This window comes from Pholcus phalangioides, unplaced genomic scaffold, assembly GCF_987345545.1.
Source record: "Pholcus phalangioides strain wild (caught in Gottingen) unplaced genomic scaffold, Ppha-v1.0 ptg000001l_1, whole genome shotgun sequence".
In the NCBI taxonomy this organism is placed as follows: domain Eukaryota; kingdom Metazoa; phylum Arthropoda; class Arachnida; order Araneae; family Pholcidae; genus Pholcus; species Pholcus phalangioides.
Window position 1 is genome coordinate 5089553 of NW_028301594.1, and position 576716 is coordinate 5666268.

At 37.1% G+C, this 576716-nt stretch overlaps 11 protein-coding genes and 1 pseudogene across 21 annotated transcripts in view; 6 read left to right on the forward strand and 6 right to left on the reverse strand.

Moving 5' to 3' along the window:
* Positions 1-14519: 14519 nt before the first annotated feature.
* Positions 14520-30841, reverse strand: LOC149089734 (uncharacterized). Its single transcript, XM_089234644.1, has 2 exons — positions 30542-30841; positions 14520-19262 (listed from the first exon to the last, which is right to left on the reverse strand). Exon 2 carries the CDS (start codon positions 19232-19234, stop codon positions 14639-14641), a length of 4596 nt encoding a protein of 1531 aa, XP_089090770.1. The 5' UTR covers positions 19235-19262; positions 30542-30841; the 3' UTR covers positions 14520-14638.
* Positions 30842-39237: 8396 nt separating this feature from the next.
* On the forward strand, positions 39238-187887 carry spir (spire type actin nucleation factor). 2 transcript variants are annotated; one of them, XM_089241630.1, is made up of 15 exons: positions 39238-39688; positions 154722-154759; positions 163894-164211; positions 165809-165934; positions 166137-166208; positions 167400-167561; positions 172115-172201; positions 174536-174647; positions 177460-177563; positions 177682-177790; positions 178015-178148; positions 180646-180780; positions 182916-183017; positions 183182-183309; positions 184552-187887. In XM_089241630.1, exons 1-15 carry the CDS (start codon positions 39430-39432, stop codon positions 185063-185065), a joined length of 2400 nt encoding a protein of 799 aa, XP_089097756.1. In that variant the 5' UTR covers positions 39238-39429; the 3' UTR covers positions 185066-187887. The 2 variants fall into 2 exon arrangements, with proteins under 2 accessions (XP_089097756.1, XP_089097678.1); XM_089241552.1 differs by lacking the exon at positions 172115-172201 and having other exon boundaries at positions 39322-39688; positions 184552-185191.
* A 4780-nt stretch (positions 187888-192667) lies between these two features.
* Positions 192668-301739, reverse strand: LOC149089736 (uncharacterized). Of its 3 annotated transcripts, none has more exons than XM_089241815.1 (5): positions 301412-301739; positions 208589-208852; positions 207300-207482; positions 205457-205653; positions 192668-204982 (listed from the first exon to the last, which is right to left on the reverse strand). In XM_089241815.1, the coding sequence occupies exons 2-5, from the start codon at positions 208737-208739 to the stop codon at positions 200468-200470; spliced, it is 5046 nt and encodes a 1681-aa protein (XP_089097941.1). In that variant the 5' UTR covers positions 208740-208852; positions 301412-301739; the 3' UTR covers positions 192668-200467. The 3 variants fall into 3 exon arrangements, with proteins under 3 accessions (XP_089097941.1, XP_089097867.1, XP_089098016.1); XM_089241741.1 differs by lacking the exon at positions 301412-301739 and adding an exon at positions 241959-242233; XM_089241890.1 differs by lacking the exon at positions 301412-301739 and adding an exon at positions 213594-213678.
* Positions 301740-346568: 44829 nt separating this feature from the next.
* On the forward strand, positions 346569-370179 carry Ctps (CTP synthase). 2 transcript variants are annotated; one of them, XM_089242009.1, is made up of 15 exons: positions 346569-346704; positions 346933-347078; positions 349572-349758; positions 352190-352359; positions 352484-352585; positions 353832-353948; positions 354076-354159; positions 354814-354894; positions 356095-356379; positions 359325-359413; positions 361578-361672; positions 362753-362859; positions 366232-366328; positions 367778-367930; positions 368100-370179. In XM_089242009.1, exons 2-15 carry the CDS (start codon positions 347001-347003, stop codon positions 368318-368320), a joined length of 1866 nt encoding a protein of 621 aa, XP_089098135.1. In that variant the 5' UTR covers positions 346569-346704; positions 346933-347000; the 3' UTR covers positions 368321-370179. The 2 variants fall into 2 exon arrangements, with proteins under 2 accessions (XP_089098135.1, XP_089098200.1); XM_089242074.1 differs by having other exon boundaries at positions 346586-346828; positions 368100-369060.
* An 88-nt stretch (positions 370180-370267) lies between these two features.
* Adat1 (Adenosine deaminase, tRNA-specific 1) lies at positions 370268-385468 on the reverse strand. Of its 2 annotated transcripts, XM_089242120.1 has the most exons (10): positions 385331-385466; positions 384324-384389; positions 380377-380431; positions 379140-379267; positions 376536-376791; positions 376184-376408; positions 375371-375549; positions 373544-373643; positions 373186-373266; positions 370268-370473 (listed from the first exon to the last, which is right to left on the reverse strand). In XM_089242120.1, exons 1-10 carry the CDS (start codon positions 385458-385460, stop codon positions 370329-370331), a joined length of 1365 nt encoding a protein of 454 aa, XP_089098246.1. In that variant the 5' UTR covers positions 385461-385466; the 3' UTR covers positions 370268-370328. The 2 variants fall into 2 exon arrangements, with proteins under 2 accessions (XP_089098246.1, XP_089098273.1); XM_089242147.1 differs by lacking the exon at positions 375371-375549 and having other exon boundaries at positions 376296-376408; positions 385331-385468.
* Positions 385469-390350: 4882 nt separating this feature from the next.
* Positions 390351-396992, forward strand: LOC149089739 (arrestin homolog). Its single transcript, XM_089235356.1, has 10 exons — positions 390351-390496; positions 390837-390897; positions 391075-391325; positions 394110-394237; positions 394376-394596; positions 394859-394931; positions 395030-395173; positions 396103-396192; positions 396312-396386; positions 396772-396992. The coding sequence occupies exons 1-10, from the start codon at positions 390449-390451 to the stop codon at positions 396839-396841; spliced, it is 1161 nt and encodes a 386-aa protein (XP_089091482.1). The 5' UTR covers positions 390351-390448; the 3' UTR covers positions 396842-396992.
* A 3579-nt stretch (positions 396993-400571) lies between these two features.
* On the forward strand, positions 400572-417749 carry LOC149089740 (kelch domain-containing protein 4). 2 transcript variants are annotated; one of them, XM_089242222.1, is made up of 9 exons: positions 400572-400854; positions 405150-405241; positions 406198-406276; positions 406559-406657; positions 410640-410869; positions 411377-411600; positions 412854-413218; positions 414251-414659; positions 417614-417749. In XM_089242222.1, exons 1-9 carry the CDS (start codon positions 400747-400749, stop codon positions 417622-417624), a joined length of 1617 nt encoding a protein of 538 aa, XP_089098348.1. In that variant the 5' UTR covers positions 400572-400746; the 3' UTR covers positions 417625-417749. The 2 variants fall into 2 exon arrangements, with proteins under 2 accessions (XP_089098348.1, XP_089098401.1); XM_089242275.1 differs by having other exon boundaries at positions 400588-400854; positions 417617-417749.
* A 13337-nt stretch (positions 417750-431086) lies between these two features.
* On the reverse strand, positions 431087-518673 carry jp (junctophilin). The gene is made up of 6 exons (XM_089242336.1): positions 517449-518673; positions 455085-455365; positions 454434-454945; positions 452720-452838; positions 449561-450939; positions 431087-431240 (listed from the first exon to the last, which is right to left on the reverse strand). The coding sequence occupies exons 1-6, from the start codon at positions 517840-517842 to the stop codon at positions 431154-431156; spliced, it is 2772 nt and encodes a 923-aa protein (XP_089098462.1). The 5' UTR covers positions 517843-518673; the 3' UTR covers positions 431087-431153.
* On the forward strand, positions 468539-469629 carry LOC149089742 (elongation factor 2 pseudogene; annotated as a pseudogene).
* A 1783-nt stretch (positions 518674-520456) lies between the features above and the next one.
* LOC149089743 (uncharacterized) lies at positions 520457-538174 on the reverse strand. Of its 3 annotated transcripts, none has more exons than XM_089242556.1 (6): positions 538104-538174; positions 535265-535452; positions 531404-531545; positions 526145-526278; positions 524417-524594; positions 520457-523872 (listed from the first exon to the last, which is right to left on the reverse strand). In XM_089242556.1, exons 1-6 carry the CDS (start codon positions 538110-538112, stop codon positions 523240-523242), a joined length of 1284 nt encoding a protein of 427 aa, XP_089098682.1. In that variant the 5' UTR covers positions 538113-538174; the 3' UTR covers positions 520457-523239. The 3 variants fall into 3 exon arrangements, with proteins under 3 accessions (XP_089098682.1, XP_089098601.1, XP_089098536.1); XM_089242475.1 differs by having other exon boundaries at positions 537972-538122; XM_089242410.1 differs by lacking the exon at positions 538104-538174 and adding an exon at positions 537554-537955.
* Positions 538175-538383: 209 nt separating this feature from the next.
* Positions 538384-565128, forward strand: csul (protein arginine N-methyltransferase 5). Of its 2 annotated transcripts, XM_089242671.1 has the most exons (18): positions 538390-538584; positions 543741-543859; positions 545689-545774; positions 546806-546934; positions 550003-550136; positions 550671-550884; positions 553232-553315; positions 553788-553859; positions 554861-554938; positions 555065-555123; positions 556815-556937; positions 557376-557551; positions 557770-557879; positions 558941-559034; positions 560971-561087; positions 562434-562505; positions 562956-563020; positions 564876-565128. In XM_089242671.1, exons 1-18 carry the CDS (start codon positions 538487-538489, stop codon positions 565026-565028), a joined length of 1983 nt encoding a protein of 660 aa, XP_089098797.1. In that variant the 5' UTR covers positions 538390-538486; the 3' UTR covers positions 565029-565128. The 2 variants fall into 2 exon arrangements, with proteins under 2 accessions (XP_089098882.1, XP_089098797.1); XM_089242756.1 differs by lacking the exon at positions 562434-562505 and having other exon boundaries at positions 538384-538584.
* Positions 565129-565243: 115 nt separating this feature from the next.
* Positions 565244-576716, reverse strand: part of LOC149089745 (uncharacterized) — a 43453-nt gene continuing 31980 nt past the window's right edge. For both annotated transcript variants that reach the window (XM_089242867.1, XM_089242942.1), the window contains exons 2-5: positions 572003-572148; positions 571659-571880; positions 566725-566832; positions 565244-566419 (exon numbers count right to left, since the gene is read on the reverse strand). In XM_089242867.1, the coding sequence (XP_089098993.1) occupies positions 566342-566419; positions 566725-566832; positions 571659-571880; positions 572003-572110 (516 nt within the window). In that variant the 5' untranslated portion in view covers positions 572111-572148 and the 3' untranslated portion in view covers positions 565244-566341. The remainder of the gene's footprint in view (positions 566420-566724; positions 566833-571658; positions 571881-572002; positions 572149-576716) is intronic.

The window sequence follows — 576716 nt, forward strand, 5'->3', positions numbered from 1 at the left end:
TTTCAAAACATCCTAAACTATTGATGCAATTGGATAATACAAGACAATACGGAGACATTAATTCTCATTTTCGCGCTTGAGAAGATATAAATAAAAAGTTGAAATCAATGTTATTACATGGATATCCACCTCTAAAGTAGGCCTGGCTCATTATTTTATATTTAATTTTCTGAGCTTCGTATCTCTAAGGGTCGTATTCACCGCCTTTGTTTAAACCCGTAGTTACAATTTTTGGATAAGAGATCAACATAGATTGGTTAAAACCCTGAATTTAACCAATCCGTGTCGATCTCTTATCAAAAAATTGTGATTATAGCTTAAACCATGTCGGTGAATACCACCCTAAGCGAACTCAATATTTCAAAAATTCAATCAATTTGTTATTGATGTGGCGGACAACCCCCACTAAATTTCCGCATTTCTGTATTAAAATGGGGATCATCCAGTGTTTGTCCCTCAGAGTGATGCTGATGATGATTATGACGTCTATTCGAAAAGCCTCACAGGTGATATTGATAAAACTAGACATGGCTCAAGCAGTTTTAATTTCGTCTTTTTGATACTGTTTTTTTCAGTGACACAATTTTAATTATTTTCATGTAATGCACAGAAGCTGCTGCAAAAATTCACAATAGAAAACTTCGAGTATGCAGGAACGGATTATTTCAATTTATACTGATTCTTATGGAAAAAATTGTTTCGGTTCGAAGGGACTTATAAATGAATTAACCACTTTACGATCAACGACGCAATATTACGTTGAGACTCTGTCGTCACAATATTTGGATAAGAAATATAGATTGGTTAAAAACCCGAATTTAGCTAATTCGTGTCGATCTCTTGTCAAAAAATTGTGACTATGGTTTAAACCATGTCGGTGAATACCGCCCTTAGAGATAAGAGCGAGTAGTTAAGACCGATAATTAAGTAGACCATTAAGTAGTTTCCTCCTCTCTCTCTATCTTCTCTCATCTGGTTTTTTTCTCTTACTTTTTCTAACATGCCATTACGTCAGAACAATGTTATCAAAACTTTTATCGTATTTATCGCCGATTCGTCAAACAGAGATCATCCGAATTTCTCGCCAATCGCTTGTGAGCGAAGCAGTTAAGGGAAATGAAATTTAAGGGGAAATTAAAAATTAATTAAAATTTTAAGGGAAACGAATGAAGTTCGTAAACAGGAAGTTGATTGTACAGGAAAATTGCCAATTACCGCCAAAAACAATCTAAAATCAAGCATAGTTTCCAGTTATTGCTAAACTTTCGAAAAATTGTCAGTAGCCGAAAATTAAGCCTACTGCTAATTGTAGATCAGACATCTTCAACCTGTTGCTCGCGAGCGCCGTGAAGCATTGAGTACTTATCACCTGTATTTAAGACATCCCCTTATCTTTAGTGACCATACGACATGTTTCTACCTGTATTACTTTACTACGGAGGGGGATTGGTTTACGATCAAAGCCTGGTGGCCCTGCTGCGATATGTAGGGTGCATGATCGTTTTCTTAGAAGTTTCATACATATTATAGATATATTTTTGCACATTTGACACTTTTTTTTCGCGAAATGCATTCGAAACTGATTGCTTGAATTCTTTTTCATACAAAGTTTTTAGTGTAAAGCTGCAAGTACAAATATCCAGCAAATATCGTTAGGATGAACAACGTTCACAGAGTATTTACTACGCAAAAAGAGTACGAATGTACAGCATATGCAACAAACAGCTTTCACAACGGCAAATCTGAAACCAGACTAAATTCACTATCATCTGTGAAGATTACAAAAAGACAGTTCAATTTTTGTTGATACACCTTACAAAAGAAAATATGGGAACTGCTGTCAGACAGCCTCAAATCTTGCTGTGGTTTATCGAGGCCGGTTAGGAGGTGGGGGGGGAAGTGTTGACTCACTCCACCCTTCAAGAAAGTTATTCTCAAATACGTAATTCTGAGGGATCGACGTCCCTTCGTTAAGATGGTGGATTTTAACCTGGGTACAGCGTAAGGTGAAAAACCGCGGGTTCGAAGGGAAAAATGCCCTTTGCATTTATCGGTGACCGTGGTTGTCGAAGTAGCGGTCTGGTTAGCCATCGCTCGATCCTTGATATGCATGTTGTTAATTACCCCACCTTCATCACACTGGATCAGCTGAAATTGGTTTTCTGTGGTTCCCAATTTCGAGCCGATCTCCCGTTAAGAAAGTCTCGCCACAGAAGTACAAAAAGAGTACAAAAGTAAGAGCTAGTCCTACAATGGTGAAATCTTCAATCATTGCACTTCATAGTTTGAAAAATTGATGTCAGCACACTACACATAACAAGCATTACACAGAAACAAGTTTACGGTGGGTTCACAACACGGACACGTACATTGCAGCATGTACCAATTCGTAGAAGCTCCGCAGAGGAATGCGGATAAGGTGCGTGCTTGGTTTAGTACAAATACAAATACAACGCCACAACAGGCAAAATGCCCAACGAGGTGGCTGAGAAAAATATGCCCAGAGCAAATATGGATGTCATATATTTCAAAAATATAGCAACCCAATTAAAAATGCAATTAACAAAAATTATAAACAATATATACACATGATAAAATATTATACAATGCCCATAAAGAATACTTATGGTTGTCTTATTCTAAGAATGGATAGCTTCTCGATTTACCCCAACATGTTTATCGTATTTCTTTTTAAACGTGTCAATTGTGTTACAATTTACTACCTCCGGGGGTAAGCTATTCCATTTATTAACAACCCTATTAGAGAAAAATTCCCTGCGACACCATAACCTTGCATTGTCCCTCACCAATCGATACTGGTGTCCCCTTAGTAAAAGCAGTCGATTGGCAGTGTACTAAAAGTTCATGGTCCATCCTATCTATCCCATTGAAAATTTTGGACACTTCGATCATATCTCCTCGACACCTGCGTTCATCCAATGTAAACATATTCAAAAAATGAAGTCTCTCTTCATAACTCAAGCCCCGTGTGCCAATAAGGACACGCGCAGCTCTTCTCTGCACCCTTTCAACCAAGTCTATGTCCCTCTGTAGGTATGGTCTCCAAAACCTTACAGCATACTCCAGTCCAGGACGAACTAAGCCTCGAAAAAGCGGAAGAGTGACTTTAGGAGAACGCGAAGACACTTTTTTGAAAATGAGACCAAGCATTCTATTCGATTTTTTGACCACCGCTGAACAATGTTCAGAAAACCTAAGCCGCTCGTCAATGAGAATTCCCAAATCGGTGACCCTAGTTGAATAGTGTCACTATCCCGGATGCAACTCGTAAGAAAACCGTGGGCTGTTCGAACCAAAATGAGCGACCATGCACTTATCTACGCTAAACGTCATGCTCCATTCATTTGCCCATGCTGCAATCCTGTTTAAGTTGGTCTGGATCAACTCCCTATCGTTTTGATTCCCGATTACCCCTTCACATCATCTGCGAATTTGCTAGCAATCCGCTATAATCCGATTATTAGCAATTTGGTAATAATCTGCTTTCACACCTTCATATCGACTTCTTATACTGACTGAATTTCCAACAGAAATGGATAAAAGTTCATTAATTGAACTTTAATCATTAATTAATTCTTAATTAACGATTGCAGCACTCCAAGACTGTCATTACATGTATTAATCTTATGACTAGAGACCACCACAGAAAAACACACACACAAAATTATGCAATTACTTTTTAACTGTATACGAAAGCATATACTGTATTTAATTAACATAACATTTATTATGAATGTTTTTTTAAAGAAAATTGTGGCTTTCCAATTAAAATAGCTCCTCATAATACTACAGGGTGTTTCAAAAAGAATCACCCGATTTGAAATTCGTGCATTACGAAAAATATTGAGCATATCCACTTAAGATTAATTTATATTACATGGGTAATCAAAGTTTTTTTTTTTACAAACCAAATTAAAGGTGCTCAATATGTCCACCTTGGGATGCACGGCATATGTATATACAGTAGACAAATTCGACCCAAAGTTTTGCGACATGTTTGCATCCACGGCTGCAGTTATGCGTATTTTCAGTTCGTCTAATGTAGCTGGAAGGGGAAGCACATAAACGTGTACTTTTATAAATCCCTGCAAGAAACCGCACACTGTGAGGTCCGGCGATCTTGGAGGCTAGTGTGACAACTGAATCGTCAGGTCCCGTACGGCCGATCCATCGTTTAGGAATGAGATTGTTCAAAAATTCTCGAACGTCTAAACTTCAGTGTGGTGATGCCCAGTCCTGCTAGAAAATGAAGTCATCCGAATCGGTTTCTAACTGTAGGAAAAGCCAATCTTGACAAACACTGAAGTGGCGACCGAAGGAAGAGCGTTAGCGATACCTGTCGGCAACTGCGTAAAACTCGAAATTTCTCTCTTTCATGTACATTATTCGATCAAAATAGATTAAAAGCTGAATAGTTATTTTTTTTAAATCGGATGATTCTTTTTGAAACACCCTGTACATTGTGTTCATAATCCACATAAATGAAAAGAATGTATAAAAAAAATCTAGCCAATACTAATAAAAATAAAAATTTTGAAACATTTGGAGTCAAGAACAAAAGACGTTCATAAATAAAAACACAGGACGAGAAGCGCCAACCAGTAATTTCCTTTATATAGATGAATCGGCAATACATCTGGTATCTCTTCCTAACCACACAGGAAGGGGAAAGGAAAAGTATAATAAAGTTTTCCAGTCTATTTTCAACCTTACCCTTTGCTTTTACATGTATACAGGGTGGCTCATCAAGACCACTCAAACTCGACACAGCCAGATTCCTTGCTTGGAATACATAAAAAATGATCAAAGAACTGTAACTGTACGACTCAGTTTAAATATGAAAGAAAAGTATGACGTCATATCCGGTGCAAAAAGGAGGGGGGGGGGAGCTTTATTGGAAACATGAACATCGGTATTTGCATATGTTTACATGGGTTGTAAAAAATATCCACCGTGCATATCGGGGTATGCATGCGCGCGCCGTGGAATGACGTCAAGTCGTCCAATAAAAAAATTTCTTGCACCGGATACAGGACCGGATAGGAATTATTCCCAAAACCTTCCCCCCCGTACATGCACATACACATTTACACATACATTACTCTCGTCTTTCTCTTCATCAGGGGGACGCGATGGGTCCCCAGCCTTTATGGGAAATTAATGGCCCGCAAAAGGGCCAGACATCTCCGAAAATTTTTTATTCTGGTTCTGGATATGACGTCATCCTTTTCTTTCGTATTTTTCTCGAAAACTATGGGTCGTACAGGTACAGTTCTCTGGCGATCTTGATGGGACACCCTGTCTAGTAAAAACGATACATTATATGAATGAGGGGAAAAATCATTAACAAGAGAAAGGGCCGCATCGGGGAGGGGGGGGGGGACATTTTCTGTTGAAGTTGTAAAATAAAGTATCAACAATTACTGAAATGGTTCTGTTTGCAAATGAACGAAATTCTCACAATTTATGTTTCATGTACGTACATAATTACTGCACAGATACAGAATAAAAATTACAAAAGAAATATGTATTATCCGAAGTTTACATACTGAATTTACATGTTTTGGAGAAACTGATTAATTGACGTTTAGTGGGTTTTGCTGCGTATTCCAACTCCTTCTCAAACATAGGCCGCACACTGCCTGCAGGACAACTGTTAGCCACCCCTGGTATATATAATTTTCTTAATATCCCTAGATAATTTATTACAATTCTTTGCAAACTTTAACATTGACATCAGCAGATTCACTGCGCAACTTCATAAATACAATTTCGTGACCCACGCAAAAAAGATCCACCAAGCATTTGAAGTTGCGTTTAAGTATGCAGCTTCTCAAGCTTTTTCTTGTAGAATCGGGACAGAAATAGGTAAGTTCTTGCTTGCTGAATCAAACGAATCATACACAACTGAGTCTATGGCATGTCCTTCTGTCTTCAGAAATTTATTTTTCCTGGCTTGATTTGTTTCCTCAGCCATTCTTTTTGCTTCCCTCGTGCTTCAAAATAGAACATACCCGAGTCCTCACGAACACTGAATTCATTTGCAAGAGCACTAACTCCCATTTCACCTTTTTTCACTGTGTTCGATGACATCAATTTTTTTCCTGGAATCTCTTTAGTGATAGAGAGTGATGATTTACTAGGGCTGGTCATTTGAAACAGCTTGAAATTATGTAAAATATATGACGTCAGAGCTGACAAACATTAACAAAAACTTCAAGATAAAATTTCAATGAAAAATAGCAGAAAAGCAAATCAAATTATCATAAAAAGAGTTAAATTGGATATAAATTTTGTCAATTAACACATTTCTGTTTAGATAAAATGTATTTCAAACAAGTCATTGTCATCCAGGACAACAGTTACAACTGTTAATGAAAACCCTAGTTACATTTTTATTCTGAAGAAGTTGTTCTTAACCCTTTTTTTAACCTGCGGTCTCCTTAGGAAATACAATTTCCTTATGACCCCTACCTCCCCACATCCAGGTGCAAGACTTTCTTAGTAAATTGATTTCTGAGTAAATTTACAGCGAAAAATCTTATAAATAAGGCGAATATCCTCCCTCCCCAACCCAGGCAGATACCAACAGCCTCCTTGTGGGAGAGGGGTCTCTGGGTAGTTATAATTGGATTATGAAATAACACTTTACGCCTGCTATATTTTGTAAAAAAAAAATGCTTCATATCCACCTCCCTTAATCACCACCTTGATAAAGGATAAGATAAGGGGGAAGTGTGCATGTGTGTGCATTTTGAAGGCCCAACAAATGTAAATCACAGAATTAAAAGACTACTACAATGAAAAGTCTTGAAACCCTATTCTGAATTACAGCACAAATACAGTGAAACATTGCTACAATGTTTCACTGTATTTGGGCAACAACGATAAATACCAGTGCAATGATATTTTTTCAAATCTTGATTGCAATTGCTTAACGTCTAATGTTAAACTCCTTTTGATACAGCAATATCCTTGATAAATCCCTATATAAAATTTTTCCCCGTCGATTTTCTGGAGTGTTTAATAGCATCTGTAGTTTGTACCATCTACTCTCCGAAGATGTTTATGAAATTTCTGCGAAACTACTTCGGTCATAACTACTACTTGCATGAAAGTGCTGTAGCTAAACCACTTTACAGTGTGGAACTGAATCTAATCAACTAATCAATTACAGGTTTTGTTGCACTTTCAATGCATTTTGTGGTGGTACTAACGCCAGAACAAATGCCAACAACAGCATAAAAATGGAGGCAACTGATGAATAATATGCTCTATCTCTTAATACAACCACCATTCTACAATGATACTTTTCCTTTACCCGCAGAGTATCTTTATATCGTTGCGCTGCACTTGCTTGGAAACAAAATCACCCAGCATAGCTAGATCCTGTGAGGCAGTGTCACGGCAGTAAATTGCATCATGGTCAATATACCTAGACTATTATCAGTATTCAGACAGGAGCACTTCAAAAGCAGGTGTAACACTAGAGGATTTTACATCCTCATCTATGGCAGTCTGTCCAGTAGTATATATCTCTTCCCCCCCCCCCCCGTCGACATTCAATTGGTATCTTCTGCTTCCTTTCCTCAGGTTTTAATCCCCTCAAGGTTCTTATGCACCTTTATTATATGATTACAGTCGTCTCTTGGTATCAGCGGGAATTATGTTCCATGCATTCCCTGTGAATATGGAAAATCTTGAATGACACAAACCATGAACTTTTGATTTTTAAGCATCTCGTTTATATGCTTTATGTGGCACAAGTAGAAATGGAGTGTCCAGTGGTTCTCTGCAATGTTTTTTTTAAAATTAACATTGCGATGCCTGTTAACTACTTTCTTCATCTCAGTAAATTTGTTAGAATATGGTGACGAGGCTTGATAGACCAATTTTTCTACGTGCCATAGACAAGTCTGTCATGGAAAAATTCATTGCACATTTAAACTAATGAAGCCCTTGCACTATGTTGCTCGAAATGAATTTGTTTTCCACTTCTTAATCTTTACCATCAGGCAATATTGCTTCAGTCTGAGAAGCAGTCAGTTTGATTAAATTCCTCCTTACGAAGCTTTTTAACAGCTGGCCGAGGCGAAGATTTATTAAGGAAAGAGAAAATTCAACTCCCCTGCGGGGATTTAAACCCACATCCTGTCCCTTTCCGGATGAACACCCTAGATCACAGAGGCAACAAATATCTCGATCTTTCCTTGGAGCTTGTGCGCGCTGAACGGGACTGTACATGGACAGTTGGACCTCAGTCAGTCTAAAGCTCACAACTGCTGACAATGGCACCAGATGGTGACTTATCCGAGATTGATGTAACTCTCCGCTATCCATACGAAGGTTTTTAACAGCGGGCTAATGCGAAGATATATTTAGGAAAGAGAAAATTCAACTGCCCCTGTGGGAATTGAACCCACATCCTTTCAATTTCCAGGTGAACGCCCTAGATCATCAAACTACAGAGGCAACAAATATCTTGATTTTTCCTTGGAGCTCGTGTGCACTGAACGGGACCATACATGGACGGTTGGACCTAGTGGAAAGCTCACAATTGCCTCCTGAGTTAGGTCAGACCACCCATGTACGATCCTGCTCAGTGCACACAAGCTCCAAGGAAAGATCAAGATATCTGTTGCCTCTGTAATCTAGTGTATTCAAAAAGAAAGTGAAAGGACGTGGGTTCATTCCCCGCAAGGGCAGTTGAATTTCCTCTTTCCTAAATATATCTTCGCATCAGCCAGCTGTGAAAAACCTTTGTATGGATAGCGACATTATCCTCGGATAAATTCCTCCTCTGACAATTTCTGAAATTGTTGTTCATTAATTCTTTGATTTCTTCCTATGCCCACATCATAGAACCCATTGCCATCCACCTGTTCCGCTAACATCTCTCTCCTCGGTTGGTTCTGTAGAAATGGGTGTACACATTGTGGCAGAAAATTCTTCCAATACGAAAAGACTATTCCCATCTTAATAGCTCTAATTTCTCTAGCAACGATACTAATACAGCATTCAAAATCATTGGTGGTCTGCTGGAATGAGACTACTGATTAAATAATCGGATCACTGGCAAAAAAATTGTGGTAGTCCGCATGACCAGTAGCGGAAACTTTCGTCCCCGACCTCCTTCCGCAATGTAAGAATTTCCTACGGAAGAATCACAGATACGTCGAACGACAGACTGCAGTTCTAATTGTTTTTTATGGCTTTTTGCGCCCTTTGGTGGTATATCGCACACACATTCTTCTAAGCAATACAAGTAATATATTACTTGCAACATATAAATAATTGCAATACATTTAGGAGAAAATGAATTATTCAGAGCAGATTTCATTTAGCAGACCACTCAATGTCTGCGAACCAGTAGGTTATTGTATTTACTGGTCCGTGGGACCACACAGCGACTCATATTTTTCAATTCTAATGCTGCTAATGGCATACGGGGAATTCATTCATGACCTTACATTTCTTGAATTTACATCCTCTTCGGCTACCTACACACTCATTAAGTAATGTGCAGAGTGAGTCAAAGGTTTGCACGACCCTTGATCAAGCAGCAGAATGCTAGGTTTTGAGTTGGCAGGCATGCAGAGAACTTTAATGCCATGGTGTTTGGGGGGCATTATCCAGTATCCAAAGAACTTTGAACAGCATGTCTTCACTGTCAAGGTGCTTTCTGACTTCTTGAACAAAGCACGGTTTAAACCAATCCAGGAAAAGTGTTTTCGTAGTCCAAGCTCTTCCCTTGTTCATAAAAAATACTGGGAAATGTGACTTCTTCCCCTTCAATGCTTACGGATTTGCAAATTTCATAATGACAGTTACGGTATGCAAAAGCTATGCAATACATAAATTACATACCCTTTTTTAATCACACCCACAGAAAAACAGCACTTTCCACATGAGAGGCATGTGGATCCAGGGCAATGAAGCAACAGATGAGCTACAGCATCGAATTTTTATTTCTTTTTTCTCTGCAGATTCATTGACACTTAATAATGGGCAACCACAGCACAAGACTACCATAGCGAATATTTAAAACTTTTCTTGCAAGTTTTCACTTTCAGAAATATTTAAATAACAATCTTTTAGAAAAATTTCCAGAAGCAATAGAAAAACCTTTAAGAGGGGATAGTTCATTTATCACATAATTTATATATTTTTCCTGATACAAAAATTAGCACTACAAAATTGTTTTCCAGAAAACTAGGGGAAAAATATTGCAAATATGAAAACCATGAATACCAAGGGCCAACTGTATATGAATTTCCCAGCGATAGAATATAGTTGTTTTTTTTAAATATCAAGTATAACTTAATAAAAGTATTTGACTGTATATGAAATAAGTTTTCTGAAGTGATTCTCTTCACCTGGCAGAACCCCCCCCCCTCGTTCTCACGTCAAAAAACAAAATCAATATGTGCAAATTTAAACTCAAATTCACAATAAATGCAGAAGGTTCACATGCATATAGGCCTACACCCCAAAAAAGTTTTGTACCAAACTATGTGGTACACAAAGTATTACAAAATTCTTTTTGACGCGTGTATAGCCAAGAATTTACCAGAGCCAAAAAATGGAGAAATGCTTTTTTATTTCAGCTACATTGAAACAAAGCCATGCATATATGAATGTAGGTATGATGACTTACAAAGATCATGAACAAATACATCATGAAGGCTCATTACCAAAGTCTCATTACACTAAATATCAAAAAAAAAAAAAAAAAAAAAAAAAATATTGAAAAAAATTAACTAATGCCACTTAGTTTTTCATACATGTGAAATATACTCATGTGCAGACATATGATGAAAATTTTGTAGCCAAAATCAATACTAAAATATGACTGAAGAGCAATGTCAATTATAGACAAGATAATCCTGTTTAATTATTTTGCTCATCCATGACAATAATTTAATCAAGGTTATTGTTATAGATGATAATGTTACAAAGTTATCATCTACAACAATAAATTAGTTCTTTTGTGTTTCACTGAAGAATATATAGCAATGTCATACATCTATACAAAATACACATAATGCAGAAAAAAGAGGAAAAAATAAAATAATGGAACAATGAACAACAAACACAATGAAAAGACTGAAGCATGTGAAACTATAGCCTATTATTAACAGTCAAACCCGCTAGTAACCAAGCTGAAGTGAAATAATGATTTTTTTAGTTCAAATTTGATTAGACTTGTGACAATGGGAACGTTTCCAAAGAGCCCCAGCACTGTGAGTTAGAGGCCTACTGTACTATACGGAAAAAATATCCCACATTGGCTTGAAACGAGATAAGCAAAATATAGAGAAACTTGGTTTCCCAAACTTTTTGTTCCATCACTCACTTATAACCATTTTATTGCCCACTTTGGGAAACACTGGAGTAACCAGTAAAAACACACACTACATAATTTTTAGGGAAAAAAGAAAATTTTAGATAGAAATATAAACCAAAATCAACAAGAAAGTACTTGTCCTTAAGATAAAAAAAATTTAAGTATATATTACAGACATTCCATGTCTTTCCATGACATAAAAGTTGATGAGCAATGTTTTTTCTCCTCCTTCAAAAGTACCATAAAGTGCCAACAAAAATATAAAGAACTATAGGCCCAGTTTTGCATAAGTGGAGATAAGACTTGCAGTCCTGGTGATGTCATTACATATATGCACATATGTATTAGATCAGTCCACTGCATCACAGATACTGGAGGGAGTGGGGGAATCATATGATCCCCCCCCCCGTGTTTGCAAACTCAGAATGACGAAATCACTAGCAGCACTTCTTCTAGAGCAGGTTTTCCCCATTCGTTTCTACTTAAAACAGCAACACACGCACATTCTTATCTTTATAGCTTGCAAATTATGCACTGAGAGAGAAAGAGAGTATCTCTTTGTAATCTTGCAAATACTTCTTAAGTGATAATTTTTAAATTACTTTAGACATTGATGAAAATCATCACAACTATTCAAATGTCATATAACACCACAAGAAATTGTATATATACACTGCCCTCTGGAAACATGGACTCTGCCACGAAGCTTGACTGGACGAGATCTCAGCAACAGGATAAGTCTGGCGGCAGAGTACTGGCAATGAATCACCCTGGAAACATCTTTTCAAAACCCTGCATATAGGTTATGGTCAAACCTGCATTGAAAACGCTTCAATGGTTCCAAAACTAGTGAAACATCATTACTTTGTGATCGACACAGAAAATAACATATCATTCGAAAATTTAACGGGCATTAAAAGTATTTTAATGCATCCAACTTGGATACAAATGGGTCTGACTGTAGTCATATATTACTGTACAGAATACACTGAACACACTTTACAAAATTAAACTAGTATTTCTTACATGAATACATGTGTGCATAACATGAAAAGTGAACCAACATGAGTAAAACACATCCTCACACTTTGAAAAAAATAAAATTTCCCTAATGTTGGAGTGAGTAGGAGCCTTGTGTGTTTGTTATTTATAAAGCTTAGGTGATTATCTGCAATTCATTTAAGGGGAAAACTAAATACATAAAATAGTGCTGTTGTTTTTTCATTGATGAGGATTATGTGGATTAGCACCATCAGACTCCTCCAGATTTCGAAATTTAATTTCTTAAATTATCATTATGGCTCTTAACAAAATTATATCCAAAGTCGAGGTGGCTACATACGTAACTGCAAGCTTCACAAGCATGGATGTTCAATATTTTTGCAGAAGCATGCTTGAGCATCTATCGGAAAATTTGCAACTAAAACTGAAGGTTCATACCATGCAGGTACCTTGTACCAATCTTCATTCTCCAGTGAGATGTACTCCATGCTTGTATTTTTTGTGTTTTGGTGATGCCTAGTAATCTAAAATACTGACTGAGTTTTATCAGAAGACTCCTAAAGAGATATTGAAGTCTGTCTTGCCTTCAGCGGGTGAAATTGAAAGAGTATCTTCACAAGGTGAAGGATACATCTTACCATACATTATTAGAAAAATACCAGTAAATTGATATGTTGCTGCCAAATCCCGAAATCGGCCAGTTCACCAATTGGCCAATTTCGGTGTGAATTGACCCAGACAATGTCCGAATTCCAGGTTTTGGCCAGCCAGTTCACAAAGTGGTTGGAGATCCCTGACCAAAGTCAGAAAAGAAAGGCATGATTTGGGGTCATGACCATTTTGGCACATTTTTTGATGACAATTATGTCCACTTTAGTTATGGTAACCCATCATATCAGTCACGATGCGATATTCTGATGAAAAAATACTTTTCTGTTCTTTCCAAACACGTATTTAGTTTGTATGTCTTCCAGAACTTTCACAAATTTGGGTTTTTTTGTTATATTTTGGGGTAAATCAAGAAGACAGTCATAAGACTGGGCATTTTGCCTGTTGTGGTCATGTATTTGTATTTGACGCATTTATCTTCTATCCAAAATAACTCTTCAACAAATAGAGATAGGACAGGGTTGCTATAATATTTTATGCTCCACTTGCACTTGTCTATCACCCCTCTTTTGTTTGGCAGATTAGATGAAGTTCACCCTGTAGTGCTATGTGGGTTTTCATTGAAGTGTTAAAAACATTGATTTATAGATTCTTTTATCATTTCTTTTAATTTAGTTTTACCCTGTGAAGTGAAAAAATTCCATAAGAAACGTAGGCTTGAGTGGCCAGAGTCATAGTAACCACACAATCTTTCTTCTGACATGGTCTCCAGTAGTGTAATTTACGGAAATTTTGCCTCAGACATTTGACCTGCCCTGACCATGTGAGTGACAAAGCAAGTGACTGTATGAGTGAACAAGTGAATATGTGGCTGCGGAAGTGAACAAGTGAGTGGGTGGTAGCCATATGAGTGAGTGACCGTATGAGAGACCAAGAGAGTGTGGCCATTCATACGATCACCAACTTAATCACAAAAATGGTCACTAAATCACTCAAACGGTCAGCCACTCAGTCATTTGTATGATTACTCACTTGATCATTCATATGATTATTCACACACTCACTTGATCATTCATATGGTTGTTCACTTACTCTTGGTCACTCATCACTCATTGTAAGCAAAATTTCTTGGGGGTGGGGGAATGTCGGATGAAACCTCAGGGCCAAAATGTCAGAGGTCAAATTCTGGTATCCCCACCAATGGAATGGTCCAGAGGTTAGAATATAACCAAAAGTTCTATTTACACCTGTGGAAAATGTTCTCCTAAGCTATTCCCACTGGAATGTTTCAGCTGTTGTTTTTTTTAAGCCTCATGTACAGCATGGCATGAATCAGAGTATAGAATATTGTTCACAATACAAAAGATGCTGATTTTATGCTTTAACTTTAGAAGCATTTTTCATGAAAGATTCACATTTCCAAAACGGCTATTATTTTCAAACCTATAGAATACATTGCACAGTTATGAAGACAAGTCGAGTAATTTTATAGGCATGGGGAAAAAAATTTGAGGGGAAATTGAAAAAAAAAACTCTCCCTCATGGTAAAAATGAAATTGTGAAACCTGGAATCTCCATTAATTTGACTCGCTACAACATCCATAAAGGATGATCAGTTCATATAAATCTTGACAGCAAGATTGCTTCATCGGGTGCGACTCAAGCAAAAAACATATTAATAGGCACACCACACAGGGGAACCCCATTGAGCTTCATCATTGCATCCGCAGCCTCATAAGATGTCCTAAATGCAATGCGGACATCACCAGTTGGTTCACCATTGTCACTGAATCGACGGATTATATCTTTACTGGACAACCTGTGGCCCCTGAAAAATGACAGCAAATCTCCCAAGCCTACGTGTGGAGGAACATTGTCAGCCTGTATGGTGCAGCCTTTATTAGCGAACTGTCCGGAACAAGGATCTATCACGCTTGGGGCTTGTGGTGGCAGACCATCTCCAGAACGAGGATACACATACCTATCAGAAGCCATTTCATTCCTTCGCAATGGACTCTTTTGGTTAGGATATTTTCGGAAGGCGTCTCTTTCCGATGAAATGGCGGAGCCATAATGAGACAAATCACGTCTTGGAGACCTGTTCCGAGCTGGTTCTCTCCTTGGAGATCTGTTACGAGCTAGCTCTCTCCTTGGAGATCTGTCACGAGCTAGATCACGTCTTGGAAACCTGTCCCGAACTGGATCATGTCTTGGAGATCTGTCACGGACTAGATCACGCCTTGGAGATCTGTCCCGAACTGGATCACGCCTTGGAGATCTGTCACGAACTGGATCACGCCTTGGAGGTCTGTCACGAACTGGATCCCGTTTTGGAGATTTGTCCCGAGCTGAATTATTTCGTTTCGGAGATTTCCCACGAGCTGGTTCTGGCTTCTGAGACTGTACTTTCTCCCGAGCTGGTTCTGGCTTCTGAGACTGTACTTTCTCTCGAGCTGGTTCTGGCTTCTGAGACTGCACTTTCTGCCCAGCCAATTCTGGCTTCTGAGACTGCACTTTCTGAACAGCCAGTTCTGGCTCCTGAGACTGCACTTTCTCCCGCACTGGTTCTGGCTTCTGAGACTGCACTTTCTCCCGCACTGGTTCTGGCTTCTGAGACTGCGCTTTCTCCCGCACTGGTTCTGGCTTCTGAGACTGCACTTTCTCCCGCATTGGTTCTGGCTTCTGAGACTGCACTTTCTCCCGCACTGGTTCTGGCTTCTGAGACTGCACTTTCTTCCGCACTGGTTCTAGCTTCTGAGACTGCACCCTCTGCCCAGCCAGTTCTTTTTTAGAATCTTGAATTCCCCTCTCAAGTGGTACTTGTTTGTTCGGATATTTCTCCTTTGGTATAGACTTATCTGGGAAAGGTTTATCAGACTTCTCTAATACTGAGGACAACTTGCTTTGGTCTTGATCTACAGTATTTTTCTCTTCCGACTTCTTTTTGATCTCTTTTGGAACTTTATTAGCATCCTTGTCCGGGGTCAATTTTCTGAGCGTACGTTTTTCCTCCTTTTCATCGAAAGCATCATTCAAGTTCCCACCACTTGAAAATGGCTGCTTACCTTTCATCTCAAACTTCACAGGAATCCTGTTTTTCTCTTGGGAAGCCGAATCATTCTTGTGGACTTGATTAGGGCGGCGGTTATGGTTAGAATCATTTTCATTGGATGTTCGCTTTTCATTGAACCAGGAATCTTTCATTCTTCTAGGTGATGAATCCCTGTTGGAAAAAGGATCTCGATCAAAATAATGTTCATTTTGTTTGTATGATCTTTCTTCCAGGTCATTGGGATGAGGAAACCTTTCTTCACGGACAGAACTATTGAAAGAACGGTCGAACAGAATCTCTTCTTCATACCTCCGATCATAACTGCGAACAGGTTGCTTGTTAATCCAAGGATCTATATTATCAGATAACTCTCTTCCAGACCAGCTGTCAAAACCTTGAAAAGTGGATAATTGTTGAAAACGATTAGGATTACGGGCAAGTTCTAGGTCAGTTCTACGATCGTAACCTTCAACAAGATCAAGGCCTGGAATGTTATTTCCAAACACTGGTGGGCTGTTCCTATATGACTGTGAAGCGAATGGATTAGGTCCATCATTTAACAAATTTCTAGAATTTTCCATCCAATTCGAACTTCCAAGAGCAGAATTAGAATATCCCTGGGAAGGTCGTTCACGTGCATTAAACGAGTTCATCCAGACACTAGGTTGACTATCGTTATGAGACATTACTTGCTCCTCAGGTTCTTCTGGTGGTTCCCACAAATATGGAACTTTTTCGGATTCTTCAATTTCTACAACTTTAGTTTCAGTCTTGTGCATGCCAGATATGTGATGTGCTTGTTGGGAATCCAAAACTTTCACCATTTCTTCAAAAAGTACTTGCTTCACACCAACATGCTGACCAGCCATAATTTGCTGGTTTTGCTTCAGAGCATTATCAAAGTCGAAAAGATCTTGAAATTCTGCATAAGCTTTCCCAATAGGGCGCGTTTTTTCACCAAGGATAATATGCACAGCATGCGGTCGAGCTCCAGCCTTTAAGAAGAACTCGTATATGTTTGCAGAAAATACATTTGTTGGCAACCCAGTAAGCAGAGCACACAAAGACCTTTTCTCGGGGCACCTTTCAAAAGTATCAATTCCCATAATAGTTGTGGATATTGGACCTTGTTTAAGTATATCTCTCAAGGGCTTGCAAGTTTTGTGTTCGGAGTCTGAACGGGCTTTTTGCATCTCTGAGTATTTATCTTCATACATTCTTATATATCGACGACCAATTCTACAACCACTTTTGTCAAAAGCTTTTCTGTACTCATCAACTGTCTTGAACTGTACAAAGCCAGATCCAGTAGCTTGGCCGTCTTTGTCATACAACACGAGAACATCCTTTATTTGCAGACCACTGAAGAATGTTATTATATGGTCCTCTGTGGTTTCATAGGGAAGACCCTTTAATCTATAACAAAGATTTGGATTGCCATCTTTTAGATTTGATCGTAACGGAGGTCTCGAATATTCATATGAACCAAAAAATTTATTACTTGACTCCTCTGGAGCTTTCTTAATGGTCACTTTTGCAGTATCGATAGTATACGTTGTGCGCTTCATAACTTTTTTAAAGTCATCTTCATTGTTTAAACGAACATAAACAGTGCCAGTGTTTTGACCTTTGTCATCTTTATCCCATTTGATATTGTACATAGGTATATAGACATCTTTCAACATATTTTGTATATCTATGAAGATCTTTCCTTCGGGCACACCTTCAATTTGAATGCAATGAACTGACGGTTGTTCTTGTTTACTATTTTGACTGGAAGATGTCCACTTATTCTGCTCTTTATTCGCCTGATTTTCAGAAAAAGAATTTTGTGTTGATGAAGTATTTCGTTGCGGAGAAACCAAACTCTTCTGTGATACTGTGAATTCTCTGCTAGGGAACGGAGCACTCTGTGGAGAATTATCTGAAGAGTAAACCGGATATTGGGGTGGGAACAGAGGCTGAGAGATTGGGGCAGGCGGTGGCTGAAAATTAGGAACTGATGGCGGCGGCTGGAAGTTTGGTGGTGGTGGCAGCTGATTCCAGCCAGTGAACGGCGGCGGTGGATAAGTTGGAAATGGTGGGGGTTGCACATTGAACAGAGGAGGTGGCTGCATATTTCTGAATGGTGGAGGTTGACTGTTGTTGAATAATGGTATCGTGGTATTGTTTAATGGCGGCGGTCGAGTACAATCAAACGGTACGAATTCAGAACTTGACACTGCAGGAGAATTCTTGTACGAAATTTCTGTTTCAGGAATATTAGAAACAGTCTTTTTCAATTGTACAGATTTTTGATCGAGCTGTTCTTGTGCACCAGAAAATAATTCAGCTTTATTTGATCTAAGAAAATCTTCATTTCGTGCAGATGGTGAATCATGTCTTTCCTTACGGAACTTCCCAGAAGCATGAACATCTAGCTTCATGAAATCTAGGGAATCAGACTTCCTGTCTTCATCTAGTTGTGATGGACTACGTCTTCGGTAATTATCAGGCGACATAAAGTCACCTTTATACCTGTCATATGATTTTTCTGAATCAACAAACTTTACTTCCCGTTGCTCAAATTTATTTTTGTAATTGACATCATAATCTTTGTTGGATATTTTTTCATCGTTGGAAATTTGATCAAACCAGGATTCAGACCTCATCGATTGAAAACGATCTGGCTCTCTTTCCCTACCAGGAGAACCTCTTCTTCGTCTGCCATTCATCTCATAATCATCTCGACCATAGTCTGCATCTCTGAACATTGGAGGGCTTCTACTACGATCAAAACGTCGTTGTGGAGATTGTCTGCTTTTATCAGAATGTCTATATGGCCGCTCAGGTGATCTATATCTTGAGCTCATTTCTCCTTCTGTCCCTTTCCTATCTCCCAAGGGAAATCTCTCAGGATCTTTTCTGGAATAACTTTCCTTCTCTTCCTCTTCAATGGATCCCCGTACCTGATCAACCATGCGTTCCAACTCGACACGGCTACTAGAATACAACCTCACACACTTGCCATTAATCCTTTCGCCATCTCTAAGCAGAGCCTTGTAAGCATCCTCTTTTCCTCTGAAAGCAATGAAGGCATCACCCTCATCACCCCCAATGATGTGAACACCACCATCTGGAATATCTAGATCATCAAAGAAACGTCGAATGTCCTTAGAGCTTGCCGACCACGGAAGGTTTTTCAGTCGAATTATTACAGACATAATTCCAAAATTTTTGTACAAGTTTTACCTAATGAGATCAGGAAGAAAAGAAAAAAGACAGAGAGAAATATAACTTTCTTCACATTATAGACAGCCACACATTCTGCTGAAATAAAGATCAATGATTAGAAATTTCAATACTACAATAAGTATTTAATGAATTACAATGTGGAAAACCATTTTTCAGACATAAGATAAGGATTTTGATTGGTGTTTTCAAGAAATCAAATACCGAAAAAATAATTGATAATAATAATCTCATTCCAAGATATAACTATTTCAGTGCTGTGCAAAAATATCATCCATCTATGACATCATAGAAAAGCAAAGCCAGCACCGACTTCACCTATGAGAGGACGGTATATAGTGATGTGTTTTCTCTCTTACATTCTAAAAGACACAGCAGTAGCAAGACACATCATAGAGGTAATTTTTATAGCAGTCATTCCTTTTCATCTCCAAGATCTGCAGTTGACCATGAAACAAACTTGCATTTTAAAACTGAACCATGAATTTTTTAATTAGCCTACAAATTGAATATATTTAGTTTGTAGGTTTTAAGGTACAATCAAGAAGAAAATAAGAATATTCAGGCTAGTCAAAAGTTTTCCAATATATTTCAACACTTCAGTTATATTTATCAAATGAGCCTACAACAGAAGGTGCCTTGCATTCAAATTAGAGGTCATCAAATTGCATGATCGGAAGCTATGAAATTCTTCAAAGTAATACCAGTTCTTGTTTTTTGAAGGGAAGAATTCCTTTACCGTAACAGCAATGTCTTTTTGCTTGTTGGAGTTTTAAGAGCAGAAAGTGAGCCACGGGCATGAACAAGTAATAATCTGAGGGAAACGAGGGCTGTAAGTGGAATGTGACATCAGTTTGATTTCCCTCCACAGTTCCTGGAGTTTGAGACCATCCAAAAATATGATCTTGCAAACTTTTGCTCCAGTAGCTTTTGCCCAGGTTATGAAGATGGTAAACCACACTAGACTGCAATATATCAAGCTTTTTTGATAATCTTCCAGTGATCAGATTTGCTTGCATGGCCATACTTCAAAGACCTTGCAATCCCCAGTTTTAGTTATCCTAACCTTGGCTGATTTTTGAGATTCTGGCAATCTGAGCAAATTTTTTCTTGAACCATCCATTTGCTGTGCTGTAATTAACTGCACCTTCATCTTGCAAGACAAATATTTTGGGTTGCTTCCAATCAAACTCTCAAGGCGGACATTCTTGATTTTGGTAGTAATACACTTCATTTTTGCCCCTCTCAAATTTCACATGGAACAAGCAATGCACAATCTATTACAGTGGCATCAACTAAAATGCATTCCCTTCAGTCACGTGACTTACACTGCGAACGAAACCATGCTCAAAGGAAATATTACTGAACTTTTGACTGCAGTAAGTAGTATTTCTGAACTATTTAACTTGACCAACAGAAGTTATCGATAAGGCAACCCATGAAATATCTCTTGCTTAATTTTCACAAATTATGAAATTAACTCAATTCTCACATAGTAAACAAGTAAGCAAATTCAGCTCTTGGCATCTCAATCAGAATTCAATCCAAATCCCTTAACTCATCTTCCTCACATATGTTTTGGTCAAAAGATGGCAAAAGTTAGCCTTTATCTGTGTGATTCATAATAAGTAGGTCCTATATAATTTAAATCAGTGACAACCAATTTTGGTTGCATATAAACAAAATTTATTCTTTTGATAATGATATCCAGAAGCTCAAAATCCACTTCTCATGTGGCATTTTGTCATGCAAAAATACCTCTACATTTTTTAACACTGGTAAAGTTTTTCTATATAGTTGATGGGAACAAACTTGAGTCTTCTGGCAAAATCAGTACACTATAACCATATATTTACACAGTATCTCTGAGAGCGATAGGCTAATAATGCAAAAGCTGGCTGCTCTAAATAAGGGCCTGGCAAATCTCAGGCGCCAGGTCATCACCAAGACTAGAAAATTTGGTATTGGGACTAAAATTTTCGAAATGTGGTTTCTTAATTGAAGTGCAAGGATGAAAAATTTTCTGTCTTTTAATATGGGAAAGCAAACAAAAAAAATTCAAGAGCTTTTCTTGAACAAAGAACCATGCCTGGCTCCTAAAAAAATTGGCTAGCACTTAAATATAATATAATATATATATATATTTATTTATCAACCCCTGCTCTATTTTTTTTTGGAAAAATCTGATGCAGTTTAAACTGAGTGACAGTAAAGAAACAATGACTCGACCCACGATTATTAAACCACTTCATCATCGCTCTAACCTTCTGGGCCAGCCATACAGGGATTATAATTTCTCATTATTGAAACTTGCTATCACACAAAAACACTAAAACAGAATTAGTTACTTTTTCAAACACTTCCAGCTATTATATCTCCACCTTATTTTGCTGACTTTTGTTGATCAAAACTCTTTTTTGCAACGTCGATCGATGGAATCACTTATAGGCCTGAAGTGACAAGATGAGATATCCAAAGAATATCTGCAGTTATCCAAAAACAAATTTTCAAAATTGAAATACAATGGTACCTTGATTTATAAGCTTTTGTCAGTTTTGACATGTTAATGCTTCTCAGCTTTTACACATTCAAATAAGCTTTTCTCTCTTATATTTTCTGATCACCAGACTAACATTTGCTAGCAAGTGGTCATACTCAGTCATCACACTGAAGTACTAATGTAGTTTTCCCCCCATTTTAAAACCAGGTTCTGCTGCAAAAAAAAATTGTAATAAAGTACTAAAATCAATGAATATAGTGAACCCAGTTTATAACAAATGAAATTTTTGGACCTGTCTCGTAGGATGTTTTCTTATTAGATTGGAAGAATAAAGAAAACAATTTTCAGTCTCGAAGTTTGTTATATCAAGGCTTGGTGCTCAAACTTCAGAAGTGAATTTCCAACTAGAATGTTATACAAGATAATTAATCCAAAAACATGCACAATAAAAATATCTGATATACATTTACGTGAATATAATTTCCATAAAACATTCTCATTACATAATTACAGCAACAAATCATACAACATATTTACCAAACTTTACTTTCCTTTTCAACAGACTGTAATTATTAGGGGAAAAAAAAGGAAATTCCAAAATAGTACAATGTGTTGGCTGTACCATCATACTTACCTCTGAATAGTTATGCTTTCTCAACAAATTCATTTCTCAAATTCTGCTATATGCCCTCGCTGAGTGCATACAGGACATTTTAAAATTCATGATATGAATGTTGGGAGTTGATGAGAGAAACACTAAACAAACACAAATCTTACAATAGATGCTCAAAACTCAAGCAGTGAAGTGCTAAAAGGCAGTACTCGCTGTCATGAAATGATTATTACAACAACTGCCAAAAGCGCAGCCACCAACTGTGATGTAGGCTTCACACTACTAGTGCAGTGACTTCAGTACATCAGAATCAAAACCATGCATGTTCTTTATGGAGACAAAAAAGAGGCAACTACAGAAATCCAGGCATCAAGGTCTGCATCAGATGAGGCTGTTGTTGACGACACTCCTTGCCTATCCCAACATCTTGCATGCCACTGATGGAGTTCTTTCACAGAGTTGCAGGTACAATTGTTGGGAGGTCTCACATTGGGCACGTCTTGTAGGAAAGTGATCTTGGTAGGCCTACAATCTTTGAGCTTTCACTTGCATTTCTGTCAGCAGCACCATACATGCAATGCATATTCGCCTTCTCCTGATTCACTCACTTTGTCCGCAACCCAAAGCACAAATGACAATGGCTGCTGCAAAGTGCTTTTATTGTTTGATAAGAAGAGTTTTTGCGACAGAGCGGCAGGTCATGTTCTGGTTAGGAAGAAGAGGTGGTGGGAAGAGTTATCTAACACTTCACTGCTCGAGTAAGGAGCATGCACCATAGGGTAATTTGTGTTAGTCTAGTTGTATTCTATCAACCCCATACATTTGTACATGAATTTTATAACACCCTGTATGAGAAACCCTTTTATCACTCACGAACTCATTGCAGAGCAGTTTTTTTTATTACTTTATTTAGACCGGTATGTAATTATACAGTCTACCGAACAATCCTTTCTTATAAACCATTTCACAAATCCTTTAGCATTACTTTGCATTAATGAAACAGCTCGTCCTATTTCCATCCAGCCAAGATTAAAATTCCACAATATTTTGTTCCCGTTTAGAGACTTTCACCGATCTTTGAAACTGGTGGTAATTCTTCAGAAATTTCTAACAAATCAGTCATATATTATTTATATAAATACGATAATAAATTTAGGTAGCATCATTACTAGATCAGTGGAAAGTAAGAATGAATGATTTTCTCCTCTACAATTGCAGGAAACTGAGAGGGTTTTTTGTGAGGTATAGCCAAATATGAAATTAACAAGCCAGACACAAAAGGTACATATGCTGTGCATCGTAACCGGATCCACACCATTAAAATCCCACCCAGTACATATTTAAATAATTTGAAAATGAAGAAATTTGTATGTATGCAGGGCCGGAAAAACTGGCTCACTGGGTAGACACGGTAGCTCTTGAATAGGCATGCCGAACAGGAGAAATATGGCATAGCCAGAGCTTCACAAGCTTGTAGAGGTATACTCTGATGGAAATTTGCACCACACATTTCATAGAGCAGTCCTCCAATTGTGATTGGCTGGAGTTAGTTTTCTGCAATTTTCCAACTTTGAAGTGTGGATGTGAGCTGATCTTCCATTTAAAAAAGTCCTCCCCGCAGATTACAGACCTTCAACATGAAACTTACATAACATGAAGATTCAAGCATTAGCAAGAACACAGAACAAGCACAACTCTGACACCATAAATATGTTGAGATATTAGGGCAGTGCATGCACACAATACATCCCTGCATGCACCAATTTGTTAGAGATATCCATGATAAGAGTCCTTGATCAAAGTGCATGATAAGGTTAAGCCTTCTGAAGAGGGCTGTTTAAAACAAAACTGTTAGCAACAAAACTGTTTACGATGTTTAGATACCAGTTGAACAGGTCTTTATTAGATGTGATAACAAGTTTGGCTTTGAACTGTATGAACCCTCCTTTTATGGGTACACGTAGTGGATATTGGCCTATCGGTCTCAAAAGTGAGTCAAAGGTCAACCATGAGTAGAAGTTGTTAATGATAACTACGCCATGTTCCACGTATCCGTCCCACCAGTCACCTTGTGATAGGCGTCAGGATAGTTGATTGCAGCTTGTGCAGTTTTGCCAGTACCAGGGGGTCCCCAGAAAACTAGATAGGCTGTCTGGTAGTCTCTGGGGGTTTCATATATACTTATAATTATAGCATTTGTCCATAGATTCCACAAGCCTTGTTCTTGCTCGCCATAGCAATCTTTTTCTCCATTTATACAAGATATATGTTTGATTCCCATTCTCAATACTAGCTAATTTATCCCTTTGATCATATTTTACACTAATAAAACAAAAAAAAAAATGTTTTTGCAAGTGAACACACAACAATTTCCTCTTATTAGAGCATAACCATCACATACTTTTGTTTCATTAGCAATACCATTCTCTTTGGTATGGAAGAATCCATTTTGCAGGTGGTATGTTTTTTGGATATTATCCATAAATTTATACCATCTCAATAGTAATTTAAATGTAAATTAATCATGGCATGTTACACTTTCTGAGAGGTTTTGTAAGACTTTAAAATACTCTTACTTACTTTAAAATAATCTAGAGCTAGACAAATCCCAGATCATCACGACTACAATTTTAAATGTGTGATTATAAAATCAGTCATACTCAGAGGACAACACAAAATTCTTTGAAATGATAGTGTTTGCTAACTTAGAAAACAGTCAATAAGCCCTGGAGAAAACGATAAAGTACATTGTCTCCCCCCCCCCCCCCCCGGAAATAAATGTTTGAATCCTAACAAATTTGGCTGATTAATTAATTTTTTCTCGATTTGTCAAACACTGATCAAATCATTAAAGCATGCGTCACCGACCATTGTTGGGGCAGGGAGGAGGCATTGAGAGCTGTTGATATTGATGTGTGTCTATTCAATGTTATGAAGTTGTTCTTTTTAATATTCTTGAGAGCCTTGATCAAATGAAGACAAAGGAAAAGAAGTCACAGATGGCAATAGTTTGAGAATCACTGTATTAAATGCTTGTCCAGATCCAGGCTCGACAAAAGCACAGGTCATAGACACCAGAGACTAAGCACCACCTGCAATTTTTATGCGTAGTTACATTACTAAATTGGATTCGGAAAGGTGTGCAAAATTTTTAGAAACTACATTAGCATGTAACATGTGAACAGAGGTAACCAAATCCTGCATACTGGACACCAATCACACAGTCAGACCCTAACAAACTCAGAATTCCTTGATTAGACAAAATTTTGTAATTTATGTGTACATGTTTGCATCAATCTCAACCTTGATTTCATGTATAAAAATATTGGTTTTATCTGATTTGTTGAATTGGGGTTTGACTGTTTGGTGTTTGTTTGCTTGAAGGAAAATGCTCGGCTGGGAAAGTTAGCTCATTCAAAAAATAGCATGTTGCCCAGAACAACTATAGTATAATCCCTTTTTTTTTTCTATATGATTTCTTATGACTGTTTGCAGGTTTGCTATTTTATTCCTACTGGTGATTGGTTTGAAACTTGCTATCCCAATAGCTACAGATGGTGTCAATAGCATTTTGAAGAGTTATGGTCATCCCCTTCTCACCTATGGTGAACCTAGGTTAGGTTTCAGAGTTGCTTGGCCAAGGCCTATACAAGAGAACACAAGGGTGAAAACTGATAGAAGTGTTTTTCTACAATACAATACAATCAACAATGCAGGGCTGGAACTAGAGTAGGACAACTGCCCTGGGCCGTAGTTTCTGGTAAGAACAAGGAGCACTGATATAAAAATATAAAATTTTAAAGTTGTGGGGGAGGGGGGACAAAATCATGTTTGCCCCAGGTGGAAAAATCCTAGTTACGGCCCAGAATAGAGATGTAAAATTCTCGAGAATAATATTTTGGAGAATATTCTCTGCTAGGACTACTATTATACATAACTTGAGAATATTCTCGCAAGTTCTTGATGAGAATATTGACCTGTTATTTATAATATAGTTACATATAATATCCTTCAGAATATTCCCTGGAAGGACTACTTTCATAAATTACTGGGGAATATTCTTATAGAAAATAAGAATTATTCTGAAGTCATTAATAATAGTCCTTCCAGAGAATAGTCTCGAATATTCTTCAGTTACCGAGAACTTTCCAGAGAATATCAAGAATATATGTAATAATATGTATTATAATAAATAATCTTGATAAATAACTTGAAAATAATAATTATTTTTGATAAGAATATTCTCTAGTAATTTATAATAGTAGTCCTTTGAGAGAACATTCTCTGTCCCTGTCTCCCTCCCAGTCAAAAAGATGGGTATATTGAAGTTTGTAGACACCACAATATTAAAGTTTGAAAGCAAGAAAATTAAACCAAAAGGGCTGATTTTTGCACAATTTTTAAAGAAATGTGAGTGATACAGAATTTAAGTGTATGTGCATTGAAGAAAACAACAGTTCTGTATCTTAGAATGAAGGTGATTATATAAGGATAGCTTCCTTTATCAATCAATTTTGGTTTAATTTCTTTTGTTGCAAACTTATTTCTGAAAATTTATCTAATTTTAAAATAATTTTTCAAGGTTTTAATCTAAAAGATTTCTAAAAATCTTTATAACCAAACTTTTAAAACCTGTCATCATGACCTGGAACCTCAAACTAAAAGTTTGAGGCTCAGACCTCAAATTAAAAGTTGTCATTGGGGGTGATTATACCAAAAATTGTTTTGTTGTAAACGTTTCAGGCAATGAAAACTGATTTATATTTTACAATATAAACAAAATTGGTAAAAAAAATTTAGTTTTTTAAAAGAAAAATTAATATTCTCCAATTTTTACATCCAGGAGAATATTCTCAGAATATTCTAGTTCTACGAGAATATTCTCACCTCACATCTCTAGTCCAGAACAATGGTTGAACTTCCAGTAATAGTGATAATGGTTTCGTTGTTTAAAAAAATCACAATCTTTTTCATATTTTCAACTTAAACGATTCTACATTTAGTCTAACACGATGATCTTCTAATAATTTGCTGAATACACATTTTCCCGGGAATATCCTTGGTCATTCTAGAATCATAACGGTTGAAGCCAATACAAAAAAATGTAACAAACATTTGAAAAAATAAGGCTTGATCCATAAGAAATATAATTTACTTGATCTTAACACTGTTCTCCAAGACATTCGTTCAACAAGGTAATAACTAGAACAGCCAACCTTCTGACTTTTAACAAGTCACCTGGCCAGTTAATTTCTTGGTGTGGTACCAGTGGTTCCCCTTTTCGTATGATTTTTTTTTTTTTTTGGAAGCTTGAAGTTAATAAATTATACTTTTTGATTGAATTTTTAATGAATACATTAAAACTGAGTGTATCATGTTCTTTGAAATAGCAATAATTGAAGTAATTAGTAATTAGCATTCAAAATAGAAACATTGAATTCTCAATTGCAAACAATGGGTTGTTCAAGTTCAAAATGTGTGTGAATGCAGGAAATATATTTAAATATGATTGTTCAACTTCATCTACGGGTGAGCAAATAATGTAGAAGGATGCATTAGGAGGTGGCAGCAGCTGTTTGATGAATTATTCCATCATATCCACATGATATAGATTGAAAATTAGGAACACATGCAGTATAATATAGATATATCGCGAAAGTAGTATAATCCAGATCGTCAAGGGTGCCATAAGTCACCAAGGCAGGCATAATGGTGCCGGGTTGTTGTAATTTTGAGACCTTTCCATTCCACGTGGTGCTGGTAGCACGGGCTATTCAAATGGCATCTGCCTTTGTGTAATATTTGAAATAGTTTTATTTTGTTTTCTGTTGCCTTAAAGTGTCATCTAGTCACCAGTATCATTTTTCCCATCAGTTTGTATTTTTTCGATATATAATTATTCTTTTTTTTTTTTGTAACTTCTGAACTTTTTCTGTCACGCCTTTCATTTTCAGTGTCGTAAAGAAATGTCATTATTTTAGTTTATTACTTAAAAGAGTCTGGATACCCAGAGACTTATGTCCTGATCGGTTTATTATTTCAAAGAGTCCGGGGTTTTTTTTATACTGAGAATATTTATTCATAATAATATTGTTAGTTTCCACTTTAGTTATGTTACCTATACTGTTTTTTCCACTTCCTATACTGTTTTAATTCAAAACATAAAACAAAAGTATAAAGTGAAGGGATCAGACCACACAATCCTCACAGGTTAGACATTAGCATTAAGAAAAGAGGGAACTTCTGACCTCCTCTAGCTGTATATCAACTCAACATTGATAATATTACTACCTATCCCATTGGAAATAAAAACGGTCACAACAAACAAGACTTGACTGATGAGAACGGTTTTACATCTTCTATAGCCATGGGCATTCTCGGTTATAATGTCAAGTACAAGCTGGCTACAAACATGCGGAACTGCACATTGAGAAGTTGGCTGCCCATCTTTCATCATTTTTGTCTGTTTGTTTTCAAGTAGCATCCTTGGTAACCATGTATCACAACCTTTATTTTCTCATCAAAACATAACGGGTAGACATTTTTGTAGGGTCCGTTTCTGTGAAAATTTTCCTTATTTTTGTGAAAATGGTCATTAACTTTGTGAAAAAGAAGTAATTTTGTGGGAAGCAAAATAATCTAGTCAATTCATCACAAAAGAAATGCCAAAACATTATGGCTTTATTAATTCATATTCTGTGAAGGGTCAGTATTTCCAGATCGAGATAGGTCCAGGAAACTGACCCAAATTTCACCTGGACAGACTCCAGGCATAACGATGCCAGAAAGGGATTACATTAGTTGTTTGTTTGCTATGTTCTCAGCCTTCGATTCCTTGAACACGAACAGATACTTTCAGGCACTACTACCTATTTTTTGGGCGCCACAGCGATCTGGGATTTATAAAGCCCTAATGTAAAACGAAACATTTAGCACTCTACAAAGCACAAATATTTGAGGAAAAAAAAATATTTTGCAGCATGTGCAGTAGAAACCTCATTATAGCAACAAAAATTTTTGATAAATCTTTCATTTCTAGGCCTTGCGCTCATTAAACCATGGTTCAATACAATGTCCAACTCACTATAGTGCCAGAATTCCGCAAAATTAATGGTAGCATTTAATCATCGCTTGGCTAAGATTCTGTAAGCAAGGGTTGTGCTAAATTTGACAATTTCAAATTCCGCCAGTCCTAGATTTTTTTGCTCGCCCAACATCTGCAACATCGTGAAAATCAAGATGGGTGCAAAAAAGGAAATTTGGCACTCATTTTTTTTGGCAAGCTAGAACATCGTGAGGAGGAACATCATCATGCCTCCCAGCAATTATGACCATTCCCCCCCCCCAGACTTCCAAGCAGGGCCACAACTAGATGCTTGGTCACCCAGGACAAGCACACATTTTGACACCCCATTGTAATGTTGAAAAGGTTTCAGAATGAAATTTGCACCCCTCTGGTCCAGCGCCCGGGCACGAGACCCGCCTGCTCCCCCTAGTTGCGGCACTACTTCCAAGTCTATCTCCGCCTATGATAACAAACAGAGCTTCGGCTCAATAAATTTCAATAATGATAAACACAATATAAGACGGTGAAAATAAGAAATAAAATGACACAAAAAAATAGATAAGGGTTGCACGTTAGCTTCAAAAAACATTACTATCACCAATGAAAAATTTTGAGCGCTACAGTGCAAAGGTAATAATATTCAGTTGGCGACAAAATAATCGCCAAATTTGGCGCAACCTCGCTTATGGAATCTTAGCCCAGGGCTCCACTGTTATAGATTTTAGACAAAAAGCTCACCCCTATATAACACATCACAAAATAAAATTCATCAATTCCTGGAAAGAGGAAAAAAAACCCGTACAGCTTCTACAGTTCACATTTCCAATAAGGAACTCTAAATAGACTTCTACGTGTTTAAATATTCAATTACTGATGGAGAAAGCCATTTTCATCTCACACAAACTAATTAATACTATTTCATTAAAATATGAATACACTCGGCAATGACTCCAACGAGATTCAAAATTGAACTTTGTTTATTTCAACCTCTGAGTTACACAAATAAAATATGTTTTTTTATATATTAACTGGATTAATAACACGCGCGTCTCTCACTATAAATGATTTCACGATGCCTATATTTCACCTTAAAATCTTACCAGTTACGAATGGATGACGACGAATGACCACCACTCACTCACTCAACACCGAAGGATTTCGCCAACATATCGACGCTGTAGAAAAAAAATGTCCTATTATATTGAAGCACTGAATCAAAAGAAATATAATATCTCTCTCGACGTGTATTTACTTAATCTTATTAGAGGGATGTTGAGTCTTTTTATCTCTTTTATCTTCAAACAGAAATCGTGTTAGGCCTACGCACACATTGAGTTTAGGCTTTGCTAACGCGCGGCGACCTTGCGCGAAAGAAATCAATACGGTACGCTGCTATATAGCCCCATCTTTAGTCTGTTGATAGAAACACAATCAAGTACTCCTTCGTCTTTTTATGTGTAGTTTTCTTTCTTAATAGTAGATGGCAGCGTAAGACCAAAGGGCTGAAATCTATTTTTTTTTTTTTGGGAGCATGAACCGAATAGGATCATTTCGCGTCAGCAGCAGAAACGTGTAACTTCATCACGCTACGCGTTTGTGTTTTCTTAACGTGGCGCAACAGCTGTTCTGTTGTCTGCATGCTCCGATCTGAAGGTGAAGCCAGGTTTTCCTAGGAGCAGGTTGCTACAGCGCGTGCAGCGTGGAAACGCTGACTGGTCAAAAGAACCTGAATTTCAGGCTTTTAACCAATCAGCATTTTCACGCTGCACACGGTGCAGAAGTTCTACTAAGGAAAACCCGGCTTCAAGATAAAGAAAACACAACAAAAATATGAAGATCGGCGAAACGCGCGGCGCACGACGTATTTGACTCCTTTAAGAAGCACGTATGGCCCCCACATCCTGAAGCAGGGCCCATAGGCTGGGATATTTTACGGGCCCCCCCGACCAGACTTTCACGGGGCCTCCTTCATGACGAATTTATAGCGTGAAAAACAGCGTGAACAAAGAAATGATTAAAATCCTCCCGGGCCCCAGGGCTGGAGCCTTGTCAGCCCACCCCTTGTGGGGGCCATGGAAGCACGCATATTAGGCGGGGGACTTGAAAGTCTGAAGGGGCCACGATGATGATGTCAATTCATATAGACACATACATTAGATCAGTCGACTCCGACTTTGACTCTGGGGGAGGGGGGGGAGGCGTATCTCCGCCCATGAGAATAAGCAGTTTGTCAATCCAACACCTTCTATAACACCTTCTTCAACACCTTCTTCTTCAGTGTTCTAGAGCAGAAGGTGCTCTAGAACACTGTTTCTCAACCTTCGGGCCGCGGCCAGTTACCGGGCCCGACTTATTCATACCGGGTCGCGAATGATCGACCGTTTCATTTTTCCTCATTCATTTTCCGTTAGTCTCGTGTTTGAGTGAGCCTTCCAGCAAAAATGAATGAAACCGGGCCGCGGGCTTGCTAAGGTTGAGAATCACTGCTCTAGAAGGCCTCAACACACTTATAACGGAAGGCGCTTGCGTGAGGCGTATATAATTGCGCTCTGTGGTCATATTGTGACACACTGTTTTCCTCTTGGGGCGTGCAAGGCGGCCGTTTTTTCTCAAGAGCGGGTTTTGCTAGTCGCGTGCAACGTGAATCGCCCAGGGTGACAAGCCGTTCCCTCACCAATAAAAAAAGTGGTACGACAGTTTTCCTATGGAGATTGAGTGCAACATGGCCCCCACATCTTGGTGCAGGGTCCTAGGCTAGGATCTTTGGCAGTCCCCCCGAACCAGATTTTTCACAGGCCCTTCTATAGTGAATTTATAGCATGAAAAAAAAAAATAATAATGTTAATTATTCCGGGCTTCAGAGCTGGAGCCCTGTCAGCCCTGCCTATGTGGGGCCATGGAGTGCAACATGCCAGCGCTTCTCGTTAGGCATGATTGGCAGACTGCTTCTGGCGGAGTCAAATGCGCAGCGTGTTTCACCGACCTTCTCTTCACTGTTATTAAGTTCTTAAAAATTCAAATGGTGTTTTTTGAAGGTTTGTAACTCTTTTTCTTTGAAAGCGAATTGTTTCCCCCCTTTATGGTAATTCTTGCGTACTCAGTGGTGGCGTCGAAGGTGCAGTGGGGAGCACTCTCTAGTCTAAAACCCTTCCGACGTCCCTGCGCGCACTCTTCTGGTTGACGTCATTTACGTATGTACATAGGTCTACGCAGAATTTTCTCAAGGGGGGGTTCAATTTTTTTTTTTTTCTCAAGGGAGGGGTTACGTTTTTTTCTGCAAAATACACTATAATCTTGGCTTGGCGGGGAGGGGTTAAAACCTCAACCCCCCCCCCCCTTCTTTGCGTATACGCCAATGAGTTCGTAGTATGTGTAACTTGTGAGAAGCGCTCATAAGGGACAAATGATTGCCCCCTCCCCCAAACTTATGAGAAAACATTCAGATAAATTACTATACTAATTGATAAACACTAGGGGGGGGGGGATGAAATTAGAACTGTTATATCCTGGTGTGGTTTGGTGTGGTACATCACTTGACCACCACGGCGGCTGCAAGAGTAATAGCATTCGATTCTCTATGGAGACTAGATGACATTTTTTTCCCAGTTCAATTCTGCATAATATACAGAAAAAATTTCTAATTCAGGGGGTTCTCAAACTGTTCACCGCGGCACCCTGGTGTGCCATCAAGAGATTTGCGAAGAAATTCTTCGTTGAACTTCTCTGGGAAGCCGCAGATAAACGTTGATTAGGGGAAGGGAGGAGCGGGCACCGCTGGTGGAAAAAGTTTGAGAACCCCCTGGTTTAATTCCTTAATGTATTGAGTTGAGGGAGAAGCCGTCTCGCTCCCTCCATCTACAAATTAGTCACTAAAACTAGCATGATTTTAATTTTGTCGCGTTGATTCAAGAAAATCAAACGCGCATTTTTTCCCCCGAAGTAAATTAATCTTTAATTATCTTCTAATATTCCAATTTTCTATAACAATTAATCAATGGATAATTAATGCAATTAATTATGGGAACCTAATTTTTTTCTAACAAATAGGCAACTAATTTATTCTCCAAGGGGTGCGGGAAGGCGATTTAAATCGCACTGAGTGTTCGGGGTGAAAAAGTAAGTCAAGAACCACACTGTGATAGATTCATCGGATTTCGTTGCAAACTGGAAAACAAAAAATTGAATGTTAATCAAAGAGCTTATTTTTGCAAAACAAACACAAAATACATTTCAAAGACAAAGCAAAAACCACTTACAAAAGTACAAGACACGAACGCATAATAATCACATATTGGGCTCCAAGGGATACAACGTCCTACCAGGCGGCCCTATGAATTAAATTCTAATATTTTGCTGTCATTTCCCAAGATTAGAATTAATCGATTATTATAGGATTAGATTATTTAGAATTAGATTATTTCCTGTCCGAATGCTATGTTAATACATGTTTATGTATAATAAGATATGAATATTTCAAAAAGTTATGCACTGTAAAATTTGAATTATCAGATCTGAAATTGTTGAACTACGATATATTTCTTGTATAAATAATGAGTTTCTATGTAATAAATATACCTTTTTTCGTTTCACAATGCTATTCATATATACACATATATAAATGTATAAATACGTATATATGCTCATAGAGATACATATATCCTTTTTTTGTACCATGACATCGTGAAAAATGTGGGAAAATTGGGGAAGTGGATAGACGAGAATAGTGTATTGTCGGATAATCAGCATGGGTTCAGGAAGGGGGAAGTCATGTGTAAATAATCTCCTTTGCTTCTATGATCACGTGACTAAGGCTTTGGGTGGGTAAGGGCAAAAATGTTGTTTGCCTTGATTTCCAGAAGGCATTCGATCGGGTCCAACATGGTAAACTCTTGAAGTGTTTACACGAGATTGGGATTGGGGGGGGGGGGGCAACTTGCTGAATTAGATAGAATCGTGGTTGAGAGATAGGTCACAACGAGTTATGGTGAACGGGGAATTCTCTGATTGGACAGGCGTCAGTAGTGGAGTTCCTCAAGGAAGTGTGCTTGGGCCCCATGCTTTTTCAGTTTTTATCGATAAACTTGATCAGGGTATCGATGAGATTGTTAGCAAGTTCGCAGATGACGTGAAGCTAATAGGGGGGGGGGGTAGTCGGGAATCAAAGCGATAGAGGGAGTTGCTCCAGATTCACTTGAACAGGATTGGAACAGGATTGGAACATGGACAAATGAATGGAGCATGAAGCTTAGCGTTGACAAGTGGTGCATGGTCGCTCATTTTGGTTCGAACAACCCATGTTTCACTCACGAGTTGAATGGTGTCACTATACCGGATGCAACTAGGGTCACCGATTTGGGAATTCTCATTGACGAGCGGCTTAGGTTTTCTGAACATTGTTCAACGGTGGTCAAAAAATCGAATAGAATGCTTGGTCTCATTTTCAAAAAGGTCTCTTCGCGTTCTCCTGAAGTCATTCTTTCGCTTTTCCGAGGCTTAGTTCGTCCTGGACTGTAGAATGCTGTAAGGTTTTGGAGACCATACCTACGGAGGGACATAGACTTGGTTGAAGGGGGTGCAGGGAAGAGCTACGCGTGTCCTCGTTGGCACACGCGGCTTGAGTTATGAAGAGAGACTTCATTTTTGAACATGTTTGCATTGGATGAACGCAGGTGTCGAGAAGATATGATCGAAGTGCTTAAAAGTTTCAACGGTATGAATAGGATGGACCACGATTTATTGCTTTTTACAAGGGGACACCAGTATCGTTTGGTAAGGGACAATTCCAGGTTATGGTGTCGCAGGGAATTTTTCTCTAATAGGGTTGTTAATAAATGGCATAGCTTACCCCCGGAAGTAGTAAATTGTAACACAATTGACTCGTTTAAAAAGAAATACGATAAACATGTTGGGGTAAATCGAGAAACTATCCATACTTAGAACAAGGCAACCATAAATACATTTTATGGGCATTGTATAATATGTTATCATGTATACATATATATATATATATATTATTTATAGTTTTTCTAATTGCATTTTTAATTGGGTAGCTGTATTTTAGAAATATATTTATACGGTTGTCAATGTTGCCATTCTTCGGTGACAATATTTCTTTTTTTTTCGAAATTCATTTTCCATCGGTTCATGGATCTGTGGGATCGGCTCTGTCGGATTATGCAACAGAGTTTATTCCAACGGGAATATTTTTGGTAAAAACATTGACGAGTTCCCTCGACGTAATTCAAAAAGTGTCCGTTAGTGGAGGTGTCCGCTATCGGGAGTGTCCATTATGAGAGGTTTCACTGTAGAATGATCGTGTTTCTTACGTTATTCGCGAGAGAGAAGTAAGGGTACCTTCCTTGGCTAGGTAAAACTAGACGCCTTAGGTAGTACACTCTGGAATCAGTCAGGTGGCTGGAAATTTCCAAGTTATAGTACGAAAATAGTGATCTAGAGCAGAGGTCTTCAACTTCTTTCCAGTCGTGAGCACTGCCTGTATCCATCATTAAAAGAAGAGCACCCCGGGATTGAATCAGGATGATTTCAATCCCGTAACACAATTTGTATAAGGTAATTTAATTGGAACGTTGATGAAATGCTCGTGAGCATGAAATGGGACATGAGCATTGAGCACTCTGGGTGCTTCAGGGAGCACCGTGGTGCTCGCGAGCAACGGGTTGAAGATGTCTGACCTAGAGTATGTATAAACATGTGAACGACCGAAAGATAGTGACACAGAGACATAGTTAACGGTATGGGGGAGTGGGTGGCTAATCTAGAGGAATGAATATTCAGGAAAATTATACTAGAATTGGTGAATAATGAATGAGGCAGCAAAATTTGTCTAGCCCACAGGCCATAAAACGACAAATCCGCATCCAGAGAGGCGTGGGGGAGGGCAAAACACTCATCGGAGAGTCTAAATTTATGTGGTCCTTGTCATTTGCTTAAATTTTGTCGAAAAATAGGAAAAAATCCTGCTGAGCTGAATAAAATTTTTGATTTCGGTGGCACCAAAGATCATTTTTATTTTTCAGATAGTGGGCACATTCTTAGTTCGTCCGGGCTGTAAGGTTCTGGAGACCATACCTACAGAGGGACATAGACTTGGTTGAAGGAATGCAGAGAAGAGCTACGCGTGTCCTTATTGGCACACGGGGCTTGAGTTATGAAGAGAGACTTCATTTTTTTGAATATGTTTACATTGGATGAACCCAGGTGTCGAGGAGATATGATCGAAGTGTTCAAAATTTTCAATGGGATGGATAGGATGAACCATGAACTTTTAGTACACCGCCAATCGACTGCTTTTACAAAGGGACACCAGTATCGATTGGTGAGGGATAATGCAAGGCCATGGTGTCGCAGGGAATTTTTCTCTAATAGGGTTGTTAATAAATGGAATAGCTTACCCCCGGAGGTAGTAAATTGTAACACAATTGACACGTTTAAAAAGAAAGACGATAAACATGTTGGGGTAAATCGAGAAGCTATCCATTCTTAGAATAAGACAACCATAAGTATTCTTTATGGACATTGTATAATATTTTATCACGTGCATATATTGTTTATAGTTTTTGTGATTGTGTTTTTAATTGGGTTGCGGTATTTTTGAAATATATGACATCCATATTTGCTATGGGCATATTTTTCTCAGCCACCTCGTTGGGCATTTTGCCTGTTGTGGCGTTGTATTTGTATTCTCTTTAATTTCACCTGCACATATCGGTTGTTTCTCTGCGCACAGAATTTCGATATCTGTACGGAATGAAAAAAATATCACACTACTTCCCATACAATATAGGGAATTTTTTTTCTACGCAGCAGAAACTCTGTGTACACGGAAGTACTCTCATTCTTAGTAATTCTCAGACTCTAAACGTACTTTTGTACGTCTAAGTTTAAAAAATAATATATTATGTAAACTTATTAAGCATGAAAAAATGGTACCTTTCTTAATTACTTTTGTCCATAACCAACAAATGGGTAAAAAGAAAATTTTATCAGCCAAAATAGCCCTTTTAGAAAATAACTATACAGTAAAGAATGCATTATATTGAGAAAAATCATAAACTGGAGAACACCTCCTACCACCTATCAAATAAAAACGCAACTGCTAATTATCCTTCAGTTAAAATTAGTGAAGAATAAATAATGTGCTGCTCAAAAAACGATGTGGTGTGATATTATTAATAAATTATAACCAAAAAGCATATAAAATCGGAATTTCCTAGCGTCCATGAAGACCTTGGTGCACGACAGGTTTACATTGACACCCGAGAATATCGAACCAGTATTTCCATGATCATAAAAAAAGAACCATTTGACAATAAATTTTGACAATAGTGTCTGCTACTCAGCTAAAAAATTGCGAGTGTGCCCCTAGGTGCTTAGAGATTGGGGGAGGGGCTCTCAGGGCTAGAAAACCGATTATCTACCCGGGGTCGCATTATCTATCCTGGATACTCTTTCAGCAAACAGGAATGCATTATACCTCCCTCATGTAATTTTGAACAATTTTAATGGAAGAATTTAGCTTCCCCCCTTTTGGTCCAGCGTCCGGAGCACTAGATTCAATTGCATTATTTTGCCTTCTTGGGGATCTGTGAAAACCCTAGGCCAGAGGGTATTATGCTTAAATTTTAGAGATCTTGGAATGGCCCCTAAAACCTTACCTACAGCCACCGTAGTGCATTTATAATGCAAAAAAGAAAAAGTGATAATCGTCTCGGACTGGAGCCTGTCAGACCCACCGTCGGGGGGGGGGGGGGGTCATGGGTCTTGGACGGAATTTTAAGCTATCAGCTTTGTTAACGTTAGAATGTTACCTAAACGTTAAGAATGTTAAGGTCAAAAAGTAATCAAACTATAGTAACACCCCTCTTAATGGACACCCTGCCCAGATGATCACCCCTCTTTTACGGCCAAATAATAATTTCCCCGTGCATAACAAAAGTATGTTTTTCACACCTCTGATTAACGGTCACCCCTCTTTTACGAACGATTTTTTTTTTTTTTCCACCGGTGTCCGCAACAGAGAGGTTTTACAGTATTTTTATCCTGTTTTGCGGCCACTGAAATTTTACGGCCGGGTGCAGCCGCACCTTTCGCACCTGCCTAGACCCCCCTCCCCCGACCACACCATTCTTTATGAGTCATTTGCTTTAAACTGTAGTTATGTTGACTGGTAATATAAAACAATGGAGTGAAAAAGGACAAGTCCTTCAGTCTTTTGAAAAAAAAAAAGCAGAATAAGAGAGAGATGGAGAAAATGTGGAATTTTTCTTGGAAAATGTGACACACGTAGACTGTATACACATCCAAAAGCCATAGTTGTCGTTGGAACGAGTTGGTGTTAAAATAGGTTTTTACATTATCATCGCTATATGGACGATTTGTTGACTGAAAATGTGTGGTGCTACAACGGGGGGGGGGGGGGGTGCTATAACGGGGTTCGACTGTATTTAAATATTTTTCTACCATTCCTATGCTATATGCTGCTACTTAATGGGCTATTTTGTACTTTTGTAAAGCAAACGTATTAAGTTTTTTACTTCTACTGTAAATTTAGTAAAAGTGGAAATGTTCCCACTGTGAAAATATAGCTCCTCAATTCATTTCTATTTTATTGAATAAAATAACTTCGATATCGATCTTTACTGCCGCCAAACCTTGATAAAGATCGCCAAATTAGTCGCCATCCGCGCATGCTTTTTTCCCGGCATCCATTCGGAGAAGCTGCAAAGGCCTTGATGATCATCATCATCATCATCCAGAGAGAAAGAGAGAGACGCACACACACAGAACACAACACAAGGCGCGCGCGCGCAAAGCAAAGCGCGTCCGGAGATCATTGAATCGAAGGGGGGAAAAAAAGTCAAAACACAACAGAGTGAGTCGTAGTAGTAGTTGGGCGTTCGAGATTCAAAGTGCGAGCGATCATCACCATCGGTGCGCCGTCTACGAACCTTGCCGCAAAGCGGCAAACATGGCGGCTGACTGTAAGGAGTCACCGCAGTGTACGCTAGATAGAAATAATTGCCTCAAACTATCGTGCATACTCAAGGCTTTTAATGCTCCCATAAGCGAGGAGCAAGCATGGGCTGTGTGCTTCCAAAGTGCTAAAAGCATGGTCAACGAGTGGAATAGTGATTCGACCTCTTGTTATTGCTTATCTGATACTTCTCACGTTTTCATACACAAGGATGGGACTATACACCGGGCCACTGTCAGGCACCCTGTCATCGGTAAGTACCTAATCGAATAACATCATTTGCATATCGCTAATTCAAACGTCGATTTTAGTATTATCCTCTCCTAATTATTGATTTTTCCGGATTGAATCTATCGATGTTTGTTTGTTTACATACAAATCTCCATATACTGGTTGGCAGCCTTTTACATTTGCATTATAGAAAATTATATCATGCTCAACTCATAATTGTATATGAATAATCAAAAATTATAGTTCACTGAGCCAATATTTATTTAAATGATGAAATTTAATTCCCATGGTAAAGTTTGTTTTGGGGGGCAAATATTAACATCAAAATCGATGATGAATGAGCAAAAAATTGTTGTTTATTGCATTTATATTTAAGAAAAATGAATATAATTTGGGGCCTACGAGTTTGGAATTCACCCAGGGCCCATATAATTTAAGAGCCTCAATTTTGAGCCCCATATACATTCTCTTATTAACCAATAATTTTTTTTAGGCCTCTCCAAGGGGTTCTAGTTTTTCCCTCTATGTACCCTCAAGTGCAGCATCAATTACAGTGGAATCTCTGAATAAGCGACACCCACAAGATAAGACTTGTCGCTTATTCAGAGATAAATAAGTTTCTACTGAAAAAGAACACGCATCAGGATATATGTCTCTTAAATAAAGGGGATCCTTATTCAAAGCATCCCTTAAACAAAGGTGTGACTGAAGACATGATATTAAGAGTTAAATCATAAGGTCTTATAATAAGTGTGTGATGATAATACAACTTGATGATTGCAGTATTCAAATTTTAAATGAAAGATATTTGATATCTCTGATTATACAATTAGAAAAATTCTCTTGTATGCTTATTCATCAAATAATATACACTTATATATATAATCTTCCCCTCATGCTAGAAGCACAAATGTGAGTGTCTCCAGTGGTTTAGATGGTAACATACTGCCCAGAATGCAAGAGAAGCACAAATGTGCAAATTTCCACTTTTGTTTTTATCAGCTGGTTATATACCTTATTTTGGTATCTAAGATTTGTCTGAAACATGAATGTGTAGCCCTATTGAAACACATGTTATAAAAAATTTAGGGAAAATAACTTCCATAAAATGCCATGGGTAGAGTATTCATTGAAATATTATTTCCCACGTTTTTTTTCCCTAAGGACATTGTATATTCATGCTTCTAGCATGGGGGGGGGGGGGACCATATATAATCACTATTTGAATGTAAACAAATTTGTTTTCAATTTGGTTTTTTGAATTTTAATCTTTTATAAACAAATGCATAGTTCTAAGTTTTAACCCTTTAATTGGCGAGCATTGTAAAATCCAAAGGCGAAAACTTTTGAGTGTTTATATCAAGCAAATGAGGAATAAATGTTATTGCAGGACAAAAAAAAAATTATTGGCAATATTTAAAGAAATATAGGATGTTACACTTCATTGAACATACTGTATGTATATGGTTTATACAGATTTGAATAGTATAAAAATGTCATTTATTGTTTCCCAACTTACTCTTCTATCATTGTTGAAGAATGCACAGCAATACGTCTTCTCCACGCGTTACATTTCCCTCCAAAATGCACGGGTTAAAAATTGCTCTTCCCTGGCTTGTCAAGAAATAGGGGGAGATGTATAACTTTGTTCCATTCTGTTAATAACAGTAGAAACTTCATTAACATCTCACAAGTAAAAAACGAATGTTGAGTTGCTTAGAAGCATCAATGCGAGCTCAAAATATGCAATGCCTTTATTTGAAAAATGTAAGAAACTCGTGTTACTTTTGAAAGCAACCCTGCTAAATAACAACAACAACACTGGCAAATTGCAAAAAAATCTAGGCGCCAAAAAAAAATTCACCTGAAAGAAAAGGTCCAAAATAATGCTTCTTTTGAACTTTTCATGTTGGCAGATATGCTGCTATAAATTTCAAACATTTTGTGCTGCTCTCAGCCTGAAATTCAGTAACTACACAAAGAGAATTTTAGGTGCCAATACCAATTTTTCAGTCGCCATGGCAACCTGGCGCCTGGGATTTGTCCCGCTCTGGTTGAGATAACTATTAGTACACATATTGCAGCATTTAACATATTATGATTTTTGTTCCATTACTTTGTAAAATGTTAAATTTTGTGATGATATGTGAAAACATGGTAAATATACAGTCGAATCCTGTTATAACAAACCCCAAGAGACCGCAGAAATCACTTCGTTTAAACGAAATTTCGTTATAAAGGAATTCCAGGTTTTTGTATTGTCCCTAGGCAAACTTATCTGGGGGATTAGAAAAGTGTTCGTTAAAACGAGATTTTCTCTATAGCGGTATTCGTTAAAACGAGATTCGACTGTATGAAGTACTGTGTAAATATATGTACATGAAGGATAACATACTTGAATATTTGACATGCAGAAACTTAATTTATCCTGTCTGTTAACATTGTCATGAAACTTAATGAATATCTAAGCCAACCATCGGGAGGGGGCAGGGGTAAGTTTATCATGAGATTAAGACATTGATGACCCCCTTCCCCCCATCAGGGCTGGAAAAATCTCCTAACATTCTCGACTGGGCATGTAACTTAAATTAAAGTGCATCTAATACATGCCCCAATTAGTGGGGCACAGTTTTCATATGCCATCATCAGGCAAATGGTTGATAAAAAAAATTATATGCCTTGTCAAAATTTCAACATCCCTGATTGTCGTGTAAAGATTTTCCAGCCTTGCTCTCCACCACCTGGGGAAGGGATAAGTTTAATTCAATAATGTGTGAAAATTTTTTTACATTATAAATTCACCTGAAAATTAATATAAAGTGGGGGGGGGGGGAATCAATCATATTCTGTGTGTAAGAAGTGTATCATCTGAAATTTATGTGCATTAACAGTGACGTGACAAAATAGACAATAAATATAATGTATGCATGAATTTATTCTCAAATATTCATTACAGGGCTCGACAAATCGCAAAAAAATCTTGCTACACAGTGCACATTTTACGTAAGGTACATTAAAAGGTTTCTAACCTTTTTGTGTTCCGCGGAACCCATATACCAATAAGATGAAGGTCACAGACCCCCTTTACCAAGTAATGTTCAGCTCATAATAAATTAATATTAAGAATAATAAATTAATTATCTTATCCTACCTCACGTACCCCCCCTGAAACCTCTCCGGATCCCGGGGAGGGGAGGGGTTCGTTTACCCATGGTTAAGGGTCGCTGCTCTAGAGAAGCATTCAGCCTCAGGTATCAGAGGGGAGAGAGCAATATATGGCCCAGCTTCAGACCACTTGACATGGGCTCCCGTCTGGAAATCAATAGAAATCGCTCTTGACCTGGCCTTTGGAGACCATATACGTTTCTCCTTCCTGGTGAAACAAACTGGCTAAAAGGAAGCCATAGATTCCTCATAATAAAAACTGACGATGCTTATTATCATAAAAGAAAATTTTCTTAATGCATTTCCCATGAAATTAAAACTACTCAGACTTTTCTTTTTTTTTGAAAGTTCGAGAACAATCTTCATTTAATGTCGGGGAATGAGCTACAGAAATTTCGTTTCGCCACGATAAACGTATCTGTGGATAGAGATAGAGGAAACAAAAGTGTTTCAAAAGAAGGCTCCATTTCGCTGCTAGATTAGCGATTATCACCGTGATATGGACTACCGAAGAATCGGAATACGTTATTATCTTTCTTTCGTCGGAAAAAGTAGTTTTGCTGCAACAACAGTGTGAAAACTCGGCGGAAAATGCTTCAAGCAACGCACTGTTATTACTGCTGATAGCGTGAAAGAAGAAAGAATGGAATTATTCGAGGGCATCAGATTTTTATGACGTTGATTCTCCAAAGACCTACCGACAACGACGACGTGGGAAATAATAGAGAAGATGCCAGTGTTAAAAACAACCCGGGAGGGACAGAGCCTGGGTCGTGTCTGGTCTGACAGCGTTAGAAACAAGTGGTTTTCGTGAAATTTTTCCTCTTAAGATACGCGCAGAACAAATAAGTAGCCTAAAATAGGAATTTTTTCCCGTACAGATAAATTCCACTTTGCCTTCGTGTGCCTACAGATTTTCCCCCTAGTGTTTATAAAATGATGAGTACAGTAATTAATTTTTCTGTAATATATTTAACTATCTAATTTTTATGAGCGCGTTCGTTTCAATGCTCAAGAATCAGAATAGTTCAACAATGTTATCTTGACCTGTAAATATTCAATATATTGGTTTTCATATAAAACACATGGAAAAATTATTCTATCTATTATTTGCAATCGAAGTCTTCAGTCCCACTTAAGTATGGAGTACCGTACTGCTTTTTTGGGGAGATCACATGCCAAAAATTTATCTTGAATATAAATGAACTATAAAATAATAACAAAAATAATAATGATAAAAATATGTAATGAAATATAAATGAAATAATGTAGTTATGCAGTAATACGTATACTGATGTATGCCTTATGTAAAATTTTCAACGAATAGAAACATAATGCGAATATTATGCAGCAACGTTGAATAAGTTGCTTAAAAAAAATCGTTGCTTGTTTTTTTATGGACTATACTGTCGTGATAATCATTATTAATCCACGTATGCACCCTTTCTTCACTTGCTGCCAGGTCAGCAGGTCCGATTTTTTTACATGGCTTCTCCATAGCAAATTTATAGTGTAAAAAAGGGGTGGAAGACTATTCATTCCAAGGCCCCCCCCTCACTCTCCGGGATAAAGCTCGCTAGTCTCTCATATTGGGAAGGGTGCTACACTACTTTTAATGAGAAAAAAAAAGGAAAACTTCGGATGAAGGAAGCACACAATTTTGGAAAATTTCCGCTGGTGGAGAACACGAGTACATTCATGGAAACAGCAAGAATTTCTTTCAACCATGAGCCTGATAAATGAGTGAAATAAATAATAAGATGCTTGAAGAAGATTCAGTGAAAAACTTGAAAAAGAAAAAAATGAATTCTGGAATTATACTCATATCTCGGTTTAACGTACGGCTTAACAAATCTAAGGCGCCAGGCATAGAGGCGTACGCAGAATTTTCACGGGGGGGGGGGGGGTTTAAAATTTTTTCCTTGTCGAGGGTATAACATTTTTTTCTGCGAAAATAACACTAATCTCGACTTGCGTACGCCAATGGCGCCAAGTCACCATAACAACCAAAAAAATTGACATTAGCTCCTGAAATTTTGCATGTCTGATGACTAAATGGGAGTCGCGGAAGTTTCGAAATTTGCATAACCTTCTTCCACCAACATGGTAAATGCTCACCAAGTTTCGGAAAAACATTAAAAATATATTTTGGTCGTTCTTCTAAAAAAAAAACGTTCGGTTTCTAGGAGAATTTGCCTGGCTTCTAATTTTCTTTTCGATTCGTCAATCCCTAATATAACGTAGCCCCGAAAATCGAATAAATGACTTAATAGTAACTTGTTGACCGTAACAAGTAAGGTAAAAAAAAACTCGCTATTTAATTTGACAGGGTCATTCAAAAACTGACATTATGAATGACGCGACGTTTAAATTGGTTGACATCGAGGTTTTACTGTATATATAAAATTTTATGCAAATTACAGTATGTGCCAAGTAAGGGTTCGCGGGATGTGTTTCAAATTAAAGTAGAAATTGTGATAAAAATACAGTGAGTGAGTGATTATTGAACCGCACGGGTGTGGGGGGGGGGGTACCTGGTTCCCTCTGTATTTGACCGAAGGGTCCCCAGATAAGTGCTAATTGAAAAACACCAACACCCTTATGTACAGTAAGACGTCAGTATAACGTCAACCACTTTCAACGTCATCATGTTTATAACGTCAGTTTTTGACGTCCCTGCTAGCATAAATAGCAGATCGGTCTTAATGTTATTAAGTCACCCTGCTTATACGTGAAGTCATTTTTATTCAGTCTTCATGGCTGACGTTATATCGAGATCTGACTAATTAAGATTCATATATTTTTAAGGGATACACGAAATGTGATGTCCAACATGCGAGAGCGGAAATGCTTTTAGAGAGGAGAACGTAAATAACTTCTAAACTAAAGCACTTAAAAGCTTACGACGCCGATACACATAGTTGTGCAGTCAGCCCTCAGCATAGCGTCACCCCTGGGGACCAAATGAAAATATCTTCATAAATGGGGTGACTTAGTAACGGTAGTAATTCCAGTACACCAATTATGCTGGCAGCGACCTATAAAAAGTGACGCTATAGAACTTGACGTTATTATCAGCCACCTCGTTGGGCATTTTGCCTGTTGTGGCGTTCTATTTGTATTTGTTAAAAGTGAAGTGATGCCGTTATAACAAGGTCTAACTGTTGTTACAAAATTAGAAGTACATTAAAACCCCCTATTAATCCCCCCCCCCCCCAGATGCGGTCATTCCTGTTTTTACGGCCAAATAATTTCTCCTTATATAATAAAAGTATACATTTCAAACACCTCATTAACGGTCACCGTTGTACGGACGAAATTTTTTGTCCCGCCGGTGCCCGCAAAAGAGAGGTTTCACTGTAATTCATTGTTGTGAAGAGATTAATGAACCTATTCGTTAACCGGAAATACCTCCAAATAGTTTATTTCATGTTATTTTTATCTTAAGCTTTTCGAGAGAAATAAATTGCAGTTGAAGGCGGAAAAAAATCATATAACGTAGGTACTACGTGTATTTATGGCTGTTTATGTTAGAAAATGTACGAAATTTCGCATTGGTGGGATAGATCGGATTTCCCGATTTTAACTAATCTCAGTGCCTCTTCACACGCCCCCCCCCCCGATTCTCTCCATTATTATATACAAATCGTAAATCCTAGATCTCGGACTTGCTTACCTTTGGACCAGAATCTTTGCCGTCATTAACGGATTCACAACATCATTATGTGAGTAATAAAACTGTAACTACCCGTTTAATACTTTTCGTGCTCTTTTCTCTCTTCGATCTTTAGGGTTTTATACGCATCGTGACGTTTATTGGAAGTTTGTGTGTAGTCTGTGCGCGCCTATGTGTGTGTGCATATTCATTCGTTTTCTTTAGGCAGCTGAGATTGAGTTTTTTTGTTTTTTTTTAAATGTTCGATTTTACGCTGCGAACGAACTTTTAGGCATTTGCCGCTCAATCTACTTTCACGACTTCCTTTTCTTTCTTTCTTATTTTGGGCAAGAAGACTTGTCTTCTTTCTGATGGTATCAGACTTCCGAAACCGATTTTTCCTTGAGTTGCGAGTTTGGTCTCACGGTTTAAGTCACGATACGTTTGGTCAGGTGTGTAAATTTTACGGGGGCGAGATATGAATTGCCTGTGTGTGTGTATTGTAATAACCTTTAACACAACACAACTTCTTTTTTATTTCCACATCGATAGGTTTTAGAGGATATATAAATGTGTACGCGATGGCTATGGTACATACATGCGTACATCCTTTTTCCACGGTTCGTAGGAAAAGCTCATGGTCATGGCCATAGATTACGATGTGTATGAAAACAAAAACTTTCACCTGTCTTGTTTCCTGTTTTTGAATCATATTTTGAAATATTTTTGTCTTTTTTTTATGAATTTTTCCCGTAATAAATTAGTTTGAATGGAGTCACTTATGGTAATATAGTCGCCGCTCGTTGTTACGACCCACATCGTTGTGTCGACAACGGTCGTTATATCGAAAAGAAAACATAGGATACTCGTTATATTGAAACAAACCGGTCGTAATGAAATGGTCACTATAACGCGGGTCATTATAACGAGAGTCGGCTTAATATGTTCTTTTTTACTTTGATTTTTTACTTTAACTACTATTATTACATTGATCTTTTTACTCTTTTTCTTTTAATATCATTCTTTCTTTTGTTCTTTTTTCAAAATACAGTCGATTCCACTTAAACGAATATCAACGATTTAAGCACATTATACATTTAAAGCTAGTTCGAGATTAATCCATAAATTGCTAATCCCAGGTTAAAATTTTAGTTGAGTGAATCGATTCGCGATTAAAATTTGCATTAGAAGTTTGTAAATTAAATTGATGTGTTTAACGAAACCTATAAGATGTTCTAAAATCATGTTCTTACACAACATTTTAGATTAGTGATCACATTTAAAAATATTTGAATCAATTATTTTTTTTAATCAAATTTTTCAACATGGTGAAATACATGTCGAAAATTGGGGATTGTTCCAATTTGAAATTTGGTTTGGTGGGAATTTTAAAAGACGATCAAAATTTATTGCCTTAACTGTGACAGCAGTTTTTCGAATTCGGGAAACTTAATTCGCCCTTCCCCTTTCAGTACCATGTGGAAGTGAAAAACCCACTCTCAGATATTTCCTACAATGTATAGGGGAAACAAGCAACGGTATAAAAATGAAAAAAAATAATCGACTAACGCGTCAATTGGTATTTTCTAGTTACCAATACTGCTATTGTTATGAATGGTTTAGCATTCGAAAATATCCGATTAAAACTCGATTAATCGGTCCAATAATCGCACTAAGAAAATTTTGATTAACCAGTTAAAAATTTTAATCGATTCCTAGTTCTAATTATATTCGATTAAGTTGGGTATTTGATCATGCGGGGGAACACGTTAATCACCACGTCGCGCCGTTAATGTACACGTGTATCGAAAACTAATGAAGGATTAATACATGTGTAAACTGAAAATTATGTCTGAAATTAAAATCTCCTTTAAGGTCGTCCAGAAATGAAGTAAATTTCATTTCCGTTTTTTGAAGACCTAGGTTGTGAATGAGCTAGTTTTTGAAAAATGTGCTTTGTCATCTAAGATTGAATAATGAATAAAGCGAGATAGTCTTGTACATTTTTTCAAACCTAGATATTTCGCTTCAATTAATAGGAATCCGATTTTTTTTCCCCACCCGTCATGTTCATGGCTAAAATTAAAGTTATTCTTGTTTATTTTTAAAACATATTTTTTTTTCTCCAGCATCAGTCCTGTTTGTTACAGCTCTGTATAAGCTATATAAACCAGGGCAGCTTTGTCGCAATTGAAAATGCCTCTCGAATGCCTGCTTCGGGATTTTTCCGAATACATCACAAATTGCAGTATCTACCGAACCTGATGGGCGCGGTAGCCCAGGTCGATAAGATACTCGCCTAAAATACTAAAGGATTTTTAGAGGTTTTGTGAGTTCGATACCCGGTTCCGTCCTTGTCAGAAACTTTCCTGATACAGGTGTACAATAGAGGTTGCGACATGACCGCAGAAAAAGATTGTTACAGTAGTAAGTCCCACATCCAGGGATTAACTCACCAATCTCTCGGTAAGTATATAAAAAAAGGCTGCCGTTCGGAATCTGCAATAAATTGGAGGTCCCGGTCTAATTACCCCTCGTGTGCAAAAAATGACCGTGGTGCGACAAAAATGATCAAATGAACAGAATCCGATTCTTAGAGCAATGTCTCAAAACATCTAACTTAATTGTTTCTTTGCTGTCATCTCTGTACATCCTTCCTCCTGAAGATTTTGACCGTTTTCAAAATCTTTCCCGGTTTCTTTGAATTTTTGCTTGATAATTGCACCATTGAAGAATGCCATTTTGTGAGAATACCATTTCAGTACAGTCGACGTCATCGACATGCCTTTATTAATCGATATTATCGAGTATGTCTGTTATAAAGTAATGCATAAACTACACTCATGTCCATAAATTGAGGATAATGCCAGCTCCGGCAAATAAAGGTTCAGAAACAAAACAAACGTTACTTATTCATAAAGCCCCATGGGCGGAGATACGGGGGGGGGGCAGAGTCAAACGTGGAGTTGACTGATCTAATGTATATATGTATAGATATCATCGTGCCCCTCCAGCAATAATGAACTTGCCCCCCCCCCAGAGTCAAACGTGGAGTTGACTGATCTAATGTATATATGTATAGATGTCATCATCATCGTGCCCCCCAGCAATAATGACCGCCTTGCCCCCCCCAGACTTCCAAGTCAATCTCCGCCTATGTAAAGCCCATTTATTAAACAAAAGATAAAGAACAAAAACGATGGTGTATGTATGATACCATTCATAAAAACTACGATTTTTGCTCCCTGGAGCAATTGTAAAAAATATCTCCTTTACAAAAACTTACTATTACATGGTTGGTATGATGGTTAATACATTGTATGTCTCCCATGCGATGAAACATACAGTCCGTACAACGCCTAGGCATGCTGAGTATCAAATTATCGATCTGATCTTGGGGAAGATCACTCCACTCAGCAAGCAATGCTCTCCGAAATTCCGGTACACATGTAGGAGCTGGTTGACGGGCTGCAACTCGTCGGCCAAGCATGTCCCACTCATGCTCTATCGGATTCAAGTCAGGTGAGAATGCTGGCCATTCCATACGGGTTATATCCTCAGATTCAAGGCATTCGTTTACGATGTTTGCTCGGTGAGGACGGGCGTTGTCATCCATAACCACAAATTCTGCGCCCATGGCATCCCTAAACAAACGTACATGTTGTTCCAGAATGATGTCCTGGTAAATTTGGGCTTTCATGGTTCCGGTTTGAACATGCAGATCTGTTCTGGAATCCATTGTAATTCCACCCTAAACGAGCAATGCTGCACCATCGTAACGCTGTCGTTCAATGATGTTGTCTTGGTGGTAACGGGTACCTGGCGTTCTCCATATGAAAGTCCGACGTGAATCAGACTGCAAGCTAAACCTGGACTCGTCGGAAAACATCACACAAGCCCACTGTGACGATGTCCACATTGCATGATCTCTCCTCTAGGCTAATCGCTGCCGACAGTGAGTTGCCGTGAGCGGAACACATCTGACAGGCCTGCGAGCATATAGACCAATATCTCCCAAACGTCTGCACGCGGTTTGCCTTGAAACTGCGGTACCCGTGGCTGCAGATAGCTGACGAGACAGGTCGGATGCTGTGCTCCGTCTGCTTCTTTTGGCAGTTACTGCCAAATACCGGTCTTCATTCGGCGTTGTAACTCGGGGGCGACACTTTGGGCAATTCCAAGTTCCTCGGATATTTCCATCTGAGTACGCCCACATTCCAGGCGGCCGATAATTCTACCACGTAAAAAATCATCCACATGCGTCCTCTGTGTCATAACTATTCGCTTATGGCACTGAGCGCCTTACAGAACTCTTGTGAACAATTTTATTTCTTTGCCACCATTCCTTATATAACCCCCTCTTACACTCTCGCCATTGTGACGTACTATCGGCATCATCTGGTGGCTTCCTGAAACTTGCATATCATTCTTGCAAATGTGTGTGATAATTCTACAGGTGAAATTTTTACTTTAGATTTCGATTTCCGTGTGATTCTGAATTATGGACATGAGTGTATTATATTGCATAGTTGCTAACTTCCTTGTAATAAAAATAATTGTTCTAGGATTTAGTTTTTTTAGCCATGTGGTGGATTGGGGGTTAGTTGTCTCTCATGGGGCAACTTACCCCTTGGGGAATTACGGTGTGTTAGAGTTTGCCTTCACTTGGTTGATATCTTTCAACGTGTAGGTATAATGAAAGAATAATACTGTATTATACAGGGTGTTCTGTTAATGACCCGAAAAACTCAGAGGGTTGTTAATAGGCATCAAGAGGAACAAAAATTGCAATGGAACATGCAATCGCAAACCACGTTGAGAGGGTGAAAATCACGAAAAACGCAGGCAGGTTCTGAGTCCATAAGAGACGAAAGGTGGATGTCAGTTGATTGCTGAATGCGTTCGTGGGTAGGATCATGCGCTGCGGACGACGTAAATTAATAAGCACGTGTAGCAGTTAGTTGTCTGTTTCAATGAGTATCGTGATGGCTGGTTACACGAACGAGGAATACGCTGATATGCATCTTATTTACGGTCGAGTACTTAGGCAATGGGCGCTTAGCACAGCGGATGTACCAACAGCAATATCCTATGAGACGTTGTCCATCCCTGTTGCATACCCAAGGAGGCGGATTAGATGCGCGGGACCCGTTGCTTGGCCTCCACGTTCACCGGATCTCAATCTATGTGACTTTTTCCTATGGGGGTCACCTTAAATCACTCGTTTATGCGACGCCTGTGGACATATCGGATTGTCGTCATTGCGGCAGACATCAAAAGCTTACCTGGTATCTTCGAGCACGTCCGGGAATCGTTTTTACGTCTTTGTGGACTGCGCAATGACGACAGCAGCCGCCACTTCCAACAACTCTTGTAATAATTAATCAAATAAATCCTTTTGTAGTTATTACTGTATACTTTTTGTCGTTCCAGCGTGACGTCGAAACCTGCATGCGTTTTTCGCGATTTTCACTCTCTCAACGTGGTTTGCGACACCATGTTCCATTGCAATTTTTGTTCCTCTTGATGTCTACTAACAACCCTCTGAGTTTGTCGGTCCATTAACAGAACACCCTGTTTAGTGAATTCATGGATGATACTTGACTGAGAAATTTCGTATATTTCTGCAGTTTCAGTTTGAGCTTTCCATTTTTTATTGCATTCTAATCTTAAATTTGTCTCTCAGATTTGAATCTTTTCTTTTCATGTCCATCTTCTGGACACATATATAGGCTGTCATTACTAAGACATCAATGCCTTTGTCACATTAACCGGTGAAAATTTTTTCGAATTATTCCAATAAGCGAGGAACAGTAACATTGCTTCTATGAGGGAAATTTCGTTTCCTTTTCCGGCATTTCACTATAAAAGTTTTAGAAAAGCTCCTTTATAAAACTTGAAAAATGTAGCCAATAAACCTATCGGTTGCATTTGTTCGATGTTCGAATGTAACCGATAGGTTTATTGGCAGCATTTTTCAAGTTTTATCAAAAAGCTTTTACAAAACCTTTTACGGTGTAATACCGGCCTTTTTCGTCGTATAAGCGGGGTGGGTATTCGTCCGTTACCAAATTAATTGAGACCGACTGCATGTCCAAATGTCCCCATGCTTTAGTTTTTCTATAGGTTATGTCTTTAGTTTTTTTTATTAAGTACCGTATGTAATATTGACTGATATCTCACTGCCTTATCATTGTATTGCTCATTTTGTTTGTTCCAGGATATTTTCACATACATGTCCTTGCCTTTTGTAAACTTTACCTTTTGACGTGTCCTGCCGCTTGTGCTTCTCGGTTTAATAGTTCATATAATCATTCGATACTAGCGTATCTCTGATCCCCCCCAAACAGGAAGATAATAATTTCTTACATAAAAGTGTTCCGGAACGCTTGAAGAGAAATGACACCTGTGGAGGAAGCAGGTGTCTCGTGTTCCTGTGGTTTTTTTTTTTGGTTGAACCGTCATGCACATAAGAGAACCATCTGCACCATTGACGTGACTACCACACACGCTAACGCACCCTTCTTATGCCACTCATGAACAATAAATGACATGCATGTTGTTTCATAAAATGTTTTTGGTGGAGTATGCGTAAGGCAAAAATTTCAATAGAAAAAGACTAGATTCATTGCAGCTGCGAACATTTATTATTTGAATATCTATAAGGATAATGTTGAAAATACGATGTTTATTTTCAAAGTAAGGATCGTGTGGCAATATATATTTTTAAAACGTGCTTGTTAGCCTATATTTTCCTGTGCGCAGTATCGATCGATATCACTTGGACAAATACAGGCGCAGTTTCCAATCACCTTGGCGGTGTGTGCGTTTCGTGTAGTGAGGAATGTGTAAGAACTCTTTGGGTTGGGAAATGTGGACATTTCGTTTATTTTTTTGAGAATACAATATGGACGCTAGGATCTTCCAAATACGGACAAATTATACCAATTTGGTACGTTCTAAATTGGCATAATTCTGGCATGAAGATATACCAGATTGTCGTTATAGAATAAACAAGATAGAGTTAACAAAAATGCCAATAATGGGATCAGATAGTAGTATTTCCAGGCTGCTCCAGTTGCGTTCGAATCCTTTCCCACTTAATCCGGAATTAAACGGGCGTAAATCTATCGGCTCTCATTGATATCCTATGTTTCTTTTCTTTAAAATGCATTGGTTCGTGAAGAATATATTACTTCTTTAAGAGAGTAAATACTAGTATCCGGTTATTATTAAGGTATACACATGTGTCTGTATTTAACAATGAATTTCCTCAACAATAGTTTCCGTTGAGGTTTTATTTTTGCTCTTCTAAATGAGGTCTTCTGGATGAGGTCCTCCCAAATCTTTCCGGACACTTCGGCCCAATTTTTTTTTCTTTTTTAGTCGGGGACTCAAGATGTAGTCGGGACTTGCCCCAAATTCTGTTTCATCCTTTGTGTCAGTAAATCAATCATCGGCCATTTTAATTCTTTTTTGTACCACTTATTGTTGGGTGTCCACTGCGATTTTTGAGCTTCTGGGAAACATGTTAACTGTGTGTCTCAATGAATGTGATTAGTTAGAAAGTCAGCTTCGATCGAAATAACTTTTCTTTCTTCATTTCTCTATGCTGTACAGCAGGGATGGACAAATCCTAGGTGCCGGGTCGCCATGGTGACTAAAAAATTGGTATTGGCGCCTAAAATTTTATTTGTTTAGTTCCTTAATTGCAAGCTGAGAACAGCACATAATATTCGGAACTGTCAAAAGAAGCAGTATTTTGTACCTTTTTCCTCCGGGTAAAAAGTTTTTGCCACCCAAAGATTTTGTTCTGGCGCCTAGATTTCTTTGCGATTTGTCCGGCGCTGCTGTGCAGTTAAAAATTCGTGTTTTACACCTTATCCAGCGCTCTATTATTTTCTGTGAATATCCAAGTGAATTTGCCGACATGCTGAAAAACGTCCAGTGACGTGGCTGGTAAAGGCTGCAAACGGAAACATGTGATGAAACATGCGTTGCTTTATAAACATGTGACTACAAATATTGTGCAGAGAACATAGAATCGAAAAATCTACCGTTTACCATCTTCGAAATAAATAAATAACGGACCTACAAAAAATGTTAGAAGTATTAGGGCTTTTTTTAACTAGAAACGGTATGTAAATTAAACATTATGATTTTAATTAAAGTTATCTACTACTGTACGCATATATATTACTTTATTAATTTTTTTTCAAAGGAAATTAAGAATCAAAATGCTTAAAGACGAATATTATTGTTTTAGTTATGAAAAATTAGGAAATAAACATAAGTGGATCCATAATTCGGAAGGTTCCCTAATCCGGAATCACCGAGTTCCCTAGGAGTCCGGATTTGAGAGGTCCTACTGTATGATGATAAGAAAAAAAATCATTGTTGATAGGAACCCGTAGTTAAGAGACGGGAATCGATTCGGATGGAAGAAGTCGATTTCCCGTGTCTAGAATATATTTCGAGTCAAATTTGTTATCGTGATGTTTTGTGGAGTAGGAAAAAGAACGTCGTCGTTTGACTATAAAGAAATGATAGTAAGGATGAAGATATATAATACATAATATTAATATAGTTTGTTTTTTTCAGTCCATTTTCCATCTTGTTTTCCCCTTCGGTGATGCGTGGTTTTTTTTTTTGAGGTTGTTTTTTCTGTCTTCCGGCAAAATCTTATATGTCTAACAGGATAATGTTTGTTGATTCGTCCACTCGAGGACACGATAACTGAATTGATAGCGAAAAAACAAGTTTTTTTTAGAAAGAGGTATATTATAGGTTATAATAAAAAACCTGGATAGTTTTGTTTTGCTTAGAGGAGAAAATTCTATAGTCCTTCCTAAATTGTACATCCCTCCTCTTAGTTCCGCCTGATTCGTATCAGTTATTCCGCTGGTGGGTCCACCCGAACGCGCGCGCGTGTGTTTATTTTGCCACGTGCGCCTCCATATCCAGTAATTTTGACATGTATGATTGTGTCGTTCCGGTTACTTAGAACTATCGTGTTGTATATTTATGATGTCATATTTTTACTATATTTCTAGTGAAGCCCAGGTTTATTTTTCTGGGTGAATTCATTCGAAACGACATGATCCATGTTTGATTTTGTTTTTCCTCCACGGGGTAGTCTTTTAACCTAACATTGTCCTAAATTTTAGCGTCCGACACCAAAAAAAAAAAAAAAATTTTTTTTTCTCCCCACACCTTTAAGTATAAGCCACGGTTATACTTCCACGGAGACTCGTTTCAATATAAGGCGCAAAATAGCACACATAATACATCTATCTATCTCATATATTGCGTTACATAACTCTCACACACTAGGCCAAATGCAATAATTTAGTCGAGTCGAGTGTGCAACTGGATGGATATATAAATAAACCTTCATGTGTCATTCGTAGCGGTGAAGGCTATAAAATAATAATTCGAGATGAAAACAGCTTTCCTGGTGAAGGTCGAGTTCTCTTTTGTATATTTTTTTTCCTCCTATCTGGTCAACAAATAAACTACAGAGAAGTCATAAAAATTTTTTTGACTGTAGATGCTGAAGCATCGATTCAAATAACAATTAATATTTTTCTGATCCTCCCGCGATTCGTAAACGAGCCATTGACCTTTGATGACTCTAATAGAAAAAAAAAAAAGATAACTAATGCTCACAACCGACTTTCTTTGCGGCATTAGACAGGAATTTTTGCCGATCTATATTTAGGCTTGTATCGAAATTCGTTACCATTTTCTCAGGTAGTTCTTTTTAATGTAGCATCATTTATGCAAATTATCTACCGCTCCCTTCCCCCCCCCTCCCCTTTTCCTATCCCCGTTTGTCTTCAGAGAACGTGTAATTATATGAGATCCGCGCCCTCGTTTTACTCCGTACTTGCCGACCATTGTATTTTATTTATTTTCTTCAACAATCTTCTCTCATTTGGGGTTATCGTTCCATTTTACACGATTATATATGTTTGAAAAAAAATTGTCTAATTAAAGCCCGACATTAATTGGTTTTTAATTATTCGTATTTTTATTAAATTGGTCATTGTCTTATACTAATGATGCCAATTGATTATTTCTTCCTCATAAAATTTTTGTTTTGCGGTACTTATTGTGTTTAGTTGTGGGGGAAAACTATGTTAAACGGTATATTTTTTTCACAGTAAAGTTACGACGTTATTGCACTGAATAAGCGGCGTCTGATAAGTTTATTTATGGTAATTTTTTAGAAGAAAAAGAAAAATTGTGTTTGCTTAGTTATGATTATCTTCGTGATTATTCGTTAATTTATATGAGTGTTTCCCTCATTAAAACGTTATGCAACGAGATTTTAATTCCGTGTTTAAACCATAATGACTCGATTTCATTTGAAATTCTAATATTGATGGGCAGACGCTTCGTATAATCAACTTAATGTTCAGTTATCCCTATTTTATGGTCCTTGTTTCTTTTATCTAAAAGGGTTATAATTTAGGAGATTTAATCTATATCAGTGTTTTTTTTTTTGGAAACACTTCCGCATGGGGTATTATTAATATAAGAGTTTGAAATTACGTATTAGTATCGATCTTATCACGCATGTATTTGGGAATCTCTAGGTGGGCCGTTAGGTAAGGAAAAAAATGTCGGTTTCTTTTTCTTTTCGTCTTCATCTATATTTGGTGTGTTTTCTTATCCTCCTCTGCACGGTTCGTAATTAATCTTTAGAGGAAAAGTCAATTTCACGGCCTGCCTGGATTATGATAATTTTCGCCTCATCATCGAGATCAATAAGTAAAAGAAAAAAATTCGTTACATGAAACGTTTCTATTCAAACTTCTTCCGTGGTTTCGGTCTTGCTTTTATTTATTTTCTCAATCTCAACAAGAAGTCATGGCCAAGTAATTGACTCGGTCATGACTGAGGTATCAGTGGTGGAAGGGAAAGGCTATGCGAGATGGTTATTAAACGTGTTTTTTTTCCCCCTTTTCTTTTGAAGGTGTGTATGTGTGTGTATCCTGAATAATCACGCAGGTGATACGTTTTATCCACGCTCAGCTCTTACTTGGTTCGATGTTATTAATTGTATCGATATCTGTATCGGAGTTCGATGTTACTATTTTGTATCTAATCTACTTGTTTTATTTTTGGTATCGTGTACGCGTTTCTCTGATCCTGATTGATCATTAGAGTTATTGAGATCTGAACTCGAAATTGGCCACGCATATACACTTACGTAGACGCTATCTGTTGGCGGAATCGGTTTTTTTTTCTTTTTCTGGCAATCGAACAAACTCAGAACATTCATAGTGTGCGTCATCGACGTAAACTCAATATTATGTGGTTGTTTTCATCCGCGATTTCCTAACTTTCAGGAGTAAATTCGAGCCGGTTCCCCTTCTCAAAAAGGCTTTCCGCAGAGAGCAGGCACACCTTCAACACCATGTACGGTTAAGTAGTAGTAGTTGCTTTCATTCAGAGAGACAGCTAATCTGCCATGATGCTTCCTAGGAAGTTTGTTGTTTTCTAATACAGTGTTTCTTAATCTTTTTTTTAGCTCATGGCTCACTTTGGACCTTATTTCCTTTCCCCTCCTCATTCAAGAGCAAGACCCTTTCTATTTATTGGATTGATTCCTTGAATAAATTTACGCTCATCAAAAATTTTATGAATTCGATATAAATCTCCAGACCTTTGGCTAGTGTCCAATGAGTTTTAATGTTCTGCTGGTTTTATGCAAGGCCGTTTTAATATCATTGTGCTCGAGCGAAAAAATCATGTTCTTTCGAGAATACTTAGCTCGAAAGGTTGTTATGAAATAACTTCGCTGATATACGAGCCCCTGGCTGCCACAAAAATCAACAAATACGAATAAAATTCGAAATATATGTGTTTCCAAGTATGCGCTCGAGAATGAAGAGGAAAAACAAAACCCTAGCGCTGGCGATTACTGTCATAGCAACAAGTTAGCACCATAAACGCCGGTGCAGCCGCAGACCAAAAAAAAGATGCCACCACGAAGTGGTTCGTGGGTAAAGCCATTGGTGGAAGAAGTTTTGACGGCAGCAATGTGATCTGCATCAGGGCTCGACAAATGCTCAGGGTATTTGAAAATTTTGACGGCGCTCATATTTTTTTTATCACATGCCCGACGCCAGCATATAAAAAATAAAAATTTTTAATTCGTTTTTTATTATTTTTTATTTTTCATTGGGGGCCGTTCAAGTATTACGTCATCATCGATGGGGGGGGGGGGGGGTTTCCGATTTGCAGACTTTTGATGACAAGGGGGACGGGGGGGTTTGTATAATGCTTACGTCATCAACCATCCTTTATGCAAATATGAGTTAGGATTCAGAGGGCAGAGCTGATGACGAAATTTTGCTGACAAGGGGAGGAGGGGGTCAAAAATGGCTAAAAATTTGCTTACGTAATACTTAAACGGCCCCTTGCCGATGATGCAAGTGTTTTTGTTATTGCATCTGGGCTCAAAATAGAATCTCATACTGCAACTAGGCTATTTTGGAAAACTGAAAACCTCACTTCTAGCAATACGATATACAGTCGAATCCCGTTATAACGAACGCCAAGAGACCGGAGGAATCACTTCGTTAAAACGAAATTTCGTTATAAAGGAATTCCAGGTTACCTGACATTGTTCCTGTGTAAACTTATTTGTGGGATTAGAAAAGAGTTCGTTAAAACGAGATTTTCGCTATAACGGTATTCGTTAAAACGGAATTCGACTGTATTCTAATAATATTCACTGAAAAGAAAAAGAAAAAGGCTTCATAGTGTGCATAAATATGTACAAATATATTTTTACAAAAAAACTATATATTATAGGAATCTATTATACAGTATATAAAGTGTTCGAAAGGGATAAAAATTCTGCGAATGATTCTAAAATTGTAGAAAATATTATGTATTTCTCTTCTACACAGAAATATCACAAAAAATATGTGACTTCTACTGCCACCTATCAAATAGAAGGTTAACTATCCATTATATTTTTTCAAGTAAATTCATTTCTCGTTTCAAAACGGTATGCGGCATGAAAACGAATAAATGTGTTTTTATATCATATATTATTTATTTTTATGCTACATACCGGTGTAAATTTTATCCGCCAAAATATCGATTAATATGTTTTTATGTTTGATGGTAAATCAATTTTCTAATTACCAAAAAATACATGTGACCGGTATTTTGGTGCATAACAATTTACACTGGTATGAATGAAAAAAAAAATGTAGTTTTATACCACATGTTTTTGTTCATTGTTGTTCTGCAAATTGCTTCAAAACCAACTAACATTTTATTCCAAGAATTATAACAGATAGTTTTATTCTTATTCAAATAGGTGACAGTAGGGAACCTAACTAAATACAGTTTTTTTGCAGCGAACTATAAATATGAAACGTGACAAGTAACTCCAGTGATAATATTTTTCGAAATGTAAAATATGGATTCGGGCATATATTATTTTAAATTACATGTCGGGCATTAAAATTTACGGTGATTTGTCCAACCCTGATCTGCATTGGTTGTTTCCATGTTTCTTTGTCAGCGTCTAGCGCCATCGTTTATGATGGTACAGGTACCGTCCCAACTCATGGAGATATTATTTAGTATAATACCTCCATGTTCCAACTCCAATTATAGTTTTTTTTATTGCGCCCCCGATTACCTTATGCAATGCATAGTATTGAGTATTGCCATTTGATTTTTCGAAATTCGAAATTTTATTGCCTTAACCGACCGAGCTGGGCTTTTTGCCTCTCTACTAGGGCTGGACAAATCAAATCGCAAAAAAGTCTAGGTCAGAGAAAAAAATTTTTAGGCACCAAAGTGTAATTTTTACCCAAAGAAAAAGATCCAAAATAATGCTCCTTTTGACTTTTTCCGGGCATAGTGATCCTCTTTCATGTTGGCAGATATGCTCTGCTATAAATTCCAAACATTTTGCGCTCCTCTCAGCCTGCAATTTAGTAACTACGCAAAGAAAATTTTAAGCACCGATGCCAATTTTTTAGTCGCTAAAGTGACCTGCCACTTGGGATTTGACCAGCCGTTCTCTCAACCCATTCTTAAGCACATACTTTCAAACAGCCATGCCTCGCATTTCATTTGCATTCATTGATTTTTGCGGCCGCTATGGGCATACGTATGTTGTACATAGGCAAAGTTATTTTATGACCATCCTGTGATTGCATATTTTTGAAAATCATAGCATCATTGTTTCTTCATGTAGGCTCCTCCGTGGACATGAGGCACCCCGAGCCATGCCCAGATGGGCTCATGTGTTTAGACCCGGATCTATGGGCAGTTCTGCTATATTCTACACTTTTCCCACAATATTTCACTGACGAGCTTTATTCCTTCGCATCTGAATTTTATGCAAAGCTCCTTGGACCTCTTTTCATGCCTTTTATTTCACTTGATTTTGATCCTAAGGGCTCCCCCCCCACTCCGAGTATCTCAGGCTGTAAGAAGGCCATATATATAGCACTAGGTTAAGAACCACTGTCCCAAAAAATTTGAAGGCCAGATATCTCCAAGGTTTCTTTATCAACTTTTTTGGGTCTATCGGCTGGTCATTTGAAAGATTAACGCTAATGTTGTTTCTGTTTGACTTTTTCTCACTTCAAATAAATAAACAATCTATTCCATAGCGTTACTCCACAACACATCTATTTTCTTTTCTTTCGGACTTTGAATCTGTCGTAATGTTTGTTTATGTATGCGAGGACCGACGACCTTTTCCCTCACGAAAAACGTGCGTGATTTCCTTATAACGTCCTCGTAATGGTAGCCTTCCGCCAAGTCACGTGATCTTGCCATTTGCATATGATTCATGGGGATTTTCGGAAAACTTTCCGTGATGAGAATTTTTTTACAACTTCGTCGGATATTTGTGTCTTTATCAATACCCTTCATTTGATGATCACGCAACGCGTTGGATATTACAATTTGGAGCTTAAATTAAGTTATTTTAATGTAGTTTTGAGGTTCATGTTCTTTCGAAAAATCTCAGCGAATACTACAGACGGCCCAGAAAGGAGTAAAGTGTTTCTGATTAATGTAATAAAGATTGCAATAAAGTGCTGTATTTCGGTGTTTTTCACCATTTTCACAGCTGTGAAAGTCTCTTACAAATTGCGCGGATTAGTGGAAATAATTTGCCGACCGACAAAAAATAAATTAATGAGAGGAATAATTTAAGTTCCAGCAAAAAATCAATAGATTAGAGAAATGGGAAAAATAATTCGCAGACTTTAATTGTTTTCTTCCTTTCTTTCATTCAAATCAAGCACAACTCCGGTCTATTGCCATGGGAAAATTTACTACCGAGTGACTCGTACCGGAAATGTGAGTGTGTGGGCCTAACAGTATGAGTGCGCATATAATGTTTAAGATTTTTAGTGCATATTTCTCAGGAGTGAAGTGATTGAATATTTGTACCGTTGAAGGCTTTGGCTCTCTGGCGAGACTTTTTAACTGGGAGATCGGCTCGCATTCTCACCCCAAAGTTGGGAGCCACAGAAACCTAATTTCATCTTACTACCACTGTGGCACCGGTGGGGTTCGAACCCGGTTCTTCACGATACGAGTCCGTCACTATGGCGACTTAATTATTCTCCTGAGTGGCTAAGAAAGAGAAACCAATGTAAAGATGGTATAATGAATAATAAATAAATGCATGTAAATAAGAGATAATTTGGGGACCGAGAAAAAAATATAAAGGCGAGAAATAATTTGATCGTAATTATTTCGGGAAAAAATAAAGAAATGAGAGAAATAATTTGCGGACAGGGAAAAAAAATCGGAGAAGTAATTCGCAGACCACCTGGTGGGCTAAGAAATAAATAAAAACGAATATAGAGACGGTACAAAATTTAAAATAAATAAAAAAAAGTATGTAGCGGCTATATGAATTTGTTGGAATGCTTCGCGGACCGGCAGCAGTCCGTGGATCAGTGATCGAAAAACATTGCTGCGGTATATCATGGTTGGTATATACTCTCCCAAAATCTACTTGTATTTTCCTCTTCGCATTCATTGGTTTGGTTTCCCGTTGTCAAGCAAGCGTATTACTGAAAGGACTCTACATGTTAACGTATTACAATGTAGGTAGTGTTGGGGGGGGGGGAGGGAGAGGAAGGGGCGAAAAAATGGAGACATTCTGGCGATTTTCGACGTGAGAGGGGAATCTCTTAGAAATCCTTCAAAAGAGATTTGGATCGCGTCCAAAATTTTATTGATTTCAATATTCAATAGCTTCCGTGGTGTAATTCTGTGTGTGCGTGTGTGTGTGTGTTTTTTTAAACTCATTTAATCCCCCTTTTTCTTATGGTTAATCTCACAAAATAAAAATTGAACTAAATTGATTTTTCGATTGCTCTGAGAAAAATCGAAAATACTTCTGCATGGTAAGCACGAACCCACCTACCCAAAAGGATTGGTATTCACGAAATTTACTCATATTTTATGAAGACGCGCACAGACGATCGTTCACATCCGTATTTATCTACGGTACGCTGCTTATTATTTTTGCCTTTGATGATAGTGTTATTGTTGGGGTAATTCAAAAGTTTTGCTATGGTGTTTGCGTACGAGTATGATTTGCATTGTGTTCATGCCGTAAAAAAAAAACTTGAAACACGCCACTTACATAAACACAACAGCTCAGGCATCTGCCACTTTCACTTCTAATAACGAAAAACAGATGGCGACACTTTTTGAACATGAATTACGAACGACTCTGACATTATGCAAAAGTTAGAGTCACGCATATATGCTTCCGTTCGTCCGGGATTGAAATATGCTGTAAGGTTTTGGGTGACTATTCCTATAGAGAACATATAGACTTGGTTCATGGGGAGTGATGGAGGTGCAAAGAGGAGCTACGCTTGCCATGTCGGGGATATGACCGAAGTGTTTAAAAATTTCAACGGGATGGATAGGATGAACCATTAGTAAGTTACTAATATACCGCCAACCGACTTCGATGCTTCGATCGATTTTGGAGGCACAAATATGAACTAGCAACACCAATAAATTCCAGAATGTTTACTTGGGGGAATCAGGCCGTAGTCTTTTTGCAAACAGTGCCACCGATCGTAGCACAATAACCAGATGGTTAAAAAAATTTCGCTCCGGTTTCAAGAACCTCGACGATCAGACAAATTAAGGCAGAGGCGTACGCAGGAATGACTTTTGAAAGAGGCACACCGGGTTTTTGGAAACCGCACGAGTGATTAATTTCTGAGAATTTTCAGTTATTAACAGTAGTAGTAGTTACAAAGCTCTAAAAAACTATTTTAAATTAACAGAAATTGATTATAAAATAGCATATTTTAATAAGCCATAAGTGGATGTAGGCTCTTTGAACGGGCGGGAGGGGGGGGGGCGATTTTTCTCCCTATGCTCCGAAAATCAGAAAGCAAATTAAACACGAAAGCAAGTCCCTGGAAATATGCAAATCAGATCCCCTACAAAATGCGGTGTATGCGATTACCAGCTCATTTTTAAATTTTTCTGTTACTGACGCTCACATAAGATTTTCATTGTGATGTTGAAATTGATGGATAACGCACTATTGGTGCAGTTGTTTTACTTCAGCCACGAATCACCGACTGAAGCTTTACGAACGTTTCGGACACAGAAGAGATTGAAGAGAAAGCTGTACCTGAAAAGTTCAGGTCCAGTCAACTCCCCCCCCACCCGCCAAACTTTCGTGCAGTGCCACCTATCGACAAACATCTGAACTTTTTTTTTTTGTACCAAAATAAAATCTGCCTTCGTGGCAATAACTTTTTCGCAAACCGCATTCAAATTCTTTCAATTTTTATGAATTTTTAAACTCCTTACAATTTTATGGGACACCCTGTAGTTATTTCTCGGAATCAGATTCAATGAAGCACTGAATCTATTTAGAAATTTAATTTCATTGTCTTGAAAACCCTCCTCTGAGGTGGTTACGACAGTATTGTCAACATAATTTTTAATGAATCGAAATATTTTTTGGTATTCGACCTTAGTTTTGAAATACACTGGAGTTGAGGTTTCTTTCTTTTTTTTAATATGTGTGGGTTTAGTACGGCTGTGTTTTTTCTATCTTTGTTTTTCGGTTGTTTTGAATTCCTTTAACTGTGGATCGGGCGAAAAAAAAGGAAATGCCATTCTCCTCCTAGAAGAATTGGCAAGCCTCCGCTTGTAATTATTAAATGAGTGCATAACTCGAGGAGTAATTAACGGAGTATTAATCGTCTATCGCGGAAGAAATGACGCCGATGGGTGTTTACTTCGTGCTTCTTTTTGTGACGTCGTTCCATTAACCTTGTGGAAACGAACAAGTTCCTTGATACGATCGTAAATTATTTACCGTTAAGGAAAAAAAAAAATTCAAGCTTGTGTCTCCTGCACTCCCACAGGACTCCTACGTTCCAAATTGATGGGTTTTGCTTTCCGGGCACTCATTCGGAATGTGTTCCTGAGCCGTATTATCTTTGGCCGAAGTTTCTTAGGGAAGGATAAATTGGTTTTTTTTTTTTCTCTTACTAGTTTCAGTCTGATTTCTTTTGCGGAAACATTCATTTCTCTTCTTATTTTCTGCGTAGTGGCGTATTAAATGATTCCTGTTTCCAGAAATTGGCCGTAGGATTGCCCGTTGCCCGTCTTCAACTCTGCCGACTGGCTTGTTGCTTACGTACGAGTACCACCCCGATCAATATGAGGGGAATAGCTAAGTCGCAGCATTTCTACAGCAATCGATTACAGGTGTGTATCGATCTATATAAAGTATACCGGGCAAAGTGGAACCACTAATTTTACTAATGAAAATTCAACCCAGCTGCGTCTATGTTGGAGGAAAAAAACTTCTTGTGTGAAAATACGGCAGCAAGTTTATTAAATTGTGCTTGTTTTAAAGGTCAATGTTTTAAACTTATTTCCTCCAGTGTCCCCCTTTTATACGAATTAATTTGTATTTGTTGACCATGGGTTTCACTTGCCCCCACTCATCGAGGCAAGTGAAACTTATGATTCACTGTCACGAATTCGGGAAACGAGGTATGTTCGGTCCTTCCTGTTCATACAAATACAAAGGCCACAACAAGCAAATTGCCCAACGTGGTGGCTGAAAAAAGATGCCCATAAAAATATATAACCAAAATAAAGCAACCCAATATAAGAGCATATACGTATCGCGAAAGCAAAAAAATCCAGTAATCAATACTATAAAGCAGCGGTTCTCAACTTTTTTTGATTCGCGGAGCCCTTTTTAGTAAAAAAATTCTATGGCGGAGCCCCATAGGCCCATTTTTAATTATTCATTAAAGTCATTTATTTTTACTATTTGAAAATATTTAAATTTTTTTTTCATTTTACTGCTTTTTTCCCCTCGAGCGGTCGCGGAGCCCCTGGGGAGTGCACAAGGAGCTCCAAGGGCTCCGCGGAGCACCGGTTGAGAACCACTGCTATGAAGGGTGATTTAGAAAAGATGGGAAAAACTTTAAGAGGTGATAGTACACACCAATACAAACAATTGTCATCAAAGAATGCATGGTCTAACATGAAACGCAAACGCGATTTGAAACGGCCGCTCTGCAAACGTTAAAAAGGCATTCTTGTTGAAATTTGTCGGGAGAAAAAGAACACCACACACACATGCATGCAAATGCAACCAGGTAAGAAGAAGAAACCGTACGCAAATCTGCGTCACAGTGCTTTTTCAGTATTACTAAAGTGCGCCATTATCCCGTACGTTACAACTGTTAGAACGGTTGCAGGCTGTAATAATTTAACAGAACAGGGCTGGCGTACACTCCTTTTTATTCACAGTGACGCAGATTTGCATACAGTTTCTTCTTCTTCCCCAGGTTACATTTGCGTGCATGGTGTTCGTTTTCTCTCGATAAATTTCAACAGGAATGCCGTTTTAACGTTTGTGGAGCTGCCGTTTCGAAAAGCGCTTGCGCGTTTGCTTTTCATGTTAGACCATGCATTTTTTGATCACAATTGTTTGTATTGGTGTGTACTATCACCTCTTAAAGTTTTTCCCATCTTTTCTGAATCACCCTGTATAATACACTGTTCATAAAAAAAGATTATGGTTGTCTTATTCTAAGTACAGATAGCTTCCTCATCTATTCCACTATGTCCATTGTATTTATTTTCAAACGCGTCAATTGAATTGTGATAGAATTAACGAGCCTCCCTTAGGTAAACTGTTCCATTTATTAACAACCCTTTAGGGGAAAACTCCCTGTGACATCACAACGTAGAATTTCCCCTTACCAATCAATACTGGTGTCGCCCTTTTCAAAGCAGTTGGTTGACGATGTATTAATAACTCATGAATTTCACAAATTTCACAAATAGCATTGGGTTCCACTTACACTGCATTTTTATTTACCCCGTGTACTTTATAGTATATGAACATAGATAAACTAAAGTGGAGCTTTCGTGCTGTGTGGACGAAAGAGTCTTCTTGGCTTTCATCGTTTTGGTTCCAATTTTTGAAAATAGGTTGTGTCTTTTTGCATGAATGTAATATTAGGTACCTTTTCGAGAAAGAATATCTTGAAATGGGGCAACGAAAACATATTTTTCTTTGCGGCGCAATTCGTTTTTACCTCCATAAAAATTGGGCTGCGTAAATGCTTAATAATTAGCGCATTTTTGAGTGCTACATATTCCACTTCATGCGTGTTCGAAGACGGTTAACGCTTAGCATTTAGATTGAGCATTCCTACGATCCATTAAGCGGAAGAATAGGAATTCGCTCGTTAGCATATCATTTTTAGCATCATCTATGTTTCCATTTGTTTTTTTCTTCTCTTTCTCTGACTTTAAACCCCCCACCGTGCATTCAAAACTATTTGGGACAATTTTTTTCCCTTGTGCAATCGGGTTTTCCAATCTCGGGACCGAGTCTCGCCCACTTATAGCGTGTGCTTTGAATGTTTAAAAAGACGCTGCGCTCACACATTTGTCTTCTTTCTTTTAGATATTTCTGTGATATTTTTTTTTCTTCTCTGACAAAAACGAAAAATTCTTTGTCATTTTCCAAAGATATATATAATCTGTCTTTGTCCAGGATATCCTGAGATCTATGTACTCGAACGCCCACGTTATCCACAAATTTCCGGCACAGCACGCACTCCTTGAAATTAGTTTCCATCATCCAATACTAAATAGACAGTATTCAGATTACAACAAATAATGTATAGTTCCCATGAATACATAATTATTCCTTCCATGATTCTTGACATATTAATAGATTTTCTTATCTTAAAGCCCCCAATTTTCGTCATCGTCGAAATCGTTCGGGATTTCTTCCTGTACGAAAAATCGGAAACACATAAGCTTGCATATACTGTATAAACTCTAAACATGCAAAAAGATTTGTTTCTTTCTCTAGCACTTATACAGCATAAAAAAGGTAGCCGCGGACGGGCTAGCCACCAACCGCTTGCGGAATACATTCCCATGCAAAGTGAGGTTGGACGCGAAATAGTGGTGATCCCCCCCCCCTTGCCCACCAAGGAAGTAAGTTTGTATTTGTAAACTTTTACTCACTAAATGAAGGTATGTATGTTTACATTGCTTGTAAGAACAGTTGTTATAAATAGTTAATAGCCTCCACAGAGATAATACAATGTAATATCAAAACTCGTGATAAGATATTATTTCAAAAAATAAGGCGTTTTTTTAATTTAATAAGAAATTTTAAGGAAATTCTACAAAAACAAGGAATTCTTTCATTGAAGCTTTTACCTCCTAATAATGCTCTAATTTTATACCTATAAAATTTAGAGTGCTAGAGCAACGCAAACAATATAGTCGTGTTTCAATAGGTCGCTATAGCCTGAATGCTTCCCTTGCTCTCTTCCATTGCTTCTCATTTCTAAAACATTTTTTGTTTTAGAAATGCGCCTTGAATTATCAACCCTTTATCTTTGTATCAGATTCGGAATCACCCTGTTTATGTTTCCAAGATTACTTTACTAGTTAGTACGGGATATCATTTTAAAAAATGCAGTCGAATGAATCCGAAAAATATCGAAATATTCCTTTGGGGTCATTCAAGTATTACGTCAGCATCGAGGGGGGGGGGAGTGTTTCGGATTTGCTGACTTTTGATGACAAGGGGGGAGGGAGGGTTTGAAGGTTGCTTACGTCGTCAACCACCCTTTTTTGAAGATATGAAATATTCTAAGCTGCTGATGAAATTTTGCTGACAAGAAGGGGGGTGTGTTTTGCTGACTATTGCTGACAAGGGAGGGGGTCAAAATGGCTGAAAATCTGCGTATTTAATAGTTGATTGGCCCCTTTTCAAACATTTTCTAAATTCTTTTGTACAAAATTTCAGGAATTTTTCAAAAAATACATAAAAACATAATAACGGAAGAAGTATTTTTGCATCACAACTAGACTTTCGGGAAGTTAAATAAAAAACTTTTATTTTGTATATTTTATGGCTTGTGAAAGCATTTTCGATATCTCGAAACTAAAAATAAAATGTGTCCCGTGGCTGTCCTCTTCCACTCGAGGAGTGATTGCCCCATTTAATACGATGAGCTACGATCAATCTGGTTATCATGGTTATTGGGTTAAGAATCGAATTAAAAACGCGATATGCCTTGTTGATCAAGGCCGAGAAGCTGTTTCGTTTCGCAATTGATCAGCATCGATTGATTCAATTGGGTGTTTTTATCCGATTTTTTTTTCTTCTCTTATCACTGATTTGTATCTCTCAGGTTTCGCGCTCGCGTTCCGCGATCGAGTTACTGAGTTACTTATAAAACAGGCACAACTACTTACCAACCTGAAGGTTTTTCGGTATCGGATTTCTCCATTTTTCCTGTTGTTTTTTTAACTTTGTATATTCCATAAATAAATGACGTTTTTTTAGGAATTGACGTTGACAGGATTTCTTTTTCTTAAACTAACTTAATTCGTATTCAATTACTTTATATTGTAAGCCATGTTTACGTTCATAAGGAAATCTCTCGACCAGTGGTTTTGAACGTTTTATCTCGCGCGGAACGAACCTGACACGAGATTGTGTTCCACAGAACCCTAACAAGTTTTTTCTCCAACATGTGTAATTTTATTATAACATCAATGACAAATCTTGCAGCTTTGAGCATTGGTTGCAAACCTGTGCTCTAAACAGCCAAAAAGGTAGAGTAGATAGAGCTGGGCAAATCTCCAAAAATTTGCATGGCCGGTTGGGCACGTAACTTGAAGTAATAGATAACCGAATCAATATTTTACATGCCCAAAAAATATTGTTAAATTTATTTAATTTAAAAAATTTTAAAAACATTCATTTATTTGCATAAAAAATATGAAAACTGATTTCTTTAATCGAAATTTTAAAAGGAATACGAAAATTCAATAGCACTTGTGGCTCACCAATTGCAAATCTAATATTATTTAAACCGTTAATTATAATTTTCCGCGCAGTTGGCGTCGGAAAAGAAATGACCAAGTTACGATTCACCTCGCGTATAAAATCATAGCCGATTTTCGGTACGTGACCGGATAGCAGGCACTGGCCTAGGATAGTGTGGGGTAGATCATGTGACTAAGAAATTTGGACAAAAATCCTGATAACAACCGGGGCATCTTGGAAAAAATTTTCAGAAAGCGTTATAGCGTCGAATCATGTGACGAAATTATTTATTGGCACCAAAAGCCCGTTTTGGCCTTGTATTGTTTTGCTCAATATTAAAAAATTTTTTTCATTACAGACCGCCGAAATTGAGCGAACATTTTTGTGAACCGACGTAAATGGAAGAAAATAGTTTGCGAACCGGTGGGAAAAAGAAATTGAAAAAAAATTTCCTAACCTTCTGATTTATTTATTTCATATTTTTATACTTTGCTATTATAAATACGGGAAAGCGCTTTAAGCTAGTATCCTTACTGTCACCTATTGAATGAAATCGAAACTATCTAATATGATTATTAAAATAAAATGGTTGGTGTTTTTAAACCAATGTAAAGAATAAAAATAACATGTGATATGAAACTAAAAAGAAATTAGTTTTATTCTACATACCGGTGTAAATTTTTCGAGCCAAAATACCGGCTACTATTTTTGTTGATATGTAGAAAAAGTAATCTAGCAATAAACATAAAAACCTATTAACCGGTATTTTAGTGCATATAATTTACACATGTATGCCAGACCAGACCAGAATTGAATTTTGAGCCGATTCCCAGCCCGTGAGTGCCAACTGCTGGCATAAAAACTGGCCAAGAAGGCCTGTGAAGAAGAAAATGTGTCCATGTTTGTACATAGAATGTGTTTGCATGAATGTGTAGTGTATCAAGAAGAACTGGTCAAATTAGTTTAAAGTCATGATCTGGCTATAAGCAGGCAAATGCCACCACAGTTCACACAATCTGCAGCTAGCAACATCTATTCGAAATGGAATGGGGGAAAAAACATCACATGGGAGTCGTGACGCAAAAACCCCTAGCAATAACATCTAAAATACAATACAGGTAACAAAGTTCTGTTTCAACTCAGTGCATCAGAAATTAATGGGGATTTACTATTGACAAATTTTATGTAAGCAAAACAATCCAAAGTTCAAAAAAGTCTTCTCGCTCTTTTTTTACACCTTTTTCATATGTACATCATAAGCAGGTAAAAGTTCAATATGCAAGTTCAATTGGGAAATATATGTGTATATACAAAATTAAATAAATTTATTTATTTAAATACAAACTGCAGGCAAAAGCCCAGTTACAGTTTGCATATATGAACACAAGAAAAACATATATATACAAAATTCAAAGTTTAAAAATATACATCATCAGTATTACTGCATCTCAGAAATCGGTACAATGGAGAATTTTTCAAGACATCAGAACGATATGGAGGAACATAAAAAAGATTACGACATCTAAGATTGATTCGTGGGCAATTAAAAGTAATAAGGTTTAGAATATCAGGTGCATCAATATCAGAGTGAATAATTTTTACAAAAAACCTAGTAAGGGCCCTGAGACGGCGAGTTTCAAGGGAATCATAACAGAACGATGAGCGAAGTATTTCGTTTGATAAGTAGTGATTATATGACTGATGTTTCTTAAAATATACATAGCGTAAAAACCTGTTTTGAACACGTTCAATTTTAACTATATTAAATAAGCAATGTGGATTCCAAATTATGCTACAGTATTCCAAAACAGATCGAACATAGGAATTGAAAAGTAACAAAATTTAAAGTAACAAGTTTAAGAAGGGTAGTAGAGAAGTGGTGTCTAATTATCGTCCAGTGAGTTTGACGAGCTTCCTCTAGAAAATTTTGGAAATTATCATCAAAAGGCAGTTTGTGAAGTGGATAGACGAGAATAATGTATTGTCGGATAATCAGCATGGGTTCAGGAAGGGGAAGTCATGGGTAACTAACCTCCTTTGCTTCTATGATTACGTGACTAAGGCTTTGGGTAAGAGCAAAAATATCGACGTTGTTTACCTTGATTTCCAGAAGGCATTCGATCGGGTCCAACATGGCAAACTCTTGAAGCGTTTACACGAGATTGGAATAGGGGGCAACTTGCTGAATTGGATAGAATCGTGGTTAAGAGATAGGTCGCAACGAGTTAAGGTGAACGGGGAATTCTCTGATTGGACAGACGTCACAAGTGGAGTTCCTCAGGGAAGTGTCCTTGGCCCCATACTTTTTTCACTTTTTATCGACAAACTCGATCAGGGTATCGATGGAATTACTAGCAAATTCGCAGATGATGTGAAGCTAATGGGGGTAATCGGGAATGAAAGCGATAGGGCAACTTAAACAAGATTGCAGCATGGGCAAATGAATGGAGCATGACGTTTAGCGTAGATAAGTGCATGGTCGCTCATTTTGGTTCGAACAACCCACGGTTCTCTTACGAGTTGAATGGTGTCACTATCCCGGATGCAACTAGAGTCACCGATTTGGGAATTCTCATTGACGAGCGACTTAAGTTTTCTGAACATTGTTCAGCGGTTGTCAAAAAAGCGAATAGAATGCTTGGTCTCATTTTCAAAAAGGTGTCTTCGCGTTCTCCTAAAGTCATTCTTCCGCTTTTTCGAGGCTTAGTTCGTCCTGGACTGGAGTATGCGGTAAGGTTTTGGAGACCATACCTACAGAGGGACATAGACTTGATTGAAGGGGTGCAGAGAAGAGCTACGCGTGTCCTTATTGGCACACAGGGCTTGAGTTATGAAGAGAGACTTCATTTTTTGAATATGTTTACATTGGATGAACGCAGGTGTCGAGGAGATATGATCGAAGTGTTCAAAATTTTCAATGGGATGGATAGGATGGACCATGAACTTTTAGTACACCGCCAATCAACTGCTTTTACAAGGGGACACCAGTATCGATTGGTGAGGGACAATGCAAGGTTATGGTGTCGCAGGGAATTTTTCTCTAATAGGGTTGTTAATAAATGGAATAGCTTACCCCCGGAGGTAGTAAATTGTAACACAATTGACACGTTTAAAAAGAAATACGATAAACATGTTGGGGTAAATCGAGAAGCTATCCATTCTTAGAATAAGACAACCATAAGTATTCTTTATGGGCATTGTATAATATTTTATCATGTGTATATATTGTTTATAATTTGTGTTAATTGCATTTTTAATGGGGTTGCTGTATTTTTGAAACATATGACATCCATATTTTTACGGGCATCTTTTTATCAGCCACCTCGTTGGGCATTTTGCCTGTTGTGGCGTTGTATTTGTATTTGTATAAAATAGTTTCAACATTGTGAAAAAGCTTACTATTACGAATTATAAAACCAAGACTTTAGACACTATATAATTAATATGTTGGTTAAACGAAAAAGAACTGTGAAATATATCACCTAAATCCTTCACACAATCAACCCTTAGAAGTAATTGACCATCAATAATGTAATCGTATATAAGTGGAGCATGCCTCCTACTATAGGTAATACATTTACACTTATCAATGTTTAAATACAACTTATTATTTACACACCATAAATTCAGTTTGTTAATAGATTCTTGTAATTTAGCAGCGTCATCAGCATTATTAATAACATGAAAGATTTTTACATCATCAGCAAACATTAAGCATTTAGTATCGATACAATCAGGTAAATCATTTATAAATAAAATAAAAAGTAAGGGACCCAAAATCGACCCCTGGGGAACACCAGAAAAATATGCATAAAAAGAGGATTTACAACCATTGAAGGAATGAGAAGATACTGAGTATGTAAGTAACGTGAGAATATACAATTGAATGAGAGAATTTATGTATTAAAATACATAATAATAAAATACATAAAAATAGTATAAAATACATAATACACATCAGAAATTAATGGGGATTTACTATTGATAAATTTTATGTAAGCAAAACAATCCAAAGTTCAAAAAAGTCTTCTCGCTCTTTTTTTTTTATACCTTTTCATATGCAATGATGGTCAGGTATTGGCGTTCTCGAGGTTCGTTCTACTAACACTTGTCGAAACATATTCCTATAAACTTTCTGAAGTTTTGGTGATGCTATTTTTTAATCTAGCAGACAAGATCAAAAACCGCAATCTAAGAAAACCTCGTTCAAAGTGTTTGGTCTTGTAGACATTTACGTTATAATTCATTTTTTTTCCTTTCGATTTTAGAAGAAAAAACTGGCGAAAAAATTTACGAAATTTTTTGCATTTGATTTGCGTTAAAATGGAGTATTTTTCGAAGTAATTAAAAAAAAAATCAACTTTTTGGGGGGGGGGGGTCATCACACCCCCCTTAAACTAAATGTGGCTCTTTAAGTGTGATGTCCCGATTCATCCTCTCGCTGAAATAGTGCCGTTTCAGGTGACAAATACCCGTTCAGTTTCATCCACTCCATCTCCCTCCTTTTAGTATGTTGACATCTTAAAAATGGGGTACAAAGTGGACTTCAGTATTTTTGAGTCAAGAGCACCAGTGCATGCTCATCATTAGGAGAGGAGCACCTATGATAAGGGTGCTCAACATTTAAGAGAGTGTGGGTCCGTCCCTTCATTGGTTTGAAAAAGTGTCTCGGGTGATTTTCGTTATTTGTAAACCGAGAAACTCAAGTGATCTAGAAACTTGCCGCGGGTCAGTAAAGTCATGTGGAAATGTAGCATAGGCCGCTTGAGGATGTGGAGCTGTGGCGTGAGATTCTTGAGGGATGAGGAACTGTGTCGCTGGACGCTTAAGTGCTCTGGAAAAATACTACAGGGAACTTTTAAATGATCTGTAAATGTACCGCAAGTCACTCGAGTGAGCTATGAATGTCCCATGTTAATTCGCCAAGTTAATTTTTTACAAAATTAGGTTCGAGGTCGTGGGCTACATCAGATGACTCCGGGGGCCACATTCGGCCCGTGGGCCGTGGGTTGACCATGTATTACCTATGTATACATATACTTAAACTATGATCAACGTAAGTGATAGATGTTTAAAACGGGGTTATATCGATCTCGTGAGTATAGAATCGGGCACATTGAGAGCACTTTCAGTGCTTTAAAGAGCACCACGATGCTCTTGAATTGTCATCGGCCCGCAATTCAGACGAGACTCAGCCGCAGGAATATCTAAATTTGAAGTTCCGTTGATTTGAAGGAGGTAGAACAGAAAGAAAAAGGGCTGAAAAAAGAGAAGGGAGATCAGAACAAGATAAATACTTTTTACCAAACATTAGGATGAAACGTGAAACGGCACTATTTTGACTTGAGGATGGCTCGGGAAAGAGTGAAACGGTACTATTTTGACTTGAGGATGGATTGGGAAAGAGTGAAACGGCTCTAATTTGACTTGAGGATGGATCGGGAAAGAGTGACACGGTACCTAGCCCTCTTTAAGTGATTTTTATTTTCTGCTTATACAAAACAAACTAAAATAGTTTATAGAATAGGTGGCAATTAGAAATCGACCTCAATAAAATTGTAGAATTTCCGCAATTCAACTTTATTTTGAACGATGAGAGAGTTATTTGGAGCAAAAGCTGTTCGTATCGCGTTACGTTAGCGGACATTGCACTGATCTTTCGGAGTGAAAGTTATTGGCCGGGAGAAGAGGAAGCCACACAGCGTGTATTTGTACTTGTCGCACCTTCGGTTTTGAACCAGCACAGCCAAAGGGGGTTTGTAAGTCAGGTTATGGAAAACATTGATCGGGTGTGCGTCTTTTTTTTTCTTTTTTAATTTCTATTTTCGGTCCCGAAGAAACGTTCTGAAAGGGGTTCATGCATCAATTCAAGAAGCAGAAGCTTTTTTTTTACTTGAAAGGAGGGTTAGGAATTAATCGCAGGGTCATTCGGGTACGAGCCGAAAGAAGTTTCGATTCCTTTGCCTCCTTGTATTTATTTTTTCTTCTCTGCTTATCAGCTGGTCCTCCTGATACATTTTTATCAGATGGTGACCCGCAGACGTTCAATCTTACGGCCGGCCCGCCTTTTATTAGTGGCCGCGGTGCCGAGCTCCTAAAGGTTCGATTGATGATTGTAGGGCGTGCGTGAGTTTTATTTCTGTTTGTGTGTGTGTGTGTGTGTGTGTATATACGAGAGGGCTGGATACCAATTGATGATCTAATGTAGATGTTTGAGCTCCGTGATTTGCATAAATTGGGACGTGCTAAATTGCCGTGTGTGTGTGTGGATATGCGAGCATCGAAAAAGGAATGAATGAATGGAAACGTGGTAGGGGTAATAAACTCATTCTTTTTAATAACAGGGCAGGTAGAGTACCGGATGGGTCTTTGGTTTTCAGATCTAGACTTCCATTTGGGCTCCGTCCGGTTCTGTTACACATCCATGATGTATGAAGTCGAGTCTCATTCAGGCTTTTCCAGAAAACAGTCAAAAGAGCTGCATGAATGAACGATTTTCTCTTGTTTGTTTCTTTTCTATTTCAGTTCCTGATGATTTGATCAGGAACTGAAATAGAAAAAGACACAAACAAGAGCACTCGCACTCTCTACCTTGAGTGACTACCTTACTAATCTTCAACCAATCATTTCCACACAAAATAGAATACGATTTATTACCAATAATTATTATTCGCCTAAATTTACCCTTTGCAACCGATATTGCCTCTTTGACATCTTTATTTTCACAAATAACTTAGTCATTCACCAAAATCTGTTTCTTTTCAATCTTAATACCACTCGTTCGTCTTCAAGAATAAATAGTACTTACCACTATTTATTCACTTGCGATTTATTATTAAAAATCATAAAATCATAGATAAAAAACACTTTACATATATTCTTCTAAAATTTTATAATTCATTTAATTTCAGTTTCGATACAAATGTCTCTCTTCTTACCTATAAGAGATTAATTAAATCGTATCTCTCATCTGAGACTGACATAGAAAAACACTTTTTGAACTATATTTTATTTTATTGTAAATTTGTTTTTTGTAATTTTACCCATTGAATTCATTTTTGTGTAGGCTACATGTGTATAATATTTTTCTCCTCCTAAGAGCCTTCGTGTCTTCAGCACTTTATGTACTGTCAACCGGACAACCTTGCCACATTTTTTTTTCTTCTTTCAACTGCTTTATTAACTAATAATGTATGAAAATACTTCAAAACTATCATAAAATATTAATCTTGGTCTCTAGTTTCACAATCTGTGGAAAAATGACAACTTAAGTGAACATTTGTACATTTAAAAAAATAAAAAATCGTTAGCAAATTTATTCTGGAAATGGGTCGGCTTTCCCGTCTGTGTTGAAACCAGTGGAAATCACCCAAAAACACCTGAAAAAAATATTTTTTAAACTATGAAACACCTGACACATTAGTATTAACACTTATAATATTGTGAAGAAAGGTAGAAAGGTACGCAAAAATGTTTAAAACATTGAAATTGAAATTTTCAAAATTAACAAACTTCAAAATTCCAAAGAAAGTTACATTTTCGTCAGAAAAAGCAAATGTGTCACGGTTTTCATTGTAAGAAAGGTCAATTATGTACATTATGTCCTATACATTGAGCAGGTACGTTTGGGGAGTAAAAAATTTTCCCTTTGTGGGTCTGTCGTATATATGACAACTCGAACTTTCCGTCCGTATAGAATTGACTGAGTTTATTAACATTTTGTCTCTCACATTTTTTTCGCATAAAACTTTACCACAACAAACATTCCAAGCTGTAGTTGTTTAAAAAAAACCGTTATACCAATCTCCTGGACCAGATTAACATTCACCATTTCATCATGTTCGTCTATGGTTGAATCATATCCATCTTCACAGAGAAGCTAGAACAGCAGGAGTGACTAATTCCTGTCAAAACTCTTCAGTAGGTTCTGCATCTTGCTCGAATTCTAATTCAGGTTTGCCCCATAAAGAAAACACACAGATTCATCACTAGTGTGATCATCATCCATCTGATTGAGTAATTGAATTTTCTGGATGTTATGGTGAAACTGATATTTGGAAAGAAAAGCGACATGCAAGGCGACCCGGGTTCGATTCCCGGAAGAGACAAATCACTTTTCTTTCCAGATACCAGTTTCTTCATAACATCCAGAAAATTCAATTTCTCAGTTTGTTTCGGGCCGAAAAAATACCATCTTAATCCATCTGATTGTTCTTGCTTTTACGATTATCCCTTAATCTTATACGTTTTAGAGGTACTCGGAAGGGATTGGTCCTCCTCGATCAAGTGAGAATTGAAAGCGGTTTCTCCGGGTGCAACATCAATTCGCCGTCTTATTCTCTTCTGTAGAATCTGGCTGCAGCGTAGTACCATCATAATTTTGATACCCGCTGCCTCCCAGCTTGGTACTAACGCGTCTTTGCATCTGAACGACCTCTGAAACAAACATAAAAAATGCACTATTTTTAAAAAATGGGCAAGAATTTGAGAACAATGTTCAGCATGAACACACGTTCCGACATGTACCGATTCGTTTGAAATTTCTCAGGAGGTTGTTAATGTGAACTGCATGAAGGGTTATGTAGTAACACGGGTGCGGTAGCCCAGCTCGATAAGACATTCGTCTATAGTACCAAAAGATGTTTAGAGGAGTCGTAAGTTCGATACCCCATTCGCCCTTGTCAGAAACTTTCCTGACGTGGAGGTACAACAGAAACGTTGAAAACATGACCACAGAAACAAATTCATTGATGTAAGACTCTGCGATGACCACGGAAAAATGTTCCTTGCTGCAGAGAGTCTTACACCAAGGAATTGGCGCACCAAACTCTCGGCGAGTAAAAAAAAGCCAAATGCCGCATGCTGCCTTTCTGAATCGGCAATAATTCGTAAGTAAACGGCCTTTGTGCGAGAAAAATTGTCAAATAATAGTATTGCTGTACTTAAGAAGAAATTGTCGCTTCTTTAACCCTTTAAATGATATTTAAAATTTCCCTGATCCTCATTATAACTGTCACTATGAAATCACTAAACTTTCTGGAAATTACCACCTATTTTTAAGAATTTTTTTTTTTCTCGATTGTGTAAGCTGATAAATGCCTCCCCAACACCCACACAGAGTAGTAATAATTATTATTATAAAGACAAGGAAGAGAGAAAAAAACTATAATTTTTTGTCATTTAATGCTGTTAGCCTAACATCATAGGGAAAACATCCTTTCTTTCCCCCTTCTGTTATCAGATTGAACAAAAGCTGACTCCGCCCACTGGCAGTTGATTCACAGCACGAGGGAAGAGAAAACACATCATCAGGAGAAAAAACTTATAACGAACGGTACCTAGGCTCGGTGATGCCAAAATGAGGGAGTTTTAAGAACCCGGGATATTTCGGGATTGCCGAAGTAAAGCGGATCAAGTTAGACGGGATATCTCGGGATTGACGCTGTAAAGTTTAAGCACGACCTCACCTTATGCCGTACTTTGAAGTCAATAGAGGACTGATTTAGAAAAGAAAATATATCCGAAATTATATTTTGGATGTTCCACCTTAGAATCAAGGTGTGGATAAGCATTTTGTATAGGTTTAGCAATAATTTGCTCCCGACTGAGAATACTCTTCAACAAAAATTTTGTGGCATGAAGTTGATAAAACCCGGCTGAGCTAAAATTTGTCGAAATCATGTCGGGAAGGGAAAAAGACACAGTATGTCCGGTTTGCAAGAATCACCCGCAAGGTACGATTTGGGTCTGCCATCTCCAAGAGAAAATCCGATTTGGAAAGAGAAAATTTTCCAGTCGGTGATTATAGCGACCAACATCATAACATGGTGGTTGTAGGTGATATAAAAGTGATTAGCACTCGAATGTGTCTCGCCAGAAAATCGCCCTTGAGGTTTAAGTTACGAAGGAAAGCGTGAAATTCCTTTTTTTATGCCATCTTAGGATTTCGTACTTGAGAAGGTTGTGAAAGAAACGTCATATTTTGCGCGAATGGAAGGAAAGAGTTGTCGCTTCCTGTAGCCCCAATTCCTAATTGTCCTTTCGGAGGGAATTGTAATAGTACGTAATCGCTTCTTCTTTCCGAATATGGAGGTCCCGGAATATTTGCATTCGACTGCCTACTATTTTTTGTTTTGTTCTCAAAGATTAATTCCCAAAGCCATGTTTACGATTCAAAACGTGTGCGTGCGTATACACCACACCTTCCTAATGATTCTATACACATTTCCTACCCCCCTTTATGTGTTTCCTATTATGCATAAATGCTCGAAGCGTCGTTGGGAAGAAGAAGAAAAAAAGTTAACGGCACGCGTTTTTGCTATCCTATCCTCGAATGGAAGGAAGCGCCGAGATAGGAAAACCTAGTAATAAGCGCGTTTGTATGCTAATGACTGAAAAGTATATTTGAATTGTTCGTTTCTTGCTTTTGTTTGGATACTTCGTGTTCTGATCTTATCACCCTCCTGATCTTGTCGGTTTGGCGCTCACTCGAGGGGGAAAAAAAAAACTTGGTTTTGATTTTCCTACTCATTACTTTAGACCTTCACCGGGAACATTTACAATTTGTTTATCCCTTCTCCCCTTATCCTTCATTTGAGGTTGGCCAATTTGTATAATGAGGCAGTAATAAATGGTAGACGAGGAGGAAAAAAATTACGAAATAACGTAATCAGACTTCCTTTTTTTTTGGTTGCTATGTAAAAAAGGGAAGAATAAGGCGTTTCATTACGGGCGTAGCCTCGACAGAATGTTGTAGGTATTTAATAAGATGTGGTGACAAAGAGTTACCCACGTAGGGAGTCGAGTGATTTATTCCATAGCTAGTCCGGTCAGAAAGTAGGATGTTGGATATGAAAAATTGATAAATACGTAATTATTCACAGGCGAACAGCGAAAACGAGTATTTTGTTCATAATTTTTTTTTTGAATCGATGAAATTCCTTTGAAATTAATACACGGCCACATGATCAATAGCTGAATAGCTTATTACGGCTTCCCACAGATTGAAACATTTGATAGTTTTAATGTTCTCGAAATGTGAATGTTTTTCTTTTTCAATAAATTAAACAGAAACAATATATTATATTGTCAAAGGTATTCGGACACTTTTAAATATGGAAATGGTCTGAGACTCTATTAAAGACTCCCTCGTTTTCCCTCCAACTACGCTATTTGTTGTCATATCTTGCCTATATCATGTGAATTTCGCTATATACTGTATATATATTTTAAGCGGTACAGCAGACATCATTAAATAAACCCCTTTCAAAATGTTATATCTTTTCTTTTTAATGAAGTAGGCTTCCTTACTATTTTCAGCAGGTGCAAACTAAAGGGCCATAGGAAACAGCGTTCCATTGAAAAATCAACTTTATGAAATATCTGAGCTTGTCATTGCTAAAATAAAAGGCTTTTAAGAGAACGAGATATCTCGTCAATGGGTTATAAAAGCTAAAGCGTTAAAGCCGTTTAAAAAAAAAAGGGTGGTGTTATAAAACAAAAATGTTCAAAATGTCATTGTTTTTAAATGACATCAAAACGTTTAAAAACGTCATCTAATACGCATATGCCAATTTCCTTCACCGATAATGAAATTTTAACCCCTTTACGATCACGGATGAAATATTCCGTCCAAACCCAGTGGAATACATTCAATCCAGTTCTCTGTGTTTTCTTTCGTGAAGCTTTATCGTAACCCTATAAACCGAAGTTTTCCCTCCCCTTTTTTATATTCTGCTGTTAGTGATTTCCCCCTCCCGACGTATAATGTATCTTTCTATTATTACACGTAAGAACGACAAAAACCATGTAGGGTTAGGATAAAAAGAGAAATCTACGGATTACACGAGATTAGGAGGGAGGGGTGCAACTTGGTGAACTGGATAGAATCGTGTTTAAGAGATAGGTCACAACGGGTTATGTTGAACGGGGAATTTTCTGATTGGACAGGTGTCACAAGTGGAGTTTCTCAAGGAAGTGTGTCCTGGGCCCTATACTTTTTCACTTTTTATCGATAAACTCGATCAGGGTATCGATGGGATTGCTAGCAAATTCGCAGATGACAGCTAATGGGAGTAATCGGGAATCAAAGCGATAAGGAGTTGCTCCAGACCAACCTAAACAGGATTTCAGCGTGGGCAATTAATGGAGCATATCTTTTAGCTTTGACAAAGTGCATGGTCGCTCATTTTGGTTCGAACAACCCACGTTTCATTCGATTTGAATGGTATTATTCTGGATGCTACTAGGGTCACCGATCTAGGTATTTTTTATTGATGAGGGGCTTAGGTTTTCTGAACATTGCTCAGCGGTGGTCAAAAAATCTATTGGAATGCTCGACTTCGTTTTCAAAAAGGTGTCTCTGCGTTCTCCTAAAGTGATCCTTCCTTTTTTCCGGGGTTTAGTTCATCCTGGATTGAAGTATGCCATCAGGTTTTGGAGACCATACTTACGTAAGGACATTGACTTGTTAAAGGGTGTGCAGAGAAGATCCAGGCATGCTCTTGATTGAACATGGGGCTTAAGCTATGAAGAGAGACTTGATTTTTTTGAAAATGTTTACATTGTAAGAGCATAGATGTGTCGGGTGGGGGGGTTGTCGAAGTGTTTAAAATTTCCAACGGGATAGACCAGCACCTCCTAGAGATAGAAGGCCTCTGCACTGTTTGCCATAAACTTCGAATCTTCCTGATTGGCTCGCAAATACCGCATAGTGATTGGATGTGGGGCATATAAATCACTAATTCTGAGCCCGATCATTTCTTTTCCTCACAACGATGACGCTGGCACGAGCAGGGAATTTTTTCCCCTGAATATTCTGAGGGAAAATGGACTACTTACTGACGTCACAAGCAGAGTGCGGAGGCCTTCTATCTCTAGGAGGTGCTGGATAGACAGAATGGACCATTATAGTTATTAATACATCGCAATTCAACTATTTCGACTAGGGGACACCAGTATCGATTGGTAAGGGATAATTTTAGGTTGTAGTATAGCAGGACGTTTTTCCTCCTATTCAGGGAATCGCAAATTCTGACACAATTGGCACGTTTAAAAAGAAATACGATAAATATATCGGAATAAATCCATACTTAGATGGGACAACTATAAATTTTTATTTCAGTATATTTATATTTTATCATAATTATATTGGTTTTTTAATCTCTTATTGGATTGTTGTATTTTTGATATAGTTTAGATACGTATTCGACATCCGTATTTCTTATGGGAATATTTTTTCCGCAACCTTGTTGGGCATATTGTCAGTTGTGGTCTTTGTGTTTGTATACTCCCTTATCTATCATAATAGAGCTTCTCTCAAATTGTCCGCAGCGACGCGGAGGCCCAGCAACGGTTTTTCGAAGAGATTCTTTGTTAAACTGCTCTGGGTGAGCCGCGGATAAGCGTTCGTTAATGTAAGAAATGCCGTGGGTGGAAAAAGTTTGAGAACCCCCTTTATTATCAACATTTTTTCCTTCTATATTTTTTTCCCTTCCTTTTCGTTTATACTTTTCTTTCTCCTTCCTTTTTCTAACGTGTGGTTCGGTTAGGACAAGGTTACCAGATTCATCCCGATTCGTCGAATAGAGATCATCCAGATTTGTAGCCAGAAGCTTGTACGTGAAGGGGGTTAAGGAATGAAACAGAATGTTTGTCCATTTTTTTAATAGAAAAAATAGTTTTCTATACTCCATTTATAGAAAATAGATGTATCCTACTGTATGACCGGTATTGGACTGACTCTTTTGGTAGTTACTCTCGTCACCACGTTTTAATAAATACCCTTAAGGAAGAGTGAGGAAGAATGCCCTTGAGAAAGAATAAAAAAATATATATATTGCCTCTAATAAGGTGATACCACGACTTATTTACGTCAGTAATTCTTTCCAAGTCAAACGACGTAAGTCAAAAAAGACGCAAGTCTAGATAAATTTTTCCATTGATATTGTCCCTCCCTCCTTAGATGGGAGTAAATGTGCAGATTTTCTTTGTTCTCTCTTATCTATACGATGTTTCGATGCTACTCGAGAAGTGGGGAAATATTTCCATTCTAAGAATGCAACTTCAAAATCTTTCAAGATTTGTTCAATGTGCGAAAGAAATCATTTTAGGACGAGACAACATAAATGCGGCGTGACGTACGAGGTGTTACGTTACCGTCATTAAAAGAATTGTTTTTTACAAATAAAAGTATTTACTCGTATTTCAATTCCAGCCTTTCGTGGAAAAAAAACCACTCTGCGGTTATTGAACAATTCTCCTCAGCATTATGCTTACAAAAAAACACAAGAATTCAGGCATTTGCCACTTTCACTTCTAATTTGTATGACAGATGGGAACACTTCTTGGACACAAAATACGCATAATTCTGACGTCATAAATACGCTAGGACCATGCATATACATGATATGCGTACACACATAACATGGTTTTCATTCACCAATTCGTCAGAAATTCCTCAGATGAATGATGCGACGTACGGTGTAGAAGTAATAGTGAATATACAGCCAAAGAGGGTATGCGCACTTACAGAAATAATAATTTATTTCATAAATTCTGTAATTCCGCATTTTCATCTAGAAATAAATTCTGGAATTTTCTGAACTACCATCATTTTTGGAATTCTGAGTTTTCATCAATTTCTGGAATTATTTCTTTCATTCATTCATTCTGAATTTGCATCGATTTTTGGAATATATTCTTGCATTTATTCTGAATTTTCAATTCCCCTCTGCCTTAGAATATATAAAATTCAGGGCTGGAGGCGAGGCTCCGAAAATATCAAGACACCTCTATGTCGGCTATTTTTTCCCGCACCGAACCCCGCGTCCAGTAAGGAAGAACCTACAAAACACATGATGGTTTTCTTTTCAAATATAAATACGAATTTTCTTTTCCGAGATGTGTATGTCTCAACACTTTCGGAAGTAACGGAATTTCCAAACAAAATCATTCTTTCAAACCGCATTCCAGACACAAATGTAATTTTTCATTTGAAGAGTTTCGTGAATACTCGTAGAAAATGCGTTCTCACAAAAACTGACTTTGAAATTAGATCACGTTTTCAATGGAATAGATTTGTGCGAACTCTTGTTTGCGTTGTGAAAGAATCGGTAGCTATACTTTCATTCTTGGATGTGTGCGCGAAAGATAACAACAAACGCAGTGATCGGGATCTCTCGATCTCTGCCATCTATCCTCATTTTCGAAGTGAAAGCATTTTCTTTTTCCCTTCTCCTTCCATTGTCCGAAAAATATTGAAAGTAACATTTTACCAATTATATTCCGTCCTTATTCTTAGATGCGATTTCTTTCGCGAAGTCGCTGAGATAGTTGGTACGGTATTCCGGCCCCGATATCTTCGATTCATTGTTTCGAGTTTTCCAACAAGTGGTTCCGGGCACGTCCTATATTCCCTTCCCTCTTTTGAAGATTTTTGAGAGCGATTAAAACTCACGTGCTCGATAATTTCTCTCGATTCATACATGCACAATACCGACAGCTTTCATTCGGCTTCATTAAGTGACTTGCCTTTGTGAGAAAGTGACCCAGCCAACGGACCTGGTATTTTGTCTATAATTCATTGCGATTCATTGAATTTTTTTTGTGTTTGTGTGGCCAAGAGTTTTTGTTCCTATCTAGTGCAGAGATTTGATTTACAGGCGTCATTATACAGTTTGAATACAAGCTATTCAGGTGAGGTATCCTGATTTATGTAAGAAAATTCTATCTTGTTAGTATCTGTTTTCTCAGAGGGAAGTTTTATGATGGGACTAAATTTATTAGCTACGAGCTGTTATCCGCGTGGATTTCGTAATCTGAAAATTCATCCTCATGGCACTTATATTAGGGGAATTATGAAAAATCCCTTGTAAAAGTGTCTACATTGCATGATAAAACTATTGACCAAATTTCATATCTTCAGTAGCTACGGCTTTGTTTCCCTCCTTTGTTCCCCCATGACTCCCTAAGTCCCGTTTACATCTTACAATTGCGTAGCATTGGGAGTTCTAGAACCCGCTTGACGACTTTTTCCCTCTTAGGGAAGGGTGAGAAAATATTTATTCCCTCTTCTATGAGTATTTTTGCTGTGCGTACCCCTTTTCCCGCAATCCTTTGTGAATTTTTCCCCTATTGCGGAGTGAAGGAAATCGTAAACGTGGTTTAAGGGTTGAATTTTAAAAAAAAATCCCTTTTCAAATTCTCTTCCTCTTTTTTGAAATTCCCTTTAAAAAGTCCTTTTTTTTCGAAAAATCTGTCCAAGTCTCTACATTATGAAATCAAAATACTGACCGAATTTCATATTTATAGCTTCAGCTGTTTCGGATCGGTGATGATGAATCAGTGACTCAGGACATGTCATTTTATATGCAGGTTATAGATTAGTATTTGGCGACATTCAACAATCCATGATTTTTGTTATCGTAATGATTTGTACTATTTTTTTTGTATGCATTTCCTGTTTTCTTTAATTAAACAGAAAACTATCGTTAAACGTTTTTTCGTTTAAAATTTTTGAATGTATTAAAGGGGATAACATACGCAGTGAAACTCAGTTCTAACGATATCGTGGCTGTAGTTTCAATTATTGGCGGTCCCTTCTGATTCCCGTAGAGAATAATGTTAAAGAGAATGAAATTAAATTATCAAATATTATTATTATTAAATTAAGTTTATGAAGCAATTTTCATACTTTATGATTCGAATTTCCTGTATCTTTCTTGCCAAAATACGGTCATTATTAAGAAGTCACGAACGAATAAGGCAAATGCACGAAAAATACACAAACTCCTATTGCATTCCAACATACAATGGGTGTCGTCTTCAGAGGGAAAAAAAAATATTTCACCACTTATCACGCTGATCGAGGATCCCACCTGGATTGGATACCGAGTCTCGGTTATTCAGCGAAAAAAAATTATGGTTATCCCAATCACAATGAAATTACTTTGTGTAAAGTATTTGATTGTATCTCTCTGATTATATTTGAAATATCTTGAAAACGTCAACCTTAATTGAAACGACATTTCGGTAATAACGAAAACATTGCGTGGAATTTTCGGTGTCGTAAGAAACCGAGTTCGACTGGATTTTGAGGTTTTCAATCGCATCTTAAACCCCACTATCAAAAAGAGGGTCCTCTCATCTTTAAAATGAGATAATTTTCCTTTGACTACTATCGCGTTATCTTGATCATCAAAAACGCCTGTGTTTGGGGGAATAACAATGAAATTTGCCAAATCTCCCTTTTTTTTTGGGGGGGGGTCGGTTTCAATTTTACTAACTCCCTGGTGAATATGCCCTTTTCTTTTCCAAACTGGCCTACCAGTTTGAATTTTTTTTCATCATATGTTCTGCTAGAAGTGGCTTTTCTATCATTCATAGTATCGGGGCTAGATCTCAAGAAAAGTAGAACTGGATTCGAACTTCCTCAGGCGGAAACCTCAGTCATTATGAAGCAGGAAAAAAAAAAAGCCGAATCTGTGGCGGAAAAAAAACACCACTATCGATGTTCTCAGCTGTCCTTGTCTACCCCTCGTCTGGGAAAGCCTCGGGAATAATTACCTTAATTGAGGATGGAAAGGATTTAGGAGAACGATTTTTTTTAGTTTGTTGATCGGTCAAGAAAGACATATGCCTATAATCAACTCGAGCTGATGATATGGAGGCGAATTAATGTTCATTAGCTGTCAATTAACCCTCATATTTGTATTACGTGGGATCATTTCATTTATTCTTAGTATTATATCATTATATTCAGAAAAAAGAAAATGATACAAACTTCCACTTTAAGGGCATTGCCATGGTGTAAATGATTAAATGGATGATGCTATTGTCAATTGAATTACGTTTTTAAAGTGCTTATATTTGTTTCCGTTTCAACGGCTAATTTCATGGGTCGTTTCGTTGAAGGTGATAAAGACTATTGTTTTGTGAGAGGTCGTGTAAAGATGGTCATTATTGCTATTTGAAGGTGTGCCGACATTATAATGAGTGAAAGCAGCGTTTCTCAATCTATGGTCTGCGCGATGGCACAGATAGTCCGCAGATAGACTTGATAATTTAATTCCGATTGAATGAAAAATGATTTAATTCGTAGTGCTGATACAAGTTGTTATTTCCTTATAGATTAGAATAAAAAAATAGACCCTTACACACACTCACAGCAATCATATATCATCGAGAAAAAGACAGAAAGTTGCGATCTTGAAAACGGAATATCGATAATATTGCAGCAAAAAAAAAAAAAAATTCAGTTTTAACGTTTTCTAATTATTGCTAAAACAACTGAAGGGTTGCTATAAATCCTAGTAAAAGAAAAATTATTTCATGAGAAAATATAGCTAATCAAGGTAACCATATTTCATTGAGAAAAAATATGAAAAATTGGGATCTTGAGAAAAAGCAAAATGAGGAACGTAACCAATTGTCACCCAAAACGTTGACAGAGTTGGCAAAACCTCCAAATCTTGCTGAAATCACCGAAAAAACTACCAATGAATGAGAAATGGAAGGACTACTAGAAATCACAGTGAATTGAAATGTAGTTAACGGGAAAAAAATGTAGAACCTCAAATATATGAGATGAATTTATTTATGATGAAAATGTGATTTATATAAGTTATGAGAGAAAAGTGTTTATTTGCGATTTTACAAATTCAAATAAACATCGTTGGGAAAACGGACATTTGTTTAAAAAAAAAGAAATAAATATATGTGAAAATATGTAGTCCGTCCCGCTTAACGGTTCATCAACGGTTCCAGCACAAAATATCCGCTTATGCGGGGAACAATTTAATTGTTATTTTACAACGTTAGTATAGTTTGTATATTGAAAACTGATGAAGGATCAATATTAATAAGGCTTCTCGAATAAATCGGACAAGAAAAATGAAATCAAATATATTTAATTACAATGTAATTTAATGTACCACCTCGATGGGCATTTTGCCTGTTGTGGCCTTGTATTTGTATTTAATGATTACAATACCTAAGATTTGTAATTTTCATTTGACAAGTTGGTGCCCTCTATTGGCTCAACAGAGAGCAAAAGTAAAATAATTAAATGTACGTATTGAAAACAACTTGAATACTTGGAGGCCAGTACCTACTCTCTCAAATGTATTCATCTTAACTTAGTAACATTTTTTCTATCAATTAGAAATATGCTTGTTTCAATGAAACTATGTGTGTATATCGAGAAAAATATATATAATCGAGAAAAAGACGGAAAATTGCGATCTTAAAAACGAGATATCGATAATATTGTAGCAAAAAAAATGCAGTTTTTAACAAGCTTTCTAATTATTATTGAGGTGATGTGTATTAGCAGTTGACGGGTGAAGATTAATATTCGCTTAAGCGGGGAGAAAGTCGTTGAAGTTATATTAAGCAGGGAGCTTCAACACTTACAGTGGCGATCCCGAGATATCTCGTCAAACTCGATCTGCTTTATTTCGGTCACTCCGAAATATCTCGGGCTCTTAAAATACTTTTATTTCCAGTTATATAATGCGGATTAGGAAAATTTTAGAAACCACTTAAAGGGTTAACATTGTCTCTATGGGAGATATTTTGGTGCCGGGGGTTTTTCCTGTTTAAGCGGGGATCCGTTATCCGATTAAGAGTGCTGGCTGTGCCAGAGTGTCCCGTAGAATACAAGTGGTCACACCAGAAATGCTGTAAGTTAGTGGTCCGTAGATTTTTTGAGATTGACATGTTACTGGTTCTTAAGTACAGAAAGCTTTTTTTGAATTTGAAGGACGACACACTCCGCTTTAAATCTCAATTAGATATGGAAGCGGTTCCAAAGGATGTGTGTATATGAAAGGTTGAGAGACGCTGAGTAATAGCATCACGTCGACTGTAATTCGAGCATCGAAATTTAATTAATAATCTTTTACGTATGCGAAATTATGACTGATTACGAGGGAACGGAACTTCCATATTTAGTTACCTTGCTCGTTACCAAGGCTCCTTATTTGATTGTTTCTACTTGCGTTGCGAGTTTAAGAAAGGGAAGAAAAAATAATAATGCGAGAAAAGAGTACATAAGAAGTGTGAGTAAATACTAGACGAAAGGAAAACTAGAATATCGGGGCAAGGTTGTTCGTTCATGTCATACAAGACAACCATAACGGGAAAACATTTTTTTTTGTTTTTGAATTGAATTTAGTTGTATTCACGTGTTGCTTCCTGTGTTTTGCTCTTTGTGGAAGCTTTTTTTATTTATGCATTCATTTGTATGTGAGGTCGTATTTTAGAAATCTTTTCTCTCGGTTACTTCAATTTCCGTTACGGTTGTACGGTTTTTTTCATCCTACAGCCAGAAAGATTTTTGTAAACATTTGAAGGGAAAAAAAGCGAAAACAGTTCACTGTGTTTGAAAGAAATATTTGTATATTTGAAAAGATAGATTTTTCACAATATATTTACAAAATACATTTGTATATTGTATAACCTATTCGGGCAATGTCTGTGTTATGTGTGAGAGTGAAAGCAAGTGCATGTAAATAGCCGTGCAGTGTCGTAATGCATAGTGTAATTAGGTTTTGGAATTCGGAAACTTGGAAGAATTGACAGGGGAAATTTTTTTTTTTGAATGGTTCAAACGAATGTTGATGAAAGCCGCCTGGTTTGACACACCAATGTTTTGTTTGACAAGTCTGGGCTTGTATTGTATCGCGGTGAAAAGCATGGTGCATGGTAATCATACAGGTTGTTTCACCGAAAGTACAAAATGAACCGAAATTCTTCGATTGATTTGGAAAATCAAGTAAAATTAAAAGATCAGCAAAGAGAAAAAACAATATTTGAACAAATCGCTAAAATTTGTTCGAAGATACGAGTTTGATTGAAATTTTTGATTTTGGCTACTTTTTACGTGGAATAAAACAATCATCGCGATCATCAACTAGAAAGACGCAAAACATTTTAATAGGAATTTAAATTTTCATATTTTTCCTCTAAAAATTATTTCCGATGAATAGCAAAATTTTTGTCGGTTTGAGGATACGTTTTTCTCTTTTTTACTCAGCATTAAATGTGGGTAAAACGGTTACCAGTATTTAATGCTGTTTTTTCTCCCAACTTTTCACCGTTTTCAAATTCGAATATCACAGTGAATATTGCACTTAGAAAGACGTAGAAATTTTGTGTCGGCATCAAGAGAGACAGGGCAACAACTTTCTAATTGTGTTTTTGAGCATAGGGTGTCCGTATAAAAAGTTATGTGTTTTTTATTTTAATAACTATACAACCCCTTGTGACATGAATGATGTATCTGAGTACTACACGTTATTTGGATACTTTTTCTAATTAGAAGTATGCCTCTAGAATCAACGGTTCGCCAGTAAAATATCATACACCATGTGAGCTATTCACCCTGTATATTACAGCGCACACATACAAATTACGATAAACAAATATTATTTCCCACGTGCGTGCGTGTGTTATAAGAATGAAAAGCCAATACTTACTTTTATTTACCTACATTATTTCCCTTTAGTACTTGCGTACGTCAATTTCCATGTTATACGGCTTTTTTTCTTTTTCTCTTGCACCGATGAAGTGAGAGATCACTGTACAGTCCTTATAACGACCATGCATTATTGCGACAATTCCATCATGACGATTCTTACGATAAGTCCCAATTTCCCCCCCCCCCCATTCATCACGTTATTTTTCATTCAATATAACTACTTAAAATCCAATATAACATTCATTTCAATACAACGTCCGAAATCAGCAGTGACCCGTGTCTTTTCCGCAAAAAAAAAAAATGTACGAAATCGACGATGTCTTGTATTTCTCTCGATCAACTTTTTGCCACTCTAATCATAATACAGTAAATAATTTTATATGCGATATTCGGATTACACACACACACCTCATTGTATTTTTTATAAAAAAAAAACGGTCTTGAAAAACATCAATCTTGGTTATAAGGGGCCGTTCAAGTATTACGTCATCATCGATGGAGAGGGAGGGGGTTTCCGATTTGCTGACTTTTGATGACAAGGGAAGGGGGGGAGTTGGATAATGCTCACGTAATCAACCACCCCTTATGAAAATATGAGTTAGGATCCAGAGGGGCAGAGCTGATGACGTAAAGTTTGGTGACAGGGGGGGGGGCAAAAATGGCTAAAAATTTGCTTACGTAATACTTGAACGGCCCCTAATGCACCTGTTCTCCGTTCGCCGAAATTGTTTGACCTTGACATTATAAAATTCGGTAGATATGCGCGTGTAATGCGTATTAATTTTTACAATTTCATAACTTTTCTGACACATGGGGTACTACAGAAACGGCAACATGTGACCACAGAAAAAGAATATTTCTACCACAGGGAGTCCTACACCTAGGGGTTATCGCACCAACCTCTCGATTAGTATCAAAAAATCTGCCGTTCGGAATCGGTGATGAATTGTAGGTCCCGTTCTAATTAGCCTTCTCGTGCAGAAAATGACAGTAGTGCAAAAAAAAAAAAAAGATCAATAATCATAATTTATAATTATTTTATAACCTGATGCATTTTCACTTCAAATGCTTACATAAAAACAAAATGAATAGATAGTACTATTAATTTATTCAGTTACCAACAATACAGAATTATACTGTTCAATAGAGTATAATTTTTTTATTCCATCCTAATATGAATTTTCTCAGAATGCCTTTTTTTTTAACTTTAGATATAACGACCTCTCGATATAATGTCCGTTTCCCGTGGAATGAAGGTAGGGTCGTTATAACAAACGTCGACTGTATTTTTCTTTAGGAAATGAACGGAAGGAAAGTTTGTTTAACATTTTCTTACTGAGAATTTGATAAGATGGGGAAAAAAGATAAGATTTATTGCCGTTAACCAAATTAATAACAAATATAGGCCCCGCTGGTGAAGCCGAACGTGTTGAATGTATGAGACTTGCCCATAAAAGGACGACGAGTATGAAAACAACAATGAATTGCCCCGAGGTTATCGTCCTTGACGATTTGCTTTCATTAGGGACGCAATTTTTAATGTTCTTGTTACTTACTTTATCGCTGAAGAAAACAAGGATGATGTCGACCTGTTTTTTTTTTTTACGCTAGTCGTTCTGTGGCGGTCCCGAACATTATCGAAAACTTATTATTAGCCCCCGTGTGCGTTCCCTCCCTCCTCCATCCCTATCGACAGTCAATAAAAATCATTGGGGTCAACTGTAATCAAGGCGGGATAACTGGACTGCCCGGAATACACCCACCGAATCTAGGTTTTTCTCCTTAAGATATCGTTTACTAATTAACAAGGACATGCCGGCTAATTTTTTTTTTTTTAGATCGTCACGATCTGAGACGTAACTTAATGGTGTTAGAAGAACAATAAACTTTGTGGCTCTGATCGATTTTTTTTTTTACCCTACTCTCTGCTGATAACGTTTTTACTTTCCTCTCGTCAGTTGATAAGATCGTCCGAAGGTGTTTACAAGCTAATTATATTCATTTGACGTAATACATAGGATCAATTTTCTTTTATTTTACGATAGATTGGAATACTCATGTTGATTATGGTTTATTACTGTAATGCCATTTTTTTGCATTATTGAAAAGGGAAAGAGATATAATTCAAGTACAACCGAACTTGGCTGTAATGACATCGAAGACTACAAGAAACTTTTAGTCGTTATAACCGAGATCGATGTTTTTCAATACTTTTTTTTTGATAAGAAATACAATCAGGTGTGTGTGCGTGTGCGCAATGCGAATATCGCATATAAAATTATTTATTATGATTAGTAGAGTGACAAAAATTTGATCGGAAAAAATACAAGACATCGTCGATTCTCGTCAAAAAATGTTGCAAATTTGTCAGAGAAATCGCAAATTATTGCTTATCTGTATCATCATGGAAATGAGAGTAAGTCCGTATATCTTTTTACGAATCGATTTTCGAATTTTCCTCTCCGCAAGTTCCAGTATTCGATTTTATCGCCGAAAGTCATGGCCACGTAAGCTTCCCATCGCGAAGGACTGATAGATACCCGCGATTGTGCAGTGGCGGTCAGCTGAAGGTGGTTTTCTTTTTAGTTTTCCAGCATCATGAAGCGAAAATGTCATCCGTTTTCGAATAAAAAAAGTTACGACAGCAAGCAACTGAAACAACCACGGTTTCTGTTGTCGATCGTCATTGCACCAATTCTCATTGATCATTTTTGTCGCGCCGCGGTCAATTTCTGCACACGAGGGCTAATTAGACCGGGACTTACAATTTATTGTCGATTCCGAACGGCAGGCTTGTTTTTTGTACTCATCAAGAGGTTGGTGTGCTCCCCAGGGCCGTCATTTCAACTTTTCCCGGGGGGGGGGGGGGCAAAGAACATGTACTCAATGTATTTATAATTTTATGTATATATATACCATTTTTAGTGTATTTTCAAAAGCCGGGGGGGGGCAATGGCCCCCCTGGCCGATGACGGGCCTGGTGCGCTCACCCCTCGATGGGGGACTCCCTGCTGTAGCAGTTTTTTTGCTGCGGCGGTCCAGTCGCCGTTTCTTATTGTACCTCTGTGTCACGAAAGTTTTTCTGACACCAATTCTCGACGAAATTTTTTACTATTTTCTGAGTGAAAGCTAAATAACGAGTATTACATTGCCAATTTTGCCAAATAACGAGTGTTATACTGCCAATGATGTAACTGAGTAACGAGAGAGAGATTGCCAATGATGTCACCGAATAATGAAAGTCGGGTTGCCAAAATGATTTCATTCTCATCAAAGGAATCATTCAAAAATATGAATCGGGAATGTGTCCCGCATGCGTATATATCAATGAGCAGGTAGAGCATCATGTAATACAATCAAACAATGTAATACATTTTTTTTGGGAAACCATCAAATAGAGGTAAACATTACCGCTTGTGATAAGCTTCAATTCAAGAAATTTCTTGACGGAAATAAAAATAAACCAAATCGACGAAAAAATGTGCCGTTATATCCGAGATCGTTGCTTTTTCATCGATGTTATAAGTAAATTGCACCAACATTGTTCTTTATGAAGGGACTACTGCAGGGCTGTCAGCAATTATTGACGTTGTGACCGAGGTGTCGTTACAACAGAGTTCAACCGCTTATTTGTATGTTTAGATTTCTCTCTTCAGAATTTGAACTATCTTTCTTTCGGGATGTGCTTTAGAAATTCAAAGCAAACGGATGCATCATCTTATAGTTGATGTTCCCATGACATGCTCAACTATTAGCTGCCTCTCCCTTGATCTCATTAATTCATTTATTTGGATATGAAAGAGGAAAGCAGATTCGTTTTTTTATGAGTTTTTGTTTATCTCTTTTTCTTAGTAATTTTCTACTTTTTTTCTCCCCCCACCGTTTTCACTAGTTCTAATTTTCGCATCGATGATCACAGATGTGTTCTCTCCCTCTCTCTCTTTTATCTCTTATGATTTCTCGTTATTTCGTCTGAAAACGCCATTGTTCTTCCACTGGAATCACCAAAGCAATGCCTCTCTCTCGTGCCTTTTATAAGAAATTCCTCATTCAATACGCCACTGATGAAGATATGTCTTGTTTTTTTTTTTGGCCATCATTTTCAATGAAGATTCATTGTGTCTTTCGTCCGGTTTTTATTCTTATTGTCTTTTAGAAACGCTAGCTTAGCAAAATAAGCCATCAGCTCTTTTTTTTGTTATTATTATTCTTTAGCTTATAGGTGGATATTTCTCTCCCTTTGTTGTCGTCTGAGTTTTTCGCTGGAATTTCGGAAATTATTATCAGAAGGGAATCGGGAAATAACTGCGTGAGAGAGAGAGAGACCAATCTTTCATACATTTGCGGGGTTTTTTCCCCCCTTCTGCTATCCTTAATCCGGGTTGTCATAATAGACATTCACAAAATGCATTCGTGTTGGATGATTATGATGATGAGTGGCATTAGAGGATACGTATGAAGTGTGTTTGTGTGTACCTGGCCCCGTCAGCGAGATAGTTAACGCGAATGCGGAAGCTCATTCAGCATTCATTGCATCATCGGATGAATAAAAACAGAGAAATTCTTCTCTCAATCGAACAGAAATTTCTGTTTTAATTCTAACAAATAAATAGATTATTACTTGAGTGCATAAATCTCAATTATTTTCAATACGTAACTGACCAAAGGAATCTAGTTCGAAATCTGGGAAAATATTGATCTTTTTTCCTTAGATATCAGTTTAGCGCCAAGGAATGCTGAACTTTCTTTTGGACAGTGCGAGCCACTTCATTGGTTTGAAAACGTGTCGCTGGCGACTTTATTAAGTGATCTGGAGCTTAAGTGCCGCGGATCATTAAATATGCCGCAGGTCATTCAAGAAAATATAAAAATGCGCCGCTGGTCACTTGAGCGATCTGGAACCGTGCCATGGGTCATTTGATTGCTCTGTAACTGTGCCGTGATTTATAAATATCCTGTCGTCACTATGATGATCTAGAACTGTTCCGCGGGCCACTTGAGCGATCTGGAACTGATCTGTAACTGCAAATGATGTGCCACCATTTGTAATTGTGCCATGGTGATCTCAAGTGATCTACAAATGCACTACGGTTCACTCAAGTGATCTGATAATGTGCCACGGGCCACTTAAGTGAGGTGGAACCGCACCACGGGTAACTTCAGCGGCAAATTTTGAGATCGTGGAAGTTACCCGCGGTGCAACTTCTCGTCACTTGAGAGGCTTGCGGCACATTTACAGATCTCTTTAGTGCCCCCTGGCTTACTACCAGATCATTTATTTCGTTTTTTGCAGGATTAATTTTGAGGTCGTGGGCCGCATCAGATGCCTCTGAGGGTCATGGGTTGAGCATGTACGATTTACATTAATCCTCTCTTTGAAAAGTCACTATAGACATTCACAAAATATATTCATGGTTGATGATTTTGAGTGGCATTAGAGGATATGTTTAGACTTTTAATATCAGAAGTGATGATGTCAAACAAACATAAATGTATTTTTTTAATTTTGTGGGGTTTGTTTTTTTTGCCACCAGGGGGGGGGGGTAGCAGCTCCACTCTTCTTTTTTTCTATTTAGAATGGTAAGTTTGGCTTTGAAATGTTCTCATCAAATCTAGTTTTTACTTTGATTGTGACCCAAAATTGACCTTATTTGTCCAAGGCGGCCCAGAAAACGCGAAAGGTTAAACATACGTGACTAGATACAGCTCATATGCTCAACCTGTGACCCACGACCACAACCTTAACATGGCTGTTTATTAATTAGATACTAATTCAGCTAGGGAATTAGAGCAATTAACTATAAATAGCTTTGAATTTCATGTTTTTCTACTTTCGTAATCACTACTTTACCGCAAACCGACTCCGGTCATACATCGCCATACGGTAATTTCCAACAAATGAATGATTCCGATGTTTTCTGGCCGGATTCGAACCCGTGGGCCTTGACGGTAACCCTCATAGTGGAAGACGAGCATCTTACCACTGCGCCACTAGGGTGCATATTTTTGCAACTGTAACTGCAGATCAAAAATATATCGATTTTCAAAATACTGACTGGTTGTAAGCATCGTACATCTGCTCTCTCCACTCCTTTTAGAACTGTTGCCGAGGAGGGAGAACTGCATGCTGCTACTACTACTTGGCCGTACAAGCAGCTCGTAAACATTCCTCTGAGAGATTTCTAACGAATTATTAAATGCGGGTATATGTTGAGTGTGTGTGTTTGTGTGGCCGTAACGTATTTCTGTTGTGAGAGTTATATTTATTGCGCGTTATACTAGTGCTGCCATCTGTCTTCCATATTTTGAAGTGGCGGGTGGGGCTATTATGCTATTTCCCAAAGTCATTAACGTATTTCTTTTTCTCCTCAAAACACATTATGGCCCGTCGAAGGCACCTCTTTCTCAAGTTCACGAATTTTTCTTTTTTTTTTGTAATAGGCGCCCGAACAGATTTGAAAGCGAACGGATAAACAAATATATCTTCGCCCCGGGCTGATATATCTTCGGGTATGATACATCAGCTTATATTATATCTTTGATATAAGGCAAATATATCTTCGCTCGAGGCAGCAATACTTGTCCATGTTCTGGAAGAATGATAGTATGCGTGCGACCTTAGGTTGCTCCGTTTGAGATTATTCCGAAGCCATCGTACCCACGAATTTGTAAGAGAGTAAGCTGTCTTTGACAGCGTCTATGACAGAAATGGCCAATGGTCAGTTCTCTACTGTGTTCGATTTGAGGTTTTACTGTGTATACTATACGGTCTCTTATGGGAAAAAACTGCGGACTTCTAATGGGAAACGGTCTCTTATGGGAAAAACTACAGACTTCTAATAGGAATCGGTCCAAAGACAAATGAAAATCCGGATTTTTGTTTATAATTTTTCCTATTATTATTGAATTGAAAAGTTTGAAACTGTGAATTTTTTACCGTGGATATTCCACCGGTTAACAAATCACTTGAGTGACCCACGATAAATTTCTAAATCACCAACGTGGCTCACGCTCTTCAAAAGAGTGAACACCCACTTTGATGAAAAAGGTTGAGCTCTCTCTCATATTTTCAGATTCGTTCGACATTCCAGACTTTTCCAACCAGCCAAGTTGTTTCATGCCTTACAGAGAGTTTTTTATTATTTCTGCACTTGGAATTTTAGATGATATTGTGTGTGAATTCGAAATTTCAGACACTTTTTTGGGAAAGAATCTAAAATGAATTTCTCTCCCGAGAAAAGGACTATATTCGGAAAGCAATAACCCGACTTTCATTTTCGAATTCCGAAAAGAAGCTGAAAGTAATGTAGAAGATTTAAAATTCTCATATCCTTCAATGAGAGGCAAAAGATTGAAGTGATGTATTTTGATGAAACGCCATTTGATGTCTCGGGTTATTTCCCGATTTTCATCTGAATGAGGATACTCTTTATTTCCATACCAAAACATTCAGAAATATTCTCTTCGTGGGAAAAAAAATTGCTGAATCTCTAATACCTTAGAGAAATGGATGTGAATTATAACTGTAGATCGGATTTATCCGTTCTATGCTTATGAGCATTACCGTACGTTTTGCGACTTCAGTAGAATCTAGTGGAGAGGGTGTGTCGCTTTCTTGGCTTTGGAGAGCATTCATTGGATTAATAGCATATTCTATATCAGTTATTATAGGTAGAGTCGGAGAAAACGCTACTCATATGGGAAATTGATTGCCTTAAATATATACAGTATATTTTCTCTTGTGAATGAATTAAACTTTTCAGAAAAAGATTAAACATTTATAAAAGGTCTTGCATTTTTTTTTTGTTAATTTTCATCAGAATGAGAACCTTTTCCAAGTTTTCGAAATCATTTTTCACATCAGCTTATCCAACTGGTTTTGTGAGTTTCTGATGCATTTTTCTTCTCTTTTTTTCTGTTCTATGTAATATAATGGTTTTTGAAAAGAAGGAATTTTGCACAAATACTCGTTTTGTTTTCTATCAGTGACTTTTTCACCGCTGTAGGCTACGCTACGAGCGCTCAATGTGCCAGAAACATCGGAGACATTTTTCTATAGGAAATAATGATTATACACAAAAAAGAAAGAATTGGTTTTAGTGGAATCTTCGCATGAGAAAAAGTAATTTTTATAAAGAGGGAGTTCAAATTTTCTCACGAGCAGTTTCTCAGTTTTATCGTGGAATAACTTTCAAAGGAAAAAAAAATCAAATAGATTTTTATTTCAAAGTTTGGAATTTTCAATTTCTTTCTTATCACGTAATTTACTTTATTTATGTAGTTTTCCGATATCTTATTTTTATTTTAAAAAAAAGTAAAGTCCAGTAAATTAACCCTTTATCTATCACATTGTGAAAAGTAAGATAAGACGAAGTAAAAATATAGATGTAATGATAATAATAAATAAATATCGTGTAAATTATTTTTACGACAATTTAGTTCTAATTAAAGATAAAAAATGCTTTTCAAACAATCTCCGGTTAAAAATTATTCTACCGGGTACTTTATACGTATTCGGTAGATAAACTGCTAAAAACAAGGCAACTTTGATGCGGGAAATAAAGAAGTAAAAAAAATTATTTTCTTGTACTAATCTGCGTACTTTTTACTTTTTGGGAATCAATATTGAGTTTGAAAATAATTTACAATTTAATTATATTCATTGCATTGATTGTAACATTTGATATTCCATGAATATTTACATTATGTAAAAATGATAGGTATCTTTAAAGATGTTACATCCGATATTTGCATACATTAACGTTTTTTGTACATGAATGAATTAAAGTTGAAAGCCTGCATAATAATATTCGTGGGAAACCGGGATATAGTTATGAATTATTATTATCCTAACACTGTGAAAAGTATATCGGAACCAGAGAGTAATATGGTTATATAGTATTTTTGCTGTAATATTTTATTCCGTATTGAATTTTCTTTTCCGATTTATAATGCTCTTCAATGAACAGCGGAAAGAATGGACAGTCGTGAATAATATTCTTATGCGACGTAAAATTATTGGAAATTTTGGATCCGGAAATTTCGCTCCCTGACAATTTAGCCTGCCCTGACGGAATGAGTGACAAGTGTCTGATTGGGTGAGTGGACGTGTGAGAGTGTCCAAGTGTGTGACTGTATGCGTAAGTGTGAGTCACTATATGGTTGAGAGAATGACCATAAGAATGAGCTAGTGATTATGAGTGACTATATAAGTGACCAAGGCAGTAACAGTGTGAGTGATCAAGTTAGTGTGGTCACTCATATGCGATCACTAAATGGAGCACTCACATGGTCACGCACCCACTCACTTGTCCACTCATGCATTCACTTGGACACTCATACGGTCAGGACAAGCGGAATGTCCGGTGCTTTATATACCGGAGATGAAATGTGCCAGGGGCGAAAAGTCTGAGGCGAAATTTCTCTACAAGGATGACGTCACTCTCCGCTACCATACGAAGGTTTTAACAACTGGCTGTTGCGAAGATATATTTCGGCAGAATATATATATCTCAGAAATTTCGATATCTCATCGAAATTTCTGTAAATGTGTAAATTTTGGGAGTCCTCAGAATTGGGGGAGGTGGCTCAAACATAACACAAACGCTCGTTATAACGACCTTACTATAGCGACCATTCCATTACAACGACCAATTGCGTAAGTCTCGAATGTTTTCATAGAACGACTATCATATACGTTTTGCTTTCGATATTACGACTCTCCCAATATAACGTCCGTTTTCGACGAGATGAAGGAGGATCGTTATATCGAGCGTCGACTGTATTTCCGTAAGTTACTGTGGAGATGATGTGGCGAATAATGTTGGGGAGGGCTGTGGGCCCACGGGCGTTACAAGTTTAGCCCTATGTATGCCATCAAATTTACTGGTACTGCACACATGTGTTGTACGAGTTGTAAACATTATTATGCCAAAAGTATAAATTACTCTATTCATTTTCTTTTCCATAAGTATTTGCATTATTATTTCTGGTTTTATTTAATTGCCGCGTTTCACCTTCTATCTTCATCAGTTTTAAAGTAAAACTATTCATCTTACTGTAAACCTTGTTAAAGATGAAGAGAAGATTTGTGCCTTTATAATTTCTCTTATGCATTCCAACCAAAATGAACCGGATTAGATTCTCCACGAAGTTCGGCTTCGCTATTGAATTTTATGATGAGTTCCTTTATTTCCTTTTGAGACTTTATTATCAAAAGAAAATGTTGGTTCTCAAAATCTATGCATATTATCATCTTATTTGCGGCGGATTTTCAAGGTCTTAATGTTTTCTTTTCACTTTCTCTTTTAACAAGAAAGAAACGTCATTTTCTACTACTTTAAAGAATGAGAATTTTTTCCTTGATCGGTTCACTCAACTCTTAAAAGCTCGCTTTTGAAAGCTTCGCTGGTCAAATTCTCAATTAATGAAATGCCACAATGGTTAAAAGATAAAAGTTCCGTCTCTTTAGGGAATAAGAAGTAGTAGAGAGAAAGAGAGATTCAATGGACTTTGTGATTTTTCAGCCGTTTTTTATGAGCTAGTCTTCCTAGAAGAAGAGTAAGAAAGGATTTTTATTGTGTTCCTTGAAGAAAGAACTCTTTATATTTCCCTTGTGTTGTTATTTCGGAGGAAATATTTTGAATGCCATTTTTTTTTTCTCTTGGGTTCACCTTTTACAAACTCCGCTCTGTCTTGCTTATAAGAAAAATTACGCGCATCCGAAACATTTCAAAATTGCAGAGGTTCGAGCCAAACGAAGAATGTGCTCATAAGGAAATAGTATTTATTCACAAATGACAAACCGATAAACAAAAATGCTGCGTTTCATTTAACGTATTCTATACATCATGAATTAGTTGTATAAGCTTCAGGCATCTTTTATTGCTTGCGTTTAAAAACTGTTTAGATTCCTTGCAAGTTCATCAATATACGGAGTAAAATAAGTTGGCTGTTGACCTTAGAGTTTAGATGTTCCTTAGTTTGAAAGGTGACCTTTATCTTTTATGGAAGTATATGTGCATTTTTGTTCTTGTATTTGATTGTAAATTGGTAATGACCTTACAGCGCACTTGTTTTAAATGGAACTTTTGATTAAAAAAATATATATATCAAAATTGTGTCTTAGATCATTTTGGAAATAAAATCAGGGAATTATTTAAGGATGTAAGAGAATTTATAAGAAAATTTGCAAGTAATTTTTTTTTTCTATGTTTGATGTCGAAATTATATAAATTTTTTCAATTCGACAATAAAAGACCTTGATCTTTTTACTGTTCGCTAAAAATTCTGCTGTGCCATTTGTCACCATCGAATATTCCAAATACTTGAAGTAATTGCTATGAGGATCATTATATATTTGTAATTAAAAGATATTTGGCAATGTCTTTTTCCTTGATACAAGTTTTCGTACTTTACAAACTTGGCGATCTTATAGATTGAATTGAATAACCTTTGTGTTGGGTTTAGATCATGTTTCCCATCATCCTGGAGCCATAGGCTTCTAAGCCTAATGTTTATGGTGTCTCCCTCCTCCCCATTCTATCAAATGAACAGAATTATGTATTTACAAAAATTTGTATTTGCTTAAATATTACGTTTTCAAGATTTTTCAGAAATGATAAAAGCACAGAAATGTTATCTCGTATTTTCAGTAATTGTTGAATTTATAATATTCATCCTAAATTTCTTTTCTATTTTAGGTAAGTGTTATCATGAGTTTTTTCTTCTGAAATTGTAGATTTGGCCATTGGTAATGTATTTTTTACATTAAAAAAACCTCTCATTATTTTGATATGAATTTTTTTTTTGTAAATTTCCTTATGGCAATTGTGCATGGGAAAATGAACATGTTCGTTTGGTACTTTAAGTACAAATACAACATCACAACAGGCAAAATGCCCAACGAGGTGGCTGAGAAAAAGATGCCCATAAAAATATGGATGTCATATATTTCAAAAATACGGCAATCCAATTAAAAATGCAATTAATAAAAATTATAACACGTGATAAAATATTATACAATGCCCATAAAAATATTATGGTTGTCTTATTCTAATTATGGATAGCTTTTCGATTTACCCCAACATGTTGTGTTACAATTTACTACCTCCGGGGGTTAGCTATTCCATTTATTTACAACCCAATTAGAGAAAAATTCCCTGCGACACCATAACCTTGCACTGTCCCTCACCATTCGATACTGGTGTCTCGTTTGTTCCCAGTTCAAACGAGATGAATATTTTAAAATTTCATGGAATTTTGAAAGAGTATAACTTTCCATACTTTAAAATTAGAGAAATATATAACGCAGTTAAAAAGTATAATCAGATTACATTTATAATGATATGCAGAGCTGGACAAACCCTCGGCACCAGGTTGCCATGGAGACTAAAAAAATTGTATTGGTGCCTAAAATTTTCTTTGTGTTAGTTACTGAATTCCAGGTTGAGAGTAAAACAAAATGTTTGGAATTTATAGCAGCATATCTGCCAACATGAAAGAGGGTTACTATGCCCTAAAAAGTCAAAAGAAGCATTATTTTGGACCTTTTTCTTCGGGTAACAATTTTAGTGTCACCTAAAAAGTTCAACGATGACCACTTACAGAGAAATAACGCGGAATTTATCGGTGATCCGTTCCACGGTAAAAATGCGATGATAAGTATCCTCATGGAGATAGAAACTCGCCGCAACGCGATTATGACCAAGGTTCGTTTCCGTTGAAGCCTAAATTGTTTAATTGAGACTTTTTCTTTTATGCCTCACGTTTTTGAAGGGGCCGCAAAAGAGGTAATCATGTTAGCATTGAAGCTTTTCAGTTTTCTCACGTAACTAAAAATAGGTACCAAGAAATTGTCGCTAAGGTCATCAAAACGTCCTTCGTCTATCTGGCCGCGTCATTTTTCTCTGTCCCCGGTGTCATCGTCGTTCGTCCTTGGCTCTTTCCCTCTCATCTTCACTCGAGATATTCTCCGAAAAACTTATTTCCCTCCAAACATCTCTCTCTTTCTCACTCAAACGCAATAGTTACACAACATCGTTAATGGAACGATCAAGTTAACAGGTTTAATTATAACTTTTGTTAAGGTTATCTTTCTTTTTCATCATTCCAATCATCAAAAGCGATCATGATTTTTTTTTTCTGCCCCATCCCTCTTCTTGATCCAAACTAACTTGATAGTTGTTACTGAATTTATTTTACGGCTACCTGCTGGGTAGTAGCCCCGCCGGCTTCCAATCACTAAAAGAAAAGAAAAAGCATTAATTCTTCTTCTTTTCAACCGGCTTCTAGTTGACCTAACCCTAAAAGCAGGAAATGGCTATTATCCCAATCATTTCGAGCCAAGATATTGTCAAGATTCTTGAAGCATTTGGGCTCTTCTTTTTCCTCTTCCCCACATCATACTGAAACACAAGAGAAAAGGTTCGCCGTGACTCTCTAGCTTTCTCACACAGCCGCGTACTATTGCCGTTACCTCGAGCGTCTTTCTCTAGCCCGGGTCAGAACCTACGGCCACACACACAATTCTTAACTACTCCACTATTCCGCTGAAAAGATTTGGCTAATAGTATTATTATTTAATGCATATTTTTTTATAGTAAATAACTGTCCAGTCCGTTATATATCGCATTTCAGGTTTTTTATTATTATTATTATTACATAGGAAGTTGATTTCTCGAGAATGTCATGGCCTTTTGCATTTTTCGAGTTCGTGTAATAATAACAATATTACAGTCATGGGTCAGTCCTGAAGAGAAATCTTTTCAAAAGTTTGTGGTTCTCTCTCTCTCTCTGTGGAGGAGTCGCTTATTTTTCTTGAGAATTGGCTTTGATTACGTTTATTTGGTAGGTGAGTAGTGTGTAGTATAATAACCATTAAGATAGGTTAACCAGGTTATGTTACGTAGTGAAATTGGTATTTTTTTTTTGCTTTCTACGAGTGGGTGTCTGTTCATTTTTCTTTCTATGTTCTTCTCTCGGTTGTTAACCTCAGTTTTACTTTAACTTAATGGTTTGGGTTTTCGTTTCGTCTCTTTTGAAGTTTTGTTGTGAGATTCCATGAACCGCTGTCTTTGTAATCCGCGCAGAGGCTGTCGAATTCACGAACATGACCGGATGTAACTGAGAAACTCCATTATTCTTAGACTCCAATGCAAACAGATGTAACCGTATCGGGAATAAAAAATTGCTTTGATAGCGTCGGAGATCCGCAAATGTTTTACCATCGGTTCATTACAGTATGGGGGCCTTTCTTTTGGCACAAGTGAACTTGTTCCGGTTTCTTTGTGCTGTGTGAATATGGTATTTTCTATACATGTATAATTTTGTAGTTCCTATCCTTGGGTTAAGGTTTCATTCCAATGTTTTTATTGGTAGATTTGAATGTATAAATTTTAAAAAAGGAAAACTCTTGAGCGAGATGAAAAACGAGTGTGGAATTAATTTCCGTTGTTATGAACGAATAGTTCAAGTGCGATATTCATAGCATCCCTTTTCATAAGAAAATTCATTGGATTCAAAGTGCAAACTTACGCGTAGCTTTTAAATATCCTTCGGTTAGTTCCATTGTCTCCCAGGGATGATATCACCCAATTTTGTTAACGTTGTGTATATATATAGAAGTGACTAAATAAATGCTCTTTTCCGCCTCTGTTTTAACGACAAAGTAGAGGCTTCTTAATGAGAATTAAATTCAAAACTTTCTACAACTAAAACGGCTTTTTTGAACAAATAAATGCAAAAAAAAAAAGAAAAATACTCAGGCAAACAATTTTCTTAAAGAAGTGAATACAAAAATTATAATCAATAAATGTCTTCGTGATCATTGATCATTTGATCATTTTTGTCGCACCACGGTCATTTTCTGCACACGAGGGCTAATTAGACCGGGACCTACAATTTATTGCCGATTCCGAACGGCAGGCTTGTTTTTCATACTCATCGAGAGGTTGGTGCGCTAACCCCTCGATGGGGGACTCCCTGCGGTAGTAATTTTTGCTGCGGTCAAATCACCGTTTTTTGTTGTACCCCTGTGTCAGGAAAGTTTTCTGACAAGGACGAACTGGGTATCGAACTCGCGACACCTCTAAACATCCTTTGGTACTTTAGGCGAGCATCTTATCGACCGGGCTACCGCGCCCAAATGTCTTCGTGCAGATGTGAATAGCTTTTTATTAATAAAAATTGTTATCAATAAAAAAGCTTCATGCAAAAGTGAAAAACAAAAATTATAAACAATAAGACAACTTCATTGAGAAGTGAACACAAAAAATTTATAATCAATAAAACTGCTTTGTGTAAAAGTTAATACACAAATTATGACCAATAAACGGCTTCATGCGGAAGTGAATAAAAAAAAAATTTAATAAATAAAACTGCTTCATAAAGAAGTTAAAACAAAAACTATAATCAATCAAACGGCTTCACACGGAAGTGAATACAAAAACTATAATCAATAAATTCAGACAAAAATAATAAATAAAGCAGCTTCATGCAGAAAAGAAAAAAAGATTTATGATCAATAAAACGGCTTCATAAAGAAAAACAAAAATAATTAATCAGTGTCAGTGAAACGGCTTCACGCAGAAGTGAATACAAAAATTGTAATTGATAAAACATCTTCGTGCAGAGAATGAGATTTATATTCAAGTTTTTGTGAATTACTTTCGGTGCGATGATAACAATACAACCTAACAAAGCGTCAAAAACGTGTTACGACGCTTATATATATTTCCATTCCAAACGGTCTTTCTTCCCATGAATCGCTAGGGTTAATACAGGTATTATAAGGGAAATATTGATAGTCACGGGACAGAAATCAGACACGCTGAGACCTCGAGTGTTTCAAATGGGTTTCCTTAGTGAGATTTCACAGAGAGAAATGGAGTACGGGCCCGTGACCCCCTGCCGAGAAGAAATGGCTGAATTCTTTCTCACGCGATTCCTGACATCATTTGTACTCCCTCCATCTCATACTGCGAGAAGATGAGCATAATAATTATTAATAGCCAAAAAGTGTAGTATAGCCACATAAAAAAAAAAAAACGGAACACTCAGTTTTTTTTTTCGCTTCTCCAATCTCCCGACTTCAGTCGAGTCACGATTTCTCAGGAGAAAAATAATATATATACCGGTGAGATATATATATTCCCCTCCAGGCCACGAAGCGAAGTAACAACCATTATTACTTTTTTTTGGTAGAAAAATGCCGGTTTTTTCATGAATTTCTTTTATTATTATTTCTTATTCCCTATAGTGTTTATCATCGCGCAATGGACAATATTATATATATATGAGTGTGTATATAAATTCCCTGTTTTGAATAGAATATTTCTCCAAAGGTCACGATCGGGTATGGAAATAATGGGTTATGGGAAAAAAAAAAGAAAATCCTTGAACTCGACCTAAATTTTTTCTCGTTATATGCTATTGTGATGAAGAAGCTCTAAAGCTATTTGGATGATAGAGAGACAAAACAATTTTTTTTTTTTGGTAAAGACCATACCCCTGTAAATTATAACGGAATTTCTTTTTTTGGCTGTTATTATTTTCATTTCGAGAGGACATTGGCAGAGATTGTATTTGTTGCTCGATGTTATTACAGAGCGATTCCATTCTCTTGAGAACCGTATTAAAGGCAGTTGTTTATTGATATGTGTGAGGCTTGTCCATGGAACATTACGCATCGAATTGCTTGCTGTATATGAGCTGTGACTACCATCTAGGAAGCCCCCATTTTTCGCCTGTTTTACTTTGTTACGGAGGAATTTTGATAATTTATGTTTTATTATTTGGATGTCCAATGTCCTACTGTGAAGCGAAGGGTCAAGGTCCTCTTTACGAACTTGAATGGCGAAGCTTATTTTCGAAAATGTAAATGATGGAGTGTTAAAATATATATACATACATTTATACACACATTGTGTACGTTCGCCCCCCCCCCCTTACTGTCGGTCAGTTTTTTTGCCCCAGCGTAATGAATGAAATAACCAACCTATATGGAAATGAAAACATAGGTGGGCTCGCACTCACTTGTGGGGGGGGGGGGGCCTCCGGAAGTACGTTACAGTGGTGAAAAGTAGTTCATGATGGCGCTGCTGTGCGGTCGTGTAGGCATCGAGATGGACTCGTATCGTGAGGATCCAGGTTCGAGCCCCATCAACGACACGGTGGTGGCCCGCTGAATTCGTTTTCTTCGGGTTTCAAACTTCGAGGTGCCAATGCGAGCCGGTCTGCAATTTAAAGTCTCTCTGCAGAGAGTAGGCAGACCATCAACACGATACTTAAATAACAAGGAAATTCACGCATCTGCTATTTACACTTGAAAATATGGAAGACAGGTGACGGCACCAACTAGTACACGACACATGCATAACTCTGAAAACATAAATACGTTTGGGCCACGAATGCACTGAGAACATCGTTCCAGCATATACTAATTCGGATTGCAAACATGTGCGCGTGTACGTTTAAGCAGTAGTAGTAGTAGTCCGCGCCGCTGTGCGGTCATAGTATGATTATGCACTGATTAACAGTGGTCGATGTTATGATCACAATTTTTATTCCAGATTCCTTATCGTATATGAGAAATATCGTTGTTCGTTATTTTCATATAAATTAATACATTTCCGGATACACCCATCCTCCGGGAACGCTTCGATTTCTCTCTGAGGTGGAAACGGGTTGTGTCCAGTCCTTCAAAGTTCAATGTGGTTCCTAACTTCGAGGCGCGAATGCGAGCCGATCTCTCTGTTGAAAAGTCTCAGCCACCGAAAGCAACAGACCTGCAACGGTACAAGTATTCGTTCATTATACTTCACTCATGGTTTGAAAAATGGGTGGTAGCACTAAAATTCAACACTAGATAAGTACCCAGACTGTTAGGTACACATACACAGGGTTTGGGGTTTCTAACCCCCCCCCCCTCCTCAAGCCGAGATTATAGTGTTATTTTGCAGGGAAAAACGTAAAAACCGCCCCCCCCCCCGAGAAGAAAAAAAAATTGAACCGCCCCCCTTGAGAATGTACTTCCGAGTAACGTTCAAACAATATTTGGTTCAATCTACGATGTAGACTTTTGTTATTAAATATACCTGGCACGTATTGAAATCACAACTCGGTGACTATAAGCTCGCTTATTTACGTAATAGTAAAATTTTTTGTTTCAATTTTTCAAAATTTCACCTTGATTGCAATATTATTTATTTGAGATACGTTAAAATAACGCCGCCAAGCTTGAAGGTTTCAAAGGTTATCATCACTTTATGGAATTTAATATCTTCAAGTGGCGAATAGATTGTCTGGCAGATGAAATAATAGGATGATGACCTTGCCCTCTTTTACATCTCGTTTGCAATGCAATCCATGTGAAAAAAGGGTGGCGGGAAGGAGGTTTTTTTATACATATTTTTTTTCTTTTTATGCTTCCTTTTTCTGCATATCTACGTTTCCTTGTGTTTCTTATCACATTGCGTAACGTACCGAGGTGACTTGAAGCATACCGTATCCAGTGTCGTCTTCTTTCGAGTCTGCCCGCGACACACTTACACTGATACTGTCCTTGGTAAATATGACAAATTTCGAAAACTTTCTTCCCGAAACAAAATATTTTTTCCTACTCTTCAAGTATCAATAATGTATGCAGCAGCCAGAAGTTTCTTTCGGGTTCGAGAGCGGCAACTGATACCAGTGAAACCTCATTACAACGATACTCGATACGACGATATTTTTCATATCGTATTTGGAATTGTCTATAGTCTAATGTTAAACACCTCTCGAAACAAACGATACCCCTTACTACTATAAATTCTCCTACAACGATATTTTTTGAGGAGATTCCAAAACTGCTACAACGATATTTTTTATATTTTGCTCAAAATTGCTTAAAGTCACCTTCAGTGTAACTTTTGATTCCTAACCAGTTTTCGTTCACGACCACCGGTAGACAGCACCTTCATTTCCAACCCATCTCATTAATGACAGTAAGTTGCAATATAGCGATATAGCCAGAGTTAGTGTTTGGTGAAGTAGTAGCATAACTTAGAGCAAGCATAACTACGACAACATAAATACGTTAAGGTTGGCACACGACACGTTCCTGCATGTACCAGTTCGTTAGAAACTCGCCAGAGGAATGTTTATGAGGTGCATGTAAGGTTAAGTAAGTGCGTGTATTATTTTATTAATGCAAAATGACACACAAACCAAGCCGGGGGGCGGTCCTTAACCGTTTTTTGTTTCGCAGACGGTTTGCGCAATCAGATGAAAGCCACGCGGACTCCATTAAAAGATAATATTCAACACATGATAATGTAAAAATAATAAGATAATTCTTTCTCCCTCTCTCTCATTCAGCTCACAAACTCCCTGAAACCTCTCGAAGGACCCCTGGTTAAGAGCCACTGAACTAAACGAATAAGATGAATAATCGCCCGTACACTCTGAAATAAAAGTAATTCGGGAACACATACAAACACATACATGGCCAGTGGGACATATTCCATGTTTGCCTGCTTTGTTATTTAATTTCATTTATAAGCTATGTTTACTTATATACATTAATGACGACATAAATATGATATTTCTTCATGTATATTTTTTACCACTTCAAACGTTGACACAAGAAATAGCTCATTTATTTTAAACATATCACAGATGACTATTCATCACATTCGTGTACACTGTGTATAATGCTATTTGTTACAACCAGATGATGTTCTAACAAGTTTGTACTTGGAGAATGTGCTCTATTCCCTCTTCGTTTTTCATGCCTAACTGCAAAATTTGCTGCTAATTTTATTTCATTTTTATTTATTTTTGTCGGGGGCTGTATCTTACTGGGCCCTAGGAATTTTGCTGTACCCTTATTTAAGTAGCTTACTTATAGCTTTTATAGCAGGGGTTCTCAAACCTTTTCTAAACACGACTCGTTATCGTGGCCTTGTTACCGTTTATCTGCAGCTCCCCAGATTAGTCTAGGCAAAAAAATCATTTGAAAGCACTGAACTGGCATACATCATGTACCAGCTCTTCGCGACGCCCCTGATAGAGGTTGGGAACGATGAGTCTAGGAGCCGCGACGCACACTTTGAGAACCACTGTTTTATGTTTTATAATTATACGGAATTTTCCTGTGCACCATGGTTTTCCGAATACAAGTCTGATGTTACAAAAAAAAGTAAATCATGATGAAAAAAAAAAAAATTCAAGAACATTGTCATCTTTATTCTTTTCAAGTAAAAGAAATAAAAAAAAAATCCCCGGCTATGGAGATTGTTGAACAATTTATACCAATCAACAATTCCTGACATTGTTTTGATCAGTGTTTCGCTTATTGTTGTTTATGTTGTTAACAGCATTGGTCGATATGATTTGTGATGTTCTTTTCATTTAGTCTTTCCCTATGGCTTTATGTGTATTTATTTTTTTTTTCGTGTTTGTATTCGAAAGGTCGCTAACACGTCCTCTTCATCCATGACCGGAATAACTAATCGGACTCGACCCCACAACCCACAATATAAAAAAAAATCATTCCTTGTTATTTTCATCCTTACTCTCTCTCACTCTACCCTCTCATCTTCCTTCCTTCCTTCCTATAGCACCTGTTTTATTATACTGTATGTAATTTTTTTTTCCTATTAGTTAAGTTTTTTCTCTCGCAAGTTTATATGGGACTACATTCAGTTTTTAGTTGTTTTTTTAGGCCGCATTCCCCGAGACGTTCGGGCGCCCTCTTGTGGTTGTAAAACACTTTTTCCGTGCTCCCAGTAGAAGAAAACCGACTGCTAACGTGGTTTTAAGTATGTAGTAGTAGTTAGTATGTGGGGCGCACTGATGAGGTGTCTCTCTCTTTCTCCGCCCTGGGGAGACCTAATTTTTCGAGGGTTCCCCTCTGCCCCTTTTCTTTCAAACGCGAGTGAGGATGGACACTGCACGCTGTCATTTTTCCCGTTCTCTGTCTCGTTGATGATCGTGAAATTGGGTGAAACTGAATTTTTTTATTTCTTGACCAATCTTCTCTCTTTCTCTGAGATTGTTTTATAAAATGCCTGCTTCGTCTCTTACTCCTTTCCTATAAAAGAAACGACCTGTAATTTTCTGAGAGTAGTTGTTGTTGTTTGGGGCGTTGCTTTTGAGGGTCATGACATCTTATTAGCTGTGAAAGACGTAAAAACTATTATATATTGAGGGTTTTCTCTCTCTCTTTCTTTCTCTAATGTCTCGAAGATGTCCTGATTTTTCTCTGGTCTCGAATATCCCCAAAAATAAACGTCTTTACTTTTTTTTTGTGTATTGAATAATGCGGACAGTTGTTCAAAAATAATAGTTATTCTCGAGATCTTTTTTTCATTTTCTCATGATGATCACTATAGCTTTTTTCCCCCTTTATAATGTTGAACAACAGTGAAAATGCAAAATTTGGAATGAATTTCATCATTTTAACTGGGATTATCTCACTTCAGCTGCAGTTCAAATCTCTTTCATTAGAAAAAAAAATTTTCGAGTCTCTCATAAACTTATTGCAATGCAGCTTTGATCTGAACTGCTTGCATCTACTTTCTGTTTTAGATAGATATGTTTTTTTTTCACTGCATAACATTTATCATTATGTCATTATACAGGGTGCATAGGTAAGAGCACGTACGGCATTGTACTGGCGAACCGTTGATCCTAGAGTCATACTTCCAATAAGAAAAAATATCGAAATAACATGTAGAACTCTGATACGTCATTCGTGTTGCAAAGGGATGTATAGTCATTGAAATATATGAAATTCTTTATATGGCCACCCTGGGCCCAAAAACTCAATTAGAAAGTTTTGTGTGCTGTCTCTCTCCTGATGCTAATGAAACGCATTAACGTTTCCAAGTTCTTTAATTCAAAAATCGGAGAAAAGTTGGGAAAAATTCGTGCTGCTAGTATATTTCATGTTCTGGAGCCCCCATCGATAAAGCCTACTGTACTAAATACTTCCGTATAAGCTGGAAATAACAGCATATATGTATACTTATTCTCGAAAATAATTGTACCAGATCTCATCATAAAGGTCTACTGTGAACACGAGGCTTTGGCTCATGAGGTAAAATTAGGAATTTTGAGGAGAATTATGTTAGGGTCTGGAAATAGTCTCACCATATTTCACTTAAAAGCTTTGCTTCTGTAAATGCGCTCCAGATCACTTGAGTGATCTATAAATGTTCCCCAGGTTACTTGTGATCCGAAACTGTCACGAGTCACTAAAATGTTCTGTAAATGTGCCGGGGGGGGGGGGGAAATAAATCTTTGAAAAAGAAGTATACATTGAAACACAACATTACCAATGATGTCGCTGGCATGCTATAGCGCGTCCTTTTCTGAAATGATTAAAGTGATTTTGGAATGCGCCGCATGGTTAATTTTTACAAAATAAGGTTAGGGGGTGGCGGGTCATGGGTTGAGCACGCATAGGTGCCAATACTTCCGATTTTTCAACCTTATTAAAATCTTTCGGTCAGAAATCTAATTATTTCGATTTTTCGTATCTTTATAGAAAAATCCCTAAAAGTCATCAAATTGAACTTTGTTTGAATGGAAAATCCCTAAAGAAAATACTCTTCCAGTCCTTGCAATTTCAGGCTGACTCCGTTTTCTGAAGAAAAATATAGGGAATCAGGATCTCAAGTAAGACGAATTGGTAATTGCCACCAAATATGATGGTTCAAGTAAGCAAATTGGGTAGTTACTGCTAAAAAAAATCAGGACGGAAAAATGCGTCTCGGAAAAACGGGACTTATATATGGTCACCCGTCGCAATTTCGAAAAATCCCCGGTTTTTCCCTTTTATTTGTTTGACACGTTTTCTTTGATGCGAAATGTGTCATCACGGGATAAACTACAGATTTTTCAAGTCTGTGAATTGGCACCTATGAGCATGTATACTCTAAAGCAGCGGTTCTCAACCTTTTTTGACCCCCCGAGCCCTTTCCGCTATGTAATTTCTATGGCGGAGCCCCGTACGCCTACTTTTTATTTATTCATCAAAGTTTCTGACTTATTTTTGTTATTCAAAAATATTAATAATTTTTTTTTTCAAATTTAATGGGGTTTTTATTTTCCTCGAGCGGCCGCGGAGCCCCTGGGAGTTCACACGGAGAAGAGCTCCGTGGAGCACCGGTTGAGAACCACAGCTCTAAAGGAACGAAATTGCATGTTGTGGGATTCGTGAATTAAATATCAGAAAAGGACGCGATATAGCATATCAGTGACATCACTGGTAATGTGGTGTTTCATTGCGTAATTTTTTTTCACAGATTTAGTTCCTCGATTTACTTTGGGATTAATACACACGAGTGTGAAATTAATTTCTCGTTTGTTACTATAATTAATCAAATGTCCCTTTGCCAACTGTCATAACATGCAAGAGCGAAATACTGTATACATATGTATACAGTAATATCTCGTTCATATAATATATATATATGCTTGTAATTATTTCAGTGAAGACTTTGGCTCCCAAGGTTGCCTAAGCACATGGCCTTGGCTCATCGCGATCCCGTTACGTTTTTTTTCTCTTTTATTCAGATATGTGAACAAAATTATAATAGATGATGCAAATTTCATCTTTTTCCCTTGGATGTCCTTGTAAGAATTGGATGATTCGCTGCTTCCTAAGGTTTCATTTGTCATCCACCGTGTGTGTCCCCCCCCCCCTCCATACACGCGCACAAGAAATTCATCCTACGTGGGATTTTGGTGAGGAAACCTTGGTTAAGCGGAAGAAATTTACTGTTACGAAGTTATTTATGATCCAAATCATACAAGATACGAATTATATCTTGAATCGAATTTTGTTTTGCGTTTCCTAAAAATATATCATTCGATATTTATTTACTCGGAAGTCTGTGTGGGATTATTTAGAGCTTCCATTTCTCTCGTAGGGATTTTTCCGTTTCATTCTTTCCTGGATTTCTCATCTTGTCGAAACAGTGTCTTTTCATTATTTTCTGATTCATCCTCTTCGAAATAATGTCGTTTCATCTTCTCTATTCCTCTTCTTGTCGAAACAGTACCGGGTTTCATCCTCTTCGCAGTAGTTTCATCTGTTCCTGAATTCCTGTTGTTGTCAAAATAGTGCCCTTTCGTCCTTTCCCGATTCATCCTCTTAGAAATAAGCTTTTCCATCTTTTTCTCGATTCTTCTCCAAACAGTGTCCTTTCATTCTTTCGAATCCTTTCCTCTTCGAAATAGTGCCGTTTCATCCTTTCCGATTTTTTCTCTTCGAAAAATAGCGCCTTTTCGTCTTTTCCTCGAGGAGTCTTGTCCAAACAGAGCCCCCCCCCCCACCCCATTCTTTCGAATCTCTCCTCTTCGTAATAGTGCCATTTCATTCTCAGTTGATAATAAGTGTCCCGTTTTAATCCTCTCTTTCTCCCTTCCTCCCTTTCTGTTCTATCCCTTTCGAGCTAAACAATGGGGGAAGACTTCAGAACTTCAAGTTTAAGTATTTATGCGGCAGATTGTAGCCGGCAGGCAACATAGTGCTCTGCAAAGTACTAAGAGTGCTTAGTGTGCCTGGTTTAATAATCGCGTTGTATCTTGATCGATACTCCTAACTAAGCATTCAAGCCGTCTTGATATAGTACAAGCACATGACAGGATTATCACATGGGTGCTAACTTCTTCTAATGGTCGGCAAATGCATGGACCGGTGCTCTCAACTTGAAAGACCCTGATTAAGATTAGTGTTTCTCCCAAAACTGACGATGGAATCTACGGATACAGCATGAGATCATATGGAGCCATTCAAGTATTACGTCAGCAGATTTTTAGCCATTTGTGACCCCCCCCCCCCCCCCCCCACTGTCAGCAAAATTTCGTCAGCAGCTTAGAGTATTTCATATCTTCAAAAAGGATGGTTTATGACATAAGCAACTTCCAAACTTTTCCCCTTGTCATCAAATAAAGTTAAGAATTCCGAAACCCCCAATGTTGACGTTATATTTGAATGCCCCCTATGGGTTGGTAGGCCCCCGAAGGATGGGATCAATTTTTTTTTCTGAAAAGGGAGACGATGGAACAGAAAAAGTTTGGGAGGCTGATTAAGATGGCAAGAAATGAGGAGGACAGCATAGTGAACAGTGAACTGAACATAACTGGTATTTTTCAACTGAGGATGAAAGGGCAATATTTGAAATTTAAATGATAGACATTGTGTTGTTATGATGGATCAATAAATGGTTTCGGATCCTCGGAGGCACCCAAGTCGCCCAGGAACAATTTGCTTACATCACCTAGTGTGGCAGAGCTTGGGTGTCTCTCGGTTCGAATCACTATTTGTCAGAAAAGATGAAACAACACCATTTTATAGAAAGAGTATGAAACGGAACTATTTTGTAGAGGACGAAACGGGGCATATACGAGTATGCGCAGTGAATTTTGAGCCATGTGCTGCTTCGAACTACATATTATGGTTATCTCTAATTCGTGTATTTGTGATATGGTATATTGGATAACTTGCTCGACCTTGGTTGTCACAAAAGGCGTATCCGACATTTTTTTTTTACCTCTCCTGCCGATTCCTGTCTGAAAATGACTAGCGACATCTCTCTCTTTTTTTTTTTTTTCAACGTTTTTTTTTTGGGCGACGACAAGAGGTTGGGTCTTCACGCCCACTGAAAAATGTTTTCCCGCCCGTGCGGAAAACGAGGACATCCTGTGGGCGAATGCTTTTTCGCCAGTGAAAGTCTTTCCTTTTATTTATTTATTTATTTTATTATTATTGTTTGTTCGATGGAGCGTATACATTAGGGCGAACATGGCTTTTTAAGGTGCTTCTTTGTGTTACCCGTGATACGCTTGGTTGGATGGTAACGCTTACGTTCCCGTCACTTTTACGGGCAAGAGTCTTTTTTGATGGAAAAATATGTAACGAGCGGTACGTCAATTTTTTTTTGCCATCGTCTATTTGGTTTTCATTGTATTGGGTGTTTGAAGGTTCACTTTCGTTCAACGTCGATGTCAATGTCATCAACTGTGAAAATTTGGAGAGGAGATAAAGAAGCGGGGTATATATCTCGCGCAACACGGGAAAGAAATCGTAAGATTTCCTACGTCATTATGAAATACAGTAAGACCTCTAAATAATGTCACCTCTGGGGAAGGGAACCAAATAAAAGTGACTTTACAAACGGGATGACTTAGTGAGCAAGTCTGATTCAACAAATATAATTATTATAAATTATTACGGAAATTACATAAATTAAAATCACATTCGAAATTCGTTTAACGCATAGTAAGAAAAGATTAGACCAGAAATGATCAAAATGTAGATTTTAATTATTAAAATATCAAAAAAAGGCAGACTATTTATTTTTTAGAACGATTGTGTAATTTAACGAAAAATAAAGAAATAGGGATTGTTGTTTTCATAGATCAATAAGTGGCTTTGGTTTGTCGAAGGTACCCGAGTCCTTCCGAAACAATATGCTTACATAAGACCGGTAAGCATGCATATTGACCCCGGGACAGTCCCGGTTTTTTTCTGTTTTTCTAGCTGTCCCTACTTTTTCTGCGAAAATGTCCCGGTTTTTTACGTATTTTCAATGAAGTTGAAAAGTTGAAGTTGAGTTTGCTGGTGCTGCCATTTTTTATCCATATTTTGAAGTGAAGGTGATAAAATGCTTGAATTTTCATGTTATGTAAGTCGGATGTAACACATTTTTTGGCTTCATTTTTCCATGTTTGCAGTGACTTATTTGTGCAACATGTAATGTATTATGATGATATCTTAATGTACTCTTTCACAGGAAGTTGTGTAAATTTGTATATATATAATAACAAAAAATTTAATGTCGAAATACATTTCTGCCAGATAAATAACACTGTTAACTCTAGAGCTGAAAAGCGCCACCTGTTAGCAGTAAATATAACCATCCCAAATTATGGTGTGATTACTTTTTCTGTTAATTTTGTATGACTTGGTAGATGACAGTGATAAGCTATTTACGTTATTGGTAAGAGCAGAAATCTGCACTGTTTTAAAGGCATCAAATCTCTATCCATTACAAGTCTCTGCAATGCATGTAGATTAATGACAATGGAAAATTTGTTATAACGTTACTTTTATTTACAATTTATTTTATAAATGCTGTTACTTCGAATGAAAACCATGGACATAAACTCTAATAATATCGATGAAATCAATCAAATTAAAAAAATGTGAGCATGTTCTTTGTATGGTGTATGTGCATAATACATAAATTTTCGAAATTTAAAAAAAAATTGACTTTTTTCGTAGGAAATTGAAAGAATGATGAGAATAAATTATATTACACAAAATGAAGATTGGTAGCGTTGCTGTGATCACCCACAGCATTTTGTAGCACTGGGCCGGGCACCCACAGGTCTAACGACACTTCCGACGCCCTTGGATTTGTGTATATTGTCGTCCTCGTAATTACTCTTCTATTTTCTGGTCGGCTTCGTTGATGCTCCTCTTATCTGATGCCATCGGTTCCTCACCACTACCACGTTTCTGTCCTTTCTCGTGGAGAGCCGAGTTGGCGTGCTTCCGACGTTGGTGATTACGTTTGTTTTTCCACCATCACGAACGTCGCTCGTAAAAACGTATCATTGGAGAAGATGGAAGGAAACGGGTATCGAGAGAGAGAGAGTGTAATTCGTTTATTATTATTTACGCATAAATATGTATTCCCCGTAGCCTCTGCCCGGAGACAGACTTCGTTTCGTGCGGCATCATCTCGGTGGCATCTTCAGGTCATCCCCTTTTTTGCATGTATATTGTAAGTTGTAAATTTCCATTGTAGTTGGTGTGTTGTGATGGCTCCTCTTATCGCAGCGTGCATGCTCAGATTCATGAGAAGGGATTTTTTTTTTTATAACGCGTAGTCGTCAAAGTTATCTCCTATCGTCGGGTCGACGACTTGTCCTTTTCCTATATATCCTCTATATACCTTTTTTTTTTCTTTTATTATACGCGACTGGCTGGACAGGACAACTTCGTGTAGGGCATAATTATTTGCTTTATTTTTTTCCTGAGCTTCCGGTCATTATGGTACTTTCCACTTTTCAACAAACGCGGTATGTCTACCTCAATCGAATTTAGATGTTTTGAGCATCTGTTTTCATAATATGGCAAATAGCAAATTACTTTGAAAAGAGTGTCTTTTGTTTCTTTTGGAAATTTTTTATTCTATCAGTTTTGTTGGTTGATAAATCGAGTGAATAGAAGGGAAAAAACTAAATAAAATGTTGAATTGAGTTGCTGAACTTTGACTTAAAAATTCAATTTGACAATAAACTTTTATGATGACTCAAGCCTGTAAATGAAAGAACTCAAAAATCATGCTATAGATAAGTGTTTCCCAAAGTGATGGAACGGTCCTGGGGAGGGGAGGCGATAGAAGCTACGAGTGTAACATGGGATGGTTATCATGGTTAACATGGATGGATGGATGCGAACCCTATGGGTTCGCTTGAATCGGGAGCGATGAGAGGAAAAAGAATTCGGAAGAAGGGGCCGATGGAACAAAACGTTTTCGGAACTATGCTATAGATGATGATTCTATGAAGTACGATCTTTGCAATGGAAAAAAGTATAAGATTGAATTACCGTAATTTCCGGTAGATAAATAAGAGAAATAACGGAATAAAAAGAAAAAAAAGTTTCCGTAGAAACGTTGCAGCTTCGTTTAGCCCTTACAGTGGCAATCCCGAGATATTTCATCAAACTTGATCTACTTTATTTCGGTCACCCCGAAATATCTCGGGATCTCAACACGCTTTTCTTTCCAATGTGGCAGTTATAATGTGGATCAGGAAATTTTCAAAAACTGCTTAAAGGGTTAGTCAGACGTAATTATCATTCAAAGAGGAGGAAGAATAATACATATATTGAAATAAACTTTTTTGTTTTGAACTCGCCTTGTGTTTTTTTTTTCTGGAATTTTATAACATTACCCTAGAGCCCCTTTCACATGTGTAAATATTGCGGTAGCATTGGGATTTCTAGCACCCGCTTGACGACTTTTTTCCTTCGTAAGGAAAGACATGGAGAGCAGGAATTGGTGGAAACTCTTAAAGCGGGTTTTAAACCCGCTTTTTCTATTTCCCATGTGAACGGGCCTTAAGTTATACATTTTTCTGGGGTGTGAATTTTAATTTTCAAACTGTATTAAAAAAATACATAAAAAAAATGCGCATAAGAATTGATTAGAATCCCAGTCAAAACGTCGCAATTATTTTTTTCGCACTTTTTAAGAGCATAATTTCAAGAATATCTTCAATTAATTCGTCATTACCACTTTTTTTTACATGATTTTTTTAATGCTTCAATTTTTTCAAGTTCATCCTTGAAGTTATAATAACTACATCGTCATGAAATAATTTTTTTTTCTTAAGATATCTTTCGTGAAAACTATACAATGATTCAAACATTACATGGAAAAATTCCAAACGTAATTATTGATTCTGAATAAGAATCTCAAGAAAGAAATTTTCATATTTTTATACTCTATAACAAATTTGAAACGTTTATTTAAAATGCAGAGTGGGCAAAAATGTCCGTAGAAACTTTAAAAATTTATAAAAATGGGGAAAATAACCGAAATAAAAAACGATTTGCAGGATTAGCATCGCTAGGCTACGGGAATTTTTTTGACAGAAAAAACCTCAAAAACAGCCGATAGGTGACGCTGACGCACACAGGTCAAAGAAAAGATATGCAAATAACGAACACAGAATGCCTCCAAATCGTTTATTCCAGCAGTATGTGTTCAACATGACCACCACCACATGGGGGAATAACACATTGCAGGTGAGTCAGAAATCCAGCAACGGCAGAGTTGCATACGTGAGTCCGGTTGTATTTGTGCACCTCTCGGCGGATCGCATCTTTCAGTTCTGACAGATTGGATGGACCGGATCGATACACTTTTCTTTGACTTGTGTACGTCAGCGCCACCTATTGGTTCTTTTCTTTTAGTTTTTTCCTGTCAGAAGAATTCCCGTGACCTAGCGATGCTAATCCTGCAAACCGTTTCTTATTTCGGTTATTTTTCCGGTTTTTATGCATTTTTAAAGTTTCTACGGACTTTTTGCCCACCCTAGGTAACCAAGGTAAAATTTGAAATACCGTTAGAAAAAAAATCAAGAGAGTGCCGTTTATTGTATGCAGAAATTTTTTTTAAGCTCTAGGACGGACCAAGTGCATCCCTAAGAGCTGCATAGTGTATGTATTTTTATTTTGTATTTCATGGTACGATGTTTGTGTTATGTTGAGTTCAAACAATTTTTTAAAACTTGAAATTTATAAGCCTGTGCAAATCAAACCAAAGGTTGTGAACGAATGGGAATAGCTTATCTCTAGGGGTGAAGTTTTTTCATAAGAATTGCTTCCATTTTTAGGTTGCTGAATTTTCAATGTATTGCACATCTATAATATTTACAGGAATTTTTTTTTCCTCTTTGAGCACTTTGCCTGTTGTGGCCTTTGTATTTGTGTATTCTAATTATTTAGCATAACGGTTAAAATAACTAATTATTTAGTCTTGTACGTTCGACCATAACGTCACATAATATAATTAAATGATTTGATGCAGGTCGAAATTTTTTTAGATTTATTCTAGACTACATTAGTTTTTTTATACTATTGAAATAGATTACAGCTTATTTCATTTTTACTAAATTAAGTTTGAGGTCGCGGGTCCCATCTGACTCCGAAGGCGGCATTTCCATATTTGACCCTCGTGCCATGGGCTGAGCATGTATGGTTTATGCCAATGGTTTCCATTCGATGTGCCAGCATTTATGCATTAGGCCTCAATTGTAAATAAAAAAAACAACTAATATTCACATGAATTTTACATTGTCATGAATCAACATGCTTTTTGTAGTCATGCTAATAGATAGAGATTTGATGCTTTTAAAACAGTGCAAATATTTTTGCTTTTACTAATCACGACAATAGTTTATCACTGCCACCTACCAAGTGATTCAAAAGTAATCATTCCATAATTTGAAGAGAGCATATTTCACGCAGTTCTTACAGAAATGCATAGAAAGATAAAAAAAATTTTTTTAATAATCCATAATTTCACTTTTCAGGATAATTATATTTGTTGCTAACAGGTGGCGCTTTTCAACTGTAGAGTCAACAGTGTTATTTTCCCGTCATTAATGTTATTATTTCGACATTATAAATTTTTCGTTATTATATATAAAACAGAAGAAATAACTCCTAATGGATTTCAGTGAGTCTATCGATCATAATCTTCCCCTTTTTTTTAATTCTCGTGCTCCTCGCCTTTTTCTGTGACTCAACAAAAAAATTTACGGTTTGGCATCACCAATCAATAAATTTACTTTACTAACAGTCGAACGGAATCTTGGCCCAGCAGAAGACATTATTAATATTCAACGGAGTGAATTATGAATATGTTTAAAATGCAATTAATAAACTATGAACTAAGTTATTTTGATGGTATAACATCAGCCTTTTTCAGACCCAAGTAAAACAAATGTGTGGGTTGCTTTTTCTCATTGTACAATTATTTCTTCTGATTTTAGACTTAAGCTGTGTGTTTTGAGTATGGTGATCAGGTATGGCTTCCATCAGAGGGCAGCACTTAAAGTTGAAGTTTCAGGAGTTTTTTTTTTAAGATTTCTTTCAAGAGAAAGTGCCTCCGGGAAAAGTATGATTTCTTACATAAAATTTAGCAATAAAACTCTTGAAAAAATCGAATGTGAAGATGAATATTCCCTGCATCATCTTGGACGGTAAAATTTGATCGAAGTGAATTATTTCTTCACAAAAAAAAATGAAAATTTGAATAAAATAAAAATTTATTAAATAAGACATGTTTTTAATACACTTTTTTTTAAGTATCAAAACTGCAAATTTTTGAAACCATTTCTGAAATTCCAAAAAATAAATGCTCAGGTCTGAAAGGGTTAAACTTAACGTTCCGTACCTTATCTGTGAATTTCGGCATTGATTTTTCTTCTATAGAGTATGGGCACTAAATGTCGAACTGACAAGTAGTAGTAGTATACGCATGAGTTCAGTCATGAGTGTCTAATGAGATTTTTCATCTCTTAATCTTTTTTAGATATTAGTTCTCTTTATTGGCTAAAGAACGCCATAAAAGAAGTTTTTTTAAGTTGATGAGTCGGAGAGAGAGATGTGCTTTTTTTTCTTTTTGAAGAAATTAAATCCAAAATTAGAATAAGCTTTTATCTTATCTAATGTGTGTGTGCATGCGCGCGAGGATATTGAATCGTTTTCAACTTAATTATTCGCTCGATGTCTTTTTAATGAGGTGAAATTTCAATCGAATGTATTCAATTTCTTTTCCCATCATTGTTCGTGTATTTTTTACATGCAGATAGATTAGCTTTAAGTGTTCGAGAAGAAGTCCTGGTGCGTGACAATCTCTTAAAAAAGATCGGGTGGTTCCTCCGGTTTGTGACTTCTGTTTTTTTCCTTTCTTTTATCTAAATGAGACGAAGGTGACTTGACCGATTTTTCGGCCTAATAATGCTGCTTTCGATAAGAAAACGAACTCGAATGGCTTGTCAAATTGCATTATCGATTATCGTTGTTCTTTAAATGTTTGCGGTTTTCTTATTGTCAGTTTTGAACGAGAGAATGATTTATTGACGGCTTTCTTTTCTCCGTCTTCCTTGAAGTGCACCAAGCGATTGTATTCGCGCATCCACTCGTCATGATCGTATTCTTTTTTCTTTTAAACATATTTGTTCTTTCTTTAACGCTGACAGTTGAAATTGACGTTCTTATAAGGTCATTGGCATATTGAGTATTTGTGTTGATGTTTGGCAATAGCCCTATGAAAAAAAAAAAACATGAATCGTGGATAACCATCAATACACTGATTATATCCTTAGTTTATTCTTGACCCGAAAAAGTTGACAGCATTTTAATCCTTGGATCACGTTGGTTGCATAGTGTTTATATATTGAAATAATATGGTGGTCAGTCTGTATCTTGCTTTAGGATCGGGTGAGACGTCTCTATTTGCTGGATCCATTGACGGATGAATGAGTAAGCTCTTGCTTATAAGATGGGTTAGCATTGGCTGGGGAACTCGTTAAGTTTCAGATATCATTTTTCCAGTTATTATTAATGCTTAAACACCAACTCATAAAAAGCAAATTCCAATTTATTGTTGTTTTATGTCTCAGACAAAAACCCCCTCATCTGAATTTAAGGATCGAATTTGTTGAGTTGGATTATATTTGTTATTTTTACATCACGGAATAATACGGGGTTTATATAATATTTTCAGAAAGGACGCCCGAAAATGCCATTTCGAAATGGCATAATTTGGAAGCAGTGATAAATTGAGGGATAGAATAAGTAGTAATATACGTTTGATGGGCCGGTCTAGGATTTTAAATACACTGGTTTACAAAATTGATTACAATTTTAACTCACAGATGGGGCGCCAGAGTAGTTTTATTTCACTACTTCTTTCTGGAGGGCAATTTGAAGGTCATTGTTTACGGCCTGGTTTCCAAAGCTTTTGTTTCATCTCCCCCTCATTTCTTTAAAATTGTTTTTCTCTCATCGCCCCCAACTCAAGTTCCTGTACCAAACTCATAGCTTCTAGCTCCTCCAGACCATTTTTTATCACCAACTTTGGGAAACACTAATTTACAGTAACAGTCCTCAAACGCTGAATCAAGCTTGAATAGCTCATATGGAAGGAATACGCATCCACTGCAATAGAAGCTAGGTGAGCCGGTCTTGCATTTGAAAAAAGTCTCTCCGCAGAGAGCAGGCAGACATACAACACGATACCTGCACAACATAAAAAGTTAAGCATTTACTACCTTTACTTCAAAATATGGAAGACATGGCAGCACCAGCAGAACACGCAACAAGCACAATTTTGACAACATGACGTCACGCGTACACTCAGAACACATCTTCCGGCATGTACCAATTCGTTCGAAATTCCATAGAGGAATGTGTACGAGGTGCATGTACGGTTGGGCAGTAGTAGTATCCATTACATTAGGAACATTGCACGTAAAGTGGATTTAAACTCCACTCTTTGTTGTGTTATTACTAGGCAAGGCGACAATTTCGAATTTGCCATGTGATTTGGCCCACGTTTATCAAGGACATCATTGCTCACTGTTTAAAGGACTTTGGTGCCTATATCTATACGTATCAGCTGAAAATGTGACCCATTAAACTTATATCTACTTGTTTCATTTTGATATCTATGGTTATTTCCAAGTTATGTAACTCCGAAGTTAGCGAGTCCTTTCTGAAATACCCTGCATGTAGGCTGATTGGGCTATTATATTTGTCCAAACAGTCAAGACTTTGGAAAAATCTTAACCTATTATTCCTATTTTCTGATAATTTTGGAAATTTAAAAAAAAGAAAGACTAAGAATCTCTCAGTAGACACTGTAAGTAACTTAGTTCTCATGGCATGTGAACTTTTTGTGAACAGTCTCAAAAAGTAGAAGTTTTCAAACACGGAGTATAGATCAATGGAGTCATAGTTTGCAAAGGTTGTGCCGTGGCGCCATAGTGAGACGTGAGGTGTTCGGTGAATCTAATGGACTTTTGGTGTGCCTTGGAAGTTCCTTGAGATTTTCAGGGGGGGGGGGGGCGCAAGTGGTATTTAATGCTCTGTTAAAAGTTTTTAAATTTTTTAGATCCATCGCCTCCCTTTTTAGAAATTTGTTTCTTATCTCCTCCTCAATTCAAGCCAACCCATAGGATACTATGTACCTGCAACTTCTACCCTGCTTTAGATGCAGTTTCACCTAATTGGTCCTTACGCCAAAAAAAAACCAAAACCCAATCCAAAATCCTCGGCTATCCCCCCCCCCCCCCGGTACTTTTACTGCCACTCTCTGATGTCCCAGTTTAATGTTCTTAACTACCCATTCTCAAAATTTGTCGGCCATCCGAACTTGTTGCCCTGGCAGGGCTGTAGTCTATTCAGCTCCCCTGTAAATACGATTCTGTCCAGGAGCAGGATTTTGTACTAATTGAATTGATTTTTTTTAGTTATATGTATAGTGAACAAAAATTTTATGAATAAGGCCGATCTCCGGAATCCCGGGCAGAGTTCAGTGAGCTTCCGCTCTTAGTGTGGGTTCTGTGCAGGGTTGTCTCTACATCCGGGAGCCCCCTCCCAAAAAAGAGGGGCGTGATGGGTTTTTTTGACCATGTATTTGCCATGTATATTCAAATATATACTCGGAGGGTTAAATGCTTTATTTCTTCACAGCTCCCTATGGCCCTTTTAACCACTTGTCCTGGGGTCCCCTTCTATTTCATTTTATCTCATGGCCACATATTAGAATATCCCAGGATCACACGCCATTCCCCAGGCTGAGTACCACTGTTCTAATTCCATTCCCAAGGATGCAGTGGGAACCTTAAAAAGTTTGGTAAATCCCTAACGTCTTGCTGTGATTTTCGGTGTTCACTTTTCCATGTTTGTCTCATTTTATGCTCGTTAATGTATTTTTTCCAGTAAACAAATGCAGTAGATAAGAGGACGCAATTATTCAGGCCTGTCGATGATGCTCTGCAGAGATTTTTTATTAACAATGGGACGCCTCTCTCTCAGTATCGTCGTCATTCTCGATCCTCCATCGCATGTTTATTATGGCCGGGCGGGGACAACAAGCAAAAGTTCGTGCGTGTGTGCGCGCACAATAACAACCGGGTGATAATAACAATAATAAAAGCCGCGGTAATAACAGTAATCCCTCTCTCGAGCCCGTGTTGTTCTTATCACTCTATGGAAAGCTTCCTCCCGCCATCTCAGTAATGATCATTATTCCGCTGATTGTGTCGATGATAATGATTCCGGACGATTCATAATCCACGGGCAGTGGATGGCTTTTGTTTTTTGAATTTTTGTTTTGTTTTCGGAACGGAAAGAAGCATTATTTTGTGCGTGTTGATGGATTTTTATTCTTTTTCTGGGTAGTGGAATGGGGATTAGGGGGAACTATTTTTGGGAGGAGACGAAATGATGGAAATGTCGAGACTCTCTGAGAGAGATCCTTTTTAAGTTTGATGATGGGATTGTGCATCAGTCAATTTTTCCCCCCGCTTGGACGGGCCCTCGTCAGTTCCGAGCCGTTGATTTTTGGATCTTGAGTCCTCGGTGACTGACCCCCTCCCCCATCGAACATTTTCATTGTATAGCCCTTTTTCTTCAAATTACAGTAGAACCCTCGTTTATACGACGTTTAGGTTCTGCCTCGATTCTTTTCTATGCATTTTTAATCCTAAAATATTTCATTTATCCTCCACGCAACTCATTTCACGGCATTTTCATTTCGATTCGAATTTCATACTTTGGGGGAAACTGACATTTTTATCACATAAATTCTAATTTTTCTTGTAGGTGGCATGAATATGCAGGAAGGTCTCCCATCAATTCGTAAATACTTTAAAAATCAATAAAAATTTAAGGAATTGGTATATTTGAATGCGGTTTGCTAAAAAAATTTGTCAATAGAGGGCGCTCCATGAAAATGAATTGGTTACTGTGGCCCTGAATCTTTTTTCCAACTTTTTCTGTGACCGAAATGTTTGTAAAAGCTATTCGTTTGCTGAGGCAAAACAACTTCACCACACACCAATGCTGTATCACTAGTCAACGTCACAATGAAAACCTTATGCAAGCGCCAGCACCAGGAAAATTACGAAATGAGCTGTTAATCGTACACCCTGAACTTCATAGCATTTTATAGGACTCTGGCGTATCTTTCCAGTAATTTGCTTCCGTCCTCTTTCAACAAAAATTTGAACCATTTTTTTCTGTAAAAAAAAAAAAAAGACCACTTTCGTGGTGCATAAAAACTTTATCGCAAAGTACATTCAAATACACCAATTCCTTCAATTTTTATGAATTTTTCAGCTATGCTATTTATGACTTTATGGGACACCATGCATGTAACCGAAATCATCTTTCATTGATATTGCCATAAAATACACTGAACATTGAAGGACCGGACACAACCCGCTTTACATCTCAGAGATCGAAGCATTCCCGAAGGATGAGCGTATCCGGAAATTTATTAATTTACGCAAAAATAAAAAAAATGGTATTCATGTATACATGACTAGCATGCAGCAACACAATATAAAAAGCATATATCTCGAAAATATCAATATATAATGCTCATAGCTTCTTGATTTATTGCATTATGTCTTTCGTAATTCTTTTTTAAACCTGTAAATTGCGTTAGCATTCACGACCCCCGGAGGTAACCTATTCCATTTATTAACAACCGTATTAGAGAAAAATTCTCTGTGCAACCACAACCAGGAATTGCCTCTCCTGGCAATTCAAACGAGGCAATTACTTACGACTTTTGTGGTGTCCTCGGGAAAGTCGTATTAACGGGGATTCACTTGATTTTCTTCTACCATATTATGTTTTTTTTTTGCTCTTCATGCACGGAAAGTAATTTTTGCATTGCGTTCCAGATCAAAAAATCATTTATTGTCTTTGAAAAGTTGTTTCCACGTTTTTCTCAAAGATGTTTTTTTTTCTTTCAGCACACACCATTATATTTATATACCTTTTTTTCCGCCCACTGTATGTATTTTTGCATTTACCCGAGAATCCATTCACTTGCTCATTTCTAGAATGTTCCGGATTCCAGTGTTGTTGGATTTATTTGATTTTGTCCAGCTAGAGAATGTATATATACAAAGGCACTTCATTCGAACTATGAAGCCAGCGTCTGAATCTGACAGGAAACTAATACCGCTTGAAATATCGACTTCGTATAGAAAAATCTCCGGAATGGTTCTTTTTATTGCAGCATGAATTTCTCAGAAAATTGAATTTTATCATTATTTCCTTCCAAGGTACAGAGAATTTGTTCGATCGAAATTTCTTCTTCTCCGTCTGTCGAACGTGAAACGAGATTATTATTATTATTATTATTTTTTTTTTGAGATCGAGGTTAGGCTGGTTTTGACCGTTGATCTCTCACTGGGTCATTAAATTTCAATGAAAGGATAGCAGCAGTTCATGCCAAATGTGTTCTTGTTAGTAAGGGATGGATGTCTTATCTGTGTTTTCCCTCAATGTTATTTTATTTTTTGTCAATAGTGCTCGTTTTTTTCTCTTTCGAGTCACTGCTCTGTGACCCATATGCTTGGTTTTCGTGTTTGGGAAATTGGAAGACGACTCTTTATATCAGAGAAAATCGATTTCCAATGCTAATTTGCATACAAAATAAGTCTGCTGGATATTTATGTGTGTTTTTTTATTTCGGATTGAGTCCAATGTTTCTTTTCCTTCTTTTTTTAAATACAAATTTTCTTTATGGAAAAGAATATTACAAGTTAGTATATTTGCTTTCTTGAAATAGCATTTTGAATAAATTCTATGGAGGGAGGAATTATAGGAGAGTGGGGGAGTTACCACCTGCTCATACTTATAGAAGTTGCTTATTTCGAAATTAGGACCGGTCTGCAAATCAATGCAACTTTATTCGTTTCTATAGAAAGAGCAATTAAAATGAATTTTGGAGAAACACATATTCACCATCTAAAGACAAATAAATGTCTATACAGACGATAAAAAGAACAAGAAAAATAAGAATTGCAAAAATAACAGACGGTAAAAAGAATTACAAGGAATAAATAGTAAAAAAAAAAATCCATCCTTAGCAAAGGACTGAAAACAGCTTAAGGACTGTATTACCGTTAACCCTTTATATGCCAAAACTCTATAACATTTACTTTGTCAAAAAAAATTACATAAAAATTATAACATGAAGGAAATATGAAAGGAAAACTATTTGGAAAATAGAGTTTTATTAAATTAAAATTATTTACCATTAAAATTAATTAATCATTATTTATTAAAATTTTCAAAATATTTTTATTGGGTTTGTAACGTTTATAGCAGTCAATTCAAAATTTAGGTACAGCAATCAAAACTAAAAATTCTACTACTTAGTTCGGAATGGAAACAAGCGCCCTAAAAAAAAAAGGAACAATGGTAAATAATGGGTTAAGAACCTGAAGGTTTTACGCTCTTGGAGTTTTCTCGGTCTTTTCTGCTTAATAAATACTTTTCTTCGGAAAATATATGATAAAGTCACAGTTAAAAAATCAACAGGGTAAGCTTAGTAAAAAGGGTTTTGCAATGTAAAATGCATTGCATGATTGCTTTGTGAAACGTTTATTTTAATGAAAATTTCTATTTTTGTCTATTTGTACAGTTTTTGAATGATGGGTTCACAATAGAATAGCTACGAAAAAGTCGAATGATATTGAGTTTTTTTCATAGATAATTTGATATATTTTACGAAATTCCAACGATATTTAAATTTTGAAATATAGAACATGAATATGAGATTCCGTATCACTTGAAAATTTTTCAATCATTTTACTCACGAGTAATCGTGTTCTATTTCTATGTCTTCCGTAACTGAAGACAGAAACGCTTGATTGTTTGAAGACGTTAAACACAATTAAGCATATAATTCTTTTGTGTATCTCAGAAATTATATGCAATTTAACAACATATAAATCTTTGTTTAAAATTTCTGCTATTTTTTCTTAAAAACTCAAACTTTATACACTATAATTTCAAGTCAGAAAGCAGCTGGAGGACCTCCCAAAGTAGTCTAGGATTAAATTTATTTATTTATGCTAGGGTCCTCTACAACAGTATTAGTGAAACCGGGGCCCCGTGTAAGTTGTTTGTGATTCACCATTTTATTTTTCCCATTTATTTCTCGATTTCATATTTCATGAATATTACAGTCGTATCTATGACCGGGCCTTCTTACAAAAATAAATTTGTTGGGCCACGGTTTTCCAAAAGTCGAGAACCGCTGTTCAACAACAGTGTTTCTCAACCCTTTTAAGCCCATGGCCCCCCCTTTGGACAATATTTTCTTCTCGTGGCCTTCCTGTGCTCATATCCTCATTTGAGATCGAGACCCTTTCTAGTTATCGAATTGAATTAAATCAAAACTAAATTTATAATGAATAAAAATTTTATAAATAAGATCCATCTACGGAACCCTGGGCCAAGCACAGGTCCAGAAGGTGGGTGATCATCTCTCACAAGATCCAAATTAAATGTGAAAAATTTGTCTGTCTAAAACATTGAACGATACAGCGAACCTATAATCGACTCTCCCTACACGTCAACCCTTGGGTCATCGCTTACCCTGGGTTACAGTTTAGTGAACTTCCTTCTTGTGAGCGTTTTATGCATGGCTGTCTCAACATCATGGGTCCTCGGACTAAGTGATGGTCCGGACCTCCTCTCAGGGCCGCAACTAGGGGGTTGAAGGTGGGTCTGGTGTCCCGGGCGCCGGACTAGAGGGAGCGCAAATTTCACTCTTTAACCTCTCCTTCAACATTTGAGGGGGCGGCAAAATGCGTGCTTGCCCCGGCTGACCAAACATCTAGTTGCGGCCCTGCCCCCCCCCCCCCATAATTAGCTGGAAGCAGCAACTTACATATTTGCATTCCAAAATTATGGTATCAGATCTCATGTCCCCTCCATTTATATGAGACCACTGCAGTGCCCAAATAGGCCCGTGGGTTAAGATGACCCTGGTTCTATAGAAGTGCTTCGCTGGATTCCGAAAGTAGTAACATTTTACAATACAGTACAATACAAATACAAGTCAATAATACAAGTCTCCCACCATTTGACTTGAAAGCTCAAATTCTTCACTGTTCTCCGTTGGACCCCCTTCACCACTTGTCGTAACTTCCTTTTCTATCTTATTTTCACCCGTGGCCCCCTAGAATATCCCAGGACCGCAAGATGCCCATGTGGCCCCAGGTTGAGAACCCACTGCTCTACAAGAAGTGAACCCCGATATGAATTTTTCTCCACTTGAGTCTACATTCATTAATTTATGTGTGTAGGCTTTTATGGAGTTCTGTATTCAGTCATTCATCCCTTCAATTATAATTCTTACATTCCGAATTATGACAATGTGCATCTCTTACTTTGCGACTGTCCTTGATGCAGGCACGGATCGAGGAGGTGGGCAGGGGTGGTCTTTCCTAGTAACAGGATAATACGGCAAAAATTAGCCTGCCCTAATATACATGATGATTCTACCAACCTGCACAATCAGTTTTCCTTACCTACACATTACACAGCCTGCCTTAATAAGCATATCGGATTCTTTTATGCATGACCCCTACATCCTGTAGCGGGGCCCCTAGGCTGGAATCTTTTGCGGGCCCCTTCTGTAGTTAATTTATAGCGGGAAAAAGCAAAAAAATGATTACCGTCTCGGGCCCCAGGACTAGAGCCCTGTCAGCCCCCCCCCCCCCCCGTATGTGGGGGACATGCTTTTACGTAACGATTCAACGCTTCTGGCATTTTCAAAAATTTTACGCATGGGAGTGAACTTTTCAGATAAGAAATACAAGATTTATTCCTTAAGACACAAATAAGACTTCACAACGAAAACAAACACGCAAGTATTTAAATCCAACGTTCAAACCTTTCCCTCCATAAAGACATATCGATTTCGGGACCCATATGCGAGATGCTTCCCAAAAAAAAAACAACGAGTGTCAAGATTTATTCTATTGTACACACACACACACGATCGATAATAGAATTGTTTTCCTTTGATAGGAAAAGACCTATCAAAAGAAAAGACCATCCATGGTATACTGAAATAGAATCGAATCAACTGCGTCTGTCTGTCTGTGTGCATGCATATATTTAGGTCTCGACATGGGTTCCCCCATTTCCTTCTCAATGGGAAATCTCTAGGGAAATCACTCAGCCGAAATCGACTCGGACAATATCCACGCAAGACAATGAGCTTTCGACAGAATGCATGAAGCTCAAAATAAAAATTGAAAACAATAAAATAAGAGATGCTCCTTGATCATCATCATCATCATCATCTCCCCCCCCCCCTCCTCCCCGGTTTTTGTATTCAAAGAGAACGTAACAACATAGAGAAAGAAATCAATTAGGCATGGACGAAGTGACATACTTCTTTTTGTTGTTATTATCGTTATTACTTGGCATAGGACCGACACACGGGTCATAGCCATTTATATCTATCTCATGATTAAGAAGAAAAGGAAAAGATATATGGGAGAAGAAGAAAAAAGGGCTCTTTATTTTATAGCTGCATAACTGTAATAAGTTTGAGGGATGGATGTGGGACAATCTAGGGAGAGAGAGAGGAAAGAAATGACACCGAGTTTGGTATTTGGAACACCACCGATTCCTATTGATTAGTTGAAGAGGAAGATACCGCGACTCTTCTTTATTATTATTATTATTTTCTTTCTTAATCTATATATACACACACTCATTTTTTCTTCCCCTCCTTTGGAACAAGAAGAAAAAATGATTTGTTGTACTTTTTCTGTAGCGATTTCCATGTCATCTTGTGTCTCTCTGAAAGATTACATAGTGCCTGGCGCCCGGCTGTCGTTTTCCTTGGGGACGCTCTAAGGCATATCTGGTGTTTTTGGTATTATTACTTACTGCTTCGGGAAAGGAAAAAGAAAAAAAAAAACATTATATATCATCTAACTCGAATTAGAACTTTACTAAATAGTCTCATCTTAATTTATGTACCCGCCTACTTTATTGGTTGGCCTCATATCGTATGTACTTGTGCCGATTCAGATTTTTTTTTTAAAAGCCTCTCACTGGTGGTACTAGCATGCTCTATCCATGGCCCGTGGGTCAAATGTGGCCCTCGGAGTCATTTTGAGTGGCCCGTGACCGCAAATATGACTTTAGTGCCACATTTCCGAATCATTTAAGTGGCAAATGGCGTATTTCCAGATCACTTAAGTGACCCGCGGCACATTTCCAGAGCACTATGTGACCCCACGAAACATTTTCAGATCTGTATATGGGATGCATAGACCCAAGGTGCATTTCTAGATCACTTAAGTGACCCACGGTGCATTTTCAGATCACTTAGGTGACCTGCAGTGCATTCACAGATGATTTAAGTGGCTCGTTTTCAAACCAATGAAGTGGCCCACACTCTCCAGAAGTTTGAGCACCCTTGCCCTAAGTCATATCCGGTGCTTTGACATATCTGCTTCGGGAAAGGAAAAAACACAATCATCTAACTCGAATCAGACCTTACTAAATATTCTCATCCGAATTTATGTACCTGCCTACCTTATTGCTGTTATTAGATTGGCCTTATATTGTACGAATTCAGATTTTTTTTATAAATTTTCCCCTGAAGGTGTATGTGCTCTGCAATTGTATGTCCGTGTCGATAGAAATTGGTGATGAGTTTGGGAGATAGCTCATGAACTCAAGATCTTCTGGAGAGAAATATTGAGAAAGTTTCAGGAGCCATAATTCATAATTATCCGTGAAATTCTCGATAAATATTTAACTGTACGTAGGGGCGATTCCTAAAATGGATTGAAATTTTAATGGGTGACAGAGCACACTCGAACAAACATTTTTTGTGCAACACTGTCCAAGCTGAGAGGACTGTTTAGGTTGTAGAGGTCTATTTAGGCGCTTTTGATTTAGTCTTATGGGGTAACAACACAAAAGAACTGTGAAGAATTCCTCGAACTTTATTTTTCAAAAAACTATATTCTCGTTTCATTTACCAAGACTTTTTCATCGTGTGCGCGTGTGTAGGGTCGGTCCCAACATACAAGAGTGAAGCACCTTTCTACTTATTTAGTTGATTTCTGAGTAAAAATTTATTTCATATAAAAATTTCATAAATAAGACGTATCTCCCTAGTCCAGGGCTAGATATCCGCCACCAACCCGGTTTTTGGAGTTCCAGTACTAACACGAAACCGTATATGCACGTGGTAAATATTTTACTGAGGAACTTCTAATGAACTGGTCTCTGTGATATTCCCAGGGTCCACGAGATGGGCACCTATCGAGAACAACTGTGACAGGACATTCATCCTATGAGCCTGTGGTGGTGATCATTTGCGAATGTGGGTTTGCACATGATGGACATATTAACGAATCCCAAGAAAGCAGACACTCAATTTTCAACCCCTTGACACCCAAGTCCAGTTCGGGCAACAGAAAAATTTTGTATTTGTGATTGATGATTATATATTTGTGACAAAAAGGTATTTTTTTCCATGAATTGTCGTTTATCTTTTTTTATTGATGTAATGCACTACAACAAAGAAAAAAAAAGATTTCCGTTTTTGGTGCATTTTTTTCTGTATCTTTCTGAAATAAATTACACTGTTAAGGAGGTAAAGCATGTCAAACTGAGTAATGCCCTCTACCGGCGTAAAAAAAGTGGGCATTTTGAAATCATAGAAGTATTTTTGAGAAATTAGTTTCTCTTGTGTTGCTCTATATACACCACCAGGGCCGTCTTGGTATCATAGGAACCAAGGCAAAGTGATTTTTTTATGCAGCCCGCCGCCTTAAGTAGGGATACCTATGCACGCTCATTCTGAAAAAATTGTGATCAGATCTCGTTATCATGAACCCCCCCCCCCCTCCGGGCCATGCCCAAATGATCCCAGACTGCATTGGACGACACTCAAATTCAACAGCCAAATGAAGGACGCAAAGGTCTAAACGCGTCACTTATGCCCATGCTATTGCTGCACAAAATACTATTAAAGCACAGAAGTAATTTTTTTAAAGACTAATGAGATCCCCCACAGCTGCTCTTTTTATTATAGCAAATAATATTCCATTACAAGAAGACATTTACGCTGAAATTACGAATCATTCTTCTCATTGAGCATGTTATTGGTCATGGTATTTTTAATGCGTAATATCGCTATGAGAAATTCACAATTCAATTTCTTCATTTAGAATTCATGATTTCCGGTATATGCTTTAAATATATCATTTACGGCACTTCATTTCAGCGTACAACAATGGGTCTTGAATTGAGGTAATGAAAAATACCACGGAAACCACAAAGAATGGAGGACCACCAGAACTTTATAACAAAAAATAAAAAAACAAAAATCCAGTCACATTGTGTTTCACGGCGCATTTCATATTAATGCATATACTGTTCCACATAGTGGTCCATTCCACTTTTACTCTAATTCCGCTCTTATCCGCCGAATCGCTTCGTAACAGTTATTATATTATTGATAACAATAGGTCGAACATCATTACATAGAGTATGGGAACCCATTCACTCGTTCGTATGACTAATAATTCCCATAATCGCGGAAGTCGGGGTATTTTTATTATTATCATTTTAAACTAAACCGTAGAAACGTTGGAAAAAAAAATTCCTAAAAAATCCTGGTCACACAAAGTAATTTCTATGTAATTCAGGGGGAAAATTGGAATTCTCGGCAACACCTCTGAATCATTTCGAATTCACGCCTTTTTTATGTTTGTTTTTTTTCTGTGTTGCCCGACCGGTTTTTTTAAACTATATAATAGATATTTTGTATCTAGATGGACCAGAGAGAGCATCAGCGGTCATGTGTAGCTGATATTTCTATGGATTGATGGAGGAAAGAGAATAATAACGATGATAATGATAATGACATTGTGGATTTTTCGGTTATTGACCACCGGTGAATATGATTCATAGCTGAATTTTAGATATGTGATGTAGAGATGAATTCTACTTGAGCGAATCGGATTTTGTTTGATGTTATCCAATACATATAAATATGGATTCAAGATCGATATGCCTTTCTATTTTTAGCAAATTCATTGATCATTTAAGTGATAAACCTTTCAGTTCTTACGAATGACTAAGATAAAAAATGTTATTTTTACATTTTCCGGAATTTCCTTGATTCAAAACCGTGTTAAGACAGTGGACTTAACGCATGGCCCGCCGAGGAAAAGGCTTGCGTAGTTACAGAATTTTGCTGAAAAGAAAAGACTTTGAAATTAAAAAGTTTTATTCCAGAATTGGTGAAAAAATTAATTTCAAAATTACTTTTAGAAAACATTTCCGAATTGATGAAATATTTCAGACTTTATGAAAGAAATATTTTCAGAATTAATGTGAAAAAAAAAAATATTTCGCAATCCATTGGATATTCATACTTAATATAAAAAAAATATTTCCATAATTATTGGAAGAAACATTTTGGGAATTAATGAAAAACATTTTGGGAATTAATGAAAAACATTTTGGGAATTAATGAAAAACATTTTCATTATAACTGATGAGAAGTATTTCCAGAATTTCTGAAAGAAATATTCTGAGAATGAATGACTCGAAGGACTTGAATTGATGAAAATTCATATTTAATTTTTAAAAAAATCTCGAATACCATTGGGCTCCCCCCCCCCCCCCCCACCTTTCTGTTTGATGTGCAACCTTGCGTCCTGTTTTGCCCAATCAATTTTTTACACTGATGTTATGCAATTTTATCATGTGCGCAAGGTGAAAAACGGTGCACGACAAGTCCTGGAGACATTTTGAAAATTAATAACAAATCAACCCCAGTTGACATGAAAAGGTGCGGGGTTGCACTAAAGTACTTATAATTGCCTAGAGTTATTTTTGATTAAATAAAAAAAATTAAATTTCACTCACAAGTGGCGCTGTAAAACAAAATACTCGACATAACGCATAAAATATAACACAAACAGTGCATAATTAATGTAAATGACAATTGTGTTACATAAAACTACCATATTTCAACATGAGCACTCTTTCACCCGTTGAAATGTAGTCCCGAGCTAAAAAGAGCATTCGTATTGAAATGTGGTAGTTTTGTGTAACGCAAATTCATCATAAACATTAATTATGCAAGGATTATGTCACTCTCCGCTATCCATACGAAGGTTTTCAACAGCTGGCTGATGCGAAGATGAATTTAGGAAAGGAAGAAAATTCAAATTTTCGCCCTTGCGGGGAAAACTAGCTGTTGAAAACATTAATTATGCACTGTTTGTGTTGCATTTCATGTGTTACGTCGAGATTTTCGTTTTACAGCTCCACCTATGAGTGGAGTCTTTTTTTCTTTTTTTTTAATTTATCAAAAATAACTCTAGGTCACGATAAATAGTAGTGCAAACCGCACCTTTTCGTGTCAATTGGTTGATTTGCTAGTAATTTTTAAAATGTATCCAGGACTTCCCGTCCACCCTGTACATTTTTTTTTCTCAATGTCTAAAAATTTTCAACAAAAAAACAAGGTATTTGAGGCATGAGTGTAACTCATTGCATTGACATAGCATATACTATACAATCAGAAATATCTGTAAAACAAAAGCAATGGTTAAGTAATATTTTTAATAGTATTTCTATTAGAGCATAGTAGAAAGCATAGTTTTTGAGACTTTCTGGCTATGTTAGAAGGTTTGAGATTCCCTTGATAAGAAAAAAAAAAAGAGATCATGAAACTGAGAAATTCATCCAAAACTTAATTTAGTTTGACGAAAGTTTACTCGGCGTCTATAAGATCCGAAAATAGCTTTTCCTTTTCGGAATAACGTGACCGCGGAAATAGTCTTTGGTGAAAATTTAATGGCCATATTTTTCTTGCAAGTGCGTAAGTATGTGCTATTTCAAGACCAAGTACGGGCAGTACAGATCGTATTGATTAGTTTCGCCCCCCCTCCCTCCGGTGACGTCAGAGGAAATGTGGGCGGCGTCCACTTTAATTTTTATTTTTGTTTTCTCTCTCCGTCTCGGTCCCGGAAGTTGTTCATTTTCGGCGCTTTCAACCAATTTTACGCTTTCACTCTTTCCGTTGGTAGTAATTTATTTTCGTACGAGTCTACTAACATTCCGGTTTTATAGCAAATTGATGCTCAATGAGGGAGTTCTTCAGCCCACACTGATTCGATATAAACTTGTAGAGAAGCCGTTTTTAGGGATGGAAGTTGGGAAATATTCCATGTGATTATCATGCAGTTTATTATTCGAAGGTTTAAATGAATTGAAGTTCACAGGAGTTGCTTGCTGAGTAAAAATATCACATAAGTTTGCTCTAAATAAGTATTTACCTACAGTGGATGGTATCGGACCTGTGGATTTGTGGAACTTCCGGGGGAGGGGGGGGGAGGCAATAGAACTTTTCCTACAAGGTGGGACAAATACGCTTCGAAAAATTAAAAACCTAAATTTCCGGTTTTTATAACAATCAGTAACAGCGCGAAATCGAAATTTAAATGTCTTAATTATTAATTTATTTCATTATTTCGTAACATAAATATGTCAAACCTGAAACACACCTTTAACTCTTAGCTGAGCTATCATTATCCGTGTACGCACTTGTCAAAGGTAAAGCATACAATTAGTAAATTAGAAACTACTGGATTTTTCTGTAAAAGAAAAACTCCCCCATTGAAATTGAATATCTTAAAAACGGAAAATGAAGAAAAAAATTCATTCCTTTTTCATGCTTGCAGACAGCTCTGTAAAATTATCAGGTTTGACGAAATAATGTGATTGCAGACTTTGGTGATAGGATGTCCTACAATTACTCAAATTTCTTTGCTTGTCAAACGCAGGTTGAGTTGATACACGCTCTGGCGTACTCAAAAGTGGGGGGGGGGGGGTTACTTGAGAGGGTTTCTAAACCCCTCTCCTCAAGCCGAGATTACGTTTTTTCCTGCAAAATTAAACTATAAACTCCACCCCCCCCCCCCAGAAGGAAAAAGTTTCGAAACCCCCCCCCCCCCGAGAAAAGTCTGCGTACGCACATATGAATAGTATTGTTGCAGCGCCATCTATCTATTAAATTTTAACAAGTTCAAAAAGGAGGGGGCATCGCCAATAAAATTGTGGGGGGGGGGGGGTCGCGCTTCAAGCCGTGCGGGAACTACTGCCCCATGTTATGAGTTCATAATAATCATTATCCGACTAGAATAAAGGATTTGACTGTATGTTACTTTCTTTACATAAATATTAGTATATTAAAGAAAACAACATTACAGCGGACCAACAAGTGTCTATTGCCAATCCAGCTACGGATTTGATAATATAATTCTGAACTTTTGATTTCTTACATACTCAGACCAGACTTACCCACCCACCTTCCTTTCATTAAAATCGACACATTATTTTGCTGAGGAATCATTACGCAGAATCCTTACAGAAAAAAACAATTTTGATCAATTCATCAGAACCACCCTAACAACTTCTGATATTATGTCATTCAATTATATCCTAAAAAAATTATATTGGTTATTGGATATAAATTCTAATTTGGCCCCACAAATCCTTGATAGTGATTTTTTTCGGATGAGGCATATACCTAAAATTCAACTCTTTGATAATTTGGCTGATTTTGGTCGTCTGACGTCAATTTTTATAACTATGAATGTTTTTTCCTCGCTGTAGAATTTTTTCTTTTGAAATCGGAGTTAAGCCCTTACTTAAAGGATTGTGTAAATTTTGAGTTAGAAATATGGTGGATATAAACTATGGAAACTTTCATCAGAGGGCAGCACTTACGGTTGAACTTTCAGGGGGGTTCTTAAATGACTTCCATGAGAAAGTGCCTCCGGAGGAAGTGTGATTTATTACATAAAATTTAGCAATAAAATTCTGGAAAAAAAACTATGTGAATATGGATATTACTCTTTATCATCTTCGTTGAGAAAATTTGAACGAAGTCAATTAGTTCTACATTAAAAATAATTTAAAATTTAAAAAATAAAGATTTGCTGACGTTTATGCTTTTTGTTTTTAATATCAAAAATGCAAAAAAAAATTGAAAATCCAAAAAAAAAAGAATGCTTGGGTCTGAAAGGGGGATATGATTGAGAAAATAGAATGTATTCTGACATATTTTGTGTATGGCTCTACTGACTATCGGTTGTCACGTGATATCACTCACACGAGAAGGTCAAAAGTTGATAAGTAGGTAGTTGATTATCTGGGTATAATATGACTTTATTAACACGGTAATAAGACGATTTACGTTCGATGGGTCAGGTGCTTGCTACAGTGATGCGTGTTCGAGAATATAGAACGGAAAAGATTTCTCAACTAAAACGAATAACGTTTCTTTTTTTCCTTTAGTTTTCTCTTTTTGATTCGGTATGCACAAGGGCAACGTCTGAAACATCGCAATTCCGATTTTTTCTTTTTAGGTAAGAAGACCTCATACGCACATGATCAACAGTCTGTCCATTGAATAGTTGGTCACGTTGCGGTCCTTTTTTTGAAAAAATTCGTGCATTTTGTCTCCCAATCCTTGTCGGAATTTTTTCCCCCTTCAACATTTCGCAAGGCCGTCTCTTCTTTTCCTTCTTTCATGTATCCTATTGTTATAAAAAAAAAAAATATCCATTTAGTAAATGGAGATCTTCCTGCAGTATATCAACGGTCGACTAAGCCTGGTATTGTACTATTTGAAATCATTCTTTCCTGTTGCTTATCATTTTCAACACCAAAACAACGGAAAGTCTTATACTCGTGAGAAAATTTCTCGTATTCTTTTATTTATTAGAAGAATTCCAATTTTTTTTTTCTTTTTCAGTAAAATTTAGTGACGTGCTAGCGCAAGGTGATTAAGCACTCGCTTCCTGTGCCAAAGCATATTCAGAAGTGTCAAAAGTCCTTGTTAGAATCTGTCCTTACTCGCAGCCGTTCGAAAACGACAGTAAACTACGGATACCGGTCTAATTTACCCCCTCGTCATGTTCAGAAAATATGCATATGCATGTTGCGACAGAAATGATCAAATTATAATTTTTTTTATAATAATATTATAATATTTATTCAAATTATAATTTTTATTATAATTCTTTCAAGGTGTACCAATTTTTTTTTTTATGCTCATTTAAAAAAAAAATTATAAGGTCATTAGTTCCCGTCTGTTATGCTTCAAGTGCTACTTGGAAATGTATAGAGCACGTGCGTTTCCCTTGGAAAGCGTAGCAAGTGCGTTATACTTTAAATTCGCAGGAGGTGTTCAAATACTAATACTTATGTATACATAGGTGTTCTTACTTAAATGCGTGAACCAGGGTGAGATATCACATTCCTATAAATGAGCAGGAAATGTGCTTACCTCTTAAAATGCGCAGGAAATGTGCTTACCTCTTAAAATGCGCAGGAAATGTGCTTACCTCTTAAAATGCGCAGGAGGCGTTCAAATATTAGATATGCGTAGTTGTGCGTTCTTTAAGAATAGGAAGCCTCCTTGGAAGGGTATAGGGTAGGAAGTACACCCTTGGGAATGCATAGAGCGTACCGCTCTTGAAATGCGTGGAGGCGTCAGTATCTTTAGATCGTGGGATTCCAGCTGGTGTTGCGAAAAAAAACCCCGCGACAGCTTTTTTTTTTTTTTTTTGGGTTCTGCATGATCAAACGCTACGAAACCCTATAAAAAAACGGAACCCGGAGAGCTTTCAAAGCAGGTCTCCGGGTTCCGTTTCTAGTAGTATGCAAATGTTATAGAGTATGCAAATGAGATCTCCATTCCGTGTCGGACTCATGCGTTAAGATGACCCTGAATGAACGCCAGTAAAGTTGTGTAAAAAGGATGTTTTTTTTTTTAATTTTTTTTTATCCACTAGTTGTATTCTTGAGAGTGAGGAGTCTGGAATCGCAAAATTAACGTTTCTTTACGGAACACCCAGGGCCATCTTAACGCATGTCCCACCTGGGCACGGCATATGGACCTCATTTGCGTAAGGGTGGGGGCCACGGTAAGATCTGACACAACGATTTATGACAATATGAAATTAAGAGGTAGTGCTAAGCCCTCTTTCATTTTGCCCTGGGCCTATGAGACGGTCAGTAAGGATGAAATAATTTAAATCATTTATTTTTTTTGATAAGTATTCAAAAATTTGAGTTCCACAGAACAGCCTCATTATCATCAAGGGTTCCTGAAGTTTTACGTTGAAAATACCTAAGGCCGGGATTACACTATAACAGTTTTATAAAATCCAACCAATGAAGCTCATAGGTTACATTTGTGCAATTGCAACCGATAATCTTAGTGGTTAAATTTTTCAAATTCTATAAAAGAATTTTCAGAAAACTTTTATAGTGTAATCCCGGCCTAACCTAGAGTAGTATGACACGCTTGTGAGTGACCAAAACAGTGTACAAGTATGTGAGTAACCAAAAGAATCCAATTTCCTTTCCGAATGGGGGAGGGGGGGAGCACAGCACAGAATTTCGATATCTGTGCGAAATGACAAACATGCAGCCTTATAAGTACAATATAGGGAATTTCTTCTCTGCTCAGCAGAGAACTCCGAGTATAGGGAAGCATACTCATTCTCAGACTCTAAACGTCCATAATTTGCAAACTTATTCACCATAAAAAATGGTACCTTTCTTTGTTACTTTTGTCCATAACCAACAAACGGGTAAAAAAAAGTCGCTTTTAGAAAGTAAAAATTCGTGTACAGAGAGGGAGTGCAGTTTTTTTCATAGGTGACAGCAGCAGCAGTTCCAGTTGAATGATGTTTCTACGTGTAATATTCTATAATTATATATATGCATAATTAATATTGTATTGTATATAATTGTATAATTATATATATGTATATATAATAAATTATATGGGTGCGGTAGCCCAGGTCGATAAGCTACTCTCCTAAAGTACCTAAGGATGTTTAGATGTGTCGCGAGTTCGATAGCCGGTTCGTCCTTGTCAGAAAACTTTCTGGACACGGGTACAACAGAAACGGCGACATGACCGCAGAAAAAATTACTACCGCTGGAAGCCCCCCATCGAGGGGTTAGCGCACCAAGCTCTCGATGAGTATAAAAAACAAGCCTGCCGTTCGGAATCGGCAATAAATTGTAGGTCCCGGTCTGATTAGCCTTCGTGTGCAAAAAATGACCGTGGTGCGACAGAAATGATCAAATGATATTTTACAATATTACATGTAGAAACATCATTCAACTGTAACTACTGCTGCTGTCACCTATGAAATAAAAAAAAAAATACAACTGTTGTGATTATTCAATTGATGACCGGTTTTTGATTAATCTGTGGCATAAAAAAGTCAATAAAATATGATAAATATTTTTTTGAGCAATAATATTGAACTGTGAAGTTTGCTTGAAAAATTTAGCAGTTATTATTTGTGTGTGGTAAATTATTGCGAGTAAAATACGTAGGATAATTCTCCTTGGGTTTTTGTAATTATAATCGAACTGAGTCTGGACTATGTTCTTAGTAATTAAAATTCCGGAAAGTAAGGATCTGAATTATATCCTGCGCATTTTACTAACGTTAGTTTACCGCATGCAAACAACAACTGTTAAAATTTCGATAAGCCAACTTCACAATTTAATTAATTTTATTGCTTAAAAAATATTTTGTCAGTATCGTGACTTTTTCTATGCGGCACATAAATCAAAAACCGGTCATCAATTTCAATCGAGAAATCATAACAGTTGTAATTTTATTTGATAGGTGACAGCAGTAGTTCTAGTTGAATGATGTTTGTACATGGAATTGTTCTTAAATACAAATACAACGCCACAACAGGCAAAATGCCCACCGAGATGGCTGAGAAAAAGATGCCCATAAAAATATGGATGTCATATATTTCAAAAATACAGCAAACTTAATTAAAAATGCAATTACAAACAAAATATATACATGATAAAGTATTATTCAATACCCATAAAGAATATTTATGGTTGTCTTGTTCTAAGTATGGATAGCTTCTCGATTTACCCCAACATGTTTATCGTATTTCTTTTTAAACGTTTCAATTGTGTTACAATTAACTACCTCCGGGGGTAAGCTACTCCATTTATTAACAACCCTATTAGAGAAAAATTCCCTGCGACACCATAACCTTGCATTGTTCCTCACCAATCGATGCTGGTGTCCCTTTGTAAAAGCAGTCGATTGGCAAGACATACATTCAATTAGAAAAAGTATCCAAATAACTTGTGGAACTCAGATACGTCATTTCATTCATGTTGCAAGAGGCTGTACGGTTATTAAAATTAAAAAAAATAAACTTTTTATACGGACACCCTGTGCCCAAAAACCAAATTAGAAAGTTGTTGCCCTGCTCCTTCTGTTGCCAACAAAAAAAAAATTCACGTTTCTGTGCGCAATATTCGCTTAGATATTGAACGATAATGTATATGCGAATTCGAACACACACGGAGGAAAGTTGGGTAAAAAACCAGCATTAAATGCGGGTAAAACGATTTACCCGCATGCTGCATCATACGAGATGCGCGTACTCCTAGAAATGTGTAGCTTGCATAATTCCCAGAAATACATAGAATTCGTGCTTTCCCCAATAAATGCTTAGGAGGCTTGTTTTCACATTTTTATGTCATGCTATAACTATGTTCTAGACCTTTTTTATTACTTTGCTCATTTTTTCCGTCATTGCTGATTATTTTCCGCTTATCAGTGTCACGAACCCTCCGAGAGTTCGTGCACCACAGGTGTATCTGACCAATAAAATAATATAGTATAAATGAATGAAAGAAATGATGATGTACGTAATATGACATCCTTGTGTTCTTTTCCATATCTGTATAAATTCTAAAAAAAAAACAAAGCAACGAAAAATCAGGCGACCTGTTCAATATCCATAAGCATGACGTAATAAATCATAAGCGTGCTTAAATTCTTTGAGTTTTCATTTCTTAATTAAATGGAGTGTGTTGAATCTCTACGGTCGTGCGATACAGTACATATACGTATTCGTGTTATTTAGAAGTCGGGTCGTTTTCCCGGTATCGACCGGACTTCACTCATCCTTGAACTTGACCGCTGGATCCGAGCCAAAATGCTCTCATTTTTTTCCCCCCTTCCTTTCTTCCGCTCTGTATTTTTATGATGAAAGATCTTTTTTCAAGTTTGTGGGGGGGGGGGGATGGTGTTGTTCGTAAGACGGAGGATTTAATCTGGATCGGCTCCAGGAAAACGTTTTCCGTTAAAACGAGCTAAGTGCAGGGTGCAAGTATAAAAAGTTATTTAGATCCTTCTGTGAGATGTCTGTGAATTACTGCGTGAAATGGTTTTTATTTCTAAGGAGGAAAATGTACGCTACGGTTATTTTTTTTTGCTTCGTAGTGTGATTTACGCTCACTTTACACGATTGAAAGAATTGTTTACTGCCATTTTTTTTTTTTTATTTACGACATTTTCTGTATTCGTCAACTCCTTCCACTGATGCCAATGCCCAAATCGTTGAAAATTTCTGATGGAGTTTTATTTTTTGTTGTTAAAAAGCAAATCTCTCTATTATTCCGTTTTTATATTTAATTGAATATAACTGACGTTTCTCTAATTGAAGTGTTTGAAATTCTCTTGCCGTTCTGTTTCACAATTGAAAAGTTCCTCAAATAATCTATTGCTGCCGCTCCTATTAGTTTCTTCATGTTATGTGTGGGCGTATCAAGTTAAGTTCATCTAATCAACATCAGCTCTACTATAACTGGTGTTGATCTAATGCAGTACATGGGTGAAAAAACTCCGGCCCCACGGGTCCTGAGCACACGGGCAAAATGATGTTCTTGGGCCCTATTCTTCCTTAGCTGGAAGTATCAGCTTATACATATTTGCGTATTTATTCTCGAAAATCATAGCACCAGATCTCATCATGTGCGGGGCATGCACAAATTCGCCCATGCGATAGGATGGCGGCCCTAGTTCTGTGGATAATTCTGCTAGACTCTGAAAGCATTCGCAAACAGTGTTTCTCAAAATGCGCGTTGCAGCGAGCTGTTGACATTGGTGATTGCTTGTTCAGTGTTTTGAAGCGGTTCTTTGTGTGTTTACACGATTTTCACATAGATTTGAATAGTTTAAAACTTTCATTTATTATTTGCCTACTTAGTTTTCTATCATTGTTGAAGAAAATACACAGCAATATGTTTCCCCCCCCCCCTCCACATGCTATTTCTTCTCCGAAATGCAAGGATTAAAAATCGTTCTTGTCAACAAATAAAAGATATGTGCCTTTGAGCCATTCTGATCGTAATTATAGAAACTTCATTAACTGCTTACGAGTAAAAATCGAATGATTAGGCTTATAAGCATCAATGCCGAAACGAGCTCAAAATATAGAATGCCTTTATTTGGAAAATTTAAGAAATCCACGTTACTTAATAGCAACTCGGCCACAAATAAAGGATCTATAACTTAATGCTTAAAGAAATATAATAAGAATTATTTTTTTTTAACTGTATTCATGTTTACATGGCATTTATTTTTTATCTTCTTTTTTTTACATACAATTCTTTCGTTGAAAAGAAGAAGCAGCAGCGAAAGTTAATTTTTTTTTCTGTTGTTTCGGATAACAACCTAATCTTAATTAGGTTAATGAAAGTGTATTCATTTTCTTAATGTCTACTCTTGATTCGGCTGGCTAACGTTATCAAGGGACGCCATAATGTTTGTCGTCCCAGGGGAAGGAGGGTGGTCAGGATTGTTTATTACTGCTTTGTGAATGCCATCACGAACTTCTTTTTCATTTCGTCTTGTAATTATCACGAAGCGATACGCAAAAAATAAATTTCCAAGAGAGAAGAAAATGTAATAAACTGCCCGGAACTAATTTTTAGTGTTATTGTTTGGTCCTGCCGAGCACGTCACATAGATGTGGCGATCCGTTGAATTGGTGACCACAAGCGCATCCCGTCGACCCCTTCCTCAAAGAGAAGAATGGATAGTAGTGATGCGCTGAGGCAGTAACTCAGTCTCTGTGGCTCTTTGTATAATTTCGTTTTTTGTTTTTTATGTATTAGCCAGTGGTCACTCTGTCGTGACCGTGTCTTAAAAAACCAATGTTAAAGGCCTTTCTTTTGTGTTTACCGGCCATCTATAACACGATGATTTCGCTCTCGTGTCTTTTTCCTTCTTGTTTTATACATGTCTTGTCGGTCGATCAGCCACCCTGATCGGATTCTATAAGTGTCCTGATCTACAGAGATCAGGGTCATGCTTCTTGAACACGTCCTTTATACCTACCTACCTTTTCCACGATTTCCTCACCGCGCCATGGTCAATCACTTGCATGTGTCTGAGGGGGTCCGATTGTTTGTCACATCATCTCATTGTTTTTTTTTTTTTCTGTCCTCGAAGTCGTCTTCTGATTTGGTTTTTCCGCTGAATGAGTTTGGTCCATGGTTAGGTCGATCGTCCTTTAAAATTGCTTACCAAATTATTTGGATATACTGCATAATGCGCATTGCGGTTGGTGATATGCATTTTATTTGAAAAACAGTAATTTTTATCTACTGTCGTGGATCTTTGCGAGACTTCTCGAACCGTATCGGACATGAATATTGACTGATCAGGCGTGGATTTAGAGAGGGGATGATGGCAGTAATGACCGCCGCCTACTCCATACAAAAAAATATCTATATTCTCCAACTCATTGTCTTGGATCCTCTCCTGTGTCCGGAGCCGAAGCCAGGAATTTCTTTCGGAGGGGGACAACTGATGTTTCGGTGGGGACTAAAGTGACAGAGCAACAGGCTTAACCACGTCATTCCATAAAAATCGGCCACATTCTAACATTTCAGAGGAGGAGGCAGATCCCTTAGTCTTCCCCCACTCACTTTCTCTACGACCTTGTCGGTGTCTGGTTCATAATTCCCCACCTGACAGTCTGAGTCAAAACACCAAAATTCTGTTCGAGTTTGAATCACCAGAGTGGGGTATCGAAAAAAAGCCGTTGGGAATCTAGGTTGTATCCCCCGTCCTTTGTGAAGATCCGGTCCTTAAATGCTTTTCTTGTTAATTATATTTGTGAAATTTTGATTGATAAACGAATCTGTACTAATGCGGACTTTTGCTGTACTTTACTTTATCTGTACTAATGGGTCTATCGCAATTTAGGCAGTTTGTTAATACGGACTAGGCGCTCTTTAAGAATTAGAAGATGGTACAGCCAGTCCCTCCTACAGATAGAAGGCCTCCGCACGCTGCTTGCGACGTCAGTAAGTAGTCCATTTTCCCTCAGAATATTCAGGGGAAAAAATTCCCTGCTCATGCCAGTATCATCGTTGTGCGGAAAAGGAATGATCGGGCTCAGAATTGGCGATTTCTATGCTCCGTATCCAATCACTATGCCGTATTGTATGCCCATACTGAGTTGGCCTCTGACCTCGATGCACGAAGGGAGGGTTCCAAGGAGGGAAAAAAAGGGGGTAAAAAACTCACTAAAATAGCGCAAAAGACGCCAACGGAAAATACCAGCCTGCTCCTTTTCCCTGCGACCTTTTTATCGAAATACGATAAATGAAATCGCCCATCGCGTGACGTTTCATGACGTAGCCAGAGGCCAACTCAGCGTTGGTATACAATAGTTATGAGTCAATCAGGAAGATCCTACGCCAAAATAAGAAGAAACGAAATAGGATGCGGTGTTTCGAAATGTGGCAAACTTGCTAGGTAGTCAGAATGGCGTTTATGGCAACCCGTGCGGAGGCCTTCTATCTCTAGGAGGTGCTGGTACAGCCCCCGGATTTGAAGCTGTCCGCCCTAAGGTATGCGGTGTACTGTGGCACGATCCGGGATTCACGTTGTAAGAAAATTCGTTGCAATGAGAATAAGCATGTGAATTGACGCAGGCGCTTTCAGCTAGGTTTGGGATTGACCAGAACCAATTTGCCATGGTGCTATCTTTGCTCTGAGCTGCAGGTCCTGTCAGCTTTAGTATGCGTTAAAATCACTGTGTGATATGGCAAAACTAATCTGCTGATTCATCACAGTTCGGTTTTTTTTCCATTAACCATGTTTTTCTCCCGACATTTTAGATCCCACTCGTCTGTGAGCAACACTTTGGGACTCTTGGGACTCTTGTGTTGTTCATGTCTATACCTGTTTTAATTGCTAGGTTTTTCCATCATACTAAAAATAGCGTACAGTCGGCTTCCTGATTCGCGGGGGTTATGTTTCTGGCGTGACCGTGAATACGGGAAATCCGCGAATAATCGAAACCATCGTTTTTTCCTGTATATCTCGTTATTGAACAGCATGAGAAGAGCAGAGTAACGCAGAGGTATAAGGGAATGTAAAAGAGGGTGCAGCGATTTTTGGCGAGGTTTTCTGAAATAACATTGTGATTTTTGTTTGCCGTTTCTTCTTCTTATCATCAAGTATGTTGGAATATGATGGCAAGGCTTCCTTTACCAATTTTTCTATACGTGAAGAGCTTACCATAGAGGGATCTATGCCATGAAAATAATATATTTCTGATTTGAACGTGCGAAACCCTTCCGCTATGTTATTCATGGTGAACTTGTCTTCCACTACTTTATCTTCATCTTCTTCCGCTTCAGTTTTGGGAGAAGTAAACTCCATAAATTCCTCCTTGGTCAATGGTCAATATCTCTGAATTGCTATTAATTAGAAGTTCGAATTCTGTATCCATATTATAGAACCCTTCTCCACCTACCTGTTTCGCTAACGTCACAATGTCTTTTATAGTCTCTTCAGTTGGCCCTGTAGAAATGGTTGTGTCCTTTGGCGCACATTGTGGCCAAAGGTTAATCCAACCCGAAGTGACTGTTTCTCTCTTGGGAGCTGCCACGGCTGTAGTAATGGCAGTAATGCCATTAGCGAGCCATCCAAAACTGTCCCATCCTAAACATACGCAAGCTCAAGTTTTGTAAACAAAACACACGAATGAAGATTTCTGAGTGCATTAAAAAAAAAAAAACCGCGAATACGGGGGGCCGACAGTATATAATATTTCTGAAAGTGCTTAATTTTGATTAAATATTCGATTGCCCGTATTTTCTGAAGAAAATATTGCGTTTGGATTCAGTTTTTATGCTTTGTTGAGCCTAATATAGTCAGTACATAAATAAGCGATAAATCATTCTACGTCCGATGATTGAAAACAAGATCGTGTCGAATTACTAGACAAGATCAAAAACCAGCAAAAAAAAAAAAAATCAAACCTCCATCACGCAACGAGTGAATCATCATCATGGGCAAGGCCCAAGGAACACCCGGAAACATAGTCTTATGTTTAAAACATTTTTCAAGGCCCTTTGGCCCTTTCTTTACCCGGTGGCATCGGCATCAAAAGAGAAGTGCTGATAAATAAAATCTCTGATGAATATTTTCCGACGATAATGATGTCACATCAGGGAATATTAATCAGGTGAATGAAAGCCGATCTAATGTAATGTATTCTTCTCGAACATCACGCACGCGTTTGCAGCTTATAATAATCGAAATTAATTCCGATATGAAGTGATATCGATTACGAAAAGAAATTGAAATTATGAATAATTTTTTTCACGTGATTCAACGAAGTTTGGAGATGCGATATCCTCGATATTAGTGAAAGGGGATAGCTAATGTGGTTTTTTTTCCCAAATTATAAAATTTTGGCTTATTTATTTTTTTACTGTAACTGGGCCCAGCTTCGACACTCGTGTTACAGAACAAGTGTCAGTGCGTAGTGTTTACATCTTTCCGTTGACTGCAGTGTCATAACATGATGTTAACATTTTGTCTTTCTCCCCCCCCCCCCTTGAAAAGTGTCAGCGGTTTGTAAATTGGAATTAAAATCAATTCAAATTAGCATGGATGAGTTACATTACACTACAAGAATCTCTGACGATGCGTGATTGAAAAATCTGTGCTAGTATTACTGCGTTAGTTATTTTTTTAAGCGTATCAGATACATAGATGACGTAACGCTTTGGTGGTAACTTTCGCGGTTATTTCTACAAGTTCCCCCTCCCCCCCCCCCCCCGAAAATCAAAGAACATTTCTCTCTGAAAGCATCATTATCGACAGCCAACTGGGAAAAGGATTTTCAATCCAATTTTTTTTCCAAATTTTATAATGTACGCTAAAAGGAAAGATCTTCGAAAGTGATACTGTACCGTGAATTAATTTTTTTCAATTTATTTTCGGTTACTTTAACCTTAAAACATTACTTTCCAAATAATGCTCCTGAAAAAATTTTCGTCGAAAAGCAAATTTGTTGAGAGCATCATTCGGAAAGCAAATTTGTTGAGATCATCATTTAGAGAGCATTGTTAACGGCAATATTTGTAGAGCATTGTTGATGATAATATTTGTAGAGAGCATCATTTAAAGATCAAATGTTGACAGTATTTGGAAAGCATTGTTATATATTGCATCACATAAGTATTGTTTAATAGACTATTTGAAGAGCATTGTTTACCACAATATTTGAGATACATCGTTGACTACAATATTTGAAGAGCCTTGTTGTCAAGAACATCATTTGAAGAGCCTTGTTGTCAAGAACATCATTTGAAGAGCCTTGTTGTCAAGAACGTCATTTGAAGAGCCTTGTTGTCAAGAACATCATTTGAAGAGCATTGTTGACGATAACATTTGAAGAGCATTGTTGACGATAACATTTGAAGAGCATTGTTGACGATAACATTTGAAGAGCATTGTTGACGATAACATTTGAAGAGCATTGTTGACGATAACATTTGAAGAGCATTGTTGACGATAACATTTGAAGAGCATTGTTGACGATAACATTTGAAGAGCATTGTTGACGATAACATTTGAAGAGCATTGTTGGCGATAATATTTGAAGAGCCTTGTCAAGAACATCATTTGAAGAGCATTGTTGATGATAATATTTGAAGAGCATTGTTGATGATAATATTTGAAGAGCATTGTTGATGATAATATTTGAAGAGCATTGTTGATGATAATATTTGAAGAGCATTGTTGATGATAATATTTGAAGAGTATTGTTGATGATAATATTTGAAGAGCATTGTTGGAGATCATATTTGAAGAGCATTGTTGGAGATCATATTTGAAGAGCGATTTTTGCATTGTTGAGGAAAATGTTCGAAGAGTCTTATTTGGCAAGCATTGGTGCTGAAAGCATGGTTCGAAGATGACTGTTGTTCTCAACCTTTTCAATCCCGCGGCCGGGTTTCCTTCATTTTTGCGAGTCGAAGGCCCGGTCAAACACATGACCAACGGAAAATGAATGATGAAAAATGAAACGGTTAATCACTCGCGGCCCGGTGTGAATGATATCAGAGCCCAGTGGTTGAGAAACGCTGGTTTAGAACGTTATGAGAGAGGGAGCATTTCTATAGAGAACATTCAAACAGGCATTCTCCTCGAAAAACTGAAGATAATTCTGTCAAGAACATTCAAAAATCATTGTTTAAGACAATGTTTGAAGAGCATTGTTGAAGATAATATTTGTGAAGTATTGTTGTGCCCTTTTGAACATCCAAAATACAATTTAAAGTGACGTCATCAAATTAATGTTCAGAGCACTAGGTATCTTTGTTCCCCGACATTTTCATGTTCATAGAGTGATCCAAAAGACAGTGTTGGCCATTTTCAGCCTAAACAACGCTTTGAAATTCCTTAACCACATGCTGTCATTTCCGAGAAATCATACGTGTATAATTTAACATTCTTTATTGAGGTTTTTTTATAAAACTGAAAATCATTTTCACGGTCTGTTCTCTCGGTTTTTTCCGAATTATTTCGTTTTTCGTCCCCTCCAGGTGAAAAGAAAGAAACGTGGAGAGAGATCGGTGAGGCCTGAAAACAGGATTTTAGCATGGTTGGGTTCAGAGGGTGAAAGTTGGACTTTCTCGCCGATCGCGACGCTCTTGATTGTTTTAATTGTGGCCAGTCGCTCATAACGAGCACTTTTTTCATGGTCGACTTTTACAAAAAAACATGCATTTTTTTGCTCGTATATCAGTAATTCCCAAACGCATAGAAACAGTCAAAAACGATTCTTTTGGCTCATCTTATGTATTCATACGCACGCATTACCAGAGCTTCCGAATATTTTATCCATTCTTGTATTTATGAAAAAAATACATGAAATCACAATTTTTTTTCAAGTCATAATCGTTCAATAAACTATTTGATCATATTTTAAAGGAGTTGTGCGATGTGCTGCCGCATGTAGAGACTTAAGAGCATGATATGCTCCTGGGGAAAAGTGATTTTTCTGAGGTCCCCTTCTACATGGCTAGAAATACCTGCCAGCTAATTTACATACAAATTGTACTTACTCTTGAAAATTGTATCCAGATCTCATTATTATGAGGTCTCGGGGCCAAGCCCGACTGGGCCCATGCGTTAAGACGGTACCAGTCGCGTGAAAAGAAATAAATAAATTGGTCTTATATGCACAGCATGGTCGTGATCTAACTAGGCCAAATTTTCGCTTGGGCAAGTGGGGCATTTGCCCAGGGTAAATTCCAATTTACCATATTTAAAAAATACGTAAACCTATTCTCTCGATAACTAACCTAACACTTATGATCTTAGTCGTATAGGGCCGTAAGACCCGTTTTACGATAGTTTTCATGGCTTTGCCGAGGGCCCCCCTTCAAGTCGGGTTTCGACTTAGGCCTCGTTGACGAAAAAAAATAATTGGTGTGATGTTAAATTTTATAAAGCACTGGAGATATTGTCTCAATATACTACTAAATTATTTTTTTTTTTATTTTCCTTTTCCAGATGGTATCAATCGGAAACTCGCCTCCTCAGAATACATGGTAAGTTCAGATTTTTTTCTCTTATCATACGGTTTTGTTTTCATTATTTAAACCCTTTATTCCCAAACGGGGTGCCGTGAGTTCAGTTAGGAGTCCCGCGAAATATGGTAGGCATGAAAATAATATTGACCATGTGACCAGGATGAATCGTGATACTTTCTCTTGTCGAATGAAGTGTCTCGTAATCGAGCAGGAGTGCCGAGAGAGATATTTTAAATTCTCAAGGGTGCCGTGAGCGTAAAAATTTCGGGAATTCCTGATTTTTGAAAAATTAACTATATCCTGGTTAATTTGAAATACAACAATCTTTGATCGTTTTTGTCGCACCGCGGCCATTTTCTGCACGTGAGGGCTAATTAGACCGAGACCTACAATTTATCGCAGATTCTGAACGGCAGCTTTTTTTTTTATACTCACCGAGAGGGTGGTGCGCTAAGCCCGCGGTGTGAGACCCCTGTGGTAGCAATCTTGATCTCTGTGGTCGCGTTGTCGCTTCTGTTGTATCTCGGTGTCAGGAAAGTTTCTGACAAAAACGAACCGGGTATCGATCTCGTGACACCTCTAAGCATTTTCTGCTAACTTTAGGCGAGTTTCTTATCGACCTGGGCTACCGCTCACAAGAATCTTTAAATAACAGTTTTTAATCCGCAAAAATTTGTCTGGGGGGGGGGGGTTCATAGAATGTCTTTCGGAATAACGCAGAAATTAGAGCGAAAATATCGTGAGAAGTTATAATAGCTAGGGAGTCCTTCGTTCCCTTGGGGTTTGACCAAGGGTTACCAAATAAAGGATAAATTACGGAACATTGTTCTAACATCAGAGGTTTCCAACGTTTTGGTTCTAGCGGAGCCCTTCGTGATCACCGAACTGTTCTACGAAAACCTTAACTAACATGAATTTTTCTTTTCAATGTACATATTTCATTGCAACAGCAATGAAAAGTTTCACTGCTTTTGATACCACTAAACCCTAGAAAAAGCTCTTTAAGAACCCTGGGGGATTCGGCGGAATACCTGTTGGGTCAAAGGATGAACAACTCTTTCAGTCTGTGAGACAGACATGTCCCGCTGTACGTAAACTGATGTACTTATCGGATTAATGTTTTATTGGATTTTTTTTTTTCTTTACGAACATCTTCAGTGGGCCAGGTAGAAACTTTTGCGGGCCGGAAGTTGTGTACTCTTCCTCTTCAAGTCTTCGATAATTTGGAAGCCTTGGGCCCGATCCCGTAGGCTCAGATAAGGAGATGCCGGTTTGAGAAAGAAAATACAGAAAGTTTGGGGGGGGGGGGTAAGGGGATTCAGTTATGTTAAACTTAGCAGGTCCGCAACTGGGGGAAGAGGGTGGGTCTACTTCACCAAACACCGACTCTGGCCATATCGCTATACTGCAATTTACTGCCATTAAAGAGATGGGTTGGAAATGAAGTCGTTGTCTATCGGTGGTCGTCTGGTGCCACAGGTACAAGCAGGTGGGTCTGGTGCCACAGGTACAAGCAGGTGGGTCTGGTGCCACAGGTACTGGGCAAACAATATCCGGCTGCGGCCCTGCATGTCGATACAGCAAGTTTTATTTCGGTGTCCATGCTCGGTGGATGTACATTAAAACCTTTCTTTTGCGGACACCGGAGGGACAAAAAAATTCGTCCGTAAAACAGGGACGGTAATCAGAGATTTGAAACTCATACCTTTATTATACCAAGGAAATTATCATTTGGCCATAAAAGAGGGGTATCCATTAAGAGTGGTTTTACTGTACTCGAGTGGCTTCTTTTTCTCTGAAGCATGGGTTTCCTGAAGGCAATCCCTGAACTTGTTTGTGTTGCAAAGAGGACTGGGAAAGGGAGTGTTTCAAAAACATAAAGCTGCTCACTATATTTCCATTCTAATTTCTGCTACGGCATGTCCCAGAGTGTCCATTGTTCCCTCGGTTGACCAAGTGGTGGTCCTCGTGTAAAGTTTTGCTTATATAAAACACACACACACACCGTTGTATATATTAACATTTTTTACTTCAGTATGTATTATTCGCAGCATTACCTCTGAAAGTAGATCCGTCCCACGAGACCACTTTTTTTTTTCGGGATGGTTGATGCCTCGTGATGTACATTCGACCTTGAAATACTTAGCAACATCATCAATGAGCAATGCGAGAAGTGGGACAGGGGGGCAATGGTGGCAAAAAATGCTACTCTTTTTTTTCTTTTTTGGGGGGAAAAAAAACTTCTTTCAGCAGAGCATCGCAACCGTGACCACGTCACCTTTCATTGTTGTTATTATCATCATCATGAGATGATGGTTGCTTTCGGGAGGGATTTCCACGCATGGCGTGATCGTTCTTAGATACGAACTTTTAGGAAAAAGTGGCAGGAAACCACTTTTCTCCCTCTTTTCGCACCCCTTAATACCCTCCTTTGATTGCTTCTTGATGCTAATCGTCCCTTGCCTTCGAATTCACATTTAAAACTTCGTCCTATCCTCACAGTTTCTTTTTTTAAAAGCTCCAGTTTCAGAGTTCTATGAACTTATTGACGGTGGAAAGGAATTTCAAGAACGTTTATTATCAATGTGTGTCTGTATGATAGATTGTGTCTGATATTAGCTTAATGAAGTTTCGGTTTATTGTAAGTCAAGGTCAATGTTCATTCTGATGAGGAAAATATGAATGAGAGACGATAACAATGGTAAGAATCTTCGAACCATTCATTCCCTTCTCTCTCAAAAATATCTAAAGCTGCCTGTTTACGAAAATTTCTGGGCTCAATTTCTGGTGGCCCGGTTTGTGCTGCGTCTGTTTGATCATCGATGCTTATTGATAGAAGACGGACCCAAAAGTTCTCGATACTTTTTAAAATGTTCATAATTGAGCGAATTAAGTACGAGTATGCATGCTGTTTGCACTTTCATCAACGTCAATGAATCCGGTGGTTGGTTGATTGTTAGTTTTTTTTTGTTTTTTTTTTTGGAAAAATTCAGAATGTCAACAATGGGTAGCGTTGATCTGTCTCAGGGCTAGACGAATCTATTGTCTGACATGCCCGGGGCATGTATTTTTTTCTGATATGCATGCCCGACTCGGGCATATATCAAAAAAGTTAAAACACTTCCTTTTTTTTTAAATTTCATTTTCTCATTGACGATGATACAGGTGTTCTTACACACGTGCGTGAAATTCCACAGAAATATTTTCTTTGGCAGCCATGATGCAAATGTGCAGTAAACTTATTTTGATCGATTTTCGCGGTCCTACTTTTAGTAGCCTGGTGCTGTCATGGCATATGCTACAATTGGGCCGTTCTGGAAAACGGGAAATCCCACTTCCAGCGAAGTAGTATATCGTGATGGGGTATTTATGGAAGGAGAGGAAAAGACTTCCTAGTTTGCATACAGATGTAAAAATATTACATGATTTTTAAATCATGTAAATTTTTCATGCAAACATTTTTTTTTTGTTTTAAAAATAAAACTGAAAATTACAGGGTATCATGCGACTGGGAAAACAACTAATCCTGGGACCAAACGGGAAAAATAATTTGCTAATTGGTGAAATAAAATATGAGGAAATTTTGCTAACTTTCTGACTTACATTTCATATTTACACTCTGTTATTATAAATAAGAGCAGCAGTTCTCAACCTTTTTTGACTCGCGGAGCCCTTTTTAGCAAAAAATTCTATGGCGGAGCCCCATAGGCCCATTATTTAATTATTCATCGAAGTTACTGATTTATTTTTACTATTTAAAAATATTCACAATTATAATTTTTTTAATTTTTCTGTTTTTATCGTTTTTATCTATCTTCCACAAGAGGCCGCGGAGCCCTTGGAGAGTGCACAAGGAGCCCCAAGGGTTCCACGGAGCACCGGTTGAGAACCGCTGAATAAGAGAAATTGCGAAAGCTTAGGACCCTGTTGTCACCTATCGAATAAAAACAAAACCATCTGTTTTTAAAATTAAATGATTGTTGGTTTTAAACCGATGTGTGTGGAATTAAAATGTACAACATGTGGCATAAAACTATACATATTTTTATTTTTATGCTACTTACCGAAAATTAAGTACCAAAATAGCGGTTACCCTATTTTTTTCATGGGTACAAAAGAGTCATTAGATGGTACGCATAAAAGTATATTAACCGTAATTTGCGTGCATGAAATTCACACCGGTATGCAGAATAAAATTAGTAACATGGGGTCAGAGCCGTATTGAGAGCATCATGGGCTCCCAGGCCAAGTGATTTGTCTGAGGCCCTACCTGACCAATTCTTGAAAAATTCAACTACTCGTTTTTCCGAGGCCCCTCTTCTCTTGAGGCCCCCGGGTCGTGTCCAGGTACGCCCATGCATTAAGGCGTCACTGTATAGAGTATTACGTTGTGTAACACATTTTGTTCGTTTTCGTAGTACATACCGGTTTGAAAACAACAAGTAACTCAAAAAATTATAACAGTTTAGTTTTCATTTGATAGGTGGAAGCAAAAGTTCTATATTTTTGTGATGAATATATTTGTGTAGAGGAGTAATGCGATTAATATATTCCGCAATTTTAGAATCAATCGTAGAATTTTTTTAGACACTTTATATACTGTATAATAGGGCCATAAAATTTTTGTAAAAATATATTTTTACATCTTTATGCAAACTAAAAAGTGTATTCTCTTCTTCCACGAATATCATCACCATATACTTCGCCGGATGTGAGGTTCCCATTATTTAGAATAGCTCAGTTGCAGTATATGAGGGTCCATGTGTGTGTGACCGCCAGAGGCGTCTTAAGAGTATCATAGGCCCTCGGACCAAGTGATTTTTCTGAGGCCCTACCCAGCAAATTCTTGAAAAATTCAACTACTTCTCATTTTTCTGAGGGCCCATGCGTTAAGACGGCACTGATGACCGCACCGGGTTGTTAAATATTAGGACATTATTGATCAATACGTTTACTGTACATTTGCGTCATGACTGCCAAAGAAAGCATTTCTGTGGAATTTCACTCGTTTGTGCAATAACATTTGCATCATCGTCAATGAGAAATTTTTTTTGTATTTGCCCGCATCGGGCCAAAAAAGAAATAAAATATGCCCGGGCAATACATTTATCCATCCCTACAGGGTAGTAGATTTGACTGTGTTCTTAGCATGCAAAACATTGCAATCTCAGGTACGTTACAGAAAAATCATTCTCCAGGGTAATTGATTAACCCTATGAATGCTCCAGAAACGTGAGCAAGGTGATAGTCTTGTGTGGAAATTTTCCAGTGATTAATTAGATTTATTCAAATATATTTTCTGAGTCTGGGAACTTTTTGATACGTATAAAAGGATGCATTATATACAATATTGCTCGAGATACAAGTTTATACACCCTTTTTTTAAAATGTGGTTGGCGACCTGTTGCTCGCTGAAATGCCTACGACGTCTTTTGGACTCCCCCCCCCACTTCCTGCATCTTGACTATCTGTCACTTGAAGTACCATCCCACGGTGGTCGGTCTGCCGGTCGTTGGAACCTGCCAGGAAAGATTCCGGGGGCGTTCGTACGCCCAATATCATTATTATTATACGCTCATAGGCCGTTATTCTAACCTAACACGTTCACCTGTTGAACGTTTTCTGGGTTGGGTTTCGCAACTATACGCAGCGTCTTATCTGCGGTTTATTGTGATATTGGATGGAGAGAGACCTACGCTATCCTCTTTCACCTGCCCACCTGTAAGAACTTAATCATTGTGCTATGACTAATGCTGTGATTTTTTTTTTTCATGTGCCAATATCCCCTGAATATACTTTTTTTGATTGCTTTCGTAATGATTAATCGAAAAATGTCACTTTCGGTTATTTCGATCGCGTGAAATTTTTTGTGTGTGTAATAGATGAGCACTCTAACTAAAAGACAAAGCCCTTGAACGAAGGTTCATGCCCAGGTTTTTAGTGGCCACGCTGGTCAAGATTGTATCGGGCCCCGTATATTGTTGATTTCTTAGTAATTTGCTAATGTGGAAAGAAATATGACTGACACCCGCCCCCCCCCCCCGATTAGAGCCCTAACAACCTGTTTACTGGGCTATGTATAATATATAAATATTGAACTTTACGTCTTGAAAAAAAAATTTCAGAAGGCATTACAGTGTCGAATTATGTGTGCGTGTGGCAATGGATATTGGTGACCTATTGGCACAAAATCCTGGCGTGTTCGGGAAATTCACCGACAACAATTCACCGAACGGAAAATCCATCGCTGGGGAAATTTACTGGTACTTTGGCGCATGAAATTCACACCGGAGTATTTGTTGTTATAACATTTTGTTCGTTTTCATACTAAGATTTGAAACCAATACGTAACTTTATTCAAAAAATTATGAAAGTTATTTTAGTGTCCATTCGATAGGCCCCCTATCAAATGAATGGTGAACTATATAGGTGGCCTATCCATTATGGTTCCTCGAGATTGAAACATTTAAAACGCAACATTTTTTGGCATAATCACCTCATAATGACAACTTTTAGTTCGAGAATATTCTCTTGGTTATGATGAGAGGTTTTAAAAGTCTGGTTATGAAGAATTTAGAAACTTCAAGATTAAAAAGCTTAAAAAGTTATTTTAAAATTAGATTAATTTTCAGAAATTAGTTCACAGCAAAGACTAAAACCAAAGTTGGTCGATAAAGGGAGCTATTCTTATCACCTTCATTCTAAGAAGATGCAGAACTTATTTTCTTCAATGTACATACACTTAAATTTTGTATCACTCATATTTCTTTGCAAGGTGTGCAATTCAGCCATGTTGGTTTAATGTTCCTTCTTTTAATGTTTAATATTCAGGGCCACAAACGTCAATATTCCCTGTCTTCTTGACAGGAAGAGAAATAGGGCAGACTATTATAAGAATTACTATTATAAATTACTGGAGAATATTCGTATCTAAAATAATAAGAATTATTCTCAAGTTATTTTTGATAGTACTGCCAGAGAAATTTTTAAATATTCTCTTCAATGAGAATATTCTCGTTATTTATAGAGACTATTTATTATAATGCATGTTATTACAAATATTCTAGAGAATATATTCACTGAATTGCTATTATATATAACTGGAGAATATTCTCATTGAGGAGAATATTCAAAAATTTCTCTGGAAGGAATATTATAAATAAGTTGAGAATATTCTCCAAGTAATATTTATGATAGTAATCCTTCTGGAAAATATCCTCCAGAATATTACTATATATATATATATATATAGTAGTCCTTCCAGTGAATATTCTTGAATATTCTCCTTGATGAGAATATTTTCCAGTTATTTATAATAGTAGTCCTTCCAGAGAATATTCTCACATCTATACTCGGACAATAGATTTGTCTTGCCCTGGTTGAGCGCCTCAGTGATGGTAACTCGTGGGAAATTTCCCATATTCGTGGGAAAAATTGGCCAAAATTGGTCCATATGGGAAATTTCTTGGCGTTTGTGGGAAATTTTGAAATTTGGTCAAACAAAAGAATTTCTGTTGAAAAAAAATATATAAATGTCAAACAATGCTTTTCTAGTGTAAAATACTAGAAAACACTACTACATATAGACTACATATCTCCACCGATAGATGGCAGCAAAAACTTCGGAATGTGTGGGAAAAATTTAGTCAAAAGGGAAATTTTGCTTGACGAGGTTACCATCACTGGCGCCGCTACTTCAACTCAACAGAACTTTCAACAACATTGTGTTTGTTTTTTTTCACAAGTGAAAAATGAAGATATGCTTGGGCCCAAATTTGCTCAAAATAGTTCGTCTTGGAATATGTAAGCTCTGTATATTATAGTGCTGTGAAGTTCGGAAGATGGCGTCGTACAAAAACACGGCTAGAGATGGGAATTCCCTTGGAGACAGACATTGTGCTATAAATTATCTTATGTGTTGCTTACGACACCGTGGCAGACACTTGGAAGACGTCGCGAAATGTAGGCCTGTACGGCAACCAGAGTATCACTTGTAATTTATTGTTTTAGCATAATCGCGATTGTTCCTAGTGTTCCCTCTTCTTTTTTTCGTCTCGCGCAGAGAATTTGGATATCTACGTGCATAAACATTATTTTTTTCCACAAATATGTGCACTGCAATACTATTATATGTATTCATAAATAAAATTGTATTTGCTTTCCCCCCCCCCCCCTCTTATGTGTAATGTCAAAACATGAGAAAAACACGAGCGCTTCTTCAGAAAAAATTCGTCTTTCTAGGAATGCGCGTTACGAGAGATTCGTTTCGGATACGAAAATAGTTTTTGTATGTATACGCATTAAATTCTACAACCGCACTTTCTTTTAAAGCAACTAATTTCTGAATAACTATGCTATTAACGAAGAATGGATATGTTAAAGTAAATGTGATAAATCTGTTATTTTACGTAACAACTGGAAATTTTGCATGCTTATCAATCGTCTTGGTTTGATAAATTCATCGCTTTTTACCGGGGAATATGCATAATACATAAGCGTCGTTGGTAAATTTGGTAAATACTAAAAAAATTATCACTTTTTACCGGAGATTATGCATATTACCCAAGCATCGTTGGCCTGAAAACGTTACTGGTTTTTCCGGCGATTATGCATAATAACCCAGTGTCGTTGGTGAACTTGATAAATACTTGAAATTTATCACCTCTATCTGTGATTATGCATAATAAATATCCTAGTATAATTGCTAAATTTGATCGATATGAAAAAATTCTAAATGAGTGATGAATATGTTAGGACCCCGATATAATGATACCAAATTTCCCGATCGTACCCCGATTTAATGGTACATGATTAAATTATCATGTATAGTAAGTACGTATATCATACAGTACGATTTATCATGTTTACCAATGACGCGATGCTTGGGTATTATACGTAATTGCCGGTAAAAGTGATAAATTTAGGGAAATGTATCGAAATTACCAAAATGCTCGGTGGTTATTCGTAATTACCGGTTTATTATGTATAATAATCGGATTTATTATATTTACCGTAACAGATACATTCATAGGATACATACATTCAAGGATAATTCATTCTTTGTATCAATGCAATGCATATGGATTAGTAAATGCCCAATAATTTGCATTCTTTGTGCATTTTTAACTTTGTTGTCTTTTTTGATCCGATAGTTGGTCTCGTCTCTGGGAGTGATAATTTTCAATGCCCTGGACTACGGCCTGTGTCAGGACGAGGAGAGGAAGCTGAGTCCTCCCCTGGAGTGCCTGATCGACCGCATGACCTCTGCGACGTCCGTCTCCCTGGACAAGGATGCTTCGGCTGCGTCGGATGACGAGAACTGCAACTCCATGTCCAGTTCCCTGAACGCCGACGAGGGCATCGAGCAAGACTCCGGGGAGGATGACCACGAGGTGATTCGTTACAGCGACGACGAATCGGACGACGGTCGCAAACGGAAGAACGGTCTCACCCTCGTCAAAGTCATGGAGGTGAGGCAAAAAAAAAAAAGCGAAGATAATGAAACACATAAACCCTTACAGGAAACGGCTTTAAATTTTGATGATGTACAGTTGAAGTATGAAAGACAGATCTCCGAAATTGGTATTATTGTTATCATATAGAAAATGAGGGGGGGGGGGAGATGAGAGGAGCAGGCTTTCCCAATGACTTTTTCTCTATGAAAAACAATTTTTTTTTCTTTTAGGGGTCATTCAAGTATTGTGTCGGGGGGGGGGGGCGGAATCCGGGTTTGTGCTGACTTTTGATGACAAAGAGGGAGGGGGTTTGAATGATGCTTACGTCATCAATCGCCCTTTATAAAAAAATATTAAATATTCTTACTGGGTGTGCCAAAAAAGAGAAAAACCTTTCGCTAGTTTGTGGCTGGGATCTGGGAATAATGTGTCCGGACCGCTTAAGTGCTCTTTAACTGTGCCGCGCGTCATTCAAGTGATCCGTAATTATGCCGCGGATTACTTAAGCAATCTGGGAATGCGCCACAGGTAACTTGAGTGGTGTAGAACTGCGCTGGGGCCGATTATGTGGTCTAAAACTTTGCTACACTTTGCTTTCTTGAGGGATCTCTAAATGTGCCACCACACTAAATGTTTACAAGGAAACCAGTGAAAAATCTCAAAAGGAGGAAAAAAAGAACTCAAATGTATTTCTTCCATCCAATTATGGCCGAGATATCTCACCCCTGTGCGTTAAGTGGTTAAATCTCTAAGTAAAAAATGCAATAATGTCCTCAGTCTACTTTTGTCCTAGGTAAGCTTCGTTTGATGGCTTAAAAATAAAATTTAAAACTCCATATCACTTTTTCAGAACCTACAAAGGAGCCTACCTAAGTCCGATTGGGTGAACTACATGTGACCCTCCTTCAAGGGGCCTTTAGTTCCAAAGAAAATGATTGGGGGTTTTCAATTTCAATTTTGAGCCATCAAAAGTTGGAGCTTATTCTTCTTCAACTTCCTCAAAAGATATTTAATTATTTACACTAAATTCTTATTACATTATGAGTAGTTCTCTTGCAGATATGAGGTCGCCATGTATTGTGTGCATATGTTCACTATGTTGCATAAGACTGACATAGCTCTATCCTATATTTTAGAACCAATCTCTCCTCAAAAAAATCTCACCACAGCAAACAATAGACAAAAATATTGAAATTGCACCAATGAAAATATTCAGTTAATAGCCAATTTATCATTTAAGATGAATGGCAGCACCTCCTGAATGCTAGAAAAGCACTGCACACTGTTAGATTTGACAAGCAAAATTCAAACGCAGCTCACATCTTTGGGGTAAGGTGGTGACAAAGTACCTCAATGGTGTTAGCCCTGGGTTGTGGATGATTATACCTGGATTTCTGCAGAATTAACATGGCTTTTTTTCTCTTTTTGACGTTGTAAAATTCCTATGTAGTCCCAAAAGAATACATGTTTACTTCACTACTTTTTATTCACTAGGAAATCAATATAGATTATATAAAAGCCTTCTGTGGGGCGCTGGCATGAACAAAGTTCAATTCAGCCATTAAAGTCTTTTACCTGTATTTCCTGTAATATGTCGTTTTTTCTTTCCCAGATATGTGCTCGTCACTTGTCCTGCCCTGGTCAAGCAGATTGTCATTTCAAGGCAGTTTGCAGAGCACTTGTCGCAGAGGCGTTGGAGCTTTCTACATTCCTAGAAAATATTTCCAATGGAACTAAGGTTAGTTGATTACAAAAAGGCAAGTTCCTCTACTTTCCATTGCCTAATGATATAGCTGTTACTTATTGGTGTTTCATCTTGGAGATGGTGTATTTAATATGTTCCTACTGTTCGTAAGCTCTAAATTTTCTTTGTTTATTACTTCATAAAACATTCAAATATTATACTTTACTTCTGAATGACTATGTTTTGTCTCATTCAGGCTTTATTAGATGCCGCTGCTGAAGAGGAGACGGACAGTGGTACGCTAGAAAAACTGAGAATACAAGACTGGGTAAGAAAATGCTCAATATTATGAATTAAAAAAATTATTGAATGAGATATCTCTTTCTTCCGGTACATCTGTTTCCCAATGATAAAAAATAAAATGGCCAAAATATTGCCTATGCTACACAGGGGTCTTTAAAGAGAATTAAAGTGAAACCCTATATAAGGGAGTTACCCTTCACTATACTCCAAAAACCGACTTTTTTCTTTCAGAAAGGTGGCTCAATAATAGAGGTGAAATGGCAGACAAGAGAGTACTTTCCTGACCTGAAAATTTAGCTTATATGGAGGTCCTTTACATTAGACCATTTTAATATAACTGTTACTACTACATCTAGGGCATACATGCGGTTCACGGGTCAAATGTGGTCCTCGTAGTCACATCTGATATAGCCCGTGACGTCGAACCTAGTTTTGTAAAAATCAACTTATCGCCACATTTACAAATCACTGTGATCCAGGGTGCAGTTTCCACATCATTTGATTAGCCTGTGACATATTCCCAAACCGCATGAGTGACGTATGGCACACTCACAGATCACTTGAGTGACATGCTGTACATTTAAAGATTCCCTTAAGTGACCCGAGGTGCAGCTCCAGAGATCTCTCAAGTGACCCACGACACATTCCCAGATCACTTGAATGACCCATGGCACATTTGCGTTCACTTAAGTGTCCTGCAGCACAGTTCCACATCTTTTAAGTGGCCCCAGCACAGTTCCACATCTTTCGAGTGGCCTGCTGCACATTTACAGATCACAAGTGAATGGCTGAGCTGTTCCAGACCAGTCAATTAAGTGGCCCATGAGACGTTTTAAAATCAATGAAGCGGCCTGCACTCTCATAAAGGTTGAATACCCTTGATCTAGAACCATCTTAACATTGCAATGGGCCCTTTAAAGAAAGACGTTCTGTGGCCTTGATACGAGAAATTTTGTTACCACCCTTCAACTCAACAAAAATAGATTAAAACGGTATATAAAAGTCTCTTTTTTAATATATTGCAACTTTTCTTTCAACTTTTTGATCATTTTGAGAGGGGACACTGCCCCCCATGCTTCTCACTATATGCTTATGATTGAAGTATCGCTAATTTCAGTAATGGAAATTTAACTACTGTGCATTCAAAGTCAATGTATGTTTATGATATATTTCATGAATGTATTAAAATATTTTTTTCTCTCTCTCAAATATGCAGGCAAGGTTATGGATGCAAGTCATTCAGCAACTGAGGCAAGGAGTAAAACTAAAGAAGGTCGATCCTGCGCATTTCGCCCACCCCATTGAATATGAGCTTACACCGTATGAAATGTTGCTTGACGATATTCGTTCCAGACGTTATAAACTCAGACAGGTTATGGTAAGAGACTAGAAAAAAAATCTTTAGTCGGATTGACAAGAAAAATTATGCAACAAATACAAATATTTCTAATTCCCTCTTATTTATTTTTCAAATATGAATATTAAACCTATTTGATTCTGTTAACCCTTTAAGCGGTTTTTAAAATTTTTCCGATCCAAATTATGATGGCTCAGTGGAAATCGCTAGACCTTCTAGAAATTGCCACTTGCGTGAGCTGATAAATACTTTTCCCCCAACATTGAAAACAATGAAAAGAAAAACTCTATCATTTTCTGTTATTTATGCTGCACACATAATCCTATACTATCTCAAACCGAAAGGAAAAACATTCTCTCTCTCCTTCTGTTATCAAACTTTTAACAACAGCTGATTCCACCCACTGGCAGATGACTGATTGCCAAAATTAGAGGGTTTTAAGGAGCCAAAGAATTGGAGACAAGATATCTCATCGTTGCTGCTGTAAGGGTTAAGTGCACTAAAAGGTTGACTCTCATTATCATAATTTTACACCACTGTGAAATATCAGTTTCAAATCAAAACCACTCTAATTTGATCAAACATGATTATTCATTTTAATTTTTATCATTTATTTCAGACTGACATTAAAAAATAAGCACTTACGTCCCCCTTCCTTAACCCCTTAACTGGCATTGTGAAAATTCTGGTGCAACTGGCATCGTGGTGCCATTTTGACCCAGCAGATGTTAATGCATTTAAAAATCAACAAAAAGAGTCTTCATAAAATCAATGGGTTTTTATACGTGATTTCATTCATCGATTAAGTCCCTAAGTAATTTTTCAATATTTAATTATTTTTTCAAAATGATCTTTTGTGTTTGAAAGAAATGGCTTTTTTTGTAATTTTTTTAAAATTATGTATCAAATTTTTTGAACGCAATTTTTATAATTAAAAAATGAAGAGATATGTTTAAAATATGTTCAGAAAAAGAAATTCATAAATTCAAATAGTATTTACCATATTTTCACTAGTACCAAATTTAGTCATATTCGAAGTTAGAAACACAGTCTTTGCAAAACAACCCCATGATATGTTGATCACACAAACAAAGCCATGGTGAGAGGGGGGGCTCAGGGATCTGGACCACCCCCAAAATATGAGAAAATGACTGAAAAAAGGGAAAAGAGATGGTAGAACAAATCTATTGTTCTATCACTTTGGTACCCTCCAAACAAAATTTCTGGCTACAGGCATGCACACAGATCTTACATACGATTCACTAACAGCACTGTCCTCATGTTGAACCTCGGATATCCAATGTTTCTCAGTAAATTTAAAATCATTATTGAGATAACTGACGCTCTTCCAAGATTACATTTCAAAAAGCTTTACGCAAGTAGTGAGGGGAGGAATCATTTTGTACCCCACAGAAACTTTGACCAACGATATAAAGGAAAGAAAAAGCAAGAGAGTGTCAAATTTATCAAGCATGTATAACCAGCTTGCAAGGTACTGATGAAAGGACCAGATGCATTTCTTTCTCAAGGGGAGGCAAGATGAGCAATAAGTTGGGTATGAAATGACCCTACCAGGCCAGTTAAGGGTCAAACATACGAGTAGTGAGTATTGAGAAAAATTCTTCTGTATAGAGATCCAACAAATGGTAGCACTTGGCTTGCGAAACAGGGATTTGGGATCATTCTTCTTCATGATCATTCATCTTCATTGATGTGAATGGGGTGACGTGTGAATGGGGCTGGTTTTGGACATTTTTCTAGTGTAAGCGAATGATATTTTGGTTATAAACCAAAATCCTCCAAAATATATATATATTTGGGGGATGTTCAAATGTTATATGGAGGAAATCATCACTGAGCCAAAATCGCTAAAGACAAAAATATGAAATTTGGTCAGTATTATACTTAATTATGTAGACACCCACTAAGACAGAATTTCTGAAAATTCATCCCCCCCCCCCCAAGGGGAATCATGAAGGGTTCAAATATTATATGGGGGGATCGTCACTAAGTAATTTTCAGATTACCAAATCCATGTGAGCAAAGCCGCGGGTAACAGCTAGTACACGATAAAGCTAAAGATGGCAGTTTTTCTTGTAAAAGACTTGAGCAAATTGATGACTTTATTCTTTTTAATAACAAGAATAATTTTAATTTTTTTCTCTAGAACAAGTTATTGGTGATGTTGTCAATGATGATTCAATGCTGTCGCAACTTTTGGGAAAATGTTTCTTCTAAACCTTTATAAAGCATTATTAACATTTGTGGCATTGTGTCACCAACCTGCACCAAAGACAAAAATTGTTGCAGGTCATCTGAAAAAAGTATTTGCAAGATCAAATGCATAAACTTTTGTATTGTAAATATACAGAAGCTTCATGAAGATTTGAGGATTTCGTGTCGATCAAACGTGCAAAATTTCTTGCCATCATTTAATAGATCATTTTATGGTCAAACAGATGAGAAATTTAGGAATCAAACAAAAGACTGCTACTAAACCATGCATGCACCTTGTTCATATTCCTCTGCGGAACTTCTAACGAATTGATGCATGTTGGAATGTGTGTGTATATGTTGTGAACCTAATGTGAAGTTTAATTATGTGTAATGCTTGTTACAGTTCAAACAAAACACTGTGACACATTGAAATATTTATTTTTGTTGTGAAGTTAATATTGCAGTAGGTGTGTCTGTCATGCATGCTGTGTAAAGTCTATTATTGATTAATGACTTCAAGTGGTTTTTGGGCTATTAGGCCATGGCCTAGGGCATTTTATTCCTGCCGTTTTGCTCACATCTGTGGCAGGCATCTTCTGAGGTTAAACGAACATGGGTTTCTGTGACAAGTGAGAAAGGTTTTGTACATCTTGTATCACCAACTTGTTTTCTATATGCACTTCTGAGGCTTGATCGGCCACAAGAATTTTTATGAATAAAATTTTTCACAAATAAAAATTTGCATAAAATATATACTTTCTTTTTTTTCAAACCAAACACTGTGCATTACCGAAAAAAAAATATTACTAAAAATATATACTATTATAAATTTGGGAGCCCCTTAAAACACAGGACCCTGGGCAAATGCCCATGTTGCCCACACAAAAATTGGGCCCTGTTTCCACAACCAGCTTAATTCTCTTGATCCATTCCCCCCCCCCCCCCCACCATGTGACTATTCTTTTTTTCCTCTGATAAAATATTTGTTTAAGGAGATAACGATTCTCATGTTTCAAAAAAGTGCAGTGAGTAGCGACGAAAACACTGGGTAATGTGAAAAAAAAAGAACTTGCACTTGCAATTCACATTTACATCTTTGTATGAACAACGTCAAAAATTCATAATTGCTGAGGATAGTTACTTCAATAGAAACACCAAATAAATAAGCTAAACAGGCTCTATCTGTACTCATTCTTCCATAATAAAATAAGTTCCGGAGCTTTTTTGTACGTAGCAGTATATACCACTTTTAAGGATGTACAATGTTTTATATGACATTCTTACTCCTGATACTTTTTTTTTTTACATTTATTGGACGGCATGGTGGATATGTGGTGAACAGGAAAGTGTTAAAGCAAATTTTGTTTGAAGATGAGGGTATCAAACACGATTACTACAATAAAAGTAATTTAGTGGAAGTTGGGTTATTTTATTTCTTGTCGCCTATCAATTTCACCTGAGTTTAAACATGCTCTTTCATGAAATGACCCACATATACTTTTATTTATGCATGTGTGTATTTCTTTTTTTTCTTTATCTTAATTATTTGAGTTGAATTTGTATTCCTTTTCGTTTGCATGGAATGTAAGCACAGAATTGAAAAGATAATGTGATTTTCATTATAATAAAACATTACGCTTGAAGTTTAGTGAATTAGAAACCCAATCGGTAAAATTTTTTGGGTAATTTACCTGTTTTATCTTAGGAAAAGCATTACTCTTTTTAGAAGATGAGAAAACATATAATGCTGTAATTTAAATACAAAGCAAATATTTTTTCTAAAATTGGCATCTGTGTGTGTGTGTGTGCTGTTTAGCATTTCTGTCTGTTTCTTCTTCTTGTCACTGATTGAGTAGAGATTTTTCCTAAAGATTATCAAGTTTTGTTTGATCGACTTTCAAGGTTTTTTTTTTTTGGCATTGCGAGTCACTTGTTGAGTGCGCAATACTGAATTTAGTATTTTATTGGAACATTAATAGTGTTTTTCTTAAGATATCGCTGTGATAGAAAAATGTGTTTTATATTTTAATTTCAGTTTGAAATGTTTTATCTCTTGCAATAGTAGTAGTAATAGCGCTTGTTTGTATAGAGTCTTGAGTGAATCACTCTGTAGATCATGCTACAGCTATGTAGCGTTTTTAAGAAATTGTTCGTTCTTCCAAATCCTATAGTTAAAATTATTATTAGCACATATAAATCTCTAGTCAGACATTTTTCCCTACCTTAATCAGTTGTTTAGAGTAAACATCTGTTAGCATTAGTTTCAGGTTGCATGTAGTTGTAGTTCTGTTTATTTGAATGAATCCCAAATTTTGTTATTTTTTCCCTCCATTTAATTTCCATTTTATTCTTTCTAGGTGAATGGTGATATACCTCCCAGGGTGAAGAAAGATGCGCATGCTTTGATTTTAGAGTTTATAAGGTCGAGGCCTCCTCTAGTTCCTGTAGGTGCTAAATTTAAATTGTCACAATTTAACCAAAAAATTAAACAGGCAATTAAGAAAAAAAGTGTACAGCTGTATGCATCTTCCCCAAACTTTATTAATTTCTTTCTCGTCTGTTTTGCATGGCATGACTGTTAGACCAAGGGTGGTTTATCGTTTATTACCTCTGATTGATTAAAGTGTCTAGAATAAACCCAGCTGTTAATATTGTTCACGAAAGGATTTGTTGCTGATATTTTTCTCAATGTCAAGTTTGAAGGATTTCACCCTTTGATTTTACTTGCTTTTCACCTTTTAAGAAAACAACAATTAGTACCTTGTGGTTTTGGCATTATAAGAAAACTGAAGGTGAACTTCAACTTCTATGCGAAAGTTTTTGTTTAATGAAATTATCAATACTGAAAAATATATTCTTCGATGATGGATCAACTTGGTTTATTCCTTCATTGAACATGTGAAGTAGCGTCATATCCAACTAAGAAAGCAAAAAATATAAATAAAAAATAGTACCCAAGTTGCACTTTTTTTTACATTCCATTCAGTCTCATTAAATTATGAAATAGTTATCAGAATCCACAATAATTATTATTTAGTTTGTTGAGTTATTTGCTGTATAAACCAGGAATGTCAGAAGTGCTTTAGACGGGCCCGTAGCCAGAAATTTTGTTTTGGGGGGGGGGAATCAAAGTGATAGAACAATAGATTTGCCTTTTTTCGGTCATTTTCTCACATTTCGGGGGGGGGGGGAGAATCAGACTTCCAAGTCCCTCCCTTGCTACAGCCTTGGTTTTAGACCTGTGGGTTCTAGATTTCATCTTTATAGGGAGATTTTGATTTTTGAATTAATTCTGGGGGTGCTCAGACTGGTGCTGCAAAATACTGTGGGTGCTCAAGTACCCACTGCACCTCTGGCTCCGATGCCATTGATATAAACTTTATTACTGTACACAGGATGATTACATAATTCTCCTTGCCGCATTTTACTGAGAAAACTTTGATCCTAGAGGCATACTTCCAATTAGAAAAAGTATCTAAATAGCGTGTAGAACTCAGATGTGTCATTCACATTGCAATGGGTTATATAGTCATATTAAAATAAATTGACTGTTTTCAAAAACCCAATTAGAAAGTTTTTGCTGTCTTTCCTGAGACTAACAAAAAAAACCAAGGAACACGAGAGAAAACGGGAAAGAACAGCATAAACCAGAGAAAGAAGCACTGTTCGTTTATGCTGGTCTTTCCCAAATTTCCTCAGATTTTTTGATTCAAATATCTCTGCGAATATTGCACTTATAAACGTGACATTTTTTTAGCATCAGGAGAGCATAAGGCAACAACTTTTTAATTGTTTTTTTTTTGAAAACAGGGTGCCCTTTTTTTTTTATAAAAAGTAATTTTTTTTTATTTTAATAACTATAAAACCTCTTGCAACATGATTGGCATATCTAAATTTCACAGGTTATTTGGACACTTTTCTAATTGAAAATATACCTCTAGGATCAACGATTTCTCATAAAATGCAGCAAGGTGAATTATGTAATCACCCTGTATTTTTGTATATGTATACTCATGTATAAGTCGACCCTCACACTTGAGGACAACCAAAACCATAATGTTGATCAAGTTTTTTTTTGTAAAAACTGAATTTTATATAAAGTCAATTTCCTCAAATTTTGAAACAAATAAAATCTATATAACATATGTGTATTAAATTTTAAATTAGATATAACATATTTCTGCTTGGATACATATATGTAAGAGTAGTACATACACAGTATATGTTTTAATGATGCTTGACTAACTTCTAGTGGTGCACTTGAAAGTGTAACACCAGAAAGAATTGTTAGGAAACACCGAATTTTGGCACAGAGGTTTTATATCATGAGAGATGTAACTGATTGAAATTTCAGCTACAGAATGCATATATGCGTGACCTCCTTAAAACATGTTCAAAAAATAAATTGTAGAAGGTTGGCCCATATGTCATCACAAGCAACTGCAACTGACAAATTCTGTTTCTCAGGCCCGTAGCCAGAAATTTCTTTTGTGGAAACGTGATAGAACAATAGATTTGGCCATCTTTTTTCCTTTTTTTTTTGGTCATATTATCACATTTTGGGGGGGCAGACCACCAAGTCCCCCCTCGGTACGGCCTTGCTGTTTCTCCCATTAATATAATGTTAAACACAAAAACCCCTCAAAGTGTGACTTTAAAAAAAAAAATCATTTATGAATCATCTGCTGCAAATAATGTAAACATAATATATTATGAACTAAATGTTCCGGCATACTTTTTCCAATATGCAATGTTGAAGAGTGTTTTTATTCCTCAAGGTTTCGAGAAGGAAGTTACCACCCACACCTCCAAGGCAGTTGACGTTATATGAGAAACTAATGCAGAGTATAAAGCAGGAACACAAGCTGAAGCCAACAGGAAAAAGTGAAGGTACAGAGAAGAAAATATATCTGTTTATAAATCTAATCAAGCTCTTTATTTCTCAGCTGGTGTATTTTTTCTTGATATTTTCATCGATTCTAACATGAACCTAGATAAACGGATTCGGTTTTTAAGGAGAGAAAAAAACTTCTTTATTTCAAAACAGTGGTTTCTCAAACTTTTTTTACCCCTGGTTCCCTTTCCTAGTCAAAGTTTATGAATGTCTCTTCAGAATGGTCGTCTTAGAAAAGTACAAAGTTCTGAACAGGTACATATTAATGTTGCCAGCTCATTGCGATGCCTCTAACAAAGAATGGTGACACCCCTAGGAGCCAAAGACAAACCAGACATTTTGATGTCTGGTTTGATACAGATATATTTTCATAGTATTTTTGTAACTTTTAGCACTAATGTCCAGCACTGTTCTGATTTGCTTTGTATTCTTAAGTATGTGCTTGGGCGCTACCATTTTAAGAAGTTGGATGGCAGCACCCAAACACATACTTAAGAATATAAATAAAATCAGAATTTAACTGGCAGTGAAGGAATATTTTTCTGATTGCATTTTAAATGACGTCTGTTGGTGAAATTTTTTTTCAAAAAGGTAGACGACTCCCATCTGCACTTCATTGCTGAAAGGCTTTGTGGCGATAAAACCATCACTTCTAAATAGACTGATTCACGAGTATTGAAATTGATGGTCAATAAGAATCTACGAAATGTTCTTCTGTTACATTCATTGAGTATATATTATAATTTTCTTCCTTATATCAAGTTCACGGAATCTATTTCAGCATTTTTTTTTTGATATCGAAGGACTGGACACACCCCGCTTCCTATCTCAGAGAGATATCATAGTGTTCCCGAAGGATAGGTGTATCTGGCAATTTATTAATTTATCTGAAAATAACAAACAACAATAGTCATACATCTATATATACTATGTATATAAAATTGATTTTGTGTATGTGTTTGTGTGTGTGTGCATGTTCTCTATACAAATCTATAATTTTATTCAATCGCCTCCAAAATTTGCATATATACGAAACAGGACCCAGATTGAACGATAGGCTACTTTAAAAGTTCATCAGAGCAGGGCAAATGCCCGAAATGAGTCACAACTGTTGGGCAGCAATGGTTCTTGGACCTCAACAATGACTTTCTGAATTGTTACTTTGGTTACCAAGGTTCCCTAACAATGCATTTCTGACGTGTATATGCCTTTACAATGGTTTGTCACTTCTTTAATGTTGTCAGTATATATGTATAATAGTTCATGCCTTTATAATGGTTTGTCACTTTTCCAATCCTCCCAGTAATTGAAGAAAACCTTGGCAGCACCAGCCATACATATATACAATAAAGAATTTGGAGTAAAAATTGTGATCATAACATCATCCACAGTTAATCAGTCCATAATTGTACAATGTTCTTATGTAAATAGTCACACAATAATCTTGCCTTGTATATGATAGAATCTGGAATTCAATTTATCCAATGTAGAATACACCAAACTCATTGATTTTCCAGTATAAGCAATCACACCGGAATAAGATATAAATTGTCTTCTATATGGCTGCTGCTGCTTCCATTACATTCACAACTGCCAATAGTAGATGAAACAGCTGAGGCTTGTCTTTTTGGCCATAAATTATACTTTTTAATAACTATCCATACTACCTTCCTTGTTGGCTCATAAGACAGGTTCTCTGAGTATGAATGTTGACCACTTGTTCTTACAGCTTGTATCTTATTGTGGAGTAAATGTAGGTTGTTGGTCCCAAGAATTGAATCAACTTCTGCAAACGTCGAAAGTTCAGAGGGCTGTTTAGAATTCTTATATTCCAAGCCAGAGTTCTGGACTCGGGCAGTAGGCCAAAGTGGAAGGGCCATGCTTGGTGATAGCGATTGTTTTCTCTCTAGACCAGCGGTTTTCAACCGGTGCTCTGTGTTCACTTCCCAGGGGCTCCGCAGCCACTCGAGGAAAATAAAATAAATTAGCAAATTTGATAAGTAAATAAAAAAAGAGGCTTACAGGGTTCCACCATAAAAACTATTCACAAAAAGGCTCCTCGAGTCAAGCAGGGCTCCACTATAGAAATTATAAACCGAAAAGGGTTCCATGAGTGAAAAAAGGTTGAGAACCTCTGCTCTAGACCATACATTCAAATGCCAATGAACTCGTCATAGTATCCTGTAGGCATCCCTTGCTGCACATGTATTCGAGTTGGTCTGCCATGCCTGCAACACGTCCTTTCCAAGCACCAAATAGGCCAAACTCCTTGGCTAAAGGTGGTCTTCTTGAGTCTGTAGTTTTGTGGCCTCCTTGGCAAGTTTTTTAGCCATTTCATTGCCCAATATGCCTGTGCAGGCTTCAATTCAGAAAAATTGGACTGTAGTATTGGCACATAAAATTTGGTGAATCTCCAGTACATAATTTTTTTTACAGAACAATCAAAGACATCTATACAAAAATTTTAATTTAATTTTTCTCATACATTCTCATGTACCTGAATGATGTACCATATATATGAATTTGCATGTCAACAGGACCACAACTAGATGTTTGTCAACGTCAACTGGGGCAAGCAAGAATGGCGCTCCCTTGTAATGTTGAAGGAGAGACTAAAGGGTGAAGTTTGCACCACCTCTGGTCCGGCACCAGGGGTGAACCAGACCTAGTTGCGGCCCTGCATGTCATATATAATTAGCATGATGTAGTTATAATATGAGCCAGTTAGATATATTATGTGCACTTAACTTAAACCAGTGAAGTTGCATTTTTTTAAATATAATTTTGTGCCCTATTAATATTTTCCAGTTGAAACTTCTCGCACGAAGCTTCAAGATACAGATATTACGCCACAGCCTCACAGAAGGCTAATCAAACCAGATCTTTCATTACGTCTCTCTTCAAGTTTTGAGGTGATTTTCACATTAAGATTTCTTTCTGTGTTATGATTACGGTTTTTCGAAAGTTAAAAAAAAATTGTGTTTATATGTAATTTTTATGTTTGATTTCATTTTAAAACGCGTGTTGTAGGATGATGATGTTGATGACATTCCAGCTACTCCGCGAGAAGAACCAGCATCTCTGCCAATGCATAATGGTGTGAAAATGAGGGGTATCGTCCGAAGCAACAGCCACATTGGTAAAATATTCTACCTGCATCATGAGTTTTCTATTGAAAATATGTCAAAAGTATTGATAGCTATAAATTGTTCATGATAAAAAAAGGTTTAAAAAGCTTTCAAGTAAATGAAAGTGGAAAAATAATAACATTTGGTTGATTGAGTGATCAGTTCTTGTCCTGAAATTGTCATTTATTTAATGCATAATCAACATGTAATGACTAATTGCAAAATTTTTTTGTAGGTGCTTCAAGTAGTTCAGACAGAAGACATAGTATAACTGTATGTGAATCACCTCCAAAACCATGCAACGGAACAAATGTACATCGATCTAGTCATAGTTTAAGTCGCTCTGTGCGGTCTGATTACTGGAAATCTGTGAGTGTCTTGCTATATAAGACTAAATATTTTTCTTCAATGTATGCAACATACAGTAAAGGAACTGTTTTTGCTATGAATTCAAAGCAATACATAGCCTAAATATAAATTGGTGTAACTGACTCTCACTTAATTGACTTTGTCGTTTTATATTAGTATTGACTAATTCATTCCCATCTAATCTTTGGAGGCAGTACAATATATTTTTTTAATAGTTATTGCTTGTTGTATGATGTGGTCAAAAACTTTAGAAATTACATTATGAAAAATATTTTGAAGGGATAATCCTGAATCACATGATTTTATTTCAGAAAATAATGTGCTTCCAATATTAATTGTAAAAATAATTGGTGATAACAGCAATGACAGGCTTAGCTGCTGCAAGTGGAAATTTATAGAAACTTTGTTGAACAGTTAAATTCAGAATGAAATCTGTAGGGGAATTTTAATTTTGCTTAAGAGCCTGTAATATTTTGAATCTTTGTGCAGTTCACTTGCCTGAGTTCAGCCCTAACTAGGCTCGGATCCAAGACGATGTGTTGGGAGGGAGGCCAAATTTAGCAAGCTCATTGAATCACTGTGTATTTTACAGGAAAAACTTTCCCATATTATTCTGCTCTTAGGAGGGGTGATCGCCCACCCTCCCAGATCCACACCTGAGCAAAAACCCTTTACTGTGAATGGTGCAAAGGCAGTCATCTTTAGCTGCAAATGAAGCAGAGGCAGGCATCTTCAGTTGCGATAAAGCCAAGGTAGATTCAGCTGGGAATGAAGCATGGGGCAGGCATCTTCAGCCAGGGCTGTGGCCTGCCTTCTCATGGGGGGCCTGGGGTAGACTTTTTCTTTGCCCCCACTTTTGAAAGGGTGATTGTTATAAAAAATTAGTGTATATTTTTTGTGGGGGCCCCATTTGTCTCAGAGCACTGCCAAATTACGGGCATGTCTTCAGCTATGAATGGAGTGAGGCAGGCAGATCAAGGGTGATGTGGCAAAGAAGTGACTTATTGCATTGATGCATCGGATCATCCCATATTTTACAGGACAGAGAAATTTAGTCCATATTATTCAGGCTTTTGGTAAGGGCTATTGTCGCTACCCTGTTTCTGCGCTTGGCCTTAACTAACTGCAATAATTATTGAGTTTCATATCATGTGTGTATACATTTTTCTAATATTCATAATTTTATAATACATTAGCACCTTACATATTAAACAACGTCAACATTCAAGTAGAAGTAACCAAGTCCGGTTTTGAGATTTTAACAATTTAAACTTTTTTGAGATGTTATGAAAAATGTAAAAAATTATTTTACAAATTTCCAACTCCTACAGTAGGTTTTTTTATTCTTAGATAACTGGTTCTTGGCAGGGCTAGACTTAAGAGCATCATGGGCTTTCTGGCCAAGTTATTTTTCTGAGGCCCTACCTAGCGAATTCTCAAAAATTTCAACCTGATCTTATTTTTGTGAGGCCCCTCCCTCTTCCCTTGAGGCCCCTGGGCCCATGTGTTAAGAGGCACTGGTTCATAGTTAATATCATGAAATAATCAATTGGAAATTGTAATCAAGTGCAGTAGTCCGGGAAAAGGTTTTTTTTTTGGACTTGGTGACTTTTGCACTTGAATGTGGATGATATGCACTTCCTTTTTTGTAAGTCATCCATATTACAAGAGAAAAATGCTCATTGAAAAATTACAGAATGCAAACAAATATTCATTGAAAAAAAGCACGAGTAGGCCCTATAAGCTTGTTTGACATATGCAAGTTCTAGGTGCTTTAAACAAGTTAAAACTAACAGCATATTGTTAAAACTTGTTGAGTATCTTGAGTGACCAAACCAACTCTTCTGTATTTCTCAGGATCTTGGTTTTCAGTTTTCGTGAATGAATTTGTCGTGAATCAAAGAAACACTACATTTATTACTGTCAGGGCCATCTTAACGCATGGGTCCCACCCGGGTACAAGTCTCACAAAAATGAGATATAGTTGAAATTTTCTATGAGTATGCATGTAAATTTACCTGGTAGAGCCGCAGAAAAATCACTTGGCCCTGGAGCCTGTGGTGCTCTTAAAAGACGGCCCTGATTACTGTATCAGTATTTACTATTATTCTAGTAAAAATTGATGCACAATGTGCAGACTGTACTGCATGTCTGCACAAGTTATTGGTGAAAATCGTGGAATTTCAATTTAGTTTTGCTTTTTCACAGCGATTCTCAGGGACGTAACTAGCCTGGAGCAACCGTGGCACTGCCTCCATGAGCTGAATGCCCCCCCACCCCCACACACACACACAAAGGTTTATGCTTTTTTTTTTGCATAAAAATAATTTTTCAAGAGGGTCCCTGAGAGGGCGCGATTCCTATAAGATTGTTCCCTGGCGATTCATTATAAAATTGAGTGAATCCAAAACCCATGAATATCAGATTATGTTCAAGGAAATTTACATTGACATAATTATTTACAATATTTTTTTAATAATAACTGTTTTGTTTTCAGTCTCAGTGGCAGTCTTTGGAATGTCTGTCATTGACTCTTGAAGAAGTGGTTCATATTCGGAATGTTTTAACAAAAGCTGAATTGGAATCACTCATTGTTGATCCAATAATGTACGAAAGTGTCTTAAAGGGAAAGGTAGGTAATGAGCATAATAATAGTAATCGCTTAAACTTTATATAAATTTGTGTAGCTTGTACCAAAAAAACTTGAATGATTCATACTGTTTCAATCATGTTGAAACTCATTCTGCTTGTCGATTGGTGTCAAATTTTAGTTGTATATGGAGAGGTGCATTTACGGTTTTGCCGTCTGTGGGCCATACAAACTTTTCTGCCCTTCTCCCATTCTGGTCTAGCTTTCTGGACCACCCATTCTTTCATTCTTTAAATTCACCACCCTAGGCTATATCTCGCTCAGCCCCCCGCCCCCCCCAATCCCTGGAAATACGCTTCTGTCTCAGTCACTCTTTTTCATACTCCCATGCTTGAACACTTTCTTGGTCATTTTTTATTACTCTTCTGGTCGTTCACTGACCTAGGACATCGCTCTCTAGATCATTCGATGCTTACACACTCTAAGTCATGCTTTTAGTCTCTTCCACGCTCACACACTCTTTATTTTTCTATGTCATTCTTTTGGTTGCTAACTGATCTGATCATACTCAAAATTACTGTTTTAACCCTTTAATTGGCAATGATGAGACATCTCACCTCCATAAAAGCCTCTTTTTTTATCATTGACAAGCCCTGATATTTTGTAAAAATTATTTCTCAATGGAAAACTTTTCCCTACAACTCTTAGTTTTTGCCTTCTGAAGAAATCTGAAGAAAGCTTACTTCATTAAAAAAAAGATATGGCATTTTGAAGGGCTGTTCAGTGATTTCTAATTGATGCATAAAGAGTTAATTATTCACATGCTTCCACATGCTCTAGGCCACTTTTTCATTGATTTCATTAATTTTGTTTTGCACATACTTGCACACTTTGTTCATCACTCTTTTGGTTATTCATTGACTTGGTTCCTTACTCTCTAGGCAGGGCCACAACCAGATGCTTGGTCAGCTGAGGCAAGCATGCATTTAGGCACACCCTCTTGTAATGTTGAAGGAGAGGCTTATGGGGTAGGTTTGTACCCCTCTGGTCTGGCATCCAGGTCACCAAGATGTGTCTGCTCCCACCTAGTTGTCACCCTGCCTCTAGGTCACTCCTTTACTTACACTCTCTCTGAGTCATGTTTTTGTTGCTCTTCTCTCACTTTTTTGGTTCCTCAATGATCTGGTCTTTTCCTTATTTTGATCATTCACTTGAACACACTCGGTTTTCTTCCTCCCTCACATATTTGTGCACTTTTTTGATGATTAATCATATGTATTCACATACTGTAGGTCACTATTTTGGTTGCCCATCAACCTGGTCCCTTTGCTCTCTAGGTCAATCTTTAGGTTATTCACATGCTATTGTGGTGATTGAATACACGCACAGCTTCTTGCATGACCCAGGTCTTCTTCAATTACATGCTAAAATCTCTTCATTGAGACAGTGACGGGCCATGATCTGGTTAGGAGAAGGAGGTCACTCATATGCTTATGTTCACTCTAGATCACTCTCCTTGTCACTCACATGCTTGCAAATTTTTTCAGCCTCTCAATCTCTTGACAGTCACTCAATATGTGTGACCTATAAAAAATTTTGTTGCCCTTCTCCATTCTACTAATTTTTTTTATCACTCATTTCTCAAATTTGCCACCCTGGTCTATATACCACTCAGCTTTCCCCCCCCCCCACCATAAGTACACTTTTATGAATATACATTTATCTCTATATATTTTTTAAATCAAATTTTCCTCTCCCCTCTAAGTTGTCATTTCCTTGCTGCTTGGTCCAAGGCTATAGGTTTGTATCTATAGCAAGAAACCAGACAATGGAAATCAAAAGTGTGGCACCTTCCCCCCCCCCCTTTGCCTCGAACTTAATCTCTGCCAGCACTCTATTCAGGATGTATTTCTGTCTCGCCCTACCAGATAGCAGCATTGAGTCTACAAAACTTTATACCCTTCGGGGTGGGTCAGGGACGCACCAGAAGCATTGTCATGGCCTTGCAATGGAAATTATTTTAGAATTTCTGTTTTTATATTATGAATCAATATGAAAGTTTCAACTCAGTTAAAATCACACCCAACATGTTTTCGTTTACTCTAGTTAAAATTGACTATTTGGTTGATTTGTTTTGATACTTAATTATTTTTTCGAAATTTTGTCTATTCAATCAGGTGTGCTTTACTTGTAAACAAACGAGGTTTTCCTTCTTCGGTCCATGGGGCATCAAATGCAAAATGTGCGAAAGAGCTGTTTGCGACAAATGCAGTAGCAAGGTAGGACAACAAATTTTATAGAAAATTATACTAAAATTATAAATTTTCTTATTTCAAACTGATAAAATGTTGCTCGCCAATTAAATAGTAATTTTGTTCACAGAAATACTTGCATTTTTACCCATGTGCAACACAATACATTTTTGCATGTGACTTATTTCTAGATGCGCATACCTACAGAACATTTTGCAAGAATACCAGTTTACATGTTGAGTCCCACACCCAGTCCGCCACCTGAAGAAGAATCTAGTCATTCACATTGGAAGCTGTCTGAAGTTTTTACTTTTGGCAGGTTGGTGCACAATGCCCTAATTATTATTGATTAAATTTTGAATAAGTAGTTGCAGTTTTTTTAGCCATGTATGTCATAATGTTGAATTCAGAACTCTAGAATTCAATTTATGATGTGTGAAAAAAATGATTTTCCTAACAGCAATTTTGGTGATCTATGTACATCCAGTGTTACCCAAAAATACAATTTTGAAGAGTAATATCACTCATCTCCAAAATGTCGAAGAGTATTTTTGCAAAAAGAGGGGTATTTTTTTTTTTGCTTTTTTTTTATCAGTGAGAAATAATACTATTAAAAAAAATTACTTAAAATTTGAAGGAATATTTTCACTTCTCAATGAAATTTGGAGGAGTAAAATTTAATTTTGATGTATGAATCACACATCTTGGCAAACACTGCGTGTACAATGGAGTCTCGGAAGTTCAAGGTTCTGGATAATCCGAGGTGTGGCAAATTTTTAAAATTCCTTCTCAAAACACTACTCTTAGATTTAGCCAAGAACGTAGCGTGTGTTTTTCATTTTTCCTACAAAGTCCAGTATTTTAGTTTGAATAGAATTTTGCCTAAAGCAGGGGTTCTCAAACTGCACTCTGGGGAGCCGAGGATAAGTGTTGATTAAGGAAAGGGTTGTCGTAGGCAGAAAAGGTTTGAGAACTTTTGGCCTAAAGGGTTATTGATTCCTAGCCTATTGGCCTACTGGCAAAAATTTTTCCTCCTGCAGGTTTCTTTATAATAAAGTTATAGTACAAAAAAAAACATTTCCTCAGAGCTAAAGGCCCTGTCAGTCTTTGTTATAAAAAGGATATGGGTCTTGGCAGCCATAATCTAATGAATTTAGCCAGTGCATCAAAAACGTAAAAAAATGAGAGTAAATATGAGTACATTCCAAAGAATACAGGTTAGAGGAGTTTCATCAGATGAGAACATGTTATATTGGTTGCCAAGGAATAAATCTCGAATTTTGTTAATTTTTTGTTACACACCCTATGCTTTATATTTACCATAAAATAAATATAGGGAGCTTACCCCCCAAAACTTGCTTTCTAGATAATCTGAGTTTTTATTGGTCTGAGGTAGTCTTGATCTCATTCACCTCAAATTTTCAGGACTGCTATAATTTCATTCATCAATGTAATTCTTCTCCTTTAATGATATATTTTCCATTACTCTGTATTAAACACAATCATCATATTACTGCTGTAGTACAATTGTCTCAATTTATTTTAAACTTCTTTTCCTTAGTCCAAATGAAAATCAAACTCCAAAGTTGCCTCGACAAACTTCAATCTTCAGCTCTAGGAAACGTCGGTCGTTCCCACACTCGGAATCTCTCCAAGTCATCGAACATAACAAGGCAAAGAAAACTACCTCTGCTATCAGCAATGGTACGACACATCCAATGAAAAGAGCCCCCTTGCAAAGGGCAAAGACTATACAAGACCCCTGCATTCCAGAAGTGAAGACCAACTGTTTAACCCCGGACCAACTGGAAAAGAAGAAAGGACCTTTAGTTCCCGTCTGCCGTGAGTGCAAAGTGATGGTTTGCAACATCATCAAAGCCAGCTCGGGCAAGAAGGACAGCAAGAGGCAAAAAAACTCTCGGACATGGCCGCAGAAGAAGCCACCAGTGCTACCGATGCCCACGGCGAACTCTTGCATGTCGCCTCTTGAAGAAACCCCTTTGTCTTCACCCGACGATGTTTTCTATAATCATGTTGCGAAAAACTCTCCTCAGCATATAACTTCGGTCGTATAATAAGACATGGATCTGTCCTTAATATTCACATTTCTGAATCGATATAAAGACTTTTAAATAATTTTGATGACCGTGACTTTCTTTTTCATTTGTTTGCGCCAAAAAGTGGCGGAAGATTAAAAAAAATCAAAAATTATTAGCGGAAAATGAAAGCTTAGCTCACAGTTTGTTGGAACTTTTGAAACTTGTGTTGCTTTAGCTTTGATAAGTTCATGTATATATGCATGTATAACATTTGTAAATAATGTATAATTATGTACGCTATTAGCTATTTATTGAAAACGTCTGAGTGTGTGTTAAGAATTGCTGTGAATTTTTTGTTTGTTTGTATTATTTCACGTTTTTTTTTTCAATTTATGTGTTTTGGAATCGAAACAAGTGAGTTTTACGAGTGTGTGATGATATTTTAAAACTAAAAATGCTTTTTATTATTACTTTGTCTTCTTTAAAAGGTATTTTGCTGGAAAAATCCATCCACGTGTAAATAATGAGACAAAAAAAACCAACTGAATCGTGTTTATGTTGTCCGTATTCTCTCGCTGTACATTGTACATAGTGTTATAGGAGGCATCTTTATGTCTGAAGATAATTATGTATATAATGTAAGAAACCAGATGCTATATGTGTATGTTCCTGAATTTTCGCAAACACACTATGGAATGTTCAAGCTTTAAAATATAAAATCTGCATTGTGAGATATTATTATTAGAGTGATAAAATTTTTGGAGTTTATCAACCACAAACGCTGTCCATATGTGCTTCATGTGCATTCGAATAGTTTATCTCAGTTTATATTATCAATATATTGTGAGTTATTGCTCATAGGCAAAGAAGTATTTGTACATTTGCGGTTAAAAGAGATGATGCATGAGAATCGAATCATCATTTCTGCATAATCTGGGCAAATTATTCAGGTATATAGAGCCAGGTGAGAAAATAGTGATTCGAAAGATTTTCCTGGTCTTTTTTACAATTGCGTGCACTAGTATCTCTTTGTCTTGAATTATATATCAATAGTTCCAATTTATATACTTAGTTATATACATTGCGCTTATAAATGAAGTTTCACTCCTATCAGCAATAAATAGATTCCTTTCTCAGGAAATGAAATAAACATTTTGCAAGTGAAGTGTGTTATGAGCGAATGTTTGTTTGGTTCGAAGGTGCGTAGGAGTGGTGTGTTTTGTCGTTAATTAAGTTTCTAGAAAGCAATTTTCATGTTTTCTTTTGCTGTTAGAAGAGTTTGTCCCTTTTGGTTCCTTACTTGTTATAACTATCCCCAGTGATGAATAATTTTAACATTAAAAATTTTACGGTATTATGAATGAAATCATGAAAAAGTTTCATTCACAAATTTATAATGTGAATGTATATATATTTTTTTTTGTGCTGGAAAGTTTTGTTGCAATAATTAGCCTTCAGTGGCGAAAAAAGCATATGTTAATGTTGTATGAAATATTTGGCTTTGAAATCAAAATCAATAGATACCTTTACGAGTATTTGCATTAATCAATATTTGTTTTCAATGATTGATCTGTGTGCTGATAAGATATGAATGAAATTGATAATGTCTAGTATAAAAGCCTCAATCATTTTCAAACTTTGTAGTATAAGGCTTGTGACATTACCAGCATTTCATTTGCATTGTAACAGTGTGATTGATATTATATTCAAAGAAAAGGGTATTTTAGTTTCATAACTGGTCATGATACCGTATTCCCCGCATGCCATAAAAAGTGCAGGGACACCAGCTTTTTAGATGTTGGAATCTGATCCATTCCTGGCATGTCAGGAAGAACGAGCTTCAATAAGAATCACATTATCTCATCCCTCTCATGCCAGAAGCATGAATGTGCTCATCTTTTTTTTTTTTTGGTTTATTAGTTGATTGGGTCGCTTATTTTACTAAGTTTTGTCAAAAACGAAAATGTTTAACTCTTATTGAAACACATGTTACAAAGCATTTTAGGGAAAATGATGCTCATAGAGTAACGGGTAGAATAAACATTCAAAAATCATTTCCCACGTTTTAAAAATTTGCACTTTCATGCTTCTGACATGAGACCATATATTCAGACTACTAATACTGAATAAATATGCGAATCAGAATATAATAGTTTTCACTGTAGCAGACATATTTTATCCAGTAATTTGATAACTATAATGTACATCGAGCATTTACTTAATACTAATTTAATTATCGTGTGCCTGAGAGATACAAAATACAGATAGTGTATTTTGCATGCATTTCTGCATTTTCTCAGATTGAAGAAATATGCTGTCGCTTTTCTTTTGGAATATCGTGCTTTCGATTTTTCTAATTCTTTAATTTTTCACTCTGCTAATTCAAATCTTGAACACATGATCAAAGAATATAAAAATACCTAGAGATCTATTAATTTTTCCATTTAGCACATGTAATCTACAGAAATGAATATATGCTTAGTATCCAACATCTATATGTATAAAATTGATTTTCCATCTGTTCTCCATACAAATGTACAATTTATGACAGATTGTTGCCAAATTTTACATGCATATGAAACGGGACCCGACTTAAACGATAGGCTATTTTAAAAGTTCATCAGAGCAGGGCAAAAAACCGTTGGGTAATAATGGTTTGTGGGCCTCAACAATGACTTTCGGAATGTTTACTTTGGTTACCATGGTTGTCTAACAATGCCTCTCACACATGTTTATCCTTTATAATGGTTTATCTTCCTCAATTCTCTTATTATTGAAAAAGCCTGGTGATAGCTAGTTTGCAATAAACCAAGATTTATGGTAGCAAAACCAAAAATGTAATTTAAACTACCTCCAACGTAGTTCTTACAACTGAAAGAATCCTGCAAGGCAGAGAACTCCAAGATTCAAATCAGACAATTCAATCGGTTTTATGAGTATATATATTTAAGAGTTATTCTGTGAGTCGAATTTCCCGGCATGCCGGAAAATATGGATCCTTCCATAGGCTGGTCTCCCTTGCTGTTTTCCAGATTTAATATTTACCCCAAAATGTTTGGGGGGTGGGAAGATATACAGATTTCGTATAATTTTGGGGGGGGGGTCTTGAATCAACTATATGATTATCAGGAATACATTTAATTAATTTGATGAGAATGTTATATTTTCAGTGATTCTGCATAATTGAAGTTTTACTGTTAATTGTAAGCAGTGTTTTAAGTTTTTTGGTATTTAAAGATGATGAAAATTGTTTCATCTCATTGTAATATTTTTATCCAATCTCTTCCAAGGCTCATAAAAAACAATGAATTCACTAAGAAGTTCTTTCTATGCAGCAATAAATTACTGAAATATAAATATTTTTTTTGTTTGAGAATTTCTACTTTGAAATCCATTTAAATTTCTGCCTCAATTATTAAACGATTTTCCCTGTAAAAAAAAAAAATTAAAAGTTTTAAAAATTTTTATATTTGTTCCATCGCTAACTACATACAAATTATTTCCCATTCATTTTCTTGAAAATATTAATTTGTAGTTTTATAGTTCAAAGTTCGGTGAAACATTCAACTGTTGTACTTTTTATATCATGTTGCTATCACAATTATTATTTTTTTCTTCTCGATTTCTGTATCAGCAAAGTACAAAAGTTTTTTTTTTTTATTTCTTGCCCAAAGCATGGCTTTTTTCCCCCTCTACGTGAAATGTTGACAACATTCCGAGGAATTATTGTGTGCATTTATAAATGTTGTAAATTTCGTTTTGTTCATATTTTTCATTGCTTCTGTAGTGAAAAAATAAAATATGAAAGTTGCTATTATATTTTCACGTATCTGTTTTATTTTAAATTTGCACCAAAACTGTAAAATTTTTCGTTCAATTTCCTCCCATGCGCATTCATTATTATATAAAGTATTATTATCTGGGCCGAGAAAGTTGAAACAGCATAATTATATTCACTGACTAGCCAAACATTTTTGACCAAAGTTTCCTGTGGGAATGGGGGGTGTGGAGCCTCTCAAGAAAGTCAGGCTATACATTTTAAATTTAATTTCATTATATATATATACAAGCAAGATGGTTGGATGGAAAAATATTTGACAATCTTTGCATCAAACATCAGAGAGGAGGTAGTCAGACCCCGATTTAAATAATTCTCATTCAGCCAATGGGGGGAAGTAGGAATCTGTTACTTTTTGAATAAAGGAGATATTAAGCCATTTATAGCGTATGTGGGAAGGTTTCAGTGGGGGCCCAACTGATGTTCATCAATACCATAAAACATTGCGCTGTCCCCAGCAGCGCATTTATGGTTTTGCTGCCTGTGGACTACACAAATGTTTCACGCCCTTCTCCCATTGTAGTCTAATTTTCTTGACTACTCTTTCCTCAAACTTGCCACCCTGTGCTAATAACCCACTTGTCCCTTCCTCCTTGCAAACATACCTATTTGTCTCTGAAGGCTCTTTTCGCCATTCACATGCGTTTCACAAGGTCACTCATGCTCTGTGGGTCACTCATTTGGTGATTCATATACTTGCTCACGCTCTGTAAGTTTAGTCATTTACGTGGTCTCTTGCTGTCTGGGCAGAGGTGGATGTATTAAGGGTTATATAATTTTCGCTGCCTTTTTTCTCCCACTAGCAAATTTCTTGGCCACTCATTCTTCAAATCTGCCTGTTCCATATTTTGATTTTATTTCTCTAAATCAATAAACACGCTGCAATCAATCATGACAAGTCGATTTTTTGTGTACTTACCTGTATATTAAAAAAATCTCCAGTTTCAGAGATCTTTTTTAAATCAATGCAAACCGATTGAATACAAAGCTTGATATTTGAAAATTTTGAGAAAAATATGCCATTATTATGAAAATACTGTTCAAATTATTCCATGTGAAAACGTTATACATCGTTTTGATATCCTTCAATTTCAAATACACTATTTTGTACGACAGAAAATTACATACAGGGTGGGCAAAAAGTGCGTAGAAACTTTAAAAATTCATAAAAATAGGAAAAATAACCGAAATAAAAAAAAAACGGTTTGCAGGGTTATAAGCATCGCTAAGTAACGGGAATTTTTTTAAGACAGGAAAAAAAAAATAACGAGAGAGAAAAACAGCCAATACGTGGCGCTGGTACGAGCGATTTCGGTGGAAATATGCAAATGAGACGGTTATAAGAACTTGCGCTCCTAATCCACAACCACTTCACCGTTGTAAACCGTGTACGGGCAATACCTTCTAGAGCAGCTCCTTCTTTCTGCTCTAGAAGGTATTGGTAAGGGGACCTGCTGCCGTTGCTGCATTTGTGACTCGCCTGCACTGTGTTATCTGGTCATGTGGAACATACTGCTGTAATAAACGATTTGGAGGCATTCTGTTCATTATTTGCGTATCTTTTCTTTGAATTGTGTACGTCAGCGCCAGCTATCGACCGCTTTTTTCCTATCATAAAAAAATGTTCATCTATCATTGAAACATTGAATGAGTGTAGTAATCTTTTTTTTTTCAGCTTCGAGGCGTCAAAGCGAGCTTGTCTCCTATTTGAAAAAGTCTCTCCGCAGAGAGCAGGCAGACCTCTAACACGATCATGGCCCCCACGACGGGTGGGCTGACAAGGCTCCGGCCCTGGGGCTCGGGAGGATTTTAATCATTTTTTTTGTTTTTTCACGCTATAAATTAATCATAAAGGAGGCCCCGTTAAAGTCTGGTCGGGGGAGGGGGCCGTAAAAGATCCCAGCCTAGGGGCCCTTCTTCAGGATGTGGGGGCCATGAACACGATAATGACATAACATGAAAAATTCAAGCATTTCCATTTTTACTTCAGAAAATGGAAAACAGATAGCAGCATGAACACGAAACAAGCGCAAATCGACAACGTAAATACGTTAGGGTCACACATACACTCAAAACACACATTCCGGCATTCGTTAGAAATCCCGTAGAGGAATGTGTACGAGATGCATGTATACGGTTAAGCAGAAGTAGTACATTTTTTTGACTGACCCTTAGTATCGTATCTGTTAGTTCCTTTCCCCCCCCCCCTAAACTTCCGGGCTCTAATTATTAATACGGAAATTATACAAAAATTGAAAATATATATGTAATTACAATAGTGGAATACACCCTTTTCGAATCAAGTTTTAATTTTTCGTATAATAGCTTCATACAGTAGAGTTGTTTGTAAACATAATGAAGAAAGTATGCATTGAAGATACACACTTTCCTTCCAATGTACAATGCAGTTAAAATTTTGAATGAATTGCAATTTTAGGAAAGTTTAATAATTTAGCATTTTTCTCATAAAACACAACACACGGCTATTCTATATTTTCAGAGTTAGCTTAATTCATTGGATTTGTAAGGGTTAACCAATAAGGTGAGTAATATCAGTCCTAAAACCAAGGCCGTAGCGAGAGGGGGAGACTTGGAGGAGTATCTTGCCCCGTTCCCGAACATGGGCGGAGATACTGGGGGGCATTGCGCCCCCCCCCCAGCGTTGAATGTGGAGTCGACTGATCTAATGTATATATGAGCTGACATCATCATCATCGTGCCCCCCCCCCAGACTTCCAAGTCAATCTGCGCCTACGTTCCCGAAATGTGAGAAAATGAGAAAAGAAGGGAAAAGATTGCCAAATCTATTGTTCTATCACTTTGGCGTCCCCCCACAAACGAAATTTCTGGCTACGGGCCTATGTTTTGTAGGTGTTTGGTTTTAACTAAATGATTTTTCAATGGGGAAAGAGACCTTCCAGAATGATACCCACTCTATAGATTATTATTTTTTACACAGATGATTAAGTTTTTACTCAGCGGCGACACTCATGGACCCCTTTCTAGTGAATTTATGAGTGACCAGAGCCCTGTTAGCCTTACCCTGAGATGGATCATGTACACTCAGACCACAGATTAGTAACTCATATTTGTATCAAATTAACTGCACTTGTCTTTAAAGACAGATTTATTATTTTGATGCCTGCAGGACATAGGCGTAAAGTTATTGCAATATTCCTATAGGTATCAATGAAGATTTAGTTGCAAATATGGCTCGATCCCACAGGTTCTGGATGCTATACCGATTTCTCCCATACTTCACTCTTGTTTTAGTTTAATTTTCTTTACCATTTATTCATCATATTTGGGCTGAAAAGGGGCTGCTTGTTTCAATGTACTTCCGAGAATTTCAAAAAATCTGCCAATAATTTCAAGGAATATTCTTTTATAACTTTATGATGATGCACACAAGATGTGCAAGTTAAACACGTATAGACTATGTGTACTATACATAACGCATCTCTATTTAAAAGACAAACATTTTGGTCCCACGGGTGTTCCTTATTATATGTATCGGCCATTCTAGCCTGACTCAAGATGAAATTTTCAGATTAATCTTCGTTTTGAGCATTTGAAATTTCTTACAAGCTCTTAACCTGGCTGTTGATAAGCATGTATGTGTTCATAAGTTCTGCCATCGATCTCTCCAGTAGGAAATGAGAAATCAACGTGATGGGCATAATTTTTGTTTCGGATCTGCTGCTATCAACTGTTCGCACCACCATCTATTCTGTTCCATGCGTGTCATAAAAATACAAAGTAAATAATACAAAATTGAAATGAATATTCAGTCGCAGTCATTCCACTGAAAACAATTTATTTCAATGACAAATTTCGAGGGGAAAAAATATCCAAACACACATTTTTATTGTCACTGATAACACAAGAAGAATAAACCCAAGTGTAAAGCTTAATATGTGTGTGTGTGAGCGCTGACTAAGAATCTTATATATAAGTTGAAATAATAATTATTGTGTCAATGTTCCTAATGATATTTACAGGCGAATTATTCATCGTAACACAAATGGACGCTAAAGACGTAACATTGAACAAGATGATGATGATGATATTACAAATTTCAAGCCTACTAACTAAGACAGGGTAATATATATATATGTATATACTATATCTAAATATACAGCAACTAAGATAGAACTATACATCTGGAATTCGGAGAAAAAAAATTATAATGAAAAATAAATTTATGTCATCAAATCATGGCGAAACGATCCTAATCCAAAGTTGATGTCAATTTTAATATTCAAGCACATAAAAATTGTAAAGTGAGAGAGGGGAAAAAACAGCTGAAAAATTGCATTTCCGATCTTCTACGATATAAGATTTTGCAAGAGGAAAAAACACACAGACAGAGATATATATATAGACACACGTATATATACATTTACATTTTCAGGCACTGCGGTTGCCATTTTTATTACACTTTTCGAGAGCGAAAAAATTTTCACTATAAAATACAAGAGGAATTTCTATTTTATTGGTCCCGTCAACCAGACATGCTGATCAATGATCAGCTCAACAATTAACACAGACACACAAGAGACAAATTCATTCTTCCAATATACATATGTTGTACTTTCGGTACACTATTACTGATGTGGTACAAAATCTAGTTCTGTGCATGGTGAAATAAAGGATTGGACTACAGGATTGGTTTTTGCAAAAACATAATCCCAAATTTTGAAATTTTAAACATTTTTAAACATAGTTTTTGTGCATGAGAAAATAAACTGAAAAAAAAAATGAACCTTACTGAATGTTATGGAAGCATTCTTTTATAGATGTCACTACAACAATAGAAATTAATATATAAATATATTGGGTCTCAAATTGGGGTCGCTCAAATTGTCTTGCTCGTTCAGAGGAAACATGAATCTCTTTAATGGTTCAGTCTGTAGAACTGTCGAGAGAGAGAAAAAAAAGGTTTGATGCTTATTGTGTTGCACCTTACGACGCTAGATTGGTCTCACAAAAATTTCTCAATACTTTGCATAACATCTTTAGAAAAGCATGGCATTATGGTTACTAATGGGCAATTAACCCATGGAAATTCTGACTAGTTAAAAAAAAACAAAGATCTAGTCTAGTTTGCAGAGGATTGTGTCAATTTTTTGAAAGATTTCTCCAGAAAAACAGCTAAAAACATTGTCTTGTATAAAAGTCTACTCTTCGGCAAATAACCTATTCTTTGTTTTTGGGTATGATGCATGTCAAGATTTCCTAGACATCGTTAATTTTATTAGGGAAGGGATTTTTTTCAGCTATTTGGCTACTGTGAAATAGTATACAGGGTGTTTCACCAAAAGTGTTGAAAAGAAATAGATATTAAACATTGCACGTGTGTGTCAAAATTACAGTAAAATATCAATATATATATATATCAGCAGAAAGAGGAAAGTTGTACTGGCATGGGTAGTTGGATAAAAAAAAAGGGAAAAAGATGATTAATTTTAAAAAAATGATAGGACTCCCCAATCAAAAGAATTTACAATTCAATTCTTTGTTATAGTGAAGGAAGAGATTTAATCCATAATAATTAAACTAAGACTTGCTAAGATATTGATGGTGAAAATTATCGATTTTTGGCACTTCTCTGTGGTCCAGTGTGTATTTGAATATACATGACAAATACATGGTAAAAAAACCAGGTCATACTAATTTCTTTTTTGAATTTTTTTGGTATTTTATAAATTACATCTTTTATAGTCATTTCAGTACAAAATACAGCTTACAAGAACAACAACTTTTTGATCTAGAAAGAGTAGATTCCTTGTTTGATGTCATTTTTTGAGAGCTACTGAAATTATGTCTGTGTGATTATGTCATTAATCATGTTCAGAATTTTATAAAATCACACAATTTGAGGGGGAATGACAAATAACATTCAAGGTAGAAACTGTTCAAATTTGTTAAGAAAAATTTTAATCTGTTTACAGACAGCATTCAGATCAAAGGCAAACTGTATATTTTACCTTGAATTGGAAATTCAGCTAATTAAATAATCCACTCCTAATTGATTCAAGTGTTGAGACGCACTGTTTCAATTTAAAATATCCAAACAGCACCAATTTACATCCAATTTTGTAAAAAAAAGTTATTTCAGTGTGTTTTCATGGGGGCTGAACCCAGTGCCGTCTTAACGCATGGGCCCATCTAGGCACCTGAAGAGGGCCTCACAAAAATGAGATTCAGTTGAAATTTTCTAGAATTTATCAGGTAGGGTCTCAGAAAAACCACTTGGCCCGGGATCCATGATGCTCTTAAGACTGCCCTGGCTGAACCATAGAAGGTTAAACTTTTTAAGCGTGTTAAAATTAATAAAAAAATCAACTTTCAATCGCCAATATCTTAGAAAATTTTTATTTGATTATTACGATGTAAATTTCATGACTTTCAGGGCCATATAAATATTCCTTAATAACCATTTTTTTCTGGTGTTTTATCTACCGCAGAATGCCTCTGCTCTCTTTGCTAGGTAATCTACATATACAAAATTGATTTTCTGTGTGTATGTTCTTTACACAAATCTAGTATTTCAGACTGATTGTCGCTAAATTTTGCATACATACAAAATGGGACCCAACTTGAACGATATAGGCTACCTTAAAAGTTCTTGAGCTGGGCAAATGTCCAAAATGGGCAGAAAAACTATCAAACAAAAATGGTTTGTGAGCCTCAACAATGACTTTTGAAATTTCTAATTTGGTTACCGTGGATCAAAAACAATGTGTTTCAAGTACATTTATTCTCTTGTAAGGTTTGTCACTTTTCTTATGCTGCCAGTATATAGAGAAAACCTGGGCAGCGCTGGGTATTATAGCTAGTTTTTTATATTTTACTTCAATATTAAAATGAATTATAGCATCCGCTTTCCTTTCAGACACTTTTGGCAAAACACCCCATATATTCTCTCTAACAATGTCTATGTTGTAGCATTTTCTCTGGACAGCTATATATAATTAGAGCTTTCACAGTTCTCTTCACCCAAATAATCAAAAAATATTCATGTTTTCTCAAACAGCAAAATAAAATACCCTTCAACCCAACATGCATACAAACAGAACAGAAATGATTACATCATGCCTATCAACAGTTGATACGATTGCAAAAATTCTGAATTCATACATGTTTAACATGTGTAGACATATTTACTCAACATGCTATAATATATAGTATATATATGTACACATATATATCAAGTGTCCGCAACAAGATAACAAGATAGAAACATTTGAGACTGTCAAATAACTATGCAAAATACCATAAGAAAAAGAGCTTCATACTAAGTATTGCACAGAATAAAGAAATATTGAGTGTATTGCTGTGATGCAGTGACTGCAATAGAGCATCGCCAAAAAAAACAAGGAAATTCAGTTCAGGCATATGGACGGAGAATTAAAAACTCTTACATTGAAGTTCATTAATTTACTTTTCACAATATCTTTGAAAGTGGATGGAAAAGATGCATTTGTGTACAATTTTTTTCCCGAAAGGCACTAAAAATTTTCAAATAACTACTGTAACACGCTGATTAATTAAAATAGCAATTTTTTATTTTATATATTGATTCGTGTCAAACAAAAAACAGATCAGCATAAACACAATCATAAGAAATTTCTGTTTAAAAAATTAATATAAACATAATAATAATCATATACTTTCAACAATTTATTGTATTACAGTGAAACCTCGCTGCAACCATACTCTATATAACGATAAATCTGTATACAACGATATTTTTTCAAGTCCAGTTTGGAAATGCCTACACTCTAAAGTTAAACCGCTACCTCTCAATAAAACAATAATCCCTTTACAATAATGTTTTTTCTTGGTCCACCACAAAGTACCATTGTATTGAAATTTCACCGCACTTAAAAAAAAAAAATCAGTAAAATAATGGAATGTACAATGAAAACAGATTAATTCATCAATATTTCGAAAAATTGGTCCCGCTTTTACAAGATACTGTACTTTATATTTTTGGAATGTTCATTTCATAAAATAAAACGAGTCTTAAAAAAATTATATGATTCGTATTTTGGTCCCACATTTGCGTGGAATTTAACCTTTTAAAAATGGAAAATTCTAGGAATTTATGATTATTATACCATGAAATCTCCCTGTACTAAATTTCAACGAATGAGAGAAAATTATCGTAATATGGGGATTTATTTTTGTCATAGATAGCACATTATTGTTCTGAAAAATCTCCCTGAGTACTGTTATATAGAGATTTAACTGTGCTGCGTTTATATTTTATGTAGTGTCACGTTAATCAAATACAAAAAAAAAAAACTTGGAATGTTCAAGGCACTAATAACAAATATATTGTAAAAAAAATTACATATCAATTCGTGATTTGCATTGACTGTATATTAACAAGTAATCAAAAACTAAACAGATCAAGTTACAAATGGATGATGGTCTCAGAGCATATGATGGTCCATTTGCAATTTCAGGGCTGAAATCAGGAGTGTACAGGTACGTCTGCTGCCCTGGATGCCAGACCACAACGTGGGGGCCTAGTTCAACCTTTTATCACCTCATTAAACAATCATCAAAATGCATGCTTGCCCCCAGCAAACTGAATGTTGTCAAAAGGGGTGAGAATTGTCAAATGCAGGGAAAAATTCAAAATTTGTGCCAAAACTTTCTTCACCCTTGTCTTTATATATTATATCTTTTCAGGTGAGGAGGGGATAACTAATGTTTCGGGGGATTCTTGAGAGAACAATAGAATTCCCCATGGTATTTCATATATTTCGGCCATTCTCTCATGTTTTGGGAGGGGGACCGAACTCCCCCACCCCTGGTCCCTTCCTCTTGTTACAACCTTGAGGAAGGGCAAGTATTATCACAGGCAATTTTTACTTTCTCCTACATAAATATTTCTTGAAATTTTAAATTTTGAAAAATAATTTTACATTAAGGCATGTGCAACAATGAAACAAAATTACTCATTTGGGCATAAGTACCACAAGAAATATGTGAAATTTTGACAATTCTCATACCCCCTATCAAACAGTATCTGGTTTCTGCAAATCTTGCTTCACTTCTAATTTATAAATCTGAGCTCAAACTCGTGTTGGTCCCGATAGCTGTTAAACAGTAAAAGTTTATAAAACTTCTCATATTTTGATATGTGTATTAAATTCATGATTCGGTATCAAATTCATGCTTCAAAGTTAAGAATTTTTTAAATATTTATATTTGAAATCATAAAATGCTAAGAAAAATAATAAATTCATCATATAGCTTTACAACAACAATTACAATGTAATATTTCACGAACATTTTCATTTCAACTTCACTTTTTAATTGTGGTTCTGCAATCAGAATGTACAGCCAGTCACAAAAATGTACATGCACCCTTCAAAATGCTGATATTATAGCCATTATTGACGCTAGAGATAGAATAATGTTTTAGCAATATTACATTTCAAGAGTAAAACCTATATTATGCTGGTTTTTTTAATGGATTCATGTGTCCATGCAAATGCTTCAAAAAAAACCTCATCACAAAAGTCTACATACAGCATTTGCATTTTTGTTATTTCACGTTAGCCCGTAATTATTTATTTTTTGTCATTCATTAAGCAAGGAGGACAAAAAATAAAAAACATTTATATCGAACCTCTTGTGTATATACCAGGTATTGTTTACCAGTGTTTTGTGTTGAAATAGATTCATAAAAAGTCATTCTACTGATATTTCAATCAAAATCAGAAATTTGGTAACAAAGCTAGAGAAAGGAAAAAAAGTCTTGAGGTGAGATTTCCGAAATGGTTGAGAAAAGTTGCTTCATTATCACAACTATTACCAAGAACTACGAGTCAACCAATATGGTTAATAGCCATCGTAGTGGTTGCCCTAGAGCTCTGAATGACCGTGATGCAGGATTGAATCTGAGAAAATTATTTACTTCTAAATTGTCACACAGTACATTGCAGCAACGCAGGTAAACTGTGAATCCTGAATCTTTAATAAGACTTCTCTGATCTCAATGATTTCATGGAAGAGTCCAAAAGAGAAAGCCTCTGACATCTACTACGAACCATAAAAAAAGATGAGTTTGAGAGTCTTTTGAGAACTATCATCTTCATCGCGAGCGCGCGCGATTAAGGTAACTATAATATCTTCAGTAGTGACAATCATAAAAAAATTTTGCAGTGAAAAATAAAGTAACACGAAACTTAAAAATTGCACCACCACAGTCAAGCATGATGTACATAACATAGAGGATCCACGTGGGCAGCTGTTGTAGAAAAATCAGTACTTTCATTAGAGGTGCGATGGAAAGCCTACAATACCTCAAGCTATTGGAAGAAAATTTGCGAGCATGAGTTGATGCATTAGGACTTGGATACCGATGGATCTTACAACAGGACAATGATCCAAATCTTACTGCACGGATTATAAAGAAATATCTCCTGTACGGGGTACCTACAACAACTTGTTCACTTCCTCAGTCACCAGACTTGAATTTCATCGAACATTTATGGAATGGACTTGAGACATGAGAGTTTCATATCACAATATTTCCAACAAAAAAAACCCGCATTGACACAAGCATGGTCCAAAACAACGGCAGATATCACAGAAAATTTGGTTCTGTTAATGCCAAAGAGATTGCAGGCTGTAATCAACTCTAACAGAGGGTCCACGAAATACTTAATTATTTTAACATGTATAAATAAATTGTGCAGATTTGTTATTTTCTCTTTAATGTATATAGACTTTTGTAATGTGCAAATTTTGAACAAAAGCATTTTCTATTTGTGTGTATGAATTCGATATTTATTTCTTTATATCAGAAAAGTAACTGCTTATGTTTGATTGTTTAATTTAAAAAATTGTCTCAAAGCCTTTTTTTTTTTTTAAATGCACTTTTGAACGATGTATGTACACTTTTGTGACTGACTGTAGGTGCTGGCAAAGTTACAACAAACATCCCCAGTTCAGGTCTAAATGAACAATTCTATGATTTCAGGGTTTCTAACTATGCAGATAAATCAAGGATCTAACTTTTATATAAAAAAATTGATGATTGTGGCTACATGTGCAAATCATGAATAACAATTCCGAACATTCATACAGATTCAAATACATGGATACGAAAAAAAAAAAAAAACCCATAAGAAAATAAACATCTTTAAAAGACACATAGGCTCGCTTAAAGAAGAACAAAACGTGAGGGAATGAGGTACTTAAAACAGTGATTATATTAAATAGAAATATCAAATTCTTCCGTTAATTACGACTGCATAAAGTACTAACAAACAAATTTTAAAAATGTCAGCCTGTGCCAAACTTCGAACAGCAGAAAAAATACTTACTAAAGCGGAAATGAAAACTGAGCTAAGATATGGGAATGTGCTTGAAATAATATTACATGAAGAATTTTGCAATAGTCTTGTGCAGAATTGATTACAATTTAACATATTTGTCAACATGCTGATAACAACAACAACAGTTAGTAAGGGGGAAAATATGGGGATGAGGGGTGGCGAGGTGATCAACAGGTGAAAATAAATTCCTTGTAAAGGTTTCCAAGTGTGGGCCTTGTGCTACTCACAGGCTGATTAAACTTCAACGGGCTCTTTCTTGACCCTGGAACGAACGGCAGAGTCTAACATTTCGTCTAGGAACTCAGGGTCTTTCAAACCTAACAAGTTCAATATCAGTGCATTTTCATCACCATCTGTCGATTCTGCTGAAGCTGCAGATGCTACTTGAGGTTGATTCAACGGAGCTATGACCCTTTGGCTAGATGACTGTAGAGATGATGATGATGCAGCTGAAGTCCGAGACTTGCTGCTGCTGTTGGTGTTAGCACCATCTGCGGGTGTTTGAGCAGATTCCATGGCAGAATCCACAGAGCGTGCATGCTGAGCAGCTGCGAACAGATACAGCAGAGAGTTCGGAGTCTTTTTTGGCAGTCCAGCTGGCAGCTTTGGCAATGAAAATCCATTCACCACAGCTGATGATGCCTGACTATTGTTTTGTGCAATGTTTTTGGATCCTTGTTTCTGATGTGTTTTCGCATGTAGCTGGAGTTCGTGAGCAGTGTGGAAAGTGAGCACGCACTGGTGACAAGAATATTCATTTTTATCTGAGGATCCAGCGATGGAGGATTCCTTATTGTTACTGGTATCTTCAGGTTCGACTTTTATCGTGGGCACAACAACAGTCAAATGATCAGGGAGAATTTTCTCTGGTGAGCTTTCTGTAGAGTCGCCTCCCATCATCAATGGATGGCAAACCTTGAGGTGACTCAGTAAAGTAGCTTGACTCATAAAGGCCCTACCACAAACATGGCAATCGAGAGAGTCAGAAGCGTCATCTGAACCCATTTCTTCTTCTTCATCTTCATCCGATACCGAAAGCTTCTGTTGGCATTTTCTTCTATCATTTAGATAGGATTCATCCTTTTCTAATCCTGATTCTTTCCCATCTGCCGAGCCAGCCATCATATCCAACTGAGAAACTGTGCCGTCACCATCTGGTAGAATAGACGAGTGTTTCACGAAACAATGCTTTTTCAGCTTCCCTCTTGTAGCAAAATAGCAGCTTGTAGTGCATAAATTACATTTGAAGGGTTTTTCATTCAGGGGAGACACTTCACCAATAGCATTTCCGTGTTGGCGATATAGGTGTCTGTCCCTGTTAGACTTGGTGGTGAAAGACAAGGGGCATTTCGGGCACTTGTGAGGTTTCAACCCTGTGTGTGTTAGTAAATGTCTTGACAGAGAGCTCTTCCACGGAAACTTCCTTTTGCAGTAGGAACAGTGAATGCTCTTCACGCATTTGGCATAGGAGCTCCTTTTGCTTTCAGTTAATGGCAAAACATCTCCAGTACTGTTTTTCAGAGACTCGCTACTTGTCTTTGAAGATGTAGGTGATAAGGATGCATTATCAGTGGATGTATTACAACTGCTGAGATGGTCACTGTTAGGCAAATCTTTGGCCTCGATTAAGTACTGCTTGAAAGTCTGACAATTGACAGTATCTATGACGGATGACACGCTAGCCAAATCTGTAACATCATTGTTCTTGTTCTTATTCTGGGGTTCTACACAAGAATCTTTCTTTTCAGAAGGAATGAGAAGTCGAACTGGGGATAGAGTCTGTGTGGGTTGTGTTACAAAAGCTGACTTGCTTGGACTCTTATTGGTGGCACCGTTTCCATTGTTTTTTGAAATTAATGTAAAGCGAAGAGCGTCTCTGGTCTTCTCGGATAGAGCAGATGTTGTTGGTTTTTGAACAGTTGCTGTAGTTGCGGACGTCAATGTTGGGATATAGTTTCGGCTCCTTGGAGGTCTAGCATGCTCAGGATGATGGTTCTTCACGTGCCTTTCACGATTTGATTTAAGAGTGAATCCCTTCATACATATCCAACAAGAAAACTTTTTTACTTTTTGTCCTACTGCAGAAGACTTCAATGATTCGGGGGAAGCTGCAGATTCCACAACTGTTGATGGCAGGAGAGGTGCAACTATTGGAGGGACTATAACAACTGGAATGGATGACTTATTAGCAATAGCTCTGTTAATTTCAGAGACAGACACAGACTTCTGTAACTGAACTGGAGCAGATGGCGGTGATGTTGCTGCTGCTGCCACCATTCCAGAATTTGACTCTTCTCTATTGCTTAAATCAGAGACGAGGCAAACTGGAGCCATGTTATTTTTCACCAAATTCAGTGGCTTTGGGACATTCGTTAGGTTGACAGGTGATGTCTGATGAGTCACTGGAGGATCAAGACTTTTTGGTTCTTTTGGATTCTGAGTTTCCTCACTGGTGCTTGACATATTTGAGGCTTCAGAACAGTCCATTTCAGTGCCTGAAGCTGCGACAGATTTTGATGACAGATCAGCTGGCATCTCAGATTCTCTTAAGCTGAGATTCAGAGCACATATTGTCAGATCAAGGGGTTGATCTTGTGGCGGCATAAGTTCAGACAAACTGACAAGACTTTCCGCAACACTCACTATTTCAGCATCACTCCCTGGAAATTCTTCTCCAGAACTATCAGCATTTTGGGAATTGTCTCTACTGTCTGTGACACTGCTTAGGTTTAGGGGCTCGTAAGCAGCTGTTGCTGTTTCAGAAGGGCTGCTGCTCTGACTTGTTTCATTGGCAATGACTAGCTCTTTTGCGATGTCACGACATTCAGGATGGTGGTTAGTAACATGACGGATACAATTGTTCTTTGTTGAGAAACCCTGCTTGCACAAAGAGCACGAATATGGCTTTCGGCTGCAACTATTATTTAGCGATCGCAGATGATGTCTCAACACTCGATTGTACTTAAAATCAATTTTGCAATATTTGCATACTGTTTCTGTAGTGTTGGCTTCACCAGACAGGCTATCTGTGTCTTTGGATTCGAGCATGTTTGGGTTGTACACTACTGCATCGGCAGCTTCAATGTCAGATAATTTATGCTTGTTTCTGACATGTCTGTGGCCATTTGCTTTTGTAGTGAAAACATAATCACAGATACTACATTTGAAAGGATGTTCTCCATTATGCTTACGTAAATGACGCTTCAGAGTACTCTTGTCCACACTCTGGTATGGACAAAAACTACATTGGTGAAGAGAGCCACCTTTTGTATGGACGAGCATGTGTTGTTTCAAATCATTAGGATGCGTAAAACTCTTAGAGCATTTCTTGCAGAAAAGTTGGTTTTCATTCTCTATTTCTGTAACAGACATTTCCTCATCTTCTTTGGCAGAATATGAATCAGAACAGTTCTCATTTGTTACTGGTGTCTCAAATATAGGATTAGCAGAACCTTCTATAACAGGGGAGACAGGTACAGATGAGGCAACTGTGGCCCTGGGTGGTGATGCAGGAGAAGCAGTCACCGGGGATGTTCTCATATCTGGAACTAATGGAGTTCTTGAGGTGAGTGAGATAATGGAATTTATGTCAGCAAAGTCTCTACTAGAGTCCATTGGATCCAGACTATCATCACCTCGTGGTGTGATTTCTTGAGAAAAATAACCAAAACCATCCAACTGCTTGGGTTTCGGTTTGTTTGTGGGTTGCTTCACCGGATTTACGCGTCGTTTGTCACATAATTCTAGGAGGGCCAGGAAATCCTCCTTATCAGATTTTTTTCCGTTCTTTGGTGACTCGAGCGTAGCTGTTTCAGTAGTTCGGTGACGAAGTTGATGATCCTGGAAGCACTTCCTAGATGGAAAATCACACTTGCAGGTGTGGCAGGTCTTTGCAGTTTCAGTCTCGTGGCTATCCTCATGTTGCATCAGAGTCTTGTCACTGGGGAAGGCTTTAGCACACTTTGCACATTCCCAGGAGAAGAAAGGACTGCTCGGATCTCGTGACTGTTCTTCACACATCTGTTTTGCTATCAGTGCAAACTTTGAAGTAGAAAACTCTATGAAACTGAGATCATGAAAACCAACTTTAGATAGCCTCTTATTGCTATTCTTATTGCTATCGGAACTGCAGGAATGCTCGAGATAGCTTGTATAGTTCTTAGAAGTGACATTACAACTTGAGCACTTTATCGGATCATTCGAATGCACACACATGTGAGACTTTAGAGTGCCTGGAGTCAGAAAATATTTTCCACAAACTATGCAACTGAAAGGATTATCTTTGGTTTCTTTAGGCTCAGAAGAATTTTCAGCTTCTAAGCCTTTACTGGCCTCTTTGAATGAATTTGTTTTAGGTGCCTGTTCATTTTTTGACAGTGTCAAGGGTCCAGGACTTTTCTTGCCATTGGATTGTCTTTTGGTGGGCGATTTCTTATCACTTCTTGCTATTTTGGTAACTTCAGTAGAATTGGACTCGTGTATTTTCATATGACGATGCATATTACCATTTGTTGTGAACTTGAGGCTACAGATACTACATTGAAACGGTCTCTCTCCAGAATGCACATACATGTGTCGATCCAACGAACTGGCTGAACTCAGCCGCTTTGAGCATATTTTGCAGGTGTGAGTGTAATTCTTGGTATTGTGGTCCCGTATATGAACAGTGAAAGAATGAGAATCACTGAATTCCTCTTCGCAGATCGGACAGCGACTGCCTTCGCTTTGAAGTTCCTCCATTGGTTCCTCCTAGTTTTAGAAAAAATATTATATATATATTAAAAATAAAGATCTTATTTTGTTCGACTTGACATAAGAAATATCATCTGAAGATGATATTTATTATAATTTTAATTTTTATTATAATTTTAATTTTTATTATAATTTTAATTTTTATTATAATTTTAATTTTTATTATAATTTTAACTTTATTATAATTTTTGATTATTGATCGTTTATTATGTCACTGATTATTGTACATATCTGAGTACTACAAGTTATGTGGATACTTTTTCTAATTGGAAGTATACCTCTAGGATCAACGGTATATAAGTCTATTGTTCTACCACTTTACCCCCTCCTGAAAGATGTTTCTGGTTACAGCCCTATACTCCAGACTTATCCCATACAATCATTAGTGACTCTACTCAGGACCATGCCTCCTCCTGGGTTAAAAAAGAGAGAGAGAGAGAGAGAGAAAGAAAGAAGAATAGAGTTTTATACCTCATTTTTCTCTTTCTGTGTAGACAGATTTTTCAAAGAATTGCTTTTCTTGATAGATTTGGCAGCACTGAGCAAGCGATGGTGAGCAGATCTATGGAGCTTCTTCATTTTGGAAGCCTTAAAGCCATTCACTCGAACATTTGTAAGCTTAGGCTTTTTGCTTGCCACAGCTTCCTCATCATTTTCATTCAATTCACCTTGAGGAAGAAAAAATAATTAAGAACATTTAGGTCAAGATGAAAAAACATGATGGCAAGGCGATTATCAGGTAATCGCCTTGCCATCGCCTTTGATGCAGGTAATATAAATTCCCATCTCAAAAACTGAGACTGATCCAAAAAGGCCAAAATTTGGCACTTACTTAATTTTTGTTTCTTGGCATAGACACAAAATAGGCAAATAACAAGTTTATAAGACAATGATAAAAGAAGTTTAAGTTAAAAGACAGGTATCTTCTCCCATGTTCTAAATTTGGTAATCAATGTCAAGGAAGAAGAAAATGTTTGAATTCTATCTTATATATAAAACTGATATATCAACAATATTTGATGAGGTATTTGTGGCATCAAGACATGTTTTCCCTAAAACAATGTTTGTAAACCCTTTTAGCCCAATTTTCGACCCTATTTTCTCCTCATGTCACCCCCTTCCCATTCAGGAGTGACCCTTTTCTACTTATTGAATTGAATTCAGTCAAAACTGGATTTATAATGAATTTCCCCCCCCCCACAGTTCTCTGTGGCCTCTTTCACCTGATTTTTTCACGCAGGTGCCCCCCCCCCCCCCAGAATATCCCAGTACCAGAAAGCAGCCATATGGCCTCCATTGAAACTACTGCTATAAGATATTTTTGAAAATATTTCTGATGATCTGATCATTAATATGCTATTACAGTCAAATCTTGATAAGTCAAATGTGCAGCGGCCAACAAAAAATGTCGTTATCATTAGTCTGATTTATTGGAAATTCCAATTTCAGAGTAGGGAAAGAAAAGATTTATTAAAATAGCAGCGCTATTTATGATTATCATATTAGTCAAATGTGTCAAACTACTGGCGATTAATAAATTCGAAAAGATAAATTGTTCTATATAATTTAATCATATTTAATTATCATGTATATATTAAAATCATGTGCATACTGTATTATGGAAATGGACGCATACATGATACTCGTATAAATAAAAAAAATTATATAATAAAGTGTATACAAGATTATTTTTGTCAAAAAATTCAGTGAGTGTGTCTCTCTTTGTTCTTATTTCATGGGGGAAAGTCATTCGCTTTTTGCAAGCATAGATGAATCTGCTAAATTCTATTGTTAAATGCTAAATTGTATTCTTAGATGCTATGTTTTATTGCTGAATGCTAAATTCTGCTGATAAATGTAATTTTTTAAATTCCTTTGATTTCGAAAACTTTGAGTTAGGGGATAAACTTAACACTGAAATATGGAAGAAGTTCTGGGGCAGAGTAAAAAATTTGACTTGAACAGACGTTCGAGTTACGGGAATTCAACTTATCACAAATTGAATGTATAATGAAAAGGATTTTTATTTCTGATATTCATAGTGCAATGATACGTTTGATTCACAATTCGCATTAAATCGGTATTGACTTTTGTTTTGTGTGTGCTGTATTTAAAAATTGTCTGTCTCTCCAAGAGATTTTTTTTACTCAAAAAAATTTTCAAACAAATACATCACTGAAAACAACCGAAAAATGAGATCATTACGAGAAAAAATTTTAAATCCTAAAAAAATCCCTTTTGAGATAAATATTTTAATGAAATCGCAGCAATGTATGATGTGATAAAATATTTAGTTTTACAAACTTTAACATACTGTTATGCGTGTCTTCTTCTGGGATCCCATTTTCGATGTCATCATCATCGTCCTTATTATCTTTGGATCGAGAGCACGAGCCATCTTGATTGATGGTTGAGACTGCCTCTGAGGATTTCGTTTTGGTCGAGCTATTCTCTTCGTTAGGGATATCACAGTCAATAACGAGCTCATTTTCAGCATCTGAAAAATAAATTTAATAAATTTAAAAAAAAATCTACTTCACCTAACAACTGCAATGTTTAACAGATTTTTTAACCAATTTTCTTGTAATATTTATTACACCAATGTCATAAAAACATAATCAAGAAAACTAGAGAAATAAATTGGGGGGGGGGGGGAGGAGACGAGCTTGTTGGCGTAAGGGGCAAATTGACACACAGCTTCTCTTTTTTACTGCAGTCTGAGCACTGAGTGCCATTATCGCCAGTAACAAACCACCTGAGGGTGTTACATTATCTATTGTAGTTTCAGTGTGATGAGAGCTTCCAGAGGGGAAAGACAGCAAGTTTCCTGATTTCCTGCCAGGAAATTATTATGTTTTTCACTGTTTTTTTTTACTCTGTGAAGCCCACAAATACATTGAGACTTTTTCAACAGCTGTGATGGATAGTGCTCAATAATGTTTTGCATTCAAGTGCTGAAATGCCTCATGAAATACTTTTGTGGAACAGTGAGATAGCCCTCGTGTGTGTAAAAAGTCATGTTGGCATCACAACTGACGACATGTTGGCGTAGCGCATCTGTCACATGCAAACTTACCAATTTGGTGTAACCGTAGCAAAATTATGCAAAAATTACAACCACCAGTCCGAGTGAATGATCAACCTACTTTTTTGTGGACAGGAAGCTGTGAACGATGACTTCTTTGCTCCTTTTGGTTCTTTGCAACTTTTCTTTTTACTTTTATTTTCTTCAAAATATTGAATGCTTAACATGCACATAATTTCTTTTTTCTACATTTTTGTTTTGTAGTTACTGACTTACATTTATTCCTCAGATCCTATTAATCATGATATAGTGATATTTTTATCATTAATTCGTAGCGAAGGAATACCACTATATACGGCATTGGTCACATTTTTTGTAAGTATTACAGGGAAAAAATATATATAAAAATCAAAAATGCAAACTATGTCAACTAGCCCCGGTCTCCCCTACAATTCAAATAACTTTTCAAAATGAAATTTTAAGGTAAAGCTAAAATCCAATTTCAAAAGCTAAGAATGCTTTTAAAAAAATTCTACATAGAAAATAATTTAGCTATAGCATTTTGAACTAGAACATACCAGAATCTTCAAGAACATCTTCACTAATCGGTGGTGCCACAACAGCGGGAGCAGGAGCTGATGGCTTGGATTTCTTGTTGAGCCTCTCTGTGTAGTTTTTCTTAGCGATGGGTCTGAGACTCCTTCGCTCCTGAGAAGTTTCTGAAGCCATGCTCAGGTCGGAAAAACTGTCTTGATTGACTTCTTCGTCTTCTTCCTCGTCGAATGATTTCAAGTTATCACAGTCTGTTTCTGGGTTTGAACCCACATTTTCAGAGTTCAGACCTGTCCAAATTAAAAAGAAAGAAAAATTATAGACATGATGACTTTCAAAAGTTATTAATTTCCAAAGACAAGCATCCAACTGATTTTTAATCATCATGATATAAAATTTGTCTTCTAGATTATGTTTCATTGCTTCCTTCTCAGAAAAAAAAAATCCTGTTGCTTTACTTGCTAAGCCACCCTATAAGAACCCCATGTTCTAATATGTGTGTATTCCCTTACCAGGGTCTGACCCTCCCACTTTGAGAAACATTGATCTAAACATAGGCGTCAAGTTATTTGAAATACTGGAAGTGCTTAAAAATATTGGGGGGGGGGGGAGGAGAGCACCAACCATTTCGGTAAGTTCGCTAAATTTCCTAACTTATCACATCTGTGGTGATTATATATAATCCCGAGCTCATATTGGTAAACATGATAAATCATCAATTAATTACTTGAATTTACTGAGCATTTTGCTCGAACTTCAGTCTAGGATGATGGATTCGATCGGTGATGTTAATTATGTTTGAAAATGTTGATAAATGTGAAGAAAGCTAACATTACAACAATTCATAATAATTTATATGTTTCTATCCTTAGGCCAGGATTACACCATAAAAGTTTTCTTTTATTAAACTCAAAAATTAATCAATAAGCGTATCAGTTACATTCGATCAAATGTAATCAATAAGCGTATCAGTTACATTCGATCAAATGTAATCAATAGGCTTATTGGTTTTTTTTCAAGTTCTGTAAAATATCTTTTATCAAACTTTTATAGTGTAATCCCGGCCTTATAACATTTATTTTCATTTAATTTAAATTTTTATGACACAATATGTGTAGTGCATTCATCACGTAGTAGAGAAACTGATAAATGGTTGAATTTAAGTGATATTTCTGCATGATTTTTCCACATATTTACTCTATACTTACCAACTTCATTTTATAGGCACTAGAACCTGCGGGCCTAAGCTATTTCACCTCTCCTTCAATAATCAATGAATATACGATACAACGTACGAGATTGAGTTCTGTATGTATTGGATGACTGGCAACTCTCAGCACCCTCAATGTTTTCTCCATATCGGTACCTCTGCTTCATTACAACTGAATTTATTACGTTTACCGTAACATAGGTATGGAATAATATGGTTGAGAGTCTGTTGTTCTATCACTTTGCCCCCCCCCCCCGAAACACCGCGTGTAACCTCCGAAAGAAATTTCTGGCTACGGTCCCGATATATTTTACTCGTAGTTGTTTATGGAGTAAATTAGAAATACCATAATATTGAACCAAAGGTGTTCACAAACCACCATTTAGAATTTTATGTTTGGACCACATCGGAAGAAATTTTGTCAAATTTCTTGGGAATAAATCAAAATACATTTAGGAAATGGGGTGGGGGAAGAGGGAATTTCCTCATTCCAGGGCATCTCACAGCTTCCTGCAGCAACTATTTAATCTTTATTGAGCTCTCTTTTGGCTTCCAGAATGTTGACTCGCTCCTCGGACTCAGCATCTGCAGCTTTTAAAAGTGGCGCCGTGAGTGTAAAAATACAGTATGTTAAGCGGTCGTCTCAGTCGAGCCAAAGAAAGGAATTCGTTTTGCTTGGGGGAGGGTCTTTAACGTTTCAACCGCAATAATTAATGAAAAATTGACTCGCAGATGTATAGTCATCCTTCAGAGAAAAGAGATTCAAAACTTATGATATCCCCCCTCTTAATTTGAAGCTACATACATTTCCGTTGATCTTTTTTCCTTCAAGCTGTGTCGCAATGATCGTTTTCCTGGATTAATGTTATTGTGAGCGGAAAAAAAAAGACGAGTTTCGCAGCAAATGAAGAAAAACCTCTTCTGAAAACTAAACGAAAGCACGTTGATCGTGAGCCACATTCCAAATGAGTGGTAGTGCTAGGTAAGGTAAAGGACAAACTAGGCTAACGGCCACTGAACACACACACACAAGAACGAGCGAGATCTCAAAGAAAAAAAAAACGCACTGGGGACTCAGCACTCAACTATACGTATGATTTTACGCCTCCCACTGGACAGTAAATTCAAAATGTGAGAAGGAGAGGAGGGGAGAATCTTTTTCTGTGGTCACCTCTTCGACATATCCTTGGATTTATTAATAACTGTATGCCATGCTATTGGATTCATCAACGAAGCATTCGAGGTAAATAAGGGCGATGAACCGATTCCGTCATCCGAATTGGAGATTTCTTTTGACGATACGACGTACAATCAGGAAGGGGGGGGGGGGGTGATGGAAAACTCACACGTGACAACGTTGAAACACCTATAAAACCATGGGTTCGAGAGCGTTCAAAAGACGGCGGTAACGGAGAGAGAAGTGTGTTTTATTATATATATATATATAATAACAACATCCATCTCTTTTCTTCTCCGCTTCAGGAAATCCCGGAACTTCAAGCAACGCGATAACAAGAAGCAAATACTTTCGAGCTATACAAACTTTATCAGCATTCAATGTAAATCCTTTAAAAAAAAAGCAAAAGCAGCTGTATTGCGTGTTCATGACATGGATGGAATCGAAGTTGGTTGAAATTCTTCAACATGCGCGATTACACGCAACAACCACACATCTATCTCAGTAGCTACAATTACATGAATAGATACATTTTTGCGGCAGTAATTAATAGTGACGAGAAATTGACAAGATATAATTTGGAAAATAATGCGGATAAGTAGTATCCATGTATTTCTGCGGCCTCAACACAATAAATTAATTTTCAATCAAATTCAGTTCGTATATTGATGGCACGGCAAGGGTTTACCGAGATATTTTCTGAAATCAAGGGGAAACGATTAGGGATTTACTGTACACGACGTATAATTTGATGAACGTAATATGTACTTTCCATAATGAAACCCTTTGACGAGAACTTGGTCACAAAACTAACTGATAAATTATTGAATTGCTTTTAAACGAAAGAGAAAAAAATAATAATAAATGATCGCTTTCGGGAATTTTTTCCGAAAATAAGCGTTCAAATATTTCTTAATCATCTCGATTAATTTATGAGAAAAGCTTCTTTGAGAATTTTTTTTAGAGATATCCCTTTCAGACAATGCATGCACACATGTGCGGGTTTCTCACTGTAGAATATATATTTTTTTCATCTCAAGAAGTTAAGTCCCGACTTAGAGGATTGTGTTAAGTTCTGAGTTGGAAATATGATGAATATTAACTTTTTGGAGGCTTCCATCATAGGGCAGCACTTAAATTTGAGCTTTCAGGAGTTTTCTATAACAATTTTCAAGATGGCTTTCAGGAGGAAGTGCCTCCGAGAAAAGTGCGATTTATTTACGTAAAATTTAGCAATAAAATTCTGGAAAAAATTGCATGTGAAGATGAATATACCTTGCATCATCTTGGCTGAAAAGATTTGAAAGAAAAGAATTGTTCACAGAAAAAAAAATTGAAAATTAAAAAAAATAAAAACGAAAAAAAAATTTAAGATTTGATGACATTTATGTTTTTAATGCATTTTTTTGAGTATCAAAAATGCAAAAACATCTTGAAAATTCCAAGAAATGAATGCTCGGGTCTGAAAGAGTTATATATTTTTTTATTAACATTTATGAAATATAAACAAGAGCTATTAGAATTTGTTCAATCAAAGGTGTTCAAATATTCACATACAGAATTCTATCTTAACCCACATAACCCTCTCATAACCCACGCCTGAAGAGATTTTGTGAAATCTTCAGTGATTGAATCACAAAACCTTATTTAGGAAAAAAACAATTATTAAAACAAAGATCCGGAATGTGACAATTATAATCAGATTGGAAAAAAATAATTATTTCATTTATTTTTCATGTTTTCGAAGTAGAAAAATCTTTATCTGATAATAGAAATGAATGTTTGGAAAATATTTGTGCAAGAAAACTTTGTTACTGTCTATTCAATAAGCTCCTTATAAAAAAAATATACGTATTGTCTAAAAATATTTCCTTCATTACAAACATATCCGTGGTTCTAATTAATTATGACAAAAGAAAATGACGATTTTCTGATAAGTTGGTGTGATTTAAATTTTCAAAAACTTTACAATTTTAACGAACACTTTCTTCCTCACTTATCCCTAATTCTTTGATACTGAGATAAATCGTATGCTCTTAAGGGAGGGTCGAGTAATTAGTGGAATACTCAGACTTAAGAGAGTTTAAAGATCACCAATCAATTACACAAAACAAGGCAAATATAAGTGATAAGCAATTATACAATATTTTCAACCCTGAATTGCGGTATTTTATGTTTTAATAAAAATTAAATTTAAAAAAACCTTTAATTATGGACTGCAAGTCACTTAAAGATAATTACTCCTCAATAAATAAGTTTCAAACTATTTTTCTTACTAAAAAATACCTGTAAAATAAGATTAACAAAAGGTGAAATATTTTTTGGACAAATTAAAGGGTCAAGCATAGCCATCCTATCAGCATCGTGAGCCCATGGGTTAAGACATGCTCAATTGTACATGGTATAATAACCATTTATTCTTTTTTTATTGCATTACAACATCGTTAACATTAGGTTCTCTATGCACCTGAGGCAGAGCAAAGGTGGGGGGCCCATGCATTTTTTTTTACGTGAAGAATAGTTAAAGTCGCAATATCTAGTTCACTCAATATAAAATCATTATTAGTTATATCAATATGTTATTTAAAAAAAAAAATTCTCTGCCACATACGCATAAGTATGTGTATATACTGTACGTACATACCTCAAAGAGAGAAGAAGGAAAAGTAGATAGAGAGGGAGAGATCGAATCGCAGAGCGGCGGCGACATCCGCAGAACTGAAACTTCCGAATCGGGAAGCGTTGGATGACCCTCGACAGTCCGACTAGGATTTTCGGCTGCTGCAACACATAAAGACAGAACGGGAAGCAATAATAATACTTCCTGCCATGATGGAACTTCAGTCCAGTCCAAAAAAAAAAAGAGAGGGATGGGGGAAGAAAGAGAACTAAGGAAAAAGTGAAACAGGACGTGCGGGATTAACCAAAAATATAAGGAGAAAAAAAAACAAAAAGGGATAGAGAGAGAGAGATTTCACGGAAGGGCACTGCGGGAGCTAGAGGAGCTAAAACGACCAATACAGAGGAAAAGGAAGGAACCAAAGGCTGGCTGTCTGTGCACGCAGAGCAGTGCACCACACAAAACACCGAAAAAAGGTATCGCCATGGAAACTATCCTGTACACACAAGAGAGAAAACGGTTTTATACCACCACCGTTAAGGGCACCACCGCCGCCGCCACCGACTCGCACGATTTCCAGGTATTTCGAAGCCAACGCGCTTGCGTGGGAATGAAAATGATGAGAGGCTGGTTCCTCGCCGAGAATGCGCGGAGAGACGAGCCAGCAGCCAGATGCTGCGGAGGATCAACGCGATCAATCGAGGGACAAATGGAACACACAGAGTCGCAGACCACACCTTCCAATGATTCTCGCACTCCCCTTTTTTCCCAAGACACTACTCCGCCCCCTCCGACAAAAATCTTAACTGAATTTTCAACCGGGAAAGAAATTAAATATTTCCTAACCTCAAAAATTTTAATGAAATTGTGTTAGTGTATCCTCCACGTTCGAATTTATGGTACGAACACCAATGGGAGGAAGAAACTGATAGGTTCAAGGGGGGATCGTGAAATGCCCATCAAAAACGGTTCAGATAGGGAAGAAGAGGGGTTTTTCATTTGCATAACAAGATTAGCAACACGTATACAAGTGAAGAGGGTTGAAAATCCCCCCACTAAACAGATTTAAATAGATCCGACAAGAAGATAATCTGTAACATTGTCAAAATTGATGTTTATGGAAAGAGGGGGGAGGAAAGCCACACACACATGATGTGCGTGAAGCTTGTTGACTGTGTATACTCGATTAGATACACCAAATCTGCACGAGAGAGAGAAAACGACTTACTGTACATTCAATGTAGGCCTACTTTGTACTATAACGTGATGTGCAACGTTAACGATCGCGTCCCTTTGTGTATACCGTATGTGTGTTCATTTTGACCCCGATTTACCGACTATCTTCGATTTAGCTATTGAAAATGTCAATCCCATTTGTATCGTTAAATCAGTGTTCGACTATAATTTCGTAACATTTAACAAAGAAAATTAATAAAAATGGGAAGGATATCAAATAATCAATGAGTTTTCTCATGTTTAGAGAATGAAAACAAATCCACGAATTCCGTTATTAACAAGTGCTAAAAAACAGCCTCCGTCGACAATACTCCCTCCCTTCACCGGGAACTAGACCCGACAAGATATTTGAGGAACTCACAGGCTCAAGATGTTTATTGGACCCGTTGTACACTCAGCTCTCGATATAACGTCACCCGTAAGGACCGAATAAAAATGGCTTCAGGTGACGTAATAAGGAGTAAGCCGAATTTCCTAAAGCACCTGAAAATTACGACTCATCTTTGAATAAAAAATGGGTTTGCCGTTCAAAGTGGTGTCTGGAAAATTGTTAAAAAATTAAAGAAAAAAAAGCGACTGGCTGGAAAAACGACTCGAAATACTTTTATTAGGCACATAACGATTAGCCATAATGATAATGTACTTAGGTATGGTGAAGGATGAGTCAGCTTCATATTCTAAGCAGCTCTAGAATTCACTAATCATGCTGACAGGGATCTTTAAAAACTGACGTTACAGCGGGATGGCGTTAAAAGTTAAAGACGTTATACGGGGGTTCTAATTATTGGGTTTCTTTTGAATTTGTTCGAAAGAAAATTAAAAGTACATAAAACATACATTCAATTTTATCCTCTGGATCTTTCGGACTTCTTCGGCACGACCGTATTTATTCGAGCACAGGTGGCAAAATTTGACGTGCACACACACACACTTTCCGATTAATTTAATTTTTTTTTGTTTGCTATAACTTCAACCTACTTAACCCTACAATACTAACTCTACGTGACACATAGAGCTATAGGCAGTTAACATGCTATTTTTATCAGCTTCTTTTTTAGTTAGTATTCTAGGGTTAAAGTTGGGTTGAACAGCGGGGCGTAGAGACCTTCAATACTGGCAAATTCAAAATTTTGGGGGAGGGGAAGGCAGTAGTATCCTGATGGATACAAGACGCAGGATATCTGATAACGGATAAGCTACACGGTGCATTAGCATTACTAGAAATCATCCCAAAAACTAACGATAGATACTATAGACATATAAAAAAAATTAATAGAAGGATTCTTTTTTTCAACCCTAAATTGCAATGTTGGAGAAATTCAGAAAAAAAAAAATCAACAAAGAAAGAAATTTTACACTGAAATTTAGAGTTAGAAAGAAAAAGAAGAAATTCTTAATAAAGAGGTTCAACACAGAAGAGAGCAGAAACAATCAAAACTTATGAGCAATTTCATGAAGCAGCCAGTGTCTGAATCGGAGAGAAGAGCGGAAGTCTCTGACTCACACGCACGCGCACACACAACCTCGCATCCGGATGATCCGAACGTGGATCAGAATACTCGTAGTTAATTACTCAGACGGACACTGATTAGGCACGCGCGCTATGAATTCGACTATCCGCAGAAAACAATGGGGGGAAAAAATGGCTTCCACGCATCCAATACGCACAGACACACAAACATATAAAAGTTTCGTGCGATAGATTTACGTTATATGTAGAACCGCACGTTTTTCATTTATACTGTATATAGATAATATATATTTTTTTCAAAAGAGCAAAGTTTAATGAACTGGTATTTCAGCCCTTACACGACGACGACGTGTAATGATGACGTAGCCGATGACGACAACGATTCTCCACGACGGCGAACAATAGAATTCGGTTGTTTTCCCAAGAATCGAGATGCGATGTCAGAGGATAGACGACGGCGGCGCTCTTGAAATGGTCTTGAAACTGCTCGATGCGACGAGTCACGAGGTAGGGATGACAAAAGATAACGACCATCAATTTTTAAGGAAGGGAAGAGCATTTTAGAATATGCATATCCATCCAGGGATCCTCGAAGTATGCGTCGCGGCTCCCAGGGGCGTCGCCAAACTTCGTCAAGAGCGTCGCGCCCTGCTGAAGATATTGATGCGCGTCTGCTACACGGTTAGAAGGAATCGTAATCGACCCGACTTAAACAAGGAATGTTACCATGAGGATGTCACTGTTAAATGACCAGCAGGGCAAGGCAGCAGCAGGTGTCAAATCATAAATAATTACCGATTTACATAACAACATCAGTGATTCTTAAAGTGTGCGTCACGGTGTTTCCGGGGGAATCGCACAACTTTATCAAGGGCGTCACGTCTAGCCAACGATATGTGCCACTAACCAGAGTTTATTCGATTTTCATTTTCAAGAAGTAGACGCAATCACGGCGACAATCACGCTCAGCAAGTGGCAGTCCCCCACATTCTAGAGAAATTTCCCTAGTGGTTCTCAAAGTTTTGTCCTCCGCGGCTCCCTGGATGAATCAATGACATGTATCTGCAGCTCCCGGGAATAGTCGAACAAAGAACTTCTTCATGGTATTGAATAGGCACACATTAGTAAGGACAGCTAACTATGACGCCCTGAAAAAGGTTGGCAACGCCCACTGAGAACTACTGCCCCAGGTCATGAAACTCCACTCAGTCGTGGCTCTCCTATCCTATTCAACGTTCGACACGGCTCTCCGCAATACTATATCAAAAAATCTCTTCAAAGCACCAAACCATCAAATATCAATATCGACAGCTTCCCACGACGCCCCTAAGAGCCAAGACACACGCTTAGAAAATAGAAGTGTGTAAGAAATAATTAGCTACTACCCTAGGCTAACTGGCACAGAGCAGGATTTATCACGGGCCCATATCAAGTAAATTTATAGTGTTGAAAATAATAATTAGATTCATCCCAAGAGCTAGGCTGGAGCCTTTTCAGTCTTCCCTCTCCCAATGTGGGCGGCCATCAGTGCGTGTCTAGGAAGCACTCTTTAGAGCCCCCCCCCCCCTCCCTATTTAATGAAATTTTTATATATGGTAAAAAAGGTTTCTTCCCAATTACTCAGGCTAGAACGCTGTCACGTGTCAACTCATGCGCAAGGAAGCTGGCAGGTGAAAAGTGCCAAAGAGCAAAGTTTGGAAAGAGTGTTAAAAGTTTAAGAGCAACTAGCATACGAGATATTACTCGTTTAAAATGAGCATGAGGGTAGTCGTCCACTGCACACACAAGTTACTACTACTTCACCAAACCCTAACTCTGGCAATATTGAAACTAACTGTCATCATTAACAAGTTGGGTTGGATATAAAGGCGCCATCTATTGGTGGTTACCTCAAGTTCATTAGGGAAATATCTTATAATTATATATTCTGCTCCCCCCCCCCCCCAGTTCGCGCCTGAGACCTAGCAGAAACTTTCACATTGGTAGACGAGCACCTTATCAGCACGCCACTCGGACAGTAACTGCAAGCTACTACGAGCGATAACAAGTCGCGTGTATGTGCATGACCGCTATAGTAAGTAGTCTTGCGAATAAATGCGACTTGGATCCGCAATGTAGCTTTCACTAGTAGCAGCTTCCACTTTGGACGACCGGCCTCATGCTTCCGTAGTCACAACTGAAAAAAAAACCCACCATAGATTCGAACATTTTCTGAGGAAGATAAAAAATATTGGTGTTCAAAATAACAAGGAAACAAGCATGGATTAAGGACGATGTGTCGGGAGAGGCGACTAATTGCGTAAGTTCATAGGATCGTCCCGTAAAATACGGGACGGATAAATTTTTCCTATATTATCTGGTTAGTGAGATCCTCTCTACCCTCCTTCCCCTCCCCCGGATCCATGATTGCAATGAAATTATCATAAAAGAGAAAATAAAAATTGCCCGGATGTCATCGCGGAAAAAAAAAATCCGTGGGAAAAGATGAAATATATATCGGCTAACAAGTTTCCACACACGAAACCCAAAATTATCACAAGTTCATCTTCCATCCACCGCACGGATATGAAGAGAACCCTGATCTGAAAGGCAAATTTTCATCGGCAAATGGCGACGAACCCTTAGAGAGAGAAGAATGAAAAAAAAAATTATCCCTTTCTTTTTATTCAAAAAAAAAAAAAAATCGTCTAAAAGCAGTTGGGGCCCCATCTTCTCGGGATAAAGGGGACCACACCCGATCGGAATACAAGGAGAACACCTTACGTGGGTTAGGTGGGCGAACAAGAGAGCCAAAGTGATGGGAGGCTGCAGCAGGATTGTGGATGGACACAAAGTATGATGATGATGAAAAGGAGGTAGTAGGTGGCATGTTCGAGATAGAAACGTGAAAGGGGATATATAGCGTGACTACAGTCAAGAAGACAAGGGATGGAGAGAGAAATAGAATAGGAGGAGAGCACAAAAAAAGGACCAACATCATCATGATCCACGTTACCATGACACGCTAGTGCCAAAAGGTACGTATGTATGTATACGCGTGTGAGCGTCTCTTGGCAATCATCTTTTCCCATGATGAAAAGGGGTCCCTTCCATCCTTTTCATCATCCTCCTATTTTATTAGGGACACCTCCCTTGATTCTCTGCAAGTCTCTCCCATCAGCATCAACATCACGCGGCTGTATGTGGTGCTCATCATCAGAGAACCACGAGAGAAAGAGGAAAAACTACCGACGCAAGTGATGAGGACGGATAAAAGGATGACTTTTAACATCTTTTCCCCCGTGGTCTTCCTCACCAACCCCCAACCCAACTTTTGCGGTTGTGTTCTTTTAATGGGATAATAAAAACGAGCATTTGCAAGAAGGGATGTTGCGCGATAATAAGCCGGTTGAGAGAGAGAGAAGAGACGATAACGTCGGAGGGATAACAATAATACTAATAATAGGCTGATAACAGGCGAACTTTAGCCCGTCGACGGGGGGGGGGGGGGAAAGGAAAGCCGATAGGGCTACGGTAAAGGCCACTTAACGTTTCTCGGAGTCACAGCCACCAATCCTAATAGGGTTATCGAAAAACACTCCATTTCTATTGTACAGAATGTATGACAGTATATCTCAGGTCTACACTGATTATAAAGGTGATTAGAACGACGATATTGGAAAAATGATAATTTGAAGCAAGAATAGAAAAAGGGGCTTGACGAGGGGGAGGGAACGATGTAAATTTCGACTTTGGAAAAAAATGATGACTTTTTTAAATTTCGAATAATTTGCGGGCGGATGAAAAAGTCAAGGAAAAGACCTCTTTCAAAAGACTGGTCTTTTTCTCTTTAACGACAAAACCAACTGAGCACCGTAGAACTTACATGAAAATGAAGAACGCCTACACAAAAAACTACTATTTTACATACGGCCCAGACATTTATTCGTTGTCGTAGACCTTGAGCATTAAGACTGTCTTTTTATTTTTCTGGGAGATCACGGATTTTTGAGGGAAATTCTAAGAAAATTTCGAAATCATGAAATTTTGCTCCCTCCCTCCCTCCTCACACACACACACAAGCGTTTCTCATCAAATTGCGGACAAGCACCTATAAGTGCTCGACGGTTGTGTCTAGTTTCATGCATTTCGAGTTCTTGATGGATACAAATAATTGCAACCCTCATCTGATTGAAGTTGTTGCAATTCAAGAACTCGTATCGGTCTTAATTTGAATATCTACGCGGGTTCTCGGTAATATCTTTAATAATAATAATAACAACAACTTGATTCTCACGTATTCCCAAGAGATCCGCATGATCTTCTGTCCAGGGCTGGTTGATCACATTTTCAATCTGCTTGACCATTTTCTAGCCTTTCCCTGATCAAAACATTTGCGCAAAGAAATATATATACCGTATTTTAATGTGTATAAGGAACCCCCACTTTCACCAAACATTGGGTCCGAAAATATAAGAGGGATTCCTTAAATATAAGAGGGATATACGGATAGTATTATAGATATAACTTTTTAATTTTTGTTCAAGTTCCGAGCCCAAAAAATCAGGGGGTGCTCCCCTACAACTTTTAAAATCCTAACCTTTCAAATGGTTTTTTTTCAGCCCCCCCCCCCAATTTTGACACATACAGTACTTCACATAATCCCTGACCATACCGGGGAAAGTCTGATTTCCTTTCTGATAAAATTTAGTAATAAAATTCTGGAAAAAAATTGTATGTGAAGATGAATATGCCCTGCATCATTATGGCCGAAAAATTTGAACGAAGTCAAGTTCTTCACAAAAGAAAAAATAATTGACGGTAAAGATTGCTGACACTGATGCTTTTAATGCATTTTTGAGTGTTAAAAATGCAAAAACATCTCTAAAATTCCAAACAAATAAATGCTCGGGTCAGAAAGGGCTATAGCGTAATGGTCTAGCGCACTCAACCGGCCTGTGCGAGGACGTGGGTTCGATTTCCCGTGGAGGCAGTTAAATTTCTTTTTCTAAATTCACCTTCGCATCTCAGCCAATTGTTAAAACCTTCGTATGAATAGCGAGAGTGACATCATCTTTAGACAGAAAACATATATTTGCTAATTAACAAAACATCATTGATAGCAGTCTTTCTCCCTAATTAACTTCCTTGATTTGTACTGGTACCGTCTTAAGACCGCTTCTCACTATGACTGGGTCCTCACGCAGGGTCAGATAATTAAGGTAAAAGATAATAAAAAGTCTTTGTTGAACATGAACCGCAAACCGCTAAATGCTATAGGCAACTACAACCGGCGTCATTTTTTCTTCTACTTTTTGCGGAAATTTCAAAGGAAGACGCTTGGTGGGGGAAGAAAACCTCCCGTTCCGTCATTATTCTATGGCCTTTGTATTGAAAGCCAAAAATTATAGCTGGCCCGAAGAGGATGATGGATTCAGTCTAAGAGTGCTCCAGCCCACTCTCGTAGAACTGCTGCTTTATGAGAAGGGGCCAGAGGCATCATGGTTCCCTTCCTCGGGGCAAAGAGATACCCCGTGGCCCCCACCTAATCAGACGAAATGCGACGACTAGCAACCCCAATTTAAGAACATGTGAGTCCCGTATTGACACATCGGGGGAAAAAATAAGGCACCAGTCAAATTTCCTAGGAGCCAAACATATTTTTTCCCCGAGAAAAACAGCCAAAATAAATTTTTTAAGGCTTTTCCGGGCCTTGTTGATTTTTTCCTCATACAGGTGGAAACACATAAATTCTGAAATTTTTGCGTCGCCCCTCAGACTCCACTTCAGTCATCACACATAGAAAATTTTAGGCACTAACGCTGAATTTTTTTTAGTTGCCATCCCCCTGGAGCCTGGAATTTGTCAAGTCCTAATTAATTTACGTTGTAACAAGCATTACCTTTCTCCCTAAATTTTGATCTCGTCAGCATGAGAGCCCCCGGGTGGGCCACAAGTGTTATTAGGGCTATGCCTATATGTTCTACCAGCAACACCAAAGTCATCTTAATGCAAAAAGGACAGAAGAGGGAATGGTTGGGTGCCTCTTCGGAAAACATGAACTCTGGTTGTATTTTTCTCTGACGTCCTTCTTTTCCACGATACGGTAAATTAAGCAATTGATTCGTGTATCTCCCAATCACACGATGATGTAAAGCAGACATGGGGCCCCAACAAAAATAAGTAGACGGGACAATCATAGAGACAAATATCGAGCCAGGCACCAGAGGATCAACTTAATATAGTCGACGTTCGTTATACCGACCCACCTCGTTTCACGGAAAACGGACGTTATATTGAGCAGTTATATCGAAAGTGCGAAAAAATTGGCTCCTTTTAAGGATATTCATATTTGGACGCAATGAAAAATAAAATTATTCACTTTGTGTTTTGAGATATTGTAGTGAAAGTGCATCGGGTTAGAAAACACAGTTCATTATATGCAGTACCCATAGACGCCGGAACCTGGAGGCTGAGACCATTTGAGTTCTCTCCCTAATATTTTGTGAGGGGACAGCCCCACCAATAATTACCATGTACAATGCAACGTACCCTTCCTCATCCCGCACGCTTTAGTCCCGTATACACGGGACGACTGGCACCTTTTAACCCCCTCCCCCATGTTATTCTGCCCGCACCTATGTACCGAATTCTTTAGGGTCAAGGTCAAACACAATCTTAGCAAACGAAAAACACGACTAGCACACTCCTTAAAAAAAAAGGAGGCAGAACTGAGTTGTACTGGACGTTGTACTGGATTGAATGGTCTCTGTAGGTCGTTATATTGAATGAAAAATAACATGGTGATGGATAGGAAAAAATTTTGGCATTATCGTACAGATTTAATGGAAAGGATCGCAATAGTCATTACGATGAGCGGCAATTGTATTTCTTAAGTTTTGTACACCATAAATTTATTAGCTTACCCATACATTGCTGCCTGCTTATAGGAGGGGAAGGCAAGCTGTGTGAAAGTCTTGGCCTGGGGGTCTCAACCGTAATATGTTAATGTTGTAAACTAAAATGCTCTTTTCTCAAAACTAAGTTTCCAAGTTTTTTTTGTCAGATAAGGAACATTTTTTCAAACGCCTTGAAACTTTGTATCTCTCTCAACACTATGGTGTTACATACATTAACACGAGGATTTTTCATTATTTAAATTTTATTTATTTTTTTTTTAATTTTATTATTTAAATTATTTTAAAAAAAAATTTACGGCACAAAATATGAGTAAATTTTGGTGATGTTTGAAAAAGTTGCATATTGATGAAGTTAAAATTCGAGAATAAAATAACCAAAAATTAAAATCGTAAATGCGCTTGTTAAATTGTATAAAAATATCAATAGTATTTGAGAGAGAAAAAATTGAGTGCCTCAAAAAATGAGTAGAAAAATTTTAAATGTTCTTTAAAGGAAGATTTTCCCCTGTAGGAAAGCATGGAAAGCCAAGATGGTGCACCAACCCCCTTAAATTTCAATTTTATTTATTAACAATTTTGAATCACATATTTTCCAATTTTATTAATGATTTTATCGTGTAATTGACTAATGAGATTCTATATATATGTGCGATTCTTGTAAATTTTATCATATTTGAATAAAAGTCCGACATGTGAGCTCGTCATCCCTCTTATTTATTTACACATCTCAACAGGCTGAAACCAATTACAGAGATGGGAAACCACCACGGACATAAAAAATACCAAAAATACAATATAAAAGAAAAGTAAAATAATAATTCATGAAATTTACACGTTAAAAGTAAATTATTAAACAAACACATAATACAAAAATATATATACGCAATGGGGGCAATGGCTGAAATTGCCAATCGACGGTAGAGCTTGCGCCTTGCTCTGTTGAAAAAAAGGGGCGGGGGGAGTCCGGGATAAATGATTTTAAAAACAATCTGGTTCTTTTATAGCCCCGAAAAACAAATTAAATCCTCGAGACAAATGATGGAGACCCATGACCTTTCTCCATCCCGATCTGAATTCGCATCGATTTCCACTCGACCAGATAAATTTTTATCTACTCTTCACTATTTTAACTCAAGATTAAGTATATGATACGCTATAAAAATCGAAATCTCTTATATCAACACCACCTATAGAAGGTCATTTCACCTATTGCCATTGGATATAGCGGGCCGACGAATGCGATATCTTCACCCTTTTTTTGCAGTTATATCCAATGGCAATAGGTGAAATGGCCTTCTTCTATGGGTGGTGTTGGTGATATACAGCTTCGTCTCTCATCCGAAGCTTTTTTTTCCGAGAGGTTGGAATAAAAATAAATATTTTCGAAATCAGTTTGTAAGAAATAATTTTTCACAGATTTATAAATGAGGTGTAGCAAATGCGAGTAGAGAAAAATCAGCATTTCTTTTTGTTCCCTTAACAGCGGGTCCCTTAAATTTCTTAGGATTTGTTTAGTGATGAATGAAATTTTCATACGCAATGAGTTTTAATATGAATAAAATTTTCATTCTATAGGCAGGAAATTACGATAAAAAAATTATTAAATACGATTTCTCGTAAGCTGAAATGGGGGGGGGGGGAAGAAATGAATAAGAAATGCGACACGGAGGATAAAAAACAGTGGAAGTAGAAATGATAATACATCAACAAGATAAGAATAAGGAAATACTATAACGGGAAGAATCGGCTCGGTAAATAAATAAGCTAAAAACAAACATTTAAGGAAAAATAAATTCCAGTGGGCAATCAAACTGTACATACAGTGTCTACAAGTCACCTAATAAAATAGCCAATCTCTTAAAACTCACGTCACAAAAGGAAAATCTCACAGAAGAGCCGTTCAAAGATTTTTTCAGTATGTCTTTCTATGGAGCTCGATTTTTGTTTTATAAAGCGAATATCTGTTATTAGGACTTAGTACGAAAGTACTGAAAAAATGAATAGTGTTATCTCAATATTGACTAAAATGAACAAAGAGTGTCCTTTATCTCCGATATACTGAACTGTCTTGATTCAAATCTTAGAGAAAACAAAAAGATTTTTCGAATGTTGTAGGGCACAGTGTTCACCAATATGCATCTACATACGTATCAAAATTCAATTTTACTCTTCCAAATTTCTTTGAGAAGTAAAAATATACTCTTTCAAATTTAAGGTAATTTTTTTAATACAGTTATTTCTCTGTTTTCATTAAAAAAATACCTATATTTTTACAAAAGGGAGGGGAGTGAAATTTATCTTTAAAATTATTTTTTCGGATAACACTGGTCAGACATAATCTTAAAAGCCGTTTACGTCAAAATAAAAATAAATACATATATATATTTTACGGTATTTTATATACATAATATATATATACATGGTTCCTTCGTTCATAATCATCATTAGAGCCCGGACTATATGCACTAAAGAAGTGGCGAAATATGCACTTAAAAATGCCAAAAAAACCACGCACTTAAAATGTCAAAATATGCACTTCAAAGCGCTGAAATCTGCATAAAAAAATTCCAAAAATCTTTATATAAAAATTCCTAAAAAAGTTTTAAAAAATTTCGAAATGCGTACCAAATATGAGAAAATGCGCATTAATAAAAATCACCATCCAAAAACAAAAAAAAGCAAATATGCTTTTAAAATGCACATTTTCTATTTCTTAGTGCATATTCATTTTCAAAAAATGTATGTATACACTGGCTATGCAAATAACTTCATGTTTTTATTTAGGGATTTTTTTTAGTTTTTGTAGCTGGTCAGTAACGAAATACCAGTCACAAAATAATTTCGACACTCTTTCTTAAAAACACCAAACACTTTTGACACATCTCTTGAAATAACCTTACAATAGAACGGTTGATATTTGGAAACTACAAACATCTCTATTAATTCACTAAATCCCACCTGCAGAAAAAAAAAAAAAGTCGGTGTTGTGAAAGTGCTATGAGCAATATTTATTTGAAAGATTCTAAAAGAATGTGTTTGAGCTTTCGTAAAACTTCAAAGGTATGCACTACTGAAAATTCTTCCATTTTATGCATCTGTATGCATTAATAATGAAAAAGGCTAAAATATGCAAGTGCATATGCACGTATGCATTTGCATACAATCCGGGATCTAACCATCATATTGGCTCATCTAGTGCATATATTTCTGAATGCCTTCAGATTAATATTCACCTCAATCTTGATACTAAAAATGTTAACATTAAAAAAATTCCAAAAATATAATCTAATCTAATCCAGGGCATGACGAATCCCAGACGGCAGGTCGCCAAGGCGATTATGAAATCGGTGTCTGAAATTTTCTAGATGTGACTGCTATAAATTGGAGCGTAACGATATAACACCGAATTCTCTGATAATTTTATTTTCGATTTGTGAATCACTGAGTATTGATCTAATTGTAGAAAGTGGAAGATGAGCTTGTTGTGGCCATTGGCTTTGTTCTTTCTTTTCCTTCTCCGCCTTAGATTATCAAAAGGATTGAATTGATCTTTGCCATAATACCTCTTCATTATGAAGAGATCCTGATCCTTGGTCGATATTTGATATTTTCTTCATACACTGACATGTTTGAGAAAAAAAATTCATAAAATTTTCCTTTTCAGATTCAAGTAAGGGGGTCATTCAAGTATTACGTCAGCATCGAGATCGGGGGGGGGGGGTGTTTCGGATTCACTGACTTTTGATGACAGGGGGGGGGGTTGAAGGTTGTTTACGTCATCAACCACCCTTTTTGAAGATATGAATTCTAAGCTTCTTCTAATATGATATATATTCTAAGCTGCTGACGAAATTTTGCCGACTAGGGGGGGGGGGGTCAAAAATGGCTAAAAATCTGTTATATATATGACATGAATGTCGCTCTCCACTTGTTAATACAAGATATACAGAAGACTGGATGTTGTGAAGATATTTATTATTTGAGATGTTAATTTTTTTTTTTAAGGAAGGAAAAAACTCATCTCTGCCTCTACCGGGAGTCGAACCCGGGTCCCTCGATTGCCGGACGAGTGCTCTGACCACTAAGCTACAGAGGAGATAGAGATTTTCCTTCGCTAGAGCGTATATGTGCCGAACGAAACCGTGCAATGGACGGTGAACCGATCAGCTAATAGCTCATGGACGACGAGCCACCAGATGGCTATATAGCCATTGCACGGTTCCGTTCGGCACATATACGCTCTAGCGAAGGAAAATCTCTATCTCCTCTGTAGCTTAGTGGTCAGAGCACTCGTCCGGCAATCGAAGGACCCGGGTTCGACTCCCGGTAGAGGCAGAGATGAATTTTTTCCTTCCTTAAAAAAAAAAAAAATTAACATCTCAAATAATAAATATCTTCACAACATCCAGTCTTCTGTATATCTTGTAAAAATCTGTTTACGTAATACTTGAATGGCCTCTAACCCGCTAAAGTTCTCGGCCATCTTGGAAATTCTACTATTACCGTATTTTGCTGCGTGTAATCTGTGGAATAAGTACGTTAAAAAATTTTAAACATCTATTACGAATTACAGTATATTCCGCTGCGTCTTATCTGCACATTTGTTTTCTGAGAGGAATAGAAATGCATATTTTGAATGGGAATCTCGAATAAAAACGAATATTTTTTTGAAAAGTAATTCGGATAAAATTATTTTTTAAAAATTTATGGAAAAGATGGCGCATAAAAATTCGATATTTTCCCTACAAAAACGTGGGAAACAACTCCTTCCATTGCTTAAGGTTTCATTAATGATGAATGGAATTTGCACCTGCGGATTACAAGCAGGAAATTACGACATAATTATTTCAGGCCATTTTATAAGAAATCCGAACTGGTGGACCAGTTTGGAGCAAGGGCATTCAACACTGTGGCGGGATTCAAAATCCTCGGAAAAAAATAATAATTTATCCTTATGAGCGGACATTTTTCCTCTTTACTGGTTGGCCAAAAACCTCACCATGTTAACAAAAGCTTGTCATACAGTCGGCCCCGCTTAATCGGATATCAATAGTTCCAGCACACAATATCCGATTATGTGGGGGAGCAATTCAATTACCATTTCAAAACGTTAGTATAGTTTGTAGATTGAAAACTGATGAAGGATAAATATTAATTAAGCTTCTGGAATAAATCAGACATCAAAAATGAAATGCAAATTATATTCAGTTATGATGATCACAATACCTAAGATTTTTGCTTTTTAATATGAAAGTTAGCGCCCTCTATTGGCTCAACAGAGAAGAAAAAACAAAATAATTAAACGTACGTATTAAAGGCAACTTGAATGCCAGTCCCTACTCTCAAATGGCTTTATTTTTTAAACAAAAACATAAAACCATCATGTGTATAATGGTTGATGTGTATTGACAGTTGACGCGTGAAACGCAATATTCGATTCAGCGGGTAAAAGTTGAAATTATCATATTAAGTGGGGGAACTTTAACATTGTCTCTATGGGAGAAATTTTGGTGAAGGGAGATTTTATCCTTTTAAGCGGGGTATCCACATTTATCTGTTATCCGATTAAGCGGCGGATCGAACGTATTTCTATGCGATGCATTCTACTCTTTTACAATGTTAAGAGTCAAAAATTTATCTTTACCACGAACCGAATCCGCAGCACGGAGCGTGCTACAGAATACGAGAGAGAGAGAGAGAGAGAGTGAGAGCCACCAGTGTTTCCCGATCTGTGTTTTACCTCCAAGAACGACCGTTACCAACGCGACTCAACCAAAAATAAAAGGTGAACACAGAGAGAGAGAGAGAAAAAAAAAATAGATGCGGTATATGCACGTATAAGAAGTCCATTTTTTCGCCATAAACGTGGCCACGACGAGAAGAGCAGTGAGAGTTGGGAGCCAGAACTGGGATTGATATTTTCGATGGGAGATCAGATAGGTGACATGAGGGGGGGGGGGGGGCACACGAGAAATCAATGGGAATTACTCGCGTGTAATATACGTACACACAACAAAAGAGGAGGAAGAGGTGTTTTCAGTAACGCTTGCCTCGATACTTACAGCAAAAAGAGTGTATTCCCCCCCCCCCTCTTTTGCAAAATTTCTAGGCTCCCTGCCAAAAATAGAACATGTCCAAGACAAAGTCGATACAGGTGTGGGCAAGAATCCTAATGATGTGGAAGGTCGAGAGAGAAAAATCCTAGGAGAAAAAGCTCTAAAAGAGCTTATCTTTTGGATTAATTTCATTTTTGTAGCATATCAAAGGCAGTTTTTCGTATACAACGGATATAGGAACATATTGATTAATGGACCACTCCCTCTCCTCTGCTGCCTGAATCCGAACAAGATTCTAACGAGTCTTTATAATTATTTTGATCCTTTTTCTCAAAGATACTAATTAATAGTGAAAAAAAATTCATAGTTTGCTGATACAATTAAATCTCGTTATCATACGACCGAAAATCTAGTTCACTATGTGATCTAATGAGAGAAACTCTTGCATGGGGGAGAACAAAAAAAAAAAATTCGTTCATTACATCCGGAGGTTCGTTATAAGCTAAGTTCACAACAGCGGGGGGGGGGGGGGGGGGGGGCGTATTTTATCCAGTGTTATACAGTAAAAACAGAATGCTCTCCGAAGGATAATCACCTCTTCAAATCCCCAGTAAAAATCTGTTTCCCCTGCACGTGTCTGACAAGAAAATCATGAAGAAAGAAATACATATACGTAATTCAAAATCTAAACCAGTTTTCTAAACTTTTGTTTCATCGCCCCTTTCAGAAATTTTTTCTCTCATCGCTTCCCCCGACTCAAGCGCACCCGTAGGATCCTGTGTCATATTTTTAGCTTCTGTCGACCCCCTGGACCCATTCTATCGCCCACCAGGGGGAGATATTGCCCACTTTGGGAAACACTGATCTAAACCTTCAAAATGTGTTGGAGTTAGTTTTTTCCTCTAACTTTCATCCTTTATTTCCTGACTTTTTCTGATACTTTTCCCTTCTTTTCCTTGACGTTTGCCAAATATTTTACATTTCTCCTGGCCATTTTCCATTTCTCTGATTTTTAAGGTGAGGAAAGTAACCCCGTACAAAGGAAATGTTACCCGAGGAAAGGAAAATCTCTTCCCCCCCCCCACAAGAGGTTTTACTATGACTTAGATCTGCCTTATGCAAATTCTGTGACAGATCATTTGATCATTTTTGTCGCACCACGGTCATTTTCTGCACACGAAGGCTAATTAGACCAGGACCTACAATTTATTGCCGATTCCGAACGGCAGGCTTGTTTTTTATACTCATCGAGAGGTTGGCGCGCTAACCCCTCGATGGGAAACTCGCTGCGGTAGCAATTTTTTCTCTGGTCATGTCGCTGTTTCTGTTGTACCCCTATGTCAGGAAAGTTTTCTGACAAGGACGAACCGGGTATCGAACTCGAGACACCTCTAACCATCCTTTGGTACTTTAGCGAGTATCTTATCGACCGGGCTACCGCACCACTGTGACAGAATCTAACCAACTCATAATTTTTCATTACTGAATATGTACTGTTATGGAAAGGAATCCGAAGCCTCCATGTTGTTGGCACAAGATGAAGTCCCTAGAACATGAGAACATGAAAGGTCAAGAATTGCTAAAAAAAAAAACATGGTTGCTTTTCTTCTTCGAAGGCATCCCTATCATGAGAAGAAAAAAAAAGCAATTGATGATTCAAAATACTCGTGGAAAGGGATAAACTAGCTTTTTTTTCTCTTGTTTTCCAGAACAGTTACTCATCCTTTTCTCACCATTTTCTCAGAATCAACAATTCCGAATATAACGCCATCTACCGATAGAGAATTGAAAGATAACCAGGTAGTAGACAATCTGGATGACTTCACGCTCGGACTGACGTCATTGAGATACAGAAGGAAAAAATAAAATAAAAAAAACAGATCAATCATGTCCAGTTTCCCATTGATCACGGGGAAAAAAGAAATCGAAATTTTCATACACACCGAAAGTGTTTTCCAGAGAGACCTTAACTAATAAAACAATCATTTCCATTCGCTGAGCCGTGAAATTCTCTGGATTTCGTAATTCCAGGGAGGGGGAAAAAACCAGCTTATAACGTTGCATTGGTAAATAACAATACCTAAAAAGACGGTAATGACTACGGCTGTCGAAAGCTGTTTTTCCACAGGAAAATGAAAAGCACACTGACCGAGTTTTATGATTCCTATGAAAAGAAACACTATATCCCAGCCACGTGTGGATACTCACCATAGGCGGGGATAGACTTGGAAGTCTGTTGGGGAGGGGGGCAGTTCATTATTGCTGGGGGGGCACGATGATGACAATGCATATATATACATTAGATCAGTCGACTCCACCTTTGATGCTGGGGGGCCACCCCCCCCCCCCGTATCTCCACCCATGATACTCAATCAACGAACTTTGTGCCGATATCAATACTACCCCCCCTTCCCCCCGAAACTCAAATTAGCTTCTCCTGGTTGTCAAGAAAATAGCTGGCTGATTCGAGACTGGTCATCTCTGTAAATAATTGATCCTAACTTTGAGGAACAATCAAGAACAAATTATATGAGTGGCAAACCTAACATCTTTAACACCTAACATCTTTTAACTGATATTCAAAAACTTATTGATAAACTGACTGTATTCATGATGACAGATGCAAGTATGGTTTCACAGTAGGCCTGCACATCACTACCAGTGGAAGCTGATGCTATTTGAGCTCTGACAGGGTTAGAAAATCGATGTACGGGCCTTCCCACGAGAACCTATATGATCCCGTGTTTCTCAACCGTCGGTTACAGTTGCAAAAAAAGGCCGTGGGTTTCCAAAAGTTGAGAACAACTACTACTCAACTATAGTTTATGCCATAGGTTTCCAACCTGTGCTCCGCGGAACACCTGGGTTTCGTGACAGATTTTATTTTGGGAGTTCCCGCATGATCAAACGCCACGGAACCCAGAGAGCTTTCAAAAAACAAAATTTTCTTCCTACTGTTGTTACTCGCACAAAGCTGTTCTTTATTTTGAATTTTAACAAGATAGTCACGTTTTAAAAAGATTCAGACAAGACTTGGACGCTTAAACAACTTAAAAACAGTAGCATTACATTTTTTCGCATCTATTTTTCGAACCAAGTCTATGAATGTAATTTTCCATTTCATTAGGAAATTGGAAGTTGCTAAAACGAGTTCACGAGCAACAGGTTGGAGATCCTTAATATAGAAGACTGAACAAAAAATAGTTTCAACATAGGTGCTGAAACCTGGGCTCTGAGGCTGTTTAAGCCTCCCATTAATGAACAAACAATGCAACGCACTCCTTTCCCCCCCCCCCCCAAAATGGCTCAAGTCCGGTATATACGGGACAAATGGCAACTTTCAGCTTCCCCCCCCCCTAATATTTTCTTCCAGTCCTAGCCTCTACTTTAATGTCAGTCTTTCCTCTCCCTTCATATAGACTTAAATGGTTATCTGAAGATGCAACAAAGGCGGAGGGGGATTCCTGAGAATCCCCAGGGCTTCTGACTCACACTTACTAATCAGCAGTCAAAAATGGCAACTGCATCATAACAATCAAATAAGAGGAAATATACCTAAAAGGAGAGAATGTGAGAGAGAGAGAGAGACAACCACTACCACCTCCTCACTAGCTCCAAACAACTGCACAAACCTGCTAGTGCTTGTTTCAAGATCTCGGACCAGCTGCTAGAGAAAAGAAAAAACAAGATCCAAGAAAAGAGAGAGACACTGACTGATATGTACGAAGTTGCTCTCTTCAGGGATGACGAAGAGTAGAAAGGCAGACGAAAAGAAAAGAAAAAAAAGTAAAAATTGCTAATCTTTTTCTCTGGGACGCCACAAACACTGCAAGATCTCTCGGTTGGAACGGATTGGAGGGAAGAAAAAAGGAAGGAGGTCCTTTCTTGTTGGGGTAAAGAAAAGAAGCAAGGGTCTCTCTCTCTCTCTCTTCTTATTTTATAAAAACTTGCTTCCTTTCTTCCCTCCCTCAACATCCTAGTACGTACTTTCACCATCCTAAACGGGAGGGTTGTAAAGGAGAAACTTTTCTTTTTTTCAAAGAGAAGGTCACCCTTTTGTGTTGTTGAATCTGTGGAATCCCGCTCAAACCGAGCACCAAGTTTTTATCATCCAATGCACACACATAGCCCCCCCCCCTCACTCTCTCTCATGAAATGGTATCATAGAACTCTTTTCTGGATGGGGAGTAAAATGGTGATAAAAGTAGTTATCACAAATCCACAGCAGTGCAGTTCAGGGAAGTAGAGTGGTTATTCCACAAAAATTGTTTGCTAAAATATTGAAAAGTTTTTTCAAAATTTTCGAACATGAAACGCGCCTTATAACAAAGCCTCCTACACTACTAAATCCTCCATGTTCGGAGGCTTTAGTCATACCCGATGTCACGGCCGTAACTAGAGTGGAGGGAGGGGGGGTCAATTGTGCTGGGGGCGGCAGTTTTAGGTGGGAACAATGAACACCATTACAAAATTATCGAATTTTAAAGTTGTTGGGGCGGCAAAAATTCTAGTTACGGCCCCCGTGTTATTCCAAAGTAGAGCATTCACTTAATCCAACCTTGATTAAACTTCATTAAGAAACACATCGGCAGAAAGGTCTCTTCACCTTATGTTAAGTCGGGGGGGGGGGGGGGGTCCATCAGCCTGATATTTTACAGCGGCCACTAAATTGATTGTTTTTGTAAATTTTTAAGGAAAAAATATCTGAAAAAAAACCATAGATCACGGCAGTGTCGTCGATACTGGGGATGGTGTGGGTACTCTAGCATGAGCAGCTTTTTGTGAAGTGTGCTCGAGAGCCCTCATAATCCATTCAAAAAATCGGAATGTTACGAGGCGTGAATGAGAGCCGATCTCTCCGTCAAAAAAACTTGCCACAGAAAGAAAAAGACTTACAACGGTACAAATATTCAATCATAGTTTGAGAAACAGGCGCACCATTCATGCACAACACTAAATACGCAATCAGACTGTTACGCACACATGTATACTTCCGACACAATTCAATCGGTAGTAAATTGCACCCCCCCCCCCCTCATAGACCAGAATTATGCTCAGTTTGAAAGAAAGAATATTCTATACGAAGAAAAACACAAGCACCTTCATGTCTAAAACAATTCTGACCCCTCCCCCGAACCAAGGGCCACCACTAGACTTGATGCCTGCCATCTTCTCTCTTGCGGGGGGGGGGGGCATGTATGTATGTAGAACATAGCTGCAACTAGAGGTGTGCATGTGGGTCTGGAACGGGCGCGGGACCAAGGAGAGGGCAAATATACACTTTAACCGTTCACTGAACATTTCAGAGAGAGGGGTGTGTATGTGCCACAAACGCATGATTGTCGGGCTGACCAAGTATCTAGTTCCAACCCTGCTGCCGAGAGTTGAAATTTACACGGGATTACACATTAAAAGTTATTTTATCAAACTTTTATAGTGTAATTCTGGCCAAAGCCATGTCCGGCTTTTACTCTCGTCATTAAGTCTAAGTAAGAAAGCAGCTATAAATAACAAATCAAAATGATTTTTTTAAGCATGAAACATACAGCACCCACCGGGTCTGATTCTCATAAACAAAACTAGAGCATCCAGGGCCCCATAATATTTTGGAAACACAAATGCAAAAAATATTTACCGATAAACCACCGTGGAGTGCTCCTCCCCCACTAAAATCAGTGTTTTGTAACGCGGGATAGAGCATCCTCAGAATTAGTTAACATTTTCTTTTTAGCTCAATCCGAGCACCCACAGGTCTGAAACACTTCCGACGCCCCTGTCTCGAACATTAGTTTCGCTCACGCGTATCTCAACTCTTCAAAGTCCTCAATTAACACGTGTCTAAGGCACTAGTCAGCAGGAGCACCGATAAACACCAGATAAATATATCAGGTGTTTGTAGCACAAGGTATTTTAAAAAACATATACTTAACACTTATAAACCCCCTTGTGCTTTAGACCACTCTTATGCGGAGCATATCGAAACCCCTAGTGCATTTTTTTAATCTTCAAATTTAATGAGAACTTGCATCGAAGTCCGGAATGCTTGAAGACAAAAAAAAGGGGGTCATAAATTCTCGCCAATTCCAACACCAAACTTGGCAACCCCACCTTCGAATCTACATCATGGGATGTAGGGCGTTGACAAAACGCTGACGAACGACTGAAACTGAAAGAATCGCATCAGCGTCAAAAAAAGGAGGAGGAGGAGGCTATATCAAAAGAGAGAAAAACACCTGACACTATTAAACCGAGGACGTCACCAAAAAAACTGTCCATTGGTGAAAACAGGTTTAAAAATAAGATCTTCAATGAGATGATTATTTCACGAAATAATGCAATCTTAAAACCCACGGATATACACTGCAGAAGAAAACAAATACGCGGCGGCAACCGGTGGCGCTTCTCTTCCGATATAATCATCCGATTCAGGATGGCACAGGTCTGGTTAAAAATAAATCGAAAATTAAATAAAAGAGCCTTAGATACCCATGAAGCGGGCATTCGTAACCGTGCATGAAGTTCTCTCTCGGTCGTATATGTGTGTGTGCATCAATGGGTCCACTAAAGAGTCGTTTGTATGTGTGTGCGTACACCAAACACAAACACAAGGAAGTAAATGACGTAATCCGGTAAAGCACGTATTAAATGCGTTCCTCAAGAACTGAGAACAAAAAAAAAGGTACATGAAATGTTACGCTTTGGTTACTTTCAGCAAAAACTTCTTGGAAGGAAGTATAAAGAAGAAGAAAACTCTCCATTACACAACCGGGGAATATTTTAGGATCCTTCACTAATTAACGATTAATATATACTTAACATACAGAAAATAATTTTTTTTTCTTTGGAGACGGGATCACTATTTGTAGGTAGTGCAGTCTTGACGCATGGGCCCAACCGGGCCACCGGGTGTCTCAAGAAAAGAGGGGCCTGAGGAAATCGAGAAGTAGTTGAATTTTTCGAGAATTTTCCAGGTAGGGCCTCAGAAAAATCTCTTGGCCCGGGAATACATGATGTTCTTTAGACGGCCCTGTTTGTAGGCAGTATCAGAAGAGCACCTAGATGCCAACGCTGACACATACTGGAATTCCCGCTAGCATCATGTGAATTCTTGAAGATGAATGGGATCATGGGCGGAGATACGGGGGAGGGGGGCATTGCCCCCAACGTCAAAGGTGGAGTCGACTGATGTAATGTATATATGAACTGACATCATCATCATCTTGCCCCCTCCAGAAATAATGACCATGCACTCCCCCCCCCCCGACTTCCAAGTCTCTCTCCGCCTATGAACGGAATGGGAGCAATCCAATCATAGACATAAGATTAACATGGTTATAATATATTTATGAATCCAATACACTGGAGCCACAATAACGAGCACTCCTTATTAACGGACACTTTTGAAGATTGTCCTGTAAGTCCTAATTCGGCCCCCATGTCATCAACCGTTCGTCGTGGAGGTATGGTTTCAATTTGAAAAAAATTCGTTCAGAAATAAATCATTCCGTGTCAGTTTTAAGAGTTTTAAAAAAATTATTTTTACATTTTTATTTCGTCACGCCTGTACTAAAAAAAAAATCCCAATTCGGAAGTTATTGTTGAACCTGTCTCTCTTCTGATGCCAGCAAAAACATTACCACGTTTCTAAGTGCAATATTCACTGAGATATTCGAATTCAAAAATTGTGGGGAAAAAGAGGAAAGAAAAGCATAATTAGCTTGTCCGTTAGTTTAAGCTATTCTTTTATCGTAATTTTTGAATTCGAATATCTCAGCGAATATTGCACTTCGAAACTTTGACCTCAAAAGAAACAGGGCAACAGTGGGGGGGGGGGGGGGGGGTCGGAGAAAAACTTTTTCATTTACTTACACGTTGTATTTTCACTGCCAAACTGGTATGGAGTGATTTTTTTGCGTATTTTGAAAATTTTTTTAAATTAGAACCGTACCTCTATGACGAACGGTTGATGAGATAAAGGCCGAATTAGGACTTACAGGACACCCTGTATATTAACGGACAACCCCCCCCCCCCAACAAAGTGGACAAAATTTTCAGTCCCATTATCGAAGTATGTTATCGAGATTACGGCTTGACAAATCATAGGCACCAGGTCACCGCGGTGACTAGAAAATCGGTACTGGCGTCTAAAATTTTCCGAAAATGATTGCTAAATTGATACCAAATTTGCAAATACTAGTCACAAATTGCTAAGGACGACACGAAATTTCCTGATTTAATTAAGACAGAAAGTCATTTCATTTAACACAGGATGAAGTTATCAAGTCCTACGAAAGGCTAAAAGGGGGAAGACTATTTAGGATATTTCGCTTATTTAAGACAATTTTTCTTGAATATATAAGTCAAGCTTCAAAAATTCGCGTGGAGCCTAAGTATTATTTCGATTTGTTAAAGCACTGATGGACAGATTCCACTGCAAAAGGTTTCTTTTGTAGAATGCCGATGAACGATTTCAAGAGCGTGAAATTGAAAATGAATATTTCAGAAGCATCCGGATAAAGATACCTGCACTGATAGAATGAATCATTGATCTCGGCGACGACTAGTTTCATCAGAAATGCGGCATTTTATACTTTTAAAAAAAGCTAAAAATAGAGAGTTCTCAAAATTCTTATACTTTCATTCTAATAAAGTGAAACTTATCTATAAGAGGGACAAATTCCGTTTCTCTAACAGGGGTGCAAGTGCCCCTCATCCATTTCGGAGCAGCAAATTTCATTTTTGGAGCAGAAATTTTGAAAATGGAGCAGAACTAAACACGAACTATATCTGCAATATAAGGAGTAATTTTTCTGTGAAATTCCAAAAGTTTTGCCAAAAATGGTTGGAACAAATAATTCTAAATAAATTTCCTTCACAAATTAAAATCCATTTTAATTTTTTCTGAATAATATTTTCTGTCATTAATAAAACGACGAATGACGAATAAAAATTATTACTCTTTTCAAATTAAGCAACATGCATACTGAAAACCTAGGGAGCAAGAATTTCTGCTGCTTGAACACCAAAATCTTATTCCTCCTGATATAGCAAAAAAAGTGTGTGCAGAATATAATAAGAGTTTCCGGGAAAAATAAAATAGGCTTCTCACAGAATTTAAAGGAATTATTAAATTTAAAATCAAAATGCAAAAAACGAGAAAAATATAAATACCTTATTTACTTAAAGAATTTCTCAACCTAATAGCATGTTAATAGATTACGAATCACGATTCGCTTTCCGAAGTACAGCATCTCATGACTATTTTTTATGCCCTTGAACATAAGATTTTGTATGTCTTATTCCATTAAACATTAAAGCATTGCATGGACAGATTTTTCAATGTTTGAACAGACTTTTATTTATTTGTTAACAATGAACTCTTTTTCACTATCTGTGTTACCATATGCTGAAGATAAAAAAGTCTTCACCAAAACTGGCAAAATTTTGAACTTTGGGCAGCTTTCAAAGTTACAAAGTTTGAATATGTCTGCCCAATATCTATCTATCTATTCTCTGAACTGATTTCACTTCTTATAATTGTTTGGATTGTAGTGCAACCCATTCATCACACATAATCAATAGTTCTGTTGGTGATACAATGTTAAACAACCTCTCAGCAATACGTGAGGGAGTAATCTACCATCCCAGCAATGCACGAGATGGAGTATGAAAAACAAGAAAGGGTGCAAATATTTCATTCTATCACATGTTTGGAAAGGTAGGACATTAATATATATTAGGTATCTCGCAGGAGTTATGTAAAATGAGCATGCTCCTAGTACAAACTCTGACTATTGTGAGCATGCTCCTCCCCCATCAATGCAGTGGCGGACCGTGCGGCCATAGTGGGCGCCGCTCAAGGAGGGGTGCCAAATGGAGTTGAAAGGGTGAAAAAAGGTTTGTCGACCAAAAACATGTGGTCAGTAGCGCCAAAAAAAAGGTTCTGCATGGGTAGAGATTTTTTTCCCTCGAGCCGGCCTCGTTCGCCAAATCCGGATTTTCGCGATGTGAAATTGTTACAATCGGCAACAGCTGACGATAACCACACGACCGCATAGTGGCTAGATGACAAAACTATGAATATTTTTGCTGGAGTTTTTACAGATTCTATTTTTTCCCAACGATCTCCGAAAAATTTCGGTAATTTAAACGAGTAAACCAATCACCTTTTCGATGTATGCCGTCTTTGAACGCAGGTTGACAGCCGCGAAATTACCGTTATTTTCAGCATATAGCCTATAACCAGCAGGAGAAAAAACGGTCTCCGAAATCGGAAAATTTGGCATATTTATTAAGGGACTTTGATAGAACGCCGGTTATACCAATAACAGTACAGGACTTTATACTTCAAGGTAGTATAACTACTTTCCAAGGTCACGAGATAACGCGATTGTGGTAGATGATGGGAAGTGAAAAAAAAAATCTCCCCCCGTATCTCGGAAAGAACGCGTCCCGTGAACAACAATTTCATGCGCCTTCTTCCTAAATTAAGGGTATTTGACGTACTACAGGGCATTAGCGGTACCTCCGCGAACCACAAACAAGAATTGGCGCAAATGCGCAGGGATTCGGCACCTTGGCGCACCGTGTAGCAAGAGAACCGTTTCGGCGCAATTGGCGCAGCTCTTGCACCCCTGCTCTAAAAATCTGCCCCTCAATACTAAGGTGAACTAATTCAAGGCAACCAAAGGGTAGAGCCATCTTAAGAGCCCCGTGCCCCCCCTCCCCACCCTCCCCGGGCCAACTGATTTTTCTGAGGTTCTTCTACCAGACAAATTCTTGAAAATTTCCACCAGATGTCTTTTGTGAGGCCCTCTCTTCTCTTGAAACCCGGATGAGCCCACGCCTTAAGACCGCACTACCTATCAGGCAAATTTGCATGTATGCTGCTCCTCGACTTTATCTCATTATCTGTAAGGTTCCCGGGCCCCATGCGTTAAGACCATACTGCCAAAGGGGAAAATTCTAGACTAACAAAAAAGTGCGCTATCCCCCCCCCCCCCCTAGTGACATCTCAGAAGAAGTAACAATGCATAAAACTTTTCCTGGTGGAAATTATTTTTCTTACGCATTATTTCCCCTCCATGAAGCGACCACCTCTCCAAAGGGCCATATTCTTGAGGAACACGGGGGGGGGGGGGGCAATAACTGATTACAGAGATTTTATTGTATTTTGAGAGGATTTACTGAAAAGGAGCGATTAATTAAGTAAATTGAGAAACACGGTGATAATTTTCGTTCAAGTACAGCCCGAATCTGTGTTTTGAATGGCAGTTGCAATTATCAAAGTATTAAAGGTTCGAAGAAAGAAGAAAAAAAACGATGATTATAACGGGATGAATCGAGAAGCTATACATATCCATACTTAGAAATATAAGACAACTATAATTTTTTATGGACAGTGTATTTTATATTAACCATAATCATTAGTTTCTTATTAGTTTTATTTTACGTGTGTGTATTTGTATTTTTGCGATAATTGCTCTTATTATGGGCTGTTATATTTTAGTTATACGTGACGCTTACAGTTTTTATGGCCATTTTTTTTTCAGCCACCATGTTGGGCATTTTGCCAGTTGTGGATGATTTGAGGAAAAACTACGAATTTTGTTTTACTATCTCTCAATCTGATGGCAGTTGCGATCATCAAAGTCTTAAACCTCCCATTAACTGACATATAATTGGAAAATTTGATTTACATCCACATACTACAATTTAATGTTTTACAAGCTCATTTCGATTAAAAAAAAAAAAGCTACACTTCATTATACAGTATTTCAAGCCTTCCTGAAAAGGGGTGTTCTATATCGCTGCTCTATATCTTAGCAGTACTTTTGTCTATCGTGGCTCCTTTGCCTCAGTCACCTAGTGTCAGCGACTCCCTCGAATAGTCTAACAACCACTTCAAAAACCGATCAGACGTAGATCATTATCGCCCCTGAAAAAGGTTGCCGATGGGGGGGGGGGTGCATGGTGACGCCTTAGGAGCCGCAACGCTTAATTTGAGAACTACTGTCTTAGATGGTGGGAAGCAAAAGTCCCACGATCGTTTGTTTCTGATAAAGGTTACCTTAAAAGAACCCAAAGACTTTTTTTCCCCCTCCAATTTAAATAATTCCCTTCACTTCAAAGGTAAGCGAAATTCCCCAAATTTGTAATTTCAAGTGCCGCGATTCATTTTTCACGAACTCAATTCTTCTCTGAACGTCATTTTTCAAGAGGCCCCACAAACAAGTTCAAATTTCTCGTAAAATGAGATCCGAGGCAATGCATAATAATCTAAACATCAACAGAAGTTTTTCTTTGGTCGTTTAAAGGGCTTCCATCTTTCGAAGGATTTACAGAATTTGTTTAAAAAACACCGTGCATAGATATGATGCTCATTTCCCCACCCACCCTCACCCCCTTCCACCAAACCAACGGAGGAAGTATCCCTTAAAAAAAACATCGAGGATTTTCTCTTTAATATACAGGCTATACCAATAATAATTCATTAAAAAAAAACGCTTGGAAACCAGGAGGAAACCCTCAAGAGAGGGAAAATAAAGGGCCCACCACCATCACGGCAACCACATAGCAGCCACTGGTGCGAGCGAGAGCACGGCACAGACACAGCAGCATTGCTCAACACGCTCGGGTTTCCGGGAAGTCACAGTCTTTCATCATCATCACGAAACGACGCAAGGAAAAAAAAAAAAGGGACCTTCACAAAACAACTCGGACTTACCTGAGATGTTTCTGGATCCGCTCGCCATCACCGTTTCGGGTATCATGGCAACGACCACCACCACCACCGCACAACTCGCACAGATGACCAAATAAATCCACTCGTCACCGTGCAATATTCAGCAAAAAAGAAAAAGTTATAAATAATGTGAAGCAGTTTTTTCAAATAAAATCAAAAAAACCACCTGTGGGAGAGCGAAAGTGCGCGCACTTTTAGAGAAAACCACACACACAACACACATTCACGCGGACAAACATGGAAAACAACCGCTTCACAGCCGCAACATCCCGACACTGGCTGCTAAATCAAAGCAGCAGCAGCAACAACTCTGCAAGTTCCCCAAAAAAAAACGGGAGGGAGAGAAGAGAGAGAGAGAGATGGAAAAACTTCTCGCGAGGATGAGAGGAGGAAAAAAAAAACCCGCCAATAGGAGGAGGATATTTCTGTAAGGGTTGCCGGTCCGTCGCCAAGTTTATTCAGTGTTCATTTTTTTTCTTTATGATAGCAGACGCCGCTTATAAGAATCACGGATGATGTTATCTCATTCGGGTATTGCTATCATTCCGCAAAGTACGGAACGAATCAATATCGTAACATGGGGAAAAATGCGTTTCAGTGTGTGATCAGAACTTCGATTTATATTATCTTTTTTTTGTGGGAAGTTTTTGTTTCTAGCGTATTATTTCTCCCTATAAGTTATCGTTATGAATCTGCAAGACTAATATAGGAGGCCTGAAGGCTCCCTTATTGACAAACATTTCCGTACTCAGGTTCACAATGCCTTAATCAGGCCCAGGGCCGTCTTAAGAGTATCATGGGCAACCGGCCCAATTGATCCTTCTCAGGCCCTTACCAAACAAATTCCCGAAAATTCCAACCAAATCTCATTTTAGTCAGGCTCTATCTACGCTTGAGGGCCCCTGGGTCGTGCCCGGGTGGGGCCCATGCCTTAAGACGGCACCGATTCAGGCCCACTGAATGGGGGGGAGAGAGACCATCCGGGAACGGCCGGAGTTCCTCAAGTGCAGGGGAGGGGGCTCATGAAAATTAGCTCTATTTAAAACTTTCGACAGTGAGCATGTAAATTGGTAGGCACGCATTTCTAGCCAGTTAGCCTCAGTAAAATCATACTGCCCGGGGCCTCCCCGCCCACAAATGATTATGTTGAGATAGCCCTAATCGGGCCGTCATAGCCGCTATGATCCATATACATGTAACCGAGTGATTTGTAACCTTTTTTCCATTCTCTCCCCCCCCCCCTTCCCAGTGCAATACGACTTACCTTCCCGCACTGCCCTTGGATAATCAGTTTTCTATTCGTAATTGTTTGCTTTCTGTAATAAATTACATTAATTAATTTTCACAAACTCTTTTACTTATTGTTTAATTCCTTTTTCAGCTGCTATTAAAATTCAATTTTGACTTCTTTTTAGTAAATTAAAAAAACTATTTTTTTTTTAGTTTTTCAACATCTTCCGGGTTTGGGGGAAAAAGTTACAATGAATTTGTTCTTCACTCATTGATTCCAGTCGGTACAACAATATACAGAGTATCCTGTAAGTCAAGTTGGGATTATAAGCCTCTTCCCTGAGCCTTTATCCCTGGCCCCCCACCATGGGGAGGCTGACAGGGCTCTGGACGAATCTCATCATTTTTTTATTTTTTCATGAAATAAATTCACTATAAAGGGATCCGTGAAAAGTCTGGTCTGGGGGCCCGCCAAAGGTCCCATCCTAGGGGCCCCGCTCCAGAATGTGGGGGCCATGCCTTTATCTCATCAAGCGGTCGCCATAGAGAAATGGTCCCAATTTAAAGAATTCTCAGAATGTGTTAAAAAAATCATCCTGTACCAGTTTTGAGAATGAAAATACACTACTTCACAAAGTAAAAAAAATCTAAATTTTTATATGAACGCCGTTTAAAAAAAAAACCCCCAATGAGAGGAAAGTTGTTGCCCTGTCTCTTCTGAGGAAACAAAAAACGTGATATATCTGAATACAAAAATCCGAGAAAAGTTGGGAAAGAACAGCATAAACTAACGGACAACGCTCCTCCCTTATTTATGCTGTTCTCTCCAAATTTTTGAATTCAAATATCTCAGCAAATACTGAAAAAAGAAACGTGTAAGGGAACGTGCAAAATTTTTTTTGCCTCACAAGAGGTAGGTGTGCGTGCGTGTTTGTGTGTGAAGTATTGCATTGCCATTCTCAAAACTGGTACAGGTGTATTTTTTGACACATTAAATTTTCTTGAGTTTTTCGTGAGTCATGTTCACTATAAGCGCAGCATGCTAAAAAACCGCAAAATATTTCAAGTACAGTGTTTTTTCTCAACCGAAATGGAAAACAAGTACGAACGCAAGCCGAAAAAGCAACTTATGCACGCGAAAATTTCATGAGATATATTTTCTACAAGCGAAAGTCAAAAGATAAGGTGTCAAAATGTCTGTATAATTCATGTTTTATGTAGAATCGGAAGATTCAATTTCTCTCATCATTTAAATTTTTCTGAATAATAAGTCAACCTGTTTTTTTTTCCCTACCTGGCACCACCGAAAATGCTCTACCGCACCCCCGGTTAAGAACACTGGTGTAACTAACCGCTCTGTTGCAATTTCTTTCTTACAGTGAAGGTATGTGTAAGGTTAAAAGAAGTTCCTTTCTTCAGTTCATGGTCATAGACCCGAGTTGTGCTCGGTTAGAAAGAAAAGAAAGAAAGTTCATGGTCAGTTTCTTTCAAGTGACCACATTCACGGTTCCTCGACCGGAAGACTTTCCCAAGGGAATCCATGGAACGTGCCGTACATTATAAAAAGTATTGTAATTTGTTATAAACATTAGACAATACCATTCTAACACCTCACAATTTGGGGGAATCTAAAATAATAATTAGGAATTTTAAAATAATTGAAAAAAATGAATGATTTAAGATTTTGAAATCTGATATATGACAAAGAAAAATGGAGTTGTTTCGTTTCCAACCTCCCGCTCGACCATGTGTGGAAATATGGTCATCGTACTCACAATCAGCATTTTTTCGGATATAGCTAATTATCAATCGGTTATTGCTATCAGATAACCCGTCCCGATGTGATTACATAAAGCAGCGTGCACTGATTTCAACAAGCACAGAAACAACCCCCGAGCTTGGCGAGAAGTTTTTGTAGATACAGACAGGAACGAGTAGACAATACAAAACAGTGTGGATTACATGACTGGTGGAAATGCTAAACCTCTTTAGGGAAGTGGATGGGGGAAAAAAAAAAGACACAAAGCACAGCGTCATTTTCGACAAGTTGGCATTTAATGACTTGCCAGACTGATGATACGCCAACGGGAAGAGAACATGCGGAAAATTCGAGATTCGTTTTTCTTTTTTCTCTTCTCATCGTAAACATTCCCCCCCCCCCCGAAAACAAAGTTATCGCGATTCGCAATTAACTTTCAATATCTGTTATAATAATTTTCTATTGTGCGTCATTTCGATCGGCCTTCAACTGTGGAAACTCATATACACTGACCAACACGCAAATACAGTATACCCAAGCCAGTTGAGTAACTTGAAATGACGTTCTAGCAAAGAATGGGAGGAGCATTTTACACACAGCTAAAAGGCCTCTCTCAGAATGGACATGATTCGTTTTCGAAAAAAATTTACCTTTCAATAAGACAGGGTTTTTCAACAAATCGGCTTCCTCATTTTCCCGACTTCCCCTGATCAATACTAAAAACATTTTCCTGATTTTCCCTGACACTCAAAAATTTTCTTGAACTTTCCTTGACTAAAACTGAAATATCCCGAACCCTAAACATCAAAAAACCCTGGCCAAAAATCTTGAAGAAAGAAACATAATCCAAAATCTTAACCTCACTAATGTTTTTTTCTTAAGTTAAAAAAACTTAAGGAAAAACTAGTTTAACTGAAGTTCTCTTTTTTTTTTCTTTCTTCGCAGATTTCTTCTCCTGACTTCTGCCTAGTATTTTACATTTTTCCTGAACACTTTTCATTTCCAGGTCACTCCCAACAGCTTTTACAAAGATTCCCTTCCCAAGAGTTTTCATACGCATAATTTTTAATCAAAACGGAAATTTTTGAATAGAGCATCTCTAAAAATAAATGATAACAGGAGATATTCTGACACATTATACTTTCAGTCCTTGGTTATTTTTCTACTGATAAGAAAACGTAATAAGAAACATTCATCTGTGATGGGGGGAAAACAACGGTGGTGAGATAACATATTCTATTATATTGCACTTTGAATTAGAAATAAGGAAAAGCTGATTACGCGATCATTTTTTTTTTGGGTCTAAAGCTTATTCACGATGTGTGTATACAGTATAATTTGGGGGTGGGTTAAAGTCAGAGTGGTGTTAAGTCACATTTTCAACAATTCTGATTCAAGGCCAGAAATGCGATCTAGATGTGCTAAACTATTGAAAGAAAACATGAATTCAGTTCTCAGCTTCAAAAGTTCGTCATCCCAATACAGAAAATTGACTTTGACCAATCAGGGATCATTCGTTAATCATCATAATATTACAAGATATGTGTGTTACATCATATATTCTTTTTATTTATTTATTTTATCTGACTCACGGTTCTGAATTTGACTGACAGTACAATAACATCCTCCGCATCTTATTTTGGTCCTTCATTATAATTTTGTTTTTTAAAGCTACATCTATATTAATCGGTATACGACCCCAAATAATTCTGAAAGTAGAAAACAGCGGAAGCTCAAGTCTGTATTAGGGGAATTATGTAATTCCCTCATAGCAGGATTGCTCAACTTTTATGGAGAGAGTGAGCTACCACAGTGGATTTAATAACCGGTAGCGGGCTACTGGAATGTAGAGGACCGTGGGTCACGACGAAATGGAAATTTTTTTTAAATAGCGCATTGAGATTTTAAACAAAAACCAGTAAAATAATTTTCTTTGGGACCACTCCTTGTTGAACTTATGTCAGAGCCACAGCTGTAATCTCTTTGGAGAAGAGGGGAAGAAGGACTGAACTAAATCACATGATTCCATATATATCAGTCATTTTCCACACTTTGGGACAGGAAAAAGCCCCATATATCAAGGCCGCGTTAATGCATGGGTCCACCCGGGCACGGCCCAAAAGTTTCAAGTGCATACAGGACCTCATGATCATAGGATTTGATGCTATGATTTCCGAGAGCAAGTATGTAAATTGGTGGGCAGTTCATTTCTATAGCCAGGAGAAGGAGTCACAGAACACCCTATGATACGACTGCGTAATATTTAATTTTTGCTTCGATCCCTTGGCATCCATAGTAGAAACAATTACGAATATTCCCAATTCAGGATTCGAAAAAGAACTTGATGTAGCAAAAAAGGACTTTCAGAAGGGACTTTTCAGGTTAAATGTCAGTTGTTCCTAATTTAAATTTTTCTTAATTAACTATAATTTTGGGTTTGAGTCCACGGACCATATCTAGTGACTTCAACGGCCACATTCAACCCGTGGTCCATAAATCTAGAATGAATGTATTTGAGAAATACTTCGAATTGAAACGACCACTTCTATAACTCCTAGGTGTGCGAAGACTCCCCATTGCCGTAAAAAAAAAATGGAAACAAAATGAAAGGTACATACTGTAGGTGTATATATATAACAGGTGCTGAAAAACTCACTCGCCAAGTAGAGGAAAAAAAATCGCCACAGAAGTAAAAACTTTCCCCCCTCAGCATGGGGAAAATAATAAAACTCTGCCATGATGGCACTTCAGTATAAAGCATTCCCCCCAACCATATATAAACCACCTGGATACGGGACTTTCTGATCCCGAGAAGAGCCCGTAGACCAATCAACAACTAGGTAACTTGAAAAAAAAAAGAGAGACCCCCCCTCTCCGCAGGTAGGCTTTCACTGTTCATAATGTAGGCAGGTAGAGGAATCGCATCATGTACATGTGGAAACAGCCTGGAGGCTAGTCGTCGTTCCTTTTTCAACAGATCATTTTTCTCCCCCACGAGAGGATGAAGGCCTGTGGGAAGGCAAAAAGAGATGAGAAGAGAGACCGGCTTTTCTTTTCTCATCTCTCTCACTCTCTCAACCCACTTCTTAGCATCTTTTTGGAGCTGCTTGCAAAGAGAAGAAGCCACTGATGCGTCACCTGGGACCCCCACACACACGGGATACCCATGGAAAAGGTGGTGAAGGAGTTCGTTATTCTTCTTCATCCTCCTCTCTTTTAACCTTACCTCTTCGGCGTCGGGCCCGCCATCTTGCCTTTATCCCAATCATGTTGGGATTACAGCAGCAACAACAACAAAAAGTGGACTTTATGCTCTGAGACAGCAGTTCTCAACCTTTTTTTTTATCTAATAGGCCCCTTTGGACCATATTTTTTCTCATCCCCCCCCCCCACCCTCATGCAGGAGCCAGACCCTTTCAACTTACTGAATTGAATTTAGTGAAAACTAATTTTACAACGAACAAAAGTTTTATAAATAAAGTCTATCTCTGTAGCTCCTGGGCCAGGCACGGATCCAGAAGGAACTGGGGGGTAGAGGAGAAGCGGTTAGATCACCCCTCCCCAGAGTCGAATTGTATCGAAAAAATAGGTGGTATGTGTGAAATACGAGACGATCCAACGAACCTACACAATAAATCACCTCTCCCGACACATCAATATGGATCCGCACCAAATTTAGGCTAGAGTTCAGTGAGCTTCTTTCTTGTTGGGGGAGCGGGGGGGGGGGGTTGTATGCATGGCCGTCCCAGCATCGTGGGTTCCTGGGCAAAGTGATGTTTTGGGGGCCCCTGTATTTAATCAAGTAACCGGAATAGCTTACATATTCAAGCTCGAAAATCATAACACCAGGTCTCATCATGTATACTCCTTATGCTCATGAGGACGCCAAGTCTTGCCCACATGAGTTAAGATAGCCAGGTGCCTATGGCTACTTACTTACTTACCGAAGACGGCCATGCTCTGTCGCTTGCGCAATTCAAGCACATTGCCCCGGAGGGCGTGGCCGTGTCGGAAAATTTTTCTTTATTCTCTTAATTTACAAATACAGTCGAATCCCGTTTTAACGAATATCGATATAGCGAAAATCTCGTTTTAACGAACACTTTTCTAATCCCCCAGATAAGCTAACATAGGAACAATGCATAAATTTGGAATTCCTATTCAACGAAATTTCGTTATAGCGAAGTGATTTCTCCGGTCTCTTGGAGTTCGTTATAACGGGATTCGACTGTAGCATAAATATACACGGATAAGATACATAAAATCAAGGACATTTGCAGAATGATATGAATCATCGTGACGTGTGCAAACGAGTCAACTAATAACAAAAATTAAGATAATGTACAGAATATTTTTTTTTGGAGGTGGGGGTCTCGGGAGGAGTACCATTAAGGAACCCTTTAACAGTAATCAATGCGCGATTCGCCAGAACTTGTGCTAGTCAGAATCGGAGTCCTCAGCAAGAAGGAACTGTCGTTTTTGCCCCCCTCAGTCTGGCCGATCGCCTACAGGCTAGAGGTCTTCAACCTTTTTTTTCTAGTCGCGAGCACTGCCTGTACCCATCATCAAAATAAGAGCACCCTTATGGCAAGTTTGATATACCAATGCATGAAATGAGGATGATTTTAATCCTTCAATGCAATGATTTGCACAAGGTGTTTGCTTAGGACGTTGATCAAGCGCGAACGAGGCACGAACGCTGACACGAGCATCGAGCACTATAGGTGCTTCAGGGAGCACCGTGGTGCTCGCGAGCAACGGATTGAAAAGATGCCTGGTCTAGGTGCCACTGGAATGGTGCCAATGGATGGGCATCCTCTACGGAATTTCTAAACGAATTGGCGCATACCGGAATGTGCGTTTCAGTGTAATGCTTGCCGTGTGCAGATCTGCCATCAATTTTTCCAACTATGAGTGAAGTGCAATGATTGAACATTTCACCGTTGCAGGTCTGTTGCTCTCTGTGGCGAGGCCCTATGGCCTACTAGATTCTGAAAATATAGGCACTTTTTTCCCGATACATTTCACTTGAAAGCTTCATTTCTTTACAGCAGCGGTTCTCAACCGGTGCTCCCCGGCCACTCGAGGATAATAAAATAAATCAATAAATTTGATAAACAAACAAAAAAAAGAGGCCCAAAGGGTACCGCCATAAATGATATACTAAAAAGGGCTCCACCACAGAAATTATACATTAAAAAGGGCTCCACGAGTCAGAAAAGGTTGAGAACCGCTGCTTTACTCCTGCTATGGTCCCCCCCCCCATCTGATTTTCACCCACGGTCCCCATAGAACATCCCAGGACCAATGGGCCCAGGTTGATAAAGCCCCGCTATGAGATACAACGAGAAATTTCATTTTTCTAGATCAGGAGTGCTCAACGCGGGGCCATTTAATAGGATTGAAACTAGTCACCGCCATATTGGATGATTTTTTATAAGTGTTTGCAAGCCACGGTGAAACTGAATGGTGGAAAATATCCAATTATAAATACCATAATGAAAATTCCAAATTACTAATAAGGATCAGTGACGGTCTAACAGGCGGGACAACGGGGGCTTAGTCTAGCAGTTTCCCAAACTTTTTGTCCCATCGCCCCCTTTTTCAGAAATTTTTTTCTCCCAGCGCCCCCCAACGCAATCTATCCTATGCTATACCCGTAGTTTCTACCGCCCCCCTGAAACATTCCATCGCCCATGTTGGAAATCACGGGCTAGCACTTCCTAGAGATCGAAGTCTTCTCTTCAGGAGGTGCTGATGCTTGGTCTCACGGCCTTCAGTCAAACAGGTGTGTCCTCCTAATCATTTTGTCCCGTTCTGAATTTATTAAATTTCTTTGTCTAACACTTTCTTAAATTTGGATGAAGGCAATCCCATCCAGTATTAAAAAAACGGATTTTACTCAAATTTTGAGATTGAAAAGGGGCTCCAAAATGCTCAAATGCAGTGGAATGGTGAGCCAACGAACTCGTTATGGCGGCCCTGATTAGTGATCAACATTTTTCGGTGGAAATAAACCTTCCACTTCCGCGTTAGATTTTGACTTACGGAGAAATGTAGAATTAGGGTGGATTCACGTCGACAGACACTCACGGTGTCGTGTCAGACACGACAAGCATTCTTTAACATAAAAATGTCTGTCTGGATACGATAGATATGAATACCTTTATTCGTTTTATGTTAAGGAATGTTTGCCGCGTCTGGCACGACGCGGTGTCTGTAGATGTGAATCTGTCTGTCACACGAGTATTGACGTTTTTCTTTAATACTCACCAAGACCTGATAATATTACGTGCAATTTCGCGGGCTACATTAAATTATTTTAAGGGACACATTTGCTCCGCGGGCCACGGGTTGAGCACGTATGTTACAGATCAGGTGTGCACAACCTTTTCGGTCCGCGAAGGAGATGTGTGCGGACTGAAAAGGTTATTATTTCTGCCGCTCGCGGGGCAGAAACTTTTACAGAAAGAGTGACTATATGACCCATATTTCACGGTATTTTGCCGTAATTTTGTGTGGCCTTCCCAACCTATTCATAAAATGTCCTGTATTTTTTCCCCCATTTTCCACCAGGCTTAGATGAATTTCTGAAATCAAGGAATTAAGAGTATTTTTATGACAATCATGACCCAAATTACCATAGCTAATTGTGTAGTCATATAAATATATTCATACTGTATTTGCCAAACATATATGTTTCTTTGATGAATTACATTTTCACACTCCTTGCGACTAGCAGTAGCCCTTTATTTTCCGCCACTGGCGATTTTTCAGAAATTTTAGCGATAGATGACAGCTTTACTTGATTTTTATTGTTTCTCAGGCTGTAATTGGCAACTTTACTTGCCTTCAACAATTTGTTTTCTGCAATTGACAACTTTACTTGCCTTTGAATAGCTGTAATAGGTAACTTTACTTGCCTTTGACCATTTTTTTTTTTTTTTTTTGCGATAATCGGCAACTTTGATTGCATTTGATAATTTTTTGCGCCAACTGGCGATATCCCTTATGGATCCCGATTTCTCGTATTTTTAACAAGGAAACATGGCGTTCCAAGACATCCATCATGTTGAGAGTCTTGATACTTTATTACCGGAGCATCTTTCGCGGACCGGATGGAACCTCTCGGAGGGCTGCATTTGACCCGCGGGCCGGAGGCTGTGCATCCCTGTTCTCTCATAGGCTCTTTCAAGAGGAAAGCTGCAATAGTCAATACAAGTGGCACGATAAGTCTCTGCTCAGTGACCCTCTCTCCAAGATATGATGGCCATGGGTATCTAAAAACTATTCGGGCATCAAAAATTTTTTTGGAATATGTTCTCAAAGCATAAGTTCAAAAAAAAAAATTAATACCAGTTTCACGTCAAGTCTTGTCTCCAGCGGCCCCTCTTTAGAGGATATGAGGGCCATGAGTATATAAAAATTATTTAGTCTTTAAAAAATCCATTTTCTGCTGAGGATAAGTTGCATGACATGCGAAAAAAAAAGAGGATAAGTTCACAAAATGACATGCGAAATTTCTTTTTTGGTGACATTTTACAACATTTTTTTTTAATGTTTTCGTGATCAGATTTCATAGATTAGAGCGAGTAAATCGCACATGATGTGCTCGGCTGTAAAGTTCTTCACACTGTTGGTTGACAGCCATTCATACAGACGAATAATTATGACGTTTATCGAGCGCATGTTACCCACGACGCAGCAGCTTTTTTTTCCACGAGTTGATGACACACCTGCTGGTGGTGATGGTGGTTGGTTATGTAGCAATGAAGCAAAGCAAAACAAAGCTGTCGGTTGCGGCGAACGATATGACGTCATTGAAGAGAAAAATGAATCGCGCAGGGAAAAAAAACTCTTTTTTTTTTTAATGAATTCACCAATACCATTTGCGGAACACGCAAAAAACTTTAACGTTTCAGATCTTGGACAGAAAGAAAAACCACACACACCTATATATATATGTTATGGTAAATGTGATAAATGCCGTTATTATGCATACTTACCAAGCATTTTGGTAAGTTTGAAAAATTTCCCTAAATTTATCACTTTTACCGCCGATTATGATTAGTACCCAAGCTTCCTTGGTAAATTTAATAAGTACTACTAAAATAGATTATAACTTTTACTACCGGTGATTATGCATAATATTCAAGCGTAGTCGTTGGTAAACGTAAACATGATAAAGCCTACTATACAATGATAATTCATACATGTATTGTATCGTTATATTGGTATAGGATCGTGCAATTTGTAATCAGTATATCGGGTAGTTGGGCCCGACATACTGATATGGGTATTAAATACCCCATATATACCCGATACATGATATTTACCTCGATATACCGTATACGTATACATCACACATACTAAACCAGGCATCTTCAACCCGGTGCTCCCCTGAAGTGCCAGAATGCTCGAGCTCAACGTTCCAATTAAACACTTTGTACAAATTGCATGCAAGGATTGAAATCATCCCACCTTTATGCATTCGTATGTCAAACTTGCCGTAAGGGTGCTTGCTCTTCTTTTGATGATAGGTACATCCAGTGCTCGCGAATGGAAAAAAGTTGAAGGCCTCTGTACTAGATTCATTTGGAATGTTTTTCATATTTATCAAATCCACCAATTACACTAGAACATTATGCATAATCACAGATATAAAGGAGATAAATTTCAAGTATTTATTAAATTTACCAACGACGCTTGGATATTACGCATATTCTCACAGGTAAAAGATAAATGTGATGACCTAGTCCCTTGTTCTCTAGGCAAAGGCAGATTTATAGTTCTAGCACCTGTGGGGGGTATACTAATTTTACCGCCCTCATCTCATTCTGCTAATAGACCAACCATTCCTCAAATTTAACACCACTGAACTTAACGCCTTGAAACACACCTCTGGGAACGTGCCCAGCGCATTAAAAACGAAAAAAAAAAGGCTTCTCTTTTGTATTTTAGCCACAGACCGCATTCCTCCCTTCTCTCTGCGTAAGCCTCGGCCTCAAAGAAGACTACACATACGAAGCCCCAAAAAAATTCATATTTGCCCAGGGCCCAATCTTATGAGTAACAACAGGCCCCTGCCTGATCTTGACCGCGACACACTATCGAGATTTACAAAAAAAAATAACTAACGACAAGAAAAACAATCCAAAGGGTTGGATCAAACTATTATACGAGAATTGAAAAAAAATAGGTCTCGGTCTCTTTAGGAAGGAGCAGTTTTTATCCTCACAGCAATGCCCGAAATAGAACAGCGATATAAAGTATGTGTGTGTCCGAGTTAATCTATATCTCACTTGAGGAGAGAGAGAGAGAGCTATCGGCTCTTTACACATACGCGCGCACACAGTCAATAATATCGAAGCAGAAAGAAGGAAGAGTCTTTCTCAGTGTGTGTGAGTGTGTTTAGCTCTGAGCAAGATACGCCTTCCCTGGAGTGACCTTAAACAACTTCTAGCCGAGGAGATACAGTAGATATTCCAACGTAATCAAAGGAGGAGAAGGATCATGATGCGATTCCACTTCGGCATGAAAATAAAAACCAAAAAAAAAAAACCCCCACTACGTTAAAGGATGGAATTTTCGCAGTGCTTGGCGCATCTGATTATTTTCCTCCCCATATCTTTGCTCGTGCGCAGGTGCTCTCTGTTTCCTCTCTTTTTCCTCATCTCCGCTGTTTATCTCACACTCCCTACTACCTTTTCTCGCTATCTCTCTAGTATAGACGCGTTGTTTTTATATCTAACCCGACCTTATATCCGTTGTTTCACTTCGGATATAACCGTGATATATACAAAAAAATTCGAGGGGGGGAAACGCCCCTCCGGTGTTACGTTTTCCGCTGTATTTTTTTTTTTTAATTTTTTAAAAGGCACCTGGTTCTGTAACGCCCTGAAGACGGTGGTCTGAAACTCCCCAAGCGAGACACCATAGAAAGACAATCTACGGCTTCCAACGGGCTCTTTGATGACGACGATTAACACAAAAGGGAACGGAAAGACCGTTGAGAGAACGTGGTTGAGCTTCTTTACAACCGTTTTGAGATGATGGGAGTCGTCTCTCGTTGAGGACGTCGTCACCTGCTTTGCTTGGGTAATACTGAAGAGAAAGAGAGTCCCGTGGGGGTCTGACGTTGGTGCTTAATTATTGACCATGAAGAGCTGAATAATTGATCGGCAATTGCTTCTCTCCAGTCGACAACGTTATTTTTAGTACGGCTGAAAAGAGCGTTTTTATTATAAGATGCATCACAGCAGAGGTTATTAACCCTCTGTTGCACGTACCCCTTGTGCAAATAAGATGTAAGCCATGATGATCCTCCCCCTCCCCTTCACAAAATAGCATAAAAATGAGTGTTAATTTTAGTCATTATTTGAATAAATTTTATTGTTAAAAGTCTTCTTGAGCAGCGATAATCTTTAATAAACTCCATTAACTCAGTAAAATTGCGTGTGAAACTAGTACCCTCTACAGAAGATCTAGGAGGTTTCGTAGATCTTTTATCCGTAGGTGCTGGTGAAACTAAAGTCAGATTCAACATCACGTTTCTCATTTTTAGTATACTCACTTTTCTGAATATGCCTGCTGATGTTTTTCAATACGAACTTACTCGAAGATTTTCTCGGTCTGTCATAGAGAAGGACGCCCTGGAGTATATGCCATAGTCTAGCGTATCTTTACCGGGGTTTCGCTGAACTCTAACATCGGGTTCCCTCGAAACATCGCTAAGGATTCCCGCGAGAAATAATGATTAATTACAGTGCAAATACGGTTATGGTAATGTGGACAACATGGAATATTATTTCAAAGGTTCCTTAGCCTTAGAGCACGGGATATCCTTTCGAGAGTATATCAGAATATATGTAATATTTCAAGGGTTCTCCTTAAAACAAGGACATTACTTCAAGGATTAAAATATAACATGGATATTTTTCTGTATGTTATCCCGAAACTAATAATTTAAGTTAAGTAATTTAAGTAAACTAATAATATAAGTTTCCGCATAACATCCAGAAAAATTCAATTTCTGAGTATATTTCAAGCCGAAAACATATCATCTCTTAATACCACATGAATATTTTTTCAAGGATTGCATACAACAACGACATTGCCTCAATGATTTCATAAAACAAGGACATTGCTTCAGGGCTTTCATACAACATAGACGTTGCTTCAAGGATAACACAAAACACTAACATACTAACATTTTCACAGATTTCATTCAACATGAAAATTGACTCAATTATTGTATATAACATGAAAATTGACTCAATTATTGTATATAACATGAAAATTGACTCAATTATTGTATATAACATGAAAATTGACTCAATTATTGCGTACAATATGGGAATCGCTTTCAGGGATTGCATAACATCGACATTGCTTCAAGGATTCCATAACATCGACATTGCTTCAAGGATTCCATAACATCGACATTGCTTCAAGGATTCCATAACACATAGACGCTGCTTCAAGGATAACAAAAAACATAGACGCTGCTTCAAGGATAACAAAAAACACTAGCATTCTTTCAAAGATTGCATACAACACGAACATTGCTTTAAAAATTGCGTACAACATGGAAATTGACTCAATTATTGCTTCCAACATGGAAATTGACTCAATTATTGCTTCCAACATGGTAATTGACTCAATTATTGCTTCCAACATGGAAATTGACCCAATTATTGATTCCAACATTGAAATTGACTCAATTATTGCTTCCAACATTGAAATTGACTCAATTATTGCTTCCAACATTGAAATTGACTCAATTATTGCTTCCAACATGGAAATTGACTCAATTATTGCTTCCAACATGGGAATCGCCTTCAAGGATTGCATACAACATGGGATTCACCTTCAAGGATTGCATATAACATGGGAATTGACTCAATTATTGCATACATGGGAATTGACTCAATCATTGCATACATGGGAATTGACTCAATTATTGCATACATGGGAATTGACTCAATTATTGCATACATGGGAATCGCCTTCAAGGATTGCATACAACATGGGCATTGCCTCAAGGATTTCATAAAAGATGTTCATTCTTTCAAGGACATTGGACATTGTTCAAATGTTTCGCTAGAACAGTTTCTTAACCGAGGATGCGCGCACCCCAAGGTGTGGAGAGCATTTTTAAGCGTACGGAATGGGAAATAAATTACAACATGCTGACTGATTATTCAGGAAAATTGAAATGATAAAAAATTTAATTTTTCAATTGTTAAAAAAATCATGCCAATATTTCGACACTTCATATCTTAGCTTCGCTTGCAAAAAATATGCCACACGAAATTTGCGTTGTAAACGGTTTTTAAATTTCTTTCAATTAGGGGATCGTACTTGTTTTCCATTTCGGTTCAGGAAAAAAACATTATTTACGTAAACAATTTCGTGCTTCGTTAACATCGGTACTTCGTGTTATTAGCATGTTGTGTTTAGATTTGATGCCGTCGTGAACACATGACTCAGGAAAAACGTCAAAAGAGGCGACTTAAACTGATTAGCTTCTGCGCCATTACGTCCTAGATAAAAACCTGTAGGAGGTTGTCTTAATTCCCCCCCCCCCTTCGCAACAAAAATTCTTCCTTCAACTTTACCTCCCCGAACCCCCCCTCCCCTTAACCTAGTGATTCTCAAAGTGTACGTCGTGCATACCAGTGGCGTCACTTGAAATTGGAAGTATCAATGTGTACGAAGGTTTATATACAACAGCTGGGGCGCTCACCTGGCAAGTGAAAAAACGCGGGTTCGATTCCACACAAGGACAGTTGAATTTTCTTTCTTTTCTGAATTCATCTTGTAAACCTTCGTATTGATAGCAGCGAGTGACACCATCCTTGTATCGATGTGTGTTCAGCGATTTGAAATGATTCTTTTCTAAGCTATTCCGGGGAGAAGCGGATGGAAAAATTTTAGAACCACTGCCCCAACCTCTTGAGGACCAACGTGGTCCGCAAAGTACATCTTGATACAGCCCTTTATATCATTTATACTTAAGACAACACAAAACTTGATTTTCATTCCGAAATATCTCAGATACAATTTCTTTTCCTCCTCGGGAGGTTCCAACCGCGACCTACAGAATCACCAGAGCAACCTAACAGCATCACCTAAATACGCACACAAAGCAAAACTTGAATAAAATCCGAAATAAAACTTGAAGAAAAAAATGGACGTTTTCCTTTAAGGCAAACAAGACAAGCCGGACAGCAGAATATATAGACTCGAACCGCTGACCGCAACGGGTTTCAAATTCTCACCACTAAATAGGGATGCAAAAAAAAAAAAAAAACCAACAAAAAACATATAAATTCAAGAGAGATCTTTTCCCTCTCGCTTTTTTATATATATTATTATTTCTGTTATGGCTTGTGGCAATATCATGCTCCAGTGATCCACCTACACACACACACCAACTTTACGGATTCACATATTCAATAGCTAAACCAAGACCGTATACAGTACATACTCCAGTTGGCGTTACGGGCTAAAGAAAACAAAAAAAACAAATTATAATATTTTTTTTTCCAACTACAAGCAATAAAAAAAAATGGCTTCAACGAGGAAGACGAGAAAAATTTTTCTTTTCTCTATTTTTCATTATTATTTAGAGAGAAACGGTGACTGACCCTCTCGTAGAGGGCGTTAGCATGATTTGGACACTTTTTTTTATCTCTCTTTCTCTCTCTCTCTCTCTTCCACATCTCAGCACACACCTCTTCAAATACATCCCAGTCCAAAAACGATTCTTTTTCCTGTATAGCCTTACTTACGTACATATAGCAGCAGCAATAATAATAATACATATATATATAAAAAAAGGAAATACTCACCACTATAATGTCAAACTAACGTAAATACGTTCGAAAACGGGGAAAAATACATTTTACACGATTTTTCCTTTAGAAAAAAAAATAAAGAATTGTATCAGAATTTACAGCTGCATCGAGCAGATTAAGTGTTTTTCTACTTAATCCGCGTACTATTTATACCTTTCAGTAATCTTTGCTTAACGGGAGATAAGAGAAAAAAAATTACGTAAAGCAGCGATTTGTTACGTTAAAAATAGTATAGTACAGTTTTGTGTGTGTGTATATGTTTGTATGGAATTACTGGTGATATTTTGGTAAAAATTGATTATAGCTTAGCAATTCTTTCTATATCAAGTAGGCCTATATTCCGTAAGTTTTCGATCCGTAAACTCAATATCGAAAGTTTGATGATAAGTAACGATGTGAGAAGTGTTACCCGAGGAAAATCAAAAGAAACTTACACTGAGTGACTAAAAATAAAAGTTGCAGTAACTACTGTGCACAAGTCTCACGGAACAGCAACAACTCTGATCATTATTACACTCAGAGGAAGTGTAATGATAAGAGTTGCTTCTGTTGAACTGTGTAATGGTCAGCAAAACTGTGATTCAATATTTAATTAAATCAGCTGAATCTCTAAGCGTATTTCATGTGTTTCGATTCGCCAGAAATTCCCCAAAGGCATATTTGTATAGGTCAATAGGCGTACGCAGAATTTCCGCGGGGGAAGGGGCCCAAAAAAATTTTTCTTTCGAAGGGGAACCTTCTTCCCCCCCCCTCTTGTGTACCCCAATGATGAGGCACATGAGCGGTTCAAGACCATATTGATGTATCAATGGACATTTTCTTCTATGAATACGATGTCATGTCCCAAAAAAATTACAAACTATGAAAAAATTGGTCGAAAAAGCTTTACAGTGGTGGAAAAAACGAAAAAGCCTGGTGAAAAATAGTGATTGAAAAAGTACCAGTCAAAATTTTTCGAAATTTTTTCCAGAGATGACGTATACAGTGATACCCCCCCCCCCCCCACGGAGTAGTGTTCACCAATACGCATCTAAATTCGCGATCACGAATCCTCTATATCCTCCAAGTTTCGTTGAGGAGTAAAAATACTCCTTTCAATTTTAGATAATTTTTAAATTATTTCTTACTGATAAAAAAAATGCCCCTAGAAATTTTGAAGAGAATTACGAAATTACTTTTAAAATTATATTTTCGGATAGCATTTCCCCGGGGTTACGCGATAGGTGGGATCGCAACTAAGGGCGTAAGTCGGGTACAATTTCGCGTACAAATACATAATGGCTAATTGGAACCAATTTTTCTGAAAAAAAAATTTCAATCAAAAAATGCTGGTTTTCTTCTTATATGGTAATTAAAAGAAATGCTCACTAATATTCTTAAATTGCTACAAAATATGCACAAACGAAATTCTCACGTGTAGTGCAATATTTGTTCTTTCGGTCCATCCAAAGAAATGAGCTTCTTGAGTTTTTTAATAATTTTGTTATTAGTTTTTGTTTCTTTACTCAAGTCAAGTAAAGTGTTGAAATTAATTAGAGTTGCAGGTGAGTGGCCAGATGCATCGTCAATGAATTTCAAATAGCATCATTTTGAACTGAAAGTATCAGAGGTGGCCAAAACCTCTTCAAAAATGGAATTTGTGTTTTTAAATGGTTCTAAGATCCAAATTGATTTTCAAAATTTCTGACAAACTTTAGAACTTTAAGCTGCTTCCCTGGTTTCTACTTTTAGCACCTTAAAATTTAGTTCAGCTTGGCTGCATACGGTGCTCTGATTGACTGGAAAAAAAGAGACCCATACATTTTTACTTAAGTATAGCATCGTAATTAAAGTATGATTTACATATCAACTGTAATCTCATAACGCAGCGGTTCTCAAACTTTTGTCACCAGCGTGCATCTGCGTCTCCTAAAATAGTTTGGAAGATATTTTTACTTATAAAAGAACCAAGAACCATTTCAAAGCATGAACAGACACCGAAACCAATATCTCCAGTTCGCCGAAACGCCCCTGATAAAGGTTGGTGACGCCCCTAGGAGCTGCGACGCACACTTTGAAAAGTATTGCCATAACGCATACGAAATGCGCTGAATTCAAGAACCAGTCATTTTTCACAGAAAACCGCGTAAGTCGGGGCATGACTGTACAATGAGAAATTATGTCTTGAAAATTTATTCGCAAATTCACAATACTTTTTCAGTAACTATTTTATAGTGAGAATTTGCAGGCCGGGATTACACTATAAAAGTTTTCTAAAAGTGATTTTATAAAATTTGAAAAATTTCAACTAGTAAGATTATATGCTTCATTTGCTCGAATGCAACCTATGAGCTTTATTGACTGGATTCTTCAAGTTTTATAAAAGGAATTCCATCAAACTTTTATAGTGTAATATCGTCCTTAGACATACTAATATTTTATTCACCAATTTCTCGAGAAATTAAGCTAAGCTTTTATTTAAAACGAGGATCTTACCTACCTTTTTCAACCAAACTTTATACCAGAGGGATAACAAATAGTCTTTTGTCTCGTCCTATCTTTATGAATCGAGCTTCACGGAAAACAACCTCGTCAAATTATTCGGGAAGTTTCCAGAAACGATGCCTTTTGTATGGATACGCATTCGATCACCATTTGTCATCTGGCTTTACAGTTTTGTGAAGGCCATCACTTGGAATGGCCTTCATCTAGTCCATCCTTAACTTTTCGTGTTCCACGGACCCTTCGTACCGATAACGTGAATTTCACGAACCACTCTCACCCACTTCTAACAAAATGAAAATCACGGACCCCCTTTACAAAATATTCGGTATATAGTAATGTGAAAACGATGAGTTAATTGTTTTCTTATCCAAGCTCACTGATCCCCTTGAAATCACTCGGAGTTCGTGGATCCCTAGGATCCCTGGAGAACCTGTGATCTAGTCCCTACTTTAATCCAGTCGAGATCCAGTCTGGTGACTCCCAACGTGGGGACCTAGCCCCACGAGGACGCAATTTAATACAAATACAACGCCACAACAGGCAAAATGCCCAACGAGGTTTAAAGGGAGGGGCAGCAATTTGACAATTAGTTTTTATATTAAGAGGCTTAGAAATTTTCAGAATTCCCACAATTTTCATATCAGTTCAATTTTTTTTAATAACAATTTCTTGATTTCTAACTTCTATTTTTCTCTTTCAGTGTTTTCTTTGGAAAGGATTTGACCAGGAGTTTTTAATGCTTTGGCTTTCATGGGAAATTGGCGCCAGTAAGATGTGTGAATCCTATACCAATGAAATGAAAAAAAAATGAAGGTCACACAGACCCCTTTATAAAATAATATTCTGTACATAGCAAATGCGAAAACAATGAGTAAATTAAGAGTATCCGTACTTTTCGGGCGGTTATGCTGTGTTTCAGGCTTTTTATCGTCCACTACTGCGGTATACATCATCGGCGCAGTTGACGGCAAGCAAGGAGACGAAACGATCTCTTCGGAAGACCGTTGTGGGCTACTGATGCTTCGGCTGAAGACGCCGTGGATTCTGTGTAGTCTTTATGACATAAAACATGTGACGTATCGGTGACATCAATAGTTGATGGTCATACGAGATGGTCGTTTCGTCTCTTTTCTTGACGTCAACTGCACGACGATGTCCACCACAGTTATGGATGAAACATCTACTGATAAAATGGCTCGAACACGACATAATAGCCCAAAAATACGGATACTCCCGTAAACTCCGGCCGCAAAATCCTACCTATTTTATTCAACAAGTTACAGTTAAACCTTGAAATAACGATACCCTGCGGACCATGAAAAAGCGTCGCTGTGAAAGGATTATCGTTATATGTATTGAGAAGTGATAGTTCAATATTAAACTAGAGACACATTTTCAAACAAGCCTTGAAAAAATATCATTGCAGAGGGATTTATCATCATATCGAGTATCGCTGTAGTTGCCCTTCATTGTAATTATTTTCTCATCCAAGATCACAGTGGGGGGTCCCCCCCCCGTCCCCCCCGGGAATAAGAACTATGATAGCAACTGTCTCGTTGTCAAGAAGACGCACTTCTCCCTTTCATTAAGGCACACCTACAGGATTAAGAATTCGTCAGACGAAAGAAAAAAAAGGCAGGGTAAATCTGCTCCTATTCACGCGTTTGATTGCTTGTCAATCGTTTATATAACTACAATAAACTGTACCCGGATATAATCCTACTTACATCTATACCTCACAGGTACGGTATGTACAATTGTCTGGAAGTGGATTATTGCACAATAGAACGAAGTTATCGAGAGTTGGGAGATAAGAAGATTCAAGTTCCAAGAAAAAGCAACTGTTGAGTATCACTGACTATAGAAAACTGAAGATGAGTTAGATTGAAAGGGTGTTCGGTGGACCGAGTTGTTCGGAAAATTGATGTTCGGATAAACGAGGTTCTACTGTATATGCTTTCGACGCCGGAGAACTAATGTGTGTGACAAGTGTGCGATTTCCCGAAGTCTTTAATGAATCACATTGTTGTGTTATAGCATTTGGTATACTTACACATCTCGTATTGTGAACAAATGTGGAAAAAAAAGTAATATAGGAAGAGAGATGGAGGAATCACATATTTACTGAAAGTATGCACGTATTATGAAACGTGATTGTCATCGTTGATGAGTTTGGATTCGCAAATACAGTGAAACCTCGATGTAACGATACTCTGCCGACCAAGAAAAAATACCGTTGTAGAAGGATTTGGTAGCAGTTTAACATTAGAGTATAGAGATTTCCAAACAAGACTTGAAAAAATATCGTTGTAGAGGGATTTATCGTTATAGCAAGGCTTCATTGTAGTGTATAATTTAAAAATCTCAGCTCAAAGTGTTTCAAGTTTGTTTTTAGTTTTTCCTCAAAAAACGTAGAAGAAAGAAAGCGGCTTTTACTTTATTTAGGTAGGAATGGTGAGTTCGGCTTTCAGCGTTCTCATCAGCTATCGTTCATGTTTTAAAGCCGATTTAGAACAGTTTTTCTTTTCACATTGTGGCCCAACCAAAAGCTTGAACTCTTTTCATATTCTGGCCATGACTGGCTTTTCTTTTTCTAATATGGATAGTAGAAACGTAAAAGGTTGGACACTTTTCACATTGAACATGACCCAAGACAGTTTTTCTTCTTACATTGTGGCCCAAAACAGTTATTTTTCAATATGGTCTGGTAGAAAACTCAGGCAGTGCTGTCTTAACAGGCATACGGTTAAGACGTGTCCAGTTTGGCTCTCTATACGATAGCTCCCCCATTCTCCCTGCGGCGCGTATGTGTTTAGCCGACGGTCAAGTTTTTCCCTGCCCGGAGAGTGCGAGAGCTGCTGTAAAAATCAACTGTTAGCAAAAACCCAAGTTTTGCTTTTGTTTTTGTAGAGTGTAATTCACGGCGCATATTCTGGATAATTTTGATCACGATATTCTGACGTTCAGGTCTGATTTCAAGGAGCAGAAAGCAACATTTTTGTGAGTGTGTGTGTGTGTATTCGGGTGTGGACTGTTTCAACATGGGATACAGGCGATATTTTTGTGACAGTGATATGTGATCCTCGCCTCTTTCGTATCATATTGGATAATCGTAAATGGAAATCCACTTTTGAATTACGGGGTAAGTCATCTGCTTTATATTTTTCACGAAGCAACCCCTTAGGGAAATAGATATACTCCCCCGCCCAAATTTCTGATCTCAATCACTAGTAGTCCAAAGACTCGTGAAAGGCGCTAATCCACCTTAAAGATTTTTGTCTCTATGGATCGAGCTGTTCAGACTCCATAACATTTTTAAATATTCTTCTTCGCCATTTTCTTTCCACTGGCCTAAGAGAGAAGAAAACACTACGAGCATATGTAAAGAAGGACAATGAAGGAAGACAAGCTGGTGACAACGACCCCCCCTCTCTCACTCAATCTGTGAGGAAGGGAAAGGAAATCGTCCACACAAACTCGCCCCAGGCCATTCAAGGGGTGTTTCTTCTTTTCCCTCGCGTAAATACGATTCCAGCATACACAACCTCTCCACCCCCATCGCTTTTTTTTGGACTGCAAAATTTTTGTTGTGAATTGCTGCTACTATTCTTTTTTGCATCTCGTAAAAAAAAAAGAGGGGTTATATAGAAACAATGAAGAGATCCCTGCTTATATGGACACCCGATACCACTGAGGAAAGAATTATGCTGGAAATGTCGGACCGTCCTAATTCAACCCCCCAAAATGGCAGCATCGAGGGGGCCAGCCTGCTGCAGGAGGGCTTTAATGCCGATCTCCACTCTGAGGAATGGATAACCAGCGACACAGAAGTGGAAACACAAAACAGTGCCGATTGTAGTTTTCTCGCAACCCCAAAAAACAAGGGACAAATATCGACTCCCTGGCCTAAACGTGTCAAGCGAAAGGCCATAACGTTAAAAAAAAAGAAAACAAACAAACTTGCGTCCCCTCCCCCTGATAAAGAGGACACTGAACAGTCAGCATGTGGGAGCGCACTCAGGCCGGTGCTCACACCCTCTAAACGCAAGTGTAAGGTGACAAAATTCCTAAAAAAAGAGCATCTTGAGGTAAAAGCGGCACAGCAACTGTGGACTCTACTAACCTCCCCAAGGAAAGGGGGTAAAAAAGAGCGCCCTTTGGTACCGAAAGGGAGGCAACACGAGGCATTCAACCTCCTGCGAGAAATTATAGATCAAGCCAGGATTAGCCACGCCCCCAACGCTGCAATCGATACATTCAGGACGGCAGACGGGCAAATATTTCCCACGGATGACCCGAATGGGAGCAAATTACTACAGTTGTATTTGGCGAATGAAATTGACCCACTGGCCTACGATATGCCCCAAGATGAGTCGGATAATCACAACCTTCAGTGGACACAGCCACCAGCAAGTAGAGGGGGGCACCACAGATTCAACGATTTGGAAGGGTCGAAACCGGGAGAAGAGGAACCCGCGGGAAATAAAATACAAAAAACTCATACATCAGTAGGGACACAAACAGAGGAGGAATCCAGCCCGACAGCGTGCAACGAGAGTACTAAGACACAGGATCCAGTGACGGGATCGGGAGCGTCAAGCGTACAGGCAGAAGTTGCGGAGCAGAAAGTTCATTCGGAAGTACCCACCTCAATCAGTGAGGATCTCACGGCTGGAGAAACAGAAGTGGGAAAGAACGTACCCCAGAGTATCACACAAAAGAGCTGCCAGGAGAGACTATTGGCGATGGCAGGATACCCCTGGAAAAGGTGGCGAGCACAACATCCCCATATTGAAACGCATCCAGGTGTTCCGCGGAATCAAGACATTGGAGCAAATAAGAGCGTATTAACTTCAGGGCCCACAGCAACGCACCAAAAGATGCCACAACTAATGACCACTAATTCCCATGGACAGGAGAAGAGCCATGACAACCGCGGCCAACACAAACCTGTCCACAACTTGCAAGAAACTGAACAAGTCAAGTCAAATGATAAGATCCGGATCAACAGTGGCTTCTATGGAGAAAGACTACAAATAGCAATCCACAATCATCTCGCCCCTTCAACAAGTAGCAATGCCACATACAATCTCAACAAAAGAACGGTAAGCAGACCCCAAGCTAAAGATGGTAAAGGAAGAGAAGGAGCAGGGATCGGAAAAGTAGTGGCAGGGGGAATAGAAAACAATATGAAAAAAAGAACCGCGACAGACAACACCAAACCCAAGAGAGTTGAGACAAGGATAAACAGAGGCAACGGAGAGGAAAGCAGCCTTGCCAATCCCAACAAGAACTTAAGAGAGGCGTGGAGGAATACTGGCTCACGCCAGCTGTACTCACAGGCTTTGCTGCGCAATACGGTGCACACAGTTTTGATCTACCCTCGCCTGGAAGGGGAAGATACGAATATTCCATACTTATTAGAAGACCACTTCAGCTCCTGTGAAAATGAGATCAAAATCAAAGCCATCAGAAAAATATCCCGAGGCTTTGCTGTTGACTGTTTCAGTGAGGGGGATAGTGAGACCATTCGACAAGCGATACTTAACGTTGAGCACCTGAGAGAAACCCTAGATACAAAGCTTCCAGGCAAAGCAAGACACCATATTATGGTGAGGGAGGTTAGACGTACATCGACCTCAGAGAAGGTGGCAAAGTTACTAGCTAAAGCCTTCTCCACCCCCGAAGACGCGGTTATCTTCAAGACCTCCCTACGCTCTAAGAACCCAGACACCGGACACCTGGTATTTCAGGTACCAATAAGTAAAAAAAGTGTTGAAGCCTTGCGTAGGGGACATCTACTCTTGGGCTTCTTGGACTACAGGATATCGGAATTCAAGGTCACCAATCGCTGTTTTAAGTGCCAAGCATTCGGGCACAAAGCAGCAGACTGCAGATCAGGCGATCCATTCTGCGCTAAATGCGCAGACAGACACAATACCCGGGACTGCCAGATGAACAAACTGCACTGCATAAACTGTCTGTGGTCAAACCAGGCAAAGGGCACCCGATTCAGGTCAGATCATATGGCTTCAAGTCTGAACTGCCCCTGCTTCAAAGCATATAACGGGGCGCAGCGCAGTGCAGCACAGGTCGAGAGACACTCAAACCAATAATCAAACGTCATTAAAGACAGGAAAAGAGAAGGGCATCGGTGACTAACTTGGTATGTCTAAACTATCAACCAATAAACTGCTTCCTTCTCACGTGGGAGTAAATCCATCACCCGACAGCAAAGTCAGAATTTTACAGATTAACATGGACCATGCTCGGAAAGCCACAAACCAACTGATGCAAACAGTGGCAGAACTACGGGTGGACATAATCCTCGTTCAAGAGCCATGGGTTGCAAACGGGAAATTAAAGGGGATCCCGATGGCTTGGCAAAAATGGTCCTCTGCTAACCTAAAGGCTGCCATATTTATTCCAAATCCAAATATTAGAGGAGCAACGCTGGCGGTGCACGACCACACGGTTGCAATAAAAATCGGCCTGATGGGGAAAGAGCATATCCTCATCAGCAGCTACTGCTCTCCAATTCAAGACATCACGCCAGCATTGGAGGAAATTTCAACAATATATAGAAAAGCAGGCTCTACACCTACGCATACTGCAATGGACCTGAACGGTAAAAATAGTTATTGGAACTATAAACGGGAGGACGATAGGGGACAGGCCATCTTGGATATGGTCATAGAGCGAGATCTGTATATCCTCAACGGGGATAACATCAGACCGACATATCAGCTCGGGGACTCAGAAGGATGGCCAGACCTCTCACTAACGAATACGAGACAGGAAAGCCCAACTAACTGGCAGGTAGGGGAAGAGGTCACACAGAGCAGCCACAAGTATCTCCACTGGTGGCTCAATGACGCCCCTCTGGTGGAACACAGAGTAAAGTTTAGTTCCTCCCAGAGAAGACTGAAAATATTTGCTAACAAGTTCGGGAAGCAAGCCACAGACTGGCTAGATAAAATATCAAATTGCAACAACATCGAGCAACTTGAGCATACCACCACCTCTCTCATGCAGACGTTGAAGTTAATTGGCGAAAGAACACTCCAATCCCAACACAGACTGGCTAATAGAGAGGTGAGGTGGTGGTCACCTAAGCTGGCAGAAGAGAGAAGAAAACTAAGGGCCCTGCACAAAAGATGGGAGAAATCAGCCGATGCGAACAAGGCAGAAGCCCTAACCAAATATAAGAAGCAGAAGGCCATTTACACCAAACAAATGACAGCAGCAAAAACGGACGCATGGCGCGCATTCTGTCATAGTGCAGTCAACCCATTTGGCGCTGTCTACAAGGCTACGGTGAGAAAGTCCACGCTCCCCCCACAAGTGCTACTCCTAGGTGATGGGAAGAAAACGATCCTCGAAGCAGTAGAGGCCCAACTACACACACTATACCCAATAGATGAGAGCGCAGATCTGGCTGAATATATATCTAACGAAGATGAGAATGTTTTTCACATCGCAACCAATGTCAATCCGGAACCTAGCATTACTAAAAACGAAATCGAGAGAGCACTAGCGAAAACAGGCAAGAAAAAGTCGCCAGGGCCTGACAAAATAACGATCCCCATGCTGACCATTATACACGAAAAATTTCCAGATATCCTCGATGCCCTATACAACAAATGCCTCGGACTGAATTCAGTGCCTGCGGCTTTTAAAACGGGACAAGTGTTAATGTTCCTTAAGAATGGCAGATCCCCCGACAACTTGGACTCGTTCCGGCCCATCACATTGCTGCCACACATGGGCAAGATTCTGGAGCGAATTCTGGTGCAACGTCTCACTTATCACCTCGACAAAGTGAATTTTTTTCACCAGCACCAATATGGCTTTCGCATGGGCCGCTCCACAGAAGAGGCACTCTGTGACCTGCTGGACGCCATCGATGGGGCAAAAAGAAGCAACCGCTATGTGGCACTTGTGTCCCTGGACATAAAAGGAGCATTTAATTCACTGAGATTCCCCATTCTCCGAAAGCTCCTAAAATCAATTCCGGCGCCACGTGAAATAACAGCAACTCTGGAGAATCTCCTGTTGGACAGAGTTATAGGCATGGAGACACAAGGACAGTTCGTCTCTCATCACCAGACCAGAGGCTGCCCGCAGGGCTCATGCTCGGGCCCCATGTTATGGAACCTGGTGGCAGATCAACTGCTCAAACGCAATTGGCCGGAAGGAGTGAGAATACAAGCGTATGCAGATGACGTCCTCCTCCTTTTATCGGCCCCGAAAATTAATGGCGTGACGGCTAGAGGGGCGACTGCGATGAAGATAGTCAGTGATTGGTTAACAGAGTACGACTTGGAAATTGCTGCAGACAAGTGCCGGTACATTTGGTTTAGTGAGAAATCCCGTCCCACTATCAAACTGAATGGGGAGCCAATTAGACATTCTGCTACCCTCAAGTGTCTAGGTCTAACCATAGATGGCAAACTAAATTTTTTAGCACACATGAAGGAGCAAAAGGCAAAGGCAATGAGGACCCTACAGCGAATGCGGAATGCAGCGGGACCGCAGTGGGGCCTCAAAACAAAATACCGAAGGATTCTCTATACCCAAGTTGCGGTTAAGATAATTACATATGGAGCAGCCGCATGGGGGTCCTCTATGACGGTTAGAACGCAGCGCATGCTGAATTCCGCACAAAGAGGATTTCTCCTGTACATGACTAGATGTTACCGCACGACGTCTACCATGGCAATGCAGGTGCTGGCAGGTACTCCTCCGTTGGCCTTGATCACGCAATTCCTTGCAAAATTCGCCAGACTCACCAGGCTGGGAAGAAACATCACGTCAGCAGGAATACACCTTGACTCAACCAATTATGAAAGAAATGCGATAGGATGGACCCAACACCCTGCCAGTGAGCCCATCGATGCCCAGATAACAACCGATGAGCAACTCGTGGACCCCAAATGCAAAGCAATCTACACAGACGGCTCCCAAACAGCGGACGGGACGGCAGCAGCCCTTATATGGCTGACTGATGGAATCACTACCAATCAATGGGCCGCGAGGCTGCAGGACGGTTGCAGTGTCTTCCAAGCGGAGCTGTGGGCCCTCAAAATGGCTACAGAGCAAGCCATAAAAACAGAGGACAGAATAAGGATTTTCACGGATAGCAGAGCTAGCCTGGAAGCAATAAGAGACCCGCTCACACGACACCACAATGCCAGACAGATCCGCAACTACCTGACCACCAACAGAAATGTCAGTCTGCACTGGGTGCGAGGTCATTCTGGTATCCATGGCAACGAGTTGGTGGATAAGCTCGCCAAGAAAACCACCAAATCTGCTCAGAGCGCAATGTTAATTAAGCTTCCCCCTTCCCATGCCAAAAGACTTCTGAAAAGTCACTTATTAAAAATGTGGCAGGAGGACTGGGACGAACCTGAACACCCAGGCAGACTGATTCACGATATCCTACCTCGAGTCGGATGGAGGGCTGTGGGATGGTCCCGAGAGAAAGCCATTTTCTTTACTGGTCATGGACCATTCCCCAGCTACCTCGAGAGATTCAAAATATCTAACAACAACAAATGTATGTGCGGAGAAGTCGGCACACCACTCCACTATGCCACCAGCTGCCCTTACACAAAAGTCTTCCACCTGATCAAACCAAGGCAAGAGCTGGTGAAGGAGTGGTTTAGGAGGATGAGCCGGCTCGAAAAAGAATCACGAACTCTTGAGAATCTCGTGCGCTATCTCGAAAAAGAGGGCATTGAAAAACTCCACCGGAGGAGAATAGACATTGGCAACCACACAACTAGACCAGATCAGCCTACGAGAAGATCCAGCAGACTGGCAGCACAGGCAGCAACACGGCGCCATTGAACAATAAGTTAGCGACCAAGTCACGGCCCAAGAGACCCCCGGGACAAACTGTGATCAGGGCTATGAATGGTTGTGCATTAAAAAAAAAAAAAAATGAAAAATGTCGGTTTACATAGCGGCGTGAAATCTTTATGTATATAATGTATATATCATGTAAATATTTTTCTTTTGTCTTGCTTTGTAAATATTTTTTCATAAACAATAAAAAACCCGCATTAGCCCCCCCGAAAGGGATTCGGCAGTAAATTGTCCCTAGACGATTTGCCGGGGCTATTGTCGGCGAATTGAATTGAATTGAATTGGTAGAAAACTCAACTTGGACATGGGAACTAGGACTTAAGAGTTTAAAAGCAAGGAGTTTCTCTTTTTAATGTGGCGATTCCTTTTTTTACTTCTCTTTCCACGAAATAAAAAAAACATTTCAAAATATTTAATAAAAACAGTGCGACTATGCAAGAATCCAGACCGATTTACGGTGCCGTCCCACCAAATATATATTCGAGAAAAAAAAAAAGATTCCGTAGTTAGGACGTTGTTATCCATAGGTCCTGTTCCCTTTCCTTGTTGGAGGAGAAAACACAGTGACGTTGCCACAAAAAAAACTTCCAAAAAATGCACTCGCGTCTACTTTTACTTTTTTTTCACACAATTTTGTGCTCACGCGTGCGACAGGAATCGCAAGAAGCTGACGCGAATCTCCCTAAATAATAATAAAAAAAAAACAAAAAAAACGAAGACATGACGATGATCACGCAAAAAACCGAAAACGAGAAAGGAAGTCACGGAACACGGATCATACAAACATACGCCACGACGACCAAGAGCCCACGCAAAGGATGGTGGACGATAGACCTCGACCCCACCCAGGCGATCATTCCTTCATTCTCTGGATGGGAATTTTACCCACCCTTGTCCCATGACGAAGATAGACAGAGAGGACAATGAGAGCCAAAGCAACAAGATACTGCCCCCTCGCAAAACACAATGGTAATATAATCATAATAACGCCATCCTGGATGGAGATAGCAACGGTACAGCGGGCACAGGCACCTTTCTTTCATCCCGTCCCGTCCATGTTGCAATTTTCCGCCGAATAAACCCCTGGTTATAGCAGGTTGGGAACCTCCTACAATGAGATCGGAGGTGAACCAGCATGGGAGGGGGTTATGGGTAAGTACCTACGTACTTCGCAACGGTTCACGAAACATCGGGTCAAATTTGCATAACGATTCTATTAGGATCCGAGAAAAAAGGAATCGAAAATTATTGAGTTTACTCCCCATCTAACTTTAGATCATCTTCATGCATTTCCAGATTGCAAATTTTTAGTTTCCCATGAGCCATTCTTTTATCTTCTCTCCAACGAGCGTGGTTTTCCAACTGGTGTTCCGCGGAATTCTAGCCAATGTAAGAAGTGGCTGGAAGGGTGGGAGATCCCCGTTGGAAATGTCTGGTTCAGTTCAGATCATGTGGTTTCAAATTGCTTCTCCTCGAAACCTCGGGGTCAGGGGTCCAAGAGATTTCTGGGGCTCCACAGTGGCAAAAGCTGCAAAATGTTTAATTACTGTCGCAATGAAGACCACTGCAGAATATTGAAGAAATATCCTATAAAAGGATATATCGGATTCATTAAAGGTACGTGATTCTCTTTTGAATATATTTTCGTTGTTTTTTTTAATATAATGGCGGCGTCTCGTTGGCGAGTATAAAGTAAAGGAGGAAATATTCTTTCTCGACCGTATGGAATGCATCGATGTTGCGCAATAACTCGAAATACGCTTCGCCGTAGGTGGCCGTAACTTAGCAGCAGCCGCCGCGCTTTTTTATTCTATTATTATTACCAGTGATGGGCGTGAGAACGTCTTCGTGCTGTAAATGTTACATGTATTGTGTGTTTTGTTTTCGATATATTCCGGCTTGTGTTAGAGAATATAGAACGCCGGAATATCTATCGTATTGTGATGAATATTTTTTTCATTGACACTATTGGTTCGAATGAATTCTCACGGATGAGTGGGCTCCGGAGTTTCTCGTCTTTCGGCTACATTTTGCCAGTTCTCTTTCGTTTATGACGGAGTGGGGGGGTCCCCAGGGCCGTACTGTTCGATGCAGCCGCTCCCTAGATTGAAATACGTCGTAAAATCTAGACTAAAATACGTCGTATCACTTTACTCGGAGCTTCTGGTATCCTTTGCTACCTACGTAGTTACGTCGTCCGTAAGGGGTCATTTAAATCAAAAAATCTTTTCTTCATATTTCTCCCTCTTTCTTATAATACAACCTGCCCGCGCCCCCCACCCTTCTACGGTAGTAGTTATCAGTATTATTTTTCTTCCTGCTCATGCCCCCCTCCCCTCACTTCACCCCACGGTCTCACATACTACACACGAGAAATGCAAACACGCTTGCGTGGAAACCGGCTCATGCATTTTCCACGAACCAATCCCAGGACCCCGCTTTTCCCGCCAAACGCTGGACCGCGTCACCGCTGCGTTTTTTCTCACCATACGCGCCCCTCCGACGAAAACATAGTTCCGACCGGAACAGCGGCTATTCTGTGTAACTACGCTTCCTTCGTTCGTTATGGGACCGTGAAAGCTCATTAATGACTACGATAGCTTCGATTCGAGACGTTTATATAAATTGACAGGTCCTCCGAGTCCATGTTGTATTCTTCTGGGTCCCGTGGAATTCTCGTAACAATCGAGGGTTCCTCACGAACAAAATCCCTGTCTTGGAGTAGTGATTCCCAAACAGTGAGCGTGAGATCGATCGGGGGGGGGGCGTGAGAGACCCACGGGATATTTTCGAGATGAAAAATTACATTCGGCATAGTAATCGGAATGTGATTCCCAGTGTGTCAGGAAGTTTTAGGGTCTCGAGATATAGTTAAAATTCTAATCTATTTTTCAAGGGAGTTGAGAATGTTAAACGCCTGAAAATCCTTGCCTTAAATATTTCTTGAATTTTGTGTTTTTATTGAGAGTTAAATAGTTCAACTTTCATTAGTGGAAGCGCATCAGGACTCGCATATCTTCAAAAGGGCGTTTAGGCAAGAATTATTAGCAAGCACCGGTACTCGCTTCATTGCAAATTTATAGTATTAATAATTTAAAAAAAAAATCTCTCAGGCTTTGTCGGCTTCCTTCCCTTGGAAGCGGCCACGGATAACATAAGTTGATGAGAATGCCTTGTGATATTTGATGTTACATCACTTTGGCATACGCATTAAAACTATTGCAGTTTTCTACTTAATCAACGCGGACGGACTTCAAAACAATAATATTTTTTAATTTTTTTTTTTGTCGGATCAGAAATTTCAGAAAACAACTGCAATCTATATACTCTCGACATTTGACTAACTCATACCATATACAGTGCGATTGTGTATTCAGGTAGACAAAAAAATCCAGCATCCTACGCCCCATTCCTCACAATGAAAAGATAAACTCTGAATAATACAGATAAGAAACTTTCTCAAATGCATGACATCACGTAGATAACAGTTTTTCGGTTCGGATGATTTTTGATATCGGACTCGGAGGTTGGTATACTATAGAAAGGAAGAGAGGGAAAGTTTTACCTAAGAGGGCACCACGGCATGTCAGGCCAAAAACAACTTCTTGAAAAGACGCAAGGAGGAAGGTCAACGTTAGGAGATGAAAAGGAAACAGTACGGAGCACAAGCAACCCCTTCTTTCTTCCTCCCATCCATGGCCATAATACACATACTGTACTCCCATAGAGCGGCACAGTGGGTACCTACCTACCATCTGCTCTTTAAACTCTGAAAATTTGAACTTTCGGGGAAAGGCAAAAAAGCAAAAGGAGGAAGGTAAGTATGCAGCGGAAAGTTAAGTTGAGAAGGAAAAAGGGGGAAGTTGACCTTGAGAGTTGGGGGTGCTTGAGGTCATGCGCAAAGGCCTACTACCCTCCTCTTTTCAAAATTGGAGGATGTTGATCCCCCCCCCCCCATCTTCTACAACCAAGGTCTTCGTTCCTTGCGCAGGTAATACGAATAATACGTATCCCTCAAAGAGAAAAAATCACTTTACAAATGACTAACCAGTCACTATTTCTTCTTAGCCAAAAGTAAAGTAAGGAGGATACGGTATCTATTCCTAGAGCCAGACTAAGCAATTTTGCAGCTCTCTACAATGACTGGATTCATATCTTTACACGATTGGGTACCAAGGCTCTAGCTCCAAGAAGCTCAAGAATCAATCTCACACATATTCTTTCATCTTTTGTTCGTTTTGCGCTATAAACTTACTCAGGAATTGATTCAGGGGTTTAGTTAAATGTCTATACTGGCCCTTCCAAACCATGTCCACGAGAGGGTCGGTCTGTATGTATGTATGTGTTAATAAGACGTGAGATTAATGTGGTAATTTCATAAATTTATAGAATTATGGCCTTGTGATTCGTAATATTCTTTGGAAATTTCGTAATCCGATTTTAATGCCCGTGATAGTATTTCCCTTAAAATTTCCCCTTTCGAAACTTATTTTCTCGACATTACACAGCGCAGAGGCAATTCACTACCATTTCATCTCCCTTGAGGTGACATGCGTAAGAATTAATTATTGTGGAGCCTAACTGAGCATTTACTGTAAGTTTGTGCAAATTTGTGTTTAAGTGTCGTCGTCCATCTTTTAAAGGCGAAACTGACAATGAATGAATATATTTATGAGTTCAGCGTGAATGAAGCAAGGCCTATTGCTCGCTTTGGCGAGATTTATTCATCAAGCTACCGTATAGCATTTGCAGCTCAAAGTTGGGAAGCCGCGGAAAAGCTACTCCAAATCAGACCCAGGAACTCGCGATGCCTGCACGACCGCTATAGAGGCACCTTTCGAAACTGCTCAAGGAAGGAAAATCGCATACAAAATGGCACCATTATTTGAGGAGCTTCGTTTTCAAAAGGGAACATTTTCACTTTCTCTCGAAATGGACTTTTTGACGGTTTCGGAATCTTTGGGATGACCTCTGTCGGATTGTGCAACAGGGTTTATTCAGACGGGACAATTTGTTGGTAGAAATTACAATGTGAAGTTAGTCGTTTCTATCAAAAGGGAAAAATATCCAACTTGTTCATTCACTTCGGTATTTTTCATTCGAAAGGAAACATAACAAAGAGGTTGTCCTATTTGCATTCAAAAAACGGCACATTTTTCATAAACACTTTCAAAGTCGAATTTTACAGAACATCTCGATAACTAACACCCATAGAACCGAAAACTTCGTCCGCTAACGAGGAGCGTCCGATTAACGGATCCAAATACATATTGAATCCCATCGACGTAGTTCAAAAAATATCCGTTAGTGGAGGTGTCAGTTATGGGAGGTTCCACCATAGAAATCATCGTGTTTCTTATGTTACTCACGAGAGAGAGAGTTAGTAAGGGTGCCTTCCTCGGCTAGGTGACACCTTCTGGAATCAACAGGTGGCGTAGAAATTTCCAGTTTTTTCAGACTTAAACCAGCTCCAATTTCAATCAAGTCACATTTCCATTAATTTTCTTTCAAAACGGCACATTTCCAAAATTTAAATGTAGATAACACCCTTGAATGCTGATCAAAGAACATAACGTTTAAATATTCACACATATACCATTCCTGTATACTGCTCTACCTTAACAGGTAATATTCTCCACTTTTGAAAAGCAGCCCATTCCGGAGAAAAAGGGTTTTTTATTTCTACTGTAAATTCAGTAATTGTGGAAATGCCACCTTTTGAAAAAATAAGCTCCTCATTTATTCTTTTCCAATCAAAAAATAATTATTTCTCTCAAAGATATTGTATATTTCAGTGGAATGTTTCCTGGATTTGACCACATGATCCAAGACTAGAATAAAAATCAACGTCGCGAACTCAATAACGAAAGGGAAAAAATTGAATATAGGGATTGTGGAAATATACAAATTTTCTCTCACATTCCACTTCTGACAAGACTTGTTTCGTGCTCTGTTTATTTTCCGTGTTGTTTATTTAATTGAATATTGATGTTTCACTGCACGGTTAGAAATCAAGTCCCGCCGTTCATATCGTTGAATGCACGCCATTCGTGTGATGGAGATGAATGTAACTGATCGCTATTCATAGAGATGATTCTCTACAACAGCGGTTCTCAACCGGTGCTCCGCGGCCACTCGAGGATAATAAAATTAATCAATAAATTTGATAAATAAGCAAAAAAAAAAACAGAGGCGTAAAGGGTACCGCCATATAAATAATATACTAAAAAGGGCTCCTCGAGTTAAAAAGGCCTCCGCCATAGAAATTATTTACTGAGAAGGGCTCCGCGAGTCAGAAAAGGTAGAGAACCGCTGCTCTACAACTATCGACAGGAAACATGCGACGTATAACGCAGAAGTGGACATTATACATTTTACAATTCCGTACTTGGAAGTAATTTTCTTATGGGAATTGAATGCTTGTAGGAGCAACTATGTTTGTGCATGGACTAATGACGAACCCACTAATTTTTTGTCTCATATAGTAAAATCTCATCAAAGCTCAACTTCGCACAAGACGGATTTCTCGTTAGAGAGTGTACAACATACTTCATACTTTTTTTTTTAATTGTTTTTGAAAGGAAAATGCATTTTTATGATTCTAAGAAAATGACGAGTGCATAAAATTGGGTAAGTAGCACAAAAACGATAAGAAACTGGATCTACGTAGAACACGTGATCTGCCAAAGTAACACAAGTTATTGCTTTCAGGAATTTAAATTCTGCCGTCGTTGTACTTTTGAATTTTTTAGTATTAGTGAAGAATAGAAGCTTAATATCATCAGAGGAAAATATATAAATATATTGTATTAATTCAATATTAATACAGCCGAATGTGTGTTTTAATCATTAAAATATGCATCTCTTCAGTTAGAGCTATAATACCCGGGGGGGGGGGGGGGTATTTAATTCTTCTGCAACCGGCTATGCCCATCAGAAGAAAAAGCATGCATATGCTAAAAAAAACTCAGCAATAACATCGACTCTTCAATGTAATTTTCCTCTTTCCATGCATGATCATGCTCAGAAGGTAATGAGCATCGCGCACTCGTGATTTTCAGTGAGCATTCGGTGAAGATGCCTGCTTTAGATGGACAAAATGGCAGCGATCGGATGTCTATAACTGGATATTTCACTGTAGCCAAGTTTATTTTTGTGTTTTTTATTTAAATCTCGAAAGAAAACATGGGATGGTTATACCATATTGAAATTATTTTCCGCAGTACATCAATAGAATCAAAATTACTTTGTGCTAAGTTGATACGTGCTACGTTCACGCTATATATGCATCGTGTATTCTACTTCTTCTTTTCTACTCACGAAAGTAAATAAAAAAGTAATCAATCTTTGAGAACTGATACGTCATATAAATCAATAGTGTTGTCATCCGCGTGAATTTATCTCTATCCGCATCAATCCCTCTCAGTTCATACGAGTTTACGTTACTGAAAACACGCATGTTTATGTATTTTCTCTAAGGAAGTGGTTTTTTTTTTTTTCATCTAGCTTCAATTCACAAGCACGGTGTTTAGGGGCCGTTCAAGTATTACGTCATCATCGATGGGGGGGGGGGGGGTGTTTCCGATTTGCTGACTTTTGATGACAAGGGGGGGGGGGTTTGGATAATGCTTACGTCAGCAACCAACCTTTATGAAAATATGAGTTAGGATTCAGAGGGGCAGAGCTGATGACGAAATTTTGCTGACAGGGGGGTCAAAAATGGCTAAAAACTTGCTTACGTAATACTTGAACGGTCCCTTACAATACACAATCACGCTTTTTCTTTATTAAACACACGAAGCCACAAGTAAATCTCTGATATCCTCTTCTCACCTGAATCAAAACTAACCATAAAAAAAATTTTTTTTGATTGATTTGTATTTATTGTATGTCAAATTGGCCATTAAAAAGAAAAAAATCAAGTTAATTAATTAGAGTCAATATCTTTAGAATCATTGGAGTGAGTTGAGTGCACATTCGTGTGCCTCGGATCTTAACATGAAAAAAGAATCATTAAAAACAAGGGCTGGGAATCGATTAAAAAATCTCTTCAATTGGTTAATCAATTTTTTTGATCGATTAATCGAATTTTAATCAAATATTTTTTGTGACCATATAATATTAATAGATGCTATATAAATATAATTCATTCATATCACTCACCTATTCGGTAGATGTAAACAAATATAGGAGTAGGTTAAGAAATTAAGGCTGCCGCTTCAAGCAATTTAATATAAAGTATATATGCTGATCATAAAATAATTGCCAAAACTTATAACTTCTTCACTTGGATCTTGTTTTTTTAACGGTTATTTTTGGTTATTATTCACAGATTTTGAAACTACTTTCGATTATAGTGTGTGTGTTTTCCTAGAAACTCCTCTCGAATGGTACTTGTGAGGAGATGAGCCTGATGCTTCCAAGAATAAGGAAAAACTACTGTTAAAGTGGAGACAATAAATTTTAGTCTTGTATTCAAAAACTCTAATAAAATTAAATTTGAAATTGCAATCATCAGCATCGAATGTGATCAAATCTTCGAGATTCAAATATTTTTTTAATATAGTCACTCATCCAAAATGTTCAGTATAGAGCAAGATTTATAAGACATCTAATCGGTTTTTTCAAACAAATCAAGTTAACTCACAAAGTTTGTGAGTTAACTTGAATTTAATCGAATTGGTCGAATCGATTGACACAACTAAGATTTTTAACTGCGATTAACAATTGATCGATTAATCGGAAAAGCCCTATTAAAAACCGTTAAAAATGGAGAGCGAGTAGGATACACACTCTTAAAAATCTATCACTTTCATTCAGAATACAGCTCTGCTTCGGGAGCTGTATTCAATAAGCCTATTGGTTATACATTTGCCGATGCACTTTATACACCCTTCAGCAATTTTAAGCAGTAATTAGCAAATTGCATTTAAAGCGACAAATTGCAATTTTTGGCAAAATTTATAGCGATATCCCGTTCGGGATTGAAATTTCCTGCATCGTCCTCGATGATGTATGGTTAAGGTAATCATAAATACCATTGTTGCCGTGCATCAGTCAGTTCAAAGTCATTCAAGAGAGCAATGTTAATTTCAAAAGTCATTTTTGTCGAATTCTTCCCAAGATCAAACACAATGCTGCATAATTATGGAAACGGCGATTCTAACGAAAAATAAATTCGTATCTCGAAAAATGTGAAAGCAATACGAGAGTAAAATTTCCATTACGAAATTCTATAAGTGTCTCTCAACCTTTTTCGTACGTGCCCCCCCCCCCCCCTTTAGGACCATATTTTCTTCTAGTGAAGCCCTCCTTTAACCAGGATCACTCATCCCCATCCTGAACTGAGACCCTTCCTACGACCGAATTATTTTTTATTGTGGGGAAAAAATTCAAGAAATAGGATCAGTCTCCGGACTTCTGGACATACAGTAGTTCTCAACATGGAACAAGCCTTTTTTTTTTTAACATGTTGACTGATCACCAGGCTTTCTATTTTGCCTACCCGAAAAGAGAAAAAATTTTCACTCGTAGGCCTATTGTTTTATTATTATTGTTTTAGCTATTATTTTTTTTATCAATCATTATGACTCCGGCTACCTAGCTGGATGCCCTTTCTTTAATGTGGCTCGCCAATTTGAATTTCTTATAAAATGGCCTGTCCTGGGGTATATATAAGGGCCCCCTCTTCCCTTTGCGGTCTTGGTATATTCTAAGGGTCCACAAGTGAAACTAAGTAAAGAGGAAAGAAACGACAGGTGGTTAAGTGGCTTAGATGAGGTGCTCCACGACGATGGAGTAGGTGGTCCGCAGGAACACTTGATAAAGTTGTTCACCCGTTGTAATTGATTTTGGTAATGGTTCAAATAAAATTATACCTTAACCATACATCATCGAGGACGATGCAGGAAATTTCAATCCCGAACGGGATATCGCTATAAATTTTGCCAAAAATTGCAATTTGTCGCTTTAAATGCAATTTGCTAATTACTGCTTAAAATTGCTGAAGGGTGTATAAAGCGCATCGGCAAATGTATAACCAATAGGCTTATTGGTTGTTTTTTTAAGTCTTGTAAAATATCTTTTATCAAACTTTTACAGTGTAATCCCGACCTTAAACAATAATCCGTAAAATACAGGCGGACTTCGTCAATTGCCAACGAAAACATTGTCGGAAGTAGGCATACAATCGCCAATTGCAATTAAAATTTAAAAAAAAATAGGATAAAAATGTTAAAACTGGCAAACATGTGAGATGAATAGTTATAACTTTTGCCATAATTATGATGATATAATTTCTATTGTGAAAACGCTGTGCATCGATTTTATTAAAAATTAGAAATTCAAGTAAGTATCGCTGAAAAAACGGGACAAATGTATAAAAAAATTGGAACAAAGAAAATTACAGAATTGTCCCGCAATACGGGACACAAGTGTTCTGCCAAATTGTTTCAGGCATTTTACTGGTCCTTATTTTCAGAAAGATTGAGGAAACACTGACTTAACGCATTCCGATTGGCTAATTGCACCAGAGACTAATACTTTACTTTCATTCTGTGCTTCCTGGAGGCAGATGCGAGATTGCTTGTGTGCGGAGGGAATGATTCCATAAATCTTAAGAAAAATTATTGCATTCTTATCAGTTTTCTTTTTTTCATCAACGTTCATCTTCTGGCGATCACGCCGAGATTGGTATTAAAATCTCTGCTGGGATCGTCCCATCGTTGCATAACACGAGTTTTCTTTCTTCAGCGATTTTCGGTGGTTACGCAAACGTGTAATCGACGAAGGAAGAGGAGGAGGCGGCGGACGAGCGACCAAACAAAGCAGGAGAGGAGAGGAAAAACAAAACACAATGATACGAAATATAATCATCATTTTCTGAGGCTGGAGTTCATGACGATTGCCGCAACCGAAAGACAGTGGCGTAGAGAGAAATCGCGCGTAGATGATAAAATATCAGAGAAAAAAAAATGAGGAAAGAAGATGATGCACATGCGTATAATTCGTGATATTCCGGGGGCACGCTCTTGCCATTTTTTTATTTATTTATTTATTTGTTTCCTCCTTGCACCGACTATCTGTAATGTCATCGTTTCGGCTCGAGACGTGAGGATGAGATGGAAAAAACTCTATATTTCATTTTTGCCGTTGAATATAAATCTGACTATTTCTGTTGAAGCCAAGAACAGAATTGAGACAGGTAAAACCAGGGCCGCAACTAGATGCTTGGTCGCCCGGGGCTAGCGCTCATTTGGACGCCCCCTTGTAATGTTGAAGGAGAGGTTTCAGAATGAAATTGGCGCCCCCTCGGGTTTAGCGCCAGGGGCACGAGACCCGCCTGCTCCCCACTAGTTGCGACCCTGGGTGAAACGGTAATGTAATATCGACTGGGATGAAAAATCTTCATCCTTAAAAATTGACTCTTTTCTCCAATAGATTGGGGCTCACCTTGATTTTGCAGAAATAATAAGCACACACAAGTCTCTTTTAGTTTTAAATTTAAAAAATTCTGTCGTGGAGACGACCACAAGGTGGGCTTGACACACACACATGGAAAATTAGGGAGTTTCATGCTTTGGGGGTCCCCAAACATGGTTTCCGGCAAAATATGCTTGATCATTCTCCCAGAGCGAAACCTGAATTCAAAATATTAACCTTTCAAAATGTGTGTGCGCGTGTTTTTATAATCCCCTCCTCACAGTATATTTCCATTATTTTTGCCGAATACTTCACATTTTCCCTACCCTTTTCCATTTCCTTGTTTTTCCTCGACATTCCAGATCACTGTGCTTCATTGACAAACAAACCTCCTGTTCCCCGGGAACCCTCTCCCCCACTGCTGTCTCTCTCATAACTTCATCTGCGCTCTATATTTCTTCATCTCGTATCTTGGATCATGAGTCTACAAAAGTCTTGAAGATTGATTATATATAGAAAACCGATAAGGATTAGCAATTTTCCGCATTAGTATTTGCATTTCTATAATATAACTGTGACCGGAGTTGAGAATTATGTGAATTTCAAGGGGGAGAAAAAGTTTCATTTCTGAAATTTCACTTTTTATTTTTTTATTATGAGTAAGACAAAAATAAATTTCTTCAGCAGCAAGCAATAAGAGCCTGCAAAAACAAAATATTTCTAGAACAAACATTAGCTGAGACCATGATGCATCGTATTCTCGAGATACCGATAAAATATCCTTAATGTTGCAAAATTTTCTGCTTCATTCCCGCCTTAATTCTTCCTTTTTTGTTTTCCTCATGCTAGAAAATCGTTTCCTCAACCGGAGCTCCGAGAGACATCGCTAGCGTTTTCATGTTAAACATGATGTTTCATGATGAATAGCAATGGTGATTTGTTCAACAATGTTCTAGAAAATTTATACAATGTAAGGGCATGGCCTTCAACACCTTCTTTCACAGTCACGAGCACAGCAATGGTATAAGTGCACTCATCTACTGACTATGGCATAAGCTCAAACTAAAATCTGTAATAAAATCAGCTCATAATACTAACTAATAGTGTCGATTAATATCTGACAAATACAGAATCGGGAAAAAAACATTGAGCACTCTTACGTGCTTCGCTGAGCACCACGGTGCTCGCGGTCGAAGATGCCTGAGAAGTAGGCCTACTTATCATTTGCGTGGTTCAGCGAAGGTAAAACAATTGGTGAAACACTGCAAAAGAGCAGCGTTTCAAAATTGCAGTCTGAGAAAGGTCTGGTCCTCAATGTAAAATTTTCTTCTTTTATATAAAAAGATAAATTTAATTTAATGAGGTAACTTAATCTTTTATACTCATTGATGTTTGATCATTTTGTTTCCCTTTAAAAAGAAAGGAAAGAATGATAATGTCCAAAAGAATGCACAAGTGATTTCTATATCTCTTTCATGCTTTCAATGCCCTGAAAACTACAGATAATTTAATGTTATATCCAGGAATTTCCTTGGCGGAACCTATGGTAAGAAAGTGAGAGATTAAGAACCACTGTCCTAAGAAATAGAGCGGGCATCTCCAACCTGTTATCCCCCACCCCGTGTTTTCGTCCAATGTGTTCTCGATATTTGTGTTAGATATTTCGCTAACAAGCACCCCATTCAAGAAGCACTGACGAATTAGCATTATGCTAATTTGAGTTTCAGCACGTGTGGGAGTTGTCGAGTCGTACGTGTGCTATTTTTCGAATGATGGACGGAAATGGTGCTCTTCTTCTTCTAACGATGGGCACAGATCAGTGGTTCTCAACCGGGAGCCAAGTAGCCCCCTTCGTGACCCTGGAATAGACTGGGGGGGGGGGGGGCAAAGATGAAAATCAAGTTAAAGGGAACCGTAACCCAAGTGAAACACCAGGCATGTGAAGCGTTCAAGTGAAATAGTAATGGGAAAGGCTTAGTCTGTTGGGAAAACGACTAGTTGCTTTTAAAATCGAGAAACTACTAACATTCACCCCCCCCCCCTCCTCCCCCACAAGGGAGGATGATTGATGGCAGGTATCTAGCCCAGGAGATCCAAAACACTTATAGATGGTGCTCCAAAAAAGGTTAAAAACCTTTGGAGTAGAGTAATGGCCAACAGGATGATCCGGACCACAGTCTTTTTGAAATAACGACATCCATGATTACACATTATTCCTCTTCACCCCCATCTCCCAATATCGTGAATAATTAACATCATCATAGCCCTTTATAAATATTGTCGCCCCAGACAGACATATCGCACACGTCCCGTATACACACACATATAAAAACAAACAAAAACAAAACAAATCCTTTTATAACAAGTGACATTCCCGGACGCCAACGAGAAAGATGATAAACGCAAGCATCGACCCTACACATGACTCTTTTTTATTTTTCTTCTTATTATTATAATATTTTTCCAACACAAAACGACCGTTTGTTCTTTTGTTCGTTGAGGAGACAGAAAATAAAATAGAAATAAAACCACGCCAGGAAGTGCCCTTCTCTTGTGTTTTGTGTGTCCTTCTTCTCTTTGGTGGTTGTGGTGGTTTCGGACTGAAACTTAACCGAAAAAAAGAAAAAGAAACTCGAGCTGAAAGACGAGTTATAAAGAACAAAATAAATAGAAAGACCAACATGAAAATCCTGCAGATTTAAGAGAGTCTCTGATGCCATCATCCTCGAAGTTTTGAACGCGAAAAACACACCAAAGGAAAGGGAAAAAAAAATCCCAAGTTGTTATTTACAGCACGTATGACCAAGCACTTTATGGAGGTTGTGCGCCTTCCAAGAAGCATCCGATTGTGTCATCTTCCAATTCTTTTTCCTCTATCTCTCTCTATTGCCATCACTCGCTGCCCAAGAAAGGTGCGTATATGTACAGGCATACGCCACCTACCACTAGAGATAGAGAGAGGTAAGGGAAGTTAGTTATATAATGTCGGGGTCGTTGGTAAAGAGACGAGGATTTTATATAGTGCTTCGAGACAGAGAATAATAATAATAATAAAAAAGCGTCATCCCCAACAATTTCACAAAAAGAAAAAAAACATTTTTTCTGACCCATTGTTCTAGGGCGTTGTTCCTAGGGTTTCACACACAAAATATAGACAGAATTACCGACGGTGTGGTTGGTGGAGGTGGTATAGAGAGATGGCATTTTTGTGTCGTCATAATATGAGCTAGACTTTCCTCTTAGTTGTTGTTGTGGTGGTGGTGTCGTCTCGCCTGGCGTGAGCTCTTGAAAGTGCATCACCACTAGCATCACCAGGGAGAGAGAGAGAGAGAGAACGCAAGTCAAAGAGAGTCTTTTTCAAGAGATTAGTTACGGCCGATGTTGAGAAATCTTTTGTTACTTTTATTATTATTGTTATGTGGGAGAAAACATAATATATCTTCAGTTTTTGAGGACTTCCACCTTTTGATATATCACTTTATTCCTGAAATAAATAAAATTTCGAAATAATTTTCAAATGTTTTATTTATATTTATCTGCGGTTTCGCTTCTCCCGGCTGTTGGATTTCCATATTTTGAAATCACACGTTGCTTCACTGCAAAGGGATGTGAGAAGAAAACAGAATGTTATTCCAATTGGAACTCGTTTCTTCTAAAAGGAAAAGTGTATAATGAGCTCGTGATCATCTATTACGTTGAGCAAAACATTACGTAAATTGTACAAACACGAATTTGCACAGATGTGAGAAATTGTGTGCATTGAAATCAACTTGCACCTCGATTTCCGACAACTTTCATTTATTCTAAGAATCAGTGACAGGGGAGTCGGGCAGCATTAAAATTGATTCAGAAATGATAATCTCATTCACAGAAACCTGAAGCCGAGCATTTCGTAGTTCTAAAACACTTACGACACCCCTGGTAAAAGCTTCGCATCGATTTATTTCCTTCACAGCAGAGTAAATACTGTATACAGTATATATATATATATATATATATATACCGGCCATTCATCAACCCTTTGCTCGTGCGCACCGGGAATCATACAACAATCTTGAGATAACTTTTTCACATTGTTGACTGTAACTGCCCAGATTTTTTTTGTCAGTCCGATTGCAAGCAACCCTTTTAGCCAAAACACGTAAGGCTCTACTTTGTCAAAGATGCTGAGCGTGTATATATGTACATACACGCACACATTCCAACATGTACCAATTCGTTAGAAGTTCCACAGAGGAATATGGACGAGGTGCATGTCTGGTTTAGTAGTAGTAGTAGCGTATATATGCGTTGTATAAATTTGGTGCCTCTAAAATTACGTGGCCTTAAGCAAATGTCCCACTTGTTCATGCAGAAATCCCAGTAAACACGTGGTTGAATTGTATGGTCTAGTAGAGCACTTGAAAAATCAGAGGTGAACAATATTTAGCACCTCTTCCAAAAATGTATGATTACAAGTGCCTGAGCACTGGTTTCATTAATAACAGCGACAGTGGCACTTGTTGGGTGTAGACGGTCTAGAGTGGTGAAAGTAGCAGAGAAAAGGCACAACTACAGCCAAGAGGCAGAACTATAGGGGTAAAAAAAGTACTACCACTACTAACTAAACCATACACGCGACTCTCACACATTCTTCTGAAAAATTTAACAAAAGGGATACCGCGGGACGAGCTTCGAATAAGACCTCTTAGAAAATAAATACTCCATCATCCATCACTATTCTGAAATTATAGCAACAATAGAACTCTAAACGTCCATAAAAACTCGGAAATTCGTTCAGAGCATCCTCTGCCGGACAACATACGTTGTCTGTTGATTGCAGGAAAATCATTCAAGAAAGAAATTTCACCAGATCAGGAAAGTTCAATTCAAATTGTTTGGCTAACATTACGATTATGGATATTTAGAATTACAATAAAAAGCTCAAAATACTGAAAGCGAAGCACATGGACTTGTTTTTCAAGTACAGAGAAAAAGAGTAGGTGGGAAGCTGCATCAAGAATCACTGAAGAATTTAGAAAAAAAAGGGCGATTCAAAAACAGGCTTTTATAATGACATTGCAACCAGCTATATAAAGTCCAAAAAAAACAAAAACTATGCAGGGGGAAGTTAATCATCTACTCTAGGGGGTCTGACCGGATAGGAACAGAGAGATGTGAAATTGCAGAGCAATGCTGCAAAGAGCAAGCGCTACTATAGCTAACTTCTCATGAGAAGCAAAAGCCCAGAGGCTAACTAAACGATGGAAATAGGAGCAGCAATACGCCTCATTCGCGTCCCTGTTGTGGCAACATCTTTTTCCTCTTCGTACTCCGTAGCACAAGACGCCATCTTGATGAGGCCGAGGAAAGAAAAAAGAATTAGTTAGAAAGGGGGAAAAAAACCACATCTCTCTCTCTCTCTCTAAGATGTTGATTGCAAGTGGAAACTTTTCGAGAAAAAGAAAACAGTAAGAAACAAGACACATCAGCAGCAGGGTTGCTTCTACACACAAAAACATCAGGGGGAGTTTCCAATAAGGAAATCCCAAAAAAGCTAAAGCTTCCTTCGTTTTTTGTTGTTTTTTTTTTTAAGAGGAAAAGTTACACACAAAATATATCCCCAAATTTAGAAATAATACCTAAATAAATCACAACTTAAATAACTTTTAAAAGTGACTGGAGCAAAGAATGAGCTAGGAATTATCGCGATAGAAACTTCTTATTCGAGGAATTCAAACCACCCCTTATGTCTACCATCTTTGCCCACGGAATTGTGAATGATCGGGAAAATTTACTGGTGCCTCGTAATCCAAATTTACAACCGATAACTACCCATTAAGCATGCTTCAACTTGAAAGGAAAATTCAAGCGCTTACGAGCTTTAATGAAATCCGACAGGCCTAAGCTCATTTGACACAAGAAAGCTCGGGTGCCTTGAGCAAGCTGAAACTGACAGCGATTATCGACAGCAATAATAACTACGTTTATCTTTTAAAGCTAATAAGAAGTACGGGGCTTAAATTCTGCACAGAATGTATAAATTAATTGTCATATTCATGGTGGACTAAAGAGTTCTTTAAAGTGGGAACGCTTGCTTCCAGATACGAGTAACTCTCATAGCCTAGGCTTGATTTCATAAAGAATATTAATGTTACGAGAATGTCAAACGAATACGAGTGATCGCTATCATTCAAAATAAAAACGTTTGCTTCCAGATACGAACATTTTCCCACAGACCAAAAAATTTTGTAGACCCAAATTTAAACAACGCACATTAGCTCGAAAACGACATATATTAGACCCTCTTTATACCCCAAGGGCGCGGTAGCCCAGTTTGATAAGATACTCGCTTAAAGTACCAAAGGATGTTTAGAGATGCCGCGAGTTCGATACCCGGTTCGTCCTTGTCAGAAAACTTTCCTGACACAAGGGTACAACAGAAACGGCGACTAGACCGCAGCAAAAAATTGCTACCGCAGGGAGCCTCCCATCGAGGGGGTTGGCGCACCAACCTCTCGATGAGTATGAAAAAACAAGCCTGCCGTTCGGGATCGGCAATAAATTGTAGGTCCCGGTCAAATTAGCCCTCGTGTGCAGAAAATGGCCGTGGTGCGACGAAAATGATCAAATGACCACCACCCCCAAAACACAAATCCTTAAGCGGAGCACCTTGAAAATAAATTTTTAAAGGCCCCGCGGGAAAAAATTTCACAATATAAAATGTATCCCTGGGAACCCAGGCTACTTAATCGTATATGCGCCTCATAAACATTCCCCTGGAGAATTTCTAACGAATTGGTTGCATGTGCGACTCCTAACGTATTTATGTTGTCAGAGTTAAGCTTGTTACCTGTTATACTTATGCTGCCATCTATTTTTCATATGTTGAAGTGAAAATGGCAAATGCTTACATTTTCATGTTATGTAAGTATCATGTTGAAGGTTTCCTCTCTGCGGAGAGACTTTTTTTTAATGGAAGATAGCGAGCGCTTCGAAGTGGGAAAACCGCAAAAAAATCAACTTCAGCCGACCACCACTGTGCAGTCAACGGGGTATAAACCCAGATGGACATCCAGCTGGGGAGCCATATTAGCCACCATCTTTTTTTTTTTTTGGACGGGCTATGACCCCTAACTAAGGAGACACTTCCAATGCCTGATTTGTTAAGACCGCAGGGTCGGAGTCGAACCCTGCTGGTGGTAGAGACACTTTGATGAAGAAATGATACAAGTATTTTTCTATAAAATGGACATTTTTTCTGCAGTTCAAACGTGATTATTGTTCGATTCCCCCCCCCCCCCCCCGGATGGACTAGCATCCCAATGACTGAAATCATTTGATGGAAATCGCTCTAATTGAGCATCTTGCATCTCTCTCTCTCTCGTCGAATATATCTACTTGAAAAACAAACAAAAAAACCTACACGGGAGAAAAACATCAGCAGAATGAATAAATACCTAAAGGAAAATTCTCGAAACTGCGCACATAGCAACAGCGAAATAGCAAGAAGCCATTTCAACCGAGATAAAAATGACTCGCACAAAAATAACATAGCCAAAGCTAAACTAACCTGCGAAGAGCTAGAAAAGATAGCTCTCAAATCTGGGCAGGTGGTCGGATAATATTAGTTACGGCTTCCACATCATGCAGAAACGGAGATGAATATTTGAGGAGAGAGAAAAAAAAAAAGTGTCGAAATATCTGAGCGATATGTTGCCAAAACCTAACACGCCAACTGGAAAAAAAGCGCCAACATACAATAAGAGAGAGAGAGAGAGCAAGTGGTTGGGGCGATAGAGCAACCAGAGAAAAGAGAGAGAGATCTCTGGGTCTCTTTAAAAAATGAAGCATGCGCTCTAGTGATGTAGGAAAAAGATGAAGAGGAGTTGGAGGAGGGGAGGATTCGCATCGCCGCTACTTTTTTTTGTACGTACGTACGTATAACCCATGGTGTCTCCCGCAAGCGGAAAATGATGGCGATAATAATACAGGTGTGCGCTCGCGGGACGTTCGCGTTGTGCGGTGCACTATCGCAATTTTCGCAAGGCCAGCCATTTTGAAAAACACCTTTCTTTTTTGCGAGGAAAAATTCGTTTCTGGAAATCGGTCGTCACATTCCTAGCAGCTAATTAACGCCACAAATTTCGACACCTTTCGCAAACACGAATTACCGAATCCCGGCTAATGCAAAGAACGGACGGACGCGTGACGCAATGACCAACTTTCGTCCATCTTCTACTTACTTAAGATGCTAGGAAAACTATTTTTTTTTCTTCAATTTTAAGATGTGAATTCAAAAAATAGAAAACTGTAAATACATTCGATTAGGGAGTAAATAACTACTTTAATACACATGAGGTATACAACGTAAATAAACCCAAAATACGAAGAGAACAACAGCTAGACTCTCGTTTCGGAACTATACCAAGTTCCTTCGTTAGAAGTCAAGAAAAATGGAAAGATATCAAAAACTATATACAACTATATACTTATATATAGCGGGAGTTTTTGCCGTTTTTGCTATCTTCCCATATTTCTTGGCTACTGAAGAAGGAACTTGATATAGTTCCGAAACCCGTCTAGCTATTGTTCTCTTCATATTTTGGGTTTATTTACGTCGTATACCTAATGTGTATTATCTCACCCAAAAGGTAATTGATTTCTCTAAATTAAACTTTCTTCATGTAAAAAATAATTCTACTCTTTTACTGGGGGGAAAAAAATCCCTATTAATTTGCTAAAAAAAATGAACTAAATATACTGCAAAATGAATTTCTACTTTATTCAGTTGAAAAATAAATTCTACGTTATGTACATAAACTAAAATAATAAACAATCTATTTTAATTAGTAAAAAAATTTTGAACTTTAAATTTACTGCAAAATGAATTCTACCGAACATGTAAAAAAAACCTCTATTGAATGTGCTAAGAAAAAAAAAGTTCTGCTGAATTCACCAAAAAATAATCTACCAAATACGCTAATACGAGTCTGTGCTAAATAGTAAATTCAATTTTTAAAAAATGGTCAACTATAATACACCGAGAAAAAAAATTCTACCGAATTTGTTAAAAACACTATACATATATAAATTCTACAAAACATAAAAACTCTTCTACTAAATATTCTAAAAAATTAATTCTATACTTAATATAACGAAAAAATAGATTATAGGCACTAAACACGCTACAAAAAAATTAATTTTAATAAGTTTAAATTTCTCAGACCTATTGGATCGTCCTGAAAGTTCTGATTATCTTTCAGCTGCTCATACGTGTCTTTTTTTCATCTTATTAAAATAAAAACTTAATGGCAACACAAGGAAGTAGATAGTCTACTGAGAAGTCCGGTTTGGCTTTCATCGAAATCGATGTGGAATTGACCCTTGATTTCACGAACTGGCATGTTTGCACGAACCAGATCTCTGGTTCCTAACAATATGCTATTTATTTAAACGGTTTTCAATTTACGAACTTTCGATTTTAACGAAATAATTGTTCGAGTCCTCATGAGTCCGTGAAAACGTACAGGGCGGCTTTTTAATATGGCTGATTAAAATTTGGATAATAAAGCATTTGATATAATTTTTTTATGAACAGAGAGAGAAGCAGCACTTCTCACATATTTAGACTTAATACAAGATTCATCGAAAGACTGGTTATTTGTGGAGATGAAGATTACAAGGAAGAAAATTCATCACTGCCCCCACGGGGACTCGAACCCCGGTCTCTTGCTTGCCGGATGAGTGCTCTACCATCTAAGCTATGGAAGCAGATAGAATATTTCAACCTTGGAGGGTATTAGCGAGAGACCGGGGTTCGAGTCCCCGTGGGGGCAGTGATGAATTTTCTTCCTTGTAATCTTCATCTCCACAACTAACCAGTCTTTCGATGAGTCTTGTATTGACAAGTGGAGAGGACGTTTCTATATGCATATTTAGACTTGTTTACGTATCCTATGGCGATGATGCTAAGATCGACGGTTCAAAGAAGTTTTAAATCCCGAATCTAAAAGATGAGGATCGGAGTGGTTGACGTGTTTCAGCGAATGTCTCGAGAAGCTGAAAGAAAACCCAAAATTTTTTCTTCAGTGACCAAATTCCATGAGATAGGCCGGGATGTTTCATCATATCCATCATACTGACCAGATATCGCAACATCTAGATTTGTTTTGATCCCATCAAAATTCTTCACGTTGGAAAGCCACATACCATATATAATAGATGCCTTTTTCACTCCAAACAAGCTAAATTTTTCAAGGACAGAATTGTGAAAGTTACTGGATAACGGCTTGAAAAGGATAATTTTAAAAATTAACTTTCATTTAAAAATTTAAATTTAATTTTTTTTCTTCGCCAGGAAACTTTCATGAAAAATGCTCAGAACTTCAGAGATGACAGTTCTTTACACTTCGGGAGAAACGAGCAGAATAAAATTATAATATGCATATCGTGTTTATAATCATCACCTTATTTCTGGTCATAGTAATAAGGAAAAACCTGACTTTTTTGATTTCGTAAGTCATATATACATAAAGGACAAAAGCAGATAAATCGAGAGTTTTGTTTCCTAATTAGTATACGGGAAAATAAATATTGATGTTTTTGTGTGCATACCGCTGAAAGTGCGAACATTAAACGTGTTTTAACGAACGTGAGAGAGAAACTATAATCGTGTTAAAACTGCTATTCATCAAATATAACGTCCAGGTTACTGAGAGAAGACCACGCAATCGCGGTTAGAGAAAGTAACACTTCTATTAGGATAAATTTTTTTTAGAGATTTTGTCTGTTATTCCTTTATTCAATACCCGTTAATAACAAAGAATATCGAGAAGTAACTGATGAACAATTTGTTTTCCGCTTTTCACACAAAGAAAGCCTGCGCTCAAAACAGTCTTATTTTATGACTTTTTTCAGTGACTCATACAAACACAGGATGAACTAGAAAAGCATGGCCGAAACCAGAATTGTACCGTCTACTGTCGAGAGAATTCTCAAGTATTCTCACACGACATCTTCCACAGAGATAACAAAACAATATCGTCAAATATTATTTTAATAGCGGTGGATTTTGGATTTCATTAGATTTCCATGGAATTATTAAACTATAATTATGTTTCAAGTATAGGAAAGAAAAGCTGAAACATTTTCTTTTATAACTAAACGTAGTCTTTAGGTAGTCTTTCGTAGGCTTCGAGACCTGTTTTTTTTTTTTGGCCCTTGCTATTTCGTAGAATATGTTTTTATAGCGTTTCATCTAATTCCGAATAGCATAATAATTTATTTATTCATTCATAGAACGGAATATTTAAAAGAGAAATAACGTAATAAAATTTCAGCATGAATAAAAAAATATCCAATGATTTTGAGCCATTTGTTTGCTCCTTTCTCTCAAGAACAAACGGAACACTTGAATTTTTTCAGGGCAAAACTATTATTAGAAATATTTTCTATCCTGATCACGTCGAATTTTTCACTGAAAATTTACAAATGGCAAAATAAACAAATGTCGTATCTTATAATTTCAAAATCTATTTACGCAGGGATAAAAATCCATAACACGGATTTTTTTTTCTGGAGGCAAACCTTTCACTCTAAAAGTCGATGATTTTATATAACGGTATTTTTTTCTCTGCTCTAAAATTAGCGCCTCCTCAAGATTGCCGCCCAGGACAATTACCCGCGTTGCTTCTTCCCAGTTCCACAGAAACAAGTGGTCGTAATAAGCGCAAAGTAGCCAAAGCATGGCGATACGCCAAACCACTGGTTCGGATGATGATGCTGCTGGGAAGGGGAAAAACTTTTTCTGAAGGCAGGAACAAAGAATGACTATACCTTGAGATGAGATAAGCTGAAAACCACGTGACCTCTTCTTCAGTCGTCCATAAACTGGCACTGGTCAACAGCCCCTATGTCCCTCATGAACCATTCTTCCGGAAAATCGAATCATTTATTTATTATTTCTTCCCCCCCCCCCCTCCACCAAGATGATGTAATTCGTTATTCTGTATACAGAATATGATGTTTTTTCGAAAACAGGGATGAACAAGAGACCAACATAAACTTCTGCATATTTTAAAATTATAGAAATTTCCAAAACTTTCTTATTATTATGGGTTTCAATTACCAATTTATTTTTCAACTTGAGAAAGTTCTGGGTCAAGAAAGCATTATATTCCACCCCTCCCCTCAAATCATAGGATGGTTTAGTCAGTGGATATATTTTTTCTGAATTCAGAGGATCCTTTTCAAATTATAAGGAGGGATAAGTAAATTCTCCACTTTTTCCACGTGGAATAAGGCTCAAAAGCTCAAAATGCCCTTTCAGACCCTGGTGCTACAAATGCGTGGGTTGCTTTTTCTAACTGAGAATTTTTTTCTTTTAACCTCAAGGAGCGCTAAGCTCTGACTTTTAGTATTGTGTAAGTTTTGAGTTAGAAATATAGTGATATGAACTTTGAGGGCTTTCATTAGAGGGCAGCACTTGAACTTTCAGGGTTTTTTTAAGATACCCCCTGGAAAAGTGTTATTTGTTACATATAATTTGGCAATAAAATTCTGGGAAAAAATTGTATGTGAAGATATAAAGATATGAAGGAATGAAGATATGAAGATATGAAGGAAATAAATTATTTCTTTGCAAAAAAAAAATGGAAATAAATAATTTGAAAAAAAAAATGATAATAAAGATTTGCTGTCATTTATGGTTTTAAAGCATTTTTTGCGTATCAAAAATGCAAAAACATTGTGAAAATTCCAAAAAGCGTATGATCAGGGTCTGAAAGCTCTTCATAACATAAATCTGAAGAATAACAAAGAAAAATATTCTTCTCAAATTCAAACGATGAAAATTAAAATTACGTAGGCCTATCATTCTTGATATTCGAGATGCATGTTTGTAATTGTCCCTTATGCAACACTGCTGATTGGAAATAAAACACCAAATTACAATGCTGCTCATCAGAAAACACACTGTAGAAAAAAATCAGAGCTCAATAAATATTCTGAATTACAAAATAAACCCTAGGTTAAATTAAAACTTTGAGGGGAAAGACTCTAACTCAACAACAATCATAGGTGGAGATAAACTTGGATGGAAGTCTGGGGGGGGGGGGGGCAATGATGATGATGTCAATTCATATATACATTAGATCAGTCGATTCACAGTTGACGCTGGGCCCCCCCCCCCATGACAACAATTCATTAAGTGTTATGGAGATGTTGGCATATATTGGGTGGCGGTTCCTCTAGCCAGTCCAAGTTTAGACCTACAGTAGCTAGTACATATTTCAACTGCATTCAATCAAGTAACAAGCCTCACACAATCAGCTATCCATGCTATCTCAAACTGTCGAGTTCCTTTTTTTTTACATGAAAAATTACATTAAATATCAAAATATTTTAACAACCATACATCAAGTGTTGAAAATTTTGTATCCACCAAAACTATGGAAGACACTGTTAAGAAACCATCAAAATCAAAAAAAAATAATTATTTAGGATTTGTGCCATTGTAAGAGTGATTTCCCAAAAAAATACTGTTGCCAGATGCACAAGTTTGTTTAAAAAAACAAGTTATTAAGCTAAAAATAAGCTACACATTTTTTTTTTTCACACTGCGACTTTTATTTGAAAAATTTTATCCATCTTGACAAAAACGTATAACACACACAAAGCAGCTTTCTTTTCCTAAATTACTTTCTCAAATTTCAGGAACATAAAAAGTGCAGAAAAGTTAAAGTTGTTTCACGAGAAAAGAACAAGATGGGTGTCTTTTCATCTATCAAAATTCAATATTAATTAGACTGAAATTCCACACCAATTCATAAATATATCATGATTTTCAAGATACTGCAGGAAATAATCATTGCGAAGGATTTATCATTACAGATGGAGAATTCAATTTAATTCGCATTATCGCCATGGGAAATCTTTCAGACCAAGAGGGAAAAATATCATTACCTACAATAATATTATTATTGTATTGCCCGAGGGGCCTATGATGCCCTTAAGACAGCTCTGCACATATTTAGTGCTTATGTAATTGCTGGATTTGAAGCCCCCTTAAAATATTTTCAATAACTTTACACCCCATGATAATGAATGCAGCTCATAGGCGGAGATAGACTTGGTAGTCTGGGGGGGGGGGGGGCAAAGTCATTATTGCTGGGGGGGCACAATGATGATGATGTCAATTCATATACATCATACACATACATTAGATCTGCCCACTCCACTTTTGATGCTTTGATACAGGGTATCCCGTATCTCCGCCCATGATGCAGCTCAACAGCGAAATGTTCCTTCTCCTCACGAATGGATGAAATTATAAAATAGCGGAAGGTGATCAAGTACTTCACAACCTCTGCCACATATAAACCATGTACACGAGAACATTATCATCAGGAATGAATACTAAGAAAGATCTAATGAATCTGTACATGCATGCTTAGTCCTATTTATGCTGTCAGAGTTGTGCTTGCTTCATATTCTTGCTGGTGCTGCCATCTGTCTTCCATATTTTAGAAGGAATGATGCTAAGCATTTCATATTATGTAATTATCGTGTTGAAGGTCTACGTTCTCTCTGTTGAGGGACTTATTCAGGTGGGAGATTGGCTCACATTCACACCTGGTTAGAAAAGCGCTGAAAACCAACTTCAGCCGACCCCCACCATTGATTTGCCAATAGGGGTTCGAACCTAAACTCTCATACAACAGTCCAGCACGATGCCTACATGACTCCACAGCTGCATATGCAATAGAGCTACAATTCAGTTTTGTATTTTCATATAAACTTCACAAGCTTAAACATATTAATTTGACATCAAGGACTGAAATATATCACTGATGAAAATACCATCTATATCAGTGTTTCCCCAGCGTGGGCAATATTGTCCTTCGTGAGGAAATGGTACGAGTAATAGATAAAATGTGGGATCCTAAGGGATGGTTTAATATTGGGATGGGGCTAATGGGGAAATCGTTTCGAGGGGAGGCAATGAGACAATAAGTTCAGAAAATTCTGATCAATATCAATATCTACTGATATTTATCACTAACCATCTCAAATATAATCATAATTAAGCTGATATACTGCTAATTAATTTTCCATTTTTTAAATTTGCATTTATTAGTCATGCATTCTAAAGTGTTTGAAATTAAATCATTAGAAATAACTTTGGTACTTGAAAATAGCAATGTATCATGAAATATATAATGTATCTCACCAAGTTAGCACACAATGACAGAAATCAAAATAATGCTTTGTGCAGCATTCAATAAAACTAGGAAGTCAGGCCCGTAGACAGAAATTTCGTTCGGGGGGGGGAGGGGGGGGGACCACATTCATATTTCGTGGGGGGGGGGGGAACTAAAGTGATAGAATAATAGATTTGGACATCCTTTTCCTTTTCTTCGGGTATCTTCTCCCATTTCAGGGGGGACCAGACCCCCCAAGTCGTCGTCCCCTCGCTATGGCCTCGTAGGCAGTTAAGGTTCCACAAGCACCCTGCTCAAACATCCTCTGGCACTAAAATGTCTACCTTAGAAACTGTCAAAGTTTCCCTGCTTAATATGATAATTTCAGCCACTTTTCTCCGCTTAATCCAATATTACACTTCACACGTCCACTGTTAATACATATCAAACACTATACACATAATTTTTTTTTATTGAATGAACATTTGGAATTAATGAAAAATATGTCACTAAGCGTTACAATTTCGAAAAAATGGATTTAAGAGTAGGTACTGTCTTTCCCAAGTATTCAAGTTGTCTTCAATATATACATTTAATTACTTTATTTTTTGTTCTCTGTTGAGCCAATAGAGGGCACTTACTTTCCTAATGAAAAGCACAAATCTTAGGTATTGTGATCATTGTAATTAAATATAATTTTCATTTCATTTTTGGTCTGATGCATTCGAGAAGCTTTATTAAATATTGATCTTTCATCAGGTTTCAAATACACAAACTATACTAATGTTGTAAAATGGCAATTGAATTGTTCGCCGCATAATCGGATACCCTGCTCAACTGCTTAATTGGATATTGTGTGCTGGAATCATTGATATCCGATTAAGTGGGGCTAACTGCATTAAGCCCGCGACCCTCCCCGCATAACTCTGGGCTCCTCCAAAATTTGAAATAACTTTATGCATATGCCAGGGAAGACATCACCCACAGCCGGGAAAAGCAATGAGGTGTGACTGTTTTTATAAAGAGGACAAAGGTGCGTTTATTTTTCCTTCATTTTTGAATTTCTTCTCCCCCCCCCCTCCTGCTCTCTTTTGATTTCTATAGTCCCTCTTAAAAGCTCAATACATTTGTTTCATAATTACTTAATTGCTTCAAATAAGATTAACGTTCTTGATATTTTCACAATTTAACGACAACAAAATTATAGGATTTATAGATGACAAACATTTAGGTAATATTATGGGAATCTTAGTTAGGTATAACAATCTTTACTGCAATGCACATAGGATAACAACAGAATGCTTCCCCTGTAATATAAGTTTTCCATTTTTGAACATTTTCATAGTACGTCGAATCAACATCTGCAGAACTAAATTACTATAAAACTGTAATAGTAGACTGCTTCTAAATACAGTTGAATCCCATTATAAAAAACTTGAAGAGACCAGAGAAATCAGTTTGTTATAACGAAATTTCATTATAAAGGAATTTCAGGTTTTTGCATTGTTCCTATATAAACTCGTCAGGGGAATTAGGAAAGTGTTCGTTAAAACAAGATTTTTTTTTTTGCTATATCCGTATTCATTAAAACAGGATTCGACTGTATATAGCTCTTGTTTATCGCTCACATTTCGAGTACATTGATAATTTTTCTTTTCAAAAGAGAAACAAGAGGAGCAATTACAATTATCGCCATCTAGATTATTCTCGATATCAAAAATCATCAATTCGTCAGACCACTAAAATTTCTGAAACAACTTTTGGGGCCATTAATTCACGAAATTAGGGCTTAATTTATAACTCAAACCTTTGTGAATATCATTAACATTAGTTGCAGACAATTGAATAACTTTCGTTTAATTAGAATCAAATTTTCAAGTCTGCCCGCAGGCCACCTGTCCCATCTTCATGGAACACCTCTGGTCCACAGAGGTGTTCTAAATAATTAATAATGCTCTAATTAATCTTAAAGCTTTGAAACCATCCGTTTTTTAACCAATGTGAAGCTTTACTTTCTCCATCCCTAATAGCTATTAGGCTACTCCTCATCATACCGATAAATTTCACCCCTCAATGTACAGTGAAACACCCTCTTAACTGTCACTCCCTCTTTTTTTTTTTACAACCAAATAATTTTCCCTTCATATAATGAAAATATGCATTTCAAACCCCCTGATTAACGGCCACCTCCCTCCCCTTTCGTCTTTTACAGACATTCATCTTTTATGGATGAATTTATTTGTCCGCCAGTGTCCACAAAAGAGGGGTTTTACTCCATCTAATCATTAATGAAAATCTGTCAACAAAAAAGACTACTCAACTTCATATTTCCATAGCAATGTAAATGCATATTCGTGATTTAAACCATGCTTCGATGTTTTCAATTTCCCTCGTTTGGAACACAATATGATCTGGTTTCATAATGGGATAACTATGCATATGTGTTATAATGCATGTATTTTCTCACTTGAAACATAGACTCTAATTCCTTTTACAACACTACGTGCTCCCTCTCTTAATATAGCAATGTTTTTTGGAACATATTACGCAGGTTTCGTTTTCAACAATATGGAGATACATCCACCTCTGGTCCGCAGACCATAGGTTGAGAAATGCTGTTCTAAACAATTAATCGTCAAGTTTTGAAACCATTCAGCATTTTCTAACCGATGTGAGAAATATGAAGCTTTAATTTCTCCACCTGTAAATATTTCTCATTTTATCGATAAATTTCATAGACATGTGTCTAATTATTTATGAAAATCTGTCAACAAAAAAGGAATATTCAACTTCATATTTCCATAGTAATATAAATTGATATTCATGATTTAAACCTGCCTCAATGCATTTCCTTGCTGGATGCTAAACCATCCAACGTATATATACTAATGAGAAATATAGAGAAATGAGAAGCTTCAATTTCTCCACCAATAAATATTCCTCATTTTATCGATAAATTCCATACCTCCATGTGTCTAATCATCATGAAAATCTGTCAAGGAAAAAGAATATTTAGCTTCATATTTCCATAGTGATATAAATGCATATCCGTGATTCTAAACCCACTTCGATGTTTTCAATTTCCCTCGTTTCGCAATGATATGGTTTTATAATGGGATAACCACACACATTATAATGCATGTAGTTTTTCCTCAATCGAAACATAAACTTCCAAATCTTTTAGAACAATACATGCTTTTTTAGATTTCTTTTACAACAACACATACTTTTTTCAGATAAGACAACAATGTGTTTTTTTTTTTTGGTACATATGACACAGGTTTCATTTTCAACAATATGGAGATACATCACACTTGTGATTCTTAAATTTATATTATATCAAGGAAAAGAGGAAACTACATTTTAATTGTTGCATCTGAAGACGAATATTTGTTAAGTAATTGTTAACAACAATCAGAAAAACCCATTGTTAAAAATTAGAATTTAAAAAAAAAAACACGTACGTGCACCTGATCTATCAGCTGTGACGAAATCCATGAAGGAATTAAATTCCGACATACGTTTCGAAATCACCGAACAACTGTTGCGATTAACATTGTTATAATCAATTTAAAAAAAAAAAATACTATTGTTTGAAAAATAAAATGACACAAGCAACAATACCTTTTTTTTTTCGAAGACCTTTCCTATTGTTGTTATTTTTTTGAGGACGTGTGATGCTGCAACACAATGATGTGATATTCACTCAGCCGTGATCTTTTTCCTCAAAAGCCCTTAGGAATGTTCCACCATACAAAAAAAAAGTCACGGTGAAGAAAAAAAAAAGTTCAACAACACAACAAACGATGGCGACAATATTCATTAAGTGTCAGATGAGATTTGATTGTTGGAATATTCAATTTTTTTTTCCCCCATAACAATGATCCTTTTTTTTTCTTTTAAATTCGGAAACGGGATGACCGTGATGACGAGATGATCATCGCACGAAGAAACTTTTTTTTTTTTTCCTCGCTCCCCGAGACGACTTTTTCGCAAGAACCCGATGTTCCTCCCGCTCCAGGGTTACAACAATGCATTCAGCATTATCAGTAGAGTGCGTAGAAGGAAAAACTTCTGGCAAAAAACGCGCCAACAATAACCCGCCAACGATGATGATGATAAGATGCGCGTACTTTTTTCCTCCCCCCACCATTGATCAGTTGATTCACCGTTAATTGGTGGGTTTTTCTTTAACTTTAGTTAACGTCATTCCCAACGTGGGGGGCCCCCACAGGAGGGAGGGAGGGCAATATGGGTTTTAGAAGGGGGGAAATTTAATTTTTTAAGGGAGCAAGCAATCACGTGATTTATGAAAATTCATATATTTGATGAAAAAAATAATTTCTCAAAATTAATGAAAAATTCATATTCAGCGGGAAAATAATTTGAGATTTGATGGAAATTCATATTTAATTAAATATCAAGATTAGATCGAGAAATAATTTACGTATCAATGAATAAACTCATATTTAATGAGGGAATAATTTAATATCAATGAATAAACTCATATTTAATGAGGGAATAATTTAATATCAATGAATAAACTCATATTTAATGAGGGAATAATTTAATATCAATGAATAAACTCATATTTAATGAGGGAATAATTTAATATCAATGAATAAACTCATATTTAATGAGGGAATAATTTAATATCAATGAATAAACTCATATTTAATGAGGGAATAATTTAATATCAATGAAAATTTATATATATATATAATGAGGGAATAATTCAAGTTTTAATGAAATTTAATATTTAATGAAGCAGTGATTTCAGAATAAGTGAATTTTCTGTATGTCGTTATGACAGAGAAGGGAGACATTTGGATTTTAGAAGACGCTTTGGTGGGACATGACCAGAGGTCTTCAACCTTTTTTCTACTCGCAAGCACTCTACTTACACATATCATCAAAAGAAGAGCACACTCACGGCAAGTTTGACATACCATATATGCATGGATGGTTTCTACCCTTGATGGCAATTTGTACAAGATGTTTAATTGGAACATTCATCAAGTGCTCGCTAGCACGAAATCGGGAATCAGCATCGAGCACTCTGATTGCTTCAGGGAGCACCGTGGTGCTTGCGAGCAGCGGGGTTGAAGATGCCTGGGCATGGCGAAAAAAGTTTGGGAAAACACTACTCGAAACCAGTGGGGTTTTTTTAACCTATGTGTCACGACCTAGGCATTTGAAAGGGTCGTATATACCCACTTACAATCCTGTTACATATCCACTAGCTGAAAATAGAAAAATTCAAAATACATAGTCGGTCACATGGGCAGGCATTTTCAACCTGTTGTTCCTGAGCACCACGATGATGCCCGAAGCAGAGCCGCCCTTAGAGGGAGGTGCGATCGCACATTGGCCCCAGGTTTTAGGAGGCTCCCCGCATTTGCGATAAAAATATATAATTTCATAAATTCTGGAATCGTGTATTCTGGAATCGTACATCTGGAAGGAAGTTATTCTGGAATCATTTCTTTCATAAATTCTGAATTTCTACCATATCTGGAATTGTTTCTTTTCTAATGAATTCTGAATGTTCATCGATTCTGGATTTCGAGAGAAATTCTGAATTTTTTTGTGTATTTCTTTTCATTTAATTATTTTTCAGTTGATTATATCATCTGTTCCTTCTTTTCATTCTGAATTTTAACCAATTCTGAACATGGGCGGAGATGGGAGCACCCCCCCCCCCCAGTGTCAATGATGGAACTGGTATATGCATATACAGTATATACAGGGTGGGCAAAACGTCTGTAGAAACTTAAAAAATGAATAAAACCGGAAAAATAACCGAAATAAAAAAACGGTGTGCAGGGGTTAGCATCGCTAAGTCACGGGAATTTTTTTAAGACAGGAAAAAAATGACTCAAAAAACAGCTAATAGGTGGCACTGGTACGAGCGACTTCGGTGGAAATATGCAAATGAGACGGTTATAAGAACTTCACTCCTAATATACAACCAGTTCACCGTTGTAAACCGTGTACGTGAACCTGCTGCACTCTGCCGTTGCTGGATTTATGACTCGCCTGCAATGTGTTATCCCCCTGTGATGGTGGTCATGTTGAACACGTACTGCTGGAATAAACGATTTGGAGGCATTCTGTTTGTTATTTGCATATCTTTTCTTTGACTTGTGTACGTCAACGTCACCTATCGGCTGTTTTTGAGTTTTTTTTTCCTTGTCTTTAAATGCCCGTGACCTAGTGATGCTAACCCTGCAAATCGTTTCTTATTTTGGTTATTTTTCTGGTTTTTATGAATTTTTAAAGTTTCTATATATGGACTTTTTTCCCACCCTGTACATGAATTGGCATCATCATCATCTCGCTCCCCCCTCCCCCCAGCAGCCCTTCACGCTATTCCCGCCTATGATTCCGAAATTGTTTCTTTAATTTTTCTGAATTTTCCATGATGCTGGAATTCCTTCTTTGAATCTTTCATATACTACTGTATATTCTAAATTTTCATTTTCTGAATTTTCGATTCCTCTCTCTCACAGAAGGAAAAAAAACGGGGCTAAGGAGCCCCGCTATTATTTTTGCTCCCTGCCCCGCATCTAATAAGGGTGGCCCTGGCCCGAAGCACCAAAGCTCATGTCTGATTTCGTGCTCACGAGTACTTGATCAACGTCCCAATCAAACACCCTGTACAAATCACATTCAAGCATTACCTTTATCCTGATTTCAGGCATATGTTTGCCAAACATGCCGAAAGCGCACCTTCTTTCAAAGGGTGCAACAACATCCAATATCTGAGCTTGCATAAAAGGCTTTCAAGGAGGCGATATATCTCGTCAATGCCTGTGAGAGGGTTAATTGATATCGCCTTTTATATAATCTTCAAGAGATGATGAAAACTGTTTTCAGAGACTTAAAACATTAGCAGTAAAAATATTTAATTAGTAGAAAAATACTGTATACTAATTGAAACTGGGGCTAAAGTTATGTTAGTCATCTTTTTTGCAGCAAAAAATTATTCAGCGACAGGGTTTTCTCAACAATAAACTCCAGATCAACAATGCTTGAGTTTTTTGCGTTCAAATTAAAAATTATTCAGTGACAGGGTTTCTCGACAATAAACTCAGATTTTTAAAACTTTTCAGCAACAGTGGTGTCTCAACAGTGTATCCCAGATTAACAATTTTTTTTAAACAATGCTTCAAGTAGCTTTCAAGTCATTTGAAAATGTTTCAGTGGTAAACAGTGGTATCTCAACAATAAACGCAGATTTAAAAGTTCTTCAGCGTCAGTGGTGGTTTCTCAACAGTATATCCCAGAAGGATAACTTTTTTCAAGCAGTTCTTGAAATATGAGTCCTTTAAAAACGCTCTTAGAAAATACTGGTTTTTCTACGTCGGCTTCAGATTAACAATTGTTTTAAACAACGCTTCAAGTAATAATGTCTTTCAAAGATTCTACGTGCGACACAGTGCTTTCTCAAAATTATATCTTAAATTAAAGCCGGCATTGCACTACATAAGTTTTAAACGTTCTTTTATAAAACTTGAAATGCAACCAAGAAGCGCATCGATTACATTTGATCTAATGTAACCAATAGGCTTATCGGTTGCATTTCAAATTTTATAAAAGAACTTTTATGGTGTAACCCGGTCTAAGTGGCGATGATTTCTGAAAATGTTTCAAGCGACAAATCTCATCAACGTATCCCAAAACAATTAAAATATTATTATTATACGGCTGGCATTGCACCGACCCTAGCCATATTTTATAAAAATGTTTTCATGTCATTTTCAAGGATGCCATACCCTTGACACATTGTATGTGTCAGAATGAACATTGAAGTTTTGGAAAGACAAGAAGCCCCACAATCTCGAGTGACGTCAGGTGGTAGAGGTACTTCAGAGGCTACACGTGGGAGCCGTCAGTTTCCCTAAAAAAGAAATGTAAAAATTCAGTCTTCCGCATACCCACCACGAAATTTGACACGCGAAAACCTCTCAGAATATATGGATTTGAAACATCGAGACTATGTTTCAGGCAGACCCCCCCCCCCCCACGCAATGCGTAGTTGGTTAAATAACATGATAGAGAATTATAATCATTGAAAAGAGAAAGGAATAATAGCAAATACACATTATTATATACTGGGTGATTGTAATTAAAGTTCTCCTACTCTGAGTAGCTTTTCACAAAAAAACTGTTTTTCCGAATACAGCCAAATTTTTAACATATGTTGATAAGACCATGGGAGAGAGATTTATGAAATAAAAAAGTAATTCAATTTTCGACCACCAGCTGACACTACTCCGACCTATGTAGCGCCCGTTCTGGAGGACGTACCGTATATTCCATAGAAACTTGGTATAGGTACACGCTACATTGTCTATGGGAAAGGGAAAATTCAATTAATGATAATTGCCCTTTATATGTATGTATTATATAGCAGTGTTTCTCAACGCTATATATTATATATAGCTATATATTATATATAGCTATATATTATATATAGCTATATATTATATATAGCGCTATATATTATATATACCGGGCCGCGGCCCGGTACCGGGTTCTGAACTCATTCATGCCGGGCCGCGAGTGATTATCGTTTCATTTTCCCTTATTCATTATCCGTTAGTCATGTATTTGACCGGGCTTTCGACTCACAAAAATGAATTAAACCGGGCCGCGGGCTTGAAAAGGTTGAGAACCACTGTTATACAGGGTAGTAAGGAAAGACTAAGGACACCTTTTACTGGCAAATCGTTGATCCTAGAGGCATAGGTACTTCCCATTAAATAAAGTATCGCAATATAAGACGTAGATACGTAAGATACGTATAGACGTAAGATATATGTATCTACGCCGTAGACGTAAGATACGTCCAGGCCCGTCATTTAGTGGGTGGGGGGGGGGGGGCATAGGGGGCCGTTGCCCCCCCCCCCAGCTTTCGAAAATACACTAAAAATGGTAAATTGGTACAAATATATATTTACATACATTGAGTACATGTGCTTTGAGCCCCCCCCCCCCCCCGGAAAAATGTTGAAATGACGGCCCTGGATACGTCATTCATATTGCAAGGGATTGTATAGCTACTAAAATAAAAATGTTGGCTTTTTATACGGACTACCCTGTTCTCAAAAACGCAGTTAAAAAGTTGTAGCCCCGTCTCTTCCGAGGCCAACGAAAGAAATTCCGCGTTTGTAAGTGCAATATTCACCGAAAAATTGGGAAAGAACATTACAATTAACGGAAAGAAGCGTAGTCCGTTAGTTCTTTACTAATTTGTTTCCCATTTTTGAATTCAAATATCTAGCTGAATATTGTACTTGGGAATTTTTTTTCTTTGTTTGCCCCAAGAGAGACGACAGCGCAACAACTTTGTAACTGGGATCTTGAGCACAGGGTGTCCTTATAAAATGTTAATTTTTTTTTTATTCTAATAACTAAAACCTGTTGCAACATGAATGGCATATCTGAGTACAAGGACGTAGCGAGAGGGGGGGGGGGGGACTTGGGGGTCTGGTCCCCCCCCCCCGAAATGTGAGAAAATGACCGAAAAAAGGGGGAAAAAAGGCCAAATCCATTGTTCTGTCACTTTGGTCCCCCCCCCCCCCGAATGAAATTTCTGGCTACGCCCCTGTCTGAGTACTACACGTGTGTGATTCTGATACTTTCTCTAATCGGAAGTATGCCTCTAGGATCAACGGTTTGCCAGTAAAATGCTTCCTAGGGACTTTCTATACTACCTTGTGTATGTAATTATGTTTTTGGATTACGATAATTCTGCGATGAAAGGAAGATTATTGATACGCATTTTAATATTATTTGGATCAATTAAAAAACTGTCGAATGAATAAATTACGGTTGTCTAATCACCCTTTCATTAATTTATGTCTGGAGCCCTCCTAAAATATTAGGAAAATGATTGTGATATAAAGAATGTTCCACAAATTCTAAATGGTTTAGAAATTCATAAAAATTGAAGGAATTGGAACATTTGAAGGCGGTTTGCGAAAAGGTTATTCTACCGAAAGGGGGATTTTCTTGGTGCAGAGAAAAACAATTTAGTTCTAATTTTTGTCGATAAATGGTGCTGCATAAAATTAATGCAGGAGTGATTGGACTCGAAGTTTTCTACAATCTCTTCTGTGTCCGAAACTATCGTAAAGCTTCACCCTGCGTTTCGTGGCTGAGATAAATAACTTCACCTATGGTACTTTATCCACCAATGTGAACATCACAATGAAAACCTTATGTAAGCTCCCAGTAACCAGAAAATTCAAAAATGACCTACTAATCATACATCCTGCATTATATAGGACTCTGATTTGCATATTTCCAGTGATTTGTTTTCGTCCAGCGCCCTCTGTCAAAAAAATGTAAACTAAACTGTTTTCAGTCTCTAAAATATAACCCCTTCGTGACAATGAATTTTCGCAAACCGCATTTAAATACGTATACCAATTCCGTCAATTTTTATGAATTTTTATACTATTTACGAATTTATGCGACACCCTGTATATGGAATCTCATGGTTAAGTCTATCATACAGTCGGCTTGGCCATGCCATTTAAGACCCCAAAAAATAAATTTCTGGCAACGGCCTTGAAATTCGTTTGAATTTAGGTGCCATCTTTCATTAGAATTGAATGGAAATTTCCAAAATTTTAGGCTATATTTTAATAGCGAAATGAGAAATTTAAATTTGTGGGTCCTTCTTAATGAGAACAATCAAAGAGGAATTTGCTCCAAGGTGAATATGAAATTCTGAAATAGTTAATTTAAATTTGTGGATCTAACTTTTTCTTGCTCATAGTTACTAATGCCATTCCAAGCACAAGAGTTTGCGTTTACAAAGAATTAAGAATATACAAACGGGAACTGTCCCAAGACCCCCTGATGGCATCACATAGGGGTCGTTCAAGTATTACATCATCGACGGGGGGGGGGGGGTTCCCGATTTGCTGACTTTTGATGACGGGGGGGGGGTTGGATAATGCTTACGTCATCAACCACCCTTTATGAAAATATGAGTTAGGATTCAGAGGGGCAGAGCTGATGACGCAATTTTGCTGACAAGGGAAAGGGGGGGTCAGCGTTTTGCTGACTTTTGTTGACAAGGGGGGGGGGGTCAAAAATGGCTAAAATTTGCTTACGTAATACTTGAACGGCCCCATAGCAATTCATATCAGTGAAATTGCAGTCAGACTTGTTAGGGGGGGGGGGGGTCTTCAGTGGATAGCTAGTTTGGGGGAAAGAGACGACTTTTCCCTGCATACAGCCCGAAAAACTACTGTAACAATTTCACGTATAAGCTTTTGGAAACGGATTTGGATTATCTCCATTCAACGAGTCGGCGATAAATCTGATAACCTTGTCCTAACCTAACTGCACGTTAGAAAAAGAAAAAAGGGGGGGGGGGGAATATATATATATATATATATATATATATATATATATGTGTGTGTGTATAAAACAAAACAGTAAGACAAGATAGATAAGAGATTTTTGAGGTCTCTTTTCACCCTTACCTTACGCGTTCTTCTTCGCTCTTACATGTACGTAAAGGTACGTCATATGTGTGGGAAAAAATCATTAGCATGAGTATAAAAAGGGGTGGGGAAAGGAAGAGCAACTTCAGTTGATAGGGTTACCATGAAGCTTCGCGATAGTGAAGAGAGAGGGGAAAAAAACCACAGAGAAAACGTGTTTGAGTTTATTTCACTGGCGTTTGGACGTAATATTACGTCCGTGATCGTATAAAGGGTTTAATATTTAAAAAAAATTATCAACTTCAAGACGTTATTTTCTCAAGGGGTTGAATAGATTCAAAAAATAGTAATGTGTTGTAAGTGTTCATAATGCACTAAATTAGCTTTTCCGAACCCAGGGACCATTAACATGAACCTTCAAGAATCTGTGTGTTTAATGTTTTATTTCAGTGGATATTAAATAGTATTGCACCCAGTGTCATCTTAAAAGCGCGCCACGGGCGCTCGGGTAAATCCGGTAAACTAATGTTTTGGGGCCACAACGTGGCTCGAACAACTTGTCTGTCAATTAAAATATTATCGGGCATCATAGTAATAGACCTCATTATCATTAGTCCCTGGCCCAGGGCCGTACCCAGGGGGGGGGGACAAGCAGGTGGTTCCGATGCTCCCGAGCGAGGAACCCGTGTACGCTTTAGAACCAAATTCGCGATCCCGATTCTCGTTAATTCGATGTGGCTGACTTAATATTAAGGGGAGAGGCACTAAAATGAATGTCTGCCACCGGGTAACGAGGTATCCTGTTGAGGTCCTTTGTGGGCCTATTCGTTAGGTGTAATATCAGTTATAGTCCGTCTATTAGGACTACTAATATCAGCTCTTGCATACCATTAAATCCAGTTGAATCCCGTTATAACGAACTCCAAGAGAGCGGAGAAATCACTTCGTTATAACGAAATTTCGTTATAAAGGAATTCTAGGTTTTTGTATTGTTTCTATGTGTACTTATCTGGTGGATTAGAATAGTGTTCTTTAAAACGAGATTTTCGCTGTAACGGCATTCGTTAAAACGAGATTCGACTGTAATAATTTTAAATTTTTTAGTCTCTTTACCCCTCCTTGTGGACCATACGTTTGAGACACACTGTAATAAATGAATAAATGACAGAAATAGGTTAGGTTGGTGATGGGCAAACTACGGCCCGCGGGCCGTGTGTGGCCAGCTTAGAAGTTCTATCCGGTCCGGCGCAGATTTAAAATAATAGTGTAGAAATTTCCAATTTCAGTGTTTATTTAAGAGTAAATTCCTTTTTTTTGCATATGGAAAATACAGTTGCGAGAATTTAAATAGAAATTGATTTAAAAACTTTTGCATATGCAATAAACATGCATGAAGTTATCAAAATATACTTATTATTTTTTCGCGATTGTAAAGGATAAACCTTTGCTTCTCATATGCAATGAAAAAAACCGTGACAGTGTTCAAAATATACAGCCCATCCCCCGCCGTTTCACTTTTAAGCATAAAAACTCCAATCACGAGAGTCAATGTCCAAATATGTTCAGCGCACCCAATTTTTTTCTGTTTCTCGGCCCGTCCTAATAAAGTTTGCCCATCACTGGCTAGAATGTAGGGGGGGTCTTAAAATCGCGGGCCGATTTTGGACTGCCCATGAAGCCCGCGGGCCACCAAACCAAGTCATACTGCGCTATTTATAATTGTAAGAAAAATCTAGATTTTCACGATGACTTAAAGCCGCGTACAGTGGAGTAAAAATAGGAGCCCTAAAAATGGTTTGCCATGGAATCATTGCAACCCTCCCCCCCCCCAAATTCTAAAAATATTTTTGACTTATAATTTCTTTTTTTTTTTTGCTTGTTCCGAAATAACTTTAAATAATATTCTAATTTTATTCCTTCCATTAATTCCGATATTATTTCTGCCATCAATTCTGAAATTATTTCTGTCACTAAAATTCCGAAATTATTTGTCGCTAATATTCTCTGAAATTATTTGCCATTAATATTCTGAAATTATTTCTGTCATCAATTCTGAAATTATTTCTGTCACTAAAATTCCGAAATTATTTGTCGCTAATATCCTCTGAAATTATTTGTCGCTAATATCCTCTGAAATTATTTGTCGCTAATATTTTCTGAAATTATTTGTCACTAATATTCTCTGAAATTATTTGTCACTAATATTCTCTGAAATTATTTGTCACTAATATTCTCTGAAATTATTTGCCATTAATATTCTGAAATTATTTCTGTCACTAAAATTCCGAAATTATTTGTCGCTAATATTCTGAAATTATTTGTCACTAATATTCTCTGAAATTATTTGTCACTAATATTCTCTGAAATTATTTGTCACTAATATTCTCTGAAATTATTTGTCACTAATATTCTGAAATTATTTGTCACTAATATTCTCTGAAATTATTTGTCACTAATATTCTCTGAAATTATTTGTCACTAATATTCTCTGAAATTATTTGTCACTAATATTCTCTGAAATTATTTGCCATTAATATTCTGAAATTATTTCTGTCACTAAAATTCCGAAATTATTTGTCGCTAATATTCTGAAATTATTTGTCACTAATATTCTCTGAAATTATTTGTCACTAATATTCTCTGAAATTATTTGTCGCTAATATCCTCTGAAATTATTTGTCGCTAATATTTTCTGAAATTATTTGTCACTAATATTCTCTGAAATTATTTGTCACTAATATTCTCTGAAATTATTTGTCACTAATATTCTCTGAAATTATTTGCCATTAATATTCTGAAATTATTTCTGTCACTAAAATTCCGAAATTATTTGTCGCTAATATTCTGAAATTATTTGTCACTAATATTCTCTGAAATTATTTGTCACTAATATTCTCTGAAATTATTTGTCACTGATATTCTCTGAAATTATTTGTCACTAATATTCTGAAATTATTTGTCACTAATATTCTCTGAAATTATTTGTCACTAATATTCTCTGAAATTATTTGCCACTAATATTCTCTGAAATTATTTGTCACTAATATTCTCTGAAATTATTTGTCACTAATATTCTCTGAAATTATTTGTCACTAATATTCTCTGAAATTATTTGTCACTAATATTCTCTGAAATTATTTGTCACTAATATTCTGAAATTATTTGTCACTAATATTCTCTGAAATTATTTGTCATTAACATTCTGAAATTATTTTTGCCACTAATTCCGAAATTACTTCTGTCACTAATTCCGTCTTGATCTGAAAACGAAGATTTTGATTCTTTCAAAAAATTCTGAAATTAAGAGCCCCCAAGAAAAGTGTTTGGAATTCCACCCTTACGCGGGGGGGGGGGGAGCACCTGGTAATGTATCAGATGGTAGTGAAATACGGGCCGTATAGATTTATTATTATTTTTGCTTGTCTTTCAATTTTTCAGCTATTTCCCAAAAAAAGGTCAGCGAGCCACGGAGAAGAGCTCCGAGGGCCACCCACATATGGCTCGCGGGCCATGCGCTGAAGATCTTTGAGCTAAATAATTGGGATACCGGATAACCGTCTCAGCCGTAATTAGCATCAATTGTGTCAGACTCCTGGAGATTGCAGGGACTTGAAGAGGATCAGAAAAATCAGACTTTAGGAAACCTTCATGACTGAAGTAAATATTGTTTAGTCACATTCAAAAAATAGATTACGTTAAAAATTGGGGTCCCTGGGTAAAAATGTCTCATTTATCAATGATCAGGTCCGGAATGACCCCGGTAGATCAGTGCCGTTTTAACGCATGGGCCCACCCGGGCACGGCCCGAGGACCTCAAGAGAAGAGGGGCCCTCACAAAAATGAGATCCCGTTGAAATTTTCTAGGATTTACCAGGCAGAGCCTACGAAAAACCACTTGGCTCGAGGGCCCATGATACTCTTAAGACGGCCCTGCGGTAGAGGTTGATTGGGGAACCTCAATGTTAATTAATAAGTGTGGAATTGCATAAACCATATATTCTTGCTCAAGTTCTCTAAACTCGTATCGAGATAAGTCGCCAAATTTGGCGGATGTACAGAGGAGGATTTTTTTGGAAACGGTGGTTTTTAGATCATGTTGGCGACAAGCAGGTGGTGGAAGTTTTGGCTCTTTTCCCTCCGTTTTCTGTGCCAATGACGTAGTAATGGGGCGTCGCCGTTGAGATGCGGGATGAGAAAAGTCTCAGCTCTAATCTCTTTTTTTTACCTCTTAAACCACAAAAAAAAACAAAAAAAACTGCCTACGCGTCATCGTCACAAGTTTTCCTTGCAAAAAGAGATGCGATGGATTTTTCTTTTTCCTCAGCCGCCATTTTTCGTACTTCGATCGCAATAAATGCGTGGAAAGAAATTTCACCTCTAAATAGGGAAATAATGCAACAATAAACCATGTGTTTCCAACCGGTGTTCCGCAACACCCTGGGGTTCCGTGGCAGCTTTTTTTTTTGGTTCCGTATGATCAAACGCCACGGAACCCTTAAAAATCCCAGAATTCGGGGAGATTTCAAGGGGGAAAAAAGTTTCTTGTTACACTAAAAAATACTCGCAAAGCTGTTCTTTATTTCGAGTTTTAACGAGATAGTGTCACCTTAAAAAAATCAGCAGATTGAAAGAACAGCATAAATCATATAAGGAAGGCGTTGGCCGTTAGTGTACATTCGGGTTTTCCCAACATTCCCTCGATTTTTCAATTTAAATATCTGCGAATATTGCACCTAGAAACGTGGATTTGTTTAGGCCTCTTTAGAGAGAGGGCAACAAGGTTTCTAATTGGGTTTCTGCGGACAGGGGTGCTTGTATAAAAAGTTGATTTTTTTTTTAATTTTGATAATTATACAACCCCTTGCGACATGAATGATGTATTTGAGTTCTACACGTTATTTGGATGTTTTTTCTAATTGGAAGAATGCCTCTAGAACAAACGGTTCGCCAGTAAAATGCGGCAGGGGGGGGAACTGAGTAATCATCCTGAATATACTGTATATTATAGATATATACGAAACATCGCTGAACTAGAACTACTGCTGTCTCCTAACAAATAACAACTGTTGCGATTCTTCAATGGAAATTTATAACCGGTTTTTGATTAATGCGCTACATGGAAAAAGTCAATATAGTATGGCATTGATAAATATTTTTTGAGCAATAATATCAATTGAATTGTCAAGTTTTCATATAAATTTTAACAGTTGATATTTGTGAGCGGTAAATTAACGAAAGTAAGATGCGCAGAACTTTATATAAATATAGATACCGAAATTCTGTGTGCAGAGAAACAACAGGTCTGTGTAGGTGAATTAAAAGAGAATGCGCCTACTATGTTATCTGAAAAAAAAATTTGGAGGGCATTTTTAATGCAGGAATAAAGTTTTCCTTTTCCCACGAGAATCTCGGTATTCACTGCTCACCCTCCTTCCCTAGAGCCAAGTTCCCTGGACTGAGATATTTGGTGGCCCTCTTCTATAATGAATTTATAGTGTTATTTATAACTTTGGGGGGAGGTCATGGTGCTCACATAAACCGTTGACGATGCATGCTTGATTTTTCACTCAGAAGATATTCACGGATAACTTGGATGAACACTATGATTCCCAATGATTAGCATCATGATTAATTCTGTTAAAGAATATGTCATAGTTCTTGTACGGGAAATTTTCTTCTGTATATTGATGGCTATAATCAAATCTCTTGATTCGTTTTTTGGAAATTTTTTATCCACTAGAAGTGAGGATTCTTGGATTGCAGAACTTATGTACACTTAACGGGACACCCAGGGCCATCTGAACACATGAGTCTCATTTGCTCACAGCAAATGAGGACCCATGGCCTCCACATCTTGCAGTCCTGGTCCTTTACTGTCTCTTCAAAGGTGGATTTATTTACAGTTGTACAAACTGTACTGCTGTACATTTACTGTACATTTACTGTTGTATTTTACTGTACATTTACTGCTTATACAGGGCCTTATTGAAGTCAGAAAAATCGAACATAAAGTAAACGTACTGAAGTGTAATATTATGTCTAAATATATAACTATGATTCCTTGTGATTTAAACTGTACTAAGAAAAAAATTCGGATTGCATACTTCAAGGTAAAAAAAAAAAAGAAGAAAAGAAATGCAAACAAAACATTTTAATTAATAAAATAGCGGAATCACAGCCAGTGCCGTCTTAAGGCATGGGCCCACCCGGGCACGGCCCGGGGCCTGAAGCGAAGAAGGGGGAAAAATGAGATCTGGTTGAAGTTTTCAAGAATTTGCCTCGTAGAGCCTCAGAAAAATCGCTTGGCCCGGGGGCCTATGATGCTCTTAAGACACAGCCATACATACGCTCTGCAACAAATAAAGAATTGCTACCGTTGAAGTGGGAGATCAACCAGCAAATTGAAAATATAGAATGGAAAATATATGACGTCACATCTTATGTGCCATATACTGATTCTGAATTTTCATTTTCAATCTGGCTTATTTCAATCAAGGACCCTTTTGCACATATGCAAAGCTGAGCATTTAAGGGTTAAAAGAGACAAAGCTTCTATTATTTATTTACTAAAAAAATTAATTTCTCAGTCGAGAGAGAATCCTGTAATCTAAAAATCAAGAAATTCTATGGGAAAAATGGAAATTTCGTGAAAAAAAACAAAAACCAGTTTCCTTAATCAGCAAAAAGAGAGATAGAGATAGACTGTTTTTTTGGTAACTTGTTTCCTCTTATCAGTGAGTTTCCTTCCTTTTGAGCTCGTCATTTTGTGATTATCGACTGGCAGAATGTTAGACACTGGTCCTGGGACATAATCTCATCCTACAGTGATTCCTTACTCTCTGACTCAGCGTTTCCATTATCTTCTGGGAAAACAGGAAAAATTTATCCTGGGGGAATATTAAAGACCAAAAAATATATACAGTGACAGTGAAGGGATTCTTAAGCAGTCGGATTCGAAAAAGGCACTGGTGAGGTTTCTTTTGTGCAATGTCGCTTCAAGGGAATCTCTCATATGTCCCGAACATCCCTAAGCTGGATTTCATTTCTTGTTGGCTTCAAATACCAACTTTCTTTTATAGTCTTTAGATATTTTATTTCCAATAAATTATACAGGAACGTCATCTGAACGAGACATTTCTGGACAAATCCTGGACACATTTTTAAAAGTTAATAATAAATTAACCAACTAACATAAAAAGGTGAGGTTTGCACTAAAATTTTTATCATGGCCTAGAGTTTTTTTAATTGAAAAAAGTTCAAATTTCACTCACAAGTGGCGCTGTAAACAGAAAACTTGGCATACCACATAAAATGCAACACAAACGATGTATAATTAACGTTTATGACAATTTGCGTTACATGAAACTATCACATTTCAATATAAGCGATCTTTTTAGTTCGGGCAACATCCAAACGGGCGAAAGGGTTGAACATGTTGAAGTATTTTAGTTTTATGTTACGCAAACTGATATAAACATTTATTATGCACTGTTTGTGTTGCATTTCATGTATCATGTCTCGAGTTTATTGTTTTACGGCTCCACCTGTGAGTGAAATTTGAACATTTTTTCAATTTGTCAAAAAGAACCTTGAGGGCCATAATAAGTATTTTAGTGCAATCCACACCTTTTTTATGTCAGTTGGTTGATTTTTGATAAATTTTTTAAATGTGTCCACTACTTTTCGTTCACCCTGTATATGGGTTGATCAAGTGAAACCCGTTCAAGTAGATTTATTAAGACTGAAGGAAAAAGATACAGCTGATGGTATAGCGCAGTGGTTCTCAACCTTACATGCTTAGAGTACTTTACACCCTGGAAAATGCGTACAAGATGTGCGTACCCATTGAAATGTGTTGGATAATTACGTCTGGGACGTGCTTACTCCCATAAATGCGTAGGAGGCTTGCGTTTTCCTACAAATAGCCAAGATTTGTGCATGTCATTGTGAGAAGAGTGTGCTACCCCATGAAATGCATAGGTTTAAGCATCTCTAAAAAAATGCAGGGATGCCTGTTTACGCCTGGATATATTCCGTATATATTCCATGAAAGCGTTCCATCTGTGTGTGAGCGAGCTTTAAAAATATCCACTACCAGTAAAGACCAGTTTCTTCACTCTGTACTTGGTATTTAGCCTCATATGGTTTATGTGGTGTAATATTTGCAACAATAAACGCTCTCTTCGATGTTCGCCAACTTTTCAATTTGTAGTCTGGTCCGTCTTGACCAATTTAACGGCCGATTTCAGATCTGGATTGATTTTTATTGTTTTCGCCTTTTATTTCCACTTCTCATATCTCAGTCTAGAGATAGTAACCAAAACATTCATGAAAAAAATTTCCTATATGTTTTCTGGACTTTCCCCTGTTTGTAGAAACAACATTAAAAAACAAACAAACAAACAGAAAATAAAATAAATTTTATTTTCCCTCCTCAAAAATGGATGATTTAAAAAAAAATTAAATTAATGAAATAGGTTCTGAGATGAACGAAATTTTTGTTTCCCTTTCTTTGTTTCCTCAGTGGAGTCTCGCATCATCAGGGAAAAAGATCTAGTGCTTTCATGAACGAGAAATATTTTCCTTTCTAATTAATAAAACCAATGTGTGGCCATTAAAAGGTTAATCAGTTTCAGGTACAAGAGACTTGTTGGCACATTTTTAGGGGCCCCTTTCCCAAATTCTGGAAAAAAAGGTCTGTCCACGGTGAAACATTAAACACCGAATAAAATTGCCGAAAACAAAATAGAAAATTTAAGAAATAGAAAAAAATAGAAATAAATATTTTTGAGTAAGAAATATATAGAAAAAGTAATGACGATAAATATTTAGCATGAATTTTAATAGCTGTTTGAAATTGTTCAAAATGCAGCTGAAATTAGATTAAAAATCTAACAAATGACTTTTTAACATATAGCAGGGGTTCTTGGTTTCTCGATATTTGACTCTGAAACAGGTGCTTATTGGAGTGTACACGCCTAAATATCTTCATTGAGTTTCCCATTTCTTAGATGATACATGAAAAAGCATGACAGGCAAGTGGTGCTCAGGCAAGAGCAAGCTCGATCTTGGCTCTACCAGTCTAGAAGATTGAGTAAAAAGAGACTGCTATTCGACCACTCAATTCCTCTCTCGTCACAGATCTCGCAGATGATTCTCTTCCTCCTCACCAACTTTACAGACGTTAAAACACGAGGACAAACAAGGATTCCTTCTTGACTATCCTCTTCCTCCTCCTCCTCCACAATCGACCTATCACCGAGTCGACATTCGTCGAAATACGAGAGATAACACCAGTTTGATTCCGGATGAGACAAAAATAGAACTTTCGGTGGGAAGTGTATAAAAGAGAGAGGAGAAGAAGTCGTCCATGGGAAAAAAAAGTAGAAATCCTTTTCCATACGTCTTTCTCCTTCTTTTTTTACACTTATTAAAGGCAGACATCCATCTATAACTAGTCGGTAACATTGAAAAATTTATTTCCTGAAAGAGAGTGCATGTGTAGAAAGTTTCTATGCACTACCAGGCAGTTGCAGTCACCGTCAGAGCAGCATCTTTTTCTCACTGCTATCCTTCCAAACTGCCGTATAAGGCAGGAAGGAAAAGAAAGAAAGCTTTGCCAAAAAGGAAAGGAACCATCTCATTTCTAAGATATGGGAGTACAGAGAGCAGCAGCTCACGAAATATCTTTTTTTTACCCTCTTTGAGTTTTTGGCTTCTTCCACTTCCCTTTTCCTTGCGAACGCAGCAACTCGTCTTCTACATCCCGAGTGAAACCGTCCACATATTTACAAACCATCATTTTCTAGGTCCGGTTATTTATCAGAGGAAACACGTACACGGTGTGGTATATGAACTGAAACTATTCGGTAGTTCCGAAAGTTCTGAAAATTAATTGTTTTGTAAGATTGACTTTATCTCTATTCTTCAAAATTCACTAGAATCTCGCTTATTCCATCAGTTGAGAAAAGTTGCATGAAAAAATATTGTGGATATAGAAAAACCCTCTTCGTCTTAGAAAAACATACATCTCAATGTTTCTCGAAATGTGTGTTGCGAATTCTAGGGGCGTCGCCAATCTTTGTCAGTGGCGTCGCGATGAGCTGTTGAAATTGATGTGTGCCGCCTATTCAGCGCTATTCTGTGGTTCTTTCTGAGACCATTCTGGGAAGCCGCGGATGAAAAATGATTAAGGTGAGGGTGGCAGAAGTTTGAGAACCACTGATACACCTCATAAGAACTCCTCTGAGTAAATTTTTAGAATGAATAGGTGCATGCTGGAATGAGCTGTATATCCGTACGTTGTGTACCTTTGTAAAGATGATTGTTGTGTTGTGTGCTTTATTGTTTGTCTCTCGTGTGTTTGATTGTTTGTCTGTAATGCGTTCGAGAAGTGCTGCCCTCAACCTTTCGAATTCGGAACCAACGAGCCGGCAGGTTATTGCCTGTACGATTTATGCCTGAATTTAAAACGTTGGCTTGATTGGACATCGTAGGCTACTGGAGACTGTACAAGCTTGCAATAATTGATGTTGATTGCAATTATATGTTATCGGGAGGGGGATCAAATGAATGCAAGTATGCCTGCTGTGTGCTTTGCGTTTAGATGGCCCTGCCCATGCTTGTTTTCAATCCCGCGATACAGTACATGTAGTGTATGTTTTTGAGGAAAAGAGGTAAGCATCCGGCTCAATCGGCTCTCGACAGCTGTTAACGCAATAATGCCGCCACAAAGGGTTGATCGGGGGGGGGGGGAGGCATTATTGATATGCTAGATTTCTCACTAAAATATCTTCTTTTAGCGCGCAATCTTATTCACTGTTTTTAATCACTGAAAAGTAATTTTTTTACGGAATTTCGAAAGACGCTCCAAACAGTCTCGGAACCTTGGCCTTCCTCTCAACTCACTAAGACGTTTCTCCTTCTTAAAAGAGATGAGGTCTGTATCTTTTGTCACACACGTAGAAATGCTAACTGCCATTAAATGCTTTAAGTAAATCCTGATTAAAAAATTAACAGGTCCAGGTTAACCAAACATGTCCCGGTCTAGGCTTCTACTGTATTCTCAGTTCTGTGAGTGTTTTTCTAAAAAATAAATAAATAAATAAAAATACATTCAAAAAATTTATAAATATTAAAATTTAGCTTCGTTTGCAGGGCTGAACAAATCTATTGCACGGAGCATGTAAAAATTTCGACGGGGCATGAATTTTTTTTACCACATGCCCGACGGCGTGTCTGGCCCAGTCTGGCGTGGGAGCCCGCGAAAGATTCCAGCCTAGGGGTCCTGCTCCAGGATGTGTAGACCATGCCGACCGGGCATGCAAATTTTTAGAGATTTGTCCAGCCCTCCTTCTTTGGTGACTAATTGTTCACTTGTGTGGTTTTTGATAGCATCACTTGAGAGAGAGATTTCTCATATATAAATAATGATGAATAAGCGCAAATACAAGCCGTATGGTGAATTTGGTGAAACGTCTCAGCCTATCTCATGGAATTTATTTTAGGTGACCAAAAAAATTCGGGGTCAAATTGGATCTTTTTTCCCCCATTTTGGAAGCATACAAACACTCTACGCAATATAGATCTCCATGCAATATTTTTAAAATTTTACGGTGCAGGGGTGACAGACATAGCTACGTTTGCCTCCCTCAAATAAACCCAGCCGGCAATGAAGTTATTGTAAATGCCAAAAATTCAACACTTGACAAACGTTATTGAACACGCTGTAAAAACATTTTCAAAATACGCAGAGTTAATAAAATCCAAACTGAACATCTCATTAGGCTTTTAAATAAGATTAGATAATTTTGTTTAGTCAGTTGAAACACAGACACGAAACATTTAGGAGCTAAGCAAGCTTGTGAGCCCACAAAAATAATAATTGGTACATCTTTGTTGGTACAAATAATAACGGAAGAAAAAAAAAGACATATATAATACTAAGAAACAAGTGGCAGCAGGAATGGAGTTGATAGACAAAAAATTGGCATTTAGCTGCGTATGCAAGATAAAAGATAGAAGATTACATCACACAATGTGAAATAGATAATATTTTCTTGAATTAACAACCAAGCTTTTAAATTTAAAAAAAAAAAGATGTACATGAAGATTGTTCACTTATTACTGAGGATATAATTATAAATTATAATTTTTTGGGAGCTAAATAACGGAGAAATTTTTGAAAAGGAGTGTTATTTAGCTTTGGTACTTGTATAGTATGACGTCTAAACAAGAAGTTTTCCATGATATCACATAATGTTTATTTTAGTATGAGGAGAAACATGGTTTGTGCTGAAACCTGTACCTACCAAAAATGTGTCTAGAACTGTAGGGCACGACCTATAATACAGTATAATATAATTGAAAAATTATTTTATATAATAAATTTAACATTTCGAATATTATTTATGAACTTTTTCGAAATAATCAAAAATTTCGCATCGCTTCTGGAAAAACCAAACACGGCCATTTTTACTTCCATTGTCTCTGATGTCTTTTGGAAATTTTTTTCATTTTCTGGTTAGTTTCATTCTGAACTGATTATGATGAACATCTGACCTTTGTTCTTCCTGTAGCTGGCTTTTGAATTTTCAGATTTTATGAAAAATGTTTTCACGTATCTAATAGATAAGTAAGAGGAGATAAAAAGAAAGAATGGCAAACACACACACACACATCTGTACTGTATTCTTCTTAATTCATTGTTCAGAACAATGCCATTTTTTTTAAGAACTCTTCTCATAACAGTTATTCTTATTATTTCTCTAAAATCATCCTCTCGAACAATGATAGAGCTGACCTGCAAGAAATCCTGGCCAAGGAGGGCCCCGCTTGGGGATGTGGGAGTCCGAAATCGCTTTCGAAACGTGTAATAAAATTGTGTTTTCAATTTTAAAATTATGAGAAAATTACAGGTTACTCAATGAAATTTGTTGATGTACTTATTTCATGTATTGTTTTAATTTCGAATTAAACTGTTTATGTAGATGTCGCATACAGAGGCGTCTCAGTGAGTTTGCTCCCCCCCCCCCCCCACACACACACACAGAAGAGAGATCGATTGGCAAGAGATCGATTACCATTTAGATCAGGGGTTCACAACCTGTTCAGTCCACAGGGCAGATATGCGGTATTTCTGAATGACCCGTATTTTACGAGACATTCCCACCATTTTGGCCGTCCCAACTTTTTTGTAAAATGCCCCGTTTTTTTCCTAAATATTCAACAAGGATTGCTTGATGCTTTGAAATCAAGAGTTAAGATTGTTTTCATAACTTATAAATTATATTATGATAATTATGAATATGATAATTATGTTATAATTAATTATAGTCATATAAACATAGTCATCTCACACACATTTGCCAAACATAAGTTTTTTTAGTGAATTACATTTTTACACAATACAACTTGTAGCAGCCCTCTTTTCTCACCAATGGTGATTTTTCAGCACTTTTAGCAATAATTGGCAGCTTTACTTGCCTTTGACAATTTCTTGGAAATATACCGTATGGATCCCGGTTTTTCGTATATTTTTATGAAGGAAATATGGTCACTCTAGACATTTATCGTGTTGTGTATATTAATACGTTTCTACCGGACCACCTTTCGCGTGCCGGAACTATAGGGGATGGCGCGGGGGGGGGGGGGGGGAGGCAACTGTCCCGGCCGGCAAAATTTATGAAGTGACAGTTTCAATTGGGAACAAAAAACACTGCTATGAAATAATCGAATTTTAAAGTTGGGGGGGGGGGCGGAAAAATTCTTAGTTACGGCACTGCAGTGCACCCTTGGCTTAGATTATCCCGAGAGTTACTAATGGTGATCACGACTTGCAAATAAACTTGAGGGGTAATTCTCTTTAATTCAACTAAAATATATTACTAATCTTCTTTTTATTACTATTACTATTGTACTACTTACTACTTTATTTATTACTATTCTCTTTATATAAGCTATTATTTTTTTGGATACCTTTAACCTAGACACCAATCTATTGCGAAGCTCTCACTGGAGCACAGAAAATAAAACCACATTTTCAGGTCATATGATTTTTAAGTGTCAAAGATTTTTAATTCCTCGTTCAATATGTGTTTAAATCTGGGCAGGGTGCGGTCCCTGAAATTTATAGGCTCTGGAGAAATGCCTCAGTTCTTCATGCGAAAATCAAGCATTACTGAAAGCACCAAAATAACAAAAACTAACAAATAAAATAAATTGTGATTCAATATTAGCCTTGACATATTTCCTGGATATGTAACAGTGCATATCCGTCAGTTTTCACACAAGGACCCGACACTAGACCATAAACTTCTAACTGGTGTTTAGTGGAACTCTGCGGCTCCGTGAGAGCTTTCTTTGAGGTTCCGCACTATCAAATGTCACGGAACCCTTGAAAATTCTGGTGCCTTCTGGAAATTCCGGAGCTCGAAAATAACAAAAACTCTTGTCACTGACGCTGTTCTTTATTTAGGATTTTGACAGGGGGAAAAAGTGGAGTTCAAACAAATTTGAATGACCAAACAACAGAGAAACAGTGATTCCAGAAGGTTTTGTCCTGACATTGGTCGATCATAAACTACAGACATTTTAACCACGGAAAGAATTGAAGAAAAACTTTGTATGTACATATACTGTGCAATATTTGTCTTTCAGATTATTCTTTTTTTTTTTTTCAATGTTAAAATCTGTTTAATTTTTTTAATATTGAATTTTTAAACAAGAAGCTGGTTCGAACATCATGTGTCGGTAAAAACACCGTAAATATTATTTTTCTTTTTATCTGGAAATCGTTGAGATAACCATATGTCCCGTATTTACGGACATTTCCATGTGAGTCGTAAAAACGATCGATGGAAAAGATTGCATTAGCTAGAAATAAGTTTTCTTGAATCAAAAAATTCACGCGAACTTTACGAGCACGCACCCTGTATATTAGAGAAATATTCAAATTTTGTTTGTTTCCTGAGAAACAGCCACAAAGGTTCCGCGGAACAGTTTCATAACCGTCAAGGGTTCCGCGAGAGCTCTTATGTTGGAAACTTCTGCACTAGGCTGCTGCTCATTTCCACAGTGCTGATTCCAAAGCTGATGTAAAAGATAATTCAACAGAAACTTATTTAGGAATCGGTCCCCTACACGATGACTTTTTTTTCTTCTTCTCTATAAAGATGCCTGTATGGTGCGCCCTACTTGTTGCCTCTCGCTTTTTTTTATTATTTTTTAATCCCTCCGAAAATGGTCGTGCATTCATTCACTCACTCAGGGAGCACATTGCGAGCAGCAGCAGCAGCAGGGAGGTGCCACCATCAGAAGCAGAGGGGCCCCCCACTCACGTCGTATCCCAAGTTAAAGCCTTGGGAAGCAAAAAGAGGAGGGAGGGAGGGAAGCATTCCTTCATCAAAACAGCGATACTCAAGAGCATCTTTTTTGAATCCGCAGTGGTAAATGATGGAGTTGCTTCATCAAAAGGATGGAGGATGAGGGCAAAAAGCCCCCGTTTTTTCAGCTGGCAATTTATCGCTCTTTTTGCTACTTGTTGATGTTTTGATGGTCGTGATTTGGCATTTTTGTGGTCCTGAGAGGAAAAAAAGTTTTAGTAATTTCAATTATATCCCAAAAAAGCTTACAGGACTCACTCTCAATGATAATTATATATTTCAAATAGTAACAAAGAGAAAGGCAATATTTTTTAATGGTGAATAAGTTTACAAAATATGGACGTTTAGAGTCTGAGATTGCGAATGCTTCCATGTACAGAGATTTTTTTTTTCTGCGCTGAAAAAAAAATCCCTATATTGTATAAGGTAGCATGATATTTTGTCATAACGCACAGACATCATCGAGGTATCAAAAGTCGGTGCGTGGCGAGCAGAGATCTGTGCAAGTGAAATAAGTCCATAATAGTGTCCACTATCTGGAAAAAAAAAGTTAGAGGGCACACATTTTTTATGCATAGGAATAATATTTTTTCCTTTTTCCCGTGCGCATTTCGGTGCTCACCATGATCTCACAACTCAGGCTTCCTAGACTGAGATCTTTGGAGAAATCGTATTTATACTCTTTTTTTGTTTTTTACACTATAAATTCTCTTTCAGGAGCACCACCAGAGTACCCGTGCTACAGCCCTGCCAGGCTTACCCGGGGTGGGGGGGGCGTGGTTATGTTCGCTTGAACCACTGAGGATGGATCTTTGATTTCGTTCTCGGGAGAAAGTCACCGACAACTCAGATGAATACTATGTGATTCAATGATTCGCATCATCATTATTTCAGCTTCAGTCAGAGTTCTTGTGCGGGTGTTTTAATCCCCGCCCCCAATAGGCCCCAATAGGTTTAAAGGGCTCCAACCTCGGGGCTGCGAATCGACTTTAGGGCCATCTTTAGAGCATTATGGGCACCCCGGGCTAGGGTTGTTCAGGTGCCACTATCTGGTTCAAATTCACAACCTACCCTTTTATATACCTTTTCTCGATACATTCCTAAAAATCTAAAATCCTACTGCCGGATCTCAAATAATCATGAGACCCTCCCATGCATCCGAAGCCCCAGGGTAAGGCCCATGCCCATCCTCGCTTATCACTCTACCAATTATAGAAAATTCCCATTTTGAAAGACAACAGGAGAAAAAAACTTTCTTAGAACAGTTCATTTGAGTTAACAGCAGTAGGGACACTTCTTTTGGATAAATATACAAAAATTTGTTTTGAGTTCCGTAGAACAGTATCTATCTTCTTCTTCTGTCTTCCGTAGACAGAACCTATCATCAAGGGTTCCGCGAGAAGCTTTACATTCGAAATCCCTGCTCCAGGCCATGATAAGTTATCTTAGTGTAAATCGTACCTTTTTATGTCAATTGGTTGGCTTATTTTTAATTTGTTAATTTATTTATTCTTTGGAGATGTGGTCTTTGCGTGACGTCATTTTGTACTCGATAGGATAATGGAATTTAAAAAAATCCTTAAACAAGTGTCTAAAAAAAAAACCAGATTTCCGTAATTTTTCCACGATTCACCGCAGTTCCGTATTTTATGATAGAAATCCGTATAAACTACGGAGACTCCGTAGTATTTGGGAGATGTATGTATGTAACTCATATCAGCATAATGCTGCTCGAATGGAGCATTTAATCGAGGAGTTGATCGGAATCTGACTTGTACTAAATCAGCCACAAGCATCTTATGAATACTTCATACGGTGCTTGCGTGTAACAGGGTGAAGATGCCTATGGCTTACAGGGTGAGGGACTGAATAAAAACCCAAAGGTGAAATTTTATCGTGATCCACCTGCGGGTTTCCAAGAGGGAGGAAAAACATTTTCACCCACATCCCGACAATAGAGGGTTCTTAACAATGGCTCCGGTGCAGTTCATGATCAAGTGGAGAAGTATTGTGTTGACACTCTCTCTCTATATATAATACAATACTATATATACTGTTATTCAGTGCTACACTCACCAGTCGCGGGGGCCCGATGCGTGAATAATTGCCATGCCAGGGACGTCAAAACTGTTTTTGGAGGTAGGGAATCGGAATCCAAAAATTCATACATTGTTACAGAATATACGGGAATGCTGAAAAATATCTATACAAAAAGAAATATAAACACCTTAATTCGAATGCGTATTAACACAAAATTAATGAAAATTTCGAATTGGTTTTTCGATTTCAATGAAAGAAATAATTCAAAAAATTAATGAGATAAAAAATATATATATATATAATTAACAGAATAAATAATTCCGGATTGATGACAGAAATAATTCAAAAATTGATAAAAATTCAGGATTAACAAAAGAAACAATTTAAAAATGAAAGAAAGCGTTTAACACTTTCACCCCCCCCCCATTTTATTCGGGGGCTCTGGGGTCCCTATAGCGCACAACGAGAAACAAAAATGTACTTATTCTTCGATAAGTAAGTCGGCCCCTTCTTCGATGACGAACTAATTTCCGTAATATAAATTTTCAATTTTCTTAGTTGAGGCTCTCAGACCCTTTGTTTTACTCACTATAAAAAATTAATTGATATAATTATGTTTTAATTTCTCTTTTTGTGAATGTGGGCCCGATATGACCGCACCTGTCTCACATACCGAAGGACGGCTCTGCTGTTATCCATCGCCATGTATATATTGTTAGTTTTTTTCTTCTTCTTTTTTTACTAGAAACCATTACGGAATTATTGAGGCGCAGCCGGTAGCAAATGAAATGGATATACGATTTTCATTTAGGGCCCGGTTTAGGAATTTAGCGCTCAGGTACAAAAAACAAGAACCAGGGTTTAAAAATATGGTGTTCATAAAAATACATTTTTCAATTTACTGCACCATAAATTTCAGGGACCGCTTCAAGTCCTACTCAGTCACATGAAAGCCCTTGGCTCATAGAGGGCCTGAATGTGTTTGTCAGAAAATTTATTTATTAAATGTCAGGTCTGCAGGGCCGGACTTGGTCATTTAGCGGCCCGGTGAGAGAATAGTTTTGCGGCCCTCTCTAACACTTTATTTATATACATGCGGCATCCTTCACGAGAGATATTATAGGGATTAGGCCCAGAGATTAACTCATTTTTGCTCTATACATTCGATGAAAATCAATTTATGTAGCCTGTCAAAGAACCTTTCCGAGTAGGTTCTAGAGTGCAGGGCCGTCTTAACGAATATAGGCATAGGCCCACTGGGTAATTCAGTTGGATAGAGAGCCTGATGTAAACGAGACATACGCAAAACAAAATAACGTCTGATATATGAGAAAATATTTTGAATAAGGGTGGCTGGGTGGTACCCCTCATGTGTGATAGAGAGACGTGCCCAGAGAATCACTTTTCCGAGAGCTCGTGGTGATTACAAGTCCATGCCGCCCCCCCTCACACATGGAAAAGGCGTCACAGTGAATAAAAGGAGCGGACGCCAGCCCTGTGGAGTTATTCCAGCGTGCAACCGTTCTAACAGTTGTAACGTACGGGATGACGTCCCCGCCTTTTATTCACTGTGATGCAGATTTGCATACGATTTCTTCTTCTTCTCCTTCCCCAAGTTACATTTGCATGCATGGCGTTCTTTTTCCTCCCGATACATTTCAACAGTAATGTCGTTTTAACGTTTGCGGTGCGGCCGTTTCGAAACGCGCGTTTGCGTTTCATGTTAGATAGACCATGCATTCTTTGATCAAAATTGCTTGTGTTGGTGTGTACTATCACCTCTTAAAGTTTTTCCCATCTTTTCTGACTCACCCTGTATATATAAGTTTATATTTTTTTGTATTTTTAACATTAGCTCTATGACAATCACTTGCGAATGACTCGTACTAGTTGGATAATGGAATTCTCGTTGTAAGCTGTACTCCGCTATAACGAATTTTACATTTCTGTCTCTACAGCTTTCCGATGAGAAGATGAATCGAGAAAGAAAATTCAACTGGCATTTGCGGACAATCGAACCCACGTCCTCTTACTTGCCGAGTGGACGGCTTAGCAAGTGAGAGGACGTATGTTCGATTCTCCGCAAATGCCAGTTGAATTTTCTTTCCTGGGTTTGTCTTCGTATCAGAAAGCTGTCGAGACCTTCATAGTAACAGAGGAGAGTGGCATCGTCATCTTTGGATTATATCGTATATCATCATCATCATCAGATGATGTCACCCTTTACCAACAACAGTCTTATCTGTTGCTTTAAAAAATAGACGACCATAATATTTTCGTACGTCGCACTCCATCATGTCGTGAATACATAATGAGTAGACGGTCATTTTCCTCTACGTTTCATCCAGATAATGGTGAATAAACACGTACAGTAAAACTTGTATCTTTTCTTCATGGCGGTGACTTTCTTTGTCAAATTCTCTTTCCATATAAAAAATGGAAGAAGAAAACAATGCACACCATCCCTCCGACTGAAGCGGCTCATCATCATCATCCCTTCATCATCACTTCCCCCCCCCCCCCACCTCCAGGGGCACCGAAGGGATGTCCGTTCATTTCTTTTTCAGATTTTTTTTATTTTAACCAGACAGAGGAGCCCCCAAAACAGTTCCCATAGAAGCTTTCTCGTCGGTGCTACGTATACTATCATTACAAAAGGACGCCGGGAGGAAGGACTTGCAACTTCCTGTCCTGTGTGAAAAAAAAATGGCTTCTGCTGCTTGGGCGCGATATTGGCTACGGTCGAACAACTTGCCCGAGGAAAAGAAAAATTTCACCACGTTGGAGTGTGGGGTACGAAGTGGACGTTGGATTTGCTGCGAAATCCTCACGCGCAGCATCCATGGAGGACAAGCCAATAAGTTTCTTTCTCTGTTATTTGTAATTATCAAACCATCAACTATCATCAGGATTTTTGTTGCTGTGGGTCTCTGTGGGTCACTGCAAAAAGAGAAGTTTCCATTAAAAAATGTGTGATGTAGTTGAAATTCCAAGGTACAGTAAAATCCAATTAAAGTCTATTGAAGAACTGAATTTTTATAGTGTTAATCACACGAAAAAAAAAATATATGTATATTTCTTTGAGAGGCAGAGCAGAAATCACTAAATCCCCTTCAAAAAAGAGTCATATCTTTTTCAAGGGGTGCACGTTTGAAGTCAATTTTTCAAAAATTTTTATTTTTATTCAATCGCAAATCAAATGCAAAAAAAATTTCGTATCAATCGGGTTCTAATTTTTTCCTAATAAAAAGAAGGCAATGAATTACAGTGCAAATCATATATGCTCAACCCACGGCCCGTGGGACAAATGTGGTCCTCGGTGTTATATGAAGTGGCCCATGATCTTAAACCGAATTTCGTAAAAATGAACTAAGCAGCACATTTACAACAGACCCCCGGCACATCACTTTTGTGACCTGTGTTTCAATTCCACATTACTAAAATGAACTGCGGTGCACTTCCTTATCACTTAAGTGACCCGTGAGACAGCTCTAAATCGCTCAAGTGCTCGCGGCACATTTCCAGATTACTTTATTGACCCGCGACATCACTTGAGTGACACACTGCACAGCTCCAGAACATCTGAGCGGCCCATTGCACATTCACAGATCATTCAAATCGTCCGCGGTGCAGCTCTACCCGTGACAGAGTTCCAGAACACTCAAGTGTCCCGCGGGACCACATCACGAGTGGCTCGCGGCGCATTTTCAGATTACTTTAGTGACCCGCGACATATTTAGAGATCACTTAAGCGGCATGTGATACAGTTCAAGAGCACTTAAGCGTATACTGTATTCGAATATATTGTATATAACAATTAAATGGTTAAAAAACAGATGCTCTTAGAATCCCAACCAAGTACCAGTCACTCAAATCTAGAATGTTGTTAGCTATTTAAAGTAAACACATTATTATTAAATTCTGCTCTCATTAACTCTTTAAGCCAGTGGTTCTCGACCTTTAGAAGCCCGCGGCCCGGTTAACATCTTTTTTGTGAGAATATGGCCCGATCATACACACGACTGATGGGAAATAAATGAGGAAAAATGAAACACTGAATCACTGACGGCCCGGTTTGACTAGTGGCAGGGCCCAACGGTTGACAAACACTGCTTTAAGCGACATTGACGAGATATCTCGCCTCCTTAAAAGCCTCTTATTTTGAAATTGAAAAGCTCAGATATTTTCTAAAGTTGATTTCTCAATGGAACACTTTTTCCTATAGGCCTATCCCTTAGTTTGCACTTGCTAAAAATCAGAAGAAAGCCTAGTACATTAAAAAAAGGGATATGATATTTTTTTGAAGAGGTTTAATGATATTTTTTCTACTAGGCTATGGAAAGGATTAACAAATGGTATTCCTGATCCCAGGGCGAGAACTAGGGGGGGGGGGGAAGGAACTTTTCCAGGAGGAAAAATTTAAAGAGCGGCAATTTCAGGTGAGAACGAAGAACATTCGAAGAACGTTAGAAAATTAATGAATTTTAATGTTGTGGGGGCGGCAAAAACCCTAGTTACAAAGGGGGGCTGACAGGGCTCTAGCCCTGGTGCCCGGAACAGTTCTCATCAGTTTTGCTTTTCACGCTATAAATTAAATACAGAAGAGGCCCGTGAAAAGTCTGACCGGGGGCCCGCAAAAGATCCCAGGCTAGGGCTCCGCTCCAGGATGTGGGGGCCATGGTTACGGCTCTGCGTTTTTCAAATGTAGTAACATGCCACTTACTAACCGTAATCTAGGTGTACGTACTTCAAGAGGAAACAGAACGAGCGGAAACATTCAAATAATTGGTGATGCTGTCGGTATTATCTGGCTGTTGCCGAGAATCCACGGAATTGGATCCGAAATTTCCTGGAGCACATCTTGAAGAATCTTACACTTCCCAAAGAATATATAAATATGATAAACCATAAGAGAAAAAAGTGGACTTGATCGAAGCAGTTAAACCTTCGCGACGGATGAACTTATAGTGAAAGATGTGCGCAAGCGCAATCTCGGAAAATCCATTGGTCCTCGAGAGATGCCCGAGAGCAAATGCCTCGGGATCTGAGCACATCCTCCCACTACATGATCATCATCCAATCGCATCATCTGGATCTTCCCATTTCCATCCTCTCCGAATCTCTCCGATCCAGAGCGGATGAATGAACTCCTCCTATTACTTCCCATACATCGGCTGAAACTTACGGAAGGAGGAACGAATTTTGCATTTCATTTACTCGACAGCGCTTCGAAAACCCATTATCAAAACTTTCATCAGTTTATTTCGATGGATACTGGAAATATTTTTCAAAATCCACGAAAAATATTCACCTGTGAAGTGATTTTCTGCCTGTACGATATTTTTGCAATTAATAGTTTAGGATTGAGATTTATGTTCGAATCTCACAATGAAATCGCAAGATCAAATTATTTTTCACTTTTTTTTTGCCTGCATTTTATGCATGGAAAAATTTTTTGAAAGAATTTCGATGTTGATTATTTTCACACATTTCATTTTTCTTTCAACCGAGGAGTTTTTATTCCTTTCGGAAACTCTTCCTGAAACATGGTACAACCTGTAAATGTATGAATGCCTCCATTACTACTCAGAGAGAGAGAGAGAGAAAGAGAAAAGACTGATATCTATTTAGCTGATATCGAACATGATAGACGAAAATAGCATAATGAATCATCAGAATTTCATTATCATTCATGCGTAAGACTTCCATGTAGTATTACGAGACAAATGTATGCATACACCCATAATCTTGAACTCAATAAATCAAATCACGAAGTAAAACGTTTCGTTTATCATTCCGACACGTGATATTGGATGCTCTCAGAAAAGAATACATTCCGCCATCGTTTGGAACGAATGTCTTCAGCTGAGTTATGGTTAAATTGTGTGTTTGTCCGAATCATCCAGATTCATCAGAGACAGTTCCTTATCATTGTTTATCTAAGGTCACGTCTTTGGACCCATGGAAATCTAGGTAATGTCTTCAAGATTCTCGTTGATTCTTCTGGATGGTCTTCGAACTGACAGTCTAATAATGAGAATAAAGTTAGGCAGAGAAAAGATTTATATATCGACCTACAACTCTATTCGCAAATGTATACCTGACATTCTAGAACAGGGGCCCGTTTCTCATAAGTTCGAGCCCTGCGCAAATATGAATTTTCGAGGCCCATTATATATAGTGTTCTTTGAGGCAGAAGCGTCTTTGGGGGGCAGGGGATAGGGTCCCCGTGCCTGTAATACGAAAGGCAGCCAATGTTGGGGCCATGGGAATTGGTGGGCAAGTGAATCGTTTGCCCATGCGGGAAACAGGTCCTAGTCCATACCTGACGGGGAGCCAGGTTTTAGCGCGGGCCACTTCGTAGTCTCTTATCGTGTAAGCCAACAACTCAACAACTACTGGTCCCAGAGCCCCTGATCAAACGAGGCTCCCAAATTGGTATTGAAGGCTTTCCTGTAATTCAGAATTGTTTCTTCTTCAAATTCTGAAATTATTTCTTCTCCAAATTCTGAAATTATTTCTTCTCCAAATTCTGAAATTATTTCTTCTCCAAATTCTGAAATTATTTCTTCTCCAAATTCTGAAATTATTTCTTCTCCAAATTCTGAAATTATTTCTTCTCCAAATTCTGAAATTATTTCTTCTCCAAATTCTGAAATTATTTCTTCTCCAAATTCTGAAATTATTTCTTCTTCAAATTCTATATATATATATATAAACCTTTATTTATGCATCTGTATTTATTTCAATACAGTATTTATTTCAATAAATACAGATACTTTCAATAAATTCGGATTTCTGTCATTTCTGAATTTTCTCAGTTCTGGAATTCTTTCTCGTCCATTTATTTCGTTTTTGTTATTCTTTTCTTATTTCGTTTTTGAAATTTCTTAGTTCTGGAATTAATTTCCTTCATTAAATTTCGATTTCTGTCATTTCGTAATTTTCGTAGTCAAAATCAAATGCAAAAGGTTTGGTGTCAATCCGTCATTTTTTTCCTTCTAAAATTGAAAAGGAAATGAACTATAGAGTAAATGTATATACAAAAAAAAAAAAACACTTTGAACGCCATTTTCTCAGATTGTAGTTTTTGAGCTCCATTGGCCATAAGATTTGAAAAAACTATCAGAATTTCGGAAATTTTGTAGGAATATTTACAAGACACGTGTGTGTGTGTGACAGTAAAATCAACCTCGAATGTGCATATCCGATCATTCCTTAAAATTTGATGAATTTTAAAAGTTTGAAATTTTTTTTTTTTTAATCTTAATTCAGCAGTTTTTTACAAATACTTCCCATCGGTCAATTGCTAAATCTGTGGTCAATTCTACTTACATGTGTCGAATAAAAATTTCTCTCAGAATTTCAAAAGTTTTGGTGCAGTATTTTTTTTTTTTTTTTTTTTTTTTTTTTTGGTCTTACGCAAAAACACAAATGGACTGCAAACACTTCAGAAATTCGAAAAACACTTTCAAATTTTGTTTCTTGAATACTTGTTTACACTGCCATTCATTATTTCTTTTTTACATTTTGAAAGAACCAACAAACCAATTGACACGAAATTTTTCACATTTGATTTGCAGTTGAATGAAATATTTTTTAAAGTAATTATCAAAAAAATCTACATTTTTTGAAGCCTCACAGAGGTCGGGACAGCCCCTTGAATAAAAGATACAATCTGCATTGAAATGAAATGAACGAGAAAAACTTTCATCATCCCCATTATACAATTCCAAATTCCTCCACTCCATTACAGTTTTGCACAATAGAATGGCTCCCCCTCTCTCTCTCATCAAACCTCCAACTCCTACCAAACTAATAAAGAAACATTTATTATTACAATTTCTTGATTTCTCTCACAATAAATTATGAAACTGCATTCATTTTCTTGAATTACACTTCTCATTCTGCAATCTCAAAGTAACAGGTGAAAGTTGTTTCCAAACAGATGCAAACAAACTCATTCCTAAAGGAATCCAGTAAATAAAATTGAAAAAAGGAGAGAGAGAAAGAAACTATTCTTTCTGACCTATTCGAATGACTTCTACGAGAGCATCTTGATGACATATTTAAGCTTGTGGGTCTTTATTATCATTATTTCTTTTACCATCCTTTATTCACATTTCACTAGTTAACACGCATCCAAAGCAAAGTGGGACGACATGCCCCGCCTCTGTTATTTCTTTTTTTCCTATAACAGAAATGCGTGACGTAAAAAGACTGACTGCAAGAACGTTGTTGACAATGGTGACACGTTCGACTGCTTTATCTCTGTGCTCGTGTGTTATGCACTATCCAAAAAAGATTAGGGCAAAGAAATGAGGATGACTCTTCTCACAATAACTAAGTGAAATGAATCGACCAATTCATGGCACGAATTAACCAGGAGAAGAAGAAGAAAAAAAACGCTATCGAATTCCGAGCTGTCATTTTGAAGAAATCATTCGATTATTCTTTCTCTATGAGAACGACATTGAACGATTTGGAACAATCTGATTTCCGATTTGATTTATATTGTTACATCTAGAGACGATTTCAAGAAAAAATGTATTTCTCTTATGATTTCTGAAATCGAGAAATTACGAAATCCGTGTGACCAGTAAACAAAAAAACAGAAAGGAAAATGAATTGAGGGTGAAACGTGAATGAAATATGACATCTTAACAATTGTTAATTAGTTTAAAATTCAACTCATGCTGCTTTGAATTTCTTGGCAGGAGGTGAATTCGGCAATAAAGATGTTTTGCAATCAAAAAAAAAATTATTCGGGCTATGTTTCTTCACTAGAAATGAACTCATTCTCTGTCGTAGAGCGTTCATTGTCACGTTTTCTGACAATGATCATCTTGATATCATCTGGCTGACTTATCCGTTTGCTTATCTTTCTATAAAAGAGCAAATCTTCCTCATCACTTACATGCCCTTAGGAAGAATCAAAATATAAATTGAGATATCAACATTCTTATCGATAAAATATGAGCATCCTGTCTTCCTCAGTCTGTCAAAAAAGATGATTATTGTATAAATTGTTGCTATAAAAATTGTGTCTGCAGTTGGATTGGGGTATTCAATGCATAACCCGCGGGTCACATGTGGCCCTCGAAGTAGCTCGCCTACGAAATCGCTACATAGTTACAGAAATTATAAAAAAAAAAGCTGAAAAAAAGCCTCAATGAAAAAATTTCATTCCAGAAATAGTGAAATAAGTATTAATTTCAAATTTGCATTTAGAAAACATTTCTATTTTTCGAATTTTCTACATTCAAATTTTTTCTGAGTTAATGAGAGAAATAATTGTATTATTATATATAAAAATTACTTCATTATTATGGAAAGAGATAACTAATCATCAAAAGAAATAATTTTAAAATTAATGAGAGAAATTATTTGAAAAATCATTGAAGAAGAGGAGCCTTACGCCAATATTGACATACTAATAATGCTTAAAATCAGGATGATTTCAATCCTTCGATGAAATTTGTACAAGATGTTTACTCGGAACGTTGATAAAGTTCTCGCGAGGACGAAATCAGACACAATCATCGAGCAATCTGGGTTCTTCAGAGAGAGCACCGTAGTGCTCGCGAGCAACGGGTTGAAGATGCCTGTCGTATAGACGAATGGTTCCAATTTAAAAAAAATGCTCAAAATGTGTTCAAAAATCACCTTGTATCAGTTTGAGAATGAAAATGCAGTATGACCCAAAATAAAAAATCTAAATTCTTATATGTGGACACCTGTACTAAAAAACTCAATCAGAGAGAAAGCGTTATTGCCCTGTCTCTTCCGAGGTCAACACGTGTTAAAATTCCACGTTTCCAAGTGCAATATTCGCTAAGACCTTTGAATTCAAAAATCAGAGGGGAAAAAGAAGGGGGGGGGGGAATAGCATGAACTAATGGATCAACGATTCTTTTCCTCATTTATGCTGTTCTTTTCCAACCTTTCTCCGATTTTTGAATTCAAAAATGTCTCGGTGAATATTGTAATTAGAAACATGAACTTCTTTTGTTGCACTCAGCAACACCTTTCTAATTGGAAGTTAGAGGACATTGGACTTAGGGGGATAATATAAAAATTGGCATTTTTTATTGTTATTGTGATTATTGTGTCACACTGTATTTTTCATTTTCAAAACTGGTATAAGGTGAATTCTGAACACATTTTGAGCATTTTTGAAATTTGATCCATACCTCCACGACGAACGGTTGATGAGATAAAAGAGCATTAGGAAAGCCCGAAGGCTGACCAGTTCGTGAACTGGCCAGACCAGTTGACCCGGTCAATGTCCGAAATTTGGGCTTTCTCCGAGCTTTGGCCGGCCCCTATATATTGATCCCTATGATTTGAGGTCATCGCGACGTTGGCGTATTATTTTTTGTGATAATTATGACCATATACAGATCTATTGGTGGTCCGCTGGTCCGAGACCCATGATTACACAATCGGACCACCGGGAAAAAATATGTAATAATAATTTTTCTGGAATGCGCTAAAAAAAAGAAAACACGCATTTATGTGAAGATATTTTGTTTCAATTATTTCGTAATCAATGTTGCTGTTTGAATCTGAAAAATTACTCAGTATATTATACATTTTTAGAAGCAAATATCTTTTGCAAAATGTTTTCCGAGAATGTAATTTAAAAATGCCTCTTCGAACCTCCTCACTTGTTTATGGATAAATCAACAGTGGCAGCTTCATAAGATTTGACTACAGTTCTAATTGTTTTTTATGGCTTTTTGTGCAACCATTGGTGGTATATCACTTTTCTAAATGGCAATATATTTAGGAAAATAAATTATTATTATTATTCAGAAGAGATTTTTCGTTCACTCATGGACCACTCATGATGTCTGCGGACCAGTAGGTTGTTGTATTTACTGGTCCGGGGAACAAGTGACTTTTGTTTTTCAATTCTAACGCTGGTTTATAATTAGCCATAGCTACCATAACTATTATGGTTAGTTATGTCAACCCTAACGATCAAAGGAATCTGAATGTCGATATCTTAGTGATGAATACATGGTGCTGCCTTGAAGTGGTGACGATTTCAGAGGTGGGCATGAAGAGGAACAAAAAATTGCCATAGAACATGGTATCGCAAACCACGTTTAGTCGGTGAAAATCGCTAAAATACACATGAAGGGTGTGACGCGATTAGGACAAAAGGGCCAATAATAAGTAGAAAAACATTTATTTGACAGCATGATTATACAACACAGTCTGTGGTGTCAACAACTTCTATAATCATTTCTCTTCGTGTACTTTTTGACATTAAACCGTGCTGCATAGGTTGTGTTGTAATAACGCCGGTCAAGTAAATGGTTTTTTTTACTCATTATTTGGCTTTTTGTCCCACTCGACGTCACACCCCTCATAAGTATTTTTGCGATTTTCACAGACTAAACGTGGTTTACGATAACATGTTCTATGGCAATTTTTGTTCCTCTTGATGCCTAATATCATCTCTCTGAGATTGCCACCACTTCAAGGCAACACCCTGTATATATAGGGATTCATAGGGATCGGCATAGGGGCCGGCAAAAGCCCGAAATTCGGACTTTGGCCTGATCAGTTGGGCCGGTGAGTTCGCGTTTGGCAGTAGCATATATAATATTCACATAAAATCAAGCGTTATTTTGTCGTTGTTTGGAGTTATCTATGTGATGAAACCATTAGATATGATTGATGATGGTGGTTGCCCTGTGCTGTGCCTCTGCGATTTCCACTATGAAAAAATCACTGCATAAGATATGCCGAGAATAAAATCAAAAAGGAAAATATAATAGTAGGCCTTAATAATGATGATAACACAGGGAAAATAATGACAATGCAGGGGCGAATCCAGGGTGATTATACGGGACTCGGATAAAAGTCCGTAAGATTACATTGTATCCCGTATTTTACGGGACAAACATTTGGCCCCGTATTCAACGAGGAGCTCGTTACCTACAAAAATACTCGTTAAATCAGATTTTTCGCTTAATTCATTTTCTACTCAAAGAAAAAAAAATCAAATTTAAGTGATTAGATCACATATGCTCATTTCATGGCCCCGCGGGCCAAATCTTGCCCACTGATTTATATAAAGAACCCCCGACTTAAAACCAAATTTTGTAAAAAAAAGGAACAGTAAGTGGAACATTTACAGATCACTCAAGTGACCCGCCGCACAGTTCCAGAGTACATAAACAACCCGTAGCAGAACACTTGAATGACCTGTGGCACGTTTATAGATTACTTAAGCAGCCCATGATACAGTTCCACATCACTGAAGCGCGACACCCGCGACATATTTGCAGCTCATTTGAATAACGCCCGGTACAGTTCCAGGACACTTAAGTGGCCTGCGACACATTTCCAGACCACTTGTTTGATCCACGGCACATCTACAGATGAGTTAAATGGCTCGTGATGCAGTTTCACACCACTGAAGTGCCCGTGGCATATATACAAATCATTGAAGTGCCCCACGACATTCACAATATCAATTAAATGACGTGGCGCATAGTTCGAGAGCACTTACGCCCAAGTGGCACTGCGCCCGAGTGGCGTGGTGGTAAGATGCTCGTCTAAAGCCGTGTAGGTTGCTGTCACGGTCCCAGGTTCAAACCCGAAGGAATATATAGAGAATATATTTTCCCTAACGAGCTTCAAGTGAACCACAGGTATAGGGAGCCTTAATTTCCAACCCATCTCATTAATGGTAATAAATTGCAATATGGCCAGAGTTGGTGTTTGGTATAGTACAGCACTTACGTGAGCCACTACGCAGTTCCATGCGGCTTAAGTGGCCCGCGGTACATTCCCAGATCCCTTCAGTGATCGACGGCACATTTACACATGATGATGATGATGTCGATTCATCTATATGCATTTGATCTGTCGACTTCACCTTTGATGATGCTGCCCCCCCCCTCCCGCCCTCGTATTGGGGTCGTGTAAAGACTGGCATCATAGGCGGAGATAGACTTCAAAAGTTTGATAGAGAGAGGGCAGGATGATGATGATCATGATGTGCCCCCGTCTCTCCGCCCATAATAATAATACTTACCCGAGGACCTGGTTTATATTGATTTCAGTAATTTTCATTTTGTAACATTAAAAAACTACTAGAAATGTGCCCCGTACAAAAATCCTAGCCTGGTATTCGATGTATGCTGCATTTCAGGGGCCGCCACCGCCACATCAGGCAGCTGTAGGGGTACCAGGTCTCTGCCCTGGGGCAAAAACCTTTGCAAAAGCTTTGTGAAAACTGAATATTTTCCCCTCGAATATCGAATGTAAAAAATAAAGAACAATATCGCGTTACGTGAACATTTTGCCCAGTAGATGGCAGCACTACACGCTGAAATATAACGGTAGAATTTGCAAACAAATTTTTAAATCCCGTGGCTAAGATTCCATGGGCCGAGATACGGAAGGGGGGGGGGGGGGTCATGGGAGGGAGCAATGCCAAAGCCTCCTAGATACTACTCAATTTAATGGCTAGATAGCCTACCTTTTCAATTATTATGCTTTACCAAGCGAGGGGGGGCGGGATATGGCAATACCTTCTAGAGATGGCCATCTTCTGCTCTAGAAGGTATTGGATATGGGGTCTGGTTCCCTCCGAAATGTGAAAAAAAATGACTGTAAAAAGGGAAGATGATGGCCAAAGTGGTTCGACCACTTTGTCCCCCCACCCCGGAAATGCGTGGTTTCCCCCTCCGTACGAAATTTCTGGGTACGGGCCTTATTATTATACGGGGACCAGCATACACCGCATTTTACTGGCGAACCGTTAATACTAAAAGAATACTTCCAATTAGAAAATTTTTCCAATCCTAAGCACATGGCCCCCACATCCTATAGCGGGGCCCCTAGGCTGGGATCTTTTGCGGGCCCCTCGGTCGGACTTTTAACGGGCCCCCCCCCCTTCTGTAGTTAATTTATAGCGTGAAAAAGTAGAAAAATGATGATAACTGTCCCGGGCCCCTGGGCTAGAGCCCTGTCAGCCCACCCTATGTGTGGGGGGGGGGGGGCATACCTACGCATCTGAGTTCAGATGCGTGCCAACACCACCTATAGGTGTTCAACTGTTTCTATATATATAGAACAGTTGTTCCACCACCTATGAATGACGCATCTCAGTTCTACCAACACCTTGCAAGGAGAGAGAGAGAGATTTTTACAATTGATTAAAATACAAAAATAATTAACTTTTTACACGGACACCCCCTGTGCCCAAAACCTAATAAAAAATGTCGTTGCCCTGTCTCTCCTGATGCTAAAAAAAATACGTTTCTTACAAGGAAAGGATCCGAAGGTGACATCTTCAAAAAGTTTTGAAAAAAATTACCGCTGATTCTATTGATTGTCCGTAACATTGGTGTAGGCAGGGTCGGTCTTAGACCTAGTTGCGCCCGGTGCAAAAACAGTAGTCAGCGCCCCCCCCCCCCCCAGGTGCGGATCCAGAGTGATGTGTCGGAGGAGGTAACTTTTGCTAGTCATTACTGTCCCGTAAAATACGGGACATATTCATTCTACCATATTATCAGACTCGGTGTGTGGTGATCGTCCCCATCGCCCCTCCCCCTCTTGGTTGGATATTAAGGGACGAAGAAGTCGGAAAAGCTTTCTTCCTAAAATGGGGTTACCACCATTTAACTTGTAAACGAGCATAAAAACCCAACTTGTTTGATTTAAAAACATTAAAAAAACGTCACACATTCATGCAGGGTACTCACCACAAAGAATGTATCTTCTTCATACTTATTTTAATCGAATTTTATGGTGAAATAAGTATAGTATCACGCGTAAGGGTTAAACTGATAATAAAAGTGGTTAAATGAAAGTGATATTTTCGTATGATTACTTTCATATTTATAAAACTCATGTGAACTTCATTTAAAATTATCCCTTTCAGACCCAAGAAGAAACCTTTCTTTCCTAAGAAACGGAAAGGGCAGGCAAACACCAGCTAAAGCACCGGGCTCTGCAACTTGGGCAGGCCCGTAACTATTCCGAAGCAACTTGGACGGTGACCCGAGCGGAATGGGAGGGGGGCACTTGTAACTCCTTTTTCTGAGCATAACCATTTCAAGAAAAGTCTGTCCCCGAGAAAGCACGCTACGGACCTGGGGAAGGGGCAGGGCCATCTTAAGAGCATCATGGGCCCCCTAGCCAAGTGGTTTTTCTGAGGTCCTGCCTAGTAAATTCTAGATAATTTTAACTAGATCTCATTTTCGTGAGGGCCCCCCTCTACTCTTTTGAGTCCATGCGTTAAAACGGCACTGAGAAGGGGTTATTTTTCTCTCTAGATTTTTTTTTTTAACCTCAGGGACTTCGGCTTTAATCTCAACGATAACGCGCAATTCTCTTCCACCTAGTACCTTACCAAGGTGTAAAACAATGCCGTGAAGCATATTTTAGGGACAACGATCCCAATGGAATAAAGCAGCGGTTCTCAACCTTTTTTGACTCGTGGAGCCCTTTCAAGTAAAAAAATTCTATGGCGGAGCCCCGTAGGACAATTTTTTAATTATTAATCAAAGTTACTGATTTATTATGTTACTATTTAAAAATATTTATAATTTTTTTGTTTTTTTACTTTTCTCGAGCACCGGTTGAGAACCGCTGGAGTAAAGCAATATATATTTTGCACCTCACTTTTTTTTAGTTTAAAAAACAGAATGGGGGGGGGGGGGTCCATGATTGTAGAATCTGGTTTACAAAGCTGTTTAAAAAAATAAAATTGAACTTCCAACATACGTTCCTCATTAGTTTCTTGAAAGCAAAAAGATGTCCTTTCAAAGTCCCATTGTGGTCACACCTTACCAGAGATACTGTCTAGGAGCCTCATAGGAAGCTTTACCGTTACTCACCGGGTATCTGGAACAAGATCCATGAAACTCCGGAAAGATGTTCAGTTGTGTATGTACGGTTTGTTACAATTTTCAAGTCCACAAACGCACACGTTGCACTTAGGGGCGGTTCGAGACAAAATCTCTACCCGAGTGGGACCTTTTTATGTCCCTGGCTTCCCTAATTAAAAAAACTTTTGTTTCAATCTTTTCGTTTTGATGCGTTCAAAGGAACAGCGATATTTTATGTCATAACATATCATGTCGAATTTTTTTCTGCTCTTTTACCTTGGATTTGGCGCTCCTCCTAGAGCGGGTAGAAATCATTTTCCCATTTTTCGCCCTTCTCATGTTTCGGCGCCCCTTCTCATTTAGCGCCCGGTGCAATTGCACCGGTCGCACTGCCCTAAGACCGCCCCTGGGTGTAGGTGGTCCGGAGGCAGACTTGATAATTCAATTTTGACTGGATGGATAATTAATCAATTGTTGCAATTGATGTTATAGTAAAACCGCGGTTATACAAAGAAAAAGAAAACAGCTGCATTCGAACACAGCTGACACGCGTTTAAAAAGAAAGGCGATAAACATGTTGGGGTAAATCGAGAAGCTATCCATACTTAGAATAAGACAACCATAAATACAGTTTATGGGCATTGTATAATATTTTATCATATATTGTTTATAGTTTTTATAATTGCATTTTTAATTGGGTCGCTGTATTTTAGTAATATATGACATCCATACTTGTTATGGACATATTTTTCTCAGCCGCCTCGTTGGGCATTTTGCCTGTTGTTGCCTTGTATTTGTACTTGTACTAGTAATATCCATATGGATTCGCCAATAAAAATTGTACCTTCATACTTAGGTGCATTATACCTCATCAAAGAAAATGCGGAAAATTGCGATCTTAAATACGGGAAATCACTAATTCGCAGCCAAAAATGCTATTTAGGACAAATTTGCTAATTTCTGCAAAAGGGGATGAAGGGGGGGGGAAATGATGAAAGGTTGCCACAAATCGCCGTAAACAAAAATTTGACAAAAAAAACCATTCAAATGGCCCGATTGCTGTAAAATAAGGGACATCGCCAATTGTCTTTAAAAACGTGCCTAAAGTCTGCAAAATCCTGATTTGTTAAAATTGATGAAAAACTGAGGAAAAACCGTTTAACTTGACAATGTGATATGAATATTTATATTTATACCCAAAAAAAACTATCATAAGTTATAAAAACCTTGTTTATTAACGATTTTAGTGAACATTATAAATTTAAATAAACGTCATTGAAAAAACGGGATAAATGTATAAAAATAAATTCAGAACCACTAAAAATACAGAAATTCCTTTAATACGGGACGCAAGTGGCCCCGTCCAATTGTTTCAGATACTTTACTGGTCCTTAGGTTCAGAAAGATTGAGAAACACTGTAAAGAGTATTTCTTTTCTAGGTTTTATCTGCTGATGGAGGGGATCAAGAACGAGATGAGGGTGAGTTTGTATGGAATTATACTGTCTTCAACAGGGTTGCAATATTGTGCCAGTAATGCTCCTGGAAGATACAATTTTTCTATTACAACATAAAATCACCTGCATAGGAAGTGTCAATTGCTGGATCCAGAGATATTTTTTTTTTGGGGGGGGGGGGGTGGGGTGCTCAGTTTCCTCTGTCTTAAGTGGAGGTCTTGTATCACAGTGGCAGATCATAATAGAGGCTGGTCCAGTTTCTAACTCATGAAACCTCTGAAGGGCTCTAAATATTGGCTGTCTCATCGACCTTTGTTTGCAGTGTTGAGTGAAATGATAATCATCGTTGGTGATTGGGGGATTTGTAATTTTCAAACGTTTTCTTTGAGTAACCAGTAATCATATTGACCTCTCTCATGCCAGAAGCACGAATTTGCAATGTCTTTGGAAAAAAAAAAGAACGTTTCAAATGACGTTGAATGTTCACTCTACCCATGTTACTCTATAGAAGTTATTTTCTGAAATGTTTTGTAACGAGTTTCAACAGGAATACGTATTCACGTTTCAGGCAAAACTAAGATAGCAAAAAGATCCGACCAGCTGATTAGAAAAAAAAAAATTGCGCATTCGTGTTTCTGGCATGCTGCATTACAATGTAAAAATTATATGCAATATACCCAAAAGAAAAAAAAAGTTTCTACTAGCGTCATCTTTTGTTTGTTTGAAACACTAATTTCTGAATTGATGCATATTTAAGTAACGTGTTTATCTCTTCTTTTTTTTTTGGAGAAATTTGCATTCTCAGTTGAAATTTTGATTAAGTTTATTACAAGTGAACTTAATTATAGTGAAATTTGATACAGTCAAATATTGGTTAAAATAATTTTTGTTTATTTTGTTCTCATGAAACAATCATTGAAATCTGTGTTCATTTTAAGTTTCGGTTTCATTAATTGAGCGTTCCAATCAAAATTACTTTCGGTTTCACTAGAGGCATCTACTTTTGATTATAGATGATATTTTCTGATTTCATGAGTACATGGCATTTTTTCTTTTCGTTTTCTAAATATGTGCTGCAATTTATCATTTCAACGATATAATACGAGTTTTTCTCCCAACTTCTCAAGCCATGAAACATGTCAAGATGAATTAGTTTGGTTTTTCAGCGTCATCTGTATTTGACTTTAAATGACACTTTCTGATTTTGCACGTATGAATTTTGGTGATTTTTTTTTAGCATTCGATTGTTTTTTTATCTGAAAAAATTAATTTCTCACAAATTTACAGAATAGTTAGTTAGTTTGATAAGTCACGTCAACTTATAAAATAATCGGATACAGTGAAATATTGGTTAATGCGATGTCTCTTACGATTTCTCTTCTACCTTTATGAGCCTGAACCATTGAAATAACCTTTAAAAACTTGATACCCGTCGCAATGTTTTTCGTACTGCTTATTTATTACGTTTTGAATGTAGGAACCAGGGCTGGATTTATCTCCCGACATGCTCGAGGCACGTATAAATTTTTAACCGGACAATTTTTTTTATATGCCTATACGTTTGCTTCGTTCCATACATTAAATTTTTTATATACTGTATATTCCCAATCTTAATGCTGATATTTTCGATGACAAGAGCCATTAATTTCTTAAATCGTTTTTCAAAAAATACTTTCCTCCGCTTTTCTTTTGGCGTCATTCTATATTATTTGTCTTCAGGAACTATTCTCCGGCTCGTGGTTATGAGCTAATTCCATGGGCGGAGATACGGGGGCGCATGGGTGGGCAATGTCCCCTCCCCCCCCCCCCGCTTCAAACGTGGAGTCGATTGATCGTTTATGTGTATATATATATGAGTTGAGATCATCATCATCATCGTGCCCCCAGGCATCCATGTCTATCTCCGCATCTTTCCTGCAGAATAACACTATAATCTCACCTTGAGGGGACAGCTCCCCCTTCTTTGTGTACGCCAATGCACACATCCGCAGAAATGAAGATTAATAAAGACGCAGTATTTTCTGTGCTATGAGCAGGGGTAGCTTAAGTTGCCTCCAAACATGGAAGATGTTCAAGGAAATGACTTTCCGTACGTTAACGCTGAGGCGTTACATACTTTGGAAAGAGAAGTTTGTTGATGACTCCGAGGGACACATTTGGCCTGAAGGTCCTGGGTTGAGCATGTGTGCTCTTCTTGAACTTTTGTTTCACCTAATTAGCGGTTATTAGTTTTAGTATGGTGGCTCCATCTGTTATTAACAGAAACAGGTGAATCGTTGCTAAGGAGGCATGAGCAAGCGTCCTCATTTCCTCATTTCGAAGTTTCTGAATCTGCTAGCCCCCATTGAAGATCAAACACCCCCCCCCCCCCCCCCCGTGGTCCTTGTTGCTCGTGCACGGAGTTGCTGATGACTTCCCGAATAGTTGAATATACTTTCATCTTTCCCCCTCAAATTAAATTTTGTTTTGTTTTATGAGACTACCTGTTTTTTGGAAACCGGACCACCGGAGACGGTTAAGAAGGCTTTGATTTCACGGATTTTTTTTATTTCATTCTATCCTATTTTGCGCGATCTGGCATCGACGGCGGCGTAGTTGCGCGCCTTTTTCCGCAATTATCAGCTGCAGCGCGTCGTAAATATCGGGGACGACGCTGGCTTTGTGCCCGAGTAATTGTTTTCATCCTCTCTCTAGCCCTGGCATTTAAAAGGTTTAACGCTGTTTACTTTTAAAATATTTTTCTTTTTTGATGCTTTGCATGTCATTTTCATGATCGCGTAATTTTTAACATGGCATTGCTCTTGTGAACTAGATGTACACGTGGTCGTGACATAGTAAGCATTACATTCAAAGTCAATTTGTGAGAGCTATTTATTTGAAGAATTTTGTTAATAAATGCATTTATACTGTTTTGTTTTTTTCTCTCTCAACTTCGCAGATCACTTCCTGAGAACCGAGTTTCAACTGCGGACGTGGAATTTTCTTTCAATACCCATAACATGGTTCATGTTTATTAGGTATATAAGGCCGGTGTTTAACAATTTTCGTAGAAATCTTCGCATACCAAGAAAAAACACTTTGAAGGTAAAAGTAAAATCTATTGTGTGCAATATATGAACTTATTATATAGTATAGTATTAGATCATTTTAAAATTACAAATCACACCCTATAAATTAATAAGTATCCCATCTTTGTCATCTCATCACTTTATGTCAGAGTTTCTGAATTTTTTTTTTTTGATGTCATGGACAGTGGCATTTGTGCAAGGGGGAAGGCGGTGGCTTGTGAGCTATAGGCCACTAAAATTTTAGGGGGGCTGGTAAATTTGAGAAATGAGAGGTCCACTGAATTAGTAGGATGTGAGAAGGGTAGCAAAATTTGTATGGACCACAGACAACACACAGTAAAACCTTAAATCTGTCTGTTTATAGCATAGGCGGAGATAGACCTGGAAGTCTGGGGGGCATGGTGATGATGTCAATTCATACATACATTAGATCAGTTGACTCCACCTTTGACACTGGGAGGGCAATGCCTCCCATATCTCCACCCATGGTTTATAGAGTGGGGGGACTAGGTCAGTGAGTAACAAAACGGGAGACAGATTTTGGAAGCATGGGAGTGATCAAAAGTGTGACCTAGAGCATGTGCAAACATGTCAATGACCAAGAAAATAGAGAGCAAGCACTGAGTAACCAGAAGAATAATCTAGAGCGTGTCTAAGCATATGAATGACCAAAAGAGTGATGAACAAGGTCAATAAAGGACCAAAAAAGAGTGACTTACAGTGTGTGTGTGTGCAAGCATGTGAGGCCCTCAGACTGGGATCTTTTCATATGCCCTTCTATAGTGAATTTATAGCGTGAAAATTATTATGGGGCTCAGTTATGAAAAATAGATAAAATTATAATTATTTCCAATTCACACCCGATGAACAACACATATTAAAAAGTTTATTCTCTAATTTTTTCCCACCATAAAAGAAAATTTCCAATAATTCAGCTTTTATGTTTGTATTTACATACATATATGCATGCTTTCTTTGTTCAGCTAAAAACTAAAAATATATATCTACGACTTTATAAAATATTTAACCAATTAGTACATTAACAAGGCTGTTGCATAATCTAGTTAACTCTTTAATCTAATTTATATTGAACCACTGGAACAACTTGCAGTCCCTTGGGATCACAGAGGGATATATGTTTCATCGTAATGTCATTTTTTGTGTCTTTCTCGGTTGTTTTGATTGTATGTTTTATGTTTTGTACTCAGTCCAATAAATTAAAACAAAGTTCAATTTTTTTATATTTTCTGAGAGTAGCTACTTCTCATTGATTTTACTTTGCATACAAAAGTTAGGAAAAACTCGTCAAACATCAAATAAATTTCAGAAAAATATCTTGATAGTGATAGCTGTGGCATCTGCTAGAAAAAGTGATAAAGTTATGTGGATTAAAACAGTGTATAAAAGATAATAAAAACACAGCAATTTCACATAACACGAAATAGTCACATGAGGAATCAGATATACAAATACAAATACAAATACAACGCCACAACAGGCAAATTGCCCAACGAGGTGGCTGCCTTAAGAACATCATGGATCCCCGAGCCCCTACCTACTACTGCTACACCACACATGCACCCCCCCCCCCCCCCCGCGGAACCCCCCAACGAATCGGTGCATGCGGGAATGTGCGTGTACGTGTAGTGCAACCTGACGTAAAGTTTGTTTTCTGTGTAATGCTTGTTATGTGTAGTGCTGTCATCTGCCCCCAGTTTTACTAACTATGAGTGAAGTGTTATGATTGAATGATTTATCGTTGTAGGACTGTTGCTCTCTGTGGCGAGACTTTTTAACGGGGAGATCGGCTCGCATTTGCGCCTTGAAGTTGGGAACCACAGAAAACCAACTTCACCCGACCACCACTGTGGGGTTCGAACCCGGATCCTCGCATCACGAGTCCGGCACTATAACCACTCGACCACCACAGCGATGATGTCATTTTGTTTTTTAATAGAGTAGCTGAAAAATTGGTTATTCAACTCCCACTGACCATGGGGGGGGGGGGATATGAAAAGATATTTGTTTACTGACAAAGCGATATCTGCATTCACGTATACACATGTTGGTTTTACCATGCCTGCTGATGTCTACATTAGATAAATATTGTGCACACGTATTAACTAAATCAACATTGCCAATTTCAACTCAATGTAACATCAGATTTCCCTGATACATCGCAAATGCGTGCTCATTAAATTGGAATTAACAGTATATTGCAGTGTCCAAAATCTGGATATTGATGTACTTTACATCAGTGGTTTATTATAAATTGATGCATTGCCCAGTCCTAGTCACAGCATTGCAACTGTAATTCGTTTTAATTTCATACCAAATGAAATATATACAGTATCACTCATTTTGAGCTGCTTTTTTTTTCAATTATAATGGGGTCGAATCGTGATGTTATGCAATTAAGTCTTGGATTTATTTGTACAGTTTCATCATCTTTAACCTAAAAGGCATTTCTATTGACCAGGTTGCTATATAATTGCATTTTATTTCTCAGGTACTTCAACAACCACCCACCATGAAATACATTTTAGTGACAGGAGGTGTCATCAGTGGAATCGGGAAAGGAGTTATAGCGAGCAGCATTGGAAAAATTTTGAAAACCAGAGGTCATCGTGTGACTGCAATAAAAATAGATCCTTATATTAATATTGATGCAGGAACATTTTCTCCATATGAACATGGTTTGTTATTTATATATTATGACTTTGAATTGTCTACCATATTTTACCGAATTGTTACTCATAAAAATGACATTGAATTTAAATTAAATCATTGGCGAATACACAGTGTTAAACATCAAAAGTTAATCAGAGAGAGAGTTGTTCAGTAGAATCTTCGTTGACCAAGGCAAGCCCAAGATCAACTATAGTTCATTTCAGGTTAACTTTGCAGTGAAAGGGAAGCTACGAGGGAACCGCATCACATGTTGCTATGACAATGAAAGCCTTTCAACCAATGTATCGATGCACTGTAAGGTATAGCTGATTCTCGCCAATCTCACTGAGGAAAATCTCTTTTTTTATGCATAATGGTGATAATTTTTTTTTCTATTTTAAAATTCATCGATTCAGAACAATATTTTTTCAGTATTCTTTTTCAATCATTCAAAAAATTGAAATATTCTGCATAAATGGTCATCGTAAGCCTCCGATATATGGGAACTATATTTTGGGGTGAAGGAATACACTCTCTACCTTTCTCTGCACTGCAAAGTTAACCTGAAGTGGACTATAATCATGTATACCTTTCACTGGTGAAGCGTGGGTACATGATGGGTAAAAAATAGTCAAACTAGTGATTTGGAAATACTCTTGCATTATTTTCACACCTACCATCCTTTACATAGGTGCCAATCCTTCTGAATGACCTGGAAACCTTTCAATTTTTTATCCTTATTAAAATATGCCAGTTGGAAACCAAATTTCTCTGACTTTTCGAATCTTGATAGAAAAGTCCCTGAAAATCCCCTATTGCTATCCTAGGCTGATCATGTTCCCTCAACTAAAATACAAGATTTAAAAAACTGCAAATTGTCGATTATGGCTAAATATGGTGCCTAAAATATCAAATTTTCTAATTGCTAAAATTGACGATGACAGGAAAACAAAGTGCTAATGAAAATCACAATGGAATTACAATGCAATATTATAATATACTATATATAAAAAAATATTTAGCATGACAAATGTGTGAGATAAATATTTCATACTTATAATCAGAATTATCAATTATTTTATCAATGTAATTTATAACTTTTTTTTAATAATGTGATCACTACGGATTCCCAAGAGATCTTTACGATCTGTCCAGGGAATTTGTTAGTGTGTTTGTAAACATCCATGCCCGAACTGGGATTCAAACCCAGACCTGCAAAGACTTTCAAAATAATTTTAGTCGCTGGTTTTAGTGGAGGATAAAAATTCAAGTGGGTTTTGTTGAAAATACAGGAAAAGACATCTAAACAAGTCAGGATGGTTCCATAATTAGGGAAAATGTGGCAATGTCCTGGGCCCCTCAAAAAAGTCCAAATTTTCCCCCTTTTATTTGAATTTTTTGGCAGCGAAAATATCACATCACATGACAAACTACAGATTTTTTTTGTCGGGGAATTGGCACTTATGAGTTTATCAGAATTTGATTTTTATTTATTTTTAAATGAAGTTCAATCTGTGGGGACTACATGTCTGGAGTTCTAATTTTTATTGGACTCTGTAGCAGGGTTTTTCAAAATTGTGGTTATTGGTAGGTCATTAGGACAATTGACAATGAAAGTAACCTAGCCAAGTCTTATGTGCGATTATCTTTTGGTTTGATGGTTAATTCAACCCTTTAACTGGCATAGCAGAAAATGCTAATCCTATAAAATGCATCTTTTTTTATAGGGTAGACTTTTGATTTTCAGCAGGTGCAAAGTAAAGGAGATAGAGAAAATATGTTTCATTGGGAATTCATCTTTACAAAATATCTGGGCTTGTCATTGGTAAATTAAAAACGTTCAAATAAGCAAGTTATCTTGCCAAAGCTGGTGAGAAGGTGGTTGGCCCTTTAAGCAACATTGACAAGATATCCACCCACCTTCTTAAAAGCTTACTTAATTAAAAAATAAATATATGGCATTTTTTGAGGGGGGGGGGGTGGCTTCAGTGATTTCTGCTGTACCGCTTAAAGGGGTAAAAAGGTCTCTGCTTTAATAACAAACATGAATAGGAATGCTAGACTCTCATAAAAATCTCTCTAAATCATGTCAATTTGAAAAAGCATGCCAAAATGCAGTAGAACCTCATAACAGACTAATTAGGGCTGAAGTTGCCTGGTTTGTAACGAATAATTCTTATAGTGGTATAATGCAACATCAATAAAAGTATGGTAGTTAGCTTTAGTGAGATGGGTAAATTAATTTACCGATCTCGCAATCATTTCATTTCACTTTGACTCTGCGAGAAACCAGGTTTTTCTAACCCCGAGTTTCAGAATATCAGGCAAGTTAGAACAGAGAAATTTTACATGTATAAAATGGGTTATAGGAAAAATACTGTAGATGTCATTAGATGTTGCTTGAACTTTGTAATTGGTTCAATTATTAATCTAATATTAATTTGTCTTCAATATTAGGCGAAGTTTTTGTTCTTGATGATGGTGGTGAAGTTGATTTAGACTTGGGAAATTATGAACGGTTCTTAGACATCAAATTGCATAGGGATAATAACATAACTACTGGAAAGATCTATCAATATGTAATTGACAGGGAGAGAAAAGGCGATTACTTGGGTAAGACTGTGCAGGTGAGTAACGCCATTAAAAAAGTTGTGTTATGTGAAGAACCATTATATCAAAATGGTCAACTGCTAACTTTCACAAGTTATTGATGCTATGGTACTTTCAATTGCTAAATATCAAATATTTCAGGTCGTACCTCATATTACTGATGCCATAAAAGAATGGGTTGAACGGGTTGCCAAGGTACCCGTTGATGAGAGTGGTCAAACTCCCGAAGTTTGCATAATAGAGGTAAATAGTGACCTCCATTGAAACTTGTAATTTTATGTTTCATAATTTTTTTAATGTTTCTATTTATTTCTTGTCAATGGAGATTCCTAGCAAATAAGAGGAAAAGAATATTGACTGAATGTTATGCGATACTGTAGACAGAGCTGTCTTAAGAGCATCATGGGCCCCTGGGCAAAGTGATTTTTCTGAGACCCTACCTGGTAAATTCTCAAAAAATTCAACTACTTCTCATTTTTCTGAGGTCCCGGGCTGTACCCAGGTAGACCCATGCATTAAGACGGCACTGATTGTAGAGTAGAGTCATATATATATACATTCAGGTTGATTGCTCCAGGTAAAACTGTGTGCAGTATGTTGAATTTGTGGTAGCTAACTTAACCAATATACTAGTAAATTTAATGATATTGAAGAATTAGAGGAGAAAAAATCATGTCATGTTTTCCTAGCAGTTAACAAATGAATAATTTTTACTGCAAGAGCAGCCACTTTTCATGATTCAATATTTTCGCTACCCATATGCAAGTCCCTCTTTACATATCAGAATGTAGGAGAAATTATACAAGGGATGGTTGTTTTTTTAAATAGCAACGACTGTTTTATCTATGGGTCCTTGGTGGGTCTATTGTGCTGTTGGATATAAGCACATTTAATTTTCACCCTGCTCTGCTGCTTTTGTTTTGAAAATATTGTGACTGTATCAGAGTTTAACAAATTCCTGACGCCATATTGGCCAGAATGTTGGTATTGGTGCCTAAAACTTTCTATACATGATTGCTTAATTGAAGTCTAAGGATGACAAAATTTTCTGATTTTATTACATTATGTCTTTTACATAGGAAGAAGTTATGAAGATTGGATAAAACTTTATTTATAGAACCAAATTTCTTGAGCAAAAACCATGCTTGGCTCCTAAGAAATTTGGCTGACGTCTAAATATTTTTTGATTTGTTAAGTCCTGGACTATACCATGTTAGACCTTTCACTCGCAGAATTTTGTTTTCTTCATCATTACTTATGGAGCTGGAAGGGAAAGCTCGTTTGCATAAGGAATTTTTCCCCTTTACTTCCCATAACCAAGCTGTGGTATAAACATCACTTCCTAACTCTATTGCATTACGTCTTTACTACAGTGTTTCCTCCATGTTTACACTATTAAAAACTAATTTTCATATTTTTGTATATCAATAAATTTATATTTGTTCGAATTGCAATCTAGTTCAATATTTTAAAGTTTAATATTTTACAGCTTGGAGGCACAGTTGGAGACATTGAAGGCATGTCTTTCGTTGAGGCTTTTCGTCAGTTCCAATTCAGAGTTGGACTGGAGAACTTCTGCTGCGTTCTTGTCAGTCTTGTCCCACAAGTTAGTGACTCATTTAAATAATATGGTATCTCATATTTTTTTATGTAATGGAATAAATGTTAGTGTTTTCAGTAGATTTTTACTATCAATTTTTTTAAAATTAGTGATCAAAAATATTTTCTTACAGCCAAAGGCCACAGGAGAACATAAAACGAAGCCAACACAATTCAGTGTTCGAGATCTTAGAGGTTTAGGATTGTCTCCAGATTTGGTTTGTTTTACAATTTTTAATGTTTTTCATTTTGTTTTCAGTTTTTCATGTTTGAAGTTTTTTCTAAGTGATTTAGAAAAACCTATAATACAAACCTACAAATATAAACAAAATGTCTTTTTTGATAAACCAGACATTTCTCCCAGTTGAGAAGGTTCTTTAATGTCTGTTTTGCTCTGCCCAGGGATCCCTCAAGTCAAAATTTAGCCCTGTGTTCAAAATTACTTCATATTTGTACCATGAACTACTGATAAAAAATTCAAATCATTATAAATTAAATGTGTCATGTAAGTATAAAAATTAATGTGCAATTAATTGTGTTGTAGAGAAATTCCAACTATTCTTACATTTGCTCTGATTAGTGTAAATTAAAAATACCGATATAAATCGTAAGTTTACCAGTGCATTTAACCATAATACAACAGTAAATTGAATACTAAACACAAAAAGTTCAAAAATGTATTTTTGTCATCTATAAATTTTATTAATATTGTAGTTTTAATTCACATTTTGATAAATGGTGTATTTGTTTAAATTTGCAATATTTTTAATTTATAAACATTAAATTGGTGGCACTTCATTTAAGCCGCCGTAATTTCTCGATAACTTGAGTGACAACTTATCAAGGTTTTACTGTAAAATATTTTTATGTAGGTCGTATGCAGAAGTGAAAATCCGATCACAGAGCCAGTCAAATGCAAGCTATCAGACTTTTGTCACGTTCCTGCAAAGCAGGTAATTGATATACTAAATAATTGTGTTTAAATTGCGTAGAAGAAGCATGGTTTTTCATAAACAGTACAAAAGAAATTTCATTTTTTCTACAATCTAAAATTGGATGCATTCTAAAACCAAGATTGTTCATTTTTGAAACAATTTGATGCAAAATCTTGAAGAATTTGAATGTTCCTGGACATGACGTTTTCGTTTATGTACTATTACAGTGGAACCTCAGTTTATGAGCATAATTTCGTTGAATGTGCTCATTATCGGAAACACTCGTATCAAATCAAAACTTCCCCATAGGAAATAATAGAAGTTTGAATGATTTGTTTCACAACTGTTTTATTTATTTAGTATCCAAACCTGTGAGAAGCCAAAGGGTTCTGCTAGTGACCATCTTCATGCCATTAACGTCCCTTATCAAAGGAAAGGTACAGGTTAATTTATTTCAAATTACTGAATTTTTACTTATTTTTTATTGGAGGCTCAAGTATTTCTGGAATGATATAGAAGAGCTAAGGGTTTCACTTTGGGAATCCCAGCATGCATTTACACCTAACCAGGGGATGATAGTCTTTCATGGGCCTTCTAACAAATTCTTACCTAACCTCTGTGAATGCTTTGATATGTGCATAAGAGGGGCGGAAGCCAAGAGCCTTCAAACTGTTGAAGGGTTTATTAACACACACGCATACAATATGTTTTCAACTTGGTCTTTCATTAAAATAAAAAGGAACCCTAAAAACGTTGGAGCCTAACCCTTAATTCAGTAATACAGCCCTGCCCATAGTGAAAGAAAGAGAACAGTCAATGTGATTTAATTCTGATCTTGTGATGCTTGACCGACAACAGGAATGTGCAAAGCCTCCTATAGACTAGTGCTCATCTAATAGCCTCTGTTACACTTACTACTTGTTTCACAAGAAATATCTTTTTTATCAAGTGAAAATCTGTTGAAAATTTTTGGAGATTTTTACTCGTCTTGCGAAACACTCGTGAACCAATATGTGTTTTTGTCCTTTGTGCCAGTTTTGTGGGGGATTTCACCCCCTTTCTGTTAGCCATAATTTTATGTTTATTGACCAAAACAATTGAAGATAATTTTCTTGTAACTTTTCTAGTCTTTTCATTATTGGTGAAAAAGGATTTCTGTATCAATTTTGTGGATCGTTTTGCTTCTCCAGAAACAAATTTTTACTTTTTTTTTTCTAGGTTATTTGTCTCCATGATGTGAGTTCAGTATACCATGTCCCATTGTTTTTAGAAGCACAAGGAGTTGGCGCATTTCTTGATGAGAGACTGAAGTTGCCAATTGTACCTGAATCGATGCGGCTCATGACAAAATGGCGTAGCATAGCAAATAAGATAGATACTGTAACAAAAGAAGTCACCATAGCTTTAGTGGGCAAATATACAGGTCTCGAGGATTCATATGCATCTGTTACTAAGGCATTACAGCATTCTACTCTTAACTGCAATCTCAAACTTAATTTGAAAGTAATATATGTTTTCTTTTGTTTTTTTTTAAGGAATTGATATTAATTTTTTTTAATTGGATGAAAACTTTCAGTTCACCCTCAAGTCACAGTGTTGGTAGATTAAACAGGGTTTTCTGTGTTTTTTCACTTTTGAGCCATAAATGTGACCCAGCGTTTTTTCTGGAAATGTTTCTCCACAGAAAGTAGGCAGTTGAAAATTGATGCAAGCTGATCTCCCTGTTAAGAGGACTCGCCAAAGAAAGCAACAGACATGCAAAATACAAATATTCAATCATTACCCTATATCACTCATAGTTTGAAAAATAGATGGCAGTGCTAAAACTCACAACACCTAGATACACGCTACATTCAGACTTGGGTACACACACACACACACTTTTGGTACAACTCATTTTGGTAGTAAATTGCCAGAGTTGTGCTCATTTTAAAAGAAAGGGACTGAAATTATGTCAATGACTGTACTTCATACACCTGCCACTCTCAATTCGAAAGATTGATGGCAGCACCTTAAAAGAGAGTCAGGTTTAAGAGAAAGAACCTTGAACATCTCAGATAATCTTAAAGATACCTGTGAAGAATTTCTAACAAATTGGTTCATGGAGGAAAGTGACATGTATAGGCGTGTGTCCCTAACACAGTTATGAGATGAAAGTGTGGCATCTAATAATTGCCATTTGAGTAAATGAAACATCAATTTAAACTCACTCTCAACTCGAAAACATAATAGTTCAGCTGCCTTTAAAGTTACTATCCAGTAATTGTCACACAAAAGCCATATGTATGTTACAGTATATGTGATAAGTCAGTTATTATACATACTTATCAATCATCTTGTTAAGTTTGATAAATTTATCACTTTTACTGCAAAATTCAGTAAAAGTGATTATTATGCATAATATCCTAGCTTCCATGGTAAATTTGGTAAATACTGAAAACATCATTTTTACTGATAAATGATATCATGATTTGTCATATACATGATAACCAAGTGTCATTGGTGAATTTGATAAATACTTGAAGTTTATTGCTTTTGTCTGTGATTATGTATAATACCCAGTGTAACTGGTGAATTTGATACGTATGAAAAAATTCCAAATTAGTATGTTGGGTGAATATAGTCAGACCCAGATACAATGACAATAAATTTTACTACCTCATCCCGATATAATGATACAATATATGTATTTTTTATATGTATTAAATTTACTAATTACTAGAGCCCGGATTATATGCACTAAAAAAGTGGCAAAATATGCTCTAAAAATATGCAAATATGCACTTAAAAATGTAAAAATATGCACTTAAAAATGCAAAAATATGCACTTATAAATGCAAGAATATGCACTTATAAATGCAAGAATATGCACTTATAAATGCAAAAATATGCACTTATAAATGCAAAAATAAGCACTTAAAATACAAAATGTGCACTGAAAATTCCAAAATATGTATTAAACACCCCAGAATATGCATTAGAAATCTTGAAAAAGTCAAAAATTCCGAAATATGTATAAAAAAAGAGAAAATATGCATTAAAAAATACACCATGCAAAAAAAGTGAATGTGTTTTTAAAATACATGTTTTCTATTAGTGCATATGCATTTCATTTTTACCAAAAAATATCCCCTCATATATATGTATACAGCATATGCAAATAACTTCTACATATTTTTTATTCAGGCATTTTTTTAGTTTTCAGTTTGTTGTAGCTGCTCAATAACGAAAATAGCAGTAATAAAAGAATTTCGACACTATTTCTAAAAACAAAATTAACATTTTGACACATCTCTAGAAATAGCCTTACAATAAAACTGTTAGTAGTCGTAAAATACTTTATAAATATGTATTAATTCACTAAATTTCACATACCGGGAAAAAAATCGATGTTATGAAAATATTACGAAAAATATTTATTTGGAAAATTATAAAAAAAAAAGTGAGTTTAAGTAAACCTTCAAAAATATGCACTTATACTGGAAATTCTTTGATTTTATGCATTGATATGCATTAATACTAAAAAAGGCCAAAATATGCAAATGCATATGCACATATGCATTTGCATATAATCCGGGCTCTACTAATTACATTTCAATGCTATGCATAATCACCAATAAAAGTGATTAATTTAGGAAAATCTATCGAATTTACCAGTGGCGCTTGGATACAATGCACAATTCCTGGTAAAAGCGATAAATTTGAGGAAATTTACCAAAATGTTGGGGATTATGCATAATAACCAGTTATGTAAAATAACTATCACATTTGTTGTATCATACATATAAATACATATTAAAAATAACTTTAACCCTCTTTACGGTTTTTTAAAATTTCACTGACTGGCACACTGTGGAAATCACTAAACACTCTGTAAATTCCCCCATCTTTTTGAAGAATTTTTATTTCATGCAGTTGGTAGTGTCTTCCCCACACCCACACATAACAAATCAGAGAACAATAAACCAAGGAAGAGAAATATTCTTATATTTATACTGTATGCATATTCCTATTATACTACTCCAAAGGGGAAGGGGGGAAGGTGAGTTTTTCAAACACTAATCTTCTTTTGTTATCAAATTTTTGATTTTGGTTTTTTTACGTGTCAGCGTTGGGTATGTGATTAAAAAACTTCATGCCCAGTAGGAATTTTTACATGCCTCGGGCAATAGATTTGTCTAGCCCTGATATGCAGGGTTTTTAACCCTTCCTACCAGGCAAATGCTTCTGATTTGAATCATCAGTCAGGAAGTCAGTCACGAGTGTGGGCATTAGTAACTTCATAAATGTTGTAATGTCATTGTAGTCATGAAAATTATTCATCAATGAAATACATTTTTGAAAGTTTTTATCTATTTTGCGAATTTTGCACGATATAAGTTACCTTGATCTCAAGTTAATTGACTTTTCAAAACTAAATATATTTATTAATTGTTAAGTTTTATTAGTTCATAGCGGCAGCAAATTTGGAACCAGGAGCCAAATTGGAAGATCCTGTAAAATATTATGAATCGTGGCAAAATCTGTGCAAGGCAGAGTGAGTGTCATTTTTTATATTTTTAAAGTATGAATATGAAATTGAAATCTTATTGCATGTATAAGCACTGCTCTTATTTTGTGAAGCCATTCAGAGTCTTTTATTGCATGTAGCAATTTATGACAAGTATCCTGAATAACACGTATCCTCCATTCGCATGGTGTAAAAATTTTGTCTTATTAAGACAAAAATTAACATTTCACTCAGCAGGTGAAAATTACAGTGCGCACTTCTTAATGTGATCATATCAGGATTCAGGGTTTCTGAGAACAATAATTGATTGATAACTATATCCAAAACAAATTTGGAAGCAAATACCATGACTATTTGGTCGAACAGAACTTATGAAAATTTGATAACTGTTTCTCGTCTCCTATAACTGGATGCAAAATGTTTGATCAAGTCAGTCCCCCCCCCCCCCCCCATATTATTCTGAAATTTTTTTTTCCCCTTTAAGTAAAATCCTGCATTTTTAAGGATTTAGATGAAAGACGTTGGATGAATTAAACCAGTGATGGGCAAACTATTTTAGAAGTGAGCCAAAAAAGAAAAAATTTTGGTGGGCTGGACACATATTTTGATAATGATTTATACCATATTACTTACATTAGCCGGCATGCCGTAACATCTGATTTTTTAATATTGGGGTCTACTTCACCAAACACCAACTCTGGCCATATCGCTATATTTCAATTCACTACCATTAATGAGTTGAGCTGGAAATGAAGGCACCATCTATCTTTTGGTGGTCACCTCAAGTTCAATAAAAAAAATATATTATTCCCTGGGTTTGAACCTGGGACCGTGACGGTAACCTTTACGGTAGTAGACGAGCATCTCACCACCATGTCACTCAGGCACCAATATTGGAGTCTAGTCCGTTACTGGCATGCCGGGAAAAGTGAGGTTTAATTAGGATCATAATTTAAATTTAGCCAGTTCGATGGGTTTTTAAAATAAAGATGCAGTATTTAAGCATTTTCCAGAATCGGTGACTTGGGTGTGTGAATTTCCTGGCGTGCCGGAAAATACATGCATTTCTGACATCCTGGTCCCTCTTGCTGTAACCTGGCATGCCGGCTAAAGGGGGGGAGGGGGAATAATAAATGGAATTTCATGCTCAGAAATATGAAGTAGTGGAATGTGTTGCATACTTTGAAGAGACCGCCATGGGAGACAATGGTTTATTTTTTAAAACTGCGAAAAAATACCGTAAGTTTATTTTAGCAACTTTTGAGCATATTTATTGCATAAGTGTTCCATTTTTTTGATATGATAAAGTTTTTAAATCAATTTATATTTAAATTCATCCAACTATATTTTCCATATGCAAAAAAAAGTAAGAAAAAATATCCCCCCCCCCCTTAAATTAATTTTTTTGAAACTGAAATTGTTTGAAATTGAAGGTATGGGGGCACAATGATGAATGATTATGACACTTGCATACTTCTTTGATGTTGTCCCCCTTCCCCATATTTTTGCCCATGCTCCCTGATAAGGGCATTGTGAACTGAGTTCAAAAATTTTATGAGGTGGGGGAGGGAAGAACGTACCTTTTAACCTCCTACATGGTCTTGCAGGTTGATATCGGTAGCTTAGTAGTAATGAGTAAGTCTGGTTAAACCTTAGCTTCTAAAAACACAGCTTTTGATGGGGAGGGGGAGGGGGATAAACCACATAACCAAAGTCCAGATAACTATATACAATTTTTTTTCTGATATTATGATATTGGCCCTGTACTTTACAAAAGTGATAGCAATATCCGAATGATAAAATTACAGTGATCTCGATAAGCATCGCCAACTGTATTTTCTAACTTGAAGGAATTGAGAATATCTTTGATTCGATGTTAAAAAGAAATATCTTTGATTTGATGTTAAAAAGAAATATCTTGATTTTTGAGTGTTTTGTATCATAAAGTTCATTTAAGTAATAAATACCTTAATTTTGTACCTGTAATCTGCAAATTATATCCTACAAAAGCATCTAAATTGCTTGGTTCAGATTAATACAGTGTATTATACTAGACTGCTGCTTATTATTGACAGCCTTTTTCCCCTTTTAGATTAAAACAAAGTATAGCAATTTAACAATTTATTAAAAAATATATTTCAATGAGATTTTTATTTTTCAAATTTGAAATTGTATATTCAATATTTTACAGTGGTTTATTGGTTCCCGGAGGCTTTGGACAGAAGGGCGTAGAAGGGAAAATTGAAGCCATCTCATGGGCAAGAGAAAATAGAAAACCTTTCCTGGGTATGAAAAAATTTATTGTGAAAGTTAATTTTTATCAAGAAAGCTTCTTTATTTTGAACTACAGTTTTATTATACGGCCACCTCGTTGGGCATTTTGCCTGTTGTGGCGTTGTATTTGTATACGATTGCTTTGACTTGTTCTGCATTGTTCACAACATTAATAACACTGCTAAAAAAAATTCAAGGTAAGTAAATTTTAATGGTTTTAAGGTATATTGGGGCTGCTGGTTTTGAAAGTATTGGTGTTGGTTTTGCTGCATGGGCTCTTATTTGTAATATAATGTGTTCTCTTAATATTACAATGTAGTCTCTACAGCCACTCATTTTTTCATAATATTTTTACTTTTAATTTCTTATTTTTCTATTTTATTCACTCTATATTATTGAATTTATATCATCAGACGTCAGTGATGAGATGTAATATGTATTGATATTAAGTTTATTATTTGATTCATATTTGCACAGTTTCAATGTGATTTTTATGCTGCTTATGTGTTAAATGAAAAATTAAATTTCAACAGTATCTCAAGAACGAGCTAATCTGGCCAAAATGCCAGATTCTGAATCATTGCCCAAAAGTCACCCTAAAATCACTGAAATATCTTCAATGAAATCAGTGTTGAGCAGTCTAATCCTATGAGTGTATACAGAATAAGTTTTTCCTCTCTCTCATATATTTAACAGAGAGGTTATATAGTGCAGTTATATACAATATAGTGCAGTTTGAATTCATAGTCATCTTCAACTTGTGTCTGTTTCAACAGTGCCAGAGTGTTCATTTGTCTTAAATCAGTTTTTTTTTTTGCGTGTTTCAAGCTCAAAGGGTAAATATTTGTTTTAGAGTTGAAGCATATTTTGCTCGTAACATAGGTCACTGTTAACTCAAGATTCAACTGTATTAAAAAAAACAACTTCCCACAGATTATAAATACAGTGAATTAGTTTCAAGTCCATTCAGCAATTTAATCAAATTACAAATCATTAATTACGAATATATAAAATTATATGTTTGTATTTCACATTTGTTGTATTTCAGACACTGTATTAACATCAAAGACATCTATTGAAATTTTTACTTAGGCATATGCTTGGGTTTCCAATGTGCCGTGATCGAATTTTCTAGAAATGTTTTACAGCTTCACGATGCTCATTCAGTAGAAGTAAATAAAGATACACCTCATAATGTGGTGAGTATTTGAGGTCTAAAAGATGCCTGACTCGCATTTGAATAACACTCTGGTTCATTTACCAGTTTGAAAACTTCTCTTCTAATCCGAATAAAAGTTAGATAAATGTTTATAAAGCTTGTTTTTAACTTATACAAATGTAATTGTATTTTATTATTTCTGATGTGAATATGTCGTATAAATTGGCATGGTTTTTGAGAATTATGAAAATAGGTCAGACCTTAAGTTCAAATAACTTTTATGCAACACATGTGAAAACAATGTTCAATATATATCTCGTTGAAAAGATGAAGATTCAAAGTTTCTAGTGATAAGTATTTGATCTCAGTATGACATCAACCAGAGAACACAATATACAAACATGAAGTACAAGAACTCGTGTCACACATAAAAGTACAGCTTGAGACCCCAGCCTGTTATCACCTTATGTGAGGTGTCGGATTCATCTTCGCAAGTTCCACAAAAATGTAGTGAAATAAAAATCAATAAGACATAAGCATTTGTAAAAAGAAATATGGTTCAAAAATTATGAAGCGTTTATATTTTTTCAAAATAATGTGAGATGCATGACTAATAAGTGGTTTTTGAAATATTGAGAATGATTTTAAGAAGATAGAGCAACTTGTGAGGATTCCAAAAAATTCAAAATTGCTAACACTTTAAACTAATTAATCATTTGCATGAAAGCTTGTGGCATGTCTTGACACACACACAGCCTACCCTAATTTAAAAAAAATTATATTCATTGGAACCCTATTTATATGAAGATTTGAAGAAAACTATTCAAATGACATTCGAGAAACCATTTCATATAGTATATGACAATTTAAAGTCAGTTGTATCAAAGAATTCTATTGGTTGAACTAATATTTATAATTAGTATAATAATAATAATATTATATATATATATATATATATATATATATATATATATATATATATAAATAATAATAATAATGAAACAATGTTTACTATATTGTTTTGATTACCCATGCTGACTTGATTAATTGATCATTAATTCCCTCCCCAAAATTATATCATCAACAACCACCATTTTCAATCCACTGCTAGATGAAGATCTCCCCTAAATATTTCCATGTTATTTTGTCATGCTTTAGCCTTCCAGTTGACTCCGGCTACTTTTCTGATCTCATCGATCCATCGTATGTGGGGATGGCTTCTTGGACGTTTAACTCCACAGGGGTACCAACCCAGAATACTTGTGGTTCATCGGTCTTCTATCAATATGGCCAACCCATTTCCATTTTAGACGTTTAATTCTTTCCATGATATCATATATGACTTCTTATTGTGGCTTCTTATCCAAGTGATTCGTTTTCTGTCTCTTCTCTTATACATCTCTTCTCTCTTACCATACCCCTTTGTGTTGCCTGTAGCCTTTGTATCATCTTGCTTGTGAGTGTTCATGTTTCAGGTCCATAAGTCAGTGCTGGTAGCATACACTGTTTAAACACTTTTCTTTTCAGGCATAATGGCATGTGACTCTTCAGAATTAGTTTTTGCCAAAAGTGCTCCATCCAATCCTGATCCTTCTGTTTATTTCATTAATGATTCTGTTGTCCATGGTAATTTCTTGTCCCAGGTATACATAGCTTTCTACTTCTATCTCTGAGTTGTTGAGCAAGATTGTCCTCTTCAACGCAAAGGGGTTGAACATAACTCTAGTCTTTTGCAGATTCATTTTCGAGTCCACCTGAATACTTGCCTTTGCCAGTTCTTGTATTATTTCTTTTAGTTCATCTGGATTACCTCTGATAACAACAATGTAGTCTGCAAAACCCAAATGGTTGAGAAATTCTCCATTTATTTTAATTCTTTTTTATCCAATACTTCTTCTAAAACAGCGCGTAAAGAGTTTTGGTGAGATAGTATCACCCTGTCTGACTCCTTTTCTGAGTTTAATCTTTGCTTTTCCTTTATCCAAACGAATCGTTGCAGTTGCTTTGTCATATATTTTTTTGATGATATTGATGTGTCTTTACCCCAATCTATAAGTTCCCTGATTGTTTGGATGTGATCCATTGTACTAAACCACTTTGAAATCCTGCTTGTTCTTTTCGTTGACCTTCATCCAATTTCGATGCAAGCCTATATGTCAGCACTTTGGTGGAGATTTTATAAATTACTGATAGGAGACTGATTGGTCAATAGTTCTTGATATCTTCTTTTTCACCCTTTTTGTAAAGAACCACCATCATTGCGTTATTCCAATCTTCAGGCACATCCGATTTTGTGAGACAATTTGTGAACAAAGCAGCTAGCATACTGGGCAAATTCTTCTCCTGCTTCGTTAACAATGCCTATTGAAATCCCATCTTCACCTGGGCATTTTCCTTTTTTCATGCATCTTATATCCTTGTAGACTTCTTCTTTCAACACAGGTGCTACTTGTACAAATTCTGCTCTATTTTCTTTTCTTCCTGCTCCTTTTCCTCTATTTCAATCCCTTCATGTTTGTATAGTTATAAAATTTCTCAACAATACTAATAATTTCCTTTCCATCCTTTGTGATGGCTCCATCTTTCCTTTTTAGTGCGAAAGTTTCCTTTCTCCCAACACACAGTTTTTGTTTTGCTGATTTTAAGCTCCTATTATCTTCCAGTGCTTTCTTTACAATATCACAGTTAAACTTCCTGACATCTGTAATCCACTTTCCTACCATCTCAGAAAGTTCTGCATATTCCACTTTCGATTTAGGGTCATTCTTCTTAATCTGAAATTCTCTCCAGTCTTTCATCAGTTTCTTTTTTTCTTCTGTTATTTTTTTTCATTGGTTTGATTTCTTTTTCTCCAATGACTTTTAGGGTAGTGATTAAAGTTCTGTTCATCTTATCTGTCTTCAGTGGCGTTATATTGAAAATCAAATGGTTCTTCAGCTCTAACTGCAATTTATATCGATGTTCTTGAAGATTTGCCATATCGATGACAGTCCTTGTATTTTTGACAAGTTTTGTTCTTTCCATTCTAGTGTTGAGCATTATTCTACATCTCACCAGTCGATGATCGCTTCCTGTATTGAATTTGTTGAGAACACTGCAGTCTTGGATCACATGCTTCTTATTAGATAGGATGTAGTCTATCTCACTTGTTCCAGTTGGACTTCTTCAGGTCTTCTTTCTTTTCAGTTTCTTAAAAAAAATTAATTCATGATGTATAACTGTTCACTCTCCTGCAAATTTGACGAGTCCATTTCCTCTGTCATTTCGTACACCATAACCATGACTTCCAACTGAGCTCCCCCAATTATATATTTTATCTTAATTTTAGCAATTTTTTTTAAATTTTTATTTTTCATATAAATATTAACAGTTTGAACCTAATATATAATTTTTTTTCCTCCTTTTCTTTCAGGTCATCGATATGCCAGAGCATAATACTGGCCAAATGGGAGGAACCATGAGGCTAGGTCTGAAGCCAACACTGTTCAAATCTGAAGATTCTGTTCTTTGTGGGTATTTCCCAGATTGCATTTATTTCAGATTTGTTTTTCTATCATAATCTATGTGGAAGATGTTGTCTGTAAAGCTTTTTGACATAATCTACAACTTTGATCTTAATATGCTATTTAGTTAAAAAAAATCCCCATTGATCAACTAAGATTACAGATTTGCATCTTTAACTTTTCTGATTGTCTGAACACCAATTGAATGTCATTTGATGTTCTGTTCCACGATAAATTAGAAAAATTAGACATCACACAATTTTTGCACTCATGTAAACTCTCACACATGATTTCAAAACCTCTTCCATTTCATTGTGAATCACAACCATTTACCAAATCACTTCAGTGGCCTACAATCTTCCAAGGATTGAGTGACCCCAGGACAGAGTGGCCAGATTGTGCGGCTTAAAAACCAAGACATACAAATTCACTGATAAAATACAGGATATGGTGAAACCTTGCTATAACGATACTCTGCGGACCAAGAAAATATTGTTGTAGAGGGTTTATTGTTATATCAAGAGGTAGCAGTTTAGCATTAGAGTATAGACATTTCCAAGCAATACTTGAAAAAATATCTTCATAGCAAGGGTTAACTGTATAATTAAAAAAAAAAACTTTTTCAGAGGGAAATTACAGTATCAAATTACAAGGCAATGGCTAAAACTACCTATTGGCAATAAAAGCATAGGCCTTGTATGGTTTAGTTCTTTATGGAATTGCAAATCCAAAATATAATAGAAATATTGTTTTAATGCTTCTATATAATTTTGTATGTGAAAAATGATTTAGTTAAAACCAGGTGAATATATCACAACCACTGAAATGTTACAAATAGTCTTGATATTGTAATGAATAGAGCAAAAATGAAGAACGATCTCGTGAAGAACTCTGCAATTATTTTCACACCAGTTTCTAGGTCTGGTAAAGGCCACTCTGAGTTTAATACTAAGCTGACCATTGCATTCCATAATTTTTATGTGCAAGACACAGATTCCATCTGAACTTAAATCCTTGTTCATGACACAGCCCTCTCAATTTAAGACTACAAAAAATATGGGCGGTTTTGAATTTCGAAATAAAACAGATATTTTAAAATAATTTGGTTTCATTAAATCTTTTGATTATGTGTAGAAAAAAACCAGGACAAACAGGTGTCCTGAAAGCATTTTTATGGGACTGTATTTATTGGTAAAAAACTGGAGTGTTTGGCCACTCTACCCTGGGATGATGGATCGATTCTTTTTCCCCCCAAAACAGTTGTAATGTTGGTTTTGACTCAGACTTGTATAATTTTAATTTTGATAACTTGTAAAACTTAAGGATTTATTGGTTTCTAAGTATGCAGAGGCAATTTCGTGAAATGCTATATCAGAACTATGTTCGTTTGCAGTACACAAAATGTTCTGTTTTTTTATTTCTAATTTTAAAATCTTTTAAAAATATAATTTTCAGGGCAATTATATGGGAAAAAACAAACTATACATGAAAGGCATCGGCATCGCTATGAGGTCAATAAGAATTATGTTGAAGATCTTGAAGCCAATGGTATGATGTTTGTTGGACATGATGAATCTGGAGAACGTCTTGAAATTCTGGAGCTCAAAGGTGAGCAAATTCTTCCATAAAAGAATTTCGATCATCCTTTCAAAGTAAACCAATTTTTTTTCAAAACTGGTTTGAGTTGTGTTTAGAAACTCCATGCTTGTAATATTTAAATTTTTATAGCACGAGAATTATGGTTGATATTTCAAACTATGTTTTTGTTTATTTGCAGGTCACCCATTCTTTGTTGCTGTGCAGTATCACCCCGAGTATATCTCAAGGCCATTACACCCTTCTCCACCATATTTAGGACTAATACTTGCGGCATCCAATAAATTGAAATCGTACATAGATCGAGGATGTCGTCTCTCACCACGAAACGGAAGTGATGGTGAATCTTCAGATGAAGATTTTCTGAATAGTATTAGTCCAATCACTGGAATCTCTAGCTGAATTTAAAATTGAATAATGATATTAATTTATTATAGAATAAGAATCTATTTTACTTATTTTTTTCTGACCTTAATTACTTTTTTTTTTTGGACATCTGTAAAAACCAGGCTGTCTTTTCTTACATTAATGATTTTCTTGCATTAAAATTTGTTAATCTCACAGCAATTCAGCTCGAGACTTGTTTTTGCTTGCTATAAAGCTCTATATACTTTATCCTCATGTGGAAGAGAAAGAACTTTTTACCAATGAGGTTTTTTGTTTTTAACAGATCAGTAACAGTTTTTTTCTTCCAAAGAAGTTAAACAGTTCGGTTGACATTTCAGATCTGACCACAAAATCAAATGCAATCTATACTCAATTCACTATGGAGCAGTGTTAACCACCTCCGTAGTTATAATGCTATCTAAATGCTTAATAAATCTGGGTTAGTCAACGTGGAAATTCAATTTTTAATATGAACATTTTTGTTTTCATAACCTACGATAGGTGTATAAAATACCTACAAGCTGTATATTTTGAGATATTTTCTCGTCCTACAATGCACTGGGAAAGAGTATTTTATAAGAGTAAATTTTCTGGTGGTTATGCTGATATGAACTTTTTGGTCTCTGTGGTGTATAGTCCAGCATGCAAGACGACCTGGGTTTGATTCCTGGAGGAAACATTGAACAACCGGACAGACTTCACATTTCAGAGATATTGAAGCATTCCCAAAGGATGGGTGCATCTGGAAATTTATTAAATAAAAAATAGAAAAAAAAACCCCATAATGCCCACAGGTTGTCAACAAAATCTCAGCACTACGGGGCAACCAATAAGCTTTGCCACTTGGTTGTATACAGAGTGCATAGGTAACAGGATAAATGGCATTTAACTGGCAGACTGTTCATCCTGGAGGCACACTTCCAGTTAGAAAAAGTATCCAAGTAATGTGTGGTGCTCAAGGGGGTTGCATAGATATTAAAATAAAAAAAAAGTTTTATATTGTTCCCATTTGCCCAAACAATTAGGAAGTTATTGGCTTTTTTAATGAGAGATCTGCCTGCATTTGCTCCTTGAAGTTGGGAACTAGAGAAAACCAATTGAGCTAACTACCACTATGGTAACAGTAGGATTCGAACCTAGGTCCTCACGATGCGAGCCCATCACTATGATCATTCTATCACCACAGTGACTTAACAGGCTGAAAAATAATAAATCATCTATTCGATCTAGAAATTGTGTGCTACATAGTGTCCTAGTTATATGATTGATGTATAAAATTCTAATTATCGTATTGATCATTGTATACTAGTCCCAGAGGAGACAGCTAACTTTTCCTCCTAAAGCAGTGATTCTCAAACTTTTTTCATCTGTGGCTCCTTTGCCCAATTCATGATTCATTTACAATTTCTCAAAATAGGTCAGTAGATATTTTCACTTCTAAAAACACCACTTCAAAGAACAAATCAATATCTCCAACTCGGCATGACACCTGTGACAAACGTTAGCAATGGAGGACACACACTTTGAGAAACAAAGTATAACAATCAAAATAATCTATTTTCCAGTGTTTCATTTTGGTGTTATAATTTTTTCTCAAAAGTTATGTTGAGCATTTGCAAATACTTCACTTTCAAGAATAAGAATTAAGTATGTTTTTTAACAATTTTGAATTACGTCCACAAAAACTATTTGATGAAACTTGCTACTACTTAACCATACATGCACTTTGTACACATTTCTCTGCAGAATTTATAATGAATCGGTATATGTCATGTACCTGTTGTGTATGTACATATGCATAGCCGTAACATATTTATGTTGTCAGTTGTACTTTTTCTGTCTTCCATATTTTGAAGTAAAGGTGGCAAATGCTCAAATTTTCATGTGTGACATACTTTTCAGGTGAACACTGACCACACCTGCCACATGAAAGTGGATTTTCAAAAAATAACATACACGTTTATGATCAACATATTTATTAAGAAAATATATAATAAAAAGTCTAGTTTTGTATAAAAAATCGTCAAACATGATGAATGGTGAACTCTTGCAAAGTTTTAGATTTCTTAACCCAACCATCAAATGTTGAAAGAAAAGCTGATTTTGCTGATTGGTATGAAGATGCTGCTCTCTTATATTCAAGATAAGTTGCTCCACTTTGGATATTTCTGTAAAAGAAATTGCAGGAATATTAATTTTCAAATATTTCTTTCTGAAAAAAACTTGGTTACTTCCCGTACAAGAAGCTGGTGATAAATTTGAATGATTTATATTAGACGTATGGGCAATAAATATGGTGGCCTAGTTCGCATGTTGAAGAAAAAAGAAACAAGGGTCGGAAGGAACAGTATATAAATTAGATTACTAATATTTCCTTAAGTGTCTCTTGCTTTTTTGCTCTCGCCTACAAACTTGTTTTATAGGTTTTTACTTCCCCCCCTTACTTTCATGTACAGTATATAATAGAAGGATTAGACTGGGAAAGACACACTATATGTGTGTGGGAGATCACTAAACATATTATAGAAATATTTAAAAAACTTTTTGAATGGCAAAAGTGCTGTTGCAAAAGGAACTTTGTTCCTTTACAAATCACTGATAGAGATAAATATTCACGCATCTCTACAAAGACTAAATTAGGGGGTTACCGTGGAGAACCGGGGGATAACATAACTTTGTTTCATCAAGTTGCAATAAGTTTCCCGTTGAGGAAGAAATAGTCAGCTTGAATGGATTAATTTCTCTGGCATTTGAAAGCAATATTATGTTCCTGATTGCAAAGAGGTTAAAATTTAAAAGCGAGATTAAATCATATAACGTGATCCGCACGTATTCCCAAGGGATCAGCATGATCAGTCCAGGGAATTTGTTAGTGTTAGTAAACATCCATGCCCGAACCCAGACCTGCACAGTGAGAAGCTAGTTTCTTAACCACTTGACTGCCAGGCGGCAATATGTATGTAAAGTTATTTTACTTGTATTTATCCCTGATAAAAAGACAATATATTTTAGTTTTGTGAACAGGTAAGTTATTCAATATCACGAGTTTTCAAAACTTTTCATTCCATCGCCCAACATTTTTTTTTCATCGCCCCCTGACTCAAGCCAACCCATAGGATCCTATATTAAACTCCAAGCTTCAATCGCTCTCCTAGAGGGCAATATTGCCCACTTTGGGAAACACTGCTCTAGAAACTTCTCGGCTTCAAATTATAAATTCATACACAAAAAACAAGACTTGTTGCAAAGTTGATCAAACCAAAAGATATTAATTGAAACAAGATAGCCATTTTTTTAGCTAATGAGATGTAGCTATTTGCATTAGCCAACATTTCCTCAATGTTTTCCCCTGCCTGTGTGGTTAGACTTGTTTTTTTCTAGTAAGCAATATGCCATATATATGTTCTCCACATGAAGCATTGCCAATATACTGAACAAACATATTTAATTAAATGGAGAAGAAATGCGACATTACAGAGAATGACCCCCCCCCCCTCAGATGCTTCTTTGTACCTTAGGCACACCCTGCTTTTTTCATTATATGCCTACAAAACAAAATTTCATGGTTTTGGTCATTCACAGATTTTCAGTATTCCAAGAACTCTCGGAACATAACCACCCTTCCCACAAATACCAAAGGTTGAATGTACACGCATAGGCAAAACTGATAAAAATGGAGGTGTTCTTCACTTTACGCAATAAGTTGGTTCCACAAAATAGACGCATAAGATGAAATCTCATAAAGTGAGTTGAATTTGACGTGGGAAAGATAAGGGGTGGTTTTCTTCAGAGAAGGATTAAAAATTTGATCCAACAGCAAAATAACTTTTTTTAATAAATGAATAATTTTTTAATTCAAACTTATCCTACGAGTTCCATCAATTTAGGCAATATGAATAAATTATTAGGTTTTCTGTCTTCACTACTTCCGATTTATTCTAGTGAGTGTTTTCTTTCAGGAAGAGCCTGGTATGATTGGCTGATAACTCTTTTTAATGAAACAGTCAAGATTTGGCTGACAAGCAACATTTTCCATGTCCTTATAGAAACTTTAGTGGCAAAGGCAGAATTTCCCATATTTTTTGCAAATATGAAAATTCTAGTTTCACTGGAACCGCTTTAAATTTCTTATGGCATTGTAAATGTGTTACCAAACGTTGTTCATCAGTGAGAACTGCAGAGTTCTGAGAATTTCTCTCGTATTTGTCTCTTCTACATCAAATTTAACTTATTTTGTCGTGAAAGGATTTAACTATAATATATAAAATGATTTAATTATAATAAAGTATATAATTATATATATATTTTTTATACCTTCAAACAATATTTGCAAGCCTGTTTCCAGAATTAAAGAATCGCTCATAATCACTGATAAAAGTGATAAATTTAAAAAAATTCAAACTTTCCGAGACAATCAGTAATTTATGCTTAATCACATTTACCATGCATATACACCAATGGGGTATTTAGTGATAAATCAATATGTTCTATAACCCCCATACCTGAAATGTGATAGGCACAAGTTTCTTATCCCCTTCTCAAACACTTGTTTAAGGGGAAAATAACAATGATGGCAGTTATAATTTTCATCAAGGAATCTTGTTTGTTCGCTGTAAAATAAAGGTTTCAACTGCATATTTTTTTCAAGTTTTAAATTCTCTTCAGTTGAAAAATGTGAACAAATACTCATTGTATTCTGAGGGGTGGTTTTTTTTTCCACTAAACTTTAATAACTTCAATAAACTTTATTACAGCCATTTATAGTAGGCATTTCTGATTCTGAAAAAATGGCATTTAAAACTATTATTTTTCTTGAATTACAAAACAGTTTCTATATTTTTCATATATATTATTTCAAAAAAAAAAAAAGCAATGAATACCTTAGACTGTCTGGAAAGGTACTAATACTATGCAGAAGATGGGAAAATTCTTGAAAAAGCTTTCTACGACAAACTTTCGCCCTGAAGCAAAAAAAAAATTATGCATTTTGAATGAAGAGACTTTAACGATTTTGAAATAAGCAAGCTTTTTTGTTAAAATTAGAATGTCTGTTGAAAAATAGCTAAAATCTCAATTTTCTAAATGTTTATGAATATTATTAAATTTCTTGAAAATGAATTTCAACCAAAAAGAATTTTTTTAGCAAATGTTTTTTTAAAAACTGATTGCAGAAAATGTTTTGCCTAAAAATTTGGTAAATCAGCTTGTTCAAGGATGTCAAAGCACAAACTATCTTACCAAGATGATGGTTTGTTTAGTTCTTTCTTAGTGATCCCCTGTTTTCTGCCATTCACACAGACTTCATGATCTTCACCTGGTATGGAAACCCATACGATTGCTGAAATGAAGTGTTTTTTTTTTGTCAGGGTAAATATCTGATTCAAGAAGATAAATGAATATATTTACCATTAAAAAACTATACAAATATACATCTTTACATGTGTGGATATCTTTTAAATGGGTTTTTTTAAATACACTCATGTCCATAAATTAAGGATAATTCAGAATCACACGGAAATCGAAAGTAAAAATTTCACCTGTAGAATTATCACACACATCTGCAAGAATGATATACAAATTTCAGGAAGCCACCAGATGATGCCGATAGTATGTCACAATGACGAGAGTGTAAGAGGGGGTATATAAGGAATGGTGGCAAAGAAGTGAAATTGTTCACAAAAGTTCTGTAAGGCGCTCAGTGCCATAAGCTAATAGTTATGACACAGAGGACGCATGTGGATGATTTTTTTACGTGGTAGAATTATCGGCCGCCTGGAATGTGGGCATACTCAGATGGAAGTAGTCGAGGAACTTGGAATTGCCCAAAGTGTCATCTCTAGGCTTTGGCAACGATTCCAAGATAACGGAAATGTTAGTGGACATTACAGTACAGGTCGCCCCCGAGTTACAACACCGAATGAAGACCGGTATTTGACAGTAACTGCCAAAAGCAGCAGACGGAGCACAGCATCCGACCTGTCTCGTCAGCTATCTGCAGCCACGGGTACCACAGTTTCAAGGCAAACCGTGTACTGACGTTTGGGAGATATTGGTCTATATGCTCGCAGGCCTGTCAGATGTGTTCCGCTCACGGCAACTCACTGTCGGCAGCGATTAGCCTGGAGTAGAGAACATGCCATGTGGACATCGTCACAGTGGGCTTGTGTGATGTTTTCCGACGAGTCCAGGTTTAGCTTGCAGTCTGATTCACGTTAGACTTTCATATGGAGAACGCCAGGTACCCGTTACCACCAAGACAACATCATTGAACGACACCGTTACGGTGGTGCAGCATTGCTCATTTGGGGTGGAATTATACTGGGTTCCAGAACAGATCTGCATGTTCAAACCGGAACCATGAAAGCCCAAATTTATCGGGACATCATTCTGGAACAACATGTACGTTTGTTTAGGGGTGCCATGGGCGCAGAATTTGTGTTTATGGATGGCAACGCCCGTCCTCACTGAGCAAACATCGTAAACGAATGCTTTGAATCTGAGGATATAACCCGTATGGAATGCCAGCATTCTCACCTGACTTGAATCTGATAGAGCCTGTGTGGGACATGCTTGGCCGACGAGTTGCAGCCCGTCAACCACCTCCTACATGTGTACCGGAACTTCGGAGAGCATTGCTTGCTGAGTGGAGTGATCTTTCCCAAGATCAGATCGATAATTTGATACTCAGCATGCCTAGGCGTTGTACGGACTGTATTTCATCGCATGGGAGACATACAATGTATTAACCATCATACCAACCATGTAATAGTAAGTTTTTGTAAAGGAGATATTTTTTACATTTGCTCCAGGGAGCAAAAATCGTAGTTTTTAGGAATGGTATCATACATACACCATCGTTTTTGTTCTTTATCTTTTGTTTAATAAATGGGCTTTATGAATAAGTAACGTTTGTTTCGTTTCTGAACCTTTATTTACCAGAGCTGGCATTATCCTTAATTTATAGACATGAGTGTATATTATAATTTGTGACAATGCCAGTATGTATTATATTCATCACAGTTGAAACAGACATTGAAAATTCAAAGACAAATCAGAGTGACTCACATGCAGAACAAGGAACAACTTTTTTGCAATGTTTTTGCATATTCTCTCTGCTGTATTTAAACAGGCTATCAGACTGATATATTTTCAGATCAGTTTGGCAATACCCTTTTGGAAGATTCTTCACATCTTTGGATCGCTCTATTGTCGCACGTTGCATTGCATTTTCGTTGAAAGGGCATCTGGAGAGGAAAATCATCAAATCAATCCTGTTTATGAGTAGCTTTAATGAACAAAAAATGACAGTGTCAAGAAATGAAGTACCATAAGGCTGGTTGTCCACTGGAAGCTATCGTGAACGAAAACAGGTTGGCGTCTGTGCAAGACTACTGTGATGATCTTGCACATACACATGAATATCAAGACTATTATACTTGTTTTCACTCACAGTGGATGACTACTCATATTTCCATACCTGCATATTAAAAAAATAAATTGCGAGATCACACATGGCCTCTCTTGCAGATTTTTGGCAAAAAAAAAAAATTTAGCCAATGTTTTGATCTCCTTGAAGCTGATCAATAGTGTCTCCAAAAGTCCTTAGTATATATATACTTGGATAAAAGGTACGAGTAAATTTTAATTTTTTTTATTATTGGCCAATATCCCTTTTCACGTGACAATTATTTATCTTCAATTCAGAAGAAAGGAAAAATGATAGTGGAGGGAAATAAAAAAAAATTCTCCAACCTTGCTAAAGCTTTTTTTCCAACATGTGCAATTGTTCTGAATAGATTAAGACAAGTTAACCCCCCTGCTCTTAAGGGAAGTGGTCAAGAGATTTTGGCAATTTATGATGGATTATACCCAACCTACTTGCCAATAATGATGCAAGACAGGTAGATAGGCTCCGGAATAAAATGAGATAAAAGAGCTCCTTGAAACCCACAGATATTCCACAAAGCTATCTTATCACTGCAAGACATACTGATGGAGGGATCTCCTCTTCCAGGCTTGGTCCTCAAAGCACCAACCGTGTGATAGTCGACACCTTTGCCTTTAGGATCTTGAGCACCTTTCGAAACACATTTGGCTCCTGTCCTTGATTTAAAAAATGTAATTTTAATGAATTGACAAAAATTTTTAATTCAAATGTAAATTTTTAAATTAAAAGGAAATGATTTATTCAAAAAAAATTTCCTGAAATGTCAAATGAAAATTTGAATACCTGAAGATATCGGGGACAACTCCAGATACAACTTTAGTTTTTATTTGGCAGTTTTTGTTGTCATTCATAGCAGAACATAATTTTGGTGATTCTGATTCATGTTTCACATCCGCATGTTTCAATTTTACTTTTTTTGCATTTTCGGTTTCTGTTTCATTATCAGAGAGATGCCTTTTGCTCACGGTTTTATCTTCCACCAACACAGTCCCAAATTCATTCTCTAGGTAGGGTTTCGGAAAAATTGAAGCATCTCCACCTAGAGTGAAATGTTTTACATAATCAAAAGTTAAATGATAAAGCAAATCTAAGCACAAGTTGATTTTTGAGTTTGTAGGAATCTCTCTAAACATGAGTGATGAATTTTTGTTTGTTAAAACACTTTTATATTTGAAAATTAGAACACATCTATAAAAATAACTATATACTATATAACTGATACTAGTCTATATATTTAAATGGGGTAAATATAGTAAAAATTTTATCATTATAATCGCCTATATATAGTACTCTCTGGTTCTAATGCACTTTTCATAGTGTAAATATGTTCCACAGATAACTCCTTTTTGATGATGCATTTTCCCAATCCTTTGAGTACAGTTATACAGTCAAACTTGGTTAATTCGAAGCTCAAGATAAAACAGCAAATAAGTTCTAATTATTCAAAATTTCAATTAACCTACACTGGATCCGTAAAATGCCTATAAATTCGAACATTTGAACTTGACTGTCAATATTCGCATAGCATTAATAACTGACCTTAGCTGCTACATTATTCCACGGTTACGGAATCAGCATTACTGTAGAATTTCTTAATCATGCTCAAAGCCTGATTTATGGAAACAGTTACTGATATCAGTAGCGAAACTGTTTCCCAAATTTTGCTAATCATTTATGTATGGGTATTGAGGAAATCTATTTTCATTAGAATTTGTTGGAAGTATTCTGAAAAAATCTGTTTCCGGAGGTACAACACGATTCATATCAAAGTGGTACGCAATTTCAATGCATTCTGACTAAACAATGTTACAATCGAATTATCAAAAAAAACACTAAAAATGAACATTTTGAATTCTTTCTAGACAGACAGTTGTTTTTGAAATCGTTCCCTAGTCATGGAAAAAATTTTGGCAGATTAATTCTTCACAAATTTATCTTGTTTTGCCAGTTTCTGATCATTACAACAGGTAATTTTTTTCAAATTGAGTTGTTAATACAATAAATATGATGCAAAAAAGAAAATTAAATTCTGACACACAAAGGGTGCCTTTTTCAAAAGAGGAAGTGCTCATTTTTAATTAGAAGTTGTCATAAAACCTGGAGTAATTTTTAGGACTGGCCCAACAATTTTTCACACCTAGCTCAGCAGATAGATTGTTATCACATGACTGTTCAAGCTAGAAGTTAAGGTTAAAAAAAAAACAGCACCCACTGTAAGCCTAAATTCAGAAACATCAAACATTTTTAAAAATTTACTGATTTACTTTTAAGTAATTAGTAACTAATTAAGTTAATTAGTAAGTTTTACTGTTTAAAAAATTGGTCAGCAGCCATGGATAATCAAGATAGAACAAATTGGTCAAGAGAAGCAATGTCTGACAACTTGTAGATTTTCCCCAACGTTCTATATTTTTGCTCATACTAAAATCTTTTTTTTTCTCCTCTGACTTTAAATTATGCGAAATACTTTGGAAAAAATTTAAGTAAATAATAAATTAGAAAACTCTCCTCGAAGGGAGTTAGCATAAGTTCGAATTATATAACCAAGTTCCACTGTGTATATAACTTACACAATTCTTTTTAAAAAAAACCTCTTATTTTGGTTTTACAAAAAGATCTCAATTAGTACTACTTTCAGACAGATGCGAGTGCCCTGCTTAATCGTGCTGCTTGTGTGAAAATTTCACTTAGTATTATCCTATAATTTGAAACAGTGCGAACCTTCATATCAGGGGCGTAGCCAGAAATTTCGTTCGGGGGGGGGGGGACCAAAGTGACAGAACAATGGATTTGGCCATCTTTTTCCCTTTTTTCGGTCATTTTCTCATATTTCGGGGGGGGGGGGGACCACACCCCCAAGTCCCCCCCCCCCTGGCTACGCCCTTGCTTCATATGCATTATTAGCATTTTATATCCTTATCACTAAAATAATGAAACCTTAAGGAAATACAAGGGTTTATGAATTAGGGTTTTAAAAAATGCCAATTCTTCCATTTGTATCTATTATGAAAAAAAAGCTGCTGATAATATACGGTAGTCAATGAGAGGACTTGAAAAAAATTATTGCCAGTCAAATTTCAAAGCATGTTTCCCAAAAAAAAAAAAAAAAGATTCAAAATAGCGTGTTCACTTATCCAGAACTCAGGCACCCCTTTTATAATTTCTGAAAATTTTGCATATAATATTCACATTCCAATTTAGTTATCGCACATAAAAATTTAGTCACCAATGCCAATTTTTTATTTGCCACGAGGACCTGGTGCCTGGGATTTGTCAAACCTTAGTTTATAATTTTCAATTTGAAAAAAAAACTGATGTGTTATTAATTCATAATTGCAAGAAATTTCAAGTTGTTGAAAATGAATTAATTTTTTTTTTCATTCTTACATGGAGTATGGCTGATGAAGAAGTGGAATTTTACATCACTTCTTACACAGAAAAGTCCATTATCCCTTTTTTCCAAGCAGTCAGATTTGTTGCCAGAGCAAAGGAGTGATATCTGATGAAGTAGGTACCTGAAAATAAAGAGACATGAATCAAACACATTTGAATGAGTCAAAATAGTGGTCGAATCAAAAAAGTGTCTTTGATGCGAAGACACTTTTTGGAAGAGATCTGGCATTCATTCAGTCACAATAATTTATTCACAGCAACTGATAAGACAACCATCAAATATTTATTACTGAAGTCAATACAGTGCATACTGCTTAATGTAACTATGGGTTTTTTTTTATAACACTTACTGACTGATAACTACACCCAAAGCAAACCCAGATGCCCATAAGATAACTATACACCCTGCCTATTTCTTGTAAAAAAATGAGAGACAGTTATTTTTTTATTTAAAGAAAACTTTTTGCGTAATGGTCAATCATGCTAATCATGCTGATGCATTCCACTGCCTCGTTTTAGATAACTTATCATACAAATTACATAATTATTTGATGATAATTATTGTTATATATTAATATACATCAATTACAACTACTTATTAATCTAAAAAATGAATATTTTTTCTTTCTTTTAAGCTAAAAGACCATGTGGTTTTTTTTAATTCAGCTGTTGTGAGGAGTTCAACAGAACTTGAATGTGGATTACAATAATATTTCTTTAGTGTATGTATCGTATTACTAATGCCTTCAGAAAGTCTTTAGGCTGAGGAACTGTGAATCTAGTGAACTTTAAGATACTGACCAAGAACTGAAGATACTTTTTTGCCTTTCATTTGCTGCCACAATAAAAAGTTCATTGCAAATGCAGAGGTCACATATACGTGATTCATAGTGGCTATTGTGGCCTGATGACAATGTGAATGAAGTGCAAAAATCTTTTTGAACAAGGATAGAATAGGCACATCTTCCACAGTTGGAAGGCCAATAACTTATTTTTTCCCTGTAAGTCTGGCTCAAACTTAGCTACAAAATTCACAAAATTGTTTGTAAATAATAATTATAAAGAAATTTCTTCCCATGTTATAAGTCTGGTCTGTACTTTGAGTAAATCTGTACTTCAGATAACAACATTCAATCGACAACATTATCCGTGACCCATTAAGCAGTTTATTCTGAATTTATTAAAGTACAACATATACAGGAAAAACATAATGCAATAAAACATACCACACCTTTTGAATGCTCTTCTAGTTAAGACTTCAGCATGACTGTCACTCACTACTTCACCTAAAGATGAAAATATATATTTGGTTGAGGGCTATATACAGCTATATACAGGATACATACTCAGAGGGGGGTGATATTTGGTATCAAGATGAACAAAAATTTGCATTAAAACATTTTATTGCAAACCATGTTCAGTTGGTGGAAATCTCTCTCAAAATAATACTTATGAAGGGTGTGACGTCAAATGGGACAAAAAAGGCTAATAAGTAGAAACAACATTTATTTGACACCATGATTACAACACAGCCTGTGCAGCATAGTTCAATGTCAGAAAGTAGGAGTTGAGAAATGATTACAGGAGTTGTTTGAAGTTGCAGCCACGAAGGTCATTAGACAGCGACAGAGTGACGATCAGACGCCTTCAAAGATACCGAGTGTGCTGGCGATGCCTTTCCCTGTCCTCTTGACACCTATTTTTGCGATTTACACTGACTAAACATGGTTTGCAATACCATGTTCTATGGAAATTTTTGTTCCTCTTGATGCTTAATATCACTTTTTAGAGTTTATCGCCACTTCAAGGCAACACCCTGCATATAGAGCCTCCCACTCCCAGCAGCAGCCTTACATATAGAAAAAATATATACTGCCTTGAGTTTTGCAAATGCAATAAATAAAATCCACTTTTTACCAATGTTCATTTCAGGGGCCTCATTAATGCTTTTAGCGATGCAGCATAATTCACTAAACTCCCTTCGAAACTCCATATCTTTTTTAATGAGTTAGGCTTTCACCTGATATTCAGCAGATTCAAAGTAAGAGAGTAGGGGGGGGGGAGAGTTTTTCATTGAGAAATCAACTTTACAAAATATCTGGGATTTTCAATGCAAAATTCTTTAAAGGAGGTGAGATATCTCGTCAATGTGTGTTGTTTAAAGGGTTAAAAAAAACAAAAGTTGCTCAGGCTTTTTTACAAATTTCATTGCTGCCACTGAGATAAAGCTTATTTGAAAAAAAAATTACTGAGAAAATGAATTTGTTGACCTTTGGTTGGGCACATTTAATCTGTGAGATAAAGCACCTTTTTTGTGCCAAAGGGGAGGGCTGTAATCTCTTTGAAGTCACGCTTGCCGCCTTGAATCAGTGGGCGTGTTCTTAGAGCTACTACAGTCGAATCCCATTATAACGAATGCAAAAGACCGGAGAAATCACTTTGTTAAACGAAATTTCGTTATAAAAGAATTCCAGATTACTTAGCATTGTTCCTATTTAAACTTATTTGGGGAATTAGAAAAGTGTTCATTAAAGTGAGATTTCCGCTATAACAGTATTCTTTAAAACAGGATTCGACTGTACTACTATTGAACCACACATGCACCTTGTCCATATTTCTCTATGGAATTTATAATGAATTGGTACATGTTGGAATGTATGCGTAAGTTTGTTTCTGTGTAATGCTTGTAGTGTGTAGTGCTTCCATCTGCCGTGAATTTTTCTAACTATAAGTGAAACGTAATGATTGAATAATTGTATCATTGTAGGCCTGTTGCTCTCTGTGAGCGAGACTTGTTAACGGGAAGATTGTTTTGCATTCGTGCCTCGAAGTTGGGAACTACAGAAATCCAACTTCAGCCAACTACAAACAAGGTCAAAGTGGGGTTCAAACCCAGGTCCTCGCGATGCGAGTCCGTCACTATCACCATTTGACCACCATAGTTGCTCTTAGAGCTACTGCGTGACGTCACTGCTCAAACACTTTTAACAGACAACATCAGCACAAGAAACGTGCTGATTTTTTACATTTTAATTGCTTGTTTTATTAGGTGAGTGATCTCTCATTCATGGTGATGTTTTAGTGTCACAGGTATATGCACAAAGTATTTTTGTAATTTTTTTATAATCTATAAGCTAAGAAACGGATTAAATCCAAGAAATAGTTGGAGAGTTACGTCTTTTGATATTAGCATTCAAAATAACAATAACTTCAAACATTTTACATTAGAATGTTTTTTATATATTTGCTTACTCATATGTTGTAGTTGTATTGCGGTAATAACGAAGTAAAAGGCTTCTAAAAGCTACACCTAATTCAAATGAAAATCAGAAAGATATCTAAAAATATTAGAAAGTTCAAAAGATAATTGAAATTATGTGTCTCAAGATGGCTTTCAATCATCCCAATAATAATTAACTAACGTACACGATTCAACTGAAATGAATCCAAGAAAAATATTCTCTATGGAAGTTACTTCATAAGCAAATTCAAAATTTCTTATAGGCCTATTAAATATTTAAATCGCAAGCAAGTCAATAAATATACAAGTACCAATGACAATAATCGAAAGTTAATTTTGAAAATAATTCCATACAATGGGCAGTACAGCTATTGCAAACTTATTGAAATAAATAGATAGCAAAGCGGGCTCACTCTTATATTTATGCAATAATGTTAGCTTGTACTGACTCTGGCACGTCATGAAACAGCCCAGGGGCCCTGCGTTTACTGAGAAAACTTAAAATTTTGTTATCGGAAATCGCAAGGATTTATAAAAAACCATTACTTAAAATTGCAAATATAACTTTGAGTGAAGAGTTCAGTTTGATAAGCTTTCCCCGAAGTCAAAATTCAATTTGTTGTTAAAACACAGTTAAAACAGCGCCTGAACATAAGATTTGTATTGGTTGGGGGCAATACAAATCAACAATAATCGAAGAGCATGACCTGCTTTTAAATTTTTTTGGTGGGGTGGGACAACGTATCTTAGGTCATATCAAAGCATAAACAAATTTTCTTAAAAGATTTACCATTTGGAAATTAAATGCTTCAAGTTTTACTTAACCATAAATATTAATTGATATACATTTGCTAGATAGGCAAACGTGAATTTGCAACATAAGTACAGGGTGTCTGTCTACCAAAGTAAACCTAGTAATTAAGTGTAAGGGTAATTTGCGTCAGGGAAAAAGATGGCGAATATGTAATTTTGCATCTCCTTTCAACAAAGATTGACTGCAAAGTCTGCGATCTTAACTGTAACATGATTTCATAATAGTGTTTTTGGTTTTCCCTAAAATTTAAGCTGGGTTTTCCTAAGAGCAGGTTTTATGCGCATGTGTAGCGTAAAATGCTGATTGGTTGAAAAAACCTGAATTTTAAGTTTTTCAACCAATCAGCATTTTTACAGTGCAGAAAACCTACTCTTAGGAAGGTTTCTGCTTTAGTGTTACCTCATGAGTTTCTATAAGATCGAAGTGTTCACTAGTTTCATCACAAAAGCAGAAGTGGCAGAAAATTTAAGGAATGATTGGTCAATTAGTAGAATTGGAGAAGGTTGGTAAAATTCATATAGTCCATTTGGCAGTAAAACCGTGAATCCACCTCTGCATAGGGAGCAGGGGACTGTGTCAACAAGTGATCTTCAGAGTGAGGGACTAGATCAGTGAGTGATCAAAAGATAACCTAGAGAATTTTCAAGCATGTGAGTGAACAAGAACATTTGCAAGCATGTGAATGATTAAAACATTGTGCAAACATGTGAGAGATCAAAACCAAAAGAGTGATCTATAGAGAGAGAGAGAGAGATCATATCAGTGAATGACCAGAAGAGTGACGTAGAGAGTAACTAAAAGAGTAACCTAAAGCATGTAAGTGTTCAAAACAGTGTGCCAGTATGCGAGTGACCAAAAAGAGTGATTTGACGACAGGGATGGGGGACTAAAGCTTGTGGTGACAAATTTTGGGAATGTGTGGTCCAGAAAATTTGACTAAAACAAGAGTGGAAAAATTTGTGCAGCCTTCAGGTGGCAAAACTATAATCCCATTTCTGCACAGGAGTGAATTGACAAGTTCTAAGCATGCCTAAACTTAGCAATTTTTTTTTTACATGATAATGCAGAGTCCTGATGTATGGTTGAAAAATTAGGAAATGAACAAACAAAGCATAATTTTTACCAGTGCTGCTTAGAAAAGAGCTTCCTATACATTTGGTACCAGTGCTCAAAGCAACAACTTCCAGACCTATTTTAAGGGTGATAAATAAGCATTGTCAAATTATTATACTCACTCATCATCACAGATCATGGCAAAATATCTTATCTTTACGTACACAGGGAGATTCAGAAAAGATGGGGAGAAAACTTTAAGAGAGAGGTGATAGTACACACAAATACAAACAATTAACATAAAAAATGCATGATCTAATATGAAAAGCAAACACGCTAGCGTGTTTTGAAACGACTGCTCTGCAAACGTTAAAACGCCATTCTTGTTGAAATTTATTGGAAGAAAAGAACACTATGCATGCAAATGTAACCTGGGGAAGAAAAAGAAACCGTATGCAAATCTGTGTCACAGTGATTAAAGGGCACGGATGCCAGCACTGTGAAGTTAGTCCAGCTTGAAACAGCTCTAACAGTTGTAACATACAGGATGGCATCCGCACCTTTTATTCACTGTGACACAGATTTGTATACGGTTTCTTCTTCTTGCCCAGGTTACATTTGCATGCATGGTGTTCTTTTCCCCCCTGTTAAATTTCAATAGAAATACCGTTTTAACGTTTGCGTTTGTTGTTAGGCCATGCATTCTTTGATGACAATTGTTTGCATTGGTGTGTACTATCACCTCTTAAAGTTTTTTACCATCTTTTCTGTCAATCACCCTGTGTAGAACTTCACTTCATGTAGAAAAAAATGTATTTAGTTCACAGCTGCATAACCAATTCCTAGATCTTTCAAAACTGAATGATGTTAACTTTCAGGTTATTCGCTGGAATGCAATTACTCATAACATAAAGAAAACTGACAATAGTAGTGTTACATAAAAATCATGGGAGAGCAAAAAAAAAAAAAGGAAATTAGGAAAAAAAAATTTCCTAATTTGAGATTAAACAAAAACAATGAATTTTATTATAGTTTAAGGATATTAGTCAATTAACATTTATCCTTTGAAGGGCCAACCTTGATCATGAGACAAAATAACAGCTGCCAACAGAGTCCACTCTTTATTTTCTTGCGGTTTTCCTTTCTTCGGTAGTTCGTCGAACTTCTTATAAGCTAGTTTGGGTATCAAGTTTTTCAAGACCTCCATCTTGATGTAAACACGGACGGCCGAAACCACATCGTGATTTTAGGCTTTTAAATGACGTCATAATTTAGCTATTTTCCAGAACATACAAAAAATTGGTATGCTGACCATACTTTTCCGAACAAAAATACGGGGTTTTCGGACTCCAAATGCAGGAAATTGCCAACTGTCAATAAAATAATACCAAAGTTGCAAATTATCACTGAAACTACTGACAAAGTTCTATGTGGAGGGAGGGGGGATAAATTGCTACTTCAAATCACAGTGGATCAAATTGTATTTTAATAAAAACACTTTTAAAATGACAAATACTGTATTTAAGATGAACGTAGACAATCAACTCTTTGTTTACCAGCTAACCCCCTTCACTTACACGCGATTGGTAACAAATTCGGATGATCTCTATTTAATGAATCTGCGATAAATATGGTAGCTTGTCATAACTACACCACACGATAGAAAAGGGGAAAAGAAGGAGAAGGGAAAAAAGTAGAAGAGAAAAGGAAAAAATAAATAAATGAAAGAGTAAAACAGTATAATTGTGTAAGAAGATAAGAAAATAGGTACAAAGTAGATTTCTCTTTTCACCCTCACCCTATCTGTTCTTTTTCAATCTTACATGAATATAATATATCATCATATGTAGAAAAAAAATCACTATCAGGATAAGAAAAAATGAAGGGGGAAAAAGTATATGATTGCAACAAAGCTTCTCGATGATGAGGAGAAAGGAAAGAAGACAATGAGAACTTGTCTGAATTTATTCCATTGGCGTTTCATATTTCGTCCTTGATTGTAAAGTGCGTTCCTGAAGTCCGTTCGCAAACCGAAATATTTTTTCCCCAAACGTATCAGTTTAAAATGAAGTAATCCGTTCTTGGGACTCCGAATATTCCTAGTGCGAACTTTTACAACAGCTCCAGTGCATAAATAAGGCATAGGCGGAGATAGACATTACATTCTGGGGGGGGGGGCATGATGATAATGATACAAATTCATATGCGTATACCTGCTCCGTCTTTGGCATCAGAAGGGACAATGCCCCCACCCCCCGTATCTCTGTCCATGAACCAATGTTTTTCATCAAACTAAGGCTGAAAAAATGAAAATTACCATAATTCGAAAGAGATGAAATGCAAACGGAATGAAAAAACGATGCCAAGGAAACGTGTGATTTCGTGAATATGAATTATCTGTAATCTCAATGCCAAAGCCTTCAAATCGTCGAAATCTCCGTTTGCAACACTATCTGGCCACAAAATATACTCCAAGCCAAATTGATGCTTCTATGTAATACACTCATTGCCAAACTTTGTAAATAGGAACCATTCAACCAGGAAGATAAAATAATGTTGCCAGAAATTACTGACTGTTAGGTCTATGTTAGATACTATTCCAAAACAACTTTGAAAAAATTTTCTTCAGAGTTTCGTAAAGTTTGAAACGACCTGCTGATCTATGAGCTGGATAAGAGGAGCCGTGTTTGGTATAGCGGGAATTTGAATATAATTCTTCAACCAAATTCTGTCGAGAAAAAACCATTTTGTTATCTCAGATTTCTGAAATATTTTATCTTCGGGATTTTTGCGTGTTCGTAAACCAAGATTATTTCAGAAACCGAATCATTTTTGTTGTTCACAAACCGAAATGCTTGCTCGTAAACTAAGACTTTCGTAAACCGAGGGCCGACTGCATTAATATTTATAGTCCTAATTATCATAAAATGATTTGGGAATAATAAATAATTTTGGAATGGTTGGGAAAATAATGTTAAGCCCCTTCATTTCAGTAAAGAATAAAAGTTCAAGAAGATTCCATTGAAAATAAAGAAATAACGGGGTATTTTCAGAAAAAAAAAGTCGGGATGACCAAAATTATACGGAAAAATACGGGTCTTACGGCCACTCCAGAAATTACGATCCCAAAAATACGGGTCTTACGGCCACTCCAGAAATTACGATCCCAAAAATACGGGTCTTACGGCCACTCCAGAAATTACGATCCCAAAAATACGTGAAATTAAAATTTTACTTAAATTGACATCAAGGTAAGCTAGTAAAGTTGCTAAGAATTGCAAAAAAATCACAATGTGAGAAATGAAACCCTAAGGGGTCATTCAAATATTACGTCAGCATGGATGGGGGAGGGGGTTTCCGATTTGCTGACTTTTGATGAGAAGGGGAGTGGGGTTTGGATGATGCTTACGTTATCAACCACCCTTTATGAAGATATGAAATATTCTTAATGGCATCTTGGTGCGCCACAAACGGGAAAAAAACTTTCGATAGTTACTGGGCACCTGAACTAATATTCTACCTATTGATAAGTCCCCTACAGAGCCACTTTAGTGATCTATAAATGTTTCACGGATCCTTCAAGTGCTCTGGAAATGTGTCCGGGCCGTTTAAATGCTCTGGAACTGTGCCACGTATCATTCAAGTGATCCGTAATTAAGCCACGAATCACTTAAGTAATCTGGGAATGTTCCGTGGGTAACTTGAGTGATATAGAACCTCACTGGGGGCCGCTTAAGTGCTCTAAAACTGTGCCACATGACACTCAAGGGATCTCTAAATGTACCACGGATCGTTTGAGTGTCCTAAAACTGTGTCGCGGGTTACTCAAGTGATCTTTGAGGTCTACTTCAGTGATCTGAAAATGTGCCACGGGCCACTTAAATGCTCTGGAATTGTGCCACGGGTTATTTAAGCGATTTGTAAATGTGCCGCTTAGTTCATTTTTACAAAATTAGGTTTGAGAGGGCAAGCCACATCAGATAACCTTCAGGGCCACATTTGGTCCGCGGGTCAAGGGTTCACCATATATGGCTTAAAGGGTGGGTCGCAATGAATTTCTTAAAGAGAAATTTTGAGTTCTTACCCTTCAAATAGCAATGAAATTAACAGAAATTGATTATAATAACATATAAAGGCATTTTCTTTCGAAATTTTAATTTTTAAAAAAAATATATTTTTTTTTCGTCTGGGAGAGACACACGAGCCCCCTATACCCTCAAGGCCGTAGTGAGGAAAGAGGATGATCTCCACCCGACTTTATCGAAACCAAGCACTACTCCTATCTATCACAATGAGCAATTTACTACCATTTCACCACTGTTCAGAAGAAAGTGAGTTGTGCCGGAAGTGTATGTGTATATGTACCCAGGGGCGTCGGAAGTGTTTCGAACTTGTGGGTGCTCGTCTTGAGTCCAATGTTCGAAATTTCGATTTCTGAATCAATTCTGTGGGTGCTCGGACCCGTTTTACAAACTTTCGTGGGTGCTCGAGCACCCACAGCCCCCCCGGCTCCGACGCCACTGTATGTACCTGTACCTAGCAATCTGCATGCGTATACTGCATAGTGTTGTCAGTGAAGTCAGCGGTGCCGTCTATACGTATTTCAAATTATGAGAATTAAGCAATGATTAAATATCGTTGTCGGGTCTGGTGGCGAGACTTTTTAACGGGAAGATCGGCTCAAATTCACACCTCCAACTTAGAAAATCACTCAAAATCAACTTCAAGTGACCACCACCGTGCAGGCCAGTCTTAAACGCACCATGGGCCCCCAGGCCAAGTGGTTTTTTGAGGCCCCTACCAGGCAAATTTACATGTATGCTCCTCAAACAAAACTGTCTCACTTTTATGAGACCCCTCTTCTCTTGAGGGCCCCCGGGCAGTGCCCGGGTGGGCCCATGCATTAAGGCGACACTGGTGCTCGTTATCCAAGTGATGCTCACACGACTGATAGTATTGAAGCAACATAGTTAAGTTTTCTGTACTCGTACTATGAGTTTGGTCCTTCATAATGCATGAAGTTCCCCCTCCCATCCCTGGAATGGGTTCCTGGAATTCATCCCTAGCACTAAATATATATTTCTGATATACTATACTGGTAACCACATAATTATTCTTATTCTGTGTGTGAAACACACAATAAGAACGAATAGAATTAGTTATCACTCTACAGGTCGAGAGTGTGTGAATGACCAGAAGTATTCAGTTGCTCAGCCGGAAAATTTTTTTATTGTTTCGACATTGGCTATTGTTTCTGTCGACCAGGGCCGTAACTAGGACTGTGTGCGTAAGAGAAATTAATGTAATGCATTCGGGTACCCCATCTTCCAAATCGGAAGTGAGATATCTTCTTTCTTTCAAACTGTGCCCAGCCATGGTCAATCACCAAAGGGGCAAGTTACTCGCTGTGGCAAGATTGTTTTCTTTCGGTCAGACCAGCTGCATTTGTGCTTCGAAGTTGGGGAATTACAGAAAAGGAAGTGAGAGATACTCACGTTCAATATTTGTGTTTTCAGCTTGAAACCTTAACTGTTAAAGGTCTTTTACTCGCTGTGACAAGATCTTTTCGAATTTCGAATGGGGGAAGGGATTGCATTTTAGCTCCACGGTTCTACTCTCTCCCCCCCCCCCCCCCCCCGTGATGCTTACAGGCACTGGGCATTGGGCTTTCGTGATATGGAGCCATAACGATACCCACATGACTACGCTGTGGCTGTTTGTCTGCACACATAGCTCGACAGACAAGACTTATTAGAAATGGAGTCCGAAATCTGCCGTATCGCCCATTTTTATGAAGATGTCACTGCTTTTATATAATGGAAATACAATTAGAAATTTTTCAAAATTAGATGCAGATTTCGATCTCAATGAATGAAATCCCATCCCGATATGCTTCTTGGAACTATTCTGCAAAAAGAAAAAGAAAAAAAAAATCGATTTTTTTTGTTATTTGAATGGAAGAAAGAAAAATAAATTTCGCTCCAATCTCCAAAACGCACTCGAAATAAGGTTATTAATAGGGAAGCCTTTGAAAAACGCCGTATCAGCAGACTAATCCATAGGATTAGAAGCTGAGTCAAAACTAATCAATAAAGAAATACAGCAGTCACCATTCACGTCACATGCATTTGGAAGACTCGATACGCAACTATTTTTGATTCTAAAAGAGAAGAAACTACTCGTTGGTAAAAGAAAATGGTTGCAACTTGCAAACTTTACAAGAAGCTAGCCCCAAATGGGAAGGTATGTGAAGATATTTTTGGAAATTATGGCATTATATTATTAATTTGCAAGACGTACAGGTCCGTCTTAAAAGTTTTGTGGGGGGGCCCCCGGGCAAAGTGATTTTTTCGGCGTCCTTTTATTGACTATAAATGCCTACCTACCTATTTACATGTGCTTACTGTTTAAAATTTCAACCAGATCTCGTTTCATGAGGCCCCCGGGCCGAGTCCGGTTGGGTCCATGCGTTAAGACGGCACTGACGATGTATGCACAAATGCACAATCTCATAGACATGTTTACACTGAACATGAAATTTCAATAGCGTATTAGCTAATGCATCTCTCTCTAATCTATTTAGCTGACTCTATACGTTCCGAAAAGAGAATATATTGATCATGTCACGCATGTGGATGCGACAGGTAAGAATCTCTGCGTCATTTTACGAATACCCATATCTCAGTGGTAACTCAGCATTTTTGATTATTTCCCCTCAAAACTGTCACGTATTGAATACTTATCAATCAAAAGTATTACATATTTTAAGTATTTTCATTCCAATATAAAAATGAATGCACAGTAGTTGTATTCCGATTCAGATGGCATTGTGCTACTCGATGACGAGTACCTGAAGAACCGCCAAGTGTATGGCTACATGGTGGCTATTTTCCGTTATGGTAGAGAAGAAGATGAAGTGATGGGCTTGAAGTTTTCGAAGGAATTATTCCTGGCTACGCAACTGATCTATCCACCACCTACGAAAGAAGATGGAACTAAAGAACCCGTAACACGTTTGCAAGAGAGGCTCATGAACAGACTGGGACCGAACGCTTATCCGTTCAGCTTGCAGGTACAGTAAGCATAATTCACATTAATTTCATCAATTCATTCAGATTGAAATTTTTTAAAATTCATAATGGCTCGTAGATTATATCAAAGAAATTCCGCAGCTTTAAATGAAGCATTTTTTGATTTAAAAAAAATCGAAATATTTAGTGCCTATCATGAAGAAAAGAAATCGATTCATTTCCTTCATTTCTTTAAGGGGCCATTCAAGTATTACGTCATCATCGATGGGGGGGGGAGGGGGGTTTCCGATTTGCTGACTTTAGATGACAAGGGGGGTGGGGGGGGGTTTGGGATAATGATTACGTCATCGACCACCTTTTATGAAAATATGAGTTAGGATTCAGAGGGGCAGAGCTGATGACGAAATTTTGCTGACAAGAGGGGGGAGGGGGTCAAAAATGGCCAAAATTTTGCTTACGTAATACTTGAACGGCCCCTAATCCAGTGGTTCTTAACCAGGGAGGCGGGAGAGCATTTTTGGGGGGTGCGAGACGGAAAAAAAATTACGTTGACTGTTTAACCCAATAGATATGTACCAAAAAATGGGTTTCCTTGCAAAAGGTCGACTATATCTAATTTTTTGAATATGTTTTAGGGACAAGGGCCACTAATAAAAAACCAAGTTTGCAGAAACGAAAGCCCTCCGTTACCTGCATTTCATCAAGGCTGCTGCAAAGACCAGCAAATTAAGTTTTGCACGACTCCCATTGACATAACACGCTGTCAGATACCATTCCTTCCGAACATACCACACAGTCCGGAAGTGGTTGGGGTTTGAAAGACAATCTACAGACTGGGGTTGGATGCGCACAAATCAAGGGCTCGCACTAATCAAAGCCAGCAAGGATCCTGCACCTCAAAGCTTACTGAAATTTATATCATGTCACTGCAGAGACAGTGCAGTGGGGCTTATTAAAAAGTAGACCTGAAGTGTTTAGGTCTTTGCACTTTCTGTCGTGGCGAGTCATGCCAAAACGCTCCTACTCTTATTTTGGAAGACAGCGAAATAGATGAAGATGAGGCTGTGGATGTTCTTGAACAAACTGAGGGGGCTTGCCACTAAATCTCCAATCACTCATATTACAGTGAACATAATGAGTGATTAACGAGGATCACTCATTACCAGGACCTTCAAAGCGAGCTAAATTATAGAACTGCAATGAATCAAAATTTTTGTAAAGTGAGATTGCAGTGAAAAATTTCGCTTTTATTAAAAGGCGTAATACCCAACGCAGGAGAGAAGTATTTCGTCACTTTGTATAGGGGTGACATGAACACACAGAAACGCCCGAAAATTTTTACGTTTTTTCAGTATAACTCAGCTTGCACAGGACTTTCGTTTGAAACTTGGTTTTTTATTAGTGGCCCTGATTCCTACAACATATCCAAAAATTAGAAATACTCGACCTTTAGCAAAGGAACCATGTATAATTTGACTGGACATGATTATTCAAGGAAATTGAATGACTATGTATCATATGCGAACTTTGCGTTCCAAAAGTTTATTTTTTGATTAGTGATAATATTTGTTTTACATTTAGATCGAAAAAAAAAATGTACCTTCAATACCTAAAATATTTCGCGGTTCGTTAACATTTGCACCTCCTGTTATTAGTATGCTGCACTTACATTTGATACTGTCAATGCACTTTAGCAAGTTCCAAGCAAACATTTATACTGTATATTGTTGTTCCAGCCGGAATCAATAAGTACAAATAAAAAGGCCACAACAAGCAAATGCCCATAAAAATTATGAATATCATATATAACTAAAATACAGCAACTCAAAATAAGAGCAGTTATCACGAGAAAACAAATACACATGAAAATAAAACTAATATAAACTAATAATTATGATTAAAAAAAAACATGTATGCACTCTTCCTATAAAAAATTATGGTTGTCGCCTACGTATGGATAGCTTCTCGATAGCTCTCGCTGCCATTGTAAATATCGTATTCCTTTTTAAGCGTGCCAATTGTGGTAGAATTCACGACGGTAAACTGAAAATTTCATTGAATTTTTTTTCAAAATTTTGAAAAATGTTAAAAAATAGTAAGATTTTCTTTTTTAAATTTAATTTTTGCATCAATTTTAGAAAAACTTGAAAAATAAAATATTAATCGCAACTGAAAAGGGAATTAAATAACGAGTAAAAGAGTTTATAAAAATTAATTAATGGATAAGTAATGTTACTCAGAAAAATGTTACTGAGTTACTGTTTTTTTTAGTATTATTATAGCAATGTTTTACCTACTCTTTCATAACTAATGTTATTAATTACAAAAAAAATTATTAAGCTTCATAATAAGTAACTTAATTCTGAACTTTGTTCAAAAATATACACAAACGAAAATACATTTGAACACATATGAAATAAATATAATTACGGTATTGCTAAAAAAAAATCGAATAACTAATTCCTTTAGGCCTGCTTGAAGGACTTTTCAATTCCTTGAGTCTATAATGTATTTGTTTATATTGGACGTGCATGTATTTGTTTATATTGGACATGTATGTATTTGTTTATATTATGCGTGTATGTATTTTTTTATATTGGACGTGTATGTATTTGTTTATATTATGCGTGTATGTATTTTTTTATATTATGCGTGTATGTCTGTCCCTTAAACCCTTTACTGTAAGAGGGAAATATCACGTGATTCAAAAAACCTCATAGCCCATGTTTTCCAAAGTGATTTCTTTAAATCTTGGAAAAATAAAAATACCTGACGTTTCTAAAATACAGTTTAATTTGCATTTTTTGTTATTTCTTCTCTTGTAGTTACCTCAAAATGCGCCTCATTCGGTTGCCCTCCACACCGGTGGAGATGGCCAGGGTCAACCTTGCGGTGTGTATTACGAAGTACGCGTGGTTGTAGGAAATTCACCTTATGATAGAGGACATAAAAGGTGATTTTCTTTGGTTTTGTTACTCTAATTTAAAGATTAGCTTAATCCCGTGTAGTGTATACTTTAATGAGCTTTTGATGGGGGTTTTTTTTTGACTCAACACGTTCGTGGTTCTGATCTGTTTAAACTTCCACGTAGGAGTACCATCAGTATGGGTGTTCGGAAAGTTCAAAGGGCGAAATTGACCGGAAGTCGTCAGCCGTGCAGTATAATTCGTAAGGACTTTCTTCTCAGCCCGGGTCATTTGGAGCTCGAAGTTACTTTGGATCGTCAGGTCTTCGAGCACGGGGAAACCATACCGGTCAACGTGGCCGTCAGGAATTACTCAAATAAGACCGTGAAACGAATAAGAGTGTTTGGTAAGTGTGAATCGATATGAAAAAAAAAAACAGCAACACTTGCATCATAATTGATGGTAAAATAAAATCATTCAGCACTGTTTGAAATGCCTTTAAGAAAGTCGATGCCGAAAAATTAGTCACTAGTATCCGTTATTGTGTTTCTTATTGATGTAAATGCCAATTAAGGCTTTTTCCTTCATTAACATCACGTTTGGGCATACTTATGCATTTTATTTTATTTACCGAATTTAAGAACTGATTACTCCATTTTTCTTCGTAGCGATTCAAAACGTTGATGTCTGCATGTTTGCCAGTGGTCACTGTCACTCGATCGTTGCCAGCTTGGATACAGAGTATGTGATTAATTCTAAATTTCTCCAAATTCGATTTTACTTTAGTTTTCGAAGAATTGTGCGCTTTTATAATTATGTATAATCTCTATAAAACGCAGGTCAGGTTGCCCGATAGAGCCAGGATCGACTCTACACAGAATCGTTGAACTCTCACCCACTATGGATTGCAAGATAGGATCCCGTGGACTTGCCTTAGATTCGCCAGTTGGAGATGAACCTGTTGACCTTGCTTCTTCTACAATGTATATTTCAATTTTTTTAAATTTAAATTTCGCTCAAAGAAAGTTTAAACTGATATTGAGGTAGCAGAAACCACATTTAAGTTTGAATTTTCGATGTTCATTCCAAAATGGCTTCACGAATCTGTATTTTTCAAGATTTTTTCTTCATTTCACGAGAGAGATTAACCAGAGCTGAAATACTCTGATATTTTGTTGAACTGCATTCTTCAGCACACATCCATTATGACATTGATTTTAAGAGGTCATGCAACATCTCATTTTTCTTATTTTTAAGCCAGATTCGCACCTTTATTTTTTTCAAGGTATTTTAAAGAGTCAGACTGGAAGATTTCTCTATAATCACCAATTTCGTATGCTCTTGATTTGATTTAGGTCGGGACTTTGGTGATAGTCACCCAACACACCAAAGCCTGGCACCTATAGGCCAGATTTTTTCAAGGATTTCAGAATTTTTTAAAGGTTCATCCTGGAGTTGGGGCTCCTGTCAACCTCCTTATATGGGAGCCATGATGGCCAATCCTAATGTCTGAATGACGCTTCGTGCTCATTCAACCAATTTTTCAGAGTTCGAGACCAATATATTTCGGCATTGTCATCTTAGATTATGCCATCGCTATTAGAGAAGAAAATGCTCATTGACGGATGCACATGTTGGATAAGACTTAATTTCCCGGTTTTGCTGAGCGTAAATTGAAATATAAAAAACTCCAGAGATCATATCACTTCCTCATAAGGCCTGTAGAGCGGGTGCAGTAGGCCTATAATATACTGCGACTTTTGTTTTGGCCACGAAGTGTCGTTCAAATATGTTTATTTAACATGAAATTTTACTTGATTACCAATACAGTGTAATATATATTTTTCTTGAAGTTTTACTCATCATCTATTAAAAAAGGCTGTTTTGAAAATGTCGTGTTTTATTTTAATAGTTTATCTGAAACTCAACAAAACGATGACCCATTTGGAATTATAGTTTCTTATTCTGTGAAAGTGAAATTGGTTTTGGGTGCTCTCGGAGGGTAAGTTACCACGAAATTATGATTTCTTTATTTGCAAAAAATTTTAGAATTAAAATTAAATAACACACGATAAGATAAAAATTCAATAATTGTCGTATTCTTGTTTTTGTCTTTTACAGAGAAGTCGTAGCAGAAATCCCATTCGTTTTGATGAATCCAGGAACCCAAATGAAGAAATTAACTGAAATCGATGTGTATGTCGTTAAGCAATTCTTTTCCTCACTATCACTACACAAGTTCCTGCCATAATTATACAATATTTATATATCATAAATGAAATCTATACAACTTTTTCACGACGATAAATATCCACGGAAACAAAGTACAGTAATTGGTGGCATTGTATATGGTAAAATATTTGATTTCCGATAAACTTAAATACAGCAAACTTAAAGAATGAAGAAAGTCCCTTCTCCAATTTTTTAAACACCTGAAAAAAAAGAGAAAGAATTCATATAATATATTCATATAATGAATCCGTAATTTTTCTCGTGAAGTGAAAATGAAAGAGGTTTAAATTTTGAAAAATGAAATGTTTTGTTACCGATGCTTAAAATTTTGAATGATTGTCTGTTTCAGAGATTCCCAGTTGGAAGAGAAGATGAAGAGCCTCGACGTAGACTCCAATGCTCACCAGAAAGTTGCTTAAATTATAATTAGTCACGTAACTAGTCTTATAAGGACTTAGAACATAAATCAGTTTGCTTTTGAACATAATTTCAGCTTGGAAAATCTTCTTTCTTTTTCTTTTTAATGTGTAGAAATGGAAAATAAATGTGCTTATATTAGCATTATGTGAATTCTGTTTATTCAACATTTCGTTCAATTTAAGTATGTCCTTAACGTAATGATCTCGAACACACAGAGATTTTTTTTACCTTTTACCCAATTTTAGGTTCAACAAAAAAAATATTATTAAACGTGTCTTCATAACACTTTTTTATTATGGTTTAAAATTTCTTCAAGTCACATTGTCAAACAATTTCTTTATGGTCATTAGCGCACTTTCTTTCATTCTGTGTGGCATTAATTCTGTATCTAGAGAGTCAGAGGAACGTACGTAACTCTAATCTTCGTACTTTTTAGTATTCTACGTTAAATAGTTTAGTTTTATCAATGCTATAAAGTACAGTATTAAGACCGTATTTTTTTATTGCTACAGAAAATACTAAACTCTAGTAACTCCCATTAGCTCCTTCCTGAAAAAAAATAACTTTTTAAATCTAAAATTTGGTTTACGGAGTTACGTTCCTCTGATTCGCAGGTACAGAATTTTATCTGAAATTTCAAACGAAATTAACTGTTCCTTACTCCAAACTTCACCAAAAATCCGGAAAACAAAAGATTGTACACTTCTTTGTACCATATTCACCCGCATAAGCCAGCATGCCGTAAAAATCGGGGACACCTGTTTTTTTGAATGCTGGAGTCTGGCTCATTCCCGTTGACGGATAACAAACTGAATGAATACGGAATGCGATTTAAATAATTTTTCACTGCTGTAAGAATGTTTCACCCAGGAATTGATAGCGATTATGAAAATTGAGGATTTACTTATTACTTTAAAGCCGGGATTACAGTATGAAAATTGTAAGAACATTATTTTATAAAACTAGACAGGTGCAAGCAATAAGCATATCGGTTGCATTTGCTCGAATGTAACCGTTGAGTTTAGTGGTTGCATTTTATAAAAGAGCTTTTATAAAACTTTTATAGTACAATCCCAGCCTAATAAATTTCTTTAATAAAAATTTGTTTAAAAATTAATTTCTGTTAAATGGAAAGAGCAAAATAAATAATAATAATAATGATCCTCGGGTCCTACTTCAGTCCCTGTTCGATCCCCGTCATTCTCCCTTGTCGGGGGAAGGAAGACATTCAAATACAATACAAATAGAAAATCAGAAACCACAACAGGCAAATTGCCCAACAAGGTGGCTGGGGGGAAAAAATAAAAAAGGAGTAAAAATAAATATAAAGAAAACAAATAATGCAGTATTTATAATAATTAATGAAAGTGTGTGTATATATATCTATATATATATATATATATATATGTATATCATATAATAAAAGGGAACAAATAGAAATGTTTTTTTTATAAGTGTTTGTTTTTAGTTAATTGATAAAAAAATAATAGTTTATAAATAATTTATGCATAAATTAATATCGTAGAGGCAGTGGCATGCCCCCGACAAGTATGGGATTGTACGGAGGCCCGGGATGATTACTTTACCTTTTTTTCACACTATAAATTTACTATACAGGGGCCCGTAAGTCTGCCTGGGGGCCTTCCAAAAACCCCAGCCTAGGGGCAGAACCGCCCTTAGGGTCGTGCGATGGGTGACTCCACGTTTTGGGGCCCTCCGCATTTACAGTGATAATAATTTCTTTCATAAATTCTGAGTTTTCATCAATTCTTTAATTCTGCATATTCATCTAGAAAGAAACAATTCTGTAATTCTGCATTTTCATTTAGAAAGAAATAAGTGGAATAATTCTTTCAAAAAGTCTGAATTCCCGCTATGTCATGTTTGGAATTTTTTTTAATAAATTCTAAATTTTCATCAGTTCTGAAACTATTTCATGCATTTATTCTGAATTTCCATGATTTTCATTTTCGAAATATTTTCGATTCCCCTTTCTCACAGAAGAAAAAATACAAGGCTAAGGGCTCCCGGTTCCCGCGTCTGTAAAGGCGGCCCTGCAGTGGAATTCGGGGCGCAAACGCGAGCCGATCTCCCCATTGAAGTTTCGCTACAGAGAGCAACAGGCCTAAAACGATAAATTATTCAATCCTTACACTTCACTCACAGTTGAAAAAACTGGTGGCAGATGGCAGCACTGCACATAACAAGCATTACACAGAAACAAATTTCACGTCAGGTAACACTACACGCACACGCACATTCCAACATGTACCAATTCGTTAGAGGTTCCGCAAAGGAATATGAATGAGGTGCATGTATGGTTTAGTAGTAGTAGTGGAATTTGGGGGGGGGGGCATGGACAGGGGAGTATGCAGGACATACTTTTGCCGGGGGACACACACAAAGTTTCTGTTTTGCGTAACTTTTTAAATTTGCATCGAGGCGCGGTAGCCCAGGTCGATAAGATACTCGCCTTAAGTACCAAAGAATATTTAGAGGTATCGCTAGTTTGATACCCGATTCTTCCCTGTCGATTCAACTTTCCTGATACAGGAGTACAACAGAAACGGCGACATGACCACAGAAAAGATTGCTACCGCAGGGAGTCCCAAATCGGAGAGTTAGCGCACCAACCTCTCGGTGAGTATAAAAAAACAAGCCTGCCGTTCGGAATCGGCAATGAATTGTAGGTCCCGGTCTAATTAGCCCTCGTGTGCAGAAAATGATTGTGGCTGCGACAAGAATGATCAAATTAATTTTCAATCTACTTTTTCAAAAGGTGTTTTATTGTCGTGTATCATGTAATACATTTATATATGCAAATAAAACAGCCGACACCATCCAGACCCCTCATCCGGGGCAGTGGCTAAAATTGGCAATTGTCGATAGAGCCTGGGCGGTGCACGATATGAAATGAAAATGCATTTTGTGCGAAAACGTTCAGAGAATTTTAAGTTCTTAATCTTCAAAAAGTCTTTTGACGAACATAATTTGGTCAAGTAACACGTAAAGGTGGTTTTTTTTTTTTGGTATTTAAATTTTTTTACAGAAATATTCAGAAATTTTTATTTTCCTGGGGGGCGTGTCCCGCCCTCCCTCTGCGTGGGGCATGGCTCCCACAAGGCGTGGGGCTGACAAGGCTCCAACCCTGGGGCCCGGGACGATTTTCACCTTTTTTTTGTTTTTTCACGCTGTAAATTCATCATAAAGGGGGCACGTGAAAATCTGGTCGGGGGCCCGCATAAGATCCTGGTCTGGGGGCCCTGCTCCAAGATGTGGGGGCCATGGCGTGGGGGGACAGAAAATTATTAAGTCCGGCTCTGTGACTTCATGCATACACACATACATATAAAAACATTGATAAAAATTTGAAATTGTTTTTCAGCCATTTTTGAAAATAAAAACTAATCAGCTTGAGTTGGACGTAAATTTGCATTTCAAAATTGGCGCGGATTTTTCTAACTGCAAAATTGGAACGTGTACGGCCATCTATTAGTGAATTTCGGAAACCTGAGTGCTCTTATACGTCACTAGATGACAGCATATGTACTGAAAACACTGCATTCAAGAACGTTTTGATTTTCCATCAATAGATAGTCGCGCTGACCATACAATATATTTTGAATAATAATACAAAAAATTGGCTTTATATAAAAAAAAGGGATACAATTTTGATTGGCAATCAATTTTTGAAAATTAAAAACAAATTGCTGATGTCAAAGCCGTCCGTATTTACATTTGTTTATTTTTATTTTGCTCTTGATTGAAAAGCATGCCTCGTGTATTTTTGTGTCCGGTTTAATTTTCAAAAGTGATAATACTCTGATTATACTTTTCGAAAGTATTTTAATGATAATTATAATTAATAATATTGTCAAATTTTAAACGAAAGGGAAAAATATTGATGGGGAAGAAGGATAAGAAGAAAGGTCGCGGTGCTGAGAAAACGGCCGCCAAGACCGAGAAAAAAGCAATTCTAAAAGCTAAAAAGGAATTGGCCGCCAAAGGCGAAGTAAACTAAATCTTTTAATTTAAATGTTGAGATCATGTTTAGTAAATCACTTGCATAAGAAAAAAATATACTTCTAATCCGCATGGTCGCATTTGAAAACAAAGTTTGAAAAATGAAGTTAAATTCTAAGCTATTTATATATATATAATTCGTAGCTGCCAAACATGGGAAGTTCCCTCGTGTTTTCTGAATTCTACTCAACTAGAGCAATTTTTCGCCAAACAAAATCATAAACGGTTTTTGTGATAAGTGCAAAAATGTCAAATTTTCAGTGTTAAACTGTGCTTTGCAAAGAAAAAGGTTTTCTGCTCCACTGATTGGTTAAAAACCCAAATTTCAGGTTCTTAACCCAATCAGCGTTTTCATACTGCACGCGGCGTAGAAAATCTATTTTGGGGTCATTCAAGTATTACGTCAGCATTGATGGGGGAAGAAGGGGTTTCCGATTTGATGGCAAGAAGGGAAGAGGAATTTGGATGAGCAGGCTTTGCCCACGTGGGTTCGAATCCCATCCTCGTTGCCACTGAAACGTCTCTCACTAGACATTTATAAGAGTCAGATTGAAGGAGCATTCGGAATTACACAATAGCATAAATACGCTTTATTCCAACATTAGTACAACAGTTATGGAGAAACACAACCGACCGCCATGGCTGTCAGAACTCAAATCCACAGCAATTGAACAGCGCATGCGTATTCAAGCTCGTGCTCTGCGCTGTTGCCAAGTCATACATATGAATATAACATATCTATAACAGTCATTAACCACCCTTTATGAAGATATGAAATGTTCTTTATGGCATTTTATTTGGTGCTCCAAAAAACGTAAAAACAAACCTTTCGATAGTTATTGGGACACCTGAACTAACATTCTCTTTGTAATTCGTAAATGTGCTCTGAAAATGTATTAGGGCCGCTTAAGTGCTCTGGAAATGTGTTGGGGCCCACTTGAGTGCTCTGGAACTGTGCCACGCATCACTCAGGTGATCTGTAATTATGCCACGAATCAGTTAAGTAATCTGGAAATGTTCTGCAGGTAACTTGAGTGATGTAGAACCACACTGGAGCCACTTAAGTGCTCTAAAACTATGCCGCATGTCACTGAAAGGATCTCTAAATGTGCCACGGATCATTTAAGTGTTCTGGAACTGTTACGGGTTGCTTAAGTTATCTTTGAATGTGAAAGTGATCTTTGAAGCCTACTTCAGTGACCTGAAAGTGTGCCACAGGCCACTCAAATGCTCTGGAATTGTGCCACGGGTCATTTAAGCAATTTGTAAATGTTCTGCTTAGTTCATTTTTACAAAATTAGGTTTGAGAGGGCAAGCCACATCAGATAACCTTCAGGGCCACATTTGGTCTGCAGATTCAGCGGTTTACCATATTTGGCTTGAAGGGTGGGTCCGCAATGAATTTCTTTGAGAAAAATTTTGAGCATTGAAATTAACAGAAATTGCTTATAATAACATGTAAAGGTATTTTCTGTCGAAAATTTTAATTTTTTTTAAAAATATTTTTTGCATTAAATTTTTTTTTTGTCTGGGGTGAAGGGTGAAGCACATGAGCCCCCTATGCCCCTCCCTCATATGTTTTTGATCCCATCAATATATGTTAGGAGGTAGGTGGCAGTGCTGATGGGGGAGGGGGTCAAACTGGCTAAAAATTTGCTGACGTAATACTTGAACGGCCGCTTGTAGGAAAAAATTTATTTTTGGCTTTATAGTGTAATCTGTCTAAAGTGGATGCCGCATGAGACAATAATGCAGAAACGGTTTGGCAATTTAGGTGCCAATAAAATGTCATGGGGGCGAGCTTTTTTCCCGACATTATGTTGTACCTTTCCGGGAGTTAGGGACCCTTTTCTATGCTAGCTGACATGCATTAATTTCTAATAATATTGTGCTGTCTCTTCAGACTCATTCGAGGTGCAAATACGAGCCATCTCCTATTTGAAAAAGTCTTCCCCGGAGAACAGTTGGACCTTTAAACATGAAACTGGCGGCACCAGCAAGAACACAAAACGAGCACAACCCTTGCAACGTAAATACAGGGTCACACATGTGCATACACATAGGCCTACATTACACGTTTGTGTCGCAGCAAGCAATAGGCCTACAGCGGTATACTATTGAATCATTACTTTCATGCATAGTTAGAAAAATTGATTGCGGACGGCAGCACTACACATAACAAACATTTCACAGAAACAAACCTCATGGAAGATTCACTTCACACACACATTCCAACATGTACCAATTGGTTAGGAGTTCCGCAGAGGAATATGGACGAGGTGCATGTCTGGTTTAGTAGTAGTTGTCAGTGCTGGCCAAATTCCAGGTGCCAGCTCAACTAAAAAGAATTGAGATTGGTGCCTTATTTTTTATTATGTTTGCTAACTGAATTGAAAGTTTCAGGACCACAAAATTTCCTAAAAGTATGTCAGCTTGTCTGCCAGGGTTTAAGCTATGGTTGCATTTTTTGCAAAATGCAAAAGAAAATTTTAGAATGCAAAAGAAGTAGCCACTTTCGCAAAAATGCGTACAGCAGGTACGAAACGAGAAGACATCCAACCATAAATCATTAGCATTGTATCATTTTGCTAAAACTTTTTCCCCCATTTTTGCTCTTTTTATGCTAAAGGAATTTTTATCTAGCTTAAACCCTGCTATCTGCTAGTATAGAAGTCAAAGACTACACTATTTTGGATCAATTATTTTGTGGGGGGGGGGGGGGGGGGGCTGGGAAGAATGCTTGGTGCATATGAAATATTGCTGGAGCCTAAACATTCTCCTGATTTGTGAAACCCTGGTAGTGGTTGTCCTCAGACTCAATGCTTTGGCATTATAAAGTGTGGGGGGGGGGGGGGGGAAAGGGTCCTTTGTGTTCTCAAACTTCAATTTAGTTAGAATAATTAAAAAAAAAAATAGCCAATGTCAAATTTCTAATTTCTATCGCAGCTCGGGATTTGTCAAGCCCTGGTTCTAAAAGTAATCAATGACTTGTGCTTAAATGTGTATTTTTATATGAAACAAAAACTTGTCCGAAATGGAGTATTAGTTTGGTCTCTTGACGTTCTGTTTCATTCAGGTTCCACCGTAGTTATGGCAGTATTCCCAGGGACGTGGGAATTCAGGAAAATGAAAAATGACCAGGGATAGTTAGGGAAAATGCAAAATCTTTGGCAAAAGTCGGAAAAGTTCTGTGAAGGGGAAAAAAAACTGGAACTCGAAAAACAACGAAATCGACTTATATATGTATATTTTTTTCCAGAGTTTTGGTCAGGGAAATAATCAAGCAGATTTTGCTGGGAACCCTGTATAGCCACCTTATTTCTCTATTTACTTACTAACCAAAATGGTAACCCAGTCAATATTTTAAAGAATTTCTAATCAATAGATCACCGCCGGGATAAAAAAATTGAGTTTCTCAATTGTTTAAAAAAAAGAGTTTCCAATTGAATTAAAAAAAAATTGGTTTCTCTACTGGGATTTTGAAACCCCATACCTCATAATTGTGCAAGGACTATAGGTATAGCAACCCCCCAATAATGTATTCAGGGTCACAACTACGGGAGAGTAAGTGAATTGTGCACCCTCTCTAGTCCAGCGCCCAGGCACTGGACTAGAGAGAGTGTACAATTCACCCTTCTACATTACATGGAGCGTCAAAATGAGTACTTGCCCTAGCCAACAAAGTATCTAGCTCCTGCCCTGATATCGACCGACTACATTACAGGACTGAACACACCTTGCTTCAAATCTCAGAGCAATATCTAATTGTTCCCAAAGGATGGGGAGTGGGAAATTGACTACAGTAGAACTTTGATTATTTAAACCCTTTGTGTGTTTGAAAAAACCCCACCTCTCTTCATCAATTTTATTCTGAAAGGCATTCCATTGGAGTAGCAGGAACTCATTCCGTATCCAGTAAAAACACACCATACAGCGATAAGTCCTTAAAACATAATTTTAAATCTTTAATATTGCGATGAATATCGAATTTAAGAATATTGAGTTTTTTGCAAATGACTTTCCAAAGTTGGTTCTACATTTCACTAATCGGAAGTTTTGCCACAGTCGAACTGTATAAAAGGTGTACTTTTATGTATACAGCCCTCAACAAAAGTATGATATTTTGAAAGAAACCGCATTGTCATATGATAACTTTTTGTAACTGGGAGCACACTTCTAAAGTCAACGGTTGCTGAGATAGTCATATGGACAAACGATTGTATAAGATCTACTTTCATTCTTTATGTTTTTTTGTGGCTAATATAATTGTTTTTTCATATTCAGGATGAAATTGAGAAATTGATCGCAGAGTTCCAAGAGAAAGATAAAGAGCAAAGCTTTGTTGGGGAGAAACAATGTGATCCACCAAGTCTAAGGTTTGTGTCAAAACTAAAAATGATTCAGTCTTCCAGTGATGTGCCGTTGGAATCAAACCAAGGATTGTTCCAATAATGAAAGATGGATGGCAACATGCCTTGAACACTAACCATACATAACTCATAAATACACTCGTGTGCAAAATTAAGAGAATTAGCACATTATGTCAAATTTCTGAAAGACTAATGGACAGATTTTAGTGAAATTTGGTATGAGTACACAGTTACAACAGAATTTGACGCAACGTGCAAATTCTCTTAATTTTACACACGAGTGTACATTAGGGTCATACATATACAAATGATATGTTCTGGCATGCACCAATTCCTTTAAGGAATGTTTACAAAGTGCTGCATGTACAGAGCATGGTAGTTGAACTGGGGATATTTAAGTGGATACACATATGCTAATATTGTTTGAAGTGCTGGCATCCAACTTCTGAATCAGTAGTAAAAGTGATAGACATCTGAACTTTAATTTTTTTTATAATTATTGTCATGGGCCTCCACATCCTGGAGCTACCCCCCCCCCCCCCCCCGCAGGTTTTGGTGGGTCCTCCATCTATAGTGAATGAATTAATAGCATTAAAAAAAAATATATATATATATGATTTGTCTTGTCCCGTGCTGGAACCCCTGCTAGCCCTACTCTTGTAGGGGGGGGGGGTCATGACATAATAACCATGCATGGTTATTATGTTTCAGATCTGCCACCTCTCTGTGGAGAGACTTTTTTATTAAATGTTTAGCATTTTCATGTGTTGAAGTTTGAAACCACACAAAACCAACTTCAGCTGACTGACTGCTCTGTGCTGCTTGCAAAGATTGATTCCCGGGTCCTTGCTGATGTCCGCATAGTTATGTAGTAGAAATATATCTTTTATTACAGGATTTTTTTATAATTTCTCTTTTTTAAGCTAAATTTAAGGTTATTACATGTAATTCAATTCTTTCAGGAGTGGATTTTCACTTTGTGCTCATCCAGAAAAGGACGAATTGCTGCTGTTCGGTGGAGAATATTTCAATGGGGCCAAGGTATACATATATATATATATATATATATATTTTAGTTATGGAGTTATTACTATGTATATATACCAAATTAAAAATTATTTATTTTATGCTGAGGTTCGGTTAACCTTTGTGTATAACTATTTTAAAAATAGTTAATAATTATACTGATTTTCACTGTGCCTGTTGGTCATCATAACAGTTTTTCCGAGATGAATATTGACGTTTTTCTTCAGTTATTTAATTATGTGTGGTGGTGATTTTTGTTGAATTATGTTAAAAAATATGATATTTTTTCAATTGTAGACAGAAATGTACAATGATCTCTACTTCTACAATATCAAGAAAGATCAGTGGACGGTTCTTCAATGCAGAGAGAAACCACCACCTCGCTGTTCTCATCAGGTATTACTCTTCGTGTGTGTGTGTGAGTTGCACTAATTCATCATAATCTGAATGGGTTTTTAGTTATAGATAGGGTTACCAGATTTGAATGCTGAAAAAAGGAGGATGTGACTGCATGCACCCTCGGTAGCATCACTTTTCCCGATTTTCACAATAAATGGCACCACTGTACAGACTAAAAATCACCACCACAGTAATTTTTTCCAACTAAAACACAACCGCTATGTACATATAGCCAAGAGCAAAGTGAGAGATTCTCCTTTTCTACCCTCAGCAGTTTTTTTCTCCTTTTAGGAGTGTTACTTTTTAGTCAGAGGTGATTTTTCCATGGGAATCAGTAGCAAGTGTTGTTTCTTATAAAAATGTGCGGGAGAAAACACACAAACACTTATATCATTAAAGAGATATATGTATTAGAGTGATAAAAATTTCCCCCAAATAAAAAGAAAAATAATGTTGGAAACCTGAAAAGGAGGACAAAAAGGCAAATTTTTCTAAAATGTAGGAGGACACTTGAAATGACATCAACAAGGAAGGCATGTTCCTAAAGGAGGACCTCTTGTAACCCTAGTTATAGGTTATTCCAGCATTGAGGTGTCGTTAATGTTCTTGCAAAGTAAAATATCTGAGCCCGTAGATATTGAACAACAACTACTACTACTTAAGGGTACATATACCTTGTATGCATTCCTTTGCGGAATTTCTAAATCAGTACATGCCAGAATGTGTGTTTTGTTAGACATATTTATGTTGTTAGAGTTGTGCTTGTTTCGTGTTCTTTGCTGGTGCAGCCACTTGTGTTACATATTTTGAAATGAAGATGGTAAATGCTTGAATTTTCATGTTTATAGGCTTATAAATAAGCATCATGTTGAAGGTGTACTTTCTCTCTGCAGAGAGAGAGAACGTATTATGTAATAATACATTATTGTAATAACTCAAACATATATTATTACACTATTGTAACAAATTTGGATTTTCAATTAAAAAAAAAAGAACTGGTACGAAATAATTCACTGTGTGATCATGTGACTTAAAATATACATATGCCTGAATATAATGGTTTTTCAATAGAGGCTGTATCGGAACTGGCAAAATTTGCAAGCTCAGCTGTAATTGAAAGCATTTTTTTTTTAAATTTTGATTTGTGCAATCTAGGCCAAGTAATGTTTTAAGAGTGACCAAATGAGTGAAATTAGTTGCATTTTATTGAATGTTGCATTTTAAAAGTGCACCAAACTTTTAATCTTACAATGGAATAACTTCTGATCTAACCAAGTAATTTTAAAATAAAACTTTTATACTTGATAATTGTGAACAAATCTGAAATTTCAAAATCAATAAAATATTGTTAAACCCTCTCAAGTTAATAAAAAATAACTGAAATGAGATAGTTTTTCACCACTCTGGTGATGCAGGACCATCAGATTACGATCATAGAACTTGCAGACTAGGTGAAAATTAGCATCAGATACATTCATTCCATTTTGACTGATGATTTGGTCTTCGGGAGATGCAATGTTAAAATCATGACTGTCACGATGACTGTCTTCTTTGACTCCAGTGGCATTGTTCATCATGAGTACTCTTTGCATGGCTCAACCATCACCAGGCAAGGAGTACAACCAAGAATTTCTGCTTTGCAATTGGCAGCTCTATCATGATTATATCTGATTCATGCAGTGGCATTGTTCAAGTTTTTTCTGCCATTTTGTCAAAACTAAAATGTGATTGCACTCATTTTCACTTCCTCACTCATCGGCGGTCTGCCAGAGACTGGCAGTTTCTTCATTCAGGAAAAAATTCAAGTATGTGCTGTAGGATTGCCTACATATGTATACCAAACCATGTCTCCCTATCCTCATTGGTTCATGCACAAAAAAAATATTGTCACATACTTTTTGAACAGATCTTGTAGAATAAACAATTATTGTGTTCATGAAATTAAAGAAACTTGTGCTCATATTGTCCATTCAATACTTTGATTAGATTAGTTTGTAGATGTTTTGAGAAGAACTTGTTTGAACACCAAACAAAAAATATATTTAGCATTATGTACTATTGACCAAGCAAAAATTGGACTTGCATTATGGACTACCTGGTTATAGCATATGGAAGCACATGCGAAGACACTTCATTTTTTTAAGCTACTTATAACTGACAAATACAACCTACCCTTCAATTATAGTTGTAAGAATCTGAGGTACTCTTACTTTATAACCAGGGTTGGGTTTTTGATGTAAAAAACCTTGACATGACAAGCATAAAAAACTGTCGGAAACTTTCAAAAACATAAATGAATGCTTTTGGATAATGTTTTGAACACAATAGGTATATAACATGATGAAACTTACTTTTTTGCATATTACAGTGTTTTATTTTTAAACATTAATTTATTACAGTAATTAAAACAAAATATTAATTATAATTTGCAATTTTGAATTTTTCAACATAAAGAGTCTAGAACATATAAAATATAATTTTATGGTTTATTTATCTAAGCTTATCTTGTGTTCAATTTGCCAAGCAAAATAGAGCTGTTTATTCAAAATATGTATGATAGGGCATCAGGGTTAGGTTTTTGACCCCAGAAATGAACTTGGTATTAAAACTGTCAAAAACTTACTGTCAAATGATGTCAAATAGACATCATGTTAACCTGATAAATATGTTAAATAACAAAACACTTACTTTTATGTTGTAGATTAAAGGGTTTTATATTCAGAATTATAATCACTGAGGAAAAATATATATTTTGATATTTTAAATTTTCTGATCTGCCTAAAATTTTATTCCATATAAAAATTCTCATGCAGCATCTGTTAATACACTAACTAAACTCATTTATTTTCCCCTAAAAAATTTCTTAGCTCAGTGTGTATAACTTCACAGAGTTTTAAAGTGTATTTTCAACCAAAGCAGAGCTGATAGAACTTGATACCCAAAGCATTTTTTTTGCATGTTTGAATACAGCATCAATTGGAAAACCATTGCATTATAAATGCTAGTAAATATACCATATCATAGTGCAAAAGTCAGAATAACTAAGTTTGACTAAGGATAAGTTACAGGAGTTTCTTAAGCATCATATACAAGCTAGCATTGTCAAATTAAATGACATTTTAGTCCTACAATTTAGTATTTTGATCTCTAGATATATTTAAATGTTAAGCACAATAAGAGTATTGTTTTAAGTATCAATGTGTGTGTGTGGTTATCTAGATAATTTAATAATAACAGAAATCACCATTACATTTATGATGTAATAAACCTTTTTTAAACACTTGTCTGTTGTAAAAAGAGCACAGCAGATGGTTTATATCAATGCACACATATACAAGCAGTTGAAGAAATTTCGGAAGGTCAAGAATCTTGAAACAGAGAATGTCAAATCATTCCATAGTTTTCTCTTCAGTGTTTATACTGTGCTTTATTCAAATTGTATATTTTATAAGAAGAAAACCATATATTTTCGTGCAAAATAATTCTGTAGAGAGTAGAAAATTATTTTACAATCATATTATTAAATATTTATTCTTTGTATAACAGTTACTTTAAACATTACATGCAATTAATGTGTGTATTTTCAATGGGAATTTTTATATTGAAAAGCAATATTAGAGGTTTTTGACGTAGGGTTTTTGGCGTGACAGTTTAAACCATGGTTTAAACCGTCAAAAACTGCCACGTGTCAAAAACCTGCCAACCCTGTTTATAACCATACTAGGCATGCATATAACCACTATTTCCACAGTGACTGCTGACTTTGTCATGTGGATGCATGACTTCAAGAAAATTTGCCAACACAAAAAAGGTGCCGAGTGGTATGGTAATAATAGAGTTTACTGAATCTCTGAAGGTTTTTGTTTCATATTCATGATCCATTCACCAAAATAGTTATTTAATTTTGGTTGCTGTGCACTGTGTGCTGTATTAAATAAAAATGTGAATAACATTACTGAAAATTTCATTACATTTTAAGGCTGTTATACTTGCACAAGGAGGTGGACAGATGTGGGTTTTTGGAGGTGAATTCGCTAGTCCAACACGGTCAAATTTCTACCATTATAAAGATCTGTGGGTGTATCATTTAGCTGAACAAACGTGGAGACAAATTAAAGCAACTGGTGGACCATCATCTCGTAGCGGGCACAGGATGGTTGCAAGTCGGAAGCGGTTGATAGTTTTTGGTGGATTTAATGAAAGCCTTAGGTTTGTTGTTTTGTTTTGGAAATTTCTAGTTATAAATTAAGCATTATTTATGATAATAAAAAGACATTGAAACTAAGTACATAATTTTCAGTGAGCTATGATTTATGAGAAAAAAAAGAGGTTATAGTCAAAGAAAAAGGTCCAAAATAATGCTGCTTTTAACTTTTTTAAGGGCATGGTCTCCCCTCTTCCATGTGGGCAGATATGCTGCTATAAATTCTAAACATTTTGTGCTGCTATCAGCCTGCAATTTAGTAACTACACAAAGAAAGTTTTAGGTGCCAATACCAATTTTTTTTGTCACCATGGTGACCTGGTGCATGGGATTTCTCCAGCCTTAAGTATGTGTAATGTTTTCTTCAAAGATGATCGAAAGAATTTGTTTATTCTCAAGGGCATTTTTTGAGTTCAAAATCACCAATTCAGTTTAAATAATTCTTTTAAAAGTAATATGGTTGATAGTTCTATAATTCTTGATTTTCTGGTCCTTTTATTAATTTTTTTAAGGGATTATAAGTACTTCAACGACGTTCATGTGTTTGATCTTGAGAGCTATAAGTGGACTAAAGTTGAACCAGTTGGAAATGGGCCGTCTCCAAGATCTGGCTGTCAAATGGCAGCCCTCTCTGATGGCAAACTTATTGTGTATGGTGGTTACAGCCGGGAAAAAGTGAGGAAGGATGTTGATAAAGGCATTGCTCACTCGGACATGTATTATCTTCATTTGGATGGTAAAATAGAGAATTTATACTTGTTCGTGTTTAAGAGATTATGCGATTGCAAATAAAACTCTTGACTATGTATAATTATGTTGCATAGTTTTATATTTAAGTGTTATTTGAATATTATAAGATGGGGAACAAAGTTCTTACCAGAAATTTATTGTTCAGAGAAAATGATACAGGAAAAAAGCTAGAAATATCTTCTCAGAAATAATTCCCATCTTTATCTATGACATTCAACCATCTCTGTTTCAATTTTTGGAAAGTTCGGTCAAAAAAATTGGGAGTTTTTGAGTTGAGAAAACTGAGGACTTTATTTTTGGCATCTTCAAAATTGTTCTGTTTGCTCTTGTTCAACTGATTCTGTGGAGGCAGAAATGGTGGAGGTCATTGGGAGCAAGGTTGGGAGAGTATGGAGGGTTGTAAAGAAGTTCACAACCCAATTCCTGAATCATTTGACTTCGTGACTTTCGCAGTGTGCCGCTTAGCGTTATCTTGGAGGTAAAGAACGTCTCTGCGATTCACAAGTGATGCCCTTTTCTGCTTCGAAATTTCATGAACATAGTCCAAATAGCCACAATACACTTGGGCATTGATTACTGCCTACTTGGAAAAAAGTCATAGTAGATTGTTCCACTGTGATCTCGGTGATTCCTGGTCTTGGCATGATTCATCTCCAATGTTGAACCTTTTAAACCAGTACCTAGGACTGTTATGGCACTTACAGTGGACTCTTTTAAGACAGAGTTTATTGCTGTTACAGCCCTAGAAGCACTAAGTTTGGATTTTCAGTGGAACCATATGATGTGATGAATTTTAGATTCTTCAACAGACATGTTACACGTTCCGTATTACACCTAAAGTTGCAAACACAACTAACAAAATTTTGCTTACTACTGGAAAACACTTTAACGTTTCCAAAACGATCACGATTATGGAAATGAGACTGTAAACACAACTAATGCAGCTCATCTGGTGCCTATCATTTCTGGCAAGAACTTTGTTCCCCACTTTACCCTTGAATTTAAATAAGTGAAGGTGTGTCAATACATTTGTAGATTTTAATATATTTCACAACCACTGCCTTATCTTTGGTGATTTTTAAAGTTGATCTTAAAATTTTAAATTAGGTGCTTTATAAAATTGAATAAAGTACTTAAGGATAATAGTTGGTTGTCATTATTTATTGTCAATATGATTGTCATTATTTATTGTCAATATGGTTGTCATTAATTATTGTTTTAAATTTTCTCTGTTTCCAGAGAGGTCAGGCACACCTAAGTGGAAATGGTCACAAGTTAAACAGACCGGTATCCCTCCAACAGCAAGATGTGGCTTCTCAATCGCTGTGGCTCCCAACGACAGAGCTTTCTTTTTTGGAGGTGTACATGATGAAGAAGATAATGAAGAGATGCTAACTGGAATTTTTCATAATGATCTGTATGCTCTAGAGATGACCAGTGGAAGATGGCTCCCTATCACTCTTCATGGTAGCTCTAAAGTCACGGAGAAAAAACGTCGTAGGAAAGCCAAAGAACCCGGAGAAAATGAAGAATCAGAACATCCGGAAGAAATGACTGAAGCCGTCGAAGATCTCTCGCTGGAAGGTGAACCAGAGGCTAGCCAGGTGAGTGTATTTCTAATAATACTTGAAGGAATCAGAATTTGTTGCATAAAGATATTTAACATCATAATAACTGTCATGAGTAACATCTTTTTATGATCATGAATAGATTTAACTTACCAATTTGTTATTATGATTATTTTAAACAAATAATGTGAACCCAAGAGATCTGTGTGATCAGTTTGAAGAATAGTGATACAGTGGATCCTGTTTGTAATGTTTTCAAAAGATGGTCGTGAAAAACATTGCAAATGAAAATGCTTCAAACTGGAAATCTTGATGAGTATTAGCATGAGTTGGGGAATGTGACAAAAATGAATCATATTAAGTGAGAAAACTTACTGAGTGGGAATATTATAATACAGTAGAGATCCACTGTAGTTAGTTATAAACACATTCACACTTCCAAACTATTTATAAACACATTCACACTTCCAAACTATGATTTGTTTCAAAGATATTTTATAGAAAAAAATGCATGCCATATCTTGAATTCATTTTTGCTCTACACCGAGAGGTAAGCATACATCAGCCTCTTGCTCTGAGAACCATGTAAGTTAGATAAAAATGGACAGTTTTACATGTTTGGATTGGCTGTAAATAGCAGATCTAGGTTTGATTATTCCTCACATGCATAAGGCTGGTGGTCCACTGGAAGCTATCACGAGTGAAAGCAAGTTGCATGTATGCATGAGACTACTATAGCAGTTTTGTGCATACACACTTATTTTCCCTTGTAGTAGCTTTGAGTGGACGACTAGCCTAAGATGATAGTGGTGTGACAGAAAGCATTAGCAATTAGATTCTTTCAATTTCCTTCAGTTGAAGATAAAGAAGCTCAACTAGGTTGCAAATTCTTTCTGATTCTGAAATTTATGCACATAAGTTATAATTTTAGTTTTGATTAAAAGTTATAATTTTCATTTGATTCTCTGTGTCAACAATTCCAATGTTTCTTCTAATGTCTCGAATACAGATCAAATTTGAAAATTAGTGGCGACAAGAAGTTTAACTCAAAATTTAATTTCTATCCAGGCTGAAGTGAAGACATATGAGGACGATGTGTTTTCCGTTCGAGTTGGCCCATCACTTTCAACAGCTAAAGATTCAGAGGCATTTGCTATCGACATAGTTCCTGAATCGGAGCCGTTCAGGCCACATTCTAGAATGAATGCCGCAATGGTCGTCAAACACAGTGTTCTTTACTTGTATGGTGGACTTTATGAAGATGGTGACAAGCAGTACACTTTGTGCGATTTCTATTCTCTAGACCTCCACAAACTTGATGAGTGGAAAACAATAATAGCATCTAACATTGATAGTCTCGAATGGTGTGAGTCTGAGAAATCCTCCAGCGGAAGTGATGGAGAAGGTAGCGATGATGATGATGATATAAGTGGAAGCGATGATGAAGCGGTTCATGAAGAAATGCAAGTTGAAACAGGTATGTATATGTTAAGTTATTGCTTTGATTCGATTTACTATATTAGCTTACCTTTCTTACATTATCTGACATTTATACATTTTACAAAACATGATTCTAGAGACTTGCAGTACATCTACTGATACAGCAGACACATTGGTTTTTTTTATAACTAAAATATAAAGTAATCCAGTCAACTCTTCAAAAATTAATTCTGAGCATTTAGCATGCTTGCTCCGTCTGACCAAGCATCTAATTGTTGGCCTGTACCCTCAAACAGTGTCATATATAGCTATAAAACTTAAAGGTTTAGTGAAGTGATGTCATGTGCTTCACTAGTTTTCAAAAGTTAGCCATCGAAAATTGAATCACCTCTAAAACAAATGTAGATGGAGCAAAACTTCTAATTACAAAACTGTAGAGCATCAATTAATACAAAACAATATACAGTGTACATAAGGGTGGCATGGAGTTTAAATACCCGTCCTTGTGGCACCTTGTGTACATTTGTTTATTTTCTGTGTGCTTGCCTGCTCTCACTGGATTTTACTATCTTGTTTGTCTACTAGGGCTTTAAACCTGCTTAGTGAAATAATATTAATAACTGTGTTATAATAACAATAATAACGGTTTTTCTGATTCAATTCAAATGCGGTTCAAGTGCATCAAGATGACAATAATAACAGCTTGCCAAATGGGGTTCCTGCTGTCATTTATTGATTCACAACAATACATTTGCATTGCTGTAAGCCTGAATATAAAATCATTATATGAATAATAAAATCATTTATTATTCATTTTTATTATTTATATTCAGGGGTGAGGGGTTATGAGTTGTCATGACAAAATGTAAGTGAAATCTCATCTGTGACTATAGCTGTAGCAATTTTACTGTGCTCCCTCTTTTATGCCCCATTTGCATATTCACATGCAGTATGTTAACGATTAGACGAAACGTTTTCTGCATTTTTGTATTGTTAAACTTTGTGGGATTTTGCTTCCATCGTGTGTGTGCTACTACTACTAAACCATATGCACCTTGCACATATTCCTCTGCGGAACTTCTAACGAATTGGTACATGTTGGAATGTGTGCGTATGTATAGTGAACCTTTCGTGAAGTTTGTTTCTGTGTAATGCTTGTTATGTATAGTGCTGCATCTGCAATCAATTTCTTTAAACTATGAGTTTTTTCTCAACTTGTAGTGAGTGAAGTGTAATGAATGAATAATTGTACCTGTTGCTCTCTTCAGCGATACTTTTTAATGGGTGCTACTACTGCATATTCTGCTTGCAGTAGTTTCAGCACAGATTCTTTCCCATTGTTTTTATGGCGTTAAAATGCGTCTATTGGGCCGAGGCTTCCCAACAACTTCAAACTTGCTGAATTTATTTTTCTGGTAAATTCTATTTCCCATTTTCGTGATGTTTTTTAAACTGAGTACCAGAGTGTACCGTCCGTTCAATTTCTTGGATATAAAGCATGTGTGGATGCCCTTTGGATTATTCCAAAATATAACTTAGATTATTACTGTAGTGGAGAAAGGAGGATTTTTTTAAAAAGGGGGAAAACAGGTGAGTGGCAAAGAAAAAGCTTTTTTTTTTACTTCCCTATGTTACATTGGATTGTATGAGGTACTTAGAGTGCAGTAAGGGATAACTAAACTCCATTTTCAGGTACACAATTTATATTGATGTGACATTACAAAATGTAATTATTTGCAAAAATATATTTCCTTATGTCTATTTTTTTTCTGGTACAAAATGAAGTTTGTCTGTTTTAGGTATTTCACTGTACTTGTGTTTATGATGAGAAGGGGGGGGGGGGGGGTTCCAAAACTGAAACACACTGTAATAGGTTAGTTAACTGGATGTATATCAGATGCAAACCTTATTCAGTTGTATTCTGTATGTAAGCAGGTTGTAAAATAAAACTTAAACTTGAAAAGAAAGACTTTACTAAAGTTCACATTCATTACTTGATATTTAAATAAATAGCTCTGAACTACGTTTGGGAGTTTAAGTTTGTAGTAAAAATTCAAAAATGTTAGAAGTTGAAAAAAAATTGAAAATACAATTAAAATTTATCGGAGATTTGAAGCTCTGAAGAGCATTTTCTTGACATACAAGCTGTCAGTTCATGACATTGTGTTGTAAATTGCATATCATTTTGTGCTAATTAAATTATAATAGTACATCCATTCTTAACGAAACCCAGAACTTTTCTCAACTCCCAACCCCATCTCATCTTTTATCATCTCGAAATCTGTTAATTGTGACAGTAGTACCCAATTTCCTGGAGAAATACACTGTCATAATTTTGTATATTTGTGCCATTTTTTGATTGAATAACAAAATGTTCCAGACTCTGCAACAAATCTGGGCTGAAAGACTGGGCAATGGGATAAGCCCAGTGGCAGAGTTCCGGCTTTCATTCATTCATGCTAAATAAATTAAGTTCTGCAGATCTTTAATTATCAATTTCGCTCTATTTCATTTTGTTTTCAATTTTCAATGAAAATTTCTGTAATTTGCCACTAGAGCAGGGATCCCAGCAACTTGGAAAGTCGAAAAATGTGAAATATTAGGTAAAAGTTAGGGAAATGTACAAATATTGGATGAAAGTCAGGGAAAAATTCTCGTGAAGGGAAAAAAACTAGAACTTGAAAAACATTTGGAAGGCTAAATATTTTGAATTATACTTTTTTCGTCAGGATTTTTGGTGAAGGAACGCCAGGGAAATTTCAGAGTTTTTGATCAGGGAAATGATCAAGCAGGTTCTGCTGGGAACCCTGTAGAGGCACTGCTGTTTGTTGCATCTAATTTATCATGGCCACAAAAATGATTTTTCCTATTATATACAAAGAGTGTGTTTTGATTTGCCATCAGATTAATATTCTTTTGAGATGTATGTACTTAGAATCAACAGGTTTTTAACATCTCCTGTTTTTGTTGTTTTTTTTATTGATACTGCAGCAGCATCCTGAAAGAAATTTAACTGATGGTGCTCTACAAGCAATACCATGAATTCAGTTTGCCTGATTTTTTTTCAAGGATTTTAGTTCAAGCTGTAATATTTCAATATTTTTTACTATAAATTGGGTTAATTGTTTGTGTTGCTTTTTTTTATTCTTCTTGTAGCCTTATGCACACTGTATTTATTTTTTTAAAAATAGCGAATGTACCAGATGTTTCACATCTATCTTGTTTTTTCCCACTTGAATTCTCATCATTTTCGGTATTTGTGTAAAATTTAAAATCCAGGAAATAAAAACCAACAAATATAACAGTATAACAAATACTTGTTATATTATGTTATATTTATAATTTGAGTGTTGTAACTGTGAGATTGCTACCTCGCCTAATGAAGATAATTCGTTTTGGAATCATGTTCATTAGCCAAAATCTTAGTTAACCAAAACACGATTTCCCATAGGTTTCTATAGAAAATTGTTTAATTCGTTCCAGCTGCTGCCTAAATTTTGAGGATAAGTTCCCTAAAACACTAAGGAGTGCTATAAAAAAGACAAAAATTGACCAAAGGCTAAAATGAACAGCTTCAACATTGGATAAATTAGAATTTACAAGGAAGATAAGATGCTAAAGATCTTTTCATTTTACATAATGTAGACCAGTGTTTCCCAAAGTGGGCAATATCTCCCCCTGGTGGGCGATGGAATGGTCCAAGGGGGCGATAGAACCTACTGATTTAACATAGGATCCTATGGGTTTACGTGAGTTGGGGGCGATGAGAGGAAAAAATTTCTGATGAAGGGGGTGATGGAACAAAAAGTTTGGGAGACTATGATGTACACAATCAACAGTAACTGCCAATACTAGCTTTAGTAGACTAAAGATGGTGTTGATACAACCCAGTCGAGTTCATAGGTGTCCCCACCTATTTGTGATTTGGTCAGCTCGTTTTTTTTTCTGTCTCTCTTACAAGCAGATGGAAAAAATAAACTTCTAGAATGTCCAGACTAGTGTCATCTGAAAAGATTGTTTTGAAGAATAATTTCACTCCTTTCCAAAATTTTGAGGGATGTTTTTGTAAAAAGAGGGGTAATTTTTTTTTATCAGGAGAAATTCCTAAAAATAAGTCAAAATTTGAAGGAGTATTTTCACTCCTCAATGAAATTTGGACAAGTATAATTGAATTTTGATGCATATTGGCAAACTATTAAGAGTCTTGTACTGATAAGGGTGCCCTGAAGCCATGGGCTCCTTTTTTAAATACATTTCTGTTCTTTTTCATTCGCTGAATCTATCATTTTACATGAAATGATTCAAAACTTTCAGAAAGAGAAGTAGGGGTACATCTGGAAAAAGATTCAGAGGTGAGTTGATCGGGCTTAAGCATTACAGTTTTACTCTGATGATTTTTAGCTCTAAAATGCATCTCTCTTTATGTTAGGGTGTGCATTCATATCAGTGAAAATGTTTGTTAGCCGAATCTGTATTCCTTAGCTGAGGCAGTAAATGTAGAAAAAAAATATCCATTAGCGGAAAAATTCATAAGTTAAGGTTTCTGTTAGCTGAGGTATCACTGTAATGAGTTTTTATGTACCAGGAATACATTTTTTTGTGTTTCTGTATACATTTTCTTAAAATTAATAGAAAAGGTTCCGAGTTGTGCTGCAAGAATAAAAATCTGATTTCTAGTTTGGATTATGGTCAATCACAAGCATATAAGTGAATATCAAAGATCATATGGGACAATGATAATTATTATAATAAATAATTTATGTAAGCATTAAATTCCTTTATAAAAAAGGGTATTTATATTCCCCCCCCCCCCCCCCCCCAGGGTGGGTATAAAATAAAAACTTTCAACATTTCGTAGGGATTATTATTTATTATATTACAGGTAGGTCTATACAGTTAAACTTCTATATAACAATACTCATAAGACTAGGAAAAAGTAGTGCATTACAGGATTGTTGTTACAGTAATATTTCAATGCTATGAGGATTGTGCTAGGACCAGAGTAATGCGATTTTGCAGGCTATTATCATTGTAGAAAAAACGTAGAGAATAAATTATAACAATTATGTGCAAAATACTTTGTCATCTAGCAGATACTAATGTGATAATCCAGTTTTTGTCAAGCACACTGGATAGTATCCTCATCAACACAGCTGTTGCAATCTTATGTTTAGTTCAGTTAATCTTAAAAGAAGCGATAAAACTAACTCCTTGATATATGGTAAAAATAAATAGGTCTCAAAAAAAAATGTCTCAACTTTCTAGCAACCTAACTCTTCAATTCCTGCTGTGCAGTCAATCCAATCTTTAACTTACATTACATAAAAATTCAGGCATTTGCCATTTTCACTTCAACATATGAAGACAGATGGCAGTGCCAATATCACACCATCCAAGCACTGCACTTCCTAACATTTGTTAAGGCTATGCATAATATACACACAACACATTCCGCCGTGTAACAGTTCATTAGAAATTTCCCAGATTAATGTGTACGAGGTGCATGCCATCTCAGACAAAAATAGCATTGTCTTTGTTGAATTGTTTTAATTTATGTGACATTCACCTCTTTTTTTATGCCCATGCTGGAACATGAAATGATAGCAATCCAATAAAAAGTTTGTTATCACATTATCTGTCAGGTGACTAAATGTGCACACATAAAACATCTATAAATTTATTCTAAAAATTTAAATATAATTATACTGTATTACAAACCCATGCAAATATTTTTCATATACGTACAAGGTGTTCTACTATTGTCATTGTCCAATAGCTAATTTCTAAACAAAATTAGTCTTACAAGTAAATTCCAATTGTGAAAAAAAAAAGTTTCAAATTTTGTCAGACATCATTCTTTCAAGTCTGAGAAATTGTTTTTAACAAGTTGAGCAATTTAATTTTTTTTATGAAGTTATATTTGGGAAAAAAATCTTCCATGCACAGTAGAACAATCTTGCATACTTTAAATCTCAGTTAATTTGTTATTTTGAAATAAAATTATGGATCTTTCTTTCATTTAACATATCAGTGTAAGAATTTAAAAAAGAAAAAAAATTAGACTTATGAGAACTGGGGACCATGTAAAAATTTAAATTTCATAACTTTTGGGAAATGATATTTTTAATTGATTGGAACGGCTTTGGAGATGATGTACCTTGAGATTTGAAACTTTTTTTTTTGTAATCGGTGGTTTCTTCTGAGAACATCAACTAAGGAATGAGGGGGGTGTAAAAATTATACTGCTCTGTATATGGGTTTTTATTTATGTCCTGGCCTTTCAGCAAGTCCGTGAATTATTTCTCACATTTATTTATTTCTTGTCGATCAGCAAATTATTTCTCCCATTTCTGCCTGTCAGTTCGACTTCTTTTCATTGGTTCGCAGTTGTTGAAAGGTTGAAGAATATTCAGCTATTGGACAATATTAGTGTTGAAATAGATATTTTTAACGAATATTTTTTTATGAATGGATATTTCACCCGGTATTCAAAGGTAGATTTAACGGTTTGCGCACCGGGCGTGTCCCGACTTCTGAAGGGCCCTGAAAAACTCTAACCTCAATTTTTTTTTTTTTTTGAATTTAAGGTTCCCAATATTTTTTTCTAATCCCTGGGCCTCAACCAACCTTAATTCACTTCTTCCAGTATTTGAAAATAGTTTGAGTCGGTCATGGTTTTGTTACTTCACCATACAAGGAATAGTTACTCTCACAATTATAGTGACTGATAAAAGATATTTCTGTAACAGACTAATTTCCGCTTTTTCTGCCTATACCGTTTTAGACAAGATCATTCTTTACCGTGTAATGGTAAAGTACTAAAAACCACAATTTTCCTCCACTTGCATAGGTTCAATCTAATCTAAGGTTATGCGTATAATAGTCTTATTTATCTCGTCAAATATGCTTGTAGCCCCATTAAGCTGAAGTGCTACCATAAACTACTCTCTCGACCTTCCTGATATACCAGCCTTAAATACGAAAATATATTTCGCTTAGGTAAGGCCTATGCGGTTACCGTGGTTTATGGCTTGATAGTGAAAACGGGACAGGAATGATCTCCAGAAGGGCATATGGCTCATGCCTGCAAAAAAGGTCGTTCCTCTTTTTGACAACATTTAAAAAACAATGGAATTTTCGGTACCCTCCCTCCTTAAGACATCTGAACATGTTGACGGGAAAATGTTAAAAAAAAAAAAGATTGGAAGGCTCAAGGCTGTGCACACTGCAAGGAGGAGAATAAAATAATAGACAGAGGCGTCAAGACCCCTTTTGGAACGACGGCAGTCGGTGGAAGGACCCGATGTTTTTTGCCTGTACCGAAAACCCCCTTGGGCCGAGGTAAAATATGTGCTGCCATTATTCCCAGACAACGGGATGTTGGAGAAAAGGTGGAATAAAAAAACACGAGGTGGTTCTTCTTCGGATGCTCTAGAGAAGAAAAGACGTGGCAGAGTCAGCATTGCTCAGGGACGCTGTAAAACTTGAGGTTATGGCTGCTGTTGCATTTGGGAAGAGTAGAAGGATAGAGAAAGAGAAGCACAGCACCAAGCGTGGCAGACAGAGTAGGGGTGAACATCTAATTTTAGTTGGTTTCCATTGGTGGGACGAAAATAAAAGCATCAGAGCTCGGTTTTTAAGCAAACTCAGCAGAGCCCCGACTGGGTTTCGTAAAAAAACCTTTTATTTTTTATTGTCTATTTTGCGAGAGTTCTCCAATCCACTTAAAAGTAATTTCACCAATTTCTAATTGTTCTCAAAACTGTATCTTTTTTTTTTTTTTGTATTTGGTGAGTCAGTGTACCTGAATTTCCTAGTTGAGATGTTGGTGGTTGCCCCTCGTGGGATTGTCTAATGTGGGGATTTATGTGGTGGCATTTGGCCCGCCTTCTCCTGAGCATTCTTAGTCACTTTGCGACCCCTATATTTATCTGATGCCGATGTCTTGTTTAGGGCGATTATATAAGGTTTGATTAAAAGTTCACTTCTCCCGGGAAAGTTAAATGGTTGGCCTACCTAAACTTTTTCTCAGTGTTAACATATAGGTATGAGAAAAATTTTAGATGGGCTACCCATGTTTTTAGTGTTAAACCTCTATGGTCCAGCCCCATAAAAAAACGCGTGGAATTTTTTTTTTTACAAAAAACGGATGTAAATTGGTGCAGTTGGCATATTTTTAATTGAAACAATATATCAACACAGCTATTTAGTTAGTGGTTTTTTTAATTAGCTAAATTGGTTAATTAAGGGCTAAATATATGGCTTCCCTTCATTTTACTGTTATCTATAAACAGATAAAATTTTACCCAGCAGAGTTGAATAGTTTACCACCCTGCGCGCAAGGGCGTAGCGGGGGGGGGGGAACTTGGCTTGGAGGTCTGGTCCCCCCCCCTCCCCTCCCGAAATGTGATGAAATGACCGAAAAAGGGGAAAAAGATGGCTAAATCTATTGTTCTATCACTTTGGTCCCCTCCCGAAATGAAAGTGGTTCCCCCCGAACGAAATTTCTGGCTACGCCTCTGCCACCCTGAATTTCATTTCTGGCACTAAAAGATACGCTTTCTAAAATACCAAAAAAATTTAGATAAGGAGATGGTATAACGTGTTTTTTGACCATGTTTTTGCCATGTACGAGTAAATTAAAAAATATACGGGACCGTAGAGGATTAACATATCGGTATAAAAACATATATTGGGTTTTTTTTTAAATAAAACATTTTACAACTCAGCAAAACGCAATTTACCTCCAATGATATTTGATTTCAGCTGAGTAGGCTATAGCTCGAAAATTGGCCATTCGTTCGAACTTTACGTATCGTATTATATCGTGGCTACTTGAACTATTTCGTTGTAGAATGGTTATACAGGGTGGTTCAGAATTCATGGGACCAACTTAAAAGGGGTGATAGGCATTTTTTGTCGTGGAATGTGTGGTTGAATATGAGAGATTAAGGTGCAAACTGTAATAATGCATTAATGACGCCAATTTTGGCGTTGAGGTCCCTAATTCACAAAAAAAAAGTCGCGATATGGTGGGAGCCGGAGATGCCATGTAATGAGCTCAGCGCATCTAATCCGTTGAAGTAGAAATGTAGTGTTTGAGTAATTTGGAATTTTTGCCAACAAAAATGGGTCTATTTCACTATGTTAGAACCATATGCACACCCTCGGACGGTTGATAGCACATATCAGAGTATAAATCCGTTTTAAAAATATAATTTGCTACTGCTGAAGTGTTATTGTGCACCCTCTAAAAAAGAATCTCTAACGCCTTTGTTATTGCGATTCGGCCACGCATTCATGATAAAACATGTTTGTTTTTAGGTGTCTTATACCATCACTTGAAAGTTTGTCCCATGAATTTAGAATCGCCCTGTATTTCTCTTCTTGGCGCAAACAATACCTAAATAATCGTGTTAAAATCCGCCTTCTAATCAGCAACTGATCAAAGATTCAAGAACAGTCTTTATACGATCTCGTGAAATATTTTCCCCCAACGATACTTTGACTTTCCTGGACAAAATGTCTGGTCAAAGATTATCGGCTGTTGCTGGGAATTTCAAGGCTTTCACACGAATAATTTATAAGGCTTAACTTTTCTCAATTACGATACTGAATCTCAGTCGCAGAGAACTGATCGTCTACAGCGCACAAGAGCTCCTATATCTTAATTTCCAAGCCGTCATCTGGGAATAGTTTTATGTACAGCGTATACTGTCTGTTACTCGTTTTAATGTATTCATAAATCTGTGATAAACACTGTGCAGAGAGATGTCTTTGGAGGACGTTAAGAAGATTATTATACAGGGTGATTAAAGTTCCCCGGTACTCTGCTCTGAGTAGTTTTTCTCAAAAACTGCTTGTCCGAATATTTACAGCCAAGGACATATTGAGGATATCTTAGTGAGACCATGGGAGAGAGATTTATGAAATAAAAAGTATTTCAATTTTCGACCACCAGGTGAAAAAAAAGTTTTTTTAAAATTGCATTTTATATTTTCCCATACAGCGTATTCCATATACAGGGTGATTATAAAAAAACTATCCCGACATATGGGCCCCTAACTATCATACCATTCACAGAAACTGAATGAAATTTTGGCATAAGGTATTTTGAGGTATGCGCTCAAGAATGATATGGAAAACAACAGTGTCACTCTAACAGTTACGGTTACAGTGAGAAAATTTCGAAAATATCAAATGGCAACACCAAGTTTTTTGTATTGGAAAATGTGATCTCCATTGTGAAAAACCCTAAATAGCGTTCGAACGACAACTGTAGCCTGAAAATCACCGGCGGTAGATAGGCTAAAAGTGAGGGCAACCAATAAGGACAGAGAAGCAGCATAAAATAAAGCATTTTATTGTGTTTCACAAATTTTCCACCTAACCTTGTGGAGGACTAATCAGGCTGGAATTTCAGCCGAAGAAACGGTGTGACGAATGAAACGAACATTAAAGCTCTGGTGCACGGCAAAGTCCTTTTTACTTTTTCCTTGCCTAGCTCCGGGGATTTTCGTGCTACAGGTGCCATTCCAACACTATTTAGTGTTTTTCAGTATGGAGATCGCATTCCAATACAAAAAACTTGGTGTTGCCATTTGATATTTTCGAAATTTTCTCACTGTAATCGTAACTGTTAGAGTGACACTGTTGTTTTCCATATCATTCTTGAGCGCATACCTCAAAATACCTTATGCCAAAATTTCATTCAGTTTCTGTGAATGGTATGATAGTTAGGGGCCCATATGTCGGGATAGTTTTTTTATAATCGCCCCGTATATATACCAAATTTCAATGAAATACGTCCTCCAGAACGGGCGTTGAACAGGTGTCAGTATACTGAAACTACTCAGATATGTAGCGTCCATAATAACGTGCACACATGGCCATAGCGGAGGGGAGGGGCACTTTAAGAGATTCACTCCCCCCCCCCCAAAAAAAAAAAATGTGGGAAAATGACTGATACATCTATAATAACGGTTAAATCTATTGTTTTCGACCAATTTTGTTTCCCCTCCGACAATCTTTGACTACGGAGACCTTATTAAGTTATAAAGGATTTGGGAGCATTAATAATACTTTGTATCACGTGCAACTTGGGTTAAGAGTACGCTAATCCGGCTAAATTTTCCTCCCCCATTTGGCTCTTCATTCATTCTCTCTTTAGTAGAGCTTGGATTATATATATACACTAAAACGTGGCGAAATATGCTTTAAAAACACGCACTTGAAAATGTTACAATATGCATAAAAACCCCAAATATGCATAAAAAAACAAAATATACACTAAAAAATCCTGAAAAAGTAAAAAATTCTGAAATATGTACCAACAATGGGAAAATATTCATTAAAAAAAATCACTATGCAAAATAATATTTGTTTTTAAATGTATATATTTTCTATTTTTCTTAGTGCATATTCATTTACAAATATATATATATATATCCCCACGTTTTTATAAACTGCATACGTTTAACTTCACACTATTTAACTTCTACACATTTTTTAATTTTGGCGTTTATAGTTCTTAGTTTGTTGTAGCTGCTCAGTAACGAAATACCAGTGACAAAAAAATTTCGACATGACTATTTCTAAAAAAATTGAACACTTTTGACGTATCTCTAGAAACAGCGTTATAATAAAACGATTTATGGAAGCCATCTATATCTCTCTAAAACGATTTATGTTTGGAAAATACTATAATGCAAACATCTCTATTAATTCACTAAATACCACCTGAAAAAAAAGATGTTGCCGAAATATTATGAGCAATATTTATTTGAAAAATTATTTTAAAAAAGTGATCGAGCTTAACCATTTAAGCGGCTCGCCTAAAGTACCAAAGGATGTTTGGAGATGTCGCGAGTTCGATACCCGGTTCGTCCTTGTCAGAAAACTTTCCTGACACAGGGGTGCAACAAAAACGGCGACATAACTGTAGAAAAAATTGCTACCGCAGGGAGTTCCCCATTGAAAGGTTAGCGCACCAACCTCTCGATGAGTATAAAAAAACAAGCCTGCCGTTCGGAATCGGCAATAAATTGTAGGTCCTGGTCTAATTATCCCTCGTGTGCAGAAAATGACCGTGGTGCGACAAGAACGATCGATGAAAACCAGTGAGAACCCTTTGGGTTGGAGGGATTCCCTATAATCGATTAAAGATGAAAAAACAAAAAATGTTTTCTCAGGGAATATGTACGTTTCTCAAATTTGAAGCCCCAAAATTATTGCTATTTGTTATTATCGCTCAAAATTATAGAAGCTTCTATGGCTGTCGTATTAAGGAGTATAAAGAAGATAAAATAAATGCACACACACACACACACAATAACAAAATTAATAGTGATCGATCAAACAAATTGATTTCTTTTTTATTTATTTTGCATATATCAAGTGTTTTTTTTTCTTTATAAGTATATAAAGGTTTTGTTCAAATACGTTCTCATGACATAGAACAAGATTGAGTGATACACAAAAATGGTCTCATAAGAAACAAAAAAAAAAACAAAGATCGGATATACGTGAAATAACTGAAATATAATGGAACTAACATAAATTTCATTACTAATAAATAAATAAATAAATAATCATCTTTTTTAGTGTCTCGATCAGTGATATAATCACTCGAAAAGAAGAACTACATTGTATTTTTGTTTTTTAATCAGTGACTGTACACGTTATGAACCGTAAATACTGAGCGAACTTCATCACAAGGAAGGGGGAGGGAAAAAAGAAACATATAGTAAAATACAATGTATGCATATATATAATGAGGATTATTTAATGATATACTAAAACAATATTAATTATGGTTATTATTCAAGATCAATACAGCATCTCTAATGTGTAATCATAATTTTAAATGTGTTTTGTAGGTGCAAGCATAATATTATCAAAAAAGAGCCGTAATGGCTAGAGCCCCTTGAATATACCCTTGTATATTAAGGTCATAATGGCAGGGGGTCGTCTCAATAGTGGCATTGCTGGAAATACTAGTTTAATTTACGTATTAGGCCTCAAAAAATCATGGTATCAAACCTTACTATCATCGCCTTTTTCTAGAAGTCATGAATGACTTTTTCTTAATATCATAATATGCCTTGAAAATTGACGTCATAAAATGGTCATTTTTATCAATTTCAAAGACGTCATAATTAGATCATAATATGGCTTGAAAATTGACGTCATAAAATGGTCATTTTATAAATTTCAAAGACGTCATTATTAAATCATAATATGCCTTAAAATTGACGTCATAAAATGGTCATTTTTATTAATTTCTGAGTACTTTAAGACGAGATAGAAACGTCAATAATCAGCCTATTATCATAATTAAACTGTTCATTTGTAGACTCCATCTATCTTCTAGCAGTCGATGTATTCACATGCTCAAAGTTCTTTATGATTCTTTATCACATTTTAGGCGGAGGGGGGGGGATATGAGTTAAGACAGCCCTACGTAATGGTAAAGAAAAAAAAAAGAAAAGAGTTCGTTTTGTGCTTAAGGAAAGATATTAAAATAATTATTTTTTGTGCTTTTTAGGGAAAATAAAAGTTAAGAAATTTCACGTAATATCAAACACAGGGAATGCTTAAGAATTCATAATATAATATATTCGGTAACATTTTCTTTTTTTTTTCCGATTGTAATTTTTCCACAGATTAGCACCGTTCTAATTTATTTGAAGTTTTTAAACAATATGTAAATTATCGTGTATCCGTGCAGAGCCAAGAATAGCAAGAATTCATGTAATTCTTCTATAAGCAAGAATTCATACTAAATTGCGGCTTTTATATTAACATGTGCTTATTCCAAAAAAATGTAATAACTATATATTAATTAATTTATCTCTATATATTTTTTCCCGTATTCTAATTCGGCGAAAAACGTGCTGTATACATATATATAATATATATTTTATAAAGCTATTATATTAAAGTATATTTTATTGGACGGACGGTGCGTATTTTTGCATGTTGTATTTTGCGTGTATTTTGATGGGGTTTTATTTCCCTCTAATTTATCATTAATTCAATTTTCTCGGGCGGATAATAGTGCACAAGCGTAATTACGCGCATTATTAATAATAATTAGTATCATAGAAACTATGCTTCTCTAAATCACTTTCTTTTGTGAAAGCCCGAGCGTGTGGTTTGTGAAAGGTTTCAAAAAAATAACCGAAAATAACTACATTTATATCCATGGTTCCCACAAGGGGTCGCGGGTATCGACCTTTGTATCTCCTCGAATTTTTTTACACTATAAATAATTACTAGAAATAAATTATTAGAGGATATGAACGCCATGCTCATATCTAGTAATAGAGAGTGTGAAAAAGAGAGATGGAGAGTCCTCTATATACGTATAAAAGTGATGCGTGTATATTTCATACATTATTATACGTATGTATAATATTTGTGTATAATATATAAAGGTATACATGTAAATGATACAAGTTTTCAAATGATGTCACATTTTTACCTTTTTTTAAATTTTCTTCTTTTGTACACGACGTCCCAGGGAAGAAAAAACGTAAAATAAAACTGTCCATAGAGGGACACGAGTCAAGAAAATTATTTAATTGAAATGTTTTACTGAAGTTTCTGTAACTCCATGGAAGTTATCAGAAACGTTCCTGATAATAATAATGATAATCACAAATACAACCTACAGTGTGTCCGGAAAATGACTTATACAACTTTGAAGGTGGATGAAGACGGTCTGGGATAGAAATGTACTGTTTGTATCGGGTGACCATATTTCCCCAAGAAAAATACGGGGGAAATCGCCAATTATCACGCTGAAGGAGCAGAAAGCCGCCAATTATTCACCGAATACCTTGAAAATCACCAATAGCGGGAAATGAAGCACTACTGAGGCTGACTGTATTTCTTCAGAAAAACCGTTAAACTAGAATTTTAAAGGCAGGAAAAAACTAAAACTTATGCCAAAAGTGAGTGAAACCGCCAACTATTGCTCATAATCAAAGAAAAATTAGGCAATAATAGCAGGGAAATTAAGCACTGTTCAGGCTGACCATATTTTCTCGCGGTAAATCCGGAAACTTGAAGTCCAAAAAACGGGAACCGTGTCCGGGAACTCACCAGTTGTCACCAAAAATCATGCCAAAAGGTAAGTAAAGCTGTCATTAACTGCTGAAATTACTTTAAAATCGCCGATAAAGCTCTATTGCAGATCGCAAGGGCCCTGAAATGAATTCTACGGGAAAAAGAAAAAGTTCAACATGACAAACATGAAGTGAATATTCGTATTCTTAGTCAAAGTTAGAGTGACAATATTTCCTCAAGAAAAGTGCGGAAAATTTTTATGTCAAATATGGGAAATCGCCAATTGTCACCAAGGGTAAGTAAAGCGACCAATTATTCCTAAAATTACAAAAAATTGCTCTCTAATGGCGGGAAAGGACGCACTCGCAGCAAATCACAGTGTCCTAAAATGAATTCTCTTAAAAAAAAACCCAGTTCAACGCATGACAAACATGTGAGATTAGTATTTATGGTCATAATTTTTCATGAAAATGGGAAAAACTTTTGATTTTTATAAAGAATAAAAATTCAAGTTAGTTTCGTTGGGAAAAAAGGGACATTTTCATTACAAATAGTCAGGAGCACCCAAAATTACTGAAAAATACACGAATGTCCCGGGAAATACGGGTGATGTAGTCACCTCATGTTCAATGCATTTTTATATTAAGGAGCTTTTCATTGATTTAGATGGCACTGCTAGGAATCTACCCGGAATGGTCTACTCTGTGTTGACAGAACTGTATCAAATTATCGTGGAACTATAATAAGGGGAGTGTGTGTGTACAGTAATTTTCCGGAAACCTTGTATATTCTATTAATGAAATAGTACATTAGGAATAACGAGAAAATAAGGTTATATAAATATATATATATGTACTGTATATATTATTTGTAAATAATGTATATCAATCACATACACCAAGAGATATCGATAGAGATCGATACACATTTTTTTCTCTTTTTTTTTTTCTGGTTGGTCACCGGAAAAAATAATTATTATTTTGATCCGGATAACTCCCGACGGGACACAAAACACACGAACACACACACACTTACAGGGCTAGCTTCTTTTCATCCAGTTTTTTTTTCCCACACCCTGTCCGGGATTAAAAAAAAGAAAACGAAAAGCCATTATGTTTTTCCCAAAGGGACATTACTTGACCGTTGACAAGACAGAGAGAGAATCTTGGCCTTTCGCCACTTGAGAATCTCGTCTCCCCAGAGAATCGCACATTGTTTGGATGATTATAAGATATTCAGTAGAATCATCGAGTAATATATTTTATAACAGCCAGGATTTTTCTCCTTGCGAATATTTTTTTTTTTGGTAAGTAGCCCGACCGCAGAAAATGAGAGATTTCTCCAGTTCTTGACCAACGTCTTGGCTCCAAATTCTTCTTCTCCTTATTCTTCTCCGACGCTATTCCGAAAAAATTCAAATAAAACCCCTTTTTCCTCCATTTTTTTTCTTCCGAGGGGGTTAAGATAGAAGCTTGAAAAACAAGATGGCGAGGCTGACATTGATGAAAAGTACCAGCATTATCAGTTGCTGGCGGGAGAACCAGTCCTGTAATTATAATAATAGAATAATTTTCCATGTAATACGTAACGTATACGGTGTGATACATAATCATACGGTGCCCGTGCAAATAAATGACATTGTCTTGTGTGTGTCGCATTGTACAGATAGATCAAATGGAACCCGTTCGAGTGGATTCATTAAGATTGTTGGAAAGGTGTATCGCTAATGTGGCTAAATGTGGCAAAATTGTGTTTGTCAAAATTTAATTCACCTTAGGCATTCAGGCACAACTCAACCTCGTCAGGTGGAAGACGGATACCATCTGTGAATGAGAACTTTGGTTGATTCGTTAAAATGACACGTTGGGCAAGTTATATAAAGCTCCATGTCGGCTTAGCACATTGACTCACCTAGGAAGAGGGCCTAACTCTAAATGAGTGGCCTCTGATTTTATGCACCTATTGATGTTAACTGGATGAGATTTATGTAGGGAGGCATTATTCTTTTTCTCAGTAGATCCTCATAGGATCCTCAGTGCATTTCTGGGCCGGAGAGTCCTCATGATGCTGTTCTGATGGCCCTGATAAAGCCATCATGACAGTGCCCACTCGGGCACGGTCCGGGGCTTCAAGAGAAGAGGGGCATCAAATGAGAAGTAGTTGAATTTTTCGAGATTTTCCGGGTAGGGCCTCAGAAAAATCACTTGGCTAGGGACCTATGTTGCTCTTAAGACGGCCCTGCATCATGACTAAGCGGATCATGGTATGGAGAAACCGCAAGACACCCAGGCTCTCCCACAAGAAACAACGTAAGCACTTCTACCCCTTAGGGAGATCCGGGCATATCCGCAAACCCAGAATTTATTGAGATGTGGAAGATTACATGTGCTTCGTTTTGAAAATTATGTAAATCTAAAAATCATGAAAAAAAAACAACTCCGTGGTCTGATTTCATTGCTCGACAATGAGTTATCGTATTACGTGTGGATATAATATGATATACACTGGTGTAAGAAATTAAGAGAATTTGCAGACTTGGTCGATTATTTCTAGAACTACTGTACCGATTTTAATGATTTTTGATATGTACATACATTGATACAATACAAAACAAATAACCATTCAATAATTGTAATACACACGCATGATCGTGCGTAACACTCGTTGGAGTTGGAAGGTATGAAACAGCGGTTGCAGAATAAACAAAAAAAAAAAAAAAAAAAGGGTTAATAGATGGGCTAATAGGGGGTATGGTCCCCTCTTACAGATATACAGGTCTTGCAGCGTGATTTCATACTTGAAATAAGGCAGTTTATCATTTCCTGTGGCAATTGGTCCCACTCGTTCAGCAACGCTGTTTCATTCCCTGGATGATTCCCGGAGGGGGGTTGTGAGTTGCAATTGCCCTCCCCAGAGCGTCCCAGACATGCTCTATAGGGTTAAGGTCTGGAGATCTGGCTGGCCAATCCACCCGGCGAATATCCTCACTCTCTAGAAAATCGTCGAACAGACGAGCTCTATGTGGCCTCGCGTTATCGTCCATTAAAATGAACTCAGGGCCAACTGCACCCCTGAAAAGGGCTCCAAGACCTCATCCCTATACCTCACACCAGTCACGGTGCCTCTTTCAAAGACATGGAGAGGTGTGCGGCCATCCAACATGATGCCTGCCCAGACCATTAAACCTCCTCCGCCATAATGGTCGATTTCACGGACATTGGAGGGTAGGTAGCGGGTCCCTGGTTCTCTCCATATGAATGTACGGCGAGAATCGGTGCTTAGGTTGAACCGGGACTCATCAGTGAAGAGAACGGTCGCCCATGGATCCATACTCCAATCTCTATGCTCTCTGCACCATGATAAACGAATTCTCCTGTCCGTAGAAGTGAGCGGGACGCAAACAGCAGGTCTTCTTGCAAACAACCCTCTCTCATGAAGTCTTTTGGAAACAGTCACCCTTGATACACGGGTTCCTGTGGCTGCATACAAGTCACGAGAGAGCTGAGAAGCTGTAGCACTCCTGTTGCACCTCACTATAATCGACAAATGGCGATCTTCTCTGGCCGTCGTGGCTCTTGGACGACCTTGCTCAGGCTTTCTCCCGATGGATCCGGTATCCTGGAACTGTTTCCATAAGTTACTCACGACGCTGGGCGTTAAATTGAACTCTCTACAAATGTGGACTTGAGATTGGCCTGCTTCTAGCCTCCCCACAATTCGCCACCTCATTCCATCATCTAAATGTTGGTGGTTACTCATTTTTACTGTTACAATTTGAAATTAACCGATTGCTGCAAAATAATACCAAGAAATTCGCTGAGGTGTGCTAGCGAACGAAATGCGTCTTAACTTACGCGCGCTTATAAAGCCTGTTTCTCTACTGGCTCCGCCTACACACACGTGTACGCTTACGTATTTGACGTACAAGATTTGCATTTTTGTCTAGAAGCAGTGGTTTTACATTCAGTTCAGTTCTTTACATGAAATTCGATAAAATATGCAAATTCTCTTAATTTAATTCACCAGTGCATATATCACAATGGATACATCATTGTGAAGGATGCTACAGCATAAAAATTATAGTAGGCTCTGCACCGCTATATATTTTAGCTTTCCTATCTGTGATCATGTCCTTTTCATTTGTTTCGATCTTCGTGAAAAGCCCGAAATAAATACATGAATAAGGACGAGCATTGCTGTGCAGCAAAATCACAACACGAGAAACAACGCTGGACCGCTTTGGCACGATGCCAAAACAACAACAACAACAACAAACTGACTATGACCCTCACTCTGCCCCCATAGGGGATATAAGCTGGTTACCGAGAAGGTTTGGCCAACACAGCCTATAGAACAAGGCCTCCGCACGAAGCTTATGACGTCAGTGAAGAAGGCCATTTCTCCTATTGCCATTGGATATGCTGCAAAAAGAAGGTAAAGATATCGCTTGCGTCGCCCTGCTATATTCAATGGAAATAGTGAAATGGCCTTCTTCAGTGACATCACGAGCTTCGTGCGGAGGCCTTGTTCTATAGGTGGTGTTGGTTTGGTCAACGCTAGCTAGAGGAGTAGATCTGTAGTTGTAGGAGGTGTTGGTTTGGGCCACCATGGTGGTAGAGTGATTTGTATGTACAGCTTGCTCACACATAAAATTCTTACTCCACACGATACCTATCTTCTCTACAAGATGCTGTCTAAATCTCTACGGTAGCTTCTAATTAAATTAACGTAAATGCATTCGGACTTCCTCGTAGGTTTTTTGTTGTTGTTGTTTCATTTGGCTACACAATCCGAGATTCGTCCGTCTTGATACATAAGCACTCGAACTGATTTCATTTGATTAATAGTTATAATACTTACATTATAGGAAAAATAAAGTAAAAAATGAGTTATAATCCGTGTGGTGGTTTTGATCAGTGTTCCTGAACCGCTGGGCCGCGACATCAATCATACCGTAAGATGATAGTCCATACGATAACAAATCTTACGGACTAAGGTGCCTAAAATAATTATTTGGCCAATTTGTTAATCAATGTGATATTAAATAATAATCACATAAATAGTGTGTAGTAATTATAGCAATTAATTTTTTATTGACTATTTATTGGCTCAATTTCAATTTATCTGGTCGCGTCTGAACAAGGTTCAGAACCACTGGCTCAGATGGACTATATAAGAGTTCCGTTATCGTAGTCTGAGGCGGATTTGTGATTTTGAAAGGCCATCTCATCTGAACACGTCACTCTGGAGCCTAACCCGCTAAGCGTCCCATCCCCCTTACGTAAACATGCGTAGTTCTCCTACATATTCATGAGACATATTTTGTCCCACGGGGGAGGGGATGTTACGGGAAAACGTAACCGAGTTCAGTGGAAAATCACCAATTATCGCCAAATAATCACAAATTTTGTTGCCGAGGCCGCTAAAAATTCCTAAAAATTAAAAAGAAAAGTTCGCCGAATAGCAAGAAATAAACCGTTAAACTCTACTTGAACTAAAGTTTACGGCAGCAGAGAAATCATATTTTGATAATAAAAATTATAATACGTTGAGAACATGAGAAATACGAATACAAATGCACATGAGCTGACCTTCTTACCAAGTTATGCAAATTATCCATGATCAATGCAACGCGCGCGAATGCAAACTATCATCGTGGAAAAAGATTTTTTCTTCGAAAAGTCAGGGTGGGCGAAAAGTTGTAAAATACGGGACGTGAGATCTCGTACCCAACAATTGCTTCAGCAATCAGAATAAATCTTATGCATGAAACGTTAGATATAGATAATCTTGAGAGAAATTCTGAATTTTTCAAAGTAAAATACTCGGAAAAAAACGAAAAAAAAGTCGTGCGGGGGAATTATATAAGCAGTGGAGAACTAGCAATCACAATATAATATAAAGGAAAAGAAAGAATAAAATATGTAATGCATGCGGAAAAAAATCGATAACTTCCATTTCGACCAGCAGTGGCGTAGTGAGTCCAGAGAGAGAAAAAAAGAATACGATCGGTGAACGAAATCGTTTCAGAATCGTCAAGGCAACTAAAAGGCAGAGCTACCCCCAACCCTCCTGACTCTGATTGACGAACCTGACATTATTGTTATTACTATTTTGTCATTTCTGTTAGGAGTGATCACATATAGAGAAAGCGTTCATCAGGTATATTTAGATCGACTGAATACCCCTTTGGTTATTGGAAATCGCTCGGGTTCACAAATCGAAATGAAAGTACTGCTGCAGTATAATACATTTACACTATCGCTCTTGCGGAGTCATCATTGCGGGGGGGGGGGGAATCATTCATTATAACGCGTGTAAGGCGAGGAACAGAAATTTCATTAAACAGTAGAATTATTAGGTGGTCCCGAAAATTCCTATCGTTCTTTCATGCAAGTTATTGAGAGGCGTCACCTCTAATATTCGAACTACACCACCCACGGCTTCAAGCTAGCTAATTATGATCTTAATTAGCATCAGGATCGTTGTGATTAGAAATGACAAGCTTTCAAATTTATGAAAATGATAAAATTAGCATTTTTAGTAATTTTCACGAATTTGAATGACTAATTAGTTAATTAATTGTTATCTTAATTAGCATTAGGATCGTTGTAATTGATAAATGACAAGCTTTCAAATTTATGAAAATCAGAAAATTCGCATTTTTACTAATTTTCATGAAAGTTACTAAATGTCAGCTTTTACAAACTCGACTTCTTCGGGCTTTTACCGTAACACATATAAGGAAAAATATAAGGAATTAGGATTCTAAGTATGTATCGAGGGGTTAGCGCACCAACCTCTCGATGAGTATAAAAAAAAAAACAAGCCTGCCGTTCGGAATCGGCAATAAATTGTAGGTCCCGGTCTAATTAGCCCTTGTGTGCAGAAAATGACCGTGGTGCGACAAAAATGATCAAATGATCAAATTAACGATTATCAGTTATAACCGTCTTTAATCAGAATAAGAGACAAAATAATTCATCACTCCTCAGTGGCACACGCAGGATCGACCTTTGGAGGGGGAAAACAAGAAATTTCTTCGAGGGAAATTTTGTGTTACCAATCTTCCAAAAAGGATTTAAATTAACATGAATTGATTAAAATAGCATAATAAAAGATATTTTCTTTCGCACGATTCGATATTTTTTTACGCACATATTAAAAAAAAATCTCATTCTTGGTTGTTTTGGAGTTCGGGAAGGGGGTGCTCTCACTGCGTACCGCTTCTACTCTGCCATACCCTCTTCTCCAAAAAAAAAAAAAACACGCTATACAGTCGAATCCCGTTATAACGAACCCCAAGACACCGGAGGAATCACTTCGTTAAAACGAAATTTCGTTATAAAGGAATTCCAGGTTACCTAGCATTGTTCCTACGTAAACTTATCTGGAGGATTAGAAAAGTGTTCGTTATAAAACGAAATTTTCGCTATAACGGTATTCGTTAAAACGGGATTCGACTGTATTTCCCATTTGGATAAAGATACACATCTTCTACGTAACTATAAAAATGTTTAGATTTCATTGGATGGATATAAAAACACACACACCCCTTTAACATACTAAACGGAAACTTTTGTTTCGTTTTCTCCTGGTCTATTAAAAGTATACAGCTCCAAAACGAAAAGAAAAACAGAAATAAATAGATGTAATTCTTTATAACCGAAGACTAATGGGCAGTTCAGATAGAGCGTCCTGATAAATAACAAAAAAAAATGATAAAAAACCTTTTGTATCGGGCACAAAGGTTTTAAGTTTGTTCGTCTCAATTTCTTGGCGCCCATCGTCTCCAAACTTCCGATCGAGGAACTTAAAAGAGGAAAGGGATTGAAGAGAGAGAGAGAGAGAAGAAGAAAAAATGAATGTAGGAAGAAGACCGTTTACTTTATCCATCGGCCCTGAGACAAACCAGTAGCTACCAAACAAGCAAAAAAAAAAACTGTAGACATTCGACCTACTGGATGACGAAGAAGCGAAGAGAGAAGCAAAATCTATTTTAGAAGACATTTCTAACCTTTTTTCTTTTCGAGTAAAACTTGAAGCCTCATTCTAGAGTTCTTTGTCATTCTCTGTCTCTCTGCATCTCTCATTGCAGAAAAGCATCACCAAGAGCAGATCTCGATTCTTCAGGAAAAAAAAAAGACTGTTGTTTATTTTTTATTTGTTAAGCTTCCGAGAAGAACCTTTACATGCATACAGACACGCACAAAAATATTCGAACCTATTTTCAGGTAAACACCTACATCTACCTTTATTTTTTTCAAATATTCTTTTACAGGAAGTAGAGAAGATGGGGAAGAAACCCTCCTGTTTATCGTTTCACAGCTGCGGAACTATTATTATTATTTTATTTTTTCCCCGTTCATAAATTGTTAAAGAAGAAAAAATTCCCCCGTGGTGAAGAAATAAAATAAAGAGCTTTGTTTGCTTTCACGTAGGAGTGATGACGGACGTCACGAAATAAATTATTTACTCTCTCGACTGGATGCATTCGTATAACCGTGGTTTGAAAAGAGAAACTTCAATGGAAGTTGAATCTAAGATTTCCTTAAACTTAGTTACGGATATCCTTCAATCGGGGGAAACTATGTAGAATATACACTGAAGAGCCAAAAAAACTGGTCCACCTGCCTAATATCGTGTAGGGCCCCCGCGAGCCCGCAGAAGTGCCGCAACACGACGTGGCATAGACTCGACTAATGTCTGAAGTAGTGCTGGAGGTAATTGACACCATGAATCCTGCAGGGCTGTCCATAAATCCGTAGGAGTAAGAGGGGGTAGAGATCTTTTCTGAACAGCACGTTGCAAGGCATCCCAGATATGTTCAATAATGTTCATGTCTCTGGGGATTTAGGTGGCCAGCGGAAGTGTCTAAAGTCAGAAGAGTGTTCCTAGAGCCACTTCGTAGCAATTCTGGACGTGTGGGGGTGTCGCATTGTCCTGCTGAAATTGTCCAAGTCCGTCGGAATGCACAATGGACATGAATGGGTGCAGGTGATCAGACAGGATGCTTATATACCTGTCACCTGTCAGATCGTATCTAGACATATCACGCCAACTGCACACGCCCCATACCATCACAGAGCCTCCGCCAGTTTGAACAGTCCCCTGTTGACATGTAGGGTCCATGGGTTCATGAGGTAGTCTCCATACCCGTACACGTCCATCAGCTCGAAGCAATTGGAACCGAGACTCGTCAGACCAGGCAACGTGTTTCCAGTCCTCAACAGTCCAATGTCGGGCCCAGGCGAGGCGTAAAGCTTTGTGTCGTGCAGTCATCAAGGGTACACGAGTGGGCCTTCGGTTCCGAAAGCCCATATCGATGATGTTTCGTTGAATGGTTCGCACGCTGACACTTGTTGATGGCCCAGCATTGAAATCTGCAGCAATTTGCGGAAGGGTTGCACGTTTAATGATTCTCGTCAGTCGTCCCGTTCTTGCATGATCTTTTTCCGGCAGCAGCGATGTCGTAGATTTAATTTTTTACCGGATTCCCGATACACTCGTGAAATGGTCGTACGTAAAAATCCAAATTTCATCAGTACCTCGGAGATGCTATGTCCCATCTCTCGTGCGCCGACTATAACACCACGTTCAAACTCACTTATATCTCGATAACCTGCCATTGTAGCAGCAGTATCCGATCTAACTACTATGCCAGACACTTGTTGTGTTATATAGGCGTTGCCGACCGCAGCGCCGTACTCTGATTGGTTTCATATCTCTTTATTTGCATACGCATGCATGTACCAGTTTTTTTGGCTCTTCAGTTTATGTGTGCGGATGTCACGAAACACATATTTCAGTGCAAGCAACGAGCACTAAATGAATGTCCGATTCGGACTGATCGAATCGCGATCGGCACGTCAGAGACTTGCTTTGTGTCTCTAGGAATTAGTATGGTGGAACTGTGATGTGGCACTGCTATCGCAACCTGCTTGTGAGTGAACGAAAAGGAAGAAGAGAAGGGGAGGGAGAGAAAGAAAAGGGAAGCGACTGGCGTGTTTATTTATTACCCCACGGTCAATTATCACAGTCTTATATAGACTGTTTTTGTTACGATATAAATGTGAAGCCTTTATAATGGCTGGTTATGCCAAAAGCATGAAGAGTTTTGTTGTTCTCCCTTTGGCAACATGTTAAGTGGAATGTCTCCCGTAAATAAAGTGTGATGATGAAGGACGTGCGTTTCCTTGTGCGATTAGTGTATTTCACTTATACGATGTATCCAGTCCACCCACCCCGTTGTTTCGCAACACGTTATCAGCACGAAGGCTCCTGGATAGACGTTTCATCGGTAAGTGGGAAGTAGATAAGTTAAATCTAATTTCACAAAGGATCGAAAAAAAAAATTCTACACGCGCGGAACTAAGCCTAACAGAGATGGAGGAATTGAAGATTCCAAAGCTCAATAGGGACAACTACAACGCGTGGAGTATACGAACGCGCGCCGCACTGGTGCAGAAAGACTGCTGGGATGCCATAGAACCCGGATACGGACCAGAACTGAGGGAGGACGAGAGGAAAACCAATGAAAGGGCCCTCACGTTTCTGTTTTTAGTGGTCGAAGATGACTTTTTAGACGATATCGCGGACTGTGCGAGAGCGAGGGACGCTTGGGCATCCTTGAGGGACATTCACACGAAGTTCGGATTATTACACGCACTACAGCTTCTTAGAGACTTTTTTAATGTGTCGATGAGGCCTGACGAATGCGTAAGTGCATACTTGGGAAGATTGATGGACTTACATCGAAAGGTAGCGTCCTGTGGATATGGTTTCACCGACAGGGAAGTCGCTCTTGTGATGTTAATGGGTCTACCCAAAGAGTACGAAGGTCTGATACTGAACTTGGAGCGTGATGAGAACGAACTGTCCACAAAAATGGTAAAATCGCGTCTGATTGTGGAAGAGAAGAAGTTACTGCGTGACCATACGCAAACGAATCGCGTAGCTGTGGGCGACAGAGCTCTTAAAACTGACGATATAGGAAAAACTCGCGTACAATCAGGGAGATACTCCAGAAATAATGAGAGAAGAATTCGGTGTTTTTCCTGTGGTGTTTGGGGACACATAGCCAGAAACTGCCCGTCGAAGAACACGTCCCATCGGGCCGAGATAGTTTCGCAGAACGCGAATCGGACACTGACTGCCAACGCTGGTAACAAGAAGCCTAGCTGCGATTGGTATCTAGACAGTGGTGCAACGGAGCACATGTGTTCACAAAAATATAAGTTTCTCAACTTGACAACTGTGAAGTCCGAAGTGGAAATAGCTAATTCCGAAAAAATGGAAGTGGTTGGAAAAGGTGACGTTGTTTTGAAGCCTGTTAAATCCTGTGGTAAAGAAACATTCTATCTAGCCGACGTTCTGTACGTACCAGAGCTCGACGGTAACCTCCTTTCAGTGGGAAGAATCGAGGAGATGGGAATGACTGTTTCATTTCAAGGAGGCAAAGCCATCGTCAAGGACCCTAATGAAAGAAATAGAGTAATCCTTACTGCATATAGAAGTGGGAGACTTTATAAGGTTGAAGAAGCGAGGACTTATAAAGCGCATATCTCAAGGCATGAGGATCTTATCCACCGACGCTTAGGACATTTTCATTTGAATGCAGTGAAGAAGCTCATGAAGCAGGATGACACTGTCAACAGTTGTGCAGAAGCAATAGAAGATGGAAATATTTGCTCTATTTGTGTCCTTGGAAAGATGAGAAAAATTCCTTTCCCTAAAGGAGAGACCAAACGTGCATCGAGGCCACTTCAGCTCATTCATAGTGATGTCACAGGACCTATCTTGCCTACATCTAAAGGAGGGTCAAGGTATATTGTCACTTTTGTTGACGACTACTCAAGGTATGCAGTAGTGAAGCCTATGAAATCCAAATGTCAAGTCCTCGAGAAATTTATTGAGTTCAAAAGGACTGTTGAAAATTTCCATGGAGTTAAAATCGCTACTCTACGAAGCGACAATGGAGGGGAATATATCAGTCGTGAATTTGACGATTTTTTGAACAAGAATGGAATATCGAGGCAGCTCACGGTCCCTAGAACTCCAGAGCAGAATGGGGTAGCCGAGAAAATGAATCACACCCTGTTCGACATGACCAGATGCCTTCTTCTAGACTCGAAGGTCCCAGACAACTTGTGGGCAGATGCCGTCGTTACCGCCTGTTATTTGCGGAATAAATGCCCATCTGAAGCTATCCAGGGAGATATACCCGAAGAACTTTGGACCAAAAGGCCAGTCAAAACTAGTCATCTTAAAATTTTTGGTTGCAAAGCGTATGCGCACATCAATCAAACGCAAGTAAAGGGAAAGTTAGGAAAGCGCTCACAAGAATGCGTTTTCATTGGATACCCTGAAGGAGGCAAGGGATACAAGTTGTGGAACGTAGACGAAGACATATTTTTCCCCAGTAGGAATGTGAGGTTAGATGAGACTGTTTTTCCATTCAGGAGGAGTCAAACAGATTGTCAGTTGAAAGGAAGTGAATTAACAGTCAATCTTAATGAACAAGAAGTACAAGTGACACCTCCTGGAGCCCCTCTAAGGGATGCATTGCCCGACTTGAAGCATGCAGAGCAAATGGTTGGAAAGTCGAAACAGCCTACAACCACTGCGAATCAACCACCAGATGTTAGAAGAAGCAAGAGACAAAGAAGACGTACAAGTTTTTATGGGAATCCAGTGTCATACAAAGCTGTCAATGAAGCGCAGTTTAATGCTGATATTCGGATCGAGGATCCCGCCACCGTCGAAGAAACGATGGAATCATTTGATGCAGAAATGTGGAAAGCAGCTATGAAGGAAGAAGTAGAACGAGTGGCTGTTGAGGAAGCTGGCAAAGTGAGTGACGCTGTCGTTGAAGAGAAACCGGTAACCAGGAAACGTGGTCGGGCAGCTAGATCGGCTAAGAAGACGGCTGATAACGACGATAACTCCAGTCGTAAAAGGCGCGAGAGACTCGCTAATGCAGCTGCCAAGGAAAGCGACCAAGACGACGACTCCGACAAGGATGGTACCGCCGACGTGAAAGCCAGTCCGAAGAATCGCGAGCGCAAGTCGACGATGACAAAAGCTAAAGATGACGAGCAAGAAGGTTCCGAACACCAGGAGGAGGACAGTGATGACGACACCGGCTCGGATTCAGATTACGAATCAAAGTTACCGAAGCGAAAGGCCGTAGGCCGGCAGACAAAAAAGGACGAAGAAATGGTATTGGAGAGAAAGAAGAGGATGAAGTTTTGCCGTCCAAGAAACACGGTGATGGTCACCAAGGTGGGAGGTCGAGGAACTATGGGTCCGACGGCGATAACGGTGCCGAAGAAGACGAGAAGGAAGAGAATGGGCCGGGGGCTGGGAAGTCCAGCGGCAGCGGCAGACCAGCTTCAGGCAGGGAGGATGAGGCGCATCAACGTTATTTTTCCTTTCGTCATGCTTTGGCAAGGAGGAGTGTTACGATATAAATGTGAAGCCTTTATAATGGCTGGTTATGCCAAAAGCATGAAGAGTTTTGTTGTTCTCCCTTTGGCAACATGTTAAGTGGAATGTCTCCCGTAAATAAAGTGTGATGATGAAGGACGTGCGTTTCCTTGTGCGATTAGTGTATTTCACTTATACGATGTATCCAGTCCACCCACCCCGTTGTTTCGCAACAGTTTTATCTGCACTTTAAAATGGCTGTGTGAAATGGTTTGCATTATGAGAGATTCATGGCCCCCACATTCTGGAGTAGGGTCCTAGGCTGGGATCTTTTGCGGGCCCCCCGACCAGACTTTCACTTATGATGGATTTACAGCGTGAAAAAACAAAAAATAATGAAAATCGTCCCGGGCCCCAGGGCTGCAGCCTTGCCAGTCCACCCCTTGTGGGGACCATGGGGAGATTCAATGCTTAGAATTTTTTGACAGGTAACCCTTCAACTTACATTTATAGATATAGCCAAAGCTTGTGTGTTTTCGGGAATGGATGCTTCGAGTCTCTTCCTATAGACAGTTGTCTCTACGTACCCGTTGAAAAGTCCTATCGAAGATCAGCATACCCCCACCAGTGTTCAATCATTACACTTCACTCACAGTTTGAAATATAAAAACGGTACAGCTCTAGCTTCATTCACATCAAATATCCCTGCACCTAGTGCTCACACACATCTCCGGCAATACGTACTTGCCCCTGAAGGAGGTAAAATGGTAGTAAATTGGCCATAAGCTTGACAGACACGGATTGTGCTCATTTTAAAAGATAGGACGTCAATGTCACCAGTAGCTTTCCTCAATTTTCCATGACTTTCAATGTGTAATTTCCAATTTGAAATCGTGTATAATCGTGACTCTTTGCCTTTTGGGGGGGGTCATATGTCGAGGTGGACTCAACATAAGTACTTCATTGTTACAACGGTCCCATATGATAATAGAATGACCCCTGTGAATTCGGCTTCTTAGCAAAACTCAAGCTATACAAAATCTGCAAAGAGACAAACATCCAGGGAGCCTTCCTCATTGTGGGGGAGGCACTGTAAAATAAAAACTCTACCAACGAAGTGGCGAAAAAAATTTCTGGACCGCAAAGGGTTTAACTACCGAGAAAGTTTCTTTTTACATACTCAGAGCTTCACTTAGCCGCAGATAATATTGCTCTCTCAATCTAGACTAGTGATTCTCAAAGTGTGCGTCGCGGTTCCTAGGGGGCGTCGCCAAACTTTGTTAGAAGTTTCACCGTGAGCTGAGGATACTGACGTGTGCCTGTTCGGTGCTTTGGAGGACTATTCTGGGAAGCTGCGGATTAATATTAACCAAAGCAACGGAGCAGCGGGTGACAAAAGTTTGAGAACCAAATCTAGGCAATTCAACTCAACTAGAAAAACATGTTTTTGGATTCTCACAAAACATGTTTCTACACGTACAATGGCCATAATACAATAGTCTCGATAATCCTAAGTAAACGGGACCACGAATTTCCGAAAAAACGTAGATTATCCATAAATCAACGGGAAACGACTTTTAAAGTAGAAGGAGAGGAAGTGGAAGGAATAGAGCTGAATAGAGTGAATAGAGCTCCTACTCCTGTTCTGCCCTTAATTCGACGGTCTATAATTCATAACGTAACTGCCAAGACCCATGGACTCTGCGTAATGGAGACTAATGGGGGCTACAGCCGCAGGGACCCGATATGAATGTTATTTATTTATTTTTTCAAGTGTAAATTTACTATCGTGGAACCTGTGAAAAATTCAGGACCGGAGATCCACCGCAGACCGCAGTTTATGAAACAAGGCTCCTGCAAACTGAAATAACTCGTATTCCTGAGAAAAATTAGACAAAATGAACGAAACTCGTTCTTGGCGAAAGACAGAGGGGTTCCGAAAGGGAATGCCGAAAAATTGCATCATCTCGGATTATCCGGAACTTCGAATTATGGAGACTATACTGTAGTGTTTATGTGGCCGCGCGCGTCTAATAAAAGACTACCAAAAACTTCCATAGTATTTTTATAGTAAATTCGTACAAATATTCCCCTCATATTCCGCAAATTTTCGGGCCTGACCGTGCCTTCATGAAGATTAAAAAAGTTTGTTGAAACCATGCTTGATTAAAATTTTTATCATCTATATATATAAAATTGATTTTCTATATGTCTGTGTGTGTGTATGTTCTCTATACAAATCTACAATTTTAGATCGATCGTCGCCAAATTTTGCATATATACCAAATGGGACCCGGCTACTTTAAAATTTCGTCAGAGCAGGGCAAATGCCCCAAATCGGCAAAAAAACTGTCGGGCAACAATGGTTTTTAGGCCTCAACAATCACTTTCCGAACGTTTACTTTGGTTACCGTGGTTCCCTAGCAATGCGTTTAAGACGTGTATATGCCTTTACAATGGTTTGTCATTTCTTCAACGCTGTCAGTATATGTATAATATTTATGCCTTTATTAACATAAGTTTGCCACATTTTCAATACTCATAGTAATAAGGTTTTTTGAATAACGTCGTAATCAGCATCGCTTTGATGGTCAGGAAAAGGGTGATCCTCATAGAAATCAGTGTTAAAATTGGCGGAAATTTGGTGGGGGTTTTCTGTCACATCAATAATTTAAAAAGTTATATTAAACACTCGATTTTTGAAATATTGAGTTCGCTTAGAGGTATACGAAGCCCAGGAGATTAAATATGAAGTGGTTAGCCGGACCTACTTTTGATTTGGATATCCATGCAATAGCATTGATTTCAACTTTTTATTTATATCTTCTCAAGCATGAAAATTAATGTCTCCGGATTGTCCTTTAATATTCAACTGCATAAATCCATGTAGTTTAGGATATTTTTTAAAATTAATTATGGACCCGTAAAAAGTACATCGAAAAAATTCCATAGCTTTAATTAAGCATTTTTTGAAGCAGAAACAGGCAGAGATGGATAACTTGAAGTTCACGGGGGGGGGAGGGGGAATCGAAATACCTAGCACCCTTTAAAAAAAGAAAAAAATATATATATATATATTCATTTTTACGTTTCTTTAAATCTCGATTTGTTTGTTTCATGAGTCGCGCAGGAAGTCGCCATATTGGTGAACTTAGACTCGGTTTGCATGCCCCTTAAAGAAAGAGGGAGATATCACGTGATCCAAAAAAGCCTCATTGAAGAAAACCCGGGCAGCGCCGGGTATTATAGCTAGTCTAATATAAAATGGCCATGTCACGACGAAATGAGGCGATGAAATGTACGGAAAAAACCTTACTTCAGAGGATTTTTTTCCTATATGAATATCCTTACTTAATATCTAGCTCTTTAGCACCATTCATCATCTAAAGAGAGCTTTTGTACGAAGAAAAAAGGAAATGCCATAACCAAGCCTCATTAAAACGTCAAGGAAAAACAAAACTAACGAATATGACGATAGGAAAGACATTCTCCTGAAAAGAAACTGAATAGGGAGAAAGAAAAGGGGATGAAAGCAAAATAGTAAAATAACACACACGCACATACACAGAGAGTGCTTCCTTCTCCTCCCCATTTCCTGACACCTAGCTAAACGCCCTGCTATTTGCATCACCAAAAAGCTCCCGCCGAGCTCATGGACAAATTTGGCGAAGCAATGCTGTCAAAGCGCGTATCGCGTTGCCGCATTGCCAGCGGAGTGCAGAAGCAATCTTTTGCCCGACACACACAAGCGGAATGGAAGTGGCTGCTGTTGTTGCGTCACTTCTCCATCGTCTTCTGATGACGCGTCACACTTGCACAATTCACTACGTCATTTATCCTAAACACTAACGACGTCACGAGTCTTCTTTTTTCCACCACAGCCTCTTTTTATTTTCAAGTTTCTTTTGCCAGATTGTTTTTTTTTCAAAGATATATTTCGTGGTGGGGGTTGAAGAGATCGGCTGTGTGTGTGTTCTCTTGAGACTCTACTGACGTAGAATGAAATGAATGAAGGAGTTAATGAATGAGCGAAGAACGGTCATAACACAGATCTCACCCTCGAATGCTCCAAGCTAAAATTACTCCGGTGTGTTGAGGGTGGATGTCGTCTGTCACTGTATGTCTGTGAGCTGCCACAACTCAATTGTAAATCATTGCTGTGTTTATTCCAGAAGAGCGTGGAACAATCAGACCGATGGCTCCCTTCGTTGACATGACATTGAGTGTGACTCAAACGCCTGTCGAGAATATGCACCTGCGTATTGTCAAGGCATATTGAGCATTGTAAAAGTTCGTATGGGGACGACTGCCACAACGAAGAAGTGAACAAGCTAGGCAAGGCAGTTAAAACTCTGGAGGCAGAAACAATATTCCCACTTCCTTCTGGCGATGCACGCAAGACTTCTACGCATGCGTATGGTCTTAGCGTGGCAGCAAAGATGGCACGGCAATAGCAAGGAAGACGCCTACCAGATTCAACGATCCATCCGATGGTGTCGAGAGATCTGGTCGCGAACGGAAATTATTGCAGCGACGTAGCACAGGGCCTTTTTCCCACTTTACTAGCAGAGATTCAACAAATCGCTGAATGATCAATGTAAGTATGGAGAGGTTGGTTCGCTAGTACATTATTCGACAATATGCCCTCACACATCGGAACATTATTTTGGAAAAATGAACAACTCTAACACAAAGCCAGCCTATAAGATTACAACTCTCTCCCAGCCGTCACTTCAACACCAGTCTGCTGAAACGCATAATCACCTTTCTGGAACACAACCTACATTTCCTGTAATGTAAGAGAGTGGGGGGGGGGGGGAGGAAGAAATGTTAAAGAAGTAGACGAATCTGATCCTGACTGACAACTCACTACCACACCCAAGGAAAAGTGCGGCAGAGTAGGACCCCGAGTACTCACCTCCAACAACCAGACCCAAATCCAGATTGTTGTCTCGAGGCACTGAAGATGGAACCTCTCCACAGCTATGTCGCATTCCAGGGCAAGGGGACGTTGACAGCTTGTACCCCAAAATGGGTCTGAGCGGGAGAAACATCATTGATGCTACTGAGGGTGTCTTACTGAGAGGTGAAACAACTAGACTACACTTTTATACCAATGACGACACAAAGCGGGCGATTCACATCACTGTACAAATTTCATATTGATATCTGAAGTAATTTGTTTCAAAATAAGGGAACCCACATTCATCCATCCTTAGAAAATGCTTTGCTATCTTGTGAAACACACATGCTTAACCTATGGCCCACTTCACAATGGGTCTGATGTGGCCTGTGATCTCAAGACTACTTTCCTAAAAATGAATCAGCCAAATCAACCCATTACCGGATCAATCAAGTTAATCGCGGTGTAGTTCCACATCACTTAGGTGGACCAAGGCACATTCCCAGATTACTTAAGTGACCCACAGTATGTTTACAGATCACTTTGTGACCTTTGGGGCAATTCCACATCACTTGGGGGATTCGTGGTAGAGTTCCAGAGAACGTAAGCTGCCCGCGACATATTTTCGGATCACTGAAGTGATTCATTAGGAGTCCTTCACACCCCGCTTCCCATCTCAGAGAGACATCGAAGCGGTCCCGAAGGATGGGTGTATCCGGAAAGTTTTATTATAAACAATAAAACATCGTCGCCTCAGACGCGATGGCAACAAAAAATAAAATGTATATAACAACGACCGTATCAATCTGAAATCATATAACGGACAATTAAAATCTAAACAACAAGCGCCAATGGGCAATCAAAACTATAAACAAGATTATACGGTGATGGCATAATAGTCCATCCCAAAAAGAATCTAGCAATCATCAATTAATCTAATGATTGTCGATAATTAATATAAAATTTGGAATCGCAGTGGACCAGCTAATCACAGTCATCCATGTTTTTACATTGTCCAGCTTCCACATATCAGCTCGAGATTGTTGGCATCGACCTTCAGTAGTCATACGTCCGCGTCGTCTATGGCACAAGTTGTATATCCTCACCCGACTACTGCAACTTGAGTGGACCGCGACACATTCCCAGATCACTTGAGTGGTTCACGGCATAATTATGGATCACTTGAGTGACCCGCGGAACATTCCCAGAGCACTTATGATGAGGGGGGGGGGAAGGGCACGACACATTCTTAGGTCACTCAAGTAACCCACTGCACAGTTTCAGATCATTTGAGTTACCCCGCGGCATATTTAGAGCTCATTTGAGGGACTCGCGGCACAGCTGCATAGCATTTGAGGGGTCTGTAGCACATTTCCAAATCATTTGAGTGGCCCGTGACAGGTTTTCAAACCGATGTAAGTGGCCCACGCCCTCCAAAATGTTGCGTACCCTTGTATGCGAAAGATGTGAGTGGGGATCGAATCTGGTCATGTTATGTGTATTGTCAAGGAAATGAAAACGTAACGTGCACTCACCTTCAGATCAGGCCTCACTAAGTAGAGAAATGGGTTCGCTCTCAACCTCTCGGACTCGTACTGTATTCGTCTTACTTCCTCCCTCCTCTGGGAACTCAAGATGGCGACTTCCTCGCGAGGTATCACTTTTGTCTTCATCCCGGCCACCGCTGGTCCGTGGGGTAAACTCTTCTTCCTCTTGAAGACTTCCGAAGTGTCCGCCGGAGGACTGGCAACCTTCTTCCGGCTGGGCGGGTTCACGTACAGCGAGGAAGTCCTCTGGAAAACGCTGCTGCCCGTGGATATCTCCGAGCCGATCTCGCTGTCCAGCCCGACGCTGCTCATGGTCGGGCTCATGGTGCGACTTTCTTCCTCGCTGGGGGCAAAGCTTAGCAGGCTGGAAGCGTGGCTGTCCGTGTATATCATGGGTGGCAAGTTTCCCTTCCTGGTGAACCTGGAAGGTGACAGGTCCTCACCGTCCATACTTTCGGACACGCCCGAGTCCGGGGTCGCGTCCGGACCGTAGGATCGGTGATGGTACTGCTGCTGCTGCTGACCCGGGAACATCCCACCAGTCGGAAGTTCCCTGCTGGAACTTCTCGGTGGAGATGGTATCCGCCGACCGTGTTTGATGACTACTCTGGATCGCGGCTCCTGGCGATAATGGTCGAAGTGATCGGCCATCACCTGTTGCTGTTGGGTCGAGTATCCTTGCGGTTCCCTGGTACTGCGCCGGAAAGATCCCTGCCGGTTTGGAACGGGAGGTTGGTCCTGCGGTCCCTGGACCCTGCCACTAGGATCAAGGTAGTTTTGGGCGAGGTTCTGTGGTTGGTACGATTGCTGTTGGACAGTCTGCTGGTAACTTTGTGCCTGTTGCTGCATGTAACGGCTTTGAGCGGGAGTTGCCGGAGGGTTGGGTTGGTATCTGTTCTGTTGGGACGTCGGCATCTGCTGGGGGTACCTCGCGTCCTGCTGCACTGTCACCACGGGCTGCGTGTTCGCGTATCCATCCTGATGACTGACGTTGAGGACCGGTTGAGGCTGATACTTTTGCGGTGTCATTATGGACTGGTTCGCGTAACGTTCGTCCTGTTGCACGTACTGCTGGTGGTGAGCCTTCGGCGAGAAGTTTGCTTGTTGGCTGGCCACGTTGTACCTGTCTTGCGTGATCTCGGCCCGTTGCGGCGACGGTTGTTGCATATAGCGGCTGTCCTGAATAGACGTGCTGCTGAGATGCGTGTTGACCATGCTGCTAGAAACGTTTTGCGGTCGAGACGAGTCTAGCGACAAGTCCGATTTCATGCTTGCCGGAGAGTTCAAAAATGCATTGTTCTGGCTACTAATGTTCGAGATAGGAGTTCTCCTATCCGGGTAGGGTCGGTTCTTTATAGTATCGCTGGCTGGAAAAAAAAGAGAAGTGTAATTAATACATTGAACGTCAAAGAACAGACACACACTTCGCTTCACATCTCAAAGAGAAATTTCAAAAGCAACATGGCAACAAAAAAGAAAAATTAGCAATCGTTAATATGGATTCTCAAGATCTGTTCAATGATAGAAATTGAATACATTAAAAATAACATAATTTTCATGAAATTTAAGTCTTGGATCTGTATCGTTGACGTAGAATCTTATGGAAATCCCAGTATGTGATCACCAGATTAAATCGTTAATTTCTCAGTATGATAATTTGTAAAAATCGTACATTTAATATTAGATATTAGTGGTTGAGCGATTGACCGGTTCTTCTGGCAGGTACAGGTCGCAGATCATAGGTTCTCCGCGGAGCTTGACGTATTCGTGATGCTACATAGTGAACGTCTTCGTTTCGACATGTCCGGTCATTTGCACTATCTTTGTTTAGTATGAAGATTGTGCAGTTTCAGTTCCACATATCTAATTAGCCTTCTCTCATAGTTTATTGGACTGGCAAATGCTTTCTTCTTCCAGAATAGGTATTTTGCAGATAGGCTACCAAAATTATATTCTATTATTCTGCGACGCTGGACTGCGTTGAGCCCGTATAATCAGTACAATGTAATTAATAGCTGTCGAATAATAGATGAACAAAAATATTCCGGGGAAATGCGCAGGTTTTTTTTTTTTTGATTTTCCCGATCCTTATTGTTGCTAACTGCCTCAGTGGAAATCACTAAACCTTCTGGAAAGTACCACCTTCTTGACGTTCCGTTTCGTACAGGTTTCATTGTATAATACAATCGAAAAAAGAAGGTGTGGTACAAAGAACTACACCTGGGTACGCGAACCCACAATCACCAACAAAATAGTGATTGTGGGCAGGCGCACTCTCCCACTTACTCAACAATACATCCCACACAGTACAAGCAAACTTGTTAGAAAATAGAGAGATAATAATATAAAAAAAACTATAATATATATTCGTACGAGATCTATAGGCTACATCATTTTAGGAACACGTTAAAAAATTTCTTCGGAAAAAAAATCCAGATCATATCTTAAGATGATGGAGCACGCTGCTACACTCATCACTCATCATCCCGGATGATGGGGAGCACGAGGGTTAAAGTTTTGCTCATGAGAGTTCTGAATCATCCTGCATCCACATATATGTGTCAGTTTCATTGAGAAAGGGTGTAAGAATACTTGTACCAAACTATAATAAATACTTAAACCGAAATGGAAATTATTTCGAAAGGCAGTATAAAGAGCTTTACCAACAATTTTCCTTTATACATATTTGTATTTTCTAAGAGATTAGGAAAATAAACAACCCTGGTATTTTCATTAAAGAAAACAAAAATATTCTCCATCTTTTACGAAGTTTTTTCCTTCATCGCCCCCCTATGCAAACAAATTAATCATTTCATGAGAGATTTGTTTCTTGTTTTTGTAACATTTTTTGAGAGATAACAGTTGATAAATTAAATGTAAACATCAGTAATTAGTTTTTTCTCCTCCAACACACCCCCCTCTCCTCTCCCCCAAGATCCGGTAGCAGTTAATCTTCTCCCACGTGCGGACGAATCAATAAATCTTCGACATCAATTCATTTCCATTCAGTTGCTGAAATGTATATTTTTGGGCACTTAACAATATCTGCCCAAATATTCGATAAAGCGGATTCCATCATTTTCGGAAATGTCAGAATTCGGTCGGGAGATAGTATAATCTGATATGCAATTTATTAGTCTCTCTCACCTGATAACTTCAGGTCCGGATCGAACTGTTTGGCTATCATCCTGGCGATCTCGGAATCTTCTCTAGCGTGCATCGCTCCTACGTCAGCTTGCTCTGCTTTGCCACGTGCTGTTGCGGTTCTGCCAAAAATAAGATGTATTATGTAGCCTCAAAAGAGAGAAAAAAAATCAATGATGATAATTTAGATTTCATAAGTACAGTAGGGCCCCAATAATTCTTTCTAGCGTGGACCGGACCTTCCATGGATAGCCGAAACTTTGGATAACACGGATCTTACAGAATTTTGAGGTTAAATGAATATAGTAATACCCAGGAGTTACGCGATAGAAGAGAAGGACGACAACCACGTAAGTCGAAGTCGCATATGTCGGGGTACGATTTTGCATACACACAACTACGTATAAATATAAAGAACTGGGACCGAAATGTAGGGAAAACACGTCTTTTCCCCTTCCTTATGTGTGTGTACTACTATGATACATACTTTTCTTATGACTTCATAAAATTTAATTTCGTTAGTGTGACTGGAGAAACTGGAGAAACCGCGAGACACCCAGGCTCTGTCGCAAGAAGCAACGCAAGCACTTTGCCCCCCCCCCCCCCGAGGGGGGGAACAGGGCATCTCCGGTAAAAGTGTGACTGCAATTCATGTTATTAGAAAATGTTTTGTTCCCTAAAATCTGTAGAAATGAAAGTCACTTGTTAGATGCTTTGATAACAACTTGGTCCATCGGGAGTATATTTCGAGGCAAGATAGAAACTTTGACTAGCAGATTGAAATTGATTGAGAGTACAAACCATTGTACAAAGCATTGTCAACGATGAGCATCCCATTGAACGAATTTTCTTCGAAAGACTGTCGGTAATGTTGAACTTCAGGCATGAAATTGTAACCTTCTCTCTGCATAAATGGCAGATGTCGTACCTAAGCCTTAGGGTTTCATTTCTGAAATCACGACGAAGTTATATTGCAGCCGTCTCTTGAAAATCAGTTCAATATCATCACATATGATGTCCTTGATCCGCGAATGAAGCAATTCTTATCTCTATTATCCTCTAATAATCTTCACTATCTCACAGTGGTAATTCTATGCTTCAGTTTCAGAAGCATGCATTTTTCAAAGAAAATCGCGTGACTCCGAAATCGCGCAAGTCGGGGTATAGCGTAACTCGGGGTATTACTGTGAAGCCATAAATGTGTGGGGGGGAAAATTAAGCATCTTTTTTTTTTCAATCAAAAGATCAAATAACTATAGTAATAAAGTTCGGTTTAACTCTCTGTGAAATACCGCAAATGAGGTACTGTAGATAATATAGATAAGAGAGTTTTCAGGGTCCTCTTTTTCCACTCTCACCCTACGTGTTCTCCTTCGCTCTTACATGTATATAGTATAAAGATACATTATAAAGAAAGGAGGGAAAGAAAACCAACTTCTCCGTAGATAATAGACAACCATGATAATAGCGTTAATAAAGCTCCGCGATAGTGAAGAGAAAGGAAATACAGAGAACTTATTTGAATTTATTCCACTGGTATTTGGACGTAATATTATGCCCGGGATCGTAAAGAGGCTAATGAAAAGTGTCTCGAATAACTCCTAACTCGGTTACTCGGTGGAGTGGGGGCCTTACCCTACTGTATTTCTATTTAACCCCCGAGGGGGGGGGGCTCGTAGCCTATTCAGGATCATGCCAGAACGGAACAGATCCTCACCTGGAAATAGCGATATCGGCTTTTTGCATCGCGATCTGAGCGCCTCTTTGAGCGGCCTGGACAGCGGCCTCTATCCTCTCCTTGAACTTTGCGGACCTGAGCACGAACAGATGCTTCTTCTTACCGGACGAGACCAGGACGTTGTTCTTGTACTTGCCTTCCTCCCTGGTCCCGTCCCTGAGTATGGTGACTCCGTATCCGTATTTCTTGTTGTTGTACCACTCGCCCTGGTACTTGAGCCCGTCTGACCTTTCGGCGATTCCGTAGCCGCACCGCCGGTCGTTCTTCCACTCGCCCATGTAGGTCTCGGTCACGGCCGCGTCGCAGAGCTCGTCCTGGCTGACGAAGCTGGCGTTGCTGTCCGTGTGCATGGAGCCACCCGTGCCGTGCGTCGCGCCGGAGTGACCGGACTCGGAACTGGCGGAACTCAGGTTTGAACCAGAGCTTCTCATGGAACTGACGCCTCGGCGATCGATATCACCTGTGCTCCTTTGTTTCTTGATCTTGAGGCCCTGCAGGAAACAGACACTTTATTCGCTAATGTAATTTTAAAAATTAGAGCATATTGCGCATGTCCCAGTACAACGTCTTTGACACCGAGTGTCAGATCACGACTTTTCACGTCCGGGATGAGTAAAAATCAATACACACCTGTAGGATAGATTTCTTGAAACTGGAAGATTTTTCGACCAGGGACCTGCGCCTGGCCGGTGGTTCGTCGCTACGTGACTTCAGCACGAAGCCGCCGCGGAAATCGTCAATCTTGCGATCTCGATCGCTGGCCGGATCGGCCTGTTCGCTTGCTGGTATCGATGACAGCGACCCGCGTGCGCTGCTCTTCGGACGGTAGTGCGACGCCAGGCCGAAGTTCGCGCTGGTCCGCACACCGTAGCCGTGACGCATTCCTCGCATCCATTGACCTTGGAAAGTACCTGACGATACACAAGAAAGAAGAAAAAACTTTCTGATAAACCAACCAACGTTAAAAAAATTCCAATGTAATTAAAGACAAACAAACTTAACAATGCATTGGAAAATCTTAAACATTTTACGTTTGGGGCACCCTCGGGACTGAGATTAGGATTCCTCGTGGCACCTCAATTGGGAATCACTAGCGTGAATGATCATCTGTGGAATGGTGATTTATCATTCAAGACGAGTGATTTTGGGCTGCTACACAGTATTCTATGGGTTCTCACGTAGTCCGCCGGAGGGCACGTCACGACGGACACGTTGTGAATTCCGATTCGTGCAAATTCTGTGATGGGGAAAATCTACGTCTTATAATTCTCAATTCACACAATTTCCACGAAACAGAATTCACAACGTCTCTGACGTGACGTACCCCACATCACGTCAGAGTAGTGTGTAACGGCCTCTAGACCGGCATTAGGCCGGGAATACACTATAAACGTCTTGCAAAAGCTCTTTGATAAAACTTTGAAAACGCAACCAATATCGGTTACAAACATTTGAGCAAATGCATCAGATAACCTTAATGGTTGCATTTGTCATGTTTCATAAAAGAATTTTATAAAACTTTTATAGCGTAATATCTGCTTTAGACCGGGATTACTTATAAGTTCTTTGACAAAGATCCTTTATAAAATAAGTTCGCGTGACAAATATATGTAATGTAATGGTCAAATTTTTGATAAGTCCGGGATTACACAAAAAAGTTTTGTGAGTGCTCTTTTATAAAACTTGAAAAATACAACCAATTACATTTAAGCAAATGCAACCAATAGGCTTATTGGTTATTTTTATTTTTTTCGTTTTGCTAAAGATATTTTATCATACTTTTATAGCGTAATCCCGGCTTTACAGACGTGTTTTGTAAAAGCTTATTTTATCAAAGTTATAGCTCCTCACCCAATATTTGATGAAAGATTTATATGTGATGCATTTTCTATCCTGCAGTTTCAACCCCTGGTGAAACATAGCAATATTTGTCCATGCTGACCTGCGTTTTTAGAATATAACTACAGTATTTTTCTGCGTATAATTCCGCAATTTCGAATTAAGCTACTTTGAGGAAAATATCATAGTATACTGTAGTCCGTAACGGCGTATAACCTTCATTCATCAATAATTTTTGTAAATGCCGCACCTTTGCTTCAGAAAATACTGATTTTTCTATTCACATCTATGCGCCATCTATAAATCGGACACTGGCCGAGTCAACTGTGCCGGCCAGTCAACTCTGCCATACTATATTCCAGTGGTTCTCAACCGCGGGCCATATGGCCCCCTTGTGGTACTGGGAAGCTACAAGGGGGCCACGGAAGGAAATGGGGAAAGGAGCCATGACAGGTGGTTTGGAGAGCTGAGAAGAAAAATTAAGGTGTGAAGAAATAAAGATTTTATATTAGTGACTAACACTTACAGTGAGAAGAGAGAATCCAACAAAACCACCCATAAAACCAGGGCCTTGTTTAGGGCATGGACCCACCCAGGCCTCACCGCCTACATTTTGCAACAAGTTCCGTAGGATGGGGTTTTTCGCAAGTCCCCGGATAAATTTTTCAGACACCCTTCCCTATATGAAATTTATTGTCTGAAAAAAAAAAAAAAAGATAAAAACCATAGTAGGTCCCGGGCTGTAGCTCTGTCAGTCCCACTCTTGTGAGGGGCTTCATACCCATAAGTGACCCCACCTTACGATATTTTGTATAGTACAATTAATTTTCAAAATAAATATAGGAAATATGTAGGCTGTTTATTTCCAGCTGAAGTATATGACTACCATAGCATCACTTTGCCTAAGGAGGGGGCCCCATGATATTGAGACGGTCCTGATAGAACCCGGACTAGCGGGGAGATCAATAAATTCTAGGCTAGTGGTCTGGAGGCCAATTTTTTTTGCAATATTTTCATTCAGTATAAATTCACTGAAAAAAATCATTTCAATACGTATAAAGTGTCTTCCTTCTACATGAGAGTTGAAAACTCTGTGTAAGACAGGGGAGCCACGAGAAAAAAATATGGTTCAAAGGGTACCACGGGCAAAAAAAGGTTAAGAAACACTGCTATATTCGATATTATATATAAATACCTCAGTGAATACTGCACTTAGAATCATGTGGAATTTTTTTTTTTTTGTTGGCATCAGGAGAGACAGGACAACAACTTTCTAATTGGGTTATGGGGCACACGGGGACTGTATAAAAAGTTAATTTTTTTCATTTTAATGGCTATACAAAAAACCCATTGAAATATGAATGACGTATCTGAGTACTACACGTTATTTGGAAACTTTCTCTAGCTGGAAGTACGCCTCTGGGATCAATATATAGTTCGCCGTAAAATGCCACACGCCGTGCGCGCTATGCACCCTGTAAAATTAACACTAAGAAATTCCGATGCTTTTTTAACGTTTTTTTTTTAATCCACGGAAAATACGCGTGAAAAAATATTGTACTGTTTTTTTTTTGCAAGAGGAATTTCCGCAGCTCGTGTCCCTTTCGGGACCTTAAAAAGATTGCGAAACGCGCTTTGATGCGGTGTTTATTGATGTTTGTCTTTCGCAGGTGCGTCACGAACGGAGCTCCGGATTAGGGGAATGCGTGGAATTACTCTTTGATGAGCGCAAGCACAAGACAATGCTCAACCGCCAGAGTTCAATGCGGCTTTTTGGGAAAAATCCAAAGAGGTTTATTTTCGGATAAAATAAAAAAAACGCCACAGGAAAAATTCGAACTCACATCTCAATCCTTTGCCTAGAGATATCTCCAGAGGCGGATTTATGGTTTTTGACGCCTGTGGGCTACACAAACTTTTCCGCCCTTCTTTCATCCTCGTGCAATTTTCTTGACTGATCATTCCACATATTCACTGTCCTGTGCTATAGACCGCCCAGCGGCGTTTTTACGGGGAGGGGGGAGGGCTTAGTGGGCTATATCCCAGGGTGGCAAGTTCGGGGGGGGGATTAGAGGAATGACTGACTGAGAAAATTGGTAGAATAGGAGAAGGGTGGCAAAATTTGTTTAACCCTAAATAAATCTACCTCTACCGCGCAGTGCCATTTTAACACATGGCCTCCTTTCCGAGGCCCCTAGTTGACCACAAATACGTACCTACCAATTTGCGTGCTTAATATCGGAAGTTTCAAACAGATCTAATTTTCGAGTGTGGGCATATATGCAAATATTTCCGCCCTTCTCTCATTCTAGTTAAATTCTCTTGACAATTCATTCCTCAAGTTTTCGTGTACTCTGGATATCTCCGTGGCTACAGTCATTAAAAATGCACGGGGAGGGAGGACTTTTACTTAAGAGTGCAACGAAATTTCCCAGCGCCTCCGTCTACTTTTGAGAGGATCGGTCGCTCTGCAAACGAAATTGGATTTACGAGATTAAAGCAAAAATGGCATTTTCTTGTCACTGCTAATGGATGAATATTTCGGAGTAACTAAATGTACAGTCAAATCTCGATAAGTCGAATGTGCAGCGGCCGACGAAAAACTCCGAGTTATAGTTAGTTCGACTTATCGGTAACACAGTGTTTATGATTATCGTAATTAGTAAAACATGTCAAACAACTGGAGATGAAGGAATTCGAAAAGAACAGTTATGCTTATTGCATCATATTTAATTATTAAATGAGAATATTTAGGAATAAACTAGACGTACTTTTACTGTATATCATGGAAATGGACGCAATACACGATACTCGAATAGATGAAATGAAAAAAAAAAGTGTGTACAAGAGAGAGAGATTATTTTCTCTCGAAAAATGCAGTGATTTTTGAATGTCTTTCTTTTCTTGTCCTTCTTTCGAGAGAAAGTCATTCACTTTTTTTTGCAAGCAGAAAAATGATTACACTAAACGAATCTGCTAAATTTCAATGCTAAATGCTGAATTTTATTACTGAATGCTGAATACTAAATTCAATTGCTAAATGCTAAATGCTGAATACTAAATTCAATTGCTAAATGCTAAATGCTGAATACTAAATTCAATTGCTAAATGCTGAATTTTATTACTGAATGCTGAATACTAAATTCAATTGCTAAATGCTAAATGCTGAATACTAAATTCAATTGCTAAATGCTAAATGCTGAATACTAAATTCAATTGCTAAATGCTAAATGCTGAATACTAAATTCAATTGCTAAATGCTGAATTTTATTACTGAATGCTGAATACTAAATTCAATTGCTAAATGCTAAATGCTGAATACTAAATTCAATTGCTAAATGCTGAATTTTATTACTGAATGCTGAATACTAAATTCAATTGCTAAATGCTAAATGCTGAATACTAAATTCAATTGCTAAATGCTAAATGCTGAATACTAAATTCAATTGCTAAATGCTAAATGCTGAATACTAAATTCAATTGCTAAATGCTAAATGCTGAATACTGAATTTTATTGCTAAATGCTAAATTTTATTGCTAAATGCTAAATTGTGTTGCTAAATGCCGAATTCTATTGCTAAATGCTTAATAATTCTGTTGCTAAATGCCGAATTCTATTGCTAAATGCTTAATAATTCTGTTGCTAAATGCCGAATTCTATTGCTAAATGCTTAATAATTCTGTTGCTAAATATTAAATAATTCTGTTGCTAAATGTTAAATAATTCTGTTGCTAAACACTTAATAATTCTGTCGCTAAACACCAAATTGTGTTGCTAAATGCCGAATTCTATTGCTAAATGCTTAATAATTCTGTTGCTAAACACTTAATAATTCTGTTGCTAAACACTTAATAATTCTGTTGCTAAACACTTAATAATTCTGTTGCTAAACACTTAATAATTCTGTTGCTAAACACATAATAATTCTGTTGCTAAACACTTAATAATTCTGTTGCTAAACGACAAAAAAATAATTCTGTTGCTAAACGCTTAATAATTCTGTACCTGAAATTGTATTGCTAAATGCTAAATTCTATTGCTTAATACTAAATTACGTTGCTAAATGCTAAATAATTCTGTTGTTGAAAATTGAATACTATTGTTAAATTATATCAATAACTGCTATATTTAAAATTTTTCCCATCCCCGAAAAAATCTACTTGAAGGAAGAAAACTTCGAGTTAAGAACAAAGATGTTAACACCAAAAATACATAAAAAGTTCTGGGACTGAGTGAAAGCTTCGACTTGAACAGATATTCGAGTCATCGGAGTTCGACTTACCGCGAATTGACTAATTTACGAAATCACACGGCTACTACGAACGTAGCTTCGTGTGCGAACGGGACCCAAAGAAATCTCTCGAAATTGCCGTATTTAGAATTTCGAGTCGATCATTTCAATCATTTTTGTTTGTCACATTCATGCATACGAGGTCTAATCAGAGCGGGTCTCACATACTTCGCGTATTTTACATCAGGGATCTTCAACCAATGGCCCGCGGGAACACGTGTGGTCCTCAGTTTTTGCAGTGGCCCCGCCAACGAGAATAATTGCATATTTACAGAATTTATAGAAATGCTGAAGAAAAACTAATTTCAGAATTGGTGAGAAAAATTATTTCAGAATTAATAAAAATAAACATTTAACGAAAAAATTAATTTCAGAATTAATTAAAATTAACAATAAAGGAAAAAAAATAGTTTCAGAATTAAAAAGAATAATTTCAAAATTATAAGGAGGAAAAATAATTCCTGCATTAATGAAGGTTCATATTTGGCAAAAAAAATAACTTCAGAATTTATATATTGTAAAATAATTTCACAGACACGCAAAACAAAGTATGAATGAACAAAGTAAATTTTTTTATTGACCCCCACATTTTTCGGATATGGCGAAGATGATATATGTAGAATTACTCTGACCATATTTGCTCGAGAAAAATACGTGAAATTATGCTTCGAAATACGGGAAAACGCAGGATATTACAAATACAAATACAACGCCACAACAGGCAAATCGCCCAACGAGGTGGCTGACTTAAGAACATCATGGATCCCCGAGCCCCTACCTACTACTGCTACACCACACATGCACCCCCCCCCCCGCGGAACCCCCACCTACTACTGCTACACCACACATGCACCCCCCCCCCCGCGGAACCCCCCCAACGAATTGATACATGCGGGAATGTGCGTGTACGTGTAGTGCAACCTGACGTAAATTTTTGTTTCTGTGTAATGCTTGTTATGTGTAGTGCTGTCATCTGCCCCCAGTTTTACTAACTATGAGTGAAGTGTTATGGTTGAATGATTTTACTGTTGTAGGACTGTTGCTCTCTGTGGCGAGACTTTTTAACGGGGAGATCGGCTCGCATTTGCGCCTTGAAGTTGGGAACCACAGAAAACCAACTTCAGCCGACCACCACTGTGGGGTTCGAACCCGGATCCTCGCATCACGAGTCCGGCATTATAACCACTCGACCACCACAGCGGCAATTATCGTCAAAAAAATGATACTAAAAGTAAGCAAAGTTGCCAACAAATGCTAAAATCACGGAAAAGTCGCCAATAGAGGGAAATGAAGGGCCACTTCAAATTGCAGTGAATTAAAAAATAATATGACAAATGTGTGAAATATTCTTATTTTTGGAGTCGTAATTATCGTAATGTAATTTCTGAATTGGGAAGACAATTTTAATCGTTGATTTGAAGAATAAAAGTCGAATTGGCTTCGTTGAAAATACGTGAAAAACCGGGACAATTTTGAAGAAAGTTGGGACAGCCAGAAAAACAGGAAAAATCGGGACTGTCCAGGCAAATACGGGACACCCTATGAAGAATGAATTCAACAACTCAGGAAATCGGACTGAATCGAACAAAAATGGATGGGATGAAACACGGCCGTAAATTCAGATGTTCATATGTCTTCTTTACGCACCTTATCACGCTAGAATACGGTCGGTCTGGCATCCAAACCTGCACGTATCAGTATCAATTGGGCATCGTTGGGTTTGTCTGTGCGAAATCCATCCGTAGACACCGGAAAGTTTCACACGTGTTGCATATTTCATGTTTAGATAATGTTACATATTTTCGCTGGTGCTGGTGTATGGTTTCAGCTTTTTTAAAATGCAGCCAATTCTATCTTTACCCCATTTTAAAAAGCTATGTTCAAAAATCAAAATACTATTTCTTTCTTTTCTTCCAAGCCGAGCGCAGCTCCGATCTATCGCCACGGACAATTTACTACGGAATGAATTGCGCCGTAAGAAAGAGTGTCCCAAGGTGACGTATTCAAAAAGTTTTGAAAAATTACCACTGATTTCCTACTCATTTAAATATACACAAAAATTAAACAAAAAACCCGGTGGAATTACTATGGTTCACAAAAAAAAAAAATGTAAATATTAATATTTTGAACGCGAATAGAAGCTAAGAATGAATTTAAAAATCCAGCAACCACCGTGGCGTATTCACAGAGGGGCTTGGCGCGCTATAGCCCAAGACGGCAAGTTCGGAGGGGCGCAAGTTTTAGGAATGAGTGAACATTAGTACATAATGCGTGAAGGGTGGCAAAATAAGCACAAATCCGCATCTGCCCAGACAGCGAGAGACTAGGTCGGACAGTGACCTAGAGAGTTTGCAAGCACGTGAGTGAGCAAAAGAGTGAGTGAGCAGAAGAGTGAGTGAGCAGAAGAGTGTGCAAGCATGCGAGGGAGTAAAAGAGTGTGCAAGCACGTGAGTATAAACAAAAAAGTGTGCAAGCGCGTGAGCTAGGAAAAGAGTAATATAGAGTGTGCAAGCATGTGGATGACAGAAAGAATGACCTAGAGCGTGTGCGAGCATGTGAATGACGGAAAGAGTGACGCAAAGCGTGGACAAGCATATGAATGGCTGAGAGTGACGCAAAGCATGTGCAAGCATATGAATGGCTGAGTGGCCTAGAGAGTATTTGAGCATGGGAGTGGCCAAAAGAGTACTCAAGCACGTGAGTGACCCATAGACTTAAGATATAAATAGACCGCGCACGCTATTCATAAAACTTGTCGAACGTGAAGAAAAGATGAGTAGTATTGTCGGGGAAAGAACAGGTTCTGCGCTATTACATTTGGCGCGTTTTCGCAGAAGCTAGGATGTTGCTGTAACGAAATTTGACTCAATTCGATCAAGTTGATGAAAACTTTCCTTCATTTTTTCAATGAATTTCACTCATTTTTATGTGAAATATTTAGGGAGTATCAGATTTGAAAAAATAAATTCTATAAAATAAACAAATATTGGAAAACGGAACAACGTATATGTTGTAAAGCCTAATTCATTTATATTTTTAAATATTCTCTTCATTCGCTTTTAATTTCGAAAATTTATTTATACGAGGGGTTATTAAAACAAAAATATATCTTTCCAGAACATTACAATTACTCTATATACTCATAATTAATGTATAATTAATTATAATGCATCATATTATGTTATGTAATGTAACACATTCACACTCATACCATATTCAGTCATGAAATAATATTCAAACAATAAGAAAAAGTTTCATTTCTAACATTCCTGAAAAACCTTTTATAACCTCATCACACAAAACTGTAAACACTTACATAATATTTCAGGATTAAAATAGATTTTACTCAAGAAAATTACAGAATCTCATCATCAATTTCTCTAAATTATAAGAATTAAAATTCCATGTAGAGTATATATGTAATAATTTGAAGTGTGTGTATATATATATATATAATATTTTAGGATATAATATTTCATATATATAATATAATATTTACAATATAATATTTACACATGTCACATATATAATACTATATATAAATACTATATATATAATCTCTTCGCTCCAAAAGTATGCATATGTTAATCTTAATTTAAGGTATTAAATCGTTTTTAGAATGATTCTTTTTCAAGATAACATCTGAGGTACACAATATATGACTTCAGGTCTTAGTACAGATATTGACTCAAAAAAATCAATTGAATAATTAATTTTCTTGTTTGAAGCGGCAATTTCACATACAACAAACATAAATTAATGAATAAAAAAATTTCTTTTCTGTAATAGTTTTATCTCAGGTGTGAAGAGGGGTAAAAATACTATTATTTTTAGAGGTTGTTATGCATTTTTATGCAAAACTGCAATTGTCCAAAGGGGGGGCGGAAAGTTTTCCTCACATTCTATTTAAATAGAATATTTTTCATAAATTTCTTCTGAAAAGCATATTTTCTTCCAAGTTGAGCAAAACTCGAATGAACTCACTAGCTCGCCAAATCTTGCGGAGACGTATATTTCAGTTAAAACTTCATAAAACTCACAATTTCAATCATTTATTGCCAAAAATTCTATTAAAACATTTAATAATGATTCATGACATTTGAATTTTACCAAAACTTGGAACTTTAATTGAATTAAATCCAAAATGGAGTCGTTAAAAACTGAGATTACGTCAGAAATCCATTGCATCGTCAATTTAATATTCCAATTTTTAATTTATAAGAAGGGGAATAAGCAAAAAAGTGTTCCCTTGTGAAAGGATACTGGTCCCCCTTTCCTAAACCGCTCAGAACATCCGAAAGCTGCGCAAGTGTTGGCCATTCTAATCAAAAATAAGACAGCGCGTGTAGATCGTCATACGAGTAGCCATAAGGAAAGCATTGCCAGCGAGATTCCCTGACCAGCCTTTCGACTGGAGTCACGTGACTCCGGATCTTTGCTTCACATTGTAACCCCTCGCGCGCACTCTATAGTATTATTACTCTGTGGAGTGACCAAAAGATTACCCAAGCATGTGTTACCAAAAGAAGGACTTAAGAGACATGAGCACAATTACAGGCGGAGGGTGGCTAAGCGGGTTATTGTCCACGACGGCGAATTCGAGAAATGAGTGATCAGGAATATTAAACTAGAAGGGTGGCAAATTTCGGGGAGCTATTCGGGTCATTATGCTCATTGGATTATTGTTCTGCATTTGATATTCATTATGATTATTTATATGATAATATTAAAATTCCGATGCATTTCTTCGCTTACATTGTTTTTCTTGGAAATGTAGCATTATTATCGAAATAGTTTCCGTGATTTTTCATTTTTTTAAAAAAATCTTGAATGTTTATTTTCACGAATGCGATGCTACTGAAGAGTAGTACATTTTTTTCATCGCTGTTTGTAAAATTGAGTTGCAGGGATGAATTTTATTTATTTGTTTATGTGCAGCTCGTGGATGATTTTCAGATAATTCATCTTCAACAAACATCGACAAAGCTTCTAATGGTCTTCAACTGGCGTGTTTCTTACTTTAAACTGCCTTGTTGAGTATTGTGTGTGTGATATGTTCCCTTGATTATCTATATCTTAACAGTAACTGAATCTTTCAATGATTTCGAAGCTTTATTTTTGTTATCTGCTCGCGACGTCCTCCTCGTATATATAAAAGAAATTATTGTTAATGTTTTTTTGAATTTTCGGTATTATTTCCAAGCTGCTCCGTTTTCATTTCATTTTTCAATTTTCGGCAGTTTCGCTTGAAACTAATGTTTCAAAATAAATTACTTGTTTTCGAATCCCGATCAAGCTGTTACTATAAGCTCTTAAATCTGCCTTATGTCACCAAATCCCATAAATTTTTCTTGCAGAATTTTTTTTTAAATTTAAGTGCTTTTATTTTCACATTTCACAGTCTATATTTACTTTCAATCAGAATTGTTTTTTTATTGCGATAGAGTTTTCTTGATGTTCTTCACTTGCTCTTTCTGAAAAATGGCCAATTTAAGCAAAAAATGTCGAAAATAATGCACCATGTTATTGATATGTCTTTATGACGTTACATGATATTAGTATAAAATCGATGTCCAATCAATATTTTTACTACCTGTATAAAACGAAGTAAAAATTGTTTTAAAATTCGAATTTTAAAATTTACCGTATGGTCTCTTCTAATTTATTTATTTATTTATAAAAAAACGCACGCGAATGCGCAGCGAATTTTTATGTTAATGGAAGCTCAAAGATGTCTTCCTCAAGTTGACTAGAGAAATTTTGCCGGAAACAGGCAGAAGCTATAACAAAATGCTCTGTGTTTCAGAAAAAGTCATGTTCAAAACTTTAGAAGTTATATCATCACATTCAAAATTCAGTAGATCAACTAAAATGGGAACGATAGATCAATGTAATGAACATGGACGTATTCGCACATATCTTCTCAAGTTTCCTCAACCATTAAGAATAGGATGCTTTGTCTTGAAAATTCCAAAACAAAAAAAAGGGGCTAGTATTTGCGAGAACCTACACGCGCAATTTATATTTTAACCACTGATTTCAGACTTACACACAAAACTAACCCAAACATGACTCTCCCATGTAGCCAAACCCTGACGGATGGGGGAAAACCAAGATTGCCAAAAAAAAAATGCTCTGTCTGTGTTCAGCTATTCAAATAAATATTTTTTCATGTTTGAGCCCATTTTCAGAAAATCGACTTTTGGCCAGCTTTTCTGTTCAAATACGCCACTGTGCGTCGGAAGACAGGTAGGCTTTTTTTCTTTCAAACCCAGCGCACAACTCAGATCTATCGCCATGGGCAATTCACTACTTAATGAGTCGTGCCGGAAGTGTAAGTATGGGGCCTAACAGTCTGAGTGCGTATCTAGTGTTGTGTCTGATTTTTCAGTGCTGCCATCATATTTCAGAAGTGTAATGATTGAATTTTGTACTGTTTGTACGCCTGTTGCTCTCTGTGGCGAGACTTTCTAACTGAGAGATCGGCTCGCATTTGCACCTTGAAGTTGGGAACCACCGAAAACAAACTTCAACCGACCACCACAGTGGCTTGAACCCGGGTCAGTCACTATGACCACTCGACCACCACAGCGGCAAAAACATGTAGGCTGTGTCTGAAGTTGGTTTTCCGTGATTTTCAAACTTCCAAGCATAAATGCGAGCCGTTAGAAAGTGTCACACTAGAGACCAATCATTGCTCGCTAAACAATTGAAAGAATGTCAAGAGGATGAATGCCATTCAGCCATGGACCAGCAGACATCATAACAGTAAAAATATTCATTAATCACGCTTCACTTCGATTTAAAGTATAGATGGCAGCCTTAATTTCGCACACACTAGATACTAAGCAGGCTTTTTTTTCTTTATCTCAAACCGAGTACAACCCCGCTCTATGTACCTAACAGCTGAATGCGTGTATAGTGTTGTATGTGGATTTTTTTTTTAGTGCAGCCATCTCTATATTTCCAATTGTCAGTGAATTGTAGTGATTGAAATATTTGTACCGTTGTAGGCCTGTTCCACGTAGCACCCGTCACCATGCACCATCACACTTAGGCCCAGTGCAGGCACAGCAAAATCTCCACCCATCCCAAGGTCAGACAGCAAGACGAAGTCACATGCTTTATCTCACTATCCCATTAGACCAGCAGCCCCCGCCCCCTTCCGAGCGCAAGCAAACCCGAATGAGCAAGTCATTCAACGGGTAAACGTTGTCATGGCAGAAATGCCCCGTTGCCTAGGGGGGCTATAGCATGTGCAAAAAATTTGGCTGCTGTGCGACAATTGGCCTACCATTCGTGGCCCAGACTAAAAGTACACCCACTTCGCGAACAATTGCTTGTACGGCGCAGCTCACAGGGCTCATGCAACACAGCTTTCGCCCACTTACATGTGGGGTATATAACATAGTTTCCCAACCTTTTTTGTCCCATCGCCCCTTCAGAAATTGTTTTCTCCCAGCGCCCCCAACGCAATCAAACCCATAGAATCCTATGCTATATCCGTAGCTTCTACCGCCCCCCTGAAACATTCCACCGCCCACGTTGGGAATCACTGGTCTATAATAACAGTTACGCAAGTAGGCGTTCTTTCTTTCTTTCAAACCGAGCAAAACTCAGGTATATCGCCATCTAAGGGCAATTTACTACCTAGTGAGTGTGCCGGAAGTGTGACTGTGTACCTAACGGTCTGAGTGCGTATGTAGTGTTGTGTTTGATTTTTCAGTGTTGCCATCTACATTTCAGAAGTGAAGTGAGTTTTGAGTTATGATTGAATTACATTTGTACTGTTTGTAGGTCTGTTGCTCTCTGTGGCGAACGAGACTTTTAAAGGGGAGGTCGGCTCACATTCGCGCCTTGAAATTGGGAACCGCAGAAAACTAACTTCAGTCGACCACCACTGTGGCGACGGTGGGGTTCGAACCCGGGACCTCGCGACTAGAGTTCGTCACTATGACCACTCAACCCAGCGGCACGAAAGTAGGCTGTTAGGTACACACATATGTACATATTTCTGGCGCAACTCGTTTCTCCTGAAAGAGAAGTAAAACTGTAATAAATTGACCATAACGGCGATGGACTGAGCTCAACTTCGGTCTATAAGAAGAAGGGGTAGGCTGTGTCGGACGGAAGCTACGGATTTTCACGTGAGTACACGTGATCAGAGGGATTTTCACGTGATTACACGTGATCAGAGGGATTTTCACGTGATTACACGTGATCAGAGGGATTTTCACGTGATTACACGTGATCAGAGGGATTTTCCCTCTGATCTGCCCAAGCTGGTGGAAGGACTGAAACGTTTGGCAAAGTCTGATCCCATGGTTCAGTGTATTATTGAAGAGTCTGGTGAGCACATCGTCGCTGGAGCTGGCGAACTTCATCTTGAGATCTGTTTGAAGGATTTGGAAGAAGATCATGCCTGCATTCCACTGAAGAAAACAGACCCTGTGGTGTCATACAGAGAGAGCGTGTCGGAAGAATCCAGCATCACTTGTCTATCTAAATCTCCCAACAAACACAATCGTCTTTACATGAAGGCTGTGCCCATGCAAGATGGTTTGCCCGAGGACATTGATAAGGGTACTGTAAACCAAAAAGATGATTTCAAAGCTCGTGCTCGTTATCTTGCCGAGAAATATGATTGGGATGCGTCAGAAGCAAGAAAAATTTGGTGCTTTGGACCTGAAGGAACAGGACCTAACCTTCTCGTTGATGTCACTAAAGGTGTACAATACTTGAACGAAATCAAGGACAGCGTCATTGCTGGGTTTCAATGGGCAACCAAAGAGAGCGTTTTGTGTGAAGAAAACATGCGAGGTGTCCGCTTTAACATCTATGACGTTACGCTTCATGCTGATGCAATCCACAGAGGTGGTGGACAAATCATTCCAACAGCTAGACGATGCTTCTATGCTTGCATGCTGACAGCCGAACCCCGTGTCATGGAGCCTGTCTACTTAGATGAAATTCAGTGCCCAGAATCCGCAGTAGGTGGTATCTATGGTGTGTTAAATAGACGACGTGGTATTGTCTTTGAATAGTGACGGACTCGCGATGCGAGGATCCGGGTTCGAACCCCACAGTGGTGGTCGGCTGAAGTTGGTTTTCTGTGGTTCCCAACTTCAAGGCGCAAATGCGAGCCGATCTCCCTGTTAAAAAGTCTCGCCACAGAGAGCAACAGTCCTACAACGATAAATCATTCAATCATAACACTTCACTCATAGTTAGAAAAAAAAAAACTGGTGGCAGATGGCAGCACTACACATAACAAACATTACACAGAAACAAACTTTACGTCAGGTTGCACTACACGTACACGCACATTCCCGCATGTACCGATTCGTTGGGGGGGTTCCGTGGGGGGGGGTGCATTTGGGGTGTAGCAGTAGTAGGTAGGGCCTCCAAAAAATGGCTCGGGGATCCATGATGTTATTAAGCCAGCCACCTCGTTGGGCAATTTGCCTGTTGTGGCGTTGTATTTGTACATTTCCACGGACCAAAATAGTTCTTCTACCATCCGCTCATTAGCCCTTTATTTATAGAACATCTTTTAGTACCACTGGTGGTTAGGATATTTTTCAATTCGTCTGAGTTATGTTAATATGTACATCGCTATTCTGTCTGTTTTTGTGATTTCCCTTGTTGATGACAAAATAGTACACCCACAAAAAAACTAGTTATGACTACTTCGACATTATGAAACTTTAATAAATGTAACTTCCATTAATAATTAGAAAACAGTGAATCTCCTAAACACTATCGATAATACTATCGATAATTTTAAAATGAATGCACAACAGTGGTAGTGTAACTTGAAAAGAAATTTCTGCATATATATATAAATACCTTTCAAAAGTTTAAATTTTTAAAAAATAATAAAAAAAATAATAAAAAAAAATAATTTAAAAAAAATTTAGTTTACACGAATGAAATTCTGAGAGATTAAGTTAAAAAACAAAAGAAAAAAATTTAAAACTTTTAAAACCCATAGATGGCAGTAAAATAAAATGTTTTCAAAATGTATTCAATGACAATATTTGTAGACCTGTTGCTCCTTGCGGAGAGATTTTTTTAACTGAGAAATCGGTTCCCGATTCACGACTCGAAAATGGGAAACCACAGAAAACGAAACTCAGCTGACCACCACTTTGCCGCCGGCCGGTAGGGGGTTCGAACCAATCTCCTCCTGGTCCCATTCGTCAGAACCGCAATTCCTTTTTAATCATCATTCGTTCTTTTTTAATTAATTTTTTTGTTTTAACGAAATTTTGACGCACCCTGTATATCGCACACAATACATGGGAAAGCTTCTATATATTTCCCTCCTTAGACTATTATATATATTTTTTCTTTTGCACACACACACACACACCTTTTCCTTATATTTCATATTTCTTGCGAATTAAAAAACAAACAAACGAGCTATAGAACTTAATTTCGTTACGTTCGATATTTTCAAACTATTTCCAAACACACATGTACAGTAACGTGAAAATAAAAACGTATTGACGTCAAAAAAAATATGCTATAAAAACTTAAAAAAAAAAAGGAATTTGTAAGGAAAAAAAAAAAATCAAAGTCAATTTTTCAGAGTTTATAGTAAACATTATATACGACCGAACGCTTAGAGATAATCGAACTTCATCAAAAACCTTGTAAAATAAATAATAAGGAAAAAATGAGTAGACGTGAGAATTTTGAAAGAAAATTGAAGCATGAAACTTCAATCAAAATAACAAGACATTTTGTTTTTTCAGAGGTTTAGAAATAATCAAGAGACCATGTACGTAAGAGCTTGATTATCAAGTCATGCATGTAAGATAACAAGACACCCTAAAAACTCGAATCTGTTTAAGGAAAAGATTAAAGCGCGCAATCAACTGCTTCAGACAACGATAAAAATTGCGAAACGTAAAAGATTTTTGTAAACATAATATATATATATATATTTTCTACTAAAACTCACTCTAAAAATTTTGTGATTTTTCATTTTTGATTTTATAAGAAGAAATTCATTCACCTTGAAATTGTGTTTCCTTTTAATGGCGTGTCGTAAGGGACTGGATAAATCTTTCAAACTAATCGCAAAAAATTATATTTGAATGAGCTTCCTTCGATCAAATTATATTTAATGACCGTAGAGTTTTCTTTTTCAAAATATATAGTATGTATTTCTAAATTTCGAGAGAAATATTCCACTTGAACGCATCCGACATTCATCAATAAGTACTTATATTTTGAATTTCAAATTACCATTGATGTGGGGAATTGAAAACTAAAGAAGTAAAATTAAATTGTTCTTTGGTAAATTTTTCGTTGATCCAGACATTTTTCATTATTGAATTTCATTTTTGAAATTTCATACTATTACATTATTGTACGTGATATTTTCATACGTATTAATTACCGATCTGAGAGTAAAACGTGCTGATTGAGAGAGAGAGAAAGAGAATATATTTTTCTCTTTGTAAGGCATAAGAAGCCTCTCGTACAACTGACGTCCCTATACTGATAAGATCTTATGCAGGGTGTCCCATAAATTTGTAAATAGTTTAAAAATTCATAAAAATTGAAGAAGTTGGTACAGTACAACTTAATGAGCTTAATTCGTTCCTCCAACGTGCTGGTTATCCGAATCACTCGTATATCGAATCAAAATTCTCCATAGGAAATAATGTAAACTTGGATAATTTACATTACGTATTGTTTGGATGCCGTCGTTTTTATCAGTAATTTTTATGTGGATGATATTTTTGTGTGACTTTGTAAAAGGACCTACTCAATGAACTTGCTTTTGCCTCCTTTTTGGGATTTCTCGGAACTGGGAAATTGCGTTGTCATTGGACAGATTCACTGCTCGCTTTGCTACAGCTTTATTTGATTGGTTCTTTTTTTCTTGCAAAATTTTTCATAGATTCCCACATTCTCTACACGTCTCTAATCTCATTTGAAGTGAGGGACTTCTCTTCTTTCTTCCTCAGACAAGATACCGACCATGAACTCTTGCTGTTGCGTGAAAAGGAGATTCTTCAGTTCATCTACGGTCACGTATTGGCCATGTTTTACCACTAGAGAAATCAACTTTACAAAATATATGGGCATGCCAATCCTGAAATAAGAGCCTTCTATGGAGACGATATATCTCGTCACTGCCGCTCTACTAGCTCATGAATGTCATCCTCATACACTCTCATGGTCTTCCCTAAGAACACAATCTCTTCGACAAATGTTGGCTCCTGTTCATGAGCTATCCCCCTCGAAGTCACGTTCAATAATGCAATCAGTACACAGTTTGCACATACGCTTTACAATGCTACATCTAGTTTCGTATCGTAAACTATCACGCTGGCAAACGTGTGTTCATTTTTCGAGTGAAGAACATTGACCGGAGACTGTAGAGGAGAATATTACCCATAATTCCACAGTACGTGTGTGGACGAAAGCAAAAAACCATCGCCTCAGTTGTGATAATGTGAAAATAAATAAATATGAAGGGCATTTGCTCGTAATGCAAACCATCGCTCGTTAACCGAGTCAAACATTTTTGTTCGTTATGCGGATCGCTCGTTAACCGAATTGCATGTTGACCAAGGTTCCACAGACCCCCACTGCGGTGACGGTGGAGTTCGAACTCGGGACATCGCGATACATTTCATGGACTGGCAGATTTTTAAACAAATCTCCTGGAATGGTATAAATACACGACACTGATCACACATAATGAGCCTGTTTCGAAGAATATCCTGAATACACGCATATATTCCTATCGAGGTATCTGTGATGCGAACTTATTTGATTAGCTTATAGTAGCGGTTCTCAACCTTTCTTGACCCACGCTTTCCGTATATAATTTCTATGGCGGAACCCCGTAGGCCTATTTTTTATTTATTCGTCAAAATTTACTGACTTATTTTTATTATTCAAAAATATTAATAATTATATATTTTTTTCAAATTTACTGTTTTTTATTTCATTTTCCTCGAGTGGCCGCGGAGCCCCTGGGAGTTTACACGGAGCCCTAAGTGTTCCGCGGGGCACCGGTTGAGAACCGCTGGCTTATAACATTGAAATAATGTAAATTTCGATATAAGTGAGAGGCTTAGGGATTCTCTCGTGCGGTTTTCGATAAACACGTGCACCATTTGCAAAAAAAAAAAATTATTCGTTTCCATCAAGTTTTTCTTTTCCCGAAACTATCTCAACACCCCGAGAGGCTTAAAAAAAAATAATAATGATCCATCATCACGTTTCCTTCCAACCAATGCCGTGTCTGTGACGCCACATGTCACGCGTGCAAACTCAATTAAATCTGTAAGAATTATGGCCGCGTCGTTGCTTCGCGCACTCGTAGTAGTATAACTCTCTTCCTCAAAAACAAATTCGTTTCCGTCATTTGCAACGATTTTTAAAAAATATATATAAAGAGATAATCACACACAAACCGATCTTGTTATATATTCTTGATAAATCGATCTGTCAGTCAACGATATCTCACAATCAAGAGATAATTTATGAGCAGATAATCAATTATTGATCGCATTGATGAGGAATTTCAGAGTACACACACGACTTTACTGCCACTGTATAGATTTTGTCTTATACCGAGAGTAGATCAGTGGTATTGATCCCCGTGTAATTTTCCGATCGTTTTAGCGAACTTATTAACTTCGTACAGTTTATTGCCGTAATATTTGGAAAAACGGTATTACGAGAATCGATGTTAAAGAAACCATTTTCGTTATCTCCGTTCGGAATTTCGCGTTTGTTTGGGTTTTCTCGTAATTGATTTCCGATAATTGCGGAGGGACTCTCCCATGACTCGGCTTAGTTGAAAACAAACATCTCCAAAGAAGAAACAGTAGAAATATTTATAAATACAAAAATAAGTTCCCACAATTATAATTATTTGGAGATAGTTATCTTCAATTTACTGTACTACTATACATACATTTCGAGTCCGAAGCCTAATTTTAACAAACTACAGATGACGCTCCATTTTACGAACCTCCAATTTATGGACTGCGCGTTTCTCATATCGAAGCAATAAATCACTTCCAATATTTATTTGAGGTTTCCAGATTCAAATGATGCTTAGTGAAAAAAATTCATGAAAAAATTGTAACATACTGTATTTACAGTGGATCTTGCTTATAACTTTTTTCAAAAAACCATCATGAAAATACGCTGTAAGTGGGAAAACGCTCTCAACGGAAAATATTAATGAGAATTGTTAGAGTTGAGACCACACGAAAACAAGTCTTACAAAGTGGGAAAACGTTCTGAGTGGTGAACGCTATAAGCGAGATCGACTGTATTACTATATTACTATACATAAATTTCGAGTCTGGAACCTAATTTTAACAAACCACAGATGACGCTGCATTGTGAACCTCCAATTTATGGATTGTTCGCTTTTACTAACTAATCTTCTAGTCCCTAACAATAAAGGCTTAATACTCTTGAACGCCTTTCCCATTTACGAACTGTTGATTTTATTTACTTTTCACGTCCGTACGGGTTAGTAAAAGACGCACAGTGTAGACAAACTGTATTATCCCTTCAGTTATTGTTATTTGGATTTTTTTCTCTTTTGAGGATGGACGTATGCAATATAATTTTTAAAGACGACTTCATTATCCAATGGAGAGCACTTTAAAATTTCAGGCTGACTCATCCATTATCTTTGAGCTAAAGTGTGACGTCAGTACTATCGATAAAGCTAGTCGTTGATCCCTATCCTGCTCTTTTTTTAACGATTAGATGTCACATGGAGCGGCAAACTTGTTTTTTTTTTGTTCAAAGATGGACGACGATGAGTTTGCTCTCTATGGGCACCTTAATTTAGTGCATGCGCAGAAGGTCTTTCGGAATCCTGAATTATATTGGCAGTGTGTGATAGTTTATTAAATATCCTCCTCCATAGAGAACAGTCAGGCCAAAAAACGTTCACGAATTCACGCATAATACGTATACGTGCTAATTTGATAATTCGAATTTCGAACAGGGATGGCGGCACTTGTCGAACACATAAATTTCCCGTAGCAATCATATTTATGTATGAGCCACACAACACGTACACATCATTTTCCAGAATTACATATCTTAAAAACGTGTGAATGGTTAGAGTGTTTAAGAATGGCCTGGAGAACGTGTATGAAACATGCTCGGACTTGCCATCTGTAATCACTATGGGGGGAGGGGGGGTCTCCAGATTTCAAATTTCAAAAATTAAGATACATGACACATATTTTTCGGTTACTTAAAACATAGATAGCAGTATTCAGGAAAATTCAAAAATTGTTTGCTTCCTTATCCAGCAGAGGGTACTGCTCCCTCCTTGGGGAGAGGGGGAGAATGGCAGGGCTCCAGCCAGGGATAAATCTTTTCATTTTCGATTTTTTGCACTATAAATTCGCTATAGAAGAGCCTGGGGAAGACCCCTGGCTGGGGTTCCGCTGACGGTTTCAGTCTATAGGCCCGGCTCTAGGATGTGAGAGACATGTAAAGCGTATCATATCGATAACTAAACCTCAACTACTCTTTTCGTAATAAGAGGTAATACATTTTTTACATTCATTACATTTTTCTTGTAATTAAAAAATGATTATATAAGTATCGTGATGAGTACGAAAGGTTTTACTCCCTTTGAGAATGAATTTTTAATAATGATAAAAAAGAATTCATTTTTTTTAAATTAAAAAACCGGGACAAAACAAGGCGTCCTGGAAAAACTTTTTGGGACGTCTGACCACCCTAGTGATTATAGATGGCCGGCCAGAGCGGATTTATAATGTACATTCTCCCGGCCTTCCTTGAATGGCGGTAGACCTGAGTTTTGCTCGGTGTGAAGGGTAAAAAAAAGATTCTGCTAATACTGCTACTATAATATAGACTATATTATAGTCTATCTAGGAGGCTTTGACTGGAGTCGGTACCAGTTGACGTCATATGTGACGCCATTTACTTGCAGAATCGAGTGTGCCCGCTTTGCTACCCTGTTAATTACGGTTGCACATTCGCTGTACTACCCATTTTACTGAAATATTTCCAAAATAATATATTTTCGATTATTGTCATTAGTATTTGCATATTTATTGGCTTGCTTCGTTCAGAAATTTAAACATTTAAAATAAGAAATTTCGCATTTGTTTATGAAGGAAGTTTCACTCAGAATACTTTTCTCAGATCCATTTCAATTGAATCATGTAAGTCAACTGAGATAGATAATTTAAATTATCTTATGAACTTACTAGAATTTCAATTATCTTTTTTGTTTTCATTTAAATTAGGTGTAGCTGTAAGAAGTATTGACTTCGTTATTGCCAATACAACTGCAACATAAAAACATGGGAACCCAGTGGCGTTGGAGCAGGGCGTGCCATTGGGGTTGTCGAGCACTCACAGTAATTTATAGTGTGGGTCTGAGCACCCAACTAAATTGATTCAGAAATCAAAATTTCCTACGTAAAGATCAAGACGAGCACCAACAAGTTCCAAACACTTCCGACGTCCCGGGGGAAGCAAATACATAAAAAATCCTAATATACAATGTTTAAAGTTGTTATTATTATTTTGAAAATTCTAATATCGCAAGACATTATAGCTAAACGATTATTGCTTGGATTTAATCCATTTCTTAGCTTATAGATTATAAAAAGATTACGAAAATACTACATGCGCATATCTGGGACACTAAAACAAAATTCATAAACGGAAAATCTCTCTCAATCGTATGTTGATGTTGTCTGCTTATGAAAAAGTAGCAAGGCCGTGACGTCATACAGCACCCAGATACCACGCCCACTGAGCCAAGGCGGCAAGTGCAATATCAAAGAGGTGAAACAGCCGATATTGCATAGCCCTGGTCTATTTTGAAGTTTTTAGACGCAATTAATTTTAACACATTTTTTGAAAAAAAATATAATAATGAGAAAACAAATAATGGAAATTATTTTATTTGTGATCGTTACTTCCTTAAAAATATATTTAATGATAAAAAAATCTGAATTTAAACATCGAATTTTTAATAAATTAAATCATTATCAGATTTATTTATTTATTTCCGATGTTATTTTATCGTTTCATGATTCAAAAATTCTTAGAAAATGTTCTTTGGGAGACGTTGATTCAGGATTTACTGTAGATTAAAAAATTGAAATAACATATTTTTGAGCCGTTTTCCCTTGTAGTATTGAAATACATTTTCGTTAAGAATATTTGGAAAATGGAAATGGATATTTCAGATGAGAGCAGCCAAAAATACGCCGGAAATGGCAAATAGATTTCTCATAACTGAAAATTTGCAGGACTATGTTATTTTTTGCAATCGTTGATATAGTGTTTTGTCTACGGCGGAAACTGGAAAAAATATATGCGTGTGCCAAATATGGGAGAAAAATGAATAAAATGCTTTGAAGTACCCTCAAAATCGATTGCGAGAAGTTTCTCTGAATTACGAGGAATGTGAGTAAGAGCCAAAGTCATTCCATTTGTTTCCATAACTCATGATGCCATTATGAATCATCTTCGTGGTATGAATCTTTGTCTTCACCTAGACCTTAATAGTACTTCCACGACTTATTAAAAAAAAATATGCAGTATGAAAATATATCGCCATAATATCTACGGGGTGAACCGCAAATTCGCAAATACAGTAGTTTAAAAATTCATAAAAATTGAAGGAATCGGTACGGTTATATAAATTTATTCTTACGAAAGGAGGGGGATTTATTTAGGTATAGGAAAAATTTTAGTTCGAATTTTCGTCGATAGATGGTGTTTCATGGAAGAAAATCAGAATTTTAGACCTGAACTTTCTTTTAATCTCTTCCGTGTCCGAAACGTCCTATTGCTTCAGCTTGTGATTCATGGCGGAAGTAAAACAACTTCACCAATAGTGCTTTATCCACTAATGTCAACACCCAAAGAAAATCTTATGCAAGTGCCAGCAACAGGAAAATTCAGAAATGAAGAATTAATCGTGCACTCTGCATTTTATAGGGCTCTTTGTGTATTTCAGGAGATTTCCTTTCGTCAGCGTCCTCTATTGAAAAAACTTTGAACTATTTTTTAAGTAAAAAAAAAAAACACTCTTCGTATAAGAATAACTTATTCAATTTATTTGTTTTTCAATTTTTATGAATTTTTAAAATATTTACGAATTCATGGACACAATGTATTATGATCGTTTCTATCAAAACATCAACTGAAAATATAATTTTTTATAAATATTAGATGTTTTTATAAAACAAAATATATAAATTGGGTTGTTGTTAGACCAATAAGAGCGTCTGTCCCGCAGGGTTCTTGTTTGGGACCACTGCTCTTTGCGCTATACATCAATGACTTCTCAGCGCGGAATGCATGGTCTATTTGCTGACGATGCCATCCTGTTGACCAATCACAAAAAAGGGAAAAAATGTATTGAAAATTTACAAGAATCAACTGAAGACGTTGAGGACTGGTGCCAAGACGACGATATAAAGTTGAATCATCAAAAATGTCAATATATTCTCTTCACAAGACGGTACAAGTTTCCAAGAACTCCCATATACATCGGCAATACGGTGTTGACAAGAAAACTCCAAGTCAAGTATCTAGGTTGTATACTAGATAAGTCGCTCTCATTTTCTCCTCAGGTGATGTACGTAAGAAATAAGGCCTCACAAACAGTTGGGATGCTATCCAGAATCACATTCCCACAGGCCAGGCTAACGTTGAGGAATAAAGTAATTCTTTTTAAAACTATTATTCGTCCTATTCTGACATATGCTGCCCCAGTGTGGGCTCATGCCAGTCTTGCAAATATGAAACGTTTACAGACACAGCAGAACATCATTCTTCGTCAGTTTACCAGAGCCCCCTGGTATGTGAGAGGAAAAAAACATCCGTAAAGATCTTGACTTACCACTAATCTTGGACTATATCAAGGAGCTTGCAAATGCTCATTTTGACAGGCTACGATCTTCTGAATAACATCACTTCATCTTAGAGAAATTGTCTGTTATGACCCTAGAATACCCACAGTACACTCTAGGCCAATGGACTTGCTGAGCGTGGATTGGGTGACGAATTGATGTAATTTTCAGAACATTTTCATGATTTTTTTTTTCCCCCTAAACAATTTATCAATTTAATATCAGTTTTGTTTGATATTGCGGATGCTGTGATCGCAATTCAGAGGCATTTATATGTTTTTTTTCTCGAAATTAATAATTTTTCTCATTTATTCATAATTTGCGCTTGCATAAAATGGTGCATTGGGTTCGTGTCGTGTTGAAACTGATGTTATTACAATACAGAGATGGTATGTGTCATGTCTTCATTATAACTTTTTCTTTGACGTTCTTGATTATGGTTATATGACTGGTGACGGTTCAACAGTACCTCAAACGTCTCTGGTTAGTGTCTCTCGATTATGTAAATATTTATAATGTTGGGGTTTTTGGGTAGCATATCATCAGCTACTTCCCTTAAGACATTTCCCCTTGTTCTTCGATTGTGTTGTGTTTTATCTCGATGAGCATTCATTTCGCGAAGATTTGTAAACAATACTCTCCTGGCTCATTCATTCTCTACACACACACATACACTACATACCTTACACACATGCACAAACTTGTCTTTTTCCTTCTCATACCACCCCTGGTGATCTGTAAGTCGCCAGACAGCCTGCAAAGGCTGGGCAGCGACGGAAACGTTCAATTCTGGTCTGGTCTGGTAAATATGTAAATTGGGTTGTTACGATTAATTCATACAGGGTGCTCCTCTTGTCCAGGAGCCCCCGAATCAAACAGGATCTCCCGAATTAAATATTAAAAGCTTTCACGAACTCGGAAACTATTTCTTCAATAAATTCTAATTTACCATTAGTTTTAGAATTATTCCTCAGAAAAATTTTGAATAATATTCCTCATTAAATTTGAATTTTAATAAGTTCTGGAAGCATTCTTATCATAAGTTACGATTGTTTACCGCATTAATTTTAAATTACTTCTCTTATTAATTTGCAATTATTTCACTCATTTTGAATTACCATTAATTCAGAAATAGTTCCTATCATTAACTTTTTATTACTTTTCTCACTCTAATTTGGAATTTTTTAATTAAATCTAGAATTATTCTCATTAATGTGCAATTATTTATGTCATAGATTTTTAATTATTCCTCTTAATATTCAATTATTCATTTGCGCAATTTTGAATTTTCATTTATTCAGGAATGGTTTCTTTCATTATTTTTCACATATCTCTTTCATTAACTATCGATTATCTCTCATTAATTTTCAATTATACCTTTCATTTATTTTCAATTGCCTCATTAATTTTGAATTTTTATTTATTCAGAAATTATTCTCTCATTAATTTTTTATCATTTCTCACATTAATTTTGGAATTTTTTTATTAATTCTGGAATAACTATTCTTATTTTGTTTTCATTCTGGAATTATGTATTTCTTTCACTGATTTTAAATTCTTATCGATTCTCAAATTTTCATTAATTTTTGTTCAGTGTGTTCTGGCGCAGGACGAATCTCTAGAAGTTTAAATGCCCGGTCGGACATCTAACTGATAATCGATGGATGCCCGAATCAATAGGCATTTCACATGCCCGAAAAATATTATCACTGGATTCACTTGAGTACATATTTTATAATTATACTTTGTTATTATAAATACGAAAAACTACGTTAAGCTAGGACAGCTATTGGGTAAAATCGAAGCTATCTGTTATAATTCGTAAAATGAAATGGTTGTTCATTTTAAACCGATGTGCAGCATGAAAATTAATAACAAGTGTTATGAAAACTATATAATTTTTTTTTATGCTGCATACCTGGTGTAAATTCTATGCGCCAAAATACCGATATTACTATGTTTTTAGGTGTTTACAAAAATAATGTAGCGGCAAACATAAAAACATATTAACCGATACTTTGCGCATAAAATTTACCCCATCATGCAGCATGAAACAAATAATATATGCTTTCATAACACATTTTGTTCACTTTCATACTGCATACTGTTCAAAACCAACAACTAACGTCTCGTAAAAATTATAACAGATAGTTTACTTTCTATTTGATAGGTGACAGCAGGCGTCACATATTTTCGTGGTAGATATTTTTGACGCGAATGTATCTTTTTTGAATCATATGACGATACTGGGAGACGGAATAAAGAATACGACGGAATTCTTTAAGCGCTCGTACCTCAGGAAGTACGCAACGCAAGCCAAAAGCAATGGTATCGTCAGGTACCCATTGCAAAGATGTATTCAATGATATCACTCTGGTTTCAATATCTCTTCCTGTCTGAGCACCAGCAGGTCTGCTGCCTTGATTAACAAATTGTTTTTCCGCTATATCTCGAGCAGTAAATAGATGATATTGTTATCGTTTGTAAGCTATTCCAAAGACAAAGCCGATGATAATGACATTATTTCATTTTGTCAGCACCTACCGCGCGATTCCAGGCACAAAAAAAGTATTCACATCAAAACTTGTGGCCGTGTCTATGACACAGCCTACCCCCCCAATTTTTTCCGATACTTCTGTGCAGAAGAGAAATGCGCATTAGCATTTTGCCCAATTTTAGATTCAGTCGAAATTTTTTTATCATTTTGGGACACTATAGTTATACTGTATAACAGTACCATAATACCTATAATTTCTTTTGGATTGGCCAATCGACTGCTTTCACAAGGGGACACCAGTATCGATTGGTAAGGGACAATGCAAAGCTATAGTGTCGCAGGGAATTTTTCTCTAATAGGGTTGTCAATAAATGGAATAGCTTGCCCCCGGAGGTAGTAAATTCTAACACAATTGACACGTTTAAAAAGAAATACGATAAACATGTTGGGGTAAATAGAGAAGCTATCCATACTTAGAATAAGACAATCATAAGTATTCTTTATAGGCATTGTATAATATTTTATCGCGTGTATATATTGTTTATAATTTTTATTAATTGCATTTTTAATTGGTTTGCTATATTTTTGAAATATATGACATCCATATTTTTATGGGCATCTTTTTCTCAGCCACCTCATTGGGCATTTTGCCTGTTGTGGTGTTGTATTTGTATATATTATATTATTTTGGATTATAATATATAATAATAATAATAACGTGATCTTCACGTATTCCCAAGGGATCAGCATGATCCGTCCAGGGAATTTGTTAGTGTTAGGTTAGTAGACATCCATGCCCGAACCGGGATTCGAACCCAGACCTGCACAGTGAGAAGCTAGTTCCCTAACCACTCGACTGCCGCCTGGCAGTCGAGTGGTTAAATAATGGTTATATTATGGTAAAATAATATGTTATATTATTTTGGATTATATATTATTTTGGATTATAATATATATTATATTATTTTGGATTATAATACCTAATTTCTTTTGGAAAAATATATTTTTATCCTAAACATATTGGGGTAAATCGAGAAGCTATCCAATGACACAACCATAATTTTTTTTATGGGCTTTATATTATATTTTGTCATTGTATTGTATAGTTTTTAGTTTTTATAATTTTTTAATTAAGAGTTGCTGCATTTTAGAAATATATGATATGCATATTTGTTATGGGCATCTTTTCCTCAACCAACTTGTTGGACATTTTGCCTGTTATGGCCTTGTATTTATATTACGTTTTTATGCAAACTAAAAGATGCCTTTTTCTCTTTTTCCGTGAAGAGCTTCAGCATGTACTATTTCGTTGGAAATGAGATTTTCCGTTTCCGAGAAAAGTCCAAGTTGCAATATGTCATTCCATTTTGAGCCCGGCTGCATCTATGAGATCCTATGACTGCACCAATATGGGTGCTAACTACTAGGACCATGAAAATGTATCGAAATGCGTTGATGACACATTTGCATCATGACCATGGCCTCCAGAAACTGCAGCCGAATTCCTAGGCCGGAAATTTCTAACGGGCTTCCCCAAAGTGAGTTTATAGTGTGGAAAAACAAAAAATGTGATAAGAATCGTCCTGCGTCCAGAACTTGAGCCCTGTCAACCCCTGCCCTTATGGGGGCCATGATCACGGCTGCCAAAAAAAGCATTTCTGGGAAATTTCACGAATGTGTGTAGAAATTTACTTGCATCATCGTCAATGAAAAAATTAGAAAACGAAAGCTTTCAAATTTTTTATTTTTTACATGCCCAAATCGGGCAGTAAGCTAAAAAAATACATGCCGGTTGACATTTTTACATGTCCCGACAACAGATTTGTCCAGCCCCGGTGTGTTCATATATGTGTATTGACATATGCGGGTACAGGGGAGGGTGAAGTGAGCAATCGCCCCCCTCCCCGTTCACTTACAAAATGGTATTATACTGACATAGGCGGTTGGGTGAAGGTGGGCAAACCACCCTCTCGTTGGAAGAGCCTGTATCAGCTTTTGTACATAGATATTTTTTAACATTTTGTATTAATAGTTTAGAATTTCAAATTTAGTATTCTGCAATAATTTTTTGCTTTTTTTTGGGGTATGCAATGACTCCCCCCCCCCCCCCACCCAAAAAATTTATGAAATCATGACTCAAGATAAAACCAAAAACCAAAAAAAGGGGGTTTGAGTTCCCACCCAATGGATCTGTAAGACATATGTCTCAGAAGTCCCCATGACCAAAATTTGGGTCAAGACCCATAGATTAGGAATATTCCCCTCTTAGAGAAAGATTAGAAGGTGCCAATGATTGGTATATACGGAATAAAAATATTCAAGTAGCGGTCATAATGTACACTCGTGTGCAAAATTAAGAGAATTTGCACATTGTGTGTGTCTATTTTCACAAAAAGTACTGAACCAAAATGTACTAATAATGCCACCCCCAAAGAAGTATGCAAATATTCAGTGTCGAATACGTAAGCGTACACGTGCGTGTGGGCAGAGCTGTGACCACGGGGGGGGGGGGATGATGAGGGCACGAGGCGTTTTCTACGATTCGTGTGCTCGTACTCCTCGGCGACATTCGCTGTGTTTCTCGCAAGAATTTGGTGAATTTTATATGTTATGAGGTAAAATGAGTAGCCACAAACGTATGGATGACGGAATGAGATGGTGAATCGTCAGTAGATTGGAGGCAGGGCAATCATAAGTGCAGGTGGCTACAGAGCTCGATGTTACGCCCAGTGTCGGCTGCAATTTGTGGCAACCGTTTCAGGACACTGGATCCATATCGAGAGGACCTGGACAAGGTCGTCGAAGAGCCACGACGACCAATGAGGATCGTTATTTGGCACTTTCAGCGCGGCGTCACAGGACTACTACATCATCACAGCTCTCACGTGAGCTGCATGCTGCCACTGGAACCCGAGTTTCACGGTCTACTGCCCGAAGAGAGGGCTTTATACCAGAAGACCCGCTGTTTGCGTCCCGCTAACTGCAGCACACAAGAGAGCGCGTTTAGCATGGTGCAGACAACATCAGTCCTGGACCAGACTTCAGTGGATCACCGTGCTCTTTACGGATGAGTCGAGATTCAGCCTGGACAGTGATTCTCGACTTACACTCATCTGGAGAGAGCCTGGTGCCTTGGTACCCGCGCTGTGTGACCTGTCTGACTGTGAGAGGGGACCATACAACATATTAGACTCATTTCCGGTTCGATCTTGCAACCTGGAATTTGGACATTCCAAATGAGCTTCTCTGACCATCATGCGTGCGTACTATGACTTTTGTATAGTACATTTCTTTCTTTGTTATAACTGTGTATTCGTACCAAATTTCATTAAAATAATCTGTGCACTAGTTTTTCGGAAATTCGACATAATGTGCTAATTCTCTTAATTTTGCACACGAGTGTAGTTTTCTATAGAAAACTAATTCCAAAAAAAGTTAATCCATCTGATGGAAACGAGGCTCTTGATTGCCCTGCTCTAATAAATTCTTCGGAAGAAAACTTCGCCGAGATTTTCCAAGAAGTTTGGATCAGAATTACGGAGACGGCTATTAAGAGCTAATAATTCACAGAATTAATAGATCTCCAATTAAAATGCCAAGTTCCGGGAAGTTTATACGGTAATCATCGGATGGCAGATAATTAAAGCTGAGCTGTTCCTGTTTGTGCGAGAGATTTAATGATAGTGGAGGAATTCTCCAACTGAAGGGTCGATGATGAGTGAATGGAATTCGATGAGATGTACTACTCAACTGAATATATATATATACCTCATAGTTTAATCAGTAGTTGATTGAGGTCATAATGATATTGTCATAAAGTAGATTAAATGTGCGACAAAATTTTTATTACGAAGGATTATTGTTTTGTTCGGCAAATCCAGCCATACTCATACACCTCCCGAATTTTATGGATTCCCCAAAGCGGGACATCTCAGATGGAATCTTAACGCTCTGAGAGTATCAATCAGGTTTCTTAATAAAAGAATCTTCAGCCAATAACTTTCTTTTATCGAACGCGCGTACGGTAGCAGATGTTTAATATGCATCGTAAATCGTTATTGTTCACTGTTCCTTTATATGATGGTATCCAATTAGGTCGTCCCCAAAGTTCTAAGCGTTTTTCGGAGACGCTTATTTCAGCTGCTGATACGTGCATTTCCATCACATTGACTCATTTTTCACTAAACTGGGAATTTTGCAAAAAATCGTTTTTTAATTTTTTTCCCCCCATTTAATTTTAACACATATTTTTGTAAGGAATAATCTTTTTTTTGGAATTAGGTCTAATAAATATCAAAGTATTTTTTAATATTCGTTTTCAATATGTATTCACCCTTTATGATTTTTTCAAAATTTTTCAATCAGGAATTTTTACTTTCTCTGCCCATCAACTTAAATAATCTTTTTTTGAAGTAACAAAAAATTTTCTTTTAGTGAGTTTCCACGCAATAATGATCACTGCTTTTTTAATTAAATAAAATTAAGAAGTTTATATTAATTAGAAAGTTAATAAAAAAGTCATATTGATAAAAAAAATAAAACTACAGGCGAACTTGATTGATTCGAATCTTTGTAATTTCCTTCTCGTTCTTTATTAAATTTGATGTTTAAAGTACCAGTTTAATTCGCATTAGTTTTCTAATGTTTTGGATAATTCGAGCTTAGATTCAGATATGTCATTAGCAAAATGACTTTTGTGTCTTAATTCCTGGGTAATTTTTAATTATTCCGTATGGTTTGTTGATCTTTTCCAGAATATAACACATTTATCCTGCACTGAAACATTAAAAAAATTACAATCATTAAAACATGATTTTTTTTACCTAGCAGGATTTGATTACCAGTTCCACGCACTGGCATTTGCCTTTCCGCTGCATTTAGTGTTTTACCGGATCGGGAATTACGTTATTATCACCTGTCAATGACAGATGTGAATGCTGATACTCAGGAAATACGAATTTTTATGTGGGTACATGGAAATCAACTTGACAGACGGAATGTTTTCAAGCTGGTATGCTGAGATCTCAGTTTATTAGCTGGTAAAATGTGTTGGAAATTCATATCTTGCCAGCATTATTGTTCGTTTGCTTTGGAATATCAAATGTGGTTTAATAACATTTTTTACTATGTCCATATCCACCATCTGAGTTTTCTTTATTTTTCTCTTTAAAATTTCTTTTCTAGAAAATCATTTGCCGAAGCAGGTATTATCTAAAGTCACGTGTAGATGGCTTTCACCTACAAAAATGTTGGACGAAATTCAAAAAATAGTTAAAGAAAATAATAAAATACACTTTAAAAAACAGGTAAATTCTTAAAATTTTTCCCAATCAAAAATGTGCAAAAAATATGGTCAGAACTTTCAGGATGACCTATAATAGTGTTTCCCAACCTGTAGTCCACGATTAGTGTGTAAGGGGTCCGCGGGATCATTTTCATTCACTACCATTGAATAAATGATTAATTTTGTGCCGTGAAATTGCTATTTACTCCATTTTTTGTGATATGCAAATTTTATGGAAAAAACCGAATATATTTTGGATTTTATGGCAGGTTGGTGTTGAAATTAACCCACTGACGTTACGGGGGGGGGGGGGTCCGCGGAGCATTGCCTTCACTGCATGGGGGGGGGGAAGGGTCCTCCGCGACATCAATAAAGTTGGCGAAACACTAGCCTGACACTAGCGAAACACAACATGACAGAATAGTTCTCACTATGTATTTCTACGGACTTTGTTAATAACATAACCGGTCTCTTAATAGCTACGCTTTCATGTATGTTTCAGTTTATTATATTTTTATGTGCAACATACATTCACAGGATATGTATACAAATATTTGCTAAGCAAATTCAGAATAATAAAGCTCTCGAGAGCCCGTATAATTAGAAAAATGAATCAATAATATCATGCGTGATCAATTATGAATTTGTTACATTTTTCTATTTTTTGGTTCATTCATCGAATAATTGTCACTCGTTGTAGAATGACGTATTCAAATGTTGACTTTGAGAGGGAAAAAGACATGTACTGTATATAAATGAGAAGTATGTTCACCACTCTTACAATCAAAAAGCTGAAATATCGAATCCCCTGGTGTACGAAATGGACACGTGGAGTGTGGGGGGGGGGGGAATAATCCAATTTTATCATTTGTTGCCTCATTTCGATTTACGTACTTTATCGACTTTACAGCATGGGTTTTTATTGATTTATTATTGTTCACTAGTTGAGATAAAAAAAAAAGGGTTCTCCCTCCCATTGCTGCAAGTAATAAAATATATTGATCATGTTCGTTATGTTGTTTTCTGTTTTTTGTATCTGTTACTGCACAGAAACACGTTACCGTCTCGAGCTCATTCCACTGAAATCGATTGTTTCTTTTTTTTTTTTTCTTCTTCTTTTAAATAATCGATATAGACACATCAAGTTTATTTCTGTTACTTATTATTTAAATTAGTTAATGTTTCAATTTAAATTAGTTAAAAATTGAAAAATTATTTTCTTAAAAGTCACAATCATAAATAAATTGAATTGAATAAAATAATTTTATAAATATATTATTAATATATAATAAATAACTGAATTTCATTCGTTGATGAAATCAATAGTTTACCTATCAAAGAAGAAAAGAAAATTTTCTTTAAGAAAAATTAAAAAAATATTAAACAGTTAGAGTGAGGTTTTTTTGGACAGAATACGCAACATAAAGCACACACACACACATCCGAGCAGAAATATCTCACACATTCGAACCCCGTTACAGCGCCCCCCGTTGTAGCACCAATTACGCTTATCGCCACAAATTTTCAGTGAACAAATCTTCCATATCGGGATTATAATGTAAAAAATTCGTTATAGCGACAACTCGTTATAACGCCAACGGTTGTTTGGATGTATACAAAATCTATGTGTTATTTTTTAAACGAAAATTTCCCCATTTCTTTTCTCTTATCATTTTGCTTTTTTTTTTCTGAAAGGAAGTGAGAAGAATTATTCTTTTCTCATTCCACTGTTATTATCAGTCAACATGACAACAGTTCACATCAAATGACTTGAAGAATAAGGAATGGTGTGAGTGATCGGGAGGGGGGGGGGTGTCTTAATTAGCACATGCCGTTGGTAAATTTAATAAGTGCAGTACTAAAAAAGTTATCACTTTTACCGGTGGTTATGTATAATACCCAAGCGTCGCGTCGTTGGTAAACGATAAATCGTATGATACACTATACATGACAATTTATACATGCATTGCATCATTATATCGGGGTCCGGCTATATTCATCACACATATTAGACTCATTTGGAATTTTTTCATATTCGTCAAATTCACCAATTACATTAGGGTATTGTGTATAATTTCAGATAAAGGCGATGAATTTCAAGTATTTATAAAATTTACTTACGAAGCTTGGGTATTACGCAAAATCTCCAGTAAAAGTGATAATTTTTTTAGTATTTATCAAATTTACCAACAACGCTTGGGTAGTATGCATATTCGTCGGTGAAAGTGATAAATTCACCAAACTTACCAAGACGATTGGTAAATATCGTAAATCGTAACTAACTTATCTATCTAATTTATGTTAGTGCTAGCCACAATATCTGGCAATGCCAGGGTTTTCTTCGATTTGCTGGGAGGATTGAAAAAGTGACAAACCATTATAAATCAATAAACGATAATACTGAAGTGAATTCTGACCACGAGGTCCTGATGACGGCTCTCCATTGAAGAGCCGAAACGCGTCGACCATTCGACCAATTGAATTTATTTGTCTCGAAAACGTTGCAATTTTTGTATAATTAGAGTTTTTCCCATCTTTTCTGAATCACCCTGTATATAAGATAGTATGCACCTCACCAGGCACAGATTCCATACGATATTATTGAGTACATGCATAAAAGATATCTTTTAAAAACTCACTATCTATTGTATTCTTAAGCCTGTCATAACAAAATCCATGTATTTTTAATTATTTTTTCACAATGCGAATTTCATTTGAAGTCATGACGTGATTAGGGGAATGGTTATGAATTTTTACATGCATAATATCAAAATTCTTTGTTTCTTGTTTTCAATCAAATATATTTAGTTTTTTGAATATCTAACCTCAATTTGTTTTCTCTTAGCCAACTCTTTCTTATGAAAAGGTCTTGTTTTACTTGGTGCTTTTTTAAATAAACTTGCTATTTCCGTGTCTTCTACATAGAGAACTCTATAATCGGCAAATGATATCATTTTTAAAATTCTTTGGTTGATAATGGTTTCATGCAATGGGTTACCACGGAAATATTTACAACTGCAATTTTCTTTTTAAAAAATTAATATCTAAATTGCTAAACGATATCCGGTTAAATACTAATTACTGTATACAGCTTTGATACTCCATTCCAAAATAATTAGTTTCTTAACAATGTTAGGATTAAAAATGGCCTTGAAACAATGCTCAAACAGCAACAAAAAAAGTTGAAAGTAGAAAGACTTGCAACAATGCTGAAATGAAAAATGTTGTCACGATAATGATTTCATTGGAAATTTGCTTCTTAACAAGAAGTTTTATTAACACCTGGTTTCTTAGAAAATATCTCAGCAATGCCTTAATCAAGAATAGTTTTGGAAAAAAAAATTGTTTGATTGACAAACTGGTACACAACAATGGTTTTGAAAATATGTTCTCAACAATCATTTGTTTTTCAACAATGATGTGATCAAAAAATTTTGTTTCTCAATAGTGATATGACTAAAGATCTGTTTCCTCAACAACCATTTGATTATGAATTATTTCGTAACAATAATTAGATTAAAAGTATTTTTTTTGGGAATTGTCTCTTTAGTAAAAAAAAAATAGTTTGATAACTTCAATTTTCATTTTTAAATAGTAGACAAGGATTTAAAATTAACGATGGAAGTTGATCTTTCAAAACAGTTTTGAATACCCATCCCTGTTTTTTATTTTTTTAAGTGATTCGAAATGCGATTTAAATTTTTCCCCTCAGTGCAAATACAAATACTAAAGTCACAACAGATAAAATGCCCAACGAGGTGGCGATTAAAAGATGCCCATAAAAAATATGGATGTCGAACATTATATCTAAACTATATCAAAAATACAGAAACCCAATAAGAGCAATAAAACACCACAGTTAATGAAAAATATATATAAACTGCCCATAAAAAATCATGGTTGTCTCATCTAAGTATGAATATAAAACAAAGTATGATTAAAATGGTATTTTTTACATCAGAATTGGAGATGCAATCACACACATTGAATTATATACAGAGTGGGCAAAAAAATTCATAAAAACCGGAAAAATAACCGAAATAAAAAACGGTTTGCAGGGTTAGCATCACTAAGTCACGGGAATTTTTTAAGACATGGGGGGGGGTAAAAAAAACTCAAAAAACAGCCGATAGGTGGAGCTGACGTACCCAAGTCAAAGAAAAGATACGCAAATAACGAACGGAATGCTTCTAAATCGTTTCTTACAGCAGTATCTGTTCCACATGGCCACCACCACAGGGGAATAACACATTGCAGGCGAGTCATAAATCCAGCAACGACTTAGTGCAGTAGGTCCAGATACACGGTTTGCGACGTTGAACTGATTGTGGATTAGGAGCGCGAGTTCTTATAACCGTCTCATTTGCATATTTCCTCCGAAGTCGCTCGTACCAGCACCACCTATCGGCTGTTTTTTTAGTTTTTTTTTTCTTGTCTTAAAAACATTCCCGTGACTTAGCGATGCTGACCCTGCAAACCATTTTTTATTTCGGTTATTTTTCCGGTTTTCATTCATTTTTGAAGTTTCTACGGACTTGTTTGCCCGCCCTGTATTATTTCGCGTGTCTGTGGAAGGAGAGAAGTCGTTTCTACTAAAAAGTGTCAGTTATTCAACTTACGCATTTTAGTACGACGTTTTGACTCGGCCTCTTAAACGTCGTACAAACGAGGTTCCCCCTGTAATAATATAATTATAATTTTATTGTATGGAGTGAAAGTAAGCAAGCAAAAAGGTGCGGTGATCGCTTTACAAAGGAATGCGGAAAGGCACAAAGAAGAAGAGTTAAAAACAAAGAAAATAAAATAAAAATAGGGCAGCAGCAACGATGAATAACAAAGCCCACTCCACTTTTGAAGAGAGAAGAAAAGCGGCTATTTTTTCTTTATTTTTAAAATTTTTTCTCTTACTTATTCTACGAGTATTTGAAGGTTGAGCGGCTCACAGTCTCCTGATGATCTGCGGAATTTGTTTTATTTTTCTGTTTTGTTTTCTCACGAGGACAAGAAAGAAAAATTCACATTTCTATTTTAAAACACGGAGAGAACTTGAAGTGGCGAGGAGTGAGGGGAGGTGCTCGATTATTCTACCAGAAATTTTCCCACATTGGCACACATCCAGCGTGGATGATCTTGAGGGGGATGGTGGAATCTTCTACTCTTCTCTCTAAAACTCGCTGCGTGCATCACTTTAGTTAAGGGACATGCCATGCAATAGCTATGATAAGAACCCGGATGTTGTGATAAGGGCTTAAGACTCTCTAATAAATTTTCTTTCATTATGTTCAATATGCACACTTCCCCATTAATGATGATACATCTCTTCCGCAAAGTTTGTTTTTTTTAAGGTTCTTTTAATTAACCCTATCGACGGCTCAGGGTCGAACACAAAACCTCTTCAAAAAAAGCTACTTATTTTCACAAAATCTTTTCAAAATGACCACAGGGTCACGTGATTCTAGAATGCTTTCCCCCCAGTATGTGACAATGGGTAATTGGCATGTATGATAAGCCGTCGAGAGGGGGCTGAACCGAAGTGACAGGCTGGTAACGCCCGGTGATTGACCCTTTCTTCCCAGAAATGTACTTTCTCCTTTCATTCTCCAAAGTTTTTCTATTTTCCGAACTAAATAAAAAACACATAAAGGCGGGATATACTCAAAATTTTGAACGAAATTATTGTAGCGTGTTTATAGATGCTCAGCATTCTATGGTAAATAACTCTATCAATATAGATTAGCTTTAACAGGCAATAAAATTTACTTGCTTTCGCTTGTGAAATATTGATATGATTAACTTAGTAACGAAATGTCAGAGCGTACTAAAAAGAAATTACTAATCCAACCACTAGGTATTTGAAAATGTCCCAATATTTTCAAGTTGAACACTATAAATATTCTGAATCTCGAGAAGCATTCTATATATATGCCCCTTAATATTTTAATTGTATTTTTTAAATTTGCAAGTGTTGAAGTATGTTCTCGCGATTTTGAGGTTCACCTAAAATGTGAATTATTTTTGAAAATCGAAAAGCTTTTTCGTAAATAATGTGCGTTGGAATTACTACTATTCGAGGCAAGGCATTGTAACAACTGATATTTGTCAGTTGATACAAATCTATTCGAGCAAAACTACAGCTACTTCCCAACCTTGGAACATCATTAAATAATTAATTTATCAAAAATTTCGGGTATAAAACTGCTTCTCAATGCTTTACTCACATTCTTTTTGAACATTCATTTCTTTTTTTCCATGATATCTTATGATCGTGGAATTAATTTCAAAAATGAGCGTAGGTTTAGTGAGATTGAATACGCATATTAGATATACAGTCATTTGCATCGGAATATAACAAAAGAATTCTCTCTGAAATATATAAATTTGGTGCATTAAATCATCTTACAAAACAAAAAAATACATGAAAACACACAGTGACATACTGAGAAAAAGTTTAAATACACAAATACTCGAAGTAAATAAAGTCTCTGGAATTCAAAACGTGAAAGAAAGTTGTAACTAGAGCCCGGATTAGACGCTAAAACATGCACTAAAAATAAAGTTGAATCTGCATTTTTAAAAATGTCGAAATATACCATGAAATAAAAATACCCGATCTTTTTCACAAAAATTAGAACACCCTAGAAATTTACGAGCGCAGTTCATAAAGAGCTCAAGTTGGAAAGCTCAAATTAAGGGTATGGTTGTAATTTACATTTTCATCTTTCCACCTATGTGACTTGCTGCAGCAATTAAGTAATAGCTTAGAAAGAGTCAAAATCATGATAGAAAATGCAATTTCTTTCTCCATACCATACGTCTTCAACTGGAATCAAAAGGTAGAGAGCCTAACGTTCACACTGGATGGAGGTGTGAACGTGTGTGAAAGTGTGAAAAACGCAGATAGTATCAAGAATTCGCCAATGTGTATCAAACCTCATCGATATTTCGATGGTTTCGTGATATCTGATGATTGTACCTGATACTAATCTTATCAAGAGATTGCGGACTCGGGATAAAATTAATAAATTAATAAAAACTGATCAATTGCAAACCGCTATCGGGGAGCCGATAGCGAAGATGGGATTTATAGCTGAGGCCCGATTCGGGTCTGTGCCGGACACTCATAAATTGAATGTCTTGATGCATAAAATCCATGGCCAAGACCAAAGATGGCCACAGTACAAATACAATGTATTCGTACGATATCAGCACGCGTCCCCCCCCCCCCCAACACACAGTCCTAGCAAATACATGCGTAATTATGCGTTTTTCAGAAATTTCCCGTTTTTCTACCCGTATTGCGAACATTGAATGATTGTAGGTTTGCATACATAATGAGGAAAGATATGAAACACTTATTCGATCAAGTTGATGTAAATTTGCATGAAAATATTCATGTAATACAGTAATAGGTTTTAAGCCAAATGTTCTAATTTTCTCAAACAGCTTTCGGAGTGTTCCAATTTTTTGAAACAAAGAGGAAAAAATTAATTTGGTATTTTACGACGCATTTAATCTACTTTATGAAAATTTTTTGCCACCGATATGCTCAAGATATGAAAGCTCATATGATATGATCATGATAGAAAAGGAAACTCGTAAATTTCTGGGTGTTCTAATTTTTTTGGAAAGGATGTATATATGCGAAAAATTGAAACCATCGTCGAATAATCCCGAATTATGGCATCAAAAATGAAAAATGCACGCAAAATTGAAAAAAAAATTATATATGCATTTGAAAGAGATAAAAAATGAATTGGAATGTTCCAACAAATCAAAAAAAGAAGCAAAAACACTCATATTATAATGCGGAAATATGCATAAAATATAAAAATATGTGCCTTAAAAATGCGTTAATATGCCTGCCCTAAAGGCTCAGAATATGTAGGTGGGGGGGGGGGAGTATTGAAAAATATACGTATAATTAAAATATATATATTTATTTATTTATATATGTATTTAAAGTGCGGAAATTTCCCTAAGAGAAAATACACCCAGGAAAAAAAAAGAAAAAATCGTCCATTTCGGAATTGAGAAATAAGTCAGAAATGAAAAATATGCTAAAAAAAGAAAACGCATTTATAGTGCAAAAATATGCATTTAAAAATTTCCAGAAATATGCCTCAAAATGAACAATAGTCAATGTAAAATACTTTATTTAAAAAAAAAAAATCATTGAGTTATCTGATTATATCGAGTGAAAAACTGAATGAGGGGAAGTCATTTTACTCGAGAATCGAGTAATAGTTTGGTATTTTTTATTTTTGTGAAAAATGGCATGGAATCCAAGGAAATGACTGAATTCGAATTTAAAAAATAGCAGATCACATGGGCGGAGATACGGGGAAGTGGCATGGGGTGCACTTCCCCCCCCCCCCCTCCCCAACGTCAAAGGTTAAGTCGACTAGTCTAATGTATATGTGTATAGATATCATCATCACCTTGCTCCCACAGCAATACTGACCGCGCCCCCCAGACTTCCAAGTTTATCTCCGCCTAAGGCAGATAATCTTATCACAAGAGAGATTTCTGCACATTTTCCAGGAAGTTTACATTCCTCAACTTTTTTTGGGGATCGTGAATCTTTACAAAGAAAACTATTAGTGACATCACAAAGGAGAAAAAACAGGACATTCCATCTTTGCATCAACCATTTTGTCAAAAAAAAAGGGGTTTGCCAACTTGGCTCGGCATTTATTTGATACAATACAAGTTCCTTTTCTGAGAAAAAGCGTTCGCTAGTTCTCTCCCTCTTTCATTTTGGATTTATTTTTGTTGCACCATGGTCATTTTGTGCACACTTATCTGTTGTACCTACTGTGGGTACTAGAAGAATAGCCAGTTTTAAGAAGTCCGATAAAACAGCTGTTGTATTGGCACACAATAGACAATTGAAAGTACAACAGAGATGAGATTTTTTAAAACTCAAGCACTTGTTATTTTGATGTATTTACGAGTCTGAATTTACTGGTTCGCAAGTAAAATGACATGCACCCTGTATAATATCTTAATACTAGGGGGCTCTGCCCCTCTTGCCGCTTTGGCGGCCAATCTGCCCCCCCCCCTTCCCTTCCCAACATATCTTGTTTATGTCGTCCCACTTCATCAGCGTGCTATGGAAAGGGACACGTGAAAGCATCAGCTTACTGAATTTTAAGATAATAAAGCAACAAAAAACAAATGTGATTCATCAAGTAACCCCGAAAAACTTCCCCACGAGGGTCCCCAGATTCCAATTCGCTGAATTTTAGTGAGGGACCCAGACTGGATTCATCTCGGACTTCCGCTGTTGCAAAATTCCACGGAAAATAATTATATTCATCCATGGCCCCCAAAATTAATCCTGTCAATTTCCACATGGGGCCCCCGACCTGGAAGCTTGTAGGTCATCCCCCGCTTCGAGTGCTATGAAATATTTTCATTTGTACTCATTTTACCAACGAATAAAACCCATCGCTCCCAACAAAATACGTTTACAAAATACATTTATCTCAAGCTTCAGCTGTTGCAAGTTCCACAATGTTAAACAAAAGACAACAATGAGATTCATCCAGGGCCCCCAAAGTGAAACCTATCAATTTCCACATCGGCCCCCGACAGGCTCGTCATTGGGGGGTTATATATATACATATATTCAGTACATGTCTTTGCCCCCCCCCCCCCGGAAAAAGTTGAAATGACGACAAATTTTCATTTGTATTAATTTTACCAACGAATAAAACCCATCGCCCCCAACAAAATACGTCGGACCCAGAAGAGAATAAGATTCATCCTGGGCCCCCAAAATGAAACGGGGTCCCCGACTCGGAAGCTTATCGGGTATACCCCTGTGAGGGCCATGGAAAATATTCATTTGTATTCATTTTACCAACGAATAAAATCCAGCACCCCACGCAATCACTCCGGACCGAATTCCGGACTGGAAATATCTTCAGCTTCCGCTATCGGAAATTTTTCAGTTTTAAAGCAGCAAGAAAACAATGAGGTCCATCAAGGGCCTCTGGAAATTAAACCTTTTAACTTCCCCATGAAGGTAAATGTGCAATGTACCAAGGTACCAAGACCCCGTATGTTGGGAGCACCGGTGATTTATGTATATTATACAATGTCGGCATGACCCCCACAAGGGCAGGGCTGACAGGGGCTGGAGCGATTCTTATCACTTTTTGATTTTTCACACTATAAATTAACCACAGAGGGGCCCGTGAAAAAGCTGGTTTGGGGCCCGCTATCTCTCCCATCCTAGTCATTGGGAACCTAGTCTCCCACTTCCTACAGTCTCCCTACTGTAGGAAGTGGGAGCCTCTCGGTACATACACATAAATTAGTCCCGATGAGGGGGGGGGGGCATGCAAGAGTTGGTCCCGATATGCAAGATTTAAATGAAAACTTGAACCAAAATTGTAACCGACTTCCGTAACCCAAAAACGTAACAGATTTTCGTTACATAAAATCATCACTAATTTCTGTTGCTTAGAAACAGGCCCTTTTCGAGTTTGGGATTTTATATTATAGAGTAGATAATAATAATTCAAAGCAAAAAATATCGAAACCCCTTTAGAACGTTGTTCAACGGACGGCTTTTGAAACGACGCAACGTACCAACGAGAACGACGGGGGGCAAAGCATATGCACTCAATGTGTGTGTGTGTGTATATATATATATATATATATACCATTTTTAGTGTATTTTCAAAAGCCGGGGCCCTCCCCCCGACCCCCCCAAATGACGGTCCTGCTCAAGAGGTTAACGAAGCCACGCTGGAGATTTTTTTTCCATGAGATGCTTCAATAATTTGGTGACAATTTCAGTAGAACATTAAATTGCCCAAGAATCATAGTACATAAAACAAATGGTATATAGAACATTCGTTAAAAAATATACACGAACATACCCCAACCCAGCGGTTCTTAAATTTTTTTTCACTCACGGAGCCCCGTGGGCCTTTCATTTTAATTGATTTATCATATTTTGTTTATTCGTTTCATTTTCCTCGACCGGTCGCAGAGCCCTGGAAAATGCATACGGAGCACCAGTTGAGAACCGCTGCCCTAACCAAGCTACTAACGAGTGAATTAGCACAAATATAATTAGTAATAACTGGAGGAAGAACTAATAATTTGTTCTCTTAGGACAAGCTGTAGTTTTCTGCGTGGATGATGAATGAATTATTGGATTCGGAATAAACCTCAGAACAGTGGTTAAATTTCATAGGTTTGAATATATATTCATAGATACGAATAATAAATATTTTTGTCAAATCAATTAACAATCTCTAATTTACTGGTAAAAACTTTCCTTTTCATTCTTTCTTTTTTTCAACTACAACGTGGGTATTTGTGCCCTTTTCAAACCAAATAATCCTTCTTTTCTCAATAAGCTATTCTTCTTTTCAAACATTGATGAGTTTGGGGAGGAGAGGACTGTATTGTTGCAGGAAGGGGCAGTTTGACGACACTGTGTACCTGTCACTAACCGTACAATGAGATGGGGGAAGGAACTGGTTCCTGGCGAACGCATTTATGAGTTCGAGCCGAAATGACGGTAGTTGTCTTCGGACTCATATATGAGTTCAGGCCGAAATGACGGTAGTTGTCTTCGAACTCATATATGAGTCTTCACCGTTTAGAAGGTTAAACTTGGTTTTCATTATTACAGTGAAACCTCGATATAACGATACTCTGCGGATCAAGGAAAAACATCGTTGTAGAGGGATTGTCTTCATATCGAGAGGCCACATTATCATCACGTGCCACCAAATTTATACTGTTTACATCTTTTTCAAAATCGGCATTGCTACTACCACCAGAAAGTTCGCATTTAACTATTATGTGCGAGCCGCGGAAAATTTAAGTGATTATTACAGGGGGGTCTTCAACGCATGGCCCTTGGAAATTTTTGCCGTGGCCCACCGATCATTCATCAAATCAAATTTATTCATTTTCACACATACATAAAAAATTAACATTAATTTTTGTAAAACACATTTACCATCCAGAGTTAATAATTCCTGTACGGATGATTGAAAACTTACATGAAAATTAAAGAATTGAATAAAAAAATATGACATGAACACATACACACACAAAAACATTTAAAAAAAGGCACGTACACAACATAAAAAAAGCCAAAATCATGATTGCCAAATAAAGAACATACACACAAAAAATTAAGTCTTAATGTATGACAAGAAATGTGAAATAAATAAACGTTAAATAAAAAAGAAGGGGGGGGGGGGAAATGAAACACGCAAACAAGGACAAATTTTTTGAATTGAAAAAACAATATATATATATATATATACACATAAATGAAGTGGCAAAGCTATATTGTGTCAAAATAAAGTCTACATCGTCTAAAATATGATTTGATAAAAATATCGTTGCAGAGGAATTTATCGTTATACCGAGTATAGTTTTATCGAGGTTTCATTGTATTAAGTAACGAAAAAAAATGATTTTAGTTGAGTTAATTAACTACTGTGTGATATTTATTTTTTTAGGGAATTTTGTATTGGCATCCTACGTGAATTTTTCTTTTTTGTAATTTCTTTACAACTGATGCTGTTCCCTAAATGGCGTCTTGATATAAGGTAAAGTGAAGAATATCTATTTAGAGTTGAGCATGTCCGTAAATTTTTATTTTTTTTATAGATTCAATTTTAATGGGTTAATGACATGTTGAAAAAAGTTGATATAAATCTGGCATGTGCTAGTGACACTTTACTTGAAAAAAATAATAATAATAAATGGAGCTGAAACTTTTTAATATAAAAGCTATAGTCTAAGTTGAAATTTATCCAGTGAAGATTATCGTTTAGAAAATAATGGAATTTTTGATCGCCACGAGTACTTATAATTTAATTATATTAAGATTTTAACGAATGAGAAGGTGGCGGGTGTTGAAGAAAAAAAATACGCAGCCCGTCCTGTTAAATTCCTGATGTGGCGCTTTGCAACATACAATGTGAGTAATGGTGTGTGCGAATTACATGAGTATAAAATTACACGTGACTTTCACAGGAAGTACCATACGTAGGATTTTCTCGATGGGGGAAGGGGGGGAACAAAAATTTTTGAATTCGAAATCCCGTAAATTTGTATACGTGATAATTGATTACCTTGATTACATACACTCAAAAATAACAAAATATGCTTTAAAAATATGCACTTAAAATGCTGAAATTTGCAGTTAAAAGTACTAAAATGTGTACTAAAAATGAGAAAACATGAATTAATAAAAGTTCCCCCCCATCCAAAAAAAGGCAGACATGTTTTTAAAATGCGTATTTTCTGTTTTTTATTAGTGCATTATTCATTTACAAAAAAAATATCTCCACGTGTATGTATACAGTATATGCAAAAATAACTTCTGTATGTTTTTATATATAGCTGGTACAGAAGAACCTCCCGGTAACGGACACCCTTTGAAACCGAAGATCTTGTCCGCTAATGAGGAGTGTATAGTAAATTACATTGAGGTCCGTCGACGTAATATAAAATAAGTGCTCGTTATGGGAGGTTGCGTTGAATATGAATTTTACAGCCAGGGACACTCGTCCCCTTTGTAACAAATTAATTCAAACGACACAAGACATCATTCTGTATCATGTTAATGTTTTTTCTTGACGTGCAAATCGATAATAAAATCAAAGCATCTACCATAACTTTTTTTTTGTGATGAAATAGTCAAGTCATTAAAAGTGCTAACAACCCTAAACTAGGTCATTCCCTTAAAAAGAGAGGCAAAACACATACACACGCACACAAACACACATCCATTATGAAGTCACTCAATTCTGATAATAGATAGCAGTACTTGACAAAAACTTACCCCCTTTCCACACACAACTTAATCATTAGAAATTAAATTTTATTTGCAATAGAATGGAGGCCAAGAGAGAGAACACCTTTAATACGTATTCAAAAAATGTAAAGGCTCGTTACTGTGATTCAGTAATGATGAATTTCAGGGTATAACACACATGGAATATTATTTCTGCACGCTATGATCCTGCAGTTTATTGTTCAAAAACTGTTTTTTAGGGGGGGGGGGGGGAGTATAGATTTTTTTTTTCCCGAATTCATAGACTCACGCATACGGTAAAAATGTGGAAAACGGTGAAAAAGAAGTATCACTGTCTAGCCCTCTCCACAACGCAACGGAATTAGAACGAGGTCGTTAGCGCGAAAAGTCACGTTAATCTCTCCCCCCTCCCTACAATACGACACCACTGACGAACACACATAGACATCTTAATCGCGTCTGGATCGTTATTTTGTCTGGTCGGAGCCAAATATTTCACTATCCAGCATTCGTAATAAAGAGAGTAAAATAAAGGAAATTCCTTCGATCAAAAATATACATTGTATTTCCAAAACCATCGAGTGTCCAAGCGTTTCGTATATTTCGGAACAAAAATTTTACGACATGATTAAAAATTATTTTTCAAACCGTAACGTGTACAGATACTCCATCGATTTAAATCCTTTCCACATTCCATATTAATCTTCGAGGGTGAGCGACACAATCGTTCGTATAAGAACCTTCATACAGGGTTGTCATGATTGAAATAACCCTACTCGAACCTGCGTAGAGAGCCCGTTCTTAGTTATTTATTTACATCCACAAAAAAACTGGACTTACATTGCAGGGATGAAAAAAAAAAAAAAAAAAAAGCACAGTAAAAACAAGAAAAGGAGCCATTAATGGCATATAGTTACATGGGGGGGGGGGAAGGTGACCAATACATCAAAATGGGTATCTGATCAAGAAACTCAAAATTGAACAGCTTGATAACGTTATATATGTTACTGCCAAAGCCTGAGTTGCGGCCAGTTCACGAATTGGCCAAGAGTTTTGGCCAAATCCGTTTTTTTAATCGCCAACGTGTGATACATGTCTATACAGGGTGATTCAGAAAAAAAGGGTAAAACTTTAAGAGGTGATAGTACACAACAGTACAAACAATTGTCATCAAAGAATACATGGCTTAACATGAAACGCAAGCGCTCTAGAGCAATCCGCAAACGTGAAAACGGCATTCCTATTGGAATTTATCGGCAGAGAAAGAACACCACATGCACGCAAATGTAACGCGGGGAAGGAAGAGAAACAGTATGCAAATCTGCATCATAGTGAATAAAAGGCGTGGATGCCAGCCCTGTGAAGTTATATTCCAGCGTGCAACCTGCCTGTGTAATGAATATGTAAATGAAATGGAAATATATATGATCAATATCTCTAGCTCACCGTGACGCTCCTGGCAAAGATTGGCAATGCCTTTAGGATCCGCGACGCACACTTTGAGAAACACTGCTGTATGCCATGCATGTTCAACCCATGGCCCACAGGCCAAATGTGGCTCTCAGAGTCATCATATGTGGTCCGCGAATTCGAACCTAAATTTGTAAAAATGAACTAAGCTGCACATTAACAGATCACTTAAATGGCCTGAGGCACATTCCCATATCATTTGAGTGATTCGCAGCACATTTACAGAACACTTAACTCTTTAAGCGGCAATGACGAGATATCTCGCTTCCGTAAAAGCCTCTTATTTTAGCATTGACATGCCCAGATATTTAGCAAAGTTGACTTCTCTGTGGAAAAGTCCTTCCCCATATCCCTTAATTTGCCCCAGCTGAAAATTGGAAGAAAGCCAACATCATCAAAAAAAGATATGGCATTTTGAAGGGGAGGGGAGTTTAGTGATTTCTAATTGCCGCCCAAAGGGTAAAATGCCGACAGCAAATTTACAGGTAATAGAAGTGAGCTGGGGCACATTTAGAGATCACTTAAGTTACCCGCGGTGCATTTCCCCATTATTTAAGTGGTCAATGTGCATATACCCAGATCACTCAAGTGACTTGGAGCACATTTCCAGATCACTCAAGTGACTTGGAGCACATTTCCAGATCACTCAAGTGACTTGGAGCACATTTCCAGATCACTCAAGTGACTTGGAGCACATTTCCAGATCACTCAAGTGACTTGGAGCACATTTCCAGATCACTCAAGTAACTTGGAGCACATTTCCAGATCACTTAAGTGACTTGGAATGCTGTTCCAGATCCCTTAATTGGCCTGCGGCACATTCTCACTAAAATTAAGTGGTCCGCCGCACACTCATCCAGATTACTAAAGTGGCCCGCGACATGATTTCAAACGGAAGGATTGGCCCGCACTCTCCAAAATGTTGAATGCCCTTGCTGTATACAATTCCTGAACCCAAATGGACATCACACGGCCATTACGCAGTTCCACAAATAGCAAATATTATCTTCTTAACGAAATTGAGTACGAAAATAAAGCGCTTACGGTCAATACCACGTGCCTATTAATCACTTCTGTAGTAATTTTTTTTATATCGGAATCGTGGGCGTGGTTATCTCTTTCGTAGAGAATAAGAAGAGGGAAAAAAAATAAAATTGGCGACAGGAACGATTTTCGAAGTTTTCAGGCGAGCAAAAGATTTCCTTTCATCCCGTTCCATTGTAAAAGCCCGATAAGTATAACAATTTGGCGATATTCCAACGGCTATCAAAGCACATTTCCGAACTTTCCTCAAGAGAGGATGGAAGAGTTCTTCTCTCCCCCTTCTAATCGTATTTCTTACTCTATTTCTTCTTAAATCCTTAGCTATTTCGTTCTTTCACCCACTTCTTGCGTTTTTTTATTTTTGACGTTAATTGCGGTAAGGTTCTCTCTCGCCTCATAGACAGACTCCATCATGTCCTACTAACCACGGAGAGTAAACCTTGAATGATTCGTTTTCCAAGAGCGATTTAGGTTGAGGGTGCTCAACTTTTAGAAGAGTATGGGCCACTAGATTTGTTTATTCGAGAGCACTCCATTCGAGTGATGTAAAATTGCCCCACGGGCCACTCGAGTAATCTGGGAATGTGCCGTGGGCCACTAAAGTCACGTGGAAATGTACAGTGGGCCTCTTGAGTGATCTGGAACTGCTCCAAGGGTCACTTAAGTGATATTAAAATGTGCTGTAGGTCACTTGAGGGATGGGGGAAGTACATCATGGGCCACTTAATTGATCCAGCACAGTGACGCCGGTTACAAGTGATTAATTTTATTTAATTATTGCTCTTAGGTAATTAATTTTAAGTCACTTTAAGTTAATATGCTGAGGGTCACTCAAGTGATGTGGAACTGAACCTCAGATCACTCAAGTGTTTTGTAAATGTAAATGAATGGGCCGCTTTTTTATAAAAAAGCAGTGGCTACGTAGGAGGGGGGAGGAACGACGTACGTCCACCCCTCCCCCCCCCCAAGATGAACAAAAATATTTTTAAATATTTTTATAAAACAGTTAAAATATCAAAAAAAGTATCTTTATTTGCTATCTTAATCGATTTCTGGATTATGCCGAGCACGGCTGAATAAATCTATTGCCCTACATGCCTAGGGCATGGAAAAATGTAAACACTTCCGTTTTCTTAAGTTTTTCATCGATGATGTGATACAAGTGATCCTACACACATGCCGGAATTTCCACAGAAATGCTTTTTTAGCAACCATGTGTAGCCACCGCTTTTTGATCAATTTTCACGGTCCAGATATTTAGCAGCCCAGTGTGGTTATGTGCCCCTCATACACTACAACTGGGATGTTATGAAAAACGGAAAACCTTACTTCCAGCGAAATTGTATACCATCATGTTATTCATGGAGAAAGAGGCAATACTTAACAGTTTGCTCATAAAAACAAAAATATTTTCCCAAGAAAATTGCATATTATATGGCCCTATTATACTATATAAAATGTCCGAAAGGGACAAAAAATGAGCGATTGATACTAAAATTCTGAAAAATATTTGTACGAATTCTTTCCTACACAAAGGTACCAGAAAAATTTATCATAAATTTTATTATTATAATTTTCAAATAAAGTTGGCAGCATGAAAATGAACACAATGCGTTATAATACTATATATTGTTCGTTTTAATGCTACATACCTGTGTAAATTTTATGCGCCAAAATACCGGTTAATATTTTTTTGTTTCCCTGTAGATTAGATTTTCTAAACACTAAAAAAGCATATTAAGCGATATTTTGGCACACAAAGTTTACACCAGTGTGCTGCACAAAATGAAATATTATAATTTTTTAAATTTTGATGTTAATTTTTATTCGGTATATGGGTTTAAAGCAAACAACAATTTTATTTCAAGAATTATAACAGATAGTTTTGTTTTTTAATCAATAGGTGACAGCACAAGTCCTAGCTTAAGGTGATTTCTCGTATTTATATTAACAAAGTATATATAAAAAGTCAGAAGGTGTTAGAAAATATTCATATAATTTTTTTTTCACCAGTTCACAAATTATTTTTTAAATTTTTGCCGGTTTGTGAAAATTTTCTCTTAATTTCAGTGGTCTGCAATGAGAAAACGATTGACGAACATCGAACAAAACCATACAAAGCCCAAGGTTTTGATACTTAGATAATTTTCTTCATTGCCTCACGATTCGACACTATAATGTCCTCTGAAAATTTTTTTCGCGATGTCCCAGTTATAATCAGTGAATTAGCGTTATGTCCCGGTTTCTCAGTTGCATGATCTGGCCACACTATTCTAAGCGCGCGCCTGCCCGAGTTCGGTGCCGTACTGTAAATCGTCTATGATTCTATAAGGGGTACGAGTTAGAGGTGAGTGACTCCTTTTCCGACACCAGCATCGCGGAAAATTATAATTAATGGCTTGGGTAATTTTTAATTGATGACCACATTCCTTTTGAATTCTTACAAAATTTCGATTAAAAAAAAAATTATACGAATTTCGATAATATTTCTAATGCAAATGAATTAATTTTTTCTTAACACTTTTTCAAGCAAATCCAGTGATAATATTTTGGGGCATGCAAATTTCTGGAGATTTGTCCAGCCCTGTTGCCGAGGCAACCTCTAAAGATTGTTTTCACCGGGAATCGAACCTGGGTCCTCTTGCAGTCCGGGTAAACATTAATTGTACACAAAAGAGATAAAACTCCCTTTTCCTTATGAACGCGCTTGATGGTTTCTTTCTGGAGTTTGCTATAATATTCAGAAATTCTTTTTCCTAGATGTGTTGGAGGCTGAGAACAACTTGCATGATTAGAACATTTTTCCCTGGAGAAAAAAAAAAGCTAGGCTTCTAAGAAATTTAGCTGGCGCCTGAATTTTTTTCCCATTTTTCAAGCCGTGATATTTACGGTATGTATAAATTTACATATACACTAACGCTACCAATACTACCTTGATCGTAGTGTTACATCTTCGGCTCTAAATCGCTACACAAAAAATGATCTCTTTTGATCTCTATAACTTATTTATTTTTTCAGACTAAACGTAATCATGGATACCTCTTGTAATCAAGCATTCTTCAATTGAATTTTATTATCAAATGTTCTTCAATTGAATTTTATTATCAAGTATCTTTCAATTGAATTTTATTATCAAGTATCTTTCAATTGAATTTTATTACCAAGTATCTTTCAATTGAATTTTATTACCAAGTATCTTTCAATTGAATTTTATTATCAAGTATCTTTCAATTGAATTTTATTACCAAGTATCTTTCAATTGAATTTTATTACCAAGTATCTTTCAATTGAATTTTATTACCAAGTATCTTTCAATTGAATTTTACCATCAAATACCCTACAATTGAATTTTATAACCAAGTATCTTTCAATTTAATTTTATTATCAAATACTCTCCAATTATTTATTTAATTGTCATTTTAATAAAGACGTGAGTTCCCGCATTTATTCAGTTCATCGCTGTACATAATCCAGTTTCAACAGAATATAAATTATTTTTACGTATTTTCCCTCAAGAAGAAAGATTAACTTTTCTGTGACAAAAATTTCTTACAGCTGTCTTTTATGACGTTTGCGGTTTGAGGGCAGAAAAAAAAAACAGCTTTGGAAGAAACTATTCAAAATAAGATTATACGGAAACTCTTTTCAAGATTCCATTGTCTCCTTGCACATCTGGTTGGAACTTTTCTTCTCTCCCCCCATAGCACTTATATATCCGTGGTTTTACTTTTCTTTGCCATCCATTGACAGGAAAAAATGAAATAAAATGGTGACAGGCCACGACGCGAAGAAATAATGGCGAACGTGACTCGCTTACTGAAGAAATCATCGCCACAATTACCCATTGGCCTCCCTCTCCCGACACAATTTCTGAATCGAAAGCTCGTTTGAAGAAAAGAGATTTAAAATTCATCGCTTCCAGCCGGAAATTTCTAAGAAAATTTTTCCGACTCTTTGTTAAAGGTGTTTTCAGTTAGACTCGGCTCTATATTCGGATGTTTATATTTCAGAACTTTCAAAATCCGCGCATAAAACTCCGATAATCCAAGGTAAAAAATAAAGGGTGGGAATCGACTCCATTATTGGGAAAAATTCAGGAAAAACAAGCACGATTCACCGAATAAAAGTTGTTTCAGATTATCACGGAAATGATTATTGATTGTCAATAGAAGAATATCGGATAAGAATTTACTTCAATTTTGAAATGTTTTTATCTATGTCGATAGAACCCCGATGGATAGAAATAGAACGTGAGAAAAGCTGAATTTTCTTGTATATATTGGGTATATCGAAGTTTTTAAGTATTTTCTCGTGAGTTATTCAGTGAAAAAAAAAAAATTCAAGATTTCACCTATTTGCTTCGAAAAATCCTGCATTTTTTCACCCACAATTCTAACAAAGCTGTAGGGGAAACTGTTGCACCTTGACCATAGTAAACCTTGAAACTTTTGAAATAGCTTTGACAGTATAGTTGATGGTTTTTGGAGTGCCGGAGATTAAAAATACATAACCTTACAACTGAACGCGGTTTCAGCTCTTTGTCTATTTCATTGCCGAGATTGTGTAAATAGGACATTTTTACATGAAATAAAAAAGTTGTGTTCTTGCTGTTTTGCTTACTTCTGTGTGTCTTCTTAACGTTTCAAGTTTAGTGAATGATATTCAGTAATTATAGTCTATGAGTTCTCCTGATTAATCGGGATAAAAGTGCTTAAACATACCAAGCATCATGAATAAAGTTATTAATATTTTTCCCAAATAGCATCGTATACCTTGGAACAGTGTAAAACTCGAAGATTTCCTAGTTTACCCTGGAATATACTCTACTTACACTAATTTTTAATACTTTTTTTTTGCTTTTAATTTCAATTTAAAGTATAAATCTTAGTTCTATACTTTTTCCTATAAAAACTTCAGTTAGATCTGTTTCTTCTATTCACCTTCAGTTATTTCCTAGTCAAATTTGTTTGAAAAAACAAAGTTTACAGTGTGGAGTGCGTCCAGCAAAAACTTTTATCAAGTGAATTTCCTAAGGAGGAGAGGTGAGAAAATATTTTATTGTTTATTAGTGACAGCTATACTGTGGTTCCCAACTTAGAGGCACGAATGCGAGCCGATCTCCCCGTTGAAAAGCCTCGCCACAGAGAGCAACAGTCCTACAACAATACAATTATTCAATCATTACACTTCACTCACAGTTAGAAAAATTGATAGCAGATGGAAGCACTACACGGAACAAGCATTACACAGAAACAAACTTCAAGTCAGGTTCACTACACATACACACACGTTCCAACATGTACCAATTCGTTAGAAATTCCTCAGAGGAATATGGACGAGGTGCATGTGTGGTTCAGTATTAGTAGTGACAGCTATAGCAAATGTTTATTGACATCACGTATGTTGTATCTCTAATGAAATCATCTAGAATCAAAGAAACTGACAGAACTAAAGATTTAAAAACATTAGTTTTTTGTATATACTATATGCATTTCATTCATGTAAATACGTTACCTCCATTATTGTTACTTTTGTTTATTTATATATTAATAATCATATTTGTATCACTATTTTGATAATTTATATTTCAATATATGATTTATATTGAAAAATACTTATTATATTATTTTCCCTGTAACATTTGTATTTTTTTATTTCTGTGATTTTACCCGGTTTCGAGTGCAAGACCCCTTGTTGTACTTTGGAACATTTTCGCCTTTCCAAACATCGATATATCATGATTACAGTAAATAAAAAGGGCAATTTAACATTTATATGATGTTTCATACAGTACAGTCACTAAAAATGAACTTAGTGAAATTTTACGGTAAAAATTGACTGAGAAAAAAAAAGGTGAAAATAATGCACCAAGGTATAAGTCTCCCCCTACATGTGTCTTAAAACGTCGCCTTTGTAGAGCTCATCTGGTTTCGGAGGCGAAAAAAATCACCCACCTTTTGATGGTATCGAATCAGTTAATGATTTCCTACATCTGAAGACTGTGCGAACAAATCGATGATTATCTTAAGATGTGGCAGGAAAGAGGGGAAGACGATCGAAAATTTAAAAAAAAATTGTGAAAAAAATATCGCAAGGAAAAAGAAAAAGATTCATATGTTTTTTTTAATCAATTTCTGTAAATTTAAACGATTTTTGGAAGTTGGAAACAAAATTTCTCTGAGGGGGGGGGGGGATTCCATGTGCCCCCTTGAAATGTCTTTCCTGCGTACGGCCGTGCGAATATATATCATGGAAACCAAAAAAAAAGACGATTAATCTACACCAATTATTCCCAACTTGTGGTACTCGTACCCTGGCGGTGCATGATTTATCATTCATGAATGGATGGCTGAAAAATTACCAGCAAAAGGCAGAAATACAAGTAAAGTTACGAAAACAATAGCGCAATATGATAGCGGGGTACATACGCTTTCTCAAAATTTCTAAGAGTACGTATACTTCCCATGCATTTATAAACAGATTACGCAAACCTCCTTCGCATTTCAAAGGGGTACGAACGCTTTCTAAGAGAGCACCCACACAATTCTAAGGGTACGGTCAAACTCCCACAATGCGAATTAAATATTTCTCATGTTCTGACGTAATAAAATCGCGGTTTATCGGATATAATGCGAATTTCAGTTAGTTTGAAATATTTTCGGTTTTGTCTACCGACTACAAACTTGAATCATGTAAAGCTTTGGGAAAACCCACTTTTCTTGACTGATCCGTGAAACATCCTGAACGGTTGATTCATATTCAATATAATATCCACAGGCTTCATAAATATTTTTAAATATTTACGCATCATTACCTTAATTTGAAAGGAAATAAAAACAAAAGCCTGAAACGCAAAAATTTAATCAGAGATATTGAATATTTATATATACCCTTTAAAAATGCTCAAAACACACCGACTACGACGTAAGCCTATTTCAATGTCCAAGCGGATTTACAATTTCCAAATGTTGTCAAAAAATACTTATTTTTTGTGTAATAAAAAGTCACATCAACAGCTGAAACATGCGTCAACCGAAAACACACACACAACTTTCCCTATGCAATAACATTACCCCTGTGTCTTTGTTACACCTCATACATTATATTATTGCTAAGAAAACAACATTCAAGTTATCACCGATTTTTTTGGAATTTTCTTCGCATTTCTTTTGAATATCAGAAAATTAATTTATTTTATATTTTTAATTAGCTCGTCTGTTAATTAATTAACATCTTCCGTAAATAATTTTTTTCCCGTATAAACATTTTAACGTAATTAATCGTAGTTTTCTACCTGCTGCAAAAAAAAAAAACAATAATAAAACTCTTCCATTGAAGTACCTGTAGTAAATAGACCGTCCATTTCGTGTGGTTGTTTTCTTTTTCTTTTTCCCCCTCCCAGAATTCCCTTCTCTCTCTTTGTAGCGACGATTAAAATCACGTTATTTTCGCCTCTTCTTTAATGTCCTAGTCAGTGTTTCGCCCTCGTCCCCAGAGTGTCCATACACGTGGTGGAGAAACGTTGTCCATGGACAGAGAGAGAGAGAGAGAGAGGTGGGGACTGTTATCGACCAACGTCCTGGAAAAGCGTGTGGATTGGGTGACAGGTGTATGGGAGATTCACTAATACAAGAAAGTGTTGCTGATGTGCCCAAGCAAGACATTTGTACAGGTACTGTCCCCTGGTGGACGTGGGGAAAGTAAAGGTGTGTTGTATAGAGGTCTTTTTTATTCTCTTTCCTGCATCTGCCAAATGGAGTATCAGACTACCACATGTTGCTGATGGTTTTTACTCAGCGAGGAGGATATCCAAATTGATTATTACAAACATCTGAGTGTTTATTCTTTCTCTAGTTATGAAAGTAATGAGTATATATATATATATATATCCTTGCTTTTAAATCTATAATTTTTCAAGAGTTCATGTTAGGTTTTCGCAGCTTAAAACACGTTTAAATAGGGATACAGTTTTTGTACCCTTATGTACAGAATATCGCAATGAATGAACGCCAGAACTCTGACACCAGATTTATCCCGTCTCCGAATCGCTCTTCCACTTCAGCATCGTTGTAGTCTTGAACATACAGAATGTCACGGAATTGACATGACTATGGGAAAATAAGTAAACTTTCAGCCAGACAGATTTTCGAAATTGGTTAAAACTTTTGCAACAGATGGTGGTGCAGTATGGAAAACACTAAATACGATATTTTCAAAATATTCACAATTTTCATTACAACATAGTACAGTCTCAGAATGAAATATTCACAGAAACACGTGCAAACATCTCAGTCGGAATGGCCTGATTTGAATTCAGACATAATCTTTAAATTAGTCCCGAAGATCGTTAAGAGATAGCGTTGCAGTCAGAAAAAAACTAAAATACGGTATTTTTCACGGGTTTCTGCGAATTTTGTTCTGAAACAACACCATGTTGTTGCTGTAAATATGAAATCTGTAAAATATTGTATTTTAGTTTTAAGATTGCAGCACCATATGGTGAAAAAATCTGTGTGTATGTGTGTGTGTGAGTGAGAGAGAGAGAAAGATAATTTCGAAATTCTCTCTCAGTGAAAATTTAGTTTTCCCAAGCGCTATAGCATGTAATGGTGCATTTTTTTTTATGGTAAAATGGTTTACGCGTATTTAATACTGTTTTTTTTTCAACTTTCTTTCGTTTTTTGAAATCGAATATCTCAGTGATTATACTTTGAAACGTTTCTTTTTTTTTTTTTGTTGGCATCAACAGAGACAGGGCAACAACTTTCTGTTTGGGTTTCTGGGTACAGGGTGTCCGTATAAAAAATTATTTTTTTTATTTTAATAACTATACGACAACTTGCAACATGAACGATATACCTGACTGTATCTGAGTACTACACTAGTTTGGATACTTTTTTTAATTGGATGCATGCTTCTAGGATGAACGGTTCGCCAATAAAATGTGTATGCGCCCTGTATATATGTTCAACACCAGGGTTATAGCCGAGTCAACCTTTACGCGTGGGGACAACGGTTAAAAATAATTTCCTATAAATTACAAGGGTCTTAAGGGAATTCTATTTGTTCATATGTAAATTAGGACTCCGTATTACAGAACCGTGGCCCTCCTAAGAACATAGCTGGCAATGCTCCAGCCTCGGGGCCCGGTAAACATCTTATTATTTTTGTATTTTTACACTATAAATTCACCACAGACCAGGGCCCACCAAAGATCTCAGCCTAGGGGCAAGATGTGGGAGGTCATGTGCATAAAACCCTGAGGTCCTTGACCTTTTTTTTTTTGTTTAAGCAAAACAGTTTTTCTGCTTGGAGTTAAATGGGATACATGATATGCAGGGTGATTACTTAGTTCCCCGTGCCGCATTTTACTGGCGAACCGTTAATCGTAGAGGCATACTTCCAATTAGAAAAAGTATCTAAATAATGTGTAAAAATCTTATACGTCATTCATGTTGCCAGGAGTTGTATAGTTACTAAAATAGAAAAAATAAACTTTTTAATGTGGACGCACCTATCCTCAAAAGGACGAGGGTCAGTTGCACTGCTCGTAAAGCCTGTCAGTTAAATCCGAGGGTGAATTTCACTGGACTCCCCCCCCCCCCCCTCTTATCAGATGGGTGAGTTGCACCAAAGAGACTAGATAACGCTGGGATCCCACAATGACTGGGTCCAGGCATCATCCTGCGAATATTGAAAATAAAAACGTGGAAGTTTTTTGTTTGTCTCAGAAAAGACAGGCCAACAACTTTCTAACTGGGTGTTTTGGGCGCAAGATATGCCCATGTAAAAAAATTTTTTTATATTTTGATAATTATACAATCCCCTGCAACATGAATGACGTACATATCTGAGTTCTATACGTTATTTTAATATTTTTCTAATTGGAAGTATGCCTTTTTAGGATCAACGGTTCGCCAGTAAAATGCGGAACGGGGGACTTAAGTAATCGCCCATGTACAAATGAAATAATACATAAATTTAACTTTTGTTATACAGCAAATGTTAGTTATCTGGAAATCTATCATCGAAAAATCCAGAAAATCCGACTTATTCAAACTCATTTGTACTAAAATGCAAATTGCAACTTCTGCGAAACATTTATTTTCGAGATTGTTCGCGATGTTTCCGAAAATCGTTCGTAATTAACGAATGCCAAGGAAATTCTTCGACTGGATTTATTGGGGGAAAAACCCGCGTAAGCCCACAAGCAAGCTTTAAGCTGATGAGACAAAGGAAGGAAATAAAATATTTCCACCAAAAACACGTCCATTCTCCTCGCTTATGCAGACCACGTCGTCGTTTGTCGATCGTTTCGCCCCCCTCTTTCCATACATGAAGACATGTTACAATTTCGAGGATCATTTATCAAAGAGAGAAAGAGAGAGTGGAAACAGCGGAATGGTAATTGCACCTCGTGGCTAAAATAAGTCCCAATTTCGGAAACCCGAAATGTGCATAGAGCACCTCGAAAAGGAAGGAAAGAGGTTGTTACGGGGCGGGGGGAGGGGGGTGAAATGATGATGACGGACCTATGGTTAGAGGAAAAAAGGACCTAATATAGGACCCCGCGAAAAAATGTATCACGTGTCCGAGTGATTCGTTTCCCTCGGAATTGCTGATGTGCCGGTGAACGAGCATGGCTATACATATTCGATATAGGCCTACACATGCATGATTTGACGGAAATTGTGATGGCCGTTATCTTCGGGACATTTTGGATTAAGGGTAAAGGTTTTAAGTGAATATTACTGGACAGTGCCGTCTTAACGCATGGGCGAACCCGGGCACCTCAAGAGAAGAGGGCCGTCACAAAAATGAGATATAGTTGAAATTTTCGAGGATTAGGCATGTAAATTTGTAGGGAATCAGAAAAATCATTTAGCCCCGGGACCCGATGGTGCTCTTAAGACGGCCATCTTACTGGAATGTTTATTACTTGGAATTAACTTACTGGAATTATTGCAGGGTTATTAAAAAAAATGACCTTCAGGAGAGTACTGCCCAGAGTCTTCTTAATCCTTTAAGCGGTTTTTAAAATTTTCCTGATCCGCATTATAACTGCCACATTGAAAATAAAAGTTTGTTAAGAACCCGAAATATTACGGGGTGACCGAATTAAAGCAGATCAAGTTTGACGAAATATCTCGGGATTACCGCTGTAAGGGTTAACATATGGGCACTTCTGGGTACTACTGACTGGAGCCTCAAGTGCAATGGAATTATCGCGCTGGATATTAAGAACTGTGAGATACTTTCCAGATGTAAATAGTAATGTTGTGTATTTGATACATTGAGAAAGGACCGTCGTAACGAATTCGAGGGACCCAGAGGCAAAACACTTTTTGAGACCTATGATTTCATATGTTTCGAAAGACAAAATTCGGGGTCCAAAAGATATATAGTCACAGAATTTAAATAAATGCTAAAAAAACACCTTAATGAAAGAAATAATTTTAGAATTATTGGAAAAATAATTTCATAATTTATGAAAATCTATAATTAATGAAGAAATAATAACAGAATTAATGAGAGAAATAATTACAAAATTAATGAGAGAAATAATTACAAAATTAATGAGAGAAATAATTACAAAATTAATTAGAGAAATAATTACAAAATTAATGGGAGAAATAATTTAAGAATTATAAAGAGTGATTTCAGAATTGTTAAAAGTGAATTGTCAAAATAATTAACAATTTTTGAAATAAATAATTTCATAAAAAATGAAAATTAAAAATTAAAGAAGAAATAACTTCAAGTTGTCAAATGAGTTTCAGATTTAATAAAAGAAATAATCATTGAAAAGAAATTACTAATGAATTAATTAATGAAAGGAAATTATTTAAAAATATATCAAAAAATTCAAATTTATAATGAAAGAAAGGAATTCAGAAAATGAGAAGTGTTCAATAATTTGGGGAACCCTGTACAATAACCAAGAATACCGCGTTATATGACTTGGTGGCCCGCGGGCTTCGTGGAAAGTTTAATTTGGCCCGCAACGTATGAAAGGTTGAAGACTCCTGCTTTAAATAATGTTGATAAAAATATTCAGTATCACTTAAAGAGTCCTGACTGCATCCTGGAATTTATTCACTAGGATCTTGACCGTTTTTTTTAGAAAATCAGTCATTTAAGTTCAGTTATTGATTTCGAAACTATCACCACTGAGTGGAGACAATAAATTTAAACGAAAACTGCCAGAAACTGAAATAATCGCGAGTTTCCGTTGAATCAACTTGTATTCTCCCCCATGTCGAAAAAGTTGATTAAAATATTAATTCAAATATTTTTATAGGCTGAAAAGGCCCTGGATGAATCATTTTTTACACTGTGAATTAACAGAAAAAAGGCCGTGAAAAATACTGTTCTGAGGGCCGTCAAAGATCTTCGATAGGGACTGACTCAGAGCTCCAGAATATGGACTCCATTATTTTTGAATAATTTCACAATCTTTACTTTCGACTATTGTATGACAATACTGCGTTCTCAAATTTCAATGTTCACTTTCCAATAAAGACCACGCATGGACTTCGTCCATATTCCTCTATGGCAGTGTTTTCAAAGTGTGCGTTGCCTACCTTCGGCACCGGCGTGCTGGCGATATTGACGTGTTCATCAATAAGTGATTTGAACTGGTTTTTTTATAGATGCATAACATCCATGATTAAGGCAAAGGAGCCGTGCGTCGCAAAATATTGAGAACTAATAGTCCATGGAATTTCTAACAAATGAGTATATGCGCATGTGTGTAGTGAACCTAACGTGAAGTTTGTTTCTTAAGAATGGTTTGTGCTGCCATCTGCCTTCCGAATTTGGAAGCAGATAACTCAACCTGTTGAGTTTTGCTTGCTGTGTCATGCCTGCATTTTAAATGTTGTAGGCCTGTTTGCGCTTCCTGCGTTTAGAAACTTTTTTTAAATGGGAGATCGGCTCGCATTCGCTCCTTGAAGTTGGAAAACCAACCACAATTAAGATATACTACACTTCCGTCTTCCCTTTTAAAAGAAAAAGAGGAATAGTCACTAGCTGTCACCCCCTATGACTGGCCTCAAGACCAGATGTATTGTAGTTCCAGAGGATGCAGCTATTCCAATAATGGATTTTCCGCTGTCAAGACCCAGGACAGAACGGGTATACTTCGTTTAGATCCGCGAGGCGTATCAAATGGGGCCGCGGTCTTCGAGGATTTGACTTGCAAGGTCGTAAATCACACAGCTTTTAACGCGGGTTCGCATACGGATTAAGCGCATCTATTTGCATGTCCATGTTGCTATCTCATTTTCATAAAAGCGGATTTCAAGTCATTAATAACAGCTGCGCCAAAAGTTGCCAAGAATTGGCAGTGGGGTGGTGGGAGAGGGGAGAGAAGACGGCTCCCTTCCGAATATGTTCGCTGCCAACAGCTGCTGGTGCTGCTGCTGTTCCATCAGTGAAATACCATCGTTTGGGAAATGATTACAACACGGTGTGGCGTAACTAATTAATTATAATTTTTTACATTCACAAGGGCAAAGGCATCAGAAGTGTGTTGTGCTCCTGTGGTGCTTGGCCTGAGCTTTGTATGTCAAATTTTGATTTCTGAATGAATTTCGGGGGTGCTAAGACCGGTGGTTCAGAGTACGAATACTGTGAGTGCTTGAGCACCCACTGCACACCCCCGGCTCCGACGTCACTGCACGCATTACCATAATTGATAATTAGAGTATGAATGCATGAAAGCTCTACATTATCAGATACAAAAGTGATATTTTTTTAAATTTTGGCAGCAAATTGGCCGTTGATAAGAATGTCACTAAGCTGAAAAGGAATGAAAAAATAAAGACTTTTGGAAGTCTTACCTCCATCGGCGTAGGTCTCCGACCCGTATCCGTCCTGCAGACCGTTGGCCCACGTCCCCTCGTATTTCGCTCCGGAGCTAACGCTCTGCCGCACGCCGTACCGGCCCTTGAAGCCCTGCGTCCACTCCCCGCGGTACGTCCACCGGCCGCGGCTCTCGACGCCAAGGCCGTGCCTCTTGCCATTCTGCCACTGGCCCTCGTACGTGCTGCCGCTGGGCCAGGTGTACACTCCGGAAACCTCGAACCCGAAATGCCAGGATCCGCTGTACTCGCCCTGGCTCTTCGGGCCCGTGCAAACACCGTGGCCGTGAGCCTTGCCGTCCTCCCATCCGCCGCAGTACGTCCCGCCGTCATCGAAGTCAAACCGGCCGCCAGCGACTTCGACACGGGCCATGGTAGAAAACGCACCACCACCACCAGCACCACTCTGGGAGGGCGGGCTTCCGTTCACTTCACTAACGACCGAGCACGAGGCACAGCGGCAGCATCGACAACAACAACAAGGGTGCTCCTCCTGGGTAGCTCGAGTCGAGACACTGAACACATATCACCGGTGTGCCATCCAAAGTCGTGGGATTTGAGTCCTTCCTTTATCCCACTTCGGTCTTTTCCGAAGCTGTGGCTGTCACTGGGACCATGGTATCGGTATTCCTATATTAAAACGGTTTTCCTCTTTGGCGATGATGCTTCTGCTTGAAGTGTAAAAAAGCCAAGTGGTATATAGAAGCTTCCGGAGCACTTTTTTTTTTCTCTTTTCTTTCCAACCAGAATCCAGAGAGAAGTTGAAGGAACGTTGCCAATATTGTAACACCAACACTGGCTTTTCCCTTGTGTGCTTTTCCTTTCTCCAAAAAAAAAACAAAAAAACCAAACCTTGGCTCAAAAGCGATGACGATGTGTAAGATCTAACCACTCTTCGCGACTGGGTGGTTGGTTGGTTGAGTTAAAATACCTCTGTGTCTCTTCTTTACTCCTTCGGGATGTGTTGTATCAGAACATTTTTCCTCCTCACACGAGAATCGTCCAAGCATGTTGTGCATGCATGCACAGGTTCTGGTTTTGCAGTACGCGACATGTGCAGCACCTGCCAGTTCCGAAAACAAACATGTTCGCCGCCGGGAGATTTCGTGCACATGTATGTGTACGTACACATATATGTGTTATTGCCTCTATTTTTCTCTTCTCAGTGGGACAACCTGTCTCTAAGGCGACGGCGGGGCTTTGCACAATATTCTTTCCCCTCTTTTCCTACTCCTACTACCATCGGTCTCTTAGCGCCACCTGTCGACGGAGCCTCGAAACAGGAGCATACCATTCTAGGAGAGCAGGGTGTTTCCCAGAGAGGGTGTGGGAGCCTCTTTTTTTTTTTCTTTTTTTTCCAGCGGTTTTTTAGGATCGAGAGGAGAGCAGACAAAACACGTGCATGTTAAAGCTACTGCGTCACTTATTCGATTCACGTTGTGTTTTGGCTTACCGTTATTTTATTTTCTATTTTGCTTGCCTTTATTCACGAGATGAAAAACGTGGAGGGGAAAACCAGTGGCGTCTTAAGGAGCCCTGTCCCCGTGTCAAACTAGGGTCCCCTCAAGTCATTAAAGTAAAAATTCACATTTGCTAATCAACTTTTTTTTTTTACTTTAGTACAGTATTTCATTTTGTTTTTCTTATTGACAATTCTATTCCATCACTAAAATTCATTTTTTTTAACGAAATAAGAAGTTGAAAAGGGTCCCTGAAATGTTGGAGTCCCCGAATTCCTTTGTCTATAATGGGAATACCACACAAGCACTAACATGATTTTCTCCAATTGAAAAAATTCTCGGAGAAATTTTTTTTTTTTTGAGCGAATTTTAAAGAACTATTTTTTTTATGCTTTTTTTATGAGCGATGAAATTTGAATGCTTTAACCCTTTACACGACATAGTAAAAATCATAAAAAAACCCTGTAAAATGTCATATTTTTTTTTCAATGAAGTAGGCTTTCTTCCAATTTTCAGCAGGTGTAAAGTGAAGGGTAAGCGTTTCATTGAAAAATCCACTTTAGAAAATACCTGTCCTTTTCACTGCTATCCTTCAGGCCCAATTGACGAGGTATCTCGCCTACATAAAAGCCTCTTGTTTTAGAATTGGCAAGCCCAAATAAAGTCGATTTCTCACCGAAACATTTTTCCCACACCCCTTACTTCGGAAGAAAGCGTACTCTATTTAAAAAATATGTCATTTTGAAGGGGGTTTAGTGATTTTTGCTGTGCTTCTTAAAGGCCTAAAATAAAAGGCTTTTAAAAACGCAAGATATTTCGTCAATGCCTTGACGGGAGGGTTAAGAAATCGATCCAACTTGATTAAGGCGAATCCACTCCAAGAGAACTACCCTTTATTCACAAGAAAATTGGTTCTTTCTAATAGGTGGCTCATTAATAAGCAGGAGTTGAACAAAGGTGGGCAATTCAAAGAGATTTTACTCAAACTGATGAAATCATGAAATTAATCAGTGTTTTATACACAGAATCAACATGAACTCTATTTTTATTTGCTGAAAAAATATTTCCAGCATGGCAGTAAAAGCCAGGCCCGTAGCCAGAAATTTCGTTCGGGGGTGTGGAGGGGGGGGACCAAAGTGATAGAGCAATAGATTTGGCCATCTTTTTCCCTTTTTTTTCGGTGATTTTCTCACATTTCAAAGGGGGGGGGGGGGTCATGTCGCAGTTTCTGTTGTACACCTGTGTCAGAAAAGTTTTTGACAAGGACGAATCGGGTATCGACACCTCTAAACATCCTTTGGTACTTTAGGCGAGTATCTTATTGACCTGGATTACCGCGCTCGACAGCTTTTGAAACTTTATTTGTTCAAATTCCAGGAAAATTTGATTAAAAAAAAAGAAAAAAAAGTAAGAGGCAAATAAATTTCGAGAATAAATTAATCTTGTTATCTGAGTTAAGATACCACTATATTTTATGTAGTGTATAAAAAAACATAATTCAAATAATTATCAGCTAAATACAATGGAAACAATTGTAGAAATTATTTAATCAAAAAAGTGAAAACCACCTTAGCATTGAATGTACACTTGACAAATTTCATAAACACATTTTAAAAATTATTTTGTCACAACAGAATTTTCAGCATAGCACATATTTATTTAAGATTGATGCTAGTAAGATTGATTGCAGTTGAGAAGATGCCATTATGTAACATTTGTAACAAAATGAATTATACAATTATGAAACACAAATTTTCTTATTCAAAATGTCTATAATTACAAGAACATGGGCCACAGCTTTCATGAGAAGTTTCCAAACTGTGAAGGTGCTTAGTTAGGTGAGTAGCAGGAACTAATCCATTTTTGACACTATCCAGTGATAAGCCTTTTTTTTCTTTTCTTAAGAACTTATTTGATTTAAACAAAAAAAAAGCTAGGCATATGGAGATACAGGGCCTTGATAGAATATGCCATAAGCTCAAGGTAGATTTTGGAGATTGGGGGGAAGCCACAACAGCACCAAGTTTGAACACCCCTGGTTTATATGGTTTAAAAACTTAATTTGTCTTATTTACCACAAATTTATTCCCTCTTTCTTGAAAAATTTTCATTTAAATTTTATTATTATTATTTTTAAATTTCATTTAAGAAGTTTAAATGTGCCTCACATGGAAAATTTTTTTTTAATTACTTAATATCAATTGACATAAGTTGTGTCTTAATGGGGGTGGACACCAACAGAACATCTGGGATAAATCAGGTTAAACGATGGGATCCAGATTAACATAAAAATGATCATAGTTTTACTCAAAGGTAAGTCAAAGTCTATTTTCTCTCATATTATAATTAGGTTAATACTAAGATTATTATGCAAAATAAAAAATACTATATTCTCAAATTCAAAAATACTATGTATATCAGGTGCGATTCATCTTTCAGAAATTATGGTAAGTGAATAAATAAAAGAACTAACAGATGGGATACTGTGAAATGAAAACAAAATTATATAAGGCTTAAGTCAATGCTCTAGTTTGATAATCAAAACACATCAATAACTGTCCAGAACTACACTGTCTAGCTACTCTCATCATGTTTTAAAGTTCATAATTTCAATCGTTAATGCTTATGTTATGGCGAATGTGATAAATTCAGAGATTGTGCATAATCACGGATCATTTTGGTAAGTTTGGTTCTTTCACAAATGATTTAAAGATCATAGACAACAGGCCTACAATGGTATAAAATATTCAATCATCACACTTCACTAATTATTAGAAAAGCTGATGGCATGATGGCAACACATAACAAGCAGTAAACAGAAGCAAACTTCACATTAAGTTCACATCACGTATGCGCACATTCTGGCATGTACCAATTCATTAGAAATTTCGTAGAGGAATGTGTACGAGATGCATGTATGGTTAAGTAGTAGATCAGTTAAGCAGTAAAGTAGTAGATCATATAAGGAAGACAAAAAAGTAAGTACAGTAGACTCCAGACTATCTGGACTAATGTGGCAGAAAGGGGGCAGGATAACAGAAAAGCCTGAGCTCTATAAATACTCACTTCCTACCCCCCCCCCCCCCACCATACCATCTGATACATTACCAAAATCTGCTCTTATTCATATTTCTGACCTTGATGCACAGGCGAGTACTTGATAAATGTTTGTTATGTACTTTTGTACAAGTGTTTTCCTTAAAACTTACTACAGAAAAAGTCCAAGAATGAAATATTACACATATTTCAAGATAAACTTTATAATGTCTAACTTAATTGCAGGAAATATAAAATCATATACACTGTACAACAGTGTTTTTCAATGGATCCCCCTGTGGGTCCATTTTTATTTACTATTATTGCATGAAGGACACATTTAGTGTTGTGAAATTGTAATTTGTTGCTTAAATTTTTCATGATACGTGACAATTATAAAAAAACAACACTTTTTGGATTTCGTAGGGATTCACAGGGAGGCAGCGTGGAAATTTATCTTCGCTACAGGGAGTCTCTCGGTGGTACCTTGAGCTTCACCAAGGAGGTCCACTTCATCACAAATGTTGAGAAACACTGCTGTACCATACAAATACACACATTTTCAAAATGAACAAAGCATACACATATGAAATATAGGCTCACAAGTAACAAACGTAAAAGTACAAATGTAAGTTCTCATAAAAATTATTTAAACTTATTTTACTGTTCATTGATAAATGGCTACGCAAGCGTGAAGAGGTAATGTTGTAATTTATTAATGTGCATTACTTTTAAATAGGCCAGATAGTCGAGAATCTACTGCACTTCGTAAGTAGTACCTGAATACATTGTTAGTTTCAGAATAGGAATTGAATAAAGAATTTACAATCTGACTAGCAGGTTCAATCTACAAAAAACTAAACATTCTTTTTGGTAGTGGTCATCTATTCTTATTAGAAACTCTATTCACTACTTCACTCATGTATAACGAAGTAAGATAATATTTTAACAAAATGATATGCCATCACAACTAGTTTAATCAAAAAAATATAAATATTTGTAAATATATATTTTTAACTATATCTGTATAAATTAAATTAAATTTAAATTGATTAAAAGCACATCTCTTATAAATAAATCATATACTAACAATTCATAAATTAACAATTGCAAAAACATTGCGTAACAAATTCAGATGTCTTGTCGAACAATCATGTAAACTGTCAATAACATAAAATGCTCATTTATGTTAATTGTACCAATTGAACACAATGGATTCTAAGAACCCTTTAATATTAATTTGTCAGGAAATAAATACACCTCCAATGCTCATCTTAACTTTCATTATTTTCAATGAAATTCTCATCATCCACTATTTTAAAGTTATAATCTTTATAATGCAACACATCCTCTTTACGTAGAGCATGAACTCTCCTGAACACTTCCCTAACAACAGTGGATAAGGGAGATATATTCCCCAGAGCAGATATTTCCTTGTCATACTCCCATTGCATGCTTCCTTGCATGGTATGAGCATTACGTTTTGTCATACCAGACCGAAGTCTCATTTGAAAATCATTCTCTTCATCTGCTACCATTGCTTCACGACTCGGAAGAGTAATTTCCCCTTTCAAAAATTTTAAGAACACTATGACTTGCTGATCATAAATCGGGAATGGTAAAATCTGTTTTGGTACAGCCCAAATACCTAAAGTAGGATAATCTATATGAAAAAGGTGCTTGAATAGTGGCTGTACTCTTTGATCCCCAATCTTTATATTGCATGGGTCGCTGAGAAATGGGTAGGTATACAAGTAACCAGTGCATAAAAGCAAAGCATCACAGTTATATTCTCTCCCATTCAAGAACTTCACACCATTTTCCATGACACTTTCGACTCCAACTTCTTGAGATAGATTTTTTGGAAAGGGTGTTGTCCTCGGTGGAAGATTGTGGCTCAATATCACCTACAACAGAAAAAAATACAAAAACCTTGACAAATATGAAATAAATTTTTATGAAAATAATGTAATTAACTTTTCATATCATTTATGCTATTTTTTACCAAGTGAATACACAGAAAAGAACTGGGAAAGATCATTCTTTCTTAGAGAGTTAAATAAAAAATATACACAAACTTGATAAGGTGAAATGCATAATATTACTGCTATCTAAGGAACAGTACAAACACCAATTACATTGATCCTGATCTGTTGAATTTTTAGGTTATGCAAACTTCAATAAGAGCTATGAAATTCGTCCATATAGAGCAGAACACAAAAATATAAAATGTTTCTAGTAATTTTTGAATATATTCCTCAAACAGATATCACTTTTGGTATTCTCTCTGCTTATTATAAATACTATAGGGATATTTGCAATCTTAATCATTGTTATCAGATAAAAAATATTTTTCTGTTTTGAACAAGTGTATCTGAGTTATTGTTTAGCTGTGAATGAGAAGACAAATAGGTATTACAGATAATTTTTTATTTACGATTGTGAACATACCTCAAAAGCAGCGCCTGATAGCTCTATAGCTATATCGATCCCTGAGGCACCAGCTCCAAGAACTACTACTTTTTTATCCTTGAACATTGTATTGTTACGGTAATCATGACTATGCATCAAGTTTCCTTTAAATTTTTCCAATCCAGGCAACTGAGGAATGTAAGGAACGGAATAGTGCCTGTGTAGTAAATATGTTAGCAATTTAGATAAGAAATAAAATTTATTTGTTGAACTAATTTACAATAAATTTTCATCATGTGAGTAAATATAACATAAATGAGTCATATTTGCAAGAAAATCAAGTCATATAGTTCAAATATACTAACTAAATAAGCACAAATAATTGAAAGAAATACATTTATCTCTAACACTTGTTCAAATGTTTCAAAATGGATTTTACTAAACATCTTAAATTATATTTTGTTCTAAACTTCAAAAGAAAGCCTATAGTGAGAAAAAACAAAATGACATGATTTTAAATCTATTACAAGAATTTATAAGTGCAAGGAACCTTTTAAAGTATTTACCATTTCCTTTTACTATCAAATTTGGAACTTTACTAAGAATTTATTTATTTAATATACAAACTTGCGCAAAGCCAGTAGGCTCTAACTTCACAGGTGCACAATTCAAACAATCAATAAAATTAGAAAGAAACAGCAGGGAATATCAGTAAAAAGCAATAACATATTCACACACACGAGCATATGCAAAGGGGAGACCGTGCATAAAATATGACACTGATAAATAAGTTTAAAAAAAATCTCAGCAAACACAAAACAAACAATAAAATAAACATGTATACACAAATATATGTTTATTTTATTGTTTTAATTATTTTCTTGAAAATCATTCTTTTCTTTTTCAATTATCCTTCAATGTCTGGTTGGCAGGAAGAATTCCAAAACTTGTAGTAGATTGCTCCTTTAGCATACCAGAGTTATTTAAACTTGTGTTAGTTTTCCTACTTTTTGTAAGAATACAAGCTGCCTTACTCTTAAAAAAAGTTCCACTGCAGCCCCAATGACAATCTCATTATATCAGTCAGTTTTACCTTTGATGCATGGGCAGAGATACTGCTGTGGATATTACTTTTCCTACGTGATAATCTCATCTTCATTCTGGAAGTACACATATGTGTACCTAATTTTTAAATGGTTTTAACGATTGTTTTTCAAGTAAAGCCCTGATGTACACATATGTATACTTAACTCAAATGGTCCTAGTTAAGATATCGACCCAAATTAATAAATTATCATTTTTAAAGGGCATTTTGACATACAATAAACACAAATCAATCAAAAAAATTTTTCTTATGGTCAGTTTTGGCTCAGCTATGAAGAGGCTATACACATGATACAGTGAATGTTCGAGTTTATGAAGTAATTTTTTCTGATCCCAAACAATATATTATTCTTTTTCATTAATAAACTTTCGATTTTATGAACTAATTTTTCATGTCCATACAGGTTGGTAAAAATAAGTGTCGACTGTAAAAGGCAGTACTTGCTAATTATATTAAAAGAGATGTAAAAAAATGTGGGTTAACATAATGATGAAAAATTAAATTACAAAAAAATTGTTGTATCATGGCTGGGACAACAAAAACCATCTAAACTTAGTTTATTAAACATTAAGCTTATAAAATATTTCATAGCAAACTAATTTAATTTTTGAAGTTTTTCTGAGACATTTGAATTAATTAGTTTGAAAAATGGTAAACCATACCCATTGCATACCATCACAGAATCATATGTTTCTCTTGATTCTTCATTTGAAATCACATTGACACTCTCCACAATCCACTTTGGGTCTGGTTTTGATGGATCAACAGGCAGGACATTCTTCACCAGCACATGAAACTGTTTCAAGAGAAGCCATCGTTGAATAATTTAGAAAATATATGACAGTAATTAATTTTAACCACCAATTTATTGATAATACCATTAACCACAATATAAATAGTGGTTATAGAATTCAATAGATCAAGACATTGAATACAAGTAAAAAAAACAAAGAGAATTATAATATTTGAGAATAAATGTTTTGAATGAGGTACAGCAAATAATATTGCACATGGTACTGAAAAATTTTTTGCATGTTTATTAACTATTGAATAAAGTCAATAATAAAAAATAAAGTCAAATAAAGGAATAAAAAGTAATAAAATAAACTGAGTATTATCCATTACATTAAATTTAATCATAATTAGATTGAAACCATCTGAAAAAGATTTTAAGCACAATTCTGATTTATATATAAGATGCAGATTTTTAATTTTGATGGATTTGTTTGTCTTCATTCATAGCTTTTATTGTGCTGTATTTGAAATTGTAAATAGAAACTATTTACTAAATACTTCATGTTCATCAATATAGATCCTTGTGAGCTCTTGATGAATTTGTTTCCCTGTTATCATGTAGCATTTTAATGTGAAAAATAAACTTTTTTCAAAAAAACTTATTCATCAAGCATTATTTCCTATTGCAACCACAAAAATTGCTAAATATTTTTTTCTTCTTTATACATTCAAACCAAAAGTAATGAAAAAATATATTTCAATCGTAGAAGCCCAGGGCAAAATGTTTCACTTTCGTTTTATGGGAGTCAATTTTTATGACATCTTGTTTGAGAATACTGGGAAACCTGTAACAGGATAACTGAAGAGATAACATTTGAAAATGATTCAGACTCAGAGAAAGTTTGAGATTTGGGAGGTCTATTGCTTTTATAAAGGTCAAAGAGCAGTTGGAAGTCATGACAAAGACCAAAACGTGGAGGGCCTGGATCTTATAGCCATTATTACAGAATCTTGGGCAAATGATGGGGATGAATCGTTCTTACACATCTCAGGATACGATGCTTTTTTTAAAAACAGATCTGATAGGAAAGGGGATGGAGTGTTGATATACGTGAAATCATGTTTGAAGGCTAAAGAGTGTAATACAAGGATGACGTCACTCTCCGCTATCATACGAAGGTTTTTTAACAACTGGCTGTTGCGAGGATATATTTTGGAAAGAGAGAAAATTCAACTGCCCCGCAGGGGCAACCTTCGTAAAAGTGTAACGTGAAGAGAAGTGATATTGAAACTATATGGGTTGAGCTTGAAAACAAAAGACATCATAAACTTATTGTTGGGGTTTGTTACAGTTTACCGAATAGGGATCCAAACTACATCACCAAATTTCATGATGAAATTTTCTAAATGTGTAAGCGTAAGAGGGTTATCATACTAGGGGATTTCAATTACCCAGGTATTGATTGGGAGAAACTTTCATCTAGAGATCAGTATGAAAGAGACTTTTTTAAGTTGGCGCTCGAAGATTTTTTGTATCAGCATGTATCAGAAGCCACTAGGGGTACTGCTGTTTTGGATTTAGTAGGCATCTGTAGTGCTTTCAATGACTTTTTCGCGTCGGTTTTTAATGGAGCTAATGCTATTCAATATACGGGTGTTGCATGAGGTAATAAAATCCTCAACGATATTCAAGTGGACGACGTGGAGGTCCTGAATCTTCTAAAAAATGTATGTGCAAGCAAGGCACCAGGACCAGATGATATCTATCCCAGTGTCCTCAGGGAATGTGCTAATGAATTGTTGGGGCCAGTTGCACAGATATATAGGACTAGTGTTGCTGAGGGTATCGTCCCAAGGGATTGGAAACTTGCTAATGTTGTTTCGATATTGTTATATATATGTTGTATTTATGGATGATTTGGCAACAGTGCAGAGCGTGAGCTTCAATACACACAAGCCGTTTTATTGCCGGGAGTCGAGTTCTGGCGGCCATGGCGGTCGGTTGTGTTTTTCATAACTATTGTACTAATGTTGGAATAAAGCATATTTATGCTATTGTGTAATTCCGAATGCTCCTTCAGTCTGACTTTTATAAATGTCTAGTGAGAGACATTTCAAATATTTAAGAAGGGTAGTAGAGAAGCTGTGTCCAATTATCGACCAGTGAGTTTGACGAGCTCCCTCTCGAAAATTTTGGAGATTATCATCAAAAGGCAGTTCGCGAAGTGGATAGACGAGAATAATATATTGGCGGATAATCAGCATGGGTTCAGGAAGGGAAAGTCATGTGTAACTAACCTCCTTTGCTTCTATGATCACGTTACTAAAGCTTTGGGTGAGGGCAAAAATGTAGATGCTGTTTACCTTGATTTCCAGAAGGCATTAGATCGGGTCCAATATGGTAAACTCTTGAAGCATTTACACGAGATTCGGATGGGGGGAAACTTGCTGAATTGATAGAATCGTGGTTAAGAGATAGGTCGCAATGAGTTATGATGAACAGGGAATTCTCTGGTTGGACAGGCGTCACAAGTTGAGTTCCTCAAAGAAGTGTCCTTGGCCCCATACTTTTTTCACTTTTTATCGATAAACTCAATCAGGGTATCGATGGGATTGCTAGCAAATTTGCAGATGACATGAAGCTAATGGGGGTAATTGGGAATCAAAGCGATAGGGAGTTGCTCCAGACCAACTTAAACAGGATTGCAGCATGGGCAAATGAATGGAGCATGACATTTAGCGTTGACAAGTGCATGGTTGCTCATTTTGGTTCGAACAACCTACGGTTAGGTAAGAGTTGAATGGTGTCACTATACCGGATGCAACTAGGGTCACTGATTTTGGAATTCTCATTGACGAGCGGCTTAGGTTTTTTGAACATTGCTCAGCAATTGTCAAAAAAAGCGAATAGAATTCTCGGTTTCATTTTCAAAAAAGGTCTGCACGTTCTCCTAAAGTCATTCTTACGCTTTTCCGAGGCTTAGTTACTCCTGGACTGGAGTATGCTGTAAGGTTTTGGAGACCATACCTACAGAGGAACATAGACTTGCTTGAAGGGGTGTGGAGAAGAGCTACGCGTCCTTATTGGCACACAGGGATTGAGTTAAGAAGAAACACTTCATTTTTTAAATATGTTTACATTGGATGAGCGCAGGTGTCAGGAAGATATGATCAAAGTGTTCAAAATTTTCAACGAGATGGATAGGATGGGCCATGAATTTTTAGTATACTGCCAATCGACTGCTTTCACAAGGGGACACCAGTATCAATTGGTAAGGGACAATGCAAGGTTATGGTGTCGCTGGGAATTTTTCTCTAATAGGGTTGTTAATAAATGGAATAGCTTACCCTCGGAGGTAGTAAATTGTAACACAATTGACACGTTTAAAAAGAAATTTGATAAACATGTTGGGGTAAATCAAGAAGCTATCCATACTTAGAATAAGACAACCATAATATTATTTATGGGCATTGTATCATGTGTATATATTGTTTATAAATTTTGTTCATTGTGTTTTTAATTGGGTTGCTGTATTTTTGAATTATATGACATCTATATTTGTTATAGGCATCTCTTTCTCAGCCACCTTGTTGGGAATTTTGCCTGTTGTGGCATTTTATTTGTATTTGTATAAAACCTGTAACCATTGGATGATCATTTTCAGTGCTGATTAATGTGAAAGATTGTTGTTATAACATTGTAAGAGCACAAAGAATCAAAAGTTAATGTTTGCCACCTAAGAGAGTGTAGAACGTTATATTTTTAAAGACAGACAACATCAGTGCAGGACAAAACTCCAAAGCTGGATATTGAGCGATTAATATACACCTATTAAAAATTCCCATCTTTCAAACATGATATAACTTAATGTCTTTTTATTTTTGATACCTAAAATTTTTAATAAAGATTTAAGTTGCGAGTTAACACCCGCAACTTGATGAGCTTTGAATTCCATTTCGATATTCAAATATTTAGTTTAAATTTCATTAATTAAGAATATTCCAAGAAATTTTTTTAAATATATTAACAAAAAGTATGACACTGGATGACAAGTGTCCTCATTGAGGATAGCAAAATATAACACATTTGAAAAAAAAGTTAAGTGAAATGAAATATGTTAGTTATTAACATTAAACTGTAATCTGCATAACCAATTACAGAAGAATCACTTACATGGAAATAACAATATAATGTTGGTAATATAAGGTGGAAAATAAAAGTACCCATGAGATAATAAAATACCCAAATTTCAACAGAAATAGAAATGGATTACCTTTTGGGTTTGATAATACGATTAAATAATTGACGTTTGGGTGTACCCAAAATTCTAAAACGAACACAGCTATACGTGTTTCAGAACTATATGAAGTTCCTTCATCAGTAGCAGAAACAAAGAAGAAAGTAGACAAGAGTCAAATACAAATACAAATACAACGCCACAACAGGCAAATTGCCCAACGAGGTGGCTGCATCATGGATCCCCGAGCCCCTACCTACTACTGCTACACCACACCACCCCCCCCCCCCGCGGAACCCCCCAACGAATCGATACATGCGGGAATGTGCGTGTACGTGTAGTGCAACCTGAAGTAAAGTTTTTTGTTTTCTGTGTAATGCTTGTTATGTGTAGTGCTGTCATCTGCCCCCAGTTTTACGAGAGTCATCTGCCCCATGCTGTCATCTGCCCCAAATGCGAGACAACAGCGAGTAACTCCTGCTATAAGGAGTTTTTTCAACATTTTTCATTCTTCTTTGTTTCTGCTACTGATGAAGAAACTTCATATAGTTCCGAAACGTGTATAGCCGTGTTCGTTTTGGAATTTTGTGTACACCCAAACGTCGATTATTTAATCGTAAATTTCAACAGTTCATTTATTTTTAAACCAGAAATGGCTTCTCAAGAATTTTTTTTATGCTAATCTCTGAGTAAGGTTGTCATCTACACGTGCTAAAATATAAAACATCTAGCTGCAAGCCTAAAATATTATATAAAGCCAAATCTTCGCTGTACTCAAATGAGGACACTCAGCGGAAATGGGCAAAATAAAATAAAAACTCTGAATTAAAATAAATAATTATGTTTATTTTCGATTTTTTTATGAAATAAAAATGGCATATCATTAATAATTTGAACTTTATAAGACACATCTCATATTACATCCAAAGAGGGGAAAAAGACACCTACTTTTATGTACTGATACAAGTTATAGAATTTAGCATAATCCACCAAATATTTCAGAACTTCGGAATGGTGTATGAAGGATTTTCCATTACAGCTCGTGAAAGGAAAGTCTGGAAATGCCATCACTTCTTTGGGTAAATTGGTCCTGGAAATAAAAGTTTCTTCAACCATATTCATCACAATATTGCATATATTTTACAATTATATAATAGCTAGTAAATAATAATTTCATATGTTATAATTCAGATAATAACCCAGGAGTCAAAACACTTTTGCACTATTGTGAGAATTTTTAATCATTTAAAGACATAGGAACTCAAATGAGATTTTCATACTACATTTGATTCATACAAACACAGGCATACGCAGAATTTTCTCAAGAGGGATTTCAGGGGGGGGGGGGGTTTAAATTTTTTCCGGCAAAATAACACTATAATCTTGGCTTGAGGCTGCTAATGCCCTTTTGTGTACACCAATGCATACAAAAAACTACAGTCAAACATCAAACCAAAGAAATAATTTTGAATAGATCGAGTTTCATGTTAGTATATAAATTAACAAGGTGTGTTCCATAAGAACTTCGAGTAAAATCATAAAAAATCAAGAAATACAGTTACAAGAAAAAATAATTTATTCCTTTTCGAAGTATCTTCCTGCAGATGATATGTAATGGTCCCATTGTTCAATTCACTTTTCAAAGCAAAATAGAGAAGGCTTTCCCTGGAAGCTACCTCAGGAAACCATACACAGCTGAAATAAGTGATAATTCTCCCAGCGAGCTTCTCCTTCAACATCGGAAACAATTAGAAATTGAATGGTGCAAGATTTGGATTGTAAGGGGGTTGTGACATGATTTTAACATTGCATTAACATAGCCTATTGTCTCAGTTTTGAAAACAATTACAACTTATATCAAGAAAGCGTCATAAACTGGTAGGAATTTTAGCTGTCTAGAGTCAATCAACACCATCTATAGCAGAAGGCTATAGATGGTGTTTCTAGAGTTCATTGAAACAGCTTCAAGAAAACGTCTTCTCTACTTGCTTTTAAAAATGTACTAAATGAAGAAACCATTACATATCATCTGAGGGGAAAATACTTTGGAGAAGAATAAATTATTTTTTGCTGTATCCTATATTTTTTTACTTTTTTTTTCATCTAGGCGGGACTAAATATTTTTTGCTTTAAGTAGTATTTCATGTTATGTGGTTCTGATATGTCCGATGACACATAAAATATGAATCGCAAAAAGACAAAAACAACTGAACAGCAATCAATTTGATCCTGGAAAAATTTTCTAAAAATACATCAAAAGATAGCCCTATAGCATAGGGTCAAGTGGGGTAAAATGCGGTCATGAAAAGATAATTTTATAGGGCATTTTTTTGGTTGGTATTTTACATTAAATTTTCATTAGCGCATACTTGAAAAATATTTTTTGAATACAACACTTTTTTTTGCAGCACCTTTTTAGACCATACAAAATAATAATAAAATTTAAAAAAATAGAGTAGACATTGCTATTTTATTTTAGAACTTCTATTGATCATTCTTTTGCTTTGATTGAATCTCGAACTTATAATGCCCACTGTGGTCAAAAGCTGGCTCAGCTGGGACTTCTTTATTTTGGCTATGTCATCCCCAAAGCAGAATATACCAAATATTGCAATGTATGTCAAAGAACAATCTTGGAAGAATTTGAAGAATGGTAATATTCATCATTGCTTATTTTTGATCAGCTGAAGGCTCTTTGCAGAACAATGTTTCAACATTTCCCCAACGTTCAGTTTTGGGACATGACGTCTTTTTTAAAAATCCCCTATTTTCGATTTTACAAGATAGTGTAGTATAGTATAGAACCGAGCACGCCCAGGCTCTGTTGCTTTTGCGATATAAGCTCATTGATCGTGAGAGTGCTGGAAAAAAACTCAAACTGGCAAGCCGGCCGGGAATGCACACCCGGTTCAGACCAACATCCCGCCAACCCCCCAAGCAGCACAACCACACACCCAAACCCCCAATCCCAGGGCACATCACCGCTCGACAAAGCCAGGACAGCACTGCGGGCGCGAGCCCCCCACCCCTGATCCCAACTTGATCAATTTATTTGTAAAATAAATTTCTTCATTAATTTTTTCCTTCATACTCAACAAGCACCCAATGTATACCTATGCTGAGTTTGAACATTTATGGATTGCTTAAGATCTTTAGGGAAACTTTTTAGTCGCATGATTTTTGAATATTTCTTCCTTCCTGTTTATTTCGTGACTGACACACCAGACTTGACTCATACTCTTTTACGTCTTGCTTTAGAGTTCTGTATATACATATATTTCTATTCTATTTACTGCAGAGTGGCTTGTGTTAGGTCCTTCATTGGAGACACAATAAGAGTATCAGCGACTCTCAATACTGTTCTGGATAATTTCTCACAAGTCCTTGAAAGAACAGGATGATCAAATTTTCAGGACACACAGATTTATTTCACAGAAAATAGCTATTTACACGCAGACAGCATGCGGTAGACAAATATAGATTCTCACACTGAGCTTTAAGTCCAACAATTCTGACCACCCACTCTATTCCTCGCATCATTTTTAAAGATATGGTGAAATTTCGAAAAAGTCTACCATAGTACCAGTCTGGTAGCGCCACGGTATGGAGGTCAATGAAGACTTTCTGGATCTTTCCACATAATTTGAGTGTTTTTCTTTATATTTCCGGTTTGGCATCACTCCAGCTTCACGGTATTTCGAGGCATTTTAAACAAATTGCACCACCGATAATTTTCGTAACAATACTCCTATCTACAATCTACTTCAAAGTTTAAGTTGCCCAAGTTCCTAAAGTTGGGGATCTTGGATCTTCATTTTTAATCGCTTTAAACCATGAAAATTCAATATCTGCAACTCCATTGAAAACTATTCCTTTTTACAATTTTTGTTTATTCACATTTGGTACAAACCACTACCAAGATCAGGGCTGTAACTAGGATTTTTGCCACCCAGGGCAAACATTATTTTGCTGCCCCACAACTTTAAAATTTGATAACTTGGTAATAGGGTTCCTTGTTCTCACTTAAAACTGTCGCCCACCCCTAAATTTCGCCATATGGGGCAGTTGCTCCCCCCATGACCCCGCCGTAGCCACAGTAGTGGTCGGCTGAAGTTGGTTTTCTGTGGTTCCCAACTTCAAGGCATGAATGCGAAAGCCACTCTCCCTTTTAAAAAGTCTCGCCACAGAGAGCAACAGACCTACAAACAGCACAAATGTAATTCAATCAAAACACATCACTCACTTCACTTCTGAAATATAGATGGCAGCACTGAAAAATCAAATATAACACTACATATGCACTCAGACTGTTAGGTACACACACAATTACACTTCCGGCACAACTCACTAGGTAGTAAATCGCCCATAGATGCTGATAGACCTGAGTTGTGCTCAGTTTGAAAGGAAAAAAAAAGAAAAGTTGCCCCCCCCCTCTACTTACGGCCCTGACTGAGATAGCCATTTATTTCATTCTGTGGATTGCTTTCACTTTCTTTCAGACTATCTCTAAACCATTTGTTTTAAAATCCCTTCCCACGCTTATGTGAAAGGTCTCAATTTCTGTCGTAGTTTATCATTACCTCACAAATTTATGTCTCACATTGCTTGATGTATTTTATTAACATCAGCTAACATTCCCTGTTAGAGGACTGAATGTTCAGTCTCTTAGACGTCTTTTATGAAGAGGTTCCACTGTATATCCTATCACAAATATTTCACAAAACCTAATTGAAGAAATATTTTACCATAAAAACTTTTACACTAAGAATCTCTGTCAGTCAGATTGAAACACCCTACAAATATGCTTACCGTAAATTTTCATACATGCTGGAATGAACTGGCAGACCATATTTATCGGTTCCAGTTTTTTTAGTGAATTTCCAAGTGCCCCCAACATCTTCTTGCTGCTCATACACACAAAACACAAAATTCTTCTTCTGTGATGACAGATGCCTAGCTGCGCATAATCCCGCGGCTCCTGCACCTATTACTGCAACCTGAAATTCCATTGCATTGATTTATCAATTGCATTTATTTCAAAATACCACATTTATTTATAGGAGTTTGTAGTGCAAATGTAGTAATACCTGAGGCTTTCAAAAACTTCCTGTTACAACAAAAAATTTTATCGTTTTTCAGGCGTAGCTAACAAACATTTTAGTTGATATGGATGCATGTGCTAACATGAAACAGCTGCGTCGTGAGGTAAATTTTCATGCCAATCAAAATGAATAGTATTCTGGGAGCTAATCTTTTCCATCTGCATGTATCAGACACAGAAATGAGCTGACCAAATCACAAATAGATGGGGGAACCCCTAAGAATACAACTGGGTTCTGTCTACACCAGCTTTAGTACAGTAAAGCTGTACATAGTGGAAAATAAAAATCTTCAGTACCTCATCTTCCTAAATATTCTCACTTATTTTGAACTTGCTAATTTTAGCCTTTGGTCAGTTTTTGCTTTTGTAGCACTCCTCGGTGGATCTTCTTTTAATTTATCTTCAAATTTTGGGCAGAACTTGAAACAAATTAAACTATTTTCCATAGAAACCTACAGGAAATCATGCTTCGGCTAACGAGAACTCACATAGAACAAGTATCCTAAACGAATTATCTTCATTAGCCAAGATAGTGTACATTAGGCCCATGGACTTGATTTAAAAAAATATCTGTTAATGTTAATGGGAGGTGCTCTCTGTGGGAAGTTCCACATATTTATTGCATGCAATTCACAGCAAGAGTTTAATTAAGTGTGACCAAAAACAACAATTGATGAACATTTCATCAATATAAAAAAAAATTGTCATGAAATCATGATACATTAAGATCCCTTTAAACGGGCACCCCTTAGATGCAGTCACTCCTCTTTTACAGCCAAATAATAATTTCTCCTTATATAGTAAAAGTATGTATTTCAAACCCCTCATTAATGGTCACCTCTTTCATAGACGAAACTTTTTTGTCCCACCAATGTCTGCAAAAGAGAGTTTCTACATAGATGTATCATGATGTCAAGGCAATTTTTTTCCTTTCTTATTAAAAAAATATATTCAGCTGTGTGAATATATATTTCAAAGCTCAACTAATACAGTGAAAAATCTATATGACGATAGACTCTATATGGAGGTGGTGTGTTTTAAGAGCAGCAGTTTTGAAGGAATAGCAAATATGAAAAATGAGTGATCGAGAAAAGTAAAGTACAATGAGAGAAGAGCAGCAAAACCATGCAAATGCAGCTTTGTCTAGAGAGCAAGGGACTAGATCAAACAGACCCCCAGAACAACATAGAAAACGTAGAGGATGTGCGAGTGTATGAGTGACCAAGAGTCACCTGGAGACCGAGAGATCAAGGCACTGGGTCAGCAAGCATTCTATAGAGTGATATAGTGTGCGCAAACATGTAAATGACCCAAACAGTGCACCAGCATGTGAATCAAGAGAAGAGTAACCTACAGAGCAAAGGACCATGTTAGTGAGCGACCAAAAGAGTGATTTAGGGGGAGTGCAAGCATGTGAGCAACAGAGACGAATAGTAACAGAAATGTATAGAGCAAAAGGCCAGATCAGTGATTGATCAAATGATTGACCATAAAAGTGACCAGAGAGTAACAGCAAGAGAAGCGTATTTACAGGGGGCATGGCCAAGTGGCTATAGCTCAGGGTGGCAAATTTGAGGAATGAGTGGTCAAGGAGAATCAGACTAGAATGGGCAGCAAAACCACAAAATCAGCCTCTGCAATGATATGTTCCTCTAGTACAGCTGTTCTCAACCGGGGCTCCTTGTGCACTCTCCAGGGGCTCCGCGGCTGCTCAAGGAAAATAAAAAAAAACAGTAAAATTAAAAAAATAATTATAAATATTTTTAAATAGTAAAAATTAATCAGTTACTTTGATGAATAATTTAAAAACTGGCCTACGGGGCACCACCATAGAATTTTTTAGTTAAAAGGGCTCCGCAAGTCAAAAAATGTTGAGAACCGCTGCTCTAGTACTTTGAGTATCGTGAATTTCACTGTGTACCGAACCATTTACTATAATAGTCATGAATTCACCAATTGCTTCAGTTTAAACATTCAATAATAATCCAACAGCTCACCTTCAGTTTAGAATCAATTGGTTGCGACATGTTTTAACTTGAAACAGATAATTTATTTTGAATGAAATATAATATAGTTATTTATCCCCTCAATTCTTTGAGTATACCAAGTTACACGGATTAAAGTAATGACATAGATACAAGAGGAAAAGCAGCCTTTGTACCAACAGAATGAATGCAAAGGTTATAAATGATAAGCAAATGCACAAAAGCTGATAAGCAAACTGAAACTAGAACAACCCAAGGAAGTCAATGATAATCTAAAGCCAAATCGCAACGAAAGGATTTTAGTCCCGACCTCTTTTCCGTAGAGTTCAAAAAACTATTGACCTAATATGGGTTTTCAAATATCAAATTTTGGTGATTTATCTCTGTCTATATGTTATAGGGAAATAAATATTTTAATAAATTTCCATGCCTTTATCATGATCGCAAATATCTAAGATCCATTGGCGAGTTTTTTTTTATTTTGGCTTCGTTTTGTTAAGGATAAATGGATTAAACAGGATAAAAAACAATTATATTAACGAGATATACCAACAGTACACACAATCATCATGTGTTATCAGTTCCACGTTGTTTTGTTTACATTCAAAATGACGTGAACATACTAGATTCTATCAACTATCGTCGGCGGAAAACTGGATTACAGTGAATGAAAAAAGTTGATTATTGAATTTCTTGATTAGCAATAGTTTATAATTAAAAACATAAATAAAAGAGTGTTATCAATTCAATGAATAAAAAAAAAGTGTAAATAATCATATACTGAAGGTTGTAATTATTAATTTTGTTTTTTTTCCCTCCTCAGACGGAAAGTCCCCGGAGTCGAAAGAGGTCTCGCTACCGTTTTTGTTGACACAGCGAGGCCCGGTTTTTTGAGGGTTTTTCACGTTGTTTTTGAGAAAGTTTGTTATTGTGGACGAAAAAGTGATGTCTGTAGACGGATGTTCGAGTCGCTCGATTTGCGGGCTGGAACTGAATAGCGTCAATGACTTGGTCAAATCAGTCACATCCGTTACTCAGACCGGGTATCGATTGTATTTCTTTTCAAATCCCGGTGGCTTTCATTGTTTTCCTTTGCCTAAGCTCGATTCATATCGATAAATAAAACTTCTGATTCTCTTGTTTGAACTGTAATGCTTAACATACTGAATGCAGCAACGGATCCAAGGAGGCGATGCCGTATGATTGTATCGAATAGCGGGATCGTCCCGTGTTTTACGGAACAGGCATTTTCCCATGTCAGGGGTCTGTCCAGTCGAAATTCGGGTCCGTTTTCCGGACCCTTCACGAAATTCTAGGTCTCGAAAAACGGACCCTATACGAAATTCTAGATCTCAAAGAATGGATCCTTCCAAAATACAAATTAATGAAACCATAAATCCGGCATTTCATTTCTTTTGTAATAAATTACCCAAAATGTCTGGACAGAGACACCTGCGTGTAATTATGCTTTATACTCTTAGATATTTGTGCCGGAGCAAACACAAGCTTTTTTAGCTGTAACATAACCATAGTCTCGTCTCCCCCCCCCCCCCCCCCCCCACCATGGATCATAGTTAATCGGAGCAAGCTGCAAATGAAGCACAGGCAGACATCAGATGTTAATGAAGTGGAGCCAGACATCTTCAGATGTTAATGGAGTAGAAGCAGGTATCTTCACCTACGAATGAAGTGGAAGCAGACATTTTCTGTCGCTAATGAAGCAAAGGCAGACATCTTCAGCTTCGAATGGAGTGGAGTCAGGCGTCTTCAGTTATGGATGGAGTGGAGGCAATAACCTTCAGTTATATGAATGGAGCAGAAGCGATGGATCATCTTCAGTTATGAATGGAGCAGAAGCGATCATCTTCAGTTATGAATGGAGCAGAAGCGATCATCTTCAGTTATGAATGGAGCAGAAGCGATCATCTTCAGTTATAAATGCAGCAGAAGCAATCATCTTCAGCTATGAATGGCATGGTCCCCACATCCTGGAGTAGGGCCCCTAGGCTGTGATCTTTTGTGGGCCCCTTTATGAGAAATTTATAGCTTGAAGAAACAGAAAATAACAAAAGTTGCCCCAGGGCTGGAGCCTTGCCAGCCCACCCCTTGTGGGGGCCATGATGAATGGAGCAGAAGCGATCATATTCAGCTATGAATGGAGCAGAACCAAAAGCTGGTCTTTTTTTCAGCTGTAGAAATAGTGGAGGCAGGCATGAATCCAGGGTGATTTATTGGGAGAGGCAAGTCTTTGTATGTTCGTTGGGCCATCGTGTAAAATACAGGAGAGACAAATTTTCCCTCTATTATTCAGCTTTTTGAGAGGCAATCGCCCCCTCTCTGGACTGAATATTGGTATGAATGGTAGCTTTGTTGAGACTACCTACAGCATACTGTCGCTTGGAGTTTAGCACTTTTCTGAAATTATTTTGTGATCATAGTTGAACCATAAATATTTTGAGAGCAGCTATAGTAAAATCTCTTTTTGGAATGTATTGTCAATTTTCTCTTTGGTGAGAAAAACGCCTGAAACATGAAGAGAAGTCGAGTAAAGGCCTGTTTACACTCATTAAGACAACTAAATTTTAAGTTGTCAAGTACTTTAAAATATATGCAGACGATAAGGGTCTTTTACACGGGTTTAGTGATTCGGTAATTTAGTAAAATAAAGATGGGTCTATTTTTTTCTGTTAAATAGACCTATTTGCATGTGCCAGTGAGTGTGGCCTGCCAATTTGAAGGATTTTTTTGCACTCTCTCCTGGGGGGGTTCATCTTAAGCATGAACCTGTTCATACTCCATTATCTCCCGTTTAGTGAGAATTCCTCAGAAATATGGGATGGCAAAGTAGCCATAGGACACAACCTTCAAGTTTGTTGAAAAATATTTATGCCGCAAATGTGTTTGTTTACCTAGAAATGAAAACAACCCTAAAAAGCGCACTGAAAATCAATCTATGTTGGAAATAGTGGAAGCTATGAAGTATTTGGTCGATGTGCTTTCAGGAGTTTAAAAGAATTGATTCAAAGATTCAAAAATATCGCGTGCTGGTGTGGAGGATTTATTCCGTATTAAAAACGAATATTTCCCTCCCTCATTTCATTTGGAATATTTCCCTCGTACAAAACAAATTTGCTGCCATCTATTGGTAAAAATACATAATCAGGTATTTAACATTAAGATAACATCTGCATTAAATTGAAAAAAAGAAAATTGTGAATTATTTTTATGTTTAATGAACCCTTAGAATTTCCTACAAACACAGAGAAATTTCTCACGACTGATTTTTCCGCGAATGTGTGAAATTTCTCATGAATTACTTCAGTTAATATTTTGCTTATACAACTAGATTTAGATACCCTGAAGAAGTGGGACAGACTTCGGAAACTTTCTGGTTTGCCAGAAAATTTAATATGATGTGTAATTTCAATTTTGTTGGTAATGCACATCTGTTTATGGTGTCTCTTCTCTGTATTTCGGGTTCTATTTTGGAAAGCAGCTCTTCAGACACAGGGCCGTCTTAAGAGCATCATGGGCCCCAGGGCCAAGTGATTTTCCTGAGGTCCTACCTAACAAATTTTTGAAAATTTCAGCCGGTTCTAATTCCTGTGAGGCCTCTCTTACCTTGACGCCCCCGGGCCCCATTCGTTAAGACGGCACTGTTCAGACATTCTAATTTGCATGCAAGTATTCTGATTTGTCTTCACCTGCTGATTCTTGGAACAAAAGTGCACTTGCACCCAGGTCATCTCTTCTCGTGTCCTTTCCCATAATCTTTTCGGCTTATATAATTCATAATTTATCTCCTCTTTAACTTCGATTAAAATATCCTATAATATGGCTCTTATCACAATATTCGAAATTTCTACTGGATCATCTTCATCCATTGTTGCAAAAGCTATGAGCTTTAAAAAAAAACATCTCTCTGAATGCCAGATATGAAAAAAATTATTACTATTATTTTCCCACACGTAGCACGCTTTCACGCCAGTTATGCTTGCCTCCATAAAAATTATCCAATGAGCATCTACTTAGGCGCGTGGTAGTCCAGGTCGATAAGATAGGTGCCTGAAGTACCGAAGGACATTAGAGGTATTCTGAGTTCAATTACCTGGTTGGCCCCCTTGTCAGAAACTTTCCTGACACTAGGGTACAACAGAAACGGCGACATGATGATAGAAAAAGATTGCTGCTACAGGGAGTCCCACATCGAGTGGTTAGCACACCAACTTCTCGATGGGTATAAAAAAACAAGGCTGCTGTTCGGATTTGGCAATAATTAGCCTTCGTGTGCAGAAAATGACCATGGTGCGACAAAAATGATCAATGAATGAGCATCTAATTATTCACTTATAGCGTACACACTTTTTGAACAATTGGTAACTTAAAATTTAGTTGACTACTTAATCACTTAACGTGTGTAAACGGGGCTTTAGAGTCGTGATTTTGGATGCCTTACTTTGCCAAAGAAAAGAATTGCCATAAAGGGGGATATTATTAGCCCCCATAGTAACTGGGGCTGTTTAAAAAAAAAAGAACCATGATAGCAAAACAAAATTCTTTCACTAAATAAGGGATCAAGAGTAAAAATATAGTTTCCTAGACCATATACAGGATTGAAAGTAATAAAAACCAGGGCTCTTTTAAATAATACAACGTCCTCCCTCCTGATATATAAATATTCTCTAGAATAATAAATAAAAACTCAGGACCCCCTCTTTTAAATAACAATGGTCAGGGTAAAAAAAGCTCTGGGTTCAATAAAAACACAATTGCAGTATTAGAACTAATTCGGTGAGAAGGCAAAAAAATTAAAAATGGAAATATGAAATAATAGGCTACGAGGATGAGTCATAGAGTAAGTCCCAAATTTCGATATGATATATCTTTATCGATACTATTTAGTAACAGATACTTTCAAAGAATGTTAATAGATGACAGCATTATCGGGCTTCATGATATTCATTTCATATCAACTCATAGTATTCACATGCATGCATAATTCAGTTTCAAAATGGCGATGGTTTTCGATGATCGTACAATAGAGGAGCAGCGTACTGTTGCCCGATTTTTGTGGGCAAAAGGACTCCATGCAAAAAATATTCACAGACATGTTTATCACATAAAGCAGTACGTAATTGGGTCTAGAAATTTCCTCAAGGCCACTCTAAAATTCATGACAATGATCTAACTGGGCATCCCATTTTGATTGAGACAGAACCACTGAGTGCAGCAGTTGGAGGAATTGATTCAGACGGATCAACATACAGCTCGCCTAACACAGGAGACAATTCAAAAATTTGGTTGGAAACTTCAACATCCACCTTACAGCCCGACTCAGCCCCAAGCTATTTTCATCTGTTTAGTCCACTAGAAAACAATTGTGGAAGCAAACATGTTGCAGATGATAAAGAGGTTCAAGATGAAGTCCTAATGTGGTTGAGACAGCAACCTGAAGAATTTTATGCAGCTGGTATTCGGACACTGATAAAGCAATGGGATGAGTGCATAATATTTATGAGATTGTTGAGAAATAAAAATAGTTTTGAAGCAATTATCACAGAGTTATTTTTTAATTACCTTTTGTGACTGACTCAATGTCTCCCCTATGTATATTCCAACAAGAAATACAATGCAACATGTTGGGAAAACGGCTTATACAATATCATTGGTGCACACAGGGGTGGGATTGGAGTTCTAGTCCCAAAACACGATTCCACGAGATGAATTTTCGCTGCGTCATGTCATGTCAGATGATTTTATTCAATTTTTTTTTTGGTAAAACGATTGCACATCGAGAAAAGTTCATCAGTGACTGAGCTCCCACCATTGGCATGTCCTTCTAGGATAAAATAGAATCGTTTCACGTGACATGACGTGCCGTAGCCAAATCTCATCTCGTGGTAGGAGGACTATACATATATACTGTATCAATCTTAATTTTTCCTGGCTGGCGAGCAGTATAAGTCATGCAGCACATCCATATTTGCGCAAAACAAAACAATGACTCATGTTTAATTGCTTGCTCGGAAATGCTTTTTAAAAGAGTTAATACTTTTTTTACGTAGTTAAAACGAGTTTCAAACTCGTTAAATAAAAATTTTACAATTCTTTTAGCTGTTTGCGAGATACTACTGTATTTTTCAAATTTGAATTCTGTGAAATGTTTTCTAATTTCTTCATTTTTTCCCTCTCTGAACAGGTATGGTTTCATTCTGACGCCAATTGTACATCAAAGATTCCGTAGAGAATTTCTGCGCGGGAAATGTCTGAATAGGGATGGAGCTTTCACCAGATCTGACTTGCTGTTGTGTTGTAATGGTGAATATCTGCATTTTGCTGTGAAAAATTTATTCATGTGTTCGCTGTAATGTTAGTCAATTAACACTGAAATGTATTTATTTTTTGTAAGGTAAATTTCAGAACATATATATTTAATATTGAATTTATGATTGCGTTTAAGAAACTGAGTGAAAAAAGATGATCAGAGTTCATTCAGATCAAGCACAGACAAAAATGTAATTGCATAATCTACGTGGGCATGGATGTGTTGACAAAAATAAAAAGGAAAGAGGCGATTGTGAATATTTTTCATAAACAAATGTTTATGAAGTTTCTTGATCAGTTTGACACATTTATGTTCCTATCTCAATGATGGCAAAATAATGATACTGATTCTTCCAATCACCACTGACTTCATATTACATCAAGTAAAGCTGAGTGGCAATGTAATTGCAGAGGGGGGAAAAATGTTAGATTGCTTCAATAAGCAGAATAATTTTGGTTAACAATATATATATATATTTCTGGTATTTGTCGTTCCATACAGGACCGTAACTAGAGGGGGGGGGCGACTGCCCTGGGTGGCAATTTCAGGTGGGAATAAAGAACAGTTTTAAAATTATTGAATTTTAAAGTTGTGGGTGCAGCAAAATAATGTTTGCACTGGGCGGCAAAAATCCTAGTTATGGCCCTGGTTCCATATTACCTAAAAAAGAATAAGGGTGCTATAGCCAGGTTGACAAGATACTAAATGCACCTGAAGTAAAAATGCAAAATTTAGCTTTTTTAAGTTTGAAACTGGCTTTGTCCTTTGTAAGAATCTTTTATTGGGGGGGGGGGGGGGAGATGGTTCTAATATTCTGTATTTTGCAAAATTGGCAATTTCCAATTGTGCCAACGTTTTGGTCCTTTGTCGACACAGATTTTTTTTTTCTCATAAAACACTTCCAGCATCGTAAAAATTCCAAATGGCTACCAAAGGGGTTATTGATTATTTCATGATGAACACAAAACAGATAGCGAGAACATTGCAAGGAAGAATTGTAGAACCACCAAAGAAAGTGTTTGTCACTGAATTTACCTAACCATTACATTTGGTTTGGGAGTACATGTTATGGCAAACCCCAACCGCAACCAAACTTTTTATGATGATCACTGTTCGGAACCATTTTAGCATCACATTTTGGGTAAAAAACTATCGTATCTTTTGCTGGTAGCCCACCAACTTCTGTCAAACACTGAAGTGTTTAAGGAAACATATTTTCTTGATATTATGCCCAGAACTCAGAAAGAAAAGTTATCTGATCTCTTCTGGGATTCGAACCCAGCCCTCTTGCCTTTCGGGCAAGCATGCTACCATCTACACCATTGGAGACACTACCATGCCTTCCTTATTTCCTGCACCTTGGCATGAAGCGCTGAAGCAGAGGCATTAGTAGCTTCTCTTAACTTCAGTAAATATCCCGCCAGGTAGGACAGTAGAGATAGAGATAGACGCCTTTTTTTTCTCAGCCCATTATACCAAGGGGAAATAAATCTAAATTTATAATAAATAAATTACAAGTTTACAAAAAAAAACCAAACTTGTCACAACCTTGTTTACAGAATCTTAGCCCTTTATATTATTCAAACTTGTGAAAGGGGGATGATGTCAACATGATTGTGTAAGTATATGGTTAGTACTGCAAGTTTTTGTACCAAGTGCCCTTTACTTCTTATTGAGAGCCTGAGATCTGATTTGCATTGACTTTGAATTATAGGTTGTTATCTAAGTTACACTTATATCGCATGAAATGATGATAATAATAACAAAAATGATCAATATTTGCTATCATTACAACCTGTATTTTATATTTCCCCCCCTTCAGATTGGTCTTTCAATATTGCTGGAAAACTTTCACCATGGATCAATGTGGATTCATCTAGTCCAATACAACGGAAAAACTCTGAGAAAGTTAGTTTTTGTGAAATATATTTATGATCCAATAGCAGAGTATTCTGTATTTTGGAAAGTTATTGTTCTCATCCTTTTGAATTTACCTTCAAGTTGCTGCTTATATTTCTTTTTCCCCAAAATGAAATACAATAATCTCTCTTATGTATCTCTCATTTCTACGAGGGGATTATATTATTCTCCTCATTTATCTTCCTCAGTTATAAGACGATTTTCTGCACTCCTGTCCAAAGATATAGAATCTCTAGATAAAGAATAGAAAGATATAGATAATAGAATTTCATTTATATTACTTTTTTATTTATGCGACTCATTTTGTGATATACCTCTCAGTTACAAGTCGCAAAAAAAAAAAAAATGTCAGAAAACACTTTTACAAAGAGTAATTTCTATCATTGCTGGTAGGTGGTGCTATTATGAAAATATTTCGTAGTGTGTAGTTTTTTTTTAATACTGTATAACAAATACAAAATTAATACTGAAATAAGTTGTAGAAAAAAGATTGGATGATATGAATAAGGGAATAAAATTCTTTGAAAGATTTTTAAATTTTTTTTTGCAAATAAAGGCGAAATTTATGATTTTTAAATTTTTTTGTGAAATTTACGTGTCCCTATTTATTACAAAAAATTTAGCAATAGAACTCTGGAAAATATTGAATCTGAAGATGAGTATACCCTGCATTATCTTGGCTGAAAAAATTTGAATGAAGTGACCAAAGAAAAAATAAAGCTTTGTGCTGACATTTTTGTTTTTAATGCAGTTTTTGAATATCAAAAATGCAAAAAAATATTTTGAAAATTCCAAAAAATCAATGCTTGGGTATGGAAGGGAGATGCACATACATTAGTTAATCTGTTACTCATAAATCTATTTTCGATATTTTTTATCAGATAGAACTATTTATGCTCTAGTATTTTTTAGGAAATTATATATATATTATAATTTTGTTACATGGGTATACAACAGTGACTATTCTTATGTGCATGTTTTTGTATATTCATGCATATGTATTTATATATATTTTGTAGGCATTAGAACAAGAAATTTTTTATGCAATGCACTTGAGCCTACCTGTAGTGATGATTTCTCTGAATGGCATGAATTGTACAAACCTAGCGAGATTTGTGTATGATAAAATTGCAATGAGCACACACCATGTAAGTACCCACATTAAAAAAACATTTTAGCAGTTTTTTTCCCCATGCTTTACGTGTAGGTGATTTATACTAATGAATGTGTGTGTGACTGTTTTTCTCTCACATAATTTGTATAAACATTCAAAATTAATATCTTAAAAAAATAAAGTTTAGTAGTTTTATTGTCTATTCTTACAGCTTAAGTGCTGAAGATGCAAATAATTTATTAATCCTAATTTTTTCAAAAAGTTCTTGTAATTTTGCTTAGATTTTATGAAAATAGTATACCATATTTTAACATGCATAAGGAACCTTCATGTATAAGGAATCCCTGATTTTTTGGGCTTAAAATTTGGAAAGAAGTTGAAAAATATTTATCATGCTATATTGCTATCCATGTATAAGAAACCCCTGCTATTTTCGAGACCTAATTTTTGGCAAAAAGGACCCTTATACACATTAGAATACGGTATATCTAGTAGTGTAAATTGGTAAAGAATTTTTTTGTTAAATACTTTTTATCTCAGCTTCTGAGAAAAATTTAAATGTATAAATGTTTTTGAGCTATAGTGTTAAAGAGAGTTTATAAATTCTTCCAATGTCAAGAATCATCAAAAAAGAAAAAAAAAGGTTAATATACATTTGAATTTGGTTCCAGCTCTTAGTTCAATGGGACAGCAAAAATAAAAATCCATCTAGTTTGTCAATATAGCATAACTACATCCTTACAAGAAACCTTGTGATCAACAACTCTTGCTGTTGGTAATAATCATTAAAAATATTTCCCCATTGTCTATAATTTTCCGAACCATCTATGTTTGATCCTATTAAAACTTTCTTTTTTTTGCTACAACTACATTGCTCACCTACAAAGATGGATGTTTTATCTGGCAAACACTTGAAGACAAGTCCTATTTCATCTACCATAAGTCTTTGGATTAGGAGTAACTTGGTTTTTATGAGTGTTTTGCAAGATGAGCAAAAATTTTAAACAAATTGTGACTCTTAATGAGTGATGTCTCGCAAGATGAGCATAAATTTTAGAATTTTTTTTATACTTTGATTTGATGAACAATATATTTCTTACAATACAAGTGATAAGTATCCCAAAGACATCACTTGATCATAATTAAAAAGCAGACAGTTCGCTTTCTGTTACTGCTAGCAAGGCTGTCTCAATAGGTTCAAGAGGTTTTGAGGGCCTTCCTTGTTTGATTTGGTTTTATTTGTTAAGACATCACTGACTATGTTAGTGACATTTATAGCACAATCCTATAAAATATTGTCTCACTCTCTTGCTGGGTGTTGATGCAAGCCGAAATTCCAAAGTGTAACCCTTTTCTCTTTTATATCATTCCGGAAATACTCACACAGTCAATGTAAAATAATCAAATATACAATAATTTAAATCAACTTCCACTATATTTTTGAAAAGAATTGTGGCTGGTGGGAGGGTAATGGTTGTAGTACAAATCATTTGTTTCCATTATTTGCTATGGAGAAGTATGATTCAGTATACAAATGTTTTGGATCACAAGCACATTCACGAAAAAAATTATGCTCGTGAACCGATGTTCCCAGTGTATATTGACAATGACGTAAGATCATACCCGGTAACACAAACAATCACTAAGCCATTTTTCTGCCCTTTGCTTTACCTACAGATGCACTTTCATCACAGATCTTTTTGTTTCAAAAGTATCAGACCCAAGATGACTAAGGAATAGTTAAGAATTTAAAGGAAACATACACTCTGCAAATCGTATGTTTTGAATACACAAATTAATCTGTTTCCAAATCATTTGAAAAATTAAAAAAAGGGGAGGGGAAATTGGTAGTTTCAATAGCAGGAGATGTATGGAACTTGACAAAAAGTATTAAAATTTGAATCATCATTCTTTTTTCACTATTTTTTTTTTAGAAATTTTCAAAGACATTTTCTTTTTTTTTTTATTACACAAATACAAAGGTATGTACACATACAAACATGTATACAATATAATATACAAACATATATATACGCATGCAAACATATAATACATAAATTATTGACCTCATGGGGCTTGAATGTCCTTTCAGCAGGTCTATAAGGGTTATACTTAGTGATATTAGTTCAGACACAGCTTTATTATTGTGGTTTGTGCTGGTTGGTTATTGTTTCATAAAGTATGAACTTTTTTTTAAATTTAAAACTGAAAAAAAAGAAAGAAAATATACATATATGGATGAGTTGTTATACACATGGTGTTTCGAAAAGAATCGCCCGATTTGAAATGTGTATATTACAAAAAATATTGAACATAGACACACACACTTAAGGTTAATTTTATATTACATGGCTAATCAAAGTTTTTTTACAAACCAAATTAAAGGTGCTCAATATATGAGCACAGCATGTAGATGCACAGTATATACAGTAGTGAAATACGTCCCAAACTTTTGCAAGCATGTTTGCATCCACTGCTTCCACGGCTGCTGCTATGTGTATCTTCAGTTCGGCTAATGTAGCTGGAAGGGGAGGCACATAAATATAGTCTTTTATAAACCCCTACAAAAAGAAATCGCACACTGTGAGGTCTGGGATCTTGGAGGCCAGTGATGTTTAACTGAATCGTCAGGTCCTGTACAGCGAATCCATCATTTAGGAAAATGATTGTTCAAAAATTCTCGAATGCCCAAGATCCATTGTGGTGGTGCACTGTCTTGCTGGAAAATGAAGTCATCCAAATCGGTTTCTAACTTTAGGAAAAACTAGTTTTCAAGCATTTATTTTTCAAGTGGCCGAAGGAAGAATGTTAGCTGAATGTTACCTGTCAGCAACTGCATGAAACTCAAGATTTCCCCCTTTTCTACCTACACATTATTCAATCAAAACAGATTAAAAGCTGAATAGTTATGATTTTTTTTAAATTGGATGATTCTTTTTGAAACATCCTGTATATTAAGTTGTTGTATAATGTATTGTTATAATATAGATTCAAGACTAGTGTTTATTGAAAATACAAAGATATTTTTATTTATTCCCCCCCCCCCTCATTTTTATGGCTGTGTTTGAGTCAAAGGTGTTTTTCAATTACATTTTATTTCAGAGCACATTAACAGTATGGGTTCACGTTCCAATGAAAGCTCCACAAGATGAGAGCAAACTTTTCATGAACTGTCCATATGAGGAAAATCCATCCGATTCTTTTGACATTCAGTACAGCCAAGACACTTGGGAATGGTATGTTAGTCATTAAGTATTTTACACACCAATAATATAGTTGAATATTTTACCAATTATAAACATATAAAAAGGCTAGTTCATATTTTTTTTCCTTGCCATTATGAATAACAAATTCTGAATTGTAAGATTATTTTATCAGGTAATCCCTGTAATATTATACTACCTTCACTTTGATAATAAACATTTATAACTGCTGTATTAAGTTTCTATTCTAATAATCATCTGAAAGCTTTCCGCTTTAGTATCTCTTCAATAAGGTTATTTGAGCCTATATGTATATTAAGGCCTATTATTTTTTACCCAACTGCAAAAAAAATAATTTTTCTTGCTTCGAAGGCTATTAAAAAAAAATTGTTTCGAAGTAATATAAGTAGTTCAAAAGATGTATATTTTTTTAAATTCCAACATGCTTGAAACTTGACATACTTTGAGTTTTTCTGCATTTGGTATAAAGTCTTTACAAACAAGTACAAATTCTAATTCATATAGTATAAAATTTTCATTGATATTGTTGTTTTTCTTGCAATCTAGGTGGAATTTCTTCCGTTCCATTTGTAACTCGGACCGTAAAATTAGTCTTGCATTAGAGTTGAGTGCAGACCTGCCGTCGGAAGAGGAATTGACAAGATGGTTGGGAGAACCATTACGATGCACAATTGTTCCAACCTCAGTGTTTTTAACGAACAAAAAGGGATATCCCGTATTGTCTAGACCTCATCAGGCATTCCTTAGAAGAACATTCAAAGTAAAGATATACTGACATCTTACTGTATCAGAGCTAGTTTTCCCTATTTATTGTTTGTTTTATAAAACCTGTATGCAGTTCTAGTCCTATATAGGATGATATGAATACTGATATCAGTGATGAATAATGATGAATACGAATGATCAGTCTTTTTTTAAGCATTAATGAGAAGTTTGTTTTCTGCAATGAAGTTTTCATTCTTAGAAATACAGTGAAATGCCTATATTATGATACTTAAGGGACTTTGACCTTTGAAGACCAAACACACCCCACATCCCATCTCAGAGAGATATTGAAGCGTTCGGGAAAGATGGATGTATCTGGAAAATTTTATTATAAAAAAACATTGTTACCTCAGATGAAGGCAACAAAAATAAAATATATATAAAAATAAGAAATAAAAGCGATCACCAATCTGAAATCTAACAGATAATTAAAATCTAAACAACAAACGCCAATGAGCAATCAACATTATAAACAGTATTATAAGATGATGGTGTATAGTCCATCCCATAAAAAATCTAGCAATCATCAATTAATTGAATGTCAATAATCTTGGAATATAAAATTTCAAATTGCAGTGAATCAGCTAATCACAGTCATCCATGCTTTTTATATTGTCCAGCTTCCACATATCAGTTCGATTGTCAACATCAGGTCTTCAGTGGTCAGTCCACCGTCGTCTAGGCCGCAAGCTGTATATCCTCGCCAGAGTGCTGCACTCTCGCGAGAGTGGTTATTTGGTGTCAGTAACTCCTCTCGGTCTTGGCTGCAAGTTGTACTCCCTCACCTGACTGCTGCTCTTTCTTGGTGGAACATACATTACTCAAGGGATTTTGAAACATTCTTATAAAAGAGATATCATTGTATAGGCCAGTGGTTCTCAACATGGGGTTCATATGCCTCTCTTGTGGTCTTGAGATATTCTGAGGGGCCACATGGGTGAAAATCAGGTGGAAGGGGGAACCATGGCAAGTGGTGAAGGGGGCTACATGAATGAATGAACGCCAGTACTCTGTCAGTGGACTTATCCCATTGCTGAGATCTCTTCCAGCCCAGCTTTGTGGTGGAGTCTGGAACACTATTATGAAGCCAAAAAAAAAAAAAATTAATACAAACATATATATATAAATATATACATACAAATAAAAACATGCACATGCAAAAGTATAACTATATAGACTATATTTCCCTGGACATTGGGAACTGTAGCGATTAACAGTTTTTTGCTGTGGTAACAGATGTGATGGGGTTGAAAGTTGGAGAATGTTCCAGGATTTTGTTAGAAGAATGAATGTACTATTTTATTAGAGGTACTTAGAGGGTCCCATGTCATTTTATTATCTTACATTCGTAAAATAAAATGCATAGAATTCTCATTGCATAATACAAAATGTCTACTGGAATGAGTGTTCTTGCTTAACACCTTGTAGGTAAGCAAATAAAATTGGTTGGTGTTGTTCATTTCTGTACTAGAAGCCAGCAACTGTTCGATTGTGTTGAGTTCACTCGCTTGATGGTGAAGGGGCCTTAGAGAGCTATGAAAAATATACCTTTCAGGTGTTATTCAAATATAATGGGGAGAAAATGTGACTATTTTCAAAATACAGGAGAGCTGCTCATAGAATTAGGACCATCTTAACCCATGGACCCTTGGGGGGGGGGGCACTACATGATGAGATCTGATTTTTTAGTGTAAGTGTGTAATCTGTTACTTCTAGCTGAGTATGGTGCCCCAGAGCATCACTTTACTTGAAGACCCACAATGCTGAGAGGGCGTATTTCATAACGCCCCCCCCCCCCCCCACAAGAAGGCTCACTAAATTCCAGCTCAGGGTTGGTGTGGACTCAGGGTGATGCATCGGGAGAGGTGATTTTTTGTATGGGTTTGATGGATTATCGCATGTTTTACACAGACCTATTTTTCGATATAAAACTTTTGTTCATTATGATTTCAGTTTTGATTAAACTCAATTCCATAGATAGAAAAGAATTCTTCTAGGCTATGGACAAGGTGCATGTGTGGTTCAGTAGTAGTAGTTGTTGTCTATATTCACTTCACTTGAGGCAATAACCTTTTTCATTGAGTTTGCTTTTTTTTTTTTTTTGTCCTATTGGAATAGAAATTTCAGTAGTAATCTTGTAGCAAATATTCCTCTTTGATGGTTTTATGCAGAAGAGCTAGAACATGATCACATAAAAATTAACAAAACTGCTTGGCATTTAACATTTAAACACATAATTTAGCTTTCAATTTAAAATGTTTAACTTTTGTTCCATGTTTATATTCTATTCTCCGATCAACTGAATTTTCTTCTAACTTTTGATATATTCTGATTTTATGTAGCTCAAATCTCAAGTTGTCATTAGTGGCATCAACAGGCATAGTCATATAAAGCATTACTATAGCTACATAGATCACTTATGGAAGGTATGTTTCTTGATTTTTCTAGATTATGAAATTGTGTTGTGCTTAAAATTTATATAAATTATGATCAGAAATGTTTCAATCTACTGAATATGGTTGAATATTTTTTTCACAATGCCAATTTTAGTAAAGATCTCTTGTATTGTTTGTAGTTTTCAACAAAACCTTGATTGTGTTTGAGTGAAAAAATTTTAAAATTTGTTAAATAATTTTAATTTTTTTTAAACCAAATTTAGTGTGCATAAAATGATCACGCCTACAAAAATGATCAAATGGTGATTGTTTAATTATAAAGCTGAAATTTAAATTCAGAAGGAAAAAGAACAATAATTGATAAAAAGAAATTTAAATTTCAGATCAGCGACAATTTTTATGGACAGACTTTTCAACTCTGGGAGTTATTTTGCTATTTGGACTAATTTTTTCTGCTTTGCTGAATTTTTTTAAAACAATATTTTTCTTTTGTTCGTTAAAGACGCAAGAGCCCAATGACGTAGTGGCTAATTATGCAAAAGGGTTTGAAGATTATTTACAAATTCCACTTCAGGTGAGAAAGAAAACTTTTTTTTTCAAGTTTACAGACATCAATCCTTTTCCTCACAGTACTAAATGATGTTTTATGTGTTTGATTTAACAATTGTGATTGAAAAAATTAAAAGATGGTATAATACCTAATAAGCAATACATTAATTCTCCGGTATGTGAAGTTACAATATAAAGATCATATTAATTTTTGCAAAGTATATCAAAGTTATGTTATATGTTGTATTACTTATGTATGATGAGTGAAGTGTTAGTGAGTCATGTGCAAAACATTTCTGAATTGGCAGGGTATTTCTGGTTCCTAAAATATGAGACATAATTCATGTATTAAAATTATTCACTCGATTTTTACTCTATATTTTCCATGCTATTTGTGATCAGTTTTGTTGAATTTGTAATTTGGTTGAGATGAAGGTCCACAATATTTCAAAATACAGTTAAACCTTGTATAAAAATACTCTGCATACCAAGAAAAAATATTGTTGTTGAGGGATTATCATTATAGCGAGAGGTGGCAGTTTAACATTAGAGCAAGGCTGGACAAATCGCAAAAAAATCTAGGTGCCGGAAAAAATTTTCACCTGGAGGAAATGGGTCAAAATGCTTCCTTTGACTTTTTCAGGACATAGTGACCCCATTTCATGTTGGAAGATGTGCTGCTATAAATTGCAAACATTTTGTGCTGCTCTCAGCCGGCAATTTAGTTACTACACAAAAACATTTTAGATGCCAATACCAATTTTTTAGTTGCCATTTCGACCTGGCAGCTGGGATTTGTCTAGCCCTGTATTAGAGTATAGACATTTCCAAACAAGACAAAAAATATCATTAAAGAGGGACTTATCGTTATATCAAGTATCATTGTAGCGAGGTTTCATTGTACATGTTAAACATTCTAAATTAAATAATGATTGAAACATGATTTTTAACGCACAGCCTACTTTACATTTGTTATTTCTCTCATTCATTCAAAAAAGTTTTTTTTTCTCCCATAATATCTCTTAGCCCCTGATGGATAACCTAGAGGCAACTACTTATGAAACATTTGAAAAAGATCCTGTGAAATATACTGACTATCAGCTGGTAATTTTTTTGACTGTTGGTCTAGTTTTATTGAATGATCAAGCATTATTTGAATAGAGATCTTTAAATACATTAAAATTTTTTCTTGTTTCTAAATTTTGAACTCATTCATTGTTATTTTTTCAGGCGATTCTTAAGGCTTTGAAAGACAAAGTACCAGATAGTGAAGCAGAGACACGTACAGTGTAAGTTTGTATGTATTTATAGCATTATGTATGGGTGTTTCCATGTATTCATGTTGTTTCAAAACTGAAAAATTTTTGCTATGAAATATGTTGTTTTTAAAGTGTGTGTGTGGGCTGTGAGATTTATATTTTAAGTCCATCACTCAGAGATTTGAATATCAGTATATATGTTACAATGAAGTGATAAATTCAGGGATATGCATTATCATATTAGTCAATATGCATAATCACAGACCATTTTGGTAATATCATGGATAATCTGCAGCTCGTATTTGCAAATGTGATAAATTGTCAATGAATTGCGTAAATTTACAAGACATTGTGCTTAAACTCAAGTCTAGGATGATGAATTTGATTGGTAATGTTGTTTATGTTTGCACATGTGGATAAATACAGTGATGTCTCACATATGCACCCTCTCACTTATTTGCTTTTGTCACTTATAAAATGAATTTCTGCATTTCTGGTCAAAGATGTAGGTAAAGAATGCTATTAACTTATACATCTCTCTCTCTCTCTCAGGGCCAGAACTGAGGGGAGGGGGAATTGCCCTGGGTGACAAAATTTAGGGTGCAACAAAAAACACTGTTATAAAATAAAATTATTAAATTTTAAAGTTGCGGAGCAGCAAAAATCCTAGTTACAGCCCTGCTCTCACTTATATGTCTTTTTTTTGTTTTGTTTCCTTGCACTGACACATAAGTGAGAGATCATTGTATGATGAAAGCCAACATTAGCAACATTGATAAGTTTAATTTTTGTATTTGCTTCACACTTAGTTTAATTTAGTTCAATTTTTATAGTAAAATATGTGTATTGAACATATTGCTTACAGCAAAACAGATAAGTAAAATTAGTGACATTTGTATGTCATTTGGTAAGTTGGTAAGTTTGATTTCTTTCTTATTATCAAACTTGCCAACTTCATTTTGGAATTAGGCATACTATCCCGGTAAAAAAGTGACGAATGCTGTGAAATTTATTTAACTTCTGAAGTGATTGTTGATTAGACATCATAACTGGCAATTATGCATAATTACTGATTTATCACATTTACCATAACATGCAAATACACTAAGGCTGCAACAGGCAAATTGCCCAACGAGGTGGCTGAAAAAAGATGCCGATAAAAAATATGGATGTTAAGTATAACTAAAAACATCAACCCAATATAAAAGCATATATAATGAAATTAATACTATATAATGCACTGCCCATGAAAAAAATTATGGTTGCCTTATGTAAGTATGGATAGCTTCTCGATTGATCCCACTATGTTTATCATACTTCTCGATTAATCCCACTATGTTTATCATACTTCTCGATTAATCCCACTATGTTTATCATACTTCTCAATTAATCCCACTATGTTTGTCATACTTCTCGATTAATCCCACTATGTTTATCATACTTCTCAATTAATCCCACTATGTTTATCATACTTCTCAATTAATCCCACTATGTTTATCATACTTCTCAATTAATCCCACTATGTTTATCATACTTCTCGATTAATCCCACTATGTTTATCATACTTCTTTTTAAACGTGTCAATTGTGTTATAATTCATGACCCCTGGAGGTAAGCTATTCCATTATTTTATTAACAACTGTATTAGGATGTGTAAAATGAATCTCATCACACATTATTCACTTCATATTTAGTGGATGATTATTTTGTTCATATTTTAGGGTGCTGATGGTTGTAGGTGCTGGCCGTGGTCCTTTAGTCAGAGGAGCACTGTCAGCTGCTCAGAATGCAAATAGAAAAATCAAAATTTACGCTGTTGAAAAAAATCCCAATGCTGTAGTTACGTAAGTTTTAAATTTTTTAGCGAGTCTGTGGATAAAAATTTTTGTTGCAATGATAATTCATTTCCACTTGCCTGTTGATGCATTCTGGTAATTTTATTAAACCTTATTATTCATTTATTCTTTTTTTTTTAATGAGTTGAATACTTAACCCTTGAATGCATAGCTTTCAATGTGCACAAATCATTTTTTAAACTCGAATGGCTGGTATTACACACATAAATTTATAATTTTATGCATAGTTAAAAAAATGAAAGGAAGTATTGCATGTGTAATGCTTTCAATATGCAATATTTACATGTTAATGTTATGAGAAAATACATTTTGTTTCCTTTTTTAACCTTAAAATTCAAAGAGCAGTCATTTTTTTAAAATAAAAATTGTGCATTCAAGGGTTAAGATGAAGTATTTTATGTTGAAAGAGCATTTTCTTTATTTAAGGTTGCAAGCTCAGCAGGAAGAAATGTGGGGAGATAAAGTCACAGTCGTTGCTTGTGATATGCGAGAATGGAATGCCCCTGAAAAAGCTGACATAATTGTGTCTGAACTTCTTGGCTCATTTGGGGACAACGAGCTTTCACCTGAGTGCTTGGATGGAGCTCAAAAATTCCTGAAAGGTGCATAATGTAGTCAATATTTTTGAATTTCTGATTGAGACATTAAAATTTTATTCACTTGACAATTTTTTTTTTAAAATAAAATTTCTTTATTGGAACCAAGTTACCATGTAGAAAATGTTAAGCTAGAAAGTAGAAACTACTTATGGAAAAACAAAAAAAAATTCTTTATGATAATTTAGTAAAGTAATATTTTTTTTTTCTTCATTTGTTCTCAGATGATGGAATCAGTATCCCTCAAACTTATACAAGTTACCTGGCTCCAGTTAGTTCACAGAAGCTGTATTCTGAAGTGTTTGTCATGCGAGATAAAGATAAGCATCCTTGGGTGAGATAATTTTATTAGATGCATTTAACTTTGGGCATCCCTGCTCTAAATCAGATAAATAGTCCTTTAGTTTCCTGTGCCATACTAAAAATGCAAATGATAGCTAATGAGAGCATTTTAAAACCATTTGCAATTCTAAGTAATAAGGGGGAAAGCATAGGTGGAGATAGACTTGAAAGTCTGGGGGGACATGATGATGCCAATTCATACATACACGTGTAGATTAGATCAGATGACTCCACTTTTGGTGCTGGGGACCTCCCTGTCCCCCCTATATCTTCGCCCACGGGGGAAAGAAAGGCAATGATCACTTGGTGGTAGAATGCACTTGAAATCTACTTGAAACATTATCAGGATATTACAAAAATATGTGTTTCTGTTGGCTAGAAATTTCTTTTTTGGGTCTCAATTGATATCTCTTTACATGCTGGAATTGAGTTAGACACCCATGCTCTAGAGCAGGGGTGGCCAACTTCTCTCTGTTCAAGGGCCAACATAATGGTCAGCTGCAGCAACTAGGGTTGCACCAAGGACAACACTCTTGTGTCTAAGCCGCACTCATAAAATTACCCAAAAATTCCCAGATTTGTATCCACTGCAAATAATATGGTGAAAAATGGGTAATTTAGTGATTAAAATTTCACCCTAGGGGCTCTACTTTTTCATAAACTGATACATATCAGTTGTTTTTCCTGGTTCCTTGCTAGTAGATACAATGTGCATCAAAAATTAATCTTTCTTTTGCAAATTACTCCATTCAATTACATCCATAGTTTGAGTTTTAGAGACGAAATATTTTTTCTGCATTTTCTGCAATTATTTTCATCCCTTATTCTTGATTTGGCAACTGGTGGGTAGGTACACACAAGTCAAATAGACACTCAAAGAACTGATGGATGGAAAGCATGCCAAATGCCAATTGTATGGATCGTATTGACTCATGGGTAAACCTGTGATGGTACTAAGACAAAATGTACTAGTTTCTCATGGACCAGTTATAGTTTTGCATAAAAAAGTTTTTCTTTCTAATTTTCAAAAAAATATTTTCTCTGCTTTTACAGACGCACTTTGAAATGCCATATGTTGTCCGTCTACATAATCGAACGGAAGTTGCCAGACCCCAACCTGTTTTTACATTCGAACATCCAAATAAAGGTTAGTCATGATCAGACATTTTATATTGAAAAAAAAATTGAATTTTTTTTAAAATAACAATATTGACTACTTTAAAAAATGTTTCTAATGTTTAGAACATGTTTATGAAAATGTTTCTAATGTTTAGAAAAGAATAAAAATTAACTTGATATTTCTATTGATGGCTGTTAGCCTGCCAGGTCTCTCTTGTCGTGAGAGCATTTTCCAATAAGTATGTTTAATTTCTGTTAATCATCATAGAATCAAAAAATTATTTTTTCTTTTGCTCTTTTCTGCTGCCTTGATTCTTATCTTCTGCTGCCTTTTCTTATCTTTGGCAAAAGCATCATCTTGAAGTCTTCTATATCAAACTATTTTGTTTTCCTGGATTTGAGTACAGTCACAACAAATTGTCTCTCTGAAGCCTAGACAAAGTGGAAAAGAACCACCACCATGCAATCACCTTTAGCCAATAAGCATCCTCGAAAAGAAAATATCTTTTGGTGTGATTCTTGATAATGTCACTATGTGTAGTGTTTTCCATGTGGTAGGATCAGTCAGGCAGTTGCCCATTAAAGTTACCTTTCTTTGTTTTAAGGCCATCAGTGATTCACTGTTTCATTTTTTCTCATTTGTTTTCCATTAGTCTTGTGTATGACCAGGCTTTCTACTCACAAAACAAAATCAATGAGGCCGCTAACTTTTGAAATTTGAGAACTACTGCGTCAGATAGTTTTATTCGAATGCCTCACAATGGCTAAATAATTCTAATGGCTAAATAACAAAAAATTTTGGATTTTAGCTCAAAGGAAAAAGACGTCCCATTTTAGAATAGAATTTAAAAAATAGAAAAGGATTAAACATTTTGCAACCAATTATATGATAAAGAAAAACTAAGTTGCTGTGTTTTACCAATACCCATTTACCCTACGTCCTGTTCAACGAAACAGGATTTATGGTCACCGTACTTGCAAACAGGACTTTTTCAGATTTTTTTATCATTTGGTTATTGTTATCAAAATCCCCCAATGTGAACACATTAAGCGCAGTGGACTGTATTTGTTGAAACATCTATACATCCCTCTTCTAGAAACAAGATCCTTTACACGTATTGAATTGGTTTTTTCAGTCAATTCATACTGAATGAAAATTTTGCAAATAAGATTGGTCTCCAGACCACTGGCCTAGAATTTATTGAGCTCCCCACTAATCCGAGTTCTATTCAGGACTGTCTCAACATCATGGGCCCCCTAGGCAAAGTGATGCTATGGTAGTCCCATACTTAGCCGGAAATCAGCGGCCCACATATTTCCTACTTATTTTCAAAATTTATTGTACTATACAAAATATCACGAGACCCCGGGTATGACCTCTCACAAGAGTGGGACTGACAAAGCTGCAGCCCGGGGCCTGATATGGTTTTCTGGTTTTCATCATTTTTTGTTTTTCACACTATAAATTAAATATAGAGGAGGGGGTCTGTGAAAAATCCAGCCGGGGGCCTGCGAAAACCCCCATCCCCTAGGGAACCTGCTGCAAAATGTAGGCAGTGAGGCCCGGCTGGGTTCATGCGCTAAGAGATGGCCCTGGTTTTGTGGGTGGTTTTGTTGGATTCTGTTAAGTGTATAGTCACTAATATAAAAGCTTTATTTCTTCACACCTTAATTTTTCTTCTCAGCTCTCTGCAGTCCTCTAAACCCCATCATGGCCCCTTTCTAAATTTTCTTCTGTGGCCCCCGGTTGAGAACCACTGCACTAGACTACAGAGGCAACAAATATCTCAATCTTTCCTTGGAGTTCGTTGGAGTTGAATTTTCTCTCTTTCCAAAATATATCTTCGCATCAGCCAGCTGTTAAAAACCTTTGTAAAGATAGGCTTGCCTAGTAATGGTTGAAAATACTTTCTTATGCAGTTTTGAAGTTGTTTGTAAGACATATTTTCCTTTATGTTTTGCAGATGAAATTATAGATAATAGCAGGTACAAGAAACTGACTTTCAAAATTCCATACAATTGTGTCATCCATGGTTTTGCTGGGTATTTCGATACAGTCCTTTACAAAGATATCAAGCTGAGTAAGTTCACTGTTTATGCTTCGCAATTGAACAGACATATTTTGAAGATTTAGTTCTGAAGTGGAATTATATATATATTTTTGCATTATTATATTTTTATGTTAAAATAATGCATTTCTAGTAAAATTTGTTCTCATGTGATTCTTTTTATTTTGACAAATAGCATATCAGAAGCTTATTTTCAAATGTAAACATTTCTATTTTTTTTTTAATTAATTTTTCAATGGTTTTTCCTGAAGGAAACCTGAAGGATGAGCTCTATTGGATTATATAACAGAGTTTATTCCAATGGAAATATTTTTGGTAAAAATTAGAGTGTAAAATGCTGTTTCCACCAAAAGGGAAAATATCCACCTCTTTCATTCACTTTTGTATTTTTTGATAGAACCTCTCCATAACGGCCATCTATGGAACCTAAAATTCTGTATGCTAACAAGGAGTGTCCATTAATAGATAGTAAAATACTTTGAATCCCATCAAGGTAATTAAAATAGTGTCCTTTAGTGGAGGTGTCTGCTAACGGGTGTGTCCATTATGGGAGGTTCTGCTGTAGAATAATTGTGTTTCTTATGTTAATGACGAGAGGGCAGTGTAAGGGTGTTTTCCTTGGCTAGATTGAAACCTTCTGGAATAAATAGGTGATGTAGAAATTTCCAGACTTGATCAGCTCCAATTTTAATCAAAAGGTAACATTTCCACTAATTTTCTTTGAAAACAGAACATTTCTGAAACTCAAATTTAGATTACTCTCTTGAATGTTGATCATAGTAATTAAATATTCTTCTACCATTCCTATATGCTACCTGTTTGCTATTTTATACTTTTCTAAAGCAAACGTATTCCGGAGGAAAACCCTTTTTTTTGCTTCTACCTTAAATTTGTTAAAAGTTGAAATGTTCCCTTTTGAAAATAAGCTCTTCATATGTGAATTCCGATGAGACGATTTGTAGGATTTCAATTTATTATCACAGTTGTAGATATTTGAAAGCAAAATAATTCCTTATAGGTATTTTTCACAAGGCAAAGTCGACAAAAAGTTGAGTAGTTTTATTCTAAGTGGTTAATATATTCTCAAAAATATTTCTTGTTGAAAAAAGATTCCCTATCCTTTGCAGATCTGTGAATGGCCCCCCATATACATTTAAATCTAACCAGTTATCAAAGTGATCTAAAGCAGAAAGATAAAAACTGTATTTTGTGCATCCATCCTCTCCTTTACCCATACCTATCATTTCCTAATTTATGAAGTATTTATGAAGCTGCTGCCAAGAGTCTGTCTCTCTTTATGATTAGCTTTGAATAATGGTGCTTCATGCTAATCATAACTGTGTTTCATGTTTTTGTAGGGCAGAGGGGGTTGCTGAGGTACCCAGGGCACTCAATCAGCAAACGTCTGTCGCAGTATCTTTCAGCTCGTGGTAAGCTGGATGCTTGATTGATTTCGTTAAAGAATATGAATCTTTTTTTGCTACTTTGCTAGCAGACTTTCATGGTCCGATTACGATCAGTTTGTTGGGAATTAGTATAAACACGGATCAGCATCATTGTATTTTATCTCGTTTTCCAAAGTTATCACACTTTCTGCCAAAAATAGTGTTCAGCCAGTTTGAACCACTTAAAAAGAAAATAAACTTACATATTTCGTATTTTACTGATATCCATTTGGAACATGTCCATAGATCTGTAGTCACACTCGCTAATTTATTAGGATGGTCGAGTGATAAAATAAGGCTTTGAATATAAACTTAGTTTAGAGTTCAGTGTTGAAGTGGGAATGGTTTTTTTATTTTTTTGTGGTAGTTAATATAATGTACATTTTTGTTGAACTTAGTTTTATGTATGGCTTTTTTTTCTTTGTTTTTTGATAGGTATTGTCCCAGAAACTCATTCTTCAGGCATGTTTAGCTGGTTTCCAGTATTCTTTCCTCATAAGGTAATTTTTTTATGGTACTTCATAAGTATTTGTAAGAATTTTTTTTTTCATATTTAAAAATAAAATCTAACATTGTGCCCAGTCAGAATTTTAGAGCCTCAACTTTGCATTTCGGGGAGGGGGGGGGGGTAGTTTTGACGAATACAGGAAATTTTATCTATGACATTGCTTTTTGTGATAGATACAGTGAAATATTGTGACATAAAGTTGCTCTGCTAAAGAATAAAGAAGAAAAACTATTGGTATAGACAGAGGGATCATGCATGCTTTTCATGCTCATTTATTAAATATTTGTCTACAAGTTCTTACATTTTTCGTGAATATTTTTCTTTTATAATCATTGATTACTTGTGAAAAGAGACGCTATTAGTTCAAGTTACTAGCAGTGTATTTAAAGTTTAATAACAGTTTAAATTTACTTTAACATTTCTAAAAGTAAATTTATTAATTTCTCTTTACGTAATATTCCACCTCTTGAACATAATATAATACTCCATGAGCCAAAGTGTTATAATTACAATGCATGTAATTGTCAACGTCTTGAACAAACTACTACGATAAAATACCTTGGTATTCATGTTGACCAGAATCTAAAATGGCTTTCTCATATTAACCATTTAAAAGCTAAATTGTGTTTCATGTTATACAAGTTTTATCATCTCAAACCTATCGTGACTAAAACCTTTCTACTAACCTACTATTTTACTCAATGTTTCATTCTCATTTACTGTATGTTCTCTCAGTCTGAGGAAGCGATTATATATCTAATGTTACTCCTATTTTGTATCAAAAAAAAAAAAATTATCAGGCTATTGACATCTGATTATAACACGCCATCTAACGAACTCTTCCATCAACTCCAGCTCCTACCGCTACGTTACTTATATTTTTATAGATCAATGATGATAATTAAGAAGAATGAATTTACTTTAACCTCAAACTCAGCCCACACATCTGCTTTTCCTTAATTCCACTTATTCACTACCTTTGGTTCACAAAACTACACTCAAAAAGCATTTCAGTTTTCTCGTTCCGAAATTTTATAATACTCTTCCCATTGAGATTATAGAGACAACTACATTCTCTAGTTTCAAAAAAAAATCTCAAGTTCCATGTTTTCCAAATTCCAGATATTGAGATCCACTTTTAATTTCATCCTCAGACTTTTTCGCTTAAACATAACTCTCATTTTTACCCCTCTGCTTTATCAACTCAATGTATGAACTAAATATAAAAAAGGGGAAAAAAATTCTGTCAAATAACATATCCAACTTTTTGCTCAGAAAAATTTAGACAATTGCTAATGCATTGCATTGGCACGGATGCACAGTATTATATTCCGCATATGTTGATTCATGTTCTCATATTGCATAAGTGTTACAGCACCTTCAACCCTGTTACATGTTTATTATTCACACCAATTGTATATATCTTGCCACCACCTATTGTTATGCTAAAAATTTAATTACATTTCTCTCTTTCTTTTCTTTTGTTTCTGTTGTTTATTTTCCACTTATCATTATAATACATATTTCTAATTTTGTTTCATTAATTATGATTTTTTTGGTCTGTCAAGAATCTTAATTTATTATACTAATCTTAACACACAAACATTTTGACTGTAACAACCAGTATGGGCTAATGTCTCTTTGGTTGTTTTGTACTTTATATGAATGATATTTTATTTTCTGGTAATTATTTGAAATAAAAAAAATATATATATGTATAGATTTCTTTCAAAAGATGAAAGTTATCAGTTAAAAACAATTGATATGCTCGTGAGATATATAATTCAGATTTTTTCAAATGAATTTGAAATTAATGAAAATTTATTGGCGTGTTTTTGATTTTCTAGGATCCCATTTACGTTAAAGGAGGTGAGGAATTGGAAGTCCATTTTTGGAGATGTATCTCGTCTCGCAATGTGTGGTATGAGTGGTTAGTAACAAAACCAGTTGTTGGTGCTGTACACAATCCTAATGGCCGCTCTTATACTATTGGACTTTAGTTCCCCCCTTCTCCTTTCCCACTGAGCAAATATTTCATGTTCAGTTAAATTAAGATGGACTTTCATAGTTTTTCCTAATAAAAAAAAAATATTTTTTTCATTGACAATGTTGTAACATTTTTGTGAAAATTGTTTCAGTAAAATTTCATTTTTTTAAAGGATGCTGTGTCGAAATACCAGCAAATTGAGTGAATGAAATATTTGAATCAAAAGTCAGAACATGTGGCTTCTATGCTTTTATTTCCGTATATAGTACTTCATAACTTGAGGTAAACAAAACAACAATACATATTCATCAACGAGACAAAATTACAAAAAAGCATCGAGTGTAGAACATTGGCTTTAGTGCCGACTAAACAAACATGTATATTAATATAATAATTTAAATAATATCCAAATATTTGATATCTTTCAGAATACTTTATTTCAGAGAAATACAGATATTTGATTTAATTTTCTCTTGATGCTAAACTATGTTAGCGTTTAAGATTTATTTAATATAAGACATTGTATATTGAAAATAAAATTAATTGCACGTATACCAGGGCTTCACAAAAAAAAAATCAGTGCTCATTCGTAGAAGCCCAGCATTCTATTGTCTAAAATGAACTGTTTCCCTGACTTTTCTTGGATTTGACGCATTTGTGGCCCATTTCTCTGCTAGTAGACATGCTGAAATGAGTTAAATTTTTTTTTTTTTTTGCACTGTGTTCAGACTCCAATTTAGTGATGACACATAGAAAATTTTAGGTGCACATCCCAAGACTTGGTTTCAATGGCACCCTGGCGCTTGTTAATCCCTGTTATATAATTGTCCATGATTAATTTTAGTTAATTGTCCAAGTTTTATGCTATTTGGAGCCAATGTAATATATTGGCAGATTATAAGCATTATATATGATTTCAAAAAATTTTGTTCCATGGTGCAGCAGTTACATCGATATCAGAAGAGGATTTATATACAAATATGTAAGTCATATACACAGTGTGAAAGCTTAGCGAAAGTTTTTAAGCTTCAAAAAATAACAAAATCAGTTTTTCAAAGTTTGAAAATAAAAAGAAAACACTCGGGAAAACAAATTGAATCCATCAGATTCTATCAAGAGACATTGTTATAAATTCATGACTCGTTGAATAGTCAGTCTCTAAGCAGTGGTAGTTTGCAAGGGGTTCTGGTAACATCCAGATATAATCTTTGGCTAGTTTATCAATTTCTAAAAATTTCAGCGCCTTCACAAGACTTCAACTTTCATGCGCTATTATCAATTTCCATCTGAAGTTGCATATAATTTCTCTAGTCAACTGTCAACTCATCACTTTCTGGTTTGAAGCGATCGAAGTCCAAGGCCTGAACTGAAGAGGTACAGGATGGAATTCACAATTCCCAAAGCCTGGAACAATTGAAAAAACCATCATTATTCAGTAATTTTTCACAATAATTCAGATCAGTCATTGCAATACCTTTTTTTTTTTTTAATACCAGGGTCAATCAAATGAAATTTATTTGAATTCTCTTCAAGACATTTCACAGTATCTAGTTTTCCCTGCATAATATTAATTGAATTTAAATTTTCTGCACAATTAGGTATCCAGAAAATTTACACATTATCAATCCATCACATTAAAATTTTTATCTATTCACTCAATATAAAATCACTATGATGGATATTGAAGATCATATCATGGATATACTTACACCAGCAGTTATGTATGGTTGCTCATATCGCCTCTGGTATCCCAAAACTACAACGGAGAGTCCTGCTGAGAGATACAGTGAAGCCGATACTATGTGGTACAGAACAAACTGCAAATACAAATATTAAAATCATTATGGTTTATGTGAAGAGAGAATGAGTCAAAAACATTATTCTTTTATTTGAATTTTTCCATATCATTTATTTTCTTCACAGATGGCAAAAACTAAATACAACTTAATTGCAATACTTTTATAAGTGACAGTATCAAATGCATAGCCCGAGTGGCACAGTGGTAAGATGCTCGTCTCCCACTATGAAGGTTACTGCCGAGGTCCACGGGTTCAAATACAGGCAAGAGCATCAGAAACACGTTCTTCACTGACGAAGCCCAAGGCAACCACTGATAAATTGTGACCTTCATTTCCCACCCAACTGTGCTATAAGAGAAATTGTTGTATGGCATTATATGACCTGCGTTGGCGTGCGGTAAAGTAGTATCACAAATAAAGAATGTCAAGCGTAAAAACCAAGAGTGCTTGGTAGTTCTAGTTTCATATTCGTACGGTATTGATAAGCTCCCTGAATGAATATTCCCACACAAGTTGCATTCAAGAATTGGCTTTATGCTGATTCTCTCTCTCTCTCAATTGTGAGCATATTCTAGAGTTGTCAGAATGGTGCTCTTCTAATGGGCATGAAAAGTGCTCAAGACTTGGGCCTCAGCAATCATGAATTTTTGATCCCCAATTAGCATTCTTTGCAGAAATGTTATTATACTACATGAAAAATTATGTATATAAATACTGTATTGTACTTCAAAAATAGATTCTAAAAATATGCTATCGTATTTGCTTATATTACAGTTTGTCACATTATAAAATTCTACAAACACCAAGAACTCAACAAGGTGAGAGAGAGTATGTTGAATAGTTTTTAGAGCCCCTAAAAATTCGTGAGTCCTGAGCATGAGCCTCATTTGCCCTTGCGAGGACGCCGTCGCGACTCAAAGAAAGTTGATGACACCCTCCAGTCTATGTTTTATGGAAACAAACTTCAACGAATACCTCACTCAATCTTATTAAACATTTTATGTACGTATTTGCGAATCGTTTATTCAAAGTACTGAAATAGCTAGTAATTCCAAACTTTTAGGTGCTTAATGGCTAATGGTGCATTTGTAATTTTTCGCGAAGGCAGTGGTCGAAAATGTGAAGCAGCAACTTAGTTGTTCCTAGGCACCGTGCTGCCTGCCGACAACGTGTTGGGGGAATACTGGTATAAGGGAAATTTTTTTCAAGGAACAAAACAATTTTTCGGAATGTGGTTTTTTTAATTCTAGAAACGACGGCCTATTCCCCGAGAATCGTGACTTGAACCCGAGACTTACGGATCCGAAGGCCCATGGTGTTTAAAAATACGGCCTAGTTTTGACTTAGCCGGAGTATGAGCCCTTGACCCAGTATTTCGATCCTACGTTGACAGAAGAAATCCAATTGAGAGAATTTCACTCCAAAAAAAAAAACAGTTGCGGTTGGTACCCAAACTGTACGTTCACCGTCGCATCGCATCTAATGATGACAAATAACAATGGGACTTTCAAGGACCTTGACGAAGGCAGATGGTCTTGCTTTTCGGTGCCCGTAAAAAATATGAAAAAGAAATTCAGGTCGTAAACGTAAATAAGACGCATGTTGCTTTTTTTATGTGTATAGTCATCAGAAGCACAGGTTATAAAACATCTTTTTATTATTGTTATTATTCTTTATTCTGAAATGTCAAGTCGTTCTTGATTCGATTCTTTATTGTTTCTTCTCTGTATTTGTGTCTCTTATACGTGTTTTTTCCTCGTTCTCTTCAGATATGATGCGGTTTTTCCATTTCATTTCCTTTCTTATTGCAAGAAAAAGGTGTCCGCGAGAACAATTACTACAACAAGAATATCTATCGCTTTCACGCTAAGTATCGATTCTCCCAAAACATAATTACGTCCGATGCGGACGACGTTATCGATTTCTCATTCTGTCGCACCGCGGGATCGTTTTCCCGTTGACGAGGGCTGTAAGGATCGGGACATACTTAAGGGTTGTTTTCCTAAGTGCAGGCTTTTTTTTTTTTTTTTTTCGCAGCGTGAGAGTGGAGATTGGTTAAAAAAATTGAGGTAGACTGTCATAGACAAGGCTGCAAGTTTTAACGTGAATACGTTCGTTGGGCTTACCTTTGCTTGGTAGGTACTGACATAATGAAGTCGGTATCATAGGATTTGTCCTTGGAATAGCTAACATACGATACCAATGTTGTTTGTCTATTTGCGTTGCGAACTTCGCGAGATACAGCGTAAAACAATTTCGTTATCGAATACGGGCCGCGAGCTTGGTGCCCAGACCGGAAGAGGTATTAAGACTAGAGTGCTGTCATTGGATTTGTCTTAACGGGTTCTACTGCAGACATAAAAAAACACTGATATGTTCTAAACACTTCCTGTGATATGAGCATTTAAATTATTTCGTATCGCAATTTTTTGAGAATGCACCCAGCATTGTCAGACGATTCAAAAGACGTATTCACGTCAAAAACTTGAAATTCAAGTTTTTTAATCAATCCCCATCCTCACGCGCACAAAAATCCTGCTGTTAGGAAAACACTGCTTTACACTGTCTATACGAAAAGTTCCCGGACTGAAGTTTTGAAAAACACAGTGTCCACAGGCGAAACGTATACAATAGTAAAAGAGAATCACCCCACTATGATTGCTTATAAATAGTCGCATCACAAGGACAGCAACTCTCTTCATGTTTATTTACATGTTAACCCTTTAAGTGCCAAAGAAAAATGTATTAAACCCTCTGTAAAATGCCATCTGTTTTTTAACTGATTAGGCTTTCTTTTTTTTTTTCGGATTTTCAACAAATGCAAAGATAGCGGTATAGGGAAAAAAGTGATTCATTGAGAAAAAGTAGCTTTTTACGAAATATTTGTGCTTGTCAATGTTAAAATAAGAAGCTTTCAAAGAGGCGCGATATCTCGTCAATGCCACTTGAACGGTTAATAAAGTTCAATGTGAACAGCACTATTAATGACTCTACAGCTGCTAAAGCAGTATGCTATCGCTTGCCGAGTATCCAGTAGCATTTGAGATGTTATCAAATCACTGCTGAAGAGATACACTACTACTACTTAACCGTGCATGCACTTCGTACACATTCCTCTACGGAATTTCTAACGAATTGGTACATGCCGGAATGTGTGTTTACTTGTTGTGAACCTAACGTGAAGTTTGTTTCTCTATAATGCTTGTTATGTGTAGTGCCTCTATCTGTAGTCAATTTTTCTAACCATGAGGGAAGTGAAGTGATTGATTAATTGCACCGGTGAAAAGATACCCTGTTGTTACGGATTTTGGAAGCTCTACATTCTACTCAGTTCATACCACGGCGTTTAAAACACGTGCCATCAATCTAAGTTCAGTTAGCTAACTGCCCGGACGGCAGGGAACAAAAAAAATCTTCATAAAATCACTCAATTTTACATTGGTGGAGGCGTCAAAAATCATGTTCGTCGGCTCGCATTCGCACCTTGAAGGTGGAAAACCACATCCTGACGCAGCGCGACTGCTGTAAAAAGTGTCTCAAAGCAGCTGTCGACAGCGTAAATACGTGCCTTTCTGTAGAAAACTTGAAAGCAATCGCCTATCGACGGTCCCCACATCCTGCAGAGCCCCTAGGCTATTCCACCAAACACCAACTCTGGCCATATCGTGGCTACATTGCTACTTACTGCCATGAATGAGATGGGTTGGAAATGAAGGCGCTGTATATTGGTGGTCGCCTCAAGTTCGTTAAGAAAAACATCAGGTTTGAACCTGGAACCGTCACAGTAAACTTCACAGCGGCAGACGAGCATCTTACCACCACGCTACTCGGGCGCAAATGTGGAGCACGAAAGCTCAAAATTTGATTAAATGAATCTAGTGACCGTAGTGGTGGTCGAGTGGTTATAGTGACGGACTCGCGATGCGAGGATCCGGGTTCGAACCCCACAGTGGTGGTCGGCTGAAGTTGGTTTTCTGTGGTTCCCAACTTCAAGGCGCAAATGCGAGCCGATCTCCCCGTTAAAAAGTCTCGCCACAGAGAGCAGCAGTCCTACAACGATAAATCATTCAATCATAACACTTCACTCATAGTTAGAAAAACTGGTGGCAGATGGCAGCACTACACATAGCAAGCATTACAGAGAAACAAAAAACTTCACGTCAGGTTTCACTACACGTACACGCACATTCCCGCATGTACCGATTCGTTGGGGGGGGGTTCCGCGGAGTTGGGGGGTTGTGTGTGGGCGGGGTGCATGTGTGGTGTAGCAGTAGTAGGTAGGGCCTCCAAAACATGGCTCGGGGATCCAGGATGTTCTTAAGTCAGCCACCGCGTTGGGAAATTTGCCTGTTGTGGCGTTGTATTTGTACTTGTAAGCAGACCGTAGGTTTCTCGAACATTGGGTGGGTGGGTGAACCACTGAGGATGTGTATAGTGAAATATTTTTTTTCTGGGGCAATTTTCCTCTTCATTCTTAGTATCTTCCTATCCTGATGTAGGCCTATCTGCCACGCCAGGCTGAAAAAAATCGTAATTACGAGCTACGATCATTGGTCGGTTCAGATGTTGAGAAGTATTCAGTGTGTAATATTATTCACTCGAATGATATTTATACACCCGCATTGACCCTTCGTAACTTCACTTAAATAGTTGACGCAAACACGTAACTTCCGCTAACCTTATGATTATGTTGAAATGTTAAAGTTTATAAAATGATTTGTTGTTTGATGGAGTCCCCCAACATCATTGTCTTCCTGTTACCTTCAGACTTGTGACTAGAAACGTATCTTCGAATTTAGAGTATCCATTAGTACAATTTAGGAAAACCTCCTGAAGATACTCACGAATAAAGACTTGGGTACGTGGTAAAAAGACCTCATTGATATCAGTGACGACACCAGCAGTAGGAACGTGGTGAAGAGACAACCGTAGGCGACCATCATGAGAGCCGTCGATTCACCGAACGATATGAACGCGTTCACCGTGAACTCTTCCGCAGAAATCGACGCTTGAGCAGTGTAACTGCCCGTGTCAGCGACGAGTCCAATGCTTACGGCACCCACAATCTGTGGAATAAAATTAATAATTGAAAGTACACAATCGATGTATCTTTTGAATAATTTAAAAAAAGAAGCGCCCATAAGAATACAAAAACACACACACACTTGGTGTCTCAAATCGAACTTACCAGCTGTATAAACATGAGCAAGGTGTGGGCACCTCTCGGATAGTCACATCTTTGACCAGGGTCCGCTTCCGGGTGGTCCTGGGGCATCACGACTGTGTAAGCGGACATGTCTGCCCGGCGGCAACTAAGAAAACATCAACTCGCTCCTGTAAAACAACACGAACCTTACGTTAATTGACTTAGTAAAAAATTTGAAAATGCCATCGAATTTCGATAATAATATAGTATTTTACTGTTAAAACTTTCATGAGCGGATACTTATGGAAAGGATATTTTATATAGGATATTAAATCAAATTCCTCTAATTTGTATCATCAAGGATAATGGCAAACTCGTATCATATTTTACTGTATGCATGGGCGTACGCAGGATCGACCTCTGAAGGAGGCACAATTTCCTTTTCTCGAGACATTTTGAGTTACTACCCTTCAAAAAACATTTAAATTCACAGAAATTTGTTAATATAGCATATAAAGGGCATCCCACAACCCCCACCCCCTCCTGCGTACACCTCTGCCTGTATGATTTATCAAACTCATGCACCATACATGGGGGAAGGAAGGGATAACATGGTTCTATCCCAGAAGGAATCCAGATTTGAAGGACCACCATTAATGTTTTCTGGTCCGAAATTTATCCCCACACATTAGTTGACCTCTGCTTAAGGGATCACCCCTCTGAAGGGCCAGTTTTCTGGGGGGGAAGGATGGTGGCTGTCATCTCAAAGTTTTACTGTATTTCGTTCCTCATAAAATATCATGACCTCATAACAGAAATATAATTTAAATTGGTTGAAGCAATGGAAAAAAAAACTACCACGATTTTTGTGCAATTAAAAAATTGACGGTGGCTCACAAACTTATTTCAAGTGTGACTTCCTTTTGATTTTATTGGTCACCCTCCCCCCTTTACAGGAATTTTATCAGTTTATCAGTGACTCTTATACCCCTCGTGCTATAATCAACTTCATTCAAAATAAATGCGACTGCACAGTCACCGTCACAGCCATTTCTACCAAATACTTTTCTTGATTTGTTTCGTATTTTTTTTACGTGTTTAAATTAATTCTAAGTATATCGATTGTTGCAGATTTAGAATTTTATTAATTTGTATAATACGTGATACATACATACATATATATACATATATATATACACACACACACACACATAATTATATTTTTGAGTTGCTCAGTCGTCAGAGTTAGGGCATTATATTAATTTGATATGTATATTATTAACGTTAAGAAAGATGAAAGAGAATTTCTTATACTTTTTTTTGGGGGGGGGGGGGATTCAGAAATTCCCTCGCAATCCGTTTAGTTTATTAGTGGGCGGATCCACTAATTTCCCTGGCAGGACACAATCCGCAGTTTGGGAACCACTGAACATGATATTGTTAGCTGATAACGACGGCATGACCAAGTGTGGTTATCAAATTGTTTTCATTTTTATATAAAAATCTTCCGAGGCAGTCCAGTCCATGCTCAGGAACAAAAGCTGATATTGCCAATAGGTGATGTAGTCCGGACTATTCTCGGTTGGTATGGTATGGTTGAACGCAACCGATTTCACACAAATAGACTTGATACGATTGGATATTGTTCTGCTTGACTTGCCGTTTCTCGTGCCAGAAAGTGATTTGCTTCGATGATGACGTCCTTGGTGACCCGCTTTCATGATCGAAACTCATTATTCAACATCATACCATCTATTATACACGTATTCAAATTTAAAAAAAGAAAAAATAGGTGTTTCCATAGGAGATGACCAAACATCGCTCGAATATGAATTCGTTGAACAGTCCTTCACACGATTTGAAAAGGTATTTTATGCTACATTAACCAACATTTAAATTATTTTTTTGCTGAGTCAAGGCAGACTACCAATGCTAAATAAAGCTTTGAGAAAATAGTTATAGAATGAACATCCCCGTGCCATTATGTCAAAGAAAGTCAAGATGTCAAGAACAACCGAAAAAGTACAATCGATATTCCAGTCCCACCCCCCCCCCCCTTCCCCGCACATTCTTAAGCGGTCCTCTAGATCAGTGTTTCTCAACCGCCGGGTCACGGCTCAATACTTGGCCCTAAAACTAGTCACACCGTCCCGTGAGTGATTCGCAGTTTCATTTTTCCATTCATTACTTATTATTCCATCATTATTCCCATCATTACTTACGCAAAAGCGATTTACCGGGCCGCGGGTTTCCAAAGGTTGAGAACCACTGCTCTAGATAAGTGTTCTTCAACGGCTGGTCTCCGTGGCAGTTTCTTACAAGAGCATGTTGCCAAATTCTCAAAGCCACTAACGAAATGAGAAGAATGTCTCTGAAGTGTCTATTAAAGGGGGAAAAAATATTCAGCCATGTTAACAACCAGTTAGCGGGTCTCAAACTTTTGTCTTCAACAGTTCCCTTGTTCTAGAGGGCATGTATCCGCGACTCTCCAGAATAGTCAAACAAAGAACCACTCCATGGTATTGAAGAGGCATAATAGGGACAGCTCACCGCGGAGCTCACTTTGAGAACCACTGCAATAAACCAAATAGAGAAATCGAATCGGGAATTATGTTCCAGTGCTTTATATCTCAGCAAAAAAATGGAACCTTGGACCTAAATTCGTTTATCGGTGTGCCATAGATGAGATTATAAACAGCGCATACCTACTCCATCGTCCTTAAATATCATTTTCATCGACATATTCTGCCAAGGGCTCCTTTGGCTTACTTGGCTCTCTTCATAACTTCAGAGCAAAGTGATGTGCGAATGAAAGATGTTTGTCAAAGATTTCTCCAAAACATATGAGTGTGTCAAAAGAATGAATTATGTTGACTTGAACATCAATGAATGAATTCAAATTCGATTTTCAGTTTCCTATTCCGATATTTTTGTATGGTACAAAATGTACCATATGAGCTCATGTACCAATGAGCATAAAAATATTTATTGAAGTAAAGAAATCTCATTGGATCTCCTCCTTCACGACCCCCCCCCCCCCCCGCCACCCATCAAACCGAAAACAAAATACACTTTTAATTAATTTTTCAACTAAAATTGATTGTTATTTTAAACCAGTGTGTGCAGCATGAAAAATGAATAATTATGAGGTGTGATATCATACATTGTTAATTTTCATGCTACACGAAGGCACCTATTATGTGCTTAATAGGCTTTTTATGTTTGCAGCAGTGATTACAAAAAGTGATTTTGGGGTAAATCATAAAAACATAGTAACCGATATTTTGGCGCATAAAGTATACAATGTGTACTGCATAAAACTCTCTCTCAACATAAAATAGTGTTGTACCACATATTGTTTATTTTTATGCTGCAAACCGGTTTAAAACCAAGATCCAATTTCGATTGAAGAATTATAACAGACAGTTCTATTTTTTTTTTCTTTTGATAGGTGGCGGAAAAAAATTTCAGCTCAGTGATGTTTCTCATATGTGTAATAGTAGATAATAATGCGTATATTACGAAATATATTGAACATACACACTTAAGATTAATTTTATATTACATGGCTAATCGTAAAGTTTTTTACAAACGAAATTAAAGGTGCTCGATATGTCCACCTTGGGATGCACGGCACATGTCTATACGGTAGTCAAAGACGTCCCAAACTTTTGCGAGCATGTTTGCATCCACTGCGAGCAGATTTCTGTGGACTACGTGCGAAACTCTGTCGAATGCGCTCCACATTTTCGTCGAACATGCAGGAGACGACCAGGGGATTTCCCTTTACGCAGACAATCCGTGTCTCGGAATTGTTTATACCATCGCCTAATGCTCTGAGCGGTAGGAAGTTCAACACCAGGGTATTGTCGACGAAAAGCACGATGAACAGTTGTTACGGACTCTCACTTCACGAAGCTTAGAACACAAGACGATTTCTGTTGTGCAGTCGCGATCTTGACAAACACTGAAATGGCGGCCGAAGGAAGAGCGTTAGCGCTACCTGTCGGCAACTGCGTGTGAAACTCGAAATTTCCCTCTTTCTACCCATACATTATTCGATCAAAACCGATTAAAAGCTGAATAGTTATGATTTTTTTAAAACACCCTGTATAATAAGGGGAGGCTAAAGAATATCACTTCTATTATTTTTTTCTCTCACCACTTCTCAAATTATTTCTCCCATTTGTGCCGGTCCGCAAAATTGCTCTCCTTTAATTTCTTGTCTGTACACTTACCCATGTATATGAATTTTGATCAAGCCTCCAGTGATAGAATTCATTATTATTCTCACAGATAATTAAATTGTTAGGTTTGCCTGAGGCACCCGAGTCCCCCTGAGACAATGTGTTTAGATAGATAACCTAGTGTAACAGAGCTTGGGTGTCTCTCGGTTCCTATCACTTTCTTTCTTTCAAACCGAGTAAAACTCAGGTCTATCGCCATGGGCAATTTACTACCTAGTGAGTTGTGCCGGAAGTGTAAGTGTGTGTACCTAACAGTCTGAGTGCGTATGTAGCGTTATGTATGATTTTCCAGGGCTGCCATCTATATTTCAGAAGTGAAGTGTGACGACTGAATAATTGTACTGTTTGTAGGCCTGTTGCTCTCTGTGGCGAGACTTTTTAACGGGGAGATCGGATCGCATTATCAGTATCACTTAATTTCACCGGTCCGCGGATTAAAAATGGTTGAAGGACACTGGTATGGATGACGGACCGACTCCTGGTGACGATATGGTCATTCGCCATCACAC

Bases quoted from the DNA above. Each gene is read 5' to 3' on its own strand.
- spir (XM_089241630.1), top strand. From the start codon at position 39,430: ATGGCGGCTGACTGTAAGGAGTCACCGCAGTGTACGCTAGATAGAAAT. The intron at 39,689-154,721 runs GTAAGTACCTAA...TTCCTTTTCCAG, and splicing joins TGTCAGGCACCCTGTCATCG to ATGGTATCAATCGGAAACTC. The intron at 165,935-166,136 runs GTTAGTTGATTA...TGTCTCATTCAG, and splicing joins ATATTTCCAATGGAACTAAG to GCTTTATTAGATGCCGCTGC.
- csul (XM_089242671.1), top strand. From the start codon at position 538,487: ATGTCTGTAGACGGATGTTCGAGTCGCTCGATTTGCGGGCTGGAACTG. The intron at 543,860-545,688 runs GTGAATATCTGC...CCCCCCCTTCAG, and splicing joins CTTGCTGTTGTGTTGTAATG to ATTGGTCTTTCAATATTGCT. The intron at 555,124-556,814 runs GTAAGTTTGTAT...TTCATATTTTAG, and splicing joins GAAGCAGAGACACGTACAGT to GGTGCTGATGGTTGTAGGTG.
- LOC149089736 (XM_089241741.1), bottom strand. From the start codon at position 242,004: ATGATACCCGAAACGGTGATGGCGAGCGGATCCAGAAACATCTCAG. The intron at 205,654-207,299 runs GTATGTTAAAGT...TTCTTCCTCAAG, and splicing joins AGAAGAAGACACGCATAACA to GTGAATTGAATGAAAATGAT. The intron at 204,983-205,456 runs GTATAAAACTCT...TTCTAAAACTAG, and splicing joins CACAGAAAGAGAAAAATGAG to GAGGAACCAATGGAGGAACT.
- LOC149089740 (XM_089242222.1), top strand. From the start codon at position 400,747: ATGGGGAAGAAGGATAAGAAGAAAGGTCGCGGTGCTGAGAAAACGGCC. The intron at 405,242-406,197 runs GTTTGTGTCAAA...CAATTCTTTCAG, and splicing joins TGTGATCCACCAAGTCTAAG to GAGTGGATTTTCACTTTGTG. The intron at 406,277-406,558 runs GTATACATATAT...TTTCAATTGTAG, and splicing joins AATATTTCAATGGGGCCAAG to ACAGAAATGTACAATGATCT.
- LOC149089734 (XM_089234644.1), bottom strand. From the start codon at position 19,234: ATGTCTGTAATAATTCGACTGAAAAACCTTCCGTGGTCGGCAAGCTCT.
- LOC149089739 (XM_089235356.1), top strand. From the start codon at position 390,449: ATGGTTGCAACTTGCAAACTTTACAAGAAGCTAGCCCCAAATGGGAAG. The intron at 396,193-396,311 runs GTAAGTTACCAC...TGTCTTTTACAG, and splicing joins GTTTTGGGTGCTCTCGGAGG to AGAAGTCGTAGCAGAAATCC. The intron at 396,387-396,771 runs GTATGTCGTTAA...TGTCTGTTTCAG, and splicing joins AAATTAACTGAAATCGATGT to AGATTCCCAGTTGGAAGAGA.
- LOC149089743 (XM_089242410.1), bottom strand. From the start codon at position 537,583: ATGTCGCAACCAATTGATTCTAAACTGAAG. The intron at 526,279-531,403 runs GTAGGTGTCTTT...CTCTTGAAACAG, and splicing joins ACTTGTATCAGTACATAAAA to TTTCATGTGCTGGTGAAGAA. The intron at 524,595-526,144 runs GTATGGTTTACC...TTTACTACACAG, and splicing joins TCTGTGATGGTATGCAATGG to GCACTATTCCGTTCCTTACA.
- Adat1 (XM_089242120.1), bottom strand. From the start codon at position 385,460: ATGGAGGTCTTGAAAAACTTGATACCCAAACTAGCTTATAAGAAGTTC. The intron at 379,268-380,376 runs GTGTGGTATGTT...CTTTATTTTCAG, and splicing joins ACTAGAAGAGCATTCAAAAG to GTACCTACTTCATCAGATAT. The intron at 375,550-376,183 runs GTAGGTTGGGTA...TTTCCTCTCCAG, and splicing joins TCTTGCATCATTATTGGCAA to ATGCCCTTTCAACGAAAATG.
- Ctps (XM_089242009.1), top strand. From the start codon at position 347,001: ATGTTTATTAGGTATATAAGGCCGGTGTTTAACAATTTTCGTAGAAAT. The intron at 353,949-354,075 runs GTTAGTGACTCA...ATTTTCTTACAG, and splicing joins TTGTCAGTCTTGTCCCACAA to CCAAAGGCCACAGGAGAACA. The intron at 356,380-359,324 runs GTAATATATGTT...AAGTTTTATTAG, and splicing joins ATCTCAAACTTAATTTGAAA to TTCATAGCGGCAGCAAATTT.
- jp (XM_089242336.1), bottom strand. From the start codon at position 517,842: ATGGCCCGTGTCGAAGTCGCTGGCGGCCGGTTTGACTTCGATGACGGC. The intron at 450,940-452,719 runs GTGAGAGAGACT...TTTTTTTTCCAG, and splicing joins TCCGGACCTGAAGTTATCAG to CCAGCGATACTATAAAGAAC. The intron at 431,241-449,560 runs GTGAGTGCACGT...TTATAATTACAG, and splicing joins TAGTGAGGCCTGATCTGAAG to GACTGGTTCTCCCGCCAGCA.